Source organism: Podarcis liolepis, assembly GCF_965112155.1.
Source record: "Podarcis liolepis genome assembly, chromosome: 2".
NCBI lineage: Eukaryota > Metazoa > Chordata > Lepidosauria > Squamata > Lacertidae > Podarcis > Podarcis liolepis.
In genome coordinates, this window is record NC_139555.1 from 87,474,793 (window position 1) to 87,962,534 (window position 487,742).

The 487,742-nt window shown below is 43.6% G+C and overlaps 2 protein-coding genes and 2 long non-coding RNA genes across 24 annotated transcripts; 1 reads left to right on the forward strand and 3 right to left on the reverse strand.

Annotated features, from left to right (window-relative positions):
* Positions 1-1,345: 1,345 nt before the first annotated feature.
* LOC310702249 lies at positions 1,346-20,298 on the reverse strand. Its single transcript, XR_014523401.1, has 3 exons — positions 20,205-20,298; positions 19,127-19,254; positions 1,346-2,448 (listed from the first exon to the last, which is right to left on the reverse strand). It is a non-coding gene; the product is annotated as an uncharacterized lncRNA (long non-coding RNA).
* Positions 20,299-25,788: 5,490 nt separating this feature from the next.
* LOC310696013 lies at positions 25,789-28,209 on the reverse strand. Its single transcript, XR_014520387.1, has 3 exons — positions 28,118-28,209; positions 27,752-28,008; positions 25,789-25,835 (listed from the first exon to the last, which is right to left on the reverse strand). It is a non-coding gene; the product is annotated as an uncharacterized lncRNA (long non-coding RNA).
* Positions 28,210-35,635: 7,426 nt separating this feature from the next.
* SLC6A6 (solute carrier family 6 member 6) lies at positions 35,636-96,264 on the forward strand. Of its 14 annotated transcripts, none has more exons than XM_083492053.1 (17): positions 36,314-36,403; positions 45,776-45,811; positions 50,253-50,318; positions 63,562-63,801; positions 64,447-64,581; positions 67,782-68,016; positions 70,243-70,375; positions 73,327-73,461; positions 75,145-75,248; positions 75,361-75,485; positions 78,814-78,926; positions 80,364-80,501; positions 81,860-81,962; positions 83,556-83,656; positions 86,056-86,226; positions 89,407-89,543; positions 90,879-96,264. In XM_083492053.1, exons 3-17 carry the CDS (start codon positions 50,264-50,266, stop codon positions 90,961-90,963), a joined length of 2,010 nt encoding a protein of 669 aa, XP_083348179.1. In that variant the 5' UTR covers positions 36,314-36,403; positions 45,776-45,811; positions 50,253-50,263; the 3' UTR covers positions 90,964-96,264. The 14 variants fall into 14 exon arrangements, with proteins under 14 accessions (XP_083348180.1, XP_083348183.1, XP_083348179.1 ...); XM_083492044.1 differs by having other exon boundaries at positions 36,345-36,551; XM_083492050.1 differs by having other exon boundaries at positions 36,354-36,861.
* Positions 96,265-100,449: 4,185 nt separating this feature from the next.
* Positions 100,450-480,017, reverse strand: GRIP2 (glutamate receptor interacting protein 2). Of its 8 annotated transcripts, none has more exons than XR_014522913.1 (24): positions 304,266-304,690; positions 176,027-176,107; positions 174,418-174,553; positions 173,860-174,005; positions 172,532-172,618; positions 171,954-172,029; positions 170,684-170,829; positions 149,994-150,141; positions 147,428-147,597; positions 142,760-142,885; positions 141,883-142,035; positions 140,379-140,565; positions 131,708-131,853; positions 130,986-131,066; positions 124,708-124,771; positions 123,097-123,242; positions 121,874-122,018; positions 117,924-118,063; positions 113,114-113,290; positions 112,551-112,707; positions 109,470-110,002; positions 107,545-107,784; positions 106,046-106,192; positions 100,450-102,941 (listed from the first exon to the last, which is right to left on the reverse strand). XR_014522913.1 is itself a non-coding variant. In XM_083491282.1 (24 exons), the coding sequence occupies exons 1-24, from the start codon at positions 479,387-479,389 to the stop codon at positions 102,750-102,752; spliced, it is 3,267 nt and encodes a 1,088-aa protein (XP_083347408.1). In that variant the 5' UTR covers positions 479,390-480,017; the 3' UTR covers positions 100,450-102,749. The 8 variants fall into 8 exon arrangements, 7 of the variants coding, with proteins under 7 accessions (XP_083347408.1, XP_083347406.1, XP_083347405.1 ...); XM_083491282.1 differs by lacking the exon at positions 304,266-304,690 and adding an exon at positions 479,335-480,017 and having other exon boundaries at positions 109,470-109,590; XM_083491280.1 differs by having other exon boundaries at positions 109,470-109,590; positions 174,418-174,550; positions 304,266-304,434.
* Between the last annotated feature and the right edge of the window lie 7,725 nt (positions 480,018-487,742).

The following is a 487,742-nucleotide window of genomic DNA, read 5'->3' on the forward strand; positions in this document are numbered from 1 at the left end:
TTGGTGACCAGGTGAGTTCAAGCCTGTCCTTAAACATCCCTGAGCATCCATTGCAATCTCTCTCTGCATATTAAAAAATTCTCTCTGGCACTGACTGCTATAACATAACCCAGCACTACTCCAGCCAGCCATAACTTCATTGCTTCTCACAGTAAAAAATGAACGTCCTGGGCAGCGCAGAGGTGTGATTATTTCCTTAATGAGCTCAGAAAGTGAACTCATTGGATCTCTTCAAAATGGGGTGTTGTTTGTGTGTCTCATAACTCAAAGGGCCTTTAGAGAGGAATGATAACCTGGATTGTGTTGTCTATAGAAAAACCGCAGGATCTTCCAGTTGCGCACTTGTGCTGATGTCTGTAAACAGGCAGCATGATTCCTCAAAAAGTTCTGCTCCATTCATGTCTATGTCATGGCGCCAGCGGTGCAGTTTCAAGGTCAGGCTGTCAGCCTGCAGAGCCTCCCTGCATCTGACTAACACAAATCACTTGCTGATAAGAGAGCATGGCAATGGTTTGCGATTACAGATGGCCTTTCACTCCGCATAGCTCCCAAGCCATGTAGCAAATTAGAGGCTGGCTCTTTGGCCTCTCCAAAGCAGTGCTGTAAATCTGCACCAGTGCTAATTCAAACCATTGGCCCATCAAGCTCAGTGTGGTTGACTGACAGCACTAGTACTTTTATGAGTGGCACACAAAGTCCGTTCCGCACTTGTAAGGAATCAGCCTCTCAGCATGACAACATCTACTGTACACTGTGGAACTCCCTGCCCATTGATAGGCTCCTATACTATACTTTCTTGTGTCTGTTAAAAACCTTTTTCATTTAGGCAGGCTTACCCAGACATGTAAAGCTGACCTGCATTTTAATATGCAAATTTGATATAATGGATTTTTTTTGGAACTGCTGCTTTCATTTTATATTTTGAATTTTTGCTTCAGCCAACTTGTCAACACCTGACTTTGACTAATAATCTAATGTATCTTTTATTTATCAAGTATTTTTATTTATTTTATTTGTTCAATTTGTATGCCACCCTTTATCCAAAGATCCCAAGGCGGTGTATAAAAACAAAAACATAATGCACGGCATAATATTAAAATAATCATAAAAACAAGGATTTTTTACAATTTAATAATATGCAGAGAATAATATGTGTTGAAAAACCAGAGAGAAGAGCTGAGGGAAGTCTGGGGGTGGGATGGGAGGAAGGATTGTCTTCGGCTATGGGGGAGGGGAAAATGGGGGGAGGATGGAGATGAAATGTTTTTGATAATTTGTTATGTTGAAATTCTTAATAAAAACTATTTTTAAAAATGAAATAAAATAATCATAAAAACAGCCCCCCACCCAACACACACACACACACATTTAATAGGCCATATATCGTTTAATGGCTGAAAGCCTGGGTAAAGAGAAATGCTTTCACCTGGCACCTAAAGACATGTATTGATGATGCCAGGCAGGGCTTTCTTTCAGCCGGAACTCAGCGGAACAGAGTTCTGACACCTCTTTGGTGTGTTCCGGCACCTCTGTAGCATTGCGGTACTGTTCCCCTTCACAATGCTCTGGGCTGTGCAGCGGTCAACAAGTTCTGGCACCTCTTTTTCTAGAAAAAAAGCCCTGGTGCCAGGCAAGTATTTTATGCAAGCCACTTACAGGTTTTTACAATGAAGCGGTATGCAAATTTTGCTAATTTCTTTACTTAAAAGCGGGGTGGATTAGGTACCCAAACTGGAGGTTAGCCCCCTTCCTGCCACTTTTATATCCTCCAGTCCAGAGCACAGAGAGACAATTAGCTTTCCCTATGGTAAGCCACAGCAGTCAACACTTGGGGGAACATTATGTAAGGTGGAATTATTTCCATCCGTCTCTCAGCAACCGCTTGGGACCGATAACTACAAGTGAAGGATGTTTGACTGCTTTGCAAATGGCTTCCTATTTAGACCAAAGAGAGAGAGCTAAACATACAATGAATATTATTCTTGGTAAGCAGTTCAAACACTTCTCAGCTGGCATGTTCTGTGAAACAAGGGCTCCTCGCTCTTTGGTACGGAGCACAAAGAACCAAAACAATACATGGAAACTCAATAGCAGAGCTGTGCTGTTTCTTAAACGCTAAGGCTTGGCTGCTGCTTGTTCTTTGCTGCGAGCGTAGCTCTGTAATTTTCAGGCATTTGCCTATTGATGTTCAGCAGGCCTTGGGAGGGCAAAGAAAATACGTGCCTTGTGTGGCACCCACCTGGCTCTTTCCCACAGAGAACCTCTCCGGAGAGGTGGGAAACGAGAGGTCATTGGATGCAGGATTGTTTGTGGAGAGGTTCCAAATGAGCTTGTGTTGGAGAAGCTGCCCATCAGCCGTGCCAATAGTATTTGCTGGGTCCAGTATATTGTACGTTGGTGTAATCTGCCCTGGGTTCTCTGCAGCACTCGCCAAAAGCAGACGCAAATCTGCAAAAAAAAAAAAGTGCATACACTTTCTTGTCACATGCAAATTTGTACCCTTTTTTTGCAGGTGTAGGTGGAGTGAGCCTCCAAAAAAATCAGGGGTCACACCCAAGTAATAAGATCTGCAATGGACAGAATATCAACAAACTTCCCCCACAGTTGTAGATCCAGATTACAAAATGCATAAGAACGTAGAGTTGGAAGGGACCCTGATGTGCCAACCCTAAACCATGCAAGCAAATCAACTTTCATAGGTCTTTCATCTGGTGATCTTAGGCTGGCAATGCTACATTCATTGTTGAGACCAGGTGTGTTATTTCAGATGAAAGGGGTCAAAAGCAATTTAAGATTTACAGCAGTTCTGCTCAGGTGCTGATGCATAAATCGAGACTGGAATATGAATTCATTTTGTATGATCGTTTATTAATACCTCATCATAACCTTTTTTCTTTTTTTTAAGCAAAAGGGATTTGAAATCCCCTTCAGCCATGAGGCTCACTTGGTGCCCTTGGGCCAGTCACTGTCTCTTAGCCTGACTTACCTCATAGGGTTGTTGTGAAGACAAAATAGGAAGAGAGCCATGTACACCACCTTGAGCTCTTTGAATAATAGCATTATCAAGAACTCATTTATGTGTCTATCAGCAGCAGCACCAACCCACTCCAGGTGGGTGGGAAAGCAGTGAATCAACTCCCCACCACCACCTTCATACTGCTGCTATAATCAACCAGCCCTCACTTGACTGCTGCATTTTCCTAGGAAACTTAACAACGCACCAAGAGCTTGGATAACAACAGCAGCAACACTCCAGTTGGGAAACACACAGTGAACATTTCTCTTCACCCCACCTCTATCTACTCCATGCTGTAAAATCAACAGCAGCAAAACATTTAGGGAACTTGATAAATACATAAAATTAACACCTTCAACTGCATAATTTGCAATGTAGCACAGGCAAAAAAGAGGTGATGAAACACTAGAGAAACACTCCCAAACCTAGGAAAGCAGGCATCCCCCACACTCTCCACTTTCACTTCCGTTTTTTTTACAGCAAACAACAACCAGTTTGCCAACCATGTATGTGTGTTTATGCAGTTTTACATTTTAAACTCACTTCCTGACTTGGTCCAGTCACAAGCTCTCTGCCAAACCGACCTCACTTGGGTGTTGTGAAGATATTGAAGAGGGTATGAAATGGCCCGATCATTTTGTGTGTTTAGATGCATAAATCCCAACTGTATTCAAATGGGCTTGCTCCAGGTTGGTGTGAACAATGGACCCTCTCACACTGACTGGAGATTATAAGGAAAGAGTGGCCATAAGCCATAAAGAAAAGTGTGAGGTAGAACAAGAGAACAAGGAAGCACAAGGGCTCTGGGACACTCCCAGAGCCCTCGCACAACATTCCCAGAGCCCAGAAAGCGAGGCAGAGAGCAAGGCCTGCTCCGGAGAGGTAGGGATGGTTGTGTGTGAGGGGACAGTGCTGGTTCTGGGGGTTTCCTGGCTTTACTTGTGTGTGGACCCCCGGAATCGGAATTCGTGTAACTTGTGGTACCCCACCACCACCAACTGTAACGGCTCAGAAATATTTCTGTTTCTACTTAAAAAATGGTGAGGATCACATAGACAAAGGTGGAAGTCTCGCCTGTTCCGGGTCCTTCGTGGTCTCACTGAGAAATAGAGACTAGCCATTGTTTCTTGGCTGATTTCCAGCACAGGTGATGATGAAGTGCAATGCCCCACTTACACTTCCCCGTAGTTTCAATTAGTCAGATTGCTCTCCTGCTCTGTGGGGTACTAGAGCTGTTCTCATTAAACAGCTACAGCTTCCCCACTCCTAGGAAGCTCTGCCTTTTCTGGGTGTAGCTGAATACATACACATATACCTAAGGGAGCCAAAGTCTCCGGTGGTGTAAATTAGCATTGCTTCCTGTAGAGTTAGACTAGCTTACCTCAACTGGGAGATTCTTGACCAGAGAGCCTGATTCTTAATTCTTCCCTAAGTCAACACTGCTACAAATGAAAACTAATTACACGAAATTATTATTGCTGTGATTCATTTGGACATTTCGGGCCAGATTTCCAAACAACGAGGCATCTCACGCTGCCCTTTTTAAAAAACAGATATGCAGGCACAGTCCTCCATTTCCTCTCAGAGTCACACTTATGTGCTCATGTCACAGGAAGCTTGCAGTGGGTATGCGGCCTCCTTGGCTTGTTGTTTTAGAAGAAAAGTTGGCACATTCTGACTTCATTCATTTATAAGGCCTATAAACCGTCGGATCCAAAAAGCTCTCTTAAGCAGGGCACAAATAAATCAAGAGACAAAGCACAGTGTAAATCAACAATCCAATTTAAGAACAATATGCATAATAGTATCCTCATATTTTATTTTATTTTAAAATACAAATAAGCAGAGAACCATTGGATGGTATCAACTCAGTTTTATTCAGAGAAGACCCACTGTGGTGTAGTGGTTAGAGTGTTGGATGTGGGAGACAAGGGTTCAAATTCCCGCTTGGCCATGAAGTTCACTGGGTGACCCTGGGCCTGTCACAACCTCTCAGCCTAACCTACCTCAAAAGGTTATTGTGGGGATTCAATGAGGAGGGGGAGAACTGTTAGTTTCTGTTTGCCACTGAGCAGCTGCTTAGAGTCACAGGACTCTGTTTACATTCCAGAGACCTTCCAGACTGTTGGAAGTCTCACGGGAGAAGGGAGACGGATGTGACGTACTGGTTTCTCTGTTCCTTTGTTCAGTTGCTCTCTGCTTTCATAGAGAGAGGATGTATATTTCTTTGCTGTCTGCGTAATAAGAAATAAAGCATAGCAATGTAGCCATAAATCTCATCACTTCCGCATGCTGCTTTGGTAACTCTGCTGAATGGGGGAATGTGCCTGAGGCCTCATCAAAGGCTCAGGTTGTTCATTATTCGTCGGAGGGCGATTCCGAAGGACTCGGCTGGAAGATGAACTTTATCAGCTTGGCCGAGTGGAGATTCCGACAAGAACCAGGTGTACCACCTTGAGCTCCTTGGAGAATATGGTGGGATGGAAATGCCATATAGATGATAGATAGATAGATAGATAGATAGATAGATAGATAGATAGATAGATAGATATAGATAGATAGATAGATGATAGATAGATAGAGTGGACCTAACTTAGTCATGTTCTTTGATTTCAGTGGGCCTCCTCTGAGTAAAACATAGCAGAATGCTGCCTGCCATCCTTAAAAACAACGATAAGAAGAATAAAGCTTTACAAAGATATAAATATTTCTCCTCCTTACTTAGGTTCAAGTATTTTAGATTTCCTTCTGAGAGCTGAACAGGGGAAATAGTGGTTTGTTTGTTTTTTTAAAAAACTTCAGTCAAGTTTCTTTCTGCTCTTCTTGGCTTGTGCTGGGAGGAAACAAACTATGATCCCTGTTAGCACTGTGTCCAAACCAGAAATTGTGGATTCTTTCCGAACCAGTTATACCCTGTAGCCAAAGTTTGTTCTTGGCTTCCTGATAGTGTTGGAGCAAAGCAAACCACAGGCCCTGTTTTGTGGGAAGCGCTAAGCCAGGGATTATGGTTTGTTTCCTCCACATGCTAGCAGAGAGAAGAGAATCAGCTCAGATAGACACATTCAAAGGAAATCATTACTTGTGATATACTCTGTGATATGCAAACTGGGGCTCTGTCTTCAGGTGGGAGGCAAGTTTTCCCCACACTGCAGTGTTGTCCCCTGGTGCAGCATTTTGATATTTCCCTGTTGCCAAATACAGGTCACACCAGAGTGTGACAAAAGAGTGTGCATGTGAGTCCTGCATTAGTACGCCTCCCATTACTCACTCCCCGTTGTGGTTGGGCTATATAGATTCATCTTTAAAACCTGGCTATATGTAACTGTGTCTCCATAATTTGTTTTTAACAACAACAACAACAACAACAACAACAACAACAATTTATTTGTACCCCGCCCATCTGGCTGGGTTTCCCCAGCCACTGGGCGGCTTCCAACAAAGATTAAAAAAACATTAAAAATGTCACAGATTAAAAACTTCCCCGAACAGGGCTGCCTTCAGATGTCTTCTAAATGTTAGGTAGTTGTTTATCTCTTTGACATCTGATGGGAGGGCGTTCCACAGGGCGGGCACCACTACCGAGAAGGCCCTCTGCCTGGTTCCCTGTAGCTTTGCTTCTTGCAATGAGAGAACCGCCAGAAGGCCAAAATATGCTAAGTATTTGGTTCATTTATTGTTTGTATTGTTATGTATTAGTTTGTTCACATGTTTATTATAATAAATATTTGTGCCTGTTTTCTCATGTGCTTGATCCTGCAGGCCCTTCTTATATAACATGGGCAGCCTATTTGCTGGTATCTTCTGAAATACCAGCATACTACTGCCTATAGATACATAAAAGTGACTTCTCTTGAAGGAATGGGTTTCCCAAACCCCAAAACTGACTGTGCAGGCAGTTTTTAAACTGCACCAAAATCCCCATTTCTCCTTAGCTAAAATGCATAAACTTTAGCCGTTGAGCAAATGCAAAACAAGAACACAGCTCTCTCCCTTATCAGTTTGACGGCAAGACTGACCTTGACTTTACCAGTAGAACAGACACAGACATATCTTATGTCCTGGCCACAAATGACGCAGAGATCCAAGTCTGGGACTAACACCAGAGCATGTTCTCGGAAGTAGTGACCTCTTGTTGCAAGATAGGAGTAGGAACAGGAATATCCTTTTATGGTCAGAAGTACAGGAAGGAAGATCCTTTTATGGTTGAGAGTACCAGAGCAGGAACATATGAGATGTCAACCTGTGTATGTATGCCGACGTGGTTGGGCTCCTAGGGGAGGAGTGAGAGGGTGCCTGGAGGATATATAAACTGCATGAAACCTGTCATTTCTTTGGACTTGCTGGGGACTAATCACGCAAGTGCCTTCTGCTATCCAGAGAGCAGAATAAACTCTTTCTTTGAACCAACTCGGTATTATTTTGACTTCCTTCCTCCTGTCCCGGAGCAACGCAGACCCAATCGGTGAATTCCAATAAGGCTACACTCTTTTTTATTTGCATCAACCAATCACCTGTGCTTTGTGTACAAAATTTTCCATTTGTATATTATTAAACTGGTTAAAGAGATCTAATCCTGGTTGTCCTTTCCTTGCATGAGAGGTATTCTACAGCTCTGATCCTTTTTCTTGGTTTTGTCTTGCTTGGGCCTCCTTAAAATGAAGAAAAAGGTTCTAGAATCAAGTAATCTATCCAAGCAGGATTATAAGATTCCTCTCAGAAAATTTTCATTGAATTAATTAAATACGAAAACTTGTGAAATCAATCTGCAGCCTAACATTAAGACAAAGGTCCCCCATCACACACATGCAGAAAGTGACTGACAATTGTCCCTTCTTCTCTGAGATCCTAGCAGCAGCAGCAATGTTCTGAACCTTCTGGAGTCTTATTAGGGAAGCTTGTCAATGCAGAAGTACAGTAATTGAATCTCACAGCAATAAAAGTGCAAATAACCATAAGGAATCAAGACAATCTGCTTCTCCCATGTGAGTTCTTGTTTGGTCCCCAGGGAACATTTACATGCTGCTTTTGATGGTTAGTGACGCTGGTCCCAATGCATCTACCAGTCAGAAAATGAACTTTGCCCTTGAGCCTGCCCTTGGGTCTTGGTGTGCCCTAAAACAAGCCTGCTCTTAGCAAGCTTCAGTGAGGGACCTGCTCAGAGATCCGGTCCCCAGAGTTCTTCTTGAATTTCTCAACCACTTCCTCTTCTGGGTCCTGAGTTTCTGCAGTTTGTTTCATTACTCATGGTGCAAGTCGGTTTATGGAGGAAGATAGAAACATCATTCTGAGGGTGGTTTTCATGAACAGGGTGAACTGTAGCTTCAGAACTTGTCTTATAGGCATCAATACCAGTAAGTTGAATGTTGGGTCTTGTTTCCCATGCCTAGAAGGTGTGTCAGCCTATAGGCATGCTCCACGCCTCGTAGCCTGCCCATTTATTTTATTTTATTTATTAAAAAATGACATGTATGCATGATGCATACACACATTTACCTTTCACTTAATTTTTTGCAAAACTGCTCTAGGGATAAGTGAGCGATGGGTGGTATGATATCCCTGATGTGAACACAGCTCTCTTTTCTCTCGTTCAAGCTGAACCAGGCTGAAACTATATTATTATTCTTTAGTCCGAGCTCCCCCAGGATAGAAGCATGTCCTGAAGCATAGCTGCAGTGCTACCAGACTTTTCCCAACACCCTCAAAGTGATCATGAAGCACTTGAAGCTATCAATGGGTTGTCCTGACGTCTATATGCTATTTCCAGGATCAGTTCAGAATGCCTCTGACTACCAGCATGAGGAGGTGGCTATTGTCCTCATCGCCTTCTTGGGATTTTCTCAGGGGCCTCTGGGTGGCCACTGTGAGAAGCAGGGTGCTACATGAGGTCAAGGTCTTTGGCCTCACCCAGTAGGGCTGTTCTTATGTCCACACTTAAAATGCCACTTCTGTCTTATGTTCCACCCCAAATGTAGAACTTTTTTGAGAGGTTTGGCACCCAGCGACTATGAAAATGAGAGGTGATTTGAAATCACACGTGCAAGGTGGAGTTTTGTAGGGTTATGCAGATGCAGCTCAGAGAGCGCTATGAAGCTGCTACGCTGCTTTCCCGCCTGGTGAGTCATTGTTCCTTACCAGGAGCGAGAGGGACGAAGCACTGGGGAGGTCAGCATGGTGAAAACGGACCAGCAAGAGTGTTAGCTTGGCTCCACCAGTGAGTTTGTGCCCCTCCAACCTCCCCACCACCCCACCTCTTCCCCTCCTCATAAGCAGCAGCGCTGCACCCACTGGGAAGCTAGCATGCCGCTTCTGGAATTGTGTACGTACAATATGAGTCTGCATTATTTTAGTTTATTTTATCTGTGACTGGACATTACTGTTTCTCTTATTCTCCTCTTGTTTTCTATGAGCTGTGTAGTTGACTTACTTAGAAAGAAAGAAATGTGAGATTGTGGGCAGCGCGTTAGTCCTGCATTTATCACTGCTGGTTGCTATGGCCATATTGGTTGAAAATAAAAAAAATAGAAGAGTGTTTATTTCCTACAGTCTACTGCTGGTTCCTCAATGGCTGCAGGGAGGAACTGAAAGCAGCGCTGAATTGTTTCTTGGCAACAAGTGTACTTAGGGATAAGAAGTAACTGGAATCTGAGGCAAAGCTTTTCATTTGAAAAAAAAAAACCCCAATGGAAAGAACAAGCAAGGAGATAAACAAAGTCATGCCGTCCATTTAAAGCACATGGCTTCACCCAAAGCGTCCCTGAGAACTGTCTTTGTTAAGGGTGCTGAGAATTGTAGCTCTTTGAAGGGTAAACTGCAGTTCCCAGGATTTATTTGGGGAGGAAATGTGCATTCAGTGTATGATGTGGGTGTGACCACATCAGCACTCTCTATTCCCTACTGATTTCAGTGTTGACTGGAGGTGCTTCTATATAAGTCCCAACTGCCTGGTAGCACTTGTGTCTGGGAAAGATGTGGCACACTTGGATCTTCACAGTTGCATTTGCTGCTGGGTTGGAGACAACAGAGAATGAATCTTAGAGAGCCCGCGTCTTTATGCTTGCTTGGAAAAAGCATTGTAAGAACCCTCACTATGTCTGTTTTCAACATCTTACTTTGTCACTTGGAAGAAGATTTATTACATCCTAATCGCCAAACCACTTATTCTAGAGTGGCAGTACTCTAGAAAGTTTGAAAGTTGGACTGACACTCATGACAGTAAAAAAAGTTTCTCAGTTTGCATGTAAGACTATGCCAAACCATGGTTTAGTGTGGGCGGGCAAACTCTCAAGACTGCTTTGCTCCTTCTCTAGTTCGGATGTGTCATTTGGTTTAGTGTAGCATGTCCTCTCCACCTGCTTGCTGCAGACAAGCCACAAGAGGTAAGCCATAGAAAATAGCTACAGCTTGTGATTTGTCTGGAGCAAGACAAATGGCAAGCCTGGGTTTCAGATGAGAATCTAAGCCAAACCATGCTGCAGCAGCAGCAGCAGGACCAGGGGAGGAGGAGAAAGAGGAAAGCAGCTGTGATCTCCTCTTCAGCGATCCACACATTTATGCCTTCTCACTAAACCATGGTTTGGCTTACTGCAAGCCAGGCCAATGAGTTGACTTTGCTCTGGAGCATTTATGTTGCTGGATGGATGACACTGAGGTTTGCTGGGTGGAAAGGGGAAGGCAAGCTGAGGAATTCATTGATAGGGCCACAAAACCAGTGGAGGGCCTACTGGCCTATCAGTGCTACCATTTCAACATTGCACAGAGTGTGCAATAATTTTATCTGCTTTTTCCAGGTGGTTTTTTTTTGGGGTGGGTGGGTGTGTTCACATGCAGTTATGTGTTGTTGTTATGTGTGTGCCCTTCAACTGATTGTTACGACCTCATATATGATGGTGCGCTGAATACCCACAGACATTTAAACTGTCTCATACTCACAGCTTAGAAAAGAGGACCCCAGTTCCCCTGCTGCAAGTGACCAGGTGCGTGTCTCTAGATCACCAACCTGATGCCCTCCAAGTCTTTTTGGCTGACAACTGCTTTTTGTCCCAGTGGCCAGCATGCTCACTTGCAAAGCAAAACATCTGGAGGGCACCAGCCAAGGCTGTTCTAGATGCACCACTTGAAAAAAAATGATTGCCCTGGCGTCTTTCGTAGATAAAGCTCTGGGGAAAGGCTGAGATGAAGCGTATCGTAGGAAGCAAGATAACAAAAACATAAAAAGCAGCATAAACCTCTGAATGTTATAAATACCAGGAAATGCAGAACAATGCAGAAATAAAACCCATATGGAAATTAAAACCCTTGTGGCTGCTGTTCTGCCCCCCCCCTCCCAGCCCAGCCGGTTCTTATTTTCCAAAGTTAGAGAGAGATCATCTGATTGTTGTTCAGTAATGCACAGCCAGTGAGTTAAGGTTTGGGGCATTATGCAATGCACTTAGGCGTCTGTTAGTATTTTTCTCTTGATGTCCTGCCATGGGTATTCAGCTGTTCTACGCCATTGCCAAACCAACAGTTTGTTAAGGGGGAAGAAAGGAGGTGTGGGAGGAAAAGGAACAGCCATGTGCAGATTCCTCTATCCTTCCTGCCTGCCTGCCTTCCTTCCTTCCTTCCTTCTTGTTTCAGACATTCGATGGCTCCTTGGAAGGGATACTACTTCCATGGTATGTTGAATTTCGTGTTGCCCTCAGCAGGTTGACCAAAGGTGTGTAGCACATTAACACCATATTTTTAAGGACTGTGAACTTGAATCAGTCATGGCTTCCCCTGAAGAATTCTGGGTAATGTGGTTTGTTAAAGATGCTGAGAATTGTTGGGAGACCCCTATACCCATTCAAAGAGGTAATATTTCCAGAGTGGCTTAACAGCCAATCACTCTTCCCAGGGAATTCTGGGGTTGCAGCTCTGTGTGAGGAATAGGGTTTCTCCTGAAAACTCAACACAACTCCCAGAATTCTCCAGGATAGATTGGACAATTGTTGCCATGCCGCTTCCACAGAACAAGAAGCATGGCTTGGGCAAGACAGTTCAACTTTTTAAACAGTGACTCTATGCCAGGGGTCCCCAAACTAAGGCCCGCGGGCCAGATAAGGCCCGAGGGACTTGTTTATCTGGCCCACGGTGACCACCGCCACCCGCTGCCACCGCCCACTCTTACCGGCGCTGCGCTGCACGGCTGCCCACTTCCGGGTCGGAGGAGCACAGGAAATAGCTTGTGCGCATGTGCAAGCATTATTTGTGCATGCACAAGCATTATTTGAGCATGCACACGCGCTATTTCCAGTGCACATCTGGGTCAGAGGAGGCCCGTGCACATGTGCACAAGCTATTTCCAGTGCTCCTCCAACCCGGAAGTGCACCGGAAATAGCGTGTGCGCGCATGTATGGGCACACGCTCCCCCGCCTTCCACGCAATCGGCGCTGGAGACACTGGCCCGAGGCACGATAGGTTTTCTGACCCCTGCTCTATGCCATCTTACTTAGATGGAAGTCCTGTTGCATTCACAGGGGCTTGCTCCCAGATAAGTGTGTGCAGGATTGCAGCCTTAGTGAGCTAACACTTTTAAGCCACGGATGTCGGTTGAGCCGTGCCAAGCCGTGCCAGCTGAGGTTCTTGCCCTTAATGTCAGAGCCAGAGGATTACGCGGCGTTAATGTCAGAGCTGGGATTGGAATCCAGGAATTACAGGAGCTCAGGCCGCTAGACAGCTTCCCTCAGCTTTACAGAAGGACTTTCATGCTGAGGGAAATGTCCACGTCTATCCGATTTACTAGCAAATCTATTGGCTTTCCTCATGGTTGTTGCTGTTTCCCTCTCCCCACCATAATTTGCCTCGCAGTGTGTTATTTGCTAATGAACATGGCTATTTGTGTCTCAAAAGAGGGCTGGTTGCCTCTTTATTCACCCAATCCTCTTAGGGAACTCTGCGGTGGAAGTCACATGATCACACACGGCAGCATAAGGTTAGCATGAGTTGGCAAGAATGCAGCCCCTGGCATTCATGAAAACACTCAAAACAAAGGCACAAGGTTCTCTGCCTGCCCGGCAAAACAGAGTAGCTAAACTTTGGCCTTCTGGATGTGGTTGGACTCCAAGTCCCATCAGCCCCTGCCTGGGAAATGAGCTGGAATTTATTCAATTTATTTAAAGAATTTTTTTTTTTTTTTAAGGATTACTGGGCAAATTACAAGTCCCTGCCCTCAGGTTCCTGATCTAAATAGATGTCACCCAAAAGGAAAGTGGATTGTGAGGGAGGAGGGATGGCAGGAGTTGGAGTCTAACAATGTCCGCAGGGCCACCCTGGTCAGGAGGGACACTGCTAGGGTGTCTGGGGTGTGCAGCCTAGCTCCTGCATTCAGGCTGACCATTTCTGCAGTCTTGCTCTGAAGTGGCCTTCTTGTAATCTGGCCACATGCCCAGAGAAGAAATCTGGGAAGGCAATTCTTACCCTCTCACAGACAGAAAACAAGTGCAGAGGAAGGGGTAGCCTTGAGGGGGCGCTCAGCTAAGTGCCATCTGGTGGGCCTGCACCAACTTTAATGACCCCCTGGCTGCAGCAGCAAGCCTTGGATGCCTCGGTTGCAGCAGCAGCAACAGGAGCACCCTGGAGTAGCATTGGGCGCCATGTGTGCCATTAGAATTTGCATCTGGGGATTAGCAGGGAGGATTATTGGTGGAGAAAAGGACCACCTGGAACTCCCGTCTCTGTGCCAGACAACCTAATCTAGAACCTGTGGATTTGAAGGCTTGGAGGGAATTATGTGCCTGGCTCACTCAGGTTGAATAGAGGGCAGGAGTTGCCTTGCTCTGGTTTCACGGAGGGCAAGGGACACTTCCTGATGTTAGGCCTGAGCACACATCAGAGGCTGTCTTATGCCAAGCTGGGCTACTGGTCCAACTGGTTCAGCACTGCCTGTCTCGGCTGGCAACCCCTCTCCAAGTCCTGGCTCTAGCACCTGCTTTAGTGCCCTTTTTAACCGAAGACTCAAAGCATGAGGAGCCTGAAACCTCCACAGTATAACAGCTGCTTCACAATTCACTTTTTATTTTTTTACTTTTAAGAGTACACAAAATATTTTTACAGCAGGGATCCTCGGATGTTTCACCTGGGCAGATTTGTGTGTCGGGCAGAACAGGTGAGCATCTTGTGGCAAATAAACAATTACTTAAGGCTTAAGCAATTAAAGGCTTTATCCACCTGCAGAGGCAGGGCAGGCCCAAAATCTTTTGCTGCCCGAGGCAAAGATCTTTTCAGTTGAGATCTTTCTCACTCTGTGTCTGTATCAGAATTGTTTTTTTAAGATGCTGTTTGTGGCCCTGGGCGCTCCTTCAAGGGGAAGGGCGGGATATAAATTTATTTAATCAACAAATTACGAACATGTTGGTGCCTCTTGTCTTCCCACTTACAAAAAGCTGACCGGACTAGCTGTTGAAATCTTACTTTGGCACTGTAAACAGGGTGGTCCACAGCTTGGCTGAGCTTAGCGGAGACTCCATTGCATACACAGAGCTGTACAACTTCCTTGTTTGCCTGCTCCACCCCAACATCTGCCTGAGGCGCAGGCCCTAAGCACTGAAAATATGTTGCCCCCCCCCATTCAAAATATAAACAACAATAAACCATAAAATAAGTTTTTATTTTTGAAAATGAAACAAAACCTACAGTAAGATGGAAAGTGATGTTTATTTTTGTATACTTTCACTTTATTTATATTTTTTTGGGGAAATCTCCTTTATTTTCTAAATGCCAAGTCTTTGATCAAACCCTCAGAACTAATCTTACATAGCGCACCTATTTCTGTACTTAGTAGAGATAAGGCATCCAGCCTGCCTTGTTGCATAGTTGTTCTGTTGGGAGTTTTAATCAACTTCAACTGAGAAAATGAACGCTCAGCTGAGCAATTTGTGGCCACTGATGTTAAAAACCCGGCAATGGAAAATTTCTGTGTTGCCGTCCTTCCCTTGATACCCTAAGCACGTGCTTATTTTGCTGAATGGTTAATCCTGCCCTGCTGAGACAGCTGCCTCATTCTGCCCAATGGCAGGGCCAGCCCTGCTCAGAGGAGGCTGCTGACTCCATCTCTGTATGATTTGCTGTTCTGGCCCGGCCTCCTTCCAAACTCTCTGCTGCGGGCAGGCTTTCTGCCATGCCTCAGCCTTCTTGCTAAAAGTGAATCAGCATCATTGAGCAAAAATATGAGACAACACTTCAGTAGGGTAGGAAGATATTCCAGATACTCAAAACCCTCCAACGGAACATTTTCTCACAGAACATACTCGTTTCTGTGTTGACTTTTTTTTCCATGTTGGCTTCAGCTTGATATTTATGAGGCGGAGTTCCCTACTTAGCAGAACATTTCCTCCATTATACTTTGAAGCACGTTCGCTCTCCCGTTTGAAGTGTGTCCAAAGCTCTGGCGCTAAGATCAGCGGGTGCGTTCTGTCCATGGATCATAAGCAATCTGCTGTACAAGTTCAAATCCCATGAGCCCCGCACACCTAAAAAACAATGGCCTCCTGCCGCAAATAATCTGCCCTGAAAAATATCCAAGCATATAACAGGCTTCTATCATTCCAGCTGGAAACCCTGTAAAGAGCTGCTGTGCTTTAACCCCTGGGAGCATTTCTTCAGGGGGAAATGTACAGACTAGTGAGTTCAATAATAGGTAATGACAGGACAGAACTGTTTCTATTAGAAAGCTTTATCTTTCCACTCCTAGCCCAAATAGTTGTGCCGAGGGACTTTCCAGCTTCTCGTGCTTTCATATCTGTTTCCTTAGTCTGTCTGGGACATGGCTCATTCTGAAACAAAACAAAAGTTGTTCTGCTGTGAATGAGCAGTTCCCCCACCCTCCCTAGTGATAAGCCAGTCTGCTCAGCAGCAAATCCACGTCTCTGCCGCATTCATTATGAAATAGAAATAGGGGCTTTGATCCTAAGCTATGTCAGCTGAGGGAAGTTCAGGAAAGGAAAGCTTCCCACACCTCTTTCCTGCCCTCTTGCGTGCCCAGAAAAAAATTCCCTCAGGTGGGGCCCTTTATTTAAAATGTGGGATGGGAAGAGCAGGGCCTGGTTGACCCCCTCCAATGGCACAGGTTGACCATGCATGTCCACTCTGGCATGGCTGCTCTGGCAAGGGCACAAGGGATGGGGGAACCAATATGTCTCCTTGCCAAAGGTCAAGGGACGGTGAAGTGGGCAGCAATACAGCTCCTTGCAAGGGCAGCTAGGTACTCCTCTGAGGAAGAGATGTTCCATGAACTTCCTTAAGGCTATAGTCCTACATGTGCTTACCTGGAAGTAAAGACAGTTCAACTCAAAGGGCCTTAATTCTGCGTAGACACACATAGGCTCTTATTGTTAACTTCGTTTAGTATCCAAGACAAGACATCCACATTGCTCTGTTGACAGTGTTCAGCACTGCAATTAGTGCCGCCTTCTACTTTTATTAATTGCAATTTAATTGCAATTTAATCTGAAAGGCTAATTTCAGTTGATATCAGCTGGTTGCCGGCATTCTCCATGTGTCAGTGACCCGCTCCTTCTTATGCCCTTGTTCATTTGTTTCCCTTAGGACCTTTCCAGTTGATTCATTTAAAGGAAGACTGCAATGTTCAATCGGGCAAACTGTAAATTAAGTGGCTAAAGCTTTAGTTGATTAACAGGGTGGGTCAATTTTAATTGGCAGGACTTGTTTGTTTAATATTTTTTCAAGGCTGTTTCGGTTCTGGTATGCTACTGTAAAAGGAAGTGAGCTGGATAATATAAATATGGCATTTCCTCCGAATGGCATGTGATTTTATTTTTTGTTTATTAAGTTGAAAGCAATCTCACACATGCTTCAATACGTCTAAAAGGCATTCAGAAGAAATGGGAAGCAGGGCTTCTCCAATGGCTCTGCTGAATAATCAGCTCCAATGGGCTTTCCCTCCCTCACCTGTCACCTGGAAGCATTTATTCCATCTGAGAAGGGAAGAAAGGCCTCTCTGTAGATGAGATCAATTCCATCTGGCTGCTCCTCCTGCTAACCGGTCCTGCTGGTCATTATAAAATACTACTATGCCCTCCACCAAGATGTTGCCTAAAACCAGGGCACTGCTTCCTGGGACACACTCCTGCATGAGTCATGTGACCCATGCAAGATCGTAGCCTCCCCTCCCCCCAAAAGCGCTTTTTTGCAAGCAAGATCGCAGCCCAAGATCGTGGCACCCAAAATGGCCACCATACTCTCATGGGGAAAAACTAGGATGTCCTGGTTTATCCGGAACAGTTGACAAATGTTGAATGAATTTGCTGTTTTCCTATTCCTTCCTTATCACCCTTTCCTTTTCTAAAGCTGTGGTCAGTCATTGTCTTGTTTTTATTGCTCTTATGAAAGTTTCTCTGGGAGTAAAAATGATCGCATAATTAATTATTTTCAATTAAATACAATAAGGTTTATCATAATATGCAAATTTATTTAAGGTTAACCCATTCACTGTGTTAAAGGCATCAGCTAAATGAGATTTAATATCAGTTAAAGATGAGCTAATTGATTGGCAGCCCTAGTTTATAATAGGTGAGTGAAGAGCAACTCAAGCACCTCCTTCAGAGTGATAGCCCACAAGCACTGTACTGCAGTGTGCTTAAGAGAGTTTGCAGAGGCAGCTTTGCTGATGCCTGTGTTACTTAATATCTGAGCTCATGTGATATGTTGGAACGTTCATAAACATTTTCAGAGCTGGGGAAATGAAAGAGAAAGCACAGAATATTCACAGGCCATTTTACAAGCTTCTCAGAAGTGAGAGACCACAATGCTTACAATGTTTGTGCTGGTGTTTGCTATGGGAGGGGTTCAAAGCTTGATTTTCTGCCATTTAATTAGTTTCACAGAAGTCTCAAAAGGAGACGTGAATCCAAATTCTGGCTCGCCACCAACTCTCAGTCTGATCTACCCCACAAAGTTGTTGTGAGAATTAGTTGCTCTGGAAGTGGAACACAAACTGGCTTCCCCGCAAGAATTCTGGGAGCTGTAGTTTGTTAAGGATGTTAAGAGTTGTTATTCCCTTCATAGAACTAAAATTCCCTGAGTAGTTTAGCAACTGGTCCCTCTTCTCAGGGAACTCTGGGAATTGCGGTTCTGGGACAGGAATGGGGGGGGGCTCTTAACAACTATAAACATCCTTAACAAATTACAGTTCCCAGGATTCTTGGGGAGAAGCCACAATTGTTTAAAGAGGTGTGATACTAATGTTATGGCATTTAGGGGCCCATTGAAGATGTTTTTGTTCAAGAAGTCTTTCCCTGAGGTACGACACAGTCATTTATGAATTTTTAACTGTACTTACAGGAATGGTTTAAAGTTTGCAGAAATAGTTTTAATTGTTTTTTTGAACTGGTATTTTTCTGTATTTTATTTTATTTCTACTTTGTGCACTGCTTTCATGGCCTTAGACTGTGAAGTGATTTACAAATTTGTAAAAGAAGTTGTATCCATTCACATTTCATAGAAGTCATTTTCTCCCGTAGAAGTCAATGGCTCCTTCCACGATGGGTGGAAACTGAGGATTCAGTGGGCAGTAGACAGATCTACATAAAGTTACATGAGACACATTCAACTTAACTGCAATCTTACGGAGCCTATTTGGAGGTTCAGATGCATTCAATGGGACTTACTCCCAGGTCATTGTGCAGTCTTCAGCTACATGTTTGCTGCTGGAAGCAGTTCCGCCACAGGTGGTGTCTTATCCTACTGATGATCCTTTTGGAACACCATGATTATATGATTTTGTTCATTAAAAAACAACTCCACCCTGCAGAAGTAATAGATATACCGAAATCCGGTGTTTCCCGTGAAAGGAGATAAGCTGCACTTTTCGATAATAAATAATAAACAATGCGTCAGTTTCTTGTGTTGACATGCCATCAGTTTATGCCCTCATATTACATGTTCCAGTAAGCCTGCGTGAATAGCTAAGCTGGTTTCAAAGCAGAAAGGAAGAAACGGGTGTGTACTTGCCTGCTTCGGCAATTAAACTATCAAGGACAAAAACACCTTAATCTGCCATTTAAACAAACATAGGGAGCCTAGTTTACAGAGTGCAAGGTCGTGATAAGTGGATGAATATGGTTGGCACCTACTGAGCACTGAAGAGAGAGGCACTGAGTCCGTGTGGATTGCAAAGCCCAGTCTGGGATGCTGGACGAAGGAGAAATGGAGAGTGCTACAGGTTCAGCAAGTGGTTCAGGTCTTCTGAAGGAGGGCATACCTGTTTTGGGATGCAGAACGCTGAAGGAAGGAGCAGGTGTTCTGCCTCCATATTGCTGCAGTTCTTCAAAACAGCAGTTTTATCTAATCAGTGAAAAGCTGGCCTTGGCAGTTGCTAAGGGAGGCATGAGCTTCAACACACACACACATACCACACACACTATGCTCGTTTAATGTTTGTCTTGTGAGAATAAGCACCTCAGGCTGAGATTGAACCCAGCCTTAGTCATGCTTACGAGTAGATCCGTTGAAGTCAACAAGATGTAAGTTAGCCAGTCCACTGAAGTCTGACATTCTGTGCGGCAGGAGCTGGCTCGTCCTCCTGGCCTGGACATTGTCGCCAGCTTTGCTCCAGGATCAGATCTGGTGGGCAAGAGTGCTTGGGGAGTGGGGCCTGCTATTTTATCTAGAGCAAGACTGCCAGAACTGCCTCTGATACCAGCTATAAGTTTTAAGACTGTCCATGTTAAGAACTAGCGCTTGAGCGTGCTTTCCCCTTCTCCCTCCCATGATTTTTTCCTCCTGTAGCTTGTATTTTTACATAGTGCACCTGAGGGCAGGGGCCAGTTCAGAACCAAATTTTGCACAAGCTGCACTGAGAGTCTTTTTTGTCACAAATAATTTTGCCTCCAAGAGTGGCCAGCCAGACACCCCTGGGAGTTTTACAGACTTTCCTCTCATTCATTCATTCATTTTCATTGCACCTTTCCTCCAAGGAGCTAAAAGTGACTTACCGTACATACTGCCCCCCCCCAAAAAATTTTATACTCACAGCAACCCTGTGAGGTAAGAGCTTCAGGGCTAAGCAGGAATTTGAACCCTGGTCTCCCAGGTCCTAGTCCAGAACTCTAACCACTACACCTCACTGGCTCTCAAGGAGCTTCCCTGCTGAAGGCCCTTCTGAGGCACAATTTTTAAGAATGCTATCCTTTGCACACAATGGGGACTTACCTCCAAGGATTGTACCGTACCCTCTGTCACCTCCAGATCTAAAGGGGTCCTGGGCAAAGCATTCTCTGGTGGGCCCTCTCCTCTGCTGGTGGACCCTAGTGGGCTTACTTGCTGCATTGGCTGGGACGAAGCAGCTTTAAAATTTCCCACAATGCCCCATAGTGGTGCTGGGTCAGAAGCTGGACGGATTAAAAAGATGGCCAAATCCAACCGCCTGCTATTGCTCAGAGTGCTAGGAAAGGGGGAAATATAGGAGTGGGACAAGGCAGACATTGGCAGTGGGCCATGCCAGCTGCCCAAAGATGCCAGGGGCTGAAGCCAGCCCTGATTCCACATCTCCTTCCCTTTGCACCTGGTCCATCTATGTGTACTACAAGCCCAAAGGCTCAGAGAAGGGCCATTTCTGAAGTACTGGCCCAACATAATCAGCCTCTAACGGGGGTGGGAAACCACTAGCATCTGGGACAGATGTGGCCAGGGGCATCCTCATCTGGCCTGTGTGGATCTTTGTGGAGTTTGCAGCTGGGCAAGGAAGGGTTAATCCTTCCCTAAACAGTTGCTGTCTCCATGAAGACCACACACAGTCTTTTGGCAGTTAGGCTTGAAAATGTGTAATTCCTGGGGAGGGAGAGGATGGTTATGGGCTATGGGTGGGCACAGCCACTGCAAAAAAATTGCACACACTTTCTCTGCCGTATACATCCCCACACATCCTTACAATAATATACCTATACTGTACATTGACACACACACCCATTTATATACAGTACATACACATACCTGCATATACAGTGGTACCTTGGGTTACATACACTTCAGGTTACAGGCGCTTCAGGTTACAGACCCGCTAACCCAGAAATATTACCTCGGGTTAAGAACTTTGTTTCAGGATGAGAACAGAAATCTTGCTCCAGTGGCGCGTCAGCAGCAGGAGGCCCCATTAGCTAAAGTGGTCTTCAGGTTAAGAACGGACCTTTGGAACGAATTAAGTACTTAACCCGAGGTACCACTGTATACCCATAAGTACATAACACACACCTCACATCCAGTTCTTATACCCAACACATAACACCCCCCCCCATTCATGCATGCATTCATTCATTCAAGCAAGCACATGAATGGGTGTGTGTTATGTGTTAGGTATGAGAATGGATTTGTGGGGAGGGTTTGCCTATGGATCTGTGTGTGCAGATAGTAACTAAAACATCAAACATCACGTCAGACACGTTTGTTCTGGATCTGGGTAGGATGCAGTTAAGCACTAAAACCATATATTTATTACAGTGACTAACAAAGCAGAAATTTTAAATCCTTATAGGAAAACGTTTCGGCTTCCGCCTCCACCAGTTGCTCTGATAAGAATGATGCTGTTCCGAAGGTGGCAATTATAGAGCGTTGAGCATCCTTGGAAACAGCATCATTTTTATCAGAGCAGATGATGAAGGCGGAAGCTGAAATGTTTTCCTATAAGAATTTTAAATTTCTGCTTTGTTAGTCACCTGTATGACTGTGGATGTGCATGAGAAAGAAAGTCTGTGTGCATTGGCCCTGCCAACCTCTGGCATCCCATCCTCAAATGGTTAGTCACGAGGGAATGTGGACTTTGGATTGAAAGAGGCCCCTTGACTCCGGGAAGCTGCCTTATACTGAGGCATCTGGCTGAGTATTGTCTACACCAAACTGTTTCAGCAGGGGGCCGGTTCACTATCTCTCTGACCTTGTGGGGGGCCAGACTATATTTTGGAAAAAAATAATGAACGAATTCCTATGCCCCACAAATAACCCAGAAATGCATTTTAAATAAAAGGACACACTCTACTCATGTAAAAACACGCTGATTCCTGGACCCTCCGTGGGCCGGATTTAGAAGGCAATTAGGCCGGATCCAGCCCCCGGGCCTTAATTTGCCTACCCATGCTCTACACATTGACTGGAAGGCTCTCTAGGACTTCAGGATGCCAAGGTGTCACAGTGGGTACGTTCAGCATCCAAAATGACCCTTCCCTGGCCTTTAAGCTGCCAGGACGCTGGCAGATGCCAAGGATGCCACGTGACTGTGTATAAGCACATTAGGCCAAATTAATCACAGAAATTTGGTGTTGGGCCTGCATTCAAATCCTTGCTCAGCTGGGCAGCCTTCCATGAGTCAGCATTTACCAGTCTTAGTTCCCTATCTGCATAATGAGAACAAGAGTAACCTTCCTGGCAGAAGCAAGGGCAGAGAGGCTACAGTTCTACAGCACTGTGCATATTGAACATTGGTATATGAAAGTTATAATAAGGTGGAGGGCACTCTCCCAGGGCAGCCCCTCTGCTCAGGCTGCCACCATTGTCCCTGAATAGAAGCAGCAGGGTATGGAGCCACTGAAATCACACGTTAGTAATACAGGAACTCTTGTTACATACACTTCCCCGATAACCCATATAATAAGCCCTTTTCTTAACACTGTTTGAATTAGCTGTATATACAATGGCTTCCTTTGAACACCCTTCTGAATCAATATATCCCAGCTACCTAGAGCGTTTCTGTTATTTGGTCTGTCAACACTGACTTGTTTTTAGCACTGACCAGGTGATTTTCTCGATAACGGAAGCTTTTGCCAGTGAGAGCTCACCAGCGTCCCAGACAACTATCTCTTTCCCCAGAGTATGACACAATATGAACCCTACAAACAGTCCACCAAACCTGATAGTTTGGTAGTTTGGAGCTTGCGAGCTTAAACTAGAGGAGTTTACAGAATAAAATTGTTTAACCCAATTGATTGCATTGCAGGTGTAGTTTATGCTTCAAATTCCAGTACTTCTTGTACCCAAGTTGAAAACTAAAGTGTGAATAGGCACTAAGAAGGCAATGTTGTGTAGCTCTCCAGTGAATTGCCAGTGGTTACTGCATTTCTGTTTAATGTGAGTTTATTTTTATTACCGCTTTTCCGATATGAAGTGGGCATCTATGAAATAACTCAACAATGTCAAAGTGCATATTAAGCACTCAGAACAACAGTATTCTTCTTTTATTCCTTTCATACTTAAAGGCGGAGGAAATCTGGTTAATTTATAGAGAATTTATATACGCCTTAGTGTGCGTCTGTGCACATGAATGCAAAATATGTGCAAAGAACCTTTTGAATCAAGAGGAATTTTTCGTTGGTGATGCACAATGGTGCAATTCAAGATAAAAGAATGAGTCTACATTTTTGCATTTTGAAACTAGACTGTAGCTGCAGCACATTACACCAAAAGGTTGCCAGATCAAAATTTGAACTAAGAGACATTATTGCAAGAAGGTGCTTGGAGCAAATTCTCTCAAGTGGTGCTGCTTTGGAATTCAGGGCATCCACTATGCTTTTTGTGAGCAGTGCTTTTAAATTGGGAATATAGGTCTAAATTAACAGGATGTTTCCTTAACAACAGATTTCTGTCATCTCCACAAGCTGTCGTATATGAAGCAGAGATGCAACATTTATAGGGCAATCCTATACGTGTCTACTCAGAAGTTCCATGGAACTTACTCACTCTCAGCTAAATGTGTTTATGATTGTGACCTGACTGTGTCATCCTGCATTTGTCTGCTCTCATTGACTGCCCATCATGTTACTCCAACAAGCATTAGTTTGATGTTCTTTGGAAAGAGTTCTCCCAAGGTATGGGAGATTGCTAATGTATATTGTTACGGAAATGAAAAGGGGGGGGACACATCTTTGAAGTTGGTAAATGTTACAAATATTATGCCTGAATGTATCCTTTCGACTTGACAGCTCAGGGAAGATACCTAGCTTTATAAATCATATAAAATCAATCCCTTTGCCAATTTCTTCCATTCCAACGCCATTTTGCCCTTGGAAAAAGGACTCTTTTCCCTGCCACCTCCTGCCATAATCCCTCAAGCGTGAGGACATGTTCACACACCCCACCCAGGGATGTGCCCAGGGGTGACAAATGCTGAGCTGTTAGTTTCCAAAAGCCCATCACCGGACTTGCCCCAGGTTATGGATGTGCAAAGGGAGCTCTATTGTCCTTTGATGGTGGGTACTTGAGAGGTGCCTGGACATGTTTTGCCTATGCTAATCTTGTACCAAGGACTTGTCTGGACATGTCTGTCAAGGTTGAACTAGTGTAACCCCTGTCTACCCCTCCCCTTTTGTGACAAGTCAGGGATGTAAAGATGATGTATCAATGATGCTGTACGAACTGTATTCTGGGATATTGTGGGAAGTTTTAAAAGTCAGTGTCGCCCCATGCTCTGGGTTTCTTACTCCTGTGGGGACCTGTTGCGCAACAATAAATATCATGGTCTACTGACCCCTGTATTGCTGCTCCAGCCAAACTGACGGCGGTTTGGCTGGAATTTCCTTCTTTTACCGACTGCATGGACCCGCGGGGGACTTGTACCCCAACGAGCTGGGCTGTTGAGTAGTCTCTCACCCCAGAATTTTCCGTATCAATATTAATAAGTGTTATTTGCCACAGATGCATCTCTACTAGGAAGAACTGCTTCTGAGAAACAGCAAACAGACATTAATTGGGGGTCGTGGAGGGGGTGCAGTCTGCAGTGGTGGCTCTGGGCATCCCATTCTGCACATTCATTCAGTGTGTAGAAGGGGTCATGTGTACCTTCCCGGGTTAGTCAAAGCCTCTGTTGATTAAATGGTTATATTAATAAAGATGTTTAAGGGATATTTTGCACATGTCCTGATAATGGACTTCTCACAGGAATCTAGTTGGGCACTGAGAACAGGATGGTGGACTAGATAGGCCTTTGGTCTGATCCAGCAGGGCTCTTCTTATGTTCTAAAGCTGATTTGACAGAAGTGGATGTAGAACAGAGGCAGAAGGACTTGTTCAGGAATGTTCAACATCTTCCAAGCAGGCACCACTATCAGAACTTAACAAAGCATAGAGCAGACAAGAACAAGGTTATAAGCACCTTGATTGGAGAGCCTTGGTAAAAATCACCCACTCTGATTGGAAATGAGACCTGTCAGTCACACAACAGCTATTCTTGCCCCTCTCACCCCATCTTGGTGTTTTCCTTATATGGCAAGCCATTTTCGCAGACACGCTGCCTGCAGCCATTTTGAAACGTCTCACATCCCCACTTTGTTTCTGTGTACTTTGGAGAAATCCCATGTTGGCTCCTGATTTGGAATTTGTCCAAATCTTTTGCATACCCCTGACTGGCTGGTATGCAGTATGGGTGCAGCCTGAAGCCCACTGGCAAAGCTTTAATTGATTTCAAGGAATCGCTGCTGCTCTTTTCTCATTCTTGGAGATAAGACATTTGCACATATAAAGCATGCTTTCAGGATAGCTTCATCATCAGCTCAACAGGCAGCGGTGAATGTGACAGATTAAAGTCCACCGTTGCTCACTACAACTGTTGGTTACTGGCCAGATAGCTGAATTAAAGTCTCATCCAGATAGGAATCTGGTTTAGTGCAGTTATTATACGTGGCAGTCATTCTTGTGGACTGTGCCACCTGTGATGATCACTGGTCCGTCATTGGACCCACCAGGGATTACCATGGCCATTGCTCCTTTGTGGTTTGTGGGGGTTTGATTAGTTCACAAGTCCACAGCTCAGTGTTGTAGGGACAGCTAACAGGTCAGCAGATATATCCTGAAAGGGGGTGACTGGATGAGAATAGAACGGCATAGTCAGTCAAGGACATATAAGTTGATAAAGATATACACGGTATGGAGAAAGCAAATTGTGATAATCTTCTCTCGCCTTCCTCTTAATACTAGAACCGGGAGTCACCCAACAAAATTGTTGGGCAGCAGGTTCAGGACTGACCCAAATAAAGCTTTTCTTCAAACAAAGCACCATTCATTTATGGAATTTGCTACAAGATGTGCTGATAGTCCTGGGTTAGATAGCTTTGAAAGGAAATTTGGAAAACTGAATGGAGGACAAATCTATCCAAAGCTGCAGGGAAAGTGTGGCCCACCCATGTAGTGTGTAGGGGTGGGGCTTCTGGGAGTAGTCCAAAAACACCTGGAGGACCAGAGGCTCCCCACCCCTACTCAGGTGATTGTCTGGTGTTACAGTATTTGTAGAGGTGCCAAGGGAAGGAGTCATAACTAACCCGGTATCATTTATTTATTTATATTGTGTAAACGTTGTATATTTATCTTATTTCACTCAATAATATTATGTGCACAAGATGGCTTATTAAATCATTTGTCTAAAACAAATGATGAGGAAACTTTGGCCATCTAGATTTTGTCAGCAGCAGATTCAGGACAGACCCAAATATTTATTCAAACAAAGCATGTTTCATTTATGGAATTTGCTTCAAGGTGTGCTGATGGCCCTGGATTACACGGCTTTAGGAGGAGATTAGGAAAACTGAAAGGAGGACAAGTCTGTTAGAAGCTGTAGGCCAGGGACAGGGAGACTGTGGACCTCCCACCATTCCTGATAGTTGTCGATGCTGTCTAGGACTGATAGTATCTGGATTCCAGTAATATCTGAAGGGCCACAGGTTCCCCACCCCGATCTAAAACTATTGTGTACAGAATGGTAAACACACACACACACCCCTCTTAAAATATCAATGCGGTCTACTGAAATATTATCATGTCTATGAAGCAGGAATTGAAGCATAGAAGACAAAAATCTACTGCCTGAAGACCTGGCCAAATAGAACAAGTTAGAATAAGGTAAGCCTTAAGGAGCTTCCAAGTGGTCAACAGGGAGAGTACTACACAGCCCTCACAGAAGTCTGTATTCTGTATTTTGGGTGCCACTGTTAGGAAGGCCCTTCCCTCTAGTTAACTGTAGAAACCTACCTCTCATAACTTAAGGGAGGCACCTGGAACACTTCTTCCCCACTTGAGGATTTTATTGTTATATTCAGAGGCAGTAAAGTTAATCTCCTCCTCCCTGGTGAGATAAAGATGTATCCCAACTGAACACCAAACTTGTTCACATGGCCTAAGACCCTGCATTGCCTTTCCACTTTTCACAATAAGCTAGGTCATAGGCAGCAAGGGACAGGCCTTTTACAACTATAGCCCTAAAGCTATGGAATGACATATGACCTCGGGTTACAGACGCTTCAGGTTATAGACGCTGCTAACCCAGAAATAGTACCTCAGGTTAAGAACTTTGCTTCAGGATGAGAACAGAAATCGCGCAATGGCAGTGCGGCGGCAGCGGGAGGCCCCATTAGCTAAAGTGGTGCCTCAGGTTAAGAACAGTTTCAGGTTAAGAACGGACCTTCAGAACGAATTACCGTAAGTTCTTAACCCAAGGTACCACTGTATCGTTTGTGCTGTGAACATCTCAGCTGGTGTTTTCTTTTTAAAGGAAGTGGAAAAACCACTACAGTTGTCAAAGGCAGGCTGGGTTGGGCCTGTATGTCTCTTTCCAGTTCAGGTTTGATGATATGTGGAGCATTTACTGGATTTGCTGATTTCTGTTATTGTTGTCGGTATTTTGTATTTAAGATAAGCAACCACAAGCACCTCCTAGAAGCAGGAATAAATAAATAAAAAGGCACATTCTGAAAGTGAAGTGAGAAAGAGCAGGGAGCAGCTCTCACCAATGCAACCGATTCCGCATTCCCATCATGTTTTCAAAAAGGGACGCCTGTCATTTGAGTGCCGTCACATCTTAAAATGCCATTTTACAAAATATAAGGTACTTAATACTTCGTACAGCAGCAGCCATGCTCTCCCACGCAAGCAGCTGCCTTTGCAGGAGACGAGGGGACCGCAGCTGACCCGCCTCTTACGAAATCCTCCTTCCGCATATGCAATTCTTCTTTCCACTTCAGAGTCCTGTGATTAGTTTTATAACCTGGAGGGGAGATATAACTGGTGTGACCTTGGTAGTCATGGAAAATACAGGGAAAATTAGGAAAAGCAGGGCATAAGCTTGGTGAAAAGAATTAATGGAGGCCTGGCACCTTTGTTCCAAAAAGCCATTTCTCACCAGGCAGGTACATCTTTGAACCGCAGGTGCTGCAGACGTAGCAAAAATGCTCTCAAGCCTTTTGTTAAGCAACCCAGCAGGCGCCTAGAGGAAGACATGATTTTTAAAAAAGGGAACAACAACAACAACAACAACAACAACAACAACAACCACGGATGGAACATTCAGTTAATAAACATGCACACAACACAAAACAAATGCCTAACTCCAGAACAGCAGAGTTTATTCTAGTTTTCATGGAAACCCATCTCCATAAAAGGATTTCTGGGAATAAATTAGCACTGACATTTTAACGCTGCCACACTGCTGGATGGCTCTAGGACAGGATATGACTCCTTCTGTTCTAATTGGTCGGCAGAGTGCCTTTTTCAAAGGCGGCATCCTGCATTTCTCCTCACTTAAGGCAAGGCAATAGGGGGTATTTATTAACAACCTGTCTTCTCCGCAAAGAGAGCAATTCAATGTAACCATTTCCTGTAACAGTAAACAGCCCTTCTTCAGATGCATGGAAAGACATGTACAGATAGACCTGAATTTAGCTCCACTGATTCCAGTGTGACAGACATAACTAGTGCCCACTGGATCATGGGATTTGCTGATTTAGATTTCTTGTAATGTTAGGGCAACAGCCCATGGGCACAAACCACTTTGCAAAAGCAATTCTACTTTAGCCTAACAAAGCAGTTAAGAAAGCATGTGTTATTTTAAAGGTGAAAGCATAACGGGCACTTCCAGATGGCTCTGTCTGCAATCCATACCTATGGAGATTCATATAGAATAAGGAAATCAGGTAGTCGGTTTATATGGAAGGAAGACCATTAGTCCATCCAGCTCCATGCTACCTATACTGACTTAGTGGCTCTCTAAGATTCCAAAGAGCCTAGGACTCGCCGATCAGAAGGCCGGCGGTTCAAATCCCCGCGACAGGGTAAGCTCCCGTTGCTGGGTCCCTGCTCCTGCCAACCTAGCAGTTCGAAAGCACGTCAAAGTGCAAGTAGATAAATAGGTACCGCTCCGGCGGGAAGGTAAACGGTGTTTCCGTGCGCTGCTCTGGTTCGCCAGAAGCGGCTTAGTCATGCTGGCCACATGACCCAGAAGCTGTACGCCGGCTCCCTCGGCCAATAAAGTGAGATGAACGCCGCAACCCCAGAGTTGGCCACAGCTGGACCTAATGGTCAGGGGTCCCTTTACCTTTAAGGTTCCAGAAAAGAATCTTTCTGTACCCAATCTGGGCTGTGAGTCCTGGAAGACCTGCTGCCTGCCTTGCCGGCCTTTTTCCACCTGGCCTGGGAGGGCAGGGCCCTGACTGACTCCAGCTGCAAAAGCTGAGGCCACTGAGGAAGTCAGAGACCACCTTGGCTGTCTCTTAGTGCAGACCCAGGTCATCGAACCTGAGCTTCCACAGCTGCAGCCTGCCATGAGCCATCATAGGCAGGACTGGCAGCAACAGCACCAGATATATTCTGTGCTTATGGTGATATTTTATCCTAATTTATTCTAATTATGCTGTTTTAAATGTGCACTTTACTGGAGCTCCAGTGGCAATGTTTTATTTCCTTTTGAATTTTTTTTTGCTAAGTTTGCTGTGTTAAATGTGCATTCTGTAGTTGACCTCCTTTGTAATGTTTTATTTTGATTTCTTTAAGATAAAATTTTTAGTTTCCTGTGAAGTATGTTGCTTTGAATGCATACTTTATACATGTATTTGACTTTCTTCAGCAATGTTTTATTCTGGATTGTATTATTTGATGTTTTAATGTAGGTTGTAAACCACTTTGAGGTTTTTTTCTTGAATATATAAAGTGGTATAGAGATGAAATAATAATAATTTAATAATAGTATCTGGGTGTTGATCTTGGGACATTTTACGCACAAAATGTATGCTGCTGTAGATGTTATTGTAGTAAAGGCAATTTATTAAATTCTATATGGATAGCCATAAATTACAGCACAAAACAACAACTACTGTAATATACCATAATTTTTCATAAGTCAGAGCCCATTTCATCAAATGGATGTCCTTCCTTTCCAGATTTGTATGTTTGTTTGTAGGATGGCAGGCAGGGAGGGAGGGGCTATTATTTCAAAGTGAAGCTAGAAGGCGTAACTATGCAAGAGTTAACTGTGTCACATTGCTCTGCAAAGCCCTGTTTGCCAAGCTGAATTCAATGCATACCCACAATTCAATGCATTGCCACAATTTGTTCCCTCAGGCAAAAGCCCTTGTCCTTAAAAAATCTAAGTTCATTAACACATTAGGCAAGCTTCCAAGTGGTCCATATTTTTATGATAACCTATAAATAACTGCATTTGGAAATTAACGAAAACTATTCAGAACACAGCTGTAGGTGACTTTTCTATACTTACCCTTGAAAACGTTAAGCCCTTCGAGTCAATCAATTGAAATTTCCAAGGTGTAACAAAACACTTTTTTGAGGGGGGAGGCTTAAATTTGGGGAGGATTGGTGGCCTTCTCCCACCATGCAGCTGCCCTGACCTAGGATAACCTTTCGAAGAACATTCCTATGGTGCAAAAACCTCAGTCAGCTGGAAGCCTTTTCATACAGACCACTTTGTTGTAACTGGGGGTAGCTCAACACCTAAACCGACTCCATAGGAATGTAATCCCTGCAACAAACTCTGTTTTTGCCTTGTGTGGCTAGATTCCACCAAGATAAGTGTTTGCTACATTCCACACACACCCTTTTGCTTAGTGAATATTTGAGAGGTACAGACTCCCCACACTACCCCAAATAAATCCTACCTTTTATTTACTTACATTTCACATTCTGACCAAAAACAGAAATCTAGGTGACTGATTTAATAAGGGGCAACAAAGGCAGTGTTTTCTATTGTGATTCTGGATCGCGCTCTCAAGGTGGCTCTGCCTAGTCCCATTTTTATCTGCCTTTCGGCAGAAAGTGAAAACTTTTATTTCAATGGGCTCTTTATACTGACATGCTTTAAGACATATTTGCTTTTTATCTTGCTGCTCATAGTATTTGACTTGTTTTTACTGCTGTTTTCAACAGAATCCAGTCAGCTGCTTACTTTGATAATCTTTTAGAAGAGCAGGGTCCATGCGATTGGAAATCCATAATGGCATCAACAAAGTGAGCACAACTATCAAAACCGATCACATAGGAAAGGAGCTGCTTTGGCTCACTCAATGGGCTCGATCTACTCTAGAGGAATATTTCCCAGTGGATGAGCTGCTGGACCAGACCAAAAGCCTGTCTAGCCCAGTTCCCTGTGGGAGCGACATCAGCTGATTGACAGGTGGACATTGTTTCAGGAAAATGGCCTTGTGAACCCAACTGGACCCCTTGGCAGGTGAAAATAGGCATGTTGACCAGAGGCTCTCCTCCCCTGGCCTAGAACGTCATCTCTTATCTTCACTATTCGACTCTCCTCATTAATCAAGTGGGCATCCTCTTGGCCCTAGTGGTACCTTTCTTGACATGTGGTATACCATCTAGCTGAGCTTCTAATATTGTGGTTTTAAGCAACCCCCAAGTGCTTTGCAGATGTGGCCTTTGTGGCTTTCCCTTTCAACTTCCTTTTTACCAATTCCCTCATTTTTGGGAAGTTTCCTCTTTTGAAGTCAAATGTGACCGTGTTGGGATTCTATGCAGGGTTTGGAATTGTCCATTTACATATATATTGAATTTTATAGCACTATGGTCTTTGTTCCCAGTCACTTCAACAACCCTTACATCTCATACCAGGTCCTAGGCACCAACTTAAAATCAAGTCTCTTGCAGCAAAAACAATGCACCTGCTGCCTGAAGAAACTGCTTCACTCTGCTTAATAGTAGGTCCGGCCCTGGGACCATTCAACATATTTATACCTTTCAGGGAAACTCAGGCCCCTTTTCCACTTATGCCCAGTCATGTAGGAGGTGCTTCCCCATGGTGTAATCTGAAATTGCTGGGAAATGTGTGTCAATGCTCCAGCCTTACAGGTGGAAACAACCTGATGGGCAAATTGTAAAGCAAGCACAACCCAGTAGGAATTACTCCTAAACTACTTTGGTGGTATTTAAGGGTGCAAATATTAATGGGACACGGTTCAATTGGAAGAAGCACTTTAGTGTTCTCGGCCTTACTGATTTGGACCACTGTGCTCATGAACAGGATTTTTTAGAATGGGAGCCCTACAATGTAAGTCAGCACTCATATTATCATCCTGAAGGACTCCGCTGTATGATTCTGTTTAACAAAACAAGGACTACCAGTACCCAATCTTGTGTCATACAAGATTGATTATTACTATTATTATTACTTTACTCAGTTCCAGGTACTGTTTATTATGCACTCTTGATTCCAAAACATCTTTGTTTCCTCTTATGCACTGGTGCCCCAAAGTAGCCTGATTGTTTTTTACATCTACATGTTGAATTCAATGAAACAAGATAACTAAATCAAAATTAAGGTGTGTGTGTGTAAGATCTGTGCCTTTTCAACGCATCAAAATTCCTGCATGCCGTGATGCCTTTTCAGTGCAATCATATCTTCCTCTTGCAGGGCTGCAGCCATCTCCAAGGCCAGAGCAAAGGGTTAAGAGATCTTAAGGACCATCCATCTATCTATTGCATTTACGGTATATTTCACCCTTTTCTCAAGGAGCTCACGGTGGTCACATGGTTCTTCCCCCTCCTTATTTCACAACAACTCTGTGAGGTAGGTTAGGCTGAGAGGCAGTGACTGGCTCAGGGTCACCCAGTGAGCTTCATGGTCAAGTGGGGATTTCAGCCTTGGTCTCTCGACTCCTAGTCCAACATCCTAACCATTACATCAGAGCACATGAAGGACATGAGGGCAATAACTCTCTCACACTAATATTCCTCAGCTGCTGGTATTCAGACACAGGATCTCTGATCCTGGAGTTAGCATACACCTAGAGGTTTTAGTGATTAAGTGGTATGTAAATTCTATAAGAATCATTCTATCAAAAATAAACAAAGTCCTTTGTCTACCTCCCATTTGAAAGCTGTCTAGGTAAGCCTCTGATCGCAGTGTAATGTTCAGGGGAGTTTGCTACAACCCCCTGATCATTTCAGCTATCGTTTTCTTCATCTTTCAGCAACATTGAAATCCTAATGATTTTATCTCGACTGCTTTCTTTCCGACCATATCCATCACCTAAACAGAGATGATTTCTGATTTGTCTGATTACATCGTTTATTTATTTTTGATGGTTGCGCAGTGCCCAGATTATTGTGGGGGGCAGGGGAGAATGAAGCTAATACCATTGACAAGATCCAATCCCTGGTTCACTCCTGCTTTAGCCAATTTATCACTCTCATTCACAGACACGACCTTCTAAAAACAGTAGTTAAGGCAGCTGGCATACGGTAAATGTTAAGGGGATTCTGTGGAAAATACGAAAAGGGACCATCCCTTTGTAAAGAGCTGAAGTAGAGTTTTTCAAGCAAAGGCCTGCAATCTTTTATTATTGTAATCTCTGGAGAAGTGCATCTACTCCTCAGCATTCTGTGATCTATCAGAAAATTCAGCTTTCTCTGTTTGACTTTGTGTTTATTGTGGTAAGTTTGCACTTTCATTTTTCTGAAGGCTGCTTCCCTATTTTTGTGTTCCACAATTGCATCTGTGGCAGACTGCATCTCTCTGTCCTTGCCATTTTGTCACACTCACATACTGGCAAAGTCTTCTAAGTAAAGGTACATGGCACTGATGCCCCCCCCTTTATTGGCCTGATCTCAACAAAATTACCAGATGTCCCTTACATCACTGAGTGAGGATGAAAGGGATCTGATATAGAGGGGTGATCTCAAACAATGATTCATTTGAACTGATGTCAAGTCCATGCCTGCACACCCTCTTCCCCGGAAGCTGTCATCCCAGATGTGTGCAGTTACGTGATGCATCTAGCAAAGCTTCTGCCTGTTGGTGGGGATGTGGCCTCTGAAGGATATTTTCCCATCTTTAGTGGGAATGCTCTTGGGTTTCATTACTCTGGTCTCAAGTCTGTCATGAAACATCTGAAATAATTATATCACCTGTTCAGGCTTCCTCACAACTGTCATTATTGAAGTCTTGATAACAGGAAAGTGTATTGCTCTGAAGAACTTTTGACATGGATGCTAGCTGCTGCTAGGATTCTAATAAGCCAGCAATGGAAAACTTTGAAAAATTGACATTTATCTTTGTGGTATAAAAACTTATGAACTTTGATTATTGGAGGGAAAAAGAATTCATAAATTTCAGGTCTCCAGAGGGATAGAGGACCCAGAATGCTTCAATGTTATCTGGTAGGATTTTATTTCTTATGCTTCCAACAATCATCCATGCCAGCTCAAGAAAGCATAAGTGACTTATTTGTAAGACCTTAAAATAGATTTATTATTTGTGATTTCTCTGTCCTCTAATGCACAAGTTTCAATCCCACAATAATCCTGCGAGGTAAAATAAGTGAAGAGTGTGACTTGCCCACCAAGGTCTTAGAACAGCTAAAAAGGAACTAGCACGCAAGAAACATAATTGGAGAACTGTTGGATCAGATCAAAGGCCCATCTAGTGCTTTCCTGTTCTCATAGCGGCCAACCCTGTGCCCATAGGATGCCAGCTAGGGCATGCGCACAACTGCACTCTCCCCACTTGCGCAACTGGTCTTTAGAGGCCTCCAACACGGGTGAAACATAGCCGTCCTGGCAAGTTGTTGATAGCCTTATCCTCCAGTTATTTGTCTAAACCACCCAAGTTGGTGGCCATCCAGTTTCCTTCAACTACACCACACCTCAGCTCACTACTATTGGGCATACACTTTAGATCACTGTTCTTAACATGGGGGGTGGGGTAGGAGTCACAAGCTATAGATCCTCTCCCCAGAAAAAATGCACTTAAAACACATACACATTTTGCATACAATTCGTTTTATTGCATTGGAATTATCTGTGGAATGCTCTCACTAGAGAAACTCGCCTGGAGCCATCATTATATGTACCAGTATTTAGGTGCCAGGCAAAAACATTCTTTATCCAGGCCTTTGGCCATTAAACAGTCTATGGCAGTGGTTCCCAACTGGTGGTCCGCAGACCCCAGGAGGTCCACATAACCCACCCAGGGGATCCATGGCACCATTCAAATAACAAAACTACTACCTTAGAGATAACATTTTCAAAAGTATGGGGCCCATGGCTTGGCTTTTAAAAATCAGGGTCTGCAGTACTTAGCTAATTGGGAATCACTGGTCTATGGCATTTTAAATATGTGTGTTAGGGAATGTTATTAAGATTTCCCCCCCTTATTGTTTTATTGTCTTTTATTATTATGCAATGCAAATTCTGTTTTTAATGTTGTACACCGCCCTGGGATCTTCGGATAAAGGGCGGTATATAATTTTAATAATAATAATTGGAGCGGGTTCACTGAAGCCCACTCAGATCCACGGCCCACACATTTCGGTGCTTCAAGCCTACACCCCCCACCGAAGCAAGGAAGGCGGCGAACACGTGTTTGAGAGCGGGCGCGCGCCCGGCTCAGCCAATGGGGGAGCTGCATTGGGGCGGCCGCTCCGCGCTGAGGCGACCGACGCCCGGCGGCAAACCGGGATTTCGCGACCGTTTGCGAAATGGCGCCCTCTTCTTCTTCTGTTTACCCCGCTCCCCTTTCTCTCTAACCTGGGATTGGGAAGTTGGGGGGGGGAGGCAGAAACCCTCCCGTTGTAGAGCATGGGGAGTCGAAATTATAGCGTCGGTGCGCCTCCTCACAGCCTGAGGAGGGGGAAAGAGGGAGGGAGGAAGCCCCCTTCTGCAGCGCCCTCACAACGGCAGTCTCGACGGTTAATCTGCCCCCCCCATCTTCCTGTCGAGCGCGCGCGCGCGCCGTTTCTCCTTTTCTCTCACCCGCCGGGGGGTGAGGGTGGATAGGGGGGAATAGGCGTAGGGGGGGAATAAAGGCGCGACTTTCCCGCCTCCTTGGCACACGCCCGGAGCTGCTGGGTCTCTTTCCCGGCCAGGCAGCTGCTCCCACCTCCTCCTCCCCGCGCCTGTGGCGGCCCTTCCCCGCCTCGCGCAGCCCTCCGGGCCGCCTGCCAGCCGAGCCTCCCCTCCTCCCTCTCCCCGCCCGCCCCCCCGTGTGTGTCGAAAGGGACTGACGGAAAGATGGCCCCTCCTTCCCGCTCCCCCCTCCTCCCTCTCCCCGCCTCCCCCGCCAAAGACGAGGCCGAGCTGGTGTTTTTCCACTCAGCAGGATGGGTGATGCTCGGCGCTCGCTCATTAGACAACAGACACGAGAGGTCAGGAAGAAAGCGCTTATAAATTACCGTTTCCTCCCTCGCAGCCCTGTTAGTCCGCCTTGGCACTCTCCCCGGGACACACGGGACAGACCCACGGGCAGCTAAGGCGCTGGACAGATACCTGGTCAGAGGGGTGCCGCTGCTACAGGTACCCGAGGCTCTTTTCCGAGGGATTTTTGATATAGATATATATTATTACATATATATTGGGAGAGCAAAGGCACACAGGGAAGGACCTAAGCCCATCCTTCGCGGCTCTGCTTTCTCTCTGTCGGTGGCTCCCTTTTCTTCCTTTCTTCCTCGCTCTCCTTCCCTCTCTTTTCCGCTCTCCCTCGTAGCGTTTAGGAACAAAGGGAGTCGGCATATGGATCGCCTCTTGTCATTTACTGGAAAACGGGGAGCTACTCTGAAGAAAAGAAACACTTCTTCCTCTTTCTAAGGGGCATCCCTCAGCCAAGGTGGGAAGCAAGAAATCCTGGCATCAGGGGGTCGGGGATTTTTTTGGCCAGGTTTCACCGTAGGCTGAGAAGCCCACCCACCCACCTACCTTCCCTTATCCGACCCCCACCCCTTTCCCCCTTCCTTAGAGATTTGTATTTGTCCTTTGCTATTTACTTTTAGGATGCATTGCTTCTGTGCTTTTTTTTTTGAGAGCGAGCGAGTGAGCGAGCGCATGGCGGTTTTCCTTTTGTCTGGGGTCCCCCCCCCCCAATTAAAACGTGCATGCATGTGCACCTTTCTGGTTTGGCTGTATGGGGTCTCTCAGCAGTTACCTCTCTTCCCCGCCGCCGCCCTCCGACACCTTGTGTTAACTTTTAAATAACAGATAGCAGCTAAGTGGAATTGTCTGCTGGTGCGGCTAACGCTTTCCTCCTAGTTTTAGTGCGTTTTCTGCCTTTGTATGTGTGGTGAGCATGTGCTTGGCCCTCCTCACTCCCTTCCTCTTCTGTGCAGTGTGCGATTAAATTATATTTAAGCAGCGCTGTTCTCTGCTACTAAAAATCTACCAGAAAAGGCAAGCGCTAGCATTGCTAAACGGGTGGTGTTAGTACATCTTTAACTGGACTGCAGTTGCCCTCTTGTGCACTCGTTCATTCATTTTTTGGGGGTTTGGAGTGGTGAAAGGAAAGGGATTGTGATACTCTTAGAAAGTTTGCTGGCAAGAACCGAATCTCCAGCACACTTCAGTGTCAATAAAGTGATTCTGGATTTCCACCGCTGTTCCTGGGATCAGAAGGCAGCACTAAGGTGATGAATATTCATCTGTGTGTGTGATCGTTTAACAAAAGGGAAGGATACAGACTTTTGAGGCAGCACCATCTAAATTTCCATATAAGAGCATGAGGAGGAAGGCACTTTGCATACGTGTAAGGATCAGCAGATGGCCAATTGAGGATATGCTTCTCTTTTTATACTGTTTTGTTTAGAGGAGAACAAAGTGTTCGTTACCTATACAACCTGTGCTTTACCAAGGTGAATGTCTGAACTAGACATTCTTATTACTGCTGCTGCCTAATACTGAATGCTTTTGGGAGAAAAGACCATTATCTTTCATACAGACCTTATTTCTAAGTATGCATTCTTTAAGCTTACTGTCTTTAGAGTTCTAAAAATAAGTAATATATACTGTGAAATGAAGAGCCAGGTGTGATGGTGAAGAAACAGAGCTGCCTGTTTTGAAATCTTGAACGTCCTTGCAGCTCTTCCCAATGTGGATATAGAGCTTTGCTTATTCTTTTTTAAACATTCATAGTGACTAATTTTTAACGGTATCAGGAAAGGCATTAAGAAAGTGTGCCAAGAAAAGTCAGTTGTGCTTAATGGGCTCTTTTGGTATCCACTGTACTTTCTTGTTCCTCTGTGTTAAAGACTGTCTTAAGGGTTGGGCTGAAAGAACCAAATAGGTTTGTCATGTTAACAGGCTATGTAATTTGGAGTTGCTGCTGGCTAAGATTTTGAAATCTCTTATTTTTTAAAAGGATATTTTGTTTTTAGTGAATGAGCTTATTAAAAATGTGGGGTTATTCATACACAGTGTTTGAGGGGAGGGAAATATAGCCCAGTCTAGGCCAGACCTCTGTGTCCTTGGCAAATGATTTTGTATGTCTAGATTTATATTTGAATAAGCAAATAATCTCTCTAGCACCATTTGACTTTGGAATGTGGTGGGAATATTTTCCTGGAAGACATTGCTTGGAAACTGATCTTTTACAGTAGGGATAGATTTTACTTTGTACCGGAGATGAGCTAGTCATCTACTGTAATAACAATGTCATTTACTTAAGGCAAATGCTGAAGGTGAACGTACTGTTCAGAGGGGGAAATTATATGTTTGCTGTGGTGGTCTGTTTCTCTCTGTTTTCAATTTTACCTCTTTCTCCTTTAATCTTCCCAATATTGATCTCTCTTTTTTAAATCTGTCACTCCCTTTTGCTTTTCACGTCTCCCTCTGCCCTCCAGTCACCTTCTACCCTCTCCCCCAAGGTCTTTCATTTTCCTTTCCCACTTTCCTCTGCACTAATCTCCTTATAGCACTGGCACCCAAGAATGACATAACCTTTGGCAGCCTGCAAAAGCAAGTGTGGCAAATAACATCCCATCCTGTAGGGGGCGGTATGTGAGATTGGACCAGCAAAGACATTGTTACAGAATGGTAATGGGTGGGGGGAATAGGTTGTTGCTTTCCCCCCTGGGCTATATCATAGATGGGCTCCAGTATGCAAACTTAGACAGAATTATCTTCAGAAATCTCTTAATTGCATTGGATAGAACTGTGTAATTCCAGGATGAGGCCTATAGAATATTAGAGAATTAGTAAGTGAACAAATGGCCGGAAGTCTTGGTCTTTGAGCTGATCATAAAATGAGCAGCTTTGGTTAAAGAGATATAAGCAGGAGATTTTGGTGTAAAGCTGAAGCAACTCTCCGAAGGCTAATTTACAGTGGAGTAACTGAGTGCAATGTGATGATATCATTTAGGCATTTTTTTTTTTTGCCATGATGGAATAAAATATCATTAGAATTTCTTCTGTTCCTCTTTTCTTATGGGAAGGGGAGAATGGACTGAGACATAAGAGTCTGATAACTGATTAATGGGGGAAATGAAGAAATGCCTGATGAGAATACTAAAAATAGGTGAATGAGGTATAGACCTGTCAGAATCTTGTTGCTTCATTAGGGCTTGGGTGAACTATAAGCCTCTCTTTCAGGGTTATTTCAGTAAAGGTTTTCCAGTCTCACAGTGACTTCTCAAATATGGCCCACAGGGTACTGAGGGCAAAACTACGCATGACTTTGGAGCTGTGTGATTGGAACTTTTGATGTTCTATTTTCTAATGTAATGTAACTGAAGTGAGGCTGCCAATTAGATTGGTCAAGCAGCACTTGGGAAGTCTATTCACCCCTTTTCCTACTGCACCATACTTCAGTCAAAAGCACACATCCTATGCTGTTGTTTGCTCTGTGGTGGGAAATAAGGGCATTATAAAATGTAGTATTGTGAGTGATGTGGTTTTGTGCTTTGTTTTTTGGTGCAGTTTTTAGTTTGATCATTTGTTTTAATTATTGGATTATTGTTATTTTAATGTTTTGCATTTCTGTTTGTGAAAGCCGGTTTGAGCACCTCCTTTTGTGGAGGGGGAACGTGGGATATATATAGCCTTCATTCTGCCTCCCAAGATTTTTTGAGGGATTTAAAACTGTATCTAGAAATGTGTAACTAGAAGCCTTTTGTTGAGTAGAGCCTACATGTTAGAATGTCACGATAGGCATTCATGCTCATAAGTGGGTGGCCAAATTGTGGCATGGTTGCACCTAGTGTCAGAGTTTGTGGCATTTCTGGACAATAGCCAGAGAGCTATTGTTGTTGTTTAGTCATGTTCGACTCTTTGTGACCCCATGGATCAGAGCACGCTGGGCACTCCTGTCTTCCACTGCCTCCCGCAGTTTGGTCAAACTCATGTTAGTAGCTTCGAGAACACTGTCCAATAGAGAACTATTAGGTTTGACTATTGAAAGGAGCCAAAATCACCCCGAATCCTGGAAGTAGCCTATGTCTTGAAGCCTATGTCTAGCCTATGTCTTGCACTGTCTCACACTTTGTGCTTGACTTGTGCTTTTGCCTTAAAGGTTGCCTGTCAGTGTTCTAATTGATCATTACACTTGGGAATGGGAAGGATTTCCCCCACTTCCAGGCTGGTGAACATGGTGGGAGGGAAGTGATTTCCTTCCCTTGGAATACATGGATTGGATTACTTGTCTGAGCAGCATCATGTTGTGAAAATGTTCTGTACTTGCTTGAAGGCATCATCACTGTTATGTTTGCTGCTTCTCTGTGCATGTGACACATCTTTTACAAAGTGAGGCCCAATTAAGACACAGCAGTAGGGGTGCTGTTGAAACGCATCTGTGGAATTGGGGCTCCACACAACTGTTTTAATGTCTACAATCAGCTCCCCACATGTATCAGTGGGATTGTGTGGCCATCCCTCAAGTCAGCAACAAACCTTTCTAATATCTGTATCTAAATTCTATTTGTCATATCCAACAGAATAAAAAATACATTTTTGTTTTCAGTGTGGTAGTGTAAATGACTCTGTGAAGTAATTGATCTTCAAGAAAATAATGATGTGGCATAGACAGACATCATATTGCTATTATGCCCTGGGGAGGAAAGAGGTTATGAAATATCCTGTGATACAGATCTGAGTTTAATCTTGTATATAATTTACTAAACCATAAATTCAGGACATCTCAGTAGGACAAGACACTTTTCCAATACACAATGCTGAAAGTGGCTAGCGTTGTTTTGGTAAATGTTTGTATATTAATGTGAAAAGAAACTGTTCTATGGAAATGGTTCAAGATGCTGCTAGTCTTTGATATCGTCTGATGATCACATGACTTAAGTGCTGAAGTAGTGAGATAAGATACTGTGCTTGACACAATGGTGAAATGGTGGTGGAATGGTAGAGGGGATGTGGAGCATCTAGATGTTCACATCCCAATATTTCAGAATCCTGTTGCATATGGTAAGAATGATTGGAGAGAAAGGAAGGAACCTTGTTGTTCTTGCTCTTGAAAGAATGTTATATGTTGTTTATTATATAGCATGTGATAACCCAAAACAAGCCTACACTAGTACTTATCTTCCCCATATAGAATGCCCCTCTTGCTACCCTGCTACCATAGAAAAGGCACACACACAAATATATAAAGAGAGACAGGACAGAAGAAGGAGAGGAGGGAATATGAAGGCAAGTTAAGTTGTGGGAGAAGACAATAGGAGTCAAAAGGACCACTAAAGTATTTTTTAATCAATAAACTCAAAGGAGTTACAGGATTGTGAAAACAAGGTCATGTAAAGCCATCTGCATCCTGCAAATGTCACGTGTAGTATGATGATAAGCATATAAGCACTAACGTTTCTGTAAACATGCTTGGTTCTCCCCACTCCCCTTCCTTCCTTTGAACCATTTCAGTGGAGGTGGCAAGGGGTGGGGATTGGGAAGGCAAGAGATTTGGGGAGCGGGACTAGTGTCCTGAGAAGGAATCCCTCTTTCTGCTCAAACCTCCTCCTGAACAACTTCTCTTCAGAAAACTGAGCGGGGGAAGGCTAAAGACTGTGCTTGGGGAACTTGTGATCTTGAGCTGGGAGACAGCGCCACCTAAATGCCCTATTCCCCTAGTAACTAGGCAGGAGAGCAGGAAGTGTCCCTGCTTAAGGGGGAGGAACAGTTCTTTTGTGGTATCAGCAGCCTGCCCTCAACTCAGATTTCTTTGCACACCTAAGGAACAGAGGAGAGAAGCCTGAGACAATGGCTGCTGATGTCACAAGGGCATTCTTTCCCCGCTACCCTCCCACCTGTAGCTAACATTGGAACAGGGACAGGCTGCCCAGAGGAAGGTGAAGTAGGCAGAGACATGAGGTAAGGATAAAGGCGAGGCAGTGGGCAGAGGTAAAAGCTCCAGCTCCCTAGTGACTGAGGAGGAAAGGCCGAAGAAAGGAGCTAGAAATCCAACACGACTTGATCTACTCATTTAGCTTCATTGTTTCATATTTTTGCCTAACATTTATCTACTTAGCCTGCCTCTGTTTCTTTCTATATGGTCTTTTTGTTCCCATTGTTGTAAGTCTCATCAACCAATGAACAAGCATCCTCAGCATTTATAACAGTTTTTAGATGGGGGGGAAATGAAAGCTGACTATAGGGTGGGGGCCGTGAAAGCCTTGCTAGCAAGGCAAAGCTACACAAAAGTGCCATGGCAGCAGGATGCTCCAGCTCTGCTAACCAGCTTCCTTTCCACCAGATATGTAAGTATTCCTCAGTTAAGCAGGGCTTAAAGGCCAGAAGCAAATATCTACTACTGCACTGCTCTTAATAATAATATTTATTGGTTGCTTTGCTCATAGAAGTAACTCAAAGGACAATTAGGTCTGTCTGCAGTACAAAATACTTTATATGTAGCAGTAGTAATAATCACTATTATATACTTCTGGGCACCCCCTCCTGGTGCATTTCAGTTTTGTCCCATTATTTTCTACTTTTGCCTTCAAGCTCAAACATGATTCTAGCAGGGATTGATTATTTTTTTACTCGTGGCAAGTTAAAGCCTGTTCATATATAGTTTAGGGCAGCCTTCTCTGTATACTTCTTCCCTGTCTCTGCATCCTTACAAAATTAACTTTGCTAGTGCAGCTGTGAATGTGAGCTTGCTTTGTAGATGCAGCTTGCCTCAAGACTTTTGCTTCATAGAAACACTGCATGTGTGCCCTGTCCCTAACAATACTCTTAACGTTTCAAGCAGAGGCTGTTGTCTAATCCCAGATAAAAGCACTTTCTGCCATTAAGGTCTGCTTTACAAATAATCACTTTTCAAAAACATATACACCAGTGCCAAGGTCTCCAACTCATATGTGTATGGTGTGAAACTTTCATTTGCCATTGTGTAAGATGTGCAACTGTCCCAGTACTCATAAGAGACAATGCACAGGTATGTCAGTCTCTTCAATGGGCTGGGAGCCTTATTGAACTTACTGGAGCTTGTTTAAATCATGTTAAATCTATTTGTTTTAAATTACAGTGGTACTTATAAATGTCAAATATTTAAAAATGATTTCTTGAGGGGAATGAAATGTCTGAAAAACAGTGCCATCTATTCTCATTCAAGATGTGTCCTGTACTGTATCTCTGAATAAATTGGGGTTTGAATATTAATTATATTTTATCATTGACTTGTGACTTTCCTTTTAAGAGCAAGTTGGCTTGTTCAACCAGAGAAAGTAATAATACTGGTTTTTTTCAATGCTGAATTGATTCTTTTAAATTATTATTTATATCATTATTATTTCTAATTTTATTGTTATTACTAATGCAACTACTTTTAGTTTTAACAATATCATCATCACCACCCCACCACCATTATCATTTTATTTAATTATTGTTAATTCAGAAAATTATTCCAGATGCTGCAGAGGTTCAAGTTCTAAGAGCTTGCAGTAGCTTAGACTTAAAAATATTTTCCACCTAAAGCAAGTTATAGAAAGATAAAAATAACACCAAGAGCTACAATGTTTCAAGGTCCACAGAATGAGAAGCCCAGCTCTGTGGCTTTGTGATATACCATTGTGTTCAAATTGTTCTCAATTTTTTCAGTTTTATACACACTGCCAAGTTTAATAGACCTGTTAAACTGTTGAAATTGAATGTAGAATAACTGCACATTCCCACATATATCCCCTTGCCTAGCAGAAACAAAGTGTATTTTTAATGGACAAGTAGCTTCTAGCCCCCTGTATGAAGTACTTTAGCTTTAGCCTGGCATGCACAACAAATTTTATAGTAGTTAACTCCAGTTGCAGCTGGAGGAATTTGTTTTCTACATTAGGGCTGCCTTTAGACTTAATGAAACCCAGCTTTATAGCTGCTCAGCCTATATCCAAGCCACGCTTAAGTACACAATAGTTCGACTATAGCATTGAAACTACACTTCAGCCTGATGTTGTGTATACTCCAAACATTTAAAGCAAATTCTCCTCTACCCCCAAATAATCCTGGTAATCCTGGAGGTATTTGTTAAGGATGTCAAGAATTGTGCTCTGTGAAGGGTAAACTACAATTCCCAGGATTCTTTGGACAGATGTGCTTTAAATGTTTGGTGTGCGCTTGCAGAAGTGACTCAATACACCACATCCTGCCTTGGTAAGTACAGAAGAGGTGTTAGCTATTTTAATAGAATACACCTAGGCAGCTTATTTTCAGTTAGAGACTGTCAGGACACGAAATACACTTTGTTACTATCTCTACTTCTTCCCCATCTCTTGCAGAACTGCACAAATTCCTTAGCACAGATTATTTTAACTCTTGCTTATAGATAAGACTTCAGGCTGCTACCAGAATGTGGGCATTAGAAGAACAATGTAGTAGAGGCCTGTCAAAACTGCAGACTTGGGGAGAAGTTTGATGCCTTGGTACTCTTCAGTTTCCAATCCCATTCTCTCTGCCTTCCAGTCCACCCTCTCATACTTGAGCCAGCTCCCTGCCCTATGCCAGCAGAATCCGCTATAGGATCCAGAGAGGGTATTTGCTTTGCAGGATCTAACTAGGTACCGGTAGTTGAGAACCGTTACAGAGTTTTACTGATCCCTGTACCTATTTGCAGACTAGGTCTCTGGCAAGAAGAGATCCAGAAACAGTTGCTGTGCCCCAAAGCCAGAAATAGAGTTCAGTGGTAGAGCACATGCTTTGGAAGCAGAAGGTATGAGGCTCAGACCCCAGCATCTCTAGATTAAAAAGGACTGATTGAGAAATTGTATTTCTAGATTGAGAAATACTTCTTCCCGAGACTTTGAAGAGCCACTGCAAGTCAAGAGTGCATAATACTGGGCTAACTGGACAAACTTACCTGGTGTAAGGCAGCTTCTTATGTTCCTAAGCTGTTTTTCAGCTTTTCATTTTTCAAGACTAAAAGATCAGAGTCCCTACTGTAGGCCACAGAGGACCTTTCGGTGCTAGAAAATGGCTGTAAACAATGGAGATCCTAGACAATGATGCACAAACAAATCCCAGGGAAAGTGATAAGCCTCCCTGTCTTGCTGCAGGAACTTAATTTTTCTGGATCTTAAGTTTGACTTTTGAGACAGTTTGCCAGAATTTCAATTTTTTAAAGCTGGCACATTGTATGAAAGATTAAAGCGGAAAATTAGGGAGGAACAGTTGCCTGGTAGTGCAGACTCTGTTGTTATCTGGAGTTCTTAAACACACATGTGGCATTCATATCTGGCAGGATTATGTCCATATTTTCCCCTCCATTAGCATCTTATTTTTTGTTTTGTTTTGTTTATTTTATTTTATTTTTTCTTTTTCTGAAACAGGAAGAGAAAATCCATTCTGGAGAGACTCTTCTTCATGTAAGTGTTATTAATGCTCGTTAATGAAAATAGCGAAATATTAGCAGTGCAGCTCAGATGTTCCAGAATTCCAAATGTTCACCATCTGCTCATAGGACAGTAAAACTGCTTGCAGAAAATAAGCTACTGTCATGTAGTGATAAATACTCAGCATTATTATTATTATTATTATTATTATTATTATTATTATTATTGGGTGGGAACTACATAAGAATTGGGGCTGCTGGACGTGGATGTCTGCTCCCTCTAGCAGAGCCTCTTCTTACTCCTGTGTATAGTTAAGGTGATCTGTGATCAGAACATGTGCACAGATCATCCCATTCTGGATCAGTGTTTTGTTTTGCATATATTCTTACCAACTTTGTGAAGTGGGGTTCCTATTGTTTCAAATTTACAAAATAGTGGTTGAGAGAGCAAGCGATTTGGGCCAAACTAGAAATGCTGCTGTTAGTAGTAGTAGTTATTGTTGTTGTCGTAGTATTAGTAGCCAACAAACTCTGACTTGAATTTGCAGTTTGACAAAAGTGCTGGGTTTCATGTGAACAAGTAGGTAACTGCTATTGCCCTCATTTTAGAAATAGAAGTTGATGAAGAGTAATCAGCACTGCAATCACAGGTACACTTACTAGAGAGTAAGTCCTTTCTCTCTCTTTGAACTACATGGGACTTACTTCAGAGTAAATATGCTTAGGATTGCACTGTAAGAGATTTCTCCAAGGCCATAGAGCAAATCAGTGTACGAGCTCAGTATAAATTTTCCTGCTGCCATTCCTGTGCTGAAATACACTTTGTTTTTCTTGGATTATATAACATAATCCAAGTTAGTATTTGCAAAGTTGGCGTGTGCATATGTGCGTGTGGCCTCAGTATGTAGATATTGTAAGCTTTTTCTACGATTTCTTGGCATTACTTGTTGACAGCCATGAATATAAGTATATATAGACAATTACCAGTCCCCTTCCCCTTCAAAGAACAGCAACAGGATGCAGTCAGTCTGCTGATCTATGTATCACAGGGCAGTTTGAGGTCTGGCAAACTATTTATTTACATGAAACAGTGACTCACCCAGGATGAATGAGCAAGAGTCTTAACCACTAGGTTGTGCTAGAGAGCCAGTCCCAGCAGCCATCAATGTTGTTTTGTGTAGTTGCATTATGCAACTCCTTTTACTAAATGTTCCCTTCCTCTGCATGAGCATCATTCTCAGACCAAATGGAGCAGCAGGTTGCAGTAAAACAGTTTTATATTCTGCTCATGGACTGGGCTTACTTGCAAATTCTGGCTGGTTACTTACAAAGACGTTGTCTAAGCCCATAAGTTTGGGTACACCCACTAAGACTACACCCATGTACACATACCCTTCTAAATAGTAATAACCATGCCGTATCTCAAACTGCTTATGAGTTTCCCTTCAGTTTAACCATGCATCAAGAGGGCTGCTGTTTGCGAAACACAGGACTAAAGAACCCCTTGGACACATTATACTAGCTGCACAGTTCTTTTGAAAATTTGCCTCTGTGTTCAAAAACATAATTAAATTTGTAAATTTAATAAAGGTAAGGATTCACTTAGGTTTAAGTTTTTTGCTTTTGTTTTGATGGAGCAGAATCTGCTTTGGAGAGGAAAATTGTTGCATTCCTTTGTAGTATGGAGTCTGTTTTATATGACATTCTCTGTGCACACTGTCCGTAACTCAGTGGCAAACTCAGGAATGTTAGCCCTGGGTAAAGGTCTAATAAAACAATGGGTTTTTGGTTTTTTTTAAGTAAGTATTTAGCTATAGTGCTGCCCTATGTTTGCATAACAATGGGTTCATGTAGCTAAAAGCTATGGTAACAAATGTTCTTATGCGGCTGAAGTACTAGTTGAGCTAGAATAAAAAGCAGCTTGTGCAGCACACTCTCCATAGGTAATCATTTATGTGCTGAGTACCTCCATTTGTAGAGGCAAATTTGATTGCAAACATCTTTTGCCTTCAAGCCATGGCCTTGTTTTGCATGATAAACTAGCAGTGCATTCAGATTTAAGGGAACATTGCAAAATATTGCGATGAGGAAAATGGAAGAATTTCCTCCTTTCTGCCTTAATTCTCAACAGATGTGGGTATAGGTTTTGAAGATTTCCCTCCTTGCCTCCTCCTCTTGGGATGTATGAGATGCCTGCCAGCCACACCATAGGCTAGTCTTTGCCAACTTAGTACCCTCCAGCGGTGAGAGGAGTTGTAGGTGAACATCTGACCATTGGTGTCTGAAGAAGTGTGCATGCACACGAAAGCTCATACCAAGAACTAACTTAGTTGGTCTTTAAGGTGCTACTGGAAGGAATTTTTTTATTTTGACATCTGACCATTGGTGATTCTTGCCGGAGCTGAGGGGATTTGGAGTGCCAACACCATAAGGAGGACACCAGGTTGGGGAAGGCTGCCAAAGGCAGGCCATCCCAGGCCATGGTTAGCCAATTAGAGAAATGGACGATAGAACCCCATTTTGTGTGTTTTTCCTAGTACAGTACAGTGGCACACAGTCCATTTGCACATTTCATCCTCTGCAATACAACATGCAAAGGTCCCAACAGATGCCATTTAATAAGATGTTTCTCCATGGGAGCAGTGTTTAAAGTGCTCACTGTCATTATTGCCACCTCACGATCCAGCATCTTCTGCGCCTGTTAAGCCTGATAGCAGTAATATTAATGGTAGCTGAGTGCAGGGACTTTGGTGAGTGGTTAGGGGTAAAATGGTGCTGTCCAGAGAAAATTAAAGTTTACTTGTAGGAATGGGAGAACTGGGATCTACTAGCTTCTTGGAGGAAACTCCCAGCCTAGACAGGCAAACCCATCAAATGAGCATAACATAGAAACTCAGTCCCCTTGGCCTCATTGGATGTCATAATTGGCCAGCTCAGTAAGGTGCAGGGCCTCTCTGGATGGTTAGCATGATAGAGAGACAGAGTTTCTAAACAATTAAACCATCACCGTTCCTATTTTCAAATGAGGGTTAGCTGCATGTGCATGTGCTGGACAGCAGAACTAGTGAAGGGAAAGGGTCAGACTGGATGCCTACATACCACTGAGGTATGCAGGGAAATTGTGGGTCTTGTGTTTTTAAATGGCCTACTACACACATGCCTTCCCAGTAACCCTCAAAAACAGGCTGAAGACAGTGGTTTCACATGCTCATTGCCCTCCAGCTACCTTGAAATGTTAACAACATAGAGCAGCACCCACACATGAGTTCTTGGCCCCTGGAGTTGGGAGGTAGGCTAAAGGCCAGTCTGGTGTGTCTTTTCTGTGCCCATTGCTGGATTGGGAAAAGGAATTGGCTTTGGAGAATACTCTGTTCTGATTAGTACATTCCTTGGGCTCAATTTGCTCTCTGCAAAGGCCATTTAACCTGCAAAATGTAATGCTTCCTCACTGTGTAAAGCTGGGGGCAGAGGAGGCATTAGCTCCAAACTTTCCCCTCCTTCAAGTTCTTTAAAAAGCAAGGAGGAATGCCATGTTGTGCTTCAGAGGACAAGAGAAAGGAAAAACAGGTGTCCATTCTCCAAGCCCAGTTCCTCTACAGCCCTCTGCTTGAGCAGGGCATTTTTCTCCTTTTTCCCCTTGCCCTTTTCCTTCTCACTCTGTGAATATCTTTCACACATCTACATGTAGAAAAGGAATGGGATATAACAACAAAAAAGGAGATAAATACACAGACTGCAAAAAGTGCCATGGGTCTTGATTTGTACACATATGTATCATATGTGTACAAACCTGGGTGTGCATATAATATATAACAGTGTGCCCCTTTATTACCTGCTTAGACATGTATCAGTAAAGTGAAACTGGAAGTCTTGATGCTTCCTTTTCTGCATATCCAGATAACCTGTGAAGACTCTTCTTCATATACATCTTTCTATACGTTTATTTTTGCTCATAATCTCTATAGTGTTTCTGGCTTAGTGCTTTGGCTTTTTGGACTGCTGCAGCATGAATTTTTAAATGGGAGTTAAATGCTCTCATGAGAGTTAAAACAGGCACATTGTCAAATACTAGATTTGTTAAAATGTACAGTAATTTTGGAACGGTATCCTCTTCTTAGTTAAGATACTTTTTCCTTTTTTAAACTTGACATTTAACAAAATTAAATCCTCTGCAGCAGTGTTAATTTTGAGGGAGCAGTGTATAGCCCTTAAGTATAAATACTTCTTAAGGCAGTTGTGCTCAAGTATTTCAGAGATGGTGGAATGATCTGAGCCTTTTCAGACAGAAATGCATTCTCAGAGATGGTCTTTGTCATGATCTAGGATTGTTTTTTGAAGCAGGTCATTTCTTAGTATGGAAAGTGGATTGCTCATAGCTATCGCCAGTCTCATTTGTAACTGTAATGCTAAGAAGGAACCATCTTACTGTAATCATTTTGCGTCAAATACTACCATCATTCATTACTTTCTATCAGTGCCTCACCCTATGGAGGAACCAGCACTGCCCATCCGCATTGAGGAGGGGACAGAAGTTCCAACGGGTGAGTGCAGCTAAGGTGGGATGCTTGTGAAATGGGGGGGAGGCATGTTTGTACATGGAGCTTGATGCCTCGTTTGTGTTTATCCATATGTCACTGAGAGTTCTAGGAATGTTATATGCAAACATTTACAACATTTTTTGTCCCCCCCCCCAAATGTGCTATGTTGGCAGTGCCAGCCCTCAGATGATCTACAGAAAAGTTGCACCATTTCCAGTCACCCACTATGCTTCTGCCACATCCCATCATTACATCCGGACTTTGCAGCTCTCATAATTTTATTGCCAGTCTAAGGGGTGTGGACATTTATAACTATTCAGCTTGCAAAGAATGAGGTGCACTCCAGAGTATGTGGCCCCATTGATAGGAATGTCGCCCTGGATTGCTCACAATATTTTACAAATATTCCGGTAGATGACATAGTTTTCTTCCTTTAATTTTGAATAATTGCTCTTTATTCTGTCTTTTCTGAGAAATTGTCTGTCATAATGAACATATGTAGGGGAACATAGGAAGATAATAAAACCGACAAATGCTTAAAGCAGAAAAATGTTACTTACCTGTTACAGAAGGCACACATATACCATATTTTTCGCTCTATAACACGCACCCGACCATAACACGCACGTAGTTTCTAGAGGAGGAAAATCCGTAGGCATGCCACCCGTAGGCATTCCCTCCATAACACGCACAGACATTTCCCCTTACTTTTTAGGAGGAAAAAAGTGAGTGTTATGGTGCAAAAAATACGGTAATTCCTCTACTCGAGGGGAGAATAATTCACCCAGAATAAGTTACTGTTACAGCATTTCAGATTAGATTTATTGGGCAACATACATAATGGAAATTTGCTTGTGCAACAGGACTAACACTTTCTTTTCTCTTTTCCACCCTGCAGCCCCCCCACCCCCAAAATCTGCTCCAGAAGATTCCCCCAACACACCAGAGCAGATACTGGGGCCATTTGTGGGGGGAGGCTGCAGGGGAGAGGAGAGAGGAAGGGAAAGCTTTGTTGTGCAAGCTGACACTCACTGCATTGAATCTCTCCCTTTTGTTTAAAATCTGGGTTCACCTCATTGGAGTCAGATAAGGATACTATCAAAATGAGGAATGCTTTATTCTGAATTTTGATTGAAAGCACGTTTGACTTCCTTAAAAAGCAGCACAAAATCCATGTTTATTGAAAACTGCTGTCATCCCCCAATCACTCATGCTTTGTCTTATTTCCCTGTTCTGCAAGCAAACTGGAAAAATATGCATTTAATTTTATTTTTTAAAGTCTCATTTTCTGTTGTTTTGCTTTTGTAAAGATGTTGCCATAGCAAACTTCATTCACATCTCCATAGCATTATTATTATTATTAGTAGTAGTATGAAATTGCAAACATTTTCCATTTGGTCATAGTTTCATTTTTCTGCCACAAGGTAAAAGAATAAAAATTCAAAATGCAAATTGCATACTAAAGGTTGAGTGACCATAACCATGGATATCCATTAATTTTGTTCAGACTGGTTGCTTTGTACCCTCTTCAAATTAATGTTGTGGTTCTGCATGCTTCTGAAGTGCAAAAAGTGTGTGTGAGATTAACACAAACTAAATATAAATAATGGTATTAAAAGCATTGTCTGAAATCAGTGGCAACTAATAGAAGAGATAAACAATTTCTTTCTTGCTTTATTTCACAGTAATTTTCAGTATAGGTTATTACCACTTCTTGGTAAGAATGTTCAGGGCAAGTAGGCTCCATGTACCATGACAGAGCCGGACAGTTCTTTTTCTTGATTCAGGAACTGATTCCACATTCACTCAAGTGAAACTCCTAACTGAAGTCAAAATTAAAATCAGTGGCTTTGTTGCTGTTGTTGTCTATAGGTGAAAGTGTAGGTTAAGTTCTCTGTTTGCAAATTCTGCTTTGCAAAGCATGATATATAGAAGTGGGCTGCATGTTTCGGTTTCTTAGAGAAATGAAATGCTTATTTTAATCCTGATCTGATTAGTCAACAGAAGGATTTGCAAAAAGCAACAGCGTAGCATTTTCTTGCATCTGATTGCCAAAGTTTTTGTTGGTAATATATATTGTGCTGAAAATAATTTTCTGATTTAAAATTGGATCTTCTATCACACATTCTTCAGGAAAACTGTTAAGAATTATACAGATGGCTAGTGACTTATATGACCCCAAGGTTATATGCAGAAGATTTGAAATTTGGAAATAATTGGTAGACCCATAAGTATAGTGAAATATATTCCTATTACAGAATCATTTTAACTATAAGAATAAATGTTTCCTAATCTTAAATGCTTATAGACATAAAGGGCACCCCTATGCATGACTTCTAATTGGGACTTGCTCCTAGGTACATATGCATAGGATTTCAGATAAACAACACATACACAGGTCCTAGGCTCCTCTACAACCAGCTTCCTTACTAATCCAGTGTTTCCATTCAGCTATCCATCCTTCCTACTCCCTTTTCCCAGGCTTGTGGAGAGTTTATAGTCTTGCCATCCCTTGGTCCCAAAGGATTTCCCTGGCTTCTTCCCATATAAAAAGGATTGAGAGATGCCAGTTGGCACACTTTCTGACTAGGGAGGGGAAGTTGTAGTGGAGTGTGTGCCTCAGGAAGTAGCGGCAGGTGCTCAGTTGGGGCAGTGGTCATATGTAACAGATGACTACTCCCTCACCACTTTGAGCATATCTGTGCCACAGTCATAAATTGTTGTTGGGCACCATGGCTTTAGCCAAGTGTTATCTTATTGATGCTGTGTTGGTGATCCCAGAAGTGCTTTTTCTAGGATTTATTTGGATACGGTTTAAGGTCATGCCAGAACCATTTCTAGTGTGCAATGCAGACATTGGCCTGGTGCACATGAAATGCTAAGCCAAAACTTGGTTTAGTGAGACCATGCAACTGTGTGGGCTGCTGGAGAAGAGCTCACAGCCACTTTTCTCCTCCAAATTCTTCCTGCCATGCTGAGCAAAGCCAAGGTTTGAGTTAGTGTGCCATCCAAACTGGGACTTGTGGTTAGGTTCCACTTACCCACAAGTTGTAATCAAGGCTTGTATTTTGTTATAGCTCTTGGTTAGTGAGGATAGGAGATTAACCACGAGTCCTGGTTTGGATGGCATGATAAACTAAGCCTGCTTGGCATGGTGCAAAAGAATTAGGAAGGAGCAAAGCAGCTGCAAACCCTTCTCCAGGAATGTGTACTCCTTTGGTCTGGGTAAGTCAAGGCTTGGTTTAACTTGTCATGTGCAACCAGCCAGTCTCTCAGCCACATTCTCACATACCCATTAAGTAGCTACTTAAGTAGTCTCTGGAGTAATTAAATTAGTCATGATGCTGTTGCCGCATAAGAAAGGAGGGGGGTTGATGAGACTGGAAATAAGAGGAGAAAGTGTCTTGAAGCAGTAGCAGGGGCTCACTTAGCATGTCAAAGGGCACCCTATGAATGCTACTTGTCTAAAATCAGGGCAGGAGTAGCCATTTTAATGTACCATCTTGCTAAAGGTGCAGTGGAGAATCCAGTGAGTGGGTGAGCTATGGAGAGTGAGGAATCAACGTTGACTCTAGGCAGTGAGTCAGTCTGTTCTGTACCCACATAAGTGCATAAACAGTAGGCTTCTGTCTTCTTTGCTGCTGTTTCACCATCAGTGTGCATGTGTGTGGCTAGGAAAGTAAGGAAACAACAGATGATGAGAGCTTTTTTGAGGGGTGGGGGGGTGTTTCTGCTGTTTTGCCACTCAGAAAAGAACAAGTAGTTCAGTGTGAGTTTCCTCACTAGCAGGTTTATGTAGCTTAGAGCATTTTCTCTGTAGAAACATCCTGATCCCTTTCTGTTTCACCTTTTGTTCCCAGCATTCTGGTGACTGACCATAGAACTTCATTTCCTCTTTCAAATATGATAAAATCTAGTTTCTGTTCAGTTGTTTCTTTTCTCTTTTCCCGTAAATGGAAGCCCAACTCTAAATGAAGCAAATTGTAGCAGACTTCATAAAGAAAGATGTTATCAGACACCTTCAAGATATATCCATTAGCTGTTATTGGTTCTTTTTATCATCCCAGTAGCTCTGATCTTTACTTCCATTTGTCTGTACCCACAAACCATGACATTTGCCTTGGTGACTGAGTGGCAACTGAAGTAACGTATCCTAGTTGTCATGAATGTGTGAAGCGGCTAGTCCTCAAAGCGTCGCTTCCTGACTGGTAGCAACCATCCATAATCTCAGATGGCTTTTCGTCCTTAGCCATGCCACTTGAGATATTTAACACACACACCTAGAAATCCCAGGGGCAGAATCCATAATCATTTTTATGTGCTTTACCACTGGTATACCTTCATCAGCACAATTGGATGCCTTCATCTGTCCCAGCTGCAACAGAATATGCTTCTCCCCTATTGGCCTCTGCAGCCACAGCAGGTGCTGTAACTCTCTAATGCTTTGACTTCATCCCTGAAGACTCACTCCTTCATTATTTCCCGATGGATGCCAACCAACCACTGAGCTGTGGCCCTGTTTCCAGTTTTAGAGCAGATCACATTGTTAGTGATGCAATGAAATCTCTAATAATACACTAGATTTGCTGTGTAACTGTACTGTGTAACCTGGGTTGGTTGCTCTTAATAGGGGCCAACATGAAGATGTTAACAGTGCCTGCCCACATTGTTTCTGCATCTCTTCCCATTGTGCCACACAAAATACATTTCCGTCTGTGATTGTCAGGGCAATGGAATGATTCTGACGTTGCATGCTGTGACATCATTGTCAGGCAAAGTGTGCTCTGGTTGTGGATGGGAAAGTGGCCTGAAGAACAAATCACTGATGCAGATAGTTGATGGTGGCACATAACGAGCTGAAATGAAATATAAACAGAAGACATTCAGATGTACTCCAGGCAATATTAAATGTATGTGAATAGCATTTGTGAGCGCCTGCTTTCTGTGTATCCCAGAATTTTAAATAAGAGGCACTTGTCATTTGAATTGCACCTAATACTGTAAGTTTTTCAGGTGCAGTTAGTCACCTCTGAAATTTTGTCCAGCACCAAACAGTAACATTTTGCACTCTTGCATCTGGAGTGATGATGTAATGATCAAAGCAGCAGTTTATCAAGAGAAAGCAGCAGGAAGCTTGTGCTCCTTTCTGGATTATTGTCAATCATTAGCCTTTTAGCTAGCTCACCCCCAGGGGTGTTAATTGAGATCAGAAGTTGGTTTGTTATGAACAAAAACAACCTTTAACCAGGCCACTTCTCCTTACTGAATTAACAATACTTGCAGCAGGATATAACAGCTTTCAGTCCTTCATCTGTATTCTGTTGATGCCTGCCACCATTTCTTTCCTGCTCTGTTAGTTTATGGAAGCAGTCCTGATGCCTAAAGAGTGTGGTGTTGTTTTGACTCTGGAGAGCAATGAAAGGGAAGCCTAGATGTCCTGTTTCTGGGACAGTGTCTGATAGTGAGTGTATTCCAAGCACACCTACTTCAAAGATCCATTCCTTTCATGGTATGGAAAACATGTCTTCAAACAAATTTATGTGGTGAATTTTGTCTCCACTTAATATACCCACACTTTCTCAGGAACAATTCTTGGGATCTCATGATGGTTTAAAAATGTGTACTGCATCTGTGAAGAGCCCAGTTTTTATGTGACATTGGGTTTGTTTGGGTGATCATGACTTGGCCAAGATATGAACCAGCTTTTTGCCTGCTTAGGTAGCCCCATAACACCTCCTTTTATGCAAGCTGCAGGTCTCCAATTAGCCCACAGTTTCTCATATTAACTGGGAAACTATGGTTATCACCCTTGGAACAAGCCAGGATCTTAAACCATGGTTATTAAACTGAGACACAATGTGTCTTTAGGGAATCCCAGGTAATACTACATGCAGACAATAATGACAAGATGAATTGACGCATAGCATGGTAGGGTCAATCTGGAGGTGACAGGTGGGCAGCTTTGATACTAAAGAGCCTCAGTTTAACACTGCAAGCTTTGCACTTTTTGGCTAAATTACAGCCTAAACATGTTTGGCAAGATAGGATGACTCTGTGCTATCTGCTACAGCATGGGTAGGCAAACTAAGGCCCAGGGGCTGGATCCGGCCCAATCGCCTTCTAAATCCGGCCCGCAGACAGTCCGGGAATCAGCGAGTTTTTACATGAGTAGAATGTGTCCTTTTATTTAAGATGCATTTCTGGGTTATTTGTGGGGCATAGGAATTCATTCATTCTCCCCCCCCCCCCCCAGTATAGTCCGTACCCTCACAAGGTCTGAGGGACAGTGGACCGGCCCCCTACTGAAAAAGTTTGCTGACCCCTGTGCTACAGGAAAGTGCTACTTTAGGCAAGATAGGATGACTGTGCTATCTGCTACAGGAAAGTGCTACTTGCTCGTTTCTGCCTCTTACTCATTTATGAGCACTGTTCTGTTCCAGCATTATTAGCCAGTCAGATTATGGTGCCTGATCTTATAGTATAAGCCTTCATAGAACATCAAGCTGAAATGATGAGAACCTAGCTAAATAAAAAGAGTTGTTTCTTGTGCTTGTACTGGCTTAACTAAACCATCACACCTCCGTGAGATGATCACACTGATCTCATTACTTCCCCTGCTTATATGTACAAAAGCATAGTGTGTTAATTATACAGATGAAAAGGGCAAGGGGTCTTACCCATGCCTAGATAATTTCAAATACTGGTGCAGTGTGCATTGCCATTTTGCTCATTAAGATGTAAGTTCTTTACATTTCCTCACAATTGAATATTTTTTAATCCTTTCCACTGCTTCTACACATACAAAGACATGAGACATTGTGATATAAGCAACTTTCACTCTAGGACTTTGCAGTTCATAGTACGCTTTGCTTGTACTTTGAAACATCCTCAGTTCATTGCAGAGCAGCACATAATGAAAAATAAAACAGATAAGCAGAAGGCAGTATAAATGGCATGTGGCAATCTGCTTGGAAGGTGCATTAAGATAAACGAGATAAGTAAAACTGAAGCATGTTCTTTCAAAATAGCAAAGCCCAGAAGTTTTTGCTGTTCATTATACAGTGGAAAGGAGTGAGTCCTCTAGTAATGTGTGTGCTTAGTAGTTAATGTTTTGTTTAAAATCTCTGGCTCCCAAAATTACTAGGAGGCAAAAGAAATTGCTGGCAGACCTAGAGACCACCCATCTTGGTTCTAGTGTGTGTTTTGATCACTGAGGTTTTGGATTACCAAATTATGTGAATGTGCCTTGGGGTCATGCGTGCCTCTCTCCCTGGTGCAGCTGCAAGGAAGCTTGAGCTTCCATTTTCAACTATCCTCAGTTCCATTTTTTAGTTGGCCACATTTCAGCGTTATGCCTGAAAGTAGATAAACCGGCTAGGCTTAGCTATGCTTTAACGAGACAAGCCAACCAAACCATGGTTTATGAAGCTGTGTTGTTTCACTCAACCAAATACCAATTCCAGTCTTGGTAGGAGTGGATGCCATTGCTTATGTAGCCAAAATGGTTCTATCCACTTACAAAAGGAAATAATCAGCAGGCTTGGGGGAACCTCATGGTTTGCAGAAATACAGTGGTACCTCGGGTTACATACGCTTCGGGTTACATACGCTTCAGGTTACAGACTCCGCTAACCCAGAAATAGTACCTCGGGTTAAGAACTTTGCTTCAGGATGAGAACAGGAATCGTGTGACGGTGGCGTGGCAGCAGTGGGAGGCCCTATTAGCTAAAGTGGTGTCTTGGGTTAAGAACAGTTTCAGGTTAAGAACGGACCTCTGGAACAAATTAAGTATGTAACCAGAGGTACCACTGTACACAGATTTGATTCTTTAGGGGGAAATAATCTAAGGAGTGGGGAGCCCCACACAGGGTGGGAACCCCTGTCTGATGTGGATTGAGCATGCTCATTGGCTGTGGAAAGCTGACTGACGGAAGGATAAATTGAAAATGGGGGTGAGATGAGATGGAATACAGTGGCTAGAATCCTGAAGAAGGAGCACTCTATGCTTCAACATTTTTTGAAGGTCCCACTTATAGTTGAGATTAAGTTTTGGGTTTGGCTGTGATGAATGCTAAACTGCAGCTAATTGAAAACAAAAGTGAACGTTTCTGATCTCATAGCTGTGCCAGAGGCTGGAGGTGGAAAGGTGGGAAGAAGAGCATGAGCCTGTGGGTGCAATGCAAACCAGAACTGACAGAGGCAATGTCAGCAGATTTTCCCAGAGCATTTAATGCTCATGACTGATAGTTTAGTGGGACACTGCTAGTTATTGAATGGTTTGCTTAGAGCCTGGAAGCAGAGATGACGTCTTATTACTAAGAATAAGTATGTGTTTGGGGAGCCAAAGAGAAACAAAGCCATATCTTACTGATTATGTAATAATCCCTCTTTGTAAAGTCATTGAAAGTTCTGGACAATTGCTCTGAATTTGATGAACAGACTTGGATACTCACCAGTAAAACAACAACAGGATTTGGCCTGGATATCCCCCCCCCCTTCCACCCAGTTTTTGTTTTTGAAGGAACTTGCCTTTGGCTGCACTCAGACTTGCTTCTATAAATGGTGGCTTTGGCTCTCTTCATTGTTCAGCCATCTTAAGTGTTTTTGGCCAAGCCCTTGTTTTCTGAAAGGAAAGCAGACATGTGTCTCCTAGAAGCTGGCATGTTCTTTAGAAGTAGAATTGCCCATTTTATTCTCCATGAATTTGAGTTATATTTAAACATAGAGTTTCTGTCTTTGAATTACTTTGTTTCCTATTAGCTGATATTGAAATAATAGCTCTGGTTTCCAGCATGCAAAATGCCTTCCAGCTTCATATCAGCTTGTTGATTATTATCTCTTAAAAGGCATTGTAGTTTAATGCAGTGGAATAAAATCACAGGAAATTAAAAACAAATCCTATTAATGTTCAGGACAATGCCTTTCATTAAACACACACAGTTTTCTTGGAATTTTCCTCAACTGTGCAGTGCCTTGAACCACCTCCTTTTCATCTTCTCTTGGCATTTCCTGTAATTGGCAATAGTCAGGAGACCATGGGTGGGCCATAGGGTTAAGTCTGAGATATGAGCACAATAAAGGGTAGCATTTTAAGAAGTTTGTTTATGTCATAATGTAGAATTGTGGTACTGCTCAGTGTGATTGTTATGGGGATGATCTGCAAAACAGTTTATGAAAAAAACCGGCCCTCAGATCTTGTCAGTTCAAAGCAGGAATCTGTTTGAAGACTACTTAGACACTTTAGTTTAGTTACACCAAGAAGTCACACAACTAGCATGAGTTAATTGCAAGCATTGCTCTATTTGTGTTGTGATGCCCGAAAGCACTTGATGCTTGTTGAAGTGAACTTATTCTGGCCAGTCTCACCATATTTTTTCAGTCCAAACAAATGTTCCCTGTTAATTCAAGAAGTAAGAACATCCAGTCAATCTGAAAAAGCGCACTTTGAAAATCAGGGACCTGCTAATTTAACCCAGATTCTTACATTGATTCCCCCCTGCGAATAGATTTTATTAAAGCTTAGGTTCTGGCATTCATTTTTGATGTGACAAAGTCATTGCAAGGTTTTTAAATTTCTTACCTAGGCAGGGCCTCCACAAACTTAAGTGTGGTCCTCCCAACTAAACCTTCCTCTTCCTTAAAGTCCACTGTATGTTCCAAAAGACTGAAATAGGGGAGGGTTGCCATATTTCAAAAAGTAAAAACCAGCACACCCCAAAATTGTTGACTTAAAAAAACAAAACTCCCCATTCCACCCCTTTTTTTTACAGAAACACAAAAAAACCACGCAATTTTGTAATTGCCTTTGAAATCCTGGTAATGTCCAGGAAAATCCAGACGTATGGCAGCCCTAGAAAAGGGTGGTGGATGATAGATCTCGAATACATTTGGGGCTTTGGAGTAGGCAGAGGTAGGCAAGATGTTCAGCAGGCAAGATTAAGGTGGACATTCACATACCTGCCCCAAAGAGGAAATTCCTCACTATAAAAGAGGGCACTGATTCACCTATGCTAATTTATATGGGTAGACGGAAATTTCAGAATAGTGACAGAGCTCAACCTCAGGAGGAAGGGGATGTCTCATGCCACACACTGAACTCTGATTCAGATGAAAGCTATTGTAGGACATATATTTCTTCTACTTGTTGTCTCAGTTATACAAAGCCATGACCTATTACTTTCTATAATATCTCTACTTTAAAGTTGTTCAAAAATTCAAATGTATTGAATAAAGTGAAACTAATCTTTGAAGAGGACCATTGCAAATGAGAGGTTCCAATTTGCTGTTCTCCATATCTACTAGTGTAGCTATAATTATACATACTTAATTACTGGTTAAGATTCAGTGTCTAATATGTCAGCCTGCCAGCTCTTATTCTGTAACATCATAGTTCCCATACTAAAGCAACCCTTTGAAACAAGTTGGCTAGACGTGTTAATTGACAATCTGTTACCTGGCATTCAGTGTTGCATATGGTCTGTTTAGGCACACTCGAAAAGATTAGATTAAAATGGCTCCAATAAACTTTTTCCAGATAATAGCATCATGAAAAGCAAATATATTTCCCCTCCAAACCTTATTCAAAAATTTTTTATGAGAGTGTCTTATTGTTGGTTGTAAGCAAGACCTGAGGCAGTAAGGCAAGTTCCATTGTTTCCCTCCAGATATGGTTTAGCTAATCTGCATGGTTTATGAAAAGGTTTTCATCTGCATGGTTACATTGATGCATATCAATCTCAGAATCATGTTCCAGTTGCAGATTTCCTGCCAAACTAATGTCAACCCTAGTTTCAGGTCATTGCCATGCAAGCTAAATCTGTTTACAGATCAGAAAGCAGCAAATTAATTCCAGGTTTTCACTGTGATAATATGAACTAAGTTTTTGTGGTGACACTTGCACAAACAAATAAAAACATTGTTGAAGTCTTAAATAAATGAACTGCTTTGCATAAGCCCAATAAAAACTTAAGTGTTTTCACTAATAAAGCACCATGCAAAATACAAACAGATCTGCAGTGCAGTCCTATGCACATTTACTCGGAAATAAATCCTATTGTGTCCAGCATGATCTATTTAGATGGTTTAAGCGCGAGGTATTAATGTCTTCTATCATGAATGTTAGGTTTAAGTGTTTACTAGCTATATCTCTTTCTATCAGTGTTATATTTTAAACTTTCTAGATTTAAATCATTGCCCACACCCAGCAGTCATCTTCTGCATGTTGGTAGGATTATTTGCATGTGTTGATTCCAATGTAGGATCATCAAGCAAGCTTAAAAAATGATGGAAAGTCCATTATGTGCCTTTCCATTCACACAACCCGGTACAGAATAACTCTCTAATTGGAGGAAAAATAAGCCATGTGACACAGATACAAAGACTGGATTGGATTGACTGCCCTTCTAATATATAAGAGCACAAGTATGCAGAAATGAGGACAACCTAGGCTGCCTATGCGTGCCTGGTCTCTGCAATGTATGGAAGCTTACTTTAGCGCTCCAGTGTAAATGGCATACCTCCCACAGCTTCCACATTTGAATCTGATCAAATGTGGCCTGTTTTGAACATGCGCTTTGGATGAAATCTTGTGCGTGTTTATCTTCCATTTTTAAAAATCTAACATATATAACACAAGTATATGTGTGTGTGTGTGTGTGTGTGTGTGCACGCATGTGCACATGGATATATATATATATATATATATATGGCATACTTTTTGCAATTTAACAGCTGACAGCAATATTTATAAGCCAGTGTGACCGTCTAGGGTTCACTTTGCTCTGGAGTTTTCATAAAGCAAGCCTTGTCATTGGCTATTTCATTAACTAAAAAGCCATTGCTATGGCAAAGAACATGATTCTATTGCGTATCAGGAGTGAGTCAGTCCTATTTATTTTGAAATCCAAGTGAGATGCTGAGATGGCAGTGAAATGAGGCGGGGGTGTATGCCGAAACTGAACTGAACAGAAAGGTTTATTTATGCAGGGGTTTTGCTGTTTAATCAGTACCAAGATATAAAAATAGAAGAAGAAAGAAACTGCTGCTTTAGATCCTTCCGCTCATTAGGATAAATCACTATGTTTAAAGCGAGGGGCGGGGGATCACTTTTAATAGAAGCTCCATGATAACTCTTCGTAAAGCCTTAATATTTCAGCCGATGATGATTCTGGGGAGAAATTACAGGCTTGGAATGGACACTGGTCAGTGCAAAGAAAAAGTAACGTGGTGATGTAATAGAGGGCAGATTTTCTACAGTGGTCCTCTCTCATTTACTAAGCTGATGTAAACATAAAGTCAGAGTGTGATCTGCTAGTTGCCCAAACAGGAGTTAAAGCCTGTTGATAATCTCTTCACAACTGTAGGTAAAGAGTACTTCAAAATCTGGGGTTGCACACCAGGAATGGCAAGGACGTCCAAGAGAATGCCCAGTGGGCTGGGTGTGTGCTTGGCATCTCCAATGCAGAATACACTGCTCTTTTCCTCCTTGCTTCTTTCCTTACTTCTTCCCTCCCTCCCTCCTTAACACCTTCACTATTTCGCCATTCATCCCCAGGGCACACACTTCTGCCCTCTCCCTAGAAACTCTACCTGTCCTCTTAATTTTTTTATGCACACATTACCTATTCTGCACTCTTATGCCTTAATCCACAGCCACTTTCCAAAGGAGCTTTAGGAAGAAGCCTGACAAGTGTTTGAGCCCCAGTCTGAAAGGTGGCTCTGAGAGGGAAAGGGAACAAAAGCATAGCAGTGTCAGTTCGCCTGTTTTTACAGGCCTGGCTCAGATGGACTTTCACATCTCTTCTGTGCAAAAAAAGGATCCATTTTATTTCCTGCTGGCCTAAAAAGGTGTCGCAATACATGGCAATGCTGCTTTTGTTTTTAATACTCTGAGTAACAAAGATGCTTCCGCCTCTTCTCTAACACAAAGTATCTTACTAACACTGATTAGGATCCAAGGATTGTTTTTCTAGACTGCTCAGGAACCTGGAATGCTAACCTTCTATTGTGAAAAGACCCTTAATAGGTGTCAATGCGAAAGAGGCACAGGTGTATTTTAAACTCATTTGTGGGGTCAAGACAGGAATAACTGTCAGCTGCATCTTTCCTCTGCATATACTGGCTTGAAAAAGTGGGTGAATTTGAAGGAAACTTTTTGTTTGCCAAGGTGATTTGTAAGCACAGGTACCTATTTGTCTTCCAAGTAACGTGGATTATAAAACCTATATTGTATTTTCCTTCCTTTTAGAAAGCAAAAACATGGCAACAAAGGAGAAACTGCAGTGTCTAAAAGATTTCCACAAGGACATTCTCAAACCTTCCCCTGGCAAGAGCCCTGGGACACGCCCTGAGGATGAGGCAGAGGGGAAGCCACCACAGCGTGAAAAGTGGGCCAGCAAGATTGACTTTCTGTTGTCTGTGGCTGGAGGATTTATTGGATTAGGCAATGTTTGGCGATTTCCGTATCTCTGCTACAAAAATGGCGGAGGTGAGTATTGTTGTCGCTTCCATAATGGTTTGGGATGTGGATAGCAGCTCCCTTTCATGTGAATGGGTATGTGGGGAAGCAGGGCTGCTCTGAAGATGAATGAGATCAAGATTTAAAAACAACCGAAAGTGCTATTGGACTAATAGCTACTTCTCAGCTTTTTTTTTTTTTTTTTTTTTTGCAAAGGGGAAATTTGATTCATATTAGCGAAAGCCAGTCACATATTTCCGGTATGCATTTCACTGCATTTAATTTGCTTTTAAAAAACTCTTACAGCTGTTACATGCAGTACACTTTGTAAACAGCAGGTCATTAAATTCTGAGACATTGTAAAACAAGAAAACAATTGCCTTGAGATTTTACCTAATCTTCCAGTATGCAATGAAAGGAAACCATTCTGTTGCACATTTTCTTTCACATTGTTCCCCATTTCTTAATCTGAAAATAACAGGGCATTTGTGTAACATATTTAAAGTCTGATTATTAATCTTTGCTCTTAAGTGGCAATTTCAGAACATGCTAACAAGGGCATGGGCCAGATTTCATAGTGATACTTAAATACCACCATCAGCTGCTACTCCATTAAGAAAATAAATCATTGAGTCATAGAATCTTCCTAATCTTCCTTCTGTGTTTTCTCTACAGGTGCATTTCTCATACCTTATTTCATTTTTCTGTTTGGGGGAGGTCTTCCTGTGTTTTTCCTGGAGGTGGCACTAGGACAGTATACCTCCGAAGGAGGAATTACATGCTGGGAAAAGATCTGCCCTATCTTCACCGGTTAGTTATCTGCCTAATTCATGTTAAATATATATATGTACATTCACACATCTAAGTTAGTTCCCAAAATTCTGTGACATTCTTCCTTCACCTTGCAGCTATGCAAAGGAAAGGGTGAGACTATGCAGAGGCATGGCTCCGTGTGACTGGGGTCAGCAGGGCAGGAAACAGGTTTTATCCTTAACTTTGCTGGTGACTCTGATTTTATTTAATTCCTATCCTTTCCTTTTAGTTTTTTCCCATCCAGCTGAATGGTTGTCACACACCTCTCTGGGGAAAAGTTAAACAGTACTGGTCTTGGAGACATTTTTGCACTGAGGGCAAAACCTGCTTGCCATACCTGGCAGGAATTCCACAGCAGGATGCAAGGCCCAGCTTGAGAATGACCTGCTGTGCCAGAGTGTCCAGAACAGTGAGGACTTGAAACTGCCTCTGTGGGCAGTTCCCTCTGACATCTCCTCCACATCCACAGTGTTGCCTTCTGAGGAAGAGGAGGAGGAGATAGACCCTGAAAAAGGGGGCAGTGGAGTGCTAAAAATTTTGTCACAGAAGTACAAAAAGCTTTTTCTCCCACCTCCCCTCCAGCTCCGAGCTATTGGAGGTGGTCTGTTTCCTGCCCTCCCTTCCACCTCCAAGTTTAGAACTGGAACGCGGAGCAAATTTTCCCCTGACCTTGTATTGTGTTTGAAACATAACTTTAGCTTGTTAGGGGTGAATCCTTGTGAGAACAAAATTTTGGTTGGCCTCTGCTAATGCAACTTTTCTATTTAAAAAATATAAGAGCAGTATTGAAATTGATGTGTTCCTGATAGAAGGTTTAGGATTTACTATTATTTCAAATAATAGACTTCAGAATACATGAAACTCTCTGGAACAACTTCTCTGAGATTTCTGATCTTTAATGACTATGAAATGCTTTACTATGGGTATTTGCATCAGGAGAATGTGGAATGGCTCCCATCATCCAAGAAAACTCAATATTTAATAAGGAGCTGGTGTGTTCACAGGCCATTAAGTTGTTCCAGGGCAGTTTGGTGTTTTGTAAGATGATTGCCAGTTTATACCAGTTCTGTGTCTCCCAAAGTACTTACTTAGAAGGAAGATCCATTGAGATCAATAGGACTTCTTGCCAAGTGTATGGGGCCTGGATTGGAATTTATAGCTAAAGGTTTGTGCCAATTTGCACTTCATTAGCTGTGTGCATGCCATTTGGAGCAGCAAAGGACATGACCTTATTTGCTAGTGACCCTGTGCTTGCAAAGCAAACAGGGCAGTATTTTTTTGTTGTCAAGCATTGATATGCAAGTTAAACATTTATTTTATAAATAGCAGGCATGATACCTTTGGGGGGGGGGGGAGATAGATGTGTACATATATTACAAAATTCAGTTTGCTGACCTTCTTTTGACCTTGTTTTATTTTGCACAAACATGTTGTCTTTCCTTCCCAGAATATTGTTACTACTGTTGCTATAACCAATGTTTTATGACTGTGTGACCCTGTACATTTTTATGTAAGAGTAAGCCTCACTGAATTCAATGGCATTTATTTCTGAGTAGATATGTATAAAATTGCACTGTAAAGTTGGAGTCCTATTCACACTTTTCCTGGGAACAAGCCTTGCTGTACACAGGCAGAACACAGTGGGACTTAATTTTGAGTATACCTTCCTCTAGTTGTGCTATACATTGTAGTCAGAGGTATAAGTAGAATAATACTGTTTATAACTGCATTGCAGAGAAAGTGCATTTCACTGAATTCTGTTCCATACGTAATGATTGTCACCCTAAGTTAGGCCAACACTTCCATTGCCCACTGTCTGCATTTGACATTGCCTCAGGGAGACTCATAAGCAGATTGGATTGAGAGAACCATCTCCTGTGATTTAGCTTTGGCTCCTGATACTCAGAAATATGTTTAAAGCTTTCATAGTGGCTTCATAATACAAGCCAGGATTGAAAGAACTACTTCAAACTGTTTCCTTGGGTGTGCTGTTCCCCAGTGGGATTTTTTTCTTTGAAGAGCAGAACATCTCCCCTCCAATACTTCATCACAAAGTGCTTTTGAAATTCTCTATTTCAAAAGCATATTGGTATGTAGCATGGAGAAACACAAGGCAATTTTTACCTTGTGCACATGGAATAATTATTCTCTTCCAACAAATACCTGCTTTAAATTGGGACTCCTTCCTAGTCTGCATTCGTTTTAGATGTTTTCTTGTTTGTATGCTTGCCACCCTTGGCTCCTTTGGGAGGCGGGGAGGGAAACTACTACTACTATTGCTAGTAGGTATAGTCCACCAGGACACAAGCCACAGAGCCATAGGTACTGCATCATGTCCTTAGGTTTCCATTTTTATTTAGATAGCCCTTTGGCCCATAACTTGTAATTTTGTTGAGACAAAATGAGGTTTTAGCTAGTTGTTTTTATTGATGCCTTATCTGCTTTTCTTTGTATTTTATTGTTCTTTTGTTGTATTATTTTTAATTACTGTTAGCTGCTTTGAGTACCATTTGGGGGAAATGTAGACTACAAACCTAACAAGAAATGAATTGTACCTCATTTACATGGCCGTTTCCTTCTGCTCAAGTGTTGTAGTTTCAGTGGTTTTGTTGATATTAAGAAGGGTGTTCCTAAATATTAACAGTGCAATCATTTGTATGTCTACTGAGAAGAAAGGCACATTGAATTCAATGAGACTTATTTCCAGGTAAGTGTGCACAACAGCGGTGGGCAACTTGTGGCCCTCCAGATCTTGCTGGACTACACAGCCCTAAGCATTGGCCAATTTATGATGGGACTGATGAGAGATGACGTTCAAAAGCATTCAGAGAGCCACAGGTTACCCTTCCATAGTTTATATGTTTGCAGTCCAAATGTGATAGCCATTGCTTGCATACCTTTGCAACCTCACAACTGTGTTTTAGGAAGAACTACTACTCGTTACTGAATTCTCTGGAAACATGGGTGCAACTGGTGAAAGAGGGCCTTGATACCTTATCTGAGTCTTGAAATTATGCATCTCTGCTTAATGCAGCAGATATATGATGTTGAACTGCTGCCTTTGTAACCCTAGACATAGAGATTCCTAAACTAGTGAATATTACATGTTCACCTGTAATACCAACAAACCTTACTTATGTGTGTAATTTCATATGTTCTTTTCTTCTGCTTTTTCTTTCTTTTTTTAAAAAAATCAGGAATAGGTTATGCTTCCATAGTGATCGTGTCGCTTTTGAATGTGTATTACATCATCATCCTGGCTTGGGGACTGTACTATCTATTCCACTCTTTTACGAGTAAGCTGCCTTGGGCTTTCTGCGACCAAGAGTGGAACACAAAAAACTGCATAGAAGACACTCTCAGGAAGAACAAAACCCTCTGGTTGTCACTGAATACCACTAACTTCACTTCTCCTGTGACAGAGTTTTGGGAGTAAGCAATTTTAATTTTTGCTCTTTGGAGAACTTTACAAAAGACATAGAACATAGAGTAAAATGGTGACTGACTAAAATTGTAAGGGGAAGTATGGGGTATTACCTACTTCTGTAGGAGTTTTGGATTATTATTACGAATTTTTTATTGTTACGAATTTAAATTATTGTCGTCTTATGATATTTGGGTCATGTTTTAACATCTCTGTTTACTGTTCTGGATTCTGCAAGGAGGAAGGGCAGAGTATAAGAATAATAAAAGAATAAGTCAGGTTATAGAGTCACAGAGACAATGCACACACCTGATATTCCTGTTTTGATTATGATTATGTGATTTAGCCCTATTCAAATAAAATTTCAAGTTGACTCTGTGAATGATGGCCTTGATTCACCATGCATTTTATACAGATATTTAACTTAATCATTGCACAAGTAATGTCATCTATGTGGGAGGTATTTGTTAACTTATTACACAGAAAAGCCTTAACAAAGAACTTTGCATTTTACATTAATTTTTAAAAATAACTTTTTATTGGGGCTTTTTTTTTTGCATCTTACATTAATGATAAACGTTCAGTAATCTTATAACTACCATATGTTATATGTATTAACAGATTGAGGTCAACTGCATTGCCCTGAGCTAGCTAATAAGTTACATAACTCAGAATAATGTATATTGCCTTGTAAATATGTAAACCTCTTTATCATGTGTTAATTCACTTAAATTTGGTACATTCAGAAGACAACAGTCCTACTGTGAATTAAATAATCCTTAGGAGCTGTTACAGTGCCTGAATTATGAAGCCTAGTGCTCTTTATCAGGTGGAATGTTTCCTGAAATCTTTATCAGTTGTACTTGCTGAACACTAAACTTCTCAGGCATGGTTGACTTTATTGAAATGTTCACCTTTGTATGCTAAGTGACATCTTCCTCTTAGCAGTGCTGCTGATTGTGCATTGGAGGCCATCATTATATCTTATTTGAGCTAATGGTCTGTGTAAATCTCATGCTTGTTTGAGCAGCAGTCATAGGGGATAAGCAAATCTGGCTTTATTTCCAGAGTCTTACCTCTTGGGATTACATCACATGCTTTGATTTCTTAGTTGTGAAGATTTTATTTCATAGTATATGGTTGCAAACATAATGAAACAGTAAGAAGCAGGGGGCAATTACCAGTAAACAAGAACTTTGATTGTTCCCAGCTACCAACCAAAAGCTTATAAGTGCTTAGGACTCAGCAGGCTTGGTTCATGTGAAATCTCAGGAAGCTGATCACATGCTTCAGACATGCAAATCTAATAAGAGCTGAATAAAACAAAGCAAAATCCGCTTTTGGCTCATGTACACTTGATGCTAGCCATAAATCTAGCAAACTGTTTTTGCTCTTTTCCTTCTTATGAGTGAGATCCTTGGGAACAGCTAGTTTATTATCCTCCATTTCTATTTTAAACAGTTCTTCATCTTAGCTGAAAGGGGACACGCTTCAGAAGTTACACAACTCCCCTAGTTCTGTGTTTTGTTTACTTATTAAAATGGATGTCTGTGTGATTATAGTGCTGTGATAGAAGCAGGTTGCTATCCTGTTCCCTTACCCCCCCTTAACTAAATTTATCTAAAGTAATGATGATTGATTTGTTTACAATTTAAGGCAATATATAACAAAGTTGGAGAGGTTTGTGTATTTATACCTTTCCTGCACAACAGAAATTACTAGTTATGAGTAGAAATACTAAGAAGTTGTAAAGGTGGGTTTGTGGGTTGATTTTTTTATTTTAAAAAGTCAGTTCTTTTCATTAGTTTTAGAGTAGCCCCATCAGATTCAAAGAGCATGCGCACGTGTACATGGCACCAAACCGGGAAGTGACCAGAAAATGTCACTAAAGGGGCGGAATGGAATACTTTACGTGGGCCCCGCCGACATGCTCAGGAGTCCAGAATGTAACCCCTGTGCAAAGCAAGGATTGCCTGTAGACAAATGGATTCAGTTCCAAGTATTCCAGAGTGAACAGAATAGTTTTAACAAGCTGAGGGATATTATCACTCCCAGCTCTTTGGAAGACTACAAATAGAACAACGGGCCTTTCCCATGTGTCCAGTTAATCTGTTTAGGCAACATGGGAAGTAGCATCATTCTGCTTTTAAAGACTGGTTCTTGTGAAGCAGCTGTTCAGTTTGTTTTATCATAACTGTTGTCTTGTTTCTTTCCTTTTTTTTTAATCCTTTAAGGCACAACGTATTGAGCTTGTCTTCAGGAATTGATGAGCCTGGTGTTGTCAAGTGGGACCTGGCACTATGTCTCCTCCTTGTCTGGGTGATATGTTTCTTTTGCATTTGGAAAGGTGTAAAGTCCACTGGGAAAGTAAGTGCTCTCAGCCTCTCCCTTTGCAATTATAACTGCCTTGTTTCTTGGAGCGCTGGTATTGGCAAGTCCCAAAAATAAAAAATGTTCTCTTTGGATCCAAGTTCCTCTCAGTCCCACAGTGCATCTCAAACTGGGGGGAAACTTGAACAAACTTCCAAGCTTGCTCAATCTTTCCCCCACTTTTTGCTCCATAGTTTCCAATAGAGGGAAAATGAGGTGTTAAAAAGGCCAGATAAATTCAAAACATTACTCTGCCTTAACTTCTGTTCGATACCAGCAGAGCATAATCTGCCTTTGTATTCCACCCTCTTTACACACATACACATTAGGATTATAGCCAAAGTGTTTAAATAGGTTCAGAAATTAGTTTTATGCAGTGGTTTTACACCCTCTCCACATCATTTTGGGCTTAAAATGATTGAATTGACTTCTTAGCAAAGGCTAGGGTACCAATGTTATTTTGAACCTTTCCTAGAATCATAGAATTGTAGAGTTGGAAGGGACCTTGAGGGTCATCTAGTCCAGGGGTCAGCAAACTTTTTCAGCAGGGGGCTGGCCTACTCTCCCTCAGACCTTGTGGGGGGCCGGACTATTTTTTTTTGGGGGGGGGGGGGAAATCACCAAATTCCTATGCCCCACAAATAACCCAGATATACATTTTAATAAAAGCACACATTCTACTCATGTAAAAACACCAGGCAGGCACCACGAATAACCCAGAGATGCATTTTAAATAAAAGGACACATTCTACTCATGTAAAAACACACTGATTCCCAGACTGTCCATTGGCCAGATTTAGAAAGCGATTGGGCTGGATTAGGCCCCCGGGCCTTAGTTTGCCTGGCCATGATCTAGTCCAGCCCCTGCAATGCAGGATTCACAACGTGGCTGAAGCCATACCGAGCCCTGCAAATATGCTAGCAGTTTTATTACTGCACCTCAACATATTCCTTGTTTATCCAAGGATGGAGGATGCATTTATTTATTACGTTGTTTCCTCTGTGAACTCTTTGGCTAGACCCACTGAAAACTTGGAAAAAACTCAGAGTGAGTTCAGAAACTCTCATAACATCTGGCTTCTGTTTTTTAGTTGTTTCTCCAAGGTCATAGCTGTTGAACATTCTTAGATTTTTTTATTTTTCTTTGAATTGATGAACAGGCCTCTTTGATTTTCCACATTTGTCACAGTGTACTTCTGGAAGATAATTCCTTGCCCAACGATAATAATTAGATAGCAGTCAGGTCTCCTTTCATTTTAAACATATGTAAAAAGAAAAAAGTACTTAAGTTTGAATGTCCAACCAACCTCTTTTATTTTTTAAAAAATCCCAAAAGCAATTTGCATAGCTCAGTGTTTGTTCTGGCTGAAAATAGTTCTCCTACAATTACCGTATTTTTTTGCCCCATAGGACGCACCGGCCCATAGGACGCACATGGGTTTTTTTTAGGGGGGGGGAATTATTTCCCCCCCAGGCGCAGGGCTGGGGCGGGGGAAGCCCGAGCTTCCCCTGACCCCAGCAAAAAAAAACTACTTACAAATACTTGTTTAATGTAGAAAAGAAGGGGAAATAACAAAGGCAAGGATTATATTTAAAAGCAAAACAAAATACTTTTGGAAGAAAAAATTACACACAGAGAAATGTAATTTGCCAAAAGAAAAGCAGGGCATGATATGGATGGGTGTTGCATTTAGAGATCAGACTGGCTGCAGAAATTATTATGGTGCAACAGGCTTTGATATCTGCCTGTTAAATCTCTTGAGGTTCACTTAAAAGGCAGGAAGATGCATCTCAGGAGCTTTTATCTTGCTAAACCAATTTCACAAAAACAAAGCTATATTAAAGTAGCAGAGCTGTAATTACTGGGTGGCATCATCTGACCCTATTAGCAGAAGAAAGGAACCAAATAAATAAATAAATAAACATAAGTTTGAGGCAGATTTCCAGAAGGCACACATGTACTTTGGGACAATCATTCAGAAGTAAGCAAGGGGTACAATTCAGCTAGGGTAATCTCTTGTGCATACTGATTTTATACATCACCTTCTGTTTATTCAGTTTGTGTTACAAGACATTCTCAGTTGATCATGCCCAGGTTCATCCTTTTTCTGTGCTGGATACAATAGGAACAAAGTTAGGTGCCTTTGATACAGTAGTTCTGTATTTACAACACTAACTGGCAGCAGCTCTCCAGTATTTGAAGTAGGGGTCCCTCCCAGTCCTACCTGGAAGTGCTGGGGGTTGAATCTGGGACCTTCTGTGGCAAAAAAATGTTCACCATTGAGCTATGGCGCTTCAGATCATAAGCAAGGAACAGCTCTTTATTGGGTGGGTGGTTGTGATCTACATGGGGTGCCACACATCAGTTCCAGTCTTTAGTGAATCTCCTGATGAAGAGTGTTTAATGATATTATAAACACATAAGTTCTATTGAGCATACATACTAGGGAAGGAAGGAACACCTCCAGTACTCAAATTTCATTGCTGTATATGTGATTTATTTATTTTACTACCACATTCTTCATTATTGTGGTGAATGCCACCTGTAGACATCTATATAATGAGAATGAAGTGTGTTGCCTTGTCAGCCTCACTAGTGGTCCAACCAGCACAGCCAATGGTCAGAGATGATGGTAGTTGGAGAGCACCATGTCGATCATGCCTGACATAGCGGTGACTTGGGGGAACTGGAAACAGAAATGTGACCAGTATTAAAGTCAGCATTAAAGTCCAATAATGTACTTTCTCTGTCATGATGGATATATGTGCATGCAGTTAAGGGGAACCTGCTGTGATCCACTGAATAATGAAAGCTGAGAGCAAACAGGAGGATAAGAATTGAAGATAAGAGATGAGCCCATTTGTAACCTCAAATACCAGGCATATACAATTAAAATTATAGCTTTTTATTATCAAAAAGTGATAACATTTATCATTTTTAATACCAGGTTGTGTACATAACAGCAACATTCCCATTCATCATGCTTCTTGTACTGTTAATCCGTGGTGTCACTTTACCTGGAGCTTCAACGGGCATCAAGTTTTATCTTTACCCTGACATCTCTCGGCTAGCAGATCCACAGGTGGGTTACTAAAAACTGGAAGTGGTGATACTTTTCTTTCTATGCTCTAAACAAAATGTGAGGAGGGCAGTGGGATGATTGTGCAGTAGATTTTCTTGTAATCTTGAAGCAGTCAAAACTTAATTGAAGATTACCTCCATGGTGTTATTCCTTTCCACCGTATCTTGTCAAAAAGGTTATTATTGTTAATGTGTTAATGCATTTTCCATGTGTGTATATCTTTTTATATCAGAAGGATTCTGAGGCTTGTAGACTCTGTCCAAATATAGCATCTCAGCTTTTTTGTTGATATTAGGCTGTGGACAAGGTAAGGGAGATAATTTTTGCTTCAGTCTTTAGCTCTTAAAGGCAGCAAAATTATGGAGCAGCGAACAGAACGGTAAGGAGCACTTGTGAGTATTTGCAAATGTCCATGTCATATGGACGCCCTTGGGGGAAGGCAGTTAAGGACAGTGAAATAAAATGGGAAATGCTGAATACCTTTCACGTTCTTTGTAGAAACTTGCTTCTATGCAAATGTTTGAAAGATAGCACCCTTAGTAAAGCGCAGGAGTATAGCACTTTCTTTTCTTTTTTTGCTCCATCTTCAACTGCTTACAAATTATGTGACAGTTTATTTTATGATCTGGTCAGCCACAAGCTCTACCCCATAGCAATGGGGAAATGCAAAACTGTTAAAGTAGGGTGGGGTGGGGGTGGGGGATGCACATAAGACTATGGTAATATTGTGATACGAGCAGTGAATGAAAAGCAACTTATGATACAAGCCGGATGAAAATGCCACTGAGTACAATCCATCTGGAACACCATTTATAGCAGCTATGTGAGAGGTTGCTGCTTCTTTCCTGTTCTGATTCGTTAAACTCTTCTCTGTTAGCCTAAGCCAGGGCTGGGAACCCCTTTCAGGACAAGGGTCACATTCCCACCTGGGCAGCCTGCTGCGGGGCAGGGGACACGTGCCAGCGGTGGGAGGGGACAGTTGCAAAAGTGGGTGAAGCAACAAATGCAATTTTTACCTTTGTACAGTGGGACTCATTTCTACACACAGCCCTTGCTATCCTCCGTCCAGGAAACCAAGAGGCATTGTCATAGTTCAAAGACATATTCCAACAAAGGGAAAACCCTTAAGGGGGATCTGAAATAGTGCTGGTGGAGGGTATGGCCTTGAGAGAGTTCTAGGGAGAGAGGGCTGGAGGGCAGTGTTTTTCCCTTAACCGTCTGGTGAGGTTCCCTACCACTGGCCTAAGCAGAGTGCACTGGAAGACATAATTGGCCACAGCAAGAAAAGCCCTAAGAGGTATTGGGAGGGAGCATAGTGCTATCCACCAAAAAGCCTGGGATCCTTAAACCACTGAACTGATCTTGAAATGTATCTTGTGTGTATATTAGTCTGCTGGGATCTACAACGGGTGATGCTCAAAACTGGGACTGTATATATGTAATGCTCTGTTGTTTTTGTTTAAAAGAACTGATTGCGTTTTTATTCACTTTTATGCCAAAATGTTGTGATATGGTATTGAACAGTGTAGGTGCATTCAATGGCTAGCATTTATGAGCGGATTATTTTAAAGAGACGTCTATTGTCACATTGTGGGGGTTGCCTAGTCTGTATTAGCTTTAGATAAATGGCCGGTGCTGGTGCAAAATGCAGCCTTCTAATGGGCCTTTTCATGTTTTCTTTAGGTCTGGATAGATGCTGGGACGCAAATCTTCTTCTCCTATGCAATCTGCTTAGGTGCAATGACTTCCTTGGGGAGCTACAATAAATACAAATACAACTGCTATAGGCAAGTTTCCTACCAAAGGGGTTTAGTACATGTTAGCTAATTGATGTGTAGGGAACCATGGGTTCAATTTTTTTCTCCAATTAACTTCCTCCATGACATATGTGTGACTTAGGGACTGTTTGCTGCTGGGATGCCTGAACAGTGGTACCAGTTTTGTGTCTGGCTTCGCAATTTTTTCCGTCCTGGGCTTCATGGCACAAGAGCAAGGGGTGGACATTGCTGATGTGGCAGAGTCAGGTACGATGGTGTCGGTGGCAGTGATGGTGGGCACTGCCACCCAGTGTGTGAGCAAAGTAATACAAACCAAATCAACCGCCCCTCCCCCCTCCCCCCAAAAGGAGATATTTTGAAAAGTAAAATTACTCGGCATTTCAGGAGACAAAGGCTTACTTTATTTCAATGGGTGTGACAGTTCGAAACAAATTGAAAACATGCAGAAACATAAAATGGAATTGAGTTTAAAAGAAATGCCCAGAACAGAGTCAAAAATATGCAAGATGCAAACAGTTTATAAATATATGAACCTCTGTGGTCGCTCTCCATTTGCTTCAATCAAATTCCTAATAGATATGATCGCCGAAAGCTCCATAGACCCACAGCAAGTGACCTCAAGAGATTATAGCTGTGCTAGGGTATGCCTTGAGTTTTATTGCACCATGTATATTTTAGTGAAGGGCCATTGTTTTCCATGACAAGGCTGTATAGAAACTAGAAAGAGAGGAGCCCCCCTTTTTGCACCCTTCCTGCCCTCCCAACATATTTTACATTCGTGCATAGAGCACTTCCATATACAGGAAACAGTGGATTGATTCCTACACATATTTCCCTGGGATACATGTGCATTAAAAGAACAATATGTCCTTATCTCATTTACTTTCGAACAAAGCATGCATACTTTTCTGGACTTGCCTTGTAAAACCTGAGGAAGCACAGCAACTCAAATTAACTATGCCTTCGAAGCCCAGACGTGCTAGACCAAATGCTCTTTTCATTGTAGTCTATGTGAACTTACTTAAAACGATAGCACTTAGACTGGCTGGCAGCAATTTCTGCAACTAGCTAGTAAAAAGGGTATTGTAGAACCCCAGAGGTTTCTGCTGGTCATATCCATTATACACATTTTATTTTTCTCTGAGAGTGCAGGTTTGGCGAGGTTCAAAACAGCTTGAAAAGGCAAGAAATGTGCATCGGCATTGGATGTAAAGCCGTTAAAAGGCTGTGACTACCCTAATATTAATGCACACCTCAGGCAGCAGACAAAGGTCACCCATTTGGGTGCTGTGGGGAAAACTTGTACTGTGATTTTGCCGTGCCATATTGTCAAACAGATCGTTTTTTTCTTCCTATAGTGCCATTTTAATAGTGGTGAGGAATGCCAGCGAAGACTGGTTTATTCCCTCAAATTTTATTTTCCTTTATTTAACAAACAAGGCTAGTTCTTCAAGGCAGGCAGGAAAATGAGGGAGCTGGGAATGGCTGTTAACATCCCAATGCAGAGCTTAACCATGTTGATTTCAATTAGCTTAAGCTTGCTTAAGGCTGCAATCCTATGCACACATATCCGAGAGCAAACCACACTGAACACAGCAGGTTTTATTTCTTCTGAGTAAGCATGTGCTTGTCAGTCTGTTGAAAGATTGTAGCCATCAGATCTAAATGTTTGATGCCTTAGTCTTACACAGCACTTTTTAAAATGAAAAAGTGGCTAAGGCTGATGTTAACTTAGACCCACTTAGTTCAGTTGGACTTGCTTCCAAGTACATGTGGGTAGGAGATCAGCCTAAGTAACTTTATGAGCAGATAAGCAACTGCAGGATACAATAGTTGGCCATAGTGAGCTCCATTGAGAGATGAGCCCAGGAAACCAGTACTTTTTAGCTCTGTATTCATAGAACAGCTTGAGGTGAGCATAGTCTCCCCCCTTTTTTTCTTTAAAAAAAGCTAAAGTATTTTCAAGGGGAAGTGGAGGAACTGGATTCAGTTCTATTTCCCTTCCTAAATAACTGACTGATGCAATTTTTATTTTAATAATGTATTCAGTCCCAGCAGTTGGTTCACAAGAGGGAATAATGTGGATAAGACCCATTTGTACATTTTGTTCCTTACCCAGCAAGAGATGCTTGTCATGAGCATAACCTTAAATATGCATTTGCCCCAATGCCACCAATTCAGAGATAAGTGGCTGCACTTAATTTCCATCGAAATCAAGGGCACGTCTAACTTAAATCCCATTTATTTTAGTGAGTCATGCTCAACTAACTTTTCTGAGGTGAAGACCATAGATTCAGGATTGGGGTGCCAGCATTTTTTCATTTTGCTGCACCGATCTGCCTTTCCATTCAGTTTAATGGCATGGAAAATGGAAGGTAGCAGAGGCATTCAGTGGTGAGTGACAAGGACTAATCTGTGGAGAGAATTCTTCTGCTGTACTTTGTAACAGATAAAAGAAGAAAAACAAAGTAGAGCTATAAACTGGAATGCCAGTGTATTTTCTTTAAACAAAAGCTTGTATGAAAAGTGTTGATGTAATATTTTCAGTCATCTTTAAAACTACCCAAATACGTTAAACATAAACAATAGCGCTTTTTGGCTTTTTCATCCCTATATGATTCTTTATTGCACCTGAATAAGTGTCACCAATATAAACTGAAAGCTCATCTCATTGTAGTGCATGACTGTCACGTGCCATGGAAATGAGCTTGGTTTTGGCTTCGAGTGGCTCATCCACAGTGCAAAGATGGAATAATCTACCAATGATTATTAACAATACTAGTTGAGGGACATTGGCCTTATTTCAGCCAGCAGGTTTTCAGAATGAAAAAACAGCAGCTATTGCTTTGTATCTTAAAAGAATACTGCCTACTGATAGCAGCAAATTGATTCATTATAGACATTGGGTAAGCCATTAACACAATGCAGCTACCAACCCCTTCAGAGGAAGGGACGGAGGATTGATTATTTAGATAGTCAAGTCAGTTTTTCCACTTCATTTGTTGTGGTATAGAAAAGCTTTTTGTTGGCATTGATAGAACTGTGGAGGGGTATAACAGCTCCAAATCTGGCCTGTGGAGCACAAATCCCAAACCCTTGAAGGATATTTTGTTGGTTTTATTTGTCCAAGGAGGGGCTGGGGGTTGCGAAAACAAAGAGAACATGTATGGCATTTCCCCCCTCCTCTGTTCGTAAAGGAGCACAGGAACCGGTCATCCTATAACTATGTCTCATTTACACCATAAGCCCAGCTGCTCATCTTCTATCTTATTCACTTTCTGCATGATGCGTGTAGAGTTTGACCTATTCTTGGCATGTTGAGGCAGATGCTGAGACTGAAAGTGGGTAAATAATGGCTTTTGAATTTGATCATTGGAGTTCCTGTTCTAGCAATGCATGCTTCTTTGTCAGATAAAGGATCCAAGTGAATTCCCTTCTGGAATCTTCAGTTGGGTTTTGGTTTATCTGAATCAAATCAAGCATCTGTTCTGGAGAGGCAGAGGGGGTCTTGCCTTTGAGAACGAGCTGCTTACTTATTATATATTTTCCTCTTTCTCTTCCTTTATTCCTTTAGGTCCAGGCCTGGCCTTTATTGCGTATCCGAAAGCTGTGTCCATGATGCCACTCCCAACTTTTTGGGCTATTCTTTTTTTTATTATGCTTCTGTTGCTTGGCCTGGACAGCCAGGTGAGTAACCATAGCAACAAACACAGCATCCATACTGTATGATGGAAAATTTAACAATGTAATTGGGTTTGTTGCATTTTCTGCTCTGGGGCAAATGCATCATAAATGTTGCAGAAATGGATTGCTTCATTCTCTAGCAGAGAAAGGATAACAGCTGTTAATCAGTGTTAGCCTATGCACTGTTTTGAAGTGTATGAAGTGGCTAATTAAGTTATTCAGGAAGTTTTCAGCTAAATCAGAAAGGGACAAAGCCATCCTTGGGATGTGGGGTTGAGTACCCTTGCATGTCCTGCCTTTCATAAGGTCTCTTACAGTTCAGCACCCTTGAAAACTGAAACCATGGATAAGCTCTCTTTTAAAACAGTTAGACTAAATGTGTAGTGCACATTGGTGGTGTTGTTATTCCTTGAGGAAATGGACGGCTGCCCCGCCTCCCCAAAGAGACCTATTTATATGACGCAAATAAATCTGTTAATAATTTGTAGGCTATTGCTAGTTGCACAGATGTACCAGGGATTTAGGGGGTATTTCATTGAGTTGGTTTAAGAATTTAAACTAACAAGGTTCTATTTATTCCTTGGGAAAGTAGCTTTAACATTAAATAAATCTACTTGACAGGGGCAGAAAGTTTACTGAATTCAAAACCTCTCATATGAGCAGCGATTAGTGGAGTTTTCCCTCTGGCTGTTACTCACTTGATCTCTTAAATTGGCAAAGCATTCCATTTGTTCTAAATGGCTCTTTAGTGCTTAATCTTTGAACTCCAGTGAGTGACTTTTAATCACTTCCAAATTGAATGTTAAAACATGCTTGGTGCTGTGGTTCTGCAACCAAGTACTTATGTAAATTGAGGGTTGCCTAGTAATTTTAAGTCATTTCTCACTGTGTCGAATAATTAAAACTAATTGGAGCACTTAATGTTTTGTTTGCTTTTGGAGCGCTGTCAGGCAGGATTTTGGAATGCTAGAATAGCTTAGGAGCAAGCTAGACTATAGTTGTATTGCAACAGAAGAAAAAAAAACTTCTGGAAGTGTACTGTATTTTAAGGCCCTGGGTTAAAGAAAGATTTTAATACATTAGCTTGTGAGTTAGCTTTACAGTGCACAGTACTAGTGCAGCTGTTGCTCGTTAGCAGAAACAAATATGATATGTTATGTGTGTAAAGAAAATTGCTTATATCCCCATGCATAATAAACTGAAAGAAGAAGACAGGGACTTATTTTTAAATACTCGGGAGGAGGACATTCTAAGTGCAAAACCCCAGCTGGACACCACTCACAGGCTGTAACCTTGACTTGTTGAAAGGTTAAGCAAGTAAATGGATTCAGCTTCTCCAGGGAGAGTGCCAGCACTGTTTCCAAGGGATGCCTTTTATGAAAGAATGGAACACATTCATGGCAGTTGTTCAGGGTTCTTTTTTCTTTCCTTCTCTGCCAGTTTGTTGAAGTTGAAGGACAGATCACGTCATTAGTTGATCTGTACCCATCCTTCCTAAGGAAGGGTTACCGACGGGAAATCTTCATCGCTATAATATGTTTCGTCAGCTATCTTCTGGGACTATCTATGGTGACTGAAGTAAGTGAGACGAGCTGGTGTGGGTTTGCTTGGGTTTTGATTTCATTCTGTGAAGTCAAATAGGACAGTGCAAGAGGGAAGCAATCACAGTACAATGGCAGAGCACAGGCTTTGCATGTGAAAAGGTGCCAGGTTGATTTCCTGCATCTCCAGTTAAAATAAAATTGGGAGAGCTTTTCCTTCTGAGAGCTTCAGAGAGCTGGTAGCAGTCAGAGCTAACAGTACTGGGCTGGATAGACAAATAGTTTGGCCTGAGCATAGGGGAAATTCCTTGGTACCTAAGAGAGGAGCCTGGCTCTATAAAACGGTTACTCTGTTGCTGTCATTGTTTTTTAAAGCAGAAAGAACAGTTGAGAACTGATTTATCCAAATCTTTCATTTCTCTTAAGTTCTCCAGTGGTGTCAATGTAAGGCCATGCCAGTTGTAGCCCAGTGTATGATTAGTGCTGCTTTTATCCAGCACTGCATTTCCCCCAAGCTTATTCTTATAGAAGAACCTAGATAGCGTGCTCCGTTGTGCTGTAGATCTGGAGTAAACAAAGCTAGATAGATGTGAAACATGTGGGAAATGGTGCAGGTTGAAGCCTATCTCATTATATTTGGGGCTTCGAAAGCACGTCAAAGTGCAAGGAGATAAATAGGCACTGCTCCGGCGGGAAGGTAAACGGCGTTTCTGTGCGCTGCTCTGGTTTGCCAGACGCGGCTTTGTCATGCTGGTCACATGAGCCGGAAGCTGTACGCCAGCTCCTTCGGCCAGTAAAGCGAGATGAGCGCCGCAACCCCAGAGTCATCCGCGACTGGACTTAACTGTCAGGGGTCCCTTTACCTTTACAAGAGAGCCTTATAGAAGGTGCTAGAAAACGGAGCAAAGGAAAATACAGTGCATGAAAGGAAAATATCATGCTAAGGGAAAAGCAGTGTCAGCCCATATATGAGGAAGCTCCTTGGTAAGCATTGCTTCCATATATTTTGGTCTTGTTATAGCAATTTCCGTTGAACACCAATTGTTTTCTCCCACCATATTTTTCTTGTGAGAGCCCATCCTAAAATACTATCCTTTAGAAAGGAAATAGCTCAGTGTTGGAGTAGAATAAGCTAAATGGCTTAATTTTGGTCAATCACAATCTCTTTCAAAAATGCCTTCTATATAAGAAATAAGTGCATGTTCTGGGGAGGACAACAGCATGTGCTTATAACTCCCCAACAGTTGATTGACAGTTGTATTTGCAGATGAGTAATCTTCTCCAGAGTGAGTCATAGATGTGAAGGATAGGGATGAAGGTCATCTTGCTTGCCACAGGTTTTCTTTGTGGTTTATTAATAGCACTTGTTTCTTTTTCTCTCTTGCTCTTTTTCAGGGTGGCATGTATGTGTTTCAACTCTTTGACTACTATGCAGCTAGTGGTGTATGCCTTTTGTGGGTTGCATTCTTTGAATGCATTGCTGTAGCCTGGGTTTATGGTGAGTAAGTTGTAAATATCTGGCCTGGTATTTTTCCTACAGGAACAACTAAACGTTGCAGGGTCTTGGAAGATTAAGCCGCTGGAGCCCAGGAGTTGGGATTGCGAGGGAGGCAGAGCTAAAATAGGGGTTGAGCTAAAATAGGTGTCTAAGTGACAGATATAATTTTTCTTACTTTGCTTCCTGAGATACAGTCCTTGATAGGGTGAAAAAAGGTTGCTATATGACAGGCATGTCCAACAGGTAGATCATGATCTACTGGAAGATTGTGGGGTGTTCCTGGTAGATCTTTGGCCCCTCAGAGATATCCTCCCCCCCCCCAAAAAAAAAGCTCAACAACTTTTGGCCCACCCAATGACAATGGGTAAATCACTGCCAGTTTTTTTTATACTGTGAGGAGATCGCAGTCTATTGGGAGTTGGGACGTCCCTGCTATATGGGAACAGAGTTGGTGAATGTGAAGCTAAGAATCACTTTCCTAATTGAAACAGCATATTGGCTTTCTTAGGAAGTGAGCCTGAGTCCCAGCCTTGAAAAATGAAGTAGTGTCTATAATACACATTACAGTATGAGAGACATTGGCTGAATCAAGCTGGATGCAGTGGTTGGTTTGGGAAACTTTCAAAAAGCATCTCCCTTTTCCAAAAGCAAGATTTTCAGGGGGCAGTTGAAAAGGCATGGCTGGGCTTATTGAGAGGAAAGTTAATGGGGCTTGCCCACTGTACCAGTGTTACCTTTTGCTATGCTGCTCTGTGACAATGAAAGTGCTGCAGTGCAGCACAACAGGGAGCATCTGCCCAGATATACTTTGCATGTTCATCTGAGCACAGATGTTGCCTGTGCTGACACAATTAGAAGTGGTCTGGAACTGCAGAGGGAAGGCGGTGCAACTTCTGTTGCCTTCGGCACTACATAGCCAACTCTGAATGGGTCTGGCTTGCCATCACTTTTACAATGTGGTGTCTTTTTAGTTGCATCCCATTGTGAAGGAGAAATCATAAGTTTAACTTTTAAAGCTGAAAAAAAAATTCCTGGACCAGTAGCAGACTGGGGAAGAATCACTGTTTTAACAGGCACAAAGGAAGTGTAAGATAGAAGGTGTGGGTTTTTCAGCACTCTTTTCAGGCTTCTTGAAAACACACTTTTTATTTCAAAAGTCTGGTGCACATAAGTGTGGGAATCAGCCCTACTGAGGTCAAAAAAGAACAAATTTCTTTCTGTTTGGTATGATGTTAGTGTTTATGTTAAACATAGCCTGTCTCCCTAGTCCTATCCCTCCCAGCCTATAAATAGCTGTGGATAATACAATAAAGCTATGGTTTGCTGAATCTGCAGCTCATCCCCCTGGAAATTAAGGATATTCATGTTGATATTTTTAGAAACTTGTTATAATTATAATGAAATGTATTACTGGTATCTCTGCCCCCCCCCCCTTGGTACCTGTTTTCTGTGATGGTTTTGTTCTACACTTGATTTTGCATTTAATAAAAAAGAATTTTAAAAAAGTGGCATAGCTCCCATTATGAGGTTAGAGCCAAAGCAGGCGTCTCATCCAGGCCAGTAACATTCCCTTTCCCTTTTGTCGAACTCTAGGCGCTGATAATTTTTACGATGCCATTGAAGATATGATTGGTTACAGGCCCGGTCCCTGGATGAAGTGGAGCTGGATTATAATCACACCAGTTCTCTGTGTGGTGAGTGCTTGAAACAGCTTGGCTAAAACATGGTTTTGCATTTGTAGTAGACTTTGTTGCTTTATTATTTTACTCCTCATCTTCTCCAACAGTAGCTTCATGAATTAAGATACCGAGTTAAAATGTATAATGTGTAAAGGAATTGCTCCCATGTTAAAACATCTCCACTGGCATTCCATTTTTTTCCATGGCCACATAAAACTGCTGGACTTTTGCATGTAAAGCCATCAGTTGGGGAACCTAGAAGACCATTTTTCTCCCACGTGAAACTGCCTACCAATTAAGATCTTTTTCAGAGGCCTTCCTGTGGACCACTCTGCTGCAGCTAACAGAAGTTGCTTTTAATGTATTCATAGGGTGCCCAAATAATGAAATTTTCATCCCACACATCATCACCATCATCATTAATAATAATAATTTCTGTACCGCCCTTCATCTGAGGATCACAGGGTGGAAGGCACCCCCTGCCACTGAAGCTGCCTGAGCCTCAAGCAGCAACAGTGAATCCAGAAGCACCCCCAAGCTATGTGCCTGTTTGCCTGGCACTCTATTAATTACTTTTTTTTCTCTAGGCAAAGTCCATCCTATTGCAAAGGAAGAATAAGGAGTGCACTCCTAAGCACACTCCTGAATCTTCTTTTGCAGCCACTGCTTGAATTCAGAATGTGAAAGCTGAAGCTGGAGCTGTGAAAAAAGAAGCATTGACGCCCTTAGAGTGTGCTTCTAGTGCCTCTTTTTGCAGTCCCTACTTGAACTTCCAGTCACCTGGCTGTCCTACTCAGCTGTCCAAGTGGCCTGTGGAGGGGTTTTTATCTTACTGGTGGCTGCGTGGAGCTGCATTTTTGCTGCTTTCAGTTTTGTAAGCTGCCTTGAGGGCATTTGCAGCAAAAGGCAGGCTATAAATTCTATAAATAAACATGCAGTAAGCAGAACAGTAATCAAGCATTGTTTGAAGGCATTGGAATGTGATGGCCTGTTGCCATTAGATGGTTCCTCAAGCTATTTCAGTTAAACTTTATATACTTTAGCACACAGGAAGCGTGAGAGAGAAGTGGCTCTATAATACTAGTATTTTGAGATGGCTTACTCTGCAGGCTTACCAAGAAGAAAGCCCCACTGAACACAGCAAGATCTGCTTCTGAGTAAACATGAACAAGATTGCACTAAGTCTAAAAGGTGGAAGCATTCATGTCAAGTGAAAAGAAGTAGGGCAATGCTATGATGAATACATCAAAGCCTTCTTGTTCTTTTTGGTGTATAGTAGTGCAGCACAGGAGTAACCAGCACTCCCAGTGGTGTGTCTGTACACGGGGCTTATTTCCCTGTCACCTCTTTCCCCCACCCCATCATAACACAGCTGCCAGAAGGCTTGGTGTGCACCCCATCAGCTGCTCCTGGTGTGCAGCATGCTACACTTTTTCACTTTTGGTTGCACAGAATATACAACAAAACAACACTTACTGAATGGGGAAAGGATGCAGAACAAATTTGGCATCCCCTACCCCTGCACCTTGCCAACAAAGGTCCGTATAGTTAAAGCCATGGTTTTCCCGGTAGTAATGTATGGAAGCGAGAGCTGGACCATAAAGAAGGCTGATCGCCGAAGAATTGATGCTTTTGAATTATGGTGCTGGAGGAGACTCTTGAGAGTCCCATGGACTGCAAGAAGATCAAACGCATCCATTCCTAAGGAAATTAGCCCTGAGTGCTCACTGGAAGGACAGATCCTGAAGCTGAGGCTCCAATACTTTGGCCACCTCATGAGAAGAGAAGACTCCCTGGAAAAGACCCTGATGTTGGGAAAGATTGAGGGCACAAGGAGAAGGGGACGACAGAGGACGAGATGGTTGGACAGTGTTCTCGAAGCTACAAACATGAGTCTGACCAAACTGTGGGAGGCAGTGGAAGACAGGAGTGCTCTGGTCCATGGGGTCACGAAGAGTCGGACACGACTAAACGACTAAACAACAACAACCCCTGCTATTACCAGTTATTACCATAATCTCTAGCAGTGTGATTCCAGGGGCAGAGGAAGCGCTAAGGGGGTGTACTTAATGGAAAGGAAGGAATGAGGTAGATGTTGTTTTCTGAATCTCAAGTTCCAAAAAAGAAGTGGAGAAAGCTTTTAAAATGTCATTTTCTCCCACTCCACAGCTTCTTGTAAACACACATGTAGGCATGTGCAGAGTTAGGCATGAAAGCAAATAACAACTGCAAAACTACAGCAGACTTTTGTCAAGCTTATCTGTTGTCAAGCTCATGTTTTTTTCTGTAGACTGTACATTCATTGGATACTGTAAATCCATGCAGCTACTAGTGTCAGTAGCAGAAAGGTGCATACAGTTCTTCCAACAAATCTTCAACCTGTCTGTTTTGTTTTGTTTCTTTTCCTAATGCAGGGGTGCTTTATCTTTTCTCTGGCCAAGTATACACCACTGACCTACAACAAGGTGTACATATATCCTCAGTGGGCCATTGGCCTGGGGTGGATTCTTGCCCTCTCTTCTATGGTCTGCATCCCGCTTGTAATGCTTATCCGTATTCTACAGTCCAATGGCTCTCTCATTGAGGTAAGTCAACAACCTGGAAGCGCATAAGAATGCACACTGGTCCTCACAAGCTTTTTTCTCCGCAACTGCCTTCCCAGCCTCAACTTCAGTGCTTTGCTGCAGGAACCAGGCTATTTCCAGTGCACATTCATCATTTCTACATCTACAAAAGTTTTTCCTGGTCATTCATTCAGTGGATAGGGCAATTTTACAGGCTCTGTTATTTTGGTGCATTCACAATGCTTAAAACAAGGCATAGCAGAGTTCCTCTGTTGAACTGGACAAGGTTCAGTGCAATTAAATAAGATGCCTGTTGCTTTAGACATATTTACATTCTGGAAGAGAATACAGGTGCTCAATAATTTTAGCTTCTGGACAGCTGAAATGCGGCCAGTACAGAGCGAAGTTAGAAATGCATGGGATTGTAGTATTTGCTAAAAGAACTGGTGTCCATTTACAAACCACAAAGCCCTCTCTATCCAAGTTGATTCCTCTAAGCCAGTACAGTAATTTCCAACCTTTTCCAATTTTTTCCAACCTGGGACCTTATTTAGCCCAAACATTCTTTTGAAGACACGCTTCCTTATTCTTTCAATCTTACATTTGTATGTTGGTAGTGCTGCTGTGGTCATGATCATCCAGTGGTCATGATCATCTAGTTAAAGAAGACCAATATTCTAAGAATTATCCAAATGGGGGCCCTCTGCTTGCCTCTCACACCATTTCTTAAAGGGACTTCTTTGCAATAGTACTTAGTGGAGTGGAAATAGGTAAAGGTAAAGGGACTCCTGACCCTTAGGTCCAGTTGTCACCGACTCTGGGGTTGCGGCGCTCATCTCGCTTTATTGGCCGAGGGAGCCTGCGTACAGCTTCCGGGTCTACCCAGGTATAAAATGCCCAGAATCTAGCACATAGGAAGTGTGCAATCATTTGGTACTGTAATAATCAAATGCACAGAAACAGTAACCAGGCAATAATATAGGCCTTTTTATTATATTTTTAATTAATTATCAGTTTTTAAACAGCATGTATTTTAAATAATAACACTCAAATATATTCATTCTAATAAATAGTTTACAATCAGGCATCAATACAGTTAACTTACTAATTCCTTCATTGTGTTATGCAACATGTAGCAGGCTTTCCCACCAGTATAGGACTTCTATTTGCATATATTTCTAAAGGGGCAAGCTTCAAATATTTATCCTTTTTAAATAAATCCAGGACTCATCTATTTTGCGCTATTACTATTTTGCCTGAGTATAAGAGTTGCATGAGTAGCAGTCCTCTGCCTAGTTGCTATACTGGAATCTCAGACAAGTCAGCCTAGCTTTTGATGATTGTACTTTGACAAGAGCCCTAGTAAAGACATGAAGCTCCACCTGTGGGGTCCACATGTTGAGTGTGCAGCCTCCCTTCCGGGTACTGCACCATAGATGGGCATCCTAGCTACATAGTGTGCTGTGTGGAAGGATATGGCCTGCATCAGCTGCACTACTGAGTTAAGAGAGCCACCTAGTGGAAACAGTAACTTGTCAGTACCTCAGGTCTAAGTGATGCTCACTGCATATTACTCACACCAGCTTTCCCCAAAACCTTTCTTCTGTGTTGCCTTCTTGTTCTTTGCATTATTACACTTTCTCCCAGTAACAAAATCAGTTTTCTGATCTCATCTCGTCTCATGAGCAGTGGCTTGGACGTTCAAACTAAATCCACTTCATGGTCATGAACCAACATTTTTGGCATTTGAACTGTGAATACATAAGAGCAGCCCTGCCAAAACATTCCAAAGGCATATGTATTTCAACACTCCCCTCCCCCCCAAAAAAAGTCAGATCCTTGCGGGAAACCCACAAGCAGCACCCTCCTTCATTTGTTCACTAGTGACTTGAATAACTCAGAAGCATGGTGTCTCTGATCCCGAGGAAGCATACAGGCATCGTGATGGGGAGCCACTGATAGCCCTACCTTCCATCAATGGGTCTAATCCCTTTTAAAAGCCATCTAAGGCAGCAGCCACTGTGCTGCTGACATTTTGCAGCAGCCAATTCCCTCACTCAGCAACGTGCTGTATGAAGAAATACTCCATCTCCTTTGTGCCAAATCTATTCAGTTTATTGATTACCCTTCACCATAAGGTCCCAGGACAGGTTATATCCATTTAAAATGCAATATTTGAGGCTACCCATTAAGTTCTCTTGGATGACTCTGTGTGTGTGTGTGTGTGTGTGTGTGTGTGTGTGAGAGAGAGAGAGAGAGAGAGAGAGAGAGAGAGAGAAAGAAAGAGGTCTCTTTTTCCACACTATGCTTCATTTTACACAACTCTGTCATGTCTTCTCTGACCTTTTTTTCTAAACCAGAAAACCCCATTTCTAATCTTTCCACATAGCGGAGCTGTCCTTTTCTATACCCTTTCCTGTTCTACAATATTCCTCCCCCCCCCTTTTTTTTTTGAGATGCAGCAACCAGAACTGTTGGCATTGGCTTGTGTTCACTGCAGTGCTACTGCCTAGGTGCTGTCAGCACAAGGATTTTCCTGCATTATGGGACCTTCTTCCCTTTTGCCTCCCCCTGATCTTTTCTGGGGGTTGCCCCAACCCTCCAGAGCTGTTTTGGGAACAGCACAGGACGAGGAAGGAATTAATGTGGGAATCCTTGTACTACCTTCTGCTGGTGCAATGAGTTTGCTGAATATGACCCAGTGTGCTATTTCAAGTGTGCTACATCATAGATATTGGTATTATAATACTGGCAGTTTTATTTTCAGCCCCTTTCCTAACAATTCATAGTATGATATTCAGTTCTTTTCTCCAGCTGCTGCAGGCTGAGTTGATGCATATCTACCATAACCTCTCCCCACCTCGCCTCTGCCGGTGATTTTTTTCTAGTCATCACTGCCAGTTCAGTCATACACATTTGGATTCCACTAAATTGTGTGCATAGAACAAGGTCCACTCATGCAATTATGTTTCCATCTCCTCTTCCCACATGCCCCCCATCTGCTCTGGAGCATTGGGGAAGCCCCCAGAACAGGTTTAGGGGGCATCTGGTTGGACTTTGCTTATGTTCTTATAAGGAGAGGAGGGAAAAATCTGCCCACATTCATGTATCTGTAAAGTTAGGCTTTTTCACTCCAATTTTTCACTCCATAAGGATCTGGAAGCCTTTTCAAATACAATGTTTCCCTTTCTCTCTTTCCAGAGGGTGAAGGAAGTGGCTGCCCCTCGTGAGATAACTCGGTGGGAGAAAGAAACAGAGAGCGCTGCCCCCTTCTGCCCTCCTGGAATGGCCAATGGAGAACTGATCAAGCCAACTCATATCATCGTGGAGACAATGATGTGAGCTCTCTCTATGAGAGGAAGACGCCTGCTTTAAAACTGCCGTTTACTAACCATAGAATCTCTCATAGGACCAGGTTTACAGAGCTTTATATTTGCACTAGGATTTATTTTTATTTCTCACAGAGAAAGTTATTTTTTGTGTGTTCAGTTTTTATTTTTTAATATTTTGTAAAGTAAATCACAGTGGATGCCTCTCGCTCTATTTAGAGGCAGAGCTTTCATATCAAATTAGGCACACTGCAGGAATTTACTAATTTTCTCTCTCTCCACACAACATATCTATCTAACGCCTATTCATGATACCACTTTACCACTTGAGTTGATTTTCTTGCCAGCAATATATACATGGGCTGCAATCCTATGCACATTTTCTTGGGATTATGCCCCATTGAACACAGTGGGACTTACTTCTGAGTAAACATATATAGGATTATGCCAACACACAACATATATAAATATATGCATATACACGTTTCAAATTTCTTTAGGTGCTGGTGTGGTTGTGAACAGGGTAAAACCAAAACTTAAGAAAGCGAATATCTCACTGGAGGCATTTGCTTTTTTAATGCTTATGTTGTTTTAAGAAACTGGTTTTCAAAGGTGTGGCACTATCTTCCTCTGGTTCAAGTGGGGAGAATTAAAGCAGGAAAGGGTACATGCTTTTATGCTTATTGTGGTCCATGTAAAATATAGAGAGATTGTAGATATATATTTGTGTGCTTGTAATTGGAAAAGCTGCAATATGGGGTGGGAATTGGGAGCAGTTGGGAACCAAGGGAACAATCCACGCAGCAGCCATCTCCCGAGTACGGTTTCTGTGCGAAAAGCCTGCAAGAGGGTGGCAAGGTCATTCCTGCTTGGGTGGCATTTTGCCAGGCAGTACCCTCTCAGGGCCATTTTCTACATCCCACGAGTCCTGTCTTCCCTAAGCCAGTTCTGTGTCTAATATCCCAAAACAGGCAGAGTTTATATGTAGACTTCTGAGAAAGACATGCAGACCTTTGTGTTGTTCTACTACTGTTGCTGGTATAGAAGGGTTTCTTTGAGAAGCTGCCATGTGTCCCAGATCCCTTCTTGGGTTACTTTTTGAGACACAAGAGTAACTTAACAGGTCGGCGGAGTGGACTGAAGCAAAGTGATGTGGGGACTGGCCCGTCTTCCGCAGGCCGTACTCGAGAAATGATCTGGCTTTGACTTGAATTTTCTTAGAAAGGTAGCTTGCTGTCAAAGAGCACGTATAGAAGTGCAGCATTTGCAAGGATGCTGCAAAAGCGCTGTGCAATTCTGAAGCATTTTTGAAACCCCAAACTTGCCAAAATTTATCATTTCTAGTTCACAGAAAGGAGTGTTGGGCCTGTATCATTCAAAGCAGCGTAGTAGCATATCGGTCACTATAAAACCTGAACTGGACCTCTAGACCCACTGCTGAGGAAGCTACTGCAGCGCAGGACTATTCAGGACATGCAGCTGAGTGAGAGAGAGAGAAAGAAGGAGATGCAGGAGGCAGACTTAGATCCTGATCCTCACAGGCATTTAAGTAGAGTCATCATTTGTATCGTATGGAGATAAGGAAGCACAAGAAGATGACATGAGCTACAAAGGCATTTTAGTTTGGATGAGGCATGAAACATCTGAACAAGATTTTTCATCAATGAACTAAGCATACAGAACTTTCCCACTTACCTCAGGAATAAGGATTTGCTTCTGGAAATCTCACCTCAGTTTGACCAAGCCCTGGTTCTTATGGAAGGTAATAAGATGATGTTGGATAAAGGCTCTTAGACCCTCCCATATGGGCATTGATCTTGGGGGAGGTGGTGCCCCCTTTTAAGTGAGTATTGGCACTAAATGCAATATGGGCAGGATTGTAAGCCAGAAATGGCAGCAAAGCCTTTACCTGAGTACCTGTAGCCAGTTTAGTCTGTCAGTGACAGATACTGTAGTTTAAACTGGAACCTAGCCAGTATTTAAAAACATTCCTAATTACATTTTTAAAAGAAAACCTAAGAAAATGTCTACGTGTGTCCCACGCTCTCATTGGCCACAGCGTATTGGCTTTACAAATGCTTGCTAAGTCATGTCAGGTTTTATATGAAATGGAAACAACAACTTTAAATAAAAAAGGACCAAAGCACAGTTATTTCAAGTTTCTTGTATAGCTGACTTTTTTTTTTTTAAGGTAAGAGTCTCAAATTTATTTTTGTGCGAGGGAACTGAACTTTGAGTACACACAGGTGGCCAGGGTCAGGGCTTTCATTTTCCAGTGACCATCCTACTGGAAGAGCCTTAAGCCAAACACTTCCATAATATGTGATGACATGATAGCATCATTCTCAAATCCTAGCCCCTACCAGCTGAAAAGCTTAACCTGGAGGGCTAAGGCAGCCAAGGGAAAGCTGATCTCTCTCATCCAAGCCTCATTGCTAGCCAAAGTAGGACTCCAATTTAATAAGCACAGGTCAGACTTGTATTGTCTCTTTTCATGCTATTGGGGAGCAATGAGGAGTTAGGCCAGAAGCAGATCTTAACTGAATTCCCTTGACTCTCCCTGGTGCACATTGACCTAAATACGGTGCAGTGTATATTTTGATAAGCAAGTAAATAAATGAGTTCAGGCTTTCCAAAGCAGCTGATGATACCAGTGCAAATATAATCAACCAGGGGATACTCTAAGCACATATTGTGGGAGGATGAATTTCCAGAACAAAACCAGAAAGAATCAGTCCTGCGCCTTTAGAGTTCCAGCCCATTTTGAGGTTAAGCTGTGCCATTTGAATCAGTAGCTTCCATGTTGAGGGTGAAAGGGTTATAGGCATATACACAGTGACCTTAAAAAGTTATGCTAGCTAGTGTAATTGGGGGCGGGTGGGGGTGAGCAAAGCCTCAATCAAGTTTAACACAGCCTGTCATCCCTAGGTTTTCTGTTCCAAGGAGCAAATTTTCACACCGCAAAATCTCTGAATAATCGAATGTGGTAAACCTGAATGTCAACAGTAGATTCTGCCAAATTAAAGGGCATGGGGTGGGAGTGGGGGCAGGGTTAGGGGGACATTGTAAACAACTGTTTGTATTTTCTACTTATTTATGATTGAAAAAAAAGAAAGACTGGTTTTTTTCTAATTTACTTTGTAGAACTTTGTGGCCTATTTTATCTGTTATTTTGTAACTAAGAAGTTAAATATTCAGTATTGTGACTAACTGTTGGTGAACTGGTTTGGATTCAGGGAGATGGGGGAGGGAGGGCGGAATAGCATAAATGTTTGTTCACATAAGTGATTGCATTTCCAAAAAAAAAAAAAAAAGTGGGGAGAGAATGAGAGCATACCTTGAATGCTTTGTGGGTTTGGAAAAGGGACATGTTCTTGAAACAGTGTTCTTGATTTGGATGAATTCCAGAAATGTCCAGTTACAGATCACTTGGACGTTCAAGACACCTGCAACCAACAGTTGCAGATCTGGTTCTGACCAAAGCAGTTTCCAGAGTTGTCTGGTAACTTTAGTTTAAGAGAAGGACACATCTTCCAAACTTTCAGCATTAATTCATCATTAGTCACAATCTCGTTGAGAGGTATCAGTTAATAACAATATAACCAGAAGTACACATTTACAAAATATTTATACATACTGTAAATTAGGGGGGGAAATGGAGTTAATTCTCATTATTTACACTTTGCTTCAAAACTATGTATGTGGTTCTGGTCAGATTGAATCCGCAAGGCAGAATAAGCATCAGAATCAGAGCATGGATGTTTTGAGCAACCAAAAACCTGGGTGTTTTGTTATTTAAGCAGCAACAGCCGGGCTGGGCAGCTGCTGAGGCAAGCCTAGGGAGGCAGAGGGAAGAGGAATGGCTGGAGGATAGGTGAGCAGTCAAGGCTGATGGAAGGAAACTTGCAGCTAATTTGTCCAACGAGAAGGTGTGTGCTGCTATGGCAACAGAAATTACTGTGCTTTGCTTTAAGCCTTAAAGAGTAATGTAATTTTTCATTTATGGTGTGACCTTAACCCATGTTTACTTAGAGGTTAAGCACCATCATGTGCAATGGGGCATGCTTCTGAGTAATATACATAGCAGGTCTCCACTTCCAAATGCCACCAGGAAACAATTTCAAAGAGGCAAGAAGTGTTTCAGGGTTGTATCCAGTTGTACCTCTCCTGACTGGCAAAAGGCTGCTTTCTCTAGTGGTGGCTTCAATGGTGGAAAGCGAGAGATTGTTTTTTGCAAGTCCCCTCTTACTCCTGCATTGCCCTGCACTACCAAAGGGCTCTCCAAATCTCTGGATCAGATTTAGGGGACTGCAGAGGGAACGGAGAATCAGCAGCAATTGCATCTTCTCCCTGCTTGTCCTCCTGTTTCTGTATGTGTAAACCTTCAGTGGATCAAAGAGACTTCCATCTACAGAGGGACACCACTGGGTACAACCCTCAGCCATTATTGCCTCTCTGCCCATCAGCCAGTAGGACACTAGACAGTTGTAAGCTTTGCACAGCTTTCTTTGCTTGAGAGGACCTGAACTCAAAGCATTTAGTTAAAAAACACACCTTTCCACTGTAAAATTTTTTAGAAGTCTATAGTTGCTAGCCTGTTATAAACTGAAGGTGATTTCCATGCTGTATTGAGTAAATCATATTGACTGGTGAAACTGTGCTGAACAGAAGCTCAAATAAGATTTTAAAGGAACAATCACATCTCCACTGAGGCACAATGGTTCTTCATTATTTTTCTTTTAATAGTGATCAGTGTAGAATAAAAACTTGGTGCTTTCCTGTATGGGAAAAGGTAGTGATGTTCTGAACTACCTTGCCGTGTTTGATTTTTTTGCAAGAACTGTACACTAAAGGAAAAAATTGTTTTATCCTATGGAATGATGAACCCAAACTTGGATGCCATCTGTTTGGGACTGGAGGCGGGTTGGAACCCAAATCCAAGTTGAAATCCAGGAGCACAACCCAGCTTTCTGCACACAATTGACCAAATGTTCAGATGCCAGTCTCTGAACTGTACCACTTTTATCCAGAGCTCAGTCTCAGCCATGGTTAGAATTTGAAACCTCCTTCCAATGTATGATTAAAGAATATTGAAAATGGACAAGGAAGCTTGGAAATCATCCAGATTCAAGCTCTACAGTTTCACATTGGTTTGCTTAAATTTAGAGTGGGAGTCCTAATTGTGCTAAATGCTTGGCAGGAAGAATGTAATTTTAGACCACATGTTGGTTTCCTAGTTCCTTCTGGAAAGGAGCTGTGTATTCCACCTGTCTCTATCTAAATCTCTAAAAGTATCTGCTGACAGCCTAGTCTGCAATTCAGTTAAGCCAAAGTATTTTGATTTAAGCCAATTCTGCCTCGTCTTCTATGGTACTAAATCCATAGAAGTCCCAGTCCTACAGCATGAACAAGTTGTGGATTAGGCTGTTGGTTGCCTGTTAGTACTTTATGGAAGGCTGGAGGGGTGGGCAAAAATGATAAGATGTGCATTCCTTTGTCAGGAAATAAAACGTGGTAGCTTATTTTTAAACGATAGCCTTAGGAATTCCACTGACAGCACTAATACTAGCTATGGAACTAGATCTGAAAATTCCCATGATAAGTTCAGTTTAATTTTTTGGGGGGGAGAGAAGTAAAATGTGCTAAAAGAAAACTAACCCCTTATTTCCTTTTTTTTTTAAAACACAAAAAGATATTTTCAAGTTCTGCAATCCACTTAACTGATATCTACTTAGTAGCCGGCTGGCTCAAAGATGAACCCAGATACGCAGACACGCAGCCTGCTCTTCAAAATGTTCAAGGGAGCTCATTTTCCTATAAATATTCTTAGGATTGCAGCTGGAATATTGTTAAGTTAGGGTTGGGGCCGGAAGGAGTTTTCTAGCTCAGATGCGTTTGCTGAGCCCTATGCATTGTGGAAGCAAGTTGGCCTAAGGCTGGAAGCCAACCCCTTCCTATGGGCAGCTAGGCAACTGAGTTGAAAAACTCTCTGGAAGGACAGGGTAACAAATGAGCTGCCAAATGGCTAACCGTCACCTGCAGAAGGGCAATGCTTGTCTGTCTGTGTGTATGTGAGCGTGTGACTTATTTTAAGGAAGGACAAGGTTAGATGGCAGGAACCAAAGGACAGTCTGAGGCTGTTCATAAATGTCTCTTCCCACCTCCCCTCGAAGCAGTCAGTGCAGTGCTCTGATACATTCACTGTTGTAATAGAACATTGTTTGTGTTGTTGCTGTATTGTGCTGTAGCGGTTTTCAAAGGAATGCATCTCCAGGGGCTCTACAGTTATAAAAATAAGACATGACAGCCTCTTTAGTCTACTGAAAACAGTGGTGAGCATTTTGGAATTATTATTTGAATTCACACTTGTGACTACCATCTGTCAGGAGTAGCCACGTGGATTGGAGAGGACACCAGGCTCTCCTCCTTTTAAAAAATAATTTTTGAGAATAATTTTTTAAGAAGGCATTTTAAACCTGTTGTCGTTTGTCATTCTTATTGTTCCAGAAAGGAATATTTGTATAGGAATAAGAATTTGGAGTGTACTTCAACCCAGAAAAAAATTAGGTTTTATTTGTGTATACCGTAAATGTTTGTATTTTGCAGTTTTATCTGTTTTGCTTTTTAGATAAAGAAAATGTATATTGATATTTTAAAAGTCATTTTTGCTTTTTTAGATGAGTTTGTAATCATCACAAACAGAAAAATAAAAAAGCCTTTCCTTTATAAAGTGAACAAGCCTTCGTTATTTCTAACTTCTGGTGAGAGTTTACCAATATTACAGTGCAATGAGCGAAACCTTTCTATTGAGTGCTTCATTGTTGAAATTCATAAAATATAAGCCAGGTACCTATGCAGCCTATTATGTGGCCTGCTAATATTTCTTCAGAGGAAAATCTCTCTCCCTCTCCAACACAGCAACTTGGGCCTGTGGCCAAACGTCTTCAGTGTTATCAGTCAGTCTCCAAGCCTGCTCCTCAGCCCACAGGATGGAGAATATTAGCAATACAAATTGCTGTCATCTATTTTTGATCCTGCCCTGGGCAGGGTTTCTGTACCTTTTGAAACTTCGCAACACATGTGGAAATTCCTCTGGTGCAACTTACCACTGCACCAGCATGCCAGGAAACACCTTACTAGTTGAATTTCTACTGGGGAGACAAGCATTTAATGACACCAGTGTCTCACCAGAATGCTACTTAATCAGAAGAAAATGGGTCACTGCTGCCACCCCTACCCCCACCTCGCATGTTTCAGACCATGCACTCAGGCTTCAGGAACACCTGGATCTATCTCTATATACTGAAGGTTGGAAAATTGTTTTAATATGCAATTAATTTAAAATAGCACTGCCAGTAAACTAAAATGGTGTCTAACCCCAGTTCTCAAGATGCAGGCCTCCAAGCAGTTTCTTCTGCTCCTCCCCACAAAAGGCCCCACTGATTTTTTTATGGGTGTGGGAGAAGAAAGTGGGGAGGAGCAGACATAGCAGTGGGATGGTCAAAGAGGTTCAAACTAGTTTCTGATAGACAGTTGTTTCTTATGTGAAGCTGCTCTGTGCTCAGGAAGTTGCATCAAGGAAGTTGTCATGGTACCGCAGGTGCATACTGACCACGCCCCTCTGCTTGCCCACCCTGCCTGTTAGGCCTTTTGCTGCCACCAGGGGAAAGCATTTAACAAGGCTGCCTTTCACCAGCCGGCTGGATTCAGCTGGATAGCTTAGTTGGTCGGACATGAGACCCTTAATTTCAGAGTCGTGGGTTCAATACCCACATTGTGTGAAAGATTTCTGCATAGCAGGACTGGGATCGATAACCTTGGCTCTTTCCAACTCTACGCTTCTATGATCCTGCCTAAAAATCCCATGTTTTCTTTGAGAACAGCTCAAGGGTAGCATAGAACTAGACACAGGGTGGTATGTTCCAGAACACACAAGTTTCATGAAACATGACTGAAGCATGCACTAAAGGGACAAAAAACAACAACAAAAAAGCCCACAATGCTTGTTCTTAGGAAAAAAGTTTAAACATAAGAATGGTTACAAGCACATGAAAACATTCCTCCCAGTGGTGAAAGGGACGGTAAAAAGAAATGCAGCTTTAAAGACAAAGCTGGTTCCTTCTCTACTCCTTCTGTATTTTTGTTGGAAGCCACCCAGAGTGGCTGAGGCAACCCAGTCAGATGGACAGGATATAAGAAATTTATTATTATCCCTGAAGCTAACAGCTTGCTGTTGCTTGCACCCCCCAGCCCTGAATGTTCCCCCATTGGAATTCAGTGGTGTGTGTTTTCCAACAGCAGCCTTTGCTTGTGTGCCACAAGCACCATCCTCCAATGATTATTCCTACCACCTTCCAATTGGATCCCCCAGGCAATCCCACAATCTCCAAACAAGCCTACATGCAAGACTTCTATTTATTGATGACAATCCATTTCCTTCATCCAAGAGTGAATACCTCAGTGCAATGCAAAAATTTTGTGAGGGAGAAATGAGTTTGTTGCACAAGACTGCCACATCAACTTTAATTGCCCAATCTGACTTTTCTGGTATGTAACTGAATCCCACCCGAAAGTAGTTCCTGGAGCAAGTCAAAGGGAGAGTGTGATTCTACCCTCATCTTTCTAAATTACTTGAATGCACTACACATCACGTGAATAGATGCAGTCATATATTGCAGTGATGATGCAAAAACAGAAGAATGAAGCTCCTACTACAGAAGACTTCATGCCAACCTGCTACTTTTAGGGCCCATCAGTTATGAGAAGGGAATTCTGGATCTTACCCAGGGACCATCTCTGATCAGTGGTAATGCCACAATTTTCCTGTTATCAGACATGGAAAGCAGTTTGAGATGTTCAAGGCAGCAATTGGTCAACTGTCTAGTGCTAGGCACTCACATTTCTGCATTGAGAAGCTTTTGCACCAAATCCAATCCCTGACCTAATACATACTTGAACATTTGGATGGGGAGAATTTAAAGCACATATTGCATATGCAGGGAGCACCTTCAGGGTTTTTTTTAAAAAAAGAAAAAAACACACACTACTGTAGCTATCAGTCTAGAAATCCTGCATAGTCCGGATTGGCTATTTTTAATTTTTTTAAAAAATATAAATAAATCCTACAGCAGCAAGGCCAGGGGTTTTTTTTAGTGGGTGATGAAGTGTCAGTTGAAGCCATGCAATGCATCTCACATCTCTGCTATCTCACATTTTTTCTCCGATCTGGGAAGTCCTTAAGTGACCTTGCCTATACATTTTGCAGCAAAATGCCTTTGTACTTGTTGTGCAACACACTCTGCTTTTATTGTACCACAAGTCAGTCAATCCTCTGCTTGTAGAGGATTGTAGACAGTGCTTGCGAAAGCCAGCAAGTCACCTTCCACGAATGCTGAAACCATGTTTGCTGCACGTTAACTGTTGACAAGCATTCTACACAGCTCTCCAGGAGGCCAGTAGGAATCTGCTGCCAAGTGCCAAACCTCCAAAGGTCTTTGCTCAGTTACAAATACCAGCCTAGAAAGCAGGCCAAAGATCACAGATAAAGAGTTGTTTACTGGAAGTAGAAATCTTCCCTGTTGAACATTAACCAGAAGAGCGGGAGGGTGTTGAGGTCAGGGAAAAGAGGTGAGAGAGAAAGTGTGTGTCCAACACAGAGGCTTCCCTCCCCCCTTTATTGCCCCTTTGTGTATGAGTTTACAGCCTCATAGTTACCATACAAATAGTCTCACATATCTAAACATTGATGGAATGCCTCTGTGTTACTAACTTCTTTAAGGAATGAGTTATACAACGACCAGGAATGGTTCCTTCCCTATTTTAAAAAACCACTACTGTGCTACATGGAAGACTGTTGACCACAACCCAAAGTGTTTAAAATACCACTGATGGCAATGGAAGATCAACAAAAAATAACTCATTTCTTCCAATGTTATCTCAACTATTATGCTAAATTCTATAACAAAGAGCATTCAAAATCAGTGTTCAAAGTTGGGTAGCACTGCTGATGCATTGAAAGTATTGTGTTTTGTTTGTTTACATGCATACTATGGAAATCGCATTACTGGGACCCAACCAAAGTGTCACAATATTGTGAGCAAGCTTTTGAGCTAATCAGGCTGGATGCTAAACAAAACAAGGTTAAGGATGTTAGCAGAAGCTCAGCTGCCCCAGAGTCTGCTGTGGGCTTGCACAGATACAACTAGAACAGTATCATGAGATGAAAGATAGATTTCTGAATGTACCCAGGGCTACCAGGACAAAGAAGCAATAAGGGCTGTTCCCCCACGTTTGCAAATGTAAAATCTGAAGGGTTTGCCAGCTGGTTTGGACCAGCAAATGTATTTTGGATTTTGAGAATGTGTTGTGGGCACCAGTCACAAAATGGCTGTCACAGGAGCATGGCATAATACAAAATTAGGGAGAGTACAGTCGTTTTTGCTTCCATCCAGCCACAAGCATGAGACAACCCCAGACTTACTACGTGAAGTCAGCTATGTCTTAATGGTTCTGATTGGAGGTCTGCTCTTGTTCCCTGGGAGGCAGAAGAAACTGGAGACTGTCAGTGAAGGAGGTGAGCTGCCCACCTCAGCATGTGCTTAAGGCAGCAATCCTGCAAGCACTTACCTGAGAGTAAGTGTTGTCAGACTCAATAAGACATGCCTGCAAGTAAACTTGTAGAGGATTGCACACTAAAACTCACATTCAAAATCAACAAGTATTTAAAAGTGGTTCCTTTGGCTAAAGTTAACCTCAGCTTTTGCTTTTCTCTTCTGTTGATTCTGAGATGATGCAGAGATTACTTTCTGGTCTCAAGCAGGCAGCCTGGCAGAGATCCAAGCGCAAGCAGAGATAGACCACAGATAAGGCAAAGTATCACTTAGATGCCAACTTTTCAAAGAAAACAGGAAACCTGTTTTGTTTTGCTTTTATTTAATTAAAAAAATCTAAGTAATCGCAATACCATTTAAATACATAGATTTACAAATAGGTCCAAAACAGGACTAAAATATTCTTTGAATATTGTGCTTTCATAGATACATAAGAAAATTAGCGTATAAAAATACTTTACAAGGAATACACTCTAATATATGGATAAAAATACACATTTAAGTAATGCATTTCATTTTCGTATCATTCAAAATGCATAGGAAGGGATACAACGGACCATTTTTTTTAAAGCCTTATTAAAAGTCTTCATTAAAAACCTATTTGAAGCCACGCTGAGCTTCCGCCATTTTGGGAATATTGCATATAAAACCCCTTTTTTCTGCTCAACTGTCAATACCCTCCAGTTTCTTTTATGGCACATTATCTAGGTTATATGGCAGCCATGGTATGGAATATTGCATACTTTGAGAAGAGAAAATGGCTACAGCTAGATGCAGCCCCAAAGGGACTCCATGCACATCTTAAGGAAAGCACGGAAACTTTGATGTGGCCCAGAAAATGAATAAGCATATTTTTTATTAAAAAGAAAGAGAGAGGAAAAGAGAGAAGTAGATGCAATCACAGCTTAATCTAGGCTCAGATCTGAAAACCAGTCGTGGTTTACTGATCTACCGAAGAAGGTTACCCATACCAAAACATGGCATCTTAATTTGCATCAGAACGGTACCAAAGAAAACAAAGGGCATACAAAGGAAGAGAGGAGCCAGTTTCCCATTTCCAGGGTCTTACTCAAGTTCCCTTGTAGGGGGACAGTCAAAAAAACCACCACAATAAAGTGCTATTCCAGAAACCCTAGCACAGGCCATTGGACTGGCCGAAGCGAGATTTGCAAGCCCCGGCATTTTTGCCATGTGGAAAGGAAGAGATCATGGCCTTAAGTTGCAAGTCCATCTCACCTGCTGCAGGCAGATCATCCAAAGAATGTGAATATCACATCCATGATCACTACAACGGAATTCAGTTGTGGAAGGCAGAGGGTCACATAGGCATCGTGCTCAGAAAGCCAGGGAGGAGAAGGTAACTACTAAAAACATGGGGCTGCTGCTATGACCGGTTACAACAGGGCGTCAACCCTCATCATCAGTGGGGTTTTTTTAAACAAACAAACGCACGCACTTGCACTAGGACGACCCACAGGGGGTGCACTGGGAGACACAATACCAATCTCGCAGAGGATGTCTCATGCTTAACAGTGACAAGGAGATACAAGGGTTTCCCCACTCCCATGGGGGGGGGGGGACAAGGGTCAGGGCAAAGAGGGTTATGTGAGTGACTCACATTCAGCTGCCCACTCACAGACTCATGGTTCAACCAAGAGAAAGATTCTTGGTGCTGTGTGTGTGTGTGTGTGTGTGTGTGTGTGTGTGTGTGTGTAGAGGGAGGCACACACAAGGTTACTGGTGACCCAAAAAAGCCAGTTTCCTGCCCTTTGTGTATGGTATCATCAGTGCTGTCTAAGAAAAACACAGTAGATGAAGGAAGAAAGGAAGAAAACAAGCACACATTGTCTCGAAGTCAAATAGTGGTGGATGTGTTTAGGCTGCCTGAGATGTGGCAAGGGAGAAAAAAAATACATCCCTGAGCCCCGTCTTTTGTGACAAATGGCTCAGGACTTCATAAAACTTGCGAGGGGAAACTCTGCTCTCGGTTGATCCCAAGCACCACAGTGATCTGGGAGAGTGTGGCTGTGAACTGGGAAAAGGCTCTTCTTGCCGTGGGCTAAGGAAAAGCTATGGGGTAGTGCAGGGGTGGCCTTTCACAGAAACAAAGCAGTGTGTGTGTGTGTGTGTGTGTGTTAAATATTAAGTTTCACTGTACATGATTTAACAAAGCAAACAACAAGAAATAGCACCATGTACCCAAGCCCTTCGAAGACAGGGGCAAAGATGATAGTCTGGTGCCCTGTGACCCCGTTCGCTGGAGAAGCTCATACCATGAGCAAAGGATGTTCTCTCCCAGGTGAGTTGTGCTGGGCACTGCTTCCTGCTTCCAGTGGCAACAGAAGCCCATCCCACCCACCGTGTTGGCCAAAGCGGGACCATTTCCATTGGTCTGTCTCAGCTTGGGCCTTCAAGGCATAGGCTGACTGGCTTCAAGATGCGACAAAAGGGAAACCCATTTCTTCATGGCAAGTTACATTACACAGAGTAATCACAATACCAGTGCAAAAGTAAAACCGAAAAAAGTGTTACAGACACCCATCAACCCCTTTGCCCCCACCCCCACAGGACCTCAAGAACAGTTGATGCCAAGCCCACCCAGCGTTCAGAGCGTCTGTGTGTTTGCCTTGACCTCCACACTAGGAGGCTGCCGGCCTGGCAAATCCTCATCGAGCTGGGCTTTGGCAGTGAAGGCCAGGGGATTCCGGCTGATTACCAGGTCCAGTTTGTCTCCTGCTTCAGATATCAAAGGGACAGCTAAGCAGCAGTCAAAGTCCCGGGTTCGAATGCGGTTTACCTGAAGGGATGAGAGAAAACTCACAGTGGATTATGGGAAACACACACACACACACACAAAACAAAACAGGAAAATGACACAATTTTTTTTTTACTGTGTTGTTGTTTTTAAAAAAGTAACCGCTTGCTGGAAATCACAGGTGGTGAGAGTGCTGTTGCATTTACATCCAGCTTGTAGTCTTCCCTCAGGCATCTATCTGTCTGGTCAGCCACTGTGAGAACAGGGTGCTGGACTAGATGGGACACTGGCTTGATTCAGCAGGCTCATATTGTGTTCTTATATTCTTAAACTTGTGTCAATGTTGAACACTCAATAGATTGTAATTTGGGAGCTGTTCTGCTACATATAAAACATAGGCCAAACCAACCTATGCTATGCTATGCTATGCTATGCTATGCTATGGCAGAAAAATCCAGGAAACCACATTCCTGGAGCCATTCAATTCCTCAGTTATGTGAGAGAATGGAAAAGACATCCAATCAAACAGTACTCTTTTTGTGGGACAGTTTTTGACAAAAATCTAACCAGAAGCATTAAGTTGGGGATGGTGAGCTGTTGCTGTATCCTTGTGGGGCTACTCTGTTCTCCAGCCAATGATTTGGGGGCCAGAAATGTATTTTGTAAAACCCAAGTGGTCAGGCGCCATAGCGCCATAATACAGTTGGGTTTCATCTTGCAGAAAAGGCTCCCCGCTTATGATGAGGTTGTTTAAGGGTGGAGCCTCTCTGATTTCTTTGTCTTAAAAATATTTACCTTTTCCTCATCCCTGATGGAACTGTGGACAAACCTTTTATCCTAACTCAATTAAAGTTTCATTAGGGCTACCAGGGACAGATAACCCACGGATTGACATTCTTTGCATTTAGCTGACAGTGTAAGGCGGGGTATTCAATCAGTCAAACTGGCAGGTGGGATTTAAATTAAGTTTACGGTAAGCACAGATGTGGATATTAAGATTTGCTGCACACACTCGGAAGCAACAGCATCTGGAGACAATGAAGGGCTACTTTATATTCTAAGCACCAAGTGGTTGAGGCAGGATGACTCCTTTTGTTTCTGTAGCCTCTGAGACAAACAAGGGATGCTCTCTCCATCCCAGCTCCTCTCAGCCCAGTGCTGCCATGAGGATGAGCATGATATGTCAGCACATGGGAGAGTGCATGGTGCATATGAGAGAGAGAGAGAGAGAGAGAGAGAGCGCGTGCATGGTGTAAGAGAGAACGCATTGTGTGTCTCTGTGTGATCTGCAGATGTGGGTTTTTGTGAGATGTTTGTGCGACGAGCGTCTGCAAGTGGGTGCATCTGAAAACGGCACACAACCCCCAGAGGGCTGCCCAACCTTGAACGCAACCCCGAGGCCAAGGAAGGTTAATCAGCTCTAGGGTAAGTTCTTCCATCCCTCTGCATCTGGATGAAGATTTTATAGGTCAAACAAATCCATCTATATTTTTCTGACCTTTAGAAAGCTCTTTATGGACCACTGCTGGCTCAACACTTTCCTTTAACTAGGATGCTACAGAGTCAGACCATTGATCTGTTTCACTCAGTTCTGCCTGCACTGACCGGTAGCTGTGCTCTAGGGTTTCCCAGCCCCACCTGGAGATGCTGGCATTGCACTTGGGCAATGTCCCTTTCGATGCCTGAGGCCAAACGGAAACATGCTGTCATGCCCTCCCTTACCTGAGGTGACAACGGCAGTGGTTTCCAGTGAGATCTCGCAAAAATCCAGTGAGATCTTGCTGCAAACCAGCACTGCTTCTCTGCCACCAGCTGGGTGGACAGGGTGCCCGCAGAGACAATGCCTGCGGTGGTTGCTTTACCCCTGTACTTGGGACTTCCTGTATGCAAGGCCGATTCTCTTCCCACCGCCTCAAGCTACAGTCCTGATGACCATCATACAGAAGTGACGACAAGGTCATCTCCTCAGTGGTGTCCCACGCAGAGATACTGAAGTCCTCTTCTCATGGTTCCTCTTTGGGTCTAGCATGCGTTCAAGGGGAACACTTTGGTGCTTGTGCAGGCTGTGACATTGCCAACATTCTGCAGAAACGTGGCTGGCAGTCTAATTACTTTTTTTTTTGTCCCCCCTCTCCGCTCTTCCCCCAATTCCTTCTTTCTGCTGGTCTTTCATTTGAGGCTGAGAAAGAACAACGGTGCAGCAGGCCAGCTGGCTACGGACCATAAGAAGCACAAATGAGCCTCCCCTTATTGTTGCCAGATTTCCAGTTACTGACCCTACATGTGTTAGAGTTAATTGTGGCACAGCCAATAAAGTCTTTTTAAAATGCTGAAGGGAACAGCAAAAGAATCCTTCAGGGAATTGCAAGACTTCTAAAATAATGAATGTAACTGCTTGCAGAGCAGGGAGGGGGGTTGTACCAACTGCCTCCAGCATTTCTGGTCCAAACAGCTGCCTCAGGAGAGGCCGACAAAACAGTTTGGACCTCAAGTTGTCACTTCTTTTCCTACCCCCACCAGAAACGCCAGCGAGGTGTGCCAATGCATTAATAAAGAGCCTTCACTGGGGCTCCTGAAGGTCTAAGGTGGCTTTTTCCTGTGGAGTAGCTACAAGGAGTTCAGGGAGCCACCACCTGAGGGAAAATATGTGGGTATGAATGGCTTGTGCCACAGAGCTGGAGGACAGGTTAAGGCAGTGGTGGCCAACGCAGTGCCCTTGGCTGCCAGCGTGCCTGCTAGTACATCCTGTAATGCCCATGAAAGGTCTCTATAAAAGCCCACAATGCATGAGAGATTGTTTGCTCCTCTTGCTCACAGTTCCTGTTTGCACTGGGCTTGCCCTTTCCTGCACCATCTTATGGCGGCCATTTTGTGACAGGCATCCATGGCACTATGTCAAAATTCCAAATGTGCCCCCTGGCCCAAAAAAGGGTGGCATCCCCTTGGTTAAGGAAAACAGAAACCTTTCCATCAGTGAAATTGTGCAGCAGTAGGACAGAAAGAAAAAGAGGGTGTACCGTTTTAGACAGACTATTCCAACAGCCACTAGTATGAACCCAGGTGGTTTGCCCCAGATGCAAGCTCTTCTTCAAGAAACAGACCCATTTGGGTTTCTTAAACCTTTTGTTGTTATTTATAGCTATTACCTGAAGTACTCTGTCATAGGGCTTGAGTCCACACTGATCAGCTGGCCCATCTGGGCGGATCATATTCACATAGACGCCTTTTTCCAGCAAGCCATCTGAGACACTGAATCCAAAGTCTTCAGTCTCTGGATCCTTATAAATAGTTATCTGAAAAGGAAAGTCTAATTTGGTATGAACAGCAAAAACAGAGGACAAAGCATGAGGAGAAAGTGCCCCCCCAGTGATTCAAGAATAAATGAGGGTCTCATTCTGAAGTTTTTGCAAATTTCAGCTGTTTCAGCCTAAAATGTCAAACTCGGTCACTAAGTAGCTATGGTGAATGTAAAACAACAGCTTCAGGTCTGTGTTCTCCTCAAGCGGCACCGTAAGCCACAGGAACCGAGTGCAGTGCTGATGCGACAAGAGTGAACGTGTGGGCATGTGGCACAGAAGTAGGAAAATGGCCAGTGTTTTCCAAGAAAGCATCAGTAGCAGAACTAGGGCACAGGACAAACAAGGATAAGGTGATAACATTGCTCTAACACACCTCCCAATAATGATCCCTAGTTGGAATGTGGGGTCAGGAACAGAACACATTTGCAGCGCAGTCCTAACCATGCCTGCTCAGAAACAAGCCACACTGAATTCAATGGGGCTTAGTCCCAAGTAAGTGGGGTTAGTACTGTAGTCTTAATTACTAATCTTTACTGGGAGAGTATCAACACTGCTATCAGAAAAGGTCATTTGGTCAGACACAATGCACACATTCAGGCTCTGCGTGTGAACCAGCAATCCTGTTGCTTGGGGAGGTAGGCGCTGTTCCAACTTTAAATCGACTACCTTGTCAGCCTTGAGAATGAAGATCTGCTGTTTAAACAGGAATGTTTGGTTTCTAGCAAAATGCCTGAAAGACTTCCGAACCACCAAAAGCCTTTTGGGAGAATTTGGTGCAATGGTAAGCATTCCTCTGCACGGGAGGTGGGGCGTGTGTCCATGGATTGCATGCCATTGTGCTACTCCTGCCATGATACTCTTGTTTACCTGTGTGTGTCATCCGCTTTACTGCAAAGCCATCCTATTATAGGAGGCGGTCTTCTACTAAGCCAGTTCATTAGGTCCACCTACCTCAGTATCACCAACACTGACTAGCAGCAGCAGGTTCTCTATGGATTCAGACAGCCCAGCCTGGAGATGCTGGAAGTTGCACCTGGGACCTTTTGCATCCAAAGAATGTGCTCTACCCCTGAACCCCGTTGCAGTTTTGCTAGGTGTGTGGGGTGCATTGCAAGGGAGTGGCAGGAAGAGGGCGCTGTCCCCACTAGAGGACACCAGCTGCTTACTAAGATCAGTAGAACATTCCATGCCCTGCCATCCTGTGCTCAAAGACATTTATCCAGAAACTTAGTAATGGGGCAAATCCGCCTCTGGAGATTATTCTTTTTTCAGTCCTTTACCCACCTCTATCCTATCATTGCACCACAGTCTTAAAACCCATAACCAGACCATTCTTCAGCACAAACCTTGTGCAGCTCAAGAGGGGTGGGAGACATGATTTCTTGGATCTCTTCCTTCATCATCTTAATCTCCAAATTCCTGTCATTTTTCTTGGTGGGAGTGACGTTGGCATTGCCCTTCCCTTCACCTGAGCTCTTGGTGTTCCCTTTCCTTGGTGGGCTCAGTCCTGATTGGTTGACAGAGTTCATGAGCAACTTGCCCCCGTCAAGGTCTAGATTGTGTACACTCCCTGTCATGATGGATGCCTATGGAGGGGTAAGTAAAAAAACAACCACACACACACACAGAGAACACAGTAAGCTCGGTGCAAGAAGCAGCATGAACAGTAAGGTTCAAGGCAAGATGGATGTCCCAACTCCTGCACCCTCTGCTCTAGAACCTCCCACCCAAACAAACGCTGGCAAGACAAAGTTCAGAGAGAGAACAGGGTGCCATCGCTCAAGGATGATTCAGGACTCCCATTACTATGGGATGCTGCCAAATTGCAAAGCCTGCTCAGGATTCACCATGAGTTCACTTGAATTGGCATATATGAGAAATGCCAGCCCCCATGGACAACAAAATTTTGGCCGTGCACTTGCAATTTATGGGAACTGGCCACAGCACCACAATATCATGGCAAGACTTACTGCCCTATTATGATTCTTCTTTTGGCCAATGCTAGATGCACACCATAGAAACAGATTTGCTCTTTCTATGTGCACTTTTGTACTTGTCCATCCATCCATAAGCATTCTCAACTGAATGCTATCTCAGTGTTTCCCATCCATGCTAGTGGGTGGTGCTTGGTGGGATGAATTCGCAGTGTGTGTTGTTGTTCCCTCACCTCCATTAATACTTCCACGCCCTCCCAGAGTTCTGGAAACATGAGGCCCATTGTGGACGTGCACAAAATTATTTGTTTACCTGCATGTGTGGCCATTAACAAAAATTGTTACAAGTTTTCATATACATCAGATTTGCACAAAAGAGTAGGTTAAAAAAAGAAGAAGTTGAATTTTGAGCCCCACCAGCAACTCACCCTCTCTGAGTTTGAAAAACCTGAGGTCCATATTGGACATGCAGGCAGGTATTTGTTTACTTGTACCTGTCACCCTTTTATAAATTTTGTTTTTGAGATCCAAGTTTTCTGATATACCAGACTTGCACAAAACAGTGGGTTAAGAACAAATGAAGTGTGTGTCATGACAGATCCATCAACAGCAAACCGAGGAGCACCTCACCGACAGAAGTAGAGGGGTCAGGTGATAGATGACACCCAGAAAAGTCACCAGGCACATGAAAGATTCAACCCACCTCCATCATGTGCTTCAGTATGTCCACAGTTGGGCAATAAGCAATTTTATGTAGGATTTTTGTTTCCTTACTGCATTATTGGGAAAATCTGAACTAAACAGGGGAAGTGCCACTTAGATGGGGACAATGTTATGTGTTCAATGCAATAAACATTTAATCCACTTTAAACTGCTATGTGTACCTAGCCTTACACATGGATGATAATTTGACCGCTTCAAGCACTTGAAATGCAGGAGCCATGCTTCTGACAAACAGAAAAAGGATGAAAATCCCAATTTTCTGCTTGGGAGAGCAGTGCTAGTTTGGATTAGGCTGGCAAAGGCTAATATAGATTTTGGGGAAAACAGGTCTAACCTTCCTGTGTGCCTGTACCCTTGTAATACCTGCTCAACCTGCTCAAGATGTGTACTATAAGCTTCTAGTGATATTACCTTGAAAGGAAGCACACTTTTTAAAGGGTGACACTCTGACTACGCAGGGAAGGGGGAATATAGAGCGCTCTGTTCACCCTGCCATTAGCTCCATCTCCCCTCAATCACAACCAGAAAGACGCAGCTCAAGAAGAACCAAGAGAGGGGAACTTACTAGAAGTGGTACAGCTAGACACCCCTTCTGCTTTCAAAGGTTAATTTACCTCAATCTCCCTCAAAAGCTCAGACTGGCCGCATGTTTCCAAGTCCTCCAAAGCTTCTCCAAAAACACGCCAAAAATTATCCTCATGTGCGGTCTCAAGGCCATTTTGGCGGTTGGGATATCTGTTGTAACGTAGGAACCAAAGATTGTCAGCACTCTTCTGGAGCAGGGTGGAAGCCGCAAGGCTACAGCAAGTGGCTCGCCAGTAAAAGCAGAGACTTGGCAGAGTCTTCATATACAAAAGCAAACAATATGAACTTTTCAGGCAAGAGAGAGTCCAAATACAAAACCTCCATGCACTTTCACTAACAGGGCAAAAGTCCTTCAAGAGGAAGAATTACACTGGTGTAGTAATGCCACGTTCAAAAGGGTAAAATAAAAAGTGCCTGTAGGAAGATTGTAGGTTTAGGAAGACGTTTTGGTGAAATAGAGAAGTAAAAGAAAAAAAGGATGCATTATGGGTAAACCAGGAGCCTCAGAGACTGTTAGTACAAAGGCGGATGGGACAGAGTTCAGATCTGAGACACAGAACACCTGAGAAGAGAGAGAAAAACACAGAGGGTAACAGACGTGGTGAGAAAATGAGAAATACATCAGGTATCTGTGGGAGTATATAATGTAAAAAATGATGTATATAAAATGGCTTCCCCTAGACTAGGCAAGCAATTTAAACACTAAATGCAGAAATATACAGAGGGTTCAACAGGACCTATATCTCTCATTTGCGCTGGTCTGTAGTTATACTTTCAATAAATCTAAATGCTAATCTATTCTGCTGCCCCTGCTCATTATATACTTCTCCCTTGAAGAAGTAGAGAGGTTTGTGCTTGCTGATATCCACACCACCCTCTCTTTTTGGGGTAAAAAGGGGGCAAAACAGTCCTTTCCCCCTGTATATAAGAGTCAGTTCCCCACGTTCCACCCCATGCTTTAAACATTCAACCACACTCCTGGGAAACCCAGATATATTGAACTCAGTTTGGGGCTCCACTCAGTGGCGGAGAGAAGGCAGGGGCGGGGCTGGCACGCGTCCTGGGGGCAGGGGGGCAGCTGCGATGGCACCCCACCGGGATCACACTGCCAGGGGCGGTGCGCTCCCCCCGCACTCCTCTTCCTCTGCCAGTGGCTCCACTGAGTGAAGCAGGCTTGAGTTTCAAATGGCTCCATTCACTTGAGACAAGAAGTGGGTGAGCCTACTGGTGTGCCACCTTACTTTCTGTGATTCGTTGCCATTTCTTCCCTTGAGGGAAAACCAAACCGCTGCACTTAGTGCCACTGCGGTATGGAAGGTGAAGTCTGTTCTCCAACCCTGACACTGAATGGCCTGACAGGAAGACCACAGAGCAGTGCAATGCCTCTCTCCACACACAAATAAGCTATTCTCGCAATGGGCATTTTGATAGGTTATTATCATTCGTCGGCACTTAAAAAATGGCTAAGTGCATAACTGCGACGCCTGCTTCTCATTTGCGTGGACATTTCCATGTCACTTCTTAGATCGCTAAAGGGAGAGCAGCAATTAAAAATGAACTAAAGTCATATGAAATGGTTTTGGAAATTCATGCCAAGGAAATGATTATTGTTTTAATGAATCAACACTACAAAGAACTGTGATACAAACAGAGGGAATGTTGAGTTGAAGGTTCGTGTTTTTAATTTTATGCAGTTGCCTTCTTCCATCCTCGCCCACTTTCCCTTATCCATTGGACAGAGTCTTGTTTGGACCAAGACTGACTTTGTTTTCACAGCTGCTTGCCAACCCAGATGTAGCCAGCACTTCAGAATTCCATCACAAACCACAGCAACTCAGGTAACCCAACGGAATGGCAAGGAGTCTAAGGTCAAAGCAACCTGCAAGGTCTGTGGTTGGGCAGCCTTTGATGAACTGCTGAGGTGTGGAAGACAGCAGAGTGATGAGCAGTTAGGCCATTTGCAGGTGGCAGATTCCTGAGTTATCACAGCAAACTGATTCGGGTCACTTGGCACCCACGAGCCATATGAGGACTATGCCAATCCCTTCTAGTTCAAACTGGAAAATTAGTGGGATTAGTTCAGGCTGCATAGGCCACTCAAAACCTTATGGAATTGGTACCTCTCCCCTCGCCCTCCATTCCCATGTAATACTTGCTAATTTGAACCCTGGGCTTCATCCAAACACACACTTACAGATGTCTAACATGCTGCACCTTAGTATTATTTTAACCCCATTTTACGTGTGCGTGTGTGTACGTACACACGCACACACACACACACACACACACACAGCTCTTCCAACAACATTAGTGCATAGATCAGATTCCAGATCTGCAATACTGGATTCCTGCTCATGTAAAAACGTTGCACCAGTGAAAAAGGAACTTAGAAATGACTTTTTGGTGACAACATCACCAGGACACACTTTTGCATGTAATCTTGTATACCTACTGGTAATCAGACAAACAGAATAGATAGGATAGAGATAAAAATCAGCGTCATGTATAAGCATCCACCCTAGATTGCTTTCCTATATGGCCTTACACATACCTAGCAGATATGGACTGCCATTGAGTCAACACCCAAAAGACCAAATGTGGGCCACACATTAAAGGTTTTTTAAATTTCTCTCCATCGCTTGAACGCCATTGTTAAGATGACACCCCGCTGTAATGAAACTTAAGCCTGGGCGTTCAGAAAAGGTGAAACGCCGACTTCTAAATGCCAGCATTATTTCATTCCAATTAGAAATCCAACTTAATAAAATGACCACTCCTCAGACTAGCCCAGCATTCCACTTGCAGTTCCATTTCTTCTCTAAAAACACAGGCGAGGCCTGAGCTCTCTGTACGACATGTCCCTTTTGTAATGTGGACGAATAAATAGATCTGAATGTTTTCATGTCAAATTCCTTCAGGAATAGTTGAAGCTGACATTGACCCCTTCCTTTGGGAGGAAGGATGGGAGACAAATCGAACGGAGTCAGGTAAGACATGTAGGCATGCCTCGTCCTTGAGATCCATATGAATGTACACACACACACACACACACACACACACACACACACACACACATCCTTCTCCCTCGTTTTCTTACAAGCCTCACATACCTGCTGGGCTTCTCCCAGTCATCTTCACTGAAACTGCCATCCATAAAGGGGTAACTCTTCCTGGGATCACCAGGAGGGGTACTGTTCTTCTGTCTGCTGGATCTCCATTCATGTGGGTGAAGCGCAATGCCAACAGCTTGAGGCAAGTATGTACCTACTGGGATCCGATGGGGAGCAGAGAGACAGACAGGAAGGATCAGGTCGTTTTTACATGGCTACATTGAGGAAAGACAATCTTATGGTTAAGTTAGCTGGATGGGAAGTCTGTCTCCCATTTCTAGTTCTGCAGTAGACATCCTATATGTCTAGGGGGGATTTTCATAGTGCAACCAGATGGACAAAGCGCCCTGCTTTGTCCATTTGCTGGTGAGGTTTGAATCCAAACCACACCTGTAAATGGACGTTGAAGGGGCTCGCTGTAACTACTGACCCCATGGCAATGTTCGCTTGTGTGAACCTTTATCCCCTCAGATATAAATGTATGAACTGGCCCTCAGCAATTCAAAATGGAGTTGGGAGAGAGGAGACAAACTTATGCATTCGCACATTAAAGGCCGACTCACCCTGACTTCCATAACCAGCATCAATGCCAGAACCGTCCCAGGATTCCATTGCACTGTCCACACTGGGGATTGTGGTGGAATAAATCTCAGAGAGTTTGCTAGTTTTCTGGGAATCAGTCAGGTCATCTTCTGGGTCGCTCACTTCATTTATACTCCCAGACTGTTTCGGGTAAGTCCCTGGGGTCAAAATAAAGATGCACAGGTATGCACAAAATGTTAGAGGCATTTCTGTGAAGCTCACCTGCTCTCTTTCTGTCATGCTATAATCACCAGCTAATGGGTGGCGCTGTGGTCTAAACCACAGAGCCTAGGGCTTGCCGATCAGAAGGTTGGCAGTTTGAATCTCCACGACGGAGTGATCTCCGGTGGCTCGGTCCCTGCTCCTGCCAACCTAGCAGTACGAAAGCACTTCAAAGTGCAAGTAGATAAATAGGTACCGCTCTGGCGGGAAGGTAAACGGCATTTCCGTGCACTGTTCTGGTTCACCAGAAGTGGCTTAGTCATGCTGGCCACATGACCCGGAAGCTGTACACCAACTCCCTTGGCCAGTAAAGCGAGATGAGTGCCGCAACCCCAGAGACGTCTGCGACTGGACCTAACGGTCAGGGGTCCCTTTACTTTTACCTTAATGGTTGGTAAGTCTCACATCAGGTTGCAGGCCCAATGTTGTGTTTTCCAGAAGATGTAGTGTCTGGTGTGGAGAACACTGATGATGCCTTAGCCCTATAGCAAGGGGGTGCTGCCCTTCTTTCCCCTTCATCTTGTAAGCCTTTTTGACCCATGGCAGCTGCAAGTTGCACCAACCAAATGTGAAATTAAGAGTGGGGGAGCGGCTTTCCAGGCATAAAAACCACACAGATCACGACTACTGCCAGCATGTGATCTTAAGTGCATCTGCTTGCAAGTAGGTTCAGTGAAATCAAGTAAAAAGACTTATTTCCAAGTAAGTGGCTTTTCTGATTTAGTGATTGTAAAGTGATTTATTCTTTACTCAACACTTAAAACCACCATCACCTTGACAATTTTCTCTTTCACCTTAGAACATCTCCTGAGATAAAGACTGTACTTTAAAGAAAGGGGGGAGCCCACTATAGTCTCCCCAAATTAGGATGGGTTAAATTGCTTATGATGGAGTACTTGAGATGGCTGTGGAATTCCAATTTCAAATAGCTCAGGCTTAGAATGATTGATAGGAATTCACTCTCCTCAGTTCATTTTGACTCATGTGTCATACGCAGAAAGTGCTCCAAAGAGCTTCTGTGAGTAAAAATATCATTATGACTGCTGGATGAGCTGTGCCAGCTATATCCTCTCTTGGGGAAAGCTCTGCGAAAGACTATTAACGTGTTTCACACCATAATAGCTAATGGTTGAGAGGTACAGAGATCATCTCTGGACTGTGAGAGCCGTTGGGGGATGGTGATTCCCAAACTCAGCTACGGTTGGGTCTCTGTGTGAAAGAAACTGCAGTTTTTTAGGATGATGGAGTGAGCAGGAATGAGAGCACTGACATGAGATTGGAAGGCACGCTGGAGAGCATGAAGGGATGGAGGAGAAATTCAATTTAGTTTGCATTTTAATAAGTCACTACCTAATGTGCACCTCTTAAGAAGAGAAATTGGACTAAATGGCCCTTGAGGTCCCTTCCGACCCTACAATTCTATGAAATGTGCAAATCAAAGCACACCTATCCTTTGAAATTTGCACTTCTCCGAATTTTGCAACGCAATTCTCCATCCCAAACAATGTGTAGAATATATGTTAGGGGAAAGAATGCATTAAAATGCATATATTAATAAAGAGATACAAAAATGCATCATATTAGGGAAAATTGCTTTCAAAAACGTGTACATTAGTCAAAACTGCATACAAAAAGATGTATTTATTAGGAGAAATTCTGATAAATTTTCATAGGGATTAAAAAAACAATAATTGCAAATTGCTGCAGAAACATGGCAAACTGAATTTAAGATTAAAATAATGAGAAAGTGAAATTGACAGATTTGACCATCCTTAGGTGCAGGTATTTCTCTCTGGGAGTCTGAGGTGACCCACCTGTCAGGAGTTGATCAACTCCACACATGGCTTTACTTTTATAGTTGTAAAATTAAATATTTTTAGAAACACCACAAGTCTCAAGTTTGGTCTCCTCCAAAAGCAAGTCAAACCTGAAAAGTGCTGCCTCTGCAACCTCTTGAGGAAGTTCCACAGCAGAAGAGTGTTTTTAAAGCACAACGATTTTAGTGGTAGCTTCTGCTTCCAGCAGAAACTGGGAACTACCTCTCTCCTCAAACACTTCAATTCCCCCCTCCCCAGTTGGCTCTAGGCAGGTCACAGGTCTTTTGAAGAAAAGAAAAAAGTGAGTGAGACTGGAGAGAAGTACAATAACGTATTGCAGTTGTCTTTGTTTATGGATGTCAGTACAACTCCTTGCAGCAGGAAAGAGACTTAAAGGAGATCAGAGGTGAGGGAGGTGTTTTATCTCTGCCAGAGTAAAAAGTGCTAAGAAAGCAAGAGGAAAAACTACACTCTGAGCAAGTAGGAGATCTAATTTATCAGTGGCTAGGAAGGAAAGTAGGAGGGACTGCACCCGGAATATCCTCTGTGTTCATGAAGAGCTGAAAGACTGAATCAGAGTGGGAGGAAAATGGATGTGATTGAAATCTAATGGTCCCTTCAAGCATGAAAATTAAATTGCATGGTTACACTGTCAAGTTGTCTTCATTAAAAGCAAAGAACAGAAGGACAGAGGCCTATTTCTCAATTTTACACATGAACATCAGTCAGGACTTTAAAGTGAACTTCAGCCCTTTCAAGACACTGGCTGAGCTCCTTAGTTTGGCAGGCAAGGTTGCTGCTGCATCAGAATTTCAAAAGTAAGGGACTCTGCAGAGACACAGAGTCTGATGTGAGATGCTTGACTGACAGGTGGTTGGCAGTGAAGGATGCCGATTAAGTTTTCCCCCAATTGGCTTTTCAGCAATTCTTTCAGAAACTTAATGCTGTGTCAAAGTGGGGCTGCTCGAACAGTGTTAAGGAAGGAGAGGAGAAATAAAAATCACTTTCCACATTGGCAGGTCTGAAGATGTTTTTCAAAGGGAAGCAGACAGCTCAAAATCTAGTCAGCTTCTTAAACAGATTCTCAAGTGGGTGCTTGAGATTATACCTGTCAATGGAGTCACCTATTGATCTTGGTGCTTTCGCCTCCTTCTCCTTGTTTTAAAGAAGTCTCCCAAGGAAACTAACACATTTCCCCACAATTCAGTAGTCCAACACAACAGGGGTATTAACAGGAATAGAATTAAAGGGAACAGCAGTTTAATAATGTAGACAGAGGATGCAATCATTATACAGTGCATGTATGCCTTGACCTCATATATTTTTAAAGATCCCCCCAACATCCTGATGTCACGCATACGACATCATGCACCATGTGACATCGCCTCCCCCCAATTCTTCTTCAGAAGCTGGTGCCTCTGAGCAGAGCAATACATTTGGCACCAACTTGGCTGCCAGAAGGAGGCGTACAAGGCGCCATCCAATCTCTTAGGGACTCCACTCCGGATTTGTGTAGGGTTTACTTCTTAGCCTTTTTCTTCTCCCAAAGATATCTTGCAAGGCAATGAAGGTTTGGGTCCTAAGGCTTTATGGGTCAAAACCAGTACTTTGAATACAGCCTGGAAACTAATCATAGCCAGTGCAGTCAGGACAGAACTGGTGTTACATGTTTGGACCACTCTGCCTCAGTTAACAGTCTGGCCTCTGAATTCTGCACCAGCTGCAGTCTCCAAATTGTCTTAAAAGGCAGCCCCATGCATTGATGTAATCCAGCCTTGAGGTTACCAGAGCATAGAAAGCAGACTTGGCTGCCCAGTTGAGCCTCAAGCAACAGTAATGGATCCAGAAGTATCCTCAAGCTATAGGATCTACCTGCTCCTTCAGAGGGAGTGCAACAACATCTAGAGCAGGTTACATCCCATCCATCTGGTTTAGGGAACCACCCACTAACACAGCCTTTCTCAACCTGTGCTTCCCCAGATGTTGAACTACAACTCCCATCACCCCTAGCTAGCAAGGCTCAGGGATGATGGGAGTTGTAGTCCAACAACATCTGGGGACCCACAGGTTGAGAACTGCTGCACTAACAGGACCTCAGTCTTGTCTGATTAAGCTTCAGTTTATTGGCTCTCATCCAATCCATTACCGAGGCAAGACATTGATCTAGCACACCCACTGCCTCACCTGAAGATGTATAGGAGAAGCAGAGATGTGTGTCGCCAGCAAATTGCTAACCATGTACTCCAAAACTCGAGATGACCCCATTAAGCAATTTCATGTAGAGGCTGAATAGCATGGGAGATAACACAGAACTCTCCAGAAGCTGACACAGAAAGGCTCCATGAGGCCAAACAATATTCCTCAAGGATAACCCCATGAAAACAGCCATCCAAGTGGGACTGGAATCATCACAGTGGTGGTGCCCACTCTCAATTTGGACAGCTACTCCAGAAGAAGACAATTGTTAATGGTATCAAAAGCCACTGAGAAATCAAGGATAATAAAACAGGGACACATTCCCACTGCGGCTCTTCCAACAAAGGGCCACCAAGGCAATGTCTGCACCAAAAGCAGGCCTAAACCCAAATCGAAATACATCTGGGAAAACCAGTGTCATCCAAGAGAGTCTGGATTTGGCCAGTGACTGCCCAAGAACCTTGTCCAAGAAGTGGAGATTGCTATATTGATCTGTACTGATTTTGGCTCCAGGTGTGCCAGATGAAACACACAGATTTTTAGAATGAGGACTTACTTTCGGTTTGCTTCTTGATCTTCAGAGTTACAGTTTCTCCAGCCATCTGGAGTAGATGAATGGCTTCACTCAGAGGCTTCCCCTTAAGGCTTACATTATTAATAGCTAATATCCGGTCTCCTACATGGATCGCTCCAGTCCTAAAGAACAAGCAAATGAAAATTCCAACTGTTATGCAAGACAGTAATTTCATTAAACCAGCCCATAAATAAAGATATCCATGTTCAGTTGATGGATGCATGTGTGGCAAGATTTAAAGTTCTGTGGTAATCAGAAGAAAAACATGAAAACAAATACACAACTATTTCCAGATTAGCAGGCACTTCTCCAAATTCAGTGATTTATAATGGAAAGAGAAGCCCATGTCTTCACCCGTTCTACACATAATGCTTCTCAATCATCTATAAAGGCTGATCCATGAATTCCAATTGAAACAAACAAACAAACAAAAACTCCCAGACCTGTATATGCATATCTCTGCCTACACAATCTGCCAGGGTTTGGGAACCTTCACTTCTTGGGCCCCATTAGGCCCAGAACAGATCCCAAATTGGCCCATGGAGTGGTTTCTCACAAACCATCTGCACACCTGACATCATATGTCATATGGATGTGGATTTAAGGGAGCTCTCAATTGCCCCTTGGCCAGCTGACTGGGAGCCATGCTGGGATCAGCTACACAAGGGAGCTCCCCAATGGGCTTTGAACCCAAGCTGCGTCCTCTGCAGAGGGGAAAATGCTCCATTTATAAATACTGTGTTTTTACTTCTGCAGAGACATCAAAGTGGTTACCAATCAGCTGTTTGGTGGTTACCGCAATCTCCTTTGAAGATGCCCTTTCAGCGATAGTCAGCTGATTGGTGCTAGAGTGGCTTGCTGTAACCACCAATCTGCTGATCAGTGACCTCCTTTGAACTGTGACAGGTTTCAACCACCTGCAGTCATTATGATGCCATGTGAGCAGCAAGTGGGAAGTCCCTTTGCCCTCACTGCCATGGGAAGAAGCCACAGCCAATGTCTGACATCATGATGTCAAGAATACCTGTAAAAAAAATAAATGGGTTGCCATAGCCAATCAGATGAAATGGCAGTGAAGTCAAAGAAGGCAGAAGACAGCGATGTCAAATAAGAAGGGGGGGGGGGTAACATTGCCTCAGAGTAGCAGGCAGAGGAACAAAAATGTGCCAAGAAGCAGAACATCATCCAAATGTTTGGTGAGGCCAATATTTTGCCTTGTCATTTGTCTGGCTATGGTGAATAGACTAATTTTGAGTTGCATTACAGAATGTATGGTGCCCATAATAAAAGATATGATTCACCTATGAACACTACAAAACATACAAAACACAGTGAAGATGGTATAAAGCCAGTGTGGTGTAGTGGTTAAGAGTGGTAGACTCGTAATCTGGGGAACCGGGTTCGCGTCCCCACTCCTCCACATGCAGCTGCTGGGTGACCTTGGGCTAGTCACACTTCTTTGAAGTCTCTCAGCCCCACTCACCTCACAGAGTGTTTGTTGTGGGGGAGGAAGGGAAAGGAGAATGTTAGCTGCTTTGAGACTCCTTCGGGTAGTGATAAAGCGGGATATCAAATCCAAACTCTTCTTCTATAAAGAAAGAGTATTCCTCAGGGAAGTGACCCATTCAGTTTGATCCGGGCTTGCTTGACTTTAGTAATTCATCTAAATAGACTGTGAACTACAAAGGGTTGAGTGAGTTTCACCTGACCCTTGGGGTGCTGCACACAGAGACCACAATAATAAAGGCTGCCTTTGCATGACCTAAGTACACCATCCAGCTCACAGGTGGAATTCAAGGTACAGCTCAACTGTGGGTTGTTTTCCAATGGACGCAGAGGCCAATTGTGCCATATCCTCCATTTAGATCACAGTTGTTCCATTAAGCTACAGCTGCAACAGACATTCATTTCCTTGCATGCTCTAAATTGCACTACAACTCAAGCGTTGTTTAAGTACACAGAGACCAATGGCCGGCCAGTTTCAGAATGCTTGCTGTACCCATGTCCATTTTCCTTGTGCTTCTGCTATTCTAGCCATCAGCTGTGGTAAAATCTCCAAGAATTGTCATTTAAGCATATTTTATCTTCCCATCAGAAGAGTCTGTCTTAGCTACTCCCCTCCCTTCCGGGAGTAAATTACTTTTGCTTGCAGATCTCCCAAACAAAAGAACGCTGCCTATTTTCAGTCACAGAAAACAAAAGCTTAGCACACAGAACAGCAATCAGTTTTGGAAATCTTGTTTGTTGGCAGCTTATAGGGATATAATTCAACTTCTTTATATTTTATGCTCTCTCTCTCCTCCACCCTGCTTTTTCCTTTGAGTCAGGATTGATTTCTCAACTATCCACTAGAGGTCACTATGGTGCCAGTTTAAATAGCAAAGTTAACTTTATTTCCAAACAGTGGATTAGTGAACTGAAATTATAAAATTCCTCTGTTTTCAATAGCAGCTGAATGGATTGGTATAAATTATGGCTCAAAAATTCTGGGAAGGGAATGTGCATGGGCCCAAAGATTCACCCTGTATCTATTTTGTTTTTAAACAAAATAAATTTCTGAATTGCACTATGCTTTTTACACTTCGATCTGCGCTCCAGGTTCCGAGCCATTCTGTATACAAGTGAAGTTCTGCGTTCTCCATTCATTACATATATATATATTTATTTATTACGGCCATAGGCCCATACAGATAAAAACAAGACATAAATAACAGCTTGTGCACGTGGGAAAAAACAGCCGCTAAAACACCACTGTAACAATAAAATACAATAAGATGGCATGACATACTGCGCCTTAATTAGCTTGTAGTGCTCCTTGGCAACGCTTTTGGGTAAGGACAGCGACCAGAAACCTAGCCACTCTCAGGGTCGTATGGGTATCCTTGTCCTGCAAGATTTGGGCAAGGTGGAATTTTGGTGGGGTACCCTCTAGTTTCTGTATGATTGATCCCAACAAATTTGCCCGTGGCACATTGAACAAGGGGCAAGTGAACATAATGTGCTGAAGCGACTCCGGCGTCTCCTTATCACATTCGCACATGGCGGAGGCTTGATCCATTCATTACAACTGGGAAATATAAAAAATGGGTGCTATTTGCAAATAGGGCCACCCCTTCTGAGGAAATGAAGCCTGCCCAATTTCAGAATGATAGTTGCAGGGGTTCTCCTGCAAGGACAAACGTTACCAGTTTGCAGTGGTTACATGTGAACGGGGTGATGGTGGTGAAAAGAACAAAGGATCCACAGGAAAAACTGAGGTGGTGGTGGGGGGGAAATGTCATGTACCCCCAGCAATTTCACAAGCATGTAAACAAACAGTCCACAAATTACAAGCGGGATAGCTCAGTTGGTTAGGGCATGGTGCTGATAATGCTAAGGTTGCAGGTTCAATCCCCATATGCTACAGCTACGTATTCCTATATTGCGGGGGGTTGGATTAGATGAATATCAGGGTCCCTTCCATCTCTATGATTCTAAGGTTATGTGGCTGCACATTTTGAACACAGCACTCCTGATTGGTTCCTTGCTTGTAACTGACAGACACACACACACACACACACACACACACACACACACCTTGCACAAACATATCCGCCAATGCATAAACATAATAGCACTGAATATACTACCTGGAAGAAGCTTCACAGTTTCCCCAAGCAACACAAAATTGCCCGCTGGGAGCTCAGAAACTGTGACAGCCATTCAGCACACAAACCTCTCACGTCTCCTCTCAAGATCACGTGCAACCAAGTTCTCTCTCCTCTCTTTCCTTACACGCACAGCCACGTAACTGTGCAGAAAGGTCTACACCACCCACGTATGCAGCCTCTATTTAATTCAGTGGTACAAATGAGCAGAAGAGCTTCCCAGTGGATTACACGCGGAGTATCATTATATCATGCCTGCCCATTAGGATGCAAATTGCAACTCACCTTTCCGCCAGCCCTCGTTTTGTCAGTCCTGAAATGACAATTGGGTCAAAAGGCTCCTCGGTCCCTGAAATAGTGATTCCCAGGGGTCCACCGTATCTCTTTAGCTCCACTGTGTAGATGATAGCACCAGTTGTTTCTTGCTCATCTGTTAAGAGGAAAGGAGGGCTCTGATTATAGAAATCACCCTAAACTAAAGGAACTCCTGAGATTAGTCCTAGATCATCTAGAAGATACAGGCTGATTATAAACTTCCATTAGACCTACTGCTTGTTCTTTCCAGTTATCAAAAAAACCCAGTAACCGCCAAAGAGGATTGGGAAATGATCATTTATTGCTTAATAGCTAGTAGCATGTGATTACTAATTTCATTATAATACAGGAAGGAATGAAGTGCATATTTTAATTTTTTTCCTCCCCGCTTCCTACAATTTCCCATGAATTCTAATTGTTATTGATACAAAATACCTTTAACTTGTAGTCACTGATCTAAGTAATGCATCAATTTGTATTTGTAATTAATTTTGGTATATATGCTTTGATGCAACTTTGCTAATTAATATATCCAGAAACAATTATCTGAGTGTTTATTGCCGTTTGGATTTTAATTTTAAGGAATTGCTGCATGCCACATGCTGTAATTCAAACAAATATATATCTCAATGCAACCATGTTAAAACAGTTTAAAGATGAAAATGAATAAAAACGATGTCACAAAGAAAAACAATAAGGGAAGGAAAACAGGTGGAATCTGAAAGTATTGGACCGTACATAACTGCATTTATTAGCTAGGCAATTTTGTTTCCATTAATATACCTATGTTTCTAATAAGGCCATTTAGATACTGGTACTCTGTTCAATGCATAAACACTTATTTAATAATGATAAGGAATCTTCAAGGTATGCATCATAGCTGTCAACTTTTCCCTTTTCTTGCGAGGAATCCTATTTGGAATAATGGAATTTCCCTTAAAAAATGGAAAACGTTGACAGCTATGGTATGCATCAAAGTATTTCCTAGCAAAAGAGTAAGTAACCTTTAAGCCTTAGAGTAGGTTTGTAGGCACTTGCTGTGTGCACATGCGCACCAACACATGAGTGCACAGGCACATGTACACACTCACTACTTGAATAATGGTTTTCCAGTTTCTCTGCCAGGCTTTTCTTAAGTATTGGAGTGTTTTATTAAAATGGCTCAGAAATAGCTTGATTCAGTGCTTTCGTACCAGAATTATCCTCATCCTTCCTGATCTTCAATTTGACAAGTTCTTCACACTGCTTTAAGATCTGCACCGCATCCTCCATTGAGCAATTGTCGAGTCGGATATTATCAATGGCTAACAGCTTGTCTCCGGGCTCTAAGGTGCCGGTCCTGTGAGTAACGGAAAAAAACCAAGCCTGTGTTTAACACATTCCAAATAACTGCATACTTTGTTCTTCTCCAAGAGCTGTTGCAGTACTGTGGGTGGTATGGCAACTCTTCTGCAGAAGAGAATTTGCCCAGGTTAATGATTAAAAAAACCCCAAGATATTTCTGCATAGAAACAGGTTCAAATAACTAAAATCCAGCCTGAGAATACACCTCATTATTAGCAATTCCCTCAACTGGTGAAAATTAGGCAGCCTTTCAACATTTCAATTGGGGTACCTTAAATAAGTGAGAAAATAAAAAAATGAGTCACAGGTGAAGGAAGCTGGTGTCAAGAAACCGTTTTGTGAATTACATTGTTCTCCATACATCATGAAAGGACATAGGGAGGTGCTGTTATTGGCTCTCCTCATCTCTCATGGTGTGTCATCCAGAGCAGAGGTAGCCAACTTGTTGCCCTACAGATGTTTGACTACAACTCCCATCAGCCCTGATCACTGGCTTTGCTGGCTAGGGCTGATGGGAGTTGTAGTCCAACAACAGCTGGAAGCTTCCATGTTGGCTACGTTAAAATAATATAGACCAGTTTATACTGCACGTAACTCAGAGAGCAAACTCTTAATGCATGCATGTTCTACTTTTATATAACAAGGCAGTGCTGGCAACACTGCTTGTACTGGAATCAAGTAGGCTTAAGTGAGATTCCAGGAGTCAGTATGCTTATAAAATACTAATTTATTAAAGCCAGGACTGTACTCTAATTAGACCTACTTCTATACTGAGGCCAAAGGAAATGTCAGGCCACGGCACACCTTGTCACATAGAGGAGGGAGAAAGGTTGTTTTCTGCTGCTCCAGAGAAGTGGACACAGAGCAATGGATCCAAACTACAAGAAAGAAGATTCCACCTAAACATTAAGAAGAACTTCCTGACAGTAAGAGTTGTTCAACAGTGGAATTTGCTGCCAAGGAGTGTGGTGGAGTCTCCTTCTTTGGAGGTCTTTAAGCAGAGGCTTGACAACCATATGTCAGGATTGCTCTGACGGTGTTTCCTGCTTGGCAGGGGGTTGGACTCGATGGCCCTTGTGGTCTCTTCCAACTCTATGATTCTATGTGAATAACTTCAGCAAGTCTAATTACACACAGGATGAGAATATGCAAACATCTGAGAACTTCGGAAGACATGGAAAATGTTTGGTGTTACAGTTCATTGGTCCTGATGTTTGGGAAGGAGGCAGAGCACACATACTTTGCACAACGAACCCAGTTCAACCCCCAACATCTTAAGCTGAAAAGATCTCAGGAGGCTGGTCTGAGAAAGAGCTTTGCTGTTGCCTTCAGGCCCTGCTTGCTGGCATCTTATAGGCATCTGGTTGGCCACTGTATGAGCAGGACCTTGGATTGGATAACTGGGTTCAGCTGATTTAGTGTCTGAGACTTGTAAGTGGAAAATTAGATTCTTCACTTACCTGTGTGCTACACTTCCCTTCTTGATATCAGAGATAATTAAAGGCTCCCCAGACTTTCTGCTTGCTGTTATGAGAGAGATACCACAGAGTCAAAACTCAATCTGTACCTCTAGGATAATCTTTAGCATTACACTAACTTCACAAAGCAGGAAACGGTAGATTGTACAAGTCTTTGGAATTCAAAATTGAATGGAAGATTCATGCTGAGAAAGCCTAACACTTGGCCTAAAGTTTATTAAGCATTGGCATTGACAGGCACTTTAAGAACATCACATTTCTACACACTTATCCCCAAACAGGAGATTTCTTTCTGGACTTTCATGGCGTCATGATTATGGCAACAATATAAGCCCGTGTGGTGCAATGGTTAGACTTCAGGACCCCCAGGCTTGAATCCCCCATCAGTTGTGGAGAGTGGGGGGGGGGGGAGAACTACCACAACTTGATTTATGTTATGATCCAAACAACTGAGTCATATTCACAGAGACCAATGACCTGGACAAGAGAAGAGTAAAAAGGCATCGATTTCTGTTCAGGCCCGTGTTTCGTCTCATGCAGCACTGTTTCTGCTCCACTGCAGTTTGACTGCCAACAGAAACTATACAATTCCTCTCACGAATTGTCTGATACAGTGGAATCTTACATAATTCATTACGTGGTTAATTTATCATCACGTTACTCCACACCATTTATTTAAACACAAATACCATTCATTTCAATGCAAAGGAAACGCAATGCAACTCAGGGAGGGAAAGTTATCGATTATGCAGACTGAAAAGAACAAGAGAAGCAAATATTGATCATATTTGCTGGACTGATTTCTGCTCCAGACGTGGGACGAATAAACAAAAAGAAGCAATTTCCATTCCCGTCAGAATCCTCCAACATCCCTAACAAAGGGTGAGCGCAGATGGCTCCAGAAAAACTAGGCTTGGGAAGCAAAGGGGTGGCAAGAACCATTATTACGAGAGCAATAAAGAAATCAAAGTGACCAAAAGATGGGGAGGTGGTGAATGGGGGTAAGAGGAAATACTGTGGAACACCCACCACCCTTCAGCTATCTTTGATGGTGCAACCTTTTCCTTCTCCTATGGCAGGAGTATCACAGCGGACAGATCCACAAAGATAGCTCAAGAGTAAAAGGGGAGGGAGCAGGTGTCCTAGAGATTCCACATACTCGACATACAACAAGATGATGTACCCATAGAGTAGGGATGGGGAACATTTTCCAGTGCAACGTTCCCTTGTGAGCAACCTTTCCGAGGCTGCATGCTAGTTGTGGGGAAAGCCAGAGATAAAAGTGGATGAAGCAACACATGTGACTATTATCTTTGCACAGCAGGCTGTGTTCCAGTCACACAAAATCCAGAGGTTCCAACACACATGTCCACCCATTGCGTCCTCCCCCCAGGCAAGCAGCAGGCACTATCACAGCTCACGGACAGATCCCAAGCAGGCCTGAGGGCCACATTCAATCCATTGGCCTGAAGTTCCCCCAGCCCTGTCACATAGGACTGTAGAGGGAATCCAAGAGTACGGCTTCTTGCCAGGAAGCATTTCACTTCATTATCTTTTTCTCAGCCACATCTGATTGTGAGCAGACCAGGACATCTGATACCTGTTTAAAACTAAGGGCATTTTTACCACAGAAATGGTATAGAGCGAGATAACAAGAATCAGTTCCAAAGCTGTTCAGATCTTTCTCCTGTTTCCCCCCCTTCCTGGTTGAACAAATTCGCCTCTATTGAATAATATAAAAATGCAATTAGTCAGTACCTATGCATAGACCTAGAGGGACGCGGGTGGTGCTGTGGGTTAAACCACAGAGCCTAGGACTTGCCGATCAGAAGGTCGGCGGTTCGAATCCCTGCAGCGGGGTGAGCTCCCGTTGCTCGGTCCCAGCTCCTGCCCACCTAGCAGTTTGAGAGCACATCAAAGTGCAAGTAGATAAATAGGTATCGCTCCAGTGGGAAGGTAAACAGTGTTTCCGTGCGCTGCTCTGGTTCGCCAGAAGCAGCTTAGTCATGACCCGGAAGCTGTACGCCGGCTCCCTCGGCCAATAAAATGAGATGAGAGCCACAACTCTAGAGTCGGCCACGACGGGACCTAATGGTCAGGGGTCCCTTTACCTTTACCTTTATGCATGGTCCAATCAACCATTATTAGATCATCTCAGCAATGGTAGAAGTAGGCAGAAAGGTCTAGCACTGCAATTCTCTACACATGTACTCAGAAGCATAGCTGGCCAAGTCCAATGGATCTTACTCCCAGCCATTTCCCAGCATTTATTAAGGTTAACTTGTTGAAGGGCTCTTACAGATAACAGAGGCATAAAATAATCCAACTCTCCATGAATTGGCCTTGTAATTGCCCCAAACTACACTTCTCTCATCAAAGTTAGATATGCACGCTAGGCCTACATTTATCCTGGTACAACACACATTATTGCTGAATGCAGCAACCCACTCACTAATAAGCACAAAAGAAGATACCATCAGAGAAGAAATAATTCGGTCTCTGGAGCTGGTTTGTCAATGGCAAAATTTGAACTACGCTTTTCAAAACAGGCTTAATGATATTTAATTTGGATGTAGCAACATAGATCTAGGAAGCTGTGCTGCATACCGGTAATTAAAAGAATTTCCAGCCCAGAATTCAGCAGAACTGGTAACAATTCAATTTGCTTTAAATAGTCACATATAATTAGAACACTTTACAAAAAACAACAACGCTTAATAATATTAAACAAGGCAAACTCTCCTCTTAAAAGTAATTCAGTATCGTACTGATTGTTCTGTGATGCTCCTCCCAATATGCAAATCATACAAACGAATTTAGGGGACTACTGATCAGCAGTCAATTAGTATTCAATTAACCCTACTAGATCTTATTAGCCAAATTAAATTCTCATGGGCAAGTGCCACCTCTTCCTGTTCACCACTCAGGTTTTCTTTCAGCTGGCCTTTTAATCCAATGCTGAAATTAGAATGGGTTTGCTTTGTTTTTAATTCATGGAGCCATTATATGCAGCTCAGGCTTGTTATCTGGCAATTCATATTAAAGGCTTCATGTATATCTCCATTCTATTCTACCAGAACTCCACCATGCCTTCTTGAGTTGTGAATGAAAACGACATTGTCCTTGTTTCCTATGGTGCTATGTACTAGAGCAGGGGTGGGAAACCATTTTGGCCTGACAGGCAGATCCCACTCCCATAGGTCAATTTTTACAGGTGGGTGGGGCAACCTGCCTGTCAATCACTAGGTGTTGTTATGACATCAGATGATTGATAGGTGGGTTGTCTTGCCCTCTTGTAAAAGTCCCTTGCGCAGTGCTTGAGAACCACAGTGTAAGGGACTTTGCAGGCTTTCTGCTTGGAACTTGGCATAGCTCTGTCAGTAGAGAATGAGACTCTTAACCTCAAGAGTCATGAGTTTGAGCCCCACATTGGGGGGAAAGATTCCTGCATTGCAGGGGGTTGGACTAGATTGGCCCTTGTGGTCCCTTCCAACTCTATGGTTCTATGACTTTCCCAAGTGCAAAGCGTAGTACTAGCAAAGCTGTCTTCTGCAGGGATCAGCTGTACCACTGAGCACCCCATGGCTTGTCAGGTTGCCCAGACTGACAAACTGAAGTTATTCAACATAACAAACTACGGCTATCCAAGAGAAGAAGCTAAAGCTTGCAGACTTTTGGTTACACAGAAGGAAAGAGAAGGGAGTCAGCCTGGAAGAAGGCTAGCTTTGTTCACATCTTGCTAAACCAAAATTCAGTGTGATGTCTGAACGCAGTCTATATGATTGAGGCTCACCATCCCACCAATTGCTAACTACAGGCTAATCACCTGTTTGGAATTATAATTTCTTTTAAATAAAGAAACTTCCTTATATAATGCTCCATTGCACCAGAAGACTCATGTGTATGTATGTCTGCATATGTACGGCTTCTGATCCAAAGTTTCACTGTAGTCTGAGGCTTAGAAGTTAAAATATTCTCTGCAGAAGAAATCTGGAGAACGCACCAAACCTCAATCAAACACTCTCTTTCTTAGGTATTACTACATTAAACATGCTTAGCTTTGTGACATTTCTGCAGATCAATAACCAGGCATTTTGACAACAGAAATGCAAACTGTTCTCAAACCAACTTGATACTATTTCACAAGCTATCCTTCCTGCGCCCCGTTCGCCTTCATTGTTGCAGCTGGCAAGTAAAGAGATCTCAGTCTTGCCAGTAACTGCACCAATTGAGCCCACAACTCGGCCAGCTGGCCGCCTTTGTATGGATCACAGTATTCACACTAAGGGGCATTTAAGGGTAATTCCACGTTTTGAGGGTACCAGCTCATGTCTCAGCACAACAAAAGAGGAAGGATGTTCGGCATTCTTATTTACTTTTCCTGATTCGTAGGCATGCTCCCACAATATCTGCAGGGAGCCTGTCTACTTCTGCTTTATGGTATGATAGATGAAGTGTCTCAAAACACATGTCCATTTTGTGTTTTTAATAGGATGCATAATGACTTGGACTGGGAAATTATTCCCCTCAGAGGAGCTTGAGCACATAACTCACATGCACCAGTGACTCTGCCAGTTATAAAACACCTTCTACTATTGATTGAGACAAAGCAGCATTTGGGAAATGTGTAATTAAACAAAGTCTAATACAGCTATAAAGCCACATCTCAGAAACAAAGTGTTCATAAGGGTTTGGGGGGGGGGGAGAAATGATTTAAAAAAGCCACGAGAACTCAAGAATAGCTGAGCCAAGGGGAACACAAATATACACAGGACAAAATACATTTCAGGTCTGAATTACAAAAGAGGAGCAGTCAGCATAAAAATCTACTACTACTAGAATACTTCTGTAGAATCCATTAATTTAAGACAGGGTTTATAAATTAAACATTGTTCTAGCAGGGTATTCCTTTCAAGCTCTCCTCCAAATCCTGAATACAGAACAGAACGATTCACAAAGGTATTTCTGAGGAGGGTTAAATTCCGCTTCACGTACTACCAATGTACAGGTGTTGAAAGTCTCCCCTGTCTGCGGTAGTAAGATCAGGGCTTCTAACATGGTTTTCAGTGCTAGTCTTAAAACCACAGTCTTTTCACATAAAAATCTATTCCTAGTGTTCCTCCCCTCCAAGTTTTGTTGGTTTCAGCTGCCTCAGACTGCAATCTTAAACACACTGACCTAGGAATAAATCCCACTGAACTCAATGGAGCTTATTTCTGAGGCGATATGCGTAGGATTGCGCTTTAATTTACCAAGGAGGAAAAGGACTTTCTGACATTGCTATTACTAAACTATTTGGTGTCAACCACAAATCATTTGGCGAGATCACAGATCCTTTTCAAACTTGTGCCAACTCCTGAGGTAGACTCTTCCACATGGTAAAACGTAGACCCAAATGAAAAAAGTTTTCATCACATTGAAAGGAAACATATGAATTGATCTTGACCTGCTTACAAGTTCAAAATATTTTGTGGAACTTATACAGTACAGGAAGAGTTTTAATCATGATTAGACAAAATGATGTCTTGCAAGATGTAACCCTCTCAAGCAATCCTCGGAGAAGCTATTTTAACTAAGACTTTAATTAAAGTATTTGAATTAAAGTATTCCAGCTGAGGCCAGAAGAGGCACATTACATATTATACAAATTATTTTAAAAGGACCAGTTGTTTACTCCACTTACTGCAAAACTCAGCAAGTATCTGTTTTGCAGCAAGTATCACATGCTTTGATCACCTGCACTTGACATACCATCATCAGTTAAATTATTGTTTCTCAATTGTTTCATAATTATGTTCATATTCACAAAAGCCCTATGATGCCAGCCACTATTGGTTCCGTTTTATAGTCAAGAGGTGGTGATGTAGCTATGGCTATTTAGTTTTATTTTTAAGTATGCAACTAATCTGATGTAATTCTACTAAGATGCCTTGACTGATTTAAGTGTGAACTTTGGATAAATATAAAAATGTGAAACTATTAGGATTTATTGAAATTACTATTTTTTGGAATAAAAAGGTAAAGGGACCTTCTGATTGGCAAGTCCTAGGCTCTGTGATTTAACCCAGAGCGCCACCCATGTCCCATATCTTTTGGAATACTGAGTTTATAAATAAAAAGCAGTGAAACCCACAGCATTTTGCAGCAGTTGCAGCTTGAAACTATTTTCAAGGTGCAGCACCACACATATGGTGGAGCTGGAGACAACCTGACATGAATACAGCTTCTAAGTAAGCAGCTGTAACCTGAGCCATACTTACAGCTGATAGTAATCCCAAGCTCCACACCTCTTTTCTTGGGTAGCTTCACGTGAAAGGTGCCACTGCTGGGAATGACCGATTCTGTAGAACCAAGAAGATTAGACAAGAAAGGATAATGCAGTTTCACATTGCTTTGCTGAGATGTCCTGCGTCACTCACAACTTAAATTGTGGGAGCACGCAGCTAAGAGCTAACACAAAGATGGTATTTGAAGTGGAGATCATAGTATTAATTAATTAATTCATTTATTTCCATCCCAGATTTCCTGCCAAAGGAGCCCTGGGTAGCCAACACATAAATGGTAAAACAATTACAACATCTAAAAACATCTACCAGGTAGTGTGTGTGTGTGTGTGTGTGTGTGTGTGTGTGTGTGTGTAAAGTATGTTCTCTGCCATTGGGCCACAGTCCCTCTCGTAGTTAAGTTCCACTAAAGTTGCAATACCACTGATGGTATGTTTGAAGCTTTCCCAAAGGCTGTTCCAAAAGTATACTGAAGCGATGCTAGAAGCTTGAGGGAAACCCTCTATTTCTAGCTTCAAGAAGGAGTACTTGCTAAGAAACAACTGAGTTCATGAGCCTGATCTAATTTCTCAACTGCTGAAAACAACTTGGTGCTGCCTCCAAAATCCATTAAATCCACAGTTTTAAGACATTGTCTGAAGACAAAGAAGCACCATTAAAAGGGAGTTTGCGGCTGTATCAAACAATTGTTTCCATACCTGCTACATCAAATTCAATCTCCAGCACAACCTTGTTAGTAAGTGCTGCATCCCGCAAGAGCTGGTTGGCTTCTTCCATTGTCCCATCTTCTGTTGCAATGCTGTTGATGGAAAGCACCCTATCTCCAACTTGCAGGAGGCCACACCTGCAGTCCAGAGTGGAGGAAAAACATGGGAGAGATCAGGAAAGGCGAGAGACTCACAGAGACTCTCAGGCTCCTATGTCAAAGAAGCCAGTCAGAGCAGCAATAAAGATGGGCAACCAGAGTATGAGTGTGAGGCCTGGCCTCCCCAGGCCTCTCTATGTTTGGTCACTGGGACTCTCCCCAAGCCACACCTCTTCTCTTAGGCCATGCTACTCACAAGCTGGCTCCACACCTTGAAGTACTTTTGCCTGGCTGGAAAGTGATAATGATGTCTCTTGCTCGCCTGGAGGGAGGGACATGTCTGTGTGTATGCAAAACCTCTGACTTCTGTGTGGCTTGAATGCAGCTTCTTGTACAAAGCTATGAATCACATTCATCACTCCACCCACTGTTGCTTCTGGCCACACCCACTACTAGCAGGTGCCCCACCCCCAAAGGATGTCGATAAGGGGATGTGCCCCACACCAGGTCCTCCACTCCTGGTGTGAAGTTCTGAGATGCCCCAACAGAACACAGAATCACCTTTGCACATGGATGCTGGAGCCTGACATGTTTTGGAGAATTTTAAGATGTGTTCTGCAAATTAATGCCAGCTCCTGCTGAAATTGTTTCTATTCTTAGATTAAACATCTTCCTGACACCATATATATATATATATATATATATATATATATATATATATATATAGTGTGTGTGTGTGTGTACATATTATGTATCTCACTACAACTAAGATCAAAGCTGTATTGAAGACAGAAAAACCGAGAGGTGCCCTTGCTCTGAAACCATGTCTAATGCTACAAAAGTCACATTAAGCATGCTGGAGCCCACTGGCGCCCAGACTAATGGCACTGAACATTACACACTGCTCTGATTAATATGTGGGTAATAGCACAAGCTACAAGTCTGTGGGTTCACCTCAATGTCTCAACAAATTGGGTAATCATTTATCCCTTGTAATTTCCTCTCTTGAAGCCAAATACACATGGGTGCTGCTTAACAGTGCTGAAAAGCCAATATTATTATAAGACACAATTCCAGGATTGCCTTGGCATGCACTTGGCATAAGGCAACTGCTGCCTGGTGTTTTGCAACAACTAACTCCGATGTTATAGGAGAGCAAGGAGGAGTCAAGCAACAGGCAGAGCACAGCAAGAAATGAAGAGAAATAAAAACTGTTGAGCAAAAAGGATCTGGGTATGAAACAAGACATCAATCTGTTAATTGTCATTTATGTACTGACACCATGGTGGCATACAACAAATTTAATGAATGAGCTCTGAGGCTTTTTCCAATCCTCTGAAGCAGATTTGTAGATGGTGTGGGTGCAGATGAGGGAAAGGAAGTTCAGTTGTGTGAGCAAAGGTTGTTCCACTCATGCAGTCACTTAGTTGGCTCTTATTTTCTGGTTAAAGAGACAACAGTCACACTCCTCCCTTTTTGTAAACTCCCTTCTGTCCAGTAGTTATGATGAATGGCTGGAGAAGTATTTGAGGAATTGCAGAAGCTGCTCTTTTTATCAATTTGAGATGTTTCTAAAGTATCCATCCAGGACTGTGAAGGATCCATTACTTTAACTGCTATTTTTATAACCACTGCACCGTGCTTCTAGGGCAATATCGTCAAACCATCTTGTGGAGTACAGATAAGTAGGAGAAAGTCGGTTATATATATATATATATTAACATCCTTTTGCTCTATGCATTAGATAGCTTTAATAAGCCGAGTCAAAAGCTTTTTATCTCTCTTATTAGTAGACTGAACAGAGTTAACAGGATGTTTCACACTCAAATCTTGCAGGTTTATAAAATTTTGTGACATGAAACCATGATCGCCTAACAAAGTCACTGGCATGAGATGCCACAGTTAACTTCTTCAAAAGTAAATTCAGAATTCAAATCAATGAATTCCCCTCTGCCCCCGGCTTGGCCTCCCTTTGCTGTACTAGACTCATGGAAAACACGAGCCCCACCAAGTCCTACTTTTCTGTGATCCCGGGGAATTTGAGACCTACCACTCCCTTTCAATTTCATAATAATAATGGCTTGTATACCCAGAGGTTCCCAAGTGCAAAGTTCATGGGAACGAATGTGCATGAAGCACTTGCCATTGTTACAGGGACAGTCTGAAAATGTGACCAGCTCTTGCAAAAAAAAATGCTTTGGTTAGTTTTTTAATCAAGCATTTGGCTTCCTCTTCCTTTGTTGTTTCCAGTTCTTTCACTAAGGCTTTTGTGGAATCCATAAAATTAAAAGAACACACACAAACTGAGACTTTTAAGGACTATATTCATAGGAGCCTTATGCTAGCGACAGCAGCTCAACATGCATTCCACATGTTGCGCTTGTGTGGTGGGTGGATAAATTGCAGCCTTTTTTATTTATTAAAGAAAAGCAACATTCAATAAAATAAAATTAAAATAATAGTCTACTACTACTACTACTATTATTATTAATACCCTGCCCATCTGGCTGAGTTTCCCCAGCCACTCTGGGCAGCTCCCAATCAAGTGTTAAAAACATTAAATATTAGAAACGTCCCTGAACAGGACTGCCTTCAGATGTTTTTTAAAGATAGGATAGCTACTTATTTCTTTCACATCTGAAGGGAGGGTGTTCCACAGGGTGGGTGCCACTACCGAGAAGGCCCTCTGCCTGGTTCTGTCTAGTTCATGCAAAGTCAGGGTCCTGCTGTGGAGATGCGATGGGAAAAACTTACTGGCGCTTTAGCTGAGATTCCTGCATTGCAGGGGGTTGGACCAGATCTTTGAGGTCTCTTCCAACTCTACAGTTCTATGATTCTATTAATGAAGAGCTACTTGATGAGCCAATTGCACACGTGGCACCTGAAACTCTACAAGTCATGTACATTAAAAAAAACCAAATAGCAAAAGGCAATTTTTATTTCTGCTGGCTAATGGTATAGAGCAGCAGTTCTCAACCTGTGGGTCCCCTATGTTGTTGGACTACAACTCCCATCATCCCTGACCACTGGTCATGCTGGTTCTCTTCTACCATGGATTGGAAGGAAGGTGGAAAGGGGATTTCAAGTGGGGAATGGCAGGGAAAGCTCTTGTTTTTATTTTAAAAACACAAGCTGTTAGGGCAAATGGTATCTAGTTTGGCCCTTGCTTGCAAGCTTGCAGCAGGAAATAATTGCACTTTTAAGGTGCTTCTGGCTGGGAAAGGGGCCGGGGGTTGGCCTTTTCTTCTTCAAAAAGGGCAGCCACACAGTCCTTCCAACTGGACAACAGATGGGACACAAATTAATTTCTAAAGATAGCAGGAAAAATAAGATGGCGAGCCTCCTCTCTTTACTAACTGGAAGGCACACTAAATTAGTTCTAACCACAGCCTCATCATTGCAAGCAATGACCTGAAACAAAGGTACCCTTGAGGAGAAAGGAATCAAATGGCCTCTGTTTGGGCTCTCAGTGGTTACCCAGCGGCAGGAGCATTTCTCGCTCTGTGGTCATCTCTGAATTACCTCACATAATATACATTCTGGTCTGTTACATGTAAGCGAAGTCAAGGGGAGAGGAAGCGGTGGCAAAAGAATTAAGGACCTATTACTATAGCACAACTGAAACAAAATGGGAGCCATATTTGTGGTGGGCTGAGGTAAAAAATCACCTCCAGTCAAAACATATTAGCCTCTTTACAAAGCTTAGGGCATAGCGCCACGTAATGTAAACTGTGTTTTGAAAGCACACCCTGTGTTATCAGAGGCTCTACATGGTTTTGGTGAGAGGCTGTCGCTCAGCAGCAAAATACATGCTTTGAAGCCACTTCCAGTTAAATAGATAGCACTAGGTTACATGGAGCAAGAGCTCCATTGACTTGCCATGGCAAGCTTTCATCCTTGCTGTAGTGAGCGTGATTAATGCTCAGAGCTGGGGAAGGAGCCGAGGGGCTGCCTACACTGCTTTGGAGGTGATCCAAATGCTTTAGTGGGACCACATGACTGTGGAGATGACTCCATGCTCAGGAAAGGGCAGTAGGACTCATCTGCCTTGCGCTCTGCTTTGGAGAGACTCCAAGCACCTCAGGAGCACTTGTGAAACAGATGAGTTCCAGTCTTCCTCCTGAGCCACCGCAAGCCTCTTGCTGCAAGTTGGAAGTGATATGATCACCTCTGAAGCTCAATGAGGCATCGTGTAAAACAATACCCCCTCCCCTATATTGGACAACCCAAACTGGAAAACATCTGGATGAACTGATAGATCAAGCAAGCTGAATGGCAGCGTCATAAGTCCCCATCAAAACTGGTGAGCAGAAACTGCAACTGACTCTGGGAGAGAAATAAGGGTTAGTATCTTGCTATAGAATGGACGATTGTTGACTCCCCAGGTGCACAAAGACTCAGGGAAGCCTCGGTTGTGTGATCCAGAAATTCTCAGAACCCCTTTGATTCTATTACACTTTGAGTCTATTTTTCCTCTGTATGATTTGACAATGCCTGCAGTCTGCTACTGCTTTTTGGCTACAAATTATAAACAATATGACATTATTAAAATTATTAAAAAGAAAAAGAGGAGGTAGAATAAGCGTTCATATTCTGACTAGGAGGGGAGAATTTGAAGTGGAGACTCATTGAAGTATCTTGAAAGGAAATATTCAGCTTTCTCATTCAGCAAGCATAAGCTGAGAAATGGGTCTGTTTACCTCCCCCCTCTCAAAATGACAGCCTTTTAAATTCAAACATTTGCTGTCTTCACGCTGACCACCACGCATGAATAGTGACTGCCAGAACAAGCTCTCTGCACTGTGCATAAAATTGGGTCAACAGATTTGTTTCCATAGGCAGAAATGTGCGCAATGCTCCTACACATAATGGCATCCGTACTGAATTGGAGGCCACAGTCAAGGGATGCTAGCATTGAAGGTGAAGAAGAAAACTGACCTCCTGGAGGTGGGATGAGTTCAACAGCAAAGCTGGAGGCATCAAAATAGGGTTTTAAATAGCATGCACGCATGTGATTTTTAATATGGAGCGCCTTCCCTTGCTTATGCATCAGGGAGCATGAGGGGGAAGCCAGAATGAGTTACTGTTAAATGCACTGATTTTTATGACAAAATTACAACACCCTCCACCCTCGAAAGGGGCAGGGAAGAAGACACAGTCTGGGAAACCCCAGAGTAAACCAGTTTGGACTACCAAAATACTAAACACAGTGTCTGCAAAAGATATATTAACTGTTCAGCTGCAAAAAAAAGAAGAAGTTACCTAGTAACTTCTCTGGAGAGTGCTAATATCAAAAGTTGAAAAGGGGAATTGGGAGATGGGGAAATTGTGAGTAAATCTCTTTCATCTCTGATACTGCCCTGTTTTTATCTCTGTGTTTAACCAGCATTTGTTGATGCAAACCGGCTACTCTATCTTGTTTGAATCCTTCTCAAGGGGGAAAAAAATCATTCGCAGGATGTGAAAGGTCAGTATTTGCAGAATGTGTCTTTTAGAGATAAAAGTATTTATTAATTGATTTTCAATATTTCTATCCTGCCTTCCTATAAAAAAAGAATATTCAAGGTGTCTGCTGCAATCTGGATTTTAAAGGATTTTATACGGGCTAACCTAGGGGAGGAATGAAGGAAAGGTTTACCAAACTGCAAATAACACTAATGGTTAGGGGTCTTTTTGTTTTTTGTTTTGTATTGTTCAACTAAACTATCCAGAAGGTAGAAGAAATGGGAGTGTGGGTAGATAGAGCAAGAAAATGAGCAAAGCCATCAAGGGTCACTAGAAACCTGGTCATTATGGGGTGTAGTGGTTAGTGCCAGACCATGAACTGGGAGACTGGAGTTCAAATCCCCACTCAGCCATAAAACTCAGTGGGTGACTTTGGGCCAGTTACAGCCTCTCAGCCTAACCTATACCTCACAGGGATTAATAAGGAGGGGGAGAACCATGTTTGCCACCTTGAGCTCCTTGGAGAAATAGTGAAATATAAATGAAACAAACAAACAAACAAACAAACAAACAAACATGGCAGCCAGGCCCCAAAAGCATAAAGCAAAATCCGCCCACCTCACACTTCTGTGGCAACGTTTCCTTGGCCCTCTGCAATGAATCTAATCATCCCAACCTCCAGTCTGATTCCTGCTGATGAGTCTGGGGTCTGAAGTCACCTGGCATGAATATTAACCACTCCTGTGCAAATGTGTGACTCACAACACAGAGCATGGCCCTCCATTTAAGGGTTTTGTGCTTAACAATCTATTGGACAAGTAACAAAACCTAGAAATTGATTGGGCCTTCTGTGCGCTGCCAAATGTAGCTGGCCACAAGGCATAACCTCAATTAAAAACTCAGGAGTCTTACACAATATGTCCCAAATGAACAATTCCAAAGGATGATGTTGCATTGATTGAACAGGTGGTGCAGTGTAGCTTACAGAAGCTACCCTTTGGGGTTACCAGTGATGTTCCAGACCCCAGGTAAAACTGTACCCAGCTTAGCTGGGCAGATATTGTCAATCTCCACATGAATGGAGGGAACAAACAACTAACAAAGCGAATCCTGCCGGGCAGGCGTGGAAGGAAAAAGCTAAATGCATGACTCATTCAATTCAGGCAAGTCCATACAGCAACACATTGCTTTTTTTTGCTTGGAGCTTTTGCAATAGCATAAAAAAACCTGGGCTGATTCCAAGCCCCCTGGAACTGCAAGCTTTGTTGAAGCCTGATCTGTTTATTTATTTGTGTGTTGTTTTAAAGCAAACAAACTGGTGATTTCATAACCATGAAGTCCACCCAAACTGCCGGGAGTAAAAGCAGCAATACCTGGATCCATTCTTTTCTTTCTGATCTTATTGCTGGTCTTAGCTCTTTCAAGGAAAGGTGTGATAAAAATGCAGTTGGGGTTCAATGGCGTAAATTAACTCACAAGCAAAAACCAACCAGCTTAAATTTCATTCCTTTCACCCAACAACTACAGGTGACACAATGCAACCACATTCTATACCGCAATTACAGTCTACACTACACTTGCGCTAGCACTGTGGGTGGGTGACTTTGATAACGATATCCTGTGCCAAGTTGGCTACTTGGGCAAAATGGGAGCTATGGATAACAAAAGGAACACACATACAAACTGATTTCCTAAAGCAAGGGTGGGGAAATCTGTGACTCTCCATATTTTGACTCTCAACAGCCTTCACCACTGACAAGGGTGGCAGGGGCTGATCAAAGTTGGGGCTGATCAGAGTTCTAATCCAACAACATCTGGAGAGGGGCATCATGTTGGTTACTACTTAGGTACAGGCAGCGACCGATTCGTGTGGGGCTTGTGTTCTGAGGCACTGCACACTTATGTGAAATCGCATAGAATCAGAACACCCATTGAGAAAACCTGCAAACACCCTGTTTTCCCCCTTTTTGTGATGTTTTCAGGTCACTTCCGGGTTTGACATGATGCACGCATGCGTGGTCACAGACATATCAAATGCGCCTAAATCGGTCGCTGCCTGTATGCTGCTACCTTTCTCATTTTCAGCCTACATTTATTCAGCATGTCTCTATTTGTTCATGTACCCATATCAATCTAATACAAAGCAAAAATATATTTGTGCATGGTTCAGATAATGCAGGGAGGAGGAACTTTTTCCAGCCCTAGGGCCGCATTCGCTTTCAGGCAACCTTTTGGGGGCCACGTGCCAGTGGTGAGCAAGGCTAGAGGCAAAGGCAGGTGGAACAATGAATGAGAATTGGTACCTTTGAGCAGTAGGCTGCTTCCTCTACACACCTTTCTCTATCCTCCACCCAAGAAGCAATCAAGAAGCATTACCAGAGTCCAAGGACACATTCCAGCCAGGCAAATATCACTCTCGGAGGGCACAAGCAGGGCTGGTAAGGAATGTGGCTCTGAGGGCCAGGCAGAGATATCTGGAGGGCCACATTTCCCCCTCCACCCTAGGCCTGAGGTTCCTCACCTGCAGGCTAATGCCTCTTGGAACTGCACCCAATATGAGGACAGGTGCCTTTTCTGAGAAGAACAAAATGAATTGTTATTCCAGAGAAGATGCAAGCTCTTTGCTGCTCCTCAGATGGCAGATGCAACATCAACGGAATCTATTCCTTCTGGCGCTATATGAGGGGTGGTCAAATTTAGACCACAAAGCAGAGTGCGCCCTTTGGGTTAATCAAGCTGCAGGCTCACCAGGATGATTACAGTGCAATTTTAATGGATTGTAACCATTTCATGGTAGGATGCTTTTGATTGTTAGAAGGTTGAATAACACAGCAAGAAATCATCAAACCTCTAGAATGATGATGTTTCGTCTTGAGGAGGAAATAGAGCAAGCTGTGTCGAAACGGAGCACAAATGGGTAGTCTCTCTGATAGATAATTTGTGGCAGGCACGGGCTTCCTATTACTACTCCCTTGACGGATGTGCCAGCCCAAAGTCACAAACAATTAGAATTCCGAGGAAGGTAATAAAGATGTGACCTCTGCGTGTGGGGAGACACCTCTATTAACAAAAGGGAACGCTATCATTATCATTTGAAACCCAAGAGCAAGGTCTCTAACCTCTCTGCTGGGCTGTCAGGCTCAATAAATCGGATGAGAGGTGGAGAAGAGAGCGTTTCAGTAGCAAAGATCCCTCCCTGCAGCTGCAGTCCAAAGCCGTTCAAGGGGTCTCCTCTTAGAATCACCTCTGTTGTTTCCGTATGAACAATCTGCCCTCCAGGTCCCACAGTGCTAGAGGCCAATGACACTGAAAGAGAGACAGGATCAAGGTAGAAATACACTCTTTTCGGAACATCTGCAAGTTGTGCTCTGTTTTTACTACAAACAGCACCTCCCCTCCTCCATTTTGAAGTACAGTGGTACCTCGGGTTACATACACTTCAGGTTACATATGCTTCAGGTTACAGACTCTGCTAACCCAGAAATAGTACCTTGGGTTAAGAAATTTGCTTCAGGATGAGAATAGAAATCTCGCAGCAGTGGCGTGGCAGCAGCGGGAGGCCCCATTAGCTAAAGTGGTGCTTCAGGTTAAGAACAGTTTCAGATTAAGAACGGACCTCCAGAATGAATTAAGTACGTAACCAGAGGTACCACTGTACATTATTTGCTACCGGAGCACTAGGCTTTTGCAGTCCCCAAATGAGTTTTATATCTATCATGACCAGAACTATTCCTCACTGAACAACCCAGAAGCTTGCACCCATTGGAAATTTGCCACTGGAACCCAGTTTCTTAACTGTTTGGTCAAACCCCTTTCAATCCTAGTCTGCGGTGCAGAGAAAGTCTATAGAGGGCAACATCATATTACCATGTGGCCCAGAGAGACGAAATATGCAGCTAAGGCAGGTTTTGAGCTCAAAAAGAGATGCACGCAGAACATATAAGAAGTGCTGTGGTTACAACATCCTCCTCGACTAGCTGCAGTAGGAAAGATCAGCTCAAAGAGGGAAGGGAAACCTGAAGAGAGGAAAACTAACATCAGATAAACTGTTTACCATACAGATGAACTGATGAATGGCTTTGGGATCGTTCCCAACTGCACATTCACTAGGCTGAAGACTGTGGTTGAGGGGGGCCGACAGAAACACATGTTCAGCTCTACTGCGCATGTAATGGAGTGTGTGAACTAAGTAACGCAGTCAGTAGGCCGGGGCTTGATATGCATGCCCCGTGATGGAGGAGGAAATAGTGCTCAACAGGTGAAAGGACAAAAAAGATCCCAATACTAACTCTGAGCACCTTCCAGTCATTAAAAAATATGTCTCTAACTCTCCCACACATGGCTTCTGGGAACCACTGAGACAAGGGGTGGGAACTTCAAGTTTCTAGCAATTTCTGAGGGGGATTTGAAAGCTCCACAGGGAACTCAAGGGACCCCCAACAGAAAAATTGGAGGAACTGAAAGGACATGCATTCGCCTTTTGTTATTTACTTTTAAAAAAAGAGAGAGCAGAGAACTGCAACAGTAGTTTAAGTAATGAATACTTTAATTCCAAGTAACCCCGAGCAGAGCAGGCCTACCTACCTACCCACCCCCCATTAGTCAACTGCCTGTGACCCTTACATGAGCTTTTGTGCTCCTTCTTCCTTTGTCTTCTCCTCAACATAGTGGCCCGTGGGCTCATGGGATGGTTGCTTCGAGGTAGAGTATTAGAATTCTGGCAGGCAAACGTCGATGTGTTCATCGTGGGAGATGCAAAGCTGGCAGCTACAAGAGCTGGATAAAAACACAGGCTTAGTGTCAGAAATCAGCCTTTCTTGCCATCATTGTTGGCCCCAACCTTTATCTTACACGTGCCTTATTTGTGTACAACGCACATGCCTGAACATATACCAAAAATGTGTAGCTTACTAGTAATTATTTTCCCCTCCCCAAAACACATTAAAAAAATAGTTATGTTAAAACTTCACCCCACCCCTCCGCAGGATGCCAGCGTATTTTGCCGGCCTACAAAACTGCTAAACCTGCCAAATTCCACATTGCTGAAGGAGTTTCTCCGGAGCTTTCAACGTAGGGACTCCCCCACTCCTCACTCACATTCTTTTAGAAAGAATTAAGTGGAAGATTGCATCTCTACACCACATGGTTCATTGTGCTTTCATACGGAGCACAGAAGGGGTCCTGGCTGAAGACCTAATCTCCTTTCAGTGGACAAGACAGGTAAAAGTAGAAGAGAGACAGATGACCATGAATACCAAGGGTGTGCTAGGGTAGAGTCAGGAGAAGTTGACGGAAGACTAGGCAACTTCCATAATAGTTTTGTTTGAAGACATGGGTCTACTGGATGGAACAGGAGAAGTATGAGATGTCTTGACAAATGGAGAGGGGGCAAGGCTTGTCCACAGGAGCAAGAAATGTGGCAGATTCAGTGCTGCTTGCAGAGAATGCAAAATTGTGGCTGGGCAGATCAACAGAGAAGAGAAAATCAAGAGAGTGTTACATTTGCAGTAATCCTGGCTTGATGTCTGGTTCCAGGTGGGTGTCTTGCAATGCCCTGGATGGTGAGTGTGGCAATAGCTGACGCAGGGATCCCAGCAATGGTGGTGGTCGCTCTTCTGCACTTTGACTTTGTCCAGCATGATGCAGGAAATATGACAAAAAAAGAAAAAAGGACAGCGTAATTATACATGGCATGCAAAGCGAATTTGTGGTTATCCCACTATTGAAAAAAAAAAGTCAAGAAGACTATGGAGAGGTGGTTCTATCAGGACAGAGTCTTTGTCTGTTTGGGGGACAAAGTATATGCTATTAAAAGCCTTCCCCCACCCCAGCCACACAGCTTCAAAGATCCTGGTAGAGGTTACAGCAGTCTACAGACTGCACAAGTTCTGTTTGTGACTTTCATCCTAGAGCACAGGGCCCCTTGCAGGGCTAACCAGATTCAGCAGAGATTGACCAGTCCACATGACTTCCTTTCCTCAGGGAAAGACTTAACCATCCCCTCTGCTATATTTCTGCTGCTCATCTGTGGGCATGTGAACTTGTCACTGGGGATAGCATTTGTGGGAGAATCATTGCTTTAATTATCAGGAAGTTATACAGTTAAGAGATCCTCGGCAAACCAAGAAGCAAGAAGTCACTGCTGACTCAAAATGGAAATCACAAGGTCACATGCATGACTCATGATGCTGCCTTTACTGCCTTAGACCCTTGGCTCTCATAGTATCTTCTGTACTATCAGTATCATCTAACCCAGAGTTTTCCAAACTTGGGTCTCCAGCTATTTTTGGACTACAATTCCCATCATCCTTGACCATGGGTCCTGCTAGCTAGGGATGATGGGAGTTGTAGCCCAACTCATCAATATATTTCTAGGGAGGGGTCCTTTCTAATTCTGCTACCTGACCGGAAGGCCCAGGTTTAGCTCCTGGCATCTTTAGGTGCAGCTGGGAAGCACTTCTTTCTGAAACCTTGGAGAGATGCTACCAGTCAGTGGGGACAAAACAGACCAATGATCTGACTATGTATAGGGTAGCTTCCTATGTTCCTTTTAAGTGAGGGAGCTAGGAATAAGATCTTCTGCATTTAGGACATGCGCCCCACCCCTGAGCCACACAAGGTGCTGAAGACCGTTCTCTTGCTTCTCAGCTAAGGCCTGAAACAGCAACTCTGGCTCGTTGGCCATTGAAGAAATCTTTACCATGCCTGAATTTAAAAGATATCGTTCATGGCAACAGACATTATTTGCCCATGTTAAAGATCCCCGCCCCATTACTTTTAAAACTAGCAAAGAAGAGCACGTGAATGCTCTCTCAACACACACATGGAACAGAGTGTTCTTCAACATCATTTCATTGAAAAATAAAAATGCTTGAGGTTATTCTCTTTTTGCTGATTTCATAGTGAATGCAGCTGCCTGTGTGTCTTGGTGTAACCAGAAACAAGAGCTTAAAGACATTTGCAAACACCTGACTCAAGGCAATTATATTTCTATAAATTGGCCACAGAAGCTTAGCATCCACTGGAGAGTGGACGAAGGGAAAATAGACTGCTGATGTTTAGAGTCACGCAGGGAAATGGCTTTTTAGGTCAGAGGCATGTAGCGGAGTCACTTGTCATGGGGGTGCTATTCCTCCAAAATACTCCATGCCCTCCATGCGCTGCCAGCATTTAAGCTGCCTCTGAAAGTTCAATTTGTAGAGCCGAGTATCTCATCCGTGAAGGATGGTTATCAGACTGTGCAAGGTTATAAGAACTGGAGTTTAACCATAGCTAAGAGAGATTGCTCACTGCAATATCAGCTGAAAAGCAGGACTTGTGGAAATTTATTCCTAAATCGCTGAGAATTTTGCCAGAGAAACTATAGTCATTTTTACTAAGCCATACTTCTAAATAACTTCTGTAATAATGTTCCCAGCTGACTGCAAGCACCTGCACATATAAACTGGCAAACCAATATGTATGCCACTAGCACACAAAGAAGTGGTACTGTCAAGAGGAATGGGAAAGTGTGAACTTTCACCTTGGACACAACACCCAAATGCCAGGATTTCCATAGGTCAGGGATAGGGAACCTGTGGCCTTCCAGATGTTTCTGGCCTTCCAACTTCCATCAGACCCAGCCATAATGGCCAATGGTGTGGGATGATGAAAGTTAAGAACATAAGAAGAGCCAATGGCATCCTGTTCTTACAGTGGCCAACCAGAAGCCAGTGGATAGGGCCAATCAGAGAGGGTGGGGCAGGCAGGAGGGGCCATTTAGCCCAGGGTCTCCAGCTCAAATGGGGTTCAATTTTGGACACTTGGCATTTTGTTATTTCCCCCGCAAATTGTTTTTATGCACATAGAACTGAATTGAGACACGCCCTCTCATCTCAAAAAGCATTTGTTTAATAATAATAATAATAATAATAATAATAATAATAATAATAATACATAAACAACTAGGTTTCACTCTATTTTTGGTGCCTTATGCTTTTGGGTGTTGTTTTTATTAGTGTTAGTCCTGTCAAAGAATTTTTGGTCCTGATTCCGAAGTCCTTTTTAGCATGCAGGGGGCACACACTTTGACCAAGGGCCTAGCTCTCACTTAAATAAATATAAATCTAGATTTACATACCGTATTTTTCGCCCTATAGGACGCACTTTTCCCCCTCCAAAAATGAAGGGGAAATGTGTGTGCTTCCTATGGGGTGAATGCAGGCTTCTTGGCTTCAGCGATAGCAACGCGAAGCCTAGGAAGCCTGCGCTCCGGAGGCTTCGCGTTGCTTTCGCTGAAGCCAGAAGAGTCTGCTCTTTGAGGCTGGCGGTGAGGGAAAGCAGCGCTTCCCCCCATCGCCAGCCCCAGAGGATCAGGGGGCAGCGGGAAGGCGCGTGACACCTTCCCGCTACTCTCCGACCCGGCTTTGAGGCCGGCGGTGGGGGAAAGCAGCGCTTCCCCCCATCGCCAGCCCCACAAGCTGGGTTGAAAAGCCCGCAGGAGCCGCGCACTCTTTAAAGGGTGCGCGGCTTCTGCAGGCTTTTCTATGAGGTGGGGGAATTCCCTCACCTCATAGAAAAGCCCGCAGGAGCCGCACAGCCTTTAAAGAGCGCACCACTCTTGGGGGCTTTTCCCCAAGGAGGGAGAAGGGACTGACCGGCCGAGTCCGTCCCTTCTCCCTCCTGTGGGCTTTTGCGGGAGATGGGGGAATTTCCCCCACCTCCCGCAAAACCGGCAGAAGCCGTGCCCTCTTTAAAAGGGCTGCAGGGCTTCTCCTGGCTTTTCTGGGAGGTGGGGGGATTCCATCACCTCCCGCAGTAGCCGTGAGCTCTTTAAAGGGTGCACGGCTTCTGCTGGCTTTTCTAGGAGGTGGGGGAATTCTGCCACCTCCCGCAAAAGCAGGAAGAAGGTCTTGGAGTAGCGCACAGGCTGCGGGTGGGGGGGGATCATATTTTTTCCTTAATTTCCCCCCCTGAAAACTAGGTGCGCCCTATGGGCTGGTGCGCCCTATATGGCGAAAAATACGGTACATTTTAGTTAATTAAATTTGCATGTGAATAAACACAATAGCTCTGAAGCAAAAGGCATAAATTATTTGTTTTTAGATGTTGCACAGGAAACATGGGGTAGGAGCATCTTAGAAAAAGCATGATCTCCTGTATGTGAAAAGGGGTGGGTGGGCAATCCTCCTTCTAAAATGATGGTTGCCATCCACACTTTCTTTAAGTAATTTTCAAAAAGTTGCCTGCTGAATTAATCTAAGCATCTTTTCAGGGAAACTTTTTTAAAAGATATATGAATTAAGTGATTTATCATTTAAAGTTGTAGCCCTGGTTTAATTCATGATGCAGCTTCACCCATGATGGTAATGACATTCAGCAGGTACCTTCTGTGCCATCTTTAAATGTTTGCTGAAAAGAGGCAGGCAGTTAAGAGTACAGCCCCTACAATGGTTTATTAATATTTGTTTTTAATTTCTTTTAGCTTTTAACTTGTTTTTAATTTTTTTATGACTGTATTGTTTGGCTTTATGTTTTTAAACCACTGTGATTTATCTTTATGATACAGTGTGTTATATAAATAAATATTCCACTGTATAAGAACACACAGGACCTAAACCTGTCTTTGGTTTAGCCATCAGCCTTGGCTAGAACAGCGTTTCTCTACTGAAAGGTCAATATTAGCACATCTCTCATTTTACATCTGCCAGATAAATATTTACCTGCCTGTTTGACTAAATGAATATGAGTTTGTGAAAACTGTCTTTAAATAACAACTATTGTGTTGGATCCAGAGTCATTCATGCTTGTAGACAGATTAAATCTGGATCCAGCTGATTGGGTATGAATATTTTTTGGAAGATCCACGATCCAATGAAAGGTCAGGTTTCAATCACCTCTCACCTGCTTTTAGCATCCTTATCCAATTTTTTTATTTAGAAGATGTATAAAGTGCTTAAGAAAGAAAATCCCTAGGTAGTGTACAAATAAAACTGCCTATAAAACAGTTAAATCCATAAAAATACACAAAAGTCTATTATGTTTCTATGGGATCACAATGCCAACCAAGGAACTCTCACAACCTAACAGATATTCTGCAAAGGCCAGACGGACACAGTTTGGCTATTACACGCCAGTTCCCAGAGGGAGCAGTGTTGTGTCATATCTTACAATCAATCTTGGCACACACCCGTGTCTGGAGGCTTGAGGGGGAGTCTACTCTGGTGTGCAGGTAGTATCTCCAGCTTGACGTTTTCTGACGTTGCAGCTAGCAGTTGGGTAGCCTCCAGCAAGGAGCAATGTTCAGTGCTGGTGCCATCAATGGAAAGAATGTGATCGCCAACATGCAAGGCCCCACATCTGCAGGAGAAGACACAGAGCAAAACAAACAGAGGAGTTACCTGTGGTTGCCACTACAACAATTCACAACCTAACTGATTCACACAAACACACACGCCTCACCCAAGTCCTGTTTACCATTGCGTGAAACCTGCTTCCTGCAATGTTCTCTGTTGGGATTTAGCTGAAGTCAAAATTTAGAATGCCAGGGGTCCAGCCTCGGATCCATCTGGTTGGACACACATGAAAGCACAGAGATTTCATCCAAAAGGCTATCAAGATGGCTTGGCTGCGAAATGAAGTTACCCTTCACTATGAACTGAAGCGAAAACATTCATGTGTCAAACAGAGTCTGAGAATTATCTTTAAGTATCCAAGGGTCTTTTCCAGGCAATAAATATCCTAAACTTTCTCCTCATTTGCTTTTATTCTTTGCCATTTGGCACTTTAAAAAAGAGTTTGAGTGATCAGGGCAGACAAGTTCCGCATAGGAGATAGGGACTTTTACAGCCTTTCAGAAGGAACGTTTTGGAAAACAAGATGTTTGTGAAATGACACACGCTGGTACTAGATAGTGTTTAACATTTTGTTGCCTAAAAGGGCTATAGAGGAGCACTCCCAGGCTGCGGGGGTTGTATACTCACACAGCCACATTTCAATTAGCATTCAAAACAGCAAAAGGGGTGGTAGCTGGGGAAATGGTATTTCTCACCAAAAAGTTGGGGGAAAGGTAAAGAAGTGTGAAGGACTGGGGAAACAAATTATTCCCCCACTAAAATACTTTGAGACAAGACCTCTGAAACATGAACAACAAATGATGAGTTTCTTTATGGGACACAAAACAAAAACACACCTGTAAAGGGCCAAATAAAGTGTACAAGAAGACATACTGAATGGGAGCTCAGTCTTTGCCGGAAAACCACTGTTCCATGCATCAACTGGGATCTCAAACAGAAACTCCCAAATTAATTTTTTTTACGTTATGCTCATAGAGACACATTCACCGGGGCCTATTCAATCTCCTGAATAGGAATAAGTGCCTGGCGTGCTCTGGTCCATGGGGTCACGAAGAGTCAGACACGACTAAACAACTAAACAACAACAATTCAATCTCCAACAAACTGAATTTGGTTATCTTTAACAAGATGGTATGGTGAATTCACTTGCAACAGCACTGTCACATGCTTCTGTTGGCGCTTGTGTCTTACAGTGCTGGCCTTATATCAATTTATAGAGCAGTAGCTGTGTCAGTCTGTTGCAGCAAAAAAGAAAGAGTGTTCTTTCAAGGTGGAACTGCTGAAAATCATTGCTATAGAAGGGGGAAAGAAGAAAGAGTACTTCCATGCTTCCATGGAGTGAAGTCAACCATGCTTCTGATTAAGGGCTATCCTGAGTTAAAGTGTGTATACACTCATGGGTTTGGGTTTTTTTTTTGAGCAAGTGGGAGTGTCAACAATGAGGTCAGACAGTGCTTTTTTCTGGGGGGACGCAGGGGTACACATTGTTGTTTAGTCGTTTAGTCGTGTCCAACTCTTCGTGACCCCATGGACCAGAGCACGCATACCCCTAAACATTTTGTGAATCTTAAGTTTGGCCTCATTGAGGGGCAGTATTTCAATATGAGTAGGAAAATGAGAGTACATCTAAACTTTTTTTAGAAAAAAAGCACTGAGGTCAGAGGAAAATGAAAGGCAGGGGGTGTTTGCCTTTACGGTACCAAAAGACTCTTTATTCTTTTTGACTTCTGCCGGTGGTTTGCAAATATTCAGTCTTGAAATGACAATTTTCCACAATAACTTGCCTGCTAAGAAACACAATATACACTAGGGGCATATACACAGGATATTCGCCTGGGTCTGCTGGGCCTTGCCATTGTCCTATGTTACCTGAGTAAGCATTCTAGACCACTGGTCTTCAACTGATGGGTTGGGAGCCACTACCAAGTTGCAGCCTAACCTCAAGTACACTGTCCACCACATAAATATATGGCTTTAAAAAACATGAGGTGGGTCCCCAAGGACTTATTTAGGCTAAAAGGTGAGTCCCAAAACTGAAAGGGTCGAAAACTAGTGCCCTAAAACACACCCCTGTGTCTGCACATAGCGTTAGAAAATTGGTACTCTGGTCTTTCAGAGAAACCTGCCTACCGTTATTCATTCCATCCAGAAATCCACAGTTCGCCAGGACACACTTTGAAAACCCTGCCCCTATGCTGTTGAGCACCCCAACTCCATTGAATATACTGGATATTCCTTATTCATGGCACATATTCCTTATATTGATGCATTTTTCAAATACCCCCTACCCCCCCCCCACTCCGCTCCCCATTAGTTTCTAGAGATGGAAAGATTTAAAGTATGAGGAAAGGGGAAACAAAGTAGAGATGGGAGAAGACCCAACAGAGTTTGGCTTCATACCTGTCTACCACACTGGCTGGCTTGATCTTGTCAATGACTATGACCTGCTTATTCCGATGGGTGTTTGTTGCTAATGTGATTCCTAGTGCGGAGCCGGGAGTCTTTGCAATTTCCACTAGCAAAGGACCTGAAGCATTGGCTACTGTATCTATAAAACAAACAAACAAACAAAAACATTTAAAGTTGCTTCTGCTCAAGTCGTCCCAACGAGGACACTGGCCAGGCTACAAAGTGTGTGCTGTTGTGTTCATGCTCTGCTCAAACACATATGGACACTCAGGACACATCAATATCCCCAACTTTATTCAGAAGTTTCTGTTGCCAAACCTTTATACATCTATGCCACCCTTGAAAATTCAAAAGGAAGGGGTACCTCCGGTGCTGTTTCACACGATATGGCAAATGTGCTTGCAGTGTCCCCCTCCACCCCTCCATCTTTGCCGTCGTCCTTTCCTGACGGCTTGAGGTCAACAGTGAAAAGACAATGTCTGCTGAGAATGGGATAGAGCAGTGCCGAGAGGCTTAAGGTAACAGGGAGCAGAAACCAGAAGCTGAACAAACTGCAGGGGAGCTGCTGTAGAACAGCTGGAGCAAGCAGGGTTCAGGGCCAAGGGATTAGCCAGATGCTAGGACCATGGATAGCTCCAGGACAGATCAACTGCTAGAGTTAAATTGGGCCTTTATTATTCTGGTGTACTGCTCAGAAGTCTGAACCAAGTCTTGTCCCTCCTTGGTAGATTTTTTGCTTCTTTTTATTTATTTTTTTAAAAAGACACGTGGGGTTTGGGGAGTCATGCTCTGGCCCTGAATCCAGCATTTCTTTGGCACCCTGTGGCTTCTTGGCATCTCAGACAAGATGGCACCCTCGAGAGTTGGTGGGGTTGTTCCTCAGTAGTCTGGACTGCTTGTCCACACATCTTTGTAAGAAAGACTTACAGACTGGAATGCAGGTTCACCAAGGCTACAGGGATTTCCCAACAGCATTTCTTCCATGTTGCTATCTAGATGTGTACTGGGAGCCAGATATAACATCCACTAGGGTGTGCAAACAGCTTTGCATGGGGGACGAATTACAAGGTCAAGTGGGGTGCTTTCTCACATCCCCAAGTCAAAGTGTGATGTCAATCTCCCCCCATCAGTTCATGGCCCCCGAAAGCCTCATGTCACTTTGTTTCTATGTTTTTCTGTCTCTTATAGCTCCAAGTTTTCCTATAGTTCTTTATTTCTCTTTTTCACTACTTCACCTATTATGCAAGTAGAAACAAGAACATCTAATATTCATTCAGATCACATTCCTAAATGAAGGCTATAGGAAAAAATATTTTTAAAGCCTCACATTATGAGATTAAGTATTGAGACTGAAGCTGTATATACAAACGTAATTCTCTTCTCTTTGTAAATTGTAATCTTGGCATTTCCTGTTTAGATTGGTTTCAAATGATCTAATTAAGTATTACTTAAGCTAAAGCCGAACAGCTAGAAAGATAGCATCAGACTAAGCTCTGCAAGACTTTAGATCTGAGCTTTCCAGCTGCTCAAATTTAGTAAAGTTAGCTTACACTGGCATGCAAATGAGCTTCAAAGTTTGCAGAAAGTGATTGTTGCTTTGACCTAGTAAGTGCAACTCAGCTCTTTGGCAATTAACTCTATTCCATGAGACAACAGATAGGAAAGGAAAACTTTCAGAATTCAAGAAAGTTCCAGCCTCTTTGGGCCAAGGGGCACATTTGCAAATCTAAAAAAAACAACCAAACTATTGTGAGCAGAAAAAATGAAACTGTGATCCCCTTGTTCTGCAAAATTATCACCGTTCAATTTATGTGCTTGAAACTGCATGTCATTGCCAACCTTTTACCACCTTAGGTGGGAACTTATTCAATAAGTGCATGTTTAGAAATCAAAGGACAGATGACTTGGCACACATCAGTATCCAATACCTTTCAATAATACAGGAAATTGCTTTTTTTTTAACATGAAGGTAGTTAGGGGGCAGATAAAGGAACACCCCCCAAGACAGGAAATACCTATCAGCCTAGAAACATAAAACCTCTTCCCCTCAAGGCAGGAGAAACTCATCACAAAGCAGTAGTATTCATTAAAAAGATAAAAAATGAATGAATCACCACATAGCCTGCAATCAGGAAGTTCAGAGCACCTCAGATACACAGAGGCCAGCAAGTGCTATATTAACCTGTTCTGTCACTTCAAAGGAAAAGCTGATGGAATCAATTCAAGGAAATCCTGCAGTCCCTTCTTTGCTTCTTGATGAGTCAGAGCAAGGCTTTTCACTCCCACACCACCATGCCTATTTCCTTTCCATTCTGATAAAATGCTGGTATATACAGACTTTGTTCATCAAGGACAGCCGGTCCCTGTTTTTGGTACACCCCCCCCCCCCGATGCTTTGTGAAAATGTTTGCAGTGAGAGCTGCTAGCATTGCCCTTCCTTAGGGTCCAGCTGCTTCCCTTCATGGGTTATAAGAGTTAAACCTCACCTGAGCGACTCCTATCGTTAGGGCACATATCCATGTAAACACACAAGTAAGAAACCTCAGGCACCATGCAGTGCCCACAGCCTGGCATTTCGCCACACTGCAGCTATGTTTTGAACCGTTTTGTCGATGACATATTGCCTTCCAACAATGTTTTATAAGTTATTATTGTTTAACCGAAAGAGCAAACTATTCAATCGGGTGATTGTAGAGGAAATGAATACAGGAGACAGGAGATACAGCACAGCTTTTGCCAGCCACTGCGCAGCAACGAGTATGTAGGAGTTCAGAAAGCAATCCTTGACATTGGAATTAGGGTGTTAAAAATTTGTGCCTATTTGCAGGGTGTGCTGCACCTGTTAGACTCAGAGCTCCATTGGTGCCTACATCCCAGCCCGGGATGGAGAACTTAATTCCACCACATTTCCTTCTGGGCGCTCGTCAGTTGTAGGCAGGGCCAGAGGCAACATGGGCAGAGCAAAGAAGGAAAGCGTTACCTTTGCACAGTAGGCTTGTTTCTACTCACACTCACACTCCCCACTCAGTATCCTCCATCCAGGTGACCAGGATGACATTTTCCAGTCAGGTTAAAAAAGAACTCCAGGAGGGTGCAAATCAGGACCAGTAAGTGGTGTGGCCTGGGGAGTATCCAGAGGGCCAGATAGAGATGCCTGAAGGGCCGCATTTGGCTCCCAGGCCTGAGGTCCTCCATCCCTGGGCTAATGCGTCTCAAAACTACATCCAACATCAGGGGTGGCCAACTCCCAAGAGACTGTGATCTACTCACAGAATTAAAAACTGGCAGTGATATACCCCCTTCCCTGAGCTTTTTTTAAAGAAGGGAACCCCATTTTTTAGGGGCGCGGGGGAAAGTTGTTGAACGTTTCTTAGGGAGAAGGAAAGCCCCAGTTTTTGAGAATTCAAGCCTAAGATCAAGGGAGAAAGGGGAACAACCACTCACCAACAAATTGCTGGGGAAACAAACAACCTCGCCAAGTAAACCCCGTCTTCCGTTCTGCAGATCGTGCAACAATGGAGAGCTGGGTGAGGGGGTGGGGGCGAATTCTATTTCAGTGTTTCCCAACCTTTTTTGGGCAAAGGCACACTTGTTTCATGAAAAAAATCTCAAGGCACACCACCATTACAGCCCCGTGACGTCAGCGCGCAGCGTCACGCCGGGAGGGACATGAATTGCTAGCAAATTAAATAATCACCTCCTTGAGGGCTGGCTCATCTTCTCCGAAGGCAGAACCCCATTAATTAACAGCACAGACTCACACCATAGCCAAGACGAGGGGGGAAAACCTCAGTCATGCACAGTCATGCACATGTGGGGGCTAAATGAGGACGAAGACCGGGCAGAGAGCAGGGTTCAAATCACCCCACCTGGCCAGGACAATCCCAGGGTGCTCCCTTGGGCCACTCGCCTGACCCACCTCGCAGGGCTGTTGTTGCGAGGATAACACGGGGAGAACCACACGGGCCCCCGGGAGCTCCTTGGAGGAGAAAGCGGGCGATGAATGCAATGCACAAAATATATGAGAGGCGACCAGGTTTTGCAGGTGAGGGGCCCCCGCCAGCCTCCGCTTCCAACACCTGGCGCAACGACGCCGAAGTTTCCCCCCGGGCTCGGCTCGGGGAGCAGCGCTGCTCCCCCCGGCTCCCCTTCGCCCTCCCGGCTCTCTCTGCTGCCCACTGGGGACCCCCCTCACCTGCCAAGTCCGGAGCGCCGGTGGAAGTTGCATGCATGCATGCAGGGTGCCGCGTTGCCATTGCATTGCACTGCACTCCATGCAACGCCTGCACGCATGCATTGCCTTGCACGCCCGCCAAGGGGTCTCCCCGCGGTCCGATGCGTCCCCTCCGGCGCGGATGCAGCATTGCAAAAATAAAAAACCCCCGACGCAGCCCTACCTGGGGGGCAGCCTCCGCCTCCGCCGCTCCGCCTCCGCGGGGATCCCCGGGCTCCATCCTGCCACCCGATCTCCGTGGGGGCGCAGGCAGGCTGCGCGGGGTCTGCGCGGAAGAGCCCCTGCCCGCCCGGCCACCGCCGCTGCGCTCATTCCATGGCCGGGAGAAGAGCGCTTCAAACAAAATGCCCGGCCCGCCAGGCCACGCTGGGAAACGTAGTTTGCGCACCCCGCGCGGGCGCGGAGCCCAAGGGCGAGGGGACTACGGATCCCGGCAGCCCCCGCGCCGGGGACGGAGGGGGAGAGGCCGGGTGCAGGGATGGAGGGACGGGTGGGCGAGCGAGTGAGTGAGTGGCAGCCGCCAAGCCTTGGCCGAGAGCCAGGAAGGGCCTCCCCGGAGGAGGAGGAGGAGGGAGGCGCAGAGCGGGAGGGAGGGAGGGAACCCCAGGGGTCATCTAGTGATGGCGCCCCAATCGAAAATTTGACTTTTAAAAAAAAAAATCTTTTGAATTTTTTAATTTTTCCCGCGGCACACCAGGCAACATCTCGCGGCACACTAGTGTGCCGCGGAACAGTGGTTGGGAAACACTGTTCTATTTTACTAACGCTAAGGAAAGGGACCCAGCGATCGACCACGATCTACCAAAACCTCCCGGGGATCTACTAGTAGATTGCGATCGACCTGTTGGACATCCCTGTCCTACATGCTAACAGGCGCCCTTTACTTTGTCTCATGTTCCAGGTTCCATGTCATATGGATCAGTGAGTACATATACAAAATATGCAGAGCTCAGAGCATGGTAACTACTGCTCATTAGGCACAATTTTGCTGTGTACCTTACAAATATAGTTCAAAAGGCATAAGATGCATCTATGTTGCTTCTGCAATACGGATTCAGAGTTTATTACGGGGGCGGAGGGGAGGGGAAATGGCAGCCATGCAATTAATGTGTTATTCATGACAACTACAGAGCTAAGCTAGCATTTTAATAATTAGCAAAAAAAAAACAAAAAACAAAAAACAAAAAACCCCACCCTCATCCATAAATCAGAAAAGCATTGCATGGTCAGGCCCTGCTGCCTCTTCTAGGGGCCTTCCCAGAATATTGTCTTGAGCAATAAAGGCACAGCTGGTGCTCAGCTGTTTTCAGGGGATCCAGGCAACCTCCCCACCACAATGTTGGCACTGCAGGAAAGCCCCATTTTCTCATCACCCAAAACCTGCATATTTTGGCTGTTGAGAACGTGGCATTCTCCCACTGCCTCCAGCACTTCAATCACGGTTGTGAATGACACAGGGACACGTGTGCCATGTTGGGGTTGGAACTTAACTGGTTAAGTTGTTCCCATGATGCCTCACCATTCTGACGTCACTTTTGGAAGCTCGGGAGGAGCTTGAGGCAAAGATTGCCAGTCCCACTCTGTGTTCCGTGGGGAACAGACGTAGCCTGTAATGGCGGAGAGGAGCCCAGGAAATCCCTGGAGAAATGATGCAATAAAAGAGCTGTAAATGGACATTACTGTGCTCTGTGTGTTTGTGGGAAACTAAGTGACAGTTTGCTGCTGTGTTTTACTCTGCTGGGCGTGACGGAGAAGAAGGAGCAGAATCGCGCAGAGGAAGTGTGCCGGACCTGCCGAAGCTGCCATAAAGAGCTAATTGCCGATAATATATCAATTAGCACGTCACGGACTAATCAAAACACCTACAGGTTATGGAGAAAGCTCACGGAAGGGTTGTCAAGTCAGAGGGGGAAGAGTCTGACGGAGAAGACACAACTGCTGGCCCTAATGGGTCAGTAGGGTATCAGGTCACAGGTGCGTGGAAAAGTGTCGCACAGTGTGATTCTGGGAGTGTTGAAGGGGTTCAACAGGTGCCTGGGAAAGATGCTGGGAAGGAGCACAAGGCAAAGGGGAAGGTGTTGAACTCAGAGGGTCTTGTCAGAATGTGATGCAAAAGGGGGTGTTGGGGTTGGAACTTAACTGCAAAAGCCTAAAGATGGCTGGAGCCCCTGTCCCTGATGCTTTAGCCACAAGGAGTGCTGCTGAGCAGGTCGGGGGGGCGGAAGGTTTCCAAAGGCACGTTTAAAGTTTTCCACTGTACGTGCTGGAATGACGTGGAGGTTCAAAGGGGGCGGAGCTGGCAAGAAGTGCTTTTCCGGAAGAAGGAGAAGGAGGCCAGCTGGGTGGAGCCCCGGAGCAGTGTTTTTCCACTGGAGTTCGTCATTGCCAGGCTTCAAGGCCAGCCATCTGCTGCAGCGGGGGATACGTGCTGCAGAGTTGTCTGGGAACTCTGAGATAAGTCCAGTCTTCAGAACAACGCAGGATGTTGCGGTTTTCGGACGCTGCCGAGGACAGAGGGGGCAGCGGGACGTTTGTTGCTTCTATGGCAACTGTGAAAAACAACTCCAGCCAGGACACGATGACACGCTGGGTGTTTTGGTTTCTGCTATCAGGCAGCACCTGATAGGCAAGCTGCGGAACTGCAGGGCTGTTTTCAACAGGAACAATTGTTTTATTGGCTAACGTGTTTTTTCTCTCCTTCACAGGAGGAGCTAGAGATCTGCGTTGTGCCGGGACTGAATAGTTGTCGGTTATCTGTATCTGCTCTAACGAAGCAGGGGTTCAAAATTTGCTTTGAAAATGACACCTGTTCCATTTTCAGAGGGGGGCGACAACGGGTCAACATGGCGAAGAGCAAGAACAACGTCTTTGTTCTGGAGTCACCTATGGAGGGTGGTGGGAATGCTGAGAAAGCACAGGTGCAGTGTGCTATGGTTCCCAGTCATGTGCAAAAGTTGCACAGGTGCACAAAAGGGTACAAGCTCCGGAAATGTGGGAGGAGGTCCCAAGGGTGCAGGGCATGCAAAGGTGCAAAGGTGCTTGGTTTTCCCGGGTTTGGGAGGGTAACCAAAGAGCCCTTTGAGCTGGTTCACACAGATCTGTCAGGACCCAAGAGGTCTGAGAGTCTGGGTGGGGCCAGGTATGTGCTGTCGCTGACAGGTAACCACAGCCAGGTTGGCTGGTGTTTCTCTCTCAAATCACAGGGAGAGGTGACGCAACTGATCAAGGATTGGGTTGCGGGGGTGGAACTAAGGTTCTCCACCAGGGTGCAAGGGTTCAAGAGCGACCGAGGGTCACAGTTTACTGGGTCTGCTCTGGAGAAATCTTTCAAGGAAAAGGAAATACGTCACCAGGTGACGGGTGCAAAGTCTTCTCAAGGGAGAAGGGAGGCTGTGGCTGAACCCAGTAATGGGGATAAGGTCCAGGATCAGGGTTCAGACCCCGGTGATGGGGACCAGGTCCAGGGTCAGGGGTCAGGGCAGGTTTGGGCATCTCCAAGGGTTGTGAAAGGAGTGTCCAGGTGTGAGGCTTCATCTCAGGTAATGGAGAAAGCTCACGGAAGGGTTGTCAAGTCAGAGGGGGAAGAGTCTGACGGAGAAGACACAACTGCTGGCCCTAATGGGTCAGTAGGGTATCAGGTCACAGGTGCGTGGAAAAGTGTCGCACAGTGTGATTCTGGGAGTGTTGAAGGGGTTCAACAGGTGCCTGGGAAAGATGCTGGGAAGGAGCACAAGGCAAAGGGGAAGGTGTTGAACTCAGAGGGTCTTGTCAGAATGTGATGCAAAAGGGGGTGTTGGGGTTGGAACTTAACTGGTTAAGTTGTTCCCATGATGCCTCACCATTCTGACGTCACTTTTGGAAGCTCGGGAGGAGCTTGAGGCAAAGATTGCCAGTCCCACTCTGTGTTCCGTGGGGAACAGACGTAGCCTGTAATGGCGGAGAGGAGCCCAGGAAATCCCTGGAGAAATGATGCAATAAAAGAGCTGTAAATGGACATTACTGTGCTCTGTGTGTTTGTGGGAAACTAAGTGACAGTTTGCTGCTGTGTTTTACTCTGCTGGGCGTGACGGAGAAGAAGGAGCAGAATCGCGCAGAGGAAGTGTGCCGGACCTGCCGAAGCTGCCATAAAGAGCTAATTGCCGATAATATATCAATTAGCACGTCACGGACTAATCAAAACACCTACATGCCATGGGCCCCTATTGTCTACGGTCTGCAATGCAGTAAAGTGCCATTGTGCTTATGTCCTGCTTGTAGGCTTTTCATAGGCATCTGGTTGGCCATTATGAAAACAGACTGGGGGATTAGGAAGGTCTTTAGACTGATCCAGGAGGGCTTGAATTAAGTTCTTCATGCTACCTCCCTCCCCTTTTGCATTGGTTCACTGTTTTGTGAATTTCCTTTGGCCTCCCTACCATTCTTCCAACGCTTTGAATGAATTTTGTAGTTCCCCACTCCAATGTTTCAGCACTTACTTCTGCTGTTTAATAATAATAAAAAATGCAAATATCAGCCCTGCAGGGGGGCTATAATCTCCTTCCAGACTGCAACCCTACTTAATTCACTGCAAGATCTTCCACCACTAGCACCCAACCCAAAGCAATCACTGGTGTGACTGTAAACAAGTATGGAGGGGTTTTTATTGGTTGCCTGGAAAGGCCCCAAATTTATTTAAAATGCTGCAAGCTGTCTTGTTGAAAAGATGCCGGATAAATAAAAACAGCACCAATTCAAGTCTCATTTTAAAATTTCAGCTTGCACTGAAAAGCTAAGAGGGAACTAAAAAAAGAGAAGTGTTAGCTCCAGGGAGGAATATAGAAAGATATGCAACAAACCTAAAGGCGTCAGATGCTTTCATTTCCCCCAGCCAGAAGATCCAGACTGATTGGCAACGTTTGCGTTAGCAACATTGCCAAGAGCCAGGAGTATCAGACACCACATGCTGCTGACATCAGGTAAAGTGAACAGGCGGCTATTCTTCCTCTGGCTCTGACTCCCATGTGCAATGCTGAGCAGAGATCACCCATCCAAATGGGGGCAGCACTCACTGAGGGCAGAACCAGGTGCCATCGAGTTGCTACTCTTCTCCATGTCTTTTTCTCCTGCTAACGTCTAGTATAGTTTAGGGGAAGGTCTATCGCTTAGAAGGGAGCAGATGCTTCCCATGCAGGAGGCCCAGAGTTCTATCTTTAGCATTTCTGGTTTATTCAGGACTGGAAAACACGTCTGCCTGAGACCTCTGAGAGCTATTGACAGTCAGAGTAGAGGAACCAATTGCCAGATACAGGCTACAATAACGCTGTTTACTTCCTGCCTGCTCCCCCAGCACAGCCTCACATAATCAGCCGTCAGCACCAGGGCAGTGTCGAGCACAAGGCAATGGCATCACACACTGTATTGTATTAGGGGAGAGGCCATCAGAAGTCAGACATAATGGGAAACCATGAGTTGCCACTATGTGACCAAGCAAAAATGAGCCAGGGCTAAACCACAGTTTCATATCCTGGTTTGTTCCCTAAGTAGAGGTTGAATGAATTCCCTGAGTTTGGATGTAATGGGGAACTGTGGTTTGTATTAACCACTTCCAAACACCTCACAGGGGAAGGAGAAGAGGAAAGGAGAGAGCTGGCTGTGCGAGCATAAGGCTTGCCATGGCTCATTCCCAGTGAAGGAAACCACGGTTAACTGTGATGTCTGAATGAGGTCACAGAGTGGGGTAAGTTCTGTGCCAGGTTTAAATATAGAGTTCTGAACTTAGAGAAGACACATCTCTGACTTGGCTCAAATTAGGGTCCAGTCAGCAGAAGCAAGGTGTATTGCCAGTACTGTTTTGAAATTGTTGTTGTTGTTTTAAAGGCAAATTGAGTTAAGTCTGTATCAGTTTGCTTATTTGGGGTGAGGAAGGTGGAGCAATGGTGTTAGGGCAGGGACTTCAAGATCTACTGGCAGTACATAAATCCATCAGTGTAGACAGGCCAGTGGGAAGTAACAGACTCTAAATAAACCCCGTGAACTCTTAAATGGTGCATTCCAACACAGGAACACTGGAAGGAAGCAGGAGAAGCCACAGCTAAGCTACATCATATTAACATATTGTCCATGCAATTCTTACTGAAAAGCTTCAGCCAACTGTTTTCAGGCACAGTGGTCTGCTTAAGTGTGGCACTGTGAACGATCAAGAGCTTGACATCTCTTACTGCTGAGCTAAGGGCAGAGATGTACAGCTAACCCCCCCCCCCAACTGCCCACCCCACCATAGCAGCAGCTTTTATAATTCATGTAGAAATAATCAATAAAAGGAAGCTAGCCCTGAAAGGGTAATAATATCTTGCACGATTGTATTGACTACACCGTAAGAATTGCAAAATGCTTTACAAGCAATGAATTTGGCCTCTCAGCACCATTAGGAAGGGTAGGGGTCTGCCTGCAAATTACAAACAGGAAAAGCAGCAGATGAACAGTTGCAGCAGAAACATACTAGGAGCGGCAAAGGAGGGTCAAAGGAAGATCAAACCACTCCGACAGAAATATACTTTGCCCCTAAAGGTCACCCAGCTTTCAACAAGAAGAAGAATGGGGAGCTGGGAAAAGAGATCTGTTTAACGTTTCTCCAATATCAATCATTTCCCCATGGTCTCGTGATGGACTGCTGTGATGTAGTTTTGCAAACGCACAACCCCACTCCCAAGCAAAGACTCTGAGAAGTGTATTTGGTGTGCTTTATTAAAGATGCTTAAAGATCTGCAGGAAGACGCAACAAACAAGTGCATGTTTGGAATTGGCATGGAGAATGGAGGGCATACCGGTCCAGGTCCCTTATCTCTGGTCTTGGGCAACACCACTTGACATGAACCTTGTCACCTAGGTGAGATTCTCATTGCCAACTCAGCTTGAAGGTTAGCTGAGGGAGGGGAGTCCTGCTGTGTGACATTCAGCAGGACTATTTCTGCAGGTCCCCAAAACAGACAGGGCATCCCCTTTAGCTGGACAAGCAGTTCAGACACCCCTCACATATATCCAATTCAGTCTCTGGAGATCTAATGTGAAAGCAATGAATCTCTGATTGTCCGCTGGTGCGTTAAAGGGCTCCTCTGAACTTCCCTTTGTGCTGCATGTGCAGGCAGAGTTTTGGGATTTGGAGTTCCGTGCCCAAATGGTGGTTGTTTTTTGTTTCTTCTGGCACTATCCCGAGGAAAACCCACATTTTACCGCCGAATCAAAGCAAACAATAGGAGGATATCCCTCCTATGCCCAACTTGTTTATTATGTAAAATAAACTGGAATATTGCAAAAGCCATAAACCTCTAGTAATCTGCCTCCAGAGGAAACACCACTGGGATAAGCATTGTTCCCTGGACCTTCTTATCCTTCAGAGAAGCAGGGGTAGCATAGCAATATATTGCACCTAAGTAAAGGTACCCCTGACCGTTAGGTCCAGTCGCAGACAACTCTGGGGTTGTGCACTCATCTAGCTCTATAGGCCAAGGAAGCCGGTGTTTGTCTGCAGACAGCTTCCAGGTCATATGGCCAGCATAACTAAGCTGCTTCTGGCAAACCAGAGCAGCGCACGGAAATGCCATTTACCTTCCCGCCAGAGCAGTACCTATTTATCTACTTGCACTCTGATGTGCTTTCGAATTGCTAGGTTGGCAGGAGCAGGGACCGAGGAACGGGAGCTCACCCCATCGTGGGGATTCGAACCACTGACCTTCCGATTGGCAAGCCCTAGGCTCTGTGGTTTAGACCACAGTGCCACCCGCATCCCTATATTGCACATACTCAAAATGTTCCTCTTGCTGCTCACTCTTCTTCTTTGGATTTGGCACCGAAGTTCCCTTGGAAAGGATACTACAAACTTCTGCATCCTTCATGTTTGATTCCGTCGCTCCACCAAACAACTTAAGACAACAAGCTGCCATTCCTCCCCGTGCTTCTCTAAAGGCCAAGGTAGATATGACAGCGCTAAATCCAACTGCAATCATGTGGGAAGTGAGGTGGGAGAGGAAGAGAGAACGCAGCCTACCTAAGGAAAAAGTAGGGGCACCCAGCTGAGAGGAGATAAATCCTTCTTGGCTTTACTTCCCTAAAGCCCTTTCACCACTGCACACTTATAATATTTATTGACATTTGTCTGCTACCCCAAAACATAAAGTTTCCTACTTTTCTCTCAGTCACCTCACTTCTTGTTTTGGAGCTCCAGCTAAAGCTGATGTTGACGTGGGGTGGAGGGCTGAGATTTCTGTGGGAGGATTAAGATTTCCATGCCTCTTCTGTGCCTTAGACAGGATCATGTAATGCCTCCATTACATGACCCTCGAAATTCATAAAACGAACCAATATTATACCAGATGCATGTGGTATGGGCAGAGAATACATATAAACACAGGAGATGCGCCATACAATCCATTGCAAGGTGCAACCCAGTTGCTCACCCACTGCCAAAAAATAGGCTTCTGATGGAAGGACCAGATTCATGCAACATGACAGAGGGCATGTGATGTACGGCATGTACACCTTTTCATGGGGCAACAACATCCCTGCCCATCAATGCCTCCTGGTGTGTACACAAACAGAAAAAAATCTGACACCAATGAAGCTGTGCTGATGTGGAATAACTATGAAATGCACTGGGGGAGGAAGGAACAACATCACTGTGATCTAAGGCAGTAATGTGAACATGCCCCATTATTCCACCGCCACAAACCACTTTGGAGATCCTTGACAAATGGCAGCAGGACTTCCGGGGAGGTGCCTCCGGTAATGGCGGAATTCCTCTGACCGGGAGGAATCTGCTCCGTGGGAATCTGGGTCTGGCCGCCATGGCAAAGGCGGAGACCCGTTAAAATCACAGGCGGGAGAAGCCTGTGAGCGTGGGATTCGGCGGGCACCTTTTGCGCCTCCCCCACTCGCGGGGAACCCCGGTTTTTGGGGCTCCGGAGCGACGTGGGGTGAGTGGCGCGGTGCATCGAATCGTCTGCTTCTTCCACGGAGCGAAGCTGCATAGCTGTTGCCGGAGAGCGCTGACCTTTTCCTGTGGACAATTTGACTTTAAAGTAATTACCCGTGAGTAGATCTGAAACGGAAGAATTGGATTTCTAAATGTTTAATTTGGTATCGCAACGGGGAGGTTCAAAACAGGAAGTCTGCCTTCCCCTTTTGTAAATAGACTGAGGCAATGAAGTCGCAAGCTGGAGTCCTGGAAAGTCTTTTGTAAAAGATTAAATTTCCATCAATAAAGAACATTAAACCCCCTCTTGGAGGCAGGAGAAGAGAGGGGGAAGTTGTGGATTGATTATGCCTGTGGGAGAGAGTGAAGAGATTTAAAACACTGCCGCTCTGACCCTGGAAACGGGCTGCTAGTAGGACTGACGTCTTTTGGAATGTTCATTGACAGCGTTTAGAACGTTCATTGACAGCTAGTTAAACAAGAGAAATACATTGTTTCTACTGTCTCCGGCTGCTTTAAAAAGGAGTATAAGTAACTGAAAATCGAAACTAATTTGAAACTAATTTTGGATTGTTGAAAAGAGGATACTATTGACTATTACAAATAGAAACTGTTTCCCCCTAGTGGAAGCCTTTGAAACCGGTTGTTTTACAAGAGCTGGGATAGGGGAATTTCCAGCTGCAAGTTAAAAACCGTGAGACTCTGGGACTGACCTTGAATCTTTTAAGTGTTATGGTAAATGGAAGAGGAAAAACAGACCAGTCAACTGCTGACAAAACATTAAGGTCTGGGAGGACTTGGCAACAATCCAGAAGAGGCCCATCATCAGGCCCCCCTGCTCCTTCTGTTGCCACCTTTGTACCAGCATATTTAAAACCAAGAAGAATGTCAACAGAAGAGGCTTTAGTGGCTGCATTTTATAAGATAAATGACTCATTGGATCAGCTTAACAGGAAAATGGACACGATAAATGCGAAAATGGATGTTTCAATTACTAAAATCAACCTAAATACAGAAAGTATAAATAATACCAATACAGAAACCACCCAGAAATTGATACAGGAACCTACTTTGATATGGCAAACTGCAGAGGAAGCCAGGGAAAAAGCTGTTGTTGCTGAATGTAAAGTAACACAACTGGAGAGAAAGAGAAAGAGAGCCCCAGCCCTACAGAGGCAATTTGATGAACCTAAGTTGACGCTTGCTATGACTGAACTTAAAGAAAAACAGACGAATTTGAGGATTAGAGTTCACTTTTGGTGGACATGCCCAAGGATTAAGACACTTTGGGAGATGATTTATAACGAAATGAAAAAGGCATTTAAATATACCCTTTTGAAGAAGCCAAAGGCCTTTCTCCTGGGCATGGTCGGCCAATTGGTGTTAAAGAAGGATAGAACTTTTTCCATGTATGCAACAATAGCAGCAAGAATACTCATTGTGAAGTACTGGAAGACACAAGATTTATCTATTCGGGAAGAATGGCAGATGAAGTTGATGGACTATATGGAATTGGCGGAAACGACTGGCAGAAATCCGAGACCAGGGAGAAGAGTCGGTGGAAGAAGACTGGAAAAAGTTTAGGACTATTTATAGAAATACTGTAAAAATAATGAATGTAAGAAAAATGATGGAATGAAGTTATATGGCTCTAGTAGAAATGCTATAAGGAATTAAGTATAAATAGATTAATAGAGTATTAAAGGGAAAAATAAGCTCAGAATATGTTAAGATAATTATAGGATAGAAACAGAGGAAGATGGAAAGGAATTGCTGAAACAATTAAAACAATTAATAGAAGTGGAATACAAAAAGGGAGGTGTGAGGAGGTCGTGGAAATAAGGGAATGAAAGATAAGATATTGAAATTGTTTGTGTGTTAAATGGTTTGTGTCTTATTTTGTTATGCTTTTTTGTTTTGTCTATTTTGTTGTGTTTAAACGGTTGAAAATTAATAAATATTATTTTTTTAAAAAAAGACAAATGGCAGCATTCTCCATTTGGGGAAATATCAACATGTAGCTTTCTCACTCAAGTATAGGAAGGATTACTTGGTTAGCTGAACATTTGTGTTCCCAGATCAAAGACACACCAGGAGCCGTCTCTCACTTTAATTCTCAAAGTAATGGCTGGGAAGCTTTTCATTTCACCTTTTAATATATGGATTAGGAGCTATCAGCTGAGTGACTGGTTTAAAACTAAGTACTTAATTTGTGTCCACTGAGGGGTGGACACATAGGAGCTAGGAGAGAGAAGCAGGTATGCACCCTTCAGATATACTGGGAAAAGTCAAATGAAAAGGCAATTGGAACAAATCTGGGGTAAGAGTTCTGTTTTAAATTTGAAGGCTGTAAGCCTTCTTTGGTCCTTCTTCAAAGAGCTTTGCCAGCTATGGCACCAGCTCTGCAGATCAGAATCCCCCAAATTATCCACGAAATTTGTACAACCAAGAATTTCTAGTAGGGAAGAAAAAGTTTTCCTTCACGGGGAACAGCTTCCCAGCACTTTTTCTGTCCCGTTCAAAATATGTCAAGAGCTCTTGTGTTACGAACAAAAGCTTAGAAGCATGAGGCATCTAACCCCACCATCACCCCGGACAGAAAACTTCAGGAATAAAAGTGTCACAATAAGGGAATACATGTTGGCGGATATAAAGAAGCAAGCAAACCCAAAGAAATATATGTGCCTACAAGGCAGAAAAGCAAGGAAAAATTCACTCTGATGCGCTTTACTTCAATAAGCCAGCTCCTATCAGCATCACCCAACCATATGCAGTAAACATGAATTAGACCGATGTCTCGAAAGACTATTCTTATGTCAGTTGTTTGCAATCTGCAAAATATTTTTTTCCTCATTTCTGTCAATGCGTATTTGCTCTATATTCTGCAGTGCTCCCCCCCCCCCAACTCCAGGTATCATTGAGGAGCTACTGCAAATCAGATCAGAGTTTCAACTGAGAAACTGGCATGCAGAGCGACTCTGGCCTCTGATGACCTGGTGTCTTCCATGTCAGAATGGCTGTGTTGGCAGAGAATGATGGGAGGTGTAGTCCAAAACTGCCTGGAGGGCACCAGGAAGGTGAAGGAAAGTCAGCTTTAAATCACGGCCTCTTGGGTGGAGATGCATGTTCTACATTTTGACAGTGGCGTAGCGTGGGGGGGTCCAGGGGGGCCGGCCGCACCGGGTGCAACATCTGGGGGTTAGGGGGTGCAAATCCATGGGTTAGGGGGCGCAAATCCATGGGTTAGGGGGCGCAAATTACTTGCCTTGCTACGCTACGCTACGCCACTGCATTTTGATGTGAGACAACACAGATTCTGGAAGGAGAATCCCAAGTTCAGAAGCCAGGCTGAATTGCCACACCTGTACTTTATTGATCTGCACTGTGGAGCTGGGGAGTTTCCCCCTTGTAGATACGAGATGAAGGTCTGCTGGACAGATTGGCAATTAAGAACCCAAAGACAATGATGCGCTGCACAAACTACAATGCAGGCTGGGTGCCAATTTGCATGTGCTTATTTATATGTACAGAGGCAAATTTAGAAACAATTTCTATAATTTAAAATAGAAACATGATACATCTCACCACAGTGTGGAAGGCTGTGACCTGCATGCCTGCTCAGTCTGCTATGTGGGTAACCAACTGTCAATGGGCAAACTCCAGGTTCCTGCTCTCCCTTCCTTTGGCTCTTTATTTTTAAAGTGGACAGCCCTTCAAATAGAGAACTGGGCTCTGTAAATTAGGACACATGGCCACTATATAAGGGCCTAAGGCGCAGACAAACAACTTATAATCTGAGTAATACTTGACTGCAGCACATCAGAACATGTAAGTGGGAAAGCATGATCAAATACTGCTCCACCACACATCAAGGAGAAGAGGTCTCACCTAGCCTTCTTTGTGACATGCTAGTTTTACATATGTAGGGTTTCCTACCCCCTCAAAGGAGGAGCCAAGCAAAACATGGTCCTCTCCTGCTTACACCATGATGGGCTCCAGTCCAGTTTAACACACAGTGACCTAGATGTAGTGTGATGCTGTGTATTTTTTTCTGTGTGTGACCAGTTTTGAAAGCTCAAGAAAATAATGTTACAGTGGTACCTCAGGTTACAAACTTAATTCGTTCTGGAGGTCCGTTCTTAACCCAAAACTGTTCTTAACCTGAGGCACGCTTTAGCTAATGGGGCCTCCTGCTGCTGCTGCCACGTTCTCATTCTGAGGTAATGTTCTCAACCTAAGTTACTACTTCTGGGTTAGTGGAATTTGTAACCCCAAGTGTTTGTAACCTGAGGTACCACTGTACACGCCTCCCCCAAAGCCTTCAGGCTTTTTAAAAAAAACTGTTATGAGGTAGTACTTAATGTGATCAGAAAAGGTGCAGATGGGGAAATTAAATCTTTGTTCCTCAGCTGATTTCTTGAGTAAAACCCCAAATTTGAAATTGATATGAGATTCCCTGCCTCTCAAAAGCAAATATCAGCTTCAGGAAAGTGTTTTCCACTCAGGACTGTCGTAGGGAAGAAAGGGTTAAGTTCCTTTATTTCAGGCCTGTGCAGGGAGCGGGGGCAGCTGGGTACACTTGCCCCAGGCCTCAGAAAGCTGTCTGAGGGGGAGGGCGATCCACCAGGGGCCTGCCAGACATACACTGTCATGCCAAGAACCAGATTCCCACCCCGGGCCTCTGCATGGGCCTGCTTTCTCCTGCCTTCTCTGATGATCAGAAATCTGCACATGAACTCAAGGACACGTAATCCGAGTTATCTGAGTTATCAATTGGCCCTTGATTTTGGTTAGAGCAGAGCTTCCCAAACTGTGTGTCGCGACACGTTAGTGTGTCCACTGCTGTTTGTAGGTGTGTTGTGTGAATGCTCCTCACACTCCTCTTGGGGCTGGAAAGGTGTTAGTTTAACCTCCGGCTGGATAGTAAAACTGAATTACTGTGATGCAAAATGATGCGTGTCTAAAAGGTGTGTCACCAGCATGAAAAGTATGGAAAGCTCTGGGTTAGAGTAATGCTGTTATCTCCATTAAAAGGTCAAAAAGTGCTTAGTTCTGAACCCCCCCCTCCAAGTTTGGAATATATTGCATGACAAAATATCTAAAAGCTTCTCCAATAATTTTATATATACACACACAATCTAGCTGCACATTGACAGTGTTCAATTTGGGGGGTGGGGAGCCGTTCCACAGTCCCTAGGCACAACTTGAAGCATTCTGAAATGCAGAATTTACTAAAACGAAACTATAACCGGGTACCATTCTCTCCCCTCCCTCCGCCCACGTTTCTCTGCTCCAGAGCTTAAACAGGGTGATGTGGTTCCTTGGTTTACAATGAGAAGTGCAGGGGGGAAGGCTTTAAAAATAGGCAGTCCAGTCTGTTCCCCCCACCCCCGAGAGGCATTGCACTCTGCGACAGTTCACCGCGCTTCTGCAGCCAGCACAGCTTTGGACTCAGCAGTAACCCTTAAACCCATCATCTGCACATTCTGTTCTGTATTTTCTGGCATGAACTGCTCTAATTTGCCACACAGCAGCTACAAGCCTCCTACACAAATTCCGTGAAATTCAAAGGCTTGAATAGATGCTGTGCCTAAAAAACACTTTGCATTGGGCTCCTGCATCTCCAGCAGAAGCAGTGACCTACAATACAAATCAAGCAGGGTTCCTCTTCTGCTCAGGCCAGGCCACCACTGACTGTCTTCTACTCAGGGAACAGCCACAAATAAGACAAATCTGCCTCTCTCATCGAGCATCAGCAAGGGGCTTTAGCTCTTTCTGGCTACGACGTACACCAGGAAGAGATTAGGAACCACTGAAGTCGTGTCAGCGCAGGACTTTCTGGCACAAGTTCAGTCCCCAACCCAGCAGAATGAGCAGGAGGAGGAAGCCACCCCCTCTCAGCTAACATTGCCACGTTTTGAAGTAATGCAGATCTAAAGAGGGTAAGATTATGAAGTTCAGAGTCTAAAATTTACTGTAACTTCATCACAGCTAGATTCAATTTTTAGTTTTTGACGTCCAGCTCTGAAGCCAGAGACGCGAACACTGGGGGTCTTTTGAACGTATGTGTTCTAGCATTAGGAAAACCAGGAGAAGAGAAAACATACAGGCTGTGCAGGGTAGGAAACAGGGTCCACAAGGGGCTAGCAGCAGATTTAAGTTCAGGCAAGTCTCAAGCACCCCGTCGATTTTAATAGGCACTACTTTATATTCTTGTCTTTGAACAATTTTGCCAGAGAGAGGGGAACACATCCTTTCCTAAGGACACCATAAAATCCCTTGTTTATGCTCCCTCCTATAGCCAATTTCTGCATATTCTCTACTCCCATATTTCTCCTTTGCTAACAAGATAAGTGGCAGATGACTATAGATAACGATTTATAAATGAATGTTTCAATTATATTGTTCGGTCTGTGAATACAAAGCATGAGAACACAAAGCACTTTCCTTTTTCTTCTTCTTTGAACATAGATGGAAGAATGTGATCTGAATGAAGGCATATATTAAAACCTAGAAACAAATATTTTCTTGCATTTACTGGCATTTCAGGTGATTTAAGGATATGGGGACAGGAGACTAGATCTTCCTGTCTGGAATATTCACCTGGCAGGTTATCTGCTCTCCTTTACCCTGCAATAGTTTAATGTTCATGTGCCAAAGAGCATAATTTTCTATTTTTCAAATCATTTTTTTACTTTATTTGGGACCTTTATGCATTGGGCACTGCGTTTCCCACAGGTATTTAGTCGGCCACTGTGAGAACAGGATGCTGGACTAAATCATTGCCCTGATCCAGAAAGCTTGGCTTATGTTCTCTTTGTTCAGCTGAGTCACCTGCCCCTAGCATACAATGGAAGGCTTCATAGGTTTAAATTTCTGGGGGAAATTTACACTCTCTGCTATACAGTAAAGATCAAGCCATGTTTCATAATGACATCAGGGTTCATTCCATCAGAGCCAGTCTTTCTGTGTCTATAACCACCTCCAAGTCTTTATGTCTTCTGCAAAACATCCCACAGCTTTCCTAGAGAAGACAATGCATTGCCTCACTGCTCTTGCTCAGTAGTAACTGTAACATTTGCACCAAAGTACTTGTCTGCAACTCCATCATTTTGTATTCATTTGTGATGTTGCTAACGATCAGCTAACTTGTCTCAGCCTATGCACTTGTTGCTTAAGAAAACTGGTGCATGAAATTTGGGAAGCAGAACTCGGGAATGTTACTGAATGTCCCTCAGAAAGCATATCTAGTTTAGATTTACTGTATGACTCCAGGAGCACACCTCCAAAACCAATTATCTATCCTATGCTTGCTTTAAAAAACTACAATGTGTTAGGCCATTCCTCTTGGCCGCTGCGGTAATTTTAAACTTTTAAATGTTCACTACCCGCAGATCAATATATTCTGCACTGGGTGAGGAGAAAATGCAAATGAATTCCTCCCTCCCCATGGCCAAAGCCTGTGCGCCACCCCCCCCAAGGGAATCCAAAAGCCCTTACCCATTATGGTGACATCATACTCAATCTGGAAAAGTGCCTCTTGGTTGCACTGGCGAAGGATGTTCAATGCGTCAGCGTGACTCACACTGTGAAGGGGAATCCCGTCAACACTCAGCAGCCTGTCCCCAATTTTCAGAGACCCTTCCCTGCAGGAAAATTGCACACAATTCTTAACACATCCAAAACCAGGACAGACAGACCCCCCAAATGAAGCATATGTGGACCAGAAAACCAGCTTTTCAAACAGCTTGTGTTTTGACTTTTATTGCACATCTGCCGGAAAGAACAATGTTTCTTTGCTACCTTTAGTGCTTTGTATTATGTTGGATTTCATTCTTATGAGTCGCCCAGGGAGCATGTGTAATTGGGAAGCCATTCAAATGGAGTAAGTGGGGAAGTCAGTTCATAACTAGCTTACCAAGACAAATATTTCTTTGGCCCCCTTTCCAGGTACATTTAATGGCACAGATGTTGCTGCTTGAACAATTATCCCCATACTGGTCTCCAGCTGTTTTGGACCAAGGTAGAACACCATCCCATCAGATGTCAAGGAAATAAACAAGTATCTGACTTCTAGAAGACATTCAAAGGCAGCCCTGTATAGGGAAGTTTTTAGTGTTTGATGTCTTACTGTGTTTGTTGGAAGCCACCCAGAGTAGCTGGGACAACCCAGTCAGATGGGCAGCATATAAATAAATTGTAGTTGTTGTTGTTGTTAGTAGTAGTAATAATAGTAGTAGTAGTAGTAGTAGTAATTACTCCATCGCTTGTAGTCTAAAACAGTTGGAGGGCACCAAATTGGCAAAGGCTGAGACAAGGGGTCTTGCAACAATCTATCAACCATCAGCCTCAATTAGAGCATACATAGCAGCTATTTTTAAAATCAGCTGCACAAATTAGTGGTAAGCATGGAAATCAGTATTTGAATTTGGTCTGAAACTATTTTCAGTCTCTTGAAACACTAGCTAGTGATCATTTGGGGGAAAGTTGAGAAAAAGAGACATGTAGAGAGTACGCCCAGATATCAAACTTAGATATACAGCTGGTATGCAGACCTACTAGGACAGGCGCAGGCAAACTCGGCCCTCCAGATGTTTTGGGACTACAACTTCCATCATCCCTGACCACTGGTCCTGTCAGCTAGGGATGATGGGAGTTGTAGTCCCAAAACATCTGGAGGGCCGAGTTTGCCTGCGCCTGTACTAGGAGCTTCAGGTAGGTTGGCAAAACACCTATTTGTTTAAGCTCCGTTGCTAAATGTGAACATTACCTGTCTGCTGGACCACCTGGCCTAACATATGTCAGTACTAATGGCCGGGATTTGTGCCAATCTTCGTGGGCTCCTCCTGTAACAAATTTGCAAAAAAACACACACAAATAAATGCTGTAATGCTGAGATAAGAAAAATCTGTACCACAGTAGAAGACATTAACCCTTCTCCACCCCAGTTATTAAAGGATTCAGTCCAACGAGTCACTATGTGCATGGAAAGGAACCTGCTAATGTTAATGGAAATTGCCTTCCCTCTCCTCCCACTGCACACCCCCAAATCTGATCTTGGGGTTGCCCCAACTCTTGCAAACAGATCTGAGGGACGTTCAGAAGGAAGACATTCTGTTGCATTGAGCAGAAGTCATTCTGTAAGCCATGTGACATTGATGGATGCAACCCAAAGAACCTCTGAAATAAAGACGGAACCCCAAAACTGTATTTGTCAGCATTCTTCGAAGATTGTGCTGTATTAGCTAAGGATTTTGATTTATACAGAATAGCTGGCTTTATCCCCTCCCCCACTTTCACATGTCCCATCAATGTAGTTTTATCATCATTAACCAAAGAGAATCTGACCTCGTAGTACAAATCCAAAACTGTTGCCTTCTTTGTACAGGGTGACATCAATGGTCTTTGGAATGATGCCGGCACTATTATCCGGGGCTAGAGATAGGGAAGAAAAGGGGTGAATTGACATACTTAACCTGCCATACTTCTTTTTTAAAAAACATTCTTCATCCGATATGAAAATTTGCCTAATCACATTCATAAATCTTGCAATATGAGGGGCTTTTGAAGCAGGTAAAAAGAATGCTTGCCTTAAGTATATGAAGCTATTAAACAGAATTAAAAATATGGCTAAATCAAGATCCAATCTTCCAGACTGCCCTCAAGCTCTCTTAATGCATACATAATACTGTACTAAAGCAAACCATTGCCCTTTTCCTGGAAGCTTCAAATCTGATTGCACCTTTCAGAAGCTAGCAGTGGTTACTGGACTGTCAGGTATCTTAGGCAAAAGGCCTGCAGGCAACCCTAGATGACTATGTTCAAATCTTCACAGCTAAAATAATAGTTTGATTATAAAGTAGAAAGCATGGTTAAAGTTCAGGCAGTGACCATTCTGTGCACATTCAATTGACATGTGACCACTGATGCGTGGGTCATTTTGGACCCAGAAGAGGGCAGAATGGGGTGGAACAGGATGGGGGGCGGGGGCAGGGGGAACAGGCTTATGCATGCTCCGCTGATGCACGCAGGGCCAAGAAGATTACCTGTATTGAACACTCCTAAAGGAAATGTGATACTTAAAACTGCTTTGAAGGGGTTTTGTTGTTTTTTACTACCAAGTGGTATAAAAAAATTATTACCTAAATAAAAAAACAAATGCCACTTTGAGCTTCCTGGTGCAAAGATGGGCCATTAATGCAAAGAACGGTAATAATATCACCATCAAGAGCATATGCTTCAGTTTGTGAGTAAATAAGAATCTGATCGGTCATCTGTTAAAATATCCATAGACAGTAGAATTGGGGCACCAGTTACAGGTGGAAACAGTTTGTTTTCTCCATCTGCTACTGCCAGTAAAATCTTGTGGATTGCTAAATGTTTACAAGCAACAGCATCCAGAATTCTGGATCCAACCTAGTCACTGGAAGTGATCCCGGTTTCATATCACTGGCATTTCCAGTTAAAAGCATTTCCTAGAACAAAGCTGGAAGGGACCTTTGCCTGAAATGTTACAGATAGCTGCTGCTGCCGCCAGTCAATGGAGACTCACTGGAGCAAGATGGCTGAATGATCTGGTGGTTCAAATCAATTTTTGTAGAAGAGGCAAGGAGGGAAGGGGAAGCCACCTAAATCTTGAAACATAACAGCAGTAACTCCATCTAGGAGGTACTAACCTGCTAGTGGCAGCTCGTATTCTACCTCTAGCACCACCCTTTCCCCCACGTTCTTCAACAAGCTTATGATTTCATCATGGCGAAGTTTCGTCAGGTTAATCCCATTCACTGACTTGATGTAGTCACCAACGTTTAGCTGGTCGCTCCTGCAATAAACGCAACAAAACATCTCAATTGCATCTTTCCAGCACCCTTGTCATAATTCGCATGATCTGCGATTACATCCTTACTGGCTTATTAAATAGAGAGAACTACCTGCATAATGAGGAAGGTAAACTTAAACGCCATATGGAAAGTAACAGCAGATATTACTTGATAACCATGCACAAAAGCATTTTTCTTTATTTTTTAATAAGGAAGGTTCAGGGAAATGAGAAAAAGGTTTATAATATGCACCCGCTGAAGCATAACTAGTAAAGTTGTGTTAGGAGGTGAGGCTGAAAGACGTTATTCTTTAGCTATCTAACATGCAAAAAGTGCTTTAAACCAATTGCTGGTCCCTGGTGATGCATGATCCCAAGACAATGAAATCTATCCTTGCTAATGTGATTGGTTTACCTTGCTGCCAGCCCTCCTGGTCTCAGGTTGGAAACTCTTGGTTTACCATCTTTATCTGTACCACCAGATATAGTTAAGCCAAGGGTGCTTCCTTCTTTTTTAATCAGTTCCACAATAGTGACTCCTCTGAATTCTTCTGTGGAGAAAATGTAGGAAGAAGACATTGTTACACTGCACATCTCGCAAGTAAAACAGTGAAAAATACATTTCAGCATTTATATACAACATCACAGACAATGGAGATGTTCAAAGTGCTTAATAACTCCCCAGTCCTTCCTACTTTATTTTTCCCAAGCTGCCTATGTTTTTTTTTGGGGGGGGGGGCTAGGTGAGTCTTTGCTAAGGGTTGCCCAAGATCTTTGGCACACATCTTTCCAAAAATAAGGTCAATAGTGTGCCAGGCTGGTTTTTTTGTTTTGTTTGAAGTCTTATTACTTGCTGTCTGTTTCGGAAGAGGAAAATGCTTGCTGTATATTAGTTCTTGTATAATGTTATGTGTCAATTTAAGCGCTCAGGATCCACTCCTCTCTCTTCTATGCATTTTCTGCTTTGGATTGCATTGATGACTCTGAACTTCTCCATGGTGCAAACGGGTGTAGGTGCCACAGTATCCACAGGTGACTGCAAATGGGCCTAAACCCAAGGACACTCAAGTAATGGAAGAACGAAGAATATCACACCTGTGTCATTTAAATGATAATCTGACATTAATGCATGAATGAAGGCGAATAAGTGCTGCATAATGGTCCCCCTATAAATATTTATCACTCTCCAGCCTTATAATGCATACGAGTAGAGCATGTTTTACAAGTCTTCACTATTACGGGCTCAAGCTGCTACAGAATGTATCGCATCTCATGCGACTGATCAATCAAAACTGAAGGAACGATAAAAATGAGTAGTAGTTGGAATGTGCTCCTCAATAGCTTTTTTCTCCTCTTCCTCCCCACCTTCAACATTTTCTTCCATTTCCTCCTTTTGGCTTTGTAATTATGATGATGATGATGATTATTATTACAGGAATTACCTGAGCCTAATGCTGCCCCATCTCTTAACTATGGCTATGAGGTCAGGAGTGCTGCAGGGCTTGCAAGCTTTTTCATCACATGCAAATTCCCTCCTTTTAATTTTTGGAGCTAACCTTGGTGCAGCAACACATCTCTACTGCCATTGGTGCAGACCATGGTTTACTGCATCAGGAATTAGCATCTGCAGGCAGCTTCCAGGGCTCAAGTGCCCCCATTAGAGCTCAGCAACATTAATCCCTGTTTTAACATGCCCCTGCCCCCCCCCAAGACACATGCATTTCTGGCAGCAGCAATTTTAATTTCCCATTATGACCCTGATGTAGTGTTGACAGAGTGGGAAATATTTAAATTAAAACCTACGACTGCAGCTACCAGGTGAGCCCGTGGCCAGGAGCACCCACCCAACTTCTGCTGGGACGTGAGCACTGCACCAGTCCCTTCCAATAAGCAACCCACCTGCCAGAAAGTTAGCAAAGCGGCTCTACCACACCCAGCAAAGCACTTTTGGTGGTTACCAAACTAAGAATGAAACCTTACTGACCTCAAAAAGGTATACATGGCTAAATGAAAATGAAAGTTACCTGGTATACTTTGCCTTCTTGAAACCAGGGCTGTGTCCAGTCCACCTGAGTCTTTGCTCCCTTTCGAGTAAGGGCCATCATCTACCAAAACAAAAATCACAACAGAGTGATGTGCAAATTATAAACAAGTGCTTCCTAACCTGTAGGTCACAACCCACGAGTGGTCTGAGGGCTTTATAAGCAAGCCCAAAATAATCATTGCTTTTAATTCTTAATTGGTATGACAAATATTTCTTACAACATTTTGTTTCATTGACATTTTATAATGCTGTGTTGATACCAAGCATTTGAAAATCTTGAGTCTCACACATTTTAACACTTGTGAACTCCACGTTGCTGGCTGGCAGTGCCTGAGCATCACAGGTAAATTTTAATAGTCACTCAGAACAACCCTCAGTGTTAAGCTAAGGGTGATTTCAATTTTTGCTTACCCAACATTTAACTAAATAAAAAGAATGAAAAATTGTTCAATAGCACCTTAGAGACCAACTAAGTTTGTCCTGTGTATAAGTTTTCATGTGCATGCACACTTCTTCAGATACATACCAACATTTAACTATTACTTTTCTGCGAAAGAATCAGAGAAGTTTGAGTGATGTTACTGCTAACACAAAGTTGTCTCTCCATGCAAAACAACAACATCAGCTCACTGAATCCTCATGTAATAGGGCCCTCACAAATAAATGTTTGGAACTCTGGTTATCTGAATTTTGGCTCTGTAAACCTCCTTGCAAAGTCCTTTTATAACCTTTAGAATTAGCGTACATGTTACTGTGGCTGTAGAGATAGTGCGGAAAATGGCATTCATGGTGACTTCTCTACCACCCACCATAGCATTTAGAGGCTTCTTACAGTCCTTTGGAGGCTGGCCTTGCCATCTTGTAAGCAGCCTTACTCCAGCTCCATCCCCTTTGGCAATTGGTGGAAGAGTCAAAAGCGACTTACAATGGGTCAAATCCAACAATGTCATTGTGTGCCACGTTTCCCCACACCTCTATCTGCTGTGGAGAGTTGGGGAAATCGTCATGGCAGATTTGAAGGGTGCAGGCAGTGCACAGAGGAGAGGAAGGGGACGTTCCATTGCAGGAGTGTGCAGTGTGCATAAGGGCCACTTAATGTTGTGGCAGGGCAATGCTGTGAGGCGTGTGGAAGATTGCTTTATACCTAAGACTAAACATGACCTCCCTACTTCAGTAGCACTTTTCCAGGACAGCAGTGATAAAAGGACAATCTGATTTATTTTTCATGAGATAACCCTTTAAGGGTGAAAGAACATCACTCCCATATGGCTTTAGGCATGCCATAATACTTGCGCAGAAACTCATGGTCCCCAGAAATGGAATCATACATCAGGATACCAACAGAGCACTAAATCACTATACTTGAATTCAATCACCTGTTCCCTTGCATCCTTTTATTTCAAAGTCACCTCTCCCTGCTGCAACTTCAAAGTGGGGGTGGGGGTGGTGGCACAGAAACAGTATATAAAAGAGTATCAGCTTAAAATGCTAATGGTATAATTAAATATGGATTTCACTTCTTATGTGCATTTTCCCCCCAAGGAGATACTTATTTGCCAGGAAATAAGAACTCTCAAATCTCTTTTCCTCCCGCATTTACTGACTGTATCAAATCACAGAAACTTCAATACTGATAGAACGAAAACAGTTTTAAGGGAACCCAAGGGTACAATACTTGCAATGCATTTCACTGCAGCCTATAATTTACTGCACAGAAGGAGTTAACTCCCAGTGTCCCAAACCCATTCAGTCTCTAATAGGTACTTATCAAGTATCTGATCACTGCAGCACCCACTGGATATTCGGTTTGTACTGGAAAGTAAAAAATAAAATAAAAAATCAACCTGATCAGCTGCATAGTTGAGAGTGGTGGAATCGTACAGAAATACCAGTTTTAAATGCAACATGCTTGGGAAGCACTATTAAATTGCAGTCACTTTGCGTACCGTAACTGTGGAACCCATACTGGAGAACAGCTGCATGCGTCAAAGTTAAACCTAATTCATAGTACAGTATTTCTTTTGCGGGGCTTAGGGAAAATGCTAATCTACCAGAGCCCTGTACACATACATGCCCCATTCCCCAAGGCATAGGCAGGGTTCCTTGTGCCCTTGGCTGGGAGCTGTATTGGTGCCCCCAATAAAAAAAAACGCTGTGCTGCAATAGCCACATTAGAAATCACTACATTTCACACAACCCAAGCGCTCGAAGCATCAAGAGTGAGGGAGAGGCGAGGAGGAAGGGTGAAAAAATGTGCATGTGTTTTTGTTGCAATGCAAGAAGGGCGGGAAACTTATCCCGTGTTTGATCTCGTTGTGACAGCAGCATTGTGTTGCCACACACACATATGCGACACACACCATAGTCTGATAGGTGATTTTTGCACACACACTCCAGGCATGGGCCACACCCGAGGCACACCTCTGCCCTCTCTCTGGGAAAACAAGCAGAGTTTTAAGGCAGAACCATTGTCATTGATTTTGAGGAGTGCAGCAGTTGATGGTGCCATTTTTATTTTTATTTTTTTTGCGGGGGGAAATATGGAAGCATCCCAAGGCTCTGAATGGCATCAGCAAATGCTCTTCTGATATATATATTTATACACCCCCCCCCACACACCCTGCTGAAGTCAGCTGGCTGTTCGTTTGTTTTTTACTGGATCAGCAACTGAAAGCAGCTTTCCTCGTTTGCAACACTTCAATGCAAGAAATGCTACAGTTCAGGAACAGGACGGAGTGTGCTCTGGGAGAAACTTCGCCATCCAAACACAGGAGCATATAAATAGGACAGAAATAGAAGTTTAATTGATTTTAAAAAATACATTTTACATTGACGAGATGGATGCCATATACCAAAAGATGCCCCCCAATGAAATTTGGTAGCAATGTTGTTTTTTAATGAAAAGTACGATCCAAACTAAAAAGCACCCAGTCTGGAATATCTCTAAAATGGGGCCTGCTTGACAATATGTGTCAACTAACAACATAAAAAAGAGCCGTGCTAGATTAGGCCAAAGCCCCATGAGGCCAGCATCCTGTTTTCTCCGCAGCCAACCAATCAGAAGCCTGCAAAGTAGGACCTGATGACCTCTCCAGTTACAGTTCGCAGCAAGTGGTACAGTGGTACCTCGGGTTACATACGCTTCAGGTTACAGACTCTGCTAACCCAGAAATAGTACCTCGGGCTAAGAACTTTGCTTCAGCATGAGAACAGAAATCGTGCTCCGGCGGCGCGGAAGCAGCGGGAGGCCCCATTAGCTAAAGTGGTGCTTCAGGTTAAGAACAGTTTCAGGTTAAGTATGGACCTCCAGAATGAATTAAGTACTTAACCCGAGGTACCACTGTATTTGGAAGCATACAGAGATTATGCTTCTTGCTTCAGAGTTATTGTTGTTTCAATTCATATTCAAATTAATTTAGTAAACTGCAAAGATGCATACGGTTAATGGTCTACAATTTTATTGTTTAGTCGGGAAACAGCCTGCCTAATATGAATATAAAATAATGATAATAATAATGTTCATTTCAACCATCCAGGTAGTCTGACAAAAGTTTGGACTTGATGATGGCTTCCAAAGCATCTCCCCAAGCACTTAAAGCTACAGGTGTGTGAATCTGTCAATTTAGGTCCCTTTCAGTTTCTCATTTTTCCCCGATCACAAGTTCAGTTCTCCACATTTTCTTACCAGTTTCTGATTTTTAAAAAAAATATTACGCAGGTAATAGCTCAATTTGTAGAGCATGAGACTCTTAATCTCAGGGGCATGAGCCCCATGTTGGGTGGAAGATATCTGCACTGCAGGGATTTGGACTAGATGACCCTTGTGGTCCCTTCCAACGCTACAAGTCCATGAAGATTCATCAGCAAATTTACCCTGATATACACATTTTGTACACTATTTTGCCAAATGTACACACACTGTTTGCAAAACCATTCCCCCTAATAGAATGCATTTTATTTTCACTCCTATCTTTCTTTTCATGCACAATTAAACCTAAGATAATGCATTTTTGTATACATATCTTGGCTGGAGAACAGCATTACAAAATATTTAAAAAGTGCAGATTTCGAAGGATGGCTGTGTTTCAGTTCACATGCTGTACAAATTAGGTAAGTTAGCTTTTAAATGTGAACTGAATCAAATTTATCCCCTCATCCCTATTTCAAACCATGCCTTGGATACTTGCCAGAGCGCTGCCTTAACAGTTCCAAGATAAAAAAAGAAAATAAAAACTGACGTAACATCTTTTGGGGTGCCATAGTGAGCTCAGGGTGGCATGTGGCAATATAAGGGGGGATTTTTTGTTGTTGTGAGAAATTACCTAAAGCATTTCTATGGGACAGGCAGGCACACAATTTCGCCACTGCGAGTTCCTAGTCCAGAAGCAGAGACTGACTGCATTAGGGAGCCACGGAAGCAGACTTCACAATTACATGGATGCCCCAGACATGCCATCAGCCATCTGCTTCTCGTTACAGACACCTCAGCAATCCCTTCCCCAGCACCAAGAGAGAGTGTTGAGATTTCCTTCTGGTAACCCCAAAGCAACATCAGATGTAACACCCTCAGCATCAGTAACACCCTGCCCCAGAAGTGCAGAGAAACAAACAAGCTTGACAGCTAAGCTAGCATTTCAAGAGTGTGGCCCAAGGTAAACCAGCTCATCATCATCAAGAGCCTTTTGCAAAACAGCTAAATGGCCTGAGCCAGCAATAATAAATCTACTTTCACCATTCACAATTAGCCATCATTCAACAAAGGTGCCAGTCAACAAAAACCTCTGGCATTTCACTGACAGTTCAGATGGCAAACAATTAGCACCAAGACTTTCCCTCTCTCCCCTCCATCCCTTTTGAGCTCTTCTCCCCAGCAGAGGGGAGGATGCTAAAGTGTTTGTTTTTGCTCATTATCTGACTGAAAATGTTTGAGCAGTCAAGGAAGGTGCCTGCTGAAGTGTGAATTGGCATTTGCTTGCATTCATTTCCCTGCTGTGCGCCTTTTGTTCATATCTGGCTGGCTTCCTGCTTTGTCAATCAGGTTTACTTTATTAGATATATTTCCCTCCTCCCTTCTCTACTCCATCTTCAATTAAGTCTCTTATATTGTGTGTTAATATCCTGTCCTCATTCTTAGCATGTCATCTTAGGAGCTTCATGGGAACAATAGGCTCTTAAGAGCTTTCCCTCCAGAAAAAGAAAGTGTGAGATAAAAAAAAGAGAGAGATCTGACACCTCTCCAAATTTTAACCTCCAACTAAAAGTGCACTGTGTATTAGGACATGTGTGCTCATGTCTACCACTGAAAAGTTCTTTTTCTGATGGTTATAACTTCAGCATATCACGAGATGTGCAGAAAGGAGCGTTCACATCAGACATCCTGCACAAAAAGATACTATGTGCTGCGTAGATATATATTATCTCTGCAGGGGAAGAGCTGTGGCTCAGTGGTAGGTAGCACATTTGCTTTGAATGCAGAAGATCCTGAGTTCAATCCCCAGCATCTCCAGAGAGCCCAGGAAATATCCCTCCCCATAAACCCAGGAGAGTCAGCTGCTGCAGACAATGCTGATCTAGATGGACAGCTTCCAATATGCCTAGGTAAAGGTAAAGGGACCCCTGACCATTAGGTCCAGTCGTGACCAACTCTGGGGTTGCAGCGCTCATCTCGCTTTATTGGCCGAGGGAGCCAGCGTACAGCTTCTGGGTCATGTGGCCAGCATGACTAAGCCGCTTCTGGCAAACTAGAGCAGCGCATGGAAACGCCGTTTACCTTCCCGCCGGAGTGGTACCTATTTATCTACTTGCACTTTGACGTGCTTCCGAACTGCTAGGTGGGCAGGAGCAGGGACCAAGCAATGGGAGCTCACCCTGTCGTGGGGATTTGAATCGCCGACCTTCTGATCGGCAAGTCCTAGACTCTGTGGTTTAACCCACAGTGCCACCCACTTCCCTTCCAATATGCCTACATGGCTACTATTCTTGTGCAGGCTGTCAAGAAAATCCCCAATGCCAACAGAGCAACAATGCCCTTAGTTTCTTGGCTGGGAAACTATGACATCCACTGGTTTGAAACTGTTTTGTTTAAAGGGAAGGTGAGCTCTAGAAATGGTCACTGATGAAGAACAGAGTTGCACGGGGAGACAACAGAGTGTCTTCTCCAGTACGAACCTCTCTGAGCACTGTGGTTGCTTGCAGGAACAGCCCAAGACTATTTTCCACCTGAGGTGAACAACATGAGGGTAACTTTCCTCCCTGGTTCTATGGCAATTGAATTTTACTTCAATAGGGTAGCTTCCTCCACTGCATCTGAAGGGCGAGAAGCTAGCTGAAGGGATGCAGGGCATGCTGAAGGGCACGCAGAGCTCTGCTTCTTTGTATCAAATCACTGGAGCCTTGCTCTACCTAATGGTAGAGCCGGCCTGATTGTTTGAGATAACCAGCCACAAGGAACATGGCATTTTTAGCAACTATAACATCAGACATTTCAGTGATTTCCAGCCCATGAAAGGTGGCCCCCTCCTGTGTTCCACATGGAACACCTTGCCCAATTCAGTCCAGATTCAGTTGCTTGACTTCCTTACACAATATGATGTTTATACAAGCGTAATTAATGTTGGAGGCACAAACTCACATGGGATAGCAGCTCATCTTCGACATAAAGAATCACAGTGTGTGAATAGAATGCATACCTAAGCAGTTTGGGGGTTTTGCTGGTGAGGGGGACAGGAAGTAAGTGTTTTTGTGACCATGAGGGTTTGTAAGAATTCTTTTTTCCTTCAGGCTCTGGCTATTATAATACTAGCAGGTTGGCAGCCATGGGAGAGAGCAGTTCCTGCCCCAGGGTAGAACCTGCCCCACTTCGAAGAGAGAGATGAGAGGGGAGTGTGTACACCCTAGGTGAGAGATAGGGGTATCATGATCCATAGGTTTCCTGTTCCCTTGCTTGAGGGGGTTAAGGAGTGTTCCAACACACATTCAGCACGATTGAGAGGTATTTTGCGATTTTTATATCGTTTTGATGGATTTATTGTGTTTATTGTATTTTTTTTATTGTATGTTTCTTTTGTATTATGATACTGTTCTCCACTTAGAGGGCCTCTGGACCAAAAGGTGGTGTATAAATAAATGGTAACAGAATAAATCAGCTGTATTGTTAGAACTGTCTTTCAGAAAGGAAGATCCACCCAGGAGGCAAACATGCTTTTCATACTGAAGAGCTGCCCATTGTTAAAGCATTCTTGTCCCACAACTACATCCTCAGGTGCCAATCATCTGAATATTTTTCAATAGCGTTACAGTCTACTTATGCAGAGCTAAGTGTTTGGAAGAATAACAGCTTTGTGTAGATAGCAGCAACATCCCTACCCTGTGCAATAAATGGTCTTATTTGTTCCGTTTGACAAGCTCCTGAAGTTTTGCATCCGCATTGAGTGAAACCATAAGCAACATCAAGAAATCCAATTGCAAGCTTGATGTTAAAACACTGGCAAAACACCCCTCCCCAATCTGTAAAAATCCATGTGGAACCTGACTTAGTAACACAAGGTATACAGAAGAATCTCAGAAAGAGATCAGCGGTTGCATTATTCAGGTACGTGTTTCAGAAACTGGCAGTACCAAAAGTGTTTTTGCATTTTAATGTTTTAAGTTTTTTTTTTAAAGGAGGAAGACGGAAGGCAGCATAAATCCTACAATTCCATTGTACTCTGCCCTTTGTAGTAGCAGCACATTCACACTTCTATACTTTCCTTGACAGTCCTCAAGTTGCTAAAAATCCCGTCTCTTTTCTCACTGTTAAGTGATGAGCAAGCCTTACCTCCACTTCCCTGAGTGGTAAGAAGTTCAAGGGGAGGAGAGACGACTGGATACTTGTTTTTGTATTATTTCATTCATTTAGAAATATACACAAGCAGAACACAGGAGGCAATAAGTGGCTTAGCACTCCTACAAGCAGCAAAACAGATGGCCCTCTTCAACACCTCGGAAAAAGAATTACTTGAACCCACAAAGGTGCCTTCTAGCACTCATGCTCTCCTTCCTTCCAAGTCTCCCCCTCTTTCTTCCAGAAATAATTCTATTTTTACCTCACACACAGATGCTTTCCCATCAACCCTTCCTCCCAGTTGGTTGGAGGACCATGCGGTCAAGGGAACCCCTCCCCCATTCAATCCTCTGAAGGGGTGTAGCCCAGTCATAACTTTACCTGAAGGACTATCTTGCCCCACATATCCCAGCTGGGAACAGTGATCCTCTGATGGACCATGGTTAAGATTATTCCCCAGAGCTATGGGAGAAAATCTTTGACATATGATAGCAACGAGAGCGGGGAACCTGATTTTAAGAAATTGTATTAAATTTAAGCAATTTGGTTTGATTTGTAATAATTTGGAAAATCAATAAAAATAATTTTTAAAAAGAGTATTCCCCATAGGTACTCCTGCCATACTAGAAACCAGACCTTTGGTTTTGCTCTGTGAAATTGACTACCGATCAAACTTGGATGAATGCCTAGCCTGGGATTCAACTAATGTCAGTGGAAGCCCTGTGCAAGGACTTCCACTTGCACAACGGGTCATTCCCCCCTCTCCTCTGCCCCTTGTGCCTACAGAAATGGGCTCTAACGGGTGAGGGGAACCCTCAGAACAGCCCCCAGGGGAAGAAGAGGGAGGATTGTTCCGTCTGGCAAGGTGACATGCTTCCGCTGATGGAATGACAAGAAAAGAGCGATGTTGAACACCTTCCCTAGCGTTTTTGCTTTTAGTTAGCTATTGGAAATTTAAATGTTGAAGAGAGCTATCAGCCATTTTATACTACATATACTATAGATAATTTGAAGCTTTTGGGATCTGCTATTTAGATTGTTAGGGACGCAGGTGGCGCTGTGATCTAAACCACTGAGCCTCTTGGGCTTGCCGACCAGAAGGTCAGCGGTTCAAATCCCTGCAACGGGGTGAGCTCCCGTTGCTCAGTCCCACCTCCTGCCAACTTAGAAGTTCGGAAGCACACCAGTGCAAGTAGATAAATAGGTACCGCTGCAGCGGGAAGGTAAACAGTGTTTCCGTGCGCTGCTCTGGTTTCAGTGTTCCGTTGTGCCAGAAGCGGCTATGTCATGCTGGCCACATGACCCAGAAAAACTGCCTGCAGACAAACGCCGGCTCCCTCGGCCTGTAAAGTGAGATGAGCGCTGCAACCCCAGAGTCATCTGTGGCTGAACTTAACTGTCAAGGGTCCTTTACCTTTTATTTAGATTGTTATGTATACACTCTGACTCTTATCTATGCTTATAAATCCTTAAATAAAGAAATAAAACAAATAGGGTTTCCACCTCAGCCAGAACTAGGCCTGGGAAAGACAAAGACTCAGAACAAAGTAACTTCTGGGCACCATCTGTCATAAAGCAAAATTAATCTGTTCATTATCTGAGCCAAGGAAATGGACCTGGGGCAGCCGAACTTTCCAGCAGTTTTAAAACTGAATGCAGGCCTGCATTCAAGTGCTCCTTTTTTTTATCATGTACCAAAAACTGAATGCTTCAGGAAAGTTCTCTCAGTTCTTACAAGGTTAAAAAAGGGGGGAACAGTGACCTACACTTCAGTAGGTTGTTGTCAGAACAAATGGAGGGCTATATAAATGGTCAGCGGCAAACAAGAGTTGCACCACGTCTCTTTAGCCTTTTTTTATGGCGGTAAGAACAATTTTACTCACAGCCGTTAAATCAGCAGACAAATCACTCAGCCAGCAAGAGACCATTTAGGAAAGACCAATGAGAGAAGAAAAAAATGCCAAAGCACATAACAATTCATTTCCCTCATTGAGCAGATCCTGCTCTCAAAGTCCATTTGAAAGACAGACCCTTGCGGTGAGTGTGCCAGCTGCAATTGGCAAACCAGATAGTCTTTGATTCTGTAATGAGTCAAATTAAGCAGTCTGCCTGCCTTTTGTAAACCTGACATCTTTTGCACTGTGTGATAAAGAGGGCAGCCTGCTGCTCCAACATCTTCCTAACAAAGAATTTATTACAAATCAACGCAGCTTCTAAAGTTGTAGGACAGAGTTAACTTCATCCCTTCGCTCTGGGCATTTCTCTCCATTCCCAATGCCATTTCTTTTTGTGATTTCTTTTGGGTGACTGCCAGGGAGGAGCCCAGCAGCATCAGCAACACTTGGTTGGTTGCAAAGGAGGCTTTTTGCAAGGAGTTGCAAGTGTCTTTCAGGTTATGAGTGGTTAAGGCTCCATAAAGTCAGACATAGATCAGACTTACTTCTGTGGACACTGGCTACATCCTTGTCAGCAATGTCCTAGATATAATAAAAAATGACCACCTTCCTTCCCTTGCTTCCTCAGCAGCAGCAGCAAGGGGGCTTTTTACTTTATTTGGTATAAGTTGTTTAATTTAAAGTTATTGTGACTTTTTATAAAGGATCTGATTGTTATTATTAACGTTTGATGTTTTATTATTATTTGTGTGTGTGTTGGAAGCTGCCCAGATTGGTGGGGTATAAATAAAATAGCAACAACTACAACAACGAGACAACAACAATGAAACAACAACAAGAAGAAGCCCCACACTACCCAGTGGACCAAGCCCCATGCAAATGGATCTGTTGAGAAATGTAGCAAAGGAAAAAAATCTACTGAAAGCAAAAGAGCTGTCTTCTGAGAATATGCCTTGGAGGAAGTGGCTTCCTAACACAAAACAGGAAAGGGCTGAAAAATGAACCACCTAACATTCTTACTGTTAAGCCTTTGGGGAAAGAAACCTCCTGTCACGCTTACTTATCAGACCAACAATTGAGAAGGAGTAAGCTCATTTAGGGATGACACTAACTTGGCATTTCCTTATCTGACTATTAAAATGTCACTTCTAAAGTTCCCATTAAAGAGCTGCAGTTAGCTAGGCTTTTTTATTAAAAAAAACACACTCCACGAAACCTGGATTTATTGTAGAGTCCAGTGCAAGATAAACAGGTAAATCCATTAATCCAGGTGGAGAGAGGGAAAAAGCAGAGGTAAAAATGTTTCTCCTTAAAACATACACACATAAAATAAGGTTGTTTACAAAATGCTTCTTTCAGAATAATTACATGCTGCAGTTTGAAAAAAACAAAACACCAAGGCCATGAGACAAGACTGCTTCATGGGAATGTATATTTAGCGCAATATTCTTATTGCAAAAAATAAAAAAATAAAATACATACCTCTTTTCTTAAATAGAAAGACTGTTAGGAAGGGAACATGATCTGAGCCATACTGAATGAACATTAAGAAAGCTATCTTGTGCAAGTAACTCCAAATGCTAACAGCAACCACTGTCAGGACTTTAGCCTATTAAGAAGAAATTTGTTCTGTTTCCAACAGGCAGCCAGAGAAAGCGGCTGCTGTTGCTGACATTCAACAGGAAAAACAATAGCTTCACCAGTTCGGAATCACGTAGTGCCCTCCAGATATTGTCGAACTACAAGTCCCATCATCTCTGACCAATGGCCATGCTGTCTAGGGCTGATGGGGGCTGAAGTCCAACAGCATCTGGAAGGTACCCCAATGACTGCTCCTGTACTGGATTCACACTATTTTCAAAACTACATTTGTGCGCCACCCTTCCAAGCAAAGTTCTCCAGAATATGAATACATATGAAAACACTTACGTAAGACCATCCAGTGAACTTCATGGATGATCTGGAATTTTAACTCAGATCCTTCCATTCCAAATTCTGTATTATATCCACTATATCGTACTGTAAAGCACCATGTCTCTTGGAAGCCCCATACAACTTAACACAATTGATCATATTCCTTTCCCCACTGCCAGTAGTATTTTATCTTTAACACAATAGTTTAACATGGGAAGCCAAACAGCAAGAAAGATCTGCAACTGCGAAGTATGGAACTCCCCGCCTGCCCCCTGATACCCACTGCTAACTTCCTGCAGGCGCTCTTGCCAAGCACTGCTCACCTGGGTCAAACACACCCTCACAATGTGTGGGTGAGGGACAGGCAGAAGAGAGGACAGTCTGTGCTCCCGTGCCATTTTCACTGTCAATAATGATCTGCTGTTTTTTCTCTTTCTACACAATTGGGTTGCCACAGTGTTTAAATACACGGATCTGCCATCAGCTCATCAAATGTTGTCGAGTATCTTATTTATTTGTATTTACAAAAGTATTTATATGCACCACCCGCTCATAAAATATATGGGCAGCGACAGAGCACAGCAATATAACAACATTTAAAGCCCATTAAAATCAGTAGAAAACAATGGAGATGCCTGCAAAACCACTGAGGATGTTACTACACGGAGCTTGCCTCCTAACTCTTGGCTTGAATTTTACTTTGATAATTTACCACCACCACATATTTTAGACATAACATTTATCTCAAGCCAGTGATAAATCGCCATGAGCATTGCAATGCCATTGCTTTTGTATTTCTGGTTGAAGCTGGCTGGTAGCTAGGAGCCCTGATCTTTTTTGCACCACTCCTGGAAATGGGCAGGATAGTAAAACCTGCACAGATGTGCAGAATTCAAGAGTGGGAAGAATACAGGGGAGGAGTTATAATATTTCCTGGACATAAAAGGTAAAGGTAAGCTAAAGGACCCCTGAATGGTTAAGTCCAGTCAAAGGTGACTATGGGATGCGGTGCTCATCTTGCTTTTCAGGCCAAGAGAGCCAGCATTTGTCCACAGACAGCTTTCCAGGTCATGTGGCCAGCATGACTAAACCACTTCTGTGATGAGTGCCAGAGCACATGGAAAGGCTGTTTACCTTCCCACTGCAGTGGTACCTATTTATTTACTTGTGCTAGTATGCTTTCTGAACAGCAAAGTTGGCTGAAGCTGGGACAGAGCAATGGGAGCTCACTTCGTTTCACAGATACGTACCAGGAAGCAAAGTAGCAGTCCAATGGTATTCTTGGCTTGCTTCCTATGCTAAGTAAAAGATGAGGAATATATAGGATGGCATGCCTTCCAGAGCATCCACATTAAAACATCGCCTGTGTTTTAGTCCAAATTCATTTATTTGCTTTTATCAGTTTCCAAAAACAATTCTTCTCAGCAGATTAATAATTCTGTACGGCTTCCTAGTCTTGCTAGAAGCAACACGCTTTTCTATCCTTGAGAAAAATCACTGTCACACTGATGGTTTTGCAGCACCACTAAAAGAGAGACCTTAAAAGTATATTGATTGTTCCAACAGAGTATGCTAGATTCTACCTGAAGTTTCATATGGAATTTAATCACAAAGCTATTCTAGGGCAGTTTCATCCTGTTTCCCCAATTCTTTGCTCTTGACATCAGAAAACTTGTTGAAAGAAATTAGGAGGGGAAGTGAGTATTTTTATCCCAAGCAGAATGTCGGGAGAATTAAAAGCGTCACTGGGCTATTGCCATCTCCAAAGAGGGACCGTACACAAATCTTATATATACAATTATATTCAGAAAGTGCCTTCACACTCAAAGCTCAGGCAGGTGTTTATCAGTTCAATTCTCCCACTGGAAGCTGTCCAGATTCAATTGGTGTTTTGAAAGAGAATTCCCCCCGCCCCCTTTCTCAAAGAAAAGCCTTCAGAAGCTACAATTGCTTAGGACAAAATGAATAGCCATTTCCAGAGGTTCCTTTTACTGGAGGGGGGCAGGGTGAGACAGAAGAGTAGTAACTAGTAATTTACATTTTGTGTGAGGAGGGGAGAAAAATTGTGACTGATAATTCCCTCAACTATTCCCTTCTGCTTGATATAACCAGGTATGAAAATTGAAGAGAAGGATGCAGGTTTTGGAAATGGTGTGGTGTGCGCGCGTGCACACACACGCACACCCCTTTCTCAAAAAAATTGGCAACATCTACTACTGAGGTGTAAAAATGTATGCTTGCTTTGTGAAAATATGCATGTGCACACACATACATGAGAACTAAAAAAAGGTAGACTGATTATCAGTGTAATTTGATTACAAGAAGGTTGCCATCCCTTTGGGATTGGGAGAAAGTTGCGGGGTGGGGGGAGCTCCTCCTCTGCTTTGGCTGCCCATGGAAGGGCTTCTTAAAAGTGGGGACATTAGAAAAGAGGGGCTTTTCTTTGAAAAAGGAGGGTAGAAGTAGTGTGGGGCCTATTTTCATCCTCGTTGCCTGCTGGTCTTGTGGAGCACGAGGCAGGCAACTGCTCTGGCCACAGAGAGTTGTTTGTTTCTTTGGTGTTTGTGTGTGTATGGATTGGTGGAGGAAGAAGCACAGGATCCATCTGTTTGCTGCTCTATCTGTTTTGTTTTGCTGCCTGCCGGTCACATGGCGCAACAGCAGGCAGCTACTAAAAATGTGTGTGTTGGAGGAGGGAAGTGTAGAATTCGCCTATCACTCATTTTGCTGCCTGACCGCCATGTGGCAGGCAGCGACTTGAGGGACTTTTTGAAAAAAGGGGGTGGTAGAGGAGGAAGAAATATGGGAATTGTCTCTCTGCTGCTGTGCTTATTTTGCTGCCTGATAGAGCAAACAGCTACTTGAAAAGCTCCTTTGCTGAATATGAGGGGAGGACATGGCAACCCTTTCCTTTTTCCACCTCACAAGGGTGCCAAATCAACTTTATTGCGTAGCCTGAATTTTGCCAGCATGTGATTGAGTCCCACCTCACAATAATGATAGGCTGGAAGGACCTTACAGATAATAATTACTGGCACCTTGAACTGTCCCCAGAAGCTAAGAGAAGGCTGTTGCCAAGTAATGGAGTTGTGTGCCCTCTGTTGCCAATTGTTGTCAAGCTAACTTCCTATCAGAAGCTAAACACTGACATTTTATACTAGTTGATTTTGGCAGTTCTCAAACGATATTTGTCATAAAACATATTGCAATGCTCAAGTCAATGAAGGCCTGGATCAGGGTGGCAAAGAAGAGTGCCAGCCATCATGTCAGGTGTAACTGGCCCCCACCCCCCAAAAGCAAAAGAGCACTATCAGATTGCAAACACACTAACCTGGAGGAAGCACTATCTCATTTTGGCCAGGAGATACTTCTTTGCTTGCTTGGGCCCAACTCCAAATCACCACTTCCTCTGTTTTATCAGGATCCAGCCTAAATTGTTAACCTTTATCTAGACCTTTTGGCAGTCGCTTTTCAGTAACTGAATTTTGGGCCAATTTCACAATACTATTTTTTAAAAAACAAACCGAATTGGTTTTCAACAGCATAAAATGATACTGCATTCCAACGTATGTGAGCATCATGGAGATAGCAAACAGAAAACAGCTACAGAAAAGGGACTTTTCCTGTAGGGATAAAGAGGGGAGTTCAGTTTTTCATTTTAAAGGGAACATACCCAGTGTGATTTTTCTGGTGGTACTCTTCCCCCACCCGGAGACGCTCAACTGCATGGGCAGCCAACGCATGAGCAAAGCCCCTCCAGAGCCCTGTTGCCGCTGTCCCCTTGGGGCTGGCCAGAGCCCACAAGTCCTGCTCCCCAAGGAGTGTGAGAGTGGACAGTGTGGTGTATGGCACACTCCCTCTGCCATGCACTGTGCTCTTCTGGCCTTGTGCATTCTGGTCACCTTGCTGGCAGAGCTCATGATGGGTAGGATGGGGTGGGAGCTGCTGGTGAGTACTATTGCTGGTGAGTACTATTGTATTATTATTTCTGGAAAAAAGGCACTGAACTTACCTCTGCCATACTTCTTGAAAGTATATAGGAATTGAAATGCAGCTTTTAAAAGTTGCACTTCCCCCGATTTTCTGACGCAGTTCTCTAACCAGAAAACCCTTAAGCATTCTTCTACAAAAATGCTTATATCAGTAGAAGTTCACAAAAAAATGCATATTTTGGTGAAATCAACATTGGAAAATGTGTCATTGATGTGCAAAGTAGTCTGCAAAAATGTGTACATCCAGAGAAATGGATTCTATAAAATACTGATGAACTTTCATGATGATGATGATTTAAAAATGTGCAAAGGAAGAATGAGAAACTACCTTGTGAGACCATGCAGGGAAAACCCATTAGGCTAGACTAATAATCACCGGGCATCACTGCCTTGAGACTGCTGAGCCAGGTAGAATTGGATAGTATATTAATCCAATAGGCAACCACAACTTGAGGAGTTCATATCTCTTTGCAGCAGTACTGTTCGTGTATGGAGGTGTTTGCTTTGGCTCTTCCAAATTACCACTCTAAAGACTATGAAAGCCTGTTCTATCCTGACACTTTTATTGTGTTATATTGTATTGTATTATTATTATTTCTTTTCTTTTTTTTGTGAGCTTCCCCAAAGGTGGGATGGAAGTTTGCTAAGTGAATAAAAACAAAACTTGTAAAAAGATGTTTGAACAGCAACCATGGTGAGATATAGGAAATCAACACTTGGACTCCAGGCAATTACAGCCCATCAATACCGTCAAACCTTTGAGAATTTATCATCTGCATACAGCCTTGGGACCTGTGCCCGTCTGCCGAGCCACAGAGACTGGCCAGAACTCAATGAGCATACCAGCAGGAATGCTAGCTCTTCTGGTGGATCAATGAACGAAGCAACCATGAAAAGTCACCCTCTCTAAAAGACTCCACTGCACAATATTAGCACAATGGCATACTCAAGCACAAAAGGACAGCATGGGATCATCTCACTGAAAGTGGCAGGAGAACGAGCACAACCCCAAGCTTCTCTGATATCCTAAGGATTTGTCTCTGATAAGCTTCCTTGTTCTTTGCCCCTCTCACCGTTTGTACATAAGGGTGGAAGCACAGGCAAGACTAGTCGGAACTCGTCAGTGTGGCATAGTGGTTAGAGTGTCAGACTAAGGCCTGGAAGATGGGGGTTCAAATCCCCACTTGACCATGAGGCTCACTGGGTGGCCTTGGGCCAGTCACTGCCTCTCAGGTGAACCTACCTTACAGTGGGGTTGTTGGGATAAAATGGAGATGGGGGAGAACCACGTATGCTCCCCTTGAGCTCCTTGGAAGAATAAGAAACAAAGGGGTACAGAGATATAAGGTTAGATTATAAAAGAGGACTAAGATGATAGAGATTGGAAAGTAACAATTGGGAGTTGCTAGTTGAACTATGGACATTGGGATGCAGAGAGGGGGGGTATGGGGAAGTCCAAGAAAAGAGGTTTATGAAAATATGTTTGAAACTATACGTGTATGTTTGTCATTTTTAGTGTTTGTCTGTTTTTCTTAAAAATGCTGTAAAACCAATAAAAATTTTATAAAAAAAAAAAAAAAGAATAAGTGGGATATAAATAAAATAAAAATAAATGACTACATTGCAGGGAGTTGGTTGGACTAGCTGAGCCTCGTGGTCTCTTCCAACACTACACTTCTGTGATTCTGTGATTTTCCAGAAATTGCAAGGGCATCTCAAGTTTTCCTTCTGCTTCTTTTCTTATTACTTGGATTTCTTACCTGCCCTTCATTTTAAGGTCACAGGTTACAGCAATGTCAAATACAGTTTTGACACCAGTTAAAACAATTTAAAATCAAATGAACAGTTCTGAGTCCTAAAAACATGCATTAAAGGTGTCAAAAGGCCAGGTTAAAGAGGTGTATCTTCAGCAAAAGGCAAAAGGATGGAGCAACTGCTTTGCCTGTCATTCTTCACAAACACATTGCTGACCACTTGTATGAAGCTCATGGACCAATGGTGGCCCATAGACCAACTTAGGAAACCAAGAGTTACAACAGTGTGTTGCAATGTCCCTCACTGCATTCCATTGCCTCACTCCTCTTATCATAATCTTGCCTCTTAAAAAGAAATAAAGCATTCAAGCCAATTGTATATAGACTTCTTCACCAGACACCTCACTGATGTCCTCAGGTATTAATATTTTTGCAGGGAACTGGTGGGTGGGGTTGTCTCAGATACTTCACAGTCCCATCTCAAGCTTTAACCAGGGCCCCTGAGGCAGAAAACCCCACACTCTCAGTGACCAGCAAACTTCAGTCACACATTACGCTTCTTTTCAAGACTCTGTTTCTCAGTACATGCAGCACACATTTAGGTTCCTCCCCCCCCATCAATTCCGACACCATTATCCATTTTCCCAAGGACCCTACCGAGACATGCAAGTTTCATAACCACCTGCTGCTTTATTCATGAGAAAGAGATCTGTAAGGTACACGACCACTCATTGTTCGGCTAAGAGCTCCGTTCTTTGTGCACTTGAAATCTCTTTTGTGAGATTTTCCAAAAGAAAATTGACTTCCGGGCGCATTTAGATTTGATATAAGCAGCCATTTGTAATAATGAATTATAGAAGAACTCTGGAGGGGGGAAATCAGAGGAACTTGGTTAGTGACGGGTGTAGCACTGTTCAGAAAGCAAAGGGGGCAAAAGTCTCTCTCCCCACTTACACACACACACACACACACACACACACATTCTGCAAGTATATAAAAAGACATGAAAGGCATTAAAGGGGTGACATTAGGTGTTAACGAATATAAGGTAAAGGCCTTTGCGGATGATGTGGTTGTAACTTTGGAAGAACCGATAGAAAGTACAAAAGAAATATTGGAAGAGATGGAACAATTTGGGAAACTATCAGGATTTAGATTGAATAAGAGGAAGACTAAAATGATAGTGAAAAATTTGGACCAAGACAAAATTGAAGTTTTAAAACAACAAACGGAAATTGAGGTAGTCAAGAAGATCAAATATTTGGGAATTTGGCTCTCGGATAAGAATATAGATTTATACCAATACAATTACATCCCTATGTGGAAAGATATAAAGAAGGATTTGGAGGTTTGGAATAGATTGAAATTATCACTATGGGGAAGAATATCAATGGTAAAAATGATGGTGCTCCCTAAGTTGTTATTTTTATTCCAAACCTTACCCATATTAAAAGGCACAAAAATCTTTGGGGAATGGCAAAAGGCAATATCAAGATATGTCTGGGAAGGAAAGAAGCCCAGAATTAGATTCAAGTTATTGACGGAAGCAAAGGAGAGAGGAGGCTTCGGCCTCCCAGACATGAGATTGTACTATGAGGCAGCGTGCCTGTGTTGGTTGAAAGATTGGGTAAAATTGGAAGACAAAGAACTATTAGATTTGGAAGGGTTTAATAACAAATTTGGGTGGCACGCATACCTATGGTGTGATAAAAAGAGGTTACATAAGGGATTTGGAAATCATATTTTTAGAGGAGCATTAATAGAGGTCTGGGACAGATACAAAAACATACTAGAACCAAAAGTCCCACATTGGCTATCTCCGTTAGAAATAATGTGTGTTAAGAAAATTAATATGAGAGGAAAGTGGGGAACATATGGAGAAATGGTCATCAACGAAGGAGGGAAGTGGAAAATGAAATCATATGACCAAGTTAAAGCATTAACATATGATTGGTTACACTACTTCCAAGTAAACGAAATGTTTAAAAAAGAGTTGAAGGAAAGGGGGTACGCAGAAAAGGAATCAATTTTTCAGAAAGAGATAATAAATAGCGAATCTAAAAACCTATCAAAAATGTATAAAATAATGTTAGAGTGGTACACGAAGGATGAGGAGGTGAAGTCAGTGATGGTGCAATGGGCAAAGGATTTGGGATACAATATTCAATTGGGGGACTGGGAAAGGTTGTGGAAAGAGAACATAAAATTTACAGCTTGTATGACATTGAAGGAGAACATGATGAAAATGTTTTACAGATGGTACCTGTCACCTGTGAGACTGGCAAAGATGTACAAAGTAGATAACAAATGCTGGAAATGTAAACTTAAAGAAGGTACATTCTTCCACCAGTGGTGGGAGTGTAAGAAAGTTAAAAGCTTCTGGGAAGAGATCTATAACGAGATGAAAAAGATATTGAGGTATACCTTTGTGAAAAGACCAGAGGCTTTTTTATTAGGTATTGTAAGAAAGGATATCAGAAGGGAAGACCGTAAATTTTTCCAGTATGCTGTAACAGCTGCCAGAATAGTATTGGCTCAGAGGTGGAAGCAGGAGGAAATTCCAAGGGTAGAAGAATGGAGAGCAAAGTTAATAGAATACGCAGAATTGGATAAATTAACAGGGAAGATTAGATATACAAAAGACCAAAAATTTATAAAAGACTGGGAGAAATTTGTGTGTTATCTGGAAAATAATTATGGTGTAAATACAACGCTGGTGGGGTTTAAAGAGGCTTTGTAAAGAACTAATGAATATTGTTTAATAGAAATATAGGAGGAAAGGAGGTGTAAATGGCAATATGGAAGAATGGAATGTGTACTAAAATAATAGCTATGAAAGAATGTCAGCGACGTTGAAGGAAGTCGAAAATGCATATGATTTGTTGTAAAATGGATAATGTATAATGAGTTGGATTTAATAAAAGCATTTAAAATAAAAAATAAATAAATAAAAAGACATGAAAGGCATGACACTGCTTAATGTTTTGAGAAATGCAAGTCGGCAAGTTCTTGGTGAATTCTCTAGAAGACCAGGGGGCTTGAACCCTGCATCTCTGGAACACATTACCACTTTGAGTCCACCAGACCCCATCATTACAGAAGAAGAAGAAGAAGAGTTTGGATTTGATATCCCGCTTTATCACTACCCTAAGGAGTCTCAAAGCAGCTCACAATCTCCTTTCCCTTCCTCCCCCACAACGAACACTCTGTGAGGTGAGTGTGGCTGAGAGACTTCAGAGAAGTGTGACTAGCCCAAGGTCACCCAGCAGCTGCATGTGGAAGAGCGGGGACGCGAACCCGGTTCACCAGATTACGAGTCCACCGCTCCGAACCACTACACCACACTGGCTCTCAGAAGAGTCCTGATAGCTTGGGCCCAGTTCTCCAATCTGAGGAGGGCATTTTGAATTCTGATTCTGTCTTCTGTGGCATTAGCAAACCCCTCCCAGTTTGGTGTCATCTGAAAATTGAATGAGCACCCCCTCAGTTTCTTCATCCAAGTAATTTATAAAGACCTTGAACAACAATGGGCCCAGGACAGAACCCTGTAGCACTCCATTGTCCCATCCCCCCCGCCAAGAATTGCTGCAGCAATTTTTACAGCCAGCACTACATCCTGGAACACGGAATAATGCTACATGTCATAACCATTCCAGAATACACTGAAGTCTGCTATCGCCTTGAAGTCCAGGCAGCCCCCTGAGCAGCCACACTTATCTAATCAACCTATCTCGTAGAATACATAATACATTTTTCATTAAAAGTTATCAAGTTCTACACAAAATAGATTTTAAAAATACGTTTAAAAAGAAGAAGAGGCAGACAGGAGGGGAAATTACTTTATAAAAAGAGGACCGGCCACATATTCTATCAAATTTGGTAAAGGGAAAGAAGGAATTAATCTGCGGTGATTTATCAAAGGGAACTGCCCCCTCCTTTCAATTTGTATTAAAAGTTGTATTAAGCAAGCAAGGGAGGGGGGGATACAACACCACCCCTTTCAACAGCTGACACACGGCATTGCATCTCTACTAAAGTTACCAAAAAAAATTTCCACAAATATATATATCATTGATTAGATTTAGGCCCTTAAATTTTAGGGGAAAGGCCACAGCCCAGTGGAAGAGCATTTACTTAGCCTGCAGAAGACTCAGGTTCAGTTTGCAGCATCTCCAGGTAGGGCTGGGAAAGTTTCCCTTTCTGAAACCCTGGAGAGTTTCTGCCAGACAGTGTAAACCAGACAGCCAATGTGAAGCTCTCCAGATGGTATTAGACTCCAACTCCCATCAGTCCCTGCCAGCATAGCCAATAGTCAGGAATGTTGGGCATTTCAGTACAACAACCTTCCTGCGGGCACCACTCTGGCTTCTCCTGGTATAGGCAATACTGAGTGAGTATGGACTATTGGGTTTACTCAGCATGAAGGCAGCTTCCTATGCTACTAGGAACATAGTTCAATTGGAAAACATGTTTTGCACTTTTGCAGGTCCCAAGATCAGTCTCCAGCTTCTCTGCGTAGCACTGGGAGACTCTGAAGCACTACTGCCCATCAGTGTAGACCAACTTTTGCCAACCTGGTGCCCTCCAGATAGTTTTGGACTACAACTCCCATCAGCCCCAGCTAGTGCGTGCTGGCTAAGGCTGATGGGAATTGTATTCCAAAACATCCAGAGGACTCCAGGTTGGCAAAGGCAGGCATGGAGGATACAGAGGTGGAATGGCCAAAAGGTCCAACTCAATACAAGGCAACTGCTAAGCTCTCCCTGCTGTATCAGGAGGTTATATAAAAACATGCCCCTGTTAAAACTAGTTGCTGATCAAGAACTTTGAGTGCACGCTGATGTCCTCATTGGCATTCCATCCTCCAGTAATGACATTCATGTGGCACAAATACCATGAGAGCAGATCAAATCCACTTTTTCCTGTCATGTGTGAAAATGCTCTGAGACTGCAGTCGCAACGTACTTAATTCCATTTTTTAAAAAATAAAATCAATGGTATTTAAGAGCATTTAACCGAACACCAGATGGCTGCCTAATTGATCAAGCCTTCATGCTGACAAAGTTCCACCTGCTGCAACAGGGCACATCGTAATTGAAATTAGAGGTTTTTCCTTCCAGTGCTTTGGAATTTTGGCTTATTACAGCCTCAGTGCCTAATCGTTTCTATCTGCTAAGCTCTGCACCTTACGCTCTCTCCCTTACATGCACACGCACACACACCCCTGAGTAAGAAAGTTAAAAGCAGAAGACATTACTTTTTCCTTTTAACCTCTCCTGAGGTGCTAGAAACTCTCCATGAAGTTGCTACTAGGCTAATGCACCCATCGTTTAGCCACCCGACAAGCCCTTTGACCCTCTTGAAAAATCAATAAATATTTACCTGAAAAAAAAAAAAGACAAGCCCTTTGACCCTGCTACAAACAGAATCTTTTGCGGCATTTGTAGCAAAGTACACAGCTCAGCATGTCCAATGTGCCCTGTCTAACCCAGAGGTTGTGTGGGAAGCGCAGTTGAATTAACTATTATTTCAAGCACCATATAAAATCACCCCCTTGCCAAATTTGGGTCCCTGCTGCAGAATTAAATGGAAGCACTTTTGTCAGGAAAGGCAGAGCGTATCCAAATGTTTGGGTTCAAAGGCCACCCCTTCCTCTTGGACAGACCTGCAAGTCCCAAGTCAAAGCCAACAACATACTACACATAATGGATGTTACACCTGTAATGTTGCTGCAGAAGGAAGGGAGACAGCTGTGGACAAATTTGCTTCTCCCCTAACGAAGTAACGCTGATGAAATGTTCGTGAGGATTTTAAATAATAATAATAATCACAATCTGATGCTGAAATATGGAGAAATGAATTTAAGGACTTGAAAAATTAGAAATCGAGGTTGGTAGGTTCACTCATCCCTACTTGCAACCCAGCTGCATCTAATGGAAGCCATTTTGTTCCATGAAGACCACTTGGCATCTCTGATTTATCAGGATTAATATTATTTTCCCAAGCGGAGCTATTTTATGCATGTCTGGCAGAGTCCAAAACTGGCTCCGTTGGGAGCATAAGAGGAGAAATTGGATGGCAATCCCAAACAAATAAAGAACTTCTTTATTTGGCAATGTCTTACGATAGCATATTTATAGACTTCTTTATTTCACCGTATTTATATCCTTCTTTATTTTGCCTGTCTCCCTCCCAGCACTAAAACTAAAAACTAAAATAGCCATTGTTTATAACTTTCTATTTACAGAGGCTCACCACTGTAGCATCTTATTGCTTGAAACAGTCCAGTGTGGGCTTATAGCATCTTCTTCTTGAGGGAGAACAGGCTTGGAAGCACCCTGGATTATTCTGCCTCCAAGTGAGTACCAATGCCCCTATTCCTGTTTGCCTTTGAGACTGAATAGTGGGTCTCTAAGGCATTTACATCCCTCCCATCCTTCAAAATCCTTTCCTCGGCCACCTGAAAAATACAGGTACAATTCTATGCAAGTCTTCTCAGAAGTAATAGTCACACTGATTTCATTAGGGCCCACTCTCAACCAGGCTGTCTCCGGGATTTTCTTTTTAAATGAGGCTCCAGAAATTCCTCCAGTTTATTATAGTTTGCACCCTCCACTATAACACATTCTGAAATTTGTGAACTGAGTGGGAACTCCTACAACATACCTGTGGATTTTGTTTCTGTCAAAAAACCTTCGCCTAAACAGATTCCAGGTAAGGCTTTCCACTGCGACTATAAACTGGGAAAAACAGTGCATCTGTTTATAAATCCTCTCCATTATTAACCCCCCTGCAATACTAAAACAATACAATCCATCCACACATATGAGACTCCAAAGATCAACATAATCCAGACCACAGCTGTGCTACAATAAGAAAGCAGGAAAACACTTATATACATAGAGAGCAGAAACCTGAAGAGAGTGATCCAAAGCAGATTACAGATTGTCACACACACATAATTCATTTGAAGGAGGAATGAATTATGTTGAAGGTTCCATAGAAAAATGAGCATCCATTTTAGAGATAGGTACGTAATACCATCACCCGAGAGATAACAACACACAGAGCCTGCTTTCTTTAACACACACAGACTAGTGTTTAGGATAAACTGGTTCGGTTCACTGAACTAGTTTGAAAAGATCGAAACTTTTTGTTGTTGGCATCCATCTGTCTCGAGAGACAATGGAGTGCGTCTCTGGGTGTAGAAGTCAAACCGCTGTGTTAATGGCACCAAAGTGACCTCTCCAAGGCACAAGATGCAGGGTGCATCCTATGGGGCGAATGCAGGCTTTCGCTGAAGCTTGGTGCACACCAACCCCTCTCGCTCTCCAGGCTTCGGGAACACATCCGCAGCCTAGGCAGCCCTACAGGGCTCCCTACGCTGCGGATAGCAGCCTGCTGCCTGGCACAAGAGGCGCCCTGAAGCAGAGCACCCTGCCCACCAGGCAGACATCCGCAGCGTGGGGAGCCCTGTGTGAGTCCCCAGCAGGGCTCCCCACGCTGCGGATAGCAGCCTGCCGCCCGGCGCGAGGGGCACCCTGAAGCAGAGCACCCCACCCGCCAGGCAGACATCCGCAGCGTGGGGAGCCCTGTGGGAGTTCCCAGCAAGGCTCCCCACGCTGCGGATAGTAGCCTGCTGCCCGGCGCGAGGGGAACCCTGAAGCAGAGCGCCCCGCACACCGGACAGACATCGGCCAGCCCCACATGCTCGGGGGACAGCAAGGAGGCGCAGCGCCGCAATCCTGCTGTTCCTCGACCTGGTTCGGTTTCCCCAACCTGGTTTTGGGGGGGAAATAAAGGGGAAAAAATTTCCTTTATTTCCCCCCCAAAAAACTAGGTGCGTCCTATGGGATGGAGCGTCCTATGGGACGAAAAATATGGTATTATAATTACATTTCTCTCTCAACTTTCCATATAGATTAGATTGCTTCTGTAATCCACTTCAGCATAAACTGTGTTTCATTTCTCCACAATGGATCTCTAGAACAGGAAGGGGAAAAAGGCAAAATTCTAAGGAACACTTGGGGGGGAGGAGTCTGCTTAAAACACAGAAGCTGCTCCATGTTAAGAGACACAAAGTGATTCCAAACTTTTTTTAAAAAAAACCCCATTCTCCCTCAAATGCACATGACAAGAAACTCTCACCACAGCTTACTCATTCCAAGTCTTTACAAAATAACTCACTAAAGAAGCAGTGGGAGAAAAGGAGTGAGTTCCTACTTGAAGCAGACAGCATAGGATAAGCAGCCCACCTCCTCCACTTTTCACCTAGGCAGTTAATTCCCTTCTCCATCTTTACCCCAGGACTCCCACCACACCTATCTGAAAACATCCATACATTTCAAGCGAAATACTGGCAAAGCAATCCAAACCTGCATTGTACTTGGCCGTGGTGATGGACTGGAAGGTGAATGTGCCCACACCAAGCCTTCTCAGTTCCACCAACTCCTGCCAGTCACCACCTGCAAAGTGGGGCCTGAATCACTCCGCTTCTGGGGTGGGAGGGAGGGGGTGAGGCTGAGCTGGTCCGGGCTCTATTGGACCCCAAGTTGGCCCTGCTGCCAGATGGTGAACCAGTTTCAGGCTGGCACAGTTATCTACCTGACTCCCATCACCTTCCATCACCACTCTTCGCCTACATACAGGGGCCAGTCTGGTCCAGTAGTGGGGTCTTGCCCTGAAATGCCTCCCCACCCTCAAAAGGTATAGGCCTGGGGCAAAGAATTGCAGGCTAAATTAATAGGACAGCAACATTAATGGATACTTCTGGAATCCAAGAGATTCCTGAATGCTTTTCTAGCTACACAGTTGCATGTTCAGACCCAGAGGCCTCCCCCCTAAATAAAGACACATTTGACTCAAATTTTAGTTTTGGTTTTTGGCAGAATTTAGGCCTGAAGCTAAGGCTCCAATACTTTGGCCACTTCATGAGAAGACTCGCTGGAAAAGACCCTGATGTTGGGAAAGATGGAGGGCACAAGGAGAAGGGGACGACATAGGACGAGATGGTTGGACATTGTTCTCGAAGCTACCAGCATGAGTTTGACCAAACTGCGGGAGGCAGTGGAAGACCGGAGTGCCTGGCGTACTCTGGTCCATGGGGTCACGAAGAGTCAAACACGGCTAAACGACTAAACAACAACAAGGCCACAACTCCATTGATTACAGCAAGTGAGTGGTTGCATAGGCTCTGGTTCAACTAGCTCCCTGCACCCTTGCAGGCAGCACTGACCCAGGGCACCAGCATAGGTCAGCCAAGAGTGAACACCTGGGTAGGCGAAAAGCCAGGAACAGACTATGTTCACCCCCCCCCCAAATGCTCCCCTGGACTCAGGCACGGGCACAACCCCCTCTCGGGGGTTGACCAAACCAGTTGAGCCCCTGAATTCCTTTAACGGAATACCCTTCACATAGGAATGGCGAGAGTGTTCCCCCATCCCTATCACCTGAACCTGTGCCTATCCACAACCTTACAAGTTGTGACGATCGGCTACGTGGCAGACGAAACCCAAATGGCAATAGCCAATCAGACAAGTGGGGAAACTCCTGCTGTGCCCCTGTCCCAATGAAAGACGACACACGACGGCATAGCAAGGTCAATCGCAAAAAATGCCCTAAGAGTAGGGAGAGGTGGGAGGGTGTTCTGAATGCACGAGCCGAAAGAGGAAGCTCTGGGTCACGTGCATGGGTATATATAGGTCCCTCAATCCGTTTGGACTGTGCCTCATTGGCCAGATTGAACCCAACATTGAGGGACCCACCAATCGGGTGTTGTGGCTGACCAATCTAACCCACCCATAACACAGGAGGCCGGTCTCCAGGTCTCACCGCAACACGTGCCCTCTTTTAGGGAGGACACGATCTCCTGTTGAAGCTTTACTCACACTCTACTGAATGGGGAGATGAATATTAATAGGGCTTCTCTTAAGTAGGGATGAACAAATCAGTCACTCTCTCAGGTGGTCTTTTCTTGAGTCTTAAATTCAGGTCTACATCATATCCACAGCTCTTTACAATCCTTTTGTTAAAAGAACCCTCATGAAAATGTGTCAGCGTTTTAATGCTCATTTCTCCTAACGTACACATTTTTCTAACATGCACATTTCTGCAAGCGTTTCCCCCTAATGTAATGTGTTTGTATGTATTAGCTTCACTAATATATGCATTTCTATGCACAGTTTACCTCAGCATATGCATTTTTGTACACTTGGCTGGAGAACTGCGCTACCAAATTCAGATAAGCACAGATTTCAAAGGGTGGCTGTGCTTCAGTTCACATATCACTTCAGAAAGTGCAAATCAGGTAGATTTGCCTTTAAAATCTGAACTGAAACAACTTTCTCCCCCACGCTTACTCATCTTTTCTATTGCTGTGGAACCTGGGCAGCTTCATGGCTTTCTGCTGAGCTATGGATAATAAAGCAGGCCAGACAATGGCCGGAGTGAAAATGGGGGAAATCTTGCCCTGAATATGACCAAGCGCAGGTACAAGCAGATAATCGTGCCTACCAGGAGGCACTGGCAGCAACAAAGGAAGCAAGCTTAAGTAGCTGCCCAGCTAAGCCTTTAAGGGTTGTGAATAAAGCTAGTTGGTGCCAGTCCTTTGTCAGCAAAAGCCCAGGGAGTGCCAAGATGTTTTATTATGCCCAACGTGTTTTGGAATTAAGGAAATCCTTCATCAGGGGCAACTCAGGTGGTATCGCATTTATGGAAAAGACAAACTTCTGTAGCTTTCTGAACGTGTTCTCCGAGGCCAGGTGCAAAAAAATAGATTTGCAGGGAACTCAGAGGATACATGTTGGGGGTGGGGGCTGTAGGAACAAAACCAGCAATCTGGGGGCAGGGCCAACAAGCTTGTAATCCACGAGGTGTGTGTGTGGGAGAACAAGTGAACAGGACTAGGGAGAAAGCCTCATGCGTTTCCATGTGTAGATGCCATACAGAAATTCAAGTGAAAGCATGTAGGCAGCATGCTGCTCTGAACCTGCCCCTGGAGATGTCATGAGAACAAGGCTACACATTTCAACCTCCCATCCCACGATTCTGCTTCTTGTTCACCTTCCACAGTGGACAACTCCCAGTTTGCTGCTGTCTTGTGCAACTTGCGTGGAAAGCGCCTAAGAGGCAACAACCATTTCCTGGCTGGCTGGTCTTGCAGGCTTCCTCAGGAGCCTCCAAAGTTTTGCAAATCTGCCAGGGAAGGTGGTACTGTGAAGATTTCTAAAAGGTGGCCCACCAAATGATGTTCCTTTGTTGCTAGGGTCTCTGCTGGGAACATGGTTGGTTGCTGATTGACAGGGCCGGAAAGGATTTTTACTCACCCCATGTTGAGTGAGGTTTTCACCTTCCCCCTAGTGAGAGCAGTTACTATCAGCAGGCGTTTCTATTTCTAGCACAACTTTGGTGGGCAAGGCACCAGTCAGAATCATTTAATCCAAGGCAGGCCTTATGAGGCCTTGGGGGCAGTGTGTGACACTGGCTTTCACTTCTCAGCCCAGGTTGCAAACTGGACCTCATGTGCTTTGCCTGCACCACAGTGGTGACCATTAAGCTGGCAACCCCCAGAAAGTGTGATGAGGAGCAGAAACTGGGCTGGGCCAGGCATCGGGCAGCAGAAAAGTTGTCAGATCACTGATCCATGCCCTATGCCAAGCAAACCCTTTGCACTTGTTGTATTCAATGTGGCCTGTTTCCCCCACAATTGGTCTGGCTGCCCTTTATCCTGCTTCTGGGGCTGAGGAGCACCTGCTCATGGCTCACAATGGAAAGCGGACTTAATCAAGTTCATACTTTCTCCCAACCCTATCTTTGCAAACATTATGCCTCAGTGTCTTTGCACTTGGAAAGCACAATTTCCAAGTTTAAACTACTACTCCAATGCCTTTTGAGAGGTACAGTATTAAAAAGGACAGAGGTTATTAGTGAGCCTGCCAAAACTTCCCCCACCCTTATGCACAAGTAAACTGGCAGTGAGTGAACAGAACCATACCTACAGTAGGTGATGCCGCATAAAAATATTTTGAAAGGATTATGGCAGAATTTGATAATGAGCTTAAATCAATGGGAGATGAAGAACATAAGGAGGTTCCAACATAGTTTAAACGTTGTATATAAATGGTTGCCTTTAGGGTTCTTACAGCCTTTCAATCCTGCGCACCCCCTTTCAAATTTGCAAAGCTCGTGGTGCTGTGGTGTAAACCACTGAGCCTTGGGCTTGATGATTAGAAGGTCAGCAGTTCAAATCCCCGCGACGGGGAGAGCCCCCATTGTTCAGTCCCAGCTCCTGCCAACCTAGCAGTTTGAAAGCATGCAAAAAAGTGCAAGTAGATAAATAGGTACCACTCCGGTGGAAAAGTAAATGGCATTTCCGTGCCGCTGCTCGGGTTTTGCCAGAAGCGGCTTAGTCATGCTGGCCACATGACCCAGAAAAACTGTCTGTGGGCAAACATCAGCTCCCTTGGCCAGTAAAGCGAGATGAGCGCCGCAACCCTAGAGTCGTTCACGACTGGACTTAACTGTCAGGGGTCCTTTACCTTTACCTTTTTATTCAATCAATCCTAAACCTTACGAAGATTTAATTCCCAAAATATGATTCTCTCACCAGTGTTCAGCAAAGTAGCTGTATAGCTGTAGTTCAAAAAAATAAATATCAGCTTGTGTGTGGATTATGCATCCAAGCAAACCGGAGTCATTAGAAAATGAAAGCATGCAGCACAGATGTTAGCACTTCAGAACTGATAGAAACATCTGTAGATTTAAACAGCAAAACCATCCATTGCCCAATGGTACATGGCTTGGATAGGAACCGCTTCATCTACATTGGGACAAGGACATCTGCACAAAGATGTTGAAAACTGGGCAGTTATAGAAAAAGTAAGGCAATAGCAGGTGGAAAATCACAATTACAGAATCCCTGGAAGCAATCCCATACTTCTCCCTCCCTCATTCAAGTAAGTTATACAAAGCGGGGCAATGTAATATAGAGTTTTGGGTGGAGGGGACAAATTTGGGTGTTTGCATTTTAATGAGAACCTACCCAATTCACACTTCCAAAACTAATATACAATGAAAACATAGTTATCCTTCAAAATTCACACTTCATCAAATTTTATAATGCAATTCTCCATATACAAAAATACATATATGAGGCAGAGTGATCTTTAAAAGACATATTAATGAAAATAACATACAAAAATGCATTACAGTGGTACCTTGGATTACAGACGCTTCAGGTTACAGACTCCGCTAACCCAGAAATATTACCTCGGGTTAAGAACTTTGCTTCAGGATGAGAACAGAAATCGTGCTCCGGCAGCGCGGCAGCAGCGGGAGGCCCCATTAGCTAAAGTGGTGCTTCAGGTTAAGAACAGTTTCAGGTTAAGAACAGCCCTCCAGAACGAATTAAGTTCTTAACCTGAGGTACCACTGTATCTCAGGGCAGTTTATATTAGGAGAAATGCACACTAAAATGCTGACTAATTTCTGTGCTTTTCCCCCCTAAGCAAATTTCCTAGTTTAAACTACTTTACAAAATGAAGAAATGTGGCGAACTGAATGAAATTAAAATCGACAGGTTCAATTCATCCCTATTATACCTTGAATTAATTTTCTGGATGAATTCCAGAGAGGTCTTGGGCAGGTTTGCCCATTGCAACACATTCCTTGTGCAAGTGGAATACTCTTTTATCAGTGGAAATAGCAGATCAAAGCAAAATATGAATTGCAGAGCCAAAGTCATGACCCCAACTTAAGTGTGAGCTGGGTGAACCGCATCCTGCCCTCATGAGAAAATTGGTGGGGGCAGCAGATGGCTTATAGTTAGAAAATAGTTCAACTGGTTGATTTGAAACTTGGCAGTGCAGCAGAGGAAGATTTGAGGATGTTCCCTGCTGCATTTTAATAGAATTTATAATAAATTACATATTTTGAGTTAGTTACAAGTTTAGCAGAAGCAATATAGAAATTCACATGTGTGCTTAGCATGAGCCCCTGTTGCCTAGTAGCAGCCTAAGGAGGAGGAGGAGGAGGAGAAGAAGAAGAGTTTAGATTTGATATCCTGGTTTATCACTACCTGAAGGAGTCTCAAAGCGGCTAACAATCTCCTTTCCCTTCCTCCCCCACAGCAAACACTCTGTGAGGTGAGTGGGGCTGAGAGACTTCAGAGAAGTGTGACTGGCCCAAGATCACCCAGCAGCTGCATGTGGAGGAGCGGGGACGCGAACCCGGTTCCCCAGATTACGAGTCTACCGCTCTTAACCACTACACCACACTGAGAGGGATCCCAGGCTCCTTGATGGGCTGCATAGCATTTCAGTAGGAATAGTGCCAAGGTGGTGGATAGAGAAAGGAAAGTCTTCCTTTTCTGAGGGGAAAGGGTAGGGGTGTTGAAGGAAATAAGAGAAATTCTCCTTATTCTCCAGAGCAAATTGGGGGGAGGCATGGAAGGGAATGTTCCACTGTGCCAGCGTAAGTCATTCTGCAAGTGAAATGGCTTTGATACAACCCAGTTTAAATAAGTGCCAAGTACAGTGGTACCTCCAGTTACAAACTTAATTCATTCTGGAGGCCCGTTCTTAACCCGAAACTGTTCTTAACATGAAGCGCACTTTTGCTAATGGGGCCTCCCGCTGCCACTGGCGCGTGACTTCTGCTCGCATCCTGGGGCAAAGTTCGCAACCAGGAGCATCTACTTCCAGGTTAGAGGAGCTTGTTACCCGAAGCATTTGTACATAACCCGAGGTTCCACTGTATTTTTCTTTCTAGACTCTCACTGTAATCCTGGTCTCCATCCTAATTACTACCCTCATTCAGAGAGAGAGAGAGAGAGAGAGAGAGAGAGAGAGAGAGAAAGGGAAGGAGGGAGGGAGTGTGAACACCCTTGACTATAAACTTGAGTGAACAAGGAAAGCTCTTAACACAACTTGTTAAACAAAAAGAGATGAGAGCAAATTATACTTGCATTGCATCTGTCAGACTGAAAGCAGCAAGTGAGAAGGGCAGAGAGAGAAGTTACCAGAGTTTCCCTCAGCTGCACTGCCTTCCCTGCTGCCACAGGGCCAATGGCCTCCTGGGAAGGACACCAGGAATGCTCCTGTGATACCTGGACCATCTTTTCCCACAGAGACATCTTCTGCCAGAAGCATTCTGATGACCTGATGTATCTTGATATTGCTTAATAATCTTTGAAATAAAACAAATGCATGGATGCAGCTTGTAAGGCACCTTGGAAGGATTTGCATCCTAGAAGGTGGGCTATTAATAACTGCAATAATTGTTGCACTTGTGAGAATTAGGTGCCTTCATTTGTAAAAGGAACACAGCATGCCAGAGGATTGGATTATTGAAGTGTGGGAGATTAAAACGGGTGGGTCCCTAGGGAGATTGATGGGGGATTGGCGATTCTGTGGCTTCACAAGGCTCTGTTGGAACAGCAGCTGTAGAATCACAAGAAGTTTGAAGAAGAGCATGAGGCTTCTTGCGGGGCAGGTGGCAGCACCCTCCCCCCAGATTGGAGGTGAAATATCAACAAAGGACCCATTGTTCAAAGATGGGATGACGATGGCCACTAGCTTTTAAAAAGTTTATGATGTCCCACCTTTTGTACACGGTTCTCCCTCTCCTTTTTTAATCCTTGCAACAATCCTTTTAGTCGATGCCTCTCAGCCTATTTTTAAACTATAGTGGGAACTTTCAGCAAATCTCAAATATTACTATGGCTAAGTAAATGTATTAGAGCAGCTGTGGAGGACCTGAAGACTGCATTCCCTAGGTTAACCTTGCAGGTGAGGGGTGTTACATGATGGTGGAAGCAGGTGGAGTCAATGCTATAATGGGCAGGGCCAACACACACACACACACACACACACACACACACACAAAATAAAAACTATGCAGTCAAAATTTAGAATTACAACAATTTCATTCATGTTAAAAGAGCCAGCATAACACAGGTTTATCCTTTTTCTAGCCTGACATTTAGAAGAAGAGGAAGCAAAAGAGGCAGCAAAGCCTCACAACTGCTAGATATTTAACACAACTGTTAAATAAAGAAGAGTCCTAATAAAACAAGAGAGTTGTTGCCTTCACCAGAAAACCATTGTGTTGTTCCTCCGAGGGATGATGTCATCAGGCAAAATAGGTTTCATTTCATTTCATTAGGACTGTTATTATTTGATAAATATATTTTTCAGCACCGCTTTGAAGCTTCGCCTCTCCTTTTCATCCCTCAGTTTCATTCAGGGACATGGTTGGTAGTTACCAGAGGCCTTGGGTGAAAAGGGCAGATGACTTGTTGAGGGGAGAAAGACAAAGCCTTTCATGTTGCGTGTGCCCTTTCGTAAACTTGCAAGTTAAGTGCCACATCAATTGCTAGGCATGATTAAGTGTGCACATCTCTTCACATCTTGACAAGGCTAATCACTTTCATGAGTCCATTTCAGGAACCAAAAATATGCAAGGCAAATTAGCAGTGATTAAAAAAAATTGCATGCCAGCCTTTCATGGTTCCCAGGTGTGGGGGCCCAATTTGCTACAAGGCAATTTTCATTTCTTTCTTCCTAAAAGCCCACATCTGCCAAGTACGTTGGCATCTACCAAAGCTAGGATATAAATTTCCCATGAAGCAACTTCCTTCAGGATGAATTGAGTGAAGGCTGAGCGCATAATTGTAGACTTCTAGTTTCTTTTTAAAAAAAATCTGGGAGAAAGATATTTTTATCTGCATCTACAGCTGAAAATGGCTGGGAAAAGATACTTTTTAAAAAGCCTTCATATGTGAGCATATAATTACTAGAGCCTTGAACAATTTATTTATATAGATATCACACACAGAGAGCCAGTAAGGGGGGGAAAGCTCTATTCTTATTAATAAAAATGGGGGTGAGCTTAATGGGTTTTGACAGTAGATACTTGTGTGAACTCTATATTATATATATTTTAGGCTGCAACTTCTGTTCCACAGAAGGGAGATGCTCACTTAGGCAGAAGGGATGCTCACAAGTTACTAAGCCAGTGCAATTCAGAGGATAGAAAATTGGGTTTGTTCTGACGGATCTAGGACCAAGCTCCCTATAATTGTATAGCCTTGGGAAATTACCTCGCCCACAATTTCCTATAAATAAGATCTGAATAACAAATGATGAAGGGTTTGCTGGAAGGGTAAACACCCAAGGCTACAAAAAACACAGCAATTTATTTATTTTTTGGGGGAAAATGTACCAGTATTATGTGGCACTGAAAAATAAAACTGGTAAGGAAAGGAAATTCGAAGAAGCAACAAGAAAAGGATGGTGTGGTATGGGCAGTTGCTAACTTCACTCCTGCTGTCATGCAGATTTGAAAACTAGCTCCCCCTGACTCTAGCTTCCAGCCTACAATTGTGGTAGAGAGCACAGGAGAGCAACTTTGTGTATCACTGCTATCTGAAGTGCCCCAACAAAAAAAGCATAGGACGTGCCAATAACGTGAAGTAATATTGCCAGATATAACGCTGGCATTCAACGTCACGGAGGACCTAAATTTAGCACCCAACCCATCTCTGATCCACACTTTCTAACTTTTTTTATCAGGCCTGAACAAGCACAAAGAGAAAGGAATCTTTTTTGTGTCTTTCTTTTGCAGCTATACAAAGCACACGGTCCTTCTTCTCTGGCTGGACAGAACATGTGATGTCCTCCATAACTGGGGGCCTGGAGGATGCACTCCTGTTGCAACATTAAGGAACCACCACTGTGGCTAGAACTCTAAAAGCCTAAAGTACATAGGTTAGTCACACTGAGGTGACATTAGGAAATTTTACAACGTTGTTGGGCCCAATATACCGAAACCTATTGCGCTTAAAGTTATTTTTTTTACTCATTAAGAAGTTTCTATACCATCCTTCACCATCAGTTTCCAGAGTTACTTACAATTAAAAAGCACATCAGTGCAAAAACAACAAAGAACAGAATCAAGACAGCCTAAAATTCAGCAGCTGTTATGTATAAATAGAATAAAAAAGTCAGTTGAAAGACTTTCTAAAAACTTGGGAAGGAGGAAAAGGAGTCAAAAGAAAAGTCCTACCAGATCAAACCAAAGGCCCATTTAGTTCAGCAGTCTGTTTTCACAAAGGCCAACCAGATGCCTATGTATGAGGCCAGTAAGCAGGGCCTGACTTCAACAGTGCTGTCCCAGCAACAGGGATTCAGAGGCAGGCTGCTGCCAAAAATGTAAAGAGTATATAGCCATTGTGGCTAGTAGCTACTGATAGCCTTTTCCTCTGTGAATTTGCCTGGTCCCTTTTTAAAGCCATCTGCATTGGTGGCCATCACTATGGCTTGTGAGAGTTTTCAGTTCCACAGTTTAACTATGTTCTTATCCTTTCAGTGCTGGTAAACACCAGGCAAGCTCCCCAAATGAGAGAGGGTCCCAGGCTGGTCTGGCCTGATTATGGGCAGCTTCATCACGGCAGCAAACTTGGGAGGGGTGGTGACAAAAGAGAGGAGTAAAGTGTTGGGCCCTGCATCCCCTAATCCAATCCGCTGTCCTCAGGTGTGGTGAAAGATGCTATCCCAAGTGTTGACGTAAAAGTCAACTCTCAGACTCGTCAATTTGTGTACGTGGAATGGGATGATGGTGCTGCCATCTTGCCCTTTGCCTCATGCAAACAAGCATGTCTCAGGCCACCACTGCACCACAGCCAAGGAGCCCTCCTTGGCTGCCACCCACCACCTTTAAGATGTTATACCACTAACAGGGACTGTTGGAGACGAGCATCAGCAGATGACCACAGCAGACAGGCAGGTCAACGTAGGAGCAAACTTTCCTTCAGTGGTCCCCTCTTTTGTAAAAAATCAAGATGGGGTGGAAAAGTGAAACACATTTAGAAAATGCAAGATGTGACTGAACCAAGGCCATCTTGGTTTTTGGTTTTTGAACCAAAAAGATAAATTTGGAGTCTTGCAAAGATTCATGTATATAAACTGAAGGTGGCCTTGCAGAAATAACATCAAAAGATAAAATAATATCCTCCTAATATTATCTCCATTTCACCAACAGTGAAGTGTTTTTATACTCTTATGTCACCACTCTCTCAGCTGGTGGGTTGTGGCCTGATCCAAAGTGGGTTGCAAGAGGAGCACTACCACCATTCAAGTATATGGGAGAAGATTAAGGAATGGATCCCCTAATGCATGTTTGGGTTAAACATGGGTCCTGGGTCTGGAAAGGTTGAAGATACTTGCTCTAGGCTTTGTAGAGAACTGTTTGCTTTTGCGTTTGACAATCAAGATCACGATTCTCAGTACAGTAGTATCATTAAGATTAGTGCCTGCAGGAGCAAAAAATTATTCATGGCTTTTTCCAGTATAGATCTTATCATCAGAGTGACAAGATAAAACCCACCCCTTCCCATTTTGTTAAATATCAAAACAGGGGAACTTAGGAATGGCTTATCATCACTGAAATTGCACTGCCTGTGAAATGTAAGTTTGAGGGAAGTCAAGAAGTACATTTTCCTCTGCTGAAAGGTGGCAGGGGGAGCGGGGAAAGGAACAGAAATTGAACTGTGTTGTTATTACTGAACTGCTGGCCCTGACAAGACAACAGTTCCATTAGCCATGCTAAGTACAGTCAATAGGGTTAATGGTGATGGCCTTTGTACAAAGATCAGATGTTTGCTAAGTCAAACAGCACATAAGAGTTTGAAAGCAGTCTAATGGAAAAAAGCCCTTGAATACACTTTAGGGGAGAGCATACATCTGGCTTGTCAGAACCAGGCAAAAATAAAGGTCATATTTTCAGTACTTCCAATTCTCCTAATAAAATAACCCTAAGCAATTTTGTGGAAATTTATAAGAGCGTTGAAATAAAAAACAATGTTAACCTTATCCTCACCTACATTAATTTTATCCTTAAAAAAAACAACCCACAGAGTATCTAGTATTACTCACTTGCTGCAGGAGGGGAGCAGAGATTGGGAAATAGCAGCTTGCCGAAAGCATTCTTGTGAGTTTGAACCAGTGACTTCCTGGTTCAGTCATAAGAGCCCTGCCAGATCAGACCAAAGGCTTATATAGCCAAGCATTCTTTCCCCCAACCAGATGCCTCTGGGAAGCTCACAAGGAGGCCATGAGCACAACTGCATTCTTCCTCAGCCACTGTTATATCCATGGCCCTGTACACTAGCATTTGTCCTCCAAGGTTGCTTTCAGACCTTGTGGTAAGCAAATCCTATATAGAGGATTACGAATGTTCTGCCTTTGTTATGTTTGCAACACACACTATGTTTATCTCATTTCCTGAGAGAGAGAAAAATAAACCACTTTATCACCAAATCTACAAGAAGTGTACACCGCACAATAGAGTATGGTACTGTTCCAGACTATGGGGTATAAAATGGTTACATGCACGCATATGTGGTTGGGTACGGGTGCAAGGGGCAATCAGGTCAAGACCTTGGTCCATTAGGTACAGAGAGTCTTACTTAAGACTGGTGGCCCCTAATGGGAGAAGAAGATCAGAAGGGAAGAGGAAAGTTCAGTCAAAAGGTGCTTAAATACACGGTGGTGGAGGATTTGTCAATTGGAAATACAGTGGTACCTCGGGTTACATACGCTTCAGGTTACGTACGCTTCAGGTTACAGACTCCACTAACCCAGAAATATTACCTTAGGTTAAGAACTTTGCTTCAGGATGAGAACAGAAATCGTGCTCTGCTGGCGCAGCGGCAGCGGGAGGCCCCATTAGCTAAAGTGGTGCTTCAGGTTAAGAACAGTTTCAGGTTAAGAACGGACCTCCGGAACGAATTAAGTATGTACCCAGAGGTGTCACTGTACTGAGGTGTTACTGTTTCTTTTCAAGGAATCTATGAAAATGCTGTGGAATCTGCAACATGCCCTGCTATTCCAGGAAGCTATAAAACAAGCTGACAATGGCTAGAGTGCCAATGGCATAAGACTTACTGAGAAGATGAACGGAGAATGAAGGGACATTTCGTGGAGCACACAACTGTGCTTATCATGAGGCGGTGGGGATGGAGGAAACAAAGAATCTCTTCAAGTACCAGTTACCTGGAATTCTCTTTCATCCCTGCAGCCACAGATGACACCATATCTTCCCATTCCATGGCTGCTGCTACGTCTGCCTGACCTGGACCCACCTCACTTCTCACCTCCCTCATCATGCCAAATTGGGCAATGGTATCTTCAGAGGCATCAGGCCCAATCATGGGGTACCAACTTAGTTCAATATGTGATGATTAAGTTTGGAAGGAGGGAGTTGTGTGTGTGGTAACAGGACTTAGCAGCAGTCAATGGAATAGGAGGCAATACACATTTGTCTTTTACCTGTCACCATGATTTCTGTAGCTATTCCACTGTTTATCTTACACAAATTCCAAACACAATCTCTATGTGTTATTTATAAATATTTATAAAGCACTCACATTATAACATATCAGAGCAGTGTTCAGAAAAGGAAAAATAAGCAGTAAATATACACCCAAAGTGATAAATTTAAAATAAGAGCACAAAACTAGAAGATGATCAGTGGATGATATTTAAGAATTTAATTCAAAAAAGCTTGGGTTAATTATTTTTAAAAGTTATGCCTGTACATGATACATCTAAATATAAAAGATTTTAATGTAACTATACTTTAATAAGGAACAAAACAGCCAACAGAATTCACAAAAAGTGGGAGTGGGGGGGGGGGGAATAAAGAACTTATGGTCCAGTAATGGGAAAATTGGTAGAAGGTTGTCATATTGGTCCTGGGAATTACAAAAGGCAGTGGAATCTTTACTGAGCTGAAAGCTCCCACATATATAAATATTTGCCTATAACATACATGTGCCTACAGTGAATGTCTAAAATTTAGTGATATTATTAACAATTAAATATCTACAATTCCAGATCAGTTTTGCAAATGTCTAAAAACTGAGATGCACCTTGGTGAATGTTGAACAGAAATATGCTCAGTCGACATTCACTGGTATATGACCAAAATGTGAAGAAACTAAGTTGTAAGCCATTTTTGAAGTATTTATATGGCAGGACGGCCTATTAATTCTTCAAAAATATCCATTTTCAGATATGTATGGCCAGGCATCTGGGATTATCAGCATTCACATGTGAATGTTGATACAGGTGAAGAGAAGCAAGCTTAAAAATAGCTTAACTTTCTATTTTGCCTGAAGTGGAGTTTATGCAGCTTTAAACTTTCACATACCAATGCAGAAGTGGATGGACTTTTAAAAAAGTCTGTCAGTAACAGGGACAAGTCTACAGTATCAGTTTTTTGCCAAACTATCCTGGGTTTTCAGTGCCCTCTCCTAGTCAAAGGGTGAAGTTCTCTTATGAAACTAAGTAGCTGGCCTAAAGCATGGCTAATTGCCGTAAAGAATGCATGAGCAGACAAAACTAGGTTAATATATCCAAATTGCATCTTTTTATCATATAAAACAGGGTTAAGAGGGCAGTTGTGAAAGAAGCCAACACAGGATTATTACACAGCCTTTCCTTGTTCATTTATTCAATCAGATCAGAGAGGCAGGTCAAGAAGAAGTTACCCTTTAAAGATTAATAAAGAGTCTAGTGGCACCTTAGCGCCCAAGTTTAATGTGACATAAGCTGTCATTGGATTGAGTTCACTTCATCAGTGTGTTATCCTCAGTTGGAAGATGTGCACACATGCACACATTTACACACACATTTACACATGCACACATGCACACACAAACCTACTTGGGTTGGTTACAAGTATCTGCCTGAACCCACATGTGTGTCCAAGCACACACATGGATTCCTTTTTTGATGCTTTGTTACAACAAACTAACATGGGGGTAGTCCATTTTCTCAAAGTGCTGAACTTTTCTTTCTTTTTTTTACAAGGAGACCACCTAAGTCAGAAGAAGACGACAACCTTCCTGCCGCAGCTGAAAAACCCTAGGGTGATAGTAGAACTCACTGAGCATAATTAAGCATGAATCACATTTTATCACCGCCAGCTCTCTCTAACAATTGGTTGTTGTAAAATCTATTCAGCTTGCAAAGTCACAGCAGAATGAATACTCATTAGCCCTCTTCTCTGAGATGAAAAGAAACAGAGAGAGAAATAAGTGTGGTCATTTTCTGTGAAAGTAAACTATCATAGAGTGCAGTTCCTGAGGGCCACCCTGCAGCTTATGGCTTCAGTGTGAACACGCGGTAAAATAGATGCACTCAGCCAATTTCAAATGTGGTGGGTCTACCTGTGTACACACCCTTAATCTGCAATGTGCGGAACAGCTCTCCATCATAAGGCAATTTTCTAGTGAATTAGAATCATTAATGTGTTATATTATTACACTAGACTGACTGCTTGATCTTAGGAAGACCACTGCACAGAGTTAGGAGGCTGTCTATTTTTAGCATGCTCCTTTACTACTCAGAAAAGCTGCTCCTTAAATCTTTTCTATGCAAGCTCAGCTTTATAGTAAAAGGGAAAATACAAAATTACACGGAGCTACACACAAATCCCCCACGGGGTGGGGTGGGGTGGGGGAGACATGAAAGCTACAAAAGGACTTTTAAAAGAGGTCTTCAGTATAGCAGCCCACAGTTTCCAAGGTGACAAAGTCAAATTAATTACATGCAAGTGAACACATAAACACAGCTGCTTAAAACAAAAGCATGGAAACCACGGCGAAAGAGCAAAGCAGATGTTGAGAGACTTTTAGTAAAGGTGGGCATCACGTTTGTAAAAAATAAAATGAAAACTGAAATGAAATAAAGTTCGAAGGATCAAGTTACTTTCACAGAGAAGATCAGATCAAATGAAAAGAAATGGAAGGTAATATTTTAAGTCTCACTCACCGAAGTCTGACTGCAAATCCTTTTTCAGCCCGCAAAGCATGTCTGCTATTTAACTATCAAAGCATTCAGCTAAATTGCAAGAGGCACTCCTCTCTCTCCGCCTTGGATGGCACTGGAATCACATTACAGCAGCCTCGCTCTCTCAGGCTGTCTCCCACAAGAGAGTAGGGCTTTACTGCACTCCTCCACTTAAACGGAACAAAGTCCTATTGACTCTACCAGATTGACACCCAACAAATGGTACACTCCCTTGAAATAAAATTTAAAAGCGATGTCAGTCGGGATCTCTAGATTTGGAATGCAGATAATTATTATTATTATTCTTTTAAAAAGGTGAACAGATCTTGATACGTTCCCTTAAGAAAATCCAGCAACAGATCTGTCAAACTGGCTGGCCACGAGGCAGAACAGGGCAAGAGTTTCTAAACGCAGGCATTAATAAAGAAATTCTGGTTGAAGGTGAAGCAGCGTGCACAAAACTGAACACTGGCTCCCCAGCTTCCGCAGAGAAGGCAAAGCAGGCACTTCACTCCCATCTGCATTCCAACTTAGCGCACGCTGGGGGAGAGCAGCCATCAGCCCACATGGGTGGTGCGCTCTCGTCTTTCAGGCAGCCTTTTGTTGCTCTCACCCAGGAAAAGAAAATCCATAGCAGTCCCCAGAAGGCTGGATTTAAACCTCTTCCTTTGTGTTTCTAAGCCAAAATGTTTTCCCTCCCTTTGCTCAATCCAGCGGCACAAGCGCAAGCTGGAAGGCAGCAGCGATGACTTAAAGGTAAAAGAGAAGGAGAAAAATATTCTAAGTTGCAGGCAGCAACATTGTCAGAGTGAGGGAGAAGACTGCAAGTGCTGCAATACTGCTCCACGCCACTCTTTGCTCGCTCTCGCTCTCTCTCCACCCCCTTTGTCAACCGACAACTGCACGGCCTCCAGCACCTTTCAAGGCAATGTCAAGCTGCTGCCAAAGCATTATGCTCCCTTCTCTAAACACAGAGCCAGGGCACAGGAGCATGAAGCAGCAGTTCTGTCGCCTGATAACTCAATTTAACCCTTCTTCGCAGGGCAAACTGGCCATCCGTGTGAAGATTCGCATTGCCTGCTTTGCGGACTTCGGATGGTAGGCAGCTAAGTTTTACTCAGAATAAATCCTCTTACGGTATATCAATGCACCTAATGTAGTTATGTTCATTAATTTCAATGGGTCTACTCTGAGTAAAACATAGTTGAATACCACTCTGCAGAGTCTGTTCCCCCCTTCTATTACTTATAATAAGCACCAAAAAGCTGAATATGGACTCTAATATGAAGGAGGGAAAAGGAGCAGACACAATTGCACCTTGCTGGACAACAGAGATTGCAGTGTTGAAACTTAGGGAAGTAGCAGTATTTCTCCCTAGAAGTACCAACTGGCACAGGAAGAAATTTGGGCGGTGGTCACTCAAGCTGAGGCTACTAATTCATTTTAGTCTTAAGAGTTGGGACTACAAGGGTCATGCAGGAATCTTTCCCCTAACGTAAAGCTTGAACCCACAAATTTGAGATTAAGAATCTCAAACTCTACTGACTGAGCTACATATATTCAATGCACTGATTCAATGTGCCGGACAGTTGCGCACCACTCCACCTGCATATGCCCATAGTCTATGGCTTTGCAAATGCTTGCAATCTTTATGGAGAAAATGCTGCACTGGGTTGCTGAACTGGTTTCAGTACTAAAATGTCATGGACATGCAAAGAAGAAAAGATGAACTTTCTACCTGACTGCTTGCCACAACCTCACAGGAATACAGAGGCACTGGCTTCTCCAGAGGATTGAGGGGGGGGGGGCGCATGACGCGCCATCGCAAGGAGCCAGCAGATGGAGCCAAACGCCTTCTAAAAATTGAGGGGGCCCAATTTGGCCCCAATACATTCATGGGGTCGAAACTACCTTGGCCCCTATGAGTCAATGCCCATGTAGAAATATATTTAGCTGCCTAATACTGAGACACACCATTGGTCCATCTAGCTAAGTATTGCTTACACTGACCCACAGCAGCAGCTCTCCAGGATTTCAGGCAGGAACCTCTCCCAGTCTGAACTGGGGAGGTCAGGGATTGAATCTGGGTTGTTTTTTTCATGCAAAGCAGATGCTCTTATTATTCAGCAATGATCCTTCTACAGAATGACCAAAAGTGCTCTCAGCCCAACAAGTGTATTTGGAAATCTGGCACCTGGATAGCTCAGTTGGTTAGAGCGTAGTGCTGATAACACCAAGGGTGCAGGTCCGATCCACATATGGGATTGCAGGGGGATGGACTAGATAAACATCAGGGCCCTTTCCAACTCTACACTTCTATGATCCTATGATTCTATGATCTCTTACTGACCAGTTTAAGGAAAGCAAACCTTGAGGTTGCTACACATACAAAAAGTAGCAAGGCAGATTCTGGAGAAGAGAAGAGTTGATATTGCAAAAGGAAGGCATAGATCCAAGGCAAGCCCACAAGGCCACCCTGCACGACCCTGTCTTTCCACACTTCATAACATATTGGCCACGATAACACTTTTTATGTCATATTGATTTTTTGAGAGAGCCGAGCATATACTTAAAATCTCTCACTGAAACCAGAGTGACATAAAATTGCTCGACTTTGGCTTGCTTGTGTCTATAATAAATGGCTGGACGTTGTGCTATCCGACTGCCCCTTTCGTCTTCCCTTAGGATAGGCTTGAGGGGAAGAGGTTCAAGAAGGTACATTCCAGCCAGTTCTTTATTTAAAGATCAGACAGCCAGGGATTACCCAGCCCAACATTCTTGACACTCACTGTCCTGCTATTCATGCCCAAGCATTTCCCATTCATGATGTGCTTCAGAACAGCAAGCCTGAGTTTTTAATAACACTGAATTCTTATAACGCTACACCAATATGCCCGAACTCATGCTAATGAATCCAATGCAGTGTGCTAAAAATAAAATGGTGTGGGGAGAAGACCCTGAAAATGGGGTGATGAAGATGCTTGATTGCATAACTGGAAAAGTTTCCCCTTTGAAAGTTAGCATGGGTAGAACAGTGGAAATGTTGTATTATGTATTTAAATAAATAAAGCTAGTGATAGAGATTGTACAAGACAATGGCCACAAATGGGAGGTGCAAATTTTTGTCTTCATTAGACATGGGAAGTCTCTTTCTTTAACAAAATGGAGAAATGGAAGAACCGTGCTGAGTACTGTGTCCAGTTCTGGGCACCACAATTTAAAAAGGATACTGACAAGCTGGAACATGTGCAGAGGAGGGCAGTCAAGATGATAAACCTACTGGGAACCAAGCCTTATGAGGAATGGTTGGAAGAGCTAGGTTTGTTAAGTCCAGAAAAGAGGAGACTGAGAGGAGACACGATAGCCATCTTCAAATATCAAAAGGGCTGCCACAAGGAAGATGGAGCAAGCTTGTTTTCTCCTGCTCTGGAAGGTAAGACCTGAACCAATGGATTCAAGTTACAAGAAAGGAGATTCTGACTACGTATCAGGAAGAACTGTTGCTGTTCAACAGTGAAACTGACTCCTTCAGAAGGTGGCAGGCTCCTTGCTTGGAGGTTTTTAAGCATAGGTTGGGTGGCCACCTGTCATGTATGATCTAGTTGAGATCCCTGCAATGCAGGAGGTTGTACCTGATGATCCCCGGGATCCCTTGCAACTCTACAATTCTATAATTCTATGGTGATGTGGATACTTCCCTTTCTCGCACAATCACCTAAAAATAGCAGGTTATGGCTTTAAATTGCTCCAAATATTGGTAATCATCATGCATGGAGTCTCATGACATGATTTGGGCTATGCCACCAGAGGCTTCTGTTCTTTTGCAATTTGCCTTAATATTTAATTTCAATATAATGGAGAGGTACAAATACAGAATAACCCACATGTATGCAGTAACACCTGCCTCCAAATGAGGGTTGTGAAGTGTTTGCCAGACCTAATGAATCTTTATGTATTTATTTACTCTTAACATTCATATCATGCCTTTCTTCCATCATGGAACACAAGGCAGCTTGCATAAAATTCTCAAGCAGTCACCATCCAATGACTGACCTGCTTAACTTCAGCAAGGTAGTGGCTTCACATGCTTTTAGGTCATACCCTGGAACCCATGAAAAAAGAAGAAGATGAAACAGACAATTGTGACAGACAGTGGAAATTAACCACGACACTATGATTTATGCACAGTAACATCTCTACCTTGGGACAAAGTCACTTGCTTAGGGTTCAAGTGCCTTGAGCAGAAAGCTAAAATTAGCAAAACCAAAAAACCAAAGCACACAGAGGAGAATTATACCCTGTAATTTGTTATTAAGGGGAAAACACCACAGTTGTCTTTGATAAATGCAATTAGTAACAGAGTTGAGTTTGCAATTAGAATCCCTTCACACACTGCATAGCATTTCCCAAGAAAAATCATTGGGTGAGCTTTGGAAATTTTTCAGAAAAAAGGATACTGCTGGAAACTGCTAATTTGGAGTAGGTACAATGCATTAGTTAAAAATGACAATGAAGCTGATTGTATTAATAGTGTACCCTTTTTAATCTTGCACACACACACACACACACACACACACACACACACTATATATATATGCATTAAGAAACCTGAACCATCATGGTAATTGGATTAAACATAGTAGGTATGTTTTTTTCCTAGAATACCTCAAACTAGCCCTGCAATTAACTTTTGTATAATGAATGTCCAGAGTGAGGTTATAGCAACACAGCACATTGTGAATGAGAAACCTGTAGCCCTCCAGATGTTGATGGACTGCAATTCTCATTTTCCCTGACCAATGGCCATGCTAACTGGGGTTAATGGGAGTTGAAGTCCCACAACATCTCAAGCACCACAAGTTCCCCACTTCTGTTCTGTTTGAATGACAGTCCAGTCCAAGACCAGCTAAAACAGAAAGATAAAATAAGTAAGAAGGAGAGCAAAGGCCCTTCAGCAAATACCACCTGGGCAGCAGACCAAGCAGGTCTGTTAGGGTGAGATTTCTTGTATTTCTATTTAAGCATTAAATATAATTTTGAGAAGTTATTTCTGAATTTACACATATGAAGTCAATTGCATTCAGATCTGCCCCATCTTTTGCGTGTGTAGGACTTCAGGGTGAAGCTCTAGGTTCATGCTTGCTCCAGAACCAGGACTGGAGTGCAGCTTTCAGGAGTCACCTGTACTAGAATGTGAAAAGGTGTGTATATATAATTATTTGCTTATTTGAAGATTTTTCCAATTACAGAAGAGCAGCTCGCTAGTCAGACTTTCATTAACCAGCTTTACATTCAGCACTCATTTAAAGCCTAACCACTAATTTACGGTTACATATTTTTCTTCCAGAGTCACCAGAGATCAAATTCTTTGAAAAGCATAACACACAATATATTTAAAAGTCAGGCCTCTTACACGTTCTCCTGTTTAGAGTAAACATAAAAACTACACACCAAAAAGAGTTATATGCCCAAAACGGGAACCATTATTCCGAGAATGCACCATTCAAATTAGGATAGACCTAATCTGCACAGGTATTTTAAGGTAAAGGGACCCCTGACCATTAGGTCCAGTCGTGACCAACTCTGGGGTTGCGGCACTCATCTCGCTTTATTGGCCAAGGGAGCCGGGCGTACAGCTTCCGGGTCATGTGGCCAGCATGACTAAGCCGCTTCTGGAGAACCAGAGCAGCACACGGAAACGCCGTTTACCTTCCTGCCAGAGCAGTGCCTATTTATCTACTTGCACTTTGACGTGCTTTCAAACTGCTAGGTTGGCAGGAGCAGGGACCGAGCAACAGGAGTTCACCCCATCACCGGGATTCGAACAGCCAACCTTCTGATAAGCAAGTCCTAGGTTCTGAGGTTTAACCCAAGGGCCACAGGTATTTTATCCACCATAAAAGCAATCCCCATTCTTTGACCAAACCACCCCTTAATATGTGGCACCTGGAGGACATTGCAAAGGAGTTGCACAAGAGGAAAGTCAGGAAAGCTTGCAGATGCCCAAGCCTGCAAGTTCATTATAGGAATTGATAAAATATTTCCTTCAAGACCAGGATCTCATCACAACACAGACCCATAGGGCTTCTCTAGGTATCTTTCCATAAAGATGGGATTCCTCTAGGCATTCTTAAAAGCTAATTCATCATCAATAATTGGCACTGCAAGATAAATGGACCTTTCCAACAAGCAATTATAGCTCTTACTTCAGAGATAGAACCTGCCAGTGCACAAAAAGAAGGGAGAATATTCTCGTTGAGTTTTTGTCTAGAGTCGTCCTCATTAACATTCTGTCTTCCTCAGAATTGGAATCCAATGAGAATTACCATACATGTTTGGCTACACAATATTTCAGTAAACAACCACATCCATCTTGGGCCTACTAAAGCTACAGCAGCATTGGCAGAGTCGGTAGCTAGGAGGCTTAAAAAAAGAAGAATCAGTCAGCTAGGAGCACCACATAGGATTGTGATTAATGGGAGAGAAAGGGTGCCAAAGTGACCCTCAATCTGACACCGGCCTCTTTGAAGTTCCAGGATTATGCAACATGTATAACATCTATACCTAATCAGAATGGAATGCAAGCCAAGATAACAGACTGATATTCAGTTCCAAGAAGCACTTTAGAGCAAGTGGAAAATTATTCTTTATTCTTATTTTAAAGAAACTGAAGGCATCATAGGACCAGAGATATTTATCAGATAAGAGTATGAGAGATAAAGACTTGAGAGAAACTACTGTCACAGCATAACATGTGGAATTGCTTTTACAGTGATCTATTTTCTTTCCATATTTCTGAAGAAAAATTGTGAAAAGGAGATGGACAGAGAGGAACATAATTTCAAAGGCACACACACAACCTCCGATAGCTGAGATACGCAAATGAGTTGATAGTTATGTGCTCCATGCAATGGTATGCGACACGAAGAGACACCCAAAACCTCAGACAGTGCACCAAATTTAGAACACAGTGATCTTCTGAGTTGGAGAAGGAAATCCATTCTATGTCTCGTGGCCTAATGCCTTCTTATTAGATCCTAAAGAGTCTAGACTGGCTCCCAGTAAAATTCTGAGCACAATTCAAAGTGTTGATGCTGACCTTTAAAACCCTAAACGGCCTCAGCCCTGTATACCTAGAGGAGTGTCTCCAACCGTGTCTTTCAGCCCGGACACTAAGATCCAGCTCCAAGGGTCTTCTGGTGGTTCCCTCACTGTGAGAAGTGAAGTTACATGGAACTGGGCAGAGGGCCTTTGTGGTAGTGGTGCCCATCCTGTGGAATGCCCTCCTATCAGATGTTAAACAACTACAGTGGTACCTCGGGTTACAGACACTTCAAGTTACAGACTCTGCTAACCTGGAAGTAGTACCTCGGGTTAAGAACTTTGCTCCAGGATAAGAACAGAAATTGTGCAGCGGCAGCGGCGGCGCAGCAGCAGCGGGAGGTCCCATTAGCTAAAGTGGTACCTCAGGTTAAGAACAGTTTCAGGTTAAGAACGGACCTCCAGAATGAATTAAGTTCTTAACCCGAGGTACCACTGTATATGACTTTTAAAAGCCATCTGAACGCAGCTCTGCATAGGAAAGTTTTTAAGGTTTGATGTTTTATCATTATATATATATATGTGTTGGAGGCTGCCCAGGGAGGCTGGGGCAAATAAATAATAATAATAATAATAATAATGGTGTCAGTGAACAGTGTTGGACATTCAGGGAACTGGGGCTCAAATTCCTGTTTAGCCATGAATTCACCGAGAGACTTTCTGCCGGTTGCTCTAGGGGTGCTCAAGATTGCAGCTGGTGGGGGCTGTTTGTGCACATTGTTCCACAGCCCCCTTCACCTATTACATTAATGCACCAGGAGATTCATCTGAACCCCCTTCTCTCTTTGCCTAACATACCGTATTTTTCGCTCTATAACACGCACCAGACCATAACACGCACGTAGTTTTTAGAGGAGGAAAACAAGAAAAAAAATATTCTAAACGAAATAGTGGATATATGATTTTTGTGGTTCATGCTGTGGCCACAGACATGTGATCTGGCAGTGAGTTTGGAGTAGCCCAATGCAAAAATCCCGAGGATCCATGTGGATCCATGCTTTGTAACCACGGAGGAGGAAAGGAAGGGGAACCATGGATCATCTGCTCATGACTGCAGCAGATCCCACCCGCCACCCATAGGCATTCACTCCATAACACGCACAGACATTTCCCCTTACTTTCTAGGAGGAAAAAAGTGAGTGTTATGGTGCAAAAAATACGGTACCTTTCAGGGTTGTTGCAATGGCAAAAAGGAAAACTTATTGACTGCCTTTTTGAGCCCTTTATGGGGAAGTGGTACAAATGGGGCACATTTAAGTATTTCCTCTTTTTAACACGCACACACACACTCCTTTGTCTACTGTAGGAAAGGATTTCAGCATGTTACATGATCTAGTATAAATGTAAGATACGCTACCATGGTAAATAATACCCACACAAGGCTTTAAAGAAAGCAAAGCCCTCAATCTTATCATTTCTTCCGATTTCATGCAATCCCTTGGCACCAGAATCTTTTCTGGGACACTTTGCCAAGCCAAATGGAAAACTAAGTGAGTAGGTCATCACTCTTAATAGGTGTCACATACTTTCTTTTCAATGAGTAACAGTGTAACAATGCATTAACGAGAAATGAAACAGCATGTTAACACTAATTTGCATAGCATTAAACCATGATGCTTTGCTTCCTCGTTCTCCTTTGAAACCACCCTGACCTGCATACGAATCAAGATAAAATTTAATTGCTGGAATATTCAACAGAAGCACTGCGTTTCTGCTTAATAAGACTTCATTTTTACGCTAGCGCATCAGACACCTTTTCTCCAAGGTGCTATATCTGAGCTACTTCAAATGCAAACATATCTTCCCGGGGCTTAATTTTAATAAGCATTGCAACAGGATACACTTTAAAAGCCGATTGCCACATTTTGCAAAAGAGGAAATAAAAAATTAAACGTGTGCATTATGATAAAGCAGGCAATATCCCGGGCATAGGAAGGTAGAAATATTCAAACACACACAAGTAGCATAAAGAGCTTCCGTGACACACCAGCTCACAATACAAAGTGAACATTAGCTTCCCTGGAAGGACTTTATGAAACAGACAGAACAAAAAGAACGTGGCTAGGGCCTGGGGGTGTGGGGAGTCCAAGTGGGTATAGAAGGAGAAGCTTAGTGACGGGGGCTTTTTCCAGTTGGGGAAGTTTGCACAATGAATTCAGATAAGGTTATTCCCCACCAATAGTTCATGGGACTAGGGCTCCCAGTCATATCATTTCCAATGGGAAAAAATGGCATTGCATGCACCATTTTTGCAATGTGGCATGATAGCCTCATTTTCTCATCAGTTCCAGTCCCCTCCCAAGCGAAGCAACATGCTCCGACGGAGCCTCAAAAGTACTGCTACAGTCTTCACCTGGCCTCAATGGAAGTTGTTTGGGTCTGGACAAGCGGTTCTCAACATGTGGGTCCCCAGATGTTGTTGGACTACAACTCCCATCATCCCTGAGCTCTGGCCTTGCTAGCTAGGGGTGATGGGAGTTGTAGTTCAACAACATCTGGGGACCCACAGGTTGAGAAAGGCTGGTTTGGACAGAGGAAGGGCACTTGAAGAATTCATTCTGAAGTGAACAGGCCAGATCTGCACCTCTTGGACTAATATGGGGATGAGAATGATCCCATCCTATGGACTTCTCTGAATTTTTGCAATGCAGTTCCCAGCTTGGAAAACAATGTGTATAAAAACACACATCTTAGGGGGGAAAAATATTTACAAATCTGTGCTTTCTGTGATTCCCCACCCCCAATTCTTGCAGGTTTCCTTTTTAAAAAAATAATAATCACAGATTAATGATGAAACAAGAAGAAATGGACTCATGAATGACCACAGGTAAAACTAAAAAGGAACAGAAATAGGTTGATCTTTCGATCCATAAAAGGAGTCTCAAGGACCTGCAGAACTTTAGCAAGCTCAAACTAACATTCAATTCTTTTCAGATTTAATACTATCTTTGGGCTCATCTACACTTCTGTTTGGGAAAACCTTATCTTCAGCACTGAAGCAGCATAAACGTCCATTGGGTTTTCTCTGGAATTGACAGTTTGCTCTGATTTAGTGCTAAAGAGCAAGTTTTCTGGGGGAAAGCAGTGGGGCAAAGGTGAAATTGCTCAGACCCCTGCTGAGAAAAGCTTGGGACAAGTGGAAAACCACTTGAACCCCTGCTTTCGGGGCATGGGAAAAGTGGAAGTGGGGATGAGCCCTTAGTCTAAAGTTGTTCAATGCTTGTGTTCAGAGACATGCCCAGTTTGCAGCTTTTAAAGTGCTTCCTTGCCTCAGCCAACAGATCAGGAAGGAAAAGGCTGACTCCAACTAAGTCACTTTAGCATCCACAAACACAGTCTCAGCGTGACAGAAGGAATCCACACCAGACGACAAACCCATGTACTTAACCTGTTTGCCCAAAACATTCTGATCACCATGAGCAAACCTAAATGGCTCTGATTTGCTTGTCAGAGATGACCATACCTTTTTTTTCTTATCTCATGGGAACACATTGTTGTGCTGGTCCAAATTGTGTCACTGTTGGTGCATGTTATTTGAAAACTGATGAAGACTATATTTAATTAAGACAAATCTTAAGACAAAGGTGCATCTTAATATCAAGGTAAAATAAATGCACAACAGTGGCATTTGCACTGCTTGCGGTTGGAACTAGGACTGGAAGACAGATTAAGCATCTCTTCTGGCAGTGGTGTGAAAAGCAGCAGTTGGAAACCGGGAACCAAGTATGCTTGGTTTAGGCAAGCTCTACGGACGCAGGGACTCTGTAAAATGAAAGCCATAGATTCAGCTAAGAAACTGCAAAGACACAAATATGGACATTTTAAGTCATTATCATTTCAGCTGGAATACTTTAATTGAAAACAACTAATCTTCCAGCAGGTTGCTGAAGGTTTTATAAGCCAAATGGTCTGAGTTTTCTTTTGTATTCACGCTGCAATGACTGCAGGGCAGCATATGCTGCTTCTGCGGTCTCTGCCTGCAACAGACTCTTTAATCAGGAGCAGGGACACTACTCAACCTTATTTCTCTTGTAGAAACAGGCCCAGCACAAGCAGCCACTCACTGGCCTGCTTCCCAGGCTCCTGGATGCTTTACAGTGGCGAGTGGGATGCTGTTTTTGAACAGGAGCTCAGCTCAGCTCCCACCAGTTTAAGTTCCCACTGAAGACATTGATTTTGGGTCTCCCAAGATTCAGTTTCATTGGATGACCCCAGGTTCTAGAATTATGAAAGACAAGAGGCAAACACCTCCACATTCATTTTCATTCCGCTAGGCATAATTTTATACATCTTATGGCCAATGGCAACTACTGTGGCTACTTTTTTTAGAAAAGAAAGCAGACAAGTTGACACCTGCTTGCAAACGTGTGGTCTGGCTCTTTATTCCTGTGCTGTTGCATCACTACAGTGTGAAATGTTTAAGAGAGACATAGAGGGACTGATGTAGGTATAAAACAGAGGTCGGCAACCTAAGGTCCATGGGCCACGGGGCTCATCTACCTGGCCCATGGTAACCCCTGCTGCCCCCCGCTCTTACTGGCATGGTGCAGCACAGGGACAGACTTCCGGGTTGATGGCACCTGTGCGCATGCGCTCCTCCGACCCGGATGTATGCCAGAAATAGTGTGCGCACACACACGTGTGGGACGGAGAAGAGCTCGCTGTTTCTGGCGCACATCCTGGTTGGAGGAGCTCCAGAAATAGCATGTGCACAAGCAAAAGGGCACTCCTCAGACCCAGAGGAGCATGCGTGTGCACACGCTCCGGCCCATCCTCCGACAGATGGAGTGTGGACCGGCCCATCGTTCGGTAAGCTTGCTGACCCCTGGTATAAGATGATCTCAAATGCACACAGAAGAACTTTTGTAGGGTGGGGAATCAAACAAGAATCTTGGGTATCAGCCTGCAGATACAGAGCCTGCATAACTCTTAGATTACTCACAGATAAAAGCAAGTATTTGCGAACCATTTTTGTCCATACTTAAAAAAAAAGTTTAAAATGCAGATTCTGTCTTGCCCTCTTTTTTTGTTTTAAGTTGCAACAGGCAAAGCAAGCAATATATCCTTCAAGCAGACTCAAGATCATGGAGTCACAGTATAAGGCTCACAGGTTTTTACTGGAAAACTTGAACAGTGTCCAAGACATAAAATTTAATAGAAAGATTCCTGCCATTTCCATTAACACCCCCCAAGATTCTATCATATAGTGCCTGTAGAAGTAAAACCTTAAATTTTTCTGATTTCCAACCATGAAAGTGTTTTTCACCTCTTAAAATCCTGTGAAGGTGAAAGCAAAGGCTACTTTCACATAATGACTAGTCTGGCTGAAACTGGCCCAAGACGTTTAGGTCCTATTTTGAAGTGTGTGAAAGTGGTAGCACCTGCACACCCAAATAACTAAAATGGATAAGGCAGTAACTGCTTACCTGGGGCACTGGGAGGGTAGCCGTTGCTGCTCGGTGCAGCTGTGGCATGGCCCCGGGGGACTATGTTTCACTTCCTGCGCAGTGGGGGTTGGGATGTTTGGCCCTTCCCTCCCAACCGAGCAGGCATTGGCCCATACAAACAAGCCAACCAGTAACTCTGGAGAGGACGGGCTTCCAGCCCCTTGAAGTGAGGGCCATACCTAGAGCGCCCCCCCCCGGATTGCCACTGGATTTAGCACCCACCCACCCTGTCTGTATGTCCCCTGCCCACAGGTGAGCAAGCAGTGCCCTCTGTGGCACCCTCTTGGCTCATCACCCATTGTGGGTGAACCGGTAGTGCTCCCCTAAATCCGCCTCTGGAGCATGTTGGTAGAAGACTTTTGCAGGCCTATTTTCATTGAATTCTATACCTAGGTAGCCCATGCAACTCAATGGGAGCTTCTACACAAGATTTGAATGCAACTCATAACAGAGAACGGCATGTGGAGCTAGTGCAGTCTACAGTTCATCCTGCTTCCTGTACCCAATTAGCTCTTTCCTGGATTCAGTATGTGAAATGCACACCCTCCATTAATTTACTAAGCTTTCTGCAGCCAGTCTGATCACCGATTTGAAGCAATCCTCATCCTGTCAACTGCCCTGCATTATTGGGCACTTTTTCTTCTTTTTTTTGGGGGGGGGGAGGACATTTTGCATGCATCCCACCCACCCCTTCACTGGACACATTTGCTTTCGCCATGCAGCAAGGATGCACATTGCTTATTATTTTGCACAGCTAATAATTACATTTCACTAGACTTAAATAATTACACAAGACTTAAAATAATTTCAGAATAAGGAGACACATTTGTAACGCAAATGAGCACTCTGAATTAAGGAACGACTAAATAAAGACATCAAGGCCTTTTAGCACTGCTGAAGCTGTTTCTTCCACAATGAGCTGGCCCTGGAATTGAAAGTGTGGTTCAACACAACACTTAATATAGCCTATAGCCTCACTACACTGCTCTTTTCGGTGCCAGGAGCAGACCTTTTTATTTCTCCAGACCTTTTATTGCATTTAAGCTCAATCACTTTTATCTGTTCTGGTTTTCCTGACAGTTTTAAATACTCAGTAACATTGGCTGACTTTATAGTAGACCATCGTGGAATCTTGTGATGAATGGCAGTATACAAATTTTAAATAGGATCCTATATTGCTCCAGTTTATATCCTGCCCTTCTTCCTGAAAGAGCCCAGGGAGCCCAAGACCAAGAGAGCCCATCCTCTGACAAGCTTCACCTTCCTTTAAGACCAACTTCCAGAGGACCTCTAGCAAAGAGGGAACTAGTCACGTGGCTGAAGTGAAGAGGGAGCTTGATGAAGCCCAAGGCCTCCTTGTATCAGTTATCATTTACTTATTTCATAAAATGTATATACTGCTTGATTGCAAAAAAAGGGAAAAGTTCAAAATGGTTTACAAAAAGAATGAAACCATGACATTATTAATAAAAACAATTTAAGTCCAGTCAGATGGATGGCATAGAAAATAATAAAATAATTGTTATAATTCTTCAGAAAATTAACACCAGCAATAAACTAAAAACACCAGCATTCTAAATATCTGGGAAGCCTTGTTTAAAAGGGGAGAAAATGTTTTTAGCCGGTGACAAAAAGAGTACAGTAAAAGTGCCTGCCTGATATCAGTAAGAGTAAGGAGTTCCAAAGTGCAGATACCACCACACTAAAAGATTGGTTTCTTACAAATATGGAACAAGTAATAATGTTACAGTACCAGTTCCATAGATCAACTCAGTCAGTGGTACATAAGACTCTTAATCTCAGAGTCGTGGCTTCAAGCCCCATGTCATGGTGGAACATTTGTTGTCTCTGAACGCATGTGGGCAGGGGCCAAGGGGCACAATCCTGCTGTCAGCCTGCCCGCCCACAATATATAGCCACATAATTTGTGGCAGGTTTTCCCAGAAGCAAAGTTTTAGTAACCTATCAATGCTTACAGATTTAAGATGTTTCAACAGCTAGGGTTGCTGCCCCAAGTTCTGGGAATCCTGGGAGCCATCTCTTCGTGAAAGTGCCTAGGCAAGAGGAAGCAGAATTTCCAGCTGCCTCACAAACTTACCACTTTCAGGATTATGTGTGGGAGTAGAAACGGAGCTGCGGTTTCTCAAGGTGAATATTTAACATGACATCAGCATTGATCCAAATAATATAAAAAAACCATACACATGAGATCCAAGTAGAAAGCAGGCGAAAGCAGGTACTGTGTTTTCTTCAAGATGAACTTTGGGCTTTACGCGGAACACAGGCTTCAGTCTGGGTGGCGGAGGGGGAAAAAGAAGAGCAGGCTGCCACTAGCTCCTCTTTATTAGCACCGAGGGACCCAAAACACATAGCAGGCTTTTTTCCCCTTGACCAGACAGTCTCCGGCTTGGCAGCATTGCCTGGAGTCACTTACCCATGCCTTTCAGTAAAGTTACCATAGCAACACAATGCAGATGTAACCCAAGTGTTTTACACAGCACAGCTGATTTATGCCAGCCCATTTGAGGAACCAAGGCAATGATATCTTGACTTTAAATAAGTCGCTGGAAAGTATCTGCTCTCCAACCACTTTGCCTCCTACCTTTTTTACCCACCAGAAAAGATCTTTTTAAAGTTTCATGAGCAACTTCAGTAATTCAGACTGGGGGGGAAAAAACTGCAGTTGATTGGACTGGCTTTTAGAGCTGTAATCACCAGCACCAGCACTCAGTCTTGTGTTTTCGGAAGAGTGATGGGTCTTTGCTGTCCGACAGCTTATTTTTCCATCACAACCTTTTAAAAATAAGGACTGGGGGAAGTGTGGGGAAAAGGCAGCCAGGGCCAGCTCAGTCATGAGGCGGTTTGAGGCAATCCTCTCAGGTGGTGGGCATCTCAGGGGGTGGCAAAGTGGTGCCCACTTGGGGCCCTATTCACTTGCCTCACCGCTGGCTTGGGCAAGTCTAAAGAAGCCTCACAGCATCTGGAGTCTCCTTCTTTGGAGGTCTTTAAGCAGAGGCTTGACAACCATATGTCAGGAGTGCTCTGATGGTGTTTCCTGCTTGGCGGGGGGTTGGACTTGATGGCCCTTGTGGTCTCTTCCAACTCTATGATTCTATGAATCTGGCTTTCATGCACATGAGCTTTTGCAGGACTCTTCTCCTCCCTCTCTAGCCTTCCTCACCCCGAGATAGAATCAAGGCACACATGGGAGCTTCCTTAGAGAAAAGCAGTACCTAGAAGCTTAAACTAATTTTAAAATATTAAACTTTAAAGAAAATTTAAAGTGGCTGCAGGGCAGGTGGTTTCTTAGTCACCTCAACAGAATGCCTTGGTGAGGCTGCTGAAGAGGCTGGAGACCACACCTTCACATTGAGTCCTGAAGGCTTTCTCCCTGCCTTGCAGGTCTTTCCCCAACAGCTACAAAAACTGAGGCTGCTGGTATCGTACAGGCCTAGGGAGTTTTGTTGCTGGATAGGGGGTGTTGTTGCAGTTATTGATATTTTCATCTTTGTTTTTGATCTTCTTATGATTTCTGTGGGAATTGTTCAATTAGAGCGTGTACAGTGGTACCTTTGGTTATGAACTTAATTCGTTCTGGAGGTCTGTTCTTAATCTGAAACTGTTCTTAACCTGAGGTAAGTAACACTTTAGCTAATGGGGCCTCCTGCTGCCGCCACACGCGATTTCTGTTCTCATCCTGAGGTAAAGTTCATCCTGAACATTTGTTATGTTGTAATTATGTATTTTTGTGTTGTAAGACACTTTGAGCATGGTATATACTGTGGAAAGGAGGCATACAAATAAAATTATGTATGTACATATGTTGCCACTCTAATGAAGGATCCCCACGCTGGTCCTTTCTCAGAATGAGCCAAGACTAGATAGAAGGAGAAAGGTTAACTGATGTCGTTACCACTACTGCAGCTGCAAGAAAAAGCGGGAAGGGGACAGAGCGAGGGTTGGAAGCAGCAGCCAAGGAGAAGAAGCAGCTGGGGTGGGGGGAGAAAATATGGAAGCCGCAGTAGGAAGAGAGAGAAGGAGACACCTCCCTTCGCCTCAGGCAGCACAGATTCCTGGGTGAGCCCTAAGGACAGCTGCATATATCTCACTAATTTTATAGTGGGCCTTAAAATAAAATCCCCACAGAAGCATCATCTACTGCCAAGCATAGAGCTTCACATAAACATTTTTGAGGCACATCTTTAGGAACCTCAAAACCGTCATGTGAGAAATGGAGTGGCAGATAATGGTCTTCCTTGGGACACAAGGGCGAGTGGCCCACATATTAGTCACAAAATTGTGCTGGCATGACTTTATTCACAGCTTTCACATTTACACGGAATTTGAACCAGTTGCCAGCCTGGATTAGGCAGTATGGCACATCACTCGAAGGTTCAGTATGGTAATCTGCTATGCAAATGGTTTTAAGTGGGCAACTATATCCCCCATGGGACAATTTAGATGAGTCATTTACTCATTTGCATCCACCTTGCTACCATCTAAGGTATGCTGGTAATTCTGGTTTCTGAAATAAGAGAGCTCTTTTGTATATTTATATAAGCATGGGAATGAGAACAAAGAACATCCATTATGGTCTTTTGTAGGATTGTTTAAGAAAAGGAGACAAAAATGAGGCAGAACGAGACTAATGCATTTTCCGTGGGATAAGGCACTAAAACAGCTGCAATTAGCATACCCATCTCAGAGAAAAAGGGGGAAAGGGGACATAACTTATCATTAGTAGTAGTATTTCTCTTAAAATGCACCTTTCATTCTTTATTTGTTACCAATTTATATCTTGCCTCCAACCATAGGTGCTCAAGACATGCAACAGGAAAGCAAGGCATCTTAAATTAGCAGAAATGCTAAAACCAATAGCACACAAAGAGCAGGTAGGATCAGCAAAAATAATTAAAAACTGAAAACAAAAAACAAAACAGTGACAGGCCAAAGGCTCATTAGATTTCCCTCCCGCAATGTTGAAATACCATTAGTGAGGAATAAATGCAGGTTTTCCTGTTGTCTGCCTTGTTTGGTGAGAGAACATGAGAACTTCTCCAACAGATCCCAATATCTGGGCAGGCTGTATGTAGGAGCAATGACTTCTAAAGCCCTAACCAGCACTTTGAATTGAAACCAGAAATACAACGGAAGCCAGCATAGTTGCGTTGTTTTCATGTGGGCGTAATATGCTCCTTGATAACTGTACCCCATCAGCTGGAATAGGAGACCAGAGATTTCATTTGCGTTCCTGGCCATGATGCTGAATGTTTTCGCTTCCTCTGTTTTGCTTTGTTTTTATTCTGGGGATTAGGAGATTTGTTAGCACATTTTATTAAGTCAGATTGATTATTAACACCCATAGCCTTGGTAGAACTCACTTATTTCATTCGGGCAAAAAGGTATAATGTAGTAAAGACCATCAATTTGTTAGCCTGTCCCTCCTCCCTGCTTTCTTCCTCAAGGGCAAAAGCTTAATTTGAGCTTAAACAGACCAGGCTCCTACACTGTATTTCCTCCAGCTTCAAAGGGAGACACTGAAAGCTTCAGAGGGGAGAGAGAAGTTTGACAGCTCATGGGGCTTTCCCCTTCTTGCTCCCCATTATGCATTTCAGCTTCACAAAGGATTCCCTCTGCAGGAGAGTCGAGCGCTAAAGCAGGTTATATTTTAGAGTGCAAAATCAAGAGGGGGTTAGCAAAGAGTGAGCGTGGGGGGAATTGAGCAGACAGCTGATTAACAGACTTGCATTTATGACAGTTTAATAATAGAGCTGTCACAATAGGAGAGATTTACTAATTGCAGAGTCTTTTCCTTTCAGGTCCCCATCACATTACCATTTAAATCCCTAGGCAACTTTCCCTAAACACCTCCTTTTAAAAAGGAGGGAGAAAGTACCTTCAGTTCTTATTCAGCTAAATATAATGCATGCAAGCAGGAGCAGTGAAAATGGGACTTTTGCTAAGAACATAGGGTTTTTATTTAGAACACAAGAAGAGCCCTGCTGGATTAGCCAAAATCTAATCCAGCATCCTGCTCACACACTGGCCAACCAGAAGCATGGACCATTCTTTGTGGGCCCTGCCTACAACCTGGGTATGTGGCAGCCTGCCCCAGATCCCACTGCTAGGGCTATCCAGGTGCCACACCTTAGTGGATCCCAGGCTAAGGAAACTGCCTGGTGTCTTCTCGCGCCAGAATAGTAAATAGTTACAAGTGAATGCACATCCTTGCTCTTGGGAAGGTGAGAAAACCTCAAAGCACAAGGCCAATTAAGGTAGGAGTAAAATTATTTCCCAGCTCTGAGAACTGGTGATCAACAGTTGTCCACAGCAACTGAAAACATAGAAGAAGGATGGGTAGGAAGATGGTGACAGCAAAGTGATGCTGACGCTGCAGGCCGAATAGCCCAGGAACAGACCAGACAGAGCAAGTTTTCCCTCATGCAGAAGTGCTGCCCACCAGGGCCTACCGGCACTTCAATCAGCCAACCAATCCTAGTGGCTTTCTGGGTGATGATGGTGCCTGCCAAATTGGAACCATGATTCATCCCAGGTGACCACCATATCAAACCACAAAGCAGGCACACTGTGTAATGGTAACATGTTATAGCTTTCCAAAGAATGGCTCCCTGAAAAAGCAGGCCCGGTGTGGCATTATTGGGAGAATGGAAGAGCTCTGTGCACCGACACAAAAGGGACAGTCGCTGTGCCTGCTGTATCACCTCTTAAAATACAATGGTACCTCGGGTTACAAACACCTCGGGTTACAAACACTTTGGGTTACAGACTCAGCTAACCCGGAAGTAGTAAGAACTTTGCCCCAGGATGAGAACAGAAATCATGTGCCGGTGGCAGCGGGAGGCCCCATTAGCTAAAGTGGTACCTCAGGTTAAGAACGGTTTCAGGTTAAGAACGGACCTCCGGAATGAATTAAGTTCGTAACCAGATTAAACCCTAAAATTACACACCTCAAACTTCTGCTAGTCATGAGGAGGGACAAGGCACTTCAGACCTAGTCCTCTGGCCATTAAAAACCCTCTACGTGTCAGGTTTATTACCATGTACTATTAGCCTTACCATAAATAATCCTACTGGAAAGTGTGGTGCGTTTGCAGCTATGATCTAGCATCCTTCTAGAGTATGAAAACAATATGTTAACCAAGACAGACCAGCAAAGACTGGTAGTAATCAGTGAAGAAATCATGGTAGGGTGAATATAGTTGGATGGGATATGTGGAACAAATTTTAGTAGAGATTATTTTTAGGAAGCTCTACAGTTAGGGCCAGTCATATCAATATGCGGTTTTAAAACAACTGCTGCATTTCAAGGCTCTGTTAAATATAATGTGTCCAGCCTGTCAGTGTTCATGAGAAGAACAAGGTATGCTTTTGCTATAAAAATGTGTTCCATGTTATTCTTTGCCATCCTGGTACTCCTGCCAGATCTTTTGGCCTACAACTCCCATCAGCACCAGTGCTGGCTATAGCTGATGGGGTTTCTAGCCCAAAACATTTGGAGGGTGCCAGATTGCTGAAGACTGAACCAGACACCGAAGATCTCTATAAACTTTCAGTCAACTTCTCTAGTGTACAAGAGGAACTTAACTTCACTTGCACTGTACAGAAATTTGGTGTTTTTCAAGCCAAGCTCTGAAAGGAAACATCACATGAAGAATGATGCAGCCCAAGTTGGGAGATAATACTGCTCAAAAGCTCTCCACTGAAATTATAAGGGAGATTAAGATAAGCATTTTAACAGGGATAGGTAGAAATACTGAACATTTTAATTAACAACTGTCCATTTTCTCCAAGTTAAATTTTACCTTCAGTTCATTGGCAAATAAGGATTCTTTAGCCACACTGCCCTTCTTATGCAAGTGGATTAACGCTTCAGCTTTAAAGCAGGTTCAATTCCCAAAATGCTATTAAACCCTTATTTCCTCCTCCCCCAGCTCCTACTTTCTAATAGATTAGCATCCAGCTGATCAAAAACTGAATAATTACAGTGCGGCAAGAAGGTTAATGGCAAGATACAGCCACTGTCACCTCATTAGAAGAAGAAATCTGAAATGTTCATCTGTTTATTATGCCTGATTAGCACCGATGCACCAGAGACCAGTTTGACAGTCTGGCAGCTAGATTAGTTGGAGCACAGTTATCTGCAAGCATTACACATACCAAGCAACCAAATTTAGACCTCCCCAATCGAAGTGAAGCCATGATAGTTATCAGAGAAGTAATTCAGTTGAATTAGTGGCAGGTCTAAAAGGCTATAAACCACGAACCTTGGGTATTGCTAGGAATGAAGTTCTGAAGGCCATACTTTCCTGTTTTAATCAGACTTGCCCAGATTTATCCAAGATCTTCCTTCAGAGCCAATGTGAAAGGCTTTGGCCACACGAAGGCTACGTACATAATTAATAGCTTAAAATGCAGCAAGATTGTCCCCTCTCCCCCATATTGCATTTCAAGACACATTTGCACAGTGTTGTACACAAATGACCGATTTTGTTCCTTTACCTCTGCAACCCCCTCCCCCCTCCGAACTACCTGGTTCATCGCACATATCTTCCTTCAGAGCCAATGTGAAAGGCTTCATCCACTCCACGTCTATGTGCACATTAGCAGCTCAGAGGATAGATTCAAAGCCTCATGAGTGAGCAAATGGCATACTGAAATATCATTTGGGAAGGGGCCTGTTGCCTGCCAGCAGGAATCCCAGATTCAGTGTCCTGTTCTGCCCTGCCACGTCCAATAGACTTCTCATTTCCAGACGTCAGGAGCTCCATGCTCATCTTTGCTCTGTGATAAGGAGATGCAGGGATGGAATATGCGCATATGCCAAGGTTCATTTGGGTCTAGATGGACCAAGTAAGCAGACTCCAGCTGAGATTAACTGTGGCAGCTGAAGTTAAATGTGACAGTAGCAGAAGACCCAACTGCAGAACAAACCAAATGGGGTGGGAAGGATCTCTGAATTGCATCTTCTATCCTAGCCATACCATACCAATAGTCAGTGAAACAAGGTAAGAGAAACCATTTAGTTATTTGGTGCACAAAAGCCAAATTCAGTTTTCCATTTCGGAGCAAGAATAGGGCAGGACCCACTGAAGAGCTGTTGCATCTTACTCTGCCATGTTGCATTCAATAACTAATTTTGCTTAAAATACAAGCAGGCACTAGGGTTCCTTGAGGAATTTGATTTATGCGAACTGTGATACAAATTGACTTGATCTGTATCTCCCAGACTAAATGTGTCCATCAGAACTCGGTTATCCACCAGATTTTGCATGTCCCAAATGCTCTTACAGAGTCCTTGGATAAAACACAATTGTATCAAAATAAAATGCCTAATATTACATATACAAAATAAAATGTGTATTTTCAAGGGGGGGGGGATATTTAGAAATACACTTGGACGGCAAATGTTTGTTTAAATGCGGAATTTTGTTCAGATCAAGGGGGGGGGGAGAAAGCATGATAGGACAGACTTATGGGTGAATTATATCTGAAAGCAACAAGAACTTGGAACAGACTTGATTAGTCAATTCCTATTAGGCACTAAATAACCTAACAGATTACAAGGCAGGCTCAAGAGCTCCCCTCTGGCAAACCTTGATTGTGGCAGGATGTAGATGATCAGCTCATTCTACATGAAAATGTCTGGCAGTGACATGGGACACTCTCCATATATTATCTGATATTATCTGCAAGCAACACATGGAGGATGTCGCAAAAAGCAACTTCAATGCTGCTTTTACAAAATGCACAAAAGCTTTATCAATGTCTTTTAAAAAGAACCCAGATTCTCATTAGCGCCAAAACTATCTAGCATCTATACTCTTGTATAAACAACAACAAAGCTTTAATAGAACAAAAACCTGAGAAAGCAGACAAGGGGAAACCAGTAAGAACATTAACGAAATTGAGAAATGAACTAGCAGCTTAGGGTTCAAAGAAGCTGAACTGGCAGAGGAATTTTCCGTGATTTTCCTAAGACACTTAGCATATTCAGAGCACCCTGTTCTAGTTAGCAGCCATTCATCGGATAGGTGCAGACTTTGCCCTGCTGTTTCATTGTGGATATATTACTGTGGAAGTGTGCAGTTCAACTGCAAGCCCTGGCGGTGAATAAGGATTATGCATTATGTTCCCACAGGAGACTAGCCAGGGCAAGAATGTGTACACACTAGGAAAATCAGTTGGCATATTTGGAAAAAAACAAAGAGCCAAAATTTTAGTCCGCACTTAATTGTTTTATGCAAATTTCACTAAGGAGAATAAAGTTGCTTTTGGGGGGCCAACATGGCATTTGGCTGTTGCTATGGCCATTCTTATAGAAATTCCTCAGGGGTCAGCAAACTTCTTCAGCAGGGAGCCGGTCCACTGTCCCTCAGACCTTGTGGGGGGCCGGGCTATATATATTTTTTTGGGGGGGAATGAACGAATTCCTATGCCCCACAAATAACCCAGAGATGCATTTTAAATAAAAGCACACATTCTACTCATGTAAAAACACCAGGCAGGCCCCACAAATTACCCAGAGATGCATTTTAAATAAAGGGACACATTCTACTCATGTAAAAACATACTGATTCCTGGGCCGGATTTAGAAGGCGATTGGGCCAGATCTGGACCCCGGGCCTTAGTTTTCCTACCCATGCTCCAGGTAATAGCTGGCAGATTCCCTGGAAATTAAAGAACTTGGAGAAGCTATATGACAACTCTGCCCTCTTGTGACTATTAGGGTTTAAACAAAAGAACGAAATGAGGAGAACACTGTGACTAAGCTAAAAAGGGGAGACATCTGGATACTAGTGAAATCTAATGAGTGGATTCTGGTCTCTGGCCCCAGTAGATATCCCTTAACTGGGACGAAGGCTGCTAGGGACTGAAGTCCAACCAGGCTCTCTTAATAGGAATAAGCAAGCACTGCAACTAGAACGATCATCTACCACCAGGGTACAGACTGGAGAAACAGAGATTGCCAAAGATTGCCATGGTTCTTTCCCCAGACCCATTTCCCCCTTCCCTTCTATAAGAGATGTTATTTCTCATGGGAGAAATTGAGGGTTAGAGGAAAATCTCTCAAAGTTCCCTTCACAGATGGATGCCATCTAGTGAAGTGGGGAAGGAGCATCCTGAAGAATTTGAGAAGATGAGTACTATCTGCAAATTTGCGTACGAAGTAACTAGTGGTCTTAGCCAACTTCCATTTTTGAATCATTTTCTGTAATATAAGGCAAGAATCGATCGGAAACTGGAGTTTAAAAGTGAATGAGTTCCAGAATAGAGGCTCTACGCACACCTGTCTCAGTCATTATCTTTACTGTTAATAATCCTTTACATCTTCAGACTATTAACACATTTGTCCGAAATCCTTCAAACAGGGCTCAAGCTGTTACAATTCAGTCTGAATCTATAAAAAAGGGTGACCAGTTCTCTCATAAAGATTTGGTATCATTAATAAGGCTCAATTCCCGATATCTTAATTGTCTCTTGAGCTCACAATCCTAAGAAGGCTCAGAAATAATATGGTCTGCCGCTTCCTCTCCATGAACTTTAGCAATTTATCATGGTACAGTGGTGCCTCGCAAGACGAAATTTTTCGTCTTGCGATGCACGGTTTCCCATAGGAATGCATTGAAAATCAATTAATGCGTTCCTAGGGAAACCGCCTTCAGACCAGGTCCGGGGACAAGGGCTTTTCTTCCCACCCCCAGCATTTTAAAAAACCCCGGGACAGCGGAGGACTTTTCCGCTGTCCGGGGCGATCTTAAAATGCTGGCGGGCGGCATTTTAAAATCGCCCCGGGACAGCGGAGGACTTCTCCGCTGTCCGGGGCGATTTAAAAGCCCCTGGGAAGGCAGGCAGGGGGGGAAAGACTTTTGCCCCCCGCCGGCCTTCAGAAGAGGTCCAGGACCTCTTCTGAAGGCCGGCGGGGGGCGAAAGTCTTTGCTCCCCCCGCCTGCCTTCAAAAGCCGTCCGCAATAGCGGGAAGCGCTTCCCTGCTATGCCGGACTGCTTTTAAAATGCTGGTGGTGGGGAGCAAAGCCTTTCGGCCCCCGCCGGCCTTCCTGGACCTCTTCTGAAGGCCGGAGGGGGGGAAAGGCTTTGCTCCCCACCACCAGCATTTATAACAGGTCCCTGGAGATTTCCCTATGGGCTTTCGTCTTGCGAAGCAAGCCCATAGGGAAATTCGTCTTGCGAAGCGCCTCCAAAACAGAAAACCCTTTCGTCTTGCGGGTTTTCCGTCTTGCGAGGCATTCGTCTTGCGGGGTACCACTGTATAGCTAAAAGGCCTAACAGATAGGCTGGGACTTTGTAGAATCTTTCCCCAGAAAGGTACACATTTTTTATCATTCTATTCTGGGTTGGAGGGCATTGCTGTGTAACTTGAATGTAAGTTAGGTAAAGAGGGGTCTTTGTTAGCCAATCAACCAATTCGATAAATAAGTTTGAATAGCCCTGCAGCTTAAAAAAAAAAGACAAAAGAAGTGTCATTTATCTCAGCCATATATATAAAGACATTCCTACCCTGCTCATTAGCCAAAACCATGCCCATAATAGTTTATAAAAATCAGTAGCAAAATGGCCCTCTCCCTGATTCTATCTGGGAGAGCAAACCCTCCATGGAAACCCCCGCCCCATGGTAAAAGATCAGGACCAGGAAGACAGTTTTTCCTCTTAGACAGCTGACCTGCGGAAGAGAAGAAGAAGAAGAAGAAGAAGAAGAAGAAGAAGAAGAGGAGGAGGAGGAGGAGTTTGGATTTGATATCCCGCCTTTCACTCCCCTTCAGGAGTCTCAAAGCGACTAACATTCTCCTTTCCCTTCCTCCCCCACAACAAACACTCTGTGAGGTGAGTGGGGCTGAGAGACTTCACAGAAGTGTGACTGGCCCAAGGTCACCCAGCAGCTGCATGTGGAGGAGCGGAGACACGAACCTGGTTTCCCAGATTACGTGACTACCGCTCTTAACCACTACACCACACTAGCTGATGGAATTGTCTTCCTCCCTCACCTGTGTCAGTGGTGATTCTGGCTGCATCGTCCCTCAGCAAATGGCAAAATCCACCCAGAAGCTCTCTCTCTCCCCCCGCCCAAATATTTGGGTACAGAGCAGTGACAAAGTTCAGGTCAAGAGCGCAAGGCTACTATTGCCTGCCATACATTTATTTCCCCAGATCCATTTCCCTCTTCCCTTCTATAAGGGATGTTATTTCTTATGGGAGGAATTGTGGGATAGCGGAAAATCTCTCAAAATTCTCTTCACAGATGGATGCTACCTAGTCAGGTGGGAAAAGAGCATCCTGAAGAAGTAAGCTGCGTACCATCTGCAAGTTTCTCCTCCCACCAACCTCCCCACAAAACAATGAAAGAAGATGGCTTGCATTAGTCATTCATTCATATCCCTAGCCAAAATGTTATTCCCAAATACACCTCTGATCTGGTAGCCTATGATAGAAAGTGATTCTCAGTTCTTCCCTTGTGTTTTTCTTTCATTGCAGTACTTCATGCACCACTAGGGAGCAGCATATGCCTTCAGCTGGGAAAGAAGTGGTCTACTCTACTGAGTACTTATTAAAATGGCTAATGTTATTATACTGGAGATTAGATTTATTCTAGTTTTTAAACCCACACACAGACACGCAGCAGTCTCATTTAGCCTTGGTAAAGAAAGAGGAACTCCTGATGAGCAAGAAGGAGCCGAAGAGCCTTTGGGTATGCATTATACACATGAAATGAGGTGAAAATGAATGTGACCTGAGCAGCCATCTTGTACGAGCTCAAATAGGTCACTGGGTAAAATGTTAAGTTCAAGAAAGAAAACCAAGCAAAAGGAATAATGAGTGCTAATTTCTCGTAACGTACGCATATTTGCAAAGCAATTTCCCCTAATATAACGTGTGCTTGTATGTTATTTTAACTAATATATACATTTTTATTAACACTTTATCCTAGCATATGGATTTCTGTACACATTACTTGGCTGGAGAACAGCATTGTGAAAATTCAGGCAAGTGTCAATTTCCAAGCACGAATGTTTCAGTTCGTGTAGTCATCCCCAAAAGTGCAAATTCTGTAAGTTCCCCTTTAAATGAGAACCAAAGCAATTTTCTCCACCATCCTAGTTGCAAGTTGCTTGTACCATGAGTTTAACAACCACCATAGGCAATCTCATCTGCCGTTTCCAAACCAAAATTTATTTTGACAAATGCTCATCTGCATTCAGATCCTGAAATGTAAATCTCCCTTTAACTGCTATGAGCATGGTAAGGTGATTGAACAGAAGTAGGGCTAGGTAGCCTGAAGAAAAATTAGTTACCTCCTAGCCAAGCATCCTATGAAACTCAGTGGCATGCTTGATCAGAATGGAACAACCAGATTCAATGTATGAATTCATACATTGAATCTGGTTGTTCCATTCTGATCAAGCATCGGGTGCCTGTTTACGTCTGAGTTGGTCATGCATTGCCATTTTTTTATTCAGCATATGGAGGAGTCAAACAGTCCATGCTGCACTACATTTCTGCATCAAAGAGGCAGGCTGGTCAAGCACATATTTAAGTTCTCATTTTAAAATTCCACTTTTAGTTTAGCCACTATTTCCAGAGTGCCCGTGGGGATTTTTCAGGATCCACACCTCCTTTGCACAACCTATAACCTTCCCTATAGGGCCTGCAAGGTAGGAAACAGCACCGATGCCTCCCATTCCTTTCCAGGATTTTCCAACTCTGCCAAGTAGTAGATTCGGGCAGCAGACTGCACACATGTGTTGCATTCCCCAGCTCACACCAAGAGCTGCATGTGCCCAATATAGGCACCACTCAGGGGCGTCTTACCCATAGAGGCTAGTGGCACAGGGTGCCAAATTCTGGAGGGCACCAGGGAAGAGGCGGAGGCTGGACGTGGTGCCTCCTGGCATCAGCTTGCTGCCCTCGCCCTTCTCCGCCATGCCGCGCCAAAGCAGCACCATACCCAGAGCCGCCGCCTGCTGTGGCCACCAGGGCATGAAGCAGCCAGCTGAGCCGGGAGCCGCTGCGTCCAGCCTCTGCCTCTTCCCCACCGGAGGAGCTGCCCTCCAGCTGCTGCCCGCCTCCTCCAGCCCCACGAAGCTGGGCACGTCGTCAGCACTGTCCTCCCTAAAAAAGGTCGACAACTCTGGGAAATGGGGGGGCGGCCCCGGAGGGATCTTTGCACCACAGCGCCAGATATACTTAAGACGGCCCTGGCACCACTTCCCATGCGACTGTCTCCATTAGGGATTGCATTTTCTGAAAGCTGTGATGTCAAGCTTATCCACATGGATTTTGTTCTTATTCCTTAATCTCGATGAGAAGAGGGTTAAGATTTTCCCAGTTCCGCTAACAAGTCAGCCGCGTATTATACACAATATATGCATGCATATTTCAGGGGTCCTAAAGGAACCGGCACCAGGACAGATACAAACAGTGCATATGACTGAATAAAAACTATTATGAATCGATGCTTATAAAATTGTGCTGCAGAAATGGAACACAACACGGAGTTTGATACTTTCGTGTGCTTAACATACGTAAGACGGCAGTGCATGAACAGCTCTGACATAAGCAGCCACTTGATGCAGGAGGCCGTCTGATTCTTGATCAAAACGACCAAAGTTCATGTATAAATCCTTTTCAAAACACCGCTAATCTCATGTTATGCTTCAGAATGTGTGCATAGTTGCACAAGGCATTTTCTTCCAAGTTGTTTCTGGGCAGGAAAAAATCTATCCCTCAACCAGCAAGATTATATCTAGAAAATGTCAAGAGTGTAGTTTTCCCACCTCAAACATATATGCAGCATCACTCTCCCACTGAAAATAAGCGAGACTTGAAGAGTGCTGAACTATCTGGATTTTGTCCTTACTCCCATTTCTCTACATGGTGTTTATATCAATATATAATAAAGATTGTTTTGGGGGAAATAAGTAGCTGTCATTTCTTCACCTTATTTTTTTAAGCCATTTTGTTTTACACCTTTTGGCTACTCAAAAAGGCAATTGAGTACCTTCTATTCACCAAGTACGATAAGAAATCTTCAGTTCCAAACACACACTCTTCATCCCAAGCATTTAATCAGTTTGCCATTACACACAGTGTTTATAGCCTCCCTCACTGCACCTGCAAAACCATTATTATCAAGACTTGTATTCTTGGGAAGGTGGCCATTGCAATCACACTTCAAAATAATTACTCTTATTCAACTTTTGCATGGCTGATGCCAACAATTCGTAGACACTGAAATACACGCACACTAGTGTTCTCGAAGCTACCAGCAAGAGTTTGACCAAACTGCGGGAGGCAGTGGAAGACAGGAGTGCCTGGCGTGCTCTGGTCCATGGGGTCACAAAGAGTCGGACACTACTAAATGACTAAACAACAACAACAACATGGTTTGGCCAGAGAGATATCACAGAATGTTCTGTTGGTTCTGAGAAACCATGAGAATTGAATCTTTGAAGCCTGCCCTTAAAATGGAGGTTGGCCACAGCAGAGCACTGGAAACCTCAGGCACACTTTCCAATGTCCTTAGGAAGGACCTTCATCCCAAGATCCATTGAGATACATCTCTCTAGCCTACAATTGACAAGAGAAGTAAAAGGTAAGCAATTAATACATCTCTAATTGTTACCCTTGATAGCTACAGCATGGACACCTTCTGGATATAGTTTACAGTGGTACCTCGGGTTAAGTACTTAATTCGTTCCGGAGGTCCGTACTTAACCTGAAACTGTTCTTAACCTGAAGCACCACTTTAGCTAATGGGGCCTCCTGCTGCTGCCGCGCCACTGGAGCATGATTTCTGTTCTCATCCTGAAGCAAAGTTCTTAACCAGAGGTACTATTTCTGGGTTAGCGGAGTCTGTAACCCGAAGCGTATGTAACCTGAGGTACCACTGTATTCTGACTTCTCTCAAGCGGTGCCCAAGAACGATTCACGATACATGCCGTGTCGGAATTTGACTAGAGAGACCCAGGATTCACATATGACATTATTGCAATCTAATTTGTAGCTACCTGGGAGTACATAAGTACCACTGACCTACGTAGGAAAGCCATCACAGGAAAGAAGCACCCAGACCCTATTTGATCGTTTCTTATTCTCCAGTTTCCTCAGTGCTAACTGGTCACAAGAATAGTAAAACTTGAAAGCCTTGTTACCATCTCAATCACTTGGTAAAGCAAGTATGCTGGGGCTCCAGCAGATGATATGATTACTGCTGCTGTAAAGGGGGGGGAGAGTCCTGAAGCTACACCGTCCCCCCCCCCTTCTGGTCCACTGCTTTGTAGTAGGACAGTTTTCCTGTCTTTTAAAAATAGATGTCCAAGACCATTAAATATAAAAGTAACTACATAAATTAGCACTGTCTCAGGCCTGTCAAACTCAATAACTCTTGACAAACATAGCTTTCCATCTAATTAATTTTGCCAGGAAAAAGGAAGAAATTAAGACTGCAAAAAGCCATTGGAGATTTAAACGCAGCTTCTCCTCTTTTCTCTCTGGCTATGGAATTTTCTCCCACCCGTAAGGCATCCTTTGTCTTCCAACATCAACTATCACTTTGTAGTATTCTCAGATTAAGTCAGAAGCAGAGGGTTCCCTCCATTAGACAATAAGACACACCCCCACACTCTCTCACATACACACCTTGCCCGACAACTCAAAAGATGGCAACTAGATTCTCCATTAATTTAGAGTGAAATAATTTAGGGTAGCTGAAGAGCTACCCTAAATGGAAAAGCATACCATAAAAATATAACGGGTGAAAAACCAGGGACATTGATTTTAAAATCAATTTTCTCAAATCAAGGATTATTGTCTGTTGTAGTCATTCACTTTGAAGCCAGTGGTTTTTTTAAAAAAAACAACAATAAGGCGTTTATCCCACAGTGTTAACAATTTACAAAATAAGCCTCACAACCATGCGAAATAGCAGTTGTGCATTCATATATGTGCATTAAACAATACACCCTCACCTACTGCCCAGGACCAGAGAGATAACTTCTAAAGGTCCTGAAGATGGTGCTGACTGAATGTTGGCAGACAGACAAAACATTTCAAATGGACAAGTCTAGGATGTTTCTTTTGCTATAGGACCAGAATTCACAACCTACCTCCTTGGGTGACAAGACACTCATGACCTACAGCTGACAAAGGAATTGTTGGCATCCGTTTGTCTCAGGAGACAATAGAGTGCATCTTGGGGGGTGAAATCAAACCACTGGAGAATCACAGTGCCTGCTGTGGCTGCAGACACCAGTAACTCGCAACTGCTGCCTCCCATGTTGTTTTTGCTGCACAGAAGCGAAAGCCTGGAAAGTGAAAGCCTGGAAAGTGTATATGGAGGTCTTGGGCTGCCCAGACAACAAGAAATACAGATGACAAAGAAATACAGATCAGATGATGATGTTGGCACCAAAGTTCTGTGTTGGGCAGTGCATGCTGCGGCATTTTGACAGCTATTTAGGTTCCACTTAAGCATTATTTCTAACCCCCTTATGTTACCAGGATGATAAAATCTCTATGGCACAGTTCTAAAGGAATGAGCCTATAGAAGGGTTTTTCCTAGCTCTGGTGACCCCCCCCTCTCTCTCTGTGTGTGTGTGGATAAAAAGAGCCAGGGTTGCCTCAAGATGTCGTTGGACTCCCAGCTTCCTTCAGCCCCAGGAGGCATATTAGCCAGGCTGTACGCATAGGTGCCCGCAACAGTTTTCATGATCCCAATGACTCTCTTTCCAGCTGTTGTGATCACAGGAAATAGCTCTGGCTATATCTGTGTACAGAAGGAGTCAGATTATCACTTCGCCCATGAGATCACAGGTGTGTGCAAATAACCGAAAGAGGGCTGCAGCTGCTTGCTACGTAGAGAAACTGTTTGAACAAGCCCTTTTTACTGATGTGAGCAAAACCCGAAGCCTCATTTGTGCCACGTTAATTGCCCAAAGAAGTCTCCACATGCTCACAGGACAAGCAGGGCTGCACCCCAAGTCCTGCCACTGAGGTCACCAGGGTCTCTGCCATGCTCCCTGATGCCAACACATTGAGCTCTATTTATATAGGTTTCTACGGCTCATGAACGCGCACAGGATTCCCACTGGGATATGGCTATGCCCAACATGTGGAAGAGTGTGTGGGACTTGCTGCACGGCTAGTGCATCACTGCCCCATAGTCATGTGGAAACACCTCATATGATTGATGTGTGAAAGGGGCTTTATTAACCCAAGCGTTCTCAATGGTAGAACTTGAGCCATTGAGAAGTACCTTCCCATACGCAGTAGCTTACTTCCTTACCATATTGCTTGAGCCCCTTTGCCAAACCACTTACAATTTCACAGTCTTTTTTAATAGCTGAACCAAGAGGATGCTATGGTTTACTTTATATGTCTGCATGGGATGTAAGCCACTTGTTTGTCCTCCATTATTATTTGAAAAGGCAGCCTTTACAATCACTACAAGGAACAGGCCAGCAATAGACTGGATGCTTTGGGATTGGAGATACTTAACAGGAATGTTCTTTATTCCTTTCCAATTAAAGTCACATCTCCCTTAAAACTCATCAAAGCACTATTTAATGTCAGCCCAAGGCACAGAGATCCATCAATACTTCCTTCTCAATACTATAGTTATAATTAAGGTGTAAAGGGTGCGTGCCAAATTTGGTGTCACCCCGATGAAATTCAAGTAGATTCTCTTCTAAGCCACAGCTCTGTAAAGAGCTCCAGTTGATTCAAAATACTTCATCAGCTTTATTTGGGCTCCTTTGCAGTGCATTTAGAGATCTAGCATGCAAGAAGACATTCATCCTAGTAATGGACTTATTTAGCAAGTTGAGTCAATTTCCATTTGCAATGTTTCACATAGCCTAATTCTGAAAATCCACCTTCCTACTGTTTTGCCATTGGGCAAGGAAGCTCTTTCTCAGCTTCTGAGCTGCCACCCCCAGCCAGATTAACACATTTCTATGATTTCTACAACATGCATGCAAAGAACTTACACTGTATGGGGTGCCACAAAATGAAAAAGTATTTCAAGGGTTATCAGTGCTATCAGAAGGCCTCTCATCCCAACTAAAGTTCAATATTTCAACAGCAAACTTTAGTTTGGCACAAGATTTCATGGCAAAAGCTTTCTTATCCGCATGCTTCGTAATGGGACCAATGAGATATCTTAAGTTTCATGTACATCTTCAGGCAAATATATCTGTCTTGGTGAATTTGCTACAGGATGCAAAGGCAGCCTTGTCTCACACTATTCTCATCCTGCTGAAGGAGCCAATTTGCCCAGTAGGAGAAACCACCATCAGTTCACCGTACAAGAAACAAGAAGACTGCCTACAGGACTGCTCGGCATAGGCTCACTCCTTGCTCCTATGCTGTTCAGCATGGGATTGATTAATTTCCAGATAGAGCCAATGCTGGCAGGGATTCAACTAGAATCATAGAAGAATCAGTCTCTTCAACCTCTTGCTCCAAAAAGCAAGACAGTTCTTCCTTCCTTCCAAGTAACAGAGTGAAGGAGCTCCTTACTCCATAAACAAGCACAAGAAACAAATTAGTTTAAAAACAAGCCAACTTCAAACCATATATTAACATCATGTTTAGATATAATCATAGAACTGTACAGCTTAAAGGAACCATGAGGGTTACCTAGTTAATCCCCTGCGTTGCAGAAATCTTTTGCCCAATATGGAATAGCCTAAGAGTCTCATGCTCTACCGACTGAGCTATCTCTACTCCGTAGTTAGTGTCCTAGACCTAGTTTAGTTTTATGTGAATGAGCCTCAACGTCCTCTTGGCCTTCCCCATCCACCACAGCCAACTTCAAACCCTTCATTAATACAGCTTGTTTGTTGAAACCAACCATAGCTAATGTTAAGCTACAATCTCCAAACACAACCAGGAATAAAGCCTTTTGTTCTATTTCCTGGCATTACGAAGAAGCAGCAGAAAGACAGCTTCGCCTTATTCAAGTTAATTAGTTGCTTAGCCAGGGCATGCAAACAATTAATCGTAGGTGGATAGCTTGCCAGACTGCCAACCTGTGGCACATCATGATGAGATGAGAGCCAGTCAGGTACAAACAAAGTAACACACCAGTCCATAGTTAATTCTTTGTTTACAAGGGCGCTTCGCCTTTGAAGTGGTAAGGTTTGTACATTTTACCATCTTGGAAAAATCAGTGTTCCAAAGACATGAAAGTCTCTAGGAGTGCCAGAGGATTTGCTGTTGCAGACAAGTCACCCTGCAACACACAGAGGGCAATGTGGACGGGGGTGAAATTGGTGCATTCATGCATGTTTTTTTCCTCCTTGTACGTTTACCTAATCCCTGTTCAGAACGCCTGGATATGGCTGAAACGCTGTTGCCTCAAGGCAAACCAAGTTGCAGCATGGCTTCTCAAACACATCATCCCCTGCTCTCCCGCCAACACATGAACTATACACTTTATCTCTTTCCATATGAACAACAATTTGTGTCAGGCAGCCTCAAGACCTTTGCACGCAGCCTGATGTTCCTGTCTGTAGTTTTTACAAAGCCACTGCTCTACACTTCCCTGGGAGAGTCAGTGTTTCTACTAGGAAAATGAGAGACAAGAGTGTCTTAGAACTCTGAAGAAAGGCTGTATTATTTAGGCAGTAAATTCTGAGAAAGTTATGGAGCACATTAACACATAATTATGCAAGTCACTCCAATGATTGGATAGTCGAGTGACAGGTGTAATAATTCTTAACCTCTAGAAAGAAGAGCAACCCTTCATTTTTATGGGGGAATTGATGGATTGCTTACCACTCAGATATTCTCATGAACAGAAAATAAAAGAGTATCCCTTTTTAAAAAGGCACCACAGGCATTTCCAGCACAGAAAAAACCCACCATTATTTTGTTTTAGAGAAGGTTCACTAACCCTGCCTCTATGTTGAATACATCCATAGTTTGTGTCATAAAATACGCACAATTACGGCAGTCAGAAAGTAATGGCAGTTGCAAGAAAAAGTTTCTGATCTTGCTTCAGTGCTTGAAGAGTAGTCAGATATACAAAAGGTAAGGAAATTATGCGTTCCCCATCTCTGGTTCTGCATATCAGGAAAACCCTCACCTGCTTAGTTTATAAACACCAGACTTTTCCTAAAGGTGCAGGGGCAGTTCAAAGACCTTAAAAAGGAAGAAAAGGTAAAGCACAGGCAGGCAAGTACAACCTGTTTGCAAGTATTTCTTGTTTTAAACAAATAATGACATTTCCTCTTGCGTCCAGTCCTACATATCCCTCCCCGATTACCGTCTTCATCACCATAAGCGTGAAATAGTTTCTAGATAACAGGTATTGGCTGCAGATCACAAGCACTATTACTCTAAATCTCATTGAGATTGATGGGACTAAATATGGGTTGCAAAACCGTACACTTTGGTTGCAATCTTGAAGCATACCAGAATAGTCTCTCACCAGTTTTAAAATCATTATTTCTGAGTAAACTGTTTAAGGGTTAGACTTACCATGTAGTTTTATGCATGCCCAAATAATTTTTCTTTTCCACAACCTCTCTCTCTCTCCACACACAAAACTAACCCTCCTATGTATGTCTGATTGAGTTCAATAGGTACGTGGGCTTTAATGGTAGCTTTAAGCATTTTAGGCAGAGTAACACCCACTAACAATGACAAGCCTGCATTAGAGTCCCTGTGTACCAACTAGAAGCAGACACTTATTTACCAGGGGAACCATTTAGGGAGGGCAGGAGACATTTGCCCCCACTCACTGTTCTTAAGACCATGCACAGCTAATTCTCAGTTTGAGGTATAAAGAGAAAACGAGTACTATTCATACACACTGCAATGTTTCAATTTAAAAAATCCAGCAGGAAGTCTTTTAACATAGATTCTCCACTTTTGACTAGAACCTGAAGAACCACCCCTTTCTCATTAATAAGCTACCATTTTTACAAGACAACCAGCTTTCAAATTTTTCATGCTAGCCCATACACAGAAACATTCGTGTGTTCAGCCATGAAATACATAAAGAGATTGTCAAGAGAGAGGAAAACCTCATTACACTAATATAGCAAATTCTCCCCCTTCCTCCTCTACCCGTACAGCTAATCATCTCATTAGAGATGCAAAAGAGTCACAGAGAAATTCAGGTAGTTTTCCCATCGACAACCATTAGGAGCCCACCAGATGTCTACCGTGATGAAAGAACAGGACCCCCATGCTTGTTCATACAGGCTCAATGAGCTCAAATGACATGCTAATTTGCCATGCTCATCAACAAAATAGAAGCACCCTTGGTTTATCAATACCTCAGGAGCATATTATCCTATTACATACAGCCCTCCAGTATGAGGCTGCGGCACATTTTAAAAAGAAGTCCCAGGCAAAACACTGAGCAGCTCATCCCATCCCTTCATTACAAAGGTGATTAAGCCACCAGAACAAAAAGAAAAGGGCAAATACCTCTGAGTGCCCTCCACCGGAGGAAGGTCTGCAAGAAGTGCATGCTCTTTTTTTTCAGTCCCAGGGGAGGAAGCAACATCAGTCTGACCTGGCACGTTCCACCTTCACAGGACTTGGGTTACTTCAGCATCTCCCCACGCTCAAGCTCAGGGCAGCCCCTCAGATTAGTAGGTCCAGCTCTACTGAAGTGCAACCTGGTCCAATCAGCTAATCACCCATGTAAAGAACTAGAGCTCTCCCCTCCTCACTCCAACTCCCCAAACAAGCAATTAGCATGAATAATTACAGTTCTGATTATAATACCCAACCAAGTTTGAGCAAGAAGGGGTGGGGTGGGGGAGCTATAATTAACTCTTTCTCAGAGATCAGTTAAGCAGATTGGGAAATATCACAGGTCAGCTTAGCTACTGCTGGGGAGAGTGCTCTAATGCCAAGACAAATAGGTGTGAGGGAGACAAAGGCAAGACTAATATGTAGAGCTTCATGTATTAATTACCGAAGGCTGGTTCAGTAGACTTGGAGAAAGGAGAAAATAGCTTAGGGGGTCCATTATGCAAAACATTTACCACACAGCGCATTACAAAGTAACGTATTTATATGAAGTCACAGTGCTGCAGTTCAAAGAACAAATTCATACACTTTTAAAATAAATAAATAAAGGGTTCACTACATGTCCAGGTTACAGGACTTTGGCACAAGTCTCAGCACAAGCCTTGTCACTTCTCCAAATGTTTATAACCGCTAAATTTAATGGACAATACAGCATTGGAGGGTAATGAGATTTATGAGGATCATACTGGTACAGTGTAGAGGGTCTGGGGTAGTAGACACAGGTAGGCTGAGCCCACAAAAGACCACGCTAGCAAGGAAAGATTTAAAAAGCCAAGAGACTATCTCCATCCTCCTCACTGACAGCCAACAGCAAACAACAAAGATGACCCCACAACCCACTTTCTAGATATACAAACGTACTACAATACATACGCATGTATTTAAACTCTACAGCACTCCATACTCCAACCCACAGCAACTCTGGGATAGCCATAGGAAAATGGAGACCTTCCATAGCATTATTTGATCTACATGTTAAAAAGGGGTTACTAGCATAGGGTAGAGCCAGGTAATCTGACTCCTCAGCTTTATATTTGGGAGAAGAAGATGGAATTTAAGCAGGTGCTGCTCATCAGGCAAGGGTGAAGAGAATTGCTGCTGCTGAAATTGCTTTTTCTGTGCACTTATTTAAAGATACAAAAACTCTTTAACATCTGGAATGTGACTAAGTAGTACCCCTGTCCATACTCAAGTTAACTTTGCTGTAGAATTAAGTATTGTTAGTATAGGTCTACAGAATACTGAAGTACATTACTGTAGTCATCTCGAAGGCTGAAGGTTATAGGACTGTTCTGGAATGAATGACCTAAGGTCTCAATCCAAATGATTACCCATGGGTATGTTCTCCTCAAATTTAATTTTGAGGGAATTTATTTGGGTTCATATTTGTTGTTGATGTTTTGGAATATAGAACTATTTTAATATTACTATAACGTTTCATTTAAAACATATGTGTACTGGAGATTGCTGACCTAACACATCTGATTACCTGCAGTCATACATTTTTGGACCCTCTCCCCATCATTAGCAGATTTTTATTTTATTTTTTAAAAAACTCTGCTGAATTTTTTATAAGTCCCCAAGCATTAAAACATTAATTTTTATGCAGCAAAGTCTTTCAGCACAACTCTAATTTTATTTATGAAGCCAAGGTACTCAGGGCAATCATACAACATAATAAAGCAAATTAAAATGCAATAAAATATTTAGACACTAATGTGAGCAATTTCAAATTTCTCTAAGTAGGTCTTCAGAATGCTGTTGTACAGAACTGGCATTTTAAACCTCACCCTCACTTAAGAGTTTTGTCATTTTGCTGTAAATATATATATTCAGTGCCATGAAATCAACAAGCAGCTGGGGTTATAGATTCATTTCTACAAAGGCCTATCCATACATTTAAATGTTTTCACTTGTCCTGGTTATAGCAGTGCTATCGTTACAACCAGGGTAGGAATCTCCAATATTTTGGAATTAATACCCTAGGCCCTGGTTCAACTCAGTGGCACATGGAGGCAGAATCTGCCAAGCCATAATTCGGAAGTGAATGCAGCTGATCTAATCTGCCCAGAGCAGACATAGGCAAACTTGGCCCTCCAGATGTTTTGAGACTACAATTTCCATCAGCCCTGACAACTGGTCCTGTTAGCTAGGGATGATGGGAGTTGTAGTCCCAAAACATCTGGAGGGCCAAGTTTGCCTATGCCTGGCCCACAGCAATGTGAGGATTGGAGCAGAGGGGCAGTTTGGAACATGCACACTGAAGTATCCCCAAATCTTACAGATTTGCATACAAGGTGATCTGAGGGTTGTCTGTCTTTTCTTTTTGTTTGAAAAGCACATTCAGCCTGTATACAATGACAAGGTGAAACAGATGTTTCCTGCTGCCATGTGTGCTGGAATCCTTGCATCAAGTTTTCCTGCGAATGACAAATCTTGCTGACGTTCCCTCACTCTCAAGTGGGAATCCTATGCACATTTTACATTTCAATTTCCTCCTCAAGACTCAGGACCACCTCGTAAGCACACACAACTAGTACCACCTAGTAAGGTTTTGGTTTGTACATTTAAAAAACAAACAAACCACGGTGTGGATTTTTAAGGATTCATACAGATTTCTTCTAAAAGCCCTGCACGGAACCAGGACAAGACAAACCTTAGTGATGTTCTGGCATGGCACAAATTTTGTCCTTGGAGCCATCCCCCAAGTAGTAACAGCAGTAATAATTAGGATGACCAGATACAAATCAGGATGTAACAATCAGGCACCTGGTTCAGTCACTGACCTCCCTAGGTAGGGCTGGGGAAAGCCCTGTCTGAACACACAAAAAGACACTACCAGTCAATGTAGACCAGGTGTGAGGAACCTCTGGCCCTCTGGATGTTGCTGAACTGCAAATCCCATCACCCCTTGCCATTAGCCATGTTTGCTGTGTGGTGGTGGCCCAAAGGGCCACAATAAATATGATAATGTGAACCCCTATAAACCCCTATAAATTCAGGTTAAGAACAGACCTCCAGAACAAATTAAGTACAGTGGTGCCCCGCAAGACGAATGCCTCGCAAGACGGAAAACTCGCTAGACGAAAGAGTTTTCCGTGTTGGAGGTGCTTCGCAAAACGAATATCCTATGGGCTTGCTTCGCAAGATGGCAATGTCTTGCGAGTTCCTGCTGGTTTTTTCCCCTCCCCCCTTTTTCTAAGCCGCTTAGCAGCTGATCCGATCAGCAGATAAGCCGCTAAAAGCCGCTAATAGCGCTAATAGCGCTAATCCGCTAATCCGTCAATGGGCTTGCTTCGCAAGACGAAAAAACCACTAGACGAAGAGAATCACAGAACGGATTCTTTTCGTCTTGCGAGGCACCACTGTACTTAACTTGAGGTACCACTGTACAGCTAATATGTGAATCACAAAGATACAGCTCATAAGCTAGAACATAAGTTGATACAATGGTGCAAATGGCTACGCGTAACACAGGTTCCCAACATGCATGCTAGCACAATGTAACAGAAATTAGAACTTTAACAGAAAGCAGTGGGAATCAGAACTGAATCAGCAGAAATTGCTAACGCTTATTGTGCATGTGTATTAAACATGAAATGAGGTAATGATGTATATGATTGGTGGAAATTGAAATGCTTTGTTTGAAATTTATAAATACCACTACCAGGACCACCGGGTGGGGTTGCAGTTTTGCGAAACAATTCGGCTGTAACCTATTGCCTAGCAATAAACAACAATGGACTAATAACTCCTCTTGTCTCTGAGTTTTATTGGTGCAAACTCAGAAGATAAGCCATTTTTGGCTTACAGCAGCTGGGGCTGATGGTTGTTGCAGTTCAGCAACATGCCCTCCCATGTCCAGAGCACCACTCTTGTGCGCAGAAGGAACAGTGAGCAATGGTGAGAATGGGTGGTAGCAGCCTCAGGGAAGCGCAGCAGTGTAGCTCCAGCTGCCCAGGAGTCTCAGCCCTGCTGTGGGAAGAGAAGTGTTAGGCTAGGCAGCTGTAGCCCCCATCTAAGCATCAGGTCCTAAAATAAATTGGTGGAGGCATCAGCTGCAGAGAGCTCTTTGGCTCCCCTGCATTTCCCCCCATAGTGCCAGTTCTGCAAAACAGGAAGCTCAAGCTTTCTTCCACACTTATATCACAATATGCAAACAGTTACGCAACTCCTTCACATTTGCTTGCCCTAACAGCAGTAATGGCTGCCAAATTTTCTACTGGCCCTCAGGGCCTGCTCGAGACGTTTTCCTGCCTGAGGTGTAAATGTAACGTCCTGCCTATACCCCTATCCAAGCTAAGGTGCCCCTCCACCTACTTGGCAGGGGAAAAAAATACAATAAAAATAAAACAAATAGCAATTTCCTGCCATTTCATGATGCCCCAAATCAACGGCCTATTATGGCAGCGTATTCACTCTTTGCCTAACAATAAGGCTGTCCCTGTTGTTGTGTTAAGAGTCCCATCTGGGCCCAAAAGTGACTCATGTCGTCCTTTTGGTCGTCAGCTCCACCCTTCACAACCACTTGCTTAACAAGTGCAAAATATTATGAAGTCCAGTTTTTTTATATAAGGCTTTTTATACTTGTTGGAAACATCCCAGAGTGGCTGGGGCAACCCAGTCAGATAGGCAGGGTACAAATAATAAAATTGTTAGTGTTATTATTAGGCTGAATGTGGGCCAGATTTAAGCATCTTCACCCACTCTGAACAACAAGACCTGGTGCGAACATCGTGATGCAACACATCGTACGTAGTGCTGAGGCCTCTAGAGGTTCCATGTCTGCTTTAAGGCCTTGGGAGATAATATTTCACACAAACTTCTGCAGAAGCAGAATCTTGGAAGTCAGGCAGCGTGCCTACAATGGATCTGACAGGCATGGGGGAAGAAAAGAAACTCCCCCTCAAACATAGCCTGAGGGGGAACTTGCTGTGTTCACAGGCTTTCTGACATAGTACAAAGGCCTTTGGGAGAAGCGAGCAGGGGCAAAGCTTTAACAGCCAAGGCCCAAGGCCCCCTGTGGATGTAAGGTCTAATGACTTGATCAAAAGCACAGGGATACTCTATTATTTACAGTGCTTGTTCAGTAGCTAAAGGCTGCAGTAAACACAAACCCTCCAACATTTCTCCGATGAAAGTAGGGACATCCCATTCCATAATGATAATTTTACTATTTATACCCCACACATCTTACTGGGTTGCACCAGCCACTCTGGGCAGCTTCCAACATATTAAAAAAACATAATTAAACATGAAAAACCTTCCCTATACAGGATTGCCTTCAGATAGCTCAGGGGTCAGATGACGCCATGCCCCCAAAGATTTCTCCAATGAAAATAAGGACATCCTAAGGAAAAGTGGGATATTCCGGGATCAAATCAGAAACCGAGAAGCCTTCTCTAAATCAGGGACATCTCAGGAAAATAGGGGCACTTGGAGGGTCTGTAATAATCTCAGAGGTTAGAATTTTGTCCTTACCTAATTTAGAAAAACCTGCCCAGATACAGACTGACAGAAAACATGAGGAGAGGTGGGGCGAACCTGTGACCCTCCAGATGTTACTGAACTAGGGCATTCATCACCCCTAAAAACTGGCCATGCTCGTTGGAACTGATGGGACTTCAAAAACATCTGGAGGGCCACTAATTCACTACCCCCATGCTAAGGCAATGAAAAGGGAGCTCCTTGGAGCCAGGCTAATATTAAAAAATTAAATGAATGAATGAATGCAGAAAAAATATGCTGGGGAAAACTGGAGATACGGTAATGGACTGATAAGAAGGAAAATAAAATAAAAACTTGCTATATTCCCCACTGTCATCAGGAATGACTGCACACCTGAGAGCTGTATTGCAGCTCTCAGTCCATATTTGGTGCACATCACAATCTGGATCTGATTGACCCCTCTGGCAGCATTAGAAAGAGATAAATAGAAAAGCCAGGAAACCACGGATGCCAAAGTGGTCCCTTTAAAATCCTAATTTCTAAGCTGTCTAGTCCACACTGCATTTCAAGATAGCATGAAGTGCTCACAGGAAAACTTAAGAACTGTGAATCTCAGCAGAAATGGGGGCTGATATTATAGCACCGAGGGAGAAGGATTAAATAATTAATTACAATAGCAACAGAGTGTGTTAACAAGCTGGATCAAACTGCATGAAAGATGGTAGAAAAGTTACCTCCCTCTCACTCCTCCCTCATCCCCGATATACCACTAAAGCTCATTTATATAATACAGCTTATAGAAATCCAGAGGATAAAGTGAAAACAACAGCAACAACCTATAAACACACAAAGTTGCAAAAACCTCTGCTAATTGGACTAGTAAAAATCTCTCCTTTAGTAACTTTCTACCTGTATGAAGGGCTAGAGGCAGCAGTGAAGGGTGGTGTTGTTTAAGCACAACTTGAGAGCTAATGGCATTTTGCAGGTCGGAGAAAAGGAGACACTGAACCTAGACCTCTTAGTCAGCGTACTTCTGATTGGGAAAGGCAGATGGCCAATGCACAATAACATTCTTTAACAGAGAGTTACATACAGAAGTCACTTGTGCATTTTTAGATGTGCATTATCTCTGAAGCTCACAAGACGTCCTGCAAAACTTTCTTAACCCTAGGAAGTGGTGAGCTGTGACTTCAACAAGAAATGTTAAGGACTGGGTGATGTACCAAAACAATCAGCTCATAGTGGCTCCAACCTGCAACACCCATAACAAGTGATGGGCACACCCTACTCCTGACTGACAGTGCAGTCTGGAAAGCAGACACAAAACTCTAAAGTTATTTCAGCAAGGAAGAAACGGAAATGCAGTCCTTAGGAGCAGTGGCAGGTGCAGCCTAATTGTTAATCCTGCCCCCACTGCAAAGTGCTGCTTTACTTAAAGGGACCAGCCTTCCCCAGTTACCTCTTACTGTGGCAGAGCAGGCAGCCTCAGGTCTTTCTGGAACTTCTGCAGTAGAGTTTGAGAAGGGCAGTGCTATATCCATGCCCTTCCCCCTCAGGTTTGGAGTGTTTTTCTCTATCACCCATTGAAGAGGAATCTCATTCATGGCCTCTGACACCACCACCCTAATCTCATTGGGACACCTATTACCAATTTCCCAACTGGAAAATGATTTATCTTTCAGGCAGAATTCTACATTGTGGCCTAATGTTTTAGTGCATGCAAGCTCTAGCAAAACAGTGCTGGAAGTGTAGTGTGGAGTAGTAAAGAGCAGTGCATTGCTTAAGCAGCTGTGCGACACTCCTGCTCATTATGTGTCGTCCTGAGTCCCATCGCCCTGGACCCTGAAATGCAGAAGAGGAGTTAGACACTGGTGGTGGTCATCAGACAGCAGACAGCAAGGTGTCAGCTGCTACTGTAGAGAAGGCATGTTTTCCAGTGGCTCTCTTTCTTTCACCATCTCAAACATCTTCTTCCCAATGTGGTGGTGGAACTTGATTCTGGTAAAAAAAACAACCCAGCATGAGTCCCTGGGAGAAGGAAGAATCTCAGGGTAGTTGGCCAGACTTGGTGATTCAAAGACTGGGAGTGGGAAGCACGTCTCCATTTGGCAATGAGGATAATGAGGCTAGACTAAAATGGAGCAATCAGGAAAGGACAGTTTCTCATTGAGTCCAAGCAAAAGACTAAATTAATCACATTCTGAGCATGTGCCAGCGGTGTCTCCTGACCTTACTGGCCTGGTCTGATGAATGGTGACTGCATAGGCAGAAGAGCTCAGAAAGCACCTTGTTATTAATCAAGGACAGAGAAAGAATTTCAAGGTAAGAGTACCTCACTTGTACTAAAGGAATATTAGAAGCAACAGACATCTGTGTCAAGAGCCCATTATTTACAAATCATCACCGTCTCTACATATAGCCCTTCATGAATATGAGAACATTGTACAGGCAGACCTGAGTAGAATCCCAAATGAGAAAGGAAAAAGCTCAATGTAGAAAGGTGGGTTCCCCCCCATGCTGTTTTCTTTTTTTAAAAAAGTTTGCCCCCTCCTTTATTTTATCTATGTTACTAACATCCTTCCTAAGTTTAGCATGTGATTGGTAACATACCACTCCTTGTTTAGTACAGGGTACCTCCTCATTTAGATGACTGGGTATTTCAGTACTTCCAAACCTCTGGTACTATAACCCATGGATCCTATGCTTTAGCTACTTTACACATGGTTAACGGTCCCCAACACAGGAGCATCACACCCGTGTTTCCAGAGGTTGTGTCGTACTATGTACAGTATGTTGTGATTCTGTAATTGAGAGACAGTAGTTCTATACCCTCCAGGGTGAGAGCCTGCTCTGATTTAAATCTGGGTCCCTCTCAGGTGAAAGAAGGGAGAGGAGTATTAGACTGTCCAGTGGAAGTGGGGCATGAATCCATTATTGCTTCTGGTATTAGGAATATATATAATATGTGTATGCTTGACAGTGAGTGTTTTATGTGGGCTGCACTATTGTTGAGTGTGGTTGGTTGATAGAGGTGATGCTTGAAGTTGGTTGTAGTGGTTGTGTGGAATGGATGATGAATGGGATTGGATAAATGACTGTATACATGCTGTATTGTTTCAATTTTTATATTATATAATACTCCTTTGCAATGCTCTCAGGTTTTATCCATTTTATATTATGTTTATATTATGTTTATGGATATGGATACTGTTTCTGTATTACAACATGGTGTTATTGTACCTACTGTGTGTATATATACCCATATTTATGTATTATAAACTGCTTCAAGATCTTTTAGATAGTAAGCGGTATATAAATAGAAATAATAAATAAAATTAGCTGTTTATATTCTACTGGGCCACTTCTCTCCAGCTTTAATCAAACTGACTCAGTAATAAGCCCACCTGCACAGTTGGTCCTATCTGAGCTTAGAGAACATAGGCAAGCTTCCTGTGAAAAGTTAAGTCAAACAAAAGTTCAAACTTTATGCCAAGCTGATACTTAGGGTTAGGGTACTGAAGGGCCATTCATTTTGATGGCTTGTTTTCATTTCATGGCAGTGATGTGGCCTGCACCACCTTTGAGTTCATCAACCTAAGAGATCAACTTTTTGAGTTTCTATTTATAGTTGAGTTACACTCCTGATGTGAAGTTATCACATCCCACCTTTGGAAGTGTAGCAGCCGGCAAAAGGAAGCTAGACTGCCTCTCTGTGGTGGCACCTTGTCTTTTGAGTGCCTTTATCCAGTGCACCTATGGCAATGCCTTTTAGATGTCACAAAAGACTGTTACTAGCCCCCAGCTTTTTAGTCATGTTTAAACCGTTCTTAGATTGTTTCCATTTTAATCACTCAATTGAATGACTGATGCCAGAGTTTTGATAATTATTTAGATATTTTATATTTAAATATTTCATTTTATTTTTTTACATATAGTTGCCATTCTGGGAACATTTTGAATTGAAGATTTGGAATATAAATCTACTAAGTCAATCGGTAAACGAAGAATATTATTTTTACCCATCATTCTCTCTGTGTGGGTGGTTTTTGGTAGTTTCATGCCATAAACCTTCACCCTCTCAGATGGACTTGGAAAAAAGTTCTAGTGAAATCAGTAGCGCGAAGTTTCAAGCAAATGTGTTTAGGGTTGTGATATGTATGCCCAGCTTTCAAGCTGCACTAACATCGTGTTTTGTTTTGATTCTTCTGTACACATCCCCCTCCTTCGAATATTGAAATGAGGTCATGTCCCTTATGGCAAATCATTTACATTGCAAACTCCCCTGCTTCTCTGATTTACTTTCAAGTCCCTCAATCTGTTTGCATAATTGGGGCTTTTGAGAAAAGGAAAGTGTGTGTGTGCCTGTACGTGTGTGCGTGTGCGCACAGGCAGCCCTCCTAAGTTTTCACACAGCTGGCAGCCTGGAAGACTCCAGTACAAGAAGGGTTCAACTGAAGTGGAAATAGTTTCTCTTTGAAAATAGGGAATTAAGCTCCAAAAGAGACTCAGTGCAGCTAAATTAGTCCCCAAAGTGCCAGAGAGGGAGCTGAACACTTCATCCTAAATAACAGCCAAAGAAATAAAAAAATAGTAGGTAAATGTGGTAAATAGTATTTGATGTGTGGATTCTAGGGAATGGGAAAGTAAAAGGCCAGATGTACACGGCTGTCTTCCGGAAGTGAGAAAGGCTTGGGTTAGACGCACTCTTTCCAAACATATTGAGAAATAAAGTGCCTTAACGTCTATGCTAGCAAACGGTAGTCCTACAAGAAGGATAAGCAAATGCATTAAGTTAGTGATTTCCCAATATATGGGGATTTTTTTTTTCCTAGAGGAGGGTGTCTATCATCATCACAACAGCTCACAGTTCCATCAATATACATGGCGCTTCAAAAGCTGCCTCCTATTAACACATCTGTGTATCAACTTCCTGCACAATTCCTACTGAAAGACGACTGCCGAGTCTTCTTTAATGGAGGGGACCTGAGGCCATGAGTCTCTGCACAGCACTGGTGTATGATCCTCTACAGACTTAAACATTTTTATAGCCCTCAAGTGTCCCTGAGGCTAGCTCTGCATTTCTTTCCCCCAGCAAATTGCCCTAAAGGACTTTTGTGTAGGTGAAAGATACAAGACTTGACCAGCCCAATAAGTTGTGACCTAACGATGGACAAGCAAGAATGTCATTCTCTGTGCTCAAGCATTGGTTTTCTAAAATAAAAACACCCACACACACACCTGAAACAGCTGGATCCCAATCATGCCAGTGGCTCATGCTTTTGATATGATTTGCACATGCTCACCCAGGGAGGAGTGTCTACAAGGTAAGAAGGAGACAGATTCTCCCCAGGGTCATGATTCTTGTCTTATACCAGTTCCTCTCTGTCATCAGTGGCATTGATTGCTCTCAGTGGGGCTACCTCCTGCCATCTCTCCATTTGTTCATTTGCTTGCCACACTCTCTGGGCCCAGTCTGGCCACTCCCTAAAGGGAGAAGACAAGGACTCTTCCTTGCTGCTCCACTCATTGTGAGGTCGCTCTTGAGAGGGTAAGAAAATAGGCTGGGTGGAGGAAACAAACTTTGCTGATATGGACTGTTTGCATGGGCTCTGCTTTTATAGACTGTTGCATATTATATGGGAATGCATATTTTTCTTCTATGGGTGAGGATTATAGGGTTAACTTTCTGTACCTGTCCTAGGTAAAGGTAAAGGGACCCCTGACTGTTAGGTCCAGTTGCGGACCACTCTGGGGTTGCGGCGCTCATCTCGCTTTATTGGCCGAGGAAGCCGGCATACAGCTTCTAGGTCATGTGGCCAGCATGACTAAGCTGCTTCTGGCGAACCAGCGCAGTGCACGGAAACGCCGTTTACCTTCCTGCTGGAGTGGAATCTATTTATCTACTTGCACTTTGACGTGCTTTCGAACTGCTAGGTTGGCTTGTCCTACTCTGCAGCTAAATTGAGCAGAGAGGACTCTATTGTGTATATGGGAGATGACACATCTCTTCTCCGAAGGTGGGAAAATTGAAAGGCTCCTGTTGCCTGTGATGGGGCAAGGGGCAGGTAGACCAAGACTTTATCTACAGGTAGCTAACCTATAATCAGTTCAAGGTGTGATTCCTAAGACATGAAAAGTTTATGTATGCCTTGAAGAGAAAGGTAGCAAGAAATGTGTACTGGGATCATACAGAGGACACTAGGATACTAGCCCCAGGGTATGTAATTAGAGATTATTTTTGTTTTAGTAAACTCTAGATTTTCTTTTAATGAACCTGTTGTGGTCTTGTGACAGTTGGAATGGGAGTCAGGACACTAATATATATCAATTAATTTATAAATAACTAGTTAATTTGTAACTCTACAGAAACCAATGCATTTGATACACCATTGTGTTACTTAGGATAAATGCTCTGCCTGTCTCTGCTGCTCCCTAATTTTTCTGCTTCCAGAAATCAGGAAGACTGCAAAATCATAAGTTTCTCAGGTCAAAGCGGCTTATTCTCATCTTGGCCTGATTTCAAGAGAAGAAACTAAGGTTGTTTTCAAGATATTAAGAAAAGTACTAAGAAAATCCTCAAAAGGCAGAAGCAGGATTTCTTTTTCTTTTTTAAAAAAAGAATGTTAAAATTTCTGTTGTTACAGCAAATGGAGGTTTTGCTTTGCAAAAGAAAACACATTCATAACATCCATCTTTAAATAAGTGGTATTCTACAGTTTTCTCATGTTTATGGATGCTTACAATTATCAACTTCAGATCAAAGGAATAAAAAGAAATTCATTCGCTCTGCTTTTCCTTTCTGGAGTAAACTCATCAAAAGAAAATATTGTGGCTCCCAGTAAGAGTTCTGAATAGTCTGCTTAGGTGGTAGGGTTCTCATTATGTACAATATGATCTTTTCCTTGCTTACCAGGCAAGTCCCACTCAGTGTGCGGGCTCTGGAATGCTCTTATGAGCTATTGCATGATCATCTGACATCTTGCAAGAGCATCGCAGAGCCCATGCACTGAGTGGGACTTGCCTGGTAAGCAAGGAGGAGAAAAGCTCCTTCCAGTTCTGGAAAACTCAGTGCAAAAAGAGCTTTTTAAGCTCTTCTTTAAAAAGCGGTTAATTTCAATACCCTTCAGGGAAGGTATGTCCTCCAGACTGGGTTCCCCATAAGCTATTTTATTTGCACCCTATCCTTCCTACAAAAGCTCAGGGTGGTGTATATAGTTTCTTCCCTTCACCATCACAATAAGCCAGTGAGGTAGAGAAGCCTGAGAGGTGATGTTGGGACCAAGGTGACTAACAAACTTTGTGGTAGAGTGGGGACAGATTTCCTTGGTCCCAGAACTCTTTAAGAAATGCATCAAATCGATCCACCATAAAACTGCAAGGGTCTATCCTGCAAGCATGCACTTCCCCATTCAGGGGAAGGACAAAGGGAGAATCTGAGGACATCTTCTCCTGCCACACCATTACATGTGGCTATAGCAGACTTGTGAACTGTGGTGTTGTTTGATGTCCTAAGGCCAAGCCTGTTGCAATCTCCACTGGGAATCACTAGGAAAACATTGGGTTGAATCCACTGCGAGTCCCAATCAGAGAAGTCTCACTGAAATTAAGAAGCATGAGTGGCTAGCTTCTATTAATTTCCATGGGTCTGTTCTGAGCAAAAGTTAGTTGGACTATTTCATGTGGTTGGTGGACAGTAACTTTAAAATAAGTTGCATTGTAAACTGTAAAATATAAAGCCACCACTGAAACACCGGGTCTTTAAGGCCCATTTAGAAATAGACAGGCATGCCTTGTGAGAGGCCAGACCTCCTGTGGAAAGGCATTCCATAAGGATGAGGCCACCGCAGAAACGCCCCTTTGCAACCTGATGAATCTAACCCGTGTGCACACTAGCAGGAGCTCCATAATCTATTTGATGCTCTGGGCAAGTTTATAGATGTGCAGGTGGTCCCTCAAATAACCTGATCCCAATTTGTTAAGGGGCTTGAAAGGTCAAGAACTACTGACCATGCTGGAAATTGTATAACTGCAGCCTCTCCTAGCAGAATCTTCCAGATCTGATTGGGTTCCAGGATAGCCATTAGCTTCTCCTGGACAGGAAGAAATAAAGGCCTCCTTTTCCAGCTGAGCCTTGCCTGAGTGAGAAGAGCTCCCTGAACTCCATTATCTCTTACATTTCTGGTCTTATGCTGAGTCTTGACTTGTTCTCCAGTCCTGGGTTCTGATTGGCTTTCTGATCCTGCTACCTCTTGGGTAGAGGCACCAGCTTCTCAGGAGGATTGAGGGGACCCGATGCAACGTCCTGACATTGTGTGTGTGGCATCGCAAGGAGCCAGGGGGTGGAGCCAAACACCATCTGAACATTGAGGGGGTCCGCCCCCTAAAAAAACCTCCCCCCCAAGTGCTTTGGCCCTTAGGAGCTAGCGCCTATCCTATTGGGTCCTTTCCCCCAGTTTTTGATGCCTGGCTCTCTCCAGACCATTGTCCATGCCCAGCCCTGACATATACAAATAAACCAGGACACATCCAGAAGATTTTATTGGCCTAGGATGTAACCAACTCTGTCTTCCATTCATCCTTATTCAGTGAAACAGTTCCTGCTGTTCATTATGGGGGCAAAGGAAACATCACCACTTGAGTAGCTATGCAAGAAGTGCAGAAGTGAAGTCATTAACTTCTGGAATCAATGAGTGAGAAAGCACTGCTAGTTTGAAAAGAAATATATAGGTCTACTCTTTGATATACTGCTGGCAGAGCGGGAAGGTTGAGACACTGTGATGGAGTACAACAGTCTCTCTTTGAAGCTGATAGTCTTTAGTCTTCTGTTAGGTCTCAAAGTTGACAACGCGGCAGTCCTTCTTGTCTAGATCTCCTAAAAGCCTGTCTTTTGAAAACGCCTATCTGAAAGCAGCCTAAGTCTTCTCTGTGTGCCAGACTGACACGAAAAGTTAGCAACTACAGCTTTTATTAGTAGTAGTATTAAATTTATAACACAGCCTTCACCAGCAGGTCCTAGGGTTACAACAATTTAAAATACAGAATTAAAGTTAAAACAGAGTAAAGTCACAGGAAAAGGATGGGCCCTGAAAACACACATCTCAGACACCGATGGCCAGGGTAAAGACATATAGTGGTACCTCGGGTTACATACGCTTCAGGTTACAGACTCCGCTAACCCAGAAATAGTACCTCAGGTTAAGAACTTTGCTTCAGGATGAGAACAGAAATTGTGCTCCAGTGACGCGGCAGCAGCAGGAGGCCCCATTAGCTAAAGTGGTGCTTCAAGTTAAGTACAGTTTCAGGTTAAGAATGGACCTCCGGAACGCATTAAGTACTTAACCTGAGGTACCACTGTATATGGCCAGGTCTGAACAAAAATACCCCATCCAAATCCTGAATTCTAGTTGCTGGGGGCAAGAGAGGTAGAGAGCCACTTGCCTTCATGTCCCAGAGGAATATAGTGAACCATTGTGGGAAAGAGTGTGCTTCATGAGGCACAGCTTTGGCCTGAACCTGCAGAATTCTTGTCTATGAGCATGCCAATTAAAGGCTTAAGCCACAATGTTTCTTCTGTTCGATTCTGTGAGGCTCCAACTAGGATCTATGCTGGTTGTTGGAAAGAACTATAGGCCATTTCAGCCAGGAGTCCTATTATTCTGGCCTGGGAAGTTAAGTGATGGTCCAGGGCCAACTGGGTACTACTGAGGAATGCAAATATTGGCTGTTTTCTCTGTACAATTTATAATGAGGTGGTGGTCCTCCCTCTATACCTTCAGCCAGCCTGCTGGCATCCATTTTATAATCTGTCTTCAACCTGCCCCTGTGGCAACGATCTGCCCTTGACATCTTACTTCCCGAGTTTTTCCCTCCTTGCTCTGATTATTCCCAATGATGAATATTACAGTTTTCGTGTCTGCCAGTGCTATTGCTCCACACAAGCCAAATTGTTCTGCTTTTAGAAACCAAATGCCATGTCCTAACTGGGAGATAGTCAAGGAATCTTGGAGAGTGCCTATAGTGGTTTTTTTGTTTTTTTTAAAGAAGGTAAGTCATTCAAATAAATGCTGATTTATATAGTATTTCAAAAGTTGCCTGCTTCTTATAATTAATCTGCGAAACATAACAGCATAAAAAGTAGGTTAAAATAACCCTCGGGATCATTTGTGAAATCAAAAAGAAGAAAGTTCAGCACTAAAGCTAGAACTTTGAATTGAGATGAAATCCAAACTCAGCCTGTCAAAGCTCAAATGTGGAACATGGCCTTTTAAAACAGGTAATTGTAGACAGACAGCAAGGCATGGCAAAATGCTCAGCTTTAAGGAGTTTGATCTATTGAGCAAATGGACCTGAAATGCTTTTTCATCCCTTCAGATTGACATATTTTCCTTTCCCACCCATAATATAAGAGAAACATAATGCACATAGCCCTTGGGGGGGTGTCCTTGGGAAAGAATTGTTTGGTCTTTGTACTACCTAGTCATTAACTCCCTAGACAAAAGATTCTCTTAATCAAAATGTATTTGAAATTTGCCAGTACTGCAGACTTCAAGGGCAAAAATCCAAATCAGAAGGGTGCTGTTTTAGACCACCTGGCCTTCTCAGAATACCACCAAAATATCTTGAAATCCAGGTTCAATGTCTGCTATGCCATGAAACTTAGCGGGCCACCACTATCTTTCAGCCTAACCTGGCTTTCAGGCAGGATAAAATGGGAAGGGGCGGAGGGAATCACATATGCCAGCAGCAGCTCCTTGGGGGAAAGGCAGGACATAAATGTAATAAATGAATAAAATGCTTGTTTAGCACTAAGGAGGTGAGATGAGGAAGTGGCCAAGTCCCATATGCAGCAGCCCAGATGGGAGTAGCAGAAACCTGCTTCCTGCCCTCTTCGACAACCCAGTCTAATTGTGTGTTGGAGGTGACCTGGCACCTGGATTTTGCATTGCTTTCCATAAATTGCTGCTTTCCAGTGTCATGCTGGGGAGCAGTGGCTTGCTGCCCTGTGCAGCCACAGCCTGGCAGGGGCCGTCTTCCTTAGCCATTCCAATGAGCTAACAGGGAGCAAGCTGGGAGATGTGGCTTCCTCAGCAGACCTCGTGGATGTGGTTTCCACTCAAGCCTACCTTTGGGAACCATGATGGGGCCTCCCAGTGCAGTTAGTTGTTGGAATTCCTCACCCTCCCACCCAGTGTGGTAGGAACTCACCTGAAGGTGAGCAGAGAGTTTCCCATAGACATTGCTATGTATTTCTCGGTCATTTACTACAATGCAACCTTCTAGATCATGGGTCTAGACTTAGTGAAACTAAAAGCAGACCCACTGAAATCCATGGGAGTTAATTATGACAATCCATGGGTTTCAATGGATCTGCTCTATGTATAAATAAATCTGATGCCAACCATATAACCATGAAACAAACATACATCGTCTGCTATAGGTAAAAACCGATCTGCTTATGTATACAGCCATTTTCTGTTGGTGAAAACCGACAGTTGCAAATAAGGTTAGTGCCTGACATTATATATTTTCTAAAATAAATCCAAGTGTAGTCTTGCAAGTTGCATCCATGCCTAAGGCTGCATGCAAATACACTGCTGTTGTTGCAGCCATACCTAACATTATAGGTAAATATATTGTTATTGTGAGCAGCAACAGCAGCATTTATAGAAGCCGCCCAGTAGCATCCCTACTGATGTCTAATGCTTAAATCCACAGTTCAGGTTTCTGCTACAAGCAAACCTTCAGATTCTTCTTACGGTGAACTGATCAATAACCCATGTCAGGCAGAGAAAATGCAGCTAGTGCAATTAGTGGGGTTGTGTGCATTAGTTTTCAGGAATAATCTAATGGGCGATAGTGTGTGCGTTATAAAATAATGACTCTATTCAGATGTCAAGGAGATGAAGAACTGCACAACTTTTAGAAGACCTGGAGGCAGCCCTGTATCGGGAAGTTTTTAATGCTTGATATTTTACTATGTTTTTATATATGCTGTAAGCCACCCAGAGTGGCTGGGGAAACCTAGCCAGATGGGCAGGGTATAAATAATAAAAAATTAATATTATTAATATTATTAATTCATTAATTAATTATTATACTTCATACTGCAATGATTTGTAATGGTGATGGGCTACTTCATGTAGATACAGGCTACTATAGTGAAAACATTCTGTGGAAACTGGGAAAAGGATAAGGTGGTTTTCTGTCTACAAACCATACTCTAGATGAGTTGGGAGTAGGGCTTGCCATACATTGCTTTAAGAGTTGCCATCCAAGAACTTTTCCATATCCTCAAGACAGAGCTGAACAGCAACTGAGGAGATGGTGGGTGGAAGAAATTAAGAAGAGCAAAAAAATGTATCTCCTCTCACCCCAGTACATTTCCAAGTGGACTAAGAATCTGTGTTGCAGCTAGGGATGCTAGGGAATTCTGATGAAAACAGAAACGAGAGCAGAAATTGCTGGTATTTGCACATTTGTTCCAGGTCTGGAACAGAAATCAATCTGTTCCAAACAATCTGTAACTGATTATGGTAACAGCCCCCCCCCCATATTAGCTTTGTGTTTCCTTCGCATTGAAATGAATGGGGTGGAATAACATAATGAGAGTGTAACTTATGTAATTAATTTTGAAATTTATGTGATTTCAGCACAGTTAACAGCAATAGGAGCAACACAGTTTTGGGCAGAAGGTGAACTGCAGCAGAATGAAAGAAGTGGTGCATGTAACAAATACAGGGTAGAACTGAAAAGGATGCCTTCTTATATCCGCAGTCCTAATGCCAGTAACGTAATCTGAACAGACCACTGGAGGCCTCAGTGTGTTTACATAGGGGTGAGACTGCTTGATTGCTCTTTTACGGTGTGGGTATGGTACACCAAAAAGTTCCAACACCCATGGCTATTAAATAAATAGGACCCTCAGTGGGTAAAAATGGAGATCCCAGCTGAGTGGAATGAGATTTGTCCATGACATGTCTTTACCCCTAATTACAGGAGTTCCGTACCTTACAGTAGTATTGGGGAGTTGGATCTGTCCCCTTATGGGTCAATTTTGACAGGTGGCCAGGCCCACCCAACTGTCATCCACTTGATGCCACAATGGTTGTGTTTTGTTTGTTTGCAATCAAGCAGTATAGTAGTTGTATGTTATTGCCTGTGCAGTCTGAGATGAAACTGTGTGGGCAAAGTACTGTGCCTTTGCTGTCCAAGCCCCAATCATCAGCTTATTTTTTATTTTGTTTTTGGAGGGGGGGTGTTTCCCATCAGTAAGAATGAGGACACACACACACACACACACACACACACACACACACACACACACACCACTTAGCATGCTCTGCTTCTTCTGACCAAGGTATTAGTGATTCATCAGCTCCTGCAGGGCTAACCCAGATCTCTATGCTAATGCTGCAGGAAGCTTGTCTGCTCACCTCTCAGTTTGCATCCATTTGTAGCTTTAAAGCTTACACATGTACTGTGTTAATAATTTAGGGACTCCGTCCTGTTTCCTTATTTCTTTCACTTGAGCAAATTGAGTACTATAAGTAAAAACAAAACAAATGAGATCGGTGTTCAGGTCGCATTAGGTGAGACAATAATTTAAACTTAAAAGAATGTCATATGGAACCAGTGTGAGATAGATACATTTGCAGTAGTAGAAATCTCCTATAATCAATGATCACCTAATCCTTTTAACGGGAGATGTCAGGGATTGAACCTGGAACCTTGTGCATGTAGAAAGTGTGCTCTATTTATGAGCCCAGGGAACTTTGCTTATCTGCACTATCTTTTCTATGAACATCGTGGCAATTGCATCTAGGGTGATTAAATGATGCTAAACTAAACTTTTTAATATTTGCAGGGGTGTGTGGCGTGTTGGGGGTAGCACTTCTGGTGGAGGACACTTTGTGCTCCTTCTGGGGTAGTGTGTCCACCTTTGGCCCCCACCCTGCACTCAGCTCTCACCTGTGGCGCCTAGAAGCTGTCAGCATGCGACAGCGGCCACACTCTGGAAACAGCTTTGACTGGCCAGCTAAACCAGGTGAGGGTAGTCAGTGGGTCTCAAACCCTCAGTGACTTAGGGACTTCCCCTGCATGCGAATTCAGGCTCCAGTGGTTTGAGCAGACAAGACCAATAGTGGGTCCAATGGTCAAGAAGGCAGTTTTGCCTGTAGAGGGAAGTGAGGGAAATGAGGCATATAGCACTGTGATGTGGATGCACAGCTTTATGTGCATCAGCCGTGTGCAACCAAACTGAAGGCGCCTTATGCACAAGTGTCTGGTTTTTTTAGACTGTGACAAACATTTGCAAACATCTTGTGATGGATTGCAGATATATTTTGATTCTTTTGCTTATATACATTCCTCTGTACAACTTTGTTTCTCTTCCTAGTTGCACAGATTTAGTTCTTGGAAGCATCGTATGATTGGCTTCTTGGTTTGTTTTTTTTATATGTCAACTGACAGATGTCTCTTCCGGGCTTGTACAACACAAGAGATACCAAGGGCGGAAGTATGTAAAGAAGAGGATATTTATGGATCGGGGAGAAAACCCCGAAGACCTCATGCGTTCTTGCAGATCACCTCAGTTGCCAGCCTCAAATGCCACACATTAAATGAAACATTTGATTGTGAGAAGAGGGAGTTCATAAAAAATAGTGATAATGACAATTTTTTGCAAGTATTTAATTGAGTATCCGATTGCTAAATATGCAGAAGTTGGATAATAGTTATCCTTTCTCCCTTCCTAGCACTTCATTTGAAACCCAATTCCAGCTCAATTTAATCCTTGATCAAAGTAGCAAAATTTAGCACTGGATTAATGCCCATATTTAAAGCTGTCACTAATAAATGTAGGTGATCCACATCAATGTTAAATATATTAGACAAAGCCAGGCAAACTCTTTCAGATAATGCAGAAAACTGTATTTTATTTTATTTTTAAGACCCATCTGAGTAGATTTGCACATTCATCTAAGAGGCACAAGTTTTCAATTTTTGTATGCATTTAGTGGTTCCCTGCCACATACATGGGGATGCATATGCAAACCAACAATTTTCGGTCACCTGATTTCTGATCCCACACTACAGTAAAGAAGTTGATTTTTACTGGCATCAGTAAATGTGCTGCTGGAAATTATATGATACAAGTAGGGGAACCTTAGACTCCGCTCAGGATTTGTGTAGGGTTTACTCCATGGGTAGGCAAACTAAGGCCCGGGGGCCGGATCCGGCCCAATCACCTTCTAAATCAGGCCTGTGGATGGTCTGGGAATCAGCGTGTTTTTACATGAGTAGAATGTGTCCTTTTATTTAAAATGCATCTCTGGGTTATTTGTGGGGCATAGGATTTTTTTCTTTTTCTTTTTCCAAAATATAGTCTGGCCCCCCACACTTCTGAGGGACAGTGGACCAGCCCCCTGCTGGAAAAAGTTTGCTGACTCCTGGTTTACTCCTTAGCCTTTTCTTCTCCCAAAGATATCTTGCAAGGCAGTGGAGGTTTAGGACCAGAGTTTGCCTTCTCCTAGATGAGCTACCTTCCCAGGCTGACAAGCCCCACCTGACCCTCATCTCTCCTCAACAAGGCATATATGTACAGCTGAATTGGAGGGAGGTTTATGAGCCCCATTACCAATATAATTTCTCTTCTAACGCTCAGCCCTGTGTGAACAATTTCACACCGTTTCACAGTGGAAATTGCAAAAGGTGTGGTGGGCACGTTTGACAGAGGTAAGGAATGTTCATGGAATTTACCTCTCCCCACTTCAGATCAAAACTAATTTCTATAGAGCAGGGAACTGTGTGTGAACCATGAAAGGTGCCCACTGCTTTTAGCAGAATGATTGCAAATATATTCCAGTTATTGTAGTACAGGAAAAGATAACCAGAATTTAAGTGTTTTATTTTAAAATCCTTTCCTTGAAGTGCAGGAATCCTGAGTGGGAGGAGAGGGGAGATAGATGTTTGCGTTAGACAATGAATAAGATTTGGAACCGAAAGAGCAGGCTTGCCTTTCTCTTCCTAACGGGTACATCAGGAATGACAGAAAACATACAAAGGAGCACCACTCCAAAGCATGTTGCTAAAATGCCTTCACTTGCATGCAGTGATCAATGGCCCAGTTTGAGCTATTCTCCTTTTACTGCTGTTCAATTCAGGGGGAGGTTTGGTGGTTCTTATCGTCAGACTCCTGTGCTGTTCTCAGCTAAGGATTTTTTTCCTTGGGACTTTGTGAAGGGCAAAAAGTGCACCATTTACTGCCCCCATGAGTGGGAGTGGGACTGAAAATTTTACCAGCAGAAATAATAAGATTGGAATCTGGAAAGTCTCAAAGTGCCTTTGAACTTGGGCACATTGCCTTTCTCTCACCACTAAGCTGCCACCACAAGTAGCTTCTATACATTTAAGACCATGGAAGAAACCATCTTGGGAAACACAAGTTCCAGACACAATTGGGACAATTTTCACTTTAGAAACATAAACATGCTTGAGTCTTAACATGCAGAGCTGATATCAGACTCTCTTTATCCTATTGAAGTTCGGAGCTTGCTATTCTTCTGAATGAGTTTCAAGCAGTATCCAAAGCTGTCTCCATCAAGCATGAAGGCTTGACATACCCAAGCAAAAGAAGCTGAGCTTGTTTCTTTAAGAAAATCAGTAATACCCAACCTACATCTAGACTGTGACAATCATTATTCTATAAAAGGTCCATAACTTTTTTGTGTGTGTGCTTTAGTCCTTTCTACACCTATATGTTATGCCAATTTTTGTTTTTCCTCTGTTTTCCATTTTTCCAATCTGAAGTTCAGTTCTCCACATTTCCACATCAGTTTACATTTTTTTAAAGTCATCATGAAAATTCATCAGCATTTTGGTGCATTTTTTTCTATATGTATATGTGCATGTGTGTGTGTTGCTGTGTGCAGTTTTGCCTATTTTTGCAAAGCAATATTCCCTAATAGAATATTAACCCCCTTGTACACGTGTTTTTGTATTGCACTGCTTTGGAACTGTGTTGAAAATTCAGAGAAGCGTGAATTTTAAAAGATAGCTCTACAGTTCACATATTATTTTTTCTTCAGAAAGTGCAAATTAGGTGGGTTCCCCTTTAAAAGCAAACTGAATCCATTTTCTGCTCCATCCCTAGCAATGAATGACATACACTTAGATATGCCTGGTACTGGGGATCACATTAATGTCTCACATTGCTAAACAAATCCAATTTTTTACATTCGTTTTCTCTCTCCATTTTATTACATTTTGCATTCTGCAGTGCTCCCCTTTCATCACAACCCCACCAATCAAGGGTCAGCACAAGAGTACACAAGAATCATATCAGAAGAAAACAAAAGGAGGGGAGAGAGCTTTGCCACAACAGTAAAGTTCTGAAATCAGTCTCTCTCCCCCCCACCCCACCCAAATACTTTTGAAATTAAAAGCTCTGCAACCAGCACTGGCAGTCTTGCACTCCATGGATAAAACTTGATTAATTTTGTGTAGCGGGATGCTGTAGGTGATGGGAAGTGAATTTGTGCCAATAATTCTTTGACTTTATTAATGGGTTTCAGCCTCGCAATAGATTTATCCTATGATTACTGGAAGCATCTCCCCTGTAACCTGTGATTCATCTTCACCCCCACTCCCACCCTGCAGTCTCTCTTCTCTCAGCCCATCCTTCTGAGAACACAATTGTCAAACAACTTTGCCATCTTGTGAAACAAAGGATGGAACTGTCCATCCCGCACCTGGCAATGTGTACTAAGAACCCTTCTGTAGGAAATTTCAAGTAGAGGTGTATGGAAATCTTTCATTACAGCTTATGCATCGGCAGCTGGCAATTAAGAGAAGGGGGGGGGGTTGAAAAGTTCCAAAAAGCCCTCCCCCATAATTGCATTATCACGAGGGTGGGGGAAATGAGCTTCCCCTCCCCCCATCCCCAAACACACAGCAGCCTGAAGGTATATGTTTCCTCTTGTCTGGCCAACCCAAAAGTAAAGCATCTAAACTAGAAATCGCTCCACCTTTCTGCTTGCCTCCCCTTTAGAGAATGTGTCTGAGAAAGTCATTAAGATGCTACCCTAAGCCCCCCTGCCCCCGCCAGGACCCCGGCCGTACCTTTGTTCCGGCGTCTCACCACGCCAAGCCGGCACTTCAGGGAAACAGCAAACATCTTCCCTGGATCGCAGTCTTCCCAATGCCTGCCTCACATAGCTCTCTCTGTATAGCTTCTCCCTCAACACCTCTGCCTGGCTCCGTGAGGGGCTGCTGGCTTTAAATTAATTTATGATTACTGTGAAATGGAGTTGTGCTTCATGTTCTGGCAGAAAGGAGTGAGAGGGAAGGAGCTGGGAAGAGGGGAAGGGAGACGGGGAACATTCCCCCTTCTCAAGAATTCCTCAGAATTGTGTTTAGCTGTTATTTGTGCCACTCAGGCTAGGTGAATGTGAAATCGCTACTCCACATTTCTGTCTCTGTCCCTCAAATTATGTATATATATCACAGACACCCTATCATTCTAAGAATCCTTTCTAAGTCCTAGAGTCTAAGAAATTAACATAGTTATTAGCAACTCTAGGGTTATTTTTATCCACATGCGTCTCCCTATAAAACACTTTAAAATACAGGAAAGAGCTCTCCATTTCACTGTAAAGTTCTCAGCAAATAAGGAAAAGGGAGGGCATTTGACTAAGTTTTATTGAGAGTAGACCCACTGAAATCGATAAACATGGCTATGTTAAGACCATTAAATTGAATAGATCTACTCTGAGTAAAACTTAGTTGAATATGACTGAGAACGTGTATGATAAAAGCCACTGCAAACAAGGCACCTGAAGATGTGAGGATTTGATCCGAGAAATATGAAGGTTATGTCTCACAGTTTTGCCATGGGGTTAATTATTATTAAAATCAGTCTTGCTCAACCTGGTGCCCTGCAGATGTTTTGGACTACAATTCCCATCAGCCCCAGCACACACAACCAGTGTATCAGGAGAGATGGGTGTAGCTCAACAAGCTTGGTGTTTGGGTTGCTCTGCCCATCAGCTGGTGAAGAGTAAGGAGTAAGAGAGATAAGCAGCCCATCTATAAAATGTCTCTGTAGTTTCAACTGGCAGTAGGGGCTCACTTTATAATACCCTTCATGGGTCGAAATTACCATGTGATGTCATAAAACGTAACTGTGCAACTCTGCCCTAAATAAGAGACAATGGCTCAGGATGGGACTTGCCTAAGGCAGCCAAATGGTGAAGACCAAGTCAGATCACTATAAACTGGCAAAATGAAACAGTGATTCTCCAATAATTAACCAGCTAGGAGACCTGGTCACACTTTTTGGGATTTGCTGAAAACTTGCAAACCCATTTGGCCAGAGATCAAGCTGGCAGCAGAGGAAGCAAGGGTCAGAACAAAATATGAGAATATCTCCAAGGTGGCCAGAAGCCAATTTACTTGCCCAAAGTGTTTAAAACATGATTATGCTTCATCAGGGGTGAATCTCATGTAGTACTTTCAAGGAGAGATCAAACCATCTCAAAACCCTCAGTCTCAATAAAAAATGAAAGGACATTTTTCTGCAGCCCCAGTGGTGTAAATCGTTTTGTAAAGTTAGTTTATCCATCAGCCAGTCATTCTTAACAGCTCTGTGCCCCACTTTTTCAGAACAGGATAACATTGCTGACTAGCTAAAAGTGGACTGAAGCATCGCTGCGCAGCTGGCAAAAGGCAAAAATATGAAAGAGCTATGAGCTGAATTCATTGCAATCCAGTGTACAAACACGCAAGAAGTGTAAAATTGCCAATGCTATCCAGACTTAGCCAGACACAAAAATCTGGTTCTATACATGGGCCGTAAATATATACCATGGCTCTCCAGCAGTTCCCACTGCCATTCAATGAAGGTATCTGTCACATTATAAAATCCTGATATCCTTATTGGCAGGCAGTGAATTATTGTCACTTCTATTTATAAACTAGAGGCCTTTGAAGAAGTGAATCCAAGGGTGAGACTTATGAAACAGCAGGGTCCTGCCACCCAAACTCAAAGGGTTAAGGAAATGTTAAAGAAATATTTGTGAATGTTTAATTTGAAAGATGGCATGTAAGGACTAATTTAAAATTCACATACACGTGACCCAAGGCTATAAAAAAAAATCCAAACAAAAAATAACTCTTGCACATGGTGGCCTTCTGTACAGCAGGCAAAACATCTGCAAGCCCATAAATTAACTCACAGTCCCTGCCAGGGATGTACAGTACTGTTATTGGTATGCTTTACATGATGGGCATGACATACAAATGTCACAAATTGCATCCATTTGGCAAGGCTCCATTTTGCTGAACTTATTATTGCCTTCCTCCACTTGGGGGTGTAATATCTGATCTGACCTTGGAGCAGCCAAGGGCCAGAATCATAGAGTTGGACAGACGTGTGTCTTGTAAGCCATCTAGCTCTACCCTCTGTTTAATGCAGCAAATAAAGAGCTACAGCAGGGGTCAGCAAACTTTTTCAGCAGGAGGCCGGTCCACTGTTCCTCAGACCATGTGAGGGGCCGGACTATATTTTGAAAAGAAGAAGAACAAATTCCTATGTCCCACAAATGACCCAGCAATGCATTTTAAATAAAAGGACACATTCTACTCATGTAAAAACACACTGATTCCCGGATTGTCCGCGGGCTGGATTTAGAAGGTGACTGGGCTGGATCTGGCCCCCGGGCCTTAGTTTGCCTACCCATGAACTAGAGCAGGCTTCCTCAACCTCAGCCCTCCAGATGTTTTGAGACTACAATTTCCAGCATCCATGACCAATGGTCCTGCTAGCTAGAGATCATGGGAGTTGTAGGCCAAAAACATCTGGGGGGCCGAGGTTGAGGAAGCCTGAGCTAGAGCACCACAACTGTAGGCTGTCCAGACCTCTACTCCAAGCTAAGTTGATAAGTGGATGGATGGTTCTGCCTTGCGGCACAGGATTAGCCTAGGGCAGCTTTTCCCATCCTGGTGCCTTCCAGATTATTTGGATACAACACCATGACCATTGGCTAATGGGGAGATACAGTCTGAAACATCTGGAGAGCACTGGTTTAGGGGAAGGAATACAAGATGTCAGGGTTCCTTTCAACTCACCGATTTCAGGATTCAGTGACCATTTGGCTCTCATTCAAACTTGCAGCTACTCCCTTCTCACTAAGAGGAGGAAGACGCGTTACAAGCCCTACGGGACACACTTAGCTCCTATTTTTAGATATGAAATGTGATGCAAATAGAGCGTAGGTCTGGGCTTTCCCTTTGTAAGAGATAACATTTCAACAGCTACATTTAGAAAGAGCTGAAATATCACTTCTATAGTGAGGCACTCCTGTGAATCATACAGTATAAGCCATTGTGGTTCCAGGAAAAAGAAAAGTGAATTTTAGATTATTATTCAATTATATTATTCAGATCAAAAAACATGGGAGTCCACTAAAACTCCACACCATCCCATTTATTGGTAAAGATAGCATGGGAACAAAACAAAAAGCGATTTATTTGCCTGGTCATTAGAATCAGGAATACATATGTGGCAAATGTCATGATGAATTCTACTTATGTTGGCACAACTGCCTGGATTAATTTACTTTATTTCAAAATGGCTAGTTCTAATTGGCTGTCCTGCCCCAAGGGTTTGACTTCCCTTCTTCAGGGGATGATGCTATGGATTTAGAGAAGGTGAGGGACCTCAGGTCCCACCTTAGTAGCACCTAACTATCTGGGAGAACTTCTTCAGGGAGCCTGTTGGGCCTTAGGCCTCTGGTCTAAGGATGCTTTGCTTCTGACTCAGAAACCTTACTGGAGCCCCCTCTTCGCCTGAGTCAATGACTGCTAACACAGGCTGGGGCCCTTTCAGTGAAGAGGCACCTCTCAGAGAAGCTAGCTACAAGGCAGTGCTGAATCTGCTATTTAAGGCTAGTCTAAGGATGAGTGCTGGGAAGCAGGTGGCGCTGTGGGTTAAACCACAGAGCCTAGGACTTGCTGATTAGAAGGTCGGTGGTTTGAATCCCCGCGACGGGGTGAGCTCCCGTTGCTCAGTCTCTGCTCCTCCCAACCTAGCAGTTCAAAAGCACGTCAAAGTGCAAGTAAATGAATAGGTACCGCTCTAGTGGGAAGGTAAACGGCATTTCCATGCGCTGCTCTGGTTCGCCAGAAGTGGCTTAGTCATGCTGGCCACATGACCCGGAAGCTGTACGCTGGCTCCCTCGGCCAGTAAAGCGAGATGAGCGCCGCAACCCCAGAGTCAGCCACGACTGGATCTAATGGTCAGGGGTCCCTTTACCTTTAAGGGTGAGTGCAGTTGAAGCAAGGTCTGAGTTCTGCTCTAATGAAGTCTCCAGCCTGAGCCTGGCATGAAACTGTCCAAGGTAACCTCACCGCCGCTGAAGCCAGTGCTCACAAGAACATACAGTCTCACCCGTCCTAATAACAATTGCCTTATGCAATGGTTTCCACTATCCTCTGCTGATTTTGTTGTTGTTCCTTTATTGGTACCTTGGGTTACAGACACTTCAGCTTACAGACTCAGCTAACCCAGAAATAGTACCTCAGGTTAAGAACTTTGCTTCAGGATGAGAACAGAAATAGTGCGCTGGCGGTGTGGCGGCAGCGCGAGGCCCCATTAGCTAAAGTGGTACCTCAGGTTAAGAACAGTTTCAGGTTAAGAACTGACCTCTGGAATGAATTAAGTTCTTAACCCAAGGTACCAGTGTACTCTGGTTTTGTACCCATCTTTTTGTACCCACAAGTGTCTTCTGGGGCCACCTTCCCACACAAGTCACTTGACCTGCACGAGATTGTGGCCTCAAAAGACGCATTTATTAAAGGTCCATGCTCTCACACTTTTTTCAGGGTGAGATCATGGCACCCAAAATGGGCACTGTGCTCACAAAATATGGGGATGCCTGAGTTTTATTGGGACAATTGAGAGATAAGCTTTAGCATGCATCTTCTGAGAAGGGCACAGAAATGTTTGTGTTTGGGGGAAAAAGTTGCTGCGAACCCACAGGACAGAGCAGGCAATTCACCTAAAAAATAAATACCATAGAATCTGCTTCTTTCCCCTTGCCTTCGAAGCACAAACAAACAATCAAAATGGAGCCAATGCTCCTTGTATTACCTATCAGCCCAAGTCACGCTGCAGACCAGGAGTGAGACATTGGCTGAAAGGTCATGGGTGACTTTGAGTTCTACCATTAATTACAGTTCAAACCATTCTATTGCACTATGGACAATATGATCTGCCCACTCCTTCAATACTATTTTCTGCGACTGCTAAAAGCTCTTCCGGGCCTCAACCAAGGGGTTTTCTCAAATTGTTTTGTCTATTGAAGATGCCAGGAACAGGTGGCTTTCTGCATGCAATGCATGTATTCTACCACTGACCTATGACTTCCACATTATATTTTTATCACCTCTTTTTAAAGTGCTCTACATTTAGCACAACACAAAACAGCATCTGGCTGACCCTCTTAGCATCCAAGCCACTCTTTAGTTGTTTCAGCTGTATCCTTTATATCTTTCTCATTTCCCAAGAATGTCTATCAAAGGCACACCTAAATGCTCCCCTGTGGGTTATAGGGCGTAAACGGCTGCTGTATGGTCTATTTGATCAAGGCCTCATTCCCAAACACAATTATTCAGACTAAAGCTTTACTAAAGGAAATCAATAGATTTTTGCAGAAGTAAGCGGACCCAAGTTTACAGCCTCAGCGTTACTTCAATGTTATATTTTAATTGATTTTAAGAAGACCATGCGGAATGAAATACATACATTTTATAAATTTGCCTTTCAGACATCTGTGATTACTCACAATTATTTTACAATGTGCCCTGAATATGATTTCCAAAGTAAAGGAATGCAGTCTCCTGTTTACATATTCACACTCCGCTTTTATTTTACAACAGTTACTAAAGAGGGTCAGACTCTCATCAAAACTCCCAAGTCATATGCAGAATATGTGCCATAAAACTTGGAAATGACCTAGAATTTCACAAGCTCTCTGCTATTAAACCAGAAACTCTTTCCCATGCTGGAAGGCTATTCCCTACAGAAAAAGAGGAGAGATCACATAGTCCCCAGAACGTTGTCATGAAATGACACAATAATAGGCCTCGCCTCAAGGCCCATATGCATCCCTTTCATAGTTCATTTAAAGAAAGAGCTGCCTTTGTACGCACAATAGGGCAGCAATTGAATGAAGTATATTAAAACACAATTTTGCAAGAAGATCCATTTTCATTCATCAGGGCTGGTGTTTGAAATGTTTCCAACAAGGTGGAGGAAGTAAAGTAACGATGAAAAGAAGAATGTGCACATCCATTTGCAGCACAGAGAAATTCAATGGGATCATAATCCATATTCAGCAATATATATTGGGCATTATTATTTGGACACTTATCTTCGTTCGATACATGAATGAAACTCAACAGATTACGAGAAAGCTCTGAAGTAGCTATCTGCAAATTATGTCGCACTTTTAAATCCTTTTAAATCCCCTCTTCACCTTGTCAACTACTACTATAGTCATTCAATTTCTTCACTTAAACCATTTCAAAACATATAGTGCACACATCAGTCTAGAGATGCCCAATGTCATCTAAACATGTCTTTATAAGTTCTATGACTCCTTCATCTCTTCTCAAATGCAGGGCAGTCAAGGCATTTTGAAACTAAACATCAGAGAGATATCTGAATGTGTAGTTTAATCTATTTAACAAAATCAGAGCACACCCATCTCTAAGGCACCCTTCCCAGGACCATTCACTAAACAGCCCATTACATGGGTCGTGATATTAAAGGCCTTTCCATGTGAGGCAAAGGAGCTTATGAGGTAGAAAGCAATGCTGTGAATTCAGCTTGAAAAATGCATGCTGCTATTCTGAGAAAGCGGCAGACGTCGGTGTTGCTCTCCTTTAATAATTAAATGGTACAGTATGTTTGCTCAATCCACAAATCCATGTACAAGACTCAGCGGCTCTTTCCAAGGAAACAGCTGAGCTTCCTGAAGCAAGCCTTATCTTCCACCTGCATTATTGCTGCTTGCGTTCACTGCCAATTTGTTTTGGAAGGCAAGGCATGAGGTCCTCCATTGCTACAACGGAGAACAAACGACTTTCCCAGACTGTGGTCATGCCACCCTCATGTATTATTCCTAATAGCTGCCTGTTTGTATTTTCCACTTTCAGATTGTATTAACAGAGCCATATGTTAGCAAAATTGGGCCCGGGGAAGATATTAAGTGAAGGGATGAACGGTGTTTACCTCACAAACAGGAGCTCATTACTCCATGCATGTGTGGGTTGGCAAGCTCACACCTAGGGAGAATGTGTCAATGTGACAAACTGAACAGGACTGAAGACTGCTCTGACTGCTATTGACGCAACGTTACTGAAATTGAACAGTAAAATAAAAATATCACAGTCAGCACCACATGCAGGTAAATGAGTCACCTTCAACCCAAATTAAATAGAATTGTAAACAGGGATGGACAAACTTTAATTCTGGTTTCTCTCAGTTTTTCATTTCCCCAATCTCTGCTTCAGTTCTCCACATTTCTACAACACTCTGCCATGTTTCGTTTTTAATCCTCATGAAAATTCATCAGGACATTTCCCTCAATAGACCCCTTTTTATGTAGTTTTCATGAATATATACATTTTTGCAAATATAATGCATATTTGTAAATAATAATAAATAATTCTTATTATTATTTATACCCTGCCCATCTGGCTGGGTTTCCCCAGCCACTCTGGGTGATTCCCAACAGAATACAATCGTACCTTGGTTTTTTAACAGCTTAGTTCTTGAACGTTTTGACTCCTGAATGCCGCAAACCCGGAAGTGACTGTTCCAGTTTGCAAACTATTTTTGGAAGCCAAACGTCTGATGTGGGCATGATTTGGTTTCCGAATGTTTTGGAATTCAAACAGACTTCTGGAATGGATTCTGTTTGACTTCCAATATACGACTGTATTAAAAACACGATAAAACAAATGTATGTATTATTATGCACACATTAGCCTTGTATATGCATTCTATACACATTACTAGAGAACTGCATTGCAAAATTCAGAGAAGGGTGAATTTTGAAGGATGGCTGTGTTTCCATTCACATATTGTTTCAGAAAGTATGAATTCGGTTGGCCGGCCTTTAAATGCAAACTGGAATGAATTTCTCCCCCATCTCTAGTTGTGAGGAAATGAAAGAGTCAAAAATGGAATCAGGTCAGATATGCCTGCAACCCTTTCCATAGTAACTCACTGGATATAGAGAAGAGTTAAGGCTGTTATTGGTAGAGGCATCTAAATATAGAAAAGCCATGATTCTTTGATTTAAAACATTAAAGAAATGTTATGAATGGAATATTTTTCTCTCTGTGGTTTGAAACTCCTTGCTTCTGAAGCTCCAAGGCAAGACTGACGGGAGCCTGGTACTGGAGTACAATGGAAGAATGGAAGGGAGATTGTTTCATGTGCTATAGTTGCATAATCTGGGTCAGACAGATTTGCTATTTTTAGAAGGAATGGGAAGATATTTCCCCCTTCAAGTCAGATGCACCTACAGTGCCTTACTGCATGTTTAATTTATACGGCGCATAGAATCATAGAATTGTAGAGTTGAAAGGGACCCAAAGGGCCATCTAGTCCAGCCCCCTGCAATGCAGGAATCTCAGCTAAAGCATCCATGACTGATGGCCATCCAACTTCTGCTTAGAAGCCTCCAAGGAAAGAGAGTCCACCAATTCCCAAGGGAGACCATTCCACAGCTCTTACCGTCAGAAAGGTTTTCTTGATGTTTAGTCAGAATCTCCTTTCTTGTAATTTGAAGCCATTGCTTTGAGCCCTACCCCCCAGAGCAGGAGAAAAGAAGCTTGCTCCATCTTCCACATGACAGCCCTCGAGATATTTGAAGATGGCTATCATATCTCCTCTCAGTCTCCTTTTCCCCCAGGGTAAACCTACCCATCTCCCTCAACCGTTCACCATAAGGCTTGGTTTCCAGACCCTTGATCATACTGGTTGCCCTCCTCTGCACACGTTCCAGTTAGTCAGTATCCTTCTTAAAACGTGTCTATTTTGAAGTAGCTGTTATACTGTGCAAACACTTGTAACTAACTGATATTAATAGCACTGTGCAGAATAATGTGTTATGTCTTTACTGATAAGACACATGAGAGATTGCAAATCTTAAACTCTCCATTAAATTCCTCTTCAAAGCAGCCAACAGGGAACAGTGGAGAGTCAATCTCCACATTATTTTTCCAATGGAAACTGCCCCCCCCGGCCGATTAAGCCCAGGTGACCAATGAGCTCAAGGGTCTGGGTAGGTGTCATTCTCAGGAGGCATCTGCCATGCATAGACTATCTCCATGCTTTGCCAAGCAAACTGGCAGTATTGAAAACTAAGTTTCTTTTGTCTTGCGATATATATGGAGGCGGAAGGTGGGGGAACGTCTTACAGCATTGCTTCCTAGTGCTCATTTAAACTGCTTGAAGCTCTTGTTCTCCATTCCCTGCAGTGAACCAAAGCCAGCAATTGCTTCTGTGTTTAACTGGGGAAAGCCTTTTAAACTTCCCACTTGGCAAGCAAGTGCTATGCCACAGGTTTGCATGTTATTCATTTATATACTTGGCTCCCATTGAGATTTATATTGTTCTTGTGGCAAGCTGCTGAATTTTATGAAGTGCCTTTTTCTGTCTTTGGAAATAATTTCAGGAGCACGTAGAAGAAGGTGCTTGGGGATGCGGTGTGGTTAGCAAAGAAGGCCAATCCTTCCTCAACAACATGGTGCAACAGTGACGATCCGAAAAGGAGATCTTTCAACTCAGTAAGGAAACTGCTAAGGATCAAACTGTTGTGCTCTTCTTGCAAATACTAGCTTTAATCAAAGACAATAAAAAATCCTGCTGTATTTCATCTGGCGGTGGCATGTGATGATTATTCCCTGCCACTATGTAGGGTACAACCTGAAGAGTTGCACTGCAGGAAATATAAAGTTGGAGAATATTTTCAAAACAAAATCTGCCCTGTGCTATGACAGCCTGTGTTGGATCAACAGCTTTGTTGGCACAATTGTTATCTCTTGTGCGGAAGCTGCCAATACTGCAGGTGGCAGTGAGCTTTCAAATCCCTGTGTTCCCTCGCAGGCGCTTGCCATTTGTTCTTGGCAACAGCAGTGGCTGCGGGCATGGGAGTAGTAGCCCCACAAGGACCTGTAAATAACCTAGTGCTCAAACATCTCAAGAGGGAGAGCTAAGTGGTTTGGGCTTTGGAAAGAGCGCCAGGATTTGTTAAGGAAATGTTTTCTCTTTCCATTGGCCACAAGGGAAATCATTTTGGAAGAGCTGATACAGCCAACTTTTTCTGGTTCAGCTAACATTTTGTGACACAAACACATGAATCCAACTCTTTAAAAAGAAAATTCACAGTACAGACATTCAAGTGGGGGGAAAAAACCATGTTGCGTGCATCTATCTTCATGGAATACGTTGGTTCTCTGATCTGTTTTCTTTCTTGCAGTTTTCCTCTTTCCCTTAGCAGCTGCTCCACTAACGGAACTGCCTTGATCCCTCTCAGTTGCAATATATTTGCTGAAATTGGGGCTAAAAAAAAAAATTATTTCATGGAAAGGGGAAAAAGCGGGGGGGGGGGATCCTTCCACAATTTGTTGGTAATTGCTTCAAAATTGTTCGCCTGTTCAGGAACCATTGCCCTCACTTCATATTGACTTGGTTTGCCTTCAGTGATATTAAAGATGGGCTACATGGCATTACGATGATCACATTCACTACCTCAGATCTCTGCAACCTTTTCAGACCCAGGATCCACTTTTAATCCAGACCTGTATTTGGGGACCCATTTCTTAATCTTTTACCATATATTTGCGTGGTGGTAGTACTCAGATCAGGCTGGGACCAACTAGTGGGGTCTGACCCACCAGTTAAAGACCAATCCACTACAAGATCCTTGATTGGCTAGGATCAATCACACTTAGAGCAAGAGGCAGCCAAAAATTACATAGCAGAAAATAGGTGTAAAAAAGCGAAGGTTTTGGAGGAACATTGCAGCCCCTTCCCCCAAAAAAGCTTCTCTTTGGGACTGAACATCTTTGAGTTACATGCAGTTGTGTCCCTCAATTGTTGAAAGTCTCTTTGATCCAGCAATGGCTTCTATGGGCAGAAAGAAGAGGGAGGTGGTTTACATGGATTCTTTCTTCCTGCAGCAGTCCCTGAAAGTACCTCTGCTCCTAAGTATGCTCCATAGGGATAGGGCACCCTTTCAGAAAGCATGGGAGGTGGCACAGGGGCTTTCTGGAGAAATGGAAAATTTGTGCAAATCATCTTCTCTCCCTTTTACATTTTTGGAAGACTCTACTGTATAAAATAATGTTCAATCAGTGGAAGGACACAATTCGATAAAACCCATTTGGCACAATCTTTCCAAACTCAGTTTTATGGCAATCCTTCATCTTCAGGAGACTGAAAGAAGGATCTTCCTTCTTTCCCCTCCAGGCCTGGAGGACAGAGCAAGAGACTCATACTTAAGCATCAGGACGACTGCAGCCAAATATAAGGATTCATTTTTTTTTTATACTTAGGGAATCTTGCCATATTTTCTACCCCTGCATTTCTGTGCATATCTTCCTTTCTTGTTCAAGCTCTTATTAGCAACGTAAGAAACCCCTTGTGGATCAGGCCAATGCCCCAACTAGTCCAACATCCGGTTCTCACAGTGGCCAGTGAGATGCCCATTGAAAGCATGGGAGCAAGATCTGAATGCAACGGCACTCTCTCTCTCCACCAGTTTCCAGCAACTGGTCTTCAGAAGCATACAGCCTCCGACAGTAGAGGGTTTGTCTCATTCTCTGTAATGGTTTTAGGGGTTGCTCGTGCGTAAGTTGCCGCCACTCCTGGCTAGGTTACCTGGTAAACCCTTTCTGACTGAACAGCCTCCAGCATCGTGACTGTCTCAGTCGCTGGCAGAATCCGTCAGTGGGCGTTTCTTAAACCTTTTCCAGCATAAAAGTTGTTTGACGCCAAGTCTCCTCCTACTCTCCCTGCGTGGAAGTCTTCTGCGGAGGGAGGGTGTGGGCAGCGGAGTACCCGTACTCTCTCCACTGGTCTCCGGCGAAGAGTCTTGGAGATTCCTCTCCGATTCCCCCATCTGACCCCCTTCTCCACTGGTGTTACGCTGATTTCCTTCCCCAGCAGATGGGCTGCCTCTCTCCCTACTGGGACCCTCTCCTGCATCCCTTTGGAGCCTTCCCTCCACCTCTAGCTCCGATGGCAGTTCCCTGACATTCTCCTTAAAAACTCTCCAAATTAGCGGCCATCACTACTTGCAGAGTGAATTCTATCATTTAACTATAAGCTGTGTAAAGAAGTACTTTCTTTTTGCCCATCCTGAATCTTCCAGCATTCAGCTTCATTGACTATTGAGCTAGGACACCAGCAAGTGGTATCATGTCCAAATGGTGGGGTGATCACAGCACAGAAATTTTGTTTTTCACTTCAACAGTTTGCATACCGCTTAGTCCCAGTCATCTCTAAGCAGCCTACAAGAGACCCAAAACAGAATGACTAAAAAGGTGTTAAAACTATAAAATCAGAGTTCAGTTTAAAAGGCTGCTGAAATAATTTTTTATTTCAACATTTTGATAAGCGAGTGAGGAGCAGGATTCAAGTATAAGTGAGAGCCCATATGTGAGGGGGCAGTCGTGGGTCAATTGTTGGGGGAAGACCTACCCTACCATTTTGCAAACCACTCTTGAGGGCTTATGGCAGAAAAGACATCCAATTAAGATTGATGCTATTATGTATTGGTCACACAGTTGACTACTTATGGATGATTGTTTACAGAATGATGCACACAATTTTAAATGGCAGGCCGGCTTAGAACAAAAGAACCTATCTTTCCCCCAAAGTCTTGATTTATAGTCTGAAGCAAAGCTATCAACTTTCCTGTAATCGGCCACAACCCAAAAAGACAAATGTGATCTAAACAGAGGGAAGAACCAAGGCAAGGCATTAAATCTCACCTGTCAATTTTTTAAAGCATAGAAGGGGGGGGGGACACATAAAAATTTCACTGAGAAATGAGAACAGGAAGTGTTGCTCAAAAGTTGCTCATTTGCCTGTCTGGCTTTCTTTTAGACTCTTCCCTAATTCTTCTGGGGACATTTGCTGGTGGTGGGACAGTGAGAAAGAAAGAGCCATAGGAGCTATCTGTAGTTGTGTTGCTCTAAGTATATCTGAAGCAGGAACACAGCCCTGGTGGCAATGGGACCTTTAGATGAATGGCTGTAGAGCAGGGTCAGTATACTTCAAACAAACAAACAAACAGACAAACAAATGACAAAAAGTATGAAGTTAAATCCATTCTTTGCATCAGTCTTAAGCAGAAGATGTAGGAGGGATATTGACCCACACCAGCAAAATTGCTACTGACTGTGCCTGTCTTTAAAGAGCTGGATGTCCCTCGCTCCCTTGATGAGCTGAAGAATGCTATCAACTCTCCGGCTGTCAGGGAACTGCCATTGGAGGGAGAGGGAGGGCTCCAGAGGGATTCCGGAGAGCGTCCCAGGAGGGAGAGAAGCAGCACATCTTCTGGGGAAGGAAATCAGCGTAACACCAGTGGAGAAGGGGGGCGGATGGGGGAATCGGCGAGGTGGCTCCAAGACTCCTTGCCGGGAACCAGTGGGGAGAGCACGGGTCCTCCGATGCCCACACCCTCCCTGCGCAGAAGGCTTCCGCGCAGGGAAGCTAGGCGGAGACTAGGCGTCAAAGAGCTTCTTTGCTGGAAGAAGTTCAAGAAACGCCCACTAACGGATTCTGCCAGCGATTGAGACAGTCACGGGCGCGTGGCAGTCCAGACAGAAAGGGTTCAATCAGGCAAACAGCCAAGGGTGGCGTTGATTTTCACACAAGCAACCCCTAGAACAATTACACCGGCATTTGAGAAATCCCCAGGACAGGACATAATTCCAACAGAAGTGCTGAAAGCTGGCCTCAGATCTTCCCTCATGATGCACCTTCATGGCCTTCTCTTGAAATGTTGGGAAACAGGATTCATGCCACAAGACACACACGACTCCAACATTGTGACCCTCTGCAAGAACAAAGGTGACCGCCATGACGGTAACAACTACAGTGGCATCTCCCCGCTGAGTACTGTGGAGAAAACCTTTGCCTGTGTAGTTCTTAACAGATTGTAGTCACTCGCTGAGACGATCTATCCCAAGTCACAATGCAGCTTTAGAGCTCAGAGGTCAACAGTCAACATGGTTCTCTCACTGCACCTGCTCCAGGATAAATGTTGAGAGCAGAGATGCCCCATGAACATTGCATTCATAGACCTGATGAAGGCCTTCAACCTTGTCAGCCAAAAGCAACTCTTCACACTGCTCAACAAGACAGAATGCCCACTTAAACCCCACAAGATGATTGTGTCCTTCCATCAGAACTTGCATGACACCATCCAGTATGATGGTTCATCCTCAGATGCCTTCCCTATAAAGAGTGGTGTGAAACAGGGCTCTGTTTTCGCCCCAACTCTCTTTGGCATATCCGTCTCATATGCCTTCAGTTCAACTGAAGATGATTTGTACTTCCACTCAAGGAGTGATAGGGGTCTGTTCATCCTGGCACATCTCTATGCCAAGAAAAAAGTGAGGTGGGTCCTTATCCGTGAGATGTTGTTTGTAGATGATGCAGCCTTGACAGAGCACTCTGAGGATTTATAGAGACTCATCATCCATTTTCCCCAAGCCTACAGGGAGTTTCACCTCACCACCAGCCTGATGAAGACCAACATCCTTGGTCAGGACATCACCAGTACTCCATGTGTGACCGCACACTTGAGGTGGTAGACAATTTTGTCCATCTGGGCTCCACAATAACTCTCAATTGACACTGAACTGGACAAGAATATTGCCAAGGCAGCTAATGTCCAATACCAATATGAAGGTTGATCAGGCTTGCGTGTTGAGCATGCTGCTTTATGGAAGTGAGTTGTGGGAAACTTATACCCGCCAGGAGTGACACCTCAATGCTTCCATATGCGCTGTGTCAGGAAGATTTTGGGCATCATATGGCAGGACAGAGTCTCAAACAAAGCTGTGCTCTCCCAAGCCCTCTTTCCCAGCATGTTCTCACTTCTGTCTCAGTGACGCCCATGCTGGTTTGGTCATGTACACAGAATGAAATATGGCAGGATTCCCCAAGGATGTACTCTACAGGGAGCTGGCTTCAGGCACCAAGCCCGTTGGCAGACTAACTCTGAATTATAAAGATGTCTGCAAACATGACATGAAGACTGGAAATATTAACCCCACCATGTGGGAATCCCTTGCAGATGACTGCATTACCTGGAGACAGACAGTCAAGTCATGTATCCACAGCAGTGACCAGAGGAGAAATGACTGCTTGGGGGAACATAGACAGACATGGTGCATCTGCCCTAGCTGCAATAAAACATCTCTCACTTATTCGTTTCTATAGCCACAACTGGTGCTGTAACTCTCCAATGATTTGACTTTACCCCCAATAGCACACTCTTCCATAGTCTCTTGAGACAGATGTATTCCAGCAAATGTCCAGACTCCTTCCAGCTGCTATGCCTCCTCCATTCATTAGCCAAAGAGGAATGTGTTGACCAGTTTTAAATCAATTCTTAACTGCCAATATCTACACCATGTTTATAACTAAGATGGGAAGACCCGAAAACAGGGAAACTGGAACTGGTATGGGAATAAACTGCACCCTTCCCCCCTCCCCTCAGTGGGTCTTTCCTTCCACTGCTGACGTCCACCTTTCAAATACACCATAGTTGTCAAGTATCACACTTAAACCAGCAGTAGTTAGGCTTATGCAATGTAAGAAGTAGGTCAGAACATCTTGAATCACCCAGGGGCAAAACTCAAGAGTAATTAGCCACACAGAATGTTTTATTGGAAGAAACTGACTGAAAGACCCACAAGCAGGCACATAAGAAAGCAGCCAATGGAACAACCTGCTAGAACAGCTAATTTCTCCTGCTATAGGTAGCAGGGGTCTGAAGTGCATTGCAAGGCTTTGGTTAACACTGCAGGAGCTGCAATCCATTTGCTCAATCAGACTATAGGGTGATAGAATCATAGAGATGGAAGGGACCCAAAGGGTAATCTAGTACAACCTCCTGCAATGCAGGAATCACTGCTAAAGACTCCCTGGCAGATGGCCATCCAACCTCTGTGTTAAAACTTCTAGTGAAAGAAACCCCACCACCTTCCAAGGTATTTGGGGGAGGGGGAGAAATCCAGGGGAGACCATAGGCGCCGACTCCATGGGGCTTGAGGGGGCCCGAGCCCCCTCAAAAATTCATTTGGGGGGCTCAGCCCCCCCAATAATCTCCAGCGCCCCTCCAGCAGAGCGCCATCGCCGCCCCTCCCCCAGCCCAAAATGCACAGGGTCGGGCTGCATGCCTCCTGCCCTCCCTCCCGAGCAAAATCTCCACCCAATTTCCTTCGGAGCTGATTAATAGGCGCAGCACGCTCTCCCCTATTCGCTCACGAGGAGGCGGCGCCACTTTATTTGCATATTCATGAGCTTATTTATTATTCATGAGCTTTCCCGGGCCCCCCAAATATTTTTTATAAGTCCGCGTCCCTGGGGGAGACTGCATATCTTACAGACCTGTCAGCCTAACTAGTTTTCCAGGAAAATTAGAGCCAACCTAGACATGATGTTAAATGCATCTAAAGTTTATTTTGTGGGGATGGGGAGGCAGGAGGTTGCCCCAATATTTTCCTGCAAATATTTTCCCCCCTTAATACCAGATACACACTCTTACCTTCGCTCCACCACCATTTAATTTGAACTCTTAGGTCATCTGCACACAAGGAATTTATTTTACAAGTCTATTACTGCATCCGTGTCAGTTATCCAAGTGGGGATAAGTTCCAGGGGCAACGTGCTTACTGGGGGTTGGTTCTTCCTTGTAAAGGGGTCAAATGAGGCTTGCAGTATTATTATTTTTTGCAATATTTGCATTTATTTACCAATACACAGATTGCATGTAGATAGAGGTATAGCTAAACAAAGCAACAGAACACCCCAAATTCACTTCTCAGAGCTTAGGGAGACAGCTAGGATCCCAAGGTGTTTTTTCAAGACCCAAACTCAGCTCTCTGACTGTCCTTTCTCAGTCTGTGCCTTACACATTTCCAAGTAACTTGAATTCAAAAGGCCTGCTGTTGATAGCAATCAGCCAATCTCCCCAACAAAGGAGGTACTTGCTACACCCATTAGTGTAACCAACTTTCCAATTGGTTGGACCACTTTAGCAAGCTCTTGGCTAGACCTCAATTTGAGAATCACACACACAGCAAGTTGGAGGGGACCCCGAGGTCATCCAATTCAACCCCCAGGTTTATAACAATATAGTGATGGAAAATCCACAGACACTCTGTGAAAGATCTCTCCAAAAAGGAGTAATGGAGAAATGGGGTGGGGGTGGAGTGGGGAGACTGGATTACAAAGAGACACACTTAGGGACAAAACTACAAATCTTAGCTTCACATATAAGCTGATGGTGTCTTTTATCTGGCTATGATAATCCAGGAAAGAGATCTTAGAATAATATCTGAACACTCACTGAAACAGTCATCACCGCAGCAGTAGAAAAAGCGGATTCACGGTGAGGAATTATTGCAAAAAGCACTGGAAATAAAACAGAAAGCGGATAGCTCCATTGGTTAGAGCGTGGTGCTAATAACGCCAAGGTTTGATCCCAGCTGCATATTCCTGCAAGGCAGAGATCCAGATGATCCTCAGGGTGCCTTCCAACTCTGAGTCTATGAAGATACAGGAATCTGTCCTGAACCAAATCTGTCCACTGATCCATCCAGGCCAGTATTGTCTACATCAGTTTTCCCTAACCTATATATTTTTCATTGCAGCTCCAATCGTTAGAAGATGGGGAAGGGCCTTAGCTCAGTGGTAAAACATCTGCTTTGTTTGCAGTAGGGTCCCTGGTTCAGTCCCCAGCATCTCCAGGTAGGGCTGGGACAGAGAACCCTACCAGAAACCCCGGAAAGCTACTACCAGTAGACTATACTGTAGACTATACTGGGCTAAATGGACCAATGGTCTGTCTTCCTATGTTTCTGTTATTCCCGGCCCTTGGGGCCGATTGAAGTTGTAGTCCAAAACATCTGGATGGCACCAGGTTGAACAAGACCAATCCACGTTGAATGGCAGTGTCTTTCCAGATGTTCAGGTGTTGGTCTCCCCCACCATTAACTGGAGGTGCCAAAGACCGAATCTAGAACCTTTTGCATGTGAAGTCTGTGCTCTGAGTTACGGCCACTTCCCTAATTTATCATAATTCTAGAAGAGTCCATTTGTGGAGGGGGGGGCATCACTACACCTAGTTTGCTTGGCTGTATGGATAGGGTTTCATCATGTCCTGACCTCACTTTCACTTCCTTATGCACTATTCCCTCCAAACTGTACCCATTCAATTAAATTTAGGTTGTTGTGTGTGTGTGTGTGTGTGTGTGTGTTGCTCCTGAAGAAACTATATGAAGGCAGAGACACTGGAGAACTGACATTTATGTAGATGCCATGCTAATCTGCAGCAAAACATTATCCTTCCTTATATGCTTTTTTTTAATAAAAAAAGTAATATTTAAATGCTTGCAAGCTATCTGCCAGGCAGATGCCGAAGAGGCACCTCTATTATGCAAACAATGGGGAAATGCAACCTTATCTTTTCACACCACCAGGCCTCTGGGCTGCAAAATACATTTTTGCATTAATTTACATTTTATTTGCCCGATTCAGCTGGCTACAATAATTCTGCTCCATGAATGCAAAGGCATGGATGCTGCTGTTCTCTTCCCATGTGCTTTAGCTGCTGCCTACACGACACTTCCTCTTTATCATTTTCATAATCTGGGAAGCAGCAGGGTGCATGAAATCACTCCTTAGCTCACTTTAAAAAAAATAAATACCTCCACAGCCCCTTCAGAGTTCTCCCTGATTGTTTGAAGCATCTTGAGGGATCGGGGGGGGGGGGCATAGAGACTACTATCCTCTTCTTGCCTGTAGACAATTACCACGGCCACAGGAGCCATGAATATATCAGAGATGGACTGAAATGAGAAGAAGCGGGCATTTGTGGTGTAACCCAGGGCTTCAGCAGCAGTATCTTATGGAAGAATATGATGCATGGTCACCAATTCAAAATTTGTTTGTTCATATTTCAGGAGCCAGGCCAATAATAAATAGGGCGGAAAGGTAGGGATGGAGGAGAGCGTTGTTTGGGCCACAGTGAACTGATTCGCACCTCCCAAACGAATACATGGTTTGGGGATGTAATTATCCTTTGGATTTTGCACCTCTCTGAATTTTGTGATATGGTTCTTGCCTCAAGAAAGGACCAAAATATGTATTAAAAACCCCGAAGTGTATTTTATGTGAAATTATGAGAAATGTGTATATTGAGATAAAATGTGAATTTAAATAACATTTTGCAATGAAATACATATTTAAGTATGTATATAAATAAGATTTTGTGTGTGTGTGGACTTAAAAAGCCCCCCGCAGATTGTGGAAAGAGGATGGAATGGGATAAATATGTGCAAAATTCCAGCAAAGTCTGGAAACAGACTATACTCATCTCTAGCTGCAGCTTGGAATTGATATGTCGGTTTAGTTAATTGACAAAAGATGTGTGGTTAATAATACAGTTGTTTGTTGTTTTAAATATTCCTTATACAGTTACTTATTGAAACTCTGGCTGCCAAACCTCATCGCAGCTAAGTGCTTTGTGGGGATGGAAGGATCTGTCAATTAAAGTTCTCTCAATTTCTTAGTTTCCCAATCATAAATTCAGTTCCCTACGTTTCTGCAACAATTTGCATTTTTAAAAGAAATTCTCATGGAAGTTTATTAGCATTTTAGAGCAGAATTCTATAGCAAGATCCAGCAGGAACTGTGGGGTCAAGACCCAGCCAATCTCCAGGTGAGCTGCAAGGTTCCTGGCACACACAAGCTACTCTGGCGTAACACCTTTGTCCTTGGTCAGCTGGAGATATGCCAATGTATCTCCCCCATCCTGGCACAGGCCTGGCAGGCTGAGCTGAGCCAGGTGGATCGTAAGATGGCGTAAGCCCTTAAACTGGCATAAGCCCTGGAAAAGAGCCTTTCTGGGGGTGTGGTGGAGGCAGGACCAGAGAGGCAGGACCAGCTGGATCAGCTCTGCCACATGACTGACTAACATGACATAAGTTAAAGCGGTAAAAAGGGTGCTAAAACTCGAACACTATTTTAAAGTAAAAAAATTCCTTCCAGTAGCACCTTAAAGACCAACTAAGTTAGTTCTTGGTATGAGCTTTCGTGTGCATGCACACTTCTTCACGGCTACCTATCTGTACGGCTACCTATCTGTAACTGGAACTATTTTAAAGGTTTGTTTTCCCTCTGCCAGGCTTAGGCCGGCTCATTCAGCGGTAGCCCCACTCCTGAATAGGTTTTAGATCTGGCAGTGTACTTCACGCCAACTTAACTTATGCTAGAGTTGCTTTATATGCCAGATTCTTGTGTATAGGATTGCTCCTGTAGTGTGAGTTTCTCATAATGAACACATTTTTATGTGCAGCTTTCACTGATGTACTCATTTTTTTTGCAAGAAACTCCTCCTAATGTAATGCATTTTTGTATGTTATTTTCATGCATACGGTATATTCATTTTTATGCACACTTTCCCCTAATATATGCATTTTTGTAAAAGCTGTTTGGTTACGGAACAGCATCACAAAATTTGGATGAGCACAGATGTTGGAGGGTGGATGTGTTTCAGTTCTCATATTGCTTTGGAAAGTGCAGATTTGATAGATTTGGCTTTAAATATGAGCGGAACTGAATCTCTTCCCCATCCCTATTTGTGACAGAATATCAGGAGTTCCACAATGAAATAATATGTTTCATTAATGGATGGCAGTCGTAATGATCAGTAGAAACATTATTATGAATGGACTTAGTCCATATATATTTTTTGCCACGTTATTCCTCATAAGAAATGATATCCCAATGGCCAACATAATTTTGCAGAAATGATGACTCGCACATGATGCATTATTCATCATTTTGATTCATTTAATTAATTGTTGTGACCTCTTGATAAAATTTCATCTATATTACTGCTGACCTTGTGTCACTTCGATTGCACTTTGACAGATAATGATTTTTTTCTCTGTATGTAATAATTATAATAATTAGAACAAGGATGCTGCTGCCTGTGGTTGCCATCTGTCCACTTGCTAAGCTAGAGGAAAACTTCAGTGACTTCTGATACATTTTTTGTATATTTGGGGCTTTTGGCTTCTAGAAGTAGAAACTAATCTCTGATTATTATGCATGTGGTCTTGTAGTCATATAGACTCGAACACTCCAAATCAGGATATACAGAAGTTAAGTTGCCTGTGCAATATTCTTCAAGTTGATTGTAGCTATAATACATTAGATCAGCCTTTCTCAACCTGTGGGTCCCCAGATGTTGTTGAACTACAACTCTCATCACCCCTAGCTAGCAAGGCCAGAGCTCAGGGATGATGGGCGTTGTAGTCCAACAACATCTGGGGACCCACAGGTTGAGAACCACTGCATTAGATGAACTGAGGTCTCATTGAAATCAGTGCAACAAGATAGACATACCATACATTTCAGGCATGCTGATTTCCCCTTAGTCATGGCTTCTCCCAAAGAATTATGGGAGCTGTTGTTTGTGCAGTGAGATGAGAGTTATTAAGAGACTCTTATTCCCCTCACAGAACTAAAATTCCCAGAGTTCCCTGTGACGAGGGATTGATTGTTAAACCACTCTGAGAATTGTAGCTCTGCGAGGGAAGCAGGGTGTCTCCTAATAACTCTTGGCACCCTTGACAAATTACAGCTCCAATAATTCTTTGGTGGAAGTCACAACTGTTTAAAGTGGGGTTATAGTGCTTTAGATGTATGGTGTCAATGCAGATTCAATCATGGCATAAGTCCCATGGATATCCGTGGGAACTAAGTGCAAGTAACTTAGTCTGGATTCAACCTAGTATCTGTATGTACAGCACTTGGGGGAAGAGGAGGGAAGGTGAGGCACCCAGAAGCTCATATACCTCAGTTGCTTAGGCTCAAGATTGAGTGAATCCCTTGTGACAGTTGGCTGCAGGCAGGTGAAAGGGCAGTAGCAAAGAGGGAAGACCTGTCTGGTGGCCTCCCTCACCAGCAAGTCACTGTTTAGACTGAAGGGAGATAGCACATGAGGCAGGCTATACATCAGCTTGGCCCTTCAACACCTGGATTTCCAGGCCAGGAGGATTATGAAGACCTGCATAGCTCTTGCACATGAAACTGCTTATAGGTCTCTTCTCTCACCCGCAGCCCCACCTGCAGAAGGAGCAAGCAGAAAGTGTCTGATCTACAGGACTCCTGACAGCAGCCCCACATTTGCCTGACAATAGCCATATCAACAATTTCTATCGTCTCTATGCCTCTGTTGCTTCCCCGTGAAATGAAGGCAACCATATTGCCTGGTGTCAAAACGGATATTGTACAACAATGTGCATTAGTATGTGCACGTTCCCGAGTATGATAAGATTCCAGGGCCATAAATATGGCCAGAGCTAATTATGTAGATAACGGGTACATAGGGAAGATCTGCATGAAGACATTCCCTGCATAATAAGGGGCGTGTGTGGAAATAAGCTAGTATATAAAGCTTTACAAAGCACACCATTAAATGTGAATGCTGAAAGGAGCAATGACCTACATATCAGGAACAGTTGCAATTTCCTCTGCATTGTGTCTGTAGCTAAATTTTGCCTGACCCACTAATATCCTTGCTGAACGGAAGGAAAAGCTGCAGACAGACCTGTTTGCTAACTCCCCCTGCTCTCCCAGTGAAGCAAGTCTAATTGATCTCAAAGGGACTTCGGACTGCATAGGACTGCACTGTGATTCTTTCTTGCCAGCCCTGGGATACAGACTCCATGGAGTTGCTGCTGCTGTTTACCAGGAGGGAGAGTGGTAGGCAGTGGAGAGGGCAGTATAGTGCAAACACACCAGCAGAAGCACCAGATTAGCTCTGCTGCTGAGTTTGCACCACACCAGCCTTGTCCCTTCCCTGTAAGCAGCAGGGAACCTAACCCACTGTTAGGAGGTCAGGAAAGCACCTCTGCCCCACCACACTGCTCGCTGCTGGATACAGGGAGGTGGTGGAATAAGGACAGAGTTGCATGTGCTGCACACTGCATCCTAAAGCAGCCTGTCTTCCTTTGTCTCCTTGGTTTTTGTCCATCATGCTTTAGAGAGGCTGCAGTTCTCTAAACATTTTTATCACTCCCACCCCAATCTTCCACCTTAACTGAAGTACAACACTCAACTTATGTCCCTTAACATATGTAGTTAATAGTTTCACTTCTATCAACATTTAATTGTCTTTTGATGATTGATTTTTTCTGTTTTTGGTGGTTCTTGTTTTTATCTGTAAGCTGCCTCAAGTCCTTTCAGGGTATAAATAAATATATAACAATAATAATTAATAGGGTTGACTCCACAACAGCCATGGCATCTTGGGACTCCCTGTGGGAAGTCATACTTGCAGACAGCAATGCCTACCCTGAGCCCCATTAGTTTTAGTATCCTAATAATAATGTTTTAATTATTGGACAACTACAAAATATATGAATAAAGTCTGCATAGTTATGCTAATGCAAGACATTTGCTGTGCGATGGAACTTTCCACCCTTCCACACTCCCTATGTGCTTGTCTCCAATCTGCTCTAAGTTTCCTCCAACCCTCCACAGCAGATTTGGGGAGGGCACATGGGAAGAGGCAAGAGAGGGCAGTTTCTGTTGCACAAACCAATATCCTTGCACTAGCGGAAGTACTTCATTGGATTCTGGCCTATATTTTAAAAGCTGGTAGACTGGAGAAATTTCTTGCGCTCGTTTTCTTTTATAATTTATCCATATTTTCTAATCAGAGCACTTAGTGCCCCTCTTGCTGGAAAGTACTGAAATAAAAATGGCCATGTCATCCAATGCCTCCGCCACTTCCTCAGCTGTCATAATATCCCACCAATTCATTAAACCGTTGATGGAATCCAGACACAATGAGTGCCATATAGATAAGTCACCAGTCATCCCAGAGGCATAAGATAAAAATGCATTATTAAAAAGGGGAGATTTGGGATGATAGTCATGGATATAGCTTTCCTTTGATTTAATACCAAACCTCCAGGGATGCTTGTACTGATGGCGATTTTCAATTGCTTCCATCCAATTTGCTTCTCTAAACCATAGCATACTTTTAAGGTGCTCACTCACCATTTTAACTTCTGCTCTTATTGTGTCATCTGGGTACTGCCATCCTTTCATAAACGCCATTCTTGAAGCTTGGTAATAGCAAAAGTGACTCAGCAGATGAGGTGAAGCCAGTACACTAACCTTCTGATATGAGGGTTGTTGTTGCTTACCAGAAGGGAGAAGGGGATGGGTGAGGTGACAGGGGTGCAAACATACTGTCAAGAAGCACTGGATCAGCTCTGCCAGTGTGCTTATAGCATACCATATCCACCACCTCACCCCTCTTCCTACCAGTAAGCTAGTGTAATGGCTCCACTCCACCTAACGAGCCACTTCTGGATATATTTGGCACCCCAATGCCTCGATGGTTTTGCTTTTTATTGGGTACTGGGGAAGGGAGTTGAATATATGTATATTTTAATGAGTTTCAGAACAAACACAAACAATATACAGAATAAAAACATACTGTATTCTGAGCTCAAAAACATCAGCCACCCTTCCCCTTAGTAACCACAGACCCTCTCACATCCCTTCCCCAGAGAGCTTAATTGCACTAGCACATCCAAAGCATATTCAAAATACTTGGTCACAGCAGGAAGAGACAGATTAAAGAAAAGGGATTCAATGTGTGCACCTATCACATACCTAAAAGAGCCAAACAGATCTGCATTGGCCTGGAATTTGTCTTTTATCTCCTTGCATAGTCTCATATTCAATAAAGGAACTACTACTACTACTACTACTACTACTACTACTAACATGCCAATGGTTGCACCACATCCCAAACAAATGGATCTCACTTTCTTTATATCATACGTTTGTGGCCTCGCTAGGAGATTTTTGGGCCCATATGAAATCTAATACCCACATTTACTAGAGTAATGGGTTGAACACGCATGGGTATATTTATCACTCAAAATGTAATTTAGAGAAAACATTCATTTAATGGTATAAATGGTTCCCATCGAAGAGACTGGACATTTCTCCATAGCTCTTGATCTTTAACTTATTGAAAGAGCTTACCTTTTTTGGGCCATATATGCCATCCCTTTAGAAAACAACAACAGCTGTTTTTCATTTGAACAGGGTTTTTGTGGTCTTTCATCAGATTTCGTCCTTTTCCTTGACATCACATGGTATCAGTTTTAAATCACATTTCCTGCCACAATCAATTTCCTCCCTTACATGGAGTCTCATAGATCCACACAACCAATCAGGTAAGACACAGAAGATGGTGTGATGTTGCCTGGTGACCCATGACATTACTATGTCAGTGAACATCAGCACAGGGAGTCCAAATAAATCAGAAACGAGCACAAGGCATGCTGCACTCACATCAGCATGCTTTAGTGTAAGTGCATAATTTATGCACTGATGGCAGTGACGGCTGCTCCATTCAGATTACAAACAAGCATGGGCAAACGTCCCCAGCATAACAATTGCCACAAAATGCATGATTGTACTCTGCAACAAAACAGAAACCATACATGGAAGCAGGGTCAGCGTCAGGGGTTGGCATTATCAGACATCTGTCAGTGCCTATACAGTGGTACCTCAGGTTACATACGCTTCAGGTTACATACGCTTCAGGTTACAGATTCCGCTAACCCAGAAATAGTGCTTCAGGTTAAGAACTTTGCTTCAGGATGAGAACAGAAATTGTGCTCCGGCGGCACGGTGGCAGCAGGAGGCCCCATTAGCTAAAGTGGTGCTTCAGGTTAAGAACAGTTTCAGGTTCAGTACGGACCTCCGGAACGAATTACGTAAGTACTTAACCTGAGGTACCACTGTACTCCTTTCGGAGATCCACTGCTGATCACCAGAGCCTCCTGCTCCTCTTCCTTGTGGTTGCCATGTCTTAACTTGCCCCCTTTAAGCACAAAATCATTGAAAAGATGCAGCAGCACTGTCTTGTCACCTTGCACTTCTCTTCTGGGTGGTTGTGTGGATTGGGAACAGAGAGACACTGCAAGTGAATGGAGTGCAGTGACATTAGACAAGAAAGAAGTGAGCGCACTCAGAAAGGGGGTCCCACTGACAACATCTCACCCAAGGACACACCCCCCCTACAAAAACAAACTTGGAGCTAGCACTGCATGGATACTGTAGACTCAGTTCTATTTTTTCTGTTTTGCAAAGCACATTCACCAGTGGAAACATTTAAGCAGGTGCATGAAAGGGTTCTTGGTAGTGTGTGCAGAGCCTGTTGTGCATACAACTGTAGAGGTGTAGGCTCTGTTCTTTTTGTTTTGTTTTGTGGTTACTATTATTATTAGGTGTGTGCTCTGTTGAATGAATGTGCATAGGCTGTGAAATTATTAAAGATGGGATACAAATTTGATTAGTTCACATTTAAAGACCCACCTTCCTAATTCACACTGCCTGAAACAATATGTGAAATGAAAAACATTTGTTCTTCAAAACATTTGTTCTTCAATACACATTTTGAGATGCAATTCTCCACCCAAATAATGGGAACTAAAATGCAGGTACCAAAGAAAAGGATGCACAAATCTACATATTAGTATAAAAAACCTCTACAAAAATACATTATATTAGAATCTTAGGCAAAATTGCAAGGGGGGAGTGCATACAAAATTGCATGCAAATTTTAATCTATTAGGAGAACTATTCACTAGTGGTGAATTTTCATGAGAACCTTAAGAAAAATTCAGAAACTGTGGCGAACAGAATTTAAGATTGGGGAAAAGAGAAACTGGGAGAAACTGAAATCAACAGGTTTGCCAATTCCTAGACAGAATGAGCCAACACAATGCTCCTCCCACCCACATTTGTTCCCCGAACATGTTTTGAATGATTGAACCAGACTGACATTTTCACATTCAAATTACAGAGGTGGGAAATGTAATGTAACCCAAAATCAAACTGCAAAGCTGGATTTAAGCAATGTCTGCATGAATGGCCCTAGAAAGCATAGATAGCAAAGATGACCATCTGGCTACTGAACAATCCTTAGTCCCTCCTTTCCTCCCCTCAGCTCCTGGCACATAGCAATCTCATTCACACAGTCTCCTTACCCCTTACACAGAGATGCAGATTGCATAAGCCAATATGGTGGTCACAGGATCCCTGGCTTTCCATCTCCTCCTCCACCCTGAAATCCTCTTTCCATCTCCTCCTCCTTCTTGAAGATTTTTTAACCATCTGGAAAACCTTGATAACTTTCTTCATCTTCTCTGCACCACCAAGGAGAGAGGGTAGAAGAGAAAGTGCAAGGTCTACAAATCCTTTGAACTCCTGTATTTGAGCAGTCCTAGCTTCTTCATTTGAAAGAAGAATGGATATACATATACCAGTCCTTCAGCAACACCCACAAGTGCTGGTGTGGTTGTAAAAATAAAACAAAACCTTCCCCGCATGTAGGGAGGAGGAAGAAAAGGTGGAAGGCATGAAGCCACAGCCTGTACGTGGTGCTCTCAAAAGTGTGAGCAGACACACACACGCACATGCACACACAGAGAGCTCATCTCTGGCAACTTGTGCAAGCAAATAACTCAGAAGGGCAGCAGCTCGTTTTACGAGGTTTCCAATTTCTGTTCTCAATGCTAGATGCATTCTGGCAGATCTGAAATGCTCTCCGGGCACAGTGTGTCAACACTGGTGAAGAAAGAGCAGTGACTCTTCAAAACACAACATTAGCTTGAAGGATCAGAAATAGCCAGTATGGAACCTGAGAAAAGCTTCCAAGCAGGCTTCTTTATCTCTAGCAACAAACCTTTTTTTGGTTTTTGTTTCTAACCTTAAACATTTATTTTGTTTATCTTTTTCTGTGGTAAGGTCAATGTGCCCTTTAGAATTGGACATTAATATGTTGGATAATTTCTGGCCAATGTCATACATTCCATTTTTGGGTAAGGTGTTTTGTGTGTGTGGTGGCAGGGCTAAGAATGTGTGGGTGGAGCTGTTTATCTGGGCCCATCATGATATAGCTTTAAGCCTTGGTTGCCCTAGTTACTAGATTATCTTCACGGGGAGCTAGATGGGTGGGTGCTGCTTCTGCTGGGCCTCTCAGTGGCTTTTAATACCATCCATCATGGTAATGTTCTGAACCAGTGTGCAGTGCCTCCAGCCCAGTCTTGTGGAGAGGTCTTAGAAGGTAACTCTTGCGTTTGGCCCCTTGGCCTTTGGGTTGTGCTTTTCAAACCTGTTACAAGTTCACCCAGATCACCAATCTTTTCTTCCAAGTCAGCCTCCAACCCTCCTTCTAGTGCCCACTATTCCATGTTTGGCTATCTCTCCGTCCATCCAGACCCTGATGGGTGGGGCAGGTGGCAGTGAGATTAGGGTTGTGCAGGCATTTTGGGGAAAAGATGTAGCATTTTTCTATAGGGCTGGACATTTATGTGGTTTCCTGTTTTCAGTTCCATGGGACATCTTTAAGACGAACCAATTCAGGGTGCAGTCCCATACACATTTATCAGGGGCTTGAAAGGAAAGCACCACTGCTCTGAATGGTGCTTGGGAACAGACTGGAAGCCAACGTCGCAAGTGACAAAATCTCCTCTCCTACACATCGATTCAAAGTGCCCTTCCATACGTACCAATGTTTTGGTTGGTTTTCTTTTTTTGGCTCCCTATAATCCTTCATAAATTCCCCATCAATAAGATTTATGAGTACAACTCCACTTTATTTTGATGGTTATTTCTAACGCTAGTACTGCCGTTGTGTCGACATAATTAGCAATGAGTCTAATAACGCCAAACCAATGTAATAGTCGTTTTATCAGCTTCCGGCTTCATTAGTCAGAGCTGACATAATCAATTCATGTTGCCACTAGCTGGGTCCAAGCAGCAGCAGCAGCAGCACTTTCCATGTGTAACAAAAGCTGGCCTGGGGAGCTGCAGCAGGGCAGGAATTTCCTTCTCCAACTGGCAGCAGGAGGGGATATGCCTGAAGGAGCAGCTCCATTCATAATGAATATTATTGCAATGCTGGCACGTTCACCATCCAATCCCAAGGAAATACTAAACACCTGAGAGGGTCCCTGAAGGTTCCAACTATTTGAAAGTTGCCCACTTTAGTAGGGTAAGAGGCATAAGGCTCCTATATTCTCTTTGATCCTGTAAAAACTGGAACCAAGTTTTTCTGGTCCTTGGACTGGAGACCATCACACTCCCTCTACAGTTCAGCATTTTGCTTACGTGGATGGAGCTAACCACATTTACCCAAAGTAATCCCTTTCGCTTGTGGACTCCAGGCCTCTGCCTGGTTATCCTACCTTCTGGAGTCAACCTTGGTTCTGTTGCTGACCCTCTCTTCCTGCTTCCTGTGGGACAACACTGAATTTTTCATTCCTCCGGGAATTGGGTGGTGGTAGTGCAAGCACTTACATCTGATGGGCTTTCAAAAAGTGGTTGGAATCCGTCTGCTTTTCCACACACACAAACCCTCTACTTTGTAATGACTGAGCCGGTTGAAATAGAAAATGCAGACTGTAGGGTTAGATCTGGATCCTGCTCTGTCAATCGTTCTCCTCTTACCTAGAAGGATCTCCAGTCTTTGCATGATCAGTTACATGGTGGAGCAAGTGAATATGCATATACAAAGTAAGGACTAAGCTGTTCTACAGGTGTCTGTTGAAGGTCAGGGGCTGTCACAGGATAAAATATTAGGCAAGAGAGCTTTGTGGAACATGGCTGTGATATGACCTGTCAAAAAAAACCCAGGCATGCCACCGCCTGAGATGAAATATCTCATGAAAAGACCACAACTGTCAATCAGGGATCATATTATTATGGGAGATATTGAAATTTTCAATTGCTTTCTTTATGCTGCTGTAGTCTAGTGGCGAAGAGACTAAACCGAGAACAGCAAATCAGGGACGGAGGAGGAAACTGGATCAGTTAGCACATACCAAATTTGAAGGAATATACAAACTGAAACACAGCTATCCTTTGAAATTTGCACTTATTGATATGTTCAACAGGTTCTTAGAATCAGTGTTTGGCCACGGGTTGCTCCTCTTTTTTTGTCACAATTGCCAATTTGTGGTTTCTGAAATGCTTGTGGTTTCTAAAGGGCCTCAGGCTGCTCCCAACCTTTGTCAGAGCAAGTTGCTTCCTCGGAGCTGTCCATGGTCCAACAAACAACCTTCGATCAGCCTTGTCTCCTTCCCTTTGTCCCCTTGTCCCCTTCCCCTTGCCAGCAACATGACACATGGAGCCAGAACATGACACAAATACACCAGGAATAGGGAACTCCGACTCACAAGTCTAATTAGCTCCAGCATGGTCCCAATTTGGCCCATGAGGCTGTTTTCCCAAGCCACGCCCACATGCCCCACACTCCTGATTATTCCAGCACTGGGAACTCCCTCATGTAGCTAAGGAGGTACAGCACATTGTAAGCACCATCAGTTGACTGGCTGCTGGAGGCTGCAAAGCCCTGCACTTTGCATGCACTAATGAACATGGCAGCACCTGCAAGGAATCAGGTTTCGCAAGTGATTATTTCAAATGACATGGGCAAAGTAACATGGTTATGTGACATCACTGGCCTGCTGGGGTGGAGGAAAGACCCCCCCCCCAGCCTTATGTAGTTCCCCAACCCTGCATTGCCCCACCCTTTGACAGCTCGTTACTCTGTGACTGTCTGGTGAGCCTAATAAAATGGATTTTATACCATTTACTGTTGCTCTCTCCCCCCCCCTCCTTCTCTCTCTGTTTATCATCTGCCCACATTTTGGACCCATAGCCTGTGTATTGCTATGGGGTCTTGCCATGATTTCTCTTGCACTAGAAATTTTACCACTATACCAAGGAGTAGGTGACCTGAGATAAAGTGCTATCTCTCAGCCACTACAATATAGGAAAAATAACACTGACTTACAGACTTGTTGTGAAAATTCTAACTGACACTACTTTGCAAAGTATTTCAAACACACTAGAACACTCTAGCCACACACTACTGAAAGCTGGGAGTGATAGTCGGATAAGGCTGTGCTGTCAGGAACGGCAACACCCACCTGCCTGTCTCTTCCCCAAATTATTTTATTTAGATACTTCCACCCGCTCTAGCCCATCTTTTTATGAAAATATATAGTCAATCTGGCAGTCCAAATAACAGTACTATTTAAAAATGATATATCCGAATTCAATGACTTATGATAAAAAAGCGTAATAAAAATTGCAATCATTATAACGCAAAGGATTCAAGTAATTAAACCTGGGGGAAAAGAGTGCTGAAAGAGGTAAATCCTAGCTACCTGTGGAAAGACAAGCTGTGATCACGCCAGGCAAACTTCCTTAGATCAGCAGAGCCACTATGGCGAACACTAGCCAATGGCAGAGAAACAAGGAGCGAGGCCTCACCATAGTGGCAGACTTTGGGCTCTCAAATTTCAGCAGTGCCCTGTGCGACACTAAAATTCAGCACACACCCACACACCCAGCCTCTTGTGCTCTGTTCTGCGTCACTGTTGTGGTACCCCCTGCGGTGCCGGTGCCCAGTGTGGCCAAACTGGTTGAGCTACCCTAAAACCATCTCTACTCAGCAGATCATGTCAAGGGTCAGGCCATTTTATTTACCCTGAATAATCTCACCAGCCTGTCTAAGCCAGCGTTGGCATTAAATAAGTGTTAAGTAATAGTATGAGTTGCGCTATGTAGAAATGCATCTGCTGTATTTGAGGAAGAACTGCAGCTTAATGATAAGAGCATGCTTTGTGAAGAAAAGACCCCTGGGTTCAGTCCCCTGCATCTTCTGCCAGGGCCAGAAAACCCTGGAAAGGTACTGCTAGCTGCTGTAGACAATAAGGAGCTAGATGAACCAATATTACGAGTCAACAGAAGGCAGCTATCTATGCAGAAGCACCAGTCTTGGTTGGTTTGCATCACTGAGACAATTCCTGGGTTTCTTCCACCATAAACTCCTGGTTCCAGAATGTATTTGCTTTCTGAAACTGATTGTTTGCAGTCCATTAAGCCGCAGCTTGGATTTGTGTCTCTGGGTGTGCTGGAGGCCTGCCCATCTCCTCATAACAGATCTCCGGCAACAGAATTAGGGCAGCACTGAAGTTCCCCTCATTTACGTGCATGATTCATGCTCAGTTTGTGGCTGCTTATTCCATGGATATAAATATCGTGTTGCAGGGTTGTAATCACAGCTTGTGTAATGGGAGGGTGGGAAGTAGCAGAGAATTCCCCAGCCTTAGTAAAGAACGAGGCTGCAAGACTCTAGGAATCTGCAGCACAAGAAACAAAATCATGCTATGCTGTAAGCAGTCCTCAGGAATGCCAGCAAGGAAAGATCCTGCCTCCTCAACAATACCGAGGTTTCAGTAAGCACAGCTCTCTTCTAGTTTATCTCAATCTTCACCAACTGGGTGCCTCCTCTGCTGTTCTGGACTACAACTCCCATCACTCCCAGTTGCTGCTGGCTGGGACTGATGGGACTTGTAGTCCAGAACAACTGGACGGCGCCAGGCTGCTGAAGGCTGGTTTAGCTGTTCCATGAATTTCAGAGCTTTCTAATTGTCCCCTCCAGCATTGGTCAGAAAGCTTGCTTTCCTGATCCTCTGTGTCGTATCTGATTCCCCCCCCCCTTTCATTTGGCAAGATATATCTCTCACATTCATAGCCCACCTTTCCTTCAAGGAGCTCAAGGCGGCATACATGGTTCACTCCCTCCCAATTTTATCCTCACAACAACCCTGTGAGGTAGGTGAGGCTGGGAGAATGTGGCTGTCACCCAGTGAGTTCCATGGGTGTTCAGGGATTTGAACCCTGGTCTCCCAGGGCATAGTCCAGCAATCTGACCACTACATCACACTGACTCTCTTTTAAGTTCACGACATCCTCCCCTATATGAATGCTTTGAAGGGATGTCTGGCTGAGTTCAACTTTGGATATAAGATTAAAGGAAAAGCAGAGTACACCTGGAAAGGTAGAAAATTGTGGTATAGAGGAGTTTGGTTGTGGCTAATTTTCCTGAAAACCTCCATCATCATCTGAAATGAACAGACCATGTAGTTGAGCCCCTATTGCTTTTTCCTTTTTAAGCAAACCATTCACTTATCATGTTACTCTCAATTTAACTTGTTTATTTTGGGGTTAAATTATAAAGGAACAGCACTGACACAAATGCCATGATGTGAGTCACTAGATTGTAGGGTAGGCTTTTGCCTGACAAGGCGGAGAGTTAATGATTATTCCTGCAGCAAAAATGTATAACTCCCCCCTGCTCTCCTAAGAGAAAGTTCTATATTTACTAAAAGGGCTTTGGCAGTGCGTGAAAGGGATCTGTATGCCAGAAGGTCAATGCATGGCTCAGGATGTGATGCTCAATGCTCTTTATTTGAGGGGCAGAACAAGTCCTGGCCATGGGCTTAAGGAAGCAGAATAGCCACTGCTGCAACCACAGCTCCACCACTTGTACCAGCCAGTGTGGAAGGAGTAGAGGACACGGGAAAATGCCATTATGCTATGCCAGCTGCTAGGTGCAACAGAGAGACCCAGATCAGGTCCACTGCTATCCCATGATGACAGCAGGGTTGGCTCAGCATCTGGGTAGAGAATGTCTTCAACTTCTGGTTACTCTGAGAATTCAAAGAAGGGGGAAAAAGTGGGAGCATTCTTACATGTGTTTCTGCAGCAGTACCAGAAATACATCTTTGGAGTACGTCTTCCAGAGTCAAAGTGGTCCTATTAAAAAGGTCCTCTCCTTCTTACCTAATAAGAGAGGACTTCCAACAAGAAGTTAAGGGGTGATATGATAGCCATGTTCAAGTATATAAAATGATGTCACATAGAGGAGGGGGAAAGATTGTTTTCTGCTGCTCCAGAGAAGCGGACACGGAGCAATGGATCCAAACTACAAGAAAGAAGATTCCACCTAAACATTAGGAAGAACTTCCTGACAGTAAGAGCTGTTCAACAGTGGAATTTGCTGCCAAGGAGTGTGGTGGAGTCTCCTTCTTTGGAGGTCTTTAAGCAGAGGCTTGACAACCATATGTCAGGAGTGCTCTGATGGTGTTTCCTGCTTGGCAGGGGGTTGGACTCGATGGCCCTTGTGGTCTCTTCCAACTCTATGATTCTATGATTCTAAGATGGCCTTCAAACAAAATGAACTCTCTGTTTTGTTTATTGATATTATTACCTCAAGGTCACGTCCCTACCAACAAGCCTACTTCTATTTTTGAATAAATTTTATTAGATTTTAAAAAGAGAAAAAAAATATTATTATCAAATATCTTTTTTATATAAACTAAAATGTTAATCTAGATAAACATTCTGAACCAGAGGAAAAAGAAAGACAGAAAATAGAAAAAGTGATAGGAGGCAAAGATATAGAGATAGCAAAACATTGAAAGAGAGAGAAAAAGACAATTAAAGTTAAGAAATGAAAGAACTTTCAATTTTTCATCTATCGGCTATATATAAACATTATTCAACTCATCCACTCCAATATAACACACAGCAAGACTACTTTCTATATCTTTAGCCTTCAAATCCAAATGACATTACTTCATTTTCATGCAAAAAGTTTCCAATCTTTAGTAAATGTTAACAATGACTTTTCTCTAATTAAACATGTTAGTTTCTCCATCTCAGCTAAGTCCAATAATTTCAAAAACCATTCCATCATTGTTGTTAGTGATGAGCCTTTCCATCTTTAGACATATAAAAGTCTCACTGCCATAATCATATATTGGAACAAAGTTCCATTATCTTTTTTTCTAATTGTACAGTGTATGCATTGTTGTATGGATCTGCAGTGCACATAAATGGCATAGAACATTGGGTGTAGAATAATGCAAATAATGGGCAATAATTTTTTGTTAATTTTAGAACTGGTTTAAAAAAATAACTCACTTCTCATCAAGATCAAGGAGATGGGAATTAATAAAAAATATATATATGTGTAAACAAGCCCAACACTGAGATATTCAGAAAATTACTAGCAATTATGGCTATGTTTTGCCTCCACAGTCAGAGGCAGTAATGCTTTTGAACACTAGTTGCTGGGTGGCCACTTTGAGAACAGTGGTGCTGGACTAGATGGACCAGTGGCCTGATCTAGCAGGCTCTTCTTACAGTCTTTAAATTTCATCCCTATGCACAACCAAGAAGGGTAGGCACCAAAAGTGACACCAGAGCAAGTAGTTCCGATAACTCCATCAAGGAATGACACAAATTCAGCCTAGCTTGCCTCCCCTGCAATTTTTGTTGCGGTTGTTCCTGTATTAGCACGAGGCAGAGGAAGGCAATAATTCCTCCTCATGGTTCTTACTATGAATAAGCCCAATGGGGGATTTGTTCCTTGAAAGACTAGCCCCTACTTGTCAGGGGAGTAAAAAGATATATGAAACCATATAATCAATACTTGGCCTGCTGCAGATTCCACAGTTTCTTCCTCCCGCAGAGTACGTCAGTTGACTAACCTTTCCTGTCCAGAGGAGAGAAATATCTCGACTCCTTGACTATCACCTTGGGAGCAGGATTCACCAGAGCTGGGAATAAACCAGCAGCAAGGGGAATGAGGACATATTCACTGAGCAATGCAGGTATACAAATAAGCCTCTTTACAGAACATGGAAAATTATTCCTACTCTGAGGCTCTGCAGAATATTAATTCCAATGGTGGGACAACCTACAGGGACAATTGGACAAGTGTACAGGGCATCTGTGCCTGGTGTCCCAAATGAAAAACAGCGGAGACGCACAACAGCTGAAGAGAACATCTGCTGATTAATTTTAAAGTATAATAATCTGTGCACAAAGACTTCAGATCAACTCTCTTTTCATTACTCTCCAATCAATCTTATTTATTTAGCATTTATTTATTTATTACATCTCCTCTCTTAGGAGTCCAAGGTGGCTAACAGAATACCAACCAGTTCAAAAACTTTAAAGCGCCGTACAAAATAAAATAGCACAGAATTCAGAGTACAGCAGACTAGGAACAACGGGTCTTCAGTGGCATTCATGCTTCCTCGAAGGCCTGGATTAACAGATGGTTCTTCAGCTGCAGGGGGGAAGCATGTTAGTGGTGTAAGCAACAACGGCTGGTCTATGGAGTTCCATAGCTAGAGTGCCACCACAGAGAAGGCCATATCTCACGGCAGTGGTGTAGCGTGGGGGGTGCAGGAGGGGCCTGCCGCACTGGGCGCAACATCTGGGGGTTAGGGTTAGGGGGCGCAAATCCACGGGTTAGGGGGCGCAAATTACTTGCCTTGCCCCGGGTGCTGACAACCCACGCTACGCCACTGTCTCACGGCAGAAGGGCAATCCCCAAAGCATGGATGGTGAAAGGGGCCTGTGTCAGTGATTCAAAAGAAGGGGTGGGACCAGGAAGCATGGCTCAGCCCCAGCCCTCAACCCCCAGTCCCAGGGCCTGCTGCACCTTGCTATGGCACCAAAGAGCTAATAAGGATCTTTACGCCTGCTTTCTGAAAGAATCTAGCCGCCACTTGCATTGGCAGCCAACATGGCAACCTGTTTTCATCAGATGACTGAAATAAATAAACAAACTTGAAACTATAGTGGAAATGGGAACTGTCTTTGTAATTAATATGAAAGAGCAATCACAGCGAGAAAAAGATTTATGAGAAACCACTGATTTCCAAGAGATCAGTAGCTCAAAAAAATACGTGGTCCTATTCTGTAGCAATTCTTCTCCTTTCTGTTAATCAAACTGCCTTCCTTTAGCATTGGATGATTTCCAGCTGGTTTGCCACTTCCCATTAATTAACACACTGCCTGAATGCCAAAGCCCACGTCTTGCAGCTGGGATATTGCCTGTTCACCACAGTAAAACACCGTGCTGCTATTAACGTTCGTGGGAGAGAACATTAGGAGATGAATGTGGCTGCTTAATGCAAGCGATCAGAAGCTCTGCTCTGCTCTCTAGGTTTGGAGCTGATGGGATTTTCTTTTTTTAATAATGAGAAGAAGATGAGGCTGCAAAGCGAGGTCACACACTTCAAATCTTTCCAGTTATGACTTCCACAGCATCTTTCCCCTTTCAGAATGGACTGTTAAAGCAACAAACACCTTATGAAGAGAAGAAAGCAAAGCTGGAGGAACTGGGCTAAACTGGGCTCCAGTTTAAACTGGTACAATGCCTTGTTTAGAAGATTGGTTCTGTTCCACCACAGGATTCAAGTTTCAGAAAAATGAAACCCACATCAGCTTCTAAATTCCTGATCTTGGTTTTCAGCATGCATGCCACTCCTGTGGCCAAAGTAGAGAATCACTACACGAACAACCACATAACAGTCCTACCAAATGACATAGTACTGAACTTTCTGTTGAGACTTACTTCTGAGTAAACATGTTTAAAATTGCAGCAGACATCAGGAGACTTGTGTCTGAACTTGGGGGCATTTGAAATGGCTAGATTTGACAGACGTGAACTTTAATATTGGTAAATTTGCTTTGAAGATTCAGTTCAGCTCTGCTCTGGGTTCTATTTGTTTGACTAGGGACCTCAAGGGTAATGTCATGAATTTAATGTCAAAACAGCACAGCAATTAGTGATGATGACTGCCTTGCATCAAATGCTCGCAGTAGCTGACATCTCCAGATAAAGCAGCAAAAGGGATGCAGATCCCACAAAATGTTAACTCAATCCTCTACTCCATGGCTGGGGAATCTGTGGTTCTCCACCTGTCGGTAGACTCCAGCTGCCATTGGCCCTAGTCCACATGCCCAATAGTGAAGCCTGAAGCGAACTGGAGTCCAGCAAAATCTACATCTTTACCCCTTTACTTCACCACTCTTGCTGTTGCTGAAAAGCTCAGCAAATGGCAGTCAGCCAAGGAACATTCTCCCCTCTGATGCAGCCAACGTCAGCATAGCTTAGAACAGAATTCAGGACTGATCTGCATGTTCAGAAACACACATAGTTCTGTACCCCTCAAGTGGGACAGTGCCAGCGTGCAATATTTATACAGCGGAGATCATATGACGGAGTCCTTATCTGTGTTAAAACTAAACTATTGACTGTTGAAAGTAAATATATCAGAGAGGACTCAGGCTTGCCAGCATTTCAGAACAGCGTACTTCCAGGTGGGCTACACCACATGCTATTTTTTTTAACCCTGTAGATCAGCCCTAAGCACATTTTCAGTGGGTAGCCCATTCAAAACAGTAGCAACAGAACGATCCAATTTTTACCTCCACCAGAGCTGAAAGCACAATAAAAGTCAGAGTTACATCTTACAGGTCAATTTTTCAAAGTTCAAAGCCCTGAGATGGAGCTCAACAAGGGAGGTGGTGGCAGAGTTCTCGTGTAAAAAGCTGCGACCCTAATAGGAGGGTAACAGGGGCTCAATGTTCCATGAAAACCAGCCTGCCCTCCCTTACCAATTTTCCCCTGGGAGTGTGTTTGGAGGTGGCAGATCAAGGAGGGTTGCTGGGCAACTGGGAATTCTTATCTGCCTCAGACTCAACCAGAGCTTGAGAAAAAAATGAGGGGTTTACGGTAAAAGCTCACCTCTTGTTTGAGGTTGGCTTCTGGAGCCCTAAAGGAACATTTCCAAGCCAGGCTGCTCAAAAGCACCTCACCAGCAGTTATTCTCCATTCTTCCCCCAGCTCCCATTTTTCTCTTCTTGGCTTCAAAGCAGTGGTGGTGAGCCTTGCACAGGTCTTGTTGAAAGCAGTCATGAGGTAAAATCCTTCATGGTTTATCACTGAAAGATTGTCTTTAATTGCTCAGTATGTGGACAGTTTTGACAGCCAAATCACAGAGTGCCCTTGAGATGTGCCATTTGGGGCTGGCATTGATGATTGATTTGAACTTTGCTAGCTTTCTTCACAGGTTCACCACAGCAAATGGAAATTGTAGTAAAAGCAGCAGGGAGACTGAAGCTAATGGGACCAAGAGGTCACTTGAGGAAAAAATCCCAGCTCTGTTTATGTTAACACCTAAAACTTCTTCTGCGCTTTCTCTATTTTTATTTTTATTTATTTGGCGGGGAATATGACATATTATGCTTTGTTTTAATTGTCGTTAGTCACCTCAAGGATGTGGGGCAGTGTAGGCCCAGGGTATACCGAAGGCCAGGGTAATATTTTAAATATAAAGTAAAACACAGATTGTGGTGAGACCATGATGTCAGTATTGCGGCAAAATGGTCACTGTGCAGTCAACAGACTTTCTTTCTTTCTTTCTTTCTTTCTTTCTTTCTTTCTTTCTTTCTTATATTACTGAGCTCAGTAGGGGGCTCAGTAGGGGGCGTTCGCAGTCCAACTTGGAGATTCCAGGGATTGAACATAGGGATGCTCCACCTGTGAGCTACAGTTCTTAGGATATGATGTTCAAGTTCTAGAGAGAAGAGTAGTTGGAGAAAAGGACTAGGAAGTCTTGGCCAGGAAAGTCTCATGGGCTTTGGCCTTAGACTGCTTGGTGAGGACAAACATATCAGAGCATAGTTGAAACACGGTGTAGTGTCGCCTCTGGTCTTGTGTCTGCAAGCGCTTTAATCTAATGAAATAGATCTGGATGAAAGATTTGCAGGGCTATCACATCATCTATCATGTGGCTGGGCCATGCATCTGGATAAGCCTCAAGCCATTAAAGTTAATGGCAGTCAGGGAAAATGGTGGGTGGAGTTGCATATACTTCAACTTTATGGCCAGCTGTACCCATAACTGGAGATTTGATTGACACAGAAGTTACTCCGAACACAAAATTACAGCTTTACAGGAAACAGGAACATCAAATGAATATTTAATATTTTTGTATATCCATGTGCGAGATATTTAAGTAATAAGGTCTGTCAGAGAGAATGGGAGCCATAAGCTAATTGCATCTCTGGGGTATTTCGAAGCACAAGGTTCAGGCAAGTGCCTCTGATCCTTCCAGCATGTGATTATCCCCTGATTATAATAACCTCCTGAGGAATGGTGGTGTGCCAGAGAGAAGGATCCTGCCACCTTGGTCAGTTTCATGGATTGTATTGCTTGGCAGTAAGGCAACACAGTCCTCTTTCATTAGCCAGGTCATAGTTAGAGTTATGACATGGGACTCTCGATGCAGCTGCTGCTTCTGCTGTTGGCTTTCATCATTATAATCCCCCTTGGTAATGATTTATATTCTGAAAAAGCGGGAAATAGATACATTCATATGTGTATTACTATTTATTTAATGGATTTTTGTTCTACTAGTCAAAATATACCATCTTTCCATGGCGACTCACAGCATATAAAAACAATTTAAAGCCAGTGGTGGGAGGAGGGAATCAAAGAAGACAATAATAATAGTGGCAGTAAAATATTTCACTTTTCTAATCTAATTCCATCAGCTGGCCGGTCCAGTAAAAACAGAGCTTTCTACATCTTGCACATTATCATGAAAAGCAGCCAGAAAAAAAAATGCCTAAAGGATACCCTGGAGGGGGCTGGTGGTGAATGTCAGGGCAGGGAGTTCTCGAACCAGGAGGCCACTACGGAAAAGGCCCAGCAATTCACACAACCCAGCGATCAGTTGACCAGCAGTACTTGCAAAACCCCATGCACACTAATTTCCGTTGATTGCTTCAGAAATGTGGAGAACTGAATTTAAGATAAGAAAAATGAGAAACTGACATTTTCACATTCTGGCTCAGAATATCACACATGTTTGTCCTATAAGAGAGATCTTAAAAATGTATTTGTGTGTAAGGAATTGTTGTCTGTTACAGTCCAAAAGTTTCAATTACCCAGGAGAAATATCAGGAAAAATATTAAAAGCTACAAGGGGTACAGATGAGTCAGGAACTGTAATATGACATCAGCTGCAGGTTCCCTCAGCCTGTACCCAACTGAGTCACTAATATTTCTTTTCGAGGTGGGAGCGGCCTGTCTCCATTATTTATAGGAACCACATCTCTCTACACAGGAGCTGCATCAAGGTTGTTTAGCAATATAGAAATGTGTTCCAACAGCAACTGCAGATCCTATTTTGTGGGCTTATGTTTTAGGAGTAGGAAGTTGTGCCTTCTGTGTCATCTGCCCATATTAAATACACCAGAGACCAACATTCATACAGGAAGCCAGGCAGCAAAAACACCGCAAAAGGTGGTCGAGAGCTTGATCTGCCAGAACTATAATTAATTGTGATTTGTTTGGAGGAGGGAGCAGAAATGCAAATGTGTGCAGGGAAGAGTGGCTGAGAGCCTGCAAAAACATACACATACACACAAAAGGAAAGGGAGAAAAAACTACCTGCAGCCCCAGGCTCAATTGCTCTCATGAAATATAGGCCAATTGGCTCCCCCGGGCTCTCCTTCTCAAGAGGCTCTGAGAGCTAATTCAGTCGTTTAATTAATTCACTCTTTACACATCAAAGCAAAACAGTCTATGGTTTATTTCTAGAGAAGGGATGGCAAATGTTCTAAACATTACAAGGCCCAGTGGGAGGAAACACCTGAACTGAAATTTCATTCCCAGGTGGGGGATTTGGACAGCCACTTCGGATCATAATATGACAGGGCAAGGCCCTGCCACTGACAGGTCTTTCCTTGGCTGATGCCCTGTTACTAACAAGACCGGCCATAGCTCGAGTATAAAAAGCAAGGCAACACTTCTGATCCTCGGATGGTTAAGTATAAAAACATAGCATGCTCTGCCTGAACTGAATGCCTGTTGCTGGGGATCAGCCAGTGGCTGGGAGTCACCAGGGCAGAGAGTCATGGACTGGTTGGATGCAGAGGAATGGTGGGAGGAACTAGCGGGGGAACCCCAAGGAAAGAAGGTTCAGAGCCCACAGACTGATGATGGAACAACAATGAGTGGTCAGAGGGAGAAGATGGGGAAGAGGAGTAGTCAGGAACTGAAGAGGTAACAGGGCTTAATGAGCTGGGAGAGTCTGTGGCAGAGAGAAGTCCAGAAAAAGAAGTGGAAGTGGAAGCAGGAGAGGAGGGAGGCCAAGAGGCAGTGGTGAGTTAGGCTGGCAAAGAGTCACAGGTGTCTCCCCCTCCTGCTGCAACAAGCTCCCCTCTGGCGCCTCCCAGACTACAATTCCCATCATCCCTGACCACTGGTCCTGTTAGCTAGGGATGATGGGAGTTGTAGTCCCAAAACATCTGGAGGGCTGAGTTTGGGAGTGCCTGTTCTAGAGCCTACACTCTTCAGCAGACATCACTCACACTTCCACAGGCCTCTCTCCAAATCACATCTCCCTAATTTGCAGCCATCTCTTCCATCTACAGAACTAATCTCTCTTCCATCTACAGACTAATCAGTAGTAGCTCAGAGCCAAAGCCCCATTCTTCACCTGGTTACCAATAAAAGCTTCGACACAGATACAGGCAACTACAAATTTGCATGTGGGTTATGTTCCAAGGTACCACATGTTTAAGTGAAAATGCATATATTTGAAACACCATTGAAAAAGTCTGCAAATACCCTGTTCCCCCATGCTCCACCCCTTTTGGTGATGTTTTTGGGTCACTTCCAAGTTTGGTGAGGTCACACACATATTGGACGCACCTAAAACAGTCACTGCCCATATAGGTAAACATGAATCCTAATGTTATTACGTCCTTATGTTTTGGTCATCGGATTTTACAAAGCAGAGATAGAAAACAAAGTGGCCCTAAACAAAACTGAATGTTAAAACAAAATATAAGATTTCATCCAGTTATTCTGCCATGCTTCCATGTATGTTATGATCTTGTTGATGACTTGTTCCAGTGTCCAGCAAAGCCCCTGGCTGGATGTCTGTACTGATGTTTGACAGAGAAAGGGCATTTTACACAGTCAGGAAAGCACTTCTGGAGCAACAACACATGGGTGAGAAGCAATTAAACATCACCCTTCAAGTCTGACATTTGGCATCTGTTCCAGTGTCTGCCGAGACCTCCCCTGTTTTCAGTTAATATACACAGTACAAAATGATTCAGCCTACAGTCGAGAGGCTCCCAGAGCAAAAAAAGAAAAAAGAGAGAAAAGAGTATAAAGTCTATGATAGTGACATCAGGGAAATACTACTACTACTACTACTACTACTACTACTACTACTACTAATAATAAAACAATGAATAGATTTCCATTTTATTTATTTATTGGCTTTGTTTTTGCCGGGGTACCCTCCCAAGCAAACAATCTACAGTGTATGGCCTTTCATACTGGGGGGGGGGGGGAGAGAGAGAGAGAGAGAGAGAGAGAGAAGAGATATTATTGTTTTGTTCCTATGCTATGTATTTTTGTGTTTTTATATTGTAAACTGCCCTGATCCTTGGATGAAGGGTGGCATAGAAATTTTAATAATCATAATAATGCATGGTGTTGTACTCTCAATGTGTTAACCCTTCTGTTACAGAAAGGTGTGAGTGATGGACATTGGGAAGAAGCAGCAGCCAGAATCAGACCAACCTGCTTTCCAAGCTTATGACAGACTCCACAGAACAGTTGCTACATATTTAGCTTTGGGATGACAGCAAGGACCGCCCTCCCATGTGTATTTTTAAAATTAAAAGCAAACATACCATTTTTGACATGTTGCAAAGATTTCACAAGTCTTGCATTTCACTGAATGACACACACACACACACACACACACACACACACACACACACACACACGAGTCTCACAGAAACAGAGCTGGCTTAAATGTGAGATGACTAGAGGGCTGGAGGCAACAGAGAAATAGTTTTGAGACAAAGCTGTAGACAGGCAGTTGATCGGAGTATTGTGTATGAACCATTTTGCCCTATGGTAGGTCAATCAATCTGCCAAGAACCTAGCTGACATCCCAGTCCTAAGACTGCCTACTCAGTTGCTAGTTCCACATTGGGACTTATTCCCTAGCAAATCTGTTTAGGAAACACATTCTGAACATATGTGTATGTGCATAGGCACACACACACACACACCAGTTAAGGGTGTGATTCCATTTACATACTGTACATCCAGCTAATTCAACTGAAGATTAATTCCAATGTGAACCTCAAGGGATAGCTAGAAAAGCCTTTTTATCTTCACTCAGAAATTTTCATTGCTTAGGAATAAAAGATGTGTTTACGGCTCATCAATGCTCACACAAAATAATATGCAGCCTTGGCTCATGGCTGATGCAATCTTACAAGCTTCTTTGAGCTGTGAAGAAACTCCGAAGAGAGACCCTGAGATTCAAGTACCAGAAACCTGTTATATCCAGGTAGTAGGCTCTACCAAGCATGTTCATGTTTGTAAAACTACTGAACTCTATACCCCCCCAGCCATTTAAGACAGGCCCCCGTTATGCTTTTCAAAAACCCCTTCTATTTTTCATTAAATCCATCTATTAAGAGGGCAGTCTCAATTTGCCACATTAAAGGGTTACTCCAAGGGAAGTACACAGCATTCGCAGAATTACACAGGATGGATCAGGCATCATTTCTAGGCCTTGCTCTGAAAGGCAGCTTTCCATACAAAGATGATCCTTTTTACTTGTGAGGGACCAACACCATTCGGTGTTAGAATGCAGAAGAGATAAATATGCATCTGGAGGAGGAGGAGAGGACAGAGGGTGAAGAAAGAAGAGGGCCCTTTCCCCATCCTTTGGATTCCCCAGGAAACCTAGCAAACCTGCTGTACCTGGAACTAGGTGTGGAGAGTGCAGCTGAATGGGACACAGGTGTGGACAGCCTGAGGAAGTAGCATCCACCTTGATTTCTGCCCATAAAAAGGAACCCTAAAGTGAGAGACTAGGGTGATGTCTGCCATTTCCAGAAACTCTTCTTACTCTGAGACATTTGTGGTCGAGCTGAGTGTTTGTTTGGACCCTAGGTGAGAATGTGGAGGCTGAGAGGGAGGGTGCGTCAGAAGGAAAATGAATACATACTGATTTGTATGTATTAGTACCTTTGTATTAGTGTAACATTTTTATATGTAACTAACTGTGAATTTTCTTGTAATATTTTGTTTAGCCGTTGTTTAGCTGTTGTTGCTTCGGTTTTTTGTACACCGCTTAGAGATATTTTGAACATATTAAGTGGTATAGAAATTAAAGAATCAATTCAAATAAATACTACAAAGGCAGTATTTGTAGTATTGGGAGAAAATCTCCCAGTGCCACCAAGGGGCCAGCTGAAATACATAACTGCAAAATACACACACCATGATGGTGCATCAACTCTGAATGACACATGCATTTTTCATAGATTTTACTGCCACATACCTAGAAGTTGATACCCGATAGTCACACTGTTTCTGTGTATATTATGGCAAATATGTGGCCCATTCATATGCAGGGAGCCTCAGCCTAGCAGAACAAGGAGCTCACTGATTGAGAAGTTTGCTCTCCAACTCCTGAATGATGACTGGGATTGGACAGCAGGGAAAGCTTACAGTGGTCTCCCCGCTCCCCCGAGTGAACAAAATACATGCAAAATACAATGATGGCAGATTAGATGCAGGGCTGATACCAAAACCTATAATTTACCGTAATGTGTTTCTTTATAATACCCAACTTTCAGATATAACTTTAATAGTTTTCAACATAAATTCATTGTGTCGGCAGCTGCCTCCGGCTAAACTTTCCTTTTAAAGTTCAGCTAACCTGGAATAGCTATTTTTGAGAATGAGGCTAAGGGAGAGATGTGTCGCATTGGTATGTTTAAAAAAAAAAAAAAGCTGTGAGATTATTACAGCAGCTTCAGATGGGCATTATGAAGTCCTAGCTGCAAACCAGCCAGGGAATCAGATTGGAGGTAGTAAAAAGGAGGGGGGAAGGACAATTGCTTTTTACACATAAGCCATTATAATAGTTATTTTAAAGGCTGGGAGCAGAGGAGCATCTCAAAGAGTTGGACGATGTGGGAGGAAAGGAATATCATTTTGCTGCCTGCCAAAATCTGCAAAAAATGGCAGAAAGAACGATACGAGAACCACAGAGCAAAGAAGGATTCTAATTAATCACCCAGAAGGAATATTAAAACAACAGAAATACCAAATTTGCAAATAATCCATGCTAGCTGCGACAACCTAATTAGGCAAGAGCGGAGAGGGTGTGAAGCCACAAGCCATGTGAGGATTATCTTGTTTTCCCCACCAGCCTCTCTCCGAATTGTGCCCTTCTCTCCTCCAGAGATGTCACTCCCAAAAATAGGTGTCAAGACTTCCATGCGACTGTATTTCTAAATTATAACTAATTGGTTCCTTGCTGCTCATGGCCATTTTGTTGTTCTTGGCCATGGCGGAGCCTGCTAGTCAAAACTGATTTAGGATGCTGAAAAGAAATGCCCTTTCAATCTATTTCATTGCCGGGTGCTGTGGTTGCAGAGAAATATTCACCCAAGGTAGAACCTTTGAAACAAGGGACGGTCCATAGAACGTCACCTTCAGGAAGAGTTAGGGAGCAAAGTAGGGCATGCAAATGCGATCAGGAAAGGGGAAATAACTTTAAAATGGAATGAAATGGTTGAGTGAGAGAAATATGGGAGGACTAATGGTGTAGTTGCCAAGAAAGCATACTTGATCCTCAGCCAGACCCTTTATGCTATCAATCTCTTGCAGCACTCTATAGCAGGAGTTTCCAATGGGCCACCACATGCCCTTCTGAGACACACAGCATGGAGGTTCAAGGCCACTGATAGTATTACATGTTTATTGTAAGTGTGTATTTGCACCAAGGACTTTTCCATTTCTTTTAAAATTTCAGTTCATCCCTGCTTGCCCCAGTGCTAATCTCTGTGCATTTCTTGTAAATGCCACATAGACAGTTCTTTCTTTCAGGACTGTGGGCCTGACCTTGGTTTAAGAACACTAAATAATGTCCATTTGCATGCATGCACTACATGCCTATAGTACATTGGGAAAATTTCCAATGCCTGCTGGTCGAATACAACAAACAGTCCTCCCAGCTATGTTATGAATTATCATTTGCTCACATGCTCCATCCTTCCTTTCCTTCCCATTTCCCTCCTCTTCTCACATGTGGGGTGTAAGTCATCCCTTTTGCTGATTCAAACAAAACATAGTTACTGAATTTGCAAAGTTATGGCTCCAGCAACACTTGCAGCATCCTCAACCAGGATTGCAAACTAGAATCAACCTGAACCATTCTCTCACTCAAACCATAGTTTACCAACCTGTCGTCGTCTTCTTCTTCTTCTTCTTCTTCTTCTTCTTCTTCTTCTTCTTCTTCTTTGGTGATCACTTGTAGCCGAGTAAGATTGTCTTCCATAAACATGGTTTTAACTATGAGTCTGTAAGTGACTGTGGAGGCCAATTCTGGACCCACACATCCTTCCACAGTGGGGACATTGGTTCCCGGGTGGGAGTTGATCATGGTGTGGATTTGCCAGGCATGCCTTCCTCTTAGCACGTTTCTCCCTTGCGTTCTGAGTTTGAGTGTTTTCAAAGTCCATGATACCAAGCTGTATGTAACAGCTAACAGTCATTTGATTAAACCAGGAAATAATGAACTACATAGGAATGGAGGATGAAAGGGAAGTGGGGAATATCTGAACATACCTGTACAGAGTGATAAGTACAAGAATACAGTGGTACCTCGGGTTACAGATGCTTCAGGTTACAGACTCTGCTAACCCAGAAATAGTACCTTGGGTTAAGAACTTTGCTTCAGGATAAGAAAAGAAATCGTGCGGTGGCGGGAGGCCTCATTAGCTAAAGTGGTACTCCACGTTAAGAACAGTTTCAGGTTAAGAACGGACCTCCAGAACAAATTAAGTTCTTAACCCAAGGTACAACTGTATGTTGATAGGGGGAAATAATCAGAACTAATCTGTTTTGTCAGTCATACTGAGCTGCCTTACTGCACAACTAACTTCATGGGTCAGAGTTTCAGGCCAGGATCTTGCTCCTTGAAGGCATTGGCTTTCTTCATGGCTCAGTGATGTCAGGACAAGAGAACACACATTTTCAGTTTATGACCTAAGGCTATGACTTTCTGCACGCAGAAGTGATTAAAAGATAATGCATTTCAACAAACTAGTCTAGGAAAGTCCTACAATTTTAATTAACGTAAACAATCCGGAGCTCTGCTTTGTCTCTTCTGCTACAGACATGAAAACAGTTGGCTAGTGCCAGTTTCTAAGTACCCATTATTTTAAGTGCTTCATGCCGTTCTAAACACCTTGGTTTCCATCAATACAGCCAGTGATTACGAACACCTGTCAGACGTCCCCATCAATGTCTGATGCCATCTGGTAACCCTATCCATTGCCTTTGTGAAATCAGTGAGGGGATTGTGTGGAACATTCACCATCGTGATTTCAGAAGGCAGAAGAGCTGAACATGAAGCTTCCAGCTGGTGTGAAGGAAATCAGTGAACCTGCCACATCAACCTTGACTCTCTCCCACTTCTTCTTAGTCACTTTTTCATTATTCTACCTGAATAATGTTTTGCTTTTTTGAAGGGCTACTTAACCACATTACTCCTACATCAGGGCAGGTCTCTTCTTCATCTAAATCTATATCAATATATGGCATGGTGTCCTCATTAAAGTATCTGGGATGCTTGCAGACTGCCATTATTCTATGGGAGGGATTCAAGTGCATTTAGGCTTGTGCAACTGAAGTGAATTAAAGGACTCTGTTGCCCTAGTGTAGCAAACCCAAAGGAATCAGATTTTTTACAGTTTTGGAAAGTGATGGGGAAATGCGTTGAAAATTGTGGGACGAGTGGAAAACTAACAGGAAGGCACAGAAAAACCCCAGAAGCAAATCATGATGAATACAGGATGAATGCTCTATAACCACCCGGCAGACATATCAGAACAAATGGTCAATAAAGACTGTGTATAGTCTGACCTCTGTGTAAGCTTTCTGCCAGCAAATCAGGATGAATGCTCAATAAACAGGTTAGAAGGAGGAGCCCTTGGTGCTTAGCAAATAGTGTGCTCCAGTTCATTCCTTTAGGGGGGAAATCCATCCCTTTAATTTCATTTTGGTGTTCAGTGGAGAGCACTCTTCAGATGCCTAATAACACAAGAAGCCTTGTTTTTGTCTTCTCCGTCTTTTCTGTGGAGCCTTTGGCTCATCCCATTAGTTCTCATGCCCTCCTACAACTAAGCATGTGCTACTGAAACAAACACACAATGCTCCTCTGCTCACACCTGCCTCTGCTTCCTTCCCCTTCTTTTGTAACCCTGTGATGATATTTATTTTGGAAGCTTCTCAGGGCAGGGCTCAGTCCTCTTGTCCCCTGCCAAGTGTTGTGCATGTAGATGGCACTATTAGTCCCCTCCTTGACTCTTATTTTGTCCCAGATATTCAGTCTGTCACCAAATCATGTTGCTTCTTCCTCAGGAGCATTGGAAAAATATAACCCTTCCTCTTGTCAAATGGCCTGATCAACAACTGCCCTGACTACTACAAACTTCTCCATGGCTCGCTTCTCACCAGGTGACACCACGGGTCTATATACCCGTTGCATGTTGCATGTCTACTCACTTAGACAGCTGGCATTCTAACAACTGCAGAATAGCAGCATAAAAGGAAATGGCTATAGCCCAGTTCTTATTTGTATCCACACACTGAGTGAATGCATGGGGAGAAAGCAAGATCATACCTGTTCCTCTCCTCTCCTTCAATACATATCTGTGAGGGATCAAGAGAACAGGTGACATACCTGTATGATCTGTATATACAACCAGGAAATCAGATCAGGCCCTGCAGGTTCCCCAAGTACATCTAAAGATACTACATGCATATACTTAGTTATGTGTGTATGAAGCTCATTCTCACCTTTGGCTGAATGTGTGGTGGTTGGGGGCAAAGGAAGGAGGCAGCACCCCCACCCACATACAATTTCGATTCCATTGCTGAACTTGTGAATTTCAAGGCTTGAACTGGGGGGGGGGGATAGGATCCAGCTCACATTTAGATGAGAGTCTATCAAATACTTGTTTTCCGAAGAAACATGCAAACCGAAACACAGCCATCCTTCAAAATTCATGCTCATCTGAATTTTGTGGAGCAAAATTACACACTTCCAACCCCTAAAGTTCACAATTGGCTTGCTCACGCACTACACTGAACACAGGTACAAGCTATCACTTCAGTGTAATGTGCAAAGAAGCCAATTGTGGGCTGGCTCTACTCATGTACAAGTACAGTGGTACCTCAGGTTAAGTACTTAATTCGTTCTGGAGGTCCGTACTTAACCTGAAACTGGTCTTAACCTGAAGCACCACTTTAGCTAATGGGGCCTCCTGCTGCTGCTGCGCCACAGGAGCACGATTTCTGTTCTCATCCTGAAGCAAAGTTCTTAACCTGAAGCACTATTTCTGGGTTAGCGGAGTCTGTAACCTGAAGTGTATGTAACCTGAAGCGTATGTAACCCGAGGTACCACTGTATTTGTGTGAAACGGTATACACTTGCAGAGTTGCACAGCTCAACTATTGTGTATATAGGTGTACAGACTGTACACTCACTGAACATTACATGTGAATGACTGTACAAGTGCACAACTCAACTGTTTTTGTACACAGGTACACATACTGAACTTAAACTGCAAACACCCCTAGTGTGATACATCTGAAGGATTACTTCAGTCCTCTTATGTAGCACAAGGCTCAATCACATATTCCCTAATCCTTGCTGTAGTAAATGATTATAGAATGCAATATAATGGTATGATTGATCCATGTTTCTTTTTGTTAAAAAAAAATTGTGTGGGATTTCTGCTCCAGCGTAAAGAAGGATCTGATATATTGCATTTTCATTCTCCTCTCTATCTGATGGTGCCTGAGGGAAGCAGCTATGATATGGTCTTACATTTCCAGAGGGGCTTTCAGAAATAAATGTGACAAAACTACTCAGTGTTCAGTTCAATAAGAACAGAGAGAAAAGTAATACAAATTAAACTTAACAAAAACACGGATGCTGCACATGAACTTAACTCTGGCTGCTTTAACCTGGAAAACCATAGAAAAAACCTCTCCCTCCTTTCCCTACTCCAATCTGAACAAAGCTTTCTTTAATTTTTAATTTTGTTTGGCACTTGGCTCCATTTTATTTGTAATCTACAGTTGTGTTTTTATTGCATTTTACCAGTGAATTTGAAAAGCAGAAACTGCTGCAGGAGTTTGGAAGTGGCTTCCCAGAATCCCTGCCTCTCAGGCAATCATAGGATTGCTGTGTTAAGAGTTTCCAAAAGTTTCCCTCCCACTATGTTAAGAGCAGTTCTTTCTAGTTTAGCAAGGATTTCTTTGGGTTTGAAGTTTCCCATGTGTTCTTTGTCAGGGAGGGTGAAATAAAAATATAGGTAAGCCTCCAGCTCTCTGGATGTTCATAGATTCTTGATGTGACATTTCAAAGTTCATTCACTCCTAACCAAGAAGCAGTTATTTTTTTATCGAATAAAGAGAGAAACCGACATCAGCTGCAGGCAATACAAGATACCTTACAAAAATCTTAAGTGCACCCCCCTCCCGCCTCCCCTATCATGACAGGTAAATTAAGTGTTTACGATATATCATGTCAATGTATCCTACTAAATTATATTCATCTACCAGTCTTAGTTAGCTTGACATTTCAAAACTGGGCCCAATTCAGGGACAAACAAGGCATTTTATGTCTAACAACAAATCACAAACTCTACATGGAGAGGGAAAGGAGAATCAGAATGCCTCTCATTAGGTAGATGAAAACAGCTGGGTTCCGGTTCAGGTTCTTCCTCAAAATAGGAAATACTATTGTTGTCTTGAGAATCAATAATAGTACTAGCTTCAAAAGCATAGCACTTTGTAGGGCTTTAGAAATTAGACATCCTGATTGTTGAGTTTTGTAAATTAAGTCTGTAATCAATGGGACTTCCTTCTAAGTAGACACGTATAGGATTTCACTGCAAATTGTTGAATTCGTTTTGGTGCAACTAGAAGTGCGTACCTAATTAGATTATATGGTGTGGGATAGAAAAAGAAAAGTACCGTATTTTTTGCACCATAACACTCACTTTTTTCCTCCTAAAAAGTAAGGGAAAATGTCTGTGCGTGTTATGGAGGGAATGCCTACGGGTGGCATGCCAACGGATTTTCCTCCTCTAAAAACTACGTGCGTGTTATGGTCGGGTGCGTGTTATAGAGCGAAAAATACGGTAAATGTTCTCTGGCACACAAAGTTGTCAGCATGTGGTGTATCCTTATCAAACATCATTATCACTTTTCTTTTTTCCATTTGCAACTTCTTGTCTCAGGTAATTCATGCCATTCTTTGCTGATTAGGAGGCTGTGGATGAGAGTAGCACCTACAGGGATGATTCAGATGTTTCATCAACAGAAGAATATATGGAAATGGGTTTTCCAGCGACTGCTGCCCAATATGAGCCAATGATACTGGCCCATCTTTATCCTTTTCTCTGTGGTCTGCTGAAGTTCCTCCATTGAAGAGAAGCTACCTGAACCTAGATTCCAGCCACTGGCACACCACCTACAAGATGTGCTAGACTGCACCGTCTGTTCCTTACATAACTTAGGGGAAACAGCTAGTGTAGATGCAAACATAACTGTTGCACCACAATTATCACCAGCATGCAATATTAGGACTTTCCCATGAGATCATTTCTGAACTACAGTGGTACCTCGGGTTAAGAACTTAATTCGTCCTGGAGGTCCATTCTTAACCTGAGGTACCACTTTAGCCAATGGGGCCTCCCATTGCCAGCACACGATTTCTGTTCTCATCCTGAAGCAAAGTTCTTAACCCAAAGTACTATTTCTGGGTTAGCGGAGTCTGTAACCTGAAGCGTCTGTAACCTGAGATACCACTGTACAAAAGAATGCTTGTTTCTTGTTTAGAAAAAGTACTAGTTTTGGGTACAGTTTCTGATATTGCTTTTATTATGAGGAGAGCCTATTTTCCCAGAACTTAAACGGCAATGTTTTTATTCTTGGGAAAATGTTACATTTCTGCAATTTCAGTATTCACTGCTATTACAGGATGTTATGAACACCTGTCAGATACATTTTGTGACATGGTTTGTGAATATGCTATATAACCTCCCACCCACCTCAGTGCTTTCGCCATTTTGTGAACATGTTTTCAAGTTGTTGTTTTTCATTTTTAAAATGTTTTTGGTGGCTGCAATTTCCTCTGTTCTATAATTGCTACAGGGAACGCCCATATGGTCTTCCTTCCTGTTTTTTATTTGTATTTTTTGAAAGTGGCAAAAGTACAGAAAATCTTTTCCCCTCCATATAACATCTCACCAATTTATGGTCTCATTTTATAACACTTTTTCAATATCTTCGGCAAGATGTGGGGAGAACAGTGATCAAAACTACCCTCCTTAATCTATCCAGTGCAGAAGGATTGGGTCTTAAGTCAAAAGCTGCAATCGTAACCATTTCTACCTAGAAATGAGTCCACTAAATTCAATGGGAATCACTCCCGGGTAAGTGGGGTTTAGACTGCAGCTTAATGTGTCTGAGAGCACAAACTTTCACAAGCTTTCCTTTTGAAAGGAAGCACCTCTATGCAATCTTCCTCTTTAAGAGATAGGCCTTTATTTCTTCTATCAAATTTTATAGCGAGTGAGGAATTCATAGTCCCTGTTAAAACCTTGGTTTGTGGAGTTCAGTTTTTTTGTATCAGTTCTCATTCCGTCTCCTTGTGTTCCATCCTTCAGCCCTAATTGATTTGCTTGGGGATGGTTACTTTCAGGTCCTTGATAAGAATGGCCAGGAAGGTCAAAGGGCTCGCTCATAGGTTTGTTGGTATTCCTGCTTTTATTTCAGAGTAAATTTAACAGGGACTATGAATTCCCCACCCATTCATAACATTTGATAGAAGAAATAAATGTGTATTGCTCTAAGATGTAGATTTCATAGAAGAGTTTGCTTTTAAAATTGCCCAGAAGCCTTCCTGGCTTAGGTGAGCTGCCATCGCAACTTGTTGACAAGATACCGTATTTTTTCCATGTATAAGACTATATTTCCCCCCAAATTTTTAAAGTTTAAAATTGGGGGGGGTGTCTTCTTATACACAGAATGTTGCAATTTTTTATATCTTAATTTTGGGCTCTAAAAATAGGGGTCATATTTTTCCATGTATAAGATGCCCCCATGTATAAATCTTATACACGGAAAAATACGTAGTATATCATATTTATAACATTCATATTGTTGCATGTGCAAGATATTTGGAGAGTGCAGCTGTGGCATCACAAAGGCCTGCAACCTATGTTCTAACAGGGCTAATTAAACAGGGATGGGGAAAGTGTTCAAGAGGAGAGGGCTTGAAATCCAACCTCCTTCCACCCCAATAAAACTGCTTCCTTGTAACGTAAGCTGCTTTGTGCTTATAAATAAAATCAGGGCATTTGTTTTATTCGTTTTCTAACATTTATATTCTACTTTCCTTCTGTGATGTGCTTCCCATCCAGGCACTGACCAGTCCTAGACCTGCTTAACTTCAGTAAAGCCTTGTGTACAAATGTTATATCTGACTATGGGTAACTCTATCACACTGCAGTTTTTTCCATTTCCCTGACATTACCCTATCGGTTGAGTTCTGTGTTATGCTTGAGCTTTCACATAACATAAAAGCTACATCTGGAAATCTAGTGGAATAAAGGGCAAGTTTAGCACTCATTTCCATATGATTTGCTTTGGCAGGGAGTGGGGTGGGGAGGGGAGAATCTGTTTCCAAGGCCTGGGATCCATTTGCAAGCCTGGCAGTTTTTGGCAGAGCTGTGCAGGGTCCAGAAGAACTTTGGACTCTCCTTGCTGTCTTATGCAGCTGTCAAGCAGAGCAGCAGACATTGGGCTTACTGGAGCCTTGCACCTGCCAATCATCTCGCCATGTCGGTTGCCTCTCCCCTCCAGCTGAGGATGGGCAATGGGGAGCAGCAGTTGGGGACCTTCCATCCTGCCCACCAGCACCACCAGTGGAGGCAAAGATATCACCATTCGCACTTCCTTTCCATCCTTCTATTCTCACCTGCAGGGTCCAGGTGAGCCTCACTCTACCCTCAGGATGCTGTTTAGGGGAGGGATGATCCTGAAGGTTCTGGGTGAGTTTCCATGAATGGCTACCCTGAGAGAAAGCTGCTTGTGGAGCACCACACCCCCCAGGATCTGCTCCTCTCCTCCACAGCTGAGCCTGCTGAGCTGAGGCTGGAAACCTGATTTCTAACCTTCCTTTCACACTGCAGTACAGGCTGCTAGCCTGAATGATATTGAATATGACACACGGTGCAGAGGTCTTGCAATCTGAATGTTAAGAAATGGGATGGAAGCGCTAACCTTATAATCAGCAAAACAGACAGAATAAACTCCATTTGTGAATGCAGCCCTTATCTATATGTATGAAAAAATGTTAAAATGGGCACAAGTTGAGGGAAGTAATATACCCACGGTACCTGATTCTCTTTGAATATGGATATAAGATTATAGTTGAATTCAGCCCTTCAACCATATATTATGATATCCTAGTGCTCATCAAACAAAATCTACCCCCAACCCTGCCAGTAAAACAGAAAAGGAAAGGAAAAGACCCATTTTGCCACCTGCAAATGAAGAAGGGGGTGAGATCAAAGCTCATAGACTTCCAATCTGCTTTATATTTTAAGATGTATTTGCTCTGCTTTTAAAACTAAATTTTGTGAGGCAATTGGTAGCTTTTAACCTTGCCAGATTTTCTAAACAGAATTGAAAGCAGATCATTATCTTTAATCTTTTTCAGCATACACTGCTATTTACCCATTAACATGGATAGCAGCAGGAGACCACTGATTTCTTGTTCATTTGTACAGACGGATGTTTCTTGATAATTATCAAATCCAATCCATGATCCATCCAGTTGATACAACTCCAATAATATATCTTAATATTTGGAAAAGTAATGATTCCTTTTCATCTTCTCGAAGAACTATTGATTCAGCTGTGGTCTTTTATTTTTCCAGATATATTTTACTGTTAGCCTTTGCCATTTTTTTAAAAATCCACTCATCTTTCAAATTAATTGGGAAAACTGAAAAAGAAAATTTAGTTCAGGCAGCAACAATATTTTCACTGCTGAAATTCTATCAAGAAAGGCCCAAATCTACTTCTTTCCCCACATCTGTATTAATGATGAACACTTACATAAAAATAGCACATAATTATATTTATACAAATCATTCATGCTCCTAGTTAGCATTATCTGGCTTCTCCTTCCAGAAACAGTTTCATTTTGTTTCAGCCCTTTTAACCTTTTATCTATATTTATTCCTGGCATATCAGTTTTATCTTTATTAATTTTACACTCTGTGATAGGACTATATTATGTTGTAAATCTTGCCTCACACTTTCAAAGATTATTTTTGAGTAAGAGATGGATAAACCAGTGTCCTGTGCAGACAGTTTAGTTTTACCCATCTATTTTTAAACTAACGGGTTGAATCCAATGTAGTCACACACAGAATGTCTTCCATTTGTGCAATGGAACTTTCCCCTCACTCTTCTTCATAGACTTATGGAATCATAGAGTTGGAAGGTATCCCCAAGGCTCATCGAGTCTAACTCACTGCAATGTAGGAATCTCAACTAAAGCATCCATGGCAGAAGTTTGGGGAAATTTGGGCAGCATGTGGAGGAGGAGAGGGAGGGGAATTCATGTTGCATGAGCAGAAGGTCGTTCTGTTTTTGCAATGATTTATTGAATACAACCCAATGCCTCCTCCTCAACAGTATTCCACCTCCCCCTATTTATTACCTTGCCCTCCTAATACTCTCTAAAGAGGCTTACAACAGATTAAAAGTACAACCAAGATTTGGTGGCCCTTGGATGGTGGCAGAGGTCTGCCTTCTTTCCCTTGCTTCTTCAGTTTCAGTCCCCCGATTTCTCTGGGAAAAAAGATTGATCATTAAACTCCTCAGATCATTGCAGCTCTGTGAGGAGAATAGGGGTCTCCTAACAACTCTAAGCACCCTCAACAAACTACAGCTCCCAGGATTCTTTGGGGGGAGCTATGGCTATTTAAAGTGATATCATAGTGCTGTAAATGTATGGTGCGGATGTGGCCACACTTGCACAAACAAATCTGAAAGCGACTTTACCAAACCAAGAGTATTTCTCTCATTCCTTTGTTCCTCTCACCTGCATCTTCCACCCCTCATAAACTTAATCTCAGTCTTTTTGTGTAGGGGTGGGGAGGAGGGTGTTGTAAATTCACATTGCCATATTTCCAGCAGTGAAATAACTCCACAAGTAATGAATGGCTCTTGTTGTTATTACCAAAATAGGGTATCACTCAATCTGACAGAATAACGTATGGGTTCTCCGGAGACACACAGTGTGCAGAAAGTGCTCTGGGATTCAAAGCAATTTCACTGTGGATTATTAAAGTGCCTGTATTTTTATTGGTTAGGAAAATTCTTTATTTCTTTATTGCTCAATCAACACACAAGCTGTATAGCCGTCAGGTAGGTCCATTTATTTCACAGGCTTTCTCTTCATCCAGCCTCAGTGAATTCTTAGGGTGCACTTAACTTGTTTGGGTTTTCCATGGCTGGGTTTCTGGGTGAGTTCACCTGTAGGCTGTAACAGCAGAGATCCTGCAGATGTGACAGTTTAGTCACATGTATTCAGATATTTGAAGATAAAAATATTCTAGCTTTGTATTTGCTTCATAATGCTCATCTAGAATAAAGTATCTATTTGGCACAAGTCTTTAACCCAATAACCATTAGCACTGAAGAAGTAAAGAGCCTAATGAAATCATTAGGCTATCTCAGTTTTTATTTTTAAAGCAGTAGGATTGCAGCCACAGAGGTCCAAGGAGTCAAATGATTGTGTATCGGGCTTACATGTAGATATTTTTCATATTTATATGAATATGAGTGTACGGGGTATTAGGGGAGGGGTAGTATCTCTTGCTGTGATCCTTTTGTGGTACTTTGTCCACCTTTGGTCCCCACCTGCACCGGGTTCTCACCTGTGCCTGCTAGAATCTGCCAGCATGCAACAGCAACCACGTCCCTTAAAACAACCCTTTGACTGGCCAGCTAAACCAGGTGAGGGTAGCCAATGGGCCTCAAACTCTTTGAGATTTCCCATGCATGTGAAGAAAGCCTCTGGTAGAATGGAGGGCAAGAGCAATAGTGAGTCCAATGGCCAAGAAGGTGAGTTCTGTACATGCTGTAGAAGTGAGGGACAAACAGTGGCGTAGCGTGGGTTGTCAGCACCCGGGGCAAGGCAAGTAATTTGTGCCCCCTAACCCGTGGATTTGCGCCCCCTAACTCTAACCCGCAGATGTTGCGCCCGGTACGGCCAGGCCCCCCTGCACCCCCCACGCTACGCCACTGGCCTGCAAGGCGACTTATGGAAAGCGCACCGAACGCTCAGAAAGCGCCGCGTATAAGAAACAGGTTGTTTTGGTGCTGTTGCCGGTCTTCGTGGGAGGAAGTTGAACGGGATCTATTTTTCAGTGCAAGCGTCCCGTTTTCGGTATTGAGGCAGGCATGCGCTTGATTTTACCTTAAATCAAGTAAATAAATAAAAATACTTCACTAAAAGTAGAAATTGTAGAAAGATTTTGATTTTTCTGAGCACTTGGGGGGTCAAAGGAATAATTTAAAACAACTCTTGCTGAGATATTTCATTCCGAATCTGCAAGACAGAGCAAGACAGAGGGTGATGACAGATGTGTGTCCGGCCCCTGCCTTAACATAAATCATGGCTACGCCCATGGAGACGGGCACTGAAACAAACAAACAAACAAACATCCCCTTTAATTCAGGCAGATGGAGGCAACGTTCCTTCCTTCCGGGGTGCAGAAAGAACTCACTTCCTATTTAGGGTCGCAGTCCCGGAAATTGTGCATGTGTGCATTTGCTTCCAGAAAAACCTCTCGCCCTCGCAGGGCAACCTCTGTTCCCTAGAGCAGCGAGGTGGTCTTATCTGCCACTATCCACCCAGCCTTGCATTGCCTCTCTCGCTTCAACCGTAGCCTGATTCCATCCAAAACCCTATTTCTTCCAGTGGCAAGGGTGTTTAGCAGGGAAGAGGTTAATATCCAAAACCTTTTATTCTCTCCACATCTGCCAGGGACTGGTGGTGGTAAACTCCAAGGGGAGGCACTGCTTTTCCCTCCGCCTCCCCCCCCCAGCCCACCGCAACGAGTTCAGAGCGTCGACTTTCCCCCTTGGCTCACCATTCGCTATGGATAGGCAAAGTGTCGCAATTTGGAGTTTTGGGTACTCCCTCCCTCCTTCCTTCTATCTGTGTGGACGGAGGTGGGGGATGTTTCGATCCTAATCCGGTTTGGAAAGGAGTTGGAGGCTAAAGCACAGATATATCGAGGAAGCAGCAGCCGGACGCCCGAGAAAACGCAAATGTCGGGGGCGCAATTTTAAGCACAAATGTATTGCAAAACGCTGCGCTCCGGGTGTGTGTGTGTGCGCGCGCGCACGTGTGTGTGTGTGTGTGTACGTAGGCGTCTGAATGGCGAGGCTCCCACTCTCCAGACTGAGGAGGAGAAAGGTTATTACTATTATCACAATTATTAGATCGGGCTCATCCCAGGGCAAGATCTTCAGCTCGGGCTCGGATCTCCAAGAAAAGATACACATGACATCCCGTTGAGCTTCGTTTCTACAGCATGAAGTCCAATGACTCCTTGCTTCTCCTTTTTGTTAAGCATGAGGGGCAGGGAATAATTTCCATTCCTCCCGAGTCTCAGAATTGCCCGGGGTAAAATAATAGTAATAATCATAATAATCGGACAGATCCGAATGTTCCGTCACCTTCTCCTTTCTGGATCTGCACGGTTGCTGCTTGCTCATATTCCGAGGCCTTGTTCATACGACAGAGAGGGATAGTGCGGAGGAAAAGTTTAACAAGACGCCAGCAGACGAGTTGAGTATTTGCTAGCAGGTGGTTGGTCCGACAGATTTCCGAAGGGCGGCAGTTTGCATGTTAAAGCAACTGATTTGCATTTTAACTTTCTCCTCTCCAAATTTTCCCCGGCCCTTTGCCGGCCGGCGCAGCCCTTTTGGCTATGAGCTCCCCTCCTTCTCTGCCTGCTTCCGACCCCACCTCCCCGTCCAGCCTCCCTACCTCCTGAAAAAAGGCGCCGACGCCGAGCAGGACCCTCCCCCCCGCGGCCATCGGAGAGAGGCGGGGCCGAGGGAGGCGAGCCAATGGGCGAGGCGGGGCGGGGTAGGTGGCCACGGGGGCGGGCGCTGCCGCAGTCCTCGGGTGGGCAAGGTAGGAGCAGGCGGAGGCTGGCCGGCCGCTCTGACAATAGGGGCGGGCCGAGGGCACGACGCGGCTGGGCCCTCTGGACTCGCGCCCCCCCCCCGATGTTGCGCCCGGTGCGGCCGGCACCCCTGGCACCCCCCACGCTACGCCACTGGGGACAAATGGGGCTTGTCAACCTGAGAAGGTAGCTCATCTAGGAGCAGGAAAACTCTAGCGCTAAACCTCCACTGCCTTGCAGGATATCTTTGGAAAAAGAAAAGTCTAAGGAGTAAACCCTACACAAATCTGGAGTGGAGTCCCTAAGACGGTTGTATAGCGCCTTGTATGCCTCCTTCCAGCAACTCCTGTGGCCAAGCTAGTGCCAAAGCTATTGCTCTGCTTTCCTTTGGGGCACATCAGTGAGACTGAGAGGGGGTTCCTGTCATCTGGACAGCCCAGGACCTCCATACACACTGCTCAAGCTTGCTACAGCAGTTTGACTTCACTCTTGGAGGCACACCCCACTGTCTCTCAAGAAAGACAGGTGGCAACAACAAAACAGGATTCCAAACTGTAAGCTCAAGCTGGGCACTGAACAGGGCACTGAAGCGAACTGTTTCTTCTTCCCACCTTCCATTTTCTTTCAGTTTGCTTGGTACTTAACTAGGGATGCCAGTGAATTCTGATGAAAACAGAAACGAGAATGAAATAAGCCAATGTTCGCATATTCTTCTCGTGTCTGGAATGGAAATCAATCTAGGAAATATGATTGATTTGGAAAGTTAAAATTTATATTTTCCTTCAGAGTCATTAGGACTATAAAATGTTTCATACATTCATGTGCTCTGAGTGGAGGGATAAAGCAGGATTAAACCCATTTGATAACTAATTCCCCCCCCCTCCATCTCTACCAGCCAGGGAACATATTGGAAATCAAAGGCAACAACTTGAAATCTTACAAGTGCTGGGGAATAACTGATCTGGCAGATCTATACATATTTCAAAAGCAAACAAGACAAAGCTGTGGTCTCTGTTTTGTGCTGGTCTGAAGTTAAATGACAGCCATTATGTTCCATAGGCCTGTGATGTTTTGTAACAAGGGACAATACTTTCAAAGAAGAGGCCTCAGCAGACATTAAAGGAAGCTAAATGCAAAACAGATGGTGAGATGCTCTCAGCGCTTCCTGGCTGTTAGCATTTGGGATGTAGACAGCTGAGCATGTGAAGAGCAGAGTCCCAGGATGGGAAAGAGTTGGATGAATTTCTGGGGCAGAACCACAAGATGGCTGAATCCAGAGCCCAAGGCAACTACAGGCCAGGATCTTCTAGAAATAGGACTAAAGGGGCATGCTCTTGAATAAGGATAGGATAGAATAAAATAGGAAGAATAATGGGCACGCACCTCTGAAGGAGATCCAGAGGGTGGTGATGAGAGTACAGGCCTTTTCTGTAGGAGCTCACTATCTACTGAATGCTCTCCCCAGGGAAGCCCACCTAGCCCGTTTTGTTATCCTTTTGGTGCCAAGCAATGAAGTCCCCTGCCCCCTGAGCATTTGGGCAACACAACTGATGGAACATTAGAATTTTGATTATACTTTTAATATGTTGATGCTTTATTCGCTTTTTAATACTAGTTGTAAATCACATCGGGACTTTGTTTATTTAATAAATCTAAACCTAAGCAAGGAGACAGGCAAGTGGGCAGGCAAGCAGAGAAATCCCAATCAAATATTAAAGATAGGTTAAGAGTATCAATGTGAAGTGTTTACTTATGGCTATAAATAATGGTTAAAAGCAACTTGCGGAAGTCTTAGGCTCTTTTTAAAAAATGAAACCCAGTATAATTTATTAAATGTCTGCTCTTGTATTGACCATTTCTCAACCTCTTATAAATCAAACTGCAATCGTTGGCCACAAATGTATTGGAAAACCTCAAGCCACAGAGTTTGAAAAAGAGAGCTTTCTGGCTAGCAAATCAGTCTTTAAGAAGGCTGCCCACTCTTTCCACTTGGAAATACTCATGAAAGCTCGTAATCCTTCCCCACTTGCCTGCATTGCACTCATCAGCAGGCCACTGAAAGCAGGCAAACATATTTCATGGTGAGAAGGCTGGACCCCCTAATGAGGAGAATGGGAGAATTGGAGTGAAGGGGGTGATTCAGAGGATTGGATTTCACCATTAGGAGATGGCTCAGTGATCGAGTTCATGCTTTGATGCAGAAGGTCCAAGGATCAATCACTGTGGCAGAGAAAGGTTTCCTCCGCCTTGGACCCTGGAGAGTCATTGCCAGTCAGGATATTGAGCTGGGTGAGCAAAGAGTCTAACCTGGTGTCAGGCAGCATTCACCCGCCAATCCCACCTGTGCCATTTCATGGCGGGTCTACATGTACATTTGCTGCCTGCCTGGATCTACAGTGTGGCTGGATGTCGGAAGATTCAGGAGCGACAAAAGAAAGTATTTCTTCTTAACATAATGCATAGTTGCACTATGGAATTTGCTCACACAATGGGGAGTGATGGCCACCAACACAGATGACTTTAAATGGAGGACAAGGCTATCAGTGGCCACTAGAGATGATGGCTATGTCATCTGTCAGAGGCAGCATATGCCTCTAGTACCACGTCCTGGAAACTGCAAGAGGGGAAAGTGTCCTTATGCTCAGGTCCTGTTTCCTGGTTTCCTGGAGGCATTGGGTTGGTCACTCTGAAAGCAGGATGCTGGGCTAGGAGGGCTACTGGGGCCTGATCCAGCAGGTTCTTCCTATGTTCTTGTACTCTGAATTTAGATATTCCCTTTAAAATCTGGAGTCTTTTTTCTCTTTCCAACTCCCTCCCTCCCATAGGAACCACCACAGCGTTTTTAAAATATGTGGTAATATGAAATAATAAATCAGCACCCCAAAATATCAACATTTCTGTTGTAAACATACTAAACTAGTAGAACACCTAAGTAATCCTCGGCTTGCACTAAGAGACCCCTGTGTTCCCTGGGGAACATATGCATAGCCCACTGTGAACCTGTGCCATAACTTGTCAGCCATTTAGACAGGCAGGAACCAATTGTGAGCTATAAATACTCCATAGGTTTTCACTGCAGTCTTTTTAAGTTCCATGGCAGCACTTCTTATCTCTGCAGAGAGAACGCTCCAGAAACACTCTTACGGGCTCAAAAAAGTTATACTGTACATGCTGAAAGAAATTTCAGTTGCCTCTGGGGCTGCTTGTTCTCTGAAATGGCATGCAGAATGCTGAAACTGTGCAATCACTATTAGGCAACACTCCTTACTTTGCCTTAGGGTTTGGGATAGGCAGCCAAACTTAGGAAGCTGCTTTTACATTGAGTCTGACCATTGGTCTATCAGACTTAATATTTTTTACTCTTGACTAGCAACTGCTCTCTAGGGTTTTACAAAAGGACTTTTCCCACCTTACTTGGTATTCCCAGGGACTGACTCTTGGCACCTTCTGCATGTAAAGCATTTGCACTCCCATAGCGCTGTGGAGCCTTTTCACCAACTCAAATGCAATGGACACACTGGAGACCTTAAGGAGAGGAAATTCACTCCTTTGCCCACCACCCTATAGTGGAAGCCTTGACATGCAATGAAACACCATCAAGCTAAATTGTCAAGTGGGATTGCTGTTCCACCTCTCTTAACAAATGAATACAGCTCTCTGCAAACATTTGTTTATTGCAAAAGGGGGGAAATCTGTGTTGTTTGTCATTATGGTTTCATTTAAACCCCATTTAGAACATTAAGGCCTTGTTGTTTACTCAGTAACATATGATTATATGATTGCTCAGATGAAAGGTAGGCGGAGGGAGCAAGAGCGCAGTGAGGAGAGAGCGAGAGAGAGAGAGAGAAAGGAGGTGGAACGGCATTTATTTTCCTGATGCCTCGTGGACAGAAACTCATTAAGGTTTAACTCACATCCCTTGAAGCAACCCTAAAGCATAAACATAATGCAATATATATACTACAAAAGAAAGTTCTCGAGAGGAAAATAGCCTGGATGTGGTCCAGGGAAGGTTCTGCACTGTCTCAGCTGCAGGAGATTATTGACCTTTAGAAACCTTGTCCGCTCCACCAGTATGGCGCATGCTGGTATCCTTGGGTCATGATGCCAGCTGGTGTCAGTCACCAGTCTCCTTAAACAATCTAGCTCAAGATAGGCAGCAGATTGCAACTCCTTCCTGCATAGAAATTACAGGTACTCTCACAGGTTTCTGTGTTGTGTCCCCTTTCCTTAGGAGAATGAGTCCCTGGTCCCCCAACCACTCAACTTCAGTGGCCTCTCTATTAACCTCTATTAACTTTGGGCTACTCTTGGAAATAATTCTGAACTATACCTGGGGATTGGGATTCATTCCAGGTATGGCTTGGACGCTGCTGTTTGCAGGTAAAATATCTGCAAGAACGCCTCCTTCCATATCCACCTGCATGGAGGCTCTCTTGGTGGTCCCTACATAGGCTGCAGTATTTGATGGGGCCACCAGGGAAGCATCTTTTCAGTGGCATCTCTCCCATGCAGAACTCTCTCCCTGCTGAGCTGCATTTGACCCCATCTCTTAATAGTTTTAAGGCGGTTGGTTACAAGACATATTTTGGGGGGATGGATGTTTAAAGGAGGCAAGGCAACATATTAGTTGCTGGTGCTATTAGTAACTGTCATTTAGTGAACTGTTTCAAGTTATTGCGCTGGTAATTTTTAAGGGTTGTGTTGTTTTATTCATTCTTTTCATCGGATTTGATTTAGTTGTAAACTGCCTCATGCAAAGGGATATATATGAATCTAAATAAATAAATAAAAGCTGGCTTTCCATTGACCTTAGGAACATAGAGAGCTGCCTTCTTCCGAACCAGACTCATCGGTTCATCTCGCTCAGCATTGTTTACACAGCCCAGCGGTGGCTCTTTAGGGTTTCAGGCAGGAGATTCTCTCAGCCCTACTTGGAGATGGTGGGAATTGAACCTGGGAACCTTCTGCATGCAAAGCAGATATTCTATGACTGAGCTATGGCCCTTTTCCTCGGGTAAAGCTTAGCACCAGATGGCTACTTGTCCTTTCTTAGATTTTAAGTCTCCGTTCCCTCTAGGTAGGTAGAGGCCGGATTTCTGCTTCCTTTCCATTTCTGCTTTCCTTTCCTCTTGACTATCACACTCCATCATCCACCCAGGCTCCTAGTTTGCTCCACTCTGCTTGGGACCCCAAGCGATGCATTTGGCTGCAGTTGCACCTGGACAGCCTTGCAATGGAAAGTGTGAACCAGGCCTGTCCCTCTATCTCATTTGCCACATATATTTATGTGCTGACCTTCAAAGCCCTAAACAGCCTTGGTCCAATATACCTGAAGGAGCGTCTCCACCCCATCCTTCTGCCTGGACACTAAGGTCCAGTGCTGAGGGCCTTCTGGCGGTTCCCTCGCTGCGAGAAGCCAAGTTACAGGGAACCAGGCAGAGGGCCTTCTCGGTATTGGCACCTGCCCTGTGGAATGCCCTGCCACCAGATGTCAAAGAGAAAAGCAACTACCAGACTTTTAGAAGACATCTGAAGGCAGCCCTGTTTAGGGAAGCTTTTAATGTTTAATAGACTATTGTATTTTAATATTCTGTTTGAAGCCGCCCAGAGTGGCTGGGGAAACCCAGCCAGATGGGCGTGGTATAAATTATTATTATTATTATTATTATTATTATTATTATTATTACCTGGAAGGTATGCTCTTAGATAAGCCCTTTCCAGAAGCTCAGATCGTAGAAGCCAATGGTCCAAATTGCCTGCTTTTACTGTATGTTTAATCTGTTTAAAAAGTTACATTCCAACCCCAGGTTTCCTCCTGTGTGGAGGATTTGTTTTGGAAGCTTTTCCATTCAAGCCTAAATGGCTCATTTAAAACTCTCACCTGCAGGCCACTGTTTTAATTAGCTTTTGGCAGGATAAGAGTGATGAATGGCCACTCAGAAATGGGGCTAGATAAGAATGGCACAGTCCTATGCAGACTGAGATCCCCAAGCAGAAAGCAGAAAGTAGCTGGTCACGACCAATTCTAGACTCTGCCATTCCATGAGGATCTTTTGTGTTGTTTTGCAAGGTGTCAAGAGACAACTGGCTCCAAAATACTGAACTAATTGAATCAGAAGGCACAACCCAACTGTGGGCATTCTGCTTACAGAACATCTTCTATATCATTCAGCATCACTCCCGGCTCCACTTTTATTTCTCCCCAGACACTATTTTTCACCATTCAAATCAATTGCTGAATTGGGGAGAGAAAGACAGAGAGACAGACGGACCAATCTCTTCAGCTTGCTGTTAAGCATGCACACATCCTTCCAAAAACATAGCCGTCTTTTACCTTTTCTAATTACTGGTGAAGATTAAGACAGGTAACTTTGAGCTGACTTTGCACTATGCAAAGAGGAAAGGGAGCTCTTATGAATAAGCTATGTCCAAGGCAAAAGAAAGAAAGTTTCAGAGAACGGCGACAACTAAAACTTCAACCAACAGCTTGGGTGTGCTAAGACATTTGCAAGACAATTGCAATTGACTGAAGACAATTTCAACCAACCTGAATGCGCTGTAGCCTTCTGAGTGATACTGTGTTATACTGGTTTGTCACATACCAATGGTCAGCCACTTCCATGCATGCTACCATCAACATAAAAATGCCTCTGCTGACATGGGATAAAATACTAGAGGCAGCTGAAATTCTAAGCAAATGCCTTCTTTAGGAGAAGGTCCTGCAGGAGACATTAAAACAGATGGCAGCTGGTGATCAAAGCTGCCCCACCCCACCAGCTGTTACTATGCTCTGCCCATGTGACCCATGTGGAATGTGGCCCTTGAGGGAATCTGGCCCTTGGGCTGCAAAAGGTTACCCGCTCCTGCTCTATGCTCCAAACCACCATTCATCTGCATTACAGGTTCTCCCACGTGGCCAAGCCTGGAAGTTTCCCAAGGGCATTTGACTGCTTACTGCTGCTGGGGACAGAATGCTAGACTAGATGGACCTTCCTTTACCATTCCAAGCACTAGACGCAAAGTGGAAATGCAAGATGTCGCTGGAGTGTGTGTGTGTGTGTGTGAGAGAGAGAGGGGGGGGCTGTAGCTCATTGGTAGAGCATCTGCTTTGCATACAGAAGATTCCCAGTTCAATCTCTAGCATCTGCAAGTAGGGATGGGGATGTATCCTGTCTGAAACCCTGGAGGCTTGCTGCCAGTCTGTGTAGACAATACTGACCTAGATGACTCAATGGTCTGACATGGTTTAAGGCACTTCCTATGTTGCTATGGGACATAGGAACTATGAGAGTAATTGTGAAAAGATCCTGCAAAAGGGGGAGGGGAATGTCACCATGCAGAGTAACCCATTGGATAGAATCGGCATGTGTTATAAGCAAGCTATCTACAGTGCACTAGGCAGGCTTCTTCCCTGGTGCGAGATGTGCACCCTGTCTGCATAATTCCCATCCTTTCCGAGTGACATCTACTCTGTAACTACCAGAAAATCCAACGATTGATATATGATTAGAATAATGGGGAAAGAACTTGTGCTTGCATAAGTCACAATTCTGTCAACTCGTTTTGACGAAGAAACTGAACAAACATGCGTGGCATGTAATGAAGAGACTGAGCCACTTTCAACCTCTTCAAACAACAGACGAGGTTAACAGCTAAATTAAGTGTAGAAGGAGATGACAGAATGGTCCATGGGCTCTGGCAAAACATAGACGTCCAGGTATGCATGCGTTTTCAGCCTGGAAGCAGTGCACAGGTGACATACGTGGGCACAGTTGTCATTTTGCAACACATTGCTCATTCCAAAAGTACTATACTTCAGAATGTAAAAAATAAAATAAAAAATCAGTTCATGCTAGCAAGTTGTCAGACCCAGTTCCTAGGATAAAAAATTCTGGACCACCAGAAACAAATGTGTGTCGAGAGGAGAACCAGAGAGGTGTTCTTCAGTATTGGGTACTGTGGGAGAAAATTCCCTTTGTGGGCTCACCCCTTATTTAGTACGGTGGTACCTTGGGTTAAGAAGTTAGTTCATTCTGGAGGTCCGTTTTTAACCTGAAACTGTTCTTAACCTGAGGAACCACTTCAGCTAATGGGGCCTCCCGCTGCAGCTGTACTGCAGGTGCACAATTTCTGTTCTCATCCTAAGGTAAAGTTCTTCACCTGAGATACTACTTCCGGGTTAGCGGAGTTTATAACCCGAAGTGTTTGTAACCCAAGGTACCACTGTAATGCATTACTGGGCAAAGTTCAAAAGAGTCTGTGAGAGCATTAGCACACACCCTATATTGGAAAGAAATGCCATCTAGGTGGTTTCTTGTCTAGCCCTTCAGCTTCTGCCACCCCAGCACCATCTCTCATCCAACCACAGCCCTTGAGAACAATTTCTCAGCCTCCCCCCCTTTTTTTTTTACTGTATATGCAGAGTCCTCCTTTTACCTTATCTGGAGTTGTTTTTCACTCTAATAGTCAGAGTTGGGTTCCTCTGAAAATGCTTCTTACCAGTTTTGTGGTATGGCCGTACACTTAAATAGTGACAGTGGCTTCACTGATTAAGGGATTTTACAGAATTTCTGCCTTGGTTTATCTTAAAGACAGAAAGCCTGTAAACATCCCGGGACATGGGAATGACCCTTTCATATATGCAAGGGCAAAGACTGGGTGTAGACACACAAACCCTTTTCAGGCCACAGCAAAGGAAAATAAAAATAAATGAGAAAGGAGGTTTCCCTATGACGTGCCTTCCTTTCGCATAGTATCTCCTCAGTGCGAATACAGTTTACATATGTAATTGATATATGGCAGTCTGTCCTAGCGAACACTAAGAATTGTAGTTCTACAAGAGGCTAAAGGATCTCCCACAGAAGGCCTAGATCGCTAACCAAGGCCTAGATCTCTGCATTATTACCAGATGTCACCTGTTGGAATAAGTCTGATAATTTGGTAATTTACCAGCTTCTGGGTGGGGTTGCACTCCTTCTCTGAAGGAAAAGGAATGGAGCTTGGATGTGCTATTGAATCCACCCTAGTCACCGGAGGCATTAAGTTACCTTAGGGGCAAGGTACACCTATTGCTAGCCTTGGCAGATGCATCTGCTTCAACCAATCCTGGGCATGGATAGCCTAGCCACTGCACTGGCAAACTCACCATTGGATTGCCAACCATAATGCACTTCATGTGAGAATCATAGAGTTGCAGAGCTGAAGGGACTCTGAGGATCATAGAGTCCACCCTCCTGAAATGCAGGAATCTCAACTAAGGATGCCCTTAGGGTTGGTTTGGAAGCTACAGCCGGCACAGAATGCAATAGCAGCAAGGGCTGGCTTGTGGGGTTTTCTACTGTGCACACGTAACACTTGTGATGAAGAGCTGCACTGTCTACAGATTCCAATTCAACCCTAACTTGTTCTCACTTTGACAATTTGGAAGAGGTTTTTTTGGGGAGGCAGGGGGATTCCTGCTTGAGGATATTTATACGTGATTTGCCTGGGGTTTTTTTTGGGGGGGGGAGGTATTCTGAGCATTGCCAGTTTTTCTTCTGTGAAATGGATATTTTTCAGTACCCACAACCATTTCTTAGATTTCCAAATATGCCCCTGGGTCCAAAAAGGTTGGGGAGCCCTGCTCTACATGAGTAAGCTGTGAATAGGAATATTCTGTTGGTGCAAAGTGATTGAAATCAAAGGAATTTTTAGACACTAGCTTTCATTTAACAGCTGAGCTGCATCTGAAGTTCCTCAGTTATATAATATAACAGAATGCAATTTTGTATTTTTTTTAAATAACTTGTTTGCATTCCTTTGTACACAACACCATTAACACCCACCTGCTTGTTCCTTTGCCAAACTTCAGAAATAAGGGATAATATTGCATTCCAGACTGCATCTGGTATTCATTAGTACTTAGCTTACTTACTCGCTAATCTAAATTGCATCAGTTTCCTTCCTGGTCCATTTTTCTCCCGCTACCTTTGCTCAGGGCTTCTACGCCATCTGCTGAAGCCTACAGTCTATGCAAGCAATGCTCTCAGACTGGATCAGCTGTGAACACAAGAGCCTCTAGGAAATTGTGTAAGTGGGGGGAGATGAAACACCGTCATGCAGAGAGACTGCTGCAGCAAAAATCACCAGTGCAGACTTTCCCCAAGAAAGGCTTGTGTAGAAAATCCACCCTGGCTTGTATCAGTCTAGTGATAAGCATACGCACAATAACACACCCTACCTGGTTAGGGCTTTGGAGGTTAACCCAGAGTTTCGGCCTGGATTTTGAAGAGCATTAAAGACAGAAATTCAGAGATAAGGGATGTGGTACCCTCAGTGCTCTGTGGACTAAAACTCTTATAATCTCTGACCGATGGCCATGCTAGTTTTGGTTCAAAGTAGCTGTAGGGTACCACTTGGGCTACCTCAGCATTCAGCAGCTGAGCTAAAGTAGATAATTTCTTCCTGTGCATTTAACAGCAGCCTAAGACAGAGATACGGAGCTGCTGAAGCCTGCAATACACGCAAGCAAGGTTTCTCAAGCTGGATCAGTTGCGAACAGTAACAGCCTCTAGAAATCAAGCACCATCCACTTTATCTGTGTGCCAAAGGTAAAGATGCTGAAATCCAGCATTGCCTGAGCTCTGCGAGTGCAGCTTTCTCCTGATTGAAGTGCAGAGTGTTTGAGGACCGGGACATTGGCAGGGAAAGCAAAATGCTTGTTTACAAAGCAGTTGTACTACCAACCTTACTATATGCTTGTGAAACATGGACCACTTATAAACGCCATCTCCAACTCCTCGAAAGAGTCCATCAACGGTGTCTCCGAAAAATTTTACACATCACTTGGGAAGACAGGCAAACTAATACCAGTGTACTGGAAGAAGCAAAGATCACCAGTGTTGAAGCAATGATTCTTCAACATCAACTTTGTTGGACTGGTCATGTTGTGCGGATGCCTGATGATCGTCTTCCAAAGCAACGACTCTATTCCAAACTTAAAAATGGAAAGCGTAATGCTGGTGGTTAACAAAAGAGGTTAAAGACTGTCTCAAGGCAAATCTAAAGAAATGTAGTGTAAACACTGACAACTGAGAAACACTGGCCTGCGAGCACTCCAGTTGGAGAACAGCCTTTACCAAAGGTGCCATGGGCTTTGAAGACACTCAAACTCAGGACCCAAGGGAGAAACGTGCTAAGAGGAAGCCACGCCTGGCAAATCCACACCGTGATCAACTCCCACCCGGAAACCAATGTCCCCACTATGGAAGTGGGGACGTGTGGGTCCAGAATTGGCCTCCACAGTCACTTACGGACTCAAATATTAAATGGGAGTTATTATCATTCTCTTTCTTTCCCTCTCTCTCTTTCTGCCACTCCTTTTGCCCTCTCTGCATCCCCCTTTCCCGCTTCTTTGCAACCCACCTGACAATAGGCCAGGGTCCACATACAGACTGAGGACTAGAGATTGCCCACTGCTTTGCAGCCCTTGTCCTACATAAGCCTGAGCATTAACACCTTCCTCTGAGGTCCTTCTTTGGGTCCCCAGATGGGGGAGCGGGTGGAGAGCCTCCTTCATTGTGGTGCCCCCACCTCTAGGACACTCTCTCCCAGGAGGCTTATCTGGCACCAAGCACGATGGTTTGTTTGGCTTTTGGGTGTCATGTGGAGAAATTTTAATTTCCTCTGGCTTCTCTAGAGCAATGCCTCCTTATTTTGAACCTCTGCTGTTATTTTGTTTACTGCTGCTGTTCTTGTTTTATGTGTCGTCGTATCGCTCATTGCATAATGTTTATCTAAACTGCTCGGGGAGACTAAAGAGTGGCATGCCAAATACTGGAAATAAATAAACAGACTTCATTGATTTAAAAAAAGAAGAAACCAACCTCTGCTGCTGGTGCTAATTCTCTATGCTAGACATTTAGTTTTCTCCAGCAGTGTTTAGTTATTAGCTGCCGCATTCTGGTACCATAGTGCCTCAGAGTACAGGTCACTCTTAAGAATATATTCACTTTATTGCATTTGGGGGTGGACATGTATAGAAGATGCCAGGAGATGGGCAAAGGGACAACCTTCTGTTGCAAATGTGACTATAAGATCCATGTGGGCTCCTATTTTTGTTCTGGCTAGGCTTCTGGACATTTTACTGATATTCAACAAGCATGAGATTTCCCAGTATGCAGAAAAAAGAAATGGGAAAAGCTTCATTTGGCAGGCATCACTATTCAAGAGAGCCAGTATGGTGTAGTGGTTAAGAGTGGTAGTCTCGTAATCTGGGGAACTGGGTTCGCGTCTCCGCTCCTCCACATGCAGCTGCTGGGTGATCTTGGGCCAGTCACACTTCTTTGAAGTCTCTCAGCCCCACTCACCTCACAGAGTGTTTGTTGTGGGGGAGGAAGGGAAAGGAGCCGCTTTGAGACTCCTTAGGGTAGTGATAAAGTGGGATATCAAATCCAAACTCTTCTTCTTCTTCAATGTGTCAAACAGAGGCGAGCAACCTTTTTCAGGTTGAGGCCACATTCCCCTCTGAGAAACCTTCTGAGAGCCACATGACAGTGGTACATGAGGGCAGACGCAAAAGTGGAAGGGGGGGGATTGTGCCTTCCTGCAATAGATTAGTTTTTGCACAAACTCTATCCTGCATCCAGGTAAGCAAAAGGCATTATCAGAGTTCAAGGAAACATCCCAGTCAATCACAAACGCTAGAGGAGGACCAAGGAAGGTGTGTGGCTGGAGAAAGGTTTTGTCATGGGGAGAGTCCAAAGGGCCAGGCAGAGGTCTAGACTGAGAGCCACATTCGCCCCACCCCCGCCTGAGATTCGCCATCCTGGCGAAGGATCTTTGCCTTCTACTCCATCACTCCAAATGGCTCACCACATAGTGTTGTTAAATTCTTGAGAATAATCTTTTGGAGAATATTCTCGAGAATATTCTTGATTAATGAGAATATTAGAGAATTTTCATTTTAAATAGAAGAATATTCATTTTAAAGCATTGAAAATTAAATACTTTTAATGCATTGAAAATGATATAATTAGTTAATATACATGTTTATTCATGGGTAAACTTGTTCAGATGGCAACCAAAAACTGTACAGATACTTTTATTCAATGGGGCAATGCAGTGAATTCCCATTCTTTGATTTTTTGCACCAAACTTGAAATTGAAAATTCAACGTGAATGACTCATGTTAATCACTAATCCTGCCACTAACCATATATTTACCACCAACTTTGAATTCTAATTATGTTGTGTATGTATGAAATGTAGCTTTTAAACTAAAAGGAATATATAAAAAAACCTCAGGTCCGCTACATGAATACGTTCTTTAATAAGCATGTATTTATAATAAGCATGGTACAGTATTTTCACTGCAACACTAATAAAATAAAAAATATAGAAATGTCAACTGTTTAAAACAAGGCCACCTCACATGCTGTTACACCTAATTGTATAGGCCTAGGTACTTTTAGTGTATAAAGCATTAAAGCTACTTTATTTTTTAAAAAATCACACTGTATGGCCAAGGGTATAGAATTGCTAAGAATAAGGTCACACCAAATAGAAAAAAGGCAATTAAATATAGTTGAAATACATACAAATTCAGATGTTCATTAAATTAAATGAATAGCATTTTTAAAAGTAAAAAGAAAAGTGTTTTCTGTAGCTCACATTTCAGAACTGCCAATGGTGAATGACACAATGCCCGGTAACGTAGCTGGATCAAAAAAAATCATGATTCATTACTTACACTGGCAATATCACAGCTTGACTGATTATTTACTAGATTTTTAAAATGTGGGGTGTAAAACTGGTTCTTACATGAGAATTTACAGTTCGTGGAGAATATTCTGCGGAGAACATTCTCACCTCACACCACTAGATTCACATCACAAAGAGGCATTGTATTGTGCTCAGTGGTAGTAAAGAGCTAGGCAAAGCTAATTCTTTTTAAAAAGTGGTCTAAAAATATTTTAAATAAAATAGCACTTCTTTGCAGCTCACACATCTGCTGCTCAGACATTTCCAGTTTTTAAAAGACACACAGATTTGGTCACTTTGTAATCATACATTTTCTGAAATGCAATTTTAAAATACAGGCAGGAAAACACACACACACACTATCACACACACACTGATGTCAAAGCAACTATAATATGCAATGAACACAGAGGATATTTTCACCCTCAGGACACTCTGGCTGAGCAATGCAAAACTATTTCCATCCTTCACTGATGATTCATAGAAGACAACCAATCAGCTTCTTTCATCCTCCTCCACTGAAAGCCCTTCCATTTCACCATATCTGCAGCTTGCGATTGGGAATGGAACAAACCACCCATAAGGAGGGGTGCTTAGTAATCAGGTTACTTTTGATTTCCTCCCTCCCTCTCCTTTCTTAAAATGAATATTAGCCACGATAATCTCCACCCTCCAGCACTGGATTCTCCCATTGATTGGCAGGCATTATTTAAGTAATGCATTTCTTTTACAGCATCTCCAGATGGCCTCTTGTGACAAAATACAGGTGTCCTTTTTGTCTCCCACCCCCTCCTCCATCCCCTACGTGACTGGCACTTCCAGAGTAAAGTTCACAGCCATTCAGTCATCACACTGTTTCTGCTGAAAAGATTTGTAATCTGGCAAGCAAGACGTTCAAGAGGCTTAAAAGGAGCAAAAAGCTGCTGACAGGGAGGCATGCAAAGAGTCACTCATGAACGGTGTCTTAAAAAGGCCTCTAATCAACAAGATGCACATGGCACCAGCAGTCAGATTAAACAAGGATGCTTTTCTAAAGCGATCTGAAGTGCCGCAACGCAGGCATAAAAATAAGGCGGGCAAATAAAAAGCCAGCTCAACAGAGAGGGGGAGAGGAAGGAGGAATGGGGGAACTCGCATTGGGATCTGATTCAAGTCACCTATCATGATGAATGCACCTATAATGAATGTTTCAGCAAATCAAGCTGATAATTTCGGGAACTTTCACATCCTTTAATCGGATGTGTCTCAAATTCTCCCCTCCCATTCCCCGCTTTTCTTGGGCTGCAGATAAATTCACAAAAAGTTAAGCCACTCACAAAAGTATTCTCACTAGGTTACATGTGCTTTTGTTAGCCGCTTATGGCATAGTAACTAAAAGGTGGCGGGCGGGGGGGAGAGAAAACCAGTAACCTTCCACTTTCAAAATGCCATCCTGCTTAAGTCTCCTGTGGTTGGTTCTTAAATGGTCTGAGGCAACTAGGTAAGAAGTTAGTTTTGAGCCCAAGGTTGACCCTCACCCCCAACATGGGTGAACCCATTGAAATATCAAAAATGTGACCATGGTTGGAAAAAGGATAATGGGTATTTTGGGGATGAGTAGGGAATTGTGCTGAAAAATGAAACTTTTGGGGGGCCAGTGGGCACATGTAGAATTTTGTGGCAGTCTTGAGTGTGCAAGACACAAAATGGCTGCCTTGGGGGTGTGACATAACACAAAATGGCTGCCACCTCTGAAAAAGCAGCAGAAGAGATAGGGCCACAAAATGGTGCAGGCAGCCCCCCACCCCCATCAGTAGGACAGGCTTTTAATGCATAAGCATCCTCTCCTCCTATAAAGGGAGAGTAAGTCAATAGTATTTGTTATGTAGTGTAGTTTCACCCTGGGCCAACAGGGGGATACTGTATATAGTTTTCACTCAGGTCTGTAGATAGTTTTCACTCAGGTCCGCGGCAGTTATTTTAGGCGGGAACTCTGGGCTGTTGTGGTTACAATGTTGACAGCCGGCTGCCTATAAATACAGGCCGGCTGAGCTGTTCGCAGTCAGTTCTATTTCAGCTTACCAGAATAAAAGAGCTACTTGAAGAAATCACTGTGCCGGCTGCTATGTCAACCCACGACTTAACACTGGCGACGAAGGTGGGATAGATGGACATCAGAGCACAGCCAGATGCGGCCAGCCTCTGAACTGAGCTGAATCACAGAGCGAAATCACTGAGCGAAATCACTGGGCAGAACCAATTCAGAGCTGACTCTTCTGGCTGGAGCACTGTGTTCCATCCATCGCCCTTCACGCCGGCATCGGAATCATGGCTTCACTTGTGCCTCTACCGCCGTTTGCGCCAGCCTCTGAATCATGGGACTCCTACCTCGCTCGGTTCGACTGCTACCTCCAAGCCAACGAGCTGACAGCAGTATCAACGGATCGGAAGCGGGGCCTATTCCTCAGCCTCTGTGGGCCTGAGGTGTTTGAGACGACCCGAGCATTGGTTGCGCCTGAAGCAGTCCAGGCAACACCATGGGACACAATCCAAGAGAAGCTCCGCAACCACTACGCACCGAAGCCGTCCAAGATTGCTGCCCGCCATGCGTTCTACCACCGGAACCAGGCAGAGGGGGAGTCAATCAACAACTACACCACCGCCCTGCGACAGGCTGCAATGCACTGTGAGTTCCGAGACTTAGACGATGCCCTGATGGATCGAATCGTCTGCGGGGTCCGGGACATCCATCTGCAACGGCGTCTCCTAGCCAAGCCAGACCTCACGCTACAGAAAGCCATTGAGGAGGCTGTGGCCTCAGAAGCTGCTGAACGCTCCGCCCAGGAGATCCGCAAGTCCAGCAGCCCGCGTCTTGCTAGGGAGCCAGTTCCGGTGCATCATGAAGAGGCCAGCAGTGATGAGGCATCCTCCAGTGAAGACGATGACGTGCACCAGACAAAGCGGGAGCGCAGGAAGTTCCAACAGAAGTCCAAGGGCCAACCGGAATGTGCTGGCTGCGGAGGCAACCATTCCCGTGCCAAGTGTCGATTCAGAGACGCCATCTGTAGGAAGTGTTCCAGAAGGGGCCACATTGCTAAGGTCTGCCGATCGGCTCCGTCTGACACCCCCCCTTCATCGACTCGCAAGTCCAAGTCTTCACTCCAGTCTGCCAAGGAAAGTTGTTTCGCTCTCACCAACTGCCGCTGCCCGTCTGGAACCACGATTGGCCAAACCGACTCGCCTACGCGACGCAAGCTGAACGTCACGGTGCTCATTGAAGGAGCTCCATGTGACATGGAGATCGACACCGGGTCTGCCCTGTCCATCGTGTCATGGAGCACCATCAAAAGACTGGTACCCAGAGTGTCCAAAAGGCAACTCGGCTCTCACCGCGTACACCTGAGAGACTACCAGGGAAACGACATTCCCGTGGTAGGCGTTGGCCGGTTCCGGATCGCCTTCAAGGATTTTTCGGGCCTGCTCCGGTTGGTGGTGGTCGAAGGTCAGCGGCCAAGCCTCCTAGGGCTAGACTGGTTTAATGCCCTCGGCCTGGAAGTCACCGGCATCAACTGCATCTCTAACGCAGAGACTGAGGGTCTGGTCAAAGACTTTGCCGAGGTTTTTGACAGCACCTTGGGGCAATATACAGGTACGCCCATCTCCTTTAGCCTTGATCCACAAGTCGCCCCCATCAAGCTAAAGCCACGCCGGGTTCCCTTTGCTCTCAAGGCTAAGGTGGACGAACAACTGGACAAACTGATCGCCCAAGGAGTTTTGGAGCCGGTTGACCACGCAAAGTGGGAAACCCCCATCGTCACACCTGTCAAGCCAGATGGATCGGTGAGAATCTGCGCTGACTACAAGTGCACGATCAACAAGGCACTTCAGCAGCACGCTTATCCGGTTCCTGTTGTCCAACACCTGCTGCATTCCCTGGGTGAGGGTAAGGTCTTCGCTAAGCTGGACCTTGCCCAAGCCTATCAACAACTGCCAGTCGATGATGCCACTGCTGAAGCCCAGACGATCGTCACCCACCGGGGGGCATTCCGTTGCCGCCGGTTGCAGTTCGGGGTGAGTGTGGCTCCTGGCATCTTCCAAAGCCTTATGGAGCGTCTCCTGCAAGGGCTTCCGGGCGTGGTACCATATTTTGATGACGTCTTGGTGTCTGCAGACTCACACCAGCAGCTGTTCGAGCGCCTCCGTGCCGTGCTGACCAGGTTCCAGGAGGCCGGGCTCAAGGTAAAGAGGGAGAAGTGCCAGATTGCCGTTCCACAGGTAGAGTTCCTGGGCTATCTTATCGATGCCTCCGGCCTTCATCCAACCACATCCAAGATCCGCGCTATCCAGCAGGCCCCCACCCCAAAGAACAAAACGGAGTTGCAGGCATTCCTGGGGCTGCTGAACTTTTATAACATGTTCCTGCCCCACAAAGCCACAGTGGCTGAGCCTCTTCACCGACTCCTTAGCGCTAAGACGCCTTGGGCCTGGGGTCATCGGGAGACGGCGGCCTTCAACGCGGTCAAGGCTCTCCTTTCTTCAGACAGTGTGCTGGTACAGTACAGTGAATCCAGGCCGCTGGTCCTTGCCTGCGACGCCTCACCTTTTGGCATAGGTGCTGTCCTTAGTCACCGTTTTCCAGATGGAAGAGAAGCACCGCTCGCTTACTTTTCCAGGACACTATCTCCGACGGAACGGAATTACAGCCAGCTCGACAAGGAGGCATTGGCACTTGTGGCTGGAGTGAAGAGGTTCCATGAATACCTCTATGGCAGGACTTTTGACCTCATCACTGACCACAAGCCACTCCTGGGCCTCCTCGCCGGTGATCGTCCAACTCCACCGGTCCTCTCACCACGCATGCTGCGATGGACTGTTTTCCTGGCTGCCTACCACTACCGGATCATTCATCGCCTGGGAAAATCGATGGGCCATGCCAACGCCCTCAGCCGTTGCCCTCTTCCAGCATTTGTGGAAGACCCGGCTCCAGCTTCATCACTCCTTCTGATTGAGGATCTTCCGGCAGCGCCTGTATCGGCTGCCACTGTGGCCTCCGCGTCTGCCCAGGATCGCACCATCAGCTGGGTGCTCAACTGGGTGTGGAGGGGGTGGCCACAAGGGCCTTTTGCAGCAGAGTTCCAGCCCTTCGCAACCAGACAACATGAACTCTCAGCTCATCGCGGCTGTCTGCTGTGGGGAGACCGCGTCGTGATTCCCCAGGGACTCCGTCAGCGCGTCCTGGAGGCTCTGCACGTTGGCCACCCGGGAATTGTCAAAATGAAGGCGTTGGCTCGGTGTTACGTCTGGTGGCCTAATATGGACGATGCCATCACTGCCTGGGTGTCCGCCTGTCAAGCGTGCCAAGAGTCTAGGCGTGCACCACCGGCAGCTAAGGGACACACCTGGGAGACGCCAAAGACACCCTGGTCGAGGGTGCACATCAATCTGGCTGGCCCCTTTCACGGCCGGACCTTTATGGTAGTGGTGGACGCCTATTCCAAATGGCTGGAGGTCGCCCTGATGCCCTCCACCACCACCGAAGCTGTCATCCGGGTGCTGCGAGGCCTGTTTGCAACGCATGGGTGTCCTGATGTCCTTGTCTCTGACAACGGACCACAGTTCACGTCAGGCACGTTTGAGCGGTATCTTTTGGGACTGGGCATCCGCCATGCCCTAACGGCACCTTTTCATCCATCCAGCAACGGGCAAGCGGAAAGAATGGTGCGCTCAACAAAAGAGGCACTGGCACGCCTGGACCGGGGAGACTGGCATGAGCGGGTCGCCGAATACTTGTTCGTGCAACACATCACCCCCATGCGGCCACAGGGAGGAGTCCTGCTGAACTGCTTATGGGCCGCCGCCTCAGGTCACCGCTCGACCGGCTACACCCAGACTTTGCCGTGGCTGAACCCCCAGGCTGTGCCAACGCACCACGGTCATTTGTCCCAGGAAACCAGGTCTTTGCCCGGAACTATGTGGGGGACATCCCTTGGGTGCCAGCCACAGTAGTGGGAGTCACTGGACCTCGCTCGTACCAGGTGGCACTCGAAGACGGACGCTTGTGGCGACGGCACATAGACCAGCTTAGGTGCAGGGTTGGGGACTTGGACACTACCGAGGTGCCCCCAACTGCGCTTGCGGCTCCAGAAGAGACACGTACAGATGGCGAGGCCCCACTTACACCTCCCTCGCAAACTGCCAGCGTGGAGCCGAACCAAGCCGTTTCAGAACAGACTCAGACCACTCCACTTGCGGAGGCTCCACCCACAGCAGCGGATCCAGGGGAGTTGGTTCCAACGCCACCTAGGGTCGCACCACAGCCTCAGCGAGAACTGTGTGGCCCTCCGGACTTGGCTACCAGTCCCCGGCGGTCTGGCAGAGTTTCCAAGCGCCCAACTTATTTAAAGGACTATGTTGTTGGACAGGTATCACTGTTGGTCTAAGTATGGGAAATGTAACCGATATGCTTTTGTGCCTAATTGAACCATTACGCGTGGTGCTGTATATAAGGAAACCATTACGATTGTAACTAACGCCTTATCTCGGTGGGGAGGGGTGTTATGTAGTGTAGTTTCACCCTGGGCCAACAGGGGGATACTGTATATAGTTTTCACTCAGGTCTGTAGATAGTTTTCACTCAGGTCCGCGGCAGTTATTTTAGGCGGGAACTCTGGGCTGTTGTGGTTACAATGTTGACAGCCGGCTGCCTATAAATACAGGCCGGCTGAGCTGTTCGCAGTCAGTTCTATTTCAGCTTACCAGAATAAAAGAGCTACTTGAAGAAATCACTGTGCCGGCTGCTATGTCAACCCACGACTTAACAGTATTAACATATGGATTGCATTGCAGGATGTCCCCAGGTTCAACCCTGATATCTGTGGTTAAGAAGGTCTCTGTTACCTCACTTGGGAAAGAACTTTCTGAGATCCTGGAGAGCCACTGCCTATTGGAGTAGTCGATCATGGGCTTAAGAAACAGCCTGTCTCAGTTTAACACAGGTGCATACGTAAGAGAAAAAGATCTGCCTCTGTGGCCTATTGTTCTCTGGGGACTAGTTAATCTGAAGGTAGGTTTCCTGGCTTCTGGAATTACAGTCTGCTGAAATCTTGTTATGTCAATTGTCATAACAGTACAGTCATACCTCGGGTTAAATATGCTTCAGGTTGAGCATTTTCAGGTTACACTCCGTGGTGACCCAGAAGTAACGGAACGCGTTAGCTGCTTGGCAAGTGGCAAGTGGAAGTGGCAAAACGTGACCCGCGCATGCACAGATATGCAGTTGCCTGTTACGTTCTACTCAGGATGCGAACCGGGCTCCGGAACAGATCCCGTTTGCATCCAGAGGTACCACTGTAGTGGTCTCAACAGGGGAGGTGGCACTGGTCACCTCTCATAATGGGCAAGCATCAAGAAAATAGGAGCTTGGCCAAACCCATCAGGCTGCAACAACTGCAGCACATCCCAGAAAGTCAGACCAAGCAGTGTTCTCTGAACACATCCACAGAGATTTCCCTAACCCAGCATCCGCATCAAATGTGAGCTATTTGACTCTTTGAAGTGTTCAGAAAGTTCTCTGTTCAAATAAAATGTCAACTAATAAGTTAAAATGCATGTTTTGAGGGATAAATAATGTGTGTTCAAATGCAAATTTTGGTGCAGATGTGTGTGTACACACACACAGAGAGAGAGAGAGCGAGAGAGAGAGAGAGAGAGAGAGAGAGAGAGAGAGCGCAATGCAGAAATGAGAAGAAATAAATTTATAAATGAAAGCCTGTGAAAGTGACTTGGACCAGACGTAGATTGATTTGCTCCTATGTGCATGGTCTGAAAGCATACGATGCAATCATTTCACAAGAAGGTCTCCTGCAGTTTTAGTGTGTTCAATTTCGAAGTGCAAGACTCCCTGGAAAACTTATGTATGCCACCTTGAGTTCCGCAGAAGAAAGGCAGGATATAAATGTGATAAGTAATGAAAAAGCTCCTCTTTGCACATAGCCATGCATGCTAAATTAATGCAAATTTCAAGCAGGCTATAAAAGGTGCATGCTGTGTTTATAAAAGTAGTGGGGGGGTTGTGTGTGTTTTTAAACCCACAATTCTTACAGTATTTAATGTAAACATTTAAATTTATAATTTAAAAGTAGAAATAAAGGTTCAGGGTTTAAAACACTCCATATTTTCAGTCTGGTCAATCTCAAAAGTCCACACATGTTGAGGTCAAAGCAACACCTTGTCTACTGCTGTCACTCCTTCTAGAAATAACTTTACAGATCAATGCCCCCAAGAAAAACAGAGTGACTTCTAACACACCATGCAAAATGTTAGCCTTGTCTGCCTGCCTGCATCAAAAACATCTTAACCTGACAAACACAATTTCTATCAGACCTGGCCCTCCACAACGAAGCCAGATTTAGTTCAACTGCCTTTGAAATAATCTTTTTGTTTCACTGTGAATCTGAAATGAAAATGAAAACGCCAGTGCTTGTAGCGGTGTTCATCCAAGGATCAAAAAATTAATTACTTGCATCCTGGGAAGAAACACAACATTACCCACATTTTATAGCTAGGGGAATCGAGGTTAAGTAAGCTCACAGAGAGCACATCAGCAGCAAAAAGAGAAGCCAGGCATTCAGAAGTAATTCTCTGCTTGAGCCACAAGCTTCTTGGCAAACTTTCTGTGTTCATATTCTGCTGGAAAAGACATTAGGGATTTGCAGTGACCCTAGGTTGTCCTTTCACATGCCACAACACAGTTCAAGCGATTCCCCAAAGCTGTGAAGCAAAGTAGTAAGTGCTAATGTGAGGATTCCATGCAAAAAGTCAAAGAGGGGACACAGTGTCTAATTTAATTTAGAACTCTTGCATCCAACAGCAAACGCCTAAGTGTTGCTTGCTGGGTCTTGAGCATGAATAACCGTTAAATGAACTGCACATGTTTTGAGACAAAATCCATTAGAATGCAGTTAGGGACTGGGAAATTCCTAGGAAATTCCTAATGCTCTCCCAGTTTGTCCTAGAAAGGCTCAGAGAGGAGCAATCTATACTTGAAAATAATCCAAATTGCACTGTCTGACATTGTACCTTATTTTGTGGAGCAGTGGCTCATTGGTAGACATCATGCTTTGCAAACAGAAATTCCAGATACTATGCATGGCATCTCCAGTTCAAAGGATTGGCACAGGGCTATGAAAAAACTCTGGGACCCCCCCCCCCTAGGCTGATGGTAAGGCTGAACTTTATACAGGCTTGGGCCTGTTGATGAGACTCTGTAATAGAGCTTCTTCGAAGTATGCTGTCAAGGCAGCGTCATCTGCAAACAACATCTCTCAGATAAAGACGCTTTGTTTCCCTGCTTGAAGTTTGAGCAAAACAGGGAAGGGGAAGAATGACATATGAGCATTCAGCTTGCTGGTATGCTAGAGACAGACGTTAATCCAGAAAGAGAGCTGGTGGTGCATCCGCAGCTGTTTTGATTTATGGCTTTCAAAATTTCTGGGACTGGCAGCATTGAGGCACTGTTCGAGGCAGGATAATGCTTCTAAGCAGCTATTCTTTCAAGCTCCTGCCAGTCAAGGGGAAGTCAGATGGTGAGTTGCTAATGTTTATTCCTCCTGGACGATGAATTAGAATTAAGCAGAGCTGGCTTCTCATAGCATGGCAATCAGTATAGTCAAGGCTCAACACTCTGGATGGGAGGCATCAAAATTCACCTGTTACATGGGAACACAGGAAGCTTCCATTGACTGAGTCAGGCCATTGATCCATCTAGCTGAGTATTGTCCACATTGACCACCAGCAGCTTTTCAGCATTTCAGATGAGGAACGTTCCTGGACCTACCTTCGGTTGCCATGGACTGAACCTGGGACCTTTAGCAAGCAAAGCAGATGCTCTGTCACTGAGCCAGGACCTCTTCCTGTAGCTGCTGGCTTGGTTTTGCAGGACAGGACAGTTTCTTAGATTGTAAGCCCCCTGAGACAGGGAGCTGTCAGACCTGTTCTTTGCAAAGAGCCATGTACACAGAGCTGCAATCCTATTCTCACTTACTTAAGAGCAAGTCACATGGAACTCAATGGGGCATACCTCTGTACTGAGTAGCAACAATAATCACCACAGTAAGAATAGATTTTGGCCTCAGAATAATAGACTCTATGGAATTCTGTATCCCCCCTCCTGCCAGGAAAAGAAAAGGAGGAAAAACCCTGCCAGGAATAATTCTGGCTGGTGTTAAAAATGGGCCAGACCTTCAGTGGTGTCACTATAGATTATAAGCTTGTTAACATAAAATGCAAGCGTCCCTCTGGGGTTCAATCACAATGAATTAAATCATCAGTCCTAAAAACAGACACAGGAAACCCACACCTTGGCATAGCTGATTCATCCGTCACCCTGAAGATGACTCTGAAGCCAGATAAATCTGTTATTTTGCCACTGCAGCACATTTGATAGCAGAGACCACAGAGGTCTCCCAGCTTTGGTATCCAACCTGCGAGGCCGCAGCTTATTTTGCAGGTACATCATGTTTCCTGTTTCATTCATCATCTGCTAATGATTACTAAGGAATGCTTATGACAATAGAATCCATATTACAGGGAACTTGGAAAGCTCTGTACTGCCCCTGCAACTGAAAAGAGAAGGGTTCACTAGTAGTGAGCAGAATATGCATTCTAGGGCACCTTGGTTTCAATTACAACTCAGCTAACAGGGAATACAGCCCAAGAGTCAGATAAGGTTTTCCACTCGTCTTATCCCACTGCACACTTCTTCATTATCAGAGCACCTTCCCCCTTTTAATGGTGAATTTGTGTCAACTAAAATGTGCGCCTAGACACCTTACTTTTGCTTGCTCCTCTGTTTATCTAAAGGATTTTTACACTCTTCTTCAGCCAAAGAAAGGCCCCTGCAGCATATTGTATAAGGTCAAGAAGAATAAGAAGGGTATGCCCAATATAAGTAGGAGGTAGAAGTTAAATTTACCCAACTCATAGTCCCAAACATCTGGAGAGCACCATATTGCCTAATTCTGCCCCAAAGCTTTAGAGGACTGTTCCGCCATCAAAAAGTTCTTATCGTTTGAACTTTCTCGAAAAGTTTGCCCAAAAATTTGCTTCCCTGCAATTTCAAGCCATTACTTTTAGTTCTAACCTTTTGAGCAACAGAGAGCAAGTCTATTCACATCTTCTCTGTGACAACCCTTCAGGTATTTGAAGACAGCTATTATGTGTTCCATTAAACCTCTTCACACTAACCATACCCTGGCTATGCCAACCATTATTCAGAATCCTAGTCACTCTCCTCTGGGCATTTTCTAGTTTATCTGCAACCTTCTTAAAATAGTGATGCCCAGAACAGGACACAGTATTCCAGAGATATCCTGACCTCTATAGAAGAGGTTGGAACAATTACTTCTCATGCTCTGGATACTATGCTTCTATTAATGTAACCCAGGACTTCATTAACATTACTCGTTGCCCACAGTTCCCTTATCTGTAAAATGGAAGTAATAAAGACCCATGTCTTATGATATTGGATCAACATATACAACTACTGAAGTCTCACTTAGTTAAGTGGGGCCTGCTTGCCAGCACACCTCCACAGCCCACTCCATCATGCAGCTGTGCAATTCTTTTCTTCCTTGTTAAGTCTTCTCTTGTCATGGTGGTCATAGCTCATCAGAGTTGGAAACAAAATACTAGACTGGTACTGGCTACAGTTGATCAAGCAAGGCAATTTCTGTGTTCTTAGGGTCTAATTAAGCACCAAAATAAAAAAGGACAAGATGAATTATTTTCCTCTAAATCTATTCTCAAGGAACAATTGCTTGTACCATGTGGATTTGTTTTAGAAAACATATTCCATGTCTGGCATAGTGGCCTCCCTTGCTCTCTGTGGGATTCTATAATCTGGATAATCATCGCCTATGTGTTTCTTTATCATAAAACTAAGACTTGTGTTCAGAATGAATCGAGGGCTTCCTAATATCTTTTACCCAGGGCTGATGTGCTTGCAAATTCGGCTTCTTCTTCTAAAGCTTCCTGTTTAAACTAGATAACATTGTCTGACACCCCAGTACTATAATTAAAAATAGGCATCCAAACACTTCGCTTCAGAGTAACAGAACAACAAAGCATTTTTCAGCACATGAAATTTGCTCTCTAATAGTATTTGAGATAACCCCATGTGTATCATCCTGCGGTCCCTGGGGGAAAGGGTTGGACAGGCATGAATAGATAGATAGATTAATTAATTAAAGGGAAACGCAACAATCATCTCTTAAAATACACCTTAGAGCACTGTTCTTACAAACCCACATAGCAGAGACTGTAGCCCATTCATTCCATATTATAACAGAAACACCTCAACAGGTCAAACCACAATATCCAAGGTGGGTGGGTAGATTCAGTAGTTTCAGCTGCATAGACAAAATCAGATATAATTCCCTAACTTCCACAACTCCCTAACTTCCACCCAAATTTGCCCAGCACAGCATCTTATTTAAGAAATGCTGGGAAGGTTGTGCGTGATTCAGCTTTTGGTCATTCTACAGATCTGAGCATTTGTGGGTTCTGTCTGCTTCCTCCATTAGTCAGAGATTATTTAGCCTGAACTGTGATGATTTGTAGAAGCGGGCTGTATATTTATTTGGATGAAGCCTTTTTATCTGCCAGAAATGAAATATTCTCTCGCAGAGGCTAAATAGGAAAATGCCTTGCTCTGCTGTGCAATGGGAAGCTCTGCTTGCAATACTGCAAATATGTACAGGCACTGGACTCCACTGTAATGCAATGATCCAAGAACTACAGGGCAAGTTTCTTTATGTTGTAGAGATAGCAAATATTCAAACTTTAAAATCATTCTGAAGAACATCAACAGTGGTTGGCCACATGGATACCAGAGACTAATGGTTGGGATTCTGCAGTCTGCATACTGGCTTCCTAAAGTGAATTCAGGATGTCACCAAGAAAATAATACCACTTGTGCACTATACCACCCGACTGAAACACACATGATGGAAGCATTTAAATTCAGCCCCAAGAAGATGTGTCTGAATACACAAGTCACAATTCATGGCAATACTTACAGTAAAGCTAACTGGACACAAATTGAAAAGCTTCCTGTTTCTCTTTTTGGCACAGTCTCTTCACAAACACACCAACAAAATGCAGAATAATGTATTATTATTTTCACTCCGTGGGACTGGTAGACAATGCAAAACATCATAGTGTGCCTAATCAACAAGGGAAATCCTTTATTTTTATTGCCATGGGTTTCCTATACAAAAAACAGCCAACTGAGTAGGACTATCTTAATGGTAGTGCTAAATAAAGGGGTATTCTTCGAATTGTAGGTGCATCACCATATGGCTCAAGAGAGTGAGCATTACACAGTGGGGGTAAAACAAAACAAAAAAACCCAAGAGGATGGTTCAAGGTTCAATCTGTATCACTCCCTGTTAGTTATGGAACAGCCAATATGATACCCTCCAGCTGGACTACAACTAGAGATGAAAGAAGACAGTCATTTCTGTTCCAACCTGAATTTCTCACAATCAGCGCTGTTTCCATTTGGCTGCAGTTCGGTTTCTGCCCAATTCTACATCATTTGTCTTGCTGTCTGCTATTTAATGTAAGTTATATACTTTACATAACTATTTCTGTAATCTACATTCATTTCAATATAAAGAAAACTTAACTGGTCTGACGTGGCAAGCGGCAGCTTCATAGTTCCCACTTTAGCACATTCCCAAACACATTATAGGAAATTTGGATGCTCATCAAAGTCTTTGACACAGAGAAGGGGCCACATGGTCTTCAGTCAACTGATTCCCCCTCAGAAGAATGACTGAGTCGAGCTGTTTCAGGGCAATGGTCAAGAGACAACACACCACAGTTCTCAAACCTCATTTCTGATGAGAAGGGTGACCCTTGGTGTTATATAACACAACCGGATGAGAAGGCAAGTATGGGGGCGGGAGACATCATTCAGTGCTTCAGCTCCATTGGCTCTTCAGCACAGGAGTCAAAGCAATTACTTCCACTGCTTCAGAAACCTTTGCGTCCCTCCATTTATGTGTCAGATGGTATTACTTTAATTGTACCTTACTTTGCCCTTGGAAACAGAGAGCACTTCCCATGGAAGATAAACAATTCACTATTGTTTCCTCAATTCCCTCTGTTTAAGCTCTTTTCATCCACAAATTGTTTGATGATGAAAAGACTCCCAAAATGACATGCTTCAGCACAGCCACCCCATATCAACAAGCCAACTTAAGTAAATCCAATAATGATTTCATCAGAAAGCCAAGAGGAGGGGGACTTTAATTATTCCATCTTAAAATAAAATAAAAAATGCAAAGCTATGAAGAAGAAGGTGCACTTAATCCCAATATTCAGCAGCCTAGCTGCTTTAACTCTATGTTAAGCAATAGGCTTTTTTGTTGTTGCTAGCCAGAGGTGGTGAAAATGTTATGGATTGCCTTGAATCCACAAGATCCCTGTACAGTGGTACCTCGGGTTACATATGCTTCAGGTTACATACGTTTCAGGTTACAGACTCCGCTAACCCAGAAATAGTACCTCAGGTTAAGAACTTTGCTTCAGGATGAGAACAGAAATTGTGCAGCAGCGGCACAGCAGCAGCGGGAGGCCCCATTAAGTAAAGTGGTGCTTCAGGTTAAGAACAGTTTCAGGTTAAGAACGGACCTCCGGAACGAATTAAGTACTGAACCCGAGGTACCACTGTATATTTATGAGAGTTGAATGCGGTTGATTTTATTGTTGCACACCACTTGGGTAAATAGCTGTGAAAAGCGGTGGGATCTTGTGGATTCAAGGCAGGCCATAACAATTTCGCCACCTCTGGCTAGAAATAAAATTCTTTTGTTTCTGCTGAACATGTTTCCCGATATGAGCATTCACAGCTTATTCTAACCCTAACCTTTAGGCCAATCAGCATCTTTCAAAATGTCCGCAAACGTGGCAAGAGTCAGTCATGTTATGTGACATGTTGAGTAACAGCATGGAGAGCTACTGCCAGTCAGTGTAGACAATATTTAGCTAGATGGACCAACTGTCTGACTTGGTTTAAGGCAGCTTCATATGTTCCTGTGTTCCTTGTGCAAAATAAAAGAGAATAAACATTGAGTGGATCTGTTCTTAGGTGCTTTTACTCCCCACCCCGGCAACTTTTCTCTCAGGCAGCACGCACTGCTGACTTTTGGTCTGTGTTACATTCCGCTGCTGTTCTTGGGAGCTGTTTGAATTGAGTTTCTCAATGAACCTTTGCAACATGATTTATTTCATTTGGGAAGTGTCGCGGATAGTGAACTAAGCTGTCTCGCTCTCGCTGGAACTTCCCCGCCTCTGGTAAGCGGCCTGTGCCAAACAGAGATTATTGAAGCCTGGGTGAAATTGTGAATTTTATATTGGGGAAAGAAGTACAGATTTATTTCAGGGGTTAATCATTAACAAGCTCATCCTTGGGGCCTCAAAGCAGAAAACGACGCTCTTGGTCTGCCTCAAATCTCACTATAAAACCACACTGCTGCATGAATGATAGTCCCACCCACACTCCCCAGTTGGAAATCCTGGCCAAAGTTGCTCTGGGACCATATGCAAGCTCCGTCTGTGGCATCAATTCAATAATACTAAATTCTGCACAGTGAATTCTCTCCCCCCCTTTTTTTTGCTGCCTTTTTTACTGGCTTCAGGTCCATAAAACAAACAGAGACAGCTTTATGGCACCTCTTTGCCATTCAGCCACCACACAGGCAATTTAAAGCCAGGTTTTTCAGAACTACAGGTGCATTACATTGCCACACACTCAGTCTCCACAGCACCGCCCCCACATGTTGTGGCAACTGTGCTTGTTACAGCTACAGAAATGCCCCTGTGAGTGTTTGCACCATATTAATGCACCCCTACACTTTGGGATGTATTTAGGGACGCGGGTGGCGCTGTGGGTTAAACCACAGAGCCTAGGACTTGCCGATCAGAAGGTTGGTGGTTCAAATCCCCGTGACGGGGTGAGCTCCCGTTGCTCGGTCCCTGCTCCTGCCAACCTAGCAGTTCGAAAGCACATCAAAGTGCAAGTAGATAAATAGGTACCACTCCAGCGGAAAGGTAAACGGTGTTTCGTGCACTGCTCTGGTTCACCAGAAGCGGTTTAGTCATGCTGGCCACATGACCTGGAAGCTGTACACCGGCTCCCTCAGCCAATAAAGTGAGATGAGCATCGCAACCCCAGAGTTGTCCGCGACTGGACCTAATGGTCAGGGGTCCCTTTACCTTTACACTGTGGGGTGCCTCCTTATTCTCTTTTGCAGAGGTGACTTCAGTGAAATGTTGCCTTTACATGCTGCAGATGCCTGCCAAATGAACAGTGCAAGAATAAATGGATCAGCTCCCCTCCCTCGCCATTTTAGCAGATGGTGCAGTCCACCTGAAACATAATAAACCCGAAATATGTGCATGGGTAGTCTAATGTTTGGACTCTCAGAGGGGACAGTTGGAGCTTGCAGAGAAGATGGGCTTTTCACTTGGCCAAATGGCATTTTCAAATCCAAATTATGCAATATTAATGCTTACATTAAGAAGTACATCCAGCTCAAAAGCTGTGTTATTTTAAAAAGGCAAAAGGCTTATCACCCAGAACATTAGAACATTACGTCTATCAGTATTCAAAAATTCCTTTTCAGTTCAGTTCTTCATCTCGTGGCACTGGAAGTAAATAATCACATTTGCTGGGGTGGGTGGGTGACTACATTAATCACAACAGGGGTGCTATCCCTAGCTAATAGCATACAGTGGTACCCCGCAAGACGAACGCCTCGCGAGACGAAAAACTCGCAAAACGAAAGGTTTTTTCGTTTTCGAGTTGCCTCGCAAGACGAATTTCCCTATGGGCTTGCTTCGCAAAACGAAGCTTGCCCCGGGGACAGCGGGTCTTCTCTTTTGAAACAAGGGGCTGCGGGGAGATAGCGATCTCCCTGCAGCCCCTTGCTGCAAAAGACGTCCGGGGGAAGCGGGGAAGCGAAGCGCTTCGCTTCCCGCTTCCCCCAGACCTCTTCTGAAGCAAGGGGCTGGGGGGAGATAGCGATCTCCCTGCAGCCCCTTGCTGCAAAAGACGTCGGGGGAAGCGGGGAAGCGAAGCGCTTCGCTTCCCGCTTCCCCCGGACCTCTTCTGAAGCAAGGGGTTGGGGGGAGATAGCGATCTCCCCCCAGCCCCTTGCTTCAGAAGAGGTCCGGGGGAAGCGGGAAGCGAAGCGCTTCGCTTCCCCGCTTCCCCCGGACGTCTTTTGCAGCTGTTCCGAAGTGGGGCGGGGGGGCGGGGACACCTGCCCCAGCCGCCCCACTTCGGAAAGCTGTTCCGAAGTGGGGAGGGGGGCGGGGACAGCTGCCCCAGCCGCCCCACTTCGGAAAGCTGTTCCGAAGTGGGGAGGGGGGGCGGGGACAGCTGCCCCAGCCGCCCCACTTCGGAAAGCTGTTCCGAAGTGGGGAGGGGGGGCGGGGACAGCTGCCCCAGCCGCCCCACTTCGGAAAGCTGTTCCGAAGTGGGGAGGGGGGGCGGGGACACCTGCCCCAGCCGCCCCACTTCGGAAAGCTGTTCCGAAGTGGGGCGGGGGGCCGGGGACACCTGCCCCAGCCGCCCCACTTCGGAAAGCTGTTCCGAAGTGGGGAGGGGGGGCGGGGACACCTGCCCCAGCCGCCCCACTTCGGAAAGCTGTTCCGAAGTGGGGAGGGGGGGCGGGGACAGCTGCCCCAGCCGCCCCACTTCGGAAAGCTGTTCCGAAGTGGGGAGGGGGGGCGGGGACAGCTGCCCCAGCCGCCCCACTTCGGAAAGCTGTTCCGAAGTGGGGGGGGCGGGGACAGCTGCCCCAGCCGCCCCACTTCGGAAAGCTGTTCCGAAGTGGGGAGGGGGGGCGGGGACAGCTGCCCCAGCCGCCCCACTTCGGAAAGCTGTTCCGAAGTGGGGAGGGGGGGCGGGGACACCTTCTGAAGGCGGGCAGGGGGCGAAAGTCTTTGTCCCCCCTGCCTGCCTTCCCAGGGGCTTTTAAATCGCCCCGGACAGCGGAGAAGTCCTCCGCTGTCCGGGGCGATTTTAAAATGCCGCCCGCCAGCATTTTAAGATCGCCCCGGACAGCGGAGAAGTCCTCCGCTGTCCCAGGGTTTTTTAAAATGCTGGGGGTGGGAAGAAAAGCCCTTGTCGTCCCCCCCCAGCCTTCAGAAGAGGTCCGGGGACAGACTGTCCCCGGACCTGGTCTGAAGGCGGTTTCCCTAGGAACGCATTAATTTATTTTCAATGCATTCCTATGGGAAACCGTGCATCGCAAGACGAAAAAACCGCAAGACGAAGAGACTTGCGGAACGAATTAATTTCGTCTTGCGAGGCACCACTGTATTTGCACTGACAGAGATTGGTTGGTGCTCCTATATTCATTGGCTTATTTCCAGACCTCTTGTTTTGTAGTGGTCAAAATGAGAAAATGGTGGGAAAATATCTTATCCTCTTTCCTAGGTCTGTTTGCGAGAATAACTGGAATACTGTATGTGAAATAAGAATATGAGCACATTGTAAAAACAGACCAGCTGGATCAGAAGAAAGGTCTGTCATGTGCACCATCCTGTTCTCAAACTGGCCAACCAGAAGCCTATTTTGGTGTGCAGGACAACATGTTGCACTGGGGGCATTCTACAGTGGGACAGTCTGCTAAATACACACAGGTTGTCCCCATAAGCTGTAACCCTGAACACACTCATGGACAGTGATGGGGGAAGGCAAGGGTAGGGCTGATGTAGATATAGCTGCATGGTCCTGAATGTCTGACAGTGGTTTATGGGGAAGAGAGAACTCCAAGAAATCTTACCATTGCAGGACATTATTCTGGCAAAAATATTACAGCGCCCCCAGCAACACTCCTTGCACTACCTAGCCCCACCTCTAGATGGCATCCAACTACAGTGGTACCTCTGGTTATGAACTCAATTTGTTCCGGAGGTCTGTTCTTAACCTGAAGTACCACTTTAGCTAATGGGGCCTCCTGCTGCCACTGCACGATTTCTGTTCTCATCCTGGGGCGGGCAAAGTTCTTAACCCAAGGTACTACTTCCGGGTTAGCGGAGTCTGTAACCCAAAGTGTTTGTAACCCTAGGTGTTTGTAACCCGAGGTACCACTGTACTGCCAATTCTTGGTGCCTTCTCTCCCTTCGCCAACAGCACGAGCAGCCACTTCTGTGGGTTGTCTTTTGAATGAAAACAGAGACATTTGGCCTTTATGATAAGGAACACACCTCTGAGAGGACGCCTTCCAAACAGGCATTTAATATATTTGAAAGATTCTTTCTAAGAGAGTCAGAAAAGTGAGTGATGAGTGGTTAAGAGATATTTTGCTCTCCCCCCCCCAAAAAAAAAGATGTTCTGCTTGTGATCTCAACTGTCGAGAAGAATCACAGAGCCATGTTTCATTCATGCCATCAGCTGCCATCTCTCTCCATAAACCCAGTGCATGTGAGCAACAGAAGTCTTCCCTCCTGGCAAGTCTTTCCCTGCACACATGGATTTACCACAACATATCACTTGAGAAGGAGTTTCTAAGGAAAGGCAGAATTCGATTCATTATGCAAAAGGAAGAGTGAGAGAAAAGGCGAAAGCAAACAAAACCTGGCAGTTATCAACAACTCTGTTTCACACAAGAGTGTGGATTGGTTTACAAATTATGCACATAATAATTCACTCAAGCTTATGTTATAGATACACAGTTTGGCTGCAAACTCAGTTTTGAATGTAATTTCCAGAGGGGCAGATGTGTGTTTTAAGTCCGTTGCAGCAAAAGCAGCACAGTGTCACAAGAAAACGTCACACATTTTGTGGACAACAGTCCACTTCATCAGATGCATGAAGCGTTAAGTTTTTCAATGTATTTTATTTATTTAAAAAATGCATTTTTTTATCGGAGGAAGCGTGGGGTATAAAATAATGTAATAACAAGCCAAGAAATTATGGGTTAGAGGAATATGTGCACATCGGGGGGGGGCTGTAAATGGCACACAATTCACCATAGCTCTGGTTAGCCAAAGCTCGAGGTAAAGCACAGTGCCAGGTTCAATCCTTGGCATCTCCAATTAAAAGGATCTAAGGCAACAACACTAGAAAGTGCCTCTGATGCCTTGGACAGCCCAGGCCATCCAACAGTATGTCCATCCAACAGCCCAGTCCATCCAACATTGATGGACCAATGGTCTGACTTTGAACATGTGAAGCTGCCTCACTCTATGTGAAGCTGTTGGAGTCTGCCAAGGGCCTGGGTTCAGGTGGTGGTGAGCCAGCTGTCTTATCCAATAGGGTCAGAGGTGAGTAGTGTCTGATCCCACTGTGAGCACCAGGCTGAACCTGGATTAGGAGAAATCATCTCCTCCGTACCACAGAGCTACTGAGACCCCAAAATACTACATTTCCCATCTCTCATTACATCTGTTCATAAGCATTTTGTAAATGTGCTATTCCCAAAGTTTCAACACACTGGGATTTTGGATCAACGCGAATTAAGTGGACATGTCTAGCTAAACCCACAACCTTTATGGCCCCAGTTCTTTTGAACATTTCCCATAGGCTGACCAGGTCAAGTAGAGGACAGGACTTGTGGGTATCTGATTCTTATAAAGAAGGGAGGCATGGGTCAGAGATGCAGTTTTATGCCTCCCCCACTCCCCACTTAGCCCTTCCAATTGTGGAATTAAAGCCTAAGGGCAGCAAAAGACTGCTTGGGTTCACCCACCTCTAATATAAACCCAATGCTCCACGCCCCTCTTGGTATAGCAAACATATTTATTCATAAGGCATTCTGGGCTGTTGCTGATCCAGTAGTACCAACCAGAGTTACAGAGGCAAAAAGATGAATAGGTCTCTGCCCCTGAGAATGTACAGCCTAAACCAGACAATGAAGAAAGCAAGAGAGGGAGAGAAGGAAGGAAAAGGCTAATGTGGGGAAAGGCTACCACATGTGCTTAAAACTTGGTTACAGCTGGGGGTGCCGATTTGGAGAAAAAGTCAGCAGCCATGCAAAAAAGAGTGGATTTTGGGAAGAGGAAGGGAGAGAGGTGGCACCACATATGTGAGAGAGGGAGAGAGGCCTGATGATAAAACCAAGATCCTCACACTCCCTACTGACGCAAGTAAAATTAAATTTTAGTGGAGTTTGCACTGGCAGAGTGTTTGAAGTTCAGGATGCCTAATGTACAACAGAAGAGAAGAAAGAAAGAAATTCAATCTTGGGGGGAAACAATAGTATCTCTAAACCAGAAATCTCATTAATTAACTTTATCTACACGTCCCTCGAGGGACAGGATTTCATGGAATGAGTTGGTGTAATGAAATCTAAACATCAAAATATGCAAAACTTACAACTGTATTCCGAACTACACTTCAATTAAAATCTTAAGAAAAATATGCACCAGACAGGCAGCTCTGAAGCAGTTTACTGTAGTTCATATCTGCTTGCACTTCAAGGAGAAACTGCTACAAACTCACTTGTGAGGCGGTAGCAATGGCCCTTTCTTTATCCACAAGCTATCCAGTAAAATGTCCAATAGCGTATAGTCAAGGCTGGAAAATAATTTCAGCATCTTAAAGGCCACCTGTGCCTCCTGCAACTTAGGGTTCTTGAGCCTTGTTTGAAGTGTATCAAGCCTGTTGGATATAAATAACCTGAGAAATGTTTGTTGGGATGGCAGTCCAGATTTACTTATTCTTAAAAAAAGGAATTCCACTCTTCCTCCCTACACCAGACTTACGCTTACTGGGCAAAAATCTTCACACCATCATTGACTCTCTCGCCCTGCAGAGTCCCCTCCACCCAGCGCAGCTTGGTCCATGGAACCACAAGGGGAGATGAAGGGATGGGAGGTGTTTGGGGGAAGCATGTGACACTTGTGGCAGTTGAGATGAGTGAGGCAACCCAGACTACCACTACTGAACCCTACAAAGACCCTCCTGGGAAGCTGGAACAATGAGCAGAAGCAAGTGGGAGACCTCAGGAAGTGAAATGGCCTCTGAGCAGTTCTGATAGCCCAAAAAGTGGAAAACACAGGAGATACCGACTGTAAAGGAATGGCAGACAAAGTTGGTCAAGTACGCAGAACTAGCAAAACTGACACATAGGATTCGCAGTCAGGAGGAGACAAAGTACCAAAAAGAATGGAGTAAATTTATGGTTTATATAAGTGAGAACTGTAGAAATTTGAAGATGTTAGCAGGACTGAAATAAATCTTATGTCATAGTTTAGTCTTTTACTAATGAAACTGTGAATTAAAGATTGGAATAAGAAAACCTGTGGAAGGGAAGGAGGGAGGTCAATGGCTCTATGGAGCATAAAGTAAGATAGATGTAAAAAGACTTGATATTTTTGTTTGTTGGTGTTGGTGTATTTAAAATGAAAACTTAATAAAAAGCATATTCACGAAATGGCCTCTGAGCACTGGCATTCTCTCTCCCCTGCCCAAATGGAACCTTGTACTTCCCACACATTGCATGACACATAATGCTGATAAATCTTGGGGCGGGGGAGCTACAACACCTGTTTTTATTATAAGTGTTGTGAAGGCATAGCAAGATCTCATAATAAAGAACGGAGCACCCTGACCATGAAACTTTTGCTCCATTCATAATTGACAACGGGGTGTGTTTTGAGTTGATGTCCTGCTTTTGTAGAAAGCAATCATTGGAATGGACTCGTAAGGCCAGTAGCCACTGGTGGCAAACAACCAGCACTCACTTAGTTAAACAATCAGCACTCACTTACCTAAACTAGTGCTAAACTGTCTTTCCTTCCCTGTAGCTGAATTTCAGTGCAGATTTAGTATTCCCAGTGCTCTCCCTGCGTCTGTGAAGGTGAGGGTCCCTGCCCTAGTCTAAATTCCACTCTCCGCTTCCTGCAATTCCCACTTGCAACCCAAGCTGGGAATCCAGACAGTCTCTTACTGCCATTAAGCTCTACTTCCCCATCGAGAGGACGGAGTGGGGAGTGGGGGAGGGGAGGAATATGACTGTATCTCTGATATGTGTCTCACCTCTTTATAAGAATTTGTTGTGCTCAAGTCCTGTCCTCTACTAGATCAGGTCAGCCAATGGAAAAGGCTGGAATGAACTGGGTTTAGCCAGACACATCCACTTAATTCACATCGACACCATCCCCCAGTGTGTTGAACATTTGGCATAGCACATTTCCAAAATGCTTATGAGAAATGAGAAGAACAAATGTTACGGGAGCTAGAAAACAGTAACATTTCTGGGCCAAGCCAACCTCCTGGCAGCCACTATTTCCAAGCAAAAGCAGCACCGTTTAGAGCAGAGAAATGGCAGACAGGAAAATAATTAAGCACTCCCTTCCCTCTATCCCAGATCACCCTCCCGACGGGGGCTTGGCTTAGAAATAGGGGCTATAGTAAGGCAGATTGTTATGTATATAGTTTAGGGTAGCCAAGAAAAGATGAGATGCATAATCAAAGAGGACAAAAAATGGCACTGATTTGCATAAAATCTGCATGTGCTAGTTCATATAACTAAATGCACATTTAGATATAAATACTACAATTTAAATGCATGACATCTCACCATAGTAGGGAAGATAGTGACTAGGTAACCTGTCTCCTTGCTCAGTCCTCTGTCCAAAGTGCAAACTGTTGGTGGGCAACTTCCAGGTCTCCCTTCCTATGGACACTTTCTCTTTAATCTGGACCTGCTTGGGAGGGACCATAGCTCAGTGGTAAGAACATAGGAAGGGCCTGCTAGAACAGGCCAGTGGCCCATCTAGTCCAGCAACCTGTTCTCACAGTGGTTGATCAGCTGCCAGTGGGAAACCAGGAAGCAGGATTCAAGCCCAAGAGCACTCTACCCTTCTGTAGTTTCCAGCAACTGGAATTCAGAAGCATTGCTGCCTCGAACTGTGGAGGCAGAGCATAGCCATTGTGGCTAGTAGCCATTGATAGTCCTCTCCTGTGTGAATTTGTCTAATCCAGGGGTGGCCAACTCCCAAGATACTGCGATCTACTCACAGAGTTAAAGACCCCCTTTTGGGGGGAGGTCAAACTTTTTTTAGGAAGGAAAGCCCTGTTTTGGGGGGTTCACGACAAAGTTGTTGAGCTTTTTTAGGGGAGACAAGCTTGTTGAGCTTCTTTGGGGGGAGCAGTGTTCTACCAGTGATCTACCACAGACGTCCAGTGATCTACCGATAGATCATGATCTACCTGTTGGACGTGTCTGGTCTAATCCTATGTTAAAGCCATCCACACTGGGGGCCATCACTGCTTCCTATGGGAGAATCTGCCTCAGCACAAGGCAGCCTCCTACGTTCCGATTACTTCAAACAGAGAACTGTCCTCTGTAACTGGAGCCCCTCTAATGTAGTTAAGCCCTCAACCATTACAATGAAATGCCTTTGAATGCAATGGAAAGGTTGCGGGGGGTGGTGGCTTTCAGAGGGGTACAATTGAGGCTTCCAGTCTCTGTGTGTGTGTGTGTGTTTACACAAATGAGCATGGTAGGGGCTCCAACTGGGTCTTTGACCCAGGTGAAATAAACCCTAGTTTTGCCCCTGCAAGAGGAGTCAGTGCTCAATGCAAATGAGGACAGGGAGTCAATGAATATTTGGTTTTAATGTTTGTATTATTTTGAATGTTGCTTTGGGCCACTTCTATTAATTATCATTTATTTCATAAAATTTAGATACTCCTTGATTGTAAAATAAAAACAACAACCCTGTCAGTTTACAGACAGAATAAAACTTTCAGGAAAAGTGAAAACAACAACTGCCACACTAAAAGATCAACTTCTTACAAATGAGGCTTGGGCATTATGTGGCACTTGCAACAGTGTCAGTTCCGTAAAAAGAAAGAAAGAAAGAAAGAAAGAAAGAAAGAAAGAAAGAAAGAAAGAAAGAAAGAGACAAATAAATAAAAATGTTGCTGTTGATTATGATGAGACCAGAAGGGGTGGGGTCTTGAGGGCAGCCAGAGCCTAGATTAAGTCAGCAGTGAAAATTTAGATTAGAAAAGAAACAGTAATATTATTCCGTGTTCCTTGCCACTGGGCAGCCTCTGTGCACTGCTGGCAAACTTTGGCTCTAAGTCCACAGTAAAACGCCATGTTCTAAGTCAGCGCATGTCAGTGTTATCCCTGGGTCATTGGTTTCTGCCCAATTCAAACAATGACTGAACGGCTGAGTCAGCTGCGCCTGCCTCTCCCTCTAACGTGCCTGACTGCAGCTGTACATTGATCCTTCCCTTATTCACTGAAGGATAAGCAAAGCCCTTCCAAACTGTCAAGCCAATGCCGATTGAAATGCAGCAAAAGCCATTTCCCAAGCACAGCTCAGCGCCCATAAATCTGCTTCTCATAAACGTTTGCTCACAGCCTAATCCTAACAGTCAGTCTTGCAGCATGAAGTCAATGTCACCCACTGGCCCCATCAGAAGCTCGGGTGCAATGTGGTCGGTGTAGTTAAAATGGCAACCTTGAAGTCAACAGCATGCTTAAGAGGCATAAATTGACCAAGATCTAGGCAGGGAATTTAGCCATACATCTTAATGCCGGCTCCACTAATGAGAACGGGCAGTTTCAGTCTATAATTGTGCAAGAAAAAGCAAAGCACAGTGGGCTGGAAGTCTCTGCCTGGTTGGCATCTCAATGAGAGCCTGTGAAATGATTTCACCATTAAATGAATGGAATGAAACGAGGCAGCTCAATATATCTGCACCACACATCAATCTACTCCTTCTGGCTACAAGATCCAAGGTGACCGATTACCATGTTGGTCAGGCCCTCCTCTAATCCAGCCTTCCCCATTGGGCTTGTGCAACTTGCCGTGATCAAAATGAATAGTGTGTTATTATTTAGTGGCCAACAGAAAGACACTGCTGATCAGCAGCCCAACAAATGGCAAACCCACAAGCTGCCTTCTGGGCACAACTCAAAGTGTTGTATAGGGTTAAAGCCCTATACAGCTTAGGCTCAGGCTATCTGAAGGATCATATTGTCCCATATGAACCTGCCTCATCTCCAAAATCTTCAAAGGAAGCGCTTCTCTCAGAACAGCCACCCTCTCTGGCACATTTCATGGGGAAGCAGGAGAGGGCCTTATTGGTGGCTGCTCCCAGACTTTGGAACTCCCTCCCTAGAGAAGGTAGACTGGCTCCTTCCTTGTTGCCCTTCCGCCAGCAGATGAAGACTTGTTTATTCTGACAGGCTTTTGGTAACTTCTTGAAGGAAATACTATCTGTATTTTAATAGATTTGTTATCATTTTCTTTTAGGGCTCAATTACTTTTTAACATTTATAGGTTTTTAAATGTCTGTATCAGATCTGTGCTGTTTTATTTTGTGTAGGTCTCCTTGAGCCCCTGTCTGGGGAAAAGGCGGGACATGCATCATAACTTTCAGAATAACGGTAATAATAATTGTGTGGAATTACATCCCATTGTTATTTCACAGGTGCTACAGGTCTTGATACTACTCTAAAAACCTGCAAAGCTTGTTTGACTACAGACAACAATGAAAGGAAAGCACTCAGAGTGTAAGGAGGAACATGGGAAGCTGCCTTACATTGTCAGAAGGAGTCATTCCAGCTCAGCCTTGTCTCTACCTATTGACAGCCTGTCTATAGCATTTCAGATAGGAGTTTGCTTCAGCCTCACCTGAAGTTGCCATGGCCTTCTTCATGCGGGCTTCTAATATACTACAGGAAATGCTGCCTCTGTTACATCATCTTCAGGTCTTTTTAAATCCATTGGTTGTCCCCAGCTATGGACAGGCCATCTTTAAAGCAATGGGTGAAATTCCACGTCTTGCTAATGCAGCTGTTTCACCAGTACGAGCATTTCCACTAGCCGGATAAAACAATCTCCCCTCTCCTTCCCCACTCCACTGTTCTGGGGGTTCCCCCAACCCTCCAGAACAGGTATGAATGAGGCACAGAGGTGTATAGGGGGCACAGAGGGGGAAAGACCTGTTGCTCCAGTGGGAGCCCTTGTTCTTGGCTTCTGCCCATGCTGTTTGGTGATAAATAATTTGAAAATGAAAAAAACTTGCATTGATCCAGACCGTGCAGTATTAAGTATAATTTTAGCAGGGTTCTTTGTCAGAGAAGGCTGTTGCAAAGACAACAGCACTTGCAAATAATGTAATGCAGAGGTGCTGCATGGCCAAACTCAAATACTGTGATTTTTATGCTTTTTTTAAGTAGGAAAATTCATTAGAGACACAGGAGGCTGCCTTATACGAAGCCAGACCATACATCCATCTAGCCCAGTATTGTCAACATTGGCAGGCAGTGGCTCTCCAGGGTTTCAGACAGGAGGCAATAGCTTGGCAAGATGAGTCATTATTATCCCCATTTTGCAGGAAGGGAATTGATACTGGTAGAAGTTGACTTCTCCAAGGCCACCAGGTATTTTCATGACAGAGATGGGAACTGAAACCAAGTCCCCAAAGCTCAAAGATGTCATTCTGCCCATTAGAAAAATCTGGCTGCCAGAACATAGCCAGATGTTTGATGTGGCTCTTGTCCCTGCCTGCAATATGTGAATAAATATATTGGCCTGATTCAAATCCTGCTAAGAATGAATGGGAAAGTACTCTGAACACTTGAAATGGGCTGCATCAATATTATTATAAATCTGTAATAAACATTCTGAGCAGTCATGGCAAGAATGGATTCTCCGGTGGTGCTTAGGAATGATCTGTTCCCTAAAACCCTGCCAGAATGTAAGAAACCTCCTAATATTAACAGATCCAGACTAGCCAGTCAAATACTTAGATTGGCGCAGAAACTAATGAATAGGATATATAGCTAGCTAAAATGTCCTATACTGCAAGCCTTAGGTTCATTACCCGGCCTTTGGGGTCCCAGGGTGGGTTACTATGGCACAACCAAAACAATTTAAAACCAAATAAAACCAACCACAAATACAAAATTCATCATACATTAATAATTTTCAGATCAACCGCAAAAAAAAAAAAATACTTTTAAACTATAGGGCATTATGGATTGTATAACACGATTTTTAAATGCTCTGTTTCTGGGATCCAGTGCCTCAGGGCAATGATATATTTTTAAAGAAAACAAGAGGAAATTGTGCCCCCTTCCCCGATGCTAAGAGCCGCAGTCAGCATGGCTAATGGTCAGGGAGGTACAACATCTGCAGGGCCAGGGCTGCAGGTTCTCTGTTCCTAAGTTAACATGGTACCGCTGGCCTCTCTTGTGGAATATGCCCTACACACATTTCTTTTCTTGGGTATTCACACCTCTTTTGCATGCAGAAGAGACAAGGATGTACAGTTCTTAAAATGTTAGCAATCTCATTTCTGGGCAGAGCTTTCAGCGTTTTCCTTTTCCCTGTTTTTGCATTCCTTGCAGCAACAACTTCTGAGCTTCAAAGCCGGTACGGATATAAACACATATATTCAGATTTGATGCTATTACAATGGCAGCGTGAAAGCTTTTATGGCATTAAACCTGCCCTGATGATCTCTTTATGGTTTTATAGACTGCATTCACTCTAATGAAAGGATGCCAAAGCTGTGTTATCAGGGCAATTCACATTTCCCCTCGCTTTCATGGGCACAGCATACAGATCACAAATGCTGATGCTGGGTTTTGGGAGGAGCCTGGTTTTTATTTTAAACTCTCTCTTTTTTCTATTTAAGTGGAGGTGCAACTGCAAATCTGGAACCGCAGCATGTACTGGGATGTAAACCTGAATGAAGGGGAGAAGGAAGAAGCAGCTCCCATCACTGAACAAAGGAGGCCAAGCATAGCATCATGGACCTTAGAGTCAGAAGGAAGATCTCTGGTGAATAAATTCTTGCAGCTCTAACAGGTGCACTACAGTGGTACCTCTAGTTGAGAACTTAATTCGTTCTGGAGGTCCGTTCTTAACCTGAAACTGTTCTTAACCTGAAGCACCGCTTTAGCTAATGGGGTCTCCTGCTGCCGCCGCACCGCCAGAGCACGTTTTCTGTTCTCATCCTGAAGCAAAGTTCTTAACCCGAGGTACTATTTCTGGGTTAACGGAGTCTGTAACCTGAAGCGTCTGTAAACCCACTGTATATATGTTTGAGAATGCTTTGGCATTAATTTAACTCAGATTTGGTTTATATTTTGATATATACTATGCTTTGCTATATTGACTGTCTTTCTGATATTTTGTGTTACGTTTTCGTTTAACATTGTGCTGTTAGAAGCTTTGGCTGTCCCTTGAGAAGGCAGAAGAAAGCCATATAAGCCATAATGAAATGCACTGCTTCCCCAAAGAGAGGGGCATTCTTGGATAAGGCCCAGGCATGACCCTGAAGCCTCCCCCCCACCACAAAAGGAGTAAGAAAGGCAGACAAGGGAAGGCAGCATCCTCCTTTAATGATAATGGACAATGAGCACTTCCTGACTTTTACTATTTGCAGGTGGGATTTAATCAAATATTGTGTGTGATACACGTTGCACAATTAAAGTTGCTTTGGCAGCCTTCTGCAACAAACCCACTGCACCCCTCAAGACATTTTGCAATAAGGAAAGTGACAGGAAAATGTCCTGCAAAGTGTGGAGTAATGCTTGCTTGATGCAGCGCTATCTAGCTTCCCTGAAAACAAATAAGAATTAATGCTTAGTAAACAGGTTATCTGGAAGTGATGAGCATTGCAGGTTCTTCCAATTTCTCCACTGTCTTTGGCCATGAATGAATATGTGGCCATGAAATGCTTAGCATTCCCTTAGCCTATTCCACTGGACAGCTGTATACATTTGCTTTGTGGAACTGGTGGGCCAACTAGCAGGAGGATGGGTCTACTGAGAGGATGGGTCTACTGAGAGCAGAAGATGGACAAAGAATCAGAATGCTCTTGCAGACATATATACATATATATATATATATATATATATATATATATATATATATATACACACAGTGAAACATATGACCAATGATTTAGCACTTATAGAGGAAATTCCCTCCCTCATCTTGGCAGCCAAATATCTTTCTGGCTGGCAATTAGAGCTCCCGTTTTTGTTCAGTTAAGCCACTTTGGCCCTCAGTTTATTCATGATGGACTTGTTTTTCAAACTGTTAATGCAAGAGAAAGGAACTGGATAATTAGTTTACAAATGAGATTAAGCGGATAGACACATTACATCCAAGTGCATTCAAGCTGCCTGCTTTACGAAAGCTTCCCAATTGTGAAAATCTTTGACTGAAGGGAGATTCAAAATGGTGGCCGGGCTGCCAACTCAGCTGCTGCATACAAATTTGAAGCACTTACTTTTCTACAGCGTCTTTCTGCCTTCCCAATGTCAAGTGTTGTTGCTCTCCTACAGCTCATATGGTGCAAGTATAGTCATACCATGTCCCCCACCCCTAACCCTGGCAGGCAATGCTCAGCATTGGGAAAGGCAGGTGGACAATCCTGCCCTGCTCCTCTGGCAGCTACTACTTTGAGATGATGAAGAAAGGCATTCCCTCTGGTGCAACAGTAGATGCCTCTTCTAAGGGTGCTTCCAGCTGGGTGCTTATTGTGGGACTGGTAGCTTTTTTGTAGCATTCACACAGTATCATTGCCATCAAAAGGACATGCAGTATCTTCCCCCATTTAATCCAGATTTACCCTTTCTGGGGGAAACAAGGACAACAACACCTCCAGCAAAAGAAAAGATAAAAGAAATAACCGTTTGCAAATTAAGCTGCTGCCTGGAAGCACTCTATGACTATACCTTCCACCTTCCAGTGTTTATCAGTATTTGCATTAATTTTTAAATATTTTACTTATAACTTTTATCTACCCTTTTCTCTCACAGAATTAGAAAAATATGCAACTTTTAAAAAACATGCAACTTGATTAATCTGGGCTGTATTATTAGTTGGAAAAAGGTTGCTTTAACTAACGACCTGATCAATCAGTTTAAGACTGCAGCATTAAATGTTAAACAGGTAGGTAGACAAACAAACAAACAAACAAACAAACAAACAAACAAACACAAAGAACAAATCTGCCATTCTTTTTTGTTACAGGTGAAATTTCCCTTGAATATGGTAAGCCCAGTGCCCATCTTCAGGATTAAGGCTGCTTTGCACAAATAAATTATAACATCTTCATCTGCCAAAGAAAAATACTAATTTGGTTTGTGGGCCCAGAGAGGCTCCTAGGAGCTCCTCTGCTTTCGCAAGGCTATCCTAGCTAGGATCTTGGAGGCATGCCATCAGCAGGTTCTTAGGGTCCTGAATTACTCATTTCTGATTTCCACTGGGAGTGATGTTTATTTCTCACAGCTTGTTGTTCAATCAAAAGTTTTATTTTCTGTGTCACTTCGGTTCAGTAAGCCATGCACATTCTCAAACAACTGATCGATACAACTGCAGTAGTTGCTTACCGTGCAGCCATTTGACATTCAAATGCATCCAGCATACCATGCAAAGGTTTATCCGTCTGGGGGGAAGCAGGCAAGGAAGCCTGGGAAATGGGACATGGACTGTGAAGTTCTTCTTCCTCATTCTCATGAAACCAATGAGCTCATGCAGATGTGGCCTCTAGTGCCTCTTGCGAAAAGGTGGCTTTTTTATCCCCAAATGTTTTGATCGGTTATCTCAACAGACAAAGATACCAGGCACAGACTATGAAGACCATGAGCCAATGGTCTCTCTTTGCACCAAATTCAACCTCCCTTCTTTTCTTCTTGACCCTTCTACAACCTTCAACTACCAATTATTCCATTCTTCTTGACTAGACTTCTGTGACAATAAACTTCTTCAGATTATTGTCCTACCACTTTAGTTCTTCTTATTCATCTCTGGATCATCATCACACTTGTTCTGCCTTCATCAGGCTCACAACAGACCACACTTAGTTTCTGACAATATCCCTCCACATTTTCTCTCCTAAGTGAGTTGCTTTCCAACTTGTGGAAGGCAATTAAAAAGGAGGATGGAGGTGCAGGAGTTAGAGAAAATGGAATTTATCACATGAGGGGGGGGCCATGAGGACAAGTTTATAAATTCTGCACCTCCATCCTCCTTTTTAATTGCTTTCCACAAGTTGGAAAGCAACTTTTTGCAGTAGGGTGCCTTTTAGATCTCTGGAGGATCCTCGCACATTTTGGAACCCAGGAGGTGAGAGAAAGGACTCTAATCAAAGTCTCCCCCCCCCCCCCCCCGCTTAAGAGAAACAATTTGATATACTTCAGAACATAGTCTTCAAAATGAAAACAGGTTCTGGAGCTACATTCTGGTGATCCTCCCTTGCTTCAAATTAAACCCTGGCCTTGATCCAAATCCTACTGAGATAAAAGGGTTTATTTGGATCAGGCCATGTATTACTTCTACATCTTGGCTTTCCCCACAGGACAGATTAATGCAGGTTTTAAGCTCCCAGTGCCTAGGACTGAAAGGGAACACACTTCAATAACATGGCAAGAATCCCTCTTTTGATGATACTGGAGCCTTAGCTTGTTTTATCTTCATAGCTTATACTATAAATTCTTTACCACGAAAATTAGATTGTGTGTGGCCAAGACCACCAACCTCCAATATGAGCTGCCTACAAAGCCACATCAACCCTCACAGGCTTCTAAATAGGGTTTCCAAAGGCTATTAAAACATTGTGCTATTTATCTGTCTGGCTCTCCTTTCTGGGTGAAATGTCTTAGGAGTTTGTAGATCTGATCTGTCGCTGCTGACATATACAGGTGCACTTTCATCCAAGCCAATGTTGGAAATGCCTGAGAAAGTAAGGGATTTGTTGCTAGGCTACTGAACGGAGAGCCCCTTTGCCTGAGGGACAGACGACTGAAAGATCAAGTCAAGGCCTCTGTTAAAATATTCATTGCCTTTGTTTGTACACTGTTTCCCCCCCTCAGGATGCTAATGGTAGTGGCAGGATGTTTTTTCATGCCAGACAGCAGTGTAATCTGATGTTTTATATAGTGTAGGTTTACAATGTCTGTGATGAGCTGAATGAGGGAAAACAAGCAATAATTGGAGCTGAAAATCAAAGCAGTCATAGGTAAAGAAAAGTCACAAACCTCAGAATAGGCAGAAGCAGGCAACACAAAAAGGTTTTTGCTAATCTCTTAGAATTTTCTCTCCATGATATTTGGTACTGATAAGGTACCATCTGAGCATGCAATAAATCCTTCTGTTACATTCCTCAAACATAGGTTGGTAGAGTCCTTGTCATTTTCAGAAGGCTCTGTTCTTGTGGGGATGATGAAGAAGAAGATGATGATGATGTGGTGCTTCCAGTCCCTCGATCATTACTTGTCTTTAAACAGTCATTCCAAAGAACACTGAGTTTCTTTCGGAGCATTCTATATTGAATTGACAGCGTATTCTGGGATCCAAGCTGAAGCCATAGGAAAATTGGGAAAGCAGAGCAAAGAGTTGAGGCAAAGAAGCAGGACCATGGAGAGCTCCCAGTGGAGCTGAGCCACTCAGGCTGGATACAGGCAACTCAAGGGAGGGGGAGATAAGTTTTCAGGAGAGAGTTGCTTTTACCAGACGAGGTGGCCAAGGTTTTCTAGTTTTTAGACCTGTGAGGCTCTCTCCACAGCTTCCTGTCAGCTGCGCCACCTAGAATACCTTGGAAGTGATGTGGCTGGGATGAAGTGGCATGGGGCTCTGTCCATACCTTACCGCCAGCAATATTCCCTGCTAAGACCCTGTAAAGGAAGTGACAACCATCTTTGTAACACTTCAGAGAAATCCCACATCCAAGAAAGCAGCAGAAAATTAGCCCATCTTTCTGCAAGGGGAGACTATTTTGGGGGAACAGGATTTCAATTAATCAATATCCATCCATTTGGCACCTGCTTATTAATCATGTTTAGACACCCTCAAGTGTCTAAAAGAGCACCTCTGCCCATATGAAGCTGTCCATGAACTCTGGACTTCAAATAGGTCCTGCTCTGCGTCTTACAACCAGCAGAGGCACAGCTGCCTCCTGAATCATCCATGGGCTCTCCTGTAATAAGTTTAGGTTCTGCATATTCCACCTTGGAATGAGACAATCCTGGTGGCTCCCTTTCTCTGTGCCCTTAGACGTCAATTAAAACCAATATTGTTTCAACATGCTTCTCAGAAAGACTTCCTTGGAAAAATTGCCTTACCTGTTCTTCATTTATTATCATCACTGCTGCTCAGAGCTGGTCTAAGACATTTTGCTGCCTGATTTGTGTACAGAAGCCAACTGGTCTGGTTGCTGAATTGATAATAATAATAATAATAATAATAATAATAATAATAATAATAATAATAATAATAAATTTATTGTCATTGCCCCCTCTCAGGGACAACGAAATTACTGTTGTCCACTGCTGTTGCTCCACTGTTGATATTTCAACAGTGGAGCAGGAGGGTGTCCTGCACTGCAGCAGAGGGTACTAAGCTAGTTATGAGGGTGCAAGACAGGACACACAGTACACATAGCTCTGTCCTCCCATGGTAAAGCCTCTGCTTTGTATGCAGAAGGTCATAGGTTCAATCCTTGGGTAGGGAGGTAGGAAGAGACTGGGAGAGACTCCTGCTGAAATCCTGGAGAACCACTGACTGTCAGTGAGGACATTGCTGAGCCAGATGGACCAACTCAGGGGCTTCAGGAGAAACAGCTTGAGATGCTTGCTTTCACTCTGCCTAATGGTAGTGTCAGCCCTGCTACTGCTGCTTTTTATTGGGGTTCATAAAACTAATTATAGCTTTCTAGGAGATGGTGGTTGATAAGTACATTGAGGTTTCCCTTTGGAGGGTTGGACAGAAAGGTGGAACATGGATATTTTAGTAAACAAACAAATAATGAAACCCAGTAGGGCTTGGCCAGCATAATGCGTGAGCTGATTGTCAACCTTGCATCATGTTCCAGAATCTGATGGCTTCTCCAGCAGATTCCTGAATGTGGAAAGAGTCCCTGAAACAGACAGGCACCATCCACTACAGCCACAGTTCAAGCAGATGCTGTAGGTAGGATAGTAAATTTCTTGCAGGTCTGTCAAATTCTCGGCACGTCCTTAATAGACAGGCACTTTATATATTTCCTAGGGGGGGAAATGTCCTTTCAATTTCCCCAAAGCACAGTCATCAGCAGAGAACATTTGCTAGGAGATAGCAGACAAGCGCAACATATTGTCCATGCTTCTTTAAAGAATTACCGCTTTCCACGGGGAACCCTAATGTATCTTGCTTGGCCACGATGGCAAGATTACTCCTAAGTAGCAGGGACGGTATTACTAATGTGATTAGTTTTTTAAAAGGCATTAATATTTAAAACATCTGTTAGTGCCGTCAGCCCGGGATGTAAGGCAGATAGTACAGTAAAGACGCGTGAAAGCAAATTTGAAAGGAGATCTAAGGCCTGGGGAAGGTTTTTTTTTTAAAAAAAAAAAATGACAGGGGGGAAACCAACAACGTTTCTGCAGCACAATGGATTTGATGTAGGGAGGCGTCATTCTGCTTTGTGAATTTATGAGCAGGCCCAGATTTCCGCCTTTGATTTCGTCATGGCTCTCATTCTTTAGGAGGATTTCAGGGGAAGGACTTCTGTTAACTTAGGCAGCTATACATATGTACTTATCACAGTTTTTCACAGGCATGGCAATTATGTTAGGCAAACTGCTCTCTCAGCAGCCACTCCCAGTCTGAAACATGGGAAGGATAAAACTGATCTGCCTTAAAAGAGCTGCTCTAAGAAGGACCGCAATATGGTTGTGGGCCACTCTAAACCAGGGATAAACAGAAGGTAGATCGGTGCCTTTTGGGTGCTGATTTCTGGGTGATGTACAGCATAGACTCTGCTTTGCCTAAAATACACATATCATTATGATGCTGGAAGCTGCCCAGAGTGGCTGAGGAAACCTAGCCAGATGGGTGGGATATAAATATTACAACAACAACAACAACAACAACAACAACAACACAGTTTTGCAGGCAATTCATCCAAATATAATGCATTCTCAACACTATTTTCACTATAATATGCATTTGTATACACACTTCATCCTAATATATGTATTTTTGTACCTATTACTCAACTGGAGAACCGAATTGCAATACAGTAATCATATAAGCTGCATCTCGAAGGATGCAGTTTCAGTTTCTGTATTCTTCCAGAAAGCGCAAAATTAGGCAGGTTCGTCTTTAAATAAAAAAATAATTTCTCCCCCAAGCATGCAGTGCAATCCTTAACATGTTTACTTGGAAGTAAGTTGGACAAACTTCATTGGTGCATACTCAGGGAAATGTGCATAAGACCAAAGCCCTCATCTAATAAAAATCAGGCTCTCGTAAACATCATCAAGAGCCTAAATAAGTGCTTAGTTTAAATGTGCTGAGTAGCCAATAGATTCCATTGACTTCAATGGTCGCAAATGTGTATTCAGCACTTTCACAAACTTAGCCATTTATTTTCATGCCAAGAATGGATTTAGGGGGCTAGGGTCAGGCAGTAGATATCTATATATTTATCTACAGCTACTGCTATCACGCTCTAGCCATATAATCTTACTACCTTGGATTAAAGTACACAAGTTTACTGACCTCAGTATCCACTCAGGAAAATAGAGATTGTACCCTAGAGCTATGATGTGTTCCACATTTTTATTAAGGGTTGAAAAATTGAACATTCACACTAATGTTCATCAACAAGTACAGAGATCAGTTACAGTCTCCCACCTGTGGAACCTGAGTGCAAAGTGTTGGGCAACTAAGGAACTCATTTCTATTTTCTTCTTGTTTGGGGTATTCAATAGTTTTAGTGGATCAGCTGCTCTGTAACCCAGCTATTAGAACACCTGCAGATACTTTAGGACCCTAAACTTAGAGATGGATGGCCAGCCTGCTTCTGTCCATGTTACTTTATGTGTTCCATCATAAGTCTGTTCTGCCCTTTTTCCATCTTCTTTTTTAAAAAAGAAAGAAAAGAGGATGCATTTTTTTTCATTTAAATTGTATGCATTTGTACACACTTTAGACCTAAAATGTCTATTTTTGTAAACTTTCCCATGCATTTCCTATGTAATAGTATGCATTTTTCTGAGCCAAAACTGCACTGCAAAATTTGGAGTGTATAATTCAATTGTCAGCTGTGTTCTGATATGGCTATAAGTCTGTGAGCTACAAATTAGGTCAGTTTCCTTTAAAATGTGAACTGAACAAAATTCCTCTCCATATCTTTCTAAAACAGATTCAGTTGTGTCCCCTCCCAAACCCATTAAAAACTGCAAATGGCTGTCAAATTTGGTAGGTCTATCTAGCTCACGTTGGTTATTTGGAGCTACAGATTGTGACTGAAATTGGTACCCATTTTGTTACATGACAATAGAAGCTGTTCAGCCAGTCTTAGAAGTTAGAGCAGGCTGCAAAATAGCCCCAAACAGTTTAGAAATTAGGAATAACTGAAATAAATTCCCTGTCCTCCCTGTGAGATTTGCTTCCAACTGTGAACTGGAGATACTTTGGCTCCCAAGTGTGTTTGCTGTGCCACATGGAAGTGGGGAGTCAGTGCAATGATGGGTCCACCTCCAACAAGGATAAATAGACCTGGAAGGATTTTCTAAAATTTATTCCATAACAGTGCCCTGCAGAGAGACATTGGGGTGGTTCACACTCTGCGCCATGAGATCATGACCACGCCAGTCCTCCCCTGGTCATTGTGCCACTGCAAACTAATCCATAGTTCGGTTAGCATCTCATCTGAAGCCAGGCTTGTGGATTCTCTGTTCCAGACAAATCATGTGCTGTGAACCCAAGAATGAACCTTGGTCTTTGTGACCTGGAGAACACATTAACTAAACAATGGCTTAGCTTATGTCAGAACAGCAGCACAAGGACCAGAGGAGGGATGTAAGGGCCATAATCTTATCTCCAGTGACCCACATTGCTCATGGTTTGGTATAGTGTGATGTGCAAACCATGCCGTAATCAGCAAGTCTGTCTATTACAGCAATCCCCACCATCATCTATTTGCATGTCCAGAAACCACCATACCCGATCATCTAAGGAAACATACAAAACACTGCCATCCTTGGCAAGCCTTCAGAGGCAAAGGGTCAAGAATGAATATATAGTGCTGAGAGACAGCTAGCACAGTTACTCCATAATTATATCCATTTCACTAGTATACCATAATATGAAACAGAAGCAGGAGTATGGTGTCCTAGTACAAAAATAATATTCACCCCCACCTCACCAAATGCATCTAAATGCCAAACATTTTGAGTGCCTTCCTTGTGGAATGATTTTCATGCAGACAGCAGAGCTCCAGGCTACATGGGCTACTGCCTTTATATACATACATATGCATAGTAAGTGAGGTGGCTCCTTTGTGAACACAGAGTATGACTACAAGAGATTTGCATTGCCAAGTGGATAAGAGCAAACTGAACCGTGCTCATCAATTCTCCTTGCAGTTCAACGGGGAGGGGGGAAAGCAGATCAGCTCACATACCTCTTCATGTTGTACGTAGACCATTATTTATTTAGCTACAAGGTTATGCTTGATATATTATTTATGTGACATGCATATTTATCAGAAGAGGGAAGAAATAAATTGCCTGCTGTCTGCTTCAGTCCACCTATGCCAAAGCTTCTCCCTTTCTTCTGTGACCCTGAATAAGCTTTCTGGATCAGTGATACCTCTCATGTATTATTCCCACGCTGCCCCTCAAAAACCTGACAGCCAAAACAGGCAGGTAAACCCCTCCAAATGTGGTCATAGGGAGGATGCTTGCAGCAAATTGTTGGCTGCATCCTTGTTATTCCACTTCCAAATTTTCATCTTGCAGTTCCTTGCACATTGAGATCAAGTGCTTCCTGTAATTTCTTGTAACGTAATTGTTCACCTGTGTATACTTCTTTGTATCTGCATGTGAAGACAGGCTCTGGCAGATTCAGCAGACAAGAGCAATAGTGGGTCCAGTGCTTAAAAAGGCAGTTCCTACAGGTGCTGTAGAGGAAAGTGAGGGACAGATGGAGCTCCTCAACCTCAGAAGGTAGCCCATCCAGGAAAAGGAAAACTCTGGTCCCTAAATTCCCACAGCCTTGTGGGATATATTTGGGAGAAGAAAGGGCTAAGGAACAAACCCTACACAAATCCTGAGTGGAATACCTAAGACAGTTGGATGGTGTCTTGTTTATAGTGGGCAAATCTAGCTCACATTGGTTATTTGGAGCTACAGATTATGACTGAGATTGGTATACCCATTTTGTTACATGACAATAGAAGCTGTTCAGCCAGTCTTAGAAGTTAGAGCAAGCTGCAATGTAGCCCCAAACAGTTTAGAAATTAGGAATAACTGAAATAAAATCACTATAGTGCTGGCACACACAGGGAATTTGGGCGTATGGCCAGCAAGTGCGAACTCATGCATGCTTTATCCCACACACACATATGTTCCCTGAACACCCAAATAGGGCTGTACTTAACAAATTAATCTATATGGTAACTGGTTTGTTAGCTAAAAGACTGGCACATTCGATTTATCATGGAACATAAGGCACCCCAGCCTCCTTAAAACATACAGAACCTTTTGACAACATTCCACCCAAATTGAGTTCTAAACCATTGTTTAAAAAGCTTTATACTTTCCTAATTTAGACGTAACTGCCGGCAGTTCACAGCAGCTAAGCCAGAATAGAAATGGTTCTCTGAAGGCAGAAAGTTTGCAAAGCATCCCCCCTCAGTGCCTGTTTTTCTGCAGATATGCAATGTTCTTACATACCCTCTCATGCTGTTCAAGCTCAGGATTTTTTTCTTTTTGACAAAGATGCTTCATGGCATGCAAATCCAGGACAAAAAGAACTTTTCTCTCAGTGATGTTTTGTCAAATAGCACCCATGTAATTTTATCAATTTCCAGGAATGGATTCCATTCACAAAACCAAACTTTCCCTTTCACTGTATCTCATATCACACACTGTTATTGGCAGTCCCATCAGCAGCCTCAATACAGCAAGAAAGCAGCCATTCACTACTTGGGAAATTATCATCATTTCGAAAAGAAGAAAGGAGAAGAGGGGAAAAGAGAGAGAGAGAGAGAAGAATGGAGAGCATGAAAGAGAAAACAAAGTGATCCTGTCCCTGGGGAGTAATCTTGAAAAAGTCATTATGCTAAATTGCTTCAGTAAAGAAAAGAAAACCACACACCACAACAATCATTTTCATAATAAAAAAGAAAATCAAAGTGATTCTAGTTTTGTGGAGTAAATAATTGATTGAAAGCAACAGGGAGAGTACTGCGCATTCAGAAATCCATTCCTTTCCTGGGCCAAATAGGAGAAAGCAATTTCTTCTGAATAAGGCTCAAACAGCATGTCGCATGGAGTTCTGAGATTCTTTCTTAATCTACATCATCTGCAAAATTTAGTGGCAGCTTAACATTTCTGCTTAGTTGCCCACTCAGAAGCTGGCTGTTCCAACTTCAGGTGAAGAGAGAGAGATGGAATTTCCACAACTTCTCTGAGTGTTTCTCTCTAAAGGTGAAAAAGGAGCTTGAGGATGGCGATTTTGGACAGAAAAATAGCCAAGGGTTTGTGGCAAAGTAGAGCTGACTTCTAAGGACAAAGTTCCTTAGACTACTTAGCTACCTTTGTGAGGAAGAGAGGGTAGCTGATGGGTGATTTTAAGATGAGTAAGACTGTGACTAATACCAGCAATATTCACAACCTCACAGTCCAAACCAGTAATGCTTTCTCTTAAGGAGGTTAGAGAGAGTGCATGTAAGTAATGCTAATTTATCTGAGCCTGGAGAATTTAAGCACAAGTTGAACATTTTGCAGAATACCATAATTCTGTTTCTCATTACTTTTTCACACCCCCTCCAGGATATGTGTTGTGGCTTTGATCCAGTTTGTTATTTTGTTACTTTGCAACACTCATGGGTAGCCTGAAGTAGCTCAGCATGGGTAGCTCAACATCCACCTTCGGGGGGGGGGGGGGGACTCATGTCGGATTGCCACTGCTTTCTCCCTCAACACATTTCCCTACAGATTGGGAAGCTGATTATGGCAGGCACTGTTGCCATGTAGCAGAGCGTGGGGACGGGTGGCTCTACAGACCAACATCAATATTCCCCAAGAGACTGATGGTCTTACTCACTGTCTCCATCAGTGCTAAACACGGGATGTTCTGGGAGACTTTCAAAAGAACATTGTTAGAAGCAGGCTGCATATTTAAATGGGCCGTGACTAGGAATTAAGGTATCAATATCCAGAGATGCCAGATCCTGACAACAGCAGAGACGACACACCTGATCTTTTAACAGGTCCGACAAGTGAGTCTGAGAATAATATTTAATTCTGTGGAGGGCAGAGTGAATCCTGCCTGTTATTTGATTTTAAGGGGAGGGAGGAAAGGGAATGAACCTTGCTAAAATTATCAGTTCTGTTACATTTATAATTCACACACACATACACATGCCTGTCCTCCCACCGTCTAATACTTTTTGGGACATTCAGAGTGTAAGGTGACATCACCTGCCCACCTCTCCCTCACAACTTTGCCTTTATCTCTTCTTAAATCCTGCTAGGTTATTAATCTTCCCTCAGTCTCAACAGCAATTAGCGCCACAGCATGTGAAAAAGATTAAAAACAAAAAAAAAATTAAAAATGAAATGAAATATCTCACATTGCCAATTTCTTGGGATTATGCTTTAATATTGTGGAAAAAGTAAAATAATAGTTTCATACTCAACTCTCTCAGTGTCTTGAGTCCTAAGCTGTTTATTGCTTCCTCTCCCCCTGCCCCCCCCGCCCTCCTCTCCCCCTTGGTCTCTTCATTCTAAGCTTGTCTTTACATTCTTAGCTCCTCCAAGCGTGGAAATAATACCACGCGCCCAGTCATTTTCTCTGTGCTGCTTCCATCTTCTCCTAACCATTTGGAGCTGAAGCGATCAGAGTAGAACACTGCTATTGTGACCTGCTTGCTTACAGGGTCACTTCGCATACCACTCAGGGCCTTGCGGGGGATTTCTCCTGAATTAATCCTGTCCACAGCTTCTGAAGCCTCCACAGACACTGCCCCAAACATCCAGATCCAAAGGCACAAATATCACACAAAACACCTTCCTCGCCTCACGTTTCCAGTTTTTGCATCCTCAGAAGTTAATGTTTCTCCCATCAGCCTTGAATCAATCACTTTTTAGAAAAACAAGCAAGGAAACATAATTCTCGATTGTGTGGAGGAAGCCCTCTGTATAAATATTGTACACATGCCCCCTGATATACTGAAAACATGGAGACTGAGCATGAGTCAAGGGTGGAGGAAGCAGCGAATCTATGAACGATGGGTCAGTTCAAACTAATGGTGGTTCCCATACCTCTGGCAGCATGTGAAGCTTTGTGGGTCATTTTCCAATTGTGCCTAGAAACAGACCAGTAGGCGGTAGAGCTGTTGTTAATAAGGAAGCACTTGGAAGCATCTTCCTGGATCAGGGGCCTGGCTGAGAGCTGGGAAGGCATTGAGGTTCTAGCTCAGGGGTGGGGAACCTGAGGCTTGAGGGCCAAATGCAGCCCTTGGCACACAGCCCTCACCTGCCCCCTTGAGTTATTGCTGTGGTTTTTTTTCCTTGGCTGGAATGTGTCCTTGAAGTTTTACAATATTTCTTGCCTATCTGGATGGAGGAACGAGAGGGATGTGTAGAAACTTGCTTGCTGTACACAGGTGAAATGTACACCCACTGCTCTGCCTGTTTTTGCTTCTGGACCCACTACTGGCATGTGACGTTTGGAAGGTGGCTCAGGAGACAATGCAGCTGAAACAGGTTCCCCACTGCCCCTCTGGCTCCTGTACAAACTCCCAGCCTCAGTTGCCCCATTGCTGAAGCAATATCTCTCCCCTGAGCTCCAGTCTTCCTAATCTAGGGAAATGGAGAAAAAGGCTCCCTGGAGACAGAAATTTTTAAAAGGAATTGGCCTAAGCTATTCACCTTTTCACAATGAATCCAGTGCCCTAAGGTGGATATTCAGTTCTGGTAACTGCTCTGGCATTTAGCTATTCCCCCTCTCCCAACATAGCCATTGACTCAATAGCACCTGATCATCTCCCGTTATTGGCTTTATGGCAACATCACCCCTAAATGTCAGGGAAGCACCAGCTAGAAATTAATTGAGAAATTAAACAGCATGTCAAAAGGTTCCCCAGAGAGCTTACTAGAGCTTGAAATCAAATCCAGGTCTCCCACGCAACAAGCTGCTCCCCTCACCTACAAGAGGCACCTATTAACAAAAGTGTGATGGCCAATAATGGATGGTTCTCAATAATGAGCACTCATCTCCCTGACTGAAGGAATAGCTTGCCGTGTAACGTTGCCCACAATAGATATCAGCATCATGCTTGATTGCTTTTAAAACAAGACAAAAATAGAACAAAAGCTGAGGAACAACTGTCAGATACCAATCTGTTAGACACACACTCTCTCTCCAGATAGGAAAAATGGATTCAGGAAAAATATGCAGGGGGAAAAGCAACAACTAGCAAAGAAACTGCCATGGGATCACCAGGGAAAGAGAGGTGCAACTCCTGTGTGTGCAATTGGAAGAGCCCTTGGCCAGGGGTGGTTAAACACTGGTCAGGTGCTGAATTAAACCCTGCGGAGGCCCCTATAAAGTCAAAGTCTCAGGGAGGGGGGGCTCACAAATTATCTCCTAATACATTTTTTATTTTATCAACCTACCATTTTACTGAACCAATTTTATTTCAAGATCAAATCAATATTATTTTGATCCATTGCCGTGTGGTCCCTAAAAGATGTGGGGCTTATAGGCTGCTGCCTACTCTGCCTATTTGGTAATCTTGGACTACAAGTCCCTTCCTCCCTGGATACTGGCAGTGTTGGCTGGGGCCAAATGGAGTTGGAGGCCAACAACATCTGGAGACCTTCTCGTTTGCCATCCCACTTCCATTCCAAACCATAACTGGTCCATTATAGTGATGCAGCAAAAACAACCAGCCTAATAATTTGCAACATTTGAAATGCCTTTCTTCAGGTATCACATTTTAATAATATGCTTGGCACCTCTGGAATGCATTGCTTGAAGGGGACAGTTATCATTCCTAATCACTAAGCATGGAGGAGGGCCTGAAAGTCCCATGTGTTTTTGCTGGCTTTGGGTTGAGGTTGTTTTTTCGGTGGTGGTTTTATGACAGGGGCAGGGAACTGGATCCAGAAGGAAGGCCAAGATCCAGAACTGGCCCACCTACCGAGAGCCATTTTGGGCAGAGCCCAACATTATCAGCCAACCTGTATCAGCCACCAAATGTCATATGATGTTAAGTGATTTGAACCTAAGCTAGAATACAACTTTTGCCCACTGAGCTACCTACTGCGCTCAGAAGGCTCAATAGAAACTTCCATGAGAGCAGGGATGCTTAATCACACTGTCATTGTCTGCTCATTTCTGTGCCCTTGCCTAATTCTACAGGTTGTTTGTCTGCAGTTTGCTCCTGCCAGATTCATGAAACTCCATCAGCACAACCAGGCAAATTCTGAGATGTTTTAAGAATACATACACACACTCATACACACCTTTACATGTCTTTCCTAAACAGGGTAGTTGATTATTAACAATTTGAAGAAGACCTGGCTAATCAGAAGCATGGATCAAGATAACTTTGAGGCGAATGCTCTGTATTGCACTGCTTTGCATTACCCAAAGCGCTCTTGGTGATAATATGAAGTGAATAATAAAAGCAGTGCCACATTTCCTCAATGATTAATGTCCCATGTTGGGAATTCATTCATTACTTATTGAGATGCAATGAGATCTGACCCGTCCTGATTGCAAACTTCAGTCTGGTCAAAGACTGGATCCAGGAACCTCATAATAGCAAGATTTCAATGAGATTTTCTCCCTTGTAAATGCACATAGGACTGTGGCCCAAATCAGCACACTTGCATACCAATCCGCTTCAGTTGACTTGTGGTCTCACAAACAAGTAGGAACCCAGCAAACAGTAACTGAGATTACCAGAAGACAGTTCAAAGTGATTAGATGCTACCAAAGATTCCCTTCTAGGTTAGGGGGCCCAATGAGGGTGCCATAACAGAGAGCCCCCAAATAATCTCCTTAAATTTTCACTGGACTTTTGCTTCCATGAAGAATGCAACCAGCATTGCAAACTGCTGCTCTTTAGCACACATCAAGGCCAGTTTTGACTATGACAGGAGCTGTGAACTAGCAACCACAGTGATTTGCAATACCACAAACTGAGGGATCATAAAGGCCCACTATGTGCAAAATTGTTTACATAAGGTGACCACATTTGTTGGCTGCCAGAACAGTATAGCATCAATCATGTGTCTTTCGAGCAACAGTGACATCTAGTGGGTCAGAGTTAAACCTCCACTTTCTAAGAACTGGTCTGCACACAAACTTGCTAACGTTTAAAATATCTAGCGTATATCTATATCAAAAATAAAACATGCCCACAAACTGCTTCTGCCAAAAATTAAGTCAGCTCTAAGAAAATGACTCCAAAGTGCACACACTTCATCCACCTGTGAATTACCTCGCAGATCAGCTTCTCCTTTCCCTTTCCCTTTCTTTGAGAACCTCTCCAGAAGACCTGGTGCCCACATCAAAGGACATGAGGAAGGTGACTACTAAAGAGAGGGAGCTGTGTGAGTGGAGTTCTAGCTGTGCAGTAGGACTTTTGCATCCTCATCTCCCCCATGCTCCACCCACCCCCAAATCTGCTTCAGAGGGTCTTCAATCCTTTGGAGCAGATTTTGAGCATATGCAGGGGGCTGCCAGAAGGGGTGAAGGGAAGAAAGAGGAAGTTCCATTGTGCAAGCTGCAGTAAGTCATGAAAGTGAAACTGGAGTGTCGTATACAGTGCTATTTTTCTAGGAAAAGTGGAGCCGGAACTCACCATGAATGCTTCCCTTGTTCTCTTATGGGCAATGGTGCCCACCTGAGAGGTGTTGGAACCCAGTTCTAGTGAGTTCTAGCTGAAAAAAGTCCTGGTAGTATACATTCTTTGTGGTGCCTTCTTTGTGGTGGCCCCTTGACTATGGAACAGCTTACTCAGTTCAGTTTGTCCTGTCTATAGACTTTTGCTGCCAGGTGAACACATTCTTTTTGCTCAATAAAGTCATGCAAACAACAGCAACAAAAAGCAATCTAGGCTTCAAACTACTGTTTGACTCTTATTGCCTATCCACATTTAATAATGGTTGTATTTCTTCCTTTACCAGCAATTCTATACAACTTTCTATTGTATTTTTACTACCTAGCAGCTGCTACATACTTAATGCAACATACAGTGCCTACTATCTGCACTTTCCAGATACAATTGGAGTCATTTTTGTTGACAGGCTTTTCCAGCTGGATGAATAGGTCTCCGCCATGGGTGTCTACTTTTTTCTGTTTATCCACTGCTATTTTCTGTGTTGTTTTTAAATGCACTTTAGCTATGCTTGTTGTATTTTGTACTTTGACTTGAGACGTGTGTGTGTGTGTGTGTGTGTGTGTGTGTGTGTGTGTGTGTGGAAAGAGATACACAGATTGATGATAGATAGATAGAAAGAACAGTGGTTATTTTGCTTTTTACGGATTGGATATTGTATTTTGTTCATTTAATCTCCTGTGTGCCACTCAGAGAGCATATGTTGCTACTGGACAGCATATAAATTTGCCACCTTGAGCTTCTTGGAGGAAAGCTGGGTAAACAAACAAACAAATGCAGCTAGAGGTGGGCAGACAATATGGCTGGTGGAAGGAGAAACCATCTATGCCACAATAGCAAATTTCGGCCTTCAGCTGATAGACCTTTACTTCAGTTATGACAAGTCACTCCTGCAGTTCAGTTTTCCCACTCTTCAAATGATATTATGAAGGAAGATTTGAAAACACTTCCTAAACAATAATAGCCTCATGCACTTGCTCCTAGATTGATTTCATTTACAGTTGTGACTCCAGTCTTGCCAGATCCAAAATCTCTCCACAATCTGCTAGGCAAGTAAGGAACAGGTGGCTATTAACTTGCAGCTCTTTAACCTTGCTTCCCTTCAAGAACTATATTCCAATGGATCAGCACAGACGATCCCTAGGCCTGTCATGATGAAACGCCTACCAGTGCACAAAAATCCAATAATTAATTTCCAAGTTACTGAAACATCTTTTCATAAATTTCATCCAACACGATACTCAATATTGCTTTCCATTAAATTTCCTGAGCGGTCAGGAAGTACCACACGACCCATCTGCCCTCCTTTAATAATAATTTTAAAAGTAAGTAAAGATTTCTCCTCCTCTGCCAGTTCAATAGGCTGTTTCTCTCTCTCCAGCTAGTGAGTTTTAGGAAGGTGAAACTCCTGTCCAAAACTATGCTTTGCTGTTTTCTGCTCCTTGGTACACCGCTGTGCTTGGCTTGGTTTATCTTAGTGAGGAACCTGTGGCCCCTTAGATGTTGTTGGACTCCAGGTCCCATCAGCCCCAGTCAGTGTGGTCAGGGGTGATGGGAGGTGTAGTATATCAAAACCCACAGGGCAAACCGTTTGGTGAACATGACTTTGGAGTTGTTCCAATACAACTGAAGGGTAATGTAGGCTGGGGTAGGAAGAGGACAGGGCAGGATGAAGAGAGATGTCTGAATATTAAGCAGATCTCATGAAGCATTGGCTGAAATCAAAGCACCATGAAAGATCAATGGTAGGTGTCAGGAAACTGACATCAGAGCAACAGGCGAAGGAGAGGCTCTCTGATTCTGCAGGCGAAGGAACAAGCACTAGGGGGAGACGCAGCTTGATGGAGGGGGGGAAGGAAATCAGCGTAACACCAAGGAGCCAGGAGAGCAAATGGGAGAAGAGGTGGAAGGGCTCCGGGATTCTTCCTTGGAAGTCAGTGAGGAGAGCCCTGGTCCTCCACTACCCACGCCCTCCTTGCGCAGGAGACTCCCGCGCAACGAGAGGCGGAGACGATTGGGAGTCAAACAACTCTTATGCTGGCAACGGTTTAAGAAACGCCCACAGACAGATTCTGCGAGCGACTGAGGCAGCCACGCTGAGATGGGCTGTGCAGTCAGGACGGTTTAACCCAGGCAGCCAAGCTCCAAAAGGAGACAGTTTACGCACGAGTAACTCCAAACCACTACAGTAGGCCTATAATTTATTTCAAGAATGTGGAACCTCATTCCCCCAAAAACTCTTTGCACCCTGCTTTGCACACTGAGTAATTTTGCCTGGCTGGAATGTCCCTTGAATATTGAGGGCCTCCTTGGTGGCCATAGACTGGGCCACAGACTGGTACTAGGCTTTTAAAATGAAAAGCTTTCTAAGCCACTGAGTCAATGACAGGACAAGTGCTTCTGGAACAGAGCAGCCGTTAAGATGAACTGAGAAAATCCAGGCCCTGTGAGAAATTCAAGCAAAATGCAGCGAAACCTCTTTTTCCTGCTCACACTAGCTCTGCTGTGCTTGCAAATATGATGAGGGGGGAAATGGCTTGAGGAGCCACATCTATGCCTTGCTAAATAAGCAAAGCTGTGACATGAGGTTTTGGAACAGTCAGTGAGTGTAGGCAGGCACCATTATCGGACATGCCGCCACAGCAATCGTGTCTGTAGACTTCTTATGCATGCTGGATGCAAATCTAAAATCACGTCCTGCTTTGCCCCTTGGCTGGAGGACCAAGTGGTAACCACTACATTGACTGCTAGGGTCATCTCCACACTTAAGATGTTTAAACTGGTTCAGCAGTCTCACCCTATTCCCAGAAAACCTTGGGCCCTGCTGTTTTACAAGGGTGGCTCAGGGCTCCCTAAGAAGAGAACTCACAGAATGTTCACCAAACCACAGCCCTGGGTTTCTTGGGCAGGGAGTTGGGCAAGCCATAATGGTTATACTGGTGTATAAAGCTTGCAGTGTTTGACTGAAAGCATCACCCAATGTAGTGGTAAACATTTGATTCAGTAGGACCATGCAGGAAACCATGTGAGGAAGAGCCACAGATCATTGGTTGAGCTAGTGCTGCACAGAAGTGTCCCCCAAATACTTTTGTAAAATGGGCAAATGATGAACTGCATTATGGGGGAAGGGGTTTGTTTCTGAGGGCAGGAAGCTTACGTTTATGAGAGGAGGTGGCAGAGGAGTTTATGAGCCCGGGATGGCCCAAGGTCTTTTAGATTCTTCACCACCCTTCACAGAGCAGTGGCTGTATTTTTACCCGTGGAATTTCCATAAGATGTTGACACTCGTGTTACTGGCAAGCTATTCCAATTTTCATTGGGGCCAAGCAGGAATCACAGTGCTAAATCTTATCAAACGCCCTTGCTGCCAAGAATGCACAATATAATCCTCTAGTTCATTAAGAGATAAGATCACAGGCCGTATTTCTTGAGATCCACCAGGACTGCTGGAATAGCAGTGCCGATTTTCTTCGGTTCCATATACTTTTCCTTCCTCTTCCCTCCCACCCCTTCTACTTCCCTGGCTTTCCCATCAAACAACCATGTTTGGAGAATTATCTATTTTTTTGGCATGAGCAGAGAGATTACACTTGAAGGCTCTTTCAGGGATTGCTTGTGGGTGTTCTGATGAGAAATGTATTTTTTAAAATAATTTTTATTAATTTTCTTTTCTCATAACAAATATTCAATATCATCATTTAACATCCATTTTCTAGTTTCCCCCCTCCCTGTTGACTTCCCCCAACTTCCATTTCTGGTTTGTTACACCAAATGTTACATTCTGCTGTTTATACATAATGTTCTGTTATCACTGTTATATTTCTTGTTCGCTGTAAATAAAGTTCTAAATGTTTATTTAAATCCTGCCAACGAATCCATGTTTGTTTGTTTTTCTGCAAATGAGTTGTAAAAGGTTCCCATTCTTTTTCAAAATCACTATTGTCCTTTTCATGCAGTTTTTCCGTTAACTCTGCCAAATCTGCATAGTTCATCATTTTTTCTTGCCATTGTTCTTTAGATAGTATTTCTCCAGTGTTCCAATTTTGTGCTATTAGGATTCTTGCTGCTGTAGTAGCTTACATAAATAATGTCCGATTTTTCTTTGGCAATTCTTGTCCCAAAATACCTAACAATAAAGCTTCTGGTTTTTTCACATAAGTTATTTTAAACATTTTTTTCAATTCATTATATATCATTTCCCAAATCTTAAAAATAATCTTGCAATCCCACCACATATGATAAAATGTACCTTCCCCTTCTTTACATCTCCAACAATTCTTTTGTTCTGTTTTTTTTTTTTTTACATTTCCACCAGTTTTAATGGTGTAATGTACCACTTACACATCATTTTCATATAATTCTCTTTCAACAGTATACAATCCATAAATTTCAAGTTCACTTTCCAATGTATTTGTACAGTATTGGAATCGTTCCTGGAAAAGGTGCTTTTCAGTAATAGGATGGGCCATAAATGTATTCAATCAGGGTTGTTCAGGGCCTAAGCATCATTTGATACAAACTTGTAATTTGGGACCTCTCCTATATACACATCACTTGAATGGTTGCCTTGCCTTACATCCCTAAGTGAAGGATCAGCTTTATTTGAAGTTATATTTTGATATTTTGATATTATTTTTAAATGCCTGTTTTTAATTTTGTCTTTCTTTGACAATTTTAATGTCTGTTCTGTTTGTTGTTGTTGTTGTTGTTGTTGTTTTGTAATCCACAGAGATTCTTTTTACATGCAAGCAGTATATAAATTTAGTATAATAATAATAATGACCCCATCCCATACATTAAGTCTCATGAGCCATGAGTAAGTTTCTGTCTTAATTGCTCTTTCCATATTGAGGCTTTTCTACAATGCCCCAGTCCCATCTTCTGATACCTTGGAAGTCAAATGGCTTGTCTCCCGAACAAATCTGCTCCCAAACGCCATAAACCCAGAAGTGAGTGTTCCGGTTTGAGAATGTTTTTGGGAAGCTGAACGTCCAATGTGGCTTCTGATTGCGTGCAGGAAGCTCCTGCAGCCAATCGGAAGCTGTGCCTTGGTTTTCGAACAGTTTCAGGAGTCGAACGGACTCCCAGAATGGATTAAGTTCAAGAACCAAGGTACCACTGGATTGTTTATGCTCTTTTTGTTCAGCATGACATTCAGCATGAAGATGAAGCAGTTGGAATGATTAAGCAGGATTCCACCAATGAGTATTGCTGACGGAAACCAGTGCAAGTGCTCCTGCTAGCCTAATGAGACTTTCCTCCCTCTGTGTGCCATCCACACACCCAGAAATTTGCTCTTGGAAGGGTCAGGAGAACCACCAGCACCTACAGAGAGAGAGCGGGGATAGTTCCACCTGGCAAAACAGATGGAATGATTACCATAGTCCATAGTGCTACACTGAATTCCTCCTCAAGAACCAGGAGTGGCTCACCCAGTTGGGCAGTTGTGACAAAAGGTTGGCTGCTTATGCATCACCACCCCTACCCCTATACACAAAAAGACAAAGGAGGACCCGAATTTGCACAAAACATGCATGTGTTAATTTATATGTGTAGACAGAAATTTAGAAATGAAGACTATAATCTAAAAGGAAATGCAAGATTCACCTCACCGTAGTGTGAAATGCTGTGACCAGGTGATCTGTGGTTGATGGGCGACCTCAAGGCCGCTGCTCTCCCTTCCTGTGGTTTATTTATCTTTAAACAGGACTTGGACTGAGCAACCCTTCAAATAAGGGGTGCTTTCCTCTGAAAAACAGGACACGTGGCCACCCAGCCTCGTCCATGAAAAGGAAGCTCCTTCAAAAGCAAGGAGAGGGAGGGACCTTATTTCTTCTCACTGTGTGTCTAGAGCAGTAGCATCCACCAAGCTTCCTAGTTCATTTTGACAATATTCTAAGGCAAACATTACCTTCAAATAACCAGTACCTTCAAAGGCTTCCAGGGAGGAACAACATGAGGAGCCTTCTGGGTTTAATGCCAGATGATTTGCCTCTTTACATTAATTTTGCTTGGCCAAGAATAAAAGCGGCGGAGGAGGGAGGAGGGCTTATACTGTCAGCAGAGGATTCCAACCAAATCTCTGCAGAGCAATTTCGTGGTTGCTTACTGTACCAAGTCAAAACACGCAGCAGTGGAGCCTCTGGCGAAAACTAGCAAAAGCTCATCCTGATTTCCAAATGTCATCAGCAAGAGGAGGGTGTGCATTTATGTTTTGGGCTGAAACCAGATAAAGGGTTTTCTTTAAAATAAAAAAATAAAAAACCAAGGGATGAAGGTTTCCCACTCGTTTACAATGAACTATAACAAAATGGCAAGCATTGTTATGTGCTTATTCCCCAGAGAGGCTGGTCTCTAACATGCGTGTGTATGCTCCTCATGCAGGAAACAACCATGCTTCACATGTTAAGCTATGCACTTCTACACAGATTAACAACTCAGCCTGTTTTGTGGTAAGGAGTCCAAAGACAGATGCTGGAAATGGACTGCCTGTCCCAATGCACTCCAGAAATAATTTGGGGGAAATGGATTATTTCATTTCATTTTTAATTTGTGTGCTGCCTTTCTTGTGAGGAGAACCTTGTGAGGAGAATAAATCACCTCAGATTTCTATATTACTATACACAAGCTGAAGAAACAACACAGCAGACAGTAAAGATCACACACATCATAACAATCTGATCCAATACAAGAAGTCACAAAAACTTTAAAATAAACAGCTTGTATCAATTACCATCTGCTGGATGTTCCAAATATTAATCTGAACTTGCAACTGGGTCTACAGCAACTGGGTCCTTAGGACATGCAACAGTAGCAGCATCCAGAGATGCCATAAACTAAGGGTAGTACAGCCCAGGGTGTGAAGTCCAACTCCAGAAAATGCCTCGGAGCCCCTTATGACCTCATATGTTTGAGGAAAGGCCTCATGGGAGCACTCATGGAAACTACTGCTGTTGCACCAAAGCCCAGTCATATCATCAACCAAAGATCCTCCTCTCTTGAGCCAAGTCACCTAATCATTCCATGGTGGAGTTGCTAGGAAGTGACTTCCCCTCACTCAATTTCCAATGGAGAAAAGCCATCCGCTGTAAAGTGGTACAGTATCTCCTGTGACCTGAGAGGGGTTGGGCATCAAGGATGCAACAAAAGATGGTTCAAGTGGGGCGGGGGGAGGAGGGGGATGAAATGAAGAACTGGGAGTAGGTTGTGATGGTGGAGTCAGGGAGACTGCATCAGATGGCATCAGTGCCATCATTTGCATAAGCTTTTGTGAAGGAAGTGGAGGCATGGGCCCGTGTCGAGTGGCAATTCATGACTCCTTCATTCCATCCATCTGTGTTTCTGGCTTGATGCACAGGGCCTAATGCCATTTATTCGTTTTACAACATATAAGAAGTGCTGTGTGCTTAGCTTTTATATATAGAAATAGAAAGTTTAGAAGTAGCAGCTGTTTTATGTACAGTGGTACCTCGGGTTACATACGCTTCAGGTTACATACGCTTCAGGTTACAGACTCCGCTAACCCAGAAATAGTGCTTCAGGTTAAGAACTTTGCTTCAGGATGAGAACAGAAATCGGGCTCTGGCGGCGCGGCGGCAGCGGGAGGCCCCATTAGCTAAAGTGGTGCTTCAGGTTAAGAACAGTTTCAGGTTAAGAACGGACCTCCGGAACGAATTAAGTACTTAACCTGAGGTACCACTGTATTCATGTAGAACATTTTCCTACTGTCCAAGGCAGACAGTATTTCAATACAAGTACACTACTAACTAATCTTACTAAAATCCCAGATGTTTCTTGACTCCAGCTCCTATGTACACCCACCAGCATGACCAATGGTCAGAGGGTGATGGGCGTAATAGCCCAGCTACATTTGAAGGGACAAAGGGTTTCCCCACCCCTGACTTAAACCTTCTAAGAGAAGTTTCCCATTTCTGGGCTACCCCAAGATATTACTTTTGTTGCTGCTCAGAAGTGATAAGATTTATGTGATGCCCAAAGTCTGTTTTCTTTATTGCCGAGCATCAGTGTCTAGAGGGGTTATTCCACCCAGTTCCATCATAATCAATCATAACAGTAGGCTATTTAGCACAGCCAAGAACACCAGATTGCCTCCTCTACAACAGGCACACATTTCTCTTGTTTTGTTACACTTGAAGAAGAAAGTCACTGAACTCATCTTAAGGAACACTGTGCAAAGAAGGAAAGTAATTAATTAAACTGTAAACAGAAAAGCTGCAGCTGACTTATCAGTCAGATCACGATAGGTTTTTTTCCCCTTCCTTTTTTTGTTTGGCTTTAGAGAGGGTGCTGTTTCTGCTGTGATTTATCCATGACATCCAATGGAGGTGGAATAAAAGTTTATGGGGGGTTCTATCTGAAGTGCATTCTTGCATGCCTCTGTGAAGTTTGCCCAGGCAAAAAGGAAGGCAAGGATGCTGATGACCCTTTCACAGTCAATCAGGAGAAGGAATTTTAGCAGGGGAAGCTTTTCCCACCCCTCATGACAAACTGCACCTGCCAATGCCTTTCTTCTGGTCTTTGCCTCTAGCTTCTTGCTCATGTCCCAACAATTTTCCTGCTCAGCACAGATAGTAGGGCAGCTTTACAGATGTTATTGGATTCGAACTCCCATCAACTCTGACCATTAGCTGTGCTGGCTGGGGCTTATGGGAGCTGCAGTAGAAGGCAGCATGTTGCTCATGGAAATAAGCACTTCCCAGTCCTATGACTCTTGTATTGAAGAGATGCTGAAAGATGCAAAATCCCGATTTAATATTCTGGATAGTAAATCTACACTGAATCAGAGTTCCCAGTTTCATGCTCTGTGTTAAACAAATCAGGATCTGCACACTGAAGCTGGCGCACGAGCGCACAGAGGCCCAGGGCTCATTGCCAGCATCATAAACCATGGGTTTATGAAGCCAAGAACATTACATCTGAGCCAGCCCAGTGGTTCTTATTTCTAAGGAAGAGTCCTTAGAATCAAAACTTTTTTCTTCTTTCCTGCATGTTACAGAACCTGTTTCCTTTACTCAAATCAACAGGCTAGCTCTACTTCCTATTACTAATGCAAGAAAAACCCCACAAAACAAAACATGACATTTCAAAATATCCAACATTCCCTCTGACTTTTCCTGAGGGTGTGTAGGTCTTCATTATTTATCTAATCTTTTTTTACACAATTATTTATCAGACATTGAAAGTGCAATGGGGTGAAAACAAAACATAATACCCTTTACCCGGCATCTCTTCTTAATATCTAACTCTTTCAAAATTCATATAGGCTTGAAATGAGAGAAATAACATTTTCTTATGTCAGTCATATGACTGTAAGCCATTATTCCTATTTGACAGGCAGCAAGCATGCAACGTAAGGGCATGCAATGAAGTCCACTGAAGAGATTTGAATCTGTGCCTCCCCCACTGGCAGAGGAAGAGGAGTGGGGGGGGGAGTGCACCGTCCCCGGCAGTGCAATCCCGGCGGGGTGCCATTGCGGCTGCCCCTGTCCGTGCTGGGAGCCACACCCCCAGGACATACGCCACGCCCCTGCGGGTGGCGTGCCACGCCCCCGGGATGCGCGCCAGCCCCCAGCTGCTCTCTGCCCCCCGGTGACGGAGCATGAAGCTCCACCACTGGCCTCCCCACAACAGGGCCAACATGTTTACACCTTCAGCCCAGAAAAAGCAAGCTCTGAACAGTCAGGTGACTCTATAAGAAATTATAACATATCCAGACATTGAATGAATGTGATTTAGTTTCTGAATCGGAGCTCTGATCAGCCAAAACTCACACAGTTAGGGTACTGACCTTTTAGTCAATTTCTGCTAGCACAAACAGACTAAGTTGCACACACAAAAATGGGCGATACCCAGCATTAGTCATACTCAGAATAGATCAGCTTAATACCTTCCATTGTGAATAAAGTTTACTGGCTATTAAGCATTAATACGTTCCTTGATTTCAGTGGAGCTGCATGCACACCCTACATTTAAAGCACATTTTAATGCCAAAGAATCCTGGGAACTGTAGTTTACCCCTCATAGAGCTCTATTTCCCAACACCATTAACATATTCATGTCCAGCTTGAAGGCTTTCCACAAGTACCTAGTCTCCACTGTGAGAACAGGATGTTGGACTGAATGGGCCACTGGTCTAATCCAATGGGTTTATCTTTATTTTCTTAAGATGGGAAATCAATGAAATTATGTTCTTAAGATGGACTTTGTCCCATATTTCATCTTGTGAACTGTCCTGAGATATTTCAAGGAAGGACAGTATATAAATCTTATTATTATTATTATTATTATTATTATTATTATTATTATTACCATTTGGAGCAGCTCCTCAATATCTACAGACTGAGAATTCTGCAAAATAATGGTAGTCTGAGAAACAGATTTAATCCTAGAGGTTTCTCTTTTTTAGAATATTTTATTAATTTCATAGTAAGGTAACTTTGATCAGTTCCTACAAAACCTACACACATATATCGGTCACATATGAAAAGACAAATTGAGCAGGGACACTGTCAAATAATAGAATCATTGACTGCATCGCCAAGGCTTCGTTACCCGTGGCATAGCCTCACTATATGGAAGCATGAGTGGCTGGAGGTATAACATGAACGTGGCTTCTATTTACATTGCTATTATATGGGGACCATATCTCGTCAAAATGACTGTGTTTAGTTTGGCCTCTAACTAACGTCCTCCCAAACTTTCCCTGGCCATCCCATCAGAGATGGACTTTTGGGGTCTTTCCAATGGGAGGCAACCTCTAAATAGGCAGAAGGAAGCAGCATGGCAGTTTAGGGCCTTATGTATAAGAGTTTTTAAAAACAATTATTAAACACTGTTCTTTGTAGCTGTGAAATAGAATTATTTAGTTTGCATTTTCTGAACATCAACAATCAATTATTCCTGTGTGTGTGTAAGCTTAAAAGCTTTGAGCTGATGCAGAAACACAGAATTCCAATTTGCTGCAACCAAACATTGTGAATCCCATGTATCCCTTGACGCAATAAAAGCCATACAGACTGATCTCCAAGGGCCAATTCACATATTAGAGAAAAGATAGATCCTCATACCTTCCACCATAATTGAATAGTTCAATATTCTTCAATAATGTTTAGAGAGCATTTGCATATCTGAAAATACTTGGTGGCGGCTACAATTGGCAGAGGCATTTCAAAATAGATTTTTAAGATCCAGTGTTATTTTTTGCATAAATCTACAGTAGCTTTTATGGCACTCCAACTCTAGAACTAACCAGGTCCAAAACCATCTGTTTTTACCAATGCTACAGTACTGGGTATTCATAGTGGAAAGACAGGCCACCCACCCTCAAGCTGCTTCCCAAGAAAGCCCGTGTAAACTTGTAAGTCCAGGCTGCAGGGACTATCACAGATGACTGGGTGTGTTTGGAACAGACGGAGACAGAAAGGAAGAGTGTGACCTTAAGGGACATAGGCTTGCCTTAAATTATATTTTATATGTATATAGACCAGGAAATGTGAGAAATTCGTTGTACAAAGTGCAAACCTCTCTGTTCCTGTTTGCTTTCTTTTTGCCCTTTGCAGGAATGCTACAAAATCAAAACTTATTTCCCAAGGGATGCAGCAAAAGTCTGAACCAGAGCTCTACTACTGCAGAGCAAGAGACAACGAAACAATGAGACTTTTACAACCCAGAGGCATAGGGAGAAGGTAGGCTTTGGGCAAGGATCTCAGAGCCAAAGTAGACCATCTTGGCTGTGATGCATGTATGTGTCACAGCAGCAGCTGGCATCTAAGAAGATGGAGTAGCAGCAGGAGGAGGAGGAGGAGAGGACAGAGGGTGAAGAAAGAGCTTTGAATGGAAGGAGGCCTTTCCCCAGTCCTGGACCCCCTGGGAAACTCAACAAATCTGCTGTGCTTGGAACTGGGAGTGGAGAGTGCAGCTGAATGGGGCACAGCCATGACAGCATCTAGGCTTGAGCTGCCTGAAGTGTCCTCTTCTGACTAGGATGCCTAGTGGCACAGGAGGCAGGGATCCAGAATCTAACCCACAAGGGTCTTACATTGAACCCTATTACAGTGTTTCCCAACCTTTTTTGGGCAAAGGCACACTTGTTTCATGAAAAAAATCTCAAGGCACACCACCATGCCAGAAGGGGAAAGGTCACTTTTTACTTATGTAAAAAAAAAAAAAAAAAAAAAGTAACAGCATAGAAGGTAATGGTTAGGCTAGCATCCCTCTTCCAAATATGCTAGGTTTTTATTTGCAGGGACTGTTCTACATGGGAAAGCATTCAGCACTGTCATTCTCCCATCTGCCATCTGAATTGGTACTATTCTGGGTCAACTTACTCTGCTGCATGTGTAGATGAAAATGGCACCAAGTGTGGGGGAGGGGGCAGAACAGGTTTCAGATACAGGATATTAAGCATACACGTACTTCAGATTGAACTGGTTGCTTGCTTTGCAAGTTTTCATTTCCCAAATGACTGCCTTGGCAAGCGCAATACCTACCAGGCTCAACGCCGGTCTCGCGCTGCCGCTTCCCGCGCTCTCAAGGACCCGGGAGGAGGAAGGCGTGAAGGGAATCCCGAAGGCGTGAAAACCTCGCGCATGCGCAGGCCTTCCGCCTGCGACAGCCCAGTAGGCCGGCCGAAGCGAGCGGCGATGGGATGTGGGAGGGAGCTCGCTCGCCGCCCTGCGTGTGCCTATGTGGGGCACGTTACAGCCCCGTGACGTCAGCGCCACGCAGGCAGCCAGGCAGGCAGACGGCGAGAGCCCCGCGCTGGGCGGCCTCTCCTCGCCGCCGCCGCCCCGCCTCTCGCCGCCTGACTCGCCCGCCTCCCTCCCACGGCACACCAGGCAACGTCTCGCGGCACACTAGTGTGCCGTGGAACACCGATTGGGAAACACTGCCCTATTAAATGCATGCTTAAAACTAGCACATGAAGCAGCATTTCTTAATTATGAACAGAAGGGAGGGGTATATACTGGGGTAATAGTTGATGATGATGATGATGATGATGAGTGGAATGATAGATTTTCAAGGAAGAACCCATGACAGCAAATCTTTCCCCTCTGGGAAGAAGGTACTCCTATCTGAGAGGACACATCAGCACATGACATCACAGGCTATCCTCGGAGTACACTAGATGACATCGTGGGAAACCGCTGCCTCAGGAGACCAAGGAAAATTCTTAGGGACGACTCACACCCTGGCCATCACTTCTTTAATCTCCTACCTTAGGGCAGGAGATACAGAAGTATAGTCAGCCGCACCAACAAGTTAAAGAACAGTTTTTATCCATGGGCTGTTGGGCTGCTGAATGGAAAAAAATAGTGGTGTAATTGACTTCCAATAAGCACACAGAGCGCGAACAAGACTGAGTGTATTGGGGGGGGGGCTCATTTAATTTCACTGCACACAGGTGGTGTAGTGACAATAAAGGTTTATTATTATTTATTATTATTATTATTATTATTATTATTATTATTATTATTAAATAATAATAATAATAATAATAATAATAATAATAATAATAATAATAAATTTTATTTATATCCCGCCCTCCCCAGCCGAAGCCAGGTTCAGGGCGGCTAACAACAATCAAATAATCAAACAATCCAACATTCTAAACACATTTCATTATAAAAATTAATTAAAATCAAATTAATGGCAATCGTTAAGCAAAATTCTGTGCAGGTTGCCAGAGGAGGGAGTCAGGCTGTGCCCTGACCAAAGGCCTGGTGGAACAACACTGTTTTGCAGGCCCTGCAGAAAGATGTCAAGTCCCGCAGGGCCCTAGTCTCTTGTGACAGAGCGTTCCACCAGATTGGAGCCGCAGCCGAGAAAACCCTGGCTCTAGTTGAGGCCAGCCTAACCTCTCTGTGGCCTGGGAACTTCAGGATGTTTTTATTTGCAGACCATAGGTTCCTCTGTGGGGCATACCAGGAGAGGTGGTCTCATAGGTACGAGGGTCCTAGGCCGTATAGGGCTTTAAAGGTTAAAACCAGCACCTTAAACCTAATCCTGTACTTCACCGGGAGCCAGTGCAGCTGGTATAGTACCGGATGAATGTGACCTCACAGCGAAGACCCCATAAGGAGTATCGCCGCGGCATTCTGAACCCACTGGAGTTTCTGGGTCAGTCTCAAGGGCAGCCCCACGTAGAGCAAGTTACAATAATTCAGTCTGGAGGTGACCGTCGCATGGATCACGGTGGCTAGGTCAGGGTGAGAGAGATAAGGGGCCAACTGCTTAGCTTGGCAGAGATGAAAAAATGCCGCCTTTGTTACGGCTGTAATCTGCGCCTCCATAGAGAGGGAGGTATCGAAGATTTAGACTGAAATGGATGAAAAGGAACTTGTGAGTGCACAAAATAAACCACAGAATGTTGTCCTTCATAATAACAGGTGTTGTGGAAGGCTTGGGGGACACAGTAATCAGGAAGCTACACAAAAACTTTATGGCCTTTCTCTCTCTCTCAGACAAGAACGGACCAGTGCCAGAAAATGCCTGACTCCACCCAGCTATAATTACAGCCAGTGCCATCCAGCGACCAAACTATATGATGACACTGTAAACACAATATGTGGAACAAGTACAAAAAACTTTCCCCCATAATGCCTGGCCTTAAATCTACTCTGTTGCAATTTAAAACACATTTTGTATTGCCCATCACACAAGAAGGGCAATGGTTCCTCTTCATCCTGGAGAAGAGTGACTAGTGGGGTGCCACAGGGTTCTGTCTTGGGCCCGGTCTTATTCAACATCTTTATCAACGACTTGGATGATGGACTCAAGGGCATCCTGATCAAATTTGCAGAAGACATCAAACTGGGAGGGGTGGCTAACACCCCAGAGGACAGGATCACACTTCAAAACGACCTTGACAGATTAGAGAACTGGGCCAAAACAAACAAGATGAACTTTAACAGGGAGAAATGTAAAGTATTGCACTTGGGCAAAAAAAATGAGAGGCACAAATACAAGATGGGTGACACCTGGCTTGAGAGCAGTACATGTGAAAAGGATCTAGGAGTCTTGGTTGACCACAAACTTGACATGAGCCAACAGTGTGACGCGGCAGCTAAAAAAGCCAATGCAATTCTGGGCTGCATCAATAGGAGTATAGCATCTAGATCAAGGGAAGTAATAGTGCCACTGTTTTCTGCTCTGGTCAGACCTCACCTGGAGTACTGTGTCCAGTTCTGGGCACCACAGTTCAAGAAGGACACTGACAAACTGGAACGTGTCCAGAGGAGGGCAACCAAAATGGTCAAAGGCCTGGAAACGATGCCTTATGAGGAACGGCTAAGGGAGCTGGGCATGTTTAGGCTGGAGAAGAGGAGGTTAAGGGGTGATATGATAGCCATGTAAAAATACATAAAAGGATGTCATATAGAGGAGGGAGAAAGTTGTTTTCTGCTGCTCCAGAGAAGCGGACACGGAGCAATGGATCCAAACTACAAGAAAGAAGATTCCACCTAAACATTAGGAAGAACTTCCTGACAGTAAGAGCTGTTTGACAGTGGAATTTGCTGCCAAGGAGTGTGGTGGAGTCTCCTTCTTTGGAGGTCTTTAAGCAGAGGCTTGACAACCATATGTCAGGAGTGCTCTGATGGTGTTTCCTGCTTGGCAGGGGGTTGGACTCGATGGCCCTTGTGGTCTATTCCAACTCTATGATTCTATGATTCTATGATAAGAGCAGAATGGAACTATTCCCCAGAGAAGAGTGTCTCTTAAGAGCAACTTTTCAAATATTTTTTAAGACTCCAGTTGCCTTCCTTCTCTCAACTGTTACTTCTCTCTAGATTCTAGACGAGGCATAGGCAAACTCGGCCCTCCAGATGTTTTGGGCCTACAACTCCCATCATCCCTAGCTAACAGGACCAGTGGTCAGGGATGATGGGAGTTGTAGTCCCAAAACATCTGGAGGTACATGTTTGCCTATGCCTGTTCTAGACAATTTATTCTGGAGCGCAGAATAAACACATTCAGTTTATCCAGCATCACTTCATGGATTTACATTGCATGCAACAGCCATTGATTTTGACAGTGAGATTTCATGCAGGCTTTAAAAGTGTGGGCAAATATATGTGTGTGCATCTGAAAATAAATAAAAACACATGGCATTTGATAGACAGCTTGGAAAATCTGCTGGCCATCTGATATCTGCTGTGCAAAAAAGGGGATCAAATCAGAGCTAAAATTATACAGTAATTATATTGCTCAGTTTCAGCCAGACAGCATTCATTCTTTTCAGAAAGAGTGGATGTGATTGAAGCTTAAGAACTAAGGATGTTAAGCAGAGAGAGGGCAGGTCAAGAGGGCAGGGTGAATGCAAGTATACATATTTGACAAACATGGGGCATGGGGGAGAATAAGTCTCAGAAAAGAGTTGTTTGCTCTCAGCATTGATCAAAGTTATGGAAGAAAGATGAAAAGCTGAGGCGATCAAGGGAGAGCCACAATGTCAACAGAGTCAGTTCCAACCATCTGCTGTGTGTGTGTGTGTGACTTGTGCTTAAAAGTAAGAACATAAGAAGAGCCTGCTGGATCAGGCCAATGGCCCATCTAGTCCAGCGTCCCATTTTCACAGTGGCCAACCAGATGCCTGTGGGAAATCGGCAAGGAGGATTAAAGCAGAAGAGCACACTCCTCTTCTGTGGCTTCCAGCAACTGTATGAGCATTTAACTTGTGTGCATTCAACTTTATGCGCTTGGCAATAAAAGAAATAAACAAATTAGAAAGGGGTAGGAAGAGGTCAGGTTGCACCCAATGTATTTTAACTATGTGTGATTCTGGCTTTAGGCGTGATCCCTGAAACACAATTCCTGAGCAAGTCGTGGGGTTACTACTACTTGTTGTTGTTTAGTTGTTTAGTCATGTCCGACTCTTTGTGACCCCATGGACCAGAGCACGCCAGGCACTCCTGTCTTCCACTGCCTCCCGCAGTTTGGTCAAACTCATGCTGGTAGCTTCGACAACACTGTCCAACCATCTCGTCCTTTGTTGTCCCCTTCTCCTTGTGCCCTCCATCTTTCCCAGGGTCTTTTCCAGGGAGTCTTCTCTTCTCGTGAGGTAGCCAAAGTATTGGAGCCTCAGCTTCAGGATCTGTCCTTCCAGTGAGCACTCAGGGCTGATTTCCTTAAGAATGGATACGTTTGATCTTCTTGCAGTCCATGGGACTCTCAAGAGTCTCCTCCAGCATCATAATTCAAAAGCATCAATTCTTCAGCGATCAGCCTTCTTTATGGTCCAGCTCTCACTTCCTACTAATCCCAAATTCCAGTCCCAACTCCTTAATACTAGTGTGTGGAGAGTCCAAGAAACTGTGTCCTTTCCATGTCTTATCAAAGCTAAATAATACAAGGGCAACTTGGTGCTTTTGGTTAAGCGAGAGACAGAAGTTAAGCAGCAAGCCGACAAGCACCATTTATTCAAATGAATATAAACTTGATTTTATGTATTATATTGTGTCAGGATGATGTATGGGACGTCAAAGTGATCAGAAAGTTTTGTAACTATGATTCATTGCAACTCAATGGCCTTTTTCCAATTTGTTTTTCCTTTCAAGGTGATGAATTCCTAAACACAAAAGTAGCAAATCCCAACAAAGTGGAGAGGGAAGCAACTAGATATTTTGTTGTTTCCTGCCAGGGTTCCTCAGATCCTCCTCCTAAAGCTGCTCCCTGACAATCAGGTGCAAAGGAACTAAAATGCGAATGATATGCAACACAGTTTTATCCTGCCTTTCAAACAGGAAAAAAAACCTTCCAAGCAGAAAACACAAACTGTAAAAATAACACAAGCTATAAAAGCAACTATAAGAGCAATCAGCAGCAATAAAATAGCAAAGGCAGAGTTACAACATCATCCGTTAAAAAGCTCGCAGGGATAAAATGGTCTTCCACTGGTGAATAAAAGCTCACAAAGTAGGCAATTGTTGTATCCCACAAATGTGGTACAGCCACCAAAACAGCCCAAACGCAGGCTGCCAACTACTTAACCTCCAAAGTGAAAGGCAAATGGTAAAGGACAGACAGCTTTATACAGATTCTCTTATCCCAAATAGCTGAGGAACTTTAGATCAAAACCAGCACCTTGATGTGTGCCTGGAAACAACCTGGAACACAGTGGAGATGCTTTATTAGCGGCAAAATATATTCCTACCGGTCAGATCCAGCCACTAGCCTGGTTACCATATTTTCAAGAGGTTTGAGAAGTCCTTGAAAGGCAACCCCATCTGCAAAGCATTGCAGACTTGGAAGTCTGAATGCTACCAGGTCATGGATAGCTCTGGCAAGGATTAACCAGTATGATCCTTCCTTATAGAATATATTAAAATCCCAACATTTTAGAAATGTAGTATGTGATAAGATATGCAGGTGAATGACAGCAGCTGACCTTTTACTGAGTCATAGCTTACAATGGGGTGCACATGATCATTTGGCAGTCTGGTCAATTGGATTGCCCCACCCAGAGGTAACCAACCTTTTAAAGCACACTTCTACAGCTGATCAGAAATCGAAAGAACCAGAGAAATGGCTGGATGTTTCCCTGTGAAAAAATAATAATCGATGCACATGCAAAACTAATACATCAGCTTGGCTAGAGGTCTTCAGTCTGACATTTCATTTTACATGTGTGGTGCTATTTAATATGGAAGACTGATCTTCCTTTGCTATTATTTCCCATGGTAACCAGTATTACCATAATTTACCATAATATAGTATGCATTTTTGCATATCAGGGTTTTGTGAGTTTTTTAATGCACACTTTATGCTAATATGTGCATTTTTGAACACATTACCTGGCTGGAGAACTGAATTGCAAAATTTAGAGAACTGTGAATTTTGAAGGAAAGTTCACCTTCCAGTGCAAATGGAACCGAATCTCTCCCCCATCCCTGATTCCTCATTAACCTGTCTTCCACTTAACTTCTAACTTTTATAGTTAAATAGCCAAAACATACTGTTAATTGGGTGTATACAAATGATTCAAGTAAATAAACAAATAAACCAAGCAGGGTTGCCAGGATGAAGACTTGTTCTTCTGTTGCTCCGGAGGGTAAAGGCTACAATCAATTGATGAAAATGGAAAAGAGTAAGATTTCCTCTAAATATGTGGGAGAAACTTTGCAACACAAAGAGCTGCTAAACCATGGAACAAACCACCTTTGGAAGTAGTGGTCTGTCCTGTGCTGGATGTACTTAAGCAGAGGCTGGATGGCCATCTACCAGGAGTGCTATAAAGTTGTGTACTGAGCAGCAGATTGGACTACACGACCTCTGAGGCCTCTTCTGATACGAAAATTGTTTGATTTGATATTCACTGAGCTGGAAAAAGTCATGTGCTCCTCATAAAACCCTAGACTGCAATCAGGTCTATGCAAATTACATAAAGGCCAGTTGAGAAAACAATTTGTTCCATCATATGGTGTGGAGATGGTGTTTGGTCACAGATTTGGGCATTTTAGTGCAGAACTCTAGAGCAGGCAGCCTTGAAGAACCAACTGTAGTGTATACACACACACACGCACAAATTATTCTTACACTGCTTTTAGGGCACGGTGCAGAGAATTCTGCACAATATAACCCTGATGCAGGCACACAACATCTGTAATAAGCGTAAAAGCTTCCTTAAGGAACATGGCATCTCCAAAGCACAGTTGTCGAGCGAAAGGGAAAGCTTCCCATCTAGTAAATGCAGATTGCAATGAATGGAGCTGATGGCAATTGACTGAAAGGGAGGCAGCTCCTTCATAGCCCATGAAATTGCAGACGGCTATCAAAAGCTATTTCCTCCAATTCACAGTATTCCCTCCCTTTAACAATAGGCCTAGAAAAAGACTGAGGCATCTGTCATACCCAGATGGCTCTTGCAGAAAATTGCTGCATGTATATGGATGTTTGTAAAGAAAGACAGATACAAGTTGGGAATCAGAGGGGGTTCCCACCCCCCAGAATGAATGAGAAATGCTCAAAACACTGATGAGATGAACTGGCTTCAGACTCAGTCAAGCGGGGGGCGGGGGGAGGACACATAATGACTAAAGTTGTTGCTTGCCCCCTCCTGCTTCCCACAAAATTAAGGTAGGATTTATGAGTGTTCAAAATAAACACTCATAAGTCCCACTGTAGCCTTTAGCTGCAAGGTAGGGACATCCCAAGATGTCCCAAAGCTTTACCATGGACATCCCAAGATGCTTTGCTCCTGAGGCAAAGGACAGGGTGGCACTCCCCTATACCCAAGCAGCCAAATCTTGGCAGCCAAATCTTATTTCAGTAGTAGAACAGGAGAGTGCCCTCCACCTGAGGACAGTAAGATTGTTATGGGAGTGCAGGAGAGGACACATGACACATAGAGTTGTCTTCCAATGGAACAGTACAGCCAGGGAGTACAGAAGAAGTCAGGGGGATGCCACTGCTGCCCCCGCAGCATCTGCCACCCGAGTCTGTCATCTTACTATGCCTAATGGTAGCGTTGGCCCTAATCATGCAGAAAGGGAACGTGGGAGGGGGTAGCTGGCAGGAGGGGAGTTGGAGAACTCCAACGAAAACAGAAATGGGAGTAGAAATTGACAATGCTTGCTTATTCACCCCAAGTCTGGAATGGAACTCAAACCAGCAAATATTGGTATCTGTTGTTGCTGTTGTTTTCAGCCCGCAACTGATATGTAATTGAGGTTTCCTGCCCCCATTTGCACTGTATTTCATTTGCACAAGGAATAATGTTATGACAATGTAACATATGTAATTCATTAAATATGTTACATAATTACACCACAGTGGACAGCAAAATGAACAATGTCGGTTTTGGCAGAACTGCTGTGGAATGGAAACAGTGATGCATGCAATGAATGCAAGGTGGAATGGAAAACACCAGCTACTTGCGTTGCAGTGAAAGGTCTCTCCTTGGTGGGAATGAGTCATATATTTTTTCTGCAGGAGATCATGGCCCTTCTGGCTGAGCTAACTGAGGATTCACAATAATCTCCTAAATAGTCACCCCAACCCCATCTGAGCAAGAACGATCAGAGCATGCTGGCTATGGGGGAGATGCCTGAAGAGGAGTTTCAAATTAGGGCTTGCTATAGATGGGATGTGCCAGCGTCCTTTTGGAAGGCAGGTAAATGGGATGAACCTGGGGGGCAGAGAAAATGTATATTAATCTGACACTCCAGAAATGCAAAAAAATCAGTGACAGGAAAAGGATGCGGACCAAGTTGAAAGTCAACTTAAGCAACACAAAATTTGAAGGGAGTTACCTGGTGGCAATTGGAAAGGACTGAAGAGATGAGGAGTGGAAGCAAAAGACTGTCTCGTGCCCAAGACCTGGATTGCTACTGACACTTAATGATTCATCTGGTATTGCCCAACTGGAGTACACATTTTGGTAGCATTTTTGGACCATTTTTGAGAATAAAACTTGCCTTCTACAGCATGTTTCCCTCTTTTATTCTTTTTGGGGAGGAGGCTGTATCCAGAAAAAACATCACGTGGTCATTACGCGAGAAAGAGCTGTGCCCTTCTCTATGTATCTCTTTTACTACCATTTTATGGGTTGGATGAGCCGTTGCCTTCTCCCCACACCCCACAATCTGCTCCTGAGGGTCTTCCATCCCTCTGGAGCAGATCTTGAGGGGGCACAGGAGTCTGTAGGAGACAGAAGATGGAAATCCCATTGCGCAAATGGAAGTCTGCTGCGCAAGCAGAACAGCAGCATTGGATACCATCCAGTGTTTTCATAGTAGTAGTAGAAATATGTTTCCCACTTCTCTGGTGTATAAAAGGAGCAAATGTTCAGAAGCTGTTTCCTCTTCCATTCAAAACATGAAGTACCAAGAAACACACCAAGAGGAGAGAAAAAACACCTTTTCACAGCAGCAACCTTGATCACAGGATTTACGAGAATGGATAGCCTTTCACCGAATGCACATTTACAGACTGATCCTTGAATTCAGCAACTATTTATTGGTTGGCTTTGTGTGAGGTGTAATTGAATAACATTGAAGCCGGGTTTCTAGACACTTGAAGAAAAAATGAAGAGGACATTGTCACTGTGTCTGTACAGCGGAGAAAAAGGAAACAGATCACAGGTTCATCTGTAAAACAACACACCACTCTGCCTTAAAAGGTATATACATAAAAACCCCCTGGAAGCCTTACTCCATTCAGGGGAAGGAAGAATTTAATTTCCCTAGGCTACACATTCTCAAGATCTGTTCAAGACATTTTCCTCACTATACTCACTGAAGCACTGCAAATCATTATCTTACTCACAAGGGCATTGACAACTAAGAAGGCAAAGCTCAGATAGGAGTATCAGTTCCTAATCTCACCAGCCTGCTACAGCCTGCTAGATTAAATTGCATTCACAAAACGCCCTCAAGTGTAGAAGAAGGGCTTGGGCACCATAAAGATCATTGGAGAGCATGAATGCAGTGAGTCTTTGTGGGTCCTCACCACCACATACATTGAACCACTACTCCCATACCCCAAGGAATCCCATAAATTAAGGCTGGGCCACTTAGTGTCAAAGGGTTTCAAAATTGGTGCTGCCCACCCCACAACTGTGTTCTCGAGAACCATGTGTTATGTTTCTTCATGGCAGTGTGAAATTAAAAGGTTTGCAGTGAGGGACGCTGCTGGATTAAGAGAAAAGTCTGCTCCTTACTTCCGTGGAACCAGTTAGGGGACCACACCTTCCATTTCTGCCCAAGCCAGGGCTAGATTTTGATCCTTAGCAACCTTAGAGAGTGATAGGATGTTGGGGGTGTTAGCAAAGGTACCTAAATTACACAAACTGAGAGAAAAATCCCAAGGATTCTGCCAAATGCCACCCTGATCTCCGCCAAGAGATTCCAGGAGCTCACCCAGGGTTTGTTCCCTTTGGAAAATCAGGCACAGAGGAGACTGCAGTATCTTCATGATATATGGTTTATTTACACATATCTACAACCTGGAGTTTACAATGGAGGAAATTAGCAGCAGCCCCCCCCCCAAAAAAAACACACAAGCTTATTCCATAGTAGCAGAATCAGCATCTTTTCTCTGCAGCTTCTCTTGCTCTACAGAGCACACCCAAGTGTCACTGTTTCCCCCCTGCTTCCTGACTACATCACCCCTGCACTAAACTCTAACCTAACTCCCCTTCTAAAACTAACCCTGAAAAACACTGGTTGTAGTCTTTTCATCTCAATCCTCAATTGAGAGAGGGAGGAAACCCACACATTTGCAAATGAGATATGACCTTTCACCCCTTTGTGTCGCCTAAATGGCTTATCCCCAGGCGGTCACCTCACAAGCAAATTACCTGAGTCAATTAACTTTTACACTTGTTGATTATATGGGATTAGCCATGACTGGCACCCACTCAGCACATTGGGTCTTCTTTAATTAGTTTTTTCACATGCTAATTTCAGGAGGTTCGAAGTGTGTCTACAGAATCTATAATACACATATCCTAAGACACAATGGTCTGACATGACATTTTCACATCCCTGTTCTAATTAAAGCCCAACATTTATTAAACCCTAGCATTTAGCACCTACATACCTATAACAATACAACACTTTACACAAAAACAGTCTATGATTTGAGGAGAAAGGAGCAGAAAGGTTTCATCTTTCTTACTTCAAGCACATAGAAGGGAGGCATGCAACTAAACACACAGAGGAAAACTCCCTCGAACTACACAGCCAATAAGAAAACTCATTAACCTTTTAAGACTTTCAACAAGCTCTAAATGATGAGAAACAGTCTGAACTTGAGCAGGTCAATGTTATGCACTGATCAAATTTGCAGATGACACCAAACTGGGAGGGGTGGCTAACACCCCAGAGGACAGGATTACACTTCAAAACGACCTTGACAGATTAGAGAACTAGGCCAAAACAAACAAGATGAACTTTAACAGGGAGAAATGTAAAGTATTGCACTTGGGCAAAAAAAATGAGAGGCACAAATACAAGATGGGGGACATGTGGCTTGAGAGCAGTACATGTGAAAAGGATCTAGGAGTCTTGGTTGACCACAAACTTGACATGAGCCAACAGTGTGACGCGGCAGCTAAAAAAGCCAATGCAATTCTGGGCTGCATCAATAGGAGTATAGCATCTAGATCAAGGGAAGTAATAGTGCCACTGTATTCTGCTCTGGTCAGACCTCACCTGGAGTACTGTGTCCAGTTCTGGGCACCACAGTTCAAGAAGGACACTGACAAACTGGAACGTGTCCAGAGGAGGGCAACCAAAATGGTCAAAGGCCTGGAAACGATGCCTTATGAGGAACGGCTAAGGGAGCTGGGCATGTTTAGCCTGGAGAAGAGGAGGTTAAGGGGTGATATGATAGCCATGTTCAAATATACAAAAGGATGTCATATAGAGGAGGGAGAAAGGTTGTTTTCTGCTGCTCCAGAGAAGCGGACACAGAGCAATGGATCCAAACTACAAGAAAGAAGATTCCACCTAAACATTAGGAAGAACTTCCTGACAGTAAGAGCTGTTCGACAGTGGAATTTGCTGCCAAGGAGTGTGGTGGAGTCTCCTTCTTTGGAGGTCTTTAAGCAGAGGCTTGACAACCATATGTCAGGAGTGCTCTGATGGTGTTTCCTGCTTGGCAGGGGGTTGGACTCGATGGCCCTTGTGGTCTCTTCCAACTCTATGATTCTATGATATGCAACTCACAGTACTACCGCATATCTGAAGAAGTGTGCATGCACACGAAAGCTCATACCAATAACAAATTTAGTTGGTCTCTAAGGTGCTACTGGAAGGAATTTTTTTATTTTGTTTCGCAGTACTACTGTTATTATTATTATTATTAAAATTTCTATACCATCCTTCACAGGATGATTTACAATACAGTCAACTACCCACTGATGCATGTTTGAGGCACGCACATGCCATTTTTAGTGCTTAAAGGTGGTGCAGTGGGGTGGAACAGGGCCAGACACACACACACACTTCTGAGCAGATATGTATAGGTTTGTGCTGCATGTCAACACACTAAGAAAAAACACCACCTGCTTAATTTTTTCCTGTGTTGGATTTACTGTGGTTTAAAGTGTAGAAGAGAGGCTGGTTAAAGAGGTTGGGAAGCCTAGCAAAACACTCTCTTCAATCTTTCTGTAAACATGAGGTTTCTAGAGTTAATCACAAATCTGTCCCCATCACATTGTTTGCTTTATAAGTAATAAAGAGGCAGCCTCAGTGATTTCCACCGACGGGATGATGCAACAACCCCCTCACAAGTGTTCTGTTCGTTTTGAGATTAACGGCAGCCATGAACTATGGGTCATTAGTCAGCACGACAAGCCCCAGCAAGGTTTTGGTAGCCTGCCATCCCTGATAAATCTCTGTGATGTTTCATTGTCTCCCACTGGCACAGTATGTTACTGAGCTGGTGATGGGTAGCTGGGAGACCTTTCACTCCATCTTGCCATCTTCCTTGCTGATTACAGAAAAGATAATGGCACAGAGATCATTTTAACTGCTTTGCCATGACTGGTGTTGCTCCAAGGTGTTTTGTTGTTGTTGCAGCCAACATAAAATGTGGAGTTGCTTTTCAGTGGACCTGTACAAAGCTCGCTGAAAAAAATCATTTTTGCAGTTGCACTTCTCACTTTTTTGCCAGGTCCTAATTAGAATTGTGATGGGTTCCATTTGAACATCATTCTTTATCATGCAATTCAAATAGCACTGTATCATGAGGTATGTGACTGTGGGCATTTTAAAATTAGACCCATCCTCAGTTTTTACCCGTGGACATTTTGGCAGGTAAAAGCAGGATATTTCCTTCCCATACCTAAATGTTGATGTGATGGCACCAGCTACTGCCAGCACCACAAGAGGAAAGGGATGCAAACAAACCAGCTGAACCACCCCTTCCTTATCATTAACTTCCTTGATTCCACCAACTGGAGATAATTAGGCCTCAGACTATTTCCCCCCAAAACAAACAATACTTTAACTTGCTTTACTAAAACCTTAAGTAAAACAGTTTTTAAGAGACTGGTTTTAGGGAGGGAAGCTAACTTTACGGTTTGTATAGTTATCTATAAAAGTAAAGTTTTAAAAACAGAGATAAAAGCATCTAGCTATACCTCTTTCTGGCTGTTTCTCTACCCAAACCACTGCTTATCCATTTGCATCTCTCCATTCATCTTATTGTTTCAGTGTTCCAGCACTTAAGAGTATTTCAGCCCTTTGTCTCTCTTGCCACTCTTCTAGTTTCTCACTCCACGTTTTCTTCCATCTGTTTAACTAACTACTGGATCTTTTAGCCCAGTGTTTCCCAACCACTGTTCCGCGGCACACTAGTGTGCCGCGAGATGTTGCCTGGTGTGCCGCGGGAAAAATTAAAAAATTCGAAAGATTATTATTATTTTTTAAAGTCAAATTTTCGATTGGGGTGCCATCACTAGATGACCCCTGGGGTTCCCTCCCTCCCTCCCGCTCTGCGCCTCCCTCCTCCTCCTCCTCCTGGGAGGCACCCAGGGATTGTCCTGGCCAGGTGGGGTGATTTGAACCCTGCTCTCTGCCCGGTCTTCATCCTCATTTAGCCCCCACATGTGCATGACTGTGCATGACTGTGCATGACTGAGGTTTCGCCCCCTCGTCTTGGCTATGGTGTGAGTCTGTGCTGTTAATTAATGGGGTTCTGCCTTCGGAGAAGATGAGCCAGCCCTCAAGGAGGTGATTATGTAATTTGCTAGCAATTCATGTCCCTCCCGGCGTGACGCTGCGCGCTGACGTCACGGGGCTGTAATGGTGGTGTGCCTCGAGATTTTTTTCATGAAACAAGTGTGCCTTTGCCCAAAAAAGGTTGGGAAACACTGTTTTAGCCCAGCTAATATACAATTTTTTCAAACCCTTTCCAACTTTTTTGGCCATTCAGAAAGAGAGCAGACCTCTGGTTAATGGCGGAACTTAAATGGCTGAACATTGGACCTTTGTATGCAAAACACTGCCTTGTACTTTCAACCCTTCTGTACAGGAGAGTTTCTGAAGGAGGAGGAGCTAACGTGTTGTGACTCGAGGGCTGCATTCACCCTTGGCCAACCCTACAGGGAATGAATACCAGCAGTGGCATAGGCATCCCCTACTGACACACACACACAAACACATACACTTTCTCACTCACACTCAGGACACGTACATCCCCATTCTCCATGCAGATCAGCTCACCTAGTGCCAATGTTGCTTTCTGAGAAGTGCCAGGCACAAACCTTTTAAACAAATCCAAGTTTTTAAAAGTATTTTAGCCATTTCAAAATCTTGCCCATTGTTCTGTTTTTATCTACTGGTTTGTTTTATTATGCGTTCTGCAGAAATTTTACTTTTGTGATATATTAATTGTGTAAGCCACCCTAGAGCCAACTGTGGTGAATAAATGCTACACATAAATACACACAAGCTTTCCATCCTCCCCTTGATGCCCTCCTTCCTTGAAGGCCCACAAAAAAACCTGGAACCATCCCTGTCTCTACATTTACAGACATTAGCATTCAAACATATGCATGTTAGCACTGGGTGATTTCCTTCCCTTAGGCAGATGGCAGCTCTGCTTGGCTTAAATATCAAGCTGTCGACAAGAGAAAGTTCAACCAAGTAAACAGACGAGTTAGTGAACTGTTGGGAAGACAAAGGGAAGAGCCATAGCTCAGTGTTAGAGCATATGCTTTGCATGTGCAAGTCCTTGCCATCTTTAGGAAGGACTGGGTAATTCCCTGTCTGAAACCCTAGAGAGTTTGACAGTGTCAGTGGTACTGAGCCAGATAGACTCAGTAAAGGCAGCTTCCTACATTCAAAGTTCTTAAGCTGCCAAACTTTGAGAATCACCCTTTGGGATGCAGGTGGCTGTCAAAGATATTACAAGACTTCGCAGCTACCCCAATGGCTATGGACAGCAGTACAGGCTGAGGCAGTGATGACCTTTTAATGATAGCACACACTGTCTGCAAATCAATCAGTGACAGGGGCATCTCTCCATTTTGCTATATTTTTTTAAGCTATTATTTTTATCATTCTCACCTTCATTCCCATTTTCTCACCGAACCACCCAGCATCCGGTGAGCAGGCCACCAGTGCAGTGTTTCTTGCAATGGAATGGTAATCCGATCACATCCTCCACCCCTAGAGAATGCTAATATTTAAGCAAAATAACTTGTCAAGAACGAATCAACCACTTCTCTTAAAGTAAGGTTACTCTGAAAGCAAGTGAATCAAAGCAGTCCTTTGATTCTCAGTACCCATTCTCAATTTTCCTACAGACTTTTGTCAAATAAGCAGTAATTTGATGGCATTTGACAAGTAATTACATTCAAGCTATTTCAGATCTGGAGGGGATGGGGAAAGGGCAAGGAATCTCAGCTCCTGACCCAAAGTGGCCTTCTCTTCCTTTTACAGCAGAAATGGCATGAAGATGTTTAGTTGTATAGAAGAGGGGATAGCTGTGTGGAGAAGATACCCATGTTGCAATTTTCTCTTCTATACAACTGTTAAAAGGTACAGAAGCCCTGCTCTCTCTTCCATCTGCCCACCCTTAGTAATTAGCACTCAGAACACACATGACACTGGTGTCCATATTATTTTTCAGCAACTTCATCATCAAATGAGTCATCGTTCAGAGTTTCCTTTAGGTCAACAATATGTGTTGTTATACCTAATGCACGATAAATTGGAAGGCAGTAGATTTTCTTTCAGTGGGCTCTCATTCCTGGGAGGTTTTTAAGCAGCGATTGGGTGGCCATCTGTCATGGAAGCTTTAGCTGAGATTCCTGCATTGCAGGGAGGTGGAGTAGATGACCTTTGGGTCCCTTCAAACTCTACGATTCTATGATCTGCTCTTGCAGCGATGTCCTCTCATCACTTGAAGAATCTTAGAGAAGCTCTGACCTTGACATACACTTCGCTAAATGTGAAGAATAGGCAAGCAGAAAGAGTCCATCCTGATTTAGGAATCACCAAATCGTAGGACTGCCAACTTATTAGAATAAAAATTGCCCTGTTTGTTCATGTGCCTTTAGCAGTGTAATCTGCTGAAAGATTTCTGTGACATTTACATGAGTACATGCAAGAGTCTGCAGAACAAACCAGTTGTAAAAGTACAAGAGGAAGGACTGGTTTAAAAAAGTTGGCAGGATGGCAGTAAAGGTGAGAGCTAAGAATCCCAACAATAGGTAGAGTCAGATAAGGGAGACCCCAGCACAGTTCCACTATCTCTATTGTGGGGAGGGGAGCAGTGGGACTACTATATCCAGCAGCTCTCTTGGAACCAAGGGGCACCATTTCAATATGTCAAAAGGGGGCGGGGGAGCGTTCCTACTAAAATGTTCAGTGAGAAAGCTCCCTCAAAGTTCCAGGGCTTTAGTGAAATGCTGTGTATTGTGCTTGGGTTCCATCTCAAACAAGCTGTCATTTCCCCAGCAAATTAATAAGCACTGCACAGAATCCCTCTCAATTGAGAAGTGAAGAATTCTATTAGCTAATCTAATTCAACCTGCTCTTTCTGAATTTCATTAGATGCAACTGCACTGGTGACTCACTAACAAGACTCGGCTGCATTGGAAGCCCCCTCCCCCGCTTTCCTGCAGCAGGCAGCTTCAATTGCACTAATTAGTCACCACACCTGCAAATGAACTTCAGCTGCACTTTTACAACTGAGGGAACTCAAGTTGCCACTCAGCAATATCCAGTGCAAAAACAAAACGTCACTCTCATGCACCTCCAGCTGTTGTTAGACTCCCAACTCCCTTCATCAATCCTGGCCATTGACCACACAGGCTGGGGCTGATGGGAGTGGCAGTCCAATGGCAATATCTAGACAGCCGCAAGTTCACTATCCTTGTTCTAGTGTCAAGGAAGTCTGAAGCTGCAGTGCACATGATCCAATTTTTCTGTTGTCTACTCCTTCCTGGGGCCTGTCTCCTTTGATACAAGGGCAAGAGATCAACAGCTAGGGAAGAGGAACTCCCAGAATTATCTTTAACCCAGGTCTACAATTTAAGGCAGCTCTCCCAACCTACTACACTCTCTAAATGTCGGACTCCAACTCCCACCAACAGGGAACTTCTGAGGGTGGTCTGCTCTGCCCATCTCAACACCCAAGGTTGTCTGTAGGGAAGTGGCCTTTCAGGCATTTGGCAGGGCATTCCTCATTAGTGCACCTCTAAGAGACGCAGGTGGCGCTGTGGTGTAAACCACTGAGCCTAGGGCTTGCCGGTAGGAAGATAGGCGGTTTGAATCCCCACGACAGGGTGAGCTCCTGTTGCTCGGTCCCAGCTCCTGCCAACCTAGCAGTTCGAAAGCACGTCAAAGTGCAAGCAGATAAATAGGTACCGCTCTGGTGGGAAGGTAAACGGCATTTCCAAGCGCTGCTCTGGTTTTGCCAGAAGCAGCTTAGTCATGCTGGCCACATGACCCAGAAAAACTGTCTGCGGGTGGACAAACGTCGGCTCCCTCGGCCAGTAAAGCGAGATGAGCGCTGCAACCCCAGAATCATTCGCGGCTGGACTTAGTGGTTAGGGTCCTTTACCTTTACCTTTTAAGGTGGGAAATTATGAACCTGTTAAATTTCTGCCAGTCATGCTGCAGCTAAAGGTTCAGAAAACAGGGGGGAAATGTACCAGTCCTACACCAGATTTTGTGTTCCTTCAATCAGAATTCTGTATATGGCAAAATAAAGTAAGAGCTCCTTTGTTGCTAGCTAAACAAATAACCACACAATGGATTTCATTGTGCTATAGTTCAGTTAAATCAAGCACCTATTGAACAAAGCCACATCATAGCCTAGGATAATTTAACTTCACTGGAACTCTCACTGAGGTCATTGACACATGAATGTAAAACGTTAATGCTTCAGGGCTTGGGTCCACAGCAGGACCCCAGTGGAAATGAGAGGTCCATTAATATATACCTGACTGGAGCATGACAAGTTTTAATTTCGCTTTTCAGTTACTACGATCTTGAAAGCACCAAGTTTATCTCGATCCTCTAGTAAATTGGGAGAGAGGAACTTTTGACCTGAGAACCACAGCTATTGCTGAGGATAAGCATTACCTCATCCACTTCTGCTTTGCCAAGTCAAAGTGGTTCAGGTCCCTTTTGGAAGCGAGGGTCACCGACAATTATTTTTTTCCTAATCCAATTTTGGTTGTTGACAGTATGTGCATAAATCCCATTTAGCTGGAAACAGATGGCAAAACAAACGCAGAGCTCCACACAGGTAGTTCCACTTGCAAGAACATCCTATGCACAGAAAGTACCTGATCTGATTAGTCCTTTCTTCTTCTTCTTTTTCTTCCACCCCAAGTGTGCTACCTCTGTCATCTCTCATACCTTTCTTCAGGCTTGCTCAATTTAATAAATGAGCGTGGCTCTATTTGTAGCCTAGCAAGATTTGCTACTTTGCAGTGTGCTAAATTACCTTGATTCTCATACCCGCTGGCCCTAGAATATTCCTTCTGGAGCCAATGTTATCAGTGCTGGTATGAGTTTGTTTAAAAGCACCTGGGCAATTCTCCTTCCCACATCCTATTTTATAAAGCAAAGCAGGGCTCTTGCTGTTCCAACCTTAACCAATGACTATTTCCCAGCATGCCTCCATCCACAATGAATTGAGTGCTAACTCACACAAATACTTTTAATTAACAGCCACCACAGATGGTTTTTTTTTTTTTCATTCATTCCTTCAGATAAGAGTCTGGTTTGAACCGTTCTTTTGTGAATACCATACACATTCTTCTGCTCTCTTAATTTAATAATGTATAGCCGCATTTAAGAACAATGGCATGCCTTTCACGTTTACATCCTGAATGCCTAATAAGCTTTTTTACTTTGGTGACAATTAATACAGGACCACATAGTGCAGACCAGGCTGCTGCCAGTTCCTGGAGATGGTGGTGACATTGTAAGACACAGCACGGACTGAGAGAAATATGCCTGGGTAAAATAGATTTTTACTTGCAAGTTATGCCTTGGGGCTCTAAATTCACAGGTGACACATGGGTCTCATGAAGAAGGCTGGTCATTGATCAACCCCACTGACTGAAAACCCTCTGTGTACACACCTGACATACAGAAGGCTCTATTCATGGCTAGGCAAACTAAGGCCCAGGGGCCAGATCCAGCCCAATCGCCTTCTAAATCTGACCCGTGGACGGTTCAGGCATCAGTGTGTTTTTATATGAGTAGAATGTGTCCTTTTATTTAAAATGCATCTCTGGGTTATTTGTGGGGCATAGGAATTCGTTCAATTCCCCCCCCTTCAAAATATCGTCCAGCTCCTCACAACGTCTGAGGGACAGTGGACCAGCCCCCTGCTGAAAAAGTTTGCTGACCCCTGCTCTATTTATACAACTGGTTTCATGCAATTTTCACATCCATGGCTTCCCCCAAATAATCCTGTGGGCACTGTCAATCAGAGATCCCTAATGCCCACCACAGAACTGCACCCCCACCAGTTGCCTAAAGAGAGGGAATGACTGTCAAACCTGTTGCTCACCTATGTACCCTGGATTCAGTAGGACAAACCCCTGGGGAAATGTACATCTTCAGACATACAGTGGTACCTTGGTTTAAGAACAGCCCTGTTTACGAACTATTTGGTATACGAACTCCGCAAAACTGGAAGTAGTGTTCTGGTTAGCGAGCTTTACCTCGGTCTACAAATGGAAGCCAAATGGTGGAAGGGCACCGGCAGCAGGAGGCCTCATGAGGGAAAGTGCACCTTGGTTTAAGAACGGCTTTGGTTTAAGAATGGACTTCCGGAACGGATTAAGTTCATAAACTGAGGTACCACTGTACTGCTCTGGAGAGCTCAGTTGAGCATGAGATTCTTAATCTCAAGGTTGTGAGTCTGAGCCCCATGTTGGGCAGAAGATTCCTGCATCGCAGGGGGTTGGATGAGATGACCCTTGACTCTATGATTCTACATAGAATTGGACTGGATGTCCATAGGGTAAATATGCCAACAGAGTGAGCCACTTGCAATCAGATCACAAGAAGCCATTATAGAAGGTTAGTGGAATGTATTTCTGCTCTGATGGAACACAATTTATGCTTGCGCCGAACAGAACCATCATTTTAGCATCTTACTGAATTCCACCCTAGCTTTTGAAATGGAGACAAAATTGTAAACTCAATAAAAGTAGGATAAATTCAGCTATTACTATGACTCTAGGCTTCACAGGACAGAATAAAATCAAAATTAACCAGACACTAAATAAAGAAATGACCCGCACTGCTAATTCTAGCCTTGCTGCCCTTAAGAATCCACAACAGCCGTGGCTTATATATGGTTTGAAGGAGAGAGGTTCATTTCACCGGGATGGATGGTTCACAGCCGAATTCCTCATCTCTCCCCCAGAGGAGGCAGGCAGAAGTAAAAAATGAAAGCACTGGGGTCTGGCATTGATGGCAAGCCTTCTTCCCCAGCCTCTCCAATTTCCCAGCTGCTAATGCTGGTCTTGCTGCACTTGAAGGGGTCGTGGAATACAGCTGGATGTCATGGGAGGGTAGAAAATTGCTGGTTATTTAATGTACTGTTATTATTGTGTGTGCGTGTGTGCACACACCCAGGCAGCAGGAAAGGCGCTTATGGGATTTTCTGCCTCAAGTGCTGAAAGAGCTTGACAAGCCCTTGAGTGCTATGCATCTTGACTTGGAGGGGACATCATTTGCTGCTCTGCCTCAGGCAGCAAGATGTCTTCTTCGCCTATCCATGTTGATTAGAGAGAGGCAAGCCTGCCGTCTCTCAAGAACTGCAGGTGCTGCGATGGATCCAGGTTCATGCTCCTATTGTCTCTGCTTACAAGCTGTATAGCACTTCCATAAAACCTGCCGAGTCTGCTTGAGGAGAGAGAACATTGTGCAACGAAAGTGGGAAGCTGCCTTGTGCTAACTCTAACCTGGCTCCACATAGACTGGCCGCTGCTCTCCAGGGTTTCAGACGGGGGCCTTTCCCAGCCACGTCTCAATATGGTGGAAAATGAACCTGAGGCCTTCTCAGTGCAAAGCAGTGGCTCTGCCACTGAGCTGTAGCCTTCCCCGTGGTCCTTCCTTCACATAGGGGAAGCCTGTGTCCAACTGTATGCAGATATGGCTCCATCAAACCATTATTAGACTTTCCTAAAAACCACTATCTGCCTCCAGACTTTGGCATACGAAAAGGAAAAAGATGCCCAGGGCAATCTGAACATAGAGAACTGCCTAATACTCAGCATTGGATAACCACTGGATAACCTAGCAGAGTTTTGACTATGCTGACCAACAACAGGGTTTCAAGCAGGTGACAATTCCTATCCCTACCTGGAAATGCCATGGATTGAACCTGCAACCTTTTGAATGCAAAGTAGATGTTCTTCCACTGAGCTACGGCTCATAAAGCCAGGAGGAGAGGGTTGGATACTGTGGAGGAAGACAAGACCCTGTGCAGCAAACAGTGCCCTGTATAACCAGGTAGCTTTCTAATTTCCCCTTGGTTTCTTAATGCTGAGCCAGTCTCTGATTCCAAGCCAATCATGCTGGAGACTTGATCTTCTTAATGAAAACTGAGGTTCTTAGGATGATCCATGTCACTAGAAGCCATGTTAGGATCTTGTGTCTCAATTGCTCCCAGCTTGTGCAGTTCTATGCATGCCACCAATATAAAAGGTAAAGGTACCCCTGCCCGTACGGGCCAGTCGTGTCCGACTCTAGGGTTGTGCGCCCATCTCACTTAAGAGGCCGGGGGCCAGCGCTGTCCGCAGACACTTCCGGGTAATGTGGCCAGCGTGACAAGCTGCATCTGGCGAGCTAGCGCAGCACACGGAAACGCCGTTTACCTTCCCGCCGGAGCGGTCCCTATTTATCTACTTGCACCCGGGGGTGCTTTTGAACTGCTAGGTTGGCAGGCGCTGGGACCGAGCAACGGGAGCGCACCCCGCCGCGGGGATTCGAACCGCCGACCTGACAATCGGCAAGTCCTAGGTGCTGAGGTTTTACCCACAGCGCCACCCGCGTCCCTTGCCACCAATATAGCTGGGCACTTTTATGCAGCACAGGAAGCTGAGCAACAGGGTGAAGAAGCAGGACAGATACTTCCTTTGCTTACTTTGAGGGGAAAGGGATTGTTCAGTTTGGCTGGTGTTCAGCCACCCACTGCTGAGATTGGTGAAAAATAATGATTTCCCACTGCAGAGTGGAATGCATTTAAGTACAAAAAGCACAGATGGCCAAACCTACTTGAATTGTCTGTACGCTGCAGCAAAGTCACATTAGTATTGATTTCAGAATTACCCCTGAATGACAAGGACCTCCAATAAAGTTAACTGCATGAATTTCAAATGTTATTATGCTTCTTTTGTGATTTCAGTTATTGATCAAGCATCCCAGTGGAAGCATTAAACTCTGAGGCCACAACAGCTGTGAGGCTACCACTACCACCGCTGTTGTTCTTTTCTGCACGTCACACACACACACACACACACACACACACACACACACACAATCAATCTTGCTAGCTTGCTCATGCTGAGCATTCTGGGGGATGTAGTTGTCCATAAACAATGTCACCTCAAGCAGAGTTCAGCACCCAGGAACATCTAGACTGGTCACAAGGTGAGTTTTCATAGCAACCTAACAACAAACAGTCAGTGACCTGGGAAACTACTTTTGCCCTTTCCAGGAACCGACGTGTTGGGATGGCATTTCTCTGAAGTGGTTACACCATGCCCAGGAGATTTCTGTTTACAGGAGTTCTCAAGAGATTCTTCCTGGAGCTCTAAAAATGATTCTCCAAACATTCACATGCAAAAAAGGGAAAGGGGGGGGGGAGCACTTGTATGTGAAACTCACCTGCAGTGTTATTACAGCTTTAAATGGAAATTACTTACAGGATAAATTGGTCCTCTTCTTTTCTGAGTTAAAAAAATAATAAGAACAAGTTGCAGGCTTTGGTGTCTGAAATGGCAACATGCAGAGATGGCACAAAAAAAATTATTGGGCACATTCATATGCCAGGGGATGTTTGTTTGTTGTTGAGTCTTGGAAATAGCTCGGCTCTTAGAATTCAACATGTCGCTCCTAAGGGCTTTGTCACTGCTGGGAGTTGATGACAACCTCATCGTTTTCTTCCCCGTTCTCCGAGCACCGCAGAGTTACACGTGCCAAATACTAATGTCACTGCCAGAAAACTGTTTTATCACATTTTACACCGAGGTGTGGATTCTTGTAGTGAAAATAGCAGGCCAAGACTCTCGTCCAGGCACTGACAAGACCTGGTCCTGCTTAGCAAATTGGTAGCCTTGGGCATCTTCTGACCATGCAATGGAACCACAACTTAAGTGGCTCTGATTTCACAGACTTCAAATGACAATGTGTTTTACAGTTCATATAGTGGTTTTTAACTGCTGCTAGTTGCACATCATGTAAGTGGTATGCAAGGGGCATAAATGTTTAGATCAGGAGTAGCAATCATGTCGCCCTCCTGATATTTCAGGCGGCAAATACCATCAGCCCCAGCCAAAGCAGTCAATGGTGAAGCATGATGGGAGGTGAAGGCCAGCCACATCTGGAGGAGTATCACACTGGCTACCCCTGTTTGAGATAAATAATGTGTTGCCATTCTGAGGGAAATTGAGTTTGAAGACCCTTTCAATTTAATCACACAACGGCTCCCTTCAGTACGAGTACCTGACATGAAAATGAGTTGGCACAAGAAACGAGGAATTTTTTTGCTCCGGTCCTGCCTTGAACTTACACATTAAAGCTTCCATTAGTGAGAGCCAGCAGCCTTCAGTTCAAATCCCCCATTGCCTTTCTCCCCCTAATTAATATGGTCTATCTGAAGTTAAGATGGGGAACTATTAATGTCTTGCTCTTTTATCATTCTGGAGCAGGCTAGGAGCTGGTCTTGATTTCTGCCACAGTCTGCAGTGATGTAATTATATTCATTTATCTGGAGCGGCAAACTCACCCATAGTTCTGGAGGCAACAGCAAGGGCTGTCCAAGTCTCATTACGCCGCATGCAGATCTTGCAAAGGTCTTCTTAGCATTTCTCCTCCTTTGGAAAAGCTGGCATAGAAAGGTTAGCTCTGCCTGCTCTGCCCAGTGGTCTATGCATAAGCTCACCCACTGCTAATACGGGATACCAGCCCTGAAACCTGCCTCTGGGTACTTCATAAAGCATCCACACACATACACAGGACCAAAGCAAGGTATTCCAATGGCTCTTCTTTGGACCTTGGTTTGCTTTTCATGTCATTAGTAAGAGCCATTTGCTTGTTTTGCTTTTAAATGAGAAGGGCTGCTTCTCTGCTGCCTGAATCCTGGGGGGCTCTCTCTATATTTGCAAAATTACCTTAGCAGGCCATTAGTGCAAATGGCAATACAAATACAAATCAAACTAGCCCTACTCAGGTGTTCTTCCACTGCACTTGCAACTGCATGGCAGGGAAGAGCGGGGCTATACCCACCATCAGATCTTTGCCTGTCCTGTCCCTCACAGTCCATTTGCTTGAGGGAGGACATCCTGTCAAGACTGCCAGAACCACCACTGGCACTGGCTCTACCCTTAAGAATTGTAACTTTAAGAACTTGTACTTGGGCATTATTATTTTTCTTCCTCCCTCCCATTCATTTTTCCTCATGTGTTGTGTATTTTTCCCCCCCTTTCTTTAAAGGTTATACCAATTTCTACAAAATACAGTGTTATCAGACAGGATATGATGGCAATATACATATTCCATGTGCAATTGTAGATCACTGTTGAACAAAAGCAGACATAAAAGAAAATAAAAATAAATAAACCACAGGTATGCAAATGCATAGGAGGCAGTGACTGGAAGTATTTATAGCATAGACATAATGGTTAAACAAAAATGGGTTACAAAACATAGAACCTGTTATACCAAGGAAAAGTAATTAAAGTATTCAAATACCCTGACTCACTGCATCAGCCATATTTGTATCTTTTTAGATTGTGTACCGGAGGGCAGGGGCCGTCTTAAAACCAATTTTTAAAGGCCATTATAAGAGCCTTTTTTGATAAAGGGGAAAGTATAAATGTTGTAAATAGGTAACTCTGTCAAGGGGAGTCTACAGTATGCACATAGGTTTCTCCTGTGATTGGAAACTAGAATCTTTTTTACAAATAACCCCCTTCTTAATGCATGGGGGGGAGGCTGTGCTGGCGAGGCTAGCAGGCATGACCCTGCTCTGCCCCTACACATGATCACAGGAAGCATGGAAGCAACAGCTTCAACAGGTTTGTGAAAGACAGAAATTCATCAGGCATGGTTTCCTCATGTTGCTGTATTGTCATACCAGTAATAGTCACACCTGCTCAATTTCTTATCTTGCAGCTCTTAAATGTGCCTTTTCCTATGCACTGGAAAATAGAAAGTGCCCACAGGAAGACAGGAGATTCCATGAAAAACATTGCCTACGTTTAGAAATGGGAAACAGGGCTCCCTATCCTTTTGGGACCCTAGGACATGTTTGGAAATATACCATTTCACTGTGAAATACCCATTTCACAGAAGAGGCACTGGTGTTGCACAGAAACAAGTAGAACAAGTTAAAAAAAACACCACCCCGCCATTTTCCTGAGATTTGGAGGACAGGGAACCTTGGTGGGTGCCTAAGGGCACTGCGGTGGGGAATTCAAGGCATAGATGGCTTTTTGTCTTGATGGGCCCTATTTTTGTCTTTTAGGTTCTGAGCCTGCTTCTACTGAGCCTATTTTGTTTTCATGTTGTATATTATTATACAATAGTTGCCTTTCTGTTGTCATAGGCCACTCTAAGCAACGCAAATGCATTGGAAGGGTAGGACACAAATCTTTTGAATGAATGAATGAATACTGATAATCGCATCTGGAGATGGATGCTGCCGCTCACTCTCCTAATTAAGCAGCCTTAAGGCCGCAGCTGGAAAAATACCTGGTAGTTAGCTGGGTCTTTCAGAGTACCAGACCTCGAAAATGTTGAAGCTGGTTTCAAATATCTGTTGCAGATGCTTTGGGATTTGAAATATTTTTCTGACCCTTCCTCAGACTCCAATGGTAGGTTAGCATTGGAACATATGCAATGGGGAATTGCCCTTCCATTTAAAGAAGTGGATCAGCTCCTGTGGCCATTAGCCATAAATTTCTAGGTTGATGTGAATGGCTGCAAGCTATTTCATTTCTTGCATTTTAGTTGTAAAGGGACTCCCAAAACAACACAGCAAGCCAACCTAACCCACCCCCAGCAAGCAAAATAACAACAGCAACCAAACCTAAACACACTACAACACAGTAAGATAAAAAACACTGGAAACTGTAGGTGGTATTCAACTACCGTGTCCCATCAGTGCAAGGATTTCCGTTTGTGCAAGGTGGACTCCCCCTTCTCCTCCGCCTGCACACACCCCACACCCTTCCCCAATCTGCTCCAGTAACAGATATTGGGGGTGGGGGGCAAAGGCAAAAGAAGGAGAATATTCTAGATCGTGAAGCTGAGGCTCCAATACTTTGGCCACCTCATGAGAAGAGAAGACTCCCTGGAAAAGACCCTGATGTTGGGAAAGACTGAGGGCACAAGGAGAAGGGGACGGCAGAGGACGAGATTGTTGGACAGTGTTCTCGAAGCTACCAGCATGAGTTTGACCAAACTGCAGGAGGCAGTGGAAGACAGGAGTGCCTTGCGTGCTCTGGTCCATGGGGTCACGAAGAGTCGGACACGACTAAACGACTAAACAACAACAAATTCCATTGTGAGGAGAGAAATGTTTGCATTGCTGGAGTGAGAGACTTAACACTGCATTCGATTCCACCCTATATTCAGCAGCAGCCAAATACAGTAGCAACTTCTTCCAAAAGGCTTACTGAATAGCCATTTTCCCTCCTCAACCAAAGGTGAGCACTTACTGAGCCAGTCAGACCTCCCATGGCCACACTAGCTGGGGCTGATGAGATATGGAATCCAGGAACATATGGAGGATCACAGGTCCCCCAAACCTGTCTTAGATAACCTAGAAGTAACATACTGTAAGTGATGGAAGATGGCCCAGTAAGTACTGTCCCAGTAGCACTGGCTGCACAATCTCCTACTGCCAGTCAAGGCACCTTTGATGAGATCAGGGAGGAGAATGGACATAATCAAGAGATAGGGCAAAGCCTAACAGCAGATTACATCTGTTGGTGTTAAGAAGACAGGGGAGGTGTAAGAACATTGGATGAAAACATGTGGTATTAAAGGGCTGTTGAGAATTGTAAAGGACTGCATAATTAACACAGTGCAAACACCGGAATAGTGTTTTGGAAAAGGATTTTGAGGAGGGGAAAATAAAGAACGGATGAAAGCAGTGAGGAGTTGCAGCAGCTGTGCCTGTCATTACTTTGCTGAGCCTATTAACTGAATCATCTTGTAGCAGAGCAATTAAAAGCAGTTGTCCTCACAGGATGAAGGCCCACAGACTCCAAACCTTACTATGTTTCCACACCAGATTCTTGATTTGTCTTGTCAACTCTACAGACCTTTCTGGAAATTGTTCTGTACATGCGGCTGGCAAATAAATCTCGAAAACAGGAGTTTAACTTTACCCAAGGGCTCAGAGCGTCTTTGACATTGAATTGAAAACCAATTCAAAAACAAAAAGTAAGCACTAAAGAAATACTTAAACCACCGATGTCAGAACCCCATGGAGTCTGTGGATGCCAGAAAAACTGCAGGACCACAACCTGTTCTCCCCAGCAGTGGTTAGTAAACTCATTCCTCCCAATGGATCTTGTGTCTCAATTGCTCCCGACTTGTGCAGTTCTATGCATGCCAATGCAGAAGTAAGACCAATGAGATCAATGGGATTTACTCCTGGGTATGTGTATAAATAAAGCTGCTGTCTTAAAAACCACAGAGAGATCTGTCAATATAGCCACATAAAAGTCAGTTTGCCCAACACATGGCACTTCATCATGTGTGGGAAGTCCATTTCAGAAAGTCAAAATATCCCGAAAAAAAGTCATAGTCATAGCTCAAGGGAGGCTTTACAGATGCAATAAAAACAAGGACGGTAAGAAAGAAGTCGCTAACAATACCCCCACCCCAAAATGCAACAGCCTAGCCCACTGGACAAACAGCCAGATGGAAGAAATGTGCCTTAGAACCTTTCCCAAATGCCAACAAATGATGCAACTATTAATATATGGCTAGCTACATAAAATGGTCTGAAAATCCCACCTCACTTTCTTGGTACCTTTCCTCTCATATCCGCAACTTGACCCCCCCCCCCAAGACTTTAGCAGATCCTCAGCGCTTTCTAAGCCCCAGAATCCCTATCGGAGTTGCCCCCAAATTTCACCGGCAGCAACATTTTTCTTTGTAAGGTCATGTCTTTGCATTTAAAAAAGACTCCCCCAGCTCCCCCGCCAGGTCCCTAGGAGAGATACGGTTGTGATAAAATCTCCTTCCTCCTTTGGCCTTAGCTTTGGACAGACAGTGGCGAGGCTGCAGAGATGGAGAGATGGATTAAAACAAGAGTACGATGCATGTGTCGCTCTCCCTAGCCTTAAAGCTAAGCAGCACTTTTTTGCCTTCTGTCTTCCCTGCCCATCACCAACCCTCCCAAAGTAATTACGTTCCCCAAGGAGGGAGCGGCAGACACAACTTGATCGGTTCTGCGACCTCTGTGGGGAGTGAAATTAAAAACCAGAGGCATCAACTGTAATAGGGGGAAGACATCCTTCATAGCTAAGTTTCTGCCTGAAGGTTAAATGGCTGCGCTGGAGATTCTAATTTTGAGTGGGGAAGTCTGCAGCAAGGACTCTCAACCTTTCTGCTCCTAGCCTGCCAGGCCTTGTGTGAGGCAGAAGATGCCCTTTAATGCAAGCGACAGAATGATTGCAGCTTCTCGCTTTAGGACATGGAACTCCACACTCCATTACTCTCTGCACACACAATGGTCTGTTCCGACCTCTGCATAAGAGACAAATGCATATTTCTCCCAGTAAGGGTCTAGAGATAGGGCTTCAGAGGAAGGAATTGCTGACCAGTGTTATTTCACACATGCAAAACACAAATATCGGCGCTTTCGTTTTCATGACATTTCTATAGCACTTTTCAACTGTTGGGATTCCTTCATGTACATATGGTTGGTTTGCTCATAACTTAGTGTGAATGCACAGGCATTCACGTTCCTGGAGAAGAGATTGTAGTCACTTTGTCCCTCCTCTGGTCCTGCTGCTACTGCAAACTACACTCATGGTTTGTCTCCTACAAACTGTAAACCACAAGCACAAGCTGTTATATCCAGCTGTAAACCATGAGCCAAGGTTCAGACAACTCATCAAGCCAAATGATGGCTTAGCTCACAGCAGCACTGTTGCAGAAAGTCCAGAGGAGGACAAAGTGACTGCGATGTCATGGTTTAGCTTAGCACTATACGCAAGCTAGGTCATTATCCCAGCAATCATAATAGCCCTGTAAGGTAAGCCAACGTTATCATTCCCCTATTCAATGAGTTGGGGGAGAGCTGATGAACTGCTTGACACCTAAGAGTATTCATAACTGAGACATAAATCAGGTTTAAATCTACCACATCAAACAAACAATGCAATAAGCCTGAAATGTCACTCTCACACCTCAGAGGCTCCATGCAACTTTGTCACCCAGTCACACGAGTGGTGAGAGCCATGATCTACCACAGGCATACTACATCCCACCTCCAGGGATGTCCTCTAATTCCCTTCCCTTCAGCCACATATGACTCCTTTTGACTTAGGACCTCTTCTGGGTGGGGGGGAGGACACATCCCTGCAGTTCTCACTCTGGTCTTCTATGCCTCCTATGCTCAGAGACGGCAAGGGTAAATGAATTGAGATTAAGGTGGAATCTACACACATATAAAAACTGTTCTGAAAATGCTTTAAAAAAATTTTTTTTTAAATACATTGAATTTTCCATAAGGCTCACCATCGCCATCTAGTGTCACATTGGTTGTCTGGTTGATCTTATGCCATGTCACCTGCTTCTACTATCAGTGAGTAGGAAATGTTAAGGAAACTCAGAGAGAGGCTGAATATGCATGAGCTTCACACACCAGGTGAAAGACTTGAGGATTCTTGAGAAGAGACTACAGTGGTACCTTGGTTTAAGAACAGTCCGGTTTAAGAATGATTTGGTTTACAAACTCCGCAAAAACGGAAATAGTGTCTTGGTTTGAGAACTTTACCTTGGTCTAAGAACGGAATCCGAACGGTGGAAGGGCACCGGCAGTGGAAAGCACGCCTTGGTTTAGGAATGGTTTTGGTTTAAGAACGGACTTCCAGAACGGATTACGTTCGTAAACCAAGGTACCACTGTACGCCTACAAAACTGGCCTACATCAGATTGTGCAGGTGTCCACCACCTAACCTACTGCCATGGCAACCAGGGAGCACTTTAAATCAAAGTGCTGATGCTTGACTGGTCACTGGCTATTAGTTTTATTGATCATACTTGCACTGTGTGGATAACCACACAACACCATTTTGAACAGTCAAAGTCCAGGCCCATCATAGACCCTCATTTCGAATGCACCCTAAGAAAGACGGCTAGAACACAAGTCCATCCATACATGCCCAAAGCATGCTGCCCTGGCCAATCACCAGGAGGGAGGCAGCCACACTCTGGCCCCTCATTGGATCACTGCACAGAGGCCTGTGGCCTGGCCACAAAACCGCCCACCAGTTAAGGTAAGCGGACTTAAAATAAACTGAAACAAATGAACCAACAGCCAGAAAAACCTAACAGCAAGAAAGCAAAGTTAATTAACTAAACCAAGCAGACCAGCCTAGTGAAAGCAGAGTCAAGCAATATAAACAAATCACCCACCAGTCACTTATGTTAAGAGGACAAATCACTTGCTGCTTTAAAAAAAATAAAGAAGGAACCAGGCAGATCTCCCTTGGAAAGGAAGTCTATAATCAGATCACATACACCAATGCCATTCCTCCTTTATGAACCTATGGTAGATAGTTTTCAGCATGCAAAACACAAGGCAAAACAATTATGAAATGGTAATCATGGTGTACAGAGATGTTGGGCACAGAACCCCTTGCTGGCTAGTAACACCCACAAAGTAAAAATAGTAGCTTAAAATAGCTGAAAAAGACTGTAACAACAACAACAATATCAGATCTCCTAAAAAATGATTGCATTCAGGAGCATCAAAAATGTGCAAAAGAGAAAAGAGGTATTCATGTTCTGAAAAGAATTAAGATGTTGTCTTTAAGGAGCTTTTATTAGTGGGAGATCAGAGCAATTTTTGTGATCAACGACAGAGCAGTGTGACTAAGTACATTTCATAGTCTACCAAGCATCAAAATAGGAAAATGCCTCCTGCACAGACCTTCTGTAGCTGAGGAATGTAAAGCAGACAGTCTTTACACTTAATGGAATGAAAATTGCATCTAAACCCAATTGCTTCTGTATGCCTACTTGCTCCTTTACGTGTATGTGTACGTGTGTGTGTGTGTGTGTGTACACACACTCGTGCATACATTTCCAGCTGATTATCTCCTGCCCAGTTGGAATTATTTCACGTGGCCTTCCTGATCCTTGAAATCCTGGCAGACACAGAATACACAGAAACTCTTTTGCCACAGAAAGAAAAACTGAATTCTCTAGGAATATCATTTGTCCCCAGAAGCAACGTCCCTTAACTAGATTGTCTGGAATAGAGATTGCATTACTCAATTTATGTTAAAAGAAAAAAAGATACAGCTCAAACTTCACCAGAAGACACATTATTTAACTTGGAAGCCCTTTTATTTAATTCCTAGCTGCATATGGTCTCTGGCTTTGGTTACCCAGTGGTTCTGCGTTGCGTTCTGGGCACCTACAGGTTACACACTTTTTCTTTTCTTTTTGTAGACATGTCCTAGACGTAAGTCAAGGTGTTCAAAATAAAAGGCTTGAGCCCTTATGAGCCATGGCACATATGATCTTGGTTCCAGGTTCCAAAAGCCTCATATTTGAATTGGATAGAGTTTATTTTACTCCAAAAATCAGCCAACCAACTAAGCAACCAACCATTTCTTTACTGTACAGCAAAAAAAAAATTAATTAAAATGGCCTTGTAATGTGTCTCAAATTCATTAATGACATCCAGATCTATTGTATAGTCCACTAAATAAAAATGAATTTATAAACTTATTAATAACCATCACTTTTACTGCCTGGTAAATCATTATTCACAATTTGTTAACTCTCGGCAGCTTCCACTGTGAAAGGAGTTATCTTATAGATCATCATCTTATTGGTGTCTTTCAGCAAAAAGATTCATTTGAACTTTGATAGCCATCCAGCCATTTGGCTCGAGTAGACCTCCAACAGTATGTCCCTCTTGTGGGACTTTATACAAGAAATCAACAGCAGAGACCCTGCTTGCCAGCCTGTTAAGCTGGTGGGGAAAGGCATTTTGCATCGAACCCCGTCAGATCTGGAACTCATAACCAACTGGCCTCTGCTAGACTGTAACATACCAGATCCATTTCCCAAAGTGGCAGGCAAGGTAAAAAAAACCAACCACAGCTATTCTTCAAAACTCACACTTCTCTAAATTTTGCAATGCGGTTCTCCAGTAACATGTACTAGGACAAAATGCGTGTAAAGGTACATATGTTAAAGAAAGCAACATAAATACATGCATTGTATTAGGGAAACCTGATTTGCAGCAATGAGTTTATTGGGCAAAACTGCATACAAATATGGGTATAAAAGGATGAATTTGCTCTGAAACACTGAGGAATTTTCCAGAGAACTTGATGTAGAAGTAACTGAGCTTAATATTGGAAAAGTGAGAAATGGAGAGAAGCCAAAATCGACAGATTCATTCACCCAAAGGGGTAACTGTTAGAGAGACATAAATTAGAGGTAACTATCACCTTAGATAGAGTTTCCTTAGTAACTTTGCTCCAGGAATGAAGCTTCCTGTGGTGGGACAGGTTGCAAGCAGGCTTGATGAAAAGGGGGTAGTCAGCAGAGAGGGTGTCTCATCTAGAGAGGGTGTCTCACCCACAGGTAAGTGAACAAAACTACAACTTGATCAAGGCTGGATCCATAGAGGCAGGAGATGTGGGTGGTTTTGCGAGTGCCTAGCCAGTGAACATTATAAGGGACAGGGAAGTGAAAATGGGGGGAGCAGAGGTGTGGGATGGGGAGGATGAAGAGGAATGGGCTGAGGATAAATGCCTGGTTTGGCTTGATCAGGAGGTGAAGGAGAAAATGGATGGACCATGACTGCCATCTTTCTCCCACTCCACATCTGAGGCCTGAAGATAAACCTCTGCTTCCATTAGACTACATCAACAGCCCTGGAATATTTAACCTGCAGAAATCTGCAGGCTCTAGGAACATTTCTCAGACACACACACACACACACACACACATTCTTTCTCATTAAATTTTGCTTGCAGGTTTTTAGATTTCTTTTCCCTCTTTCTAGCTATTCTCTATCCAGCTTCAATGCAGTCCATGCATGCCTGGCCCAACTCCAGTTCTTTCCTCACAGCATACATCTGCCAGCGGCTCCCTTCTTTTCTTTTCTTTTCTTTTCTTTTCTTTTCTTTTCTTTTCTTTTCTTTTCTTTCTTTTTTTCTTTTTTTTCTTTTCTTTTCTTTTCTTTTCTTTTCTTTTCTTTTCTTTTCTTTTCCACATTGTTCAGCTATCTAGGTTTCTCCTCCACCCCCTGCAGCCTTCAAACGTTTGGCTGTTGTGATCAGCTGTTCCAGCCTGACCCTAATTTCTTTCACTAACTCAATCATGCCCTAGAAAAATCTGTTCCTGGCATCTGCCCCTTGTCCTTTTTGATGAACAATAAAGCAAAGAACCTTTTTATTTTCCCTTATTTCACCTCCATACACAAAAGTCACTGTGTGCCTATTCTGTGAAACTGGCCTCTTGAAACAGATCTTTCAAAGGCTTATCTGTCTTCTTCCCTGTCTATTTGCCCTGGAGGGATGGACACACTTTAGCATGATACTGTGCATTAGGAGCCACTGCGAACATTGTTCATATGACATCCATTTTCATATATGAACACGCATTCCTGGGATTAGCTTGCAGTGCCGGTGCTTTCAAAAATTACAGTGGTGCCGGCGAAGAAAAATTACAGTGGTGCCCCTCAAGGGATGGACCTGAATTACTGCATCTGGAAAGTGAAGTGGGGGTTGAATCCAGAACTAGTGTGATCCTCTTTGGGAATTCACCAGCAGCAGGTGTGGTAGAGCAGAACTGTGGAGCTGCCCTCATGTCACTGGCGACTCTACAGCTCACCTAGACTGAGATGGAGGTTTCATGGCAGTGAGGTCAGGGCTGCACAGATGCAAAAGTGGGAGCACTGGATGGGCTCTGGTAGGTACAGCATCAACCTCCCCTGCCCTATTCTGGTAAGCTACAGCAACCCTATTGATGGAAGATGAGCTCTGTGGCTCTGCTCCATGACACCAGCTGCTACTTAACCAAGCCCTAATGACCTCTCAAATAAGAATGACTATTTCCTCCCCCCCCCCCAATTTTATCTAAACATTTTAAAATCTGCAGCTGGGCTGCAAAATGCATTGTCACTAGGCACTGAATGTTATGCTACAACAGAAGCAGAAGCAGCTGCCCATAAAACTGTCCTGCACAAGCCAGTCAGAGACCTCCCTGCTCATGAAGCAAGGTTTGATTAGTCATCATCTTGCCTGGTTCCAGTTAACAGATATGTACCATGTGTTGTGTCAGGCTGGCAGGTTGAAAAGGGCAAAATCTGGATAACAGAGCAGGACCAGGTTCTTCAGAACCATGGAAAGTTCACAGCAAGCACACCTTGCATTGACAAGTCATCTGCACATAACTGATGGCTTATCCACACTTACCCTTTGCCCCATTCTTTCCAGGCACAGGTCTGCACTTAAAAGCTCTGTGTGTGAGTGTTCTTGCTTTTTGCCCCAGAACTTCCCCTGTGAAAACCCCCTCTTTAGAGCTCAGAGCAAGCATCAGTTTGGGTTTTCCATGGATTGCAGTTTGTTCCGATTGTGCTTTAAAGAGCAGGTTTTTGTAGGGAAAGCTCGGGGGGGTGCTCGGACACAGAGCTTTAAATCACAGACTGTGCCTGGAAAGAGCAGAAGAAAGATAAGTGCGGATAAACCCTGAGTCACAAAAGTGAAGCAGACCTACCAACGCCCTAAGTCTCAGCTGACAGATAGCAGATACATTCTGGATTCACTTGGCTGCCTCTGAGTGCATTTTCTTTTCTCTGCTGGCAGCCTTCAGAAGAGTAAGTGGATTTGGTGCACTGCTAGTGATGGGGATTCTGGTTCCTTCCTTGAGGCATCTGAATCACCATCCTCAGGGGTGAGCTATGAACTGGGAGCTTTCTAATTCACAGCTTGCATTTGCAGTCATTAGGATCCACCAGCTCTCCAGGCAGGCATGAACAGCAGGGCAAAATCCCAGACTTGAAGAAATCACAGCTACCGACAGATGAGACAGACTCCAACATCAAGTTGCTCCATAAACCTGTGTGCACAATTTCTCAACTTTAAGTCTAGGGCATCTGAAAATCCAAGAGACAGCGATCTACTCCCACTATAAATAAACTGGCAGTGATCTCCCCATTGGATTGACCAGAGTGGTTGAACTTTTGGGGGGGAGGGGGAGCCAAAGTTGTTGACTACTGCAAGTGAACTGTCTTACACCAAGTCAAACCACTGGTCCACCTAGCTCAGTATTGTCTACAGTGTAGTCTCTATGCTTTCTGGCACTGGCTCTCTGGGGTTTCAGACAGGACATTCCTAGCCCTACGCGGATATACCAGGGATTGAACGCGGGACCTTCTGCATGCAAAACATCTGCTCTACTGCTGAGATAAAGCCCTTTGGTATGGATCTGTAAGATGTTGTTGTTGTTTAGTCGTTTGGTCGTGACCCCATGGACCAGAGCACGCCAGGCACTCCTTTCTTCCACTGCCTCCCGCAGTTTGGTCAGACTCATGTTTGTAGCTTCAAGAACACTGCCCAACCATCTCGTCCTCTGTCGTCCCCTTCTCCTTGTGCCCTCCATCTTTCCCAACATCAGGGTCTTTTCCAGGGAGTCTTCTCTTCTCATGAGGTGGCCAAAGTCTTGGAGCCTCAGCTTCAGGATCTGTCCTTCCAGTGAGCACTCAGGGCTGATTTCCTTCAGAATGGATAGGTTTGATCTTCTTGCAGTCCATGGGACTCTCAAGAGTCTCCTCCAGCACCACAATTCAAAAGCATCAATTCTTCAGCGATCAGCCTTCTTGATGGTCCAGCTCTCACTTCCATACATCACTACTGGGAAAACCATGGCTTTAACTATATGGACCTTTGTTGGCAAGATCTGTAAGATACGTCAGGGCAAAACACTTGAAGCATTCCAGTGTACTTATCAGAAGGCTCCATACAACTCTGGGTTGTCTCTGGCTTCATTTGCCAATTCAAAGTGAACTTGGAGGCTCCTCCTCATTCAAAGCACCTAAACATTTTCTAGAGAAGGAAAAAGAAATGACCTCAGCTGCCACTGATTTTCTTGGCAGCAAAATTAAATGCCCACCTCCAGATTCCTATTACGCCAAACCTCAAAAGAATTCAAGGAAAGCCAAAGGAGTCTTGATAAGGCTGTCTAAATTTCTTGGATGTCAAGGCAGACTCTTTCTCAAAGGAACTCACTGTTCCACACACACGTTTATCCTTATAATAACTATGTAAAGTAAGCCACGCTATGAGATAATGATGTTGGGCCAGTCACTTTGCAAGCTTTGTAGAGGAGTGCAGATTTGAACCCAGGGCTCCTTGATCTACTTCTAACACTGTAGTCAAACTTTTTTCTCCTGCCAATGTAACATCAAAACAAGTGCAAGCGCTTCTGTAGTGGTGTCCACTTCCAGCCTACATAGGAACATCAGAAGAGCTGGGCTGAATCATACTCAAAGGCCCATCTAGTCCACTATCCTCTTCTTGCAGTGGCCAATTGGAAGCCTATCCCAATGGGAACCCCACAAGCAACAGGACTTGAGGGCAACAGCACTCTCCCCATTGGGGATTCCCAGCAACTGGTAATCAAAGGCATATTGCCTCCAACAGTGGAGGGAGAACATAGTCATTCTAGTCAGTAATCTTATCCTCTATGAATTAGTCTAATCCCCTTTTAAAGCCATCCAAGCTGCTGACCATTATGGCCTCATGTGGGAGCAAAATCCACAGTCTAACTATGTGCCACATGTGAAGACGTGTTTTCTTTTTTCTGCTCTAAATCTCCCACTGGATGGCCTCGTTCCATGCTGGATCGTCACTGACCACGAGCAGTTCATCATTTCCACTAATGTCTTAATATAAAAGGCATTTCTCTCTCTCCTCTTTGGGTGCCCTTGGGCTCTCGAGAGACCAGCGCATGTGGCAAAAGGACACTGGCGTTGATCCCAGAGAGAGGTTTTCATGTTGCATTTCTTTGGCAGCAATTTAGCAGCTCGTCTGCAGATGGCACTCCCCCCCCCCCCCGAGAAAATATTCCCATAAAAAAAGAAAAACATGAAAGGAACTTGTTAGAAAGAATACAAACAGAGCGTGAAACCGTCATCAGGGACTATTAATGTCTTCTTAATGCAGGAACTGAACTGGAAACACACTGCTGAAGAAAGGAGACATGCAGCTGTTTTCCCTGCCCACCTCTCTGCCCCACAGCCTGTAGGGTTGATGTCTGTACACTTTTCTCCTTCTCTCCCTTCCTCCCCACTTCAACACCAGGAGAGCAATCCAATGACATGGCAAGAGCCAAATCTGTCAGGATAAAGCAGCATCTTTTCTGTCTCAGTAGCTCTTTCATTTACAAAGGTACCTCTGCCAGCAAGGAAAACCTGTTCGCGTAGAATGAGAGCAGATACACTGAATTTATACCCCTCCTCAAATGCTGTGATTCTAGGCCTCCTACCCAGAAAAAGCAGCTACTTACATGGTCCAGGCACTGCAACATAGCAGTTAGAAACTTGTCAGTACCCCCTATGCAAACCAATGTCTTTTTCCAGGTAAGTTTCCAAGTCACTTAAAGAACTTTGGGGTCTTCTCTACGTGATTGTGGCTGTGAGTTAGCAGCTTTGGTGCACATGCAGGGTCTCCAGTGCCCACAGGATGTTGTGTGTATAGGGGAACTGCCCTGTTTTTAAGACGGGAGTTCTCCATGGATTCAGTGGGAACTCTACAGTGGGTCGAGTACAGTAGAAGCAGGAAGGTATAATCCTTTGCCCATGGAACTCAAATATGCACAGTGACTAGAGCTTTAGAAATATAATATAAACTCAGACCAACTCTAGAGACAGGGAACATCCCCAGCCCTAACTGGAGATGCCAATAATTGATCCTGGAACCTTTGCATGCTAAGCAGCTGCTATACAAATGAGTACTACTACTACTACTACTACTACTAATAATAATAATTTATGCCCCACCCATATGATTGGGTTGTCCCAGCCACTCTGGGCAGCTTCCAACACATATAAAAACATAATACAACATGAAACATTAAAAACTATGCTCCTTTCTGGATCACACCCATTATATTTAATCTTTGGTCGCTTAACCCTAGCAATTCAAGGAAAGAATTTCAAAAGAGGTAAATAATAGCCTGTGGATAGTCGTTCTAGTCTGTCTCTAGTATAAAGACAATGTGGGGGTAGATGGCAAACTAAAATATAGTCAATCTAGGGCCAAGTGCTGCAGAAACACAATGAGATGGATCCTAAGCAGAGTTCTTGGTACCCCCCCCCAATGGAGGGTGGGGAGGGGAGAAAATTTTGACAGATCATTCTTTCTCCTGGTGCCCCATGAAAACCAGAAGAGCATGGGACTCTTCTTGCACAGTGGGACTGCAAGTGGAGAGGTAAGTGTCAAAAAGAGTCTCCTCACCCTTTACGCTGGTGGACAGAGGCCACGTGAGTTCATGGGCACCCTTGGAATCCACCCAATTTATGGGCTGTAGTGGTGCTCTAAACAGGAATGGAAGCAACCTATCACAGGGACCACTGAAACTGCTCCATCTAGGCTCAGTCTAGAAGGAAAAGCATTCATCTGATCGGACAAATGCATGCCCACCTGTACCCTCCTCATTGCCAACCCAGCTGCCCAAACATGCAAGCTTACAACTCAAGCTGCCACTTAAACTGGCATTTGAGGCAAACCTTGAAAGTTCTGCTCAGGCAAAACAGCTGTGGGAAGGTGGAAGGAAGCTCCCCCCTCCCCCCAACAGAATTCAATGAAATTTGCTAGGTTTCAGTTTGCATTTAGCAAACAAATAACAACTTGGTTCGCGCTCTTTCAAAATATGTCGGGGGAAATCCCTTCAGAGTGAAGGTGGGCCCTGCAGCAAAAGCAAAACTTGCCAGGGTCAATTATCACTGCGGAGGAAAAGCCCACAGGGACCCCACCAGCAGGCAAGAGCTCACTCTGGAATGGAAGAAAAGGTTAGCAGTCCACTTGCAAAGCACGGCAGTCTACAGTTTTTTGACATAAGTATTTTGCTCCTTGGGAGATAACAGTCCTCATGAGAAATCCTGATCTGTAGCCATTTCTGACTACCAGTGAGTCTGACACACAGCCCAGATCTGCTTTTGTACTAGAATGCGCTGGTGGCGCACTTTGGAGCTCCTGAAGGATGGCAGCATTTGACAGCCAGTCTACATTTTTCACTGTGCTCAGGCCATAGAGGGAGACAGTATCCCAGGTAGGGCAAACTGGCAAGCAGCAATGTTGGAACATCAACCTGGCACAGCAAGCACATCACATCTAATTTTGCTCTTTCAGCAACGAAGGCAGCTTTAATGGTCCAATGCAAACAGTGTGAACTTTGTCTTTGGGGACAATTAATCAGGAACTCATCTGGTGGGTGGAACAGCAGAGCAAGAACCTCCCAGTAGAAGTATCACTGCCACCGACTGGGAGGGGGAGAGGTAAGGCAGTGGTGAGGTTGGGTTACACTGGCGTAGTAGCAAGCATGCTGGATTTGCTCCACCAGCATGCTTGTGCAGCCCTGACCTAAGACCTCCCTTCCCTTCTCTCAGTAATGCTTTTGCCAACAGGAGATGACTGCAGCTCCACCCACACCTGGTGATCTGCTCCTGCTGATAATGTAGTGTTAAATGCATGAACAGAACTGCGAGCCCATCACTAAAGAATGGAAGGTAGCTTCAAGCAAAGTCTGGATAGCCATCTGTTGGGGATGCTGCAGCATTGCAATTCCTGCATCAAACAGGGCTTTGCTCCAGATGGCCCCCAAAGACGTCTCTAACTCTCTGATCCCACTTATTACATATGTATCCCACACTTTCTCCAAGGAGCTTAGAGAAGCCCACATGGGGTTATCCTAGTTGACCCCCTGCTGCAACTATTATTATTATTATTATTAAGGTAAAAGATAAATGACCCCTGGATGGTTAAGTCCAGTCAAATGGGGTGCAGCACTCATCTCAGAATTTCAGGCTGAGGGAGCTGGCGTTTGTCCAAATACAGCTTTCCGGGTCATGTGGCCAGCATGACTAAACTATTACTGACATACGGAAGACCATGATGAGTGCCAGAGCGCACAGAAATGTCATTTACCTTCCCACCGCAGTGGTACCTATTTATCTACTTGCACTGGCATGCTTTCAAACTGCTAGGTTGGCAGAAGCTGGGACAGAGCTGGGACCCCGTCGCACCAGTTTGAACCACCGACCTTCTGATCGGCAAAACGCAACAGTACTATTAAAACACAATATCCAAAACAGCTTAAAACAACTTACAATCATGGAAATAAAGTGGGTTCCAAAAACATACATCTCAAGTGTCAAAAACCAGGGTAAAGAAATAATGAATGTACCTATGGATAGGTTAGACCAGGGGTGATGAACGTGGTGCCTTCCACATACTGTTGGACTCCATTGGTTCAAGCCAGCAACTCCCAAAACAGGGATGATGGGAATTGTAGTCCAACATCTGGAGGGCACCCCATTTGCTACACCTGGATGAGACTGGACAGTATTGACTGGCTTCACATCACACATGCCAGACCAGGCTTCTGAACCCATAGATCCTCAGCCCATGTCCAACGTTCACTGTACTGGATCTTCCAATAAGAGCCACTGACTGTGTTCTGTCAAGTCCCTGGCACAGTCCTGAGATTGGGCAGCAGTGGCCATTTCACCTGAGCTTCAGGTGAAGGATTTCACTGTAAGGGCAGTAAAGAAACTCCATAGTGTATTGTACAGGATCCTCTAAATGCAAATATAATGAGGAGTAACTAAACGTACTGGAAGAAAGACGTGGTCGTTAGCTTAGATTTACCAGCACTACTCAAACCAATTTACTTTTCCATAGGATAATTTAATTCAGCATAGCTAGCCAGGGAGATTTATAATTGCACATAATATTAAAATGCCTCAGAAATGCCCACATAGGATGCTTCTCCTCCATTTAATTATCTTTACAACACATCTTAGATTACATTTGCACCATCATTCCCAAAGAGGGACATAGCTTTCCACTTCTTGGGTTGATGGATAGCATGCGGACACAAATGCAGGTGTCCTTCAAAATCTGCACTTCTCCCAATTTGGTGATGCAGTTCTCCAACCAAATAATGTGTTACAATAATGTGTATACTAGAGTATAGTGTACATTCAAAAGCATTCATGAAAATAACATATAAAATGTATTATATTCGGGTGATTACTTGCAAAAATCATGTGTGCACATCAGGCAAAAATGCATCCAAAGAAAATGTGAACATTAGGAGAAATTTGTTCTAAAATGCTGACAAATTTTCATGAAGACTTTTTAACTTGAAGGCAATTCAGGAGATTCAATTAGTGCAGAATTCGGCTGCCAGAATTGTAACTGGTACAGTCAGTTACAGGTAGGTAGCCATGTTGGTCTGTTGTAATCGAAACAAAAAAAATTTAAAATCCTTCCAGTTGGTCCTTAGAGACCAACTACCGTAAGTTTGTTATTGGTATGAGCTTTCGTGTGCATGCACACTTCTTCAGATACAGAGCCAGTGTGGTGTAGTGGTTAAGAGCGGTAGATTTGTAATCTGGGGAACCGGGTTTGCGTCTCCGCTCCTCCACATGCAGCTGCTGGGTGACCTTGGGCCAGTCACGCTTCTCTGAATCTCTCAGCCCCACTCACCTCACAGAGTGTTTGTTGTGGGGGAGGAAGGGAAAGGAAAATGTTAGCAGCTTTGAGACTCCTTCGGGTAGTGATAAAGCGGGATATCAAATCCAAACTCTTCTTCTTCTTCTTCTTCTTCTTCTTCTTCTTCTTCTTCTTCTTCTTCTTCTTCTTCTACACTGAAACAGAATTCACCAGACTCTTATATATAGTGAGAGGGTGGGGATGGGTATTACTCAGAAGGGTGGTGGAAATGGGTGATTGGCAGATAGGTGTGATAAACCTGTTGACAACTGTTGTAATTGGTCTTCCCTACTGGAAGGAATTTTTTAATTTTGGTACAGTCAGGTTTGTTTGCATCATTCCAATTTTTAAGTGGTGACATGATAGAAGTTTATAAAAGTATACATGTCATGGAGAAAGTGGATACAGAAAGGCTCTTCTGTACTTGCACTCATTGACATCCAATGGAGCTGAATGTTGGAAGAATAAGGACAGATAAAGGGAAGTACTTCTTCATCCAGTGCATAGATAAACTATGGAACTTGCTCCCACAGGAGAAAGCGATGGCCAACAACCTGGATGGCTTTAAAAGAGGATTGGACAAATTTATGAAAAGTAAGGCAACCAGCCATGATAACTCTGCTCTGCTTGATCCCTAGCATTTGCAGTGAAAGTACCCAAGAGGGAGAGAAGGAAAAATGGGCCAAGTCAGCTGGCTTTAGCCTTTATGATCACTCTGCTTTTTGTCCTTCTGTTTAGCCATGGTTTCCTGGGCCCCATACAGGGACTCAAAGGCATATGGAACCCAAGTTGAATCCTGTGCCTTCAAAATGGTGCCTGCCAGTTCCGAAGCATTCCCATTCGTGTGACGTCAGCTACTGAAGCAGTGTTCGGAAGGTAAGACAAGGCCATAGCAGTTGACTCGGTTTTCAGGTCTCAGGTATTCATCTTGGTGGGAGAAAATCAAGCAGTCTAGACTTGCTCAACATCTCTCTCTCTGCCTAGAGGAGAAAGTGCTTCACGGTGATCTTCCTCTATCTCATAACCACCTCTGAGAAAAGTGTGTTGCTCTCCCTGACCAGATGAGGTGAGATCGTTTATTTGCTGACAGAACCCAAGGAGCTCAAGCTGAGGTCCTCTGCCTCCAGAGTGGGGTAACAGATTGGCTTAAGAAAGAAAATTACCTCTCCTGTCACTGTCCTGCCTGTCTCCCTGTGCCCCAAAGGGAGGACATCTGAATTGTTTCAAGAAAGCCTCCCAATTTTGGCTGAAAACTGGTATCCAGCCCTTTCCCCAATTTGACGTTTAAAACCTGCCTTTTTCACATATGTGCTGTAGTCAGACCTCTTACTTTGTCACATGCAATTAGTTTTTATCTGTGATTTCCCCTAAAAAAAATGCATGCCCAACAAGGTTTGCGGCACAATTGACATTTCTCCTTTTGATCAGTACATTCAGAGTCAACTGGCTCTAGGTCATGATTTCAGAAAGTCATCCTCCGCCACACAGCTGCAGACTGACTGATTCAGGGGTCGGGAGGAGGGGAGAAGCACAGCTGATAGTTTGTGGGGATGATTAAAAGTGCTGTGGTTTGGTGAGCATTAAATAACTTACCTCAAATTAACTTGCAGCTCTGTGTGCGTGTTTAATTCGAATTGGGAGCTTTTAGTACTGTCAGATTTTCAGGACAACAGGGAACACACACAGTCCCCAGATAAAGAATTGCAAGTTTTTCCTGGCAATTTTTGCAAGGTGATCTCTTTTACATTGACTAGGAGCCTGTCAGCAGAAGCCTCACGCAAGGACTTCCAATTGTGCAGTGGGGATGTCCCCTCTCTCCTTATCCTGTGTGCCCCTAGAACTGCCTCTGGGGCAACCAGGAGGACTCCCCCAGAACAGCAAGCAAAGGGAGGAGAAGGGGAATTGTTCTTCCTGGAAAGCTGAAATGTTTGTGTTCACAAGACATTCATAATAGTACAACATTGAATTATATGCCTGTTTTGCTCCCCTATCCTGATTGTACCATACCAGGGCAGGTGCTCCTATTGCCTGATTCTCAATACAGTATTGAGCACTTTCTACATTTCAGGAGACAGAGGGCTGCGAGCATCCTCTCTCTAAAAAAAAAAAAAAAAGGCATCCTGTTGTCACTTCCAAAGATCTATAAATGCTCTGTGTATCATTCAACTCCCTACTTAGTACTTACCTATGTTTCTTATTGAGATTGTCAGGCTGGAATTGATCTGTTTTGTTTTAAATACGCTCCAGTTCTTGGTGAATGAAAAATGAGCCTGAAGTGGCCCTTGAGAGCAAACACTTTGTCCTTAGAACAGACACATCCCCAAATAAATGTCTGCATTTTCATGCCCACGGACACAGATGCTGCTGATTGATGGCAAATTTAATAATACTTTTTTATATAAACTGTTATAAACTAGCTTTACAATCCTGTGTCTGCCAAGGATGAAGCCAGCTTGATTCCTCTGATCTTACGACGGCCATTAGCATTGCCGAGCTATTATGGGTTGGCCATAAAAGGTGCAGGGGTACCGTTTTTGCTTCCAGAGAGAGCCATCTGTATAGTCCAGCTCAGAGAATATGCTGAAGGGGAGATGGATTCATGATCGGGAGCCATAACCACAAGAGCCTACAGCTGGAGAACTGAAATAGCTCACTCACCACTTGGTGGCATTTTAAGTATCTTCATACAGGTATTACACCCTACTGCAGCAAAGGCTGGCCCGAGAATGGGGCACTGCCCCACCAACCTCAGTATGCTCCCAGCTAGCCCCCACCTGCCTTCCAGTCCAGAGGGTGGCCCTGCGGATCAGCTTAGGGTGCATTCAAACATGGGGAATACTGCAGGAGTTTCCATGCTTATGGTGTCCAATTTTCTAACATTCCTTTCAAACTGCAGTACCTGTTGCATTACGGAGGAGTGGCTTTTTGACCAATATACCAGCATGTCACGCTAAATTTATTTCACACCAGTGGGAGTGATGCTTTATGGGCATCCTGAAACTAAAGAAAAAAGAAAAAAAGGATGCAGTGAAATGGGTAGCAAAGGATGTTACTGCTAAAAAGGATTTAGCAATTCCAACATTCAGCCCTATCAATGTTATTGCAAATGGATCCTGCCAAGGAATAGGAGGCATCAGTATCACCATGCAAAGAACAGAAATGAACAGCTAACTGCTCCATCTGGTGTTGTGCATCAGTTCACAGGACAAAAACCTAAAATAAGAGGGTTGACCCTATCGAGCTATAGAAAGGAGTCTGGCTGGTCCAAGCAGAGAGGCCATAGAAATATTGGTCAAAGTTGAGATACATGTGGGGTTCTGTGCTATTTTATGCAGGTTTTCTGTGCTATTTTATGCAGGTTGAAGACTAACATTCACTTTTATCAGTTTTTCTCATTTTGTGGGCTGCTTTAATCTAAATGGTCCAGGAAGAGAAACAGTATTTATAAGGTTGCCACTATGTATGCATAAAGTGATGGATTCCTATCCTGAATAAAGGATAAAGATCTCCACTTACCTAAGTGCCTTAAAGAGACAGGTGCAGCCGCAGATGTCCCAGCCATCTCTTTCATTCCATGAAAATGCTATACTGTGAATGTAAAGTAAGATCTACATCTGTGGCAAAACGAGCTAGCAGAAATCTGAGGCTCATGGAGCACAACTTCAGACTGCAGGTGGGGTGGTTCTATTTTGCCTGGTTCTCAGATTTGATTTGATTTTTAAGCTCCCTGCAAGTAGAAAACTAGCATACAAAGGAAAATTCTAATCTCTCACAGCTATGCTTGTTTTCCAACTTGCGGCTTTGTGGTTTTTTGTTGGCTTTTTACTTTTCTTTTCATTTTAATGTGAACAAGCAATGAAACTTTACCACCTAAGGGTTCTACCAACTCCTCTTCACTGAGTCATAGATTTGTAGCATTGGATGGGCCCAAACGGTCATCTAGTCCAACCAGTGGCGTAGCGTGGGTTCTCAGCACCCGGGGCAAGGCAAGTAATTTGCACTCCCTAACCTGTGGATTTGCGCCCCCTAACCCGTGGATTTGCGCCTCCTAACCCTAACCCCCAGATGTTGCGCCCGGTGCGGCTGGCCCCCCCTGCACCCCCCACGCTATGCCACTGAGTCCAACTCTCTGCAATGCAGGAATCACAGCTGGAGAATGCCTGACAGATGGCCACCCAGCCTCTGCTTAAAAACCTTCAATGAAGGATAGTCCACCACCTTTCGAGGGAGTCCATTCCACTACTGAATAGCTCTTACTTTCAGAAATTCCTTCATAATCTTGGAACCACATTGGCTACCCCTGGCCTAAAATGACTTGTATAGCTCTCCAGGGTTTCATAATACAGAGGGCATGTTCAGCCCTAGCTATAGGTGCTGGGGAATGAACTGGGGATATTCTGCATGGAAAACAGATGCTCTACCATTGAGCAATGGCATTGCCTGAATGAAATGTGACATGAAACCTCCATCTATCCCATTCTTCTGCTCCTCTTTAGCATCCGTTCACACTTTCTAAGTCCATAAGGTTGAAGGAGGTCTCTGTTGTTGTTGTTGTTGTTGTCATTATCAACATCAGCACTGAGAATTTCACGCAAGTAGGAAGAGGCTGTAGCCAAAAGCTGACAGTCAGCACATTTGCACTGAGCATTTCTGCCTGCGATGGAAAAAGTAGTAATCATATCTGTAACTTGGTGCTTGCAACTGCCAAACTGGACTGGGATGTTACTTTCCTAGCCTCCTGAAACTGTGGCTCAGTAAAGGGCAACAATTAATTAAAGGAATGAAAAAGTCAGGGGACATGCAGCAGGTGTGACGTTACCACTTATTGCCGTACTCCAGGCCAAGACATATGCTCAGTACATTTTAAAAAAGAACACCTCCATCTGTTATCTCAAAAGAATGGGCATGGTCAATTCAGCAGCATAATCAGCTAGTCCATCTGACCACTATTGATTTACCTGTTTACCACAGCTGCATCCCACCTTTTCCCTAAGGAGCACAGGGTAGTATATGTGGAAATTTATCCTAACAGTTCATCCCCGTTTGGCAAGAGAGATTGTTACTTGCCCTGTGAACTCCATTCCACATCCACTGGTTGACATCCAACACTTTTATCCACTGACTATCCAGGCTCAACAATACATCTGAGAAGTGAGGAGAAAAACATTCCACTACAGCTCAGGGGTGAAGCACATGTTTACATGCAGAAGGTCCCAAGTTCACTCACGGTAAAAGATTTCAAATAGCAGGCAACATGGCAGGCCTCTGCCTGAGAGCTCAAAGAGCAGCTGCAAGCCAATATACACAACAGAAACAAAAAGCTCTCCTCTGCAGACTCAGGCGAGTCAGTGTTGTCTACAATGACTGACAGCTCTCCAGGGTTTCAGACAGGAGACATATCCAGTCTGGGATTGAACTTTGAACCTACTACATGCCAAGCTGATGCTGTAGCATTGAGCTAAGGCCCTTCCCCAAATACTGAGCTAGATGAACTCGACTGTGTGTAAGACAGCTGTCCATCTCTTAGCTGTACAGGAGCTGGCACAGATTTTGCCATGCTTCCCATGGACAAATAAAACAACTACCTATCATTTTATTTCTTTACATAAATGCAGTAAGCAAATAGATGATATGACTACATTTTTGTTTTTTGTTTAAATCAAACTGTGAGAGTTATTCTGTTTGATGGTTTTGAGAAAGATTTTAGACAGCCATGCTGTCACTAAGCCAACCCTCCTCCCTGCGTCTTGCTTGCCAGCCTATTCACCACCTTTCCTCCTGCCCCTAATGGGTTGGCATCACAACTGCTAGCTCAGGCTGTGCAGATCAATATGCAGAACTGGTGCTGATCAATTTTTAAAGGGGATAACACTTCTTTTCCCTGCTTCAGTAAACAGCTTCACACATGCTATTTGCATTTGCTGCCAAAAATCTAACAGAACCATTGAGAATACCCTAATCAATTTTTATTTCTAATTAAACTGATGCTTGCAGCATATTGGAGTAAAATATGCACAGAAGGTATAACAGGACCTCTGGAAACAGAGAGGAGAGGGAAGGTTTAAGGAGTGTTGTCAGGCCAATAAATCCAGGCCAGCTGATTTCCTCAAACATATACACTCATTCATTTTCTCTCTACACAACCACACTCCACACAACATGGTGGCATAAATGCCCTACAACAAGACTGAGGAATGGAATGGAAGGAATGACCAAATGCAAAATATTAGAATTTGTTTACTTGGATCTGTATGCCCCATAATAAATTTAATGAAATCAGGGAAAGTTTTAATGTTTTTGCATTGCTTGTATTGACCTTCCTACAACAATGTCAAAGAGTGTCTGAGCTTCACAACAGCCCTGTGAGGCTGACTAAACTGAGAGATAGCTCAGTAAGCTTCACAAAGATGGCCATGCATGCACATTTACTCAGAAGTAAGCCCCACTGTGAACCGAGGGAAACCTTTGGGAAAAGCTTTCCAACTGCAAATACAGACTCAGAGAGTACATAGAGAGGTATTCTTGAAGGTGAGATAGGAATCAGAATAATTATGAATGTAATTAAGGGTGCAATCCTATGCCCACTTATCTGGGACTAAGTCCCACTGAAGTCAGTGGGATTTATTTCCGAGCAGGCATAACAATAAGCAGCAGCATCTCTTTGAGAATTAGGAGCCAGTTGTGGATTTCAAACTATAGCACAGCAGAAGTGCAGGGAAGGTTGTATCAGCCATAGGCCTAACACATCTGCTTACACTTTTGTACTTGCCATGAATTTAATACACAGTGAAGCAATAGCAGGGCAACAGGTGGTGCCCACCTGGCCTTGCTATAGGCATGGCTTGCCTTTACACACTGCATGTGACATCTAACTGGTTCACAGGCAAAGAGGGTCCAATGCATGAAGCCTTAATGATGCATAGCCCAGCGGAAGCTGATCCTTTAGGGCAAATGGGGCACTATCCCACCAACCTCCGTTTGCCCTCGGCCAGTCCCCACCCGTCTGCCTTCTTACTTGCAGGGGTGGCACTACCTGCCAGCTTCCTCCCCCTGAGTCTCAGTGTTGCCTTTACGTAACTCAACATGGAAAAGGATGGGGACAAAACAAGAATTAATTATCTTTGCCTATCATTGGCACAGGCTCTACCTCCTGTCCATCTCCCTGCACTCTGCCCCACCAGGGCCAATGGGCATCAGCCACCATTGGCATGACCATTACCACTGAAAATCTGGAAATAACAATTTCATACATTAGGTCCATGCACAGTGAACTCAATGTGCAAGCTAGGTTTGATTTTCAACCACCACCAAAAAACAACAACACCCTGATTCTTCAAAATAGGAAACATTCTGACTGTCCAAGCTTTTTGTGATATTCTGTGAGAATACATTCATACACATTCATACACACACACACACACACACACACACACACACGTAGGAAGAACAGTGAAGCCAAAGACAAAATCTATTAGATCTTTAAACTTCATTATGGGAGAGAGAAACTGATGCAGGTAATCAAAACACAAAGGAGGATATTGCCCAAGTTTGAAAAAGGTGCTTGAACAGTAATTGTTTGTATTCGAGTGGAATGTACAACTAGTTCAAGGTGGCCCAACTTTTCATACCAAGAGTATTTTGACATGGAACCTGCAGGCTGCACACTGCCTTGTTGCACGGGGAGGGGGAGCCCAAAATTTGATGACCCCCCACCCCCCACTCTTGTGCTGCCTTCCCAAAGGCAGGTAAAGCGAGGTGTTGGGCTTTGGGAATTAGGTGCGAGGCTCTGGCAGGGTCCTATAGCCTTCCCAACTCCTTCCCAAAGATGGGAAAGAGTTAACTAGGCTTTGGGAAGGAAGTGAGAGGACTCTAGGACCCTGTAAGAGCCCTCATGCCTCCTTCACAAAGCCCAAAACCTCATTTAACTGGCTTTGGTAAGGCAGTGCGAAGGCTGGGAGGGGGGTTCAGATGTTGCCGAGGGCCACCAAAAACACTACAAGGGCCTTGCATTGGATCACCCTGTTCTAGTTGGTCAGCATCCTTGGTCAGAAGCATGAAATCAAAAAGCTTGCAATGCATTCTGCTTAGATGGTGGCAGAAATAATTAGTATTATTTTGCTAGCACCTGGACATCTTTTTCTTTCTGGAAGTAAAGAAAATTTTAAGAGGATTTGTTGTAGAAAATTAAAGCATCTGATATCAATATCTGAATCTTAGCACAGAGAAGTGCACAGCATGCCTACAATCTCAATAGATACTAACATGGCAGCAAGTACGGTATTAAAAAAGGAGGCTTCTAGTAATTTATAATCTCACTTGTATTTCTAGAGGGCGAGCCAATATTTAAAAAATAACTAAAGCCAAGCAGCTCCACTTTCAGGACTTCATAAAAGCCCTGAATTATAACAATTGTAAATATTTTGAAAACATATATTACAGACCCAAAATGGGATGTTTAGGTCTCCATTTCACTTGGAACAGAAGCTGTAAATTAGAGATGCATACTTCAGAAGACTACCTGCTTGCTGGGCTTCATTTTATGTACCTAGAATAAATAACAGTGTAGACAGGAAATGGGCAGAACTGTTTACTTATTTCAGTAGAAAATGGATGCCACAGAATAGATCTATTGGGATAAAATGTATTATTTCCTAACTGGAATTTGTAAAGCGAACACTCTCATGCTGTTATCCAGCAGAGAGTTGTAGAAGTGCCAGAATATTTCTGTAACATTCTTTCAGAAAGTAAATTCACTTCATTATAGCTTCCTAAGCCCTGAAAGTCCAGTCAATACTTTGCTTCAGCTAGCAGAAGGAATGGGTTTGTAAAAAAATGGGAAACAGCGAAAAATATCAGACATTTGTAACCACAAACAGGGCGGGGGGAGACAGGCCATATTCACACCATACATTTAAAGCACTATGATACCACTATGGTTTCCCCAAATAATCCTGGGACCTATAATTTTTAAAGGGTGCTGAGAGTTGTTAAGGAGGCCCCTATTCCTCTCATAGAGCTACAATTTCCAAAGCTCCCTGGGAAGAGGGATTCATTGTCAAACTATTCTGAGATCTGCAGCTCTGTGGGGGGAAATAGGGGCCTCCTAACAATTCTTAGGGATGTGGGTGGTGCTGTGGGTTAAACCACAGAGCCTAGGACTTGCTGATCAGAAGGTCGGTGGTTCGAATCCCTGCAACGAGGTGAGCTCCCGTTGCTCGGTCCCTGCTTCTGCCCACCTAGCAGTTCGAAAGCACCTCAAAGTGCAAGTAGATAAATAGGTACCACTCCAGCAGGAAGGTAAACGGTGTTTCTGTGCACTGCTGGCCACATGACCCGGAAGCTGTACGCCGGCTCCCTCAGCCAATAAAGCAAGATGAGCGCTGCAACCCCAGAGTCGTCCACGACTGGACCTAATGGTCAGGGGTCCCTTTACCTTTAACAACTCTTAGCACCCTTAACAAACCAGAGTTCCCAGTATTATTGGGGAGAAAACCATAATTACTTAAAATTGTGTTTTAGATGTTTGGTGTTAATGCAGCTAGAAAGAAATATGCATGTTTAGAATCTCACATGAAGGAGATGATTGACTGAAGATGCAGAAAATCTATGGGGGAGATTTTTCAAAAGAAACAAATAGTGTGGAAGTGACAGACTCTCGTGTTTGGGTTTGTTTTGCCTTTGAAAAATTTACCCATTCCAAAGTATTCTGAGGCATCCAACATCCAGGCCTGAATATTTTCCCTGGAGCAAACCAAACAAAGAATGTGCACTATATTTGGGGAAGTTTTTCTCCCTCCCTCTAGAACTCATATCCAATGAAACTGAATGTTGGATGATTCAAGAAATCAGAAAGGACAGTCAAAGGCAGGTCTTTCAGGACCCTGGACAGAGCCCCATGAACAGAAGACATTTTCAGATAAGAATTCAGATTCTCAGTTGAGCCCTTCTGTTTCTGGGCCTCGTCCCCTTCAGCCTTTGCCCCTTGCACATTCCCCCCCCCCACACACACATCTTAAATTCAGTTCTCCACATTTCTGCACTGATATATATCTCTCTCTGTGTGTGTGTGTGATAATGAAAATATGTGAGCATTTTAGTGTGAATTTCTTCTCAAACACACATATACATTTTTGCAAGGAATTTCCCCTCATATAATGCATTTTTGTATGTTATTTTAACTGATCTAAGCATTTTAAAGAAAATGTCCCCCTAGTATATGCATTTTTGCATATTTTGTACATGCATTTTGTTTCATTGAAGAACTCACTGCAAAATTCCAAGAATTGTGTACTTTGAAATGATAGTCGTGGTCCACATACTGGCTCTGCTGCGGGCAGCAAAGCTCTTGGGCCAGACCTGAAAAGCCACCAGATTTAAAGAGGACAGAGAAAGGAGAGAAAGGGATGCTGTTTCACCTGGAGCAGGAAACATGCTTTCGGCAGCCTTCTTCAGCGGAAGAGGATTCTACTGCAATGTGCATACGACTGGCCACAGCTGCTCTCTCAGCAATGATGCTGATGGCAGTTAGCATCTGAGATGGCAGATGGGATGGCTAAACAAAACACAACAAAGCCACAAAACAAAACCAACCCAACTTCCTTCCCTGTTCAAGGCTCAATTCCTCTTTTCCTTTAATTATTTAAAAACCACTAAAAGCCTATCATTCACTGATGTTTTGTTAACGTCTGCCTTTCAACCCTGCAGCACATGGTCTCTGGCAAATGCCACACACTCAATAAAGAAGTGAAGCAATTGGCTGCCCATGTAAAACAATCAGGGCGAGGAAAGCATCTGGAGTTTGTAGCCACCAGGGAAGACCGAAGAGGCGCAAACACAAGAAGCCAACAAGAGAAGGGCCATTTGTTGGCTGTCAAGATCTGTAGCAGAAGTGAGGGAGAGACTCTCTGGTTACATTCCGATTTCTGCATTGTAAATTATTTGGCATCCCCTTCTGCTCTTGGCTCTCCACAATTTCCTCCATAAATCTGGGGATGTTCAAAAATGACATGCAATCAGCAGCATCTAGGCCAGTTAAAAAACCAAACTATTAACAGACTGTCAGAAACTGTCTTTATAAATGCTGACTATTTCTGGCAGGAATTAATGGAGAGAGAAAAAACAAATGAAATAAAATTGGATCATCATTGTGCCACTCCAACCCCCCCCCCCCCCAACACAAATAACATTAGCAATACAGGTTGCATGTACATGAAGCAAGTTGGCAAGCAAGCAGTTCATTGCAGTAGCAAAGTGTGTTTCACAAAATTTCAGGAGGGTGCTTAGGGTGCTTAAGGTGTGGGACTAGGAGGCCACAATTCAAATCTTCACACAGCCATGAAGCTCAGTGGGTGACCTGGAACCAGTCACACTCTTTCAACCTAAACTTCCTCACAGGGTTGCTGTAATGATAAAATAACAAGGAGAAGAACCCTTTATGCCACCCTGAAATATCCAAAGGAAAAATAGAATATAACCCTAATAATAAATAACTGTATTGCTATTAAAATTATAACTAAAAACTAATGTAATAACTTTAATATGATTTTTAATATTTATTTAGCATGAAGCTCACCTAAGGCTCATTTTGAACATGTATAATGACAGAGCGTACAGAAAACTTAATCGCTGATCATAACATTGTGATGGCCGGGTTCTTTGAAAAATTAATCTCAAGACAGTCCTCTGCACAATAGTTTTTGAATGATGTGAAAGTCAGTAAGCATGAATGGAAAGGAGACTCATACTCATCTCACAATAAGAAATCACACCAAGGCTTATGGTTTGTGGCTGCATGGTACCATGGTCTTTGTGTTCCATGCAGGAAACAAGAAGCAGCAGAAGATCCTGCACAATAAGAGATGGCAACTGCAAGAGTGTCACAAATGCTTCAAATCACTCTGAACAGAAGAATTAAACCAACTCCAAGAAGATGAAGTGAACCCTTCTTGATAATCGATACATTGGCACAGATGCCAATGCAGTCTCGGATCAATCTGGGGCATACTTCGGAGTGCTGTGTCTTTGAGAGTTTTTCCCCTAAATATTTTTCACCCTTCTGGGAACTTTGGCGCTCATGCAAGCAACCTGCAGTTCCCAGCCTCCAAAGCACCAAGGCAAGATGCTGCTTCAGCACTGCAATGATATGTGATGTCTGCATTCAGACACAGAGCTCGAGGCTCAAGAGTCTACAACACTAGTATTTGACAGGGCCATAATCTTGCTACCTTTGCTAAAAGCAGGCTGAAACAAGGCTTCTATATTTTTTCCAACAAAGAAAAGCTGAAAAACCTAAACTTTTTAAAAAAAAAAAAAAATCTTCATTCATTTTCCAGCCACTGCTACTTATTTCTGCATTACAAGGCTGAAATGACAGTTGTCTTTCATCCTGATTCAGTGGGGAAAGCTTTCACAATTATTCATTTCTATTTGTTGGGACAAATATTAGCTCTGCGTTATGCTTCCTTCTAGGACCTGCTTTTAATAAATGCTACTCGAAAGGAAACAAACACTCAGGCCTCGAGGCTGTTTCTTACAACCGTTCTAAAAAATGTGTTGGAAGGAAACATGGATTGACTTTTTCAGTGAATTTGCATGCACAAGCCTAGTACTGAATGATTCAGTGTGCCCAGTTTTTGACACACCAAAGCATGGACCGATGCAGCTTTCAAAGATGATCCAAACACAGAGATGTGAATGAAACTTGTTTTTCCTTAAATGAGCTTTCATTGGGGGGCTAAGCAAATTATCCACACAACACTTTGAGAGTATGAATGAGTAAAGCAGACTTAGTTTCTGCCAGTTATCAATTCTCACACATTTTGATAAGCATTTAGGATGGACATATATGTAAACTAAGAAGATATACTGAGTTTGAGTTGGTTGCAAATCATTTTGCTGCAGAAAGATCCCATGAACCCCTTTATGAAGAGGTTTTGTAAGGAAAATGGAAACAGTAAGAATGGCTGATTGAACCCCAGGGCTCCGCTGGATTGCTATGCATTGAGAGAACTCTGCTGTATTCCACAGAATAACAAATGGGATCTGCAACAAAATGTTGCATTGTTGAATGTTCCTGTTCAGGATTCCAACCAGCCAGCCATGCTCTCTTCATAGAAGCTAAAGACTACCCTTTAACAAGCCAGGCAGCTTCTTTATGAAGGTAGAGCCTGCTATGCTCCTTGTTAGCCTACATAGGACTTCTAATGTCTCTAGCTCCCTGTACAGACAGAATGTCTTTAGCTGCTATAATAGAATCCCCTGGAGCTGTTCAAGGTCCTGAATGCTCTCTGATTGACTTTGCTTGCATCTCTCAAGCATGACGTAAATGAGCACCAGTGTTCACTGAGCATCCCTTCACAACTTCTACTAACTTACACTAAACTGGAATATGGTCATATTGTTCTCCAGCTTTGCAGCTGCATAAATATATGATGCTCCGCAAATCAAAGAACCGATCAGCGATATGAAAACCAAGAAACTGGGCTAAAATACAATGTCTAAATGTACCTCTCAAGTTTTGATTCTCCAAAAGATCTGCATGCTGTTAGATGGATTTGTAGCTGGTTGACAGACAGAACCCAAAGAGTGCTCATTAATGGTTCCACATCATCCTGGAAAAAAGTAACAAGTGGGGTACCACAGGCTTCTGTTCTGGGCCCATTGTTGTTCAATGTCTTTATAAATGACTTGGATGAATAAACTGGGGACTAGATGACCCTCAGGGTCTCTTCCAACTCGAACATTCTATGGTTCTATTAACAATATGACTCCTGCCAGGGTGAGAGATTTGTGAGAGAAATTGTTTTGCAAGCCTTTGGAAAGCAGTGTGTGTCTTCACAATATCACCTTTGCCCTCTGCTAGCCAGAAGGCAGCTATTCACTTGGCAAGGTCAGCAACATCTCTCACTTAATGCATCAACTTAATCGCTGCCTGATCCAAAGGGGGGGGAGTCCTTTGAACTTTGCAGGGTGCACTGTGGCCCCCTTCTGCTTACATCCCATGCAGTCAGAATGCAGAGTACCTGGAGCTAAATGTGTCAGAGCAGAGTGTGTTTGACTGAATGAATTCCCCAGTGGAAGGCAATGTTTTAAACACTGTCATTGGAATCAGTGAATTTTGCTTGAGCTGAAGACAGCTCTGGCTACAGATCCAAAGCTGGTAATTACAGGCTGCCAAAAACATCTAATGTTAATGAAAGAAAAAGTCAAGCAAAATGGGAATCATCATAAAACCTACAATTTTGAGGATGTGGCATTTATCCCATTTCAGCACCGTCACCTTCAGAAGAAGGAGGATATATAGGAGACTGGAGGGGAGAGGAATGGTGCTGAGGGTGGGAAGGATATGGCTCTTGAATTCTAAAAAGAAAGTTTCATTGCTCTTCCTTCTCATAAAATGTGTCCAGAAAAGCATTAAAAAAAATTGAACAAAAAATGCACTCTTCTTTCTTTCTTTCTTTCTTTCTTTCTTTCTTTCTTTCTTTCTTTTTACTGTAGCTTGTAATTCAATGAAATCAATCACTATTGAGGAAGAAACTCATCACTCTCTATAAGGATTAGAGCATTAGGCTGCAAAATGCAGCCCTTCGGAGTATTTTGCATCACAACCCTCGGGCAAGACTGTAGCAAATTCTCATCTCTCACATAGCAGCATAAATCTGGAGTAACATTTCTCCCTTCAGTTATTTCTGCTGCCTTAACTTAGAGGCCACTATAATACTGGCTATTTTGGAAATGACTTGGGGGCTACTTCACACGGGAGTCTGTGAATAATGCAGGTGCAGGTCATACGCTGCAGGAAGTCTCAGTGTAAATGTAGCAGCCTGAAGGACCACCTTCTGCAGCCAGTCATCCAGGTAGGATCAGAACCAGTGCAAAGCAACACTGCCCACCCTCAAGCTGGATAAGCACTCCAGAAGAGCAGCATGGACAATGGCACCGGCAGCCACTGAAACACCAGGGAAGACACACTCCTCCTGTCTCTCTTCCATCATTCAGGACAAATGAGGCAGTTTCTGTGCCAAACCTAGGCCTAAACCCCAACAAAAGAGCCTGGGCGTGGCTCACAACCACATGCTCAAGAACCTTGCCCAAGAAGGACAACTGACCATTACTTAAGATTTTCCAGCTCTGTTAAGTGTGCCTTAAGGAGTGGCCTTACCAATCCCTCCTTTAGGCAGGCAGGCAGGCAGTGAACACCACCACTCCTGGCCCATCTGTGTGTAACATTAAACAACAGCAACCCTGTATTTCCGAACAAAAGGTGCTGTGCCAGCTACTGTATACTGGATGCCCCAAGGTAATGAGTGCCAAAGGTAAAACACTGAATAACTGCTGCTATTAATCAGAAAATTCCTTAACTGCAGGGAGATTGAAGAAAGGCGAGATAAATTCTTTGCACTGTGCCTTCACCATGGAAGGTGTTGGAGAGTTGCCCATATCTGAGCTATTGTTTTCGGAGGGTGGGGGTGGGATCTGAGGACCTATGTCAAGCTGTGGTGGCAAAGGATAAAGATGAGAGCTAATTGACAATTTACAAATTAACACATCACCAGGGCCAGATGGCATTCACCCAAGAGTTTTTAGAGTTCTCAGATGTGAAAGAACTAAACTTTAAAAAAACAAAAGAAAAATGCTCATACTAGAAGACTGGAAGCCAGATAATGACCTTTTTTAAAAAGGGAGAGAGAAAGAATGCATGCCAAGGAGAATCTGGGAAATTACACATCTGCCAACCTGATGTCTGTCCAAGGTAATTTCAAAGACAGTGTTATTAAAGGTAAAGTTGTTAAGTGCATAGAAGAATAAGCCATGCTCGTGATAAACCAGCATGGCTTATGCCAAGAAACATTTGCAAGCCTATAAATAGGTCTGTCTAGAAGACATCAGAGCAATCTTTCCCAACATCTGGTGCCTCAATGTTGTTTGACTGCTGCTCCCATCATCCCTGACCACTGGCCATGCTGGCTGAAGATGACAGGGGCTGAAATCAGACAAGATCTGGGTATGCAAGTTTGGGAAAGACTGCATTATAGATTTGGACATCCAAAAAACTTGTGACAACACTCCCCAGCAAAGCAAGCTTGATAAGACAGGGCTGTCTGCTTTCCCCACCTCTATTGTATCACTAGCTATTTTCAGACGACGTAATGAAATAGCAGGCATAAAGATGAAAGACTCTCAATGGAAAATAAGCCTTTATGTGGATGACAATATTCTTTATTTAACTAATCCAGTCAGTTCCAGAAAAGCTCTTTAACGATGCATAAAGATCTACAGAAAAATTTCAGGCTATACATTGAACTGGAACAAAATAGAAGTGATGGCTTTTAATTAGAAAAGGGACAATTTAGCTCAAGATAGCATTGTAGCTCACCCACCTCGAACAGCCAGTGTGACTTACAAAATATCCCTCAGAGTCCTTCTAGATTAGACCATTTCACAGGGGAGAAGTTTATCAGTGGCTATTATCAATGAGAGTGAAATAAACCTCCATGTTCAGTAGCAGTGTATCTCTGAATACAGGGTGCTTAGGGCATACAACAGAGAAGGGTTTTGGCATTCATGCCCTGCTTCATGGGGCTGACCATATGCCCACAACTGAAAATGCAGATGGGCCCTTGGTCTGATCCAGAACATGACTTTCAACTAGATTTTAATGAAAGCTGTGCTTTGGGAAATTGCTTGCCATCAATGAGCATGACCCACGTTTAGATTTCTTCCCTCTGAAATCAATAGGACCTGAGGGTGCTTAGCTTTGACTATGACTGAATCATAGAATCATAGAATAATAGAATCATAGAGTTGGAAGAGACCACAAGGGCCATCGAGTCCAACCCCCTGCCAAGCAGGAAACACCATCAGAGCACTCCTGACATATGGTTGTCAAGCCTCTGCTTAAAGACCTCCAAAGTAGGAGACTCCACCACACTCCTTGGCAGCAAATTCCACTGCCGAACAGCTCTTACTGTCAGGAAGTTCTTCCTAATGTTTAGGTGGAATCTTCTTTCTTGTAGTTTGGATCCATTGCTCCGTGTCCGCTTCTCTGGAGCAGCAGAAAACAACCTTTCTCCCTCCTCTATGTGACATCCTTTTATATATTTGAACATGGCTATCATATCACCCCTTAACCTCCTCTTCTCCAGGCTAAACATGCCCAGCTCCCTTAACCGTTCCTCATAAGGCATCGTTTCCAGGCCTTTGACCATTTTGGTTGCCCTCCTCTGGACACGTTCCAGTTTGTCAGTGTCCTTCTTGAATTGTGGTGCCCAGAACTGGACACAGTACTCCAGGTGAGGTCTGACCAGAGCAGAATACAGTGGCACTATTACTTCCCTTGATCTAGATGCTATACTCCTATTGATGCAGCCCAGAATTGCATTGGCTTTTTTAGCTGCCGCGTCACACTGTTGGCTCATGTCAAGTTTGTGGTCAACCAAGACTCCTAGATCCTTTTCACATGTACTGCTCTCAAGCCAGGTGTCACCCATCTTGTATTTGTGCCTCTCATTTTTTTTGCCCAAGTGCAATACTTTACATTTCTCCCTGTTAAAATTCATCTTGTTTGTTTTGGCCCAGTTCTCTAATCTGTCAAGGTCGTTTTGAAGTGTGATCCTGTCCTCTGGGGTGTTAGCCACCCCTCCCAGTTTGGTGTCATCTGCAAATTTGATCAGGATGCCCTTGAGTCCATCATCCAAGTCGTTGATAAAGATGTTGAATAAGACCGGGCCCAAGACAGAACCCTGTGGCACCCCACTAGTCACTCTTCTCCAGGATGAAGAGGAACCATTGATGAGCACTCTTTGGGTTCGGTCAGTCAGCCAGTTACAAATCCACTGAGTCGTAGCATAGTCAAGACCGCATTTTACCAGTTTCTTTACAAGAATATCATGGGGCACCTTGTCAAATGCCTTGCTGAAATCAAGGTAGGCTACATCCACTGCGTTCCCTTCATCTACCAGGCTTGTAATTCTGTCAAAAAACGAGATCAGGTTAGTCTGACATGACTTATTTTTCAGAAATCCATGCTGACTATTGGTGATCACAGCATTCCTTTCTAGGTGCGCACAGACTGTTTGCTTAATGATCTGCTCCAGAATCTTCCCTGGTATTGATGTCAGACTGACTGGGCGGTAATTATTTGGGTCCTCTCTTTTCCCCTTTTTGAAAATAGGGACAACATTTGCCCTCCTCCAGTCTGCCGGGACTTCGCCTGTTCTCCAGGAATTCTCAAAGATGACTGCCAGTGGTTCTGAGATCACATCTGCCAGTTCTTTTAATACTCTTGGATGCAGTTCATCTGGCCCTGGAGACTTGAATACATCTAAACTGGCCAAGTATTCTTGTACTATCTCCTTAGTTATTCTGGGCTGTGTTTCCTTTGCTGAATCATTTGCTCCAAATTCTTCAGGTCGGGCATTGTTTTCCTTATCGGAGAAGACTGAGGCAAAGAAGGCATTGAGGAGTTCAGCCCTTTCTGTGTCCCCTGTTTGCATTTCACCATCTTCTCCTCTGAGTGACCCCACTGTTTCTTTGTTCTTCCTTTTGCTACGAACATACCCATAGAAGCCTTTTTTGTTGCTTTTAACCTCTCTAGCAAGCTTGAGTTCATTCTGTGCTTTAGCTCTTCTGACTTTGTGTCTACATGTGCTGGCTATTTGTTTGAATTCCTCTTTGGTGGTTTCCCCCCTTTTCCATTTTTTGTACACATCCTTTTTTAATCTTAACTCAGTTAAAAGTTCTTTAGATAGCCACCCTGGCTTCTTTAGGCACCTTCCATGTTTCTGTCTCATTGGTATTGCCTGAAGTTGTGCTTTTACTATCTCCCTCTTAACAAACTCCCAGCCATCATGAACTCCCTTTCCTTTTAGTATTACTGTCCATGGGATCTCACCCAGCACTTCCCTAAGTTGTCCAAAGTACCGGTAGATCTTGGCCAAGCATCTCTTTGAGGAAGTCAGGCTCCACACTGAGTTTCCTTCTGGGAAGTCTAGAAACTGACTTCACCAACAGTTCAGCCCCCACTTTGAGAAATTCTGACAAAATTGTTATCTATGTGTTATGTAATCAAGATAAACTGTTGCCTTCATTACATGTCCTCCAAGTATGCCACTATGTTGAGATATGGTGCAATTTATTTTAATCAGTTAATTAATTGGTTGGTTGGTTAAAAGCAAGCCAGGTCATTATTGGCTAACGGTAAAGTAGTACTTTATAACATCCACTTGAGACTTCAGGGTAATGGATAAAAGGATCTCATTAAAGTTCATGAATAAACTAGCAATCTAATCAACCAAACCAGTTAAGACAAAAATTTCTAGGATTTAAGTTAGCATTTGGCCCTAGTGGTTAAATGTGACTGCCATAGCTCAGATCTAAGTTTTCCACAATAGCTGGTGCATGAGTATGCCTTTAATGGGCACGTGGCTTATTAACATCCCTGATTTGATCCTGCAAATATTTGCTCATCTGTTTAACTACAATGGAGCATATCCCTTTTAAAATATACTGCCACATTTTTAATAGTTTAAATTTCTACATGCTGATTTACATATTGCATCCATTACTCATGTGCATTGCCCTTTCCTGAGCTACACACATCTATGGGCAAACATAATGTATAATGTATGGCCCAGGTAATCACATATATATGAGAGGTGTCATCTCGCAAACTGGTCATTCCCACCCAAGTTTCCTGTGTGTGCAACTGGCACATTAGGATCCACCCACTTCCATTTTTTTCAACCATCACATTCATTGCCATTCCATTTCTTGCCATCCTCCCCAGCAGGCTCAGCTTGACGAAAAATATTATGGGTGTTAATTTTTTCCATTCCCACCCAGAATCACTCCTCTGTTCTCTACCACTTAATGTAGAGAATTAAAGAGCAGTTTGCCTCTTCTTTTTTGGACAATCGTGATTTTACAGGATTGTGCAAAGTCCATCTTAAGCCTCTTCCCAACTTTTTTTCAAGCCTCTCTAGGAGTCCCCTGAAGTATTGAGGAGGTTTGTGGGGGAGCGGGGAAAGCAAGAGGGCTTCGTGCTCCATGGAGATGTTTTCCTTTCCCCACTGCATCTCCCCACGCTATATCCAGGCACAATGCTTTTTTCCCATCTCAGGAGATTTGTGGAGAAGCTTGGGGGGGGGGGACAGTGAGAAGAACCCCAGGACTCAAATGATTCCCCTCCTGCCTCCCGGCAACAAAGTCCCTGGGTGCTTTATACTGAAGCTGGATGTGAGTAGGAAAAGATTAGGAGAGAGGAATTATCCCAATTTGCAGAAAGACTGACACACACATGCCTATCTCCATCCAGAGCATTAAGCAGCCCAAAACATTTGTTTCTATTACTGCAAGTTTTCCACAAATCTTCTTGTTAGGAGTGTGGCAATAGAGGCTACCCACTGAAATGCCATAACACATCAAACCACCCAAGGAGCTTCTTCATTGGGAATGACAGACTGCAGGTGTATTACGGGCTATTTTTATTTAGCTGGTTTACTGCAGAGAGGGAAAATCCCGATTTTATGAAGAAAAAGTACAGATCGGCATTTTGATAAAGACAAGGCCATGTGGACACTGTGGAAAATCTCCAAGTATAAGCAGCACCAAGTACACAATAAACTGAAATGTGAAAGCACCCTTTTTATTATTTAACAACATTTATACACCTCTGTAAAAGAAGTTTACAAAAAAGGGGGGTCAACATCAACAGAAAATGCCCACTTTGTTTTCCTGCAAGTGCATGCACCAGGAAAAAGCCAGGACTTTGAATATGAACAACAAATACATGTTAGAAATTGGCTCCACATTTTTAGAGAGAGGAATTAGCAGGAAAGCAGCTCAGTTCAGTGAACCAAAGATACAGGGTTATATACAATGCTGTGTGAGTGACATTCCATCTGCACAATGGAATCTCCCCTTCCTCTCTGCTTCCTGCATGCCGCCCCCATCTGCTCTGGTGGGTCCCCAACCCTCTGGAGCAGATTTTGAAGGTGCATGGGGAAAGAGGAGGTAGAATAGGAGGGGCAGGAGGGGAAGTCTGTTGTGCAAGCAGAATTTAAACTTTGGATACAATACAACCCATGGGTTGTTGTTTTTTGCTCATGCAATTTTATCTACCTTTGCTCCAGCACCTTCAACACAAGCATCTTATCAAATGCCTTTTGAAAAAGTATTGCATTTTTAAAAAGTGAAATCAATGCCAGCATTAAGTCATTGTTCTTCTCTCACAGACAACATATTAAACAAGTAGTAAGGGGGAAATGATTGAAATTATGCCCACAAGTAAGGGTGTAATTAAAGAAATTATGTCTGTAATCAATTTTTTTAAAAAAACCAAAACAAAACAACTGAACTGCAGATGAAAAGCAGTTCAATATTAGAACCATACATGGGATATAAGTGAGAACCTTTTCAAAAAAACAATCCATCATCAACTTAATTTCTTCTTAAATACTGCCCCCCTCCCAGTTTGGTTGCTTAAGGTAGGCCATGCATTACACAGTGAAAAGCTGGGTTATTGGTATAGCTTATTAAAGACGGAGCCACATTCTTTCATCTTACAAATCAAAACAATATCAGGGATTCACTTGCTCAGACCTACCAATAGGAACCTCTGCCCACAACCTTAACAGTCAGCCTAATGACACAGCCAATAAAATTCCATTGTACACTCCTACAGCTGTTTCCTAGGTAACCACCACAGAACCATATAAACTGGATAGACACAGCGGAAAGAAAGGAACAATGCAGCAGCAACCTAATCCTACAATATCTCTGCTTTTAAAGAACAGCTTTCACTTGGTACAATTCCACCGCCCGCCCACCCCCCTTCCCAAGCTGATTCATGCAGAGAAAGTTATTCACAAAGTTGAGGGATCTGTGCTCCCCCTAACGCTTTTATTTGTTCAGCATCATCACAGGAGGAGTTAGGGAAGGGCTGTGCCATTGCTGAGTATCACACAGTATCTCTGAGGTGAAGTGAATGCAGAGAAGTCCACTCATGTGATTGCAGTGGCTGAGAGAACCTGGAAGAAGCCCAATTCACTGGCAGGCAGGCAGGCATGAGGACATTGGATGGGAGCTGCCCTGAGGCTATGCTGCTCAGCAGAAACTGTTGGCTGGTTGACATGGAATCTTTTGCCCTGACAGGCTGACACCTGGATGATTTTCCTGCAGATGACTATACATGAAAACATGACATCAAAATGTTTCATGCGTGCCACTTGTTGAGAGCCACCACAGCCTAGCAGCCAACAGACAGGAAGCTGCCTTATACCAAGTCAGACGATGGGTCCATCTAGCTCATGACTGTTGACACTGGCTGGCAGCAAATCCCCAAGGTTTCAGGAAGAAATCAATCCTCATCCTACTTGGAGATGCCAGAGACTGAACCTGGAACCTTCAGCATGTAAGGCTTAACCCCTGAACTACACCCCTTCCTCCAGTCCGCTGCTCAACTCTTACCTCTCCTCTCAAAACAAAATTGCTTCACTGTGCATTTCAATTATGCCTTGTAAGGCTATCCTAACCGCCCCCAAAGTGGTTTAGATAGGGAATAACAGGAACCACGGCATGGGCTTAGGGGTACAGAGAAGAAGCTGTGTTACTACTTAACCATTGACTGAATGGTTGTTGTGCCTCACAACAATGGCCTTGTAAATGTATGTGAGCACTTTAGTTTTTTCTATAACAGAGTGCTTGGCGTGCTCTGGTCCATGGGGTCATGAAGAGTTGGACACAACTAAATAACTAAACAACAACAATAACAAAGTGAGCACCAAATTGGGCACCCTTTCGAAAATTACAGTTTATTTATCAAAGGAATTCGGTGTGATAAAGTAATAGGAAATTCCACCACCCTATCATCCCATGGATATGGAATGCTATGTATGAACTTACCCCATGATGACCTACAAGCATGGAGTCTACAACCCCAGCACCCCCACCCATCACTGACATAAAAGCAACTTAACCTGCAAAAACATAAACACAAATACATTATACTATAAATGAAATGGGGGACAAATAAATTTATATGAAACATTAATGTTTTTATCATTCAAAACAGTCCCTCCCAAGAATAGTGGAAAGATTTAGCAGCACACTCAGTCCATAAATTGCCTGGGAGAAATGTAAGGTTTTACTTGATGCCCAAGAACCACCTTCTGGAGTCAGACAGGCAATCAGGAGTGGAATCACTGCAATGCAGTACCCCCAATACAGATAGCAGCTCCAGAAGGATACCATGGTATATTTTGATGGTATCAAAAGCCAATGAGAGATCAAGGAGGATCAAAAGGATCACACACACCCCCAGGTCTCTCCCACCACAGGGCAACCAAAGCAGCTTCTGTGCCAAAATCAGGCCTGAATCCAAAATGAAATGGATCTAGAAAATCTGTCTCTTCCAATAGTACCTGGATCTGGCTGGCAACCACCCTCTCAAGGATCTTTCCCAGAAAGGGGCAGCATCTTTGTGATGTGCCAAAATGAAGAGCGACTATATACTAAATGTTATTGATCACAAGACTCTCCAGTAACCAAGATGGTGTGCTTCCTAAGTAGACTGAGGTTTCCAAAACACTTACTTCAGAAACTAGAAACTGTGGTTCATATAATATAATATCACATAACATATAAAATAATATAACATACACCACTAATGCTGCAACCCTAAACACAATTACTAGGTGAGAAGGCTGCACTAAATACAGGAAGACTTACTTTTTAGCAAAGACACTTAGGTTAGGCTGCAAGGCTGCAATCCTATTTACCTGGGAGTAAGTATCACTGAACTAAGTGGGACTTCCTTTTGAGTGAGTAAGTATGCACAGTATTGTGATGTATTGATGACTTTGCATCTGCAAAATTGGTGTTTCCCCTGTTTTCACTAGGGTGACACCTTCAAGCATCCCACCAGAAATTGGCACATTTAACTCCTTTAAACACATGCCACTGACACACGAATGCTCTGCAGACAGAAATAAGCCCAGTAAGCCACCTTCACTTATAGCATAATGTACACTTTCTCTTCACCAAAAAGTTTTTGGGTGTTTTTTTTAGTCTAATGGCTTCAAGTCATGGATAACTGAACCAGGAATGCCATCTTTTTCCTCCATCACACAGTGACAACAGGCAGAGACAGGTAACATACTCAGCAGCAAAGAAAATTGGAAACAGTCATTAAGAAGACTGTATTTAGAGCTGGGCTTTCAAAAGAAATATCTGAACAAAGCTATGTTGCAAGTTTGTGATGCCATTATATCAGGACAAGATGCAGAAAGTTTTTTTCTGAAGCCTAGCTGAACAATGTACTCTCCGTGCAATACTGATGGGCTATCTCTTGTTTTCCCAGTGGAAAGGCACTGTCTCAGTCTGTAATATAAAAACATTATTGCTTAGTGCTTTTTTGTGAAGAAGAAAGAAGGATGTAATTTCAAAAGATGAGAGGGAATCCCTTCTCCTGAGATTCAGCACATAATTCATATTGGCTTCTAACTTTAGGTAATCATTATGGAGGCCCCAAATCTAGGAATCTCTTATGCAAGAAATTCTTCCAATTTTCATACACAGCTACAGCATTGGAAATGACCATATAATTGGTTAGGCTTATTTCTCTGGAGAGCACTCTTTGGAAACGACAATGTTATCAGGAGAAATAAAAAGAACAGTGTAGAAACTGCCTTGTTTTTGCCATTCTGTAATTCATTTAATTCTGGTTGCATGACAGTAGCCACTATAGAACCACAAGATCAAAATTTCAATATCAGGAAGCAGTGCAAGAGCTTGTTCTATCAAGTATAACAATGCAATGTTCCCAATATGCCAATCACGTCCTCTGAGCCTGCGAAGTTCTGGAATCAATGGACAGCAAGTCAAAATAAGCAACATCTGCCAGCTCTTTACCAGATGCCAGATAATCTGCTCCCCTACTCCTCCAATTCAATTTCCTAACAGCTAAAGAAAAGGTCTACAGCCCATTTTAGATCCTTTAATAATTGTGTCATTATTTATTTGGCTTCTGGGCACATCCTGTGCAAACTGGAGTAGCAATCACAATACATGGCCAACCAATAGCCCAACTACTTGCTGTTCATCGATGGACAAACAGATTAAATTAAAAGGAAGCTGCTTTGCTGGGAAAGTCATGGAGGAAAACCTTAAACAAAAACACAAGAACAGAGCACTACTGCCACACTTGAGTTCAGGAAATGGTTCAAAACTGCCAATGTCTGTATACAACTTGAAGTCACTGGACTTGCTGCCCAACTCACAGTGGAAGATGGCACATAGGTTGCATCTTGGCGAGAGAAACAAGTTGAACACAGCTAAAATACCGATGTGAAATAGGATACTTTCAAACAAAAGCATTTCAGCAGCATTTATCTCTCTCAAAAGTATTCAATTCCCGTGTTTAAAATGCAGTGAAGAAGCTGTGGCACCCACTGACACCCTCATCTGAGGCCCTTCTTTGTGTGCCTCCGAGAGGGGTCCAGAGAATGGCAACATGAGAACGGGCCTTTTCTGTGGTTGTTCCCCATTTGTGGCATGCTCTCCCCAGTGAGGCTCACCTGGCACCTTCATTACATATCTTTAGGCACCAGGCAAAAGCATCTCGGCCTCTAGCTGATTAACATTCTATGGCCTTATAAATGTGTTCGTGGGAGGGGGGTTATTGAATTATAGAATTGTAGAGTTGGAAGTGACACTGAGGATCATCTAGTCCAACCCCCTGCAGTGCAGAAATATGCAGATGTCCCATATGGGGATCAAACCTGCAACCTTGGTTTTATCAGCATCACGCTCTAACCAACTGAGCTAGCTAGGCTGATTGTTTTTGTTTTTATTAGTTTGTTTTAGTTTTATTATTTATTTTGTGTCCTCATTTTGTATTTTTATGTTGTGAACTGTCTGTGATCTTCAGATGGAAGGCTGGTATACAAATTTAATAACTAATCATAATGTGTGGCTCAGACATAGGCAGTAACCCAGTGGCTTATGGGGTGGAAACCCACAGGAAAAATGGGACTTCCTGAAACCATTGGTTTATTTACTTATACAAACCTTATCTAATGCATACAGTGTGGAGAGCAGAAAGTTATTTGCCTAATTTGTTGCTAGTTGGAAAGTGTGCAAATGGTTGACTAACCACAATTCTTAATCCCTCTTAGGAGTTACCATGTTTTCAGTGGCAAAGTTGGCACAGAAAAGGATGCATGCCGGAGGAACTCTCAAGTCACATCAAGCATGAGGCAAAGGCAGATAAACTCTCCATCAGACAAACACACATACGCATGATGAAATCCATGTCTATCAGCTGAGACTTTGCTACTTAAGTAAAAAAGGGGGGGCTGGTGATTTCAAGGAATGCAGTTTTTCAGCCTCTTAAGCACATGAAGCGAAACCAGCAAACGTGCAAGATTTCCCATATCCTTCATGTTCCGCCACCTGGTGGGACATTTCCTCAAACTTTTATGAGCTCCGGGTGCAGCACTCATTGAATGTCCCTCCCTTGCAGATCTTGCAAACATCTTCATCCCCTACCTCTGAGATCTAACAGGAGAGCAGGAAATCTCACAGGACCAGCATAAAATCACACACATGAAACTTAGTCTACATCCCCCCCGCCCAAAAAAGACCCCTGCCAGCTGAACAATCAACAATGAAGCTTTTAGCTTTTCCCCCGGTCCTTGCCTCTATTCCTCCACAAACTACACCTCTCCACATGTGCCCCCCACATTTTCTGACAAGAGGGTAAAACCACATCAGGCACTTCAACAATTCTGCTCGCCTAATCCTCTTCCCATCACCGACCAAGAAAGAGCATTCAAAGCTCACGATGCTGCCGATTCTGTTGCAAAGAGGATTCCCTCCACCTCCTCCCCGCCTCCGCCCCCCAGTTTAGAAAGGTGACTTCCATTCCTGATACATAAATCATTTTGAAAGAGCGTTGTACTTTATTTAAAATCATTATGCACACAATAAATGCACAACAATAATAACATAAAGAGCTTCAGCAGGGGGCCTCAGAAGACGGGTTGCATTTCCAAGCATGCCCCCCAACAGGGACAAGAGAAACAGACTTAAAAAAAAAAACCCAATGCGAAGGCAGCTCCCGGGCGCTTTCCCAAGCCAACGGCAAGCGCATGCCCTCCGGCGGTAGCGTTTGCCCCGGAGGGGCTCCTGCAGCCAGCCAGCCAGCCAGCCAGCCAGCGAGCCTTACCGTCATCCTGCATCCTCTGCAGACACAGAGTCAGGTTCTTCCTCCAGCCCGGCATCCCGGCACAGGGTCAACCTGCTCGCGCTTGTGCACAAGCCCCGAAGGTGTTGGCGGCGGCAGGCTTCCCCTCCTGGGTAGAATAAGGCTAAGCGGAGAGTTCCCCACGCCACCCCCGCCCAGCACAGCACGCCGAAAGTGTTGTGGCTCGGAGAGAGGCGAGCGCGGGCAGCGAGCCGCTGGGGGAGCCAGGCTGCCTGCTCGGCCACGCTAGGCATTGATTCGCGCCGCGTGCTCCATCTGGGTTTGGGGCCGGCAGGAAGGAGGGGAGCGGGCGGGGAATCGGCCGAAGAGGCGAGTGCGCGGAAGGGCCCCGTGTATAGATTGAGATACAGAAGGTGCGTGGGACTAGCGGCGCCCCGAAACCTTTCCCGCCTGCCCTGGAGTGACTGAGGTACGTCCACGGCAGCCGCAGCTCTTAATGTGTCGGGACCGTACTATGTGACAAGAGAAGCCAGGGGAGGAGGGGGAGGAGGCGGAGGGAAAGGAGGGGAGTTCGCCTTTCTGTCCAATCTTTCGACGTCCGGGAGGATCCCGCCGCGGGCTTCTGGGTTTCCGCGAGCGCCTGGCCGGCCCAGGTCTCTAGCGCGCGCCTTCCCTTCTTCCCGGCGATGTCTTTCCGGGCGCTCGCGTCTCATTCCCTGCAGGCGCCGCCGGCCGAGGGAGTGCAGGCCGCCGGCTCAGGCTTCAGCCGCGCGCGCCGGCTCTGCTCGCGCTCGGTCGGCATCTTCTCTCGGCGCAGGTGAGCGGGAGGAGAAGGGCTCCTCCGGCGACAGCGAGAAGCACCTGGTTCGCTCGCCGCCTTCCCGCGCTTTCGACCTTTTTTTTTTCGCCTCAGCCGCCGCTCCTCGCACGTGGCGGGAGTCTCTCCGGCGACCCCCGCGGTCCAGAAGGAGGAAGGGAAAGTAGCTGAGGCGAGAGGCGACGCTTGCCCGTCTCGCTAGGCAGCACATGGGAGGCGGGGTGGTGGGGCAGCCACGCGCACTCCTTGCCTCCCAGCTCTGGGCGCCTCACCCGAGCAAGGCTGTCGGAAAGGAGGCCGGCGGCCTCCCCCCACCTCCCGCGCTTTCCCTGCTTGGGTTGAGGGTATGTAGGGTACGCTTCTGCAACGGAGAAGGAAGAGACACGCGGGGGAACGGCGCTAGCCAACACGTCAAAGGGGAGCGCTTGTTAATGGCTGGGCGGCTGCCTGCGTCTCCACTTCCACCCCCCAAGGAGGTGCGAGCGACGCCGGGTCCTCGAAGGGAGCGGAAGGCCGGCTCTTCTACAGCCCACACAGGCGAGCTGCGCGGAGCTCGAGACATGTCTGGCGCGCGCGCGCACACCTCACTTTCCCCGCCAACCGCCCCCGACACACACACACTTCCACTTTCTTTCCCCTTTTTAAACTTATTAAAAATGTTTATGTGCCACTTCTTAGGGAAACCCATCTCAAGGCCCTTTAAAACAAAATCCATTAGAAGCGGTGCTATATTTTTTTTCTAGAAAAAGTGCCAGAACTCACCATAAACCATGCTCTCTTACAGTGGCAATGGCGCCCACCTAAGAGGTGCCGGAACTGAGTTCTGCCTGAGCTGAAAAGAGGTAGAGGTACTACAAAGACAACACAAGAAATCTAGCAGAGTGTAATAGTCCCTACAAAAATAAAAATAAATGTCCAGTAGCACCTTAGAGACAAACTAAGTTTGTTCTGGGTATAAGCTTTCATGTGCATGCACACTTCTTCAGATACCTGAAGAATGCACACGAAAGCTTATACAGTGGTACCTCAGGTTACATACGCTTCAGGTTACAGACTCCACTAACCCAGAAATAGTACCTCGGGTTAAGAACTTTGCTTCAGGATGAGAACAGAAATCATGCTCCGGCGGCGCAGCAGCAGCAGCAGGAGGCCCCATTAGCTTCAGGTGGTGCTTCAGGTTAAGAACAGTTTCAGGTTAAGAACGGACCTCCAGAACAAATTAAGTACTTAACCTGAGGTACCACTGTACCAAGAAGAAGCTTAGTTGATCTCTAAGGTGCTACTGGACAATTTTTTATTTTTTATATATATATTTTGACTGCGTCAGACCAACATGTCTACCTACCTGAATCTAGTCCCTACAAAAATTAACTTTAAAAGTTACGGCAGTTGGCCCACATGGGACTGGGGGGGAAACTGCCAATATCATTATACAAATATATGCTTCCACCACAGTTCTGATTGCCTCACCTCAAAAAAAATACAGTAGAGTTGGAAAAGGTGCAGAAAAGAAATTAAAATGATCAAGTGGGTGGAGGAACTTGCCTATGAAGAAAAGTGCTTTTTAGTTAAAACAAAAGGCAAGTATAAGGGGACATGGCAGAGCTATTTAAAATTATGCACAGTGTGGGGGGGGGGAGAAGTTTTTCTTCCTTACAAAGCTAGAACCTGGGGTTACTCAGTGAAGCTGAATGCTGGAAATCAAGAGTGTTTGTTATAGACTTGTGCTAGAAGTTATTATCACAAGATGTAGTGATGACCACCAACTTGGACTGCATTAAAAAAGGATTTGACAGTTTTAATGGAGAACAAATCAATTAATAGCTACTAACCACAATGGCAAAGTTCTGCCATATGCCAAGGTTCTGCCATATCAGTTGCTAGGAATCACAAGTGGGGAAAGCACTGTTGAACTCAGGTCTTGCTTGTGGGCTTCCCACAGAAATGTGGTTGGCTACTGTGAAAAAATAATGCTTGACTAGATGGACCTTTGGACTGATTCAACAGGGCACTTATAAGTTCATCATCAGCATCAAAATGCCAGCCTCATTTAATCTGGATTTTTTAAACAACAACAACAGAAAATCCAGTAAGTTTAAACACACATACACATCTGTTGGCTGCACATCATGTGCTCCAGCTATGGTCCATCAAGGCCATATGCACATCACAAGATAGCATCTTTGCTTGTTTTGCTCTTCCCTTCATAGAATCATTGAATTGGGAGGGATCCAGAGGGTCATCTAGTCCAACCCCTTGCAATGCAGGAATCCTGCCCACAGTGACTCCTGGGTGGGCTCCAACCACCAACCTTCTGGTTAACAGCCATATGCACTTGACCCATTGCACCAATGGAACCAGTAATGCCATTCACTATTTTTTAATGGCCATAGACTATGTGTGACCTCTAAAGATCCCAGTATTCCTTTCCATATCACCTGGCTTTTGTCTGTTTTCAGACAGGATGACCTAGAACCAAAGGAGATCTTCCATGATCTGGCCTTTTTTCAAAAGTTTTGCTGATACGGATGACTTAGTTTTAAGCAAGTAAACATCTTTCAGCCATCACTGGGAGCCTGAAGTCAAGCTGTCTATAGGCAGAAGTAAAGCACGCATCATTGGTTTTCATGGTCCAAGCTGAAAGAAGGAAACAGACACATGGTTGTGGGAAGAATAAAGGATCATAAAATATTTTTTTCACTGAGTGTATTTGGCAGTTGGCTGCCTTTCTAAGTACACAATTAGGTGAGCAAAGTAGTTTTGTCTCCAGTCTCAATGACACACACGCGCGCACGCGCGTATGAATAAGGTGGCAGAACTCAAGTCTAAGTTTTATAGGGGGGTTTTCTTTTCATTTTAAATGACTGCTCACAAAGAGTTAAGAATCTATGCCTATGGCCTCAAAAATATCTCACTAATTTCACAGTATTCAGCAGAGCCGTAACATAAGGATAACAAAGGAGACGTGCATGACACAAAGTTTGCAGGGGGTTTTTAATTTCCTGGAGGACGACATTTCTTAGCAGTGACTGGCAGATCTTCCTGTACTTTGCCAGGCCTTTATTAGCAGACCGGTAGGTCTCAATGTGGATCTCTCTCTATTGTAGGATTGATTACATTGTCGGCAGCGAGAGATAACCTTTATGAGGTTACAGAGTAAACTCTCACTCTCATACCAACAAAAAGTGTGAAGCAGATTGGCCAAGTTTTGCTGCAGACTCTTTCCCCATAACCACTGGACAGCTGGCACATTTTTCATCCCGTAGCTGTTTTTGTTGCTGTTAATTAATTTATATACCACTCAGTACCCAGGTAGGCTTCCAAGTGGTGTACAAGTATAAAAACCAATTACACAAGCATTAAAATTTAAACATCCATAATTACAACACACAGTAAAACAATCCCAGTCAAATACATGCATCTGTAATTAAAATATGCAAGAACACAACCCCATTAAATTGACATGGTAATTAAAACAAGAGGCTCAGGCTAGAGATCAAGAGAATGCTTGTGTAAACATGTGCATCATCAAAAGCTGATGGAATGTCAGTAAAGCTGGGGCCTCCTGTATTTTAGCAGGGAGCAGGCTTCATAGAACGGGTACCACTAGCAAAAAGGCCCACCTCTGCCAACTAATCAGCATTAGGCTGTGGCAGGAGTAACCTGGTTCTGTTTGCTTATCATAATGCTGGTACTAAGCAATGAAAGGGAAGTCAATATTTCAGGTACCCTGGTCCAGAGCTACTGGATAGTTGCGTCCCATGGCCACTTTGAGAAGGAAGTAGGAGTTGGTGAAGGCACCACCACCAACTCTCAAACATAGAATGGCCTGCAGGAAGTCCCACCCCTCTTTTTCAATTGGCAGTTGGTGCGATAGCAGTGTTTTATGAGTAAAGTTCTCAGGGATCGCCCATCCTGTTTTGTCACCAGGAGTAGTCAACATGGTGCTCTCTAAATGTTGTGGGTCATATTCACACCACAGAGTCATATTCACAGAGTTAAAGCACATCTTCAATCACATGACTTCCCTCCCCCAAGAATCCTGGGAACTGTAGTTTATTAAGGGTGCTGGGAACTGATGTTCTGTCAGGGGGGGTGCCAGAATTCTTGGGGGGGGAGCAATATGTTTTAAATGTATGATGTGGATGTGATAATAGATTACAACTTCATATGTCCCAGCTTTCTGACTCAAATCCTCTACCTCATTCCCCTGAAGAAAGAGAATCTGATCCTGGGGTCATGACAGCTATTTAGTTTTAAAACAACAGTGGAAGGCCAAATAATATGAATTGTGCCACATGAAGTTGGCCCTCAGTGACCCCATTTTATCTTTATGTCTGTCAGCAGTCACCACTGGAATTTTGTATTAGAGGAAATGATTTCTGTTTTAAAGCTAGTTGTGAGTAATTGCAAGGTCTGCTCATTGTAGTATAAAGGTAGCGGATGACCATCAGTCCTATAAATGGCATGTACATTTCACCTTTGCAAAGAGTAATTCAACACATTTCTAATAATAATAAATAATAGTTTGGACTTTTCCTTTGATGTCAGGAATTAGCACTGTCAAGGGACACAGTCTTAAGAGCAGCACTGATAAAAGATAGTGTATTAATTTGATTATGGGGTAGCTAGCAACTTCAGAGGAGCGGTATTGAATGCTTTAACAGTATTTCCACATTTAAATTACCTGGTTTTGCAAACTTCTGTATATTACAAAAGGGTTGGATCAGGTTGTTCCTTCCCCAGTTCTCAAAAGTCTGAATACCAGGTATTTTCCCCTCTAGAACTACAAACACTGATGATAAAAAAGACCCCTGTTCCATGGAGCCACTTGCTCTATGTCGTGGGGGCTGGGGAAGCAAAGCTCGATCTCAGATGTTGATTCAGATAACATAATAGCTGCAGATTGAACAACACCTGGGGTCATACACTCCAGTTGGCTGATCTCAGTCGACATTCTGGCAGCAGCACCCCAGTTGAAATTTGCAGGTGCTTTTGAAGGGGAGACCCACACAGAACACGTTAGAGTACTCCAGTCTGAAGGTTACTAGAGAACATAAGAAGAGCTCTGCTGGATCAGGCAAAAGAGCAAATCAGGTGCCTATGGGAAGCTTGAGCAGATCCTGAGTGCTCCCCTCTACCTGCTTTTCCCAGCAATTTGCACTCAGAGGCATATTAACAGTGGAGGTAGACCAATCATAGCTGTCAACTTACAGATTTGAAAATAAGGGACCAGCAGCCTCGAAAATAAGGGATCAGCAGCCAAAATAAGGGATTTTCCCAGCACAGGTATGTTCGACTTCTGAGCCCCTCCAAGGCAGAAAGCCCAGCCAGCAGCCAAATGAAGCCTCAAGTGGTGGTTCCCACAGCGCAGCAACCCAGCAAAGGGGATGCAGCAAGGGAAACCACCGTCACCTCTCCGCTGGTAAGCGCTGAGCAAAGGCGAGTCCCCAGGCAATGCGGCCGACTTGATCAGCACAAGGCATGCAAGCTCCACCCCCCAGTCGTTCTTAGACTCCTTTTTGGGTGAGCAATGCAGCCAAGCAACACAACTGGAGCCTCCCTCCTCCCTGGCCGGCAGGGAGGGAGGGAGAGGAGCTGCTTCCTTTGAAATTTAAGGGACATTTAAGGGACATCCATCAATAAGGGACAGCAGCAGGACACAGCGCTGGGATAAGGGACTTTCCCGCCAAATAAGGGACGGTTGACAGCTATGAGACCAACATTCATTCATTGCTTGCATTTATATCCCACCTTTTTCTCCAAGGAGCTCAAGATTGCTTGCATGGTTCTCCCATCTCTTTTAATCCCCACAACAGCCTTGTGAAGGAAGCTAGGCTGAGAGACAGTAAATGGCCAGTTAAGTCACCCAGTGAAGTTTGACAGGCAAGTGGGGGCTTGAACCTTGGTCTAGTCCAACATTCTAACTGCAACACCATATTGGCTGGGTCTGCCTTCCCCAGGATAGAGTGCAGCTGCCATACCAACCCAATCTGGTAAAAAGCATTCCACCACCTAAGCTTCCAAAAGCAGCCCTACTGTGCCTCGTTGCACACTTTCTCACATTCTAGTATTTCTCAAAGGCTTGCTTTCAAGTTCCACAGCCGCTGCCGCGTATCGATTTCTGATCCGCTGATGGAATCTTTGGCTCGTAATTCAATCTACTGGTACAACTGACCACGTTACCATGCGACCCTGCATAGTCTCCTATTCCAAGTTGTCAGCAAAGGAGCACAAGCTCCTTTTCCACAATTGCTTCATGCTATTAACTTGTGCTTGTAATTGTGTAACGCAGGAGACAACAGCTGTTCCGCCATTCATTCCAACTGGATCAATTTTGAGTTCCAAAATCTTGGCAGTTGGCATCTCAGTCGTGGGTACGCCGCAGATGTGATGCAATGTCTTCCATGGCTAATTTAGCTCAGATTTATTCAGCAGCATAGCAGTGGAGCCCTTTGTGGGGCAACTGGAAACATTTTTACCATCTTTCAGATTGTTTGAGTAAATTTGCTCCTCTGCAAATTTCCACCAAGAACCCCATAAATTTTCTTGAACAAATCCAGCTAATGAAGCTCAAGACAAGACCCAGTTTGTTCATCTTTCTCCCCCCCCCCAAAAAAAAACTTCAGTTCCATGTTAAATTTCACATGGGAATTAAATGGTAGTCTTACTCAAAAGTAGACCCAAGGAAATTACTAACCTAAGTTAGCCATGCCCATTAATTTCAATGGGTCTACCCTCCAGAGGACTAACATAGGATACAACCGAAAGTTTCAAATACAGATTCCTTGGATGTGACATACATAATACCCCATGCAAATTTCCAGTACAGGAAATAGATCTCACATACATACATGGCACGAGCAATTTCCATTGTTTTTTCTTTGAAATTAAACCTGGACCTCAATTTGTTTATTCGTTTTATCGCTTGTGAGCACTAAGATGGAGAGGGCAATTAAATTGCACAAAGTCCCCACCTGCAAAAAATGAGAAAAACCTCCCAGAAAATTTAAGGTGCCTTTCTTTCTCTCAACCCACCAACTAATTTTCTATTTCAAGTCAAATTTTCTGGGCAGCCATGGCTGGTGTCCCCCCCCCCCCCGGTCTGTGCTGCTAACCTGTGACTAACATACAGCATTTATTGCACATCTCTGGTGTATACTGTTGCTTTATCAAGTGCAGGTGTTTTCAGCAGTTGCTTAAATCTTGGTGGCATTTCAATACAATGACATCTGGGGCTGATCTGCAAACTTGGTGTGTAATATAAGCAAGTCCCTCCATGCTTTGTGTGTGTACAGGCTTGCTCTGGGGACTTCATTAAAACCCAGTGGTGTGTGTGTCAAGTGCATTCTGTACCTTGCCAAGTTTGCTATTGACTTCACAAGGACTTGTGTGCTGCTGTATAATCCTCAGTATGAAAAGAAAACTCCATACATTTCTTAATTGCAAAATTGTTATTTACCTTTTGTTAATCAGATAATGTGTCTTTTTCTGGTCCTTAATCCAGGAAAAATAATTTATCAAATACATTTTTAACCTTGTCCAGCCTTTTCTATATGCCAAGCTTCCTCAAACTCGGCCCTCCAGATGTTTTTGGCCTACAACTCCCATG

What these genes read in the sequence shown, in the direction of transcription:
- GRIP2 (XM_083491279.1), bottom strand. Translation starts at nt 304,419, where the DNA reads ATGAAGAAAGTTATCAAGGTTTTCCAGATGGTTAAAAAATCTTCAAGA. An exon ending in GATTGAATTTGATGTAGCAG is followed by an intron (nt 131,067 to 131,707) that starts GTATGGAAACAA and finishes TTGGTTCTACAG; the next exon opens with AATCGGTCATTCCCAGCAGT. An exon ending in TGCTGGTTATGGAAGTCAGG is followed by an intron (nt 112,708 to 113,113) that starts GTGAGTCGGCCT and finishes ATCGGATCCCAG; the next exon opens with TAGGTACATACTTGCCTCAA.
- SLC6A6 (XM_083492053.1), top strand. Translation starts at nt 50,264, where the DNA reads ATGGAGGAACCAGCACTGCCCATCCGCATTGAGGAGGGGACAGAAGTT. An exon ending in TACAAATACAACTGCTATAG is followed by an intron (nt 75,249 to 75,360) that starts GCAAGTTTCCTA and finishes TGTGTGACTTAG; the next exon opens with GGACTGTTTGCTGCTGGGAT. An exon ending in TGCTTGGCCTGGACAGCCAG is followed by an intron (nt 78,927 to 80,363) that starts GTGAGTAACCAT and finishes CTTCTCTGCCAG; the next exon opens with TTTGTTGAAGTTGAAGGACA.